At 34.4% G+C, this 504,767-nt stretch overlaps 9 protein-coding genes, 1 long non-coding RNA gene and 1 pseudogene across 42 annotated transcripts in view; 8 read left to right on the forward strand and 3 right to left on the reverse strand.

The window, feature by feature from the left end:
- The window catches only part of LOC100119226 (glycogen [starch] synthase), a 489,541-nt gene extending 483,830 nt beyond the window's left edge, over nucleotides 1-5,711 (forward strand). For all 8 annotated transcript variants that reach the window (XM_032601246.1, XM_031930050.2, XM_032601245.1 and 5 more), the window contains one exon: nucleotides 5,526-5,711. In XM_032601246.1, coding sequence (XP_032457137.1) covers nucleotides 5,526-5,558 — 33 coding nt within the window. In that variant the 3' untranslated portion in view covers nucleotides 5,559-5,711. The remainder of the gene's footprint in view (nucleotides 1-5,525) is intronic.
- Nucleotides 5,712-44,188: 38,477 nt separating this feature from the next.
- LOC100678131 (carcinine transporter) lies at nucleotides 44,189-484,658 on the reverse strand. 24 transcript variants are annotated; one of them, XM_032601256.1, is made up of 9 exons: nucleotides 484,535-484,625; nucleotides 484,400-484,447; nucleotides 484,071-484,246; nucleotides 413,472-413,717; nucleotides 342,131-342,515; nucleotides 340,158-340,484; nucleotides 337,346-337,439; nucleotides 336,658-337,005; nucleotides 332,910-333,321 (listed from the first exon to the last, which is right to left on the reverse strand). In XM_032601256.1, the coding sequence occupies exons 6-9, from the start codon at nucleotides 340,480-340,482 to the stop codon at nucleotides 332,928-332,930; spliced, it is 1,161 nt and encodes a 386-aa protein (XP_032457147.1). In that variant the 5' UTR covers nucleotides 340,483-340,484; nucleotides 342,131-342,515; nucleotides 413,472-413,717; nucleotides 484,071-484,246; nucleotides 484,400-484,447; nucleotides 484,535-484,625; the 3' UTR covers nucleotides 332,910-332,927. The 24 variants fall into 24 exon arrangements, with proteins under 24 accessions (XP_031786806.1, XP_032457160.1, XP_032457159.1 ...); XM_031930946.2 differs by lacking the exons at nucleotides 332,910-333,321; nucleotides 336,658-337,005; nucleotides 337,346-337,439; nucleotides 340,158-340,484; nucleotides 342,131-342,515 and adding exons at nucleotides 44,189-44,919; nucleotides 76,011-76,189; nucleotides 202,620-202,801; nucleotides 276,937-277,151 and having other exon boundaries at nucleotides 483,702-484,246; XM_032601261.1 differs by lacking the exon at nucleotides 484,400-484,447 and having other exon boundaries at nucleotides 342,131-342,194; nucleotides 484,100-484,246; nucleotides 484,535-484,639.
- LOC116417733 lies at nucleotides 92,163-95,693 on the forward strand. The gene is made up of 3 exons (XR_004228000.2): nucleotides 92,163-95,084; nucleotides 95,168-95,333; nucleotides 95,416-95,693. It is a non-coding gene; the product is annotated as an uncharacterized LOC116417733 (long non-coding RNA).
- LOC116415686 (putative uncharacterized protein DDB_G0282133) lies at nucleotides 125,570-129,468 on the reverse strand. 3 transcript variants are annotated; one of them, XM_032601251.1, is made up of 7 exons: nucleotides 128,917-129,468; nucleotides 128,579-128,709; nucleotides 128,236-128,495; nucleotides 127,670-128,147; nucleotides 127,204-127,331; nucleotides 126,727-126,943; nucleotides 125,570-126,652 (listed from the first exon to the last, which is right to left on the reverse strand). In XM_032601251.1, the coding sequence occupies exons 3-7, from the start codon at nucleotides 128,416-128,418 to the stop codon at nucleotides 126,447-126,449; spliced, it is 1,212 nt and encodes a 403-aa protein (XP_032457142.1). In that variant the 5' UTR covers nucleotides 128,419-128,495; nucleotides 128,579-128,709; nucleotides 128,917-129,468; the 3' UTR covers nucleotides 125,570-126,446. The 3 variants fall into 3 exon arrangements, with proteins under 3 accessions (XP_032457142.1, XP_031786542.1, XP_032457143.1); XM_031930682.2 differs by lacking the exon at nucleotides 128,917-129,468 and adding an exon at nucleotides 128,798-128,816; XM_032601252.1 differs by having other exon boundaries at nucleotides 126,474-126,652; nucleotides 126,746-126,943; nucleotides 128,917-129,466.
- LOC107981439 lies at nucleotides 129,636-141,023 on the forward strand. Its single transcript, XM_031931126.2, has 3 exons — nucleotides 129,636-129,887; nucleotides 130,073-130,204; nucleotides 138,639-141,023. Exons 1-3 carry the CDS (start codon nucleotides 129,795-129,797, stop codon nucleotides 139,341-139,343), a joined length of 930 nt encoding a protein of 309 aa, XP_031786986.2. The 5' UTR covers nucleotides 129,636-129,794; the 3' UTR covers nucleotides 139,344-141,023.
- Nucleotides 218,130-220,639, forward strand: LOC116417609. The gene is made up of 6 exons (XM_031931518.1): nucleotides 218,130-218,338; nucleotides 218,415-219,147; nucleotides 219,244-219,574; nucleotides 220,102-220,254; nucleotides 220,334-220,447; nucleotides 220,527-220,639. The coding sequence occupies exons 2-6, from the start codon at nucleotides 219,091-219,093 to the stop codon at nucleotides 220,595-220,597; spliced, it is 726 nt and encodes a 241-aa protein (XP_031787378.1). The 5' UTR covers nucleotides 218,130-218,338; nucleotides 218,415-219,090; the 3' UTR covers nucleotides 220,598-220,639.
- On the forward strand, nucleotides 226,283-227,023 carry LOC100116252 (annotated as a pseudogene).
- Nucleotides 245,047-246,540, forward strand: LOC116417621. Its single transcript, XM_031931630.1, has 2 exons — nucleotides 245,047-246,180; nucleotides 246,265-246,540. The coding sequence occupies exon 1, from the start codon at nucleotides 245,528-245,530 to the stop codon at nucleotides 246,167-246,169; it is 642 nt and encodes a 213-aa protein (XP_031787490.1). The 5' UTR covers nucleotides 245,047-245,527; the 3' UTR covers nucleotides 246,170-246,180; nucleotides 246,265-246,540.
- LOC100679749 (DNA ligase 1-like) lies at nucleotides 293,261-298,527 on the reverse strand. Its single transcript, XM_031931573.1, has 6 exons — nucleotides 298,300-298,527; nucleotides 297,779-298,165; nucleotides 297,414-297,666; nucleotides 295,393-295,457; nucleotides 293,381-293,472; nucleotides 293,261-293,291 (listed from the first exon to the last, which is right to left on the reverse strand). Exons 1-4 carry the CDS (start codon nucleotides 298,300-298,302, stop codon nucleotides 295,402-295,404), a joined length of 699 nt encoding a protein of 232 aa, XP_031787433.1. The 5' UTR covers nucleotides 298,303-298,527; the 3' UTR covers nucleotides 293,261-293,291; nucleotides 293,381-293,472; nucleotides 295,393-295,401.
- LOC100118160 (DNA polymerase subunit gamma-1, mitochondrial) lies at nucleotides 478,713-482,188 on the forward strand. Its single transcript, XM_008215016.4, has one exon. The coding sequence runs from the start codon at nucleotides 478,785-478,787 to the stop codon at nucleotides 482,154-482,156; it is 3,372 nt and encodes a 1,123-aa protein (XP_008213238.4). The 5' UTR covers nucleotides 478,713-478,784; the 3' UTR covers nucleotides 482,157-482,188.
- A 4,970-nt stretch (nucleotides 484,659-489,628) lies between the features above and the next one.
- On the forward strand, nucleotides 489,629-492,071 carry LOC116417208. Its single transcript, XM_031929201.1, has 2 exons — nucleotides 489,629-490,422; nucleotides 490,764-492,071. The coding sequence occupies exons 1-2, from the start codon at nucleotides 489,906-489,908 to the stop codon at nucleotides 491,897-491,899; spliced, it is 1,653 nt and encodes a 550-aa protein (XP_031785061.1). The 5' UTR covers nucleotides 489,629-489,905; the 3' UTR covers nucleotides 491,900-492,071.
- Nucleotides 492,072-504,767: the final 12,696 nt, after the last annotated feature.

Below are 504,767 nucleotides of genomic sequence, written 5' to 3' on the forward strand. Positions count from 1 at the left end.
TGAATGATCTATTGAGAGATATGCAAAATGATACTATTATGTCTTATGCTGATGACACTGAGTGATAATACGTGGTCATCTGCTCAGGACAAGATGAATGAATATCTTAATAAAGTAGCGAAATGGTTAACCTTAAATAAACTATCTTTAAATATTAGTAAAACTGTGTATATAACGTATGGCAGCTACTGTGATAGTGTCCCCGACACATTACATATTAGCATAGGTGACAACATAATAAAAAGAGTAGAAAGCCATAAATATCTAGGATTAATTTTTGACTTTAACATGAAATAGGAGAAATATGCGAATTACATTGTCAAAAAAACAAGATATCTAATTTTCATTTTTGCGAAAATTAAAAATACTATGGATAGCAAATATTTAATGATGATTTATTACGCTTTCTTTCAAAGTTTGGTCAATTATGGCATAATAGCCTGGGGAGGAGCGTATAATAATTGTATAAATTAATCCAAGGTATACAAAAGAAATTACTAAAGATTATAAATAAGAATAATTTCGTAACGCAAAAGATCCCCCTCACGATAAGACAACTTTTCAAATTGGAGGCTGTTTCTTTTCATTATATTAATTTGAGAGAGAAGTATTTGTCAAGCAAGAGCAATACTAGAAATAAGATTATACCACTCCCAAAAATTGAAAAAACTATAAGTACATTAACGTATAGTAAAGTCACAATTAAGGAAAAACTAAAAGGGTTTATAAGGGAAAATTACGCGTTGTAAAATTCTAAGAAAATTCTTTATCTAATGTTACTTAATATTTTTGCGTGGAGATATATCGAAGTTATTCAAAACCAAAAATCTATTGAATTTCTACTTAGTTTATAGTTTTAGTTTTTAAGTTCTGTTTTATGTACCACCCCTATGTATAGGTAACTTTGTTTACCTCTATAGGATATGCCTTATAGGCATATGTATGCGGTTGTAATAAATAAATAAATAAATAAATAAATATATATATATATATATATATATATATATATAGTTTCGCTTTTAGCGATGTTTTTAATTGCTCCTGTCTAAAACCAAAGTTTTAAACCCACCTACTCCACGCGCAGCGAGTTCAGTAATAAAATACGTGGCACATCGAAGGAAGGCGAACCTCGTCACGCTGTAAATCTCAAATCAAATTGAGATTTACAGCTTGTCGAGGTTCGCCTTCCGCCGATGTGCCCCGTATTTTATTATGAAACTTGCTGCGCGTGGGGTAAGTAAGTTTGGAAGCTTTGGTTTTAGATTTTTTCTCGCTCTTGCTCGCCTTCCTTCGATATGCCAAGGTGTAGCTTAAATAAATGATTAAATTTCAGGTGGTCGGTGTTAATAGGTTTATGCATTTTAGTTTTTTTTCTAATCTGATACCAGATTTGTCATCAGACACTCTGAAAATCCCTAACAGTAGACTCCTTTTTATCAAATATTTAATATTACATTAATTTGCATAAATAACACTGTTTAAACAAATAATTTCACGAATCTGATATCAGTTTCGAAATCAGTGACCTCGAAAACCCCTAGTAGAACACTAATTTTTGTGAAAAAATTAATTTTGCAATAATTTGCATAAACCAAATTGTTGAAACAAATAATTTTGCAAATCTGGTATCAAATTCGTGTTCAGCGACCCAAAAAACTCCATATACCTTGATGTTTTTGACTTGACCGTTTAAAAAATGTGAATTTTGCAACAATTTATTAAAAAAAAATTGTTTAAACAATAGATTTTACAATTTCGATAGCAGATTCGTGTTGAGCGACCCCAAAAATCTTAAGTTTGATCTGTTTTGCCTTTCAGTTTTCCGTAATTTTAGAAGTCGTAATCCTTAACGTCTAGCGTAAAAGGGGCGAAATTGAAATTTCTTACTATAAAGTTCATTTGACAAAAGAAAAAAAATGATTCTCTTATTGTAACATGTCTTCTATTTATTTATGATGAATTATGTACAATAGTTATAAGCGAGTGCTTTGAAAAGTTCACACAAGTACAAAATCACTTTTTTGAACTTTTGAAATACTTGCAAAAATTTTAAAGTACAAAAAGAGTACTCTGTACTTTGACAAAGATTAAAATCAATAATTTGATCTATTGAAAAGTACAAAATCTCTCTTTTAGAAATTTTAAGGTACAAATTTTACAATCTCAACTTTTCTTACGTACAAATTGCGATATTCGGACTTTTTTACGTCGATTTTGTACTTTAGGGTTTAGCGTGTAGGTGCGTCATTTCAAAAACGTTTCTCGACAGAGTCTCTAGTCGCTGTTCTGCGTCATCTGTTGACACTTTTGCTCAGTATCTCTAGTTTGAAGTCTACCTTTATCTTTCTCAGAATGTCAGCCTAGGACTTGCCTGCAGAAGTCTTTACAATGAAGGTATCTGGCCTTCGTCTAGTAACCTTTTTTATCGGCTATTCAGCTTTGTCGTTTTCTTCTTTTCTCTAAGTCATTTCTGACTTACTTGAGGATAGTCCTCACGTAATTATTTACTGTGCACCTTGATGGGACACTTACTTCAAGATGTTGTTTAAACGTTAGTCTTGCACCGATGGTGAGGCCCAGGTACTTTGTGGTCGGTTTAAATACAATCACATGTCCACCCACCGTTAGTGTTACTCTCTTCTCCTTACGCCGAGACCGTCTTGGCCTTAGTTGTCTCTGGCCACTAGTGTCTTTTTGGTTCTTGGCCCCAGTTGCCCTTTTACCGCCCTTTTTATTCTTATCTTTTGCTTATTTCTAGAGGAAGCATTGTAATAGTAAAATTTTCAGTTTTGCTAAGACTTCGTAGGTACGTATTCGGAGGTGTTTGGAGTTCAAATCATATTCGTGTGTTTATGTATGTATGTATGTATATCGTCATAATTCTGGACGTACGCGACCGATCGGAATCAAATTCGACAAGCATATATTTTTTCTGATCCTGAATTAGGAAACTTTTTTTTTATTTTGATGGTCATTTGAAAGCCATTTTTTTATTTTTGAAAAAATATATTTGCTTTTTTTCAATGATATCATTCATACAATATATTCAACAATGGTGTATCTAAAAGAATAGTAAATTGCCTTTTTTCCGCAAGATTTTCAAGATTGACCGTTCCGTTGAATTGTTAAGATAAAATAGGTGATTTTTTAAAAGCATTTAATATCTCCAAAACTAAATTGTCAAACGTTGTGAGAAAATTTTTATTTTTTGATTGCGGAAGGAAATAGTATATTGTGAACCAAGGGCGTAAAGTGGGCTCTTTTAGGCCGAGTGTGGAGTTTGTAGTACGAACTAAGGCGAGTTAGCCCGAGCCGAAGGCGAGGGCGTTTACGAGCCGTAAACGAGTACTGCAACCACATGAGGCCAAAAAGCCCTCTTAGCCCTTGGTGCACACCATATTTTTTGTAACGTATGTACTGCTTTCCACGTTTACACACACACACACACACACACACACACGCAGAGGAAGCAGACGGCTGGACGATGCAGAATGAAAAAGACGTCAGGACGATGCAGAATGAAGAAGAGGAGTTTGATCCTGAACCCCTTATCACCTTGGTGGAAGCCCCCATTTTCCTTACTGTAAAATCCTTACTATAGGTGCTACCATCCTTATCCGGATGGTAGCACCTATATAAGCAACCATTTTATTAGTTTAAGTACTTAAATGCACACCCTGTTGAAAAGAATGACGTGATTGAAAAACGTTTGTAACGAGGTGATTTGAGGAAGAGGATTTTCGTACCTCAACCCCAAAGTCACACGTTAATATACTTTAATTTACTAAGTTCGCGTCCAAATTTGTTAGATAAAGGGTGCCAGGGCGCGATTTTCTTGGCACTCGTGCTCGGCTTTAATTTTGACTCTTTCTCCCCAAGGAGATTCAGTCACGAAATAAGTCGGAAAAGAATAATTAACACCCACAAAAAGTGCACCTATAATCTCTCAGTTTACTTGTCTTAAGAGTCAGAGATAGATTCTACGAAATTCTGGCAGTTATCCGACGGAAAGAATACATTCCCGTTTCCTCACTCGCACAACGCACCTCGGTTGACAACTAACTTTACGGCAAAGGCACGAATCACACTTGCGACGAAAACGGCTTTGAGTCGCAAAACGACTATAAGGCTGTTATCACTTGTTGTATTTGTACCTTGCTACCTCAAATAATAAATGAAAATTTCAGCTCCTTGTCCTCTTGTACGGCCAAAGTCTCGTGGCCTACAAACATCGCAAAAACTTTTTAAAAAATTTCTTTTCACACGCAAGCTGCTGACAGAACTAGATCTCCTGGCTAAGTGAGCGAGTTTGCTCAACTGCTAGCGACGCGAAAATTTGCATAGAATAGCCCGCATGCACTGTTACATAGCTTGTTTTCAGAGTATATTTTACTGATGATCCGGCAAATACTTTTCATCAAGAATTACACATAAGTGGGTTGGCATTCCACTCTTTCCAAATGCATTCGTTATTATGTTAGCTTCTATCGTTTTCGGTACTCACACACACTTAACTTATTACACATATGCGGACGCGAGCTGTTTGTTACGTTGCGAGCTACCACAGTTCCTGCACCGCTTTCCCCTCTTGATCGTGATACCGCGTTGTACAGGACGGTGTGCGTCTGCTGACTATTCCCTACTGAAAAAATGTAGATGACAATCAGTTGATTATTATATGGTAATCGGCTTATAATCAGCTGATAATCGTACCTAAACGTTAGCTAAATATTAGGTAATATCAGTGTAATATTTTTATTTAAGCTAAAAGGTATTAACATGCATTTACATGAGATAAAATGTTAATGATATTAAATATATATTTTAAAAAATTTATATTTTTCAAACTAAATATTTAAACGTTTTGAAAAAAATTATGATAATAGAAAACAAAAAAATCTACTTACTGTAAAAAATTTAAACTTTTTTATCAACTTGTTTTCGAGCTAAAAATAAAAAACTAAAAACATGGGTTCTTTATGTCGTACGATTACGGGAGTAAAAAGGTTTTAATTAAGTTGAAATTTTGAGAAAATATCGATCTTCTGATCAACACCGCTGAGTTATTTTTGCCGCTTATGAAACCGTTTAGTTTAAAAGATATTAGGATTTAAATTCTTTGTCTCTCACCCTGTATACCCTGTATAACTGAAAATTACTATTTTTGTTAAACCTTATATTTAAAATCTTGAGGTCTAAATTTTTTCATGAAAGTTATATAATTTGATTTTGTAACGGGTGCTCTTTCAGTAAAATAATTACGATTGAAAGTATTTTAAAAATCTTTAATATACTGTATATTTGAACAATATTTTATCTATTTGAACTATAAATTTTGTTGGAGGAAGCTACGTGCCAAAGAATTGGCAGCAGTTGTTTTAAACGGGGTAGCCTTTTCTGTTCTCTTTTTCTTGACCATGTTTCTAGCCTTAACCTTTACGTTTTCATCAGTAGTATATGTATACAAATGAATTCAGATTTATCTTAGGTTATATATAACAGATTAAAATATACACTTCCTTTAGTTGCAGGAACTCCAACAATCCGACGAAAAATAGAATGGAAACATACATTGCAGATAATGATAACTTATTGTATACAATACGTCATGTACCTTTTGAAGAATTAGAAGAACACTATGATATTTAAATTGCTACCTTCATGTTATCATCCTAAGACGTTAATAAAAATATTTTACGGGCTCTACCTTATATCCTTTTCTCAATGTCTAGAATAAAAGTATGAACGTAAAACATTCATTTTTAAAACAATCGCATTGTATTTTTGTTGTGCCTTCACTTGACGCGTTGCTGAAGCTGAAAAAGATATTCTTGTTGCCATCTCTTCCAGAAATGTTGCATCATTTGCTGTAAATGCTGATATCTATCGAGTCGATTAGTTTTTATATCAGACGAATCAGCCTGCGGTAATGCCTTCAATGAGTCTCCAATCAAAAAATGTGCAGGTGTTAAAGGAGTAAGGTCATGTGAATCATTAGATAAAGGAGGTGCACGTGGCGGTATGAAATGCCAATTGATTTTATCATGCGAGGCAAGATTTTGCTTCAGATTTTGGTCTCACGAAATTGATCATTGTTGAGCATATTGTAGAGTTCTCTAAGCTCAGTGTTTGATCCTACAAAATTCGTGCAATTATCTGAGAAAATATTCGCACATAATCCGCGACGCGAGGTAAATCTTTTTATGCGATTTAAAAAAGCATTGGTGGATAAGTCCGTTGCTAATTCTATATGAACCGCTTTGGTCACAATGCAGACAAATATGCAAATGTAAGCTTTAATTGATACTCACGAACGAGTTTTTTCCTTAATTAAGATAGGTCCTGCGTAATCGACTCCGCAATTAAGAAAAGGTCGCGCAGGAGTGATTCTAGAGACTGGCAAATCGCCCGTTATGCATGTTGAAATGGTCCGCAAAGGATTAGTACGCGACCGCGTGAGATTCATGACATGAGGTTAGTAATAAGGAGATAAACACACTCGAAGAATGATAATTGATTATGATCCACCCCGCAACTGTCAGTTGAGTGGACAAAAGTTTTTTTTCCCTATCCTCTAAAGTGAAAGGCCTACTAGAGGAGAGCAGCTCGCGTGTTGAAGGAGTTAAATAGGGGATATCCACTACGCATGCTCCACATACTTAGGTAAACCACGCGGCTTCATACTGATATGTGAGGTACTACCATCTCACGATGAGCCTGGAACCAGATAGCTCCACCTAAGAGCAGGGAACTACCCTCCTGATCCGGTGGAATATCTGATAGGGGGGAAGAAGTTGATGACAATATTCAATAAATGGGTTGAGCTATAGTCATATTTTATTTATAAATGATAATCGTTTATTCTCTTAATTCATATTTATATGAAATACTAGATCTCTGAAGCTATAGGAGGAGGGAGTGGACTGCACACATACTCTTCGAGAGCCTGGGGCTCATAGACTACTGGGTATAAAGGAGATCGGAACAAGCGGCGAGAACTACCCTTCGCCAAGTGCTCCATTTAAAAGCCAGATCATTAATACTCGCTGCTGGCTCCAGGGTTCCTTATATACCCGTGTCGCTTCCTCTCTCCTGTGTTATATGCTTGCACGCCATCCACCAGCGCTTAGGTAGACTATTTACATTATGGCTACTAGCGCCACTTGGTCGGTAACTTGCCTTAGCCAGGCAAGTTCTCTGTTGCTGCTCTCTTATCTCTCAGGTAGGGCCTGCCATCTCAATGTGATATTGATAGGTTTTACACTATGCGCACGCGAGCTGTTTGTTACTTTGCGAGCTACCACAGTTCCTGCGCCACTTTCCCCTCTTGATCGTGATACCGCGTTGTACAGGACGGTGTGCGTCTGCTGACTCTTCCCTACTGAAAAAATGTAGATGACAATCAGTTTATTATTATATGGTAATCAGCTTATAATCAGCTGATAATCGTGCCTAAACGTTAGCTAAATATTAGGTAATATCAGTGTAATATTTTTATTTAAGCTAAAAGGTATTAACATGCATTTACATGAGATATGATAATAGAAAACAAAAAAATCTACTTACTGTAAAAAATTTAAACTTTTTTAACAACTTGTTTTCGAGCGAAAAATCAAAAACTAAAAACATGGGTTCTTTATGTCGTACGATTACGGGAGTAAAAAGGTTTTAATTAAGTTGACATTTTGAGAAAATATCGATCTTCTGATCAACACCGCTGAGTTCTTTTTGCCGCTTATGAAACCGTTTAGTTTAAAAGATATTAGGATTTAAATTCTAGGTAGAGCCTGCCGTCTCAATGTGATATTGATAGGTTTTACACTAAAAAACGTTACACATTTACGTAAAATAGTCCGAGAGCCCGCGACATAAAAATTCTGCCAATTTCATTACAAATATCCTTTTGTTATTTGACTGTTTTTAACTAAATAATAAAAATAATCCAAGGCTGGCAGAGTACAAACGGTGCATAGCTCCGCTAGAAAGTCGGAAACATGTCTGAAATAAAAATGTCTTTGGCTGAAATCATTATTACTGAAATTTTTAGTATGTATTGTTGGCATACCAAATTGCATAAAAAAGTTGGTCTGGCAGATTGTAAACTGTTCTACATGAGTCTGGCAGTCGGGAAACCTTGTGGGAAAAACAAAGTAATTTGGCTAAAATCATTATTTCTGAAACTTTTTGTACAAACAATATGTAATATATAGCGTTAAAAAAATTTGGTCTGGCAAACTTTGAATGGTAATAAATCGGTCTGGCAGCCGTAAAAGAACGAACACGTATACACGCCGCGCGACACACCTATATTATAGAGAGGCCGCGTATTTTTTAATCTTTACAATTCGTAAATTAGTTTTCATTTAATTTTGGATGTATTAGATTTACTTATTAATATTATTTTAATCTATAACAAAATATGGCATCGTAAGATATGTCTTTCTGATAGCGATCTGAAGTACGTTGACGCGCAGCAACAGCTTGTAGCACAGAACGAATTATTTTCAGTATATTTTAAATTTCTATTGCTAATATTATATATATATATATATATATATATATATATTATTTTGTGATACTATATGTATGGGTGGTTCTCTGTGAAATCGAAGATGAAAATTTTAATTTTTGCCCAAACTGTACAAATATGTTCTATATGTTGTACCTGACTCCCAAAAAATTTTTCAGCGCGATTCCTTCATTCGACTTCGGGTTCTAGCTAGTCAAAGTTGAGGTTTCAAGCAATTTTTGGAATTTTTGCCTATTTTCAATAATTTGTAGCTTATGAGAAATAATTTTTAACCAAAACTATCCGGATACTTATTTTTGTGATATTTTCTGAATTTTTAGTAAAAATACTTTTAAGGCCTTATATGTATGTTAAGGCTACCTTATTTGCATTTTAAACCTTAAAATATGAAAATATGAATGTTTGATCCGGACTTCGACAACCTCAATACAGTAAAAAGATACCTTTTTGTAGTAAAAAAGTAGCTGTAAAGTTTTAGAATGGGCCTGACCTTCAACTAGAAATTATGTAGAAAACAAACATGATATAATGGCTAATAAGTGGTTTTACATTCAAATTTGACACTTATAACCTAGTACATTTCATGACTACCGCTACCAACATGTGTTTGTATCGGTAGACATGAAATTGCATCAAAGTTCTTCGCGTTTACATAAAATAATTCATCCTCATCCATGAACTTGTACGTTTTAGAGAATAATGCCAATCGCATTTTATTGGTCAACTTTATCTGTTTTGATCCATACATTCGGCATACGAATTCCTCCAAAATTAACATCGTTGATTCGTCGCATTTTGGATAATTGCCTATGTCGGCGCACGCTTTGATATATTGTTTAGAACGTCGAAGTATACCAAAAGGACGGTTTTTTCCTTTCCAGAGCTAAGCGGCGCACGGCACGGCGCGCATGTGCTTGCTTTTTCAAACGGCTGCTAGACCGATTTATCACCACTCGAACTTTGCCAGACCAAATTTTTGTAATATTATATATTATATATTGTTTACAAAAAAAGTTTTAGTAAGGATGATTTCAGTCAAACGACTTTATTTTTCCGACAAGGTTTTCCGACTGCCAGATTCATTTAGAACCACTTACAATCTGCCAGACCAACTTTTTTATGCAATTTGGTATGTCGACAATACATACTAAAAATTTCAGTAGTGATGATTTTGTCTAAAAATCAAAATATTGTAACACTAAATTCATGCCAGACCAAGCATTCCTGAATTAGAGAGATGTGCCATCTTTGGAAAACAGTTTCCCATGTATAATGAAATGAGTCACGCATTGCTGTCACGGGCTCTCGGAATAAAAGATTTTTAACGGAATTTTTTCCATTTAAAATCCAAAATTGACTACCAGTAGAGCTAAGTACTGATTGACAATCCGCATGGAAAAGCCTTTTGTGCTCATATAATTAATTATTTAACTAGTTAGATTATGATTTGATGCAATAATAATCGGGTGCCGTTGATTAAAAGAAAGATTTGCATTTTTAAATCGACCGCCTACTTTTAGTAATCCGTCGTTGTCCAAGAAAGGTGACAATTGCAGTAGATTACTCTTGATTACTCCTTGCTCGCCTTTAAGTTACAGATTTCACTTGTAAAACTTTCTAACCGCGCAAATTTTGCTAATTTATGCGTTGCGCGTTGCAGCTCGTCACCAGACAGAGGCACTGCCATTAGGTCAAGCGCGAGTTTCTTGTTTGCACCCCATTTGTTTATAAAATTGTTTGTAAAACGTAGCACATAAGCAAAAGTTTGGATGAATCGCGTTAGAAAAGAAAAACGATTAAAATCTAATAGGTTTTTGATTTGTATCTCCCTTTTAGTCGTTGGTTAAGCTAATTTTTTTTCGTTTACTTGCGACAAGAACGTTTGAACTGTTGGTTTTTGCTCTGGTAGCGAATAAGCGAATATTTCTTTCATTGCCGGCCAGTTATTTCTATGATCTGATAGCCAGAAGGGTCCATGCCACCATAAAGTCGAATCGTGAAGTTCCGTTGCATTGACACCACAAGAGATCCGCGAAATTCATTCCGGTTCTACGTAATTCCAATTTTCGTTTCCTTATTCTTGGATTTCAGCCACGCGATTTGCGACAAAGGTTTTCCATTTTATTGACGGCGATTTGATTCACGATAACGTGACCATTTAGTCTGACCAAAAGTACCATTGCTCCATTTTTAAATTACAAGCCATCAAAACCTTGTTTGCTAGTTGTGATAGACTGCGCCGAGAAGTTCAATTCGCGGGATTGACGTTGCTTTAAGAGGAGCAACTCGCGATTTTGCGAATAAAAGTTGTGAGGTGTGTTAACCTTTTTTATTTAATGAGCAGACATATATGCATACACCGTATGCAGCCTCAGATGCGTCACAAAACCCGTGAAATTCAAGTCCTTTCAGGTTGCTTAAAGTTACGCGTTTGTCTATCGTAATTTGATTAATGTCTCTTAATTGAGCGTATGTTCCAGTCCATACGTCATGAACTTCTTGAGGCAACGGCTCGTCCCAGTCAAGCTTGAGCGTCCAGAGTTTTTGCATGATTATTTTTACTTGTATGACAGCTGGACCAACAAGTTCTAAAGGGTCAAAAATTTGTGCTATTATTGATAAAATTGTTCGTTTAGTGACTTAGCGCGTGTCCGTTAAGTTAAGGCGGTACTTAAGTTTGTCACTACTCGGGTCCCAAAGTAGGCCCAAGGTTTTTGGATCTTTATCTGCTTGGGTTGATATTATTGTAAGATTCTTACTAATTTACTCCTTCAAGATTCGCGACTCATTAAATGGTCCATTTGCGCTGCTCTATGGTAGCTAATTGCAAAATAGCAGAAAGTTCGCGTTTTGATTTGATTCCTTTTTCAAAATAGTCTACGCCCGTTAGCAAATTGTCAACATAAAAGTCAAGTTGCAAAACCTTGCTAACGGATATTTTTCGCAATTATCGAGGCCGAGTTAAGGGGACCTAATCACCTTAAAATAATTATTACAATAATGTCTTGTTTTTTGTAAAACTGAATGATTTTTTATGCCAAATTATAAAGTAATTATTTAATTTAATATTATAATGTAAAAAACTGTAGAAATAATTTTTTATATATGTCTCAATAGATATATTCTCTTAAAAACTGCTGCAGTGTAAAACATGCTATTTTTTGAGTACCGTAGGATTCAGACTAAACGGATCAATGAATTGTACCAAATCAAGGCTTGTTCTGTTCATTAGACATCTCTCTACGGAGTGAGTGTGGAATTTTGTAAAATACTGACAGCGTATAAAGTTATAGCTTTTTAAAGTTAAAAATTTCAATAAAATATAAAAAAATACAAAAATTTGGGCTTTAAGAAGCTATAACTTTATACGCTGTCAGTATTTTACAAAATCCCACACTCACTCCGTAGAGAGATGTCTAATGAACAGAACAAGCCTTGGTTTGGTACCATTCATTGATCCGTTTAGTCTGAATCCTGCGGTACTCAAAGAAAAATACAAGGTATTGAAACAAGCATTATTAGAATAATATTTAAAATAATACAAAAACGTGTTTTTATTATTTTTCTGAAATTTGCATCATAATTCTGTATTAAATATATTACAATATGTTGTTCTACTACTTTTTTACATTTATTTGGAGTTCTAGCACTATACTTTAACTTAAGTAGATCATAACCTGTAAAACAAAAGTACGTGTATTTACAAATTGCAATATGTTTTACATATCATTATAAATACTTATATAAAAATGTCTTATAATATACCTGTATTTAATAATGAAACTGCAGTTCTGTAAAACTTTTTATAGGTTATACTATATTACTGTGTATACTGTATACTGTTTATACTGTAACAAAAAAAAAATAATTTTTACATCTACAATACTAGAATATTTTGAATATAATTTAGATACATTCATACATACCAATTTGATTAGAAATAACATTTTAGTGTCCGCCACTGACATATGCACCATCATCAACAGTTGAAATGCGCAACAGTCTTCTCAATTTTCTTGCCTCTTTTGTATTACACTCTGCTTGTTTTTCAGGATCTTTGATACGTGCTTGATCTTTTGTTACTGCAGCGAATAATGCATTTTTGCCAGGCTTGATATTCAACTCGACATAAGATACAGTAATCCTTTCCAGCCACTTGAAAACATTATACAAGCTAAGAAGGCAGATATTTGTAGAGTTTCAAGTCCAACAAAGTCCGTTTTAGGAGCAATATTCCACAAAACATTATTAAAGGACTCATTAGCATTCTGAGTTTTTCCACCCAAACATTTTCTTAGAAGCTCTGGCTCCGACAATTTTTCAAATACAACCTTGATCTCGTTGAAAATTTCTTATGGTAGTGTTCGTGGATAAACATACGCATCTTGTTTACCTTCAGCTACTGCTTTTTGATATTTACATCAAGAGTCGGATCCAGAAGGACAGTGCATGTGCTGAGGATTTTGATCAGTTGAGGCTTTGTGATAAAAAATTGCCCAAATTGCTCTAGTCATGTCTTCTATTGAATCCGGGTGTGCTCTAATAGCATTGCCATAGTAAGTTTGTAGTGTATCTATAATTTTATCGGTCAGTTTTCCTTTTCCTCCAAGTATTTGTTTTTCTTCAAGTTTCTGAGTTGCGTTCCAAAGCGTTTTTGAACATGACCACAACACTCTTTCTTACTTATTGTCACATGAGTTCCATAAGGTTTAGAATTTATACTGTTTGAAAATATTAACGAATCTCCATCTCCTAAGTACGACACATATTTTACATTTTTTTATTGATCGACTAAAAATATCCACAATCGCTGAAGACTCCATTGACCCAAAAGAACCCCAATGGTTTTTTGTACATGATGGTAAATGTGCGCTGTACCAAATTTCCCATTCTTTAGTACCTTCTGATCCATGAACTTTTTGATACTGGTTGCATTGTAAACAGTATGAAGAAAGAACTTCTAAATCAATAATCTTTCCACTTTCTTGACCCAAGATTGTAAAAACTCCATTGTAGGATCTATGACCTCGACGTTGCCACGTACCATCACCTTGAACACCTATTTCTCGTTTAAAGCTACGATTTCATCTGGAGTATTCGTAACATCTGATTCATCATCTAACATATTTTCATCTAAATCTTCAATACTCAGTTGACTAATAGCTTCTGGATCAACACTTTCAGGTTCACATATCTCATTTTGTGAATTAGTACGTGTAAATCGAAGTTCTTCGTCTATAGCTTCAGACATAAACTTATCCACAACTCTTGATGTAACTTCGAAAAGCACATTACGTATTTTAGTAAAAGTTACATTTTGAATTGGACGAGGAAAGTCCATTACTCCACAAAAAGTTCTCAGACTTTCAAGGCCACCACCATCCAGTCTCATAGCTAGGACACTGCGTCTATTGATTTCAAAAATATTTGATTTTTTTCCAATTTTTTTACGGTTGTGAAAATTCTTCTCATGTAAACACTTATCACACGTAAAAGAATAATTGCCACCTAATCCATGACATTTTATTTCAGAAAATTTTATATTTCCACCACACTTACACATCAAACTGTTCTCTAAGAATGTAAACAAAAGTCTCATATAAAAGATTCTATAACCTTCGAAATCAACCTCAGGATAATCTAGAGACGACAGTTTACCGGCAGAAGAACTTCTTATTTTTTTATTAGCAGAACAAAATATAGGTCTTTTTTTTCTGCCGATATAATTTCTTGAATCAACTTTTCTGTGACGCTGTCTTAAAAAATCCATTATGCACATACTGTATCAAAATATAAATTTATTATGAAAACACTGTTTTTATAGTATATATTTATAGCACTATTTTTAAGTATATATTTCACTATAACTTTATAGGATATATTTATCGTATATATTTATAATTATATTTTTATAGTATACATTTTTATAATATAACATTATAGTATATATTTATTGCACATATAGATATAGATCTATGTATAAAAGTTACCGTGGCTGAGAGCACCCCCTGCTGCTCATGATGGTCTCTAGTCGTCATGGACAGTAGCGGATTTTTTTTCGACCTAATGCTCTGAAGTTAGCTCGTAAGCTTGAATTCGGAATAAGGCCGTTACCGGCCACAGTCGAAAAGGTACAGGGACCAGATATATAGCTTAGATAACAGCTCGCTGTTCCTCACTTATATAGATATACTAACCAATATTATCTTCTTGTATATGTTCCTGTATCTGTATTTGTTCCCTGTTCTTGTTTGCCTGTAACGGCCCCAACGAGCCTTATACATAGGTAAGTATAACTATAGATATGAGGAACAGCCAGCTGTTCCTTGTAACTGTATCTGATCCGTGTTGTGGATATAAGTTGATTTATTTTACTTTTATATTACACACACACATGCGCGCGCAAACATAAAAGAAAATAATAAATAATAAATATAGATATAAGTATGTATGTGTGCATTAGAGTGCAAAAAGTATTTGTTAATTTTTCTATACATTGTTTATATAGGTTGTTTAAACAATTTTTTTTTGCAAATCTGACGATAGATTCGTAATCAGAGCACTCGAAAACCTTATATTATATACATTTTACGGCCCATTCATATGTTTTCAAAAAAGTAGTTTAAGGTGGTTAGGTCCCCTTAAACCTAGCTACTCTATGCTTTTCGAGAGTATTCAATTATTTTAACAACACCTCGGCACATCAAGAGAAGGCAAGCGAAGCGAGGATAAAATCAGAAACCAAAGTGCATAAACCCATTTACCCCATGATCCCCGAAAGTGATTATTTATTTCAACAACACTTTGGGACATCGAAGGAAGGCGAGCGGAGCGAGAATAAAATCTGAAACCAAAACACTTAAACCCAGCTACTCCATGCTCCCCAAAGGCATTAATTTATTTAAACAACTCCTGGGCACATAAAAAGAAGACGAGCGGAGCGATGATAAAACCTGAAATCAAAGCGATCAAACCCAGCTACGCCATGCTCCCCAAAGGCATTAATTTATTTAAATAACACCTCGGCACCTCATAGGAAGACGAGCGTATCGAGGATAAATCCTGATACCAGAGCGTATAAACGAAGCTACACCATGATCCCCGAAAGTAATTAATTATTTCAACAACACCTAGGCACATCATAGGAAGAAGAGCGGAGCAAGGATAAAACCTAAAACTAAAGCGCTTAAACCCAGCTACCTTATTCTCCCTAAAGGAAATAATTCATTCCAACAACATATCGGCACAACGAAGAAAGGCGAGCGAAGCGAGGAAATAAGCCGAAACCTAAGCGATCAAACCCAGCTACCCCATGCTCCCCAAAGGCATTAATTTATTTAAACAACACGTCGGCACATCAAAGGAAGGCGAGCGGAGCAAGGATAAAACCTAAAATTAAAGCGCTTAAACCCAGCTACTCCATGCTCCCCAAAGGCATTAATTTATTCAAACAACACCTCGGCACATCATAGGAAGACGAGTGTAGCGAGGATAAATCCTGATAACAGAGCGCATAAACGAAGCTACACCATGATCCCCGAAAGTAATTAATTATTTCAACAACACCTAGGCACATCATAGGAAAAAGAGCGGAGCAAGGATAAAACCTAAAACTAAAGCGCTTAAACCCAGCTACCTTATTCTCCCTAAAGGAAATAATTCATTCCAACAACATATCGGCACAACGAAGATAGGCGAGCGAAGCGAGGAAATAAGCCGAAACCTAAGCGATCAAACCCAGCTACCCCATGCTCCCCAAAGTCATTAATTTATTTTAACAATACTTTGGCACATCGATCGAAGGCGAGCGGAGCGAGGATAAATCCTGATACCAGAGCATTTAAACCCAGCTACTCCATGCTCCCCAAAGGCATTAATTTATTTAAACAACTCCTGGGCACATGAAAAGAAGACGAGCGGAGCGAAGATAAAACCTGAAATCAAAGCGATCAAACCCAGCTACGCCATGCTCCCCAAAGGCATTCATTTATTTAAACAACACGTCGGCACATCAAAGGAAGGCGAGCGGAGCAAGGATAAAACCTAAAATTAAAGCGCTTAAACCCAGCTACTCCATGCTCCCCAAAGGCATTAATTTATTCAAACAACACGTCGGCACATCAAAGGAAGACGCGCGGAGCGAGGATAAAACCTGAAACCAAAGCGATCAAACCCAGCAATACCATGATCCCCAAAGGCATTAATTTATTTAAACAACACCTCGGCACCTCATAGGAAGACGAACGTATCGAGGATAAAACCTGAAACCAAAGCTCATAACCCCAGTTACCTCATGCTCCCCAAAGGCATTAATTTATTTCAACAACTCTTTGGCACATCATAGCAAGACGAGCGGAGCAAGGATAAAACCTAAAACTAAAGTGCTTAAACCCAGCTACTCCATGCTCCTCGACAGTATTCAACTATTTTAACAGCACCTTGGCACATTAAGGGAATGCGAGCAATGTAAGAATAAAATTTGTAACCTAAGCGATCAAACCCAGCTACCCCATGCTCCTTAAAGGTAATAATTTATTCAAACAACACGTCGGCACATCAAAGGAAGACGCACGGAGCGAGGATCAAACCTGAAACCAAAGCGATCAAACCCGGCTACTCCATGATCCCCGAAAATGATTATTTATTTAAACAACACCTCGGCACATCATAGGAAGACGAGTGTAGCGAGGATAAATCCTGATAACAAAGCGCTTAAACCCAGCTACTCCATGCTCCCCAAAGGCATTAATTTATTTAAACAACTCCTGGGCACATGAAAAGAAGACGAGCGTAGCGATGATAAAACCTGAAATCAAAGCTATCAAACCCAGCTACGCCATGCTCCCCAAAGGCATTAATTTATTTAAACAACACCTCGGCACATCAATGGAAGACGAGCGTAGCGAGGATAAATCCTGATACCAGAGCGCATAAACGAAGCTACACCATGATCCCCGAAAGTAATTAATTATTTCAACAACACCTAGGCACATCATAGGAAGACGAGCGGAGCAAGGATAAAACCTAAATTAAAGCGCTTAAACCCAGCTACCTTATTCTCCCTAAAGGAAATAATTCATTCCAACAACATATCGGCACAACGAAGAAAGGCGAGCGAAGCGAGGAAATAAGCCGAAACCTAAGCGATCAAACCCAGCTACCCCATGCTCCCCAAAGGCATTAATTTATTTTAACAATACTTTGGCACATCGAACGAAGGCGCGTGGAGCGAGGATAAAACCTGAAACCAAAGCGATCAAACCCAGCAATACCATGATCCCTGAAAGTAATTATTTAATTAAACAACACTTTGGCACATCGAAGGAAGGCGAGCAGAGCGAGGATAAAACCTGAAACCAAAGAGCTCAAACCCGGCTACTCCATGATCCCCGAAAATGATTATTTATTTAAACAACACCTCGGCACATCATAGGAAGACGAGTGTAGCGTGGATAAATCCTGATACCAGAGCGCTTAAACCCGGCTACTCCATGATCCCCGAAAATGATTATTTATTTAAACAACACCTCGGCACATCATAGGAAGACGAGTGTAGCGAGGATAAATCCTGATAACAGAGCGATCAAACCCAGCTACGCCATGCTCCCCAAAGGCATTCATTTATTTAAACAACACCTCGGCACCTCATAGGAAGTCGAGCGTATCGAGGATAAAACCTGAAACCAAAGCTCATAACCCCAGTTACCTCATGATCCCCGAAAGTGATTATTTACTTCAACAACATCTTGGCAGATTAACGGAAGGCGAACGCTGCAAGGATAAAATTTGAAACCTAAGCGATCAAACCCAGCTACCCCATGCACCCCAAAGTCATTAATTTATTTAAACAACACGTCGGCACATCAAAGGAAGGCGAGCGGAGCAAGGATAAAACCTAAACCCAAAACGCTTAAACCCAGCTACTTCATTTTCCCTATAGGCATTAACTTATTTAAACAACACCTTGGTACATCATAGCAAGACGAGCGGAGCAAGGATAATACCTAAAATTAAAGCACTTAAACCCAGCTACTCCATGCTCCCCAAAGGCATTAATTTATTCAAACAACACGTCGGCACATCAAAGGAAGACGCGCGGAGCGAGGATAAAACCTGAAACCAAAGCGATCAAACCCAGCAATACCATGATCCCTGAAAGTAGTTATTTAATTAAACAACACTTTGGCACATCGAAGGAAGGCGAGCAGAGCGGGGATAAAACCTGAAACCAAAGAGCTCAAACCCGGCTACTCCATGATCCCCGAAAATGATTATTTTTAAACAACACCTCGGCACATCACAGGAAGACGAGTGTAGCGAGGATAAATCCTGATAACAGAGCGCTTAAACCCAGCTACTCCATTCTCCCCAAAGGCATTAATTTAGTTAAACAACTCCTGGGCACCTCATAGGAAGACGAGCGTATCGAGGATAAAACCTGAAACCAAAGAGCTCAAACCCAGCTACTCTATGCTTCTCGACAGTATTCAATTATTTTAACAACACTTTTGCACATCAAAGGAAGGCGAGCGGAGCGAGGATAAAACTTGATACCAGAGACCTTAAACCCAGCTACCCCATGCTCCCCAATGGCATTAATTTAATTCAACAACACCTCGGCATATTAAAGAAAGGCGAGTGGAGCGAGGATAAAATCTGAAACCAAAGCGCTTAAACCCAGTTACCTCATGCTCCTTAAAGGTAATAATTTATTTAAACAACATTTTGGCACATCGAAGGAAGGCGAGCGCTGCAAGGATAAAATTTGAAACCTAAGCGATCAAACCCAGCTACCCCATGCTCCCCAAAGGCATTAATTTATTTCAACAACTCTTTGGCACATCATAGCAAGACGAGCGGAGCAAGGATAAAACCTAAAACTAAAGTGCTTAAACCCAGCTACTCCATGCTCCTCGACAGTATTCAACTATTTTAACAGCACCTTGGCACATTAAGGGAATGCGAGCAATGTAAGAATAAAATTTGTAACCTAAGCGATCAAACCCAGCTACCCCATGCTCCTTAAAGGTAATAATTTATTCAAACAACACGTCGGCACATCAAAGGAAGACGCACGGAGCGAGGATCAAACCTGAAACCAAAGCGATCAAACCCGGCTACTCCATGATCCCCGAAAATGATTATTTATTTAAACAACACCTCGGCACATCATAGGAAGACGAGTGTAGCGAGGATAAATCCTGATAACAAAGCGCTTAAACCCAGCTACTCCATGCTCCCCAAAGGCATTAATTTATTTAAACAACTCCTGGGCACATGAAAAGAAGACGAGCGTAGCGATGATAAAACCTGAAATCAAAGCGATCAAACCCAGCTACGCCATGCTCCTCGACAGTATTCAATTATTTTAACAACACCTTGGTACATTAAGGGAAGGCGAGCGCTGTAAGCATAAAATTTGAAACCTAAGCGATCAAACCCAGCTACCCCATGCTCCTTAAAGGTAATAATTTATTTAAACAACACCTTGGCAAATAGAAAGAAGGCGAGCGAATCGAAGATAAATCCTGATACCAGAGCGCTTAAACGCAGATCTCCATGGTCCCCAAAGGCATTAATTTATTTCAACAACACTTTGTCACATCGAAGGAAGGCGAGCGAATCGAGGATAAATCCTGATACCAGAGCGCTTAAACCCAGCTACTCCATGATCCCCGAAAGTAATTATTTATTTCAACAACACTTTGGCACATCGAAGGAAGGCGAGCGAATCGAGGATAAATCCTGATACCAGAGCGCTTAAACCAAGCTACTCCATGATCCCCGAAAGTAATTATTTATTTCAACAACACTTTGGCACATCGAAGGAAGGCGAGCGAAGCAAGGATAAAACCTAAAACTAAAGCGCTTAAACCCAGCTACTCCATGCTCCTCGACAGTATTTAACTATTTTAACAGCACCTTGGCACATTAAGGGAATGCGAGCAATGTAAGAATAAAATTTGTAACCTAAGCGATCAAAGCTACTCCATGATCCCCGAAAGTAATTATTTATTTCAACAACACTTTGGCACATCGAAGGAAGGCGAGCGAATCGAGGATAAATCCTGATACCAGAGCGCTTAAAACCAGCTACTCCATGATCCCCGAAAGTAATTATTTATTTCAACAACACCTCGGAACATCAAAGAAAGGCGAGCTGAGCGAGGATAAAACCTAAAACTAAAGCGCTTAAAACCAGCTACTCCATGCTCCTCAACAGTATTCATTTATTTTAACGGCACCTTGGCACATTAAGGGAATGCGAGCGATGTAAGAATAAAATTTGTAACCTAAGCGATCAAAGCTTCCCGATGCTCCCCAAAGGCATTAATTTATTTCAACAACACTTTGGCACATCGAAGGAAGGCGAGCGAATCGAGGATAAATCCTGATACCAGAGCGCTTAAACCCAGCTACTCCATGATCCCCGAAACTAATTATTTATTTCAACAACACCACGGTACATCAAAGGAAGGCGAGCGGAGCGAGGATAAAATCAGAAACCAAAGCGATCAATCCCAGCTACCCCATGCTCCCCATAGGCATTAATTTATTTAAACAACACCTCGGCACATCAATGGAAGGCGAGCGGAGGGAGGATAAAACCTAAAACCAAAGAGCTCAAACCCAGCTCCTCCATAATTCCCGAAAGTAATTATTTATTTCAACAACACCTCGTACAATCAAAGGGAAGCGAGCGGAGAGAGGATATAACCTGAAACCCAAGCCCTCAAACCCAGCTACTCCATGATCCCTGAGAGTAATTATTTAGTTTAATAACACTTTGGAACATCGAATGAAGGCGATCGAAGCGAGGATAAAACCCGAAACCAAAGCGCTTAAACCCAGTTACCTCATGCTCCTTAAAGGTAATAATTTATTTCAACAACACTTTGGCACATCGAAGGAAGGCGAGTGGAGCGAGGATAAAACATGATACCAGAGCCCTGAAACGTAGCTACTCCATGCTCCCCAAAGGCATTAATTTATTTCAACAATACTTTATCACATCGAAGGAAGGCGAGCGAATCGAGGATAAATCCTGATACCAGAGCGCTTAAACCCAGCTACCCCATGCTCCTTAAAGGTAATAATTTATTTAAACAACACCTCGGCATATTAAAGAAAGGCGAGCGGAGCGAGGATAAAATCTGAAACCAAAGCGCTTAAACCCAGTTACCTCATGCTCCTTAAAGGTAATAATTTATTTAAATAACATTTTGGCACATCGAAGGAAGGCGAGCGAATCGAGGATAAATCCTGATACCAGAGCGCTTAAACCCAGCTACTCCATGATCCCCGAAAGTAATTATTTATTTCAACAACACCTCGGAACATCAAAGAAAGGCGAGCTGAGCGAGGATAAAACCTAAAACTAAAGCGCTTAAAACCAGCTACTCCATGCTCCTCAACAGTATTCATTTATTTTAACGGCACCTTGGCACATTAAGGGAATGCGAGCGATGTAAGAATAAAATTTGTAACCTAAGCGATCAAAGCTTCCCGATGCTCCCCAAAGGCATTAATTTATTTCAACAACACTTTGGCACATCGAAGGAAGGCGAGCGAATCGAGGATAAATCCTGATACCAGAGCGCTTAAACCCAGCTACTCCATGATCCCCGAAACTAATTATTTATTTCAACAACACCACGGTACATCAAAGGAAGGCAAGCGGAGCGAGGATAAAATCAGAAACCAAAGCGATCAATCCCAGCTACCCCATGCTCCCCATAGGCATTAATTTATTTAAACAACACCTCGGCACATCAATGGAAGGCGAGCGGAGGGAGGATAAAACCTAAAACCAAAGAGCTCAAACCCAGCTCCTCCATAATTCCCGAAAGTAATTATTTATTTCAACAACACCTCGTACAATCAAAGGGAAGCGAGCGGAGAGAGGATATAACCTGAAACCCAAGCCCTCAAACCCAGCTACTCCATGATCCCTGAGAGTAATTATTTAGTTTAATAACACTTTGGAACATCGAATGAAGGCGATCGAAGCGAGGATAAAACCCGAAACCAAAGCGCTTAAACCCAGTTACCTCATGCTCCTTAAAGGTAATAATTTATTTCAACAACACTTTGGCACATCGAAGGAAGGCGAGTGGAGCGAGGATAAAACATGATACCAGAGCCCTGAAACGTAGCTACTCCATGCTCCCCAAAGGCATTAATTTATTTCAACAATACTTTATCACATCGAAGGAAGGCGAGCGAATCGAGGATAAATCCTGATACCAGAGCGCTTAAACCCAGCTACCCCATGCTCCTTAAAGGTAATAATTTATTTAAACAACACCTCGGCATATTAAAGAAAGGCGAGCGGAGCGAGGATAAAATCTGAAACCAAAGCGCTTAAACCCAGTTACCTCATGCTCCTTAAAGGTAATAATTTATTTAAATAACATTTTGGCACATCGAAGGAGGCGAGCGAATCGAGGATAAATCCTGATACCAGAGCGCTTAAACCCAGCTACTCCATGATCCCCGAAAGTAATTATTTATTTCAACAACACCTCGGAACATCAAAGAAAGGCGAGCTGAGCGAGGATAAAACCTAAAACTAAAGCGCTTAAAACCAGCTACTCCATGCTCCTCAACAGTATTCATTTATTTTAACGGCACCTTGGCACATTAAGGGAATGCGAGCGATGTAAGAATAAAATTTGTAACCTAAGCGATCAAAGCTTCCCGATGCTCCCCAAAGGCATTAATTTATTTCAACAACACTTTGGCACATCGAAGGAAGGCGAGCGAATCGAGGATAAATCCTGATACCAGAGCGCTTAAACCCAGCTACTCCATGATCCCCGAAACTAATTATTTATTTCAACAACACCACGGTACATCAAAGGAAGGCGAGCGGAGCGAGGATAAAATCAGAAACCAAAGCGATCAATCCCAGCTACCCCATGCTCCCCATAGGCATTAATTTATTTAAACAACACCTCGGCACATCAATGGAAGGCGAGCGGAGGGAGGATAAAACCTAAAACCAAAGAGCTCAAACCCAGGTACTCCATGCTCCTCGACAGTATTCAATTATTTTAACAACACCTTGGTACATTAAGGGAAGGCGAGCGCTGTAAGGATAAAATTTGAATCCTAAGCGATCAAATCCAGCTACCCCATGCTCCCCAATGGCATTATTTTATTTCAACAACACTTTGGCAAATAGAAAGAAGGCGAGCGAATCGAAGATAAATCCTGATACCAGAGCGCTTAAACGCAGATCTCCATGGTCCCCAAAGGCATTAATTTATTTCAACAACACTTTGTCACATCGAAGGAAGGCGAGCGAATCGAGGATAAATCCTGATACCAGAGCGCTTAAACCCAGCTACTCCATGATCCCCGAAAGTAATTATTTATTTCAACAACACTTTGGCACATCGAAGGAAGGCGAGCGAATCGAGGATAAATCCTGATCCCAGAGCGCTTAAACCCAGCTACTCCATGATCCCCGAAAGTAATTATTTATTTCAACAACACTTTGGCACATCGAAGGAAGGCGAGCGAAGCAAGGATAAAACCTAAAACTAAAGCGCTTAAACCCAGCTACTCCATGCTCCTCGACAGTATTTAACTATTTTAACAGCACCTTGGCACATTAAGGGAATGCGAGCAATGTAAGAATAAAATTTGTAACCTAAGCGATCAAAGCTACTCCATGATCCCCGAAAGTAATTATTTATTTCAACAACACTTTGGCACATCGAAGGAAGGCGAGCGAATCGAGGATAAATCCTGATACCAGAGCGCTTAAACCCAGCTACTCCATGATCCCCGAAAGTAATTATTTATTTCAACAACACCTCGGTACATCAAAGGAAGGCGAGCGGAGCGAGGATAAAATCAGAAACCAAAGCGATCAATCCCAGCTACCCCATGCTCCCCATAGCCATTAATGTATTTAAACAACACCTTGGCACATCAATGGAAGGCGAGCGGACGGAGGATAAAACCTAAAACCAAAGAGCTCAAACCCAGGTACTCCATGCTCCTCGACAGTATTCAATTATTTTAACAACACCTTGGTACATTAAGGGAAGGCGAGCGCTGTAAGCATAAAATTTGAAACCTAAGCGATCAAACCCAGCTACCCCATGCTCCTTAAAGGTAATAATTTATTTAAACAACACCACGGCATATTAAAGAAAGGCGAGCGGAGCGAGGATAAAATCTGAAACCAAAGCGCTTAAACCCAGTTACCTCATGCTCGTTAAAGGTAATAATTTATTTCAACAACACTTTGGCACATCGAAGGAAGGCGAGTGGAGCGAGGATAAAACCTGATACCAGAGCCCTGAAACGCAGCTACTCCATGCTCCCCAAAGGCATTAATTTATTTCAACAATACTTTATCACATCGAAGGAAGGCGAGCGAATCGAGGATAAATCCTGATACCAGAGCGCTTAAACCCAGCTACCCCATGCTCCTTAAAGGTAATAATTTATTTAAACAATACCTCGGCATATTAAAGAAAGGCGAGCGGAGCGAGGATAAAATCTGAAACCAACTCGCTTAAACCCAGTTACCTCATGCTCCTCGACAGTATTTAACTATTTTAACAGCACCTTGGCACATTAAGGGAATGCGAGCAATGTAAGAATAAAATTTGTAACCTAAGCGATCAAAGCTACTCCATGATCCCCGAAAGTAATATTTTATTTAAACAACATTTTGGCACATCGAAGGAAGGCGAGCGAATCGAGGATAAATCCTGATACCAGAGCGATTAAACCCAGCTACTCCATGATCCCCGAAAGTAATTATTTATTTCAACAACACCTCGGCACATCAAAGAAAGGCGAGCGGAGCGAGGATAAAACCTAAAACTAAAGCGCTTAAAACCAGCTACTCCATGCTCCTCGACAGTATTTAACTATTTTAACAGCACCTTGGCACATTAAGGGAATGCGAGCAATGTAAGAATAAAATTTGTAACCTAAGCGATCAAAGCTACTCCATGATCCCCGAAAATAATTATTTATTTCAACAACACTTTGGCACATCGAAGGAAGGCGAGCGAATCGAGGATAAATCCTGATACCAGAGCGCTTAAACCCAGCTACTCCATGATCCCCGAAAGTAATTATTTATTACAAAAACACCTCGTACAATCAAAGGAAGGCGAGCGCTGTAAGGATATAATTTAAATCCTAAGCGATCAAACCCAGCTACCCCATGCTCCCCAATGGCATTATTTTATTTCAACAACACTTTGGCAAATAGAAAGAAGGCGAGCGAATCGAAGATAAATCCTGATACCAGAGCGCTTAAACGCAGATCTCCATGCTCCCCAAAGGCATTAATTTATTTCAACAACACTTTGTCACATCGAAGGAAGGAGAGCGAATCGAGGATAAAACCTGACACTAGAGCCCTTAAACCCAGCTACTCCATGCTCCCAAAAGGCATTAATTTATTTCAACAACACTTTGGCAAATCGAAGGAAGGCGAGCGGAACGAGGATAAAACCTGAAACCAAAGCGCTCATACCCAGCTCCTCCATAATCCCCGAAAGTAATTATTTATTTCAACAACACCTCGTACAATCAAAGGAAAGCGAGCGGAGAGAGGATAAAACCTAAAACTAAAGCGCTTAAAACCAGCTACTCCATGCTCCTCAACAGTTTTCATTTATTTTAACGGCACCTTGGCACATTAAGGGAATGCGAGCGATGTAAGAATACAATTTGTAACCTAAGCGATCAAAGCTTCCCGATGCTCCCCAAAGGCATTAATTTATTTCAACAACACTTTGGCACATCGAAGGAAGGCGAGCGAATCGAGGATAAATCCTGATACCAGAGCGCTTAAACCCAGCTACTCCTTGATCCCCGAAAGTAATTATTTATTTCAACAACACCTCGGTACATCAAAGGAAGGCGAGCGGAGCGAGGATAAAATCAGAAACCAAAGCGATCAATCCCAGCTACCCCATGCTCCCCATAGGCATTAATTTATTTAAACAACACCTCGGCACATCAATGGAAGGCGAGCGGAGGGAGAATAAAACCTAAAACCAAAGAGCTCAAACCCAGGTACTCCATGCTCCTCGACAGTATTCAATTATTTTAACAACACCTTGGTACATTAAGGGAAGGCGAGCGCTGTAAGCATAAAATTTGAAACCTAAGCGATCAAACCCAGCTACCCCATGCTCCTTAAAGGTAATAATTTATTTAAACAACACCACGGCATATTAAAGAAAGGCGAGCGGAGCGAGGATAAAACCTGAAACCAAAGCGCTTAAACCCAGTTACCTCATGCTCCTGAAAGGTAATAATTTATTTAAACAACATTTTGGCACATCGAAGGAAGGCGAGCGAATCGAGGATAAATCCTGATACCAGAGCGCTTAAACCCAGCTACTCCATGATCCCCGAAAGTAATTATTTATTTCAACAACACCTCGGCACATCAAAGAAAGGCGAGCGGAGCGAGGATAAAACCTAAAACTAAAGCGCTTAAAACCAGCTACTCCATGCTCCTCAACAGTATTCATTTATTTTAACGGCACCTTGGCACATTAAGGGAATGCGAGCGATGTAAGAATAAAATTTGTAACCTAAGCGATCAAAGCTTCCCGATGCTCCCCAAAGGCATTAATTTATTTCAACAACACTTTGGCACATCGAAGGAAGGCGAGCGAATCGAGGATAAATCCGGATACCAGAGCGCTTAAACCCAGCTACTCCATGATCCCCGAAAGTAATTATTTATTTCAACAACACCTTGGCACATTAAGGGAATGCGAGCAATGTAAGAATAAAATTTGTAACCTAAGCGATCAAAGCTACTCCATGATCCCCGAAAGTAATTATTTATTTCAACAACACTTTGGCACATCGAAGGAAGGCGAGCGAATCGAGGATAAATCCTGATACCAGAGCGCTTAAACCCAGCTACTCCATGATCCCCGAAAGTAATTATTTATTTCAACAACACCTCGGCACATCAAAGAAAGGCGAGCGGAGCGAGGATAAAACCTGAAACCAAAGCGCTCATATCCAACTCCTCCATAATCCCCGAAAGTAATTATTCATTTCAACAACACCTCGTACAATCAAAGGAAAGCGAGCGGAGAGAGGATATAACCTGAAACCCAAGCCCTCAAACCCAGCTACTCCATGATCCCTGAGAGTAATTGTTTAGTTTAATAACACTTTGGAACATCGAAGGAAGGCGAGCGAATCGAGGATAATTCCTGATCCCAGAGCGCTTAAACCCAGCTACTCCATGATCCCCGAAAGTAATTATTTATAGCAACAACACCTCGGCACATCAAAGGAAGCCCAGCGGAGCGAGGATAAAACCTGAAACCAAAGCGCTCATACCCAGCTCCTCCATAATCCCCGAAAGTAATTATTTATTTCAACAACACCTCGTACAATCAAAGGGAAGCGAGCGGAGAGAGGATATAACCTGAAACCCAAGCCCTCAAACCCAGCTACTCCATGATCCCTGAGAGTAATTATTTAGTTTAATAACACTTTGGAACATCGAATGAAGGCGATCGAAGCGAGGATAAAACCCGAAACCAAAGCGCTTAAACCCAGTTACCTCATGCTCCTTAAAGGTAATAATTTATTTCAACAACACTTTGGCACATCGAAGGAAGGCGAGTGGAGCGAGGATAAAACCTGATACCAGAGCCCTGAAACGTAGCTACTCCATGCTCCCCAAAGGCATTAATTTATTTCAACAATACTTTATCACATCGAAGGAAGGCTAGCGAATCGAGGATAAATCCTGATACCAGAGCGCTTAAACCCAGCTACCCCATGCTCCTTAAAGGTAATAATTTATTTAAACAACACCTCGGCATATTAAAGAAAGGCGAGCGGAGCGAGGATAAAATCTGAAACCAAAGCGCTTAAACCCAGTTACCTCATGCTCCTTAAAGGTAATAATTTATTTAAACAACATTTTGGCACATCGAAGGAAGGCGAGCGAATCGAGGATAAATCCTGATACCAGAGCGCTTAAACCCAGCTACTCCATGATCCCCGAAAGTAATTATTTATTTCAACAACACCTCGGTACATCAAAGGAAGGCGAGCGGAGCGAGGATAAAATCTGAAACCAAAGCGCTTAAACCCAGTTACCTCATGCTCCTTAAAGGTAATAATTTATTTAAACAACATTTTGGCACATCGAAGGAAGGCGAGCGAATCGAGGATAAATCCTGATACCAGAGCGCTTAAACCCAGCTACTCCATGATCCCCGAAAGTAATTATTTATTACAAAAACACCTCGTACAATCAAAGGAAGGCGAGCGCTGTAAGGATAAAATTTAAATCCTAAGCGATCAAACCCAGCTACCCCATGCTCCCCAATGGCATTATTTTATTTCAACAACACTTTGGCAAATAGATAGAAGGCGAGCGAATCGAAGATAAATCCTGATACCAGAGCGCTTAAACGCAGATCTCCATGCTCCCCAAAGGCATTAATTTATTTCAACAACACTTTGGCAAATCGAAGGAAGGCGAGCGGACCGAGGATAAAATCTGGAACTAAAGCGATTAAACCCTGCTACCCCATGCTCCCCAAAGGCATTAATTTATTTCAACAACTCTTTGGCACATCATAGCAAAACGAGCGAAGTAAGGATAAAACCTTAAACTAAAGCGCTTAAACCCAGCTACTCCATGCTCCTCGACAGTATTCAACTATTTTAACAGCAACTTGGCACAATAAGGGAATGCGAGCAATGTAAGAATAAAATTTGTAACCTAAGCGATCACAGCTACCCGATGCTCCCCAAAGGCATTAATTTATTTCAACTACACTTTGGCACATCGAAGGAAGGCGAGCGAATCGAGGATAAATCCTGATCCCAGAGCGCTTAAACCCAGCTACTCCATGATCCCCGAAAGTAATTATTTATTTCAACAACACTTTGGCACATCGAAGGAAGGCGAGCGGAGCAAGGATTAAATCTGAAACCGAAGCTCTTAAAACCAGCTACTCCATGCTCCTCGACAGTATTTAACTACTTTAACAGCACCTTGGCACATTAAGGGAATGCGAGCAATGTAAGAATAAAATTTGTAACCTAAGCGATCAAACCCAGCTACCCCATGATCCCCGAAAGTAATTATTTATTTCAACAACACTTTGGCACATCGAAGGAAGGCGAGTGGAGCGAGGATAAAACCTGATACCAGAGCCCTGAAACGCAGCTACTCCATGCTCCCCAAAGGCATTAATTTATTTCAACAATACTTTATCACATCGAAGGAAGGCGAGCGAATCGAGGATAAATCCTGATACCAGAGCGCTTAAACCCAGCTACCCCATGCTCCTTAAAGGTAATAATTTATTTAAACAATACCTCGGCATATTAAAGAAAGGCGAGCGGAGCGAGGATAAAATCTGAAACCAAAGCGCTTAAACCCAGTTACCTCATGCTCCTCGACAGTATTTAACTATTTTAACAGCACCTTGGCACATTAAGGGAATGCGAGCAATGTAAGAATAAAATTTGTAACCTAAGCGATCAAAGCTACTCCATGATCCCCGAAAGTAATATTTTATTTAAACAACATTTTGGCACATCGAAGGAAGGCGAGCGAATCGAGGATAAATCCTGATACCAGAGCGATTAAACCCAGCTACTCCATGATCCCCGAAAGTAATAATTTATTTAAACAGCACCTCGGCACATCAAAGAAAGGCGATGGAAGCGAGGATAAAACCCGAAACCAAAGCGCTTAAACCCAGTTACCTCATGCTCCTTAAAGGTAATAATTTATTTCAACAACACTTTGGCACATCGAAGGAAGGCGAGCGGAGCAAGGATTAAATCTGAAACCGAAGCTCTTAAAACCAGCTACTCCATGCTCCTCGACAGTATTTAACTATTTTAACAGCACCTTGGCACATTAAGGGAATGCGAGCAATGTAAGAATAAAATTTGTAACCTAAGCGATCAAACCCAGCTACCCCATGATCCCCGAAAGTAATTATTTATTTCAACAACACTTTGGCACATCGAAGGAAGGCGAGCGAATCGAGGATAAATCCTGATACCAGAGCGCTTAAACCCAGCTACTCCATGATCCCCGAAAGTAATTATTTATTACAAAAACACCTCGTACAATCAAAGGAAGGCGAGCGCTGTAAGGATAAAATTTAAATCCTAAGCGATCAAACCCAGCTACCCCATGCTCCCCAATGGCATTATTTTATTTCAACAACACTTTGGCAAATAGATAGAAGGCGAGCGAATCGAAGATAAATCCTGATACCAGAGCGCTTAAACGCAGATCTCCATGCTCCCCAAAGGCATTAATTTATTTCAACAACACTTTGGCAAATCGAAGGAAGGCGAGCGGACCGAGGATAAAATCTGGAACTAAAGCGATCAAACCCTGCTACCCCATGCTCCCCAAAGGCATTAATTTATTTCAACAACTCTTTGGCACATCATAGCAAAACGAGCGAAGTAAGGATAAAACCTTAAACTAAAGCGCTTAAACCCAGCTACTCCATGCTCCTCGACAGTATTCAACTATTTTAACAGCAACTTGGCACAATAAGGGAATGCGAGCAATGTAAGAATAAAATTTGTAACCTAAGCGATCACAGCTACCCGATGCTCCCCAAAGGCATTAATTTATTTCAACTACACTTTGGCACATCGAAGGAAGGCGAGCGAATCGAGGATAAATCCTGATCCCAGAGCGCTTAAACCCAGCTACTCCATGATCCCCGAAAGTAATTATTTATTTCAACAACACTTTGGCACATCGAAGGAAGGCGAGCGGAGCAAGGATTAAATCTGAAACCGAAGCTCTTAAAACCAGCTACTCCATGCTCCTCGACAGTATTTAACTATTTTAACAGCACCTTGGCACATTAAGGGAATGCGAGCAATGTAAGAATAAAATTTGTAACCTAAGCGATCAAACCCAGCTACCCCATGATCCCCGAAAGTAATTATTTATTTCAACAACACTTTGGCACATCGAAGGAAGGCGAGCGAATCGAGGATAAATCCTGATACCAGAGCGCTTAAACCCAGCTACTCCATGATCCCCGAAAGTAATTATTTATTACAAAAACACCTCGTACAATCAAAGGAAGGCGAGCGCTGTAAGGATAAAATTTAAATCCTAAGCGATCAAACCGAGCTACCCCATGCTCCCCAATGGCATTATTTTATTTCAACAACACTTTGGCAAATAGATAGAAGGCGAGCGAATCGAAGATAAATCCTGATACCAGAGCGCTTAAACGCAGATCTCCATGCTCCCCAAAGGCATTAATTTATTTCAACAACACTTTGTCACATCGAAGGAAGGAGAGCGAATCGAGGATAAAACCTGACACTAGAGCCCTTAAACCCAGCTACTCCATGCTCCCAAAAGGCATTAATTTATTTCAACAACACTTTGGCAAATCGAAGGAAGGCGAGCGGACCGAGGATAAAATCTGGAACTAAAGCGATCAAACCCTGCTATCCCATGCTCCCCAAAGGCATTAATTTATTTCAACAACTCTTTGGCACATCATGGCAAAACGAGCGAAGTAAGGATAAAACCTTAAACTAAAGCGCTTAAACCCAGCTACTCCATGCTCCTCGACAGTATTCAACTATTTTAACAGCAACTTGGCACATTAAGGGAATGCGAGCAATGTAAGAATAAAATTTGTAACCTAAGCGATCAAAGCTACCCGATGCTCCCCAAAGGCATTAATTTATTTCAACAACACTTTGACACATCGAAGGAAGGCGAGCGAATCGAGGATAAATCCTGATCCCAGAGCGCTTAAACCCAGCTACTCCATGATCCCCGAAAGTAATTATTTATAGCAACAACACCTCGGCACATCAAAGGAAGCCGAGCGGAGCGAGGATAAAACCTGAAACCAAAGCGCTCATACCCAGCTCCTCCATAATCCCCGAAAGTAATTATTTATTTCAACAACACCTCGTACAATCAAAGGAAAGCGAGCGGAGAGAGGATATAACCTGAAACCCAAGCCCTCAAATCCAGCTACTCCATGATCCCCGAGAGTAATTATTTAGTTCAATAACACTTTGGAACATCGAATGAAGGCGATCGAAGCGAGGATAAAACCCGAAACCAAAGCGCTTAAACTCAGTTACCTCATGCTCCTTAAAGGTAATAATTTACTTAAACAACACCTCGGCACATTAAAGAAAGGCGAGCGGAGCGAGGATAAAATCTGAAACCAAAGCGTTTAAACCCAGCTACTTTATTTTCGCCAAAGGTAATAATTTATTTAAACAGCACCTCGGCACATTAAAGAAAGGCGATCGAAGCGAGGATAAAACCCGAAACCAAAGCGCTTAAACCCAGTTACCTCATGCTCCTTAAAGGTAATAATTTATTTCAACAACACTTTGGCACATCGAAGGAAGGCGAGCGGAGCAAGGATTAAATCTGAAACCGAAGCTCTTAAACCCAGCTACACCATGCTTCCCAAATGTAATAATTCTTTTAAACAGCACTTCGGCACATCGGAGGAAGGCGTGTGAAGCAATTAATGAACGAAAAACCAAAAAGCACAATACCAACTACCCTGTGCTCTTTTAGCTTAATAATTAATGTAACCAGCACCTCGGCACATTGACGGAATGCGAGCTAAGGGTGGATAAAATCAAAAACTCAAATTCACAAAACCAACTACCCTTTGCTCTCCAAGCTCCATAATTTATTTTTAAAAATTTTTTTCGTCACATTAGAAACAGGCGATCTCTTGCGAGAATTATATCAAAAACATAAATTCTTAAACTTTCGGAATATAATGGGACCAGTTAGTAGATAAGAACAACTGGATTAAACTAATTAGAATTTATTCTGAATTAAACACGTCTTTAGCTTCCCTTGATTTCGGCCAGACTGGTGTGTAAGCAGCCGAGCTCTGAAAGCTACGATATGCAGCTTCTCGAAGCTAGTCAAGAGTAGGGGGAGAGCGCTCACATATACTATAGTACATAGGCGTACTATATACTTATTGTATATTCCAACATAAACCTACGACTTTCTGTACTTGGCATAGCTGAGGGAGGCAAGTAAGGTTTACAGCAATATTACAGCTTTACAGTCAATTTACTCCTTCATTTTTTATTTTAAGAAAACAAATTATGTACAAGTTATGTAAACATACTGTTTAAAATTTTATGATTCAAGAGTACTCATTTAAAGCATCAAATCATATTTAATCCACGCGCCAAGAGAATTTTTTAGGAAATGCGCGGCTAATGTCGATTACTATAGCTTGTACATGTACAAATTATTGTACAACTTCAACGTATTGTATACATGCTTGCTTACAATAATTCTCGCAATTGCTCGACTTTCTCTGCTGTACCGAGTACGGAATCTCGCAGTGCATGAAGTAGGTGGGTTTAAGAGTTCATGATTTTTATATAAACTTGCCGTGCGTGTGGTAGGTGGATTTTAGTTTAAGATCAAATTATCCCTCTCCCCCGCCTACCTCCAATGTGCTTATTACGGAAACTCGCAGCGCTCGGGGTAGGTGGGTTTGAGAGTTTATGTTTTTGATAATTTTCGCACTTGCTCGTCTTCCTCCGAAGTGCCGAAAGGTTTTTAAGTACATTATTACTCACGGGGAGCGTGGTGTACTTGGGTTTAGGCACTTTGGTTTTTGGTTTATTACTTGCTTCGCTCGTCTTCCTCCGATGTGCCGAGGTATTGTTTGAAAGAATTATTACCTTTGGGAAGCATGTGGTAGCTGGGTTTAAGTGCTTTGGTTTCAGATTTTATCCTCGCTCCGCTCGCATTCCTTCGATGTGCCGAGGTGTTGTTAAAATAAATAATTATTGTCAGAGAGCACGGAGTAGTTCGGTTTGTGCATTTAAGTTTTTGAATTTATACTTGCTTCGCCTGCCTTTCTTCGATGTGCCGAGATGTAGTTTAAATAATTCTTTGAGCTTGGAGAGCGTAGGTTAAATGGGTTTATTCAATTCGGTTTTCGATTTATTTATTCCCTCCTCATGCTTGTCTCGCCTCCTCCGAAGTTGAGTCTAAAGCTTGCTGCATTCTGTTGCAAAATTGATGTAAGATTTATCATCGGTGACTCCGATATCCTTGTTAGTACACAAGATTTTGGTTTAACAAAAATAAAGGACTGAATTTTGTAATGTATATTTCGTATGAAGTTGTTATATATATTATTTTACAAATCTGATAACAGATTTGTAATCAGAGACCTTAAAATCCCCTGGTAGTACATAGCTTTTTCACGAATCTCGAGTTGTGCAGTAATTGGCATCAACGAATTTGTTTAAAAAAATTATTTAGCAAAGCTGATATTATGAGCTCAAAATTCAAATTATGCAGTAATTTGCATAAACAAAGTTGTTTAAACAAATTATTTTGTAAATCTGATATCAGATTTGTAATCGACGACGCTAAAAACCCCTTATAATTCATAGATTGATGCGTAATTAAAATATTTTTCAATTCCAGTACATAGTGTAAAAGGGACTTTATCGTTTTATTACATTAATATTGTTGTTTAAACATTTAGATTATTCTAATTATGTCTACATAATTTATACTTTTTATATAGATTATTATTTAACCATTTTCAACCGCCTGTAATGTTGAAATTGAAAATTTTCACGATTTCAATAATGCGATTCGGGTAAAAGTATCTAAATTGTTCAATGAATGTTTATAACTGTTATTAAAGTTAAAAAATCATTTTTTCTCAGTAACTTTTATTCTGTGAGTACCTAATTAGTTTCCCGATATTCAAAATTTAATTACAGCAATTTATTTTTTCGATTTTTAAACTATACTGTGACTTGTTTATTACATCTGTTTTATACGTATACTATACGTATAAATATATAGTATACGTATAGTATACTTACGAAAGGTGGATTAACAGCCCTGGTTAGAGTTCTTGTTATTTAGTTTGAGATTGACATTTTCTTATTTATCGGCGCAGCCACTGGTAATTCAAACATTTTCGAATTGATGCAGGGTCGCCCGATGACTGACTTCAGGGGACAAACCAGATCGCTGTTACCGCGATGTCCCCTGAATTTGGCATTTAAGCGTCCCTCTGGATAATCGTGACCCCAGCACTGATTGGCGCACAGTGGGAGAAAATGGACAAAATTCGAGCCACGCGTCATTTTTAATCGTAGAGCCATGATTTTTTTTTAAACTCTTTAAAAAAGCATCAAGTTTAAGCTACAGGTGGGGAAATTATTGTATCACGTTCCCCTAAACCCATGCGACCCCTAGAAGCCACCCCTACCAAACCACAATTAGTCTAACTCATCTATCCCAGGGAATAGCGAGTTAAATAGCTTTATTTGTTCTTAAAATCATTAAGCCACACACCATAAGCCAGCTAATAACCTAAATACCTACCCCTAACCCGCTTAATCCCTAGAAACTATCCCTACCAAACTACAAGCAGGCTAACTAGCCTAACCCTGGGAACAGCGAGTTAAATCGTTTTATTTTTTCTCAAAATAATTAAGTCACACACCGGAAGCCAACAAATCACCTAAATTATTTCCCCTAACCCCTAGAAACCACCCCTATCAAACCACAAGCAATAAAACATGGTTTAAAAAAAAATCTTTATTCATGTCGATTTTTCACATTGAAATCATTTAAGATTTAATGTTTAGAGCGAAGAAATCGTGTCCTCGAGACTTAAACTTCAGTGTCACAGTTTAAATTTTGAAAAAAAGGTAAAAGCACATAAAATGGCGGCTAACACGGGAAAATCGTGAAAAATTTCCAGAATTTTTTACTTGAGAATGATAGACTTTAGAAAAAAATGTACTGAAGAAAAAGTTCTTAGATTAAATAAAAAAATACGTGGAAATTCTATCAGAATTTTTTGAAGATTTCTCGAATTTATTATATTTGTTGTAATATAGTAAGTATTATAATCTTGATTATTAGTACCAAAATGGTACACGTCGCGCCATCTATTGGTCAACTGCGATTTTGTGCATTGAGACGAGCTCACGCGAGAGCTGACGAACTGCGCATGTCTCGCGCTATACTCTAAGCGCCTATTACGTACTATATCATATTCCGTGTGTAGAGCCAGACTATGCTGTACTGTACTATACACTCCCCTCTTGCCTGTAAGACTCCGATGTGAGCAGACGTGCCGCCGACTAGGCTCTCAAGCCTTTCACAATATACTTCAACAATAAATAAACCTCAAGTTGTTGTTTATTGATCCAACCTTTCTCAACATGGTAGCAGGAGCTATGGTTGGTATTTATATTTTATCCCGCATGTCTACTCATATGAGTGACATGAGAGATATTTAGTGTAAAACAAAGTGAGGTTAGAAGAAAAGCCACGTGGAAAGTAGTTAACGGTTATTGTTAAAAAAAGTAAATCGCACAGTGAAAAATTGAGCAGTGAAATTAAAGAAGAAAATATCTGGAGAAATTATATGCATGTGAAGCATTGATATTCGAATTTTCGTATAGAAACGTCTGTCGATAGAAGAAGATTTTCAAGTGAAAATTAACCGGTCAAAAAGGGTTAAAGAAGAAAAATATAAGCTCAGTGACGTAGATAAAGTCGTCAGCTACTCAACAATAAAAAGATTTTTAAAAACTAATCAAGATTTAAGTGCGATGCAAGAAGATTAAAGTCGGCGAGTGAAACACGTGGTGAAGTGCTATTTCAGAGCACGTGCAAATTAGAGGTTAAGCACATGTACTTGTGGCTTAAGCCTAAAGTAAAACAAGAAGACGGATTAGAAGCCAAAAATATTGAATTAAAAGAAAAATCAAGAAATCAAATTAGAAAAATATTTTTAAAAGCACTCAAGAAGATTATTAAATTGAAAAATCAAGTATACGAGAGCATTAGTGCAAAAGAAAAAGAAATGGCTAAGCAAGCGAAAATCGAAGACATTATGATACCAGTGTTTGATGGTACAAATTATTCCAGTTGGAAAATTAGATTAATGATCCTGTTAGAGTATAAAGAGTGCAACGAACCAGCAATAAATGAAATGCCTGATAAATATAAAGGCAAAGAAGATGATTGGAAAAAGATTGATTTAAAAGCTCGCACTATGATAATTAGTGCTATCTCAGGCAAACAATTAGAATACATCGGTGAATGTAAAACAGCTCTCGAGATGATAACAAAATTCGATAAAATGTATTTAACACAATCAACAGCCTTGCAAATTATATGCAGAGGAAAAATCGAAGAAATCAAATTAAATAATTATAATTCAGTGGAAGAATTTTTTGTAGAATTCGAAAAAGTAACTAATGAATTCAAATCAGCTGGTGGGAAATTAGAAGAAGTCGAAAAATTGAGATATCTACTTAGAGCTTTACCACCAAGCTATAGTTACATTGGGGATTTTATAGATGTTATCCCAGAAGACCAAAGAACAGTAGACTATGTAAAGTCGAAAATAAAAGAGAAAAATATGACTAATGCTGAGTCAGATAATAAAAGTAATGCCAGTACCTTTGCGGTACAAACCAAAGGCAAATGTTTTAACTGTGGAAAATTTGGCCACGTCATAAACGAGTGTACGAGACCACAGCAGCAGAGCAACCGAGGACGAGGTGCTCAATCCAGTCAAGGTCAACGAGGTCACCAACGAGGAAATCAACGAGGCTACAACAGAGGGTTCAACAGAGGCTTCAACCGAGGCAACTACCGAGGCAATCAGCGAGGCAGAGGTCAAGGTCAACCCAAAGCTAAATCTTCAGGCGAACAACAGGGCGACTACTCATCCGAAGCATGGCTGACCCAGGTCTGCAACCCAGAGGTAAACCAGGTAACTGCGTTAGAAAATAGTAGCGAAAGTTTAGGTCAAATTAATTGGTTACTAGATAGTGGCTGCACAGACCACATTGTAAATAATGATAAATATTTTGATAAATTCGTATATTTAAAAAATCCTATTGAAGTAAAATTACCTGATGGTAAAAGTTTGAAAGCTACTAAAATTGGAACTGTAAAATTACTTTTTAAAAATTATTACAATCAAAAACAAGTAGACGTAAAAAATGTTTATTATGTTCAAGGCATTAGACAAAACATACTGAGTTTCTCTAAAGTCACAGAAAATTATACAGTAGTAGCAAAAAATGATGATGCCAAAATTTACAATAAAAATAGAGAATTAATAGCAGTCGCAAACAAAAAGGATAATCTATATTTTATGAAAAGCTATGTAATTGAAAAGGAAAATAAGCAAATGTTTGTAAATTCATTAAAATTAACTGATAAAGAGAAATGGCATAGAGCACTAGGTCATGTTAACTTTCAATATTTGAACAAATTAGTGAAAAATAAATTAGTAAAAGGATTGCCAGAAAAAATAGAAAATGTCGAAATGAAATGTGCAAATTGTATAGAGAGTAAAATGGCAAATGTACCGTTCGAAAATAATAGATCAAAAACTACGGAAATTTTAGAATTAATTCACACAGATTTAAATGGTCCACATAACACAATCGGTTATGGGGGAGAAAAATATTTTGTAACTTTCATTGATGATTATAGTAAGTGTACTAGAATTTTCTGCATTAAAAATAAATCAGAGACTGCCAGTTGTTTAAAAGAATTTGTTAGTTTAGTAGAAAATAAATTTAGTAAGCGAGTTAAGAAATTACGTTGTGATAATGGCAAAGAATATTTAAATAAGGAAATTCATGATTTTATAAAATCAAAAGGAATTGAACTATTGCCATGCCCACCGTACGTCCATGAATTAAATGGAGTAGCGGAAAGATATAATAGATCCGCAATGGATATGGGCAGATGTTTAATGCGTGAAGCAAAAATTCATAGGCGATATTGGCCTGAAATTATGAAAACAGTAGCTTATTTAAAAAATCGCACAATTGCAAATACAGCTAAAAATAAAACGCCATACGAAATATTCTTTGGTAAAAAACCAAATGTTGATCATTTAAAAATTTATGGCAGTCGAGTCTTTGTACGAGTACCAGAAGCGTTGCGAAAAAGCAAATGGGACGATAAAGCCCAATTAGGTGTACTAGTAGGTTATGTAGAAAATGGCTATAAAGTTCTCGTCAATGGTAGAGTTATTCATGCTAGACATGTACAAGTAGTCGAAGAAAATACAGAAATTATTTGCTTAGAAAAACTTGATGATGAAAAAGATAGAGATTTGGAAAATAGCGAATCTGAAAATGTAGAAAACAAACTAAACTCTTTTACCCATACTTCGACTCTCGAGTCAAGTAGGGGTAATGAAATAAATTTCGAAAATCGTATAGATAATTATGAAAGTAGAGAAAATGAATTAAATTTTGATATTGCTGAAAATGATAATTCAAGTTTAAAAGTACAAAGAAAATCTAATAGAAAGAAAAGTCCTGTAAATAGATACGGAAATCCTGTAACTCATTTTATATATGTAAATCATATTGATGCAAATGTACCAAATACATTCGAGGAGGCGTTAAACTCAAATGAATATAAACAATGGAAAATTGCGATGGATTCCGAAATCAATAGTCTTATGAAAAATAAAACTTGGCAAATTGTTGAAAGGCCAAAAGACAAAAAAGTCATTGATGTGAAATGGGTCTACAAAAAGAAAAACAATAATGTGTATAAAGCGAGATTAGTTGTAAGAGGATTTCAACAAAAGGAATATTTAGATAATGTTTATTCGCCCGTAGGAAAAATGCAAACTTTGAAAATTTTATTGTCGTACAGTTGTAAAAACAATTTATTTATAGAACAAATGGATGTAGAGACAGCTTTCTTAAACGATGATGTAAAAACCGAGGTGTATATAAATGAACCAAAAGGTTACGAAACAGGTGACAATAAAGTTTGCAAACTGCAAAAGGCATTATACGGACTGCGAGAAAGTCCTAGAGCTTGGTACGATTATTTTAATAAATTTATCGAAAGCTTAAATTTTGTGAGAAGTAACTACGATTACTGTCTATACGTAAATAATACGAACAAAGATTCAATATATATTTTAGTTTTTGTTGATGATCTCCTAATTTGTTGCAAAGATAAAAATAAAATAGATAAAGTTAAAGCTAGTCTAATGCAAAGATTTGTGATGAAAGATTTAGGCAAAATAAGCCAATATATAGGTATTGATATAAATTATAGCGATGATAGACACAAAATGACTTTAAGTCAAACAAAATACATTGAATCTTTAGCCACTAAATATAATTTAGAAAAAGCCAAATTATATGATACTCCAATGGAGTCAAATTTAAAACTAGATCAAGCTAGTGAAATTGATGAAAATATAAAATATAGAAACTTGATAGGAGAATTATTATACATTAGTACAGGCACAAGGCCAGATATTGCGTATAGCGTAAATTATTTAAGTCGATACCAAAGTTGCTACGACCAAACACATTATAAATATGCATTGAGAATCCTAAAATATCTGTATAAAACTAAAGATTTAAAATTGACATATTGTGATAACTTGAAAAACGAAATATTAGATTGTATGGTAGATTCTGATTATGCAGGTGATAATGTAGATAGAAAATCTACAACAGGCTTTGTAATAAGACTTTATGGTAATGTAATTTTCTGGAAAACTCATAAACAAAGCACTGTAACCAAATGTTCAACTTTCGCAGAATATACTGCTATGTCAGAAGCAGTAACAGAAATATTGTTTGTAAAAAATTTATTAAGCGAAATGTTCAATGTAGAATTCGATAAACCAATTAATATGTATGAGGATAACTCAGGTGCAATTGCGATTGCAAAATATGGTAACTTCACAAAAAACTCGAAGCACATTGAAGTGCAATATCATTATATTAATGAGAATTATGAAAATGGCATAATTGATATTATAAAAATAGACTCTCAATTCAATTTAGCAGATATGTTAACGAAAAGTCTAGATAAAACAAAGTTTATAGAAAATAGAAAAGCGCTAAGATTAATTTGAAATGTAATAGAAAAATGTATCGAAAATGAAAAGTTAATGCTAAAGATCAAGATTATAAACTTAAGGAGGCGTGTTGTAATATAGTAAGTATTATAATCTTGATTATTAGTACCAAAATGGTACACGTCGCGCCATCTATTGGTCAACTGCGATTTTGTGCATTGAGACGAGCTCACGCGAGAGCTGACGAACTGCGCATGTCTCGCGCTATACTCTAAGCGCCTATTACCTACTATATCATATTCCGTGTGTAGAGCCAGACTATGCTGTACTGTACTATACACTCCCCTCTTGCCTGTAAGACTCCGATGTGAGCAGACGTGCCGCCGACTAGGCTCTCAAGCCTTTCACAATATACTTCAACAATAAATAAACCTCAAGTTGTTGTTTATTGATCCAACCTTTCTCAACAATATTATAGTATAATTTAATATAATTAAATCTATTGATCATACGAGTGTTTGATGGTTAAATATTTATTTTTGAATTTATTAGATTATAGTATAATACGTAAAAATGTTTATTTTATCATATTGAAAAAATATAAGTTTAAATTTGTGGTAAAGGGGCTTAAATCTGTTTCAACGCAGATGACTAATAACAGTTCATTCAACAATTACAGCTAACAAATAATGTGACTAATTTACTTGTAATAATGTCTTGAATTACGTGGTTATACGATTCTGCGTGTTTCCGGTCTGGCCTGTGGAGTGGGTTTTGATTATTTTTAGAAAAAATAAAGCGATTTAACTTTCTGTTCCCAGGGTTATGTTAGTTAGCCTGCTTGTGGTTTGGTAGGGGTGGTTTCTAGGGGTAGGGGGGTGAGTGGTTAGGTGGTTAGCTGGCTTCTGATGTGTGGCTTAATTATTTTAAGAAAAAATTAAGCGATTTAACTCGCTGTTCCCAGGGTTAGGCTAGTTAGCCTGCTTGTGGTTTGGTAGGGGTGGCTTCTAGGGGTCGCATGGGTTTAGGGGAAAGTGATACAATAATTTCCGCACCTGTAGCTTAAACTTGATGCTTTTTTAAAGAGTTTAAAAAAAAGCATGGCTCTACGATTAAAAATGACGCGTGGCTCGAATTTTGTCCATTTTCTCCCACTGTGTGCCGCCTCACTTTTCGCCAGCTCTCCGAGCAATCAACATCTCGCGTATAACGCCACGTTTCTCTTACCACGCTTTGTCACTTTTACTTAATAAAGCCACGTCTAGTTCGTTTCTTCTATCTGAGTGTACTCATTTCGTGTGTTACCCTGTTCCCTTGTTATATCACGTGTATGAAATATCCTTTATACCGACACACTGTTTAGTTCTCAAATTTTCGTTCAGAATTAAAAAACCGCTGCCAATTCATTGGCACGTAGCTTCCTCCATCTAAATTTATAAGTCCAATAAATAAAATATTGTTTTAATATATCTATATATCTGCTTGCTAATGTATGAGGCGATTTTTGATACACAATTTAATAAAAGTTTTACATAGTTCATTGTCCAAAAGTTTGCAGACCCCACTGTTTTCTTATTATAGAATACGAACACTGTCGTCATTTTTTTTTCACAGAAATTCACGCATGTTTACATGTGTTCCTAACCAACCTAACCATCAAAACAGCAGGTTATTCATTAGATAGGTCGCTCGCGCAATTTTCAAGAAAACGACTTTTAGATTTTAGCTATTTAGTTGAAAACCGCTTGATGGAATCGTTTAAAATTTTAACAGCAGATAGCTTTTTTTATAGTGAAACACCAAATAAAATTTTGAAGCATTTGACTACATTGTTTTAGAGATATAAGAAATCAAAAAATTTTCAAAAAAAAATTGAAACCTTGATATCTTACGAACCATAGGGGTTTGAAAGCTGTGCAATAAACTTAGCCAAAACACATAAAATATCTACTTTTTCCCGAAATCTCAAGAGCAATAAGGCCTTTTTGCGTCCGTAATCGAGGCACAAAAAAAACTCATTGTTTCAGTTTTCGATTTATTACTGAAAAAATAAGTAGTCAAATCACTTGAAATTTTAATGGGGTATAGTTTGACACGTGAGCCATTGACATAATTTTTTCCGCGAGGTTGTGACGTTTAGTTTCATAGATGAATTTAAAAATAAAATCGCCCTTTTCATTTTATCTGCCGAACAAAGCGGTCAATCCCGAGCACCAAACGAGGAAAAGTAGGGAATTTTATTCTTTTTCAAATGCATTATAGCTGATTTATTTGTAACAATGGGATGATTGAAAAAAACGCAAAATAGTGTTTTTTAAAAATTAAAAAATGGCCATAAAAAATATATTTAAGAAATTAAAAAATAAATGTTTTTCCCGAATTTAGAATCCAAAAATATATATGTATGTCAAATTTTATTGATATTGGCAAAGTAGTTCCAGAAATATTACGGTATACATACACACACACACACACACATCCATACTGACATTTTCCAAAAACACTTGATTTGAACTTCAACACACTAAAAAGTATTTTCTAGAAGTTTTGAAGAAACTCAAAATTTTACTATTACAAAGATTCCTCTAGGAGGAAGCAAAAATGTATGGATTTCTATGATTTTTTAATAAAGCTTCTAGTTTAAAGATTAGGACGTTGGTTTGAAGGTTAGAACGTACTTTTAAACACATAAATTATCATCACAATGTTGCAAAATCAACTATTCTAGGGATATTTTTTGATATTCATAAGATTGACTGTTTTCTCAGTTTATATTTTATCTATAAGCATTAAAGAATATAAATGTTTTATTTATTTATATACTTGTTTTATTTAACATGGAAACGATTTTCGCGTATTTTGTACCTATGAATCGGGCCTCAAATGATTCATTTTTCAACAAAGACCAATGAAAATCGGATATTTAGGCAAAGAAGTTTTTATTGATCGCAGTTAAAAAATTTTGATTTTATTGCATTTATTTAAATTCGAGTACAACGCACATATTTTAACTGTCTTAAATAAGACGTAATCTTTAATTATTTGTAATGCATTTAAACAAGCTTGTAGTTGTCGTGTCAAAAAATAATCACGTCAGAACCGTTTAATAGGTACACGAAAAGACGCAAAAATAAGTTCGCCCATTGTATAAAATATTTTGTGCACCAAATGCTTAATGGGCTTTTTGACTTAATGTTGTTGTAGTAATCCCGTCTTGCTTTGTACTGCAAATTCCACATTCAATCTCAAAAAGTCCACTTAATGCGTTTGGAACACAATATGCCATTACATTATTAGAACCAATATGTCATTTTTAAGGATCCATCTGAATCTCTTTGAGTATCCATTACGCTTGATTGTCTAACTAAACGCTGCAAATTTTTTTGTTTAACCTTGTCTCCAAAAAGAGCGTCTTGAACTTTATCTAATCCTATATCATCTGAGAATGAAAAGTCTTGATAAGATGTTGATTTGTTCGGCAAGCTGCAACAATTTAATTTAAACAATTATTTAATAATTACAAGACTTTAAGAAGTTTAATATTTAATTATTTGTTACCATTGCAAAAGATATTAGTATTTTTAGAATAAAAAATTTATGAGTGTGTCTTACAAGAGAATACCTAAGACTACAAAAGTCAACTTAATTATAATTTTGTAATGGTTCTGTTAAATTCAGATTCTTTGACGCAAGACAGCTAGGCCACGCCCTCGGCAGTGGAGTATAATGCACCCCTACTACAAATACTTTAATAATTTTGTTGAAAGTAAAGTTATAAAGTTGTCCATTTCAAATTTTTCAAATCTCCATTTTTTAATAGCTATTGTTTAAATTCTTTGTCACAATTACTAACTCTCATTTTATCTTTTAAAGTCATTATTTGGAATTTACTCTATTAATGGATATTTTTCACACAATTTTCAATAATATTTGTTCTATTCCTATGTTTGACAACAGGTAGTGTTTGTCAGAAATCACCTAATACGATCATTACTTCGTAACCAAATTCATTATTACATAAGTCTTTAAATAATTTGTCCACTGCCTGAAAAAATGTTTTGATGTCATTGATATTTCATCCTAAATTATGACTTCTTGGTGAATTGGGAGTAATGCTGCACATTGAATCTTCATTCTCATTTGATGGTAATTTAGAAATTACATGTGATGTGTTTTTATTTATTAATAAATTTGCTGCTATACCAATCCATGCTACAGGTGAAACACTTATTTTTTATTTATTTAAATGAGTGATAATTGTATTCAGTAAGTAGCTTTTTCCACTACCTCCACCTCCATCGATAAAGAAACACATCACTTGATTAGCTTTATTAATTACACTATTTATTACTGCATCGAAAATTTCACATTGTTTATTCGTTAAAAAGCTTATATTGTATAATGAATTATTTTCAATTTCATTTGTTGCATAAAATTCTTCATAATTGGTTTCCTCAATGAGGATGTTGACATCCTCACTGAATTTAGGTAAATTGAAATCAGTCAGTGCACACTTGTGATTTATTAAAATAGAATTGATATGTTTCATGTATTTACTGGGTGATGAAATACGCATATATGTGCAAATCTTCAGAAAACCGGACACTTCAGAGGGTCTGAGTGAACAAAACTGAAATTTCAGGGCATACTTACCAGACCAACTTTTTGGGTTCCTCAGGCCACCCAAAACTCGAAAAGCCTTGGGTTCCCGCGATTTCGAAATACCTATTTTTTTGCCCGGCAGTTTAAATACTCTTATGGGAATTTAACACGGGGAAAATCAATGAAAACTAGCCACGATTTAACTTTACCCACTCAGTGTCAGCAAGTGCAATCCAAAAATATGTATTACTAGGGTCAAAGTATTAGAAAAGAGCTTTAATTTAAGGGCTGGTGAGTTAAAAATGGTTGCTTAGGTCAAAAGTTGTCTAGGCTTGAAAATGGCAAAATATCGCAAATTTTTCCATTTTTTACAAAAATTAGCGAATTTTTCTATTTTTTACGAAAATGAGCGATTTTTTCTATTTTTAAAATCCTTATAACTTTTGATCCCACCAGTCAATTTTAACTGTCTCAGGCTCAAATTAAAGCTCTTTTCGCTTTCAAAATTCGGATTAAACATTTTACTGGTTATATCAGCTATATATATATATGGCAATGAAAAAGATGAAAAAACAGCCATATTCGATGGGCATATATATAGCTGATCTTAAAACAAAAATGTTTACCTAAATTTTAAAAACGAAAGCAGAAGAAAAGAGCTTTAATTTTAGCCCTAAATGGTCACAATTGACTGCTGGGATCAAAAGTTATAAGGATTTAAAAAAAAAGAAAAATCGCCGATTTTCGTAAAAAATCCAAATTTTCATGATTTTTTGCTATTTTCAAGCCTAGACAACTTTTTACCTAGGCAACCATTTTTAACCCACCAGCCCTCAAATTAAAGCTTTCTTTGGATACTTTGATCGTATAAATACACATTTTTAGATCGCGCCTTCAGACATTGAGTACCTACAGTTGAGCAATGGCTAATTTTCGTTAATTTTCACCATGTTAAACTCCTATAAGAAAATTTAAAGTACTCGGCAAAAAAATAGATATTTCGTAATCGCGAAAACCTAAGGTTTTTCGTGTTCTTGGTGATCTAAAGAACCTAAAAAAGTTGGTCTGGTAGGTGTGCTCTCGAATTTCAATTCTGTTCTCTCAGACCCCCTGAAGTGTCCAGTTTTCTGTGGATTTGCACATTTAACTAAACTGGTTACACAGAGCTTTAGGAAATTCAACCTTGATTGCTTATTTCAAGCATTTGTCCCATTCTTCATCGATGGTTATTAATTTTGTAGCTACAACTACTTCATGAAATGTTGCGAATGTAACATTTTCGAATATTTTTAATTCTTCATAAGAACGATTGAGCCCCTTTTACATGTAATAATAATAATCTAAAAATACCTGTAATAATAATAATCTAATAATAATTATCACCCGATAATCAGCTGATTATCATTAGCATTTTATCTCATATAAACGCATATTTGTAACTATCAGCTTAAATAAAAATATTAGGCTGATATCACCTGACAATCAGCTTACGTTTTGACACGATTATCAGCAGATTATCAGCTGATAATCAGCTGACGTTTTGACACGATTATCAGCAGATTATCAGCTGATAATCAGCTGACGTTTTGACACGATTATCAGCAGATTATCAGCTAATAATCAGCTGATTGTCATCTGCTTTTTTCAGTAGGGTAGGTGTACGAGGTGGCCGATGACGAGGTCTAGGTGGTGCGCTTCGTGGTTTTTGGTGTCTAGGTGTAGAAATTATTCAATGGTAGTGTATCAGAACGATCAGTGATTTCATTTCATAGTGATAAGAATGTTACAAAAAAGCGATGGTCGAAAGGTGCTGAAGATGTTTATATTTTATTTTTAGTCACCACCAGCCCTTTTTTCCCTGTGTTACCTTTTTTCGTCAGATATTCTGGTGTCTCACCATGTGGTTTTATTAGTTCCTTTACGTCTCTCGCCTGTCTAGACTCTCTCATTTCACATTCCCAATTCTGCCATTGTATGTCCTTCTCTATCCTTTCTAGCTCCAACCATACGTGCTCTTCTGCTTTCGGTCTTCTATAGTATTCAGATAGTGCACATCTTCTTTTGTTTAGCTCCTCTACTCTATGACTTCACTTTTTTCCTCTTCCACTTTTTTTCCTCTTCTTTTTCTAGTCTTTTCCAGCATTCCCTTCACAAAGTGTCTTCTTTTACCTTACTTAGCTTCACCTTGTATTTTATTGCTCTTCTTCTCGTCCTACAGCTTCCTTATCTCACACACCACTCTACACACTTCCACTTACAATTCAATCCAATATGGCACTCTGCATATTTTGTATTAAAATATTAATTTATTTCATCGTAGTTAAAATTTTCTTCTTCACATTCGTTTTCATTATTACCTTGACTCATTTTTATAAATGCACAATCATACCCATGTAAAAATATTTAAATAAATATTTGACACATTGAATAGTTGAACATACTACAACATTAATATGACAATTACATTTCAACAATAAATAAATAAATATGAAACTACAAATCGATTATCAGCTATATTGGTTTTATTGGAACAAATTTGTTTTCCATTGTTACTGTGTCGATAATGGGAATATCCAGTATTATTATAAGTAGTTTGCTAATTGAACTACTTAGGAAAGTTTTTGGTACATTTTTTTGTTTTGCTATCCATACATGGTGAATTTAAATTATTTTTACTACAAGGGCCATGTATCATTGATTGCTTAACGATATTATGTAACCTTGGATATTCCATTTTATCAGGTATTTCTGCACTTATAAGTTTATCAACATCATCTGCATTGTTCAGTTTATGATTTTTATGAATGAAAGCCAACAAGCGCATATGTGGTCAACCTCATTTTTAAAACTCAATTATATTTTATTGGATAATTCATTAACTTTTGCATTAAAAACTTTTACTACTGAATCAGGTTTATCAACAGCTGATTCATTTTTTCTCAAATTTTGTTTAGTTTCCTTCTATTTTGGGTCACATGTCATAGTAATGAAAAGATCTAGTTTGCCATACTTTCGAACTAATGATATTCGATACTAAAAATTTTTGTTGTAACGATCATGGACTTCCTCAAAATGTTAAAGGTAATATTACCATTTTTTTAATTTTTACGTTGTCATCGTTACTTTTATTTTCGTATAAATCTGTCCTTTATTGGTGTTGATTTTTATCTAAAAAAATAATCGTGAACCTTCAACCTTCACCAAGCATCAACAATGTATTGTTGAGTTAATTTTTCTAAATTTAATTAAGGATTAAAATTGTTTCTAATGCTGAATTCATGACAATAAAATTGTAGCATTGAAATATTGTTTTTGTTATTTTTATTTTTCATATTGGGCATCCATCCAAAACCTCCATTAGGATATATAAGTTAACATGGCATAGGAACTATATGTTTACTAATGTACGGTATATTAATAAGTGCACTATGTTTTAAATATATATATATATATATATATATATATATATATATATTTATTTAAAGGGTGAGTCATTTTAATCTTTAATCTCAATTATCTCGTTGGCAAAGCATGCCAGCGAAAAAAGTTTCGGGTAAAAGTTTTAGGATTCTTCCCTGGCTATCTGATGATGACCTTGACAATGTCATTGAGCATGACCTTCAAGGTCATTTGAAGGTCAAGTCGATTTTTCAAATAGAAACCCCTACTTTTGGCACCAGAAATGGAAAGAGCGGGAAATTTTACGTTCGAACATGTGATTTTGGAAACAAATCATCTTTTGTGCGGAAATTACCTTTGACATCAGCCGAACCCAGGATGCACCATCGAGGAGGTTGTCAAAAGGATTTAGCATCCCATTTTTTGTTTTTTGTTTTATTTTTTTTTTGTTTTTTCCCTTTTTGCTATTTTTTTGGTATTTTTATGGAATGTTAACTGGAGTTAACCATTGATTAATTGTTCAAAATTACCGCCGTTTTGTTGGATGCAAAGATCAAGTCGAGCTCTGAATTGTCTTATGGTTCTAAGTAGAACATCTCGAGGGATTGCTGTACAAGCTGTACGAATGCGTTCGATCATATTATCTCGCGTTGTTGGCCGTTGAGCATAAACAACATTCTTAAGATATCCCCATAAGTAAAAATCGGGAGGGGTTAAATCAGGTGAACGAGGGGGCCAGGCAACTGGGCCACCTCGCCCAATCCACCTGCCATTGTAGCGGGTGTTTAAATAATCACGAACAATGCGTGCATAATGTGGTGGTGTTCCATCTAATTGGATCCACATTCTTAGCCTTGTGGCTAGGTCTACATTTTCTAGTAATTCAGGTAAAATGTCTCGAAGTAATCTCAAAAAGTTTACCCCATTCACGTTCTCTTCAAAGAAATAAGGACCAATCAAATAGCCATTGATGATTCCACACCAGACCATAACACTCCAGCGGTGTTGATTGTCTATGGGCCTGAACCAATGAGGATTTTCATCTGACCAATAATGGCAATTATGTCTATTCAATTCTCCAGTGTTTCTGAATGTTGATTCATCTGAAAAAAGAACGTGCCTAAAAAAGTCTTGATCTTGTTGAATCATTCGTATTGCCCATCGACAAAAACGTACTCGCAAAATCATATCATTTGGAGTTAACTGTTGTGTTAATGTTATGTGATAAGGATGATATCTTCTCGCTCTCAATATTCGGGATGCTGTTGATTGAGGTATACCTATTTCTCTTTCTATTTGTCGAGTACTAATGTGAGGATCAAGATGAATAATCGCTAGAATGGTAATAACACGAGGATCGTTTTCGTCGTATTCATGATGATGGCGTTGACGAACAAAAGCTCCATTTCGAGCTCTCTGAGTTAAGGTTTGAATAGTAACATTACTTGGGTGTCTCCTATTGGGATAGCGTTCAGCATAAAATCTGGCAGCTGCTGCATAATTATTTCGACTTTCTCCCAAAATCATGATCATATCAACGATTTCGTTGGGACCATAATCAGCCATGATCAAAATCAAAATAATTTGTTACAGACCAGTAAACAGGGAAACAGATTTTTTTCAATAATAATTATCGATTTACAAGAAGTAAAAAACACGATTAAGCTTTTCTGCACTAATTTGCTATCTACATAACTGTTAAGAGTAGTTCACTCTCAAAAATTGACACTAATACAAAATAATGGAATGACTTAACTACATCAAGAATTTTGAAAATTGACACTAATACAAAATAATGGAATGACTTTGAAAATTTTTGAAAACTGAAAAAATTACGAAAATTTTAGAAAATATTGAAAATTTCTGGAAATATTGAAAATTTTTTCATTTTTGAACGCATGTCACTCTCTTTTCATTTATGGGGCTAAAAGTAGGGGTTTCCATTTCAAAAAATCAACTTGACCTTGAAATGCCCTTGAAGATCCTGTTTAACGACAGGGTCAAGATGACCATTCGTCAGCCGGGGAGAAAACTGAAAACTTTTGTGGGTAACATTTTCTCCTTGAATGCATTCGAGTTCAGCTAACCAGTTGTACTGTTATCGGCATGACCAATGACCTTGACCATTGAATTCAAGGTCAAGGCAAGGTCATATTCAATCGTAAAATTTCCCGCTCTTTCCATTTCTGGTGCCAAAAGTAAGGGTTTCTATTTAAAAAAATCAACGTGACCTTCAAATGACCTTGAAGGTCACGCTCAATGACATTGTCAAGGTCATCATCCGATAGCCAGGGAAAAATCCTAAAACTTTTATCCGAAACTTTTTTCGCTGGAATGCTTTGCCAACGAGATAATTGAGATTAAAGATTAAAATGACTCACCCTGTATATATGGGACGTTTCACGTCAACCGGACCATCAGTGCACCCAAAATTTGGGTTAACCTAACAAGACGTTTGAGGTCTCAAAATGATCGTCTGGTCAAGGGCTTTTGAAAAAGTTCTGGCCTTTTCAAAAATCCAATGTTGCGCATAAAATATGGAGCCTGAAACCCACGTTTTCATAGCACATTCAACAAAAACAATAGTAAAAATGTTCTAATTTGTGAAATATCCCACCAAAAAGCATGTACAACTCATGATAGGACATATTATTGACAATGCTGACGGAATTCCAAAATCAAAAATGGCGGAATCAAAATGGTGGACATTATACCTCCACCAAACCCATTTTACCGCAACAAATGATTTTTGATCAGTTTAAAGTATCGATATGGGGGTTTTCAGGGTCACTGAATCTTATTTTAACCTCGACATTTCAAAATTCGAAATGGTGGATCCAAAATGGTGGACATTATACCTCCACCAAACCCATTTTACCGCAACAAATGATTTTTGATCAGTTTAAAGTATCGATATGGGGGTTTTCAGGGTCACTGAATCTTATTTTAACCTCGACATTTCAAAATTCGAAATGGTGGATCCAAAATGGCGGACATTATACCACCACCAAACCAATTTTACCGCAACAAATGATTTTAGATCACTTTAAAGTATCGATATGAGGGTTTTTGGGGCCACTGCACCTTATTTTAACCTCGAAATTTTAAAATCCAAAATGGCCGATCCAAAATGGCGGACATTATACAACCACCAAAACTATTTTACCGCAATGAACGATTTTAAATCAGTTTAAAGTATCGGTATGGGAGTTTAAGGGGCCGCTGAATCTTATTTTAACCTCGAAATTTCAAAATTCAATATGGCCAATATAAACTGGCGGATATTTGTCATAACCCACTCGCAGGCTCTCTCGCGAAAAGCCCCTGCTAACGCGCAACCCGCCGAACACGCCACGCACGCTGCAGCGCTTATCACCGCGGCGCTAGTACCGCTGCGCGCCGCTAGGCGGCTGCGCATTACCCACAAGTGAAGTAGCGTCGCGGAGGGCACATAAGGAGGCCGGGTCCAGCGCTGTACCTCGCCCCTCTTCCAACAGCCTAATGCTGCAAGTACACGGCTCGTGTCCAATGACAACTTGTGCAAAGACTTCAGCAAATAAAACTGTTTTGTGGCTAAGGAATTTATTGCTTTCAAGTGATTTATTTCATCCCTCTTTTTTACCTACACCCTCAACCCCTTCCTACGTTTAGCAACTCATAGAAAGGAATATTTTTTTCAAGGAATGCTTTCTTCATCGGCGACTTTTTCTCCAACAGTCTTTTTCAGGATAGTTGGTGAGCAAGTCCATCAGCGGCTTTATTCATAGGCGACTTTTTCTCCAACAGTCCTTTTTAGAATAGTTAATAGGTACATTAATAGATACATTGGCGACTTCTTCTTTAACATCCTTTTTAAGGCAGTTGTTGAGTAAGTCTTACTTTATCGGCAACTCCTTGTTCAACTGTACTAGCCGTAATTTTGTTATTTCTAACATTTTTTTTGTTTTGGTTGTGCTTTCTCATATCCTACAACAATGTCTTCTCCTGCGAAAAAATATCGTATCGATAGATGCGTTAATCTATTTGATATTAATATAGGACACAGCAAATCTCTTAGGAAGCTCTCCAAAGAATTTCCAGATGTCTATCCTGATTATCCAACATCTTCACTGATTTGTGATACATGTAGAAAATCCTTTTACAAACTACATGATTTGTCATCTCTAAACGTCAGTATGAGTGTTGATTTTGAATCAGAGATTGACTCACCTTCGCTTTCAAACACGGATGCACCTATGCAAGATGATCTTACAGATATTTTAACTGGACTTAAAAACAAATTCCAATCCCTGCCGGAGAACGATCCATTACGTGTCAGTATTCTTACTATTTTGCCCGAACACTGGGCAATACGTAAAATTATGAACCAATTTGGTGTGTCTCACATAATAGCTCGTAAAGCAAAACAGTTAAGAGAATCAGATGAAGTTTTGGCTTCTCCTGTTGCAAAACGTGGAAAAACATTACCTGCAGAAACTACTCAGAAAGTTGAAGATTTTTACGAAAATGATCTTAACAGCAGAATTATGCCAAATAAAAAAGATACCGTCAGTATTTATTTATATGGTGAAAAAATAAAAGTGCAGAAAAGATTATTACTTACTGATATTAAGAACCTTCATAATCAATTTAAAGAACAGTTTCCTGAACATCCGATTGGGCTTACCAAGTTTGCGGAACTGAGACCAAAATGTTGTGTCTTTGCAGGATCCTCTGGTACACACAATGTATGTGTATGTACGATACACCAAAATTTCAAGGCGATGATTGACGCAGTAAGTATAGAAAAAATCTCAAACAATATTCTGAAGAATTATAAAGATTGTTTGAATTTCATTCTATGTGAGAATCCCAAACCAAATTGTTATTTGAATGAATGCAAATTTTGTCCCGACATTCAAAAGTTTTCTAATTACGTTGAGAACATTATGGATGAGCACATTTATAACCATTTACCTCGCAAACCCCCATATCGATACTTTAAATTGATCTAAAATCATTTGTTGCGGTAAAATTGGTTTGGTGGAGGTATAATGTCCACCATTTTGATTCCGCCATTTTTGATTTTGGAATTCCGTCAGCATTGTCAATAATATGTCCTATCATGAGTTGCACATGCTTTCTTGTGGGATATTTCACAAATTAGAACATTTTTACTATTGTTTTTGTTGAATGTGCTATGAAAACGTGGGTTTCAGGCTCCATATTTTATGCGCCACATTGGATTTTTGAAAAGGCCAGAACTTTTTCAAAAGCTCTTGACCAGACGATTATTTTGAGACCTCAAACGTCTTGTTAGGTTAACCCAAATTTTGAGTGCACTGATGGTCCGGTTGACCTGAAACGTCCCATATATATATATATATACATCTCGATCTTCTGGGTCTCGGTGGTTGACCATTTTCACCTACAAATACCACAGCTACTTCATCACATTTAGCTGCGTTATATCTACGTTTATCATGATTAGAATCGCGTGTTAAATACATTATAATTACTTTATTAGTAAACTCAACGTTGTTGTTTTTTAAACGATTTTGTTTTTCCATTTCGACTTTGTGAATCATTTTGTATGATTTAGCGTACATGTTTAATTGTCAAAAAAAATTATCTAATTCCTTGAATAGCATTAAAGAATATTACGCATTAGTTTGTAATCGTGATTGCGAGGCGATTTCATTATCAATGATGTATAGTTGCCCATATCTTCTGGCTTCGTTTTCGACTGGATGTAAGGTATAAATATTGTAGAAAATTTGAAATTGATTGAAATTTGCTTATTCGAATAACTTAACCCATTAAAGCCTATGCTAAGACTGGTTGAGATAGCGACAAACAAACTGTGCTATCCTTTGCATAAGTGAAAAATAAAATATACGTATTTTTTCTTATGTCATTTGCAATTGTTTATAACAAATTATTTAAACAAATTACAAAAAATTTATAATTTTCAAAATCTGAATACGGGAATCGATTCTGGAGGTAAAATCGAGACGAAAACCTATATAACACTTTTTTGTCAGAGTTCAATTTGTTAGTGTAATGTAAGAATAAACAATTGCATGTTGGGGAGAAAAAGTGACCATGTCAAGTCCCAAGCAAAATCTATCTGGAATAGCAAAAAACAAACTGTGCTATCCTTTGCATAGCTGAAAAATAAAATATACGTATCTTTTCTTATGTCATTTGCAATTGTTTATAACAAATTATTTAAACAAATTACAAAAAAATTCATAATTTTCAAAATCTGAATGCGGAAATCGATTCTGGGGGTAAAATTGAGACGAAAACCCATATAATACTTTTCTGTCAGAAGCCAATTAGTTATTGTAATGTAGGAAGAAACATTCGGCCACCTGAGAGTGTTTCAAAAAATCGTATAGAATGAAGCTAATTATTGTATTTATCCATCAATATTCACATGAATTATTGTAAATATGTTCGGTGGGATTGAATTATTGTTCATTGCCGTGTCCTACTTTATGACTTTTGCAAACAGGTATAGAACATTTCTCACAATACCATTCCGTTCTTGTCCGACATGTTGAAATTCCACATTTCCTAAGACTTCCATGTTTCATCATGTGTTCTTGGGATGAAGGTTCACTCTGTTTCTGTCGTTTGGGGGGACGTTTGGAAGATATTTTCGATGATTCCTGCCATCTCTGCATTTCAACTTTTGGTTCATTCCCATATTTCGAAGAGAGAATCGATACTGGCTTTGAGTCCATAACTGTAATATAATTCAATTTTGAATTCACTTCATGCATTGAAATAGTGTATCCTCTTTCAGCTTTTTTTGGCATTTCGACTTTCACTTTCCCACGATATTATTCTACATACCATGCAAGAGAATGAAAACACTTATTTGTCAATAGTTTATTTCTACTTAAAGATAACAAATTGAACTCTGACAAAAAAGTGTTATATAGGTTTTCGTCTTTATTTTACCTCCAGAATCGATTCCCGCATTCAGATTTTGAAAATTATGAATTTTTTTGTAATTTGTTTAAATAATTTGTTATAAACAATTGCAAATGACATAAGAAAAAATACGTATATTTTATTTTTCACTTATGCAAAGGATAGCACAGTTTGTTTGTCGCTATCTCAACCAGTCTTAGCATGGGCTTTAATGGGTTAAGGGCCTTTCCCGAAAAGAGCGTCAAATCTAGCTCCGAAATTCGCGAAGGCAAGTGTATTATTATATTGTCAAATATTATTTAAAAATTGTTTACTTCCGTCAGTATTTTCAGAAACTAATTCTTTTAAACGTTAAGGATAAGTGATATTTTCAGATAATACAACGTTTCCTCTATTTCAACCATGAGAAAATTTCTTAGCACATAATATTTCAAATTTAAAATGTTAAGCATTATAGAATTCACATATTTCACTCATACTACCCAAATCATTCTCCATAATTGCTGATTCATCGAAATTGAATATGGCATCAAATTTTATTATTGAAAATTCATTGAAATTTTTAATGGCGTAACCTTTTAATTTTTTATAGTCATTATTATAATCTCATTACTTTTCAATTTTCTTCAGAGCTATAAATATAATATATACCTTGTCAACCAAACGACGTTAGGAGTGAGATGACCCTGCAAGTATATATATATATATACATATATATATACGCGCGAGTCGAGTAACGTAAACACTCCCAAAACGAACTTTGGCAATACGTGGAACTGCGCACACCGAGATTAGTATGTAAGAGTAGTACAACAGAGGTGAAAGAACAAAGCGGCGACTGTTTACATTACGCACGACAAACCGACACATTAATTGCTCGAATTCCTTCGAGGGAACTTCGATACTATTTAGGATATCTGAGACTGTGCGAGGTTACCTTTCCGAAATGGCTAACGAAGCTTCAGTCAACGATTGGGCTATGGCATTGTCGAACGATGAAATTAAACGCGAAGCGGAGAGCCGTGGACTAAATACAGCAGTCAGCTTAGCCGAACTGCAGAGGAGATTGGCACACGAGGCGTACATTGAGAGGGGCATAATGCAACCCGACGAGGAACTCCCACCGTCAGGCGCTGCGCGCGAGCACGACGATCTGCCGCCCTCCTACCAGTTCTCAACGAACGTCCCATTGCTTACATCTAGCGTATCGGGCCCCATAGCGATGGCGCGAGAGCAACCGTATCACGCGTCCCGAACATCGAACCCTATAGAGAACAGTAGACCTCTATAGGTACAGTACCACGTGTACCGAGATGCAGCGTATTGTTCGGCGACACTACACAATTCTGCACAAATAATCAGCAAAATAATAGCCAAAGGGACTCAGGTAATCTAACATTAACTTCAGAGGGCCATATTTATAATTCGACAAATTTTCAAAACGTGCAGGATAGGCCAATAATAAACCACCCGCGAGCAAACAGCACAACGAGGTAAGCTGGAAATAATTTAATTTCATCCACGGCTATGTTTAACACACAAAACCAGGCTACCTTCAACCGACTTCTACATTAGCACAAAAAGTCAATCCTAATAATTTAATATCATTATAAACACAAAATTTATCGAGAAATAAGAGACACACAGGAAATGGTTATGTTAGCACGACAACACGTGAAATTCCGGCCAGAATTAATAATTTCATGCCACCAAAGGGGCAAAATGGCCTAAATAATGAAATAGCTAGACCGCCTCACCTACAATTACCAATTAACAATAAGAATAATGATAATCGACCAATATAGAGGCGTACAATAATAACGAACAGCCCATAAATACAGAGCGTCGGTTAATCGCACCTAGTCACATTAACGCTTTTGACTTTATTTGCAAATGGGACTTAAAATACTTTGGAAGACGCGACGAAGACAGTGAAGAATTTTTAAAACGACTAAGGGAAGGGCGCTTAATCATGCACATTTCTGATGATGATTTATTTAGAATATTGCTGTTTTTCCTTCAAGGGGTTGCCTAATAACAGTGGTACAGAATAAATTCGGATAACTGGGTCACGTTCAAGCAGTTCGAAAACGCATGCCGTGCATTTATATCAAAGCAATGTTTAATCGCATGATACCTCTGCTAGGACCACTCCGTGAAACAAATCTAGCTCTCCGAAATATGATACCGAGATTACGAACCCAAATCGATAAGTCCGAAATCTTCACGTTCCAAGAGCTGGAAGCTATTGCAGTACGCAAAGAGAAAGGCCTAATGATTGCAAGGACATACAAACCACCTCCAAGCTCCGAAGATTCTCTCCTACCAGACTTAGCTTAAAGAGAATAACGCCCGCAGCGTAATATTAGACAAAAATTATTTAACCTCAAGCTAGACGAAATACAAAATCGAGCACGCGTAGAACATACAAAACCGGACTTTACAGAGGATTCCTTGCCTGACGAGGACGAATTCAATAATTTAGGTTACGAACGCGACGAACGTTTTAACAATAACCAGAGACCACAGACAAACCAATCACCTAATAAAAACCTGCATAACAACAACAGACCAATGACACAGATACAGATCTGTTATAACTGCGGAAAATCCGGACATTTCTCGCAAGAATGCGAAGGCTTAAAACGCGCGTTTTGCTATAAATGCGGAAAAATCGGAACATGGTTTATAAATTGCCCGCAATGTAACCCAACGGAAATATTCTGCAACGATTGCGGATTAATAGGCTACCTCAGAGTAAATAGTCCAGAATGTACGGGAAACGCAGACTAAAGTCGCAAAATAAGGCCGATGCGGCTTGGAAAACAGAAAAGGCCTCACTGGTCTAATTAAACAAAAATTTAGATATCTACCTGACAAAAATAAATGCAGTCTGCGACGAAAAAAGTTGCACACAGAAAAATGACGAGGCGCACTCAAAAGCTATCTCTAAAAAATTAGGTTATCGAACTAATAAAGACAAAATTGAGCCGAAGACTATCTGTGATATCGTAAATAATCAACGATATAACGCGGAAATTCGAGATAATAACTTTAAATATTTCAAATTACACCTTCGCAATGGGATATCTTAACTACCGAAGGAAAAGAGCGACTTGCGTTTTCGGATTACCTACAAGTCATCGAGACAGTCGTAAACGAAGCACCTGAATTTCTAATAAAAAATGTAAGCTATAAATTAATTACAAACGATTTAATTCACAAGTATATCTACACGACGGATAAATTATACAGCTTACCTTTAAAATCCCCGAACCTACTTTACTCTACCGTCAGCATAGCGGACAATAAATTCAAAGCTATGATAGACAGCGGAGCGAGTAAAACGTTCATAGGACCGAAAATACATAAAATAGCAACGAAAAACGCACTATTAGCGAACAAGAACGTAACCGGGAGAGTCACGACGCCGCTAGGTTATACAGAAGAGATACGTGAAATTATACACACATCAATTAAATTCCAAGATAGAATACGAATAATCGAAATACGAGTTCTTGACTGCCTAGATCAAGACTGTATTTTAGGGATAGACGTGTTACACAGTTACGGCGTAATCGCCGATTTAACTAATTTCACGTACACCTTCGGTTCAAAACCGTTCGATAGATATACCTTCGAAAAACGTTTCGTAGAAACGGCGGAAATGTCGGAAACGGTGGAAGCGTGTTACGGTTTACGTAAACTTAGTCCCTCGGAAGAAAAAATTCTCGAAGAATTTCTAAATTTCAAAATACCTAAATCATCCGGAAAACTCGGGAAAACTTCGCTAATAGAAGTCATTATCAACATAACAGACGTCGAGAAAAATTATACGACAACAGAGTTGGAATGTCTGGGGGCTATCTGGGCGATCAAAAAATTTCGAGGTTATGTAGAGGGCACATACTTCAAAGTCATAACGGACCATAGCAGTCTGCAGTGGCTAAAGATACTTGGAAAACTCGTGGGTAGGCTAGCTCGCTGGTCGATGTATCTAACAGCATACGAAGTCGATATTGAACATAGAAAAGGGGTCATGCACCACGTACCCAACGCGTTATCGCACATGTACGAAAACCAACTCGATGAGGTTAACACTCTTAACGACGATAACGATGACTGGTATAAAGGAAGAATCGACGACGTAAGGAAAAATTCTAAGGAGTATCATAATTGGCATATTGCCGGGGATATCTTGTATCACGAAACCGAAGATACATACCTTGACACGATCAAACGCGATCAATCTATCTGAAAGCTCGTAGTAAAATTAAAAGACCGAGACAGTACTGTTCGAAGCACACGATGACACGCAGAGCGGCCACTTAGGCATTGACAAAACGCACGCACGCATAGCAAAAGATTATTTTTAGCTAAGCATGTATAAGGATATAGTAAATTACGTTAAGCGATGTGACATGTGCCAAAAAGTCAAACCCGAGCAATTCGCATCACCGGGAATGCTAGGCCAACGCATTATCGAACACCATTGGAGATTTGTAGCAGCCGACATTGTGGGCCCGCTGCCACGTAGCAAAAAGGGAAAACGCTATCTGTTAGTAATACAGGACTTATTCACCCGCTGGATAGAAATTCAACCGTTAAGAGAAGCCATTGGAAAATCAATTAAAGACGCTTTACACGATTTAATAATAACTCGCTGGGGAACACTACGAGTGCTCATAACGGACAACGGCACAAAATTCATTAATAAAACCTAACAGAATACACGAAGGACCTTAACATTAAACATTCTACCACACCACCTTATCACCCACAAGCTAACCCAGTAGAAAGAGTAAATCGCGTACTAAAAACGATGATCACGGCATTTATCGAACAAGATCGCCGAGAGTGGGATAACCACATATAAGATTTCCGTTTTGCATTTAATACCTCTAAACATACGAGATTTCAATATTGATTTATTGGATTGCGATCATTTGGGCCAAGAATTCCTGTGTAATTTTTTCGATAAAGGATATATTCCTGGATTTGTTGGAATTACAAGGCCACCTATGGGCATTGCTGAGGCACCCTGCATTGATAATATTTTCATAAAAACTGATAACATACATACAATTACTTATAAACTCAAACTATCAATAACAGACCATTACCCTATATTTATAGCTCTCAACAAAATGAAAATAGTACATAACAAACCAACAATAGTTTTAAATTATAAAAAAATTAAAAAATAGTGCTGAAACAAGAAACTGGAATGAAATTATCACAATGCAGGATCCTAATTTAGCAACAGATAAGTTGTTGTCTGAGATTAAACAATGTATCGAGTTATCCAAAATGAATCAAAAAAGGATTAGACAGGTGGGAAGGAAAAATTGGATCACTGATGCGATAATTAAATCGTGCGAAACCAAAGAATTTTTGTATAACTTATGGAAGTTGGATATAAATAATGAGCAACTTAAAACTGAATACAAGACCTATTGCAAAATTTTAGAGAAAGTTATCAAAGACGCCAAAATTAGATATGATAAAAAAATAGTCGAAAAAAATGCAAATAACCCCAAAAAACTATTGAAAATTATAAACAATAAACTGGGCAAAAAAAGTCTAATGAAACCATAAGTTGTATAAAGATAAACGATATTAAAGTTACAGAGAAAGTTGAGATAGCGAGTAACATGAATAAGTTTTTTTGTGAGATCGGCCAAAAATTGAGTAATGGTATCGTGCAACCCAATAATGCTGAAAACAGACTACTGGATAATAATGCTAACTCAATCTTTCTAAAACTGACAAATATAAATGAAGTAAAAAACATAATCAATACATTGAAAATAAAAAATGGTGGTGTGGACAAAATAAAAGCTAAGTCCTTGAAAGTGATTAGTAATTATATTGCGGTACCATTAACACATATTTTTAATTTGTGCATTGAAAAAGCTATATGGCCCGATGCACTAAAAAAAGCCGAAATCATTCCGATATATAAATCAGGGGAAAAACATAACATTATCAATTATAGGCCCATCTCATTTATATCCAATGTTGCTAAAATTTTTGAAAGAATAATCTTTAACAGGCTATATGATTTTATCCAAAAAAATAACATAATATCAAAACACCAATTTGGTTTTATGAAAAATATTGGCTCAAAAAATGCTTTAAACTATATCACACAAATTTTGTACAATAATGTAGATAAAACGATACCAACAATAGTCACTTTTCTCGACTTGGCTAAAGCTTTTGATACAGTTGACCACAAGTTATTATTAAATAAACTGTATTGTATTGGTATTAGAGGTCAGGCATTGGATCTCCTTAGAAGCTATTTGAATAACAGATATCAAACTGTTAAAATTGACGGTGTAGAAAGTGAATCCCTTAAAATCCATTATCAAAATCTCAAAACTCAATTCCAAATGTCTACAAGTATTACTCGAAAGAAAAGTTTAATTATACCTAAGAGCATAAAACGAGTCAGTGATAAAAACAGTTATAATAATGCTATTATAATTTACAATGCACTACCAAATGAGCTCAAGGAGTTAGATATAAGAAAAACCGCGGCAAAACGTAAAATTAAGTATTGGATCAAAACCAATACTTAGTTTTCCAGATAGTTTTAAATTGTTAAATTTGTTAAATTCTAAGAAAAGAAAATGTAATGAGTGTTTATTGTTGTTGAAATGATTTTGATAATGTAACTATCTTTAGTCTTAAGTACTAGTTTTAAGTCTTTTATTCTTCTGTAATATACGAAGCTTGTACACAGGTAACTTAGTTTACCTCTACAAGGCTTGCTGGTATGCGTATTCTTAAGGTATACTATGTAAGCTATCATCTTGGTTTAATAAATAAATAAATACGTCCGCGCAGGTCACTCCAGCCTTCCTAAATTTTGAACGCGAGACGTTACCGATACATTCCCTGCGCAAAAAAATAGAAAAGGCAGAAAGACTGTATAGATTAAGAGCGATTAGAGATTGGGTAGTGGAAAATTTAGAAAACGCGCACAGTCGCCAAACAAATTCCTGTGACAGAAGTCACCGAAATCTTACATTCAAAGTAGGCGATTCCGTCTTGATGCGTAACCGAGTTTTGTCAGACATGTCGAAAAACTGCGCAGCAAAATTAGCGAAACCATATAAGGGACAATACACGGTCACAAAAGTTCTTTCACCACTGTTGTATAAGGTAGTTTCGGCAAACAACCAGATCAAAAATACATTCAAAAATACACATCTGTGACCTAAAACCTTACAGGCAAAATACCTGCATCCCTGAATAGACACCTCAGGCTACCTATTATCATCATCATAGATAACATTTACTATCACAGCATAAGGTTATCTACAACGTTCAGTAATAAACTGTATGCGGACACTGGCTACCTTATTTGGATTTATTGATTATCTCGTTATGTAAGTACACGAAAATTTAAACACACGATAATTGTCATTTTGCGGTATAGGCGAAGCTGGTTATCTTCTGAGAAAGACTTCTGCTAGACGTCGATTCTGACGACGCAATTACGATAGACATCTCGGACATCGAGGTACTGTCGCTACCTCCACCGTCGCCGGCGCCAGCCGATGTAGGCGAGCCTGGGCCAGGCTCTCCGCCACGGAGAAGGGAGTCTCCCGTGGATGACTTTGATTTCATTCCTCGTGAGAACGCTGATAACGATGCAGTACCACAACATTAAGCTGAAAATACTGATGAGGTGAACTCGACGGCAACCACTCCCAGAGCCCGTATATTATAGGCCACGGAGAGAACGGGAATTGAGCTGCCGGAGAAACTATCACATTCATACTTGACACGCTCATTCAAACCTATATACAAAAACCATTTACACACTTATAATATAATGCGCACGCCGCGCTGCCGCTCGCTCTCTACTCCTACTCTCATTATAATTGCGCCGCTGCGCTCGCCGCTTCGTCTATATAGATATAGGCGCGTGTTGCGCGCTCTCCCTGCTTTCTTGCTGCTTGCTGCTGTTGTCGCTGGCTGGCTCGTGGCGCTGCTGTTGTACTGCTGCTTTGAGCTCAGCTGTCAGCTATGACGCAGCTTCGTATTTGGAGTGGGGGAGCATACGATGCTCTTGTATAATCTAAAATGTTGTTTTATATAATTTAGTATTTATTATTTATAATTTTTTCGCGGAGCTTGTATGGACTGTTACAATCAGACGCATCGCGAAAGTTAGCGATCAATAGTTTGTAACGCGCAATGAGTGGTTGCCTTATTATTATCAAAATAGTCGACTGACTAGGTTATCTAATAATTAGGAAGAGTGATTATAACGCACCAAAGTGTCCTTAGGTTTGCCAAAGCTATCTTTATTATAATTCATTATAGTTCCTCTTAGACATATCGTTCATTTAAAATAAGTTTATCTCTGTGTTACCATAGTACTTAAGTAATATCATTAAATAAATAATCTTTTATACTTTTCTATCAAATCAAGCGTTATCTGATTACTAAAATAAACGGCCTGTGTCCTCGTCACCTGCACCTACCCACTAGGTTAAGTTAGAATTAAGTTAGCTTTAAGAAAACCTCTTCCTTTTTCCACCCCTTGATGAGTTGTGTGTGAGTTGATGAGAGATGGTTGATCTGCCACGCGTGAGATAAGCCTTGAGACTCGCTTAAACCCGCGGGGTCGGCCAGAGAGTTTGACGAAGCGATTCACTGGCTCGTTCCTTTGTTGGAAGAGTTGTAACACGACAAAATTTCGCCGTGTAACAACGACGCTCGACACAGTCGAGGTAGAGCGTCTCAAGGTTACGTGTGTGAATGAGAGAGTGAACGTGTCTAAGTGCGTCGTTTATTTTTCGAGTGAACGACAAGAGAGGAGCAGTGGCTGCGACAGACGAAAAAGACAACGCACGTCGCCGACTCGTAAGTGAGAGAAACGAGAAAACGACGAGCAACGTTAGCGCAGCAGCAGCGACCTTTCACCTCGACAGGGCATTCAAGTCGGCCCCGCGCACCGTAAGACAGCCGATGTAGGTAGCAGAGCCCTTCGAGGGGTCTACCTACGTGAGCGTCTGATGCAGCAGGATCAGCGTGATCGCAGCTCGCCCGCACGAACGCCAGGAACAAAAACTACAGCGTCTCGCGTTCGTAGTGACAGATGCCACCTAAGTCAAGGGCCCTAACGACGGGGCTTTGGGAGTCACTACGTTTGGTTTCTCGAACGAAAAGGTTATCTCGCGTATGCGTTAGTTACCTCCGGATCGCTGTCTTTATCTCTTTATTTCTTTGTATTGTGTTCCGTCGAATAAAGGGGTTATCTCATTTATACAGGTTATCTTCTTGAGTAATAAGCGAAGTGTAGAATTAAGGGTTTTTATGATAGAAGTGTAGAGATATTTTGTGAAAACGAAGGTTAATACTTGACGCCGACACCTGGACGCACGAGGCGTAAGGTGGTCGGGCAATTCTAGGATAAGTCGTTCGACGTTTGCGGAATATGTGCGCGACTTAATTGTGTGTGTTAGTGAGAGACGAGACGTTCAAGCGAGTGTATAATCTGGTTGTTTCTTGAGCCTTGAGACGCGTGGTAGTCACGTGGGATATCTTTCGTGTACGGGTATTTGCTTGTCGGAGTTGCCTTTGTTCATGGGTTATCTTAGAAATTTGTACGAATCGATGATAATTTGTAAGAATATTTTAAGAATATACAGTTCCGTCTGATAAACCACGTGTTTCTATTATCCCGAACCGCCCTCTCCCTTACCGTTTTCGGGGCTGCAGCTAGTTGAGCCAATCACGTGCAAAAAACCCTTGCGCCAGAAAACAAAGAGTCGCCACTGGGTCATTTTCCAAGCCCCGAGCGAGGGATTGCACCATGAATGGAGTAGCACGAAAACCCCTGTTATACTGTATATTTGTAACAGGGTTAACTTGTTATTGAAATACGGTTGAGAAGCAGAATTCAACATTAAGTTTCCGATTTATAATGATTAGGATAGTTTGTGGAACGTATCTAAAATCACTAGTGATTGAAAAATCGCCATAAAAAACGAAAATGCGTAACTGAAAATCTTATTTTTAACAAATTGGTAAAACAAAAACAGAAAAAAATAAGCCTAGGTATAGATGGAAATTCATTAAATAGAAGCTGAGATCTAAGCGATGCAGTTTTCAGTTATCTAGAGTATACAGGGTGAAAAACGAAATTTTGAAGCTTAATATCTTTGAAACTAACTGGCATCATAAACAACCCGAAGAAAAAGATCACGGTGCTATATAATGCAAAGTAAATCCAAAATTTGAACTTGATTATTGCCTTTTTACTCTAGTTATCGCGTCACGTAAAAAAACGACTTTTTTCAGTTTTTGATGTTTTTCTCAGGATCTGCCCCATGTAATGACTTAAAATTAAAGTGGAATATAGTCATAATAACTTTCAATAATCATGTTTATTTTTTAAAGATTTAACATTTAGTTTTCGAGTTAAAACAATTTTAAAAAATTGCGCTCTTTAGTGTATAATAAAAGAACGACGAAGGATTATATCAATTTATCGCGGTAAAAAGATAGGTAATATTATTTTTCTTTAGGTTCATATGAAGCAATTAATTTACTTCTATTAACTTTTCTAATAACTTTATTCGAAAATACTGAAATATTAAAACTAAAAAATCACTATAAAAAAATCGCGTACACAAAATGTAAAAACAAACTTTTTTACCACTATGTTCTAGTAAAAACAAAGAAAATAAGACTTGGTCTAGAGTAGAAGCTTAAATATAGGCGTCTACATACACGCACATACATCCGTACGGACATTTTCTAAAAACATCATTTTTCGACTTAAAATGCATCAAAACACACTTCCCACATGTTTTTACACAAACTCCAAAAATTACTATTACAAGGTTTCCTTAGGAAAGAAGGAAAATTAGCATATACATAGACTCTACTGATTATCCTATGAAGCTTCCCTTACCAGCGGTACATCAAGTTTATCGAGAACATGATAATACTACAGATACACATAACCAAATCACAAACAACACAATGGAACAGCCTTTACAAGAACCACCTAAATCTATAAAACATAAACATGAAAGGAGTGAGGCAGCCAAGCAGCAATAACTTCAACAATCGAAGACAACAAGCTGCTCATGCAAAAATTACAAGGTTAAGAAGCAGTAAAACTTAAATTAATAAAATGGATATACTTTTGATTATCTAGATATAATGCAAAAGGATTCAATGCAGAAAGAAAAAACATATAGTGGTATTGGCGATCTAAACAAGGCGATTAGCAACAAAAATAATATAATTATGCACTTAAATGTAAGAAGCATGAATGCAAATTTTGACAAGGTAAAAATATTTTTTTAAAGTCTGATCGTTAAGCCATCTGTTGTTGTTCTTTCTGAAACATTTGAGCAGGCACATCATAATTTTTTTAAACTTATTGGACGTAACTATGAATACGAGTCTTACTACAACGATAGTAGGATTAATAGGAATGATGGAGTATATAGCATTCGTAAATAGAAACTTGATTCATAACACAGAAATTGTTCAACAAGGCAGGATGAGAATTGTAAATACAAAAATTAACTTTAATAAGAATAGCAATATTGAATTCTCATCGATGCACAGATCTCATAGCATACCTAAGACTGAGTTTATATTGGATTTAAATAAATATTTGGTAAAATAGAGAAACATTAAAAATAACTTACTGATAGGAGATTTTAATATTGACATATTGGATTGCGATCATGTGAGCCAAGAATTCCTGTGTAGTTTCTTTGATAAAGGATATATTCCTGGATTCGTTGAAATTATGAGGCCACCTGTGGGTATTGCAAAGGGATCTTACATTGCTAATATTTTCATAAAAACTGATAACTTAAGGGGGCACACCACCTTTGAAATTAAAATCAAAATTTTTCATTAAAAATGTATAAATACTTATATAAATAAACCAATTTTTTATTACTATTCTTAGACATAATTACCTTTATTTTGATGGTTTTAGACCTTTTATATACCTCTAATGTACTTTTAAACAATATCCTGGAGTTAGAGCTCATTTGGGCCATTTGTTCCTTTGGAATCTTACGGTAAGTGAATTATGGACTCCCTACTATATGTAGGTATTATAGAGGTATATAGAAGGTCTAAAACCATCAAAATAAAGGTAATTATGTCTAAGAATAGTAATAAAAATTTGGTTCATTTATATAAGTATTTATAAATTTTTAATGAAAAATTTTGATTTTAATTTCTAAGGTAGTGTACCCCCTTAAATACAATTACTTATAAACTCAAACTATCTATAACAAACTATTACTCTATATTAATTACTCTCAATAAACTAAAAAAAGTACATAGTCTTAGTCTTACTGAGCGGAGGTGAACTGCGGCGGCCCCTGCACGGGGACGTGCCAATCGAGAACTCAGGCGAAGCCCATTGTGCTGTGCCTCCTTTACCATTTACGTAATTACTTTATAAATCCTTGTTTATAGCTTCGGTAACTCGGCAAATTGATGCCAAGCTTTTTAACTCCCTCTGTACTAACACCCTCTGTCTTGTCCCTGCTAAAGCTAGGCATACACACATCAGGTGGGAGGTGGTCTCCGTCTCATACTCGCACCACCTGCAGTTTCCGTAGTCCCTTAGTCTCAGGTTCCACAGGTATTATTCTACTCTCCAATGTCCCGTCAGCCAGCCAACGGCCAGCCTCAGCCTATTCCTGCTTAGGCCCCTATTGGTTTGCAGCCACTCCTCAGGTGGGCTGCTGCCCATCAGAGCCCTAGCCTGCATTTTCCCATTGGCATTGGTCAATTTGTCGCTCAGTTGCGAGTTGAGCCAGTCTTTAATTGCTCTATCAATCTCGCAGATTGGGACAGCGACTGTGCACTTACTTGCACAAATGCCGTCCGCGCCCATACCCGCTAACCTGTCTGACTTTTCGTTACTCACCACACCGAAGTGTCCCGGTACTCACACCAGTCTCACCGCGTTGTGTTCTGCCAGTGATTCCAGCGCCTGTCTGCACGTTAGTACCTCTTTTGAGGAGATACTGATACTGTCTTGCGCCATGAGAGCTGCCCTGCTATCCGAGCAGAAGCTTACAGTTCTTTGTCCTGTGCCTCTCTCCAACAGCCGTTTAGCAGCTTCTGTAATGGCCCTGATTTCTGCCTGGAACCCCGTAGCATAGTGGTCGAGCAAACACACAATTCCTTGTGTGTCTCCCTTTTCCCAGGCACCTGCTCCTACACCGTTTTCATTTTTTAAGCTATCTGTAAACCACACTACACTGTTTTCGAGGAGTTCAAGTGAACTCGTTTTCCATTCTTCCTTTTCTGGGATTATGGTCGAGAACGGCTTAAAGAAATAAATTCATTCCGCTATGCTTTCACAACCTCTTTCTGCCATTAGCAGCATTACTTGTTCCAGAAGTGCCGCATCCTTGAAATCCGAACAGTTCGTTGATTTCGCTATTCTGCAGAACGTCCTGCACGCATTCGCTCTTATTACCTTGCCTAGTGGAGGGAGTTCCAACAGTGTCGTTCGCATGGATCCTGTGATACCTCCCATAATCGATCTTTGCACTCTGTCTAGTGCCCCTGTGTGAGTTTTCAACTCTTATTTGTGGTTCCATACCAGCGCCCCATGGGTGAGTCTTGGTTTTATGATTGCGTCATATAGCCATCTCATTTTATCTGGTTCTAGATCCCAGGTATTGACAAAAGCCCTCCTGCAGGCCCAGAAAGTGCCTATCGCATTCTCGAATTTATCATTGATATGTTTTCCCCAGTTGAGTCTGGCGTCAAGCGTGACTCCCAGGTATTTGACCTCATTTACCAATTTCAGGAGAACTCCATGGAGTTGGAGCCCTTCCATTGACTTGGTGTTATACCTGTTTGTACACAGCATGACACTGACTTTGTTATGGTTAACCCCCAGTGCATTAGGCTAGCTAGCATGTTCTTGTCGTCCCCCCTAATTAGGATGACGATGTCGTCTGCGTATGCCTGTGCGTTTATACTAGCCTTGTTTAGGGTGCAGAGTAAGCTGTCCACCACCAGGCACCATAGTGTCGGTGACAGCACCCCTCCTTGTGGACATCCCTTCCTCACCACTCCTTTGCAAGAGTACGCTCTCCAGGCAGCCGCTATTGTCCTGGTCCTTAGCATAACGCTGATCGATCAGGCGACAGTTGCTGTTATTGCGTGCTCCTCCATACCTGCTGAAAATGTCTCGCCGGTCGTAATTAAAAGCCCCCTAGATGTCTAAGAAAGCCACCAATACCAAACCCCTGTTTGGAAATGGGTAAATCCATAGAGCAGACGTCATTTTACATTTATAAATAAAAATATCATTAAGAAACAAGATCATATCTGCACAAATGATTACTTGCAGCATCTCTCTTATCTGGACCAAATCTGCTGATTACGTCTTGTGATATGCGTGAATACATAGAGCAGTCGTCATTTTACATTCACAAACAGATATCTTTAAAATCCAGATCATATCTGCACAGATGATTAATTGCAACAACTCTTTCACCCATCACAAATCTGCAGATTACGTCTTGTGATATGCATGAATCCATAAAGTATGCGTCATTTCAAATTCATCATTTTCTGAATGTACTACTCATGATACGGCCGCAGTTTATATTTTACAAGAAAAGATTTCTGAAATAAAGAAAAGATTCCCAAAAATGAATAAGATTATATACGTCACAGATGGTGTAAAGCAGCACTATAAAAATATATATCAAATGATAAACTTGGTTAATCATGAGTCAGATTTCCAAATAATGGCGGATTGGCATTTCCATGCTACTGCTCATTGAAAGGGTTCATGTGACGGAGTAGGAGCCGTGTTAAAAAGAGAAGCTACTCGTACCAGCTTGCAGGCCAAAGCTACGGAAGCGATTTTAAATTCAAAACAACTTTATGACTGGGCGAGACAAAAGTTCCAAACAATAACGTTCTTTCACTATTCTCGGCTGCACCGTCTGTTACAAAAATTTCAGAAGGACATGCGTTTTTAGTTTCTCTCGACAAAAAAATTACTATGTTTATATACTCTAATGCACCAAGTCCATTATCAATAGTACAATATTAATAATCCAATTTAAAATATGTTCAACTAAATAATACAAATATACAAAAATAAAAGTATTAATTAAAAAACTTAAAAAAAAGAAGAAAAAGAAAGTAATGCGGGCTTTGTAATAAAGACAGTCTCAACCCTGTAAAACGCAGAGAGCTTTCATAGGAATCAATTAAAAAATTGCACAATATAAACCATATTATTAGTAATCAGTTACATCATTTAAGTGCACTGAAGTAAAAGTAAAAAAATAAAATTTAGCTTCGTGATCAAATTCAGTGGACCAAAATTCATAAAAATAGCCTTCGACAATGATTTTCCTCTAGATGTAAATTTCTTAACCGCGTAAAAAAAAAACATTTTGGAAGGTTTTTTGAGGTTAGGGACGAGCGCTTGAGGTATCGATAAAATAGACGGCCGGTTCCGTGTTCAGCAGCATAAAATACATAAAAATACTCTCTGTCAATAATTTTTCTTCCGTCGATCACAGGATTAACCTCTCAATTGCGTGAAGAAGCAATTTTGGGGGGTGTTTTTTGAGGTTAGGGACGAACGCTTGAGGTATCGGTAAAAAATACGGATCGGTTCTTGTTCAGCAGCTCAAAATACATGAAAATAGTCGTTGCTTAGAATTTTTCTGAGCTCCTGTGATTTCTGACAGCTTGATAATTTCGTAAAGTAGTAATTTTTTAAGGTTAGGGAACGCGTAGCTCCGTCTGTAAACAAAATTTAAAAAAACGCCCCTCACATAAGTGTACATAAGTAAGTACATAAAAAATGCTAAATTTTCCATATTTTAAAAAATGTTTAGATCAAAAGGAAATTTGGACAGAGCTTTGTTACGTTTGACGTGGAACGTCCTATATATATATATATATATATATATATATATATATAAAGGCGTAAATGAACATAAGTGGAGCGAGAGTAAAGCTGAAAATGAATGCAAAGAAAATATAACTCATCAGAATAATAAATAAATTAGTGTAAATGAAAGCATGGAGCAAGAGGCAGCAAATTTCGACAATACAAAAGATTTAAAAAAAAATGATAAAGCGATAGAAAATACTTTTTATGATGATGTGAAAACAGCCCTGAATACAATAACTGAAGAATATGAAGTCAGTAATGATACTCAGGCGGAAATAAATGAACCCTAAAGAAAAATAAATAAGTCGCAGCGAATCTCTACGTTGAATTACGAATACCATACTCAAAGTAATTCCATTCCTTATTAATCCAACACAAAGAAAGATTGATGAGCATTTAGTCACGACGCATATTTGTGTACACTAGTGCGACACGAAATTCACTGTATCCGAAAATTCAATCCAAAATACAATTCAAAATTAACAAAAGAATGCATTATTCTCTAATTGATAATGGTCGTGTTCAACGTGAGCATTTATGCACGCAAACCGACGCCAAGATGGCCGACGCTCAAATCACTAAGAAGTGATAACCGACGCAACCCACTTGCAATAAACCACTGCGATAATACACTAATTCACGAGATCAATCGTCGCTATTTAATGCTTGCCCTGATGCCAAGAGATGTTGACTATCAGGCCACTCACTGGATAATCATTCCTACCGGTGCTGACTGCTCAGATTGATTTCGACTGAAAGGTCCTGATGCCAAACTCACCTCTGGATGCCTCTCACAGAAAAGTCAAGTCGCAGAGGATATGCACATAAGACGCGAAGCGATCAATTAGCGAATCAAGACGCGTTATAATTCACTGCCAACCTCAATAATTTTTACAGCAGTTGCACGAATTGTCGAGACACCTTACGCGTTTTCTCTTATTGAGATTGCGAAACTATGCGATTTTCGCGCGAGACGATGCGTACGTATCAAGAGCTACCGCTACATGTCTACACAACAAGTCGTCGCAATATGGCCGCTTCGTCTTCTTCTTCTTGCAGAAGCTTTTCCAGAAGCCCCGTGTCTTTCCTTCTGGACGTTCACTGGAACTTGATGTCGCTATTCACACGCACATGACGAAAATTGTGCAATAGGTTTCACATGAGCTGAATAGGTCGCATATAGAACAGAGTGGAACAGAGCTTCTGCTCACATATTTTTTTCGTCATATTCTGGCACGTAGTTTGCAACATCTTTTAGATTTAGTTATATTGGTCTGGCTGCTTTTGGTGATAATAAAGAAGTGATAATAAAGAAGCCATGTTTCTGAAGTTCTTTCTTCCTGGATTTTGATTGTCTTCGTTATTTCCCGATTGGCTTGTACCAACTTGATTTTTTTTATGGTTACGTTGATTATTTGTTATTAATTCTGTTATTAATGCTGCTAAAATTATGTTAAATCAAGCTTCGATTTTTTTTATTTTTGAACTTGTTTCCACAGTATTTGTTGCTTTGATTGTTATCTGCAATATGTCGTCTGTTAATAGTTTCCTTGTTAACTAGATTTTTAAAATCTCTTGAACTTATATTTCCGTCTAAACTTGCATTTGACTTGTTTTTATAACCTTGTTTTTAGTCATGCTTGTAGATTGTTAGAATTTGCTTGTGTATTTTCGTCAGCTTGAATATCGATTGTTATTTGATTTTATTTTTCGCTGCAGTCAGTGATTTTGGTACAATTTATGTATTTTTGTTTCTTACTGCTTTTCTTTGCGTAGCATAGGCAAGTGCTTCACTTCTTAAACGAATTTATGCTAGTGTCTGTTCTTGTTTTCAGAACAGATATATCTCACGGCAACCTGCCCAAGGTGCTACATTCATTTTTCTGGAAGAGGACTGAAAGATACGGTGATTGCTCTGCGCAACAGGCTTTGTACATTAATCCTGAAGTAAAATACATTTGTCTCTCTCTCTAATGCCCATCTAGCCCAGTTTTCTCCTAAAGAAAGTGATATGCTTCTACCTCCTTATACTATAAATATACCTCACATATGTATTCTGTAACCTCTGCAGTCCAGTCTGGTGCTTCTTCAACACGCCAAGATACACTACAAAGCAAGTTAGATATGACAAATCTAGGTTACATATGACAAAAGCGCTAGCCAGTTGCTTACGTAACGCTACGTTAACTAGTCTTTATCTCGATACCAGGAAAATTCAACATCTGCAGTTAATTTATATTATACTTAGATCCAACAATTATACTTTTTGTGTTGTCAGTATTAAGGTGCAAAGCATTGTGTGAAGCCCAACCCGACACAGCTCACACCGCAACCAGCCGGCATGCGGTCCACCCCGTCACGAAGATCATTTCTTGCCACCTGGGTGTACGTTTGCATGACTTTCGTCATAAAGTAGATGCGCAATACTTCCTGGAGATCGTTAATGTAAATACTAAACAGTAAGGGTACCAAGATCGAACCCTTTGGGACGCGAAAGTTGGTCGTTAGCCAACAGGTACCTTTCATTTTAGTGATTTCTCTTTGATAAGGTCATGATAGATGAGGTATGACTTACAGAACCACTAACCTGGAGAAGCCCATCCTGATTAACTTACGTAGTAATCTCGAGGGAGAGATTGTGTCACATGCCTTACTAAAATCAAACAGTTGCAAGATGGTGAGTAACTGTTTGTCACGTCATTACCACATTTCACACCCTCTGTCAGCTTTAGCAGTGCTGTCTGCGTCAAATGGTTGTGCTGAAAACTATTCTAGAATGGGTCATGAGATTCTTTGAGGTTAAGTACTCGGAGATCTGCTAATGAACGATTCTTTCAGGAACCTTGTAAGGAAAGCTCAAAAGAGCCATCGAACGGAAGCCCGAAACAGCAGATGAAATATGTTTCTTCTTAAGAAGCACCAGATGAGCGTTTTTTCAAGCAGTGGGAAAGACCCCACAGAACAGTAAGGCGTTAAATAAGGTTATCAAAAGATGCCTTTTGACAGAAAGAAATTTTACTGTAACGTTTAGAGGTATCCCATCCTCTTGTTTTGCTTGAGACGAAAAGTGTGCAACAGCTAAAACCTATCTGTAAAGGTGACCTAACGAAAAGCGAAACCATTTTTGCAGGTCCCAACCAGAATGTCGCTTAGATCAATATCGCGCTTGGCATCAGATATGGATAACCAAGCAAAGTTGGCGTTTAACTAACCATGGTAAAACCATGTAAGTCCTCTTTAGCCTTTAAAATAAAACAAAGATTCGGTAATTCATTCCAAACGTTTGGGTTGTTTTCTCGAGCATCGAAAAGTTTATTTTGACTTGTAATGCAAATGTAGTGCACAGTGCAATAGTTATCACAGTCTAAGAATCTTACTATATACATGTAATAATCTATAAGGTTTCAAAGGCCTGATAAATTAAAAAAAGCTAACTTATATGGAAGAAAATGAGAAAATTCTTCTCCCCCCCCCCCTCCTCAAAAGGAATACAAAAGCAGCATTAGAGAAATTTTCGCGTTAACACAGAAGATAAAGTTTTAATGCTTTTGCTTGGCGTGGTCATCCGCTAAGAGAGTCCTATACAGAAAAAGTCGCTTAGTTTCTGTCATAGTACATTAAAGATTTCTCTAACTCTTGGATGAACAACAAAATTGAGCAATATTCTACAAAATTTATGCATGCCAAAAAATACCTTGAAGGTGAAAACTGGCAACAATCTGCGCATGTCCAATTTTTTCCAAAAGACTCTCCCTCTTCAATTGTTTGTGGAAGCCGATGATGCAGCGTTTCAGGTAGACGTAAACCGGAAACTCCTCCTATTACGGAAATAATACCCATAATAACCAATGGTAATACTAAGTTGTCTTTACCCTAAAAATAAATAAAATCAATGTTCCGAATTAAGAAATATTTATGTCATGAAATATTTTTATTCACAATAGCATGTTTGAATCCCTATCAAGGTGCAGACAATTGCATGCTGAAAGAACCTTTCAAGTTAATGTGTATTTTACTGATTTATTTAACAAGGGACGCAGTAACACCCTAATAGCAAGTATAAGTTTTATACACTGTGCCATCAGGAGCCTTGTCTTTATTATACTTTAAAATTGAAACAAAAAGTAAGTAAACTAAAAATATTAAAAATATTTAAGGGTAGTAAATTTGTAATCTGAGCAGACTTTAAACGCTGCCGCTCATTTTATAATATATATTTTGGGGGAACTAGTCGAGTTGCCTGAAGGGTTGACTGGACTTCGCTAGTCGGAGGCCTTTTGATCTACAGCCCAACGAGACCTGATCGTTAGTTTGGATTAAAATCTTTATAAATTCACGTGAAATATTGAAATAAATAAGAAAACGACTCCAATCCGAGTTTAGCGGAAGCTAACTCAAAACGGAAAATAATACGTGCGTCGTCGTTAGGACGTAACACAACAGGGCGCACTATGGGCGATTTCAGGAAAAGTATTGTCAAAATCAAATTGCGCCTCTCAGGAAAGTGCTAGGGATCTATTTTTTTTTTTAAATGAAGGTTATACTTCTCAGATATAGGGAACAATATCAGAATATTGTTTTCTGATGATGTCCAGTCGGGGCACCTATGAAAAGTACGAAATATTAAGAAAACGATATTTTAGCTACTTGTTAATGCATTAATATGCCATAAAAATGCATTTTAAAATAATTGGGAATTTTTGAGACAATCATATACTGTTTTTTTAATTAATGAATGATTTTTTTTACCTACATAGCCTAAAAATTCATCTATTTCGACCTATTGTACTAAGAAACGTGAATCTGGGACTTAAAATTATCATAAATCACGGAACTCTAATTTGATTAGCTTCGAATATTATATTCTAATAATACGGCACTATATAAACAAGAAAACATGTTATTTTAAAGTATTCTAACCTACAGGAATTTTAAATCTGAGAAGTTTCATTCTGTAGCATAAAAGATTTCAAAGTTAACACACATAAAATTGTTGAGAAATAAAATATTATTATTCTCACCACATATAACGTACATAAATTGTTATATATATATATATATATATATACATATATAATTATGTACCATAGACTATTACATTACATGTTAACGCTATAGTATTTACACGTTATATAGTAACAATTAGCAACGAAATAATAACTATGTGATATAAGTACCACTTACCATTACTTTATATAGATAATATCAGATAATAGGAAATATTAGGATATAACAAAAAATACTAATAGTCAAAATTATATAAATTTTTCTGTCATTATTTGCAATTATTTGTTCTTTTTTTTATATTTTCTAAAAGAATTTTGGTTTTGTTTAATTTCTTAATTATTATTGATTATTATTAATTTATATTTAATTTTGATTCGGAAATGGATATAGTGATAAGTGATCTTATTTTTTATTATTTTAATTATTTGTCATAATTTTTTCAAATGTTATCGTAGTGTACAGAGTATATGGAGTTCATGCTCAATTTTCTAAAATAATTTTTCTCTTTGTAATATTTAATATTGTCATGTTTTGATCATTTAAATATTATAAATGTACATAAAAATATATTATATATATGCATTCATAATAATTTCATATTTATCGAAAATACAATTTGTATATATCTTTTTTCAATGCTCTTCTTGACTAATGATTTGTCAATGTTGGTATAGAGTGATTTTACATCAAGGCTGATTAAGCGGTGGTTCGGTGGGACTACAACATTTTTAATTTTTACTATGAAATAATAGCTGTCTTTCTACGTATGAGTCACGTTTTTTATGCTATTTTGTGATATTTTAAGATAGCTTTTCGATAAAAAATGCGTAGGTGAGCCGATTTTAGAGATAATAGGTCGTAAAGCGATATCTTTTTTGTGAATTTTAGGTAGTCCATAACATTTTGTCAAGAGAGAGAGAGAGAGAGAGAGAGAGAGACAGAGAGAGAGAGAGAGAGAGAGAGAGAGAGAGAGAGAGAGAGAGAGAGAGAGAGAGAGATGTCAGCGGACTGGATCTTGGCCTGCCGTCTGCTGCGCGAGTGCGACTGGTGTATGAGCCCTGCGTGGCTAAATTGAACTAGAACTATTGTGTGTAATTATTTTCCCCTCTCCCTATCGTTCTCCCAAACATGACGATCGCGCCAAATCGTACGTTAAAGAAAAATTCTAGCGCATGCGAGGCTCTAGGTGTTGCGCACCTGTGTTGGGAGGCCTAGCATCGCAGACAATGAATAAATAGTAACTGATTAGTACACCAAACCGACCTTCTCTGGCAGATTTTTAAATTACACATCACAACATCCTATGTCTTTAAAAATCGCCATGGTGTACAATCTTGTCGATAAAGCGATAAAATTATCGAACGAGAAATTTCATAATAAGAACATTCAAAACTTCAAAAAATGACTGCATGCACATCATTATTTACCCGCCTTTGTTAACAAATATATACGAAAAAGAATGTCAACGTTAATATCGAACACATTGTCAAGGTAACAGATCAGCAGTAATGAAAAACGCAATATCGTAAGCCTACCCTATATTTAAAGTTTTTACGAGCAGACCAGTCATGCATTCAAGACTCTCAACATCGAAACTGTACCAAAAATAAATATCCAAATGAAAAACATCATTATAATAGGCAAAAACAAGAAGGGTAAAGATCTAGAAAACAACGTTGTCTATAATTTCGAATGTAATGATTGCTCTGCTACGTATGTAGGCCTAACCAAAAGGAATGTGTGTATACGTATAAATGAACACAAAAAATCGAAATATACTGTAATCTCTGATCACGTCAACAATCTGAATCACACTTTCAATTTTGAAAACTACCACATTAAAGACAGAGAGATCAATTTATATAAAAGACTAGTTTCCGAAATGCTACACATACACCTACATCCTTACGTGTGCTCACGTGGACAAGACTCGGTGTCGTTCGGATGTTCCGGGTTATTTTGTGTGCTTACGACGACAATCCAGAGTTCCTGGTTTCGGCGTTCCTGACTAGGCGTCACGTGAGCTCACGAGACGATTTCGTCGGCGTGGGTCTATCTCTGGCTTTTCCTGCAGCATCGTGTGCTCACGGTACTGCCTGGAGTGAAGCTCGGGTACAACTGCGCGTTGACTTCGTGCGGTGCGTATGTATATAGGTGCCTTCGCTGCGCTCCGCGTGCGCCGCCTGGCGCGTTATGGCTGAGTCGCTTGTCGGCCGCCGGGACACGCACTCATGCGGACTTGCCTTATGGTTGGTGCGCGCGTGCGCTCATTTCGCGTCGTGCGGACTCCCCTTTCGCTTGTTGCGCGCACGCTCGCCTCGCGTGCAGAGTCTATTGCGGCCGCCTTCACGTAATTTTATGTGCAAGACTCGTGTCTCGTCACTTTTCAAAATTTGCAAAATTTTTACTATTATATTATTAGAAATTTTATACGAACGTGAAAAGATGTGGTACATATATCTTCAGCTTCCGGCGAATCCCATACCTCATTATGGCAAGACACCCACGTGCATACCAAGAACTCTCCTCAGATAGCAGAATGATAAGAAATCTAGAAGATTATTTAGAAAATAATTTTTATATATATAAAAAAAAACAAGAAAGAATAATCCCAACACACAACTACTTACAGGAATTTCAGGAGGAGCACGGCAAACTGTTGCGTAAGATGAAACCGTCGGAGGCTTAAGACATATTAAGCACCGTCCATTGCCGTAAATACTGGATCCCAGCATCCCGTGGCAAGGACAAAAAATCAAGGTCCTCCTCATGAACATCTTCCGAACCCTCAGAAGTATACCCGTCGTTCGAATTACTCGGAATCTTCTACAGAGATACATAATATAAAACTAAACGTTTTATAAATATTAAACTTACAACGAGCTCCATCGGTTTAGGCACCACGGGACCCCACAACTGAACAGTCATAATCTAAGTTTTCGAGCCAAGTAACTGGTTAAAACTTGAATGCAAACTACACTTTTAATCTCTGTATAACCATAAAATTTATGTTGACATAAACGTAAATAAGGACCGGTGTTCCATTTTATATAGATATGGCGGTGGGTTTATTGAGAAATGCTGTTATCGAATTTTTCTTTATAGGGACGTTTTATTTTTATACGTAGCAATGTTCGTTTCTAAACTTCGTGACTTCAGGGGGAAAATTCGGGGGGTAAATTTAAGGGAAAAATCAAGGGAGAAAATCAAGGGGGAAAATCAGGCGGGAAAGTTTTTGAACCGGCGTCGGCAAAACTTTTTTTATAATATAGAGAGATAATCGATAAAACATTCACATACTTCTGATTTTAATTTTATTGTATAAATTAACGCGCATTTGCTAAAATCATCAATAACTGTTAGAAAATACTGAGAGCCGTTAAAACCTGCAGTTTCATGTGGCCCATTCAAATCTGTATGCACTAATTCTAGAATATCGGTAGCTCTAGTTCTTTTATTTTCAAAAGGTAGATTATGCATTTTATTTTGTATACACGTACCGCATTTCAACATTACTGGCTATAACTTTTCTGGCATATCTTCAAATAACTTATTTTTGCACATATTTTCTGAATATTTAAAGTTGACATGACCTAACAGTCTAGGATATCTTTCTTTCTGTGTTTCATTTATTTTATTTCCTTCTGAAATGTAACATTCTTTTCTATCAATAAAACTACTTATTTTATATAATCCATGCTCCTTGTAAGCTACTGCAAATACATTGTTTTGCCTATTATATATATTCGATGTATTTTCAATAAAAATAATTTTGTTTTTATTAGTAATTTTTGCAAAACTTAACAAATTCTTATCTATTTCTTTAACGTAAAATACATTGAATATTTTCATTCTGTTCGACATTCCATATACGTTAAAATAATTAAAAATATTTCCGACCTTTGTACCTTTCAAAATTCTACCGTCACCGACTTTTACATTAATTGGTTTCTCTAACAAGGAAATGTACCCAACCCGAACTCACCGATTTTGATGATTTTCATATATGCTGTAGAACATAAAAAAATAAGAGACACGTATTTTTTTTTATCGGCTAATTTTCACTTTTAAGGGGTAAAAACCTCCCCTAAAGTTAACCCCCAAAAAGCGTTTTTTTTAAATATCTCGGCTTAAAATTAATATTTTTCAATGTAACAAATTGGAGGTTATTTCTTACGAAAAGAGCAAGTATTTCATGGTGATTTGAAGAGTAAGGGTAGCATCCCCTATTTTTTAGGGGTTGAAAACATATTTTTTGGCATAATTTTATAATAAAAATGTTTAAACCGACTAAAAAAAATTGGAAAATATGTTTAAACATCCTTAATAACAAAATTTAGTTGACGTCTTTCGGTGTTTTCATAAATATTATCCCTAAGGGGGTAAACCACCCCTAACACAAAATAACTGTAAATATGTAATTCAATACATAATATTTCGTAGAAAGTTTGTATATAGAGGTTTTCGAGGTCGCTGATTACAAATCTATCAGATTTTGAAAATTCAAAATGGCGGAACCAATATGGCGGACGGAAATATCGAAAAAAAATTTTATATAATAAAAAAGTTTTAAACGACTAAAAAATTTGGAAAAAATTTGTAAACATCTATAATAAACAAATTAAGTTTTTCGGTTTTTTCATAGATACTTCCCCTTAGGGGGGTAAACCACCCCTAACACAAAATAACTATAAGTATACTTCAATCCATAATATTTTGTAGAAGGTTTGTATATAGGGGTTTTCGAGATCGCTCTTTACAAATCTGATATCAGATTTTAAAAATACAAAATGGCGAAACCAATGTGGTGGACGAAAATGTCGAAAAAAAATTTTAACTTTCAAAAAAACTTGTTTATAAATGTGTGATCTTTGTAGCCTGTACATGTGAACTAAAGAGCCTTAAACCCTAAACCCCTAAAGAACAAATAGGCTAAATGGTTGTGCTTTTTAACCAAACCACCTCAAATTCCTAAATTTGTAAACAAGAAAATTCTGTGTGTGAAGCAGTTTTATAATTTCCGTAGAAATTGTTATCAGAATGTTATTGAAATTCCTTTATTGTAAATTCAACTTATAATGTATTTTTGTTTATAATATTAGAGTATAATAATAATCTACAATCTTTTATCTTTTGCCATAGTGCATTTTTTGTATTGAGCATAAAATATATTATTTTACGATGTTTTTACAATATTGGTAGTCCTCATAAAAGTGTTTAAAGCACAATGCTTTTTTGCACCAACCACATCGTACAATTGCAATGTTTGTGCACCCTTCTATTTCATAATGTGTTGCACAAGACTTTCTAAAACTGAAATCTATAGGATTATCAAATTTATCTGGTTTTTCATTGACGTAACCGCTTTTATACCAGGAATATTTAAACAAATCTATATATCTCGGTGAAGACAGTTGGTTGTGAACCAATGATTGAAGTTTAATTATATTATTTCTCACATGTAAATTCATATCATGATCCATTAACATTACATTATCAGAAAATGTTCGGACAAAGTTTTTCCAAATACGGAATCCATAGACATCAAGTGGTTGTATTTTTCCTGTGGTTCCAGTTGGAATTTTTTTTATGTTAATAATTTTATTTTGTGGCATTGTTTCTTCTATAACTTTGTCACAATGACCACTCCAAGAATCAAGTAATAGTATTGAGTGATGGCCTACATAGGGATAAAATATTTTTTCCAACCAGATTTTGAAGTGATCTGCAATTAAACGACTTACTAATTAACTGATCAACGATATTACAATGTAAAAATTGTTATTAGTTCCCTTACTTGTTGTTAATTTTCCAGATTTGGATGCTTCCACGTACACGTTTTCTGGTCTAAATATGTTTTGTTCTACAATAGGGCCAAACTTGCCACTTGGTTCCTTTAAAACAAGAAATAGCGGTGACAACAGTTGTCCAGTAGCTGATATTAGTGGCTGTATAGTATAACTATGCGTTGTTGCTGAAATTGACTGTACCAGACATTGCACTTGCTTTTCTCCTTCTACTGCTAATGTTCTTCCAGAATGCATTTCTAGCTGAAATCCGCTCTGATCTGTATTATACAAATTTTCGAGTCCAATCCTTGGTATACACGATTTAACGTCATCGATAAATGCTTCAGCTTTAGCCGTAAGTTCTGCACTACTTTCTAGTGTTTTTCTTGTTATGAACTTATTTATTTTCCTAGAAACTATTCGGTGTGCTTGCTTAAATTTGAGTAACCAATGTTTAGAAGCTTTGAATCTAATATCATCAAAACCAATTTCTTTTTTAGCTTGTAAGGCCCATCGAATTATATCTTCATCATGGATAATTGAACCACTGTCGAGAGCTGCTTGAAAATTATCCAGGGTATACTGACAAATTTGTGCTACTTTTTCTCTATACGTGCCACCTTTATTAGAAATAAGAACATACTGATTCGCACATATTGTCAACAACTTTTATGAGTGAAAGACATTTATCTGTGGAATTATCATTGAATGTACGATAACATTCATTAAACTAATAAATGCATATAAAATTCCCTTTCAATAACAACGTGTTCTTTAATTGCAAATGAAGTTCGAGTATTAATATTCTTTTATGTATTTTTACCAATAACAAAAATTATCATAGTAATATAATAATAATAATAATAAGAAGAAGAATAAGCATAATTGCAATAGCAGTAATAACAGTAATACTGATAATAGCAATGATAATGAAAAATAATAATAATAATTAGAATAATATTTATTATTAAATTTAGATTTTTTGATAAATTCATTAAATCGTAGCAAATAGTATTATTATGGAATTCCAGACTGTAAATATTTTACTATAGATACAATAATCATTACTTCGAGAATTCATCTAAAAAACTTTCGACTTACGAAATAATTGTAACAATAAAAAACTCCCAAGTTTGACAACATTAAATTTTATTACAAAACGCAAAAGAGTTTGATAAACTAATTTTATTAACCTATGTTTTTTCATTTGAAAAAAAGTGTGGACTTTTTGAATTTATAAAATTATATAATTATGCAATTTATGAAATTACTTTTGAAATTATGCTAATTTATAAAAGCAGAAAAATAAATAATCTTTGATTGAAACATAAAACGAGACGTTATTTGTTACATACAAAATGATAGAATAAAATATCGGTAATATGTCTATACTCGTGTCTACGGTAAAGCATAGGCCTTCGGCTTGTCTGGAGGTTAGGGGTTTGGAGTCGTTTGGTTAAAAAGCACAACCATTTAGCCTATTTGTTCTTTAGGGGTTTAGGGTTTAAGGCTCTTTAGTTCACATGTACAGGCTACAAAGATCACACATTTGTAAACAAGTTTTTCTGAAAGTTAAAATTTTTTTCGACATTTTCGTCCACCACATTGGTTTCGCCATTTTGTATTTTTAAAATCTGATATCAGATTTGTGAAGAGCGATCTCGAAAACCCCTATATACAAACCTTCTACAAAATATTATGGATTGAAGTATACTTATAGTATATATAGTTATTTTGTGTTAGGGGTGGTTTACCCCCCTAAGGGGAAGTATCTATGAAAAAACCGAAAAACTTAATTTGTTTATTATAGATGTTTACAAATTTTTTCCAAATTTTTTAGTCGTTTAAAACTTTTTTTTCGATATTTCCGTCCGCCATATTGGATCCGCCATTTTGAATTTTCAAAATCTGATAACAGATTTGTAATCAGCGACCCCGAAAACCTCTATATATAAACTTTCTACGAAATATTATGTATTGAATTACATATTTACAGTTATTTTGTGTTAGGTGTGGTTTACCCCCTTAGGGATAATATTTATGAAAACACCGAAAGACGTCAACTAAATTTTGTTATTAAGGATGTTTAAACATTTTTTCCAATTTTTTTTAGTCGGTTTAAACATTTTAATTTAAAATTATGCCAAAAAATATATGTTTTCAACCCCTAAAAAATAGGGGATGCTACCCTTACTCTTCAAATCACCATGAAATACTTGCTCTTTTTGTAAGAAATAACCTCCAATTTGTTTCATTGAAAAATATTAATTTTAAGCCGAGATATTTAAAAAAAACGCTTTTTGGGGGTTAACTTTAGGGGAGGTTTTTACCCCTTAAAAGTGAAAATTAGCCGATAAAAAAAATACGTGTCTCTTATTTTTTTATGTTCTACAACATATATGAAAATCATCAAAATCGGTGAGTTCGGGTTGGGTACCTTTCCTTGTAAGATTATAGATGTGCAAAAATAAGATTCATCATTTATTATGTGGTCTGAGCAGCCACTGTCTAATATCCAATCTATTTCATTCGTATCGCAAACATGCATTTTCGTATCGCTTTCATCGTTACGCTTTACCTCTGTTAAAACATGAATCTGGTGTAACTTGATCGCTAACGTTTTCGCTATACCGGACGTCGTGTTGTCATGCTGCGTTGCTGTGCTGTTGACATCTTCGGCCACTGACGTAGTAGCCTCGCTCTCCACTTCTGCCTCAGCGGCCTTGGAACTCCTGTGTCTGCTGTTGTTGCTGTAGATATCGTGCACCTTCTTGCCAATGCGTTCCACCTCTCCTGCCTCTTCCTCGGGTCCAGAGTTTTTGTATTCCTGCTTATAGTGTCCGAATTGTCCACATCTATAACAATTTTTATCTTTATTTTGTTCAGCTTGAAAAATGCTAGTTTTCTTCTTTCTGCTGTCATTACTTGTATTTCGGCTTTCCCACATGCTTATTTTATTTTTTTTAAATTCACAATTTCTGTTACTTTCTTGTAGGGCATCTACCAGATCTCCAGTATAACTTAGCGAGTCCGGTAATGTTCTCAGCAAATAGTTTAACTCTTCTCGTTTATCAACTTTTCCACCAGTATTTTTTAACTCATTAATCATTTTTTCAAATTCTGTGAAGAATGAACTGGAGTCTTCAAAATCTTTTAACTTCATTTTATCTAGTTTATTTCTTACACATATCTGTAGAGCCGATGATTCTTTTAAGTATAGATCGTCAAATTTTTTTACAATTTCTAATGCCGTATTTTTTTTACTTATGAACTCTAATTGATCATTTGAAATATTTCAATAAATATAATTCATTGCTTTCAGATTTTTCTCATCCCAATCTGTTTGTCGTTCGTCACCATTCTTTTCTCTTATTGCAGGTTCGTCGCAGTTTTTCCACTCTAAAAATATCTAAAAATATATAGTATTCTTTTCTTCAAAATGCTATAATTTTTCCCATCAAATACCTGAATTTTTACATCTTCGTTACTCTTCATTGTATCTGTTTCTGAGCTTGTTTCTTGATTTTCTGGACTTCTTTCTTCTATTTGTTGCTTCGTACTTTCGTTGATTTGAAAATGTTCTTTCATTGGGTCTCCCAAATCTGCTTCTGCTTCTTTATATTGGCGTTGATTTTCTAATGCGTTTTCTATTATAACCTTGGTTGCCTTTCTTAGTTCATCTACTTTTAATAATTCACAAATATTCTTCTTTTTATAACCCGTTAAAATTTTAATTAATTCTTCTTTTGGTGCTGACTTTGCTTTATGTTTTTCTTCAGTACTTTTACATATTTTTCTCAATTCATCAATGGGTACTAACCATAACACTGAATCTAATTTAAAGTTGCACAAATATTCAATCAATTCGTCTTTTGCAACTGTATGCACCCATGCTACACTTTTTCCTTCTAAATACCAATATATTTCCTCAACACTCATTAATAAGCTTTCCTATATGCTTACTTAAGTTTTTCTTCAAAAATGTATTTCTTCTATGCAGTCACGGGTCTCTTCTTTGTAACCACAGATCTTTTCTTTATAACCACGCTCTGCTACCATGTTAAAATATGTGTAAAATATTTTTTATTGATACAGATATAAGTACCGATACATGATTCCTTATGACTACTACATTCCAACTAACTCACTCGACTTACACTACCGATTTTGTATCCACTCTCTTCATTTGGCGCAGTTTTACAATTCTGCATTCTCTGCTGCTCAGTTCATCGCACGGCTTAGCTTTGCGATTCTTTCCAGTGTATTGCACTGCTTAGTCGACACACGCTTGACAAAATAAATTTAATATTTTAACATTTACCTCCAATAGATAACACAGCCCCACAATAAAAAAAAATTGTAAGTCCCAAAAACTTGACCACGGTACCTATATGTTTTTGGGATCGCTGAATCCGAATCCAGGGTCATTTTAACCCCATCAGATCTTAAGTCAAGGTCAAATAGGGGTCAAATTATCAAAATACATTAAGAAAAGACTAAACCATGGTATCTTGGGGTTTTTGGGGTCGCTGTATGCGAATCCGGGGTCAGTTTAACCCCATCAGAACTTTCTCAAGGTCAGTTGAAGGTCAAATTATCGAAATACAAGAATATATTCATATCCGTTCGTATCAAGTAGGAAATACAAGTGATACAAGTGAGATGAAGATTACTGTAACATGACTTTGGAAACCTTTTGGGAAATAAGACCTTAACACAAACCCAAGATAGTCAACCGCCTTAGGACTTACACTGAGAGAGACACCCGATAATGAAGACTGCCTAATGAATCTAAAATTACACTTTTTATATTCGCATGTTGATGAGTTTCCAGAAAACCTAGGTGATTACAGCGAAGAGCAGGGAGAGAGATTTCACCAAGATATCAAGGAAATGGAGCGCAGGTACCAAGGAAGATGGGACGTAAATATGTTAGCAGATTACTGTTGGTCATTAAAAAGAGATCTACCATCAACATCGGAGAAGCGGAAGCGTAATCCACTTCGTAGATCATTTGACAATAAAATAGTTCGTTACCATAAAAAAGAGTAATGGGCTTAATATTTTTACGGGTATTTTATTGAATTGCATATACTTCTAACAAATTTAAAGTAAATGAAGGAGCAGCATACTATGATATAGTTTATAGGATACGATTGTACTTGCATATATATTGTTATTTGCTTTATGGTTTACATTACCTTTTGCATTGTTTCAGTTTATAACTATTTTTTTCACTCTTTTTACGTCCATGACCTTGAACTAACCTTGAACGGACCATAAATATAACCTTATGGGACTATACTGACCCTGGATTCGGCTTCAGCGACCCCAAAAACCCCTAAATGTCATGGTTTGATTTTACTTTTTATGAATCTTTATGATTTGACCTTCAACTGACCTTAACCATGACCTGATAGGGTTATAATAAGCCCGAATTCGGATTCAGCGCGATATAATATAATAATAAAGAACAAATAATTAAATAACAACATAACACAGGTGCTACTATCCAGATGCACCTGTAAGACCACTTATTTTCATCAATTTTTAAATATTTAGGACTTTTAGATACTACTAAAAGTACCATCTCTGGATACCATCTCCGGATTTTGTATCAATGAAGACTATTTTTATACAAAAAACTTAATATTGTATAAACAAAATAAATTTTATTATAAAGTTGAAATATCACAGGTGACAACTAAATTAAGACGTAGTGTATTCTAACAAGAAACGATTTGATAATATTATTAAGAATACATCGTTGACATTTTATTATACATTTTATATATCACTACTTTTTGTAAATTTAATCCCAATTTATAATAATTATTTTGACTCATCCTTCCCAAGGTTTTTACCTTTAAAGAAAGGTCTTTTCAAAGATTTTACAAAGGCTATAGCCGGGTTACTATGGTGAAATGGCCCCCTTGGAAAATGTATATATGTTATATACCATTCGATGGGGGATAAAAAAAAACTCCCATAGCCAAATTTTGAGCTCTCTGCCTAGTGCGCATGCGCAGTAACGTCGATAAACGTGTTTTTTTGATTTTATTTTTTTCTGAAGTCCCTATAGGATAAAAATTTTTTTAAAAATTCACATTGGTGTATTTTTATGTCATGAATAACTGCAATTTTTTTGGGATTACATAACCTCAAATATCGGATCTAAAAAAATTATTAAAGTTTTCAATCGATATTTTGACCCCCTTGTTTTTGAGGTGCAACTTTTTAAGTAGACTTTTTTTGTGTACTTTTTCCCGTTCTTTACGATGGCACTAACGTTTTTTCCTTAAAAATGGTGGCACAACTCGATTTGAGCCAAAAACTGATTTTTTTGCCATTTTTTCACGTTTTTAGCTGGTTATGTTACAATTTAGTTACTAAAGTGACTCCTTTTGAGTAGTTTTGCATATCTTCCCATGAAAACATAATCAAATGAAATATTTTGTTCGCTCCAAGCCGTATTTTTTATATTATCTTACGTTTTCAATGATGGTCTTATCAGAATTTGAGGTAATAAAGGGTTTCTCTCTATATATAAAAAGAATATCGCCGCGACACACGCTTGACAAAATAAATTTAATATTTTAACATTTACCTCCAATAGATAACACAGCCCCACAATAAAAAAAAATTGTAAGTCCCAAAAACTTGACCACGGTACCTATATGTTTTTGGGATCGCTGAATCCGAATCCAGGGTCATTTTAACCCCATCAGATCTTAAGTCAAGGTCAAATAGGGGTCAAATTATCAAAATACATTAAGAAAAGACTAAACCATAGTATCTTGGGGTTTTTGGGGTCGCTGAATACGAATCCGGGGTCAGTTTAACCCCATCAGAACTTTCTCAAGGTCAGTTGAGGGTCAAATTATCCAAATACATGAAAAATACACTAAAACCATGGTATCTTGGGATTTTTTCGGGCGCTGAATTCGAATCCGGGCTTATTACAACCCTATCAGGTCATAGTCAAGGTCAGTTTAAGGTCAAATCATAAAGATTCATAAAAAGTAAAATCAAACCATGACATTTAGTGGTTTTTGGGGTCGCTGAAGCCGAAACCAGGGTCAGTATTGTCCCATAAGGTTATATTTATGGTCAGTTCAAGGTTAGTTCAAGGTCATGGACGTAAAGAGAGTGAAAAAAATAGTTATAAACTGAAACAATGCAAAAGGTAATGTAAACCATAAAGCAAAGAACCATAAAACTATATCATAGTTTGCTTCTCCTTCATTTGCTTTAAATTTGTTAGAAGTATATGCAATTCAATAAAATACCCGTAAAAATATTATGCCCATTACTCTTTTTTTATGGTAACGAACTATTTTATTCTCAAATGATCTACGAAGTGGATTACGCTTCCGCATCTCCGATGTTGATGGTAGATCTCTTTTTAACGATCAACAGTAATCTGCTAACATATTTACGTCCCATCTTCCTTGGTACCTGCGCTCCATTTCCTTCATATCTTGGTGAAATCTCTCTCCCTGCTCTTCGCTGTAATCACCTAGGTTTTCTGGAAACTCATCAACATGCGAATATAAAAAGTGTAATTTTAGATTCATTAGGCAGTCTTCATTATCGGGTGTCTCTCTCAGTGTAAGTCCCAAGACGATTGATGTTGACTATCTTGGGTTTCCAAAGTCATGTTACAGTAATCTTCATCTCACTTGTATCACTTGTATTTCCTACTTGATACGAACGGATATGAATATGTTCTTGGTCTTCAACTGACCTTGAGAAAGCTCTGATGGGGTTAAACTGACCCCGGATTCGCATACAGCGACCCCAAAAACCCCAAGATACCATGGTTTAGTCTTTTCTTAATGTATTTTGATAATTTGACCCCTATTTGACCTTGACTTAAGATCTGATGGGGTTAAAATGTCATTCATTATAAAGTTTTTATATAAGCATTAACATCTCAAATCGTGAATTTTGTATCAATAAATAAATTAATAAATAAATTCTTTTTCTACTATATAGTGGAAAATGTTTGTCACAAGATTTTTGAAAATATGTTCAATATCATAATATAGTGGGAAAATGTCTGACCATAGATAAAGTTTTTTAAAAATTTAATGATAAATTCACTAGAAAATTTGTATTAAGGAAATAATATTACAAACATATTTTCTTCATATACGTTCATTTATTTAAACGTATTCGAAATATGAACAAAATAACACTAAGTTTAAGTAAACGATACATCTTCTGGAATGACATAATAATTACCTTTCAGATCTGAAAGTAAATCAAGTTGATTATCAACATCTTGATGATTTGCTAATCTTGAATCGTTATCTCTGTCCGTAAACTGAACTTCAATATCTTCATTATCTTTATATTCAGAATCTTCATCATTAATTTTTTCTTTGCGATATTTTCGTTGAGGATCAAGAAACTTTAGATTGTGCGCTAGAAAGGTTACTTTAATGATCTCTCTGTGGCAGCCAAAGAGCAGGGAAAACTTAAAATTGGAACAGCTAGTTTGCTTAAAGACGTACATCCGCAAGCTCCTGACCATTTATCAATCAGATTAACTAATGTAGATATATTTTTTAATACTTTTAGACATCCAATATTCAATTCCAGCAGTATACTGAATCAACTCAATTAATAATCTATCTTAAGACATTTTTCCACATTTTTGGCATAATTCCGATATTATTTCATAACCTTTGGCATAATTTTCCTCGGACAATTTCTTTCTTTGTTTAGATGGAGCTGAAATATTTGCATCGAAATGCTAGTGTTATTCAAGGTATTTTGTCGTTAAATTAACTTAGTCAATAAGTTTTGAGTCTCTGTGAAAGTTTAAATCGAAAGAGTAGTATCCAAAAATTCTTTTTCAATATGACTTTGAAGTTCTTTGAACATATCTACTACTTCACTAATTAAAGTTTGATCGCCTTTAATATTTCTTAGCCTGATAACAACTAATTTTAACAGAGCAATTAATTTCTTGACTTTTTGCCAAAACGTGTCATCTAATACAAGTTCTTTTACATCTTTATGTAATGGGATGACCAGTTTTATTACGCACCTACGACACCAATCAAAATAAAGAGTCACAAATATTTTTACACATAAAATAGATACACATACACATATACACACACTCACGAGCACCACTATCGTAGCAGCCACAAGAAGCAGTACTTTCCCTACCACAGCATAATCCTACAAAAATAGAAAAGAAGCGGCAATAGCGGATGGGACGTCAATCATCCGAAAGAATAGCGGTCGTCGGAAAAACTGATACAAACCATCAACAAAATTGAAAACATGTCAATAGACGATCAAAAATGATGTGATACACATCAAAGAGCGGCAAGCTCGTAAAAATAACCACAGGGAATTACAGCGGCAGCAGCACAAAAATGATGAAGCAAGCTTTTCGGATAAGCACGCTTTTCTAAGATAAAAAACAAATCGGAAGTCTCACGCGACGGAGCACAGTCGACAAGGAGCAGCAGGAGGGCTAGTTACGAGCCGATTTCCTAAAACTAATATGGAAAAAGAAAAAGAAAGAAGTTCCAATATATAAAGACTGGGAGCAAAGGGATAAGCATCTCCAGTTTTCCGACAGAACGCAAGCTGTCAGTTACTCAGCTAGTCGCCAGATTCATCAGTAAAAAACCAAAGTGTAGTAGTGCGCCGTATACAGAGAAGAACTGAAGAGTCGGAAAATAATCACTCCAGCAAACTGTGACGAACCACCTCAAGATTCGTAATAAGCCACCCCGCCGTAAGAAAATGATACTACGAGGCGCTTTTACGACCGCACTTGCACTACGCTTGGAAGACAAGCGCTACGAGCCCACGGATTCATACCTCCTTCTGCTCTCTTTCCCTAACTCTCTCATCCTCATCCAATAAACATTTAAATTTAGCGTCTGACGCTGAAGAACAATCAGGGGGGGGGCGTGTCACGTGAGCCTATCATTACCTAGAATGGCCATTTGAAGCGAACACTAATATCAAGTCAAACCGATAAACAACTATACCACGGTAAGCAAGGCTGTTACCCGGAACGGAGGGTCATAGTGGGCGCCGATAAACCAACAACAGTCGGCAACGCAGAATGCGACACGAGAAACCAGCGGCTGACACGTGCAGCCAAGGACGAAAGGGCGCCGATCCTGAATAAACCTGGTCAAACAAGGGGAGACTCTCCGGTATTGCCGGACAATAAGGAAGCCATAAATCACTGACAACCAGACCCAAATAAGTGGAAATCGATGCAACAATGAGGAAATTTTCAATAAAGAAAACCATTCCAGATGGCCAGGCTTGTGGCAGCGTACTGAGGGGCACTGATTAATAAAGGGGAGCTAACCTCTGCTAAGACACGCACCCTCCCAAATTCCTGATTGGCTAGAATCTTACCTATGCTTATGCATTACCCTTGTCTCTATAAATATCAATGGAGAGCAAGGAGGAGCATCTTTCGGATTCCGGAGTTCTTATTGGTAGGGCGAAGCTCTGCCCAAATCGCGACTTTAACTATTTTTCTGTAATTGAACTTAGACTCAGAACGCTCGCCTAGTTTTCGGACTTAGTCGTATTTTCACCTCTCACACGAGTTGTACTTAGTTGAGATTCTTTCGCCTGTACAGTTCATACTTTAAGAAATTGAATAAATTATGATATTCAGTATCTAAAAACTGCGCACGAATTATTTCATTCAAATCTCCGCACCCTTGAGACGAGCAGCAGCGCCAGTACGTGAACGAGTCTAGTCAATCGGTAACTACAGGCCAGCACTCTCAAAGTAAATCATCAAACCTTATCGTGTAATTTCGGTTATTGTGTCAATTCATATTATAGTGACTTAACAAGTTCAACGTAATCAGAATTAGATCTGAGTCTCGCTATTCCGTGAGCTATCACTATAACACCATTAGTCGAGCTGCTGGTTAAATCGCACGCTTCTTTACCTTTTCCCTAGGCGATATCATGTAAACGAACTGCGCTAAATAAAATGTTTAATCGACTCGGATTAAATAATCATTTCTACCGTGCGAGTATTCGCTCTGTGCGGCCGCCCGGACATAAAAATGATGTTGTGATACCCATCAAAGAGCGGCAAGCTCGTAAAAATAACCACAGGGAATTATAGCGGCAGCAGCACAAAAATGATGAAGCAAACACCGGACAAGCACGCTTTCCTAAGATAAAAAACAAATCGGAAAAGTCACACGCGACGGAGCACAGACGACAAGGAGCAGCAGGAGGGCTAGTTACGATGCGTGTTATTTACTTTTAAGTCCTAGGTGCGCTTGGCCGATTAGCGGTTGTCCTATGCCGTTGGTCTCTTTGTGGTTTGGTATTTTCTTCTCCGGTTTTTCGCTATTGCGGTGGGCGTGCGCCCCCCTTACTTTTGTTTTTCGAATGCAAAGTTTTCCTCTAATTGGCCTTTCTTTGCAGGCGTGAGTCTTTTCCTCTGGGCCTTGCTCGGAAAATTTGTCGTCCGATTAGTTCCTCTTGTTTTTCTCTCCCCCACTGACCTGCCCGGGGTTACCTGCATCTCTTTATAAGGCCCCTGCCCGTTCGTTTCGTACTCAGTTTCTTGTCCTCAGCTTCCTTGAGACTCTTCCATAAGGTTTTCAAGATGTTTGCCGCGGTCGCGACGTGTGCTGGTGCTTTGGTGCATTCGGCGCTGGCAGTTGCGTCCTTCGTTCCGTGGCTCGTGTGTTCGGTCTGTATCGTCCCGCCTTGGTGCCTTTGAAGCCTCTAAACTGGGTAAGTTTCTTAAGTTGACTTTGTGAGTGAAATTTGAAACTTTTTGCTAATTCTCTTGTTTTGCCCCTTTAGGACATCTCGGAGCAACTGACTCCCTTATTTGTTTTTCCGTATCACACACAGACCCCATTAGCTCATTCTATGCCTTGTGCCGTTAACCGCAGCACACCCCTCCGACCATTATGCGGGAGTACTACGCTGATTACGATCGGGTAAGTTTCACTGGCGCAGTTTTTTTTGTTTTGTTTGACGGTCCTTAAGCTTGCATTGTTTTAACCTATTTATTATGTTTTAGTACGTCTTTAATTCTTAGTCTCTCGCTGATCAGAAGTTTTTTTTCCGATTCCTGAATCGAGTGCCACCACGAGTCTTGGGAAGATCAGGAGGCCTGGAAGGTCTATTCTATCTGCCGTTGCTGTTAATACCATCCGTCTTACATGACGTGTCTCCGTGGCCAGGAAGTACGTATTCTTTTTCACTTCTTTGCTGTCAGTGTTCTTTGTTGTTCGTTTCTGATTATTTTCTTCTTTCCTGTTTTTTCAGACCTGGATTCGCATCCCCGGCCGCAAGTGTTATCCCAAGATGAGCGACGACTGACTTGATTTTGTATAAGTTTTTAAGTGCGTTTTTCTTCTACCTGCAAGGCGTGTGTGTTTGCGTGTAATACTCGCTGCATTAATTATTATTTTGTATCTTGCGTGCTGTATTGTTTGCCTTGTGATCTGTTCATTAGTTTTTAAGTGTATGTGCGAAGAAAGTGTGCTGGAGTATCATCCTAGTATGATTAATTTTATTTTGCTTGTGTTTCTAGTATTCTATATGTCGCTATGTGTAAATTATAATTTTTGTTCTTGTGTTTTTTTTCTTTAATAAATTGCATACAGATAAAAAAGAATCCTTTGCTTGTCGTGTTTTACACTTATTTCTTCTTGCTTGTCCGTATCCTCTGCCCTTCACCTGAAGATGCAAAAATATTTTGTAATTCCGTTGTTTTTTTTTTTTGTTTACCTTAACTGGTTATTTAATTTTGATTTTAACTACATTATTTGAATTTTGAACGCCTTACTTCACTCTAGTTTTTATTCTTAAGTTGGGCCGAGACTGATTATTACTTTTACTATTTCCTTGGCTACCATTAAACTAGTTATGTTCACTATATTGTTAATAAACGATGTTATACCTTGATGATCGATTTGATTATTCGCGATGATTGAAGTATCACTTAAGGTTAATCTTTAAAAGTGAGATTTGATTGAACCTCGTATTTTACTAACAAATTATCGTTCAAACAAGTACACATCTTTCAATGAATAACAATGCATATGATGGCCCGAAAGCAGCATTGCTTAGAGTTTCTTCCGAGTTGTTTGTAAAAACTGTATATGTCAATTGTTCGTTTATTAATAAAATACGCTTTTTAGACCGATAAAAATACGTTCTGATAGAGTATCATCATACAAGGCTTATGAAAACGATCCGATATTTAAAGATCTTCAATACCCCAGTGCTGTCAAAACATATATCTAAATTTGAAAAACCAAGTGATATTTCAGTTAATGTTTACATTAAAAAAAAAAATGGAAGAGCATTCAAAGTTGTGCCAACGCACTTGACAGCTTGTGAAAAAGAAACTTATGTCAATCTTTTACTCATACAAAATTATTATGCAGATGTGAAAGAGGAAGTAAATGAGCAACTTATAATTGATCATTACGTTTGGATCAAAGATTTATCCTGTTTAGTATCTAGCCAACTTTCAAAACAAAAAGTTAAAATACACATTTGCAATCGATGCTCACACTATTTTTGCAGTGAATTACAATTACAGTCACACGAACGTGACTGCTTGGAACTAAATAAATGTTGAGTAAACTTGCCAAATTTCGAAAATTCAATCCTGCAATTCAGAAATTTTATGAACAAAGAAAAAGTACAATTTGTGGTTTATGTCGACTTTAAGTGTATTCTTAAAGATATAAAAGATGGAAATGCTTATCAGCACCATGAAGCTTTTGGCATAGGATATTATATGAAATGCAGTTATGATGATTCACTCTCATATTATCTTAGCTACAGAGGGCCTAATCCTGCAAAATGGTTTGTTGGCGAGCTTTTACAACTTGCTAAAAACATTAAATCAGTATTTTGGTGTCCGATACCTACTGAGTCATTGTCTTGGGAGCAAGAACAGTCTTTCCAACGAGCTACAGTTTGGCACATTTGTGAGAAACTTCTGGAGCATGATAGTGTACGTGATCACTGCCATCTCACTGGAAGGTGATTTTTTTTTCTTCACCTAATAAGTGCCATAGAATCCTAATGACAAGTATTATATACTGAAAATATGTTTCAAATAAGAAAGTAGTTGGCTTAATAAAAGATGATGCAACGGACGCATCATGACTGAATTTGTTGGTTTGCGCAGTAAAATGTACAGTATTCGAGTGGAAGGTCAAGACAAAGTGAAAAAAAAAGTAAAGGCGTGAAAACCGCTGTAGTACAAAATTCAATAACTTTTGACGATTATATAAAGTGTTTACAGAACATGTCTAGGCAGTCTCGTGAAGAATGCGTCATTCGTTCTCACACACATAATGTATTTAGTAAAAAAACAAGTAAAGTTATCTTCAAGTCCTTACGATGATAAAAGGTATTTACTACGATGTAAAACTGATACTTTACCTTGAAGACATTATAAAATCATGCAAATAAATAAAGAATAAATTGTATTCTGTTAAAATAAAAATACTAAAATTATTTTATTATAAATCTGATTTATTTATCCAACTATTGTGTATATTATCAAACCCTAACCATTTTACATTAAGCTGATTTGCACACTTTTTCAATTCTTCCTCTACAAGATAAACGTCTGGATATTTGGCTTTGAGGAGTTCTTGTTCATAAAAACCACCAGCGATGGGTTGATCATGATAGTCCTTAAACTTGTACGTTGGCTCCGGATACGTTAGCACGATTTGACAAAAAGTAAAAATCTCTGTTGACCAGTTAAGGACTTTAGTTTCATTCTCCTTGCTGACATCTTTAGGTTTCATACCGATAGTGCGATGCTTGCTGTTATTGTAGTCTGCCAGCAAATCAGGTACATATCAAGCTATTTGTAATTGCCTTGCAAACTAAATTGCTTCTACATCTTGTTCTCGAGCATGAAATTGAAGCGCTCACAGATGGAAGCTTTGAGGTTACTATATGTCGAGTAGATATGAATGCCATACCGCTTCCTAAAACCTTCAAACGATAAGTTATAAAATTCTTTGCCTCGATCGGTATGTAAGTTATTTGGTACACGACCCTGCTCAAGAATAGATTTTATGGCTGCTGTAACTTCGTTTCCCGTTTTCGGCTTTAAAGGTACGGCCCGAGCGTAATTTAAGAAGACATCGATGACCGTTAGAAGGTACTTGTAGCCTTTGTTCTCTTGGGCGTAAGGCTGCATCTCCACCAGATCAGCTTGTTGACGTATAGGCTGGTTGTAACTGTAATATTTTCTATGTGCGTTTGTAGCTTTGAGAATCTACATAATATTAATTCGATGTTTCTAATGTGTTTTTAAACTTTGCCTTCTAATAATGTATATCTTATACAATTATGTTAAGCTATTTTGGATCCCCTTTCTTGACTACATACTCCTTTACATTGTTCTAAAAAAAAACTTTTAAAAGTTACTTTTACATTTATAAAAACAAATCGAATTAAAGGTAGATTACTCGTTTTTGAGATTCTCCGGTCATCAAAATCGTGACTCAGCACTTTTTTTATCGACTTTTCTTTGACACTTGGAGATCGTTAACAGGAATGCGCAATTCTTTTTTCGGTAGATTCGATTTACACCTGGTGCTCATTCTCGTAGACGATGTCTCGCCGACCTAGAGGTCACCCTGAAACCTGGACATCATCTACAGGGAAGTACATATTTGATTTTCAGTAGATTTGATGCACAGGTGGTGCTCATTCCCGTAGACGATGTTTGGTCGACCTAGCGGTCACCCTGACACCTGGACATCGTCTAGAGGGAGGTACAATTTATTTTTCGGTAGATTCGATGCACATCTGGTGCTCATTTTGTAGACAATAATTTATCAACTTAAGGGTCATTCTACCTATTGGATATTGTATACGAAGAGTTTTGCCATGTTTTGATATATTATTGTAATGAAGCTTATTACTTAAGTATTTTATTTTCATTAATGTATATATTATTTATTATTGCAAAATATTATTCACTCTGCGTTTAACAGGGTTTAGACTGTCATCTTTACATTTTATAATGAGTAGTATTTTGTCAAATATAATAAGTATATTTTTTTTGTTTAAAGTACAAGAATAAAAGCTATATATGAAAATTATAACTTTGACATTTTCATAATTTATTGATTTAAAACATAAAAAATTGCCATCTTTGATTGGAGAAAGATTCTCCCATTTTCTTCTCAATAAATGTATAAAGCGGGCTTTTTATATTTATGTATGGGTGACTCTCTGTCAAGTCAAAGATAAAAATCTGTATTATGGCCCAAACTGCATATATTTGTTCTATTCGATACCCTTGACTTTAAAAAAAATTTTCAGCGCGATCCCTCTACTTGGCTTTGAGTTATAGCTACTCAAAGTTGGGGTTTCAAGAAATATTTGCATTTTTGCCTATTTTTAATGATTTTTAGCTAATAACACAGCCCCACAATAAAAAAATTGTAAGTCCCAAAAACTTGACCACGGTACTTATATGTTTTTGGGATCGCTGAATCCGAATCCAGGGTCATTTTAACCCCATCAGATCTTAAGTCAAGGTCAAATAGGGGTCAAATTATCAAAATACATTAAGAAAAGACTAAACCATGGTATCTTGGGGTTTTTGGGGTCGCTGTATGCGAATCCGGGGTCAGTTTAACCCCATCAGAACTTTCTCAAGGTCAGTTGAAGGTCAAATTATCGAAATACAAGAATATATTCATATCCGTTCGTATCAAGTAGGAAATACAAGTGATACAAGTGAGATGAAGATTACTGTAACATGACTTTGGAAACCTTTTGGGAAATAAGACCTTAACACAAACCCAAGATAGTCAACCGCCTTAGGACTTACACTGAGAGAGACACCCGATAATGAAGACTGCCTAATGAATCTAAAATTACACTTTTTATATTCGCATGTTGATGAGTTTCCAGAAAACCTAGGTGATTACAGCGAAGAGCAGGGAGAGAGATTTCACCAAGATATCAAGGAAATGGAGCGCAGGTACCAAGGAAGATGGGACGTAAATATGTTAGCAGATTACTGTTGGTCATTAAAAAGAGATCTACCATCAACATCGGAGAAGCGGAAGCGTAATCCACTTCGTAGATCATTTGACAATAAAATAGTTCGTTACCATAAAAAAGAGTAATGGGCTTAATATTTTTACGGGTATTTTATTGAATTGCATATACTTCTAACAAATTTAAAGTAAATGAAGGAGCAGCATACTATGATATAGTTTATAGGATACGATTGTACTTGCATATATATTGTTATTTGCTTTATGGTTTACATTACCTTTTGCATTGTTTCAGTTTATAACTATTTTTTTCACTCTTTTTACGTCCATGACCTTGAACTAACCTTGAACGGACCATAAATATAACCTTATGGGACTATACTGACCCTGGATTCGGCTTCAGCGACCCCAAAAACCCCTAAATGTCATGGTTTGATTTTACTTTTTATGAATCTTTATGATTTGACCTTCAACTGACCTTAACCATGACCTGATAGGGTTATAATAAGCCCGAATTCGGATTCAGCGCCCGAAAAAATCCCAAGATACCATGGTTTTAGTCTTTTCTTAATGTATTTTGATAATTTGACCCCTATTTGACCTTGACTTAAGATCTGATGGGGTTAAAATGACCCTGGATTCGGATTCAGCGATCCCAAAAACATATAAGTACCGTGGTCAAGTTTTTGGGACTTACAATTTTTTTTATTGTGGGGCTGTGTAATGGATGCATTTTTAACTAAAACTACCCTGATACTTTTTTTGTGGAATTTTCTGAATGTTTGAATAAAAATACTCTTAAAGTCATATGTATATGTTTAGGCTATCTTATTTGCAAAATCATAGAACTTGATTTTATTGTTACAAATATTCCTACCGAAGTAGAAGAATCGTAAATATATTATATCTTTTTCAAAAATTAATTGAATTATCTGCTGACTTTGAAAAATTATGATTAAGTGTATGATTTATGTTCTAATTTTTTGCGAAAAACGGGGACTAATGTCTAACAAATTAATAATTTTTGATAATTTTAATAAAGAACAAATAATTAAATAACAACATAACACAGGTGCTACTATCCAGATGCACCTGTAAGACCACTTATTTTCATCAATTTTTAAATATTTAGGACTTTTAGATACTACTAAAAGTACCATCTCTGGATACCATCTCCGGATTTTGTATCAATGAAGACTATTTTTATACAAAAGCTTAATATTGTATAAACAAAATAAATTTTATTATAAAGTTGAAATATCACAGGTGACAACTAAATTAAGACGTAGTGTATTCTAACAAGAAACGATTTGATAATATTATTAAGAATACATCGTTGACATTTTATTATACATTTTATATATCACTACTTTTTGTAAATTTAATCCCAATTTATAATAATTATTTTGACTCATCCTTCCCAAGGTTTTTACCTTTAAAGAAAGGTCTTTTCAAAGATTTTACAAAGGCTATAGCCGGGTTACTATGGTGAAATGGCCCCCTTGGAAAATGTATATATGTTATATACCATTCGATGGGGGATAAAAAAAAACTCCCATAGCCAAATTTTGAGCTCTCTGCCTAGTGCGCATGCGCAGTAACGTCGATAAACGTGTTTTTTTGATTTTATTTTTTTCTGAAGTCCCTATAGGATAAAAATTTTTTTAAAAATTCACATTGGTGTATTTTTATGTCATGAATAACTGCAATTTTTTTGGGATTACATAACCTCAAATATCGGATCTAAAAAAATTATTAAAGTTTTCAATCGATATTTTGACCCCCTTGTTTTTGAGGTGCAACTTTTTAAGTAGACTTTTTTTGTGTACTTTTTCCCGTTCTTTACGATGGCACTAACGTTTTTTCCTTAAAAATGGTGGCACAACTCGATTTGAGCCAAAAACTGATTTTTTTGCCATTTTTTCACGTTTTTAGCTGGTTATGTTACAATTTAGTTACTAAAGTGACTCCTTTTGAGTAGTTTTGCATATCTTCCCATGAAAACATAATCAAATGAAATATTTTGTTCGCTCCAAGCCGTATTTTTTATATTATCTTACGTTTTCAATGATGGTCTTATCAGAATTTGAGGTAATAAAGGGTTTCTCTCTATATATAAAAAGAATATCGCCGCTGTCAGTGTCTGCTTTTCTCTTTAACCTAAAAATGCCCTCATTTGAGTGATTTAACGCCGAAAAAGGCCATTTTTGGTACCATGTAACCCAAAACTAACCTAAAAATGTCATAATGCAAGGGTTTTCGCGCAAAAAAGCCTGTTTTTAGCTAAACATAGCCTTGAAATCGATCGTTTGAGGGTACTTTTGGCGTCTTGTGGTCTTAAAAAGGCCATATTTGGCTTATCTGCCTCTACTTAATTGATTATTCAAAATCTATTGACAGTAATAATTATCAGGTAAAAAGGAATTGAAGTTAAGTATGTTCAATTCGTACAAAGTATAATTTATTATCTTCATAGGCTATTTAAAATAAATTATGGAACGTATACAAGTAGCTTTTTAAAAATAACGAATGTTCACAATAGAAAAAATAATTCACTCATCATTGTCACTATCTTCATCAATACACACTTCAATTTGATCATTAAGAAACATTTTAGACAGAATTTCAGCTGGTCGTATGATTTTTGATAAATATCTTCCATGTGAAAGATAATAGATTATGGCAGCAATATGCGCACAACATCCTATAGTACGGTTACCGTTAGCACAATCACAACAGTGTCTTAAGATGCTAGAATAACCAATACCATTTGGTTTATACTCAACGAAACATTTGTATTGTTTTCTGTTAATATGCCTGGATTGAACTTCAAGTTTGAGAATATTGTTAGTCTCTTTTGAATATCCAATCTTCAAATTATTATCTGCGTCAAGCATTTCCGCTAAGTAAGATATTGTCTGTTTAAGCTGATATGTTCCTGTAAACAGAATTTTCAAATCTTTTATTGTTAATTCAGGAAAGTCTGGTAAATCATCCGAAGTTATTATTTTAAATGGTAGTTTCCGACGACTCCATCTTTTGTCTGCTACTAAAACTGCTAATGTATTTTCAACATTTTTTCTAGATTGCATAGCACTAAATATTTCATCTTGCATGTCTTCATCAGAATCTAGGCGTTTGCCAAACAAGTTATTTAAGTAGCAAGAAATTTTACAATAAGATCCAGTATTTTTCACCATTGTATTATCAAGTTTGTGATCTAATAACCTATATTTTTTCTTTTGAACTCCGTGCACTGCTTCAACAACCCATCGCAGTTTTGTCGTGAATCTTGTTTCATTTGATTCTTGCGTAGAAAGTTGAGATTTTGAACCTTTGAGTGCAGGCATCAAAACAATATAACCCATATTTTCTAATTTTTGTTTAATGTCCCTGAAACCTCTATCCAGTATAAAAATGTCCCCTTGGCGAAGAAGTTTCTGTAAAATATTCTGCTTCTCTTCCAATATTTCAATCAGTATTGTAGCATCATTTTTATTTGCAAGATATGGACCTAACTGGTCAACAACATAACCATTAGTAGTACATATAGTAAATGGTTTAGTCAGAGAAACTTTTTTTTGGCCTGAATAAGATTTTCTTTGGTACTCGTTATTAGAGCTTTTTTCATGCCTTATATAAGTACCATCAGCAATCAAAATAAGTTGTTTACCAGGATGTAATTTCTTTGCCATATTAGAAGTTTGATTTTCAATCAATTCATTTCTGTCTACATTTTCTAATCCAAAGTGTTTTGGTAGTAAATCTTTTTCGAAAGATAATAATACTGATTGCCAAAAACGAGATACTTGTTGTTCGCTTTCAATGTCAAATATTGTAGAGATGAGCGAGTTAGAATTCCCAGAGCGCATTTTGAATAAAAATACGACAATGGCTTGTGTCGCTGTCCTTACACAGGAATTCTTTAGAGAAGTGAGTTGATCTTTAAGATAATTAATATTTTCCCACGTTAATCCCGTAAAAACTTTCAATTTTTTTTTCAGGCATGGAAAATTCAGCTACTGTATCTAATAAAGTTTCGTCTGCTTTCATTGATAATTGACTCAAAAATTGTAGTAATTCATCAATATATACCGTACTTGTAGTGGAAAAAATATTAATTTTATTTAGTTCATCTTCGTAAAATCTTTTTTTAATTAAATGTGTGCAACAGCATCTATTGCCATGTGGAATAAAAACATTCATTTTACTATAAACTTGAATTCGGGCCTCTAAAGGAACTAATATATTATTAGTCTGTTTTTGGTACCCACAAACAAAGCAATATTTATGTGTCGCAATCGTCCTTTGAATAAGTAATTCCGTGGTTGCTCGTACTTTTTGTTCCTTTATTGTGTATACAGATGATTGTGTACTTTCCTGAGATGATGAAGTGACAGTTAGCTGAGAAAATGATTCAGAAACATTTGAATCTTGAGACGAAGCAGTTGCTGGAACATTAACCTTTTTAGGTTTAGAGCTTGATATGTATTTGGCTAATCGCTTTCTACATGAATCACAAATTACATCATGGATGTAAATATCTTTATTTGATAATTGTTTAGCATATTCGATTTCAACTTCAGATTCGATTTCCTTTTCTCGACCAATTGATTTTCTAATATAAATATTACACATGGCACATCTTCGATCATCGCGTTTCCTGATGTTATCTGACTCTTCATTACTATTAGATGCCATATTTATTTAACCATTAGACAAGAAGATCACTTCTGAAATAATAAAATATAAATATTTTACAATACATTTAAAAATGCTGTTAGTTAGTTTTTAAAAATCTAAAAAAATTGTTTGCCTTTTTTAAATTAAAAACTAGAATGAATAATAAATATTACAAAAATATTATAATCTAAGTTCTTGTATAATCCAGTTTTCTCAGTAGCTTTACATGAAAAGTAAAAAAATAATATTGCCTAGTAAAAGTGAAATAAGTTGTATTTCATTTATAAGTTTTTTAAGCAAATAATTTTTTTTTGTCATAAAAACTGTATTGAAGTGCTTGCACCTAGTGATTTTATAAAATCAACAAACCTATGAAATTATTATATTCAATTTGTTTTTTTGTAAAAATATGTTCTTGTATCTAGACATGAATAATAGTGTATTTTAAAATAAATAAATAATGTTGTTTTTAATGATGTTTCATATACGTATGTGTTTAAAGCATAGGTTAGCTTGTGTTTACTTTATTAATTTTACATTTTTTTAACTTAAAAGTCAATTGACAATTAATAAGTTCGCATCCTATTAGTTCTATTTTTCATTTTTATTATTTCTCATGTATTGTTTTTATGTAAAACCAAATATTTTTTCTCATCTCATAATAATTAACTATAGTAAAAATCACATCATATATAGTCATATGCAGATATTTATGTGCATTTTTTATTAATTTGACAGTATTTTATACATAAACAAATTAATTATTGTTCAAGACTTTCTATATTTTATCAATTTAATCATACTTGTATAATTAATATACCGCATTACATCAAAACATGCAACTCATCAATCGTCAAATCCGTTTCTAGCAAAAGTTTATTGTCATATTTTATTCAAATGTTTTTCCTTCTTAATTTTATTTAGTTAATAGTTTCAACAACTTTATGTTTAACTAATTTCTCATTTTACTTTATGTGATTAGCCTAAATTGGTTAAGTTAAATAGATAAAGACTCGTTCCCCTTACATGCATTGTACGTATATCTATATCTATAGGATTGAAAATTCATTTTTATTAATTACTTTTTTGTTAGCTTATTGATTTAAAATCTGATTGCTATTTTTGTTTTAGGATAAGATCGGATCTTTATGCGAGTACTAAAACAGTTTATAATTTAATGTTTAGCTAAAAACAGGCTTTTTTGCGCGAAAACCCTTGCATTATGACATTTTTAGGTTAGTTTTGGGTTACATGGTACCAAAAATGGCCTTTTTCGGCGTTAAATCACTCAAATGAGGGCATTTTTAGGTTAAAGAGAAAAGCAGACACTGACAGCGGCGATATTCTTTTTATATATAGAGAGAAACCCTTTATTACCTCAAATTCTGATAAGACCATCATTGAAAACGTAAGATAATATAAAAAATACGGCTTGGAGCGAACAAAATATTTCATTTGATTATGTTTTCATGGGAAGATATGCAAAACTACTCAAAAGGAGTCACTTTAGTAACTAAATTGTAACATAACCAGCTAAAAACGTGAAAAAATGGCAAAAAAATCAGTTTTTGGCTCAAATCGAGTTGTGCCACCATTTTTAAGGAAAAAACGTTAGTGCCATCGTAAAGAACGGGAAAAAGTACACAAAAAAAGTCTACTTAAAAAGTTGCACCTCAAAAACAAGGGGGTCAAAATATCGATTGAAAACTTTAATAATTTTTTTAGATCCGATATTTGAGGTTATGTAATCCCAAAAAAATTGCAGTTATTCATGACATAAAAATACACCAATGTGAATTTTTAAAAAAATTTTTATCCTATAGGGACTTCAGAAAAAAATAAAATCAAAAAAACACGTTTATCGACGTTACTGCGCATGCGCACTAGGCAGAGAGCTCAAAATTTGGCTATGGGAGTTTTTTTTTATCCCCCATCGAATGGTATATAACATATATACATTTTCCAAGGGGGCCATTTCACCATAGTAACCCGGCTATAGCCTTTCTTAAAAAACCTCATATTACAATTCATACTTTTTTAAACGAACTTTTGGCGCTCAAACTCACTATATATATTGAATATATTATATTCTACACTACGTCGAGCCTAAATTTCTTAAAAAACCTTATAATATATTTTATACTTTTTTCAACCAACTTTCGCGGTCAAACTCACGATATATATTGAATATATTATATTCTACACTCTACCTAGCATAAATTTCTTAAAAAACCTCATATTACACTTCATACTTTTCTAAACGAACTTTTCGCGTTCAAACTCACAATATATATTGAATATACTATATTCTACACAACGCCTAGCCTAAATTTCTTAAAAACCCTGATATTATAGTTCATCCTTTTTTAAACGAACTTTTTGCGCTCAAACTCACTATTATATTTAATATTCTATATTCTACACTACACCTATCCTAAATTTCTTAGAAAACCTCATATTACACTTCATACTTTTCTAAACGATCTTTTCGCATTCAAACTCACAATATATATTGAATATACTATATTCTACACTACGCCTAGCCTAAATTGCTTAAAAAACTTTATATTACACTTCATACTTTTTTAAACGAACTTTTTGCGCTCAAACTCATTATTATATTTTATATACTATATTCTACACTACGCCTAGCCTAAATTTCTTAAAAAACCTGATATTATAGTTCATACTTTTTTATACGAACTTTTTGCGCTCAAACTCACAATATATATTGAATATACTATATTCTACACTACGCCGAGCCTAAATTTCTTAAATACCTCATATTACAGTCTATACTTTTTGAAACGAACTTTTTGCGCTCAAACTCACAATATATATTGAATATACTATATTCTACACTACGCCTAGCCTAGATTTCTTAAAAAACCTGATATTATAGTTCATACTTTTTTAAACGAACTTTTTGCGCTTAAATTCACTATTATATTGAATATACTATATTCTACACTACAGCGAGCCTAAATTTCTTAAAAAATCTCATATTACAGTCCATAATTTTTTATACGAACTTTTTGCGCTCAAACTCACAATATATATTGAATATACTATATTCTACACTACGCCTAGCCTAAATTGCTTAAAAAACTTTATATTACACTTCATACTTTTTTAAACGAACTTTTTGCGCTCAAACTCATTATTATATTTTATATACTATATTCTACACTACGCCTAGCCTAAATTTCTTAAAAAACCTGATATTATAGTTCATACTTTTTTATACGAACTTTTTGCGCTCAAACTCACAATATATATTGAATATACTATATTCTACACTACGCCGAGCCTAAATTTCTTAAAAAACCTGATATTATAGTTCATACTTTTTTAAACGAACTTTTCGCGCTCAAACTCACTATTATATTTAATATACTATATACTACACTACACCTATCCTAAATTTCTTAGAAAACCTCATATTACACTTCATACTTTTCTAAACGAACTTTTGCGTTCAAACTCACTATATATATTGAATATATTATATTCTACACTACGTCGAGCCTAAATTTCTTAAAAAACCTTATAATATATTTTATACTTTTTTCAACCAACTTTCGCGGTCAAACTCACGATATATATTGAATATATTATATTCTACACTCTACCTAGCATAAATTTCTTAAAAAACCTCATATTACACTTCATACTTTTCTAAACGAACTTTTCGCGTTCAAACTCACAATATATATTGAATATACTATATTCTACACAACGCCTAGCCTAAATTTCTTAAAAACCCTGATATTATAGTTCATCCTTTTTTAAACGAACTTTTTGCGCTCAAACTCACTATTATATTTAATATTCTATATTCTACACTACACCTATCCTAAATTTCTTAGAAAACCTCATATTACACTTCATACTTTTCTAAACGATCTTTTCGCATTCAAACGCACAATATATATTGAATATACTATATTCTACACTACGCCTAGCCTAAATTGCTTAAAAAACTTTATATTACACTTCATACTTTTTTAAACGAACTTTTTGCGCTCAAACTCATTATTATATTTTATATACTATATTCTACACTACGCCTAGCCTAAATTTCTTAAAAAACCTGATATTATAGTTCATACTTTTTTATACGAACTTTTTGCGCTCAAACTCACAATATATATTGAATATACTATATTCTACACTACGCCGAGCCTAAATTTCTTAAATACCTCATATTACAGTCTATACTTTTTGAAACGAACTTTTTGCGCTCACACTCACAATATATATTGAATATACTATATTCTACACTACGCCTAGCCTAGATTTCTTAAAAAACCTGATATTATAGTTCATACTTTTTTAAACGAACTTTTTGCGCTTAAATTCACTATTATATTGAATATACTATATTCTACACTACAGCGAGCCTAAATTTCTTAAAAAATCTCATATTACAGTCCATAATTTTTTATACGAACTTTTTGCGCTCAAACTCACAATATATATTGAATATACTATATTCTACACTACGCCTAGCCTAAATTTCTTAAAAAACCTGATATTATAGTTCATACTTTTTTAAACGAACTTTTCGCGCTCAAACTCACTATTATATTTAATATACTATATACTACACTACACCTATCCTAAATTTCTTAGAAAACCTCATATTACACTTCATACTTTTCTAAACGAACTTTTGCGTTCAAACTCACTATATATATTGAATATATTATATTCTACACTACGTCTAGCCTAAATTTCTTAAAAAACCTTATATTATATTTCATACTTTTTTCAACCAACTTTCGCGGTCAAACTCACTATATATATTGAATATATTATATTCTACACTCTACCTAGCATAAATTTCTTAAAAAACCTCATATTACACTTCATACTTTTCTAAACGAACTTTTCGCGTTCAAACTCACAATATATATTGAATATACTATATTCTACACAACGCCTAGCCTAAATTTCTTAAAAACCCTGATATTATAGTTCATCCTTTTTTAAACGAACTTTTTGCGCTCAAACTCACTATTATATTTAATACTAGGAATGAAGGCGCGCTTCGCGCGCTCCTTATTCTATCTATGTCTAATAACCCTGGTAGAAAAAACAACATAAGTTTTGGGTACACTAATTTCTGCTAATATTTTTACCATATTACCTACCATATGTTACCATATTCTGTAATACTTTAAATATAAGTATATTAACAATGCCCAAAGTCGTTGTCGTTAAGGTCTGAGAAGTGAATTTGAAGAAAAGTTCAGTAGAAGAGTCAGTGAGTATAAGCCTATTATTACAACCCTATTCATTTGCATTGTAAAAAAGCTAGGCAATTGAAATTTTACACAGATACTTGATATGCTACCTATAAAAACATGTAATCCAGATGATTTTAATTTAACTGTTTTCATTCATATTTTCACATTGAGGCACATGTGAATTTTTTAATTTGGCGGGTCACATTTTGCTTATAGGCAATTACGCAGTAAATACTATCTCTAGCACATTGTATTTTTGGTTTTCAGTGTATTTTTACTTGAAGAAAGTGAGAAATATTTTGCCTTTCTTGTCAAGACATTAATAAGAATTTTAACTCTTAACAGTCGTGAGAGATTTTGAGATCGATGCCTATTTCTCTATTTTTGCATTTGCTCTCATTCGAAAACTAACGGGTCTAGAGAGCACATATTTTACATATAGATTTATTTTATGTCAATGAAACAATATACAAAGTTCAATTAACCTTAACTGAAATACTTTTTATTTCGATTCCGACACTGATGTGAATAACTTATACGACTAAATAATTATCATGTGTGTTGAAGTCGAAATCAAAAGTATTTCAGTTAAGGTCAATTCAACTTTAAATATTTTCACAACCAAAACAGAAATATATATGCAAAAAATGAGCTCTCTAGAAATTAGTTTTTAAATGAGAGCAAATTAAATGCAATGGAAAAATCTCAAAATCTCTCACAACTATTAAAAGTAAATATTCTCATTAATGCCTTAACAAAAAAGCCAAAATATTTATCATTTTCTCCAGGTAAAAATACACTGGAAACCGGAAATACAATGTGCTAGAGATAGTAGTTACTGCGTGACTGTCTATAAGCAAAATGTGAGCCGCTAAATTAAAAAATTCACATTGCCGTTGGTGTGAAAATATGAATGAAAACAGTTCAATTATCTAGATTACATATTTTAAAATTTAAAGGGCATTGTAGTGATAAACTCAAATTCACTGACTCGGATACTGAACTTTTCTTTAAATTCACTTCTTAAACCTCACCGTGGGCGACTTTGGGCACGGAGACACAATATATCTTTATACTTTTTATTCTTTTAATTGCACTTCTCACTTATATTAAAAAAAAAACTAAATAAAATACACACACACACACACACACACACATTATTACCTACTTCAAATAGGGTTAGGGTGACACTTTTCAATGCACATGTTTCAATACTACACTTTTGGTAATGATTAATTTATCAAGATTTCTTGTTGGTAATATTGCATATATTTTTTTCTGAATCCGCTATTCAGATTTCATACTATTTAACCTCATTTCATTTTATTTTAAACACCTGAAAAATTTCTACCAGGGTTATGACTGTTATGAGGGTTATGAATTTAAAGCGTGCGGGTTCTCATCTGTTACCTAGGCAACCGACCATAGCAACCAATCAGAATCACGTATTAAAGGCTTCACAACCAAGTCCATCATTTTTTAAAGAGAGGATACTATATTTTACACTACACCTATCCTAAATTTCTTAGATAACCTCATATTACAGTTCATACTTTTCTAAACGAACTTTTCGCATTCAAACTCACAATATATATTGAACATACTATATTCTACACTAAACCTAGCCTAAATTTCTTAAAAAACCTCATATTACAGTCTATACTTTTTTAAACGAACTTTTTGCGCTCAAACTCACAATATATATTGAATATACTATATGCTCCACTACGCCTAGCCTAAATTTCTTAAAAAACCTCATATTACAATTCATACTTTTTTAAACGAAATTTTGGCGCTCAAATTCACTATTATATTGAATATACTATATTCTACACTACACCTAGCCTAAATTTTTTAAAAAACCTTATATTACACATCATACTTATATTATATTCTACACTACGCCTAGCCTAAATTTCTTAAAAAACCTTATATTATATTTCATACTTTTTTTAACCAACTTTTTGCCCTCAAACTCTCTATATATATTGAATATACTATATTCTATACCATGCCTAGCTTAAATTGCTTAAAAAACTTTATATTACACTTCATAGTTTTCTAATCGAACTTTTTGCGCTCAAATACACTATTATATTGAATATACTATATGCTCCACTGCGCCTAGCCTAAATTTCTTAAAAAACCTCATATTACAATTCATCCTTTTTTAAACGAACTTTTTGCGCTCAAACTCACTATTATATTTAATATACTCTATTTTACACTACACCTATCCTAAATTTCTTAGAAAACCTCATATTACACTTCATACTTTTCTAAACGAACTTTTCGCATTCAAACTCACAATATATAATGAACATACTATATTCTACACTACACCTAGCCTAAATTTCTTAAAAAACCTCATATTACAGTCTATACTTTTTTAAACGAACTTTTGGCGCTCAAACTCACTATATATATTGAATATACTATATGCTCCACTACGCCTAGCCTAAATTTCTTAAAAAACCTCATATTACAATTCATACTTTTTTAAACGAACTTTTGGCGCTGAAACTCACTATATATATTGAATATATTATATTCTACACTACGTCTAGCCTAAATTTCTTAAAAAACCTTATATTATATTTCATACTTTTTTCAACCAACTTTCGCGGTCAAACTCACTATATATATATTGAATATATTATATTCTACACTCTACCTAGCATAAATTTCTTAAAAAACCTCATATTACACTTCATACTTTTCTAAACGAACTTTTCGCGTTCAAACTCACAATATATATTGAATATACTATATTCTACACAACGCCTAGCCTAAATTTCTTAAAAACCCTGATATTATAGTTCATCCTTTTTTAAACGATCTTTTTGCGCTCAAACTCACTATTATATTTAATAGTCTATATTCTACACTACACCTATCCTAAATTTCTTAGAAAACCTCATATTACACTTCATACTTTTCTAAACGATCTTTTCGCATTCAAACTCACAATATATATTGAATATACTATATTCTACGCTACGCCTAGCCTAAATTTCTTAAAAAACTTTATATTACACTTCATACTTTTTTAAACGAACTATTTGCGCTCAAACTCATTATTATATTTTATATACTATATTCTACACTACGCCTAGCCTAAATTTCTTAAAAATTCTCATATTACAGTCCATAATGTTTTATACGAACTTTTTGCGCTCAAACTCACAATAAATATTGAATATACTATATTCTACACTACGCCTAGCCTAAATTTCTTAAAAAACCTGATATTATAGTTCATACTTTTTTAAACGAACTTTTCGCGCTCAAACTCACTATTATATTTAATATACTATATACTACATTACACCTATCCTAAATTTCTTAGAATACCTCATATTACACTTCATACTTTTCTAAACGAACTTTTCGCGTTCAAACTCACAATATATATTGAATATACTATATTCTACACCACGCCTAGCCTAAATTGCTTAAAAAACTTTATATTTCACTTCATACTTTTTAAACGAACTTTTTGCGCTCAAATTCACTATTATATTGAATATACTATATTCTACACTACGCCTAGCCTAAATTTCTTAAAAAACCTTATATTATATTTCATACTTTTTTCAACCAACTTTCGCGGTCAAACTCACTATATATATTGAATATACTATATTCTACACTCTTCCTAGCATAAATTTCTTAAAAAACCTAATATTACACTTTATACTTTTCTAAACCAACTTTTCGCGTTCAAACTCACAATATATATTGAATATACTATATTCTACACTACACCTAGCCTAAATTTTTTAAAAAACCTTATATTATATTCTACACTACGCCTAGCCTAAATTTCTTAAAAAACCTTATATTATATTTCATACTTTTTTCAACCAACTTTCGCGGTCAAACTCACTATATATATATTGAATATATTATATTCTACACTACGCCTAGCCTAAATTTCTTTAAAAAACATGATATTATAGATCATACTTTTTTAAACGAACTTTTTGCGCTCAAACTCACTATTATATTTAATATACTATATACTACACTACACCTATCCTAAATTTCTTAGAAAACCTCATAATACACTTCATACTTTTCTAAACGAACTTTTCGCGTTCAAACTCACAATATATATTGAATATACGATATTCTACACCACGCCTAGCCTAAATTGCTTAAAAAACATGATATTACACTTCATACTTTTTTAAACGAACTTTTTGCGCTCAAACTCATTATTATATTTTATATACTATACTCTACACTACGCCTAGCCTAAATTTCTTAAAAAACCTGATATTATAGTTCATACTTTTTTAAACGAACTTTTTGCGCTCAAACTCATTATTATATTTTATATACTATACTCTACACTACGCCTAGCCTAAATTTCTTAAAAAACCTGATATTATAGTTCATACTTTTTTAAACGAACTTTTTGCGCTTAAATTCACTATTATATTGAATATACTATATTCTACACTACAGCGAGCCTAAATTTCTTAAAAAATCTCATATTACAGTCCATAATTTTTTATACGAACTTTTTGCGCTCAAACTCACAATATATATTGAATATACTATATTCTACACTACGCCTAGCCTCAATTTCTTAAAAAACCTGATATTATAGTTCATACTTTTTTATACGAACTTTTCGCGTTCAAACTCACTATATATATTGAATATACTATATGCTCCACTACGCCTAGCCTAAATTTCTTAAAAAACCTCATATTACAATTCATACTTTTTTAAACGAACTTTTGGCGCTGAAACTCACTATATATATTGAATATATTATATTCTACACTACGTCTAGCCTAAATTTCTTAAAAAACCTTATATTATATTTCATACTTTTTTCAACCAACTTTCGCGGTCAAACTCACTATATATATATTGAATATATTATATTCTACACTCTACCTAGCATAAATTTCTTAAAAAACCTCATATTACACTTCATACTTTTCTAAACGAACTTTTCGCGTTCAAACTCACAATATATATTGAATATACTATATTCTACACAACGCCTAGCCTAAATTTCTTAAAAACCCTGATATTATAGTTCATCCTTTTTTAAACGATCTTTTTGCGCTCAAACTCACTATTATATTTAATAGTCTATATTCTACACTACACCTATCCTAAATTTCTTAGAAAACCTCATATTACACTTCATACTTTTCTAAACGATCTTTTCGCATTCAAACTCACAATATATATTGAATATACTATATTCTACGCTACGCCTAGCCTAAATTTCTTAAAAAACTTTATATTACACTTCATACTTTTTTAAACGAACTATTTGCGCTCAAACTCATTATTATATTTTATATACTATATTCTACACTACGCCTAGCCTAAATTTCTTAAAAATTCTCATATTACAGTCCATAATGTTTTATACGAACTTTTTGCGCTCAAACTCACAATAAATATTGAATATACTATATTCTACACTACGCCTAGCCTAAATTTCTTAAAAAACCTGATATTATAGTTCATACTTTTTTAAACGAACTTTTCGCGCTCAAACTCACTATTATATTTAATATACTATATACTACATTACACCTATCCTAAATTTCTTAGAAAACCTCATATTACACTTCATACTTTTCTAAACGAACTTTTCGCGTTCAAACTCACAATATATATTGAATATACTATATTCTACACCACGCCTAGCCTAAATTGCTTAAAAAACTTTATATTTCACTTCATACTTTTTAAACGAACTTTTTGCGCTCAAATTCACTATTATATTGAATATACTATATTCTACACTACGCCTAGCCTAAATTTCTTAAAAAACCTTATATTATATTTCATACTTTTTTCAACCAACTTTCGCGGTCAAACTCACTATATATATTGAATATACTATATTCTACACTCTTCCTAGCATAAATTTCTTAAAAAACCTAATATTACACTTTATACTTTTCTAAACCAACTTTTCGCGTTCAAACTCACAATATATATTGAATATACTATATTCTACACTACACCTAGCCTAAATTTTTTAAAAAACCTTATATTATATTCTACACTACGCCTAGCCTAAATTTCTTAAAAAACCTTATATTATATTTCATACTTTTTTCAACCAACTTTCGCGGTCAAACTCACTATATATATATTGAATATATTATATTCTACACTACGCCTAGCCTAAATTTCTTTAAAAAACATGATATTATAGATCATACTTTTTTAAACGAACTTTTTGCGCTCAAACTCACTATTATATTTAATATACTATATACTACACTACACCTATCCTAAATTTCTTAGAAAACCTCATAATACACTTCATACTTTTCTAAACGAACTTTTCGCGTTCAAACTCACAATATATATTGAATATACGATATTCTACACCACGCCTAGCCTAAATTGCTTAAAAAACATGATATTACACTTCATACTTTTTTAAACGAACTTTTTGCGCTCAAACTCATTATTATATTTTATATACTATACTCTACACTACGCCTAGCCTAAATTTCTTAAAAAACCTGATATTATAGTTCATACTTTTTTAAACGAACTTTTTGCGCTTAAATTCACTATTATATTGAATATACTATATTCTACACTACAGCGAGCCTAAATTTCTTAAAAAATCTCATATTACAGTCCATAATTTTTTATACGAACTTTTTGCGCTCAAACTCACAATATATATTGAATATACTATATTCTACACTACGCCTAGCCTCAATTTCTTAAAAAACCTGATATTATAGTTCATACTTTTTTATACGAACTTTTCGCGTTCAAACTCACAATATATATTGAATATACTATATTCTACACTACGCTTAGGCTAAATTTCTTAAAAAACCTGATATTATAGTTCATACTTTTTTAAACGAACTTTTTGCGCTCAAACTCACTATTATATTTAATAGTCTATATTCTACACTACACCTATCCTAAATTTCTTAGAACACCTCATATTACACTTCATACTTTTCTAAACGAACTTTTCGCGTTCAAACTCACAATATATATTGAATATACTATATTCTACACCACGCCTAGCCTAAATTGCTTAAAAAACTTTATATTTCACTTCATACTTTTTTAAACGAACTTTATGCGCTCAAATTCACTATTATATTGAATATACTATATTCTACACTACAGCGAGCCTAAATTTCTTAAAAAATCTCATATTACAGTCCATAATTTTTTATACGAACTTTTTGCGCTCAAACTCACAATATATATTGAATATACTATATTCTACACTACGCCTAGCCTCAATTTCTTAAAAAACCTGATATTATAGTTCATACTTTTTTATACGAACTTTTCGCGTTCAAACTCACAATATATATTGAATATACTATATTCTACACTACGCTTAGGCTAAATTTCTTAAAAAACCTGATATTATAGTTCATACTTTTTTAAACGAACTTTTTGCGCTCAAACTCACTATTATATTTAATATACTATATACTACACTACTCCTATCCTAAATTTCTTAGAAAACCTCATATTACACTTCATACTTTTCTAAACGAACTTTTCGCGTTCAAACTCACAATATATATTGAATATACTATATTCTACACCACGCCTAGCCTAAATTGCTTAAAAAACTTTATATTTCACTTCATACTTTTTTAAACGAACTTTATGCGCTCAAATTCACTATTATATTGAATATACTATATTCTAGACTACGCCTAGCCTAAATTTCTTAAAAAACCTCATATTACACTTCATACTTTTGCAAACGAACTTTTTGCACTTACACTCACTATATATACTGAATATACTATATGCTCCACTACGCCTAGCCTAAATTTCATAAAAAACCTCATATTACACTTCATACTTTTCTAAACGAACTTTTCGCGTTCAAACTCACAATATATATTCAATATACTATATTCTACACCACGCCTAGCCTAAATTGCTTAAAAAACTTTATATTTCACTTCATACTTTTTTAAACGAACTTTTTGCGCTCAAATTCACTATTATATTGAATATACTATATTCTAGACTACGCCTAGCCTAAATTGCTTAAAAAACTTTATATTTCACTTCATACTTTTTTAAACGAACTTTTTGCGCTTAAATTCACTATTATATTTAATATACTATATTCTACACTACAGCGAGCCTAAATTTCTTAAAAAATCTCATATTACAGTCCATAATTTTTTATACGAACTTTTTGCGCTCAAACTCACAATATATATTGAATATACTATATTCTACACTACGCCTAGCCTAAATTTCTTAAAAAACCTGATACTTTTTTGATCGAACTTTTTGCACTTACACTCACTATATATACTGAATATACTATACGCTCCACTACTCCTAGCCTAAATTCCTTAAAAAACCTCATATTACAATTCATACTTTTTTTATCGAACTTTTTGCACTTACGCTCACTATATATACTGAATATACTATATGCTCCACTACGCCTAGCCTAGATTTCTTAAAAAACCTGATATACAATTCATACTTTTTTAAACCAACTTTTTGCACTTAGACTCACTATATATACTGAATATACTATAGGCTCCACTACTCCTAGCCTAAATTTCTTAAAAAACCTTATATTACACTTCAAACTTTTCTAAACGAACTTTTTGCAGTTACACTCACTATATATACTGAATATACTATATGCTCCACTACGCCTAGCCTAAATTTCTTAAAAAAACTCATATACAATTCATACTTTTTTAAACGAACTGTTTGCGCTCAAATTCACTATTATATTGAATATACTATATTCTAGACTACGCCTAGCCTAAATTTCTTAAAAAACCTCATATTACACTTCATACTTTTCTAAACGAACTTTTTGCACTTACACTCACTATTTATACTGAATATACTATATGCTCCACTACGCCTAGCCTAAATTTCTTAAAAAAACTCATATACAATTCATACTTTTTTAAACGAACTGTTTGCGCTCAAATTCACTATTATATTTTATATACTATATTCTACACTACGCCTAGCCTAAATTTCTTAAAAATTCTCATATTACAGTCCATAATGTTTTATACGAACTTTTTGCGCTCAAACTCACAATAAATATTGAATATACTATATTCTACACTACGCCTAGCCTAAATTTCTTAAAAAACCTGATATTATAGTTCATACTTTTTTAAACGAACTTTTCGCGCTCAAACTCACTATTATATTTAATATACTATATACTACATTACACCTATCCTAAATTTCTTAGAAAACCTCATATTACACTTCATACTTTTCTAAACGAACTTTTCGCGTTCAAACTCACAATATATATTGAATATACTATATTCTACACCACGCCTAGCCTAAATTGCTTAAAAAACTTTATATTTCACTTCATACTTTTTAAACGAACTTTTTGCGCTCAAATTCACTATTATATTGAATATACTATATTCTACACTACGCCTAGCCTAAATTTCTTAAAAAACCTTATATTATATTTCATACTTTTTTCAACCAACTTTCGCGGTCAAACTCACTATATATATTGAATATACTATATTCTACACTCTTCCTAGCATAAATTTCTTAAAAAACCTAATATTACACTTTATACTTTTCTAAACCAACTTTTCGCGTTCAAACTCACAATATATATTGAATATACTATATTCTACACTACACCTAGCCTAAATTTTTTAAAAAACCTTATATTATATTCTACACTACGCCTAGCCTAAATTTCTTAAAAAACCTTATATTATATTTCATACTTTTTTCAACCAACTTTCGCGGTCAAACTCACTATATATATATTGAATATATTATATTCTACACTACGCCTAGCCTAAATTTCTTTAAAAAACATGATATTATAGATCATACTTTTTTAAACGAACTTTTTGCGCTCAAACTCACTATTATATTTAATATACTATATACTACACTACACCTATCCTAAATTTCTTAGAAAACCTCATAATACACTTCATACTTTTCTAAACGAACTTTTCGCGTTCAAACTCACAATATATATTGAATATACGATATTCTACACCACGCCTAGCCTAAATTGCTTAAAAAACATGATATTACACTTCATACTTTTTTAAACGAACTTTTTGCGCTCAAACTCATTATTATATTTTATATACTATACTCTACACTACGCCTAGCCTAAATTTCTTAAAAAACCTGATATTATAGTTCATACTTTTTTAAACGAACTTTTTGCGCTTAAATTCACTATTATATTGAATATACTATATTCTACACTACAGCGAGCCTAAATTTCTTAAAAAATCTCATATTACAGTCCATAATTTTTTATACGAACTTTTTGCGCTCAAACTCACAATATATATTGAATATACTATATTCTACACTACGCCTAGCCTCAATTTCTTAAAAAACCTGATATTATAGTTCATACTTTTTTATACGAACTTTTCGCGTTCAAACTCACAATATATATTGAATATACTATATTCTACACTACGCTTAGGCTAAATTTCTTAAAAAACCTGATATTATAGTTCATACTTTTTTAAACGAACTTTTTGCGCTCAAACTCACTATTATATTTAATAGTCTATATTCTACACTACACCTATCCTAAATTTCTTAGAACACCTCATATTACACTTCATACTTTTCTAAACGAACTTTTCGCGTTCAAACTCACAATATATATTGAATATACTATATTCTACACCACGCCTAGCCTAAATTGCTTAAAAAACTTTATATTTCACTTCATACTTTTTTAAACGAACTTTATGCGCTCAAATTCACTATTATATTGAATATACTATATTCTACACTACAGCGAGCCTAAATTTCTTAAAAAATCTCATATTACAGTCCATAATTTTTTATACGAACTTTTTGCGCTCAAACTCACAATATATATTGAATATACTATATTCTACACTACGCCTAGCCTCAATTTCTTAAAAAACCTGATATTATAGTTCATACTTTTTTATACGAACTTTTCGCGTTCAAACTCACAATATATATTGAATATACTATATTCTACACTACGCTTAGGCTAAATTTCTTAAAAAACCTGATATTATAGTTCATACTTTTTTAAACGAACTTTTTGCGCTCAAACTCACTATTATATTTAATATACTATATACTACACTACTCCTATCCTAAATTTCTTAGAAAACCTCATATTACACTTCATACTTTTCTAAACGAACTTTTCGCGTTCAAACTCACAATATATATTGAATATACTATATTCTACACCACGCCTAGCCTAAATTGCTTAAAAAACTTTATATTTCACTTCATACTTTTTTAAACGAACTTTATGCGCTCAAATTCACTATTATATTGAATATACTATATTCTAGACTACGCCTAGCCTAAATTTCTTAAAAAACCTCATATTACACTTCATACTTTTGCAAACGAACTTTTTGCACTTACACTCACTATATATACTGAATATACTATATGCTCCACTACGCCTAGCCTAAATTTCATAAAAAACCTCATATTACACTTCATACTTTTCTAAACGAACTTTTCGCGTTCAAACTCACAATATATATTCAATATACTATATTCTACACCACGCCTAGCCTAAATTGCTTAAAAAACTTTATATTTCACTTCATACTTTTTTAAACGAACTTTTTGCGCTCAAATTCACTATTATATTGAATATACTATATTCTAGACTACGCCTAGCCTAAATTGCTTAAAAAACTTTATATTTCACTTCATACTTTTTTAAACGAACTTTTTGCGCTTAAATTCACTATTATATTTAATATACTATATTCTACACTACAGCGAGCCTAAATTTCTTAAAAAATCTCATATTACAGTCCATAATTTTTTATACGAACTTTTTGCGCTCAAACTCACAATATATATTGAATATACTATATTCTACACTACGCCTAGCCTAAATTTCTTAAAAAACCTGATACTTTTTTGATCGAACTTTTTGCACTTACACTCACTATATATACTGAATATACTATACGCTCCACTACTCCTAGCCTAAATTCCTTAAAAAACCTCATATTACAATTCATACTTTTTTTATCGAACTTTTTGCACTTACGCTCACTATATATACTGAATATACTATATGCTCCACTACGCCTAGCCTAGATTTCTTAAAAAACCTGATATACAATTCATACTTTTTTAAACCAACTTTTTGCACTTAGACTCACTATATATACTGAATATACTATAGGCTGCACTACTCCTAGCCTAAATTTCTTAAAAAACCTTATATTACACTTCAAACTTTTCTAAACGAACTTTTTGCAGTTACACTCACTATATATACTGAATATACTATATGCTCCACTACGCCTAGCCTAAATTTCTTAAAAAAACTCATATACAATTCATACTTTTTTAAACGAACTGTTTGCGCTCAAATTCACTATTATATTGAATATACTATATTCTAGACTACGCCTAGCCTAAATTTCTTAAAAAACCTCATATTACACTTCATACTTTTCTAAACGAACTTTTTGCACTTACACTCACTATTTATACTGAATATACTATACGCTCCACTACTCCTAGCCTAAATTCCTTAAAAAACCTCATATTACAATTCATACTTTTTTTATCGAACTTTTTGCACTTACGCTCACTATATATACTGAATATACTATATGCTCCACTACGCCTAGCCTAGATTTCTTAAAAAACCTGATATACAATTCATACTTTTTTAAACGAACTTTTTGCACTTAGACTCACTATATATACTGAATATACTATACGCTCCACTACTCCTAGCCTAAATTTCTTAAAAAACCTTATATTACACTTCAAACTTTTCTAAACGAACTTTTTGCAGTTACACTCACTATATATACTGAATATACTATATGCTCCTCTACGCCTAGCCTAAATTTCTTAAAAAAACTCATATACAATTCATACTTTTTTAAACGAACTGTTTGCGCTCAAATTCACTATTATATTGAATATACTATATTCTAGACTACGCCTAGCCTACCCTACTGAAAAGTCACGTGATAATCACGCGATAATCACGTGATAGTCACGTGATAATCGCATTATACTCGCGTGATATTTTCAACCAATTTATCACGTGATAATCGCGTGATATACTGAAAAATTTTTTATACGAACTTTTTGCGCTCAAACTCACAATATATATTGAATATACTATATTCTACACTACGCCTAGCCTCAATTTCTTAAAAAACCTGATATTATAGTTCATACTTTTTTATACGAACTTTTCGCGTTCAAACTCACAATATATATTGAATATACTATATTCTACACTACGCTTAGGCTAAATTTCTTAAAAAACCTGATATTATAGTTCATACTTTTTTAAACGAACTTTTTGCGCTCAAACTCACTATTATATTTAATATACTATATACTACACTACTCCTATCCTAAATTTCTTAGAAAACCTCATATTACACTTCATACTTTTCTAAACGAACTTTTCGCGTTCAAACTCACAATATATATTGAATATACTATATTCTACACCACGCCTAGCCTAAATTGCTTAAAAAACTTTATATTTCACTTCATACTTTTTTAAACGAACTTTATGCGCTCAAATTCACTATTATATTGAATATACTATATTCTAGACTACGCCTAGCCTAAATTTCTTAAAAAACCTCATATTACACTTCATACTTTTGCAAACGAACTTTTTGCACTTACACTCACTATATATACTGAATATACTATATGCTCCACTACGCCTAGCCTAAATTTCATAAAAAACCTCATATTACACTTCATACTTTTCTAAACGAACTTTTCGCGTTCAAACTCACAATATATATTCAATATACTATATTCTACACCACGCCTAGCCTAAATTGCTTAAAAAACTTTATATTTCACTTCATACTTTTTTAAACGAACTTTTTGCGCTCAAATTCACTATTATATTGAATATACTATATTCTAGACTACGCCTAGCCTAAATTGCTTAAAAAACTTTATATTTCACTTCATACTTTTTTAAACGAACTTTTTGCGCTTAAATTCACTATTATATTTAATATACTATATTCTACACTACAGCGAGCCTAAATTTCTTAAAAAATCTCATATTACAGTCCATAATTTTTTATACGAACTTTTTGCGCTCAAACTCACAATATATATTGAATATACTATATTCTACACTACGCCTAGCCTAAATTTCTTAAAAAACCTGATACTTTTTTGATCGAACTTTTTGCACTTACACTCACTATATATACTGAATATACTATACGCTCCACTACTCCTAGCCTAAATTCCTTAAAAAACCTCATATTACAATTCATACTTTTTTTATCGAACTTTTTGCACTTACGCTCACTATATATACTGAATATACTATATGCTCCACTACGCCTAGCCTAGATTTCTTAAAAAACCTGATATACAATTCATACTTTTTTAAACCAACTTTTTGCACTTAGACTCACTATATATACTGAATATACTATAGGCTGCACTACTCCTAGCCTAAATTTCTTAAAAAACCTTATATTACACTTCAAACTTTTCTAAACGAACTTTTTGCAGTTACACTCACTATATATACTGAATATACTATATGCTCCACTACGCCTAGCCTAAATTTCTTAAAAAAACTCATATACAATTCATACTTTTTTAAACGAACTGTTTGCGCTCAAATTCACTATTATATTGAATATACTATATTCTAGACTACGCCTAGCCTAAATTTCTTAAAAAACCTCATATTACACTTCATACTTTTCTAAACGAACTTTTTGCACTTACACTCACTATTTATACTGAATATACTATACGCTCCACTACTCCTAGCCTAAATTCCTTAAAAAACCTCATATTACAATTCATACTTTTTTTATCGAACTTTTTGCACTTACGCTCACTATATATACTGAATATACTATATGCTCCACTACGCCTAGCCTAGATTTCTTAAAAAACCTGATATACAATTCATACTTTTTTAAACGAACTTTTTGCACTTAGACTCACTATATATACTGAATATACTATACGCTCCACTACTCCTAGCCTAAATTTCTTAAAAAACCTTATATTACACTTCAAACTTTTCTAAACGAACTTTTTGCAGTTACACTCACTATATATACTGAATATACTATATGCTCCTCTACGCCTAGCCTAAATTTCTTAAAAAAACTCATATACAATTCATACTTTTTTAAACGAACTGTTTGCGCTCAAATTCACTATTATATTGAATATACTATATTCTAGACTACGCCTAGCCTACCCTACTGAAAAGTCACGTGATAATCACGCGATAATCACGTGATAGTCACGTGATAATCGCATTATACTCGCGTGATATTTTCAACCAATTTATCACGTGATAATCGCGTGATATACTGAAAAATTATTTCAAAAAAAATTGCATTTTAAATTATTATTAAAAAAATCATTTTTAATTAATAATTAGTAAAAATGTTATTACTTATTATAATTGAAATAGAAATACACAAGTTTGTATTAAAATATATCTTTATTGATATTTATACATCATTTAACGAAAATACTATTTTTCAACAGCAAGAATACAAAAAATATATTTTTTTTAGTCGTACCCTACATCTATACTTATTACTTTGATCAGACTTGTGGTTACGTTAAACGTAAATAAAATTAATATTACAGTTCAGTTTAATCTTTTTTATTAAATCTCATAGGGACAGCTATATTTTAAAGTATCAAAAATTGATTAAAATATGTATTAAAAAGTGATACAAAACTTAGAAACGTTGCAAACAGCAAATAACAATTTTTATAGATACCATATACAAGGTACATGTATTCTGAGGGTAAAATCAATAAATTGAATTGTTTTAGCTACCGCAGACTTACTAAAATGCTAAGTGTTAAAGGGAATAATTAATTTCATTTAAATAAGTTGTATAATCTAGCAAAAACAAAGGCTTGACAAATATAAAAATTATAAAAAGTTATAAAAAATGATAAACATTTAATAAAAATGATTAGTTAGTATGCGATAACAGAATCAAATAAAATGTATGGATTTTAAGCTTCGTAGACCATACCGAGTATATAGTGTACATAAAAATTGTTATTTTTTATCGACAGTGTGTTCCAAAGTTCCCTATACACCACTCTATAATACATTTTTTAAACAATTCAAGATAAATACAAAAATAAATTGTAACCATTTATTTTTTGGCTAATTAATGTGTATCTGTCCCCTTAATTCGCAGATTATTATTTTATAGAAAACAAAATTATATTAATAAGCATACCTTTTTTTCAATTATAATTTTGGCATTTTTAAATCATAAAAATTTTTAATCTTCACAAAAGAAAGTTGTAAATGTTAAAAAAAACATTTCTACTACGGACCTTGGTAATTGTACCTCAATTTTTTTCTTTTAATACGGTTGATTTTAGCTTCCCTGTCTTCGGCGATTGCTTTTTTTATTTCAGCTGCTCTTAAATTACGAATAGCATATCTTATATGGTCTATAGCTTGATTCAAGTGCACAGCACGTTCAGAGTTAGTGAAATTTTTGTTTTTTTTAAGATAGTCATAATACAAACCTAAAAAAAATTTTAAAAATGTAACATATTTATTATTGATTAATTATAATGCAAATTTATAGAAGAATATTCACTAATTAGAAGTCGTAGTACATTTTTTTCTACTAGTTTCACCGGAGATCTGCCTGGAATATTCTTTGCACCGTTAGTTAGATCAAATGCTCTATTAGCTAAGCGCAAGTGTCCACCCCAAAGTTGCTTAGCAATAGTTACGATGAAGTATGATGGCTTCTCTACATGCATAAATTCCCATACTGTCCTATCGATGCTTATATTTTCACCAAGGTATATCTATAATGAACATAAAATTAAACAACATGAATTTTAAAAAATATTAAAAGCAATGTAAAAATATAATTGTTATAATAATCCCTTATAAAAAACTCAGTATGTTTTTTCATCCAGGAATAGTATGTATTGTGCACTATAGAGGCCAGAAGGTTAGTTTTTAAAACAAAATATAATAAGCATTTATGAAGATTTACAAACGCACACCAAAATATTCCTTCTGACCATATAGTACATCATCTTTTAATAAAAAGTAATATAACCTCTCCATTTTCAGTAACTGTGTAACGTTTTTGCTTTTCTTGAAATGCATCACCTTCTCTTGCATTTTCATAGTAAAAAATGCAATCTAGAATAAATTCATTTGTTCTTTTGTATGTTCGTTGAATTCCTACAAATAAAGTATTCGTGTGATATATATTAAATTATAGAAGTAATAAAAGTATTGATTTAGATTTAGATTTATTTATGTACTATCCGTGCAAATAATAAAACAAAATATAGGTTATATGGCTGTTATCTATTATTTAACGTTAAAATAATATCAAATCATAAATATAAAATAACATACAAAAAATACGTATTTATTTTCAAAATAAATATTAGGAAATCAATAAAAATAAAAAATTATGAAAATATATCAATATTAAATATAAAAATTATATCGGGTTGGATCTCACATTTAATTTTTCTACTTAGTTATAATATTTATAAAATAACTTTTCTCACCTAATTCTTCATTGTTATCAGCATCGGTAACTTGATCATGTTCATTATCATCATTCTCGTTATTTCCATTAGCTGCTGTTTCATTAGCATTATTGTTATTAACGGCTTCATCATTTCTTTGAGAAGGCATTAATTCAGCGTCAATATTACTAGGTGCAATTCTATTATCATTGTCATCATTAAAAGATAATGAAAGATTATCATCAGCTATGCTATTCCTGTTTTCATTTCCATTATTGTCAGTATTCTCGTACTCAGATCGCAAAGTCAGAGGTTCTCTGTCATTCTGTGAAGGTAGTGGGCTTGGAGGTTGTTTTCTCTGAGATGTGCTACATAAAAACTCTTCAAAACTCAAAGAACGCCTGCAATTAAATTTTGTGCGTTGCACTGACAAAGGTGAACTTGATCGACTGCTCTGTGGTGTAGAAGCATCTGAATTTCTAGGTGACGCTGCTTGTTGTTTGGCATCATTGGTTTGCTATTTATTATAAATGATATGCAATAAGATATTTATTAAAAAAAAATTAATAAAAATTTCAAGTATATTACATCATATTCTATTTTACCTTGTCTGTATTATTAATGTTAGCTGGCTTTGGTGTATATTTGTTAGGAATGTTTATATGTTCTAGATCTACACGGACCTCTTTCAATGGTAATGTACTCAGACTAGTTAAATTTTTATCTTTTTGCGTATTTGCATTACTTTGCTGACAAGAATCAGAAAAAGTTGGCATCGTAAAAGCCATCTCAAATTTTTTTAATATTGCTTTACTTCTATCATTTATAGCTGATTTTTTTTTTTTGATTCGTTCTGCTTTGATTTCTTAAAGTAAAAGAGAAATTATGTTTGAGATAAATTTACGTGTAAAAGTTCAAAACATACAAAATACGAAGAAATACACATACTTCTTTCAAGTTTTCGACTTCATCAACTACTTTTCTTTCATCGTCTGATTCAATTGATGTAGAAGCATACTTTTTATTAGCTACAGGTTTTCTTTTGTTTTGTAACTCTCGTTCAATATTTTCTTTGCTCGCTACAACAAAAATGAGATAAAGAGATATTTACTAATAAGATATATTTATCAAAAATTAATAATTAAGTATAAATGTAAGACAGTTAACCTTGACTTAACCTGAACAAGGTTAACTTTTGCATATTTGTACTTGATTATTAATTTTTGCTCTGCGTTCCAAGTTAAATTGTATTTTATGTATGCATCTATATCATCTATATAACTTACCATCCAAACAAAGAATGAAGACAGAATATAAATCATATGGATGCTCGCACTCTTCATCATCATTGCACGCATCACCTTCATCGCCACAGTAATACCATTTTACGTAATACTTTTGCTTCGGATCATAATCAGTGGAACTCTTAGGCTTGAAACTTGCTTCATTTTTGTTATTGATACTTATAAGATCAATGTTCACGATTTGCCTTACATTGTCTTTTAGATACTTTACTAATGCATATTTTATTGCATTACTCATATTACTAATTCTTCTATTCAGTACGGATGTTAGCAGAGTATTCTCAAGTGCAATTGTTTTGCACTTATCAAAACATTTATATGTACATACATGTACATTTATGGATAATTTATGTTTATAATTTAAATATTTTAATTTAAGTTTACAGATCACACAATTATATTTAAGAAGATTTTTTCATATATTTAAAGTAAATATTACACGTTACTTTTTTTTGCACCTAAAAAATTGCAATAAACTTTTTAAAAATAATATATATGCATTGTGCACGTGTGTGTATACGTATATATATAATATATATATAAATTCCGTGCAGATCATAGACTCAGTATTTAACGTCTTAGAGGGCCCTCGCACGTAAAAAAGAATAGCAAGGAACGGCGACGATTAACATTATATATATATATATATATATATATATATATATATATATATATATATATATATATATATATACATACACACACATATATATGTGTATGAACATAGTGTACCTATAACTATAAACATAGTATACTTGTATACTTATTTAAAATGTTATAGAAAATACAAAGTTGTATTTTTTATAGAAATATTTTCTTTCTTACAAAAATTAAAACTAATATTTTATGAAATTCAAGTTATGTCACAAGAAAAAAAGAAATACTTATTTAGTAATGCACCTTTTACTAACCATGCAAGAAGAAAAATGAGATCAACAATAAAAAATACATTGGTATGTATTAAAAGTAATATTGTTTTATTTATTTTCAAATATTTAGATTAGCATTTTATTTATTCTACTTTGTTTGTTTTTGCTACTCCATAACCTAACTATTAAAAAAAAGCAAGAGAGTGATTTAAGAAAATTGTACACATATTAACTAAACTGCCCTAATGTAAATTTTATAAATTTTATAGTTTCCAAATACTGATATTCCTGATGCAACGAACAATGACTTATTGGAGAATACAGATCAACTATCTGATAATGAGGAGGATATGAACGTGGAAATGTCAGTCGATTATGGAGCCTCAAGACTATTACAAGTAGTAAGTTTATTTAAATATTTAAGATACATTTCATTTTACAGCAAAGTTGTTTCTTATAATTACAATAAATATAGCTATGTCATACACTACAATCATAAAGTATACAGCAGCGTACAAAATTAAAAACAATTGGAACAAACAAATTTTTATGATACGTGCATACGTGCATGAAAAAGGCCCTTTTTCATGGATTAAAATAAATAGGAAATCAAGTATTTCTAAGCGAAGGGAGAAAAAAATGCCAGCATATTTAAGGGGACAAATACACCTTAAATAGTCACAAAATGAAAAATTCAAATTTTTTTTTTTTATATTCTTCCAAAATTGTTTAAAAAATGAATTAAACTATTAAATATATTCAAGAATAATGTAAGAAACATAAAACCATGTTCATATGTGCCATATTATCAAGTATGACATTTCTTCGAAAGCCAAATGTCAGAATTTTCATTTTTCAGCTACCGCAGACTTACTTAAGATTTGGGCTTCGAAGGGCACTTTTATACTAATAGAACTGCTTGAAATACACATGTTCAGGTTATGAATGTGGGAATTTATAAAAGAATTTAATTTTAAAAAGTTGCCTATAATTCATGCATAATATTTGTCATTTTATTAATTTTTGAACAAAATATTTTAATTTTTCATTTTTTGACTATTAATGGTGTATCTGTCGCCTTAACAATTTCAAAAATTTCAAAATTATTATAATTATTAGTACTAAACATTTTTTAAATTTCTTAAATTTTTTTAATTTTTTAGTTTTAAATTTTCAAAATTCTTGAAACGATTATAATATTCAAAATTTTTTAAAAAATTTCCAAAATTTTAAAAATATTTAGTTATTACAATTTTTTAAAATTCATGATTTGCTTGAAAAAGGGCCTATTTATCTTATAAAAAAAAGTACGGTGCGCAACAAGAGGGAAGTGCCTTTTTAAACTCGGACGATGTTTTGAGCTCTCGTGTTCGTCTGAGGCTTATTCAAAATTCAAAATAAGAATTTTTGCCCGATTAATGGAAAAGCAAGCAAAATAGTATATTTTGTAACACACTCACAATTTTCGCGTTTTCTGTACCTATTAATGAAACTTAAGTGACTCATTTTTGACCGGCGAGGAAAAAAGTTATTTTAGCGGACAAAAAAAACTTTTTTTTAACACATGCACGATTTTCGCTAAAATTACCTAAAATTAGGGACTACCCTGTTAAAAATAGTCAATAGAGATCGATTAAATTATTAATTGAATTCTAAGCTATATCTGAATCCCTTTTTTTTACATAAGAACTCGATTAAATTAGATAGAATTGATAAGAATTAATAGGAATCGATAAAATTATATAGAAAAAAGGACTAGTAAAGTTAATAGAAATCAATGTCTGCTATTAACTATCTACTTCAATTGTTGTTTTCCGTATTAAAATTTATTGACTTCCGTTGATTCTAATTAATTTTAATCGAGTCCTCATACAAAAAATGGTATTTAGAATTAGCATAGAATCTATTGATAATTTAATTGATCTCAATCGATCCCTATAGACTATTTTTAGCAGGGTAAAGTAGTCGTTTTCCGACCGGCGGGCGAAAAAATGCAGCAGCGGGCTTAAAAGTATTTTTACGCCCACTAATTTCGAGTAGCGGGCGTAAAAGTACTAGTTTGCGGCTCGTAAACGCCCTCGCCTTGACTCGTACTGCAAACTCCACACTCGACCTAAAAAAGCCCACTCTACGCCGTTGGTACACAATATACTATTTTCCTACTTTTCGGGAAATAAGAACTTTTTGTTTAACTTTTGCGGGAAAACAATATTTGAGGTAATAAACATTTGTATAAGAAATTAGAACAATTCAATTTCATATCAATCACGTTTTATAAAGGCTATAGCCGGGTTACTATGGTGAAATGGCCCCCTTGGAAAATGTATATATGTTATATACCATTCGATGGGGGATAAAAAAAAACTCCCATAGCCAAATTTTTAGCTCTCTGCCTAGTGCGCATGCGCAGTAACGTCGATAAACGTGTTTTTTTGATTTTATTTTTTTCTGAAGTACCTATAGGATAAAAATTTTTTTAAAAATTCACATTGGTGTATTTTTATGTCATGAATAACTGCAATTTTTTTGGGATTACATAACCTCAAATATCGGATCTAAAAAAATTATTAAAGTTTTCAATCGATATTTTGACCCCCTTGTTTTTGAGGTGCACCTTTTTAAGTAGACTTTTTTTGTGTACTTTTTCCCGTTCTTTACGATGGCACTAACGTTTTTTCCTTAAAAATGGTGGCACAACTCGATTTGAGCCAAAAACTGATTTTTTTGCCATTTTTTCACGTTTTTAGCTGGTTATGTTACAATTTAGTTACTAAAGTGACTCCTTTTGAGTAGTTTTGCATATCTTCCCATGAAAACATAATCAAATGAAATATTTTGTTCGCTCCAAGCCGTATTTTTTATATTATCTTACGTTTTCAATGATGGTCTTATCAGAATTTGAGGTAATAAAGGGTTTCTCTCTATATATAAAAAGAATATCGCCGCTGTCAGTGTCTGCTTTTCTCTTTAACCTAAAAATGCCCTCATTTGAGTGATTTAACGCCGAAAAAGGCCATTTTTGGTACCATGTAACCCAAAACTAACCTAAAAATGTCATAATGCAAGGGTTTTCACGCAAAAAAGCCTGTTTTTAGCTAAACATAGCCTTGAAATCGATCGTTTGAGGGTACTTTTGGCGTCTTGTGGTCTTAAAAAGGCCATATTTGGCTTATCTGCCTCTACTTAATTGATTATTCAAAATCTATTGACAGTAATAATTATCAGGTAAAAAGGAATTGAAGTTAAGTATGTTCAATTCGTACAAAGTATAATTTATTATCTTCATAGGCTATTTAAAATAAATTATGGAACGTATACAAGTAGCTTTTTAAAAATAACGAATGTTCACAATAGAAAAAATGATTCACTCATCATTGTCACTATCTTCATCAATACACACTTCAATTTGATCATTAAGAAACATTTTAGACAGAATTTCAGCTGGTCGTATGATTTTTGATAAATATCTTCCATGTGAAAGATAATAGATTATGGCAGCAATATGCGCACAACATCCTATAGTACGGTTACCGTTAGCACAATCACAACAGTGTCTTAAGATGCTAGAATAACCAATACCATTTGGTTTATACTCAACGAAACATTTGTATTGTTTTCTGTTAATATGCCTGGATTGAACTTCAAGTTTGAGAATATTGTTAGTCTCTTTTGAATATCCAATCTTCAAATTATTATCTGCGTCAAGCATTTCCGCTAAGTAAGATATTGTCTGTTTAAGCTGATATGTTCCTGTAAACAGAATTTTCAAATCTTTTATTGTTAATTCAGGAAAGTCTGGTAAATCATCCGAAGTTATTATTTTAAATGGTAGTTTCCGACGACTCCATCTTTTGTCTGCTACTAAAACTGCTAATGTATTTTCAACATTTTTTCTAGATTGCATAGCACTAAATATTTCATCTTGCATGTCTTCATCAGAATCTAGGCGTTTGCCAAACAAGTTATTTAAGTAGCAAGAAATTTTACAATAAGATCCAGTATTTTTCACCATTTTATTATCAAGTTTGTGATCTAATAACCTATATTTTTTCTTTTGAACTCCGTGCACTGCTTCAACAACCCATCGCAGTTTTGTCGTGAATCTTGTTTCATTTGATTCTTGCGTAGAAAGTTGAGATTTTGAACCTTTGAGTGCAGGCATCAAAACAATATAACCCATATTTTCTAATTTTTGTTTAATGTCCCTGAAACCTCTATCCAGTATAAAAATGTCCCCTTGGCGAAGAAGTTTCTGTAAAATATTCTGCTTCTCTTCCAATATTTCAATCAGTATTGTAGCATCATTTTTATTTGCAAGATATGGACCTAACTGGTCAACAACATAACCATTAGTAGTACATATAGTAAATGGTTTAGTCAGAGGAACTTTTTTTGGCCTGAATAAGATTTTCTTTGGTACTCGTTATTAGAGCTTTTTTCATGCCTTATATAAGTACCATCAGCAATCAAAATAAGTTGTTTACCAGGATGTAATTTCTTTGCCATATTAGAAGTTTGATTTTCAATCAATTCATTTCTGTCTACATTTTCTAATCCTAAGTGTTTTGGTAGTAAATCTTTTTCGAAAGATAATAATACTGATTGACAAAAACGAGATACTTGTTGTTCGCTTTCAATGTCAAATATTGTAGAGATGAGCGAGTTAGAATTCCCAGAGCGCATTTTGAATAAAAATACGACAATGGCTTGTGTCGCTGTCCTTACACAGCGACACAAGCCATACAGGAATTCTTCAGAGAAGTGAGTTGATCTTTAAGATAATTAATATTTTCCCACGTTAATCCCGTATAAACTTTCAATTTTTTTTCAGGCATGGAAAATTCAGCTACTGTATCTAATAAAGTTTCGTCTGCTTTCATTGATAATTGACTCAAAAATTGTAGTAATTCATCAATATATACCGTACTTGTAGTGGAAAAAATATTAATTTTATTTAGTTCATCTTCATAAAATCTTTTTTTAATTAAATGTGTGCAACAGCATCTATTGCCATGTGGAATAAAAACATTCATTTTACTATAAACTTGAATTCGGGCCTCTAAAGGAACTAATATATTATTAGTCTGTTTTTGGTACCCACAAACAAAGCAATATTTATGTGCCGCAATCGTCCTTTGAATAAGTAATTCCGTGGTTGCTCGTACTTTTTGTTCCTTTATTGTGTATACAGATGATTGTGTACTTTCCTGAGATGATGAAGTGACAGTTAGCTGAGAAAATGATTCAGAAACATTTGAATCTTGAGACGAAGCAGTTGCTGGAACATTAACCTTTTTAGGTTTAGAGCTTGATATGTATTTGGCTAATCGCTTTCTACATGAATCACAAATTACATCATGGATGTAAATATCTTTATTTGATAATTGTTTAGCATATTCGATTTCAACTTCAGATTCGATTTCCTTTTCTCGACCAATTGATTTTCTAATATAAATATTACACATGGCACATCTTCGATCATCGCGTTTCCTGATGTTATCTGACTCTTCATTACTATTAGATGCCATATTTATTTAACCATTAGACAAGAAGATCACTTCTGAAATAATAAAATATAAATATTTTACAATACATTTAAAAATGCTGTTAGTTAGTTTTTAAAAATATAAAAAAATTGTTTGCCTTTTTTTAAATTAAAAACTAGAATGAATAATAAATATTACAAAAATATTATAATCTAAGTTCTTGTATAATCCAGTTTTCTCAGTAGCTTTACATGAAAAGTAAAAAAATAATATTGCCTAGTAAAAGTGAAATAAGTTGTATTTCATTTATAAGTTTTTTAAGCAAATAATTTTTTTTTGTCATAAAAACTGTATTGAAGTGCTTGCACCTAGTGATTTTATAAAATCAACAAACCTATGAAATTATTATATTCAATTTGTTTTTTTGTAAAAATATGTTCTTGTATCTAGACATGAATAATAGTGTATTTTAAAATAAATAAATAATGTTGTTTTTAATGATGTTTCATATACGTATGTGTTTAAAGCATAGGTTAGCTTGTGTTTACTTTATTCATTTTACATTTTTTTAACTTAAAAGTTAATTGACAATTAATAAGTTCGCATCCTATTAGTTCTATTTTTCATTTTTATTATTTCTCATGTATTGTTTTTATGTAAAACCAAATATTTTTTCTCATCTCATAATAATTAACTATAGTAAAAATCACATCATATATAGTCATATGCAGATATTTATGTGCATTTTTTATTAATTTGACAGTATTTTATACATAAACAAATTAATTATTGTTCAAGACTTTCTATATTTTATCAATTTAATCATACTTGTATAATTAATATACCGCATTACATCAAAACATGCAACTCATCAATCGTCAAATCCGTTTCTAGCAAAAGTTTATTGTCATATTTTATTCAAATGTTTTTCCTTCTTAATTTTATTTAGTTAATAGTTTCAACAACTTTATGTTTAACTAATTTCTCATTTTACTTTATGTGATTAGCCTAAATTGGTTAAGTTAAATAGATAAAGACTCGTTCCCCTTACATGCATTGTACGTATATCTATATCTATAGGATTGAAAATTCATTTTTATTAATTACTTTTTTGTTAGCTTATTGATTTAAAATCTGATTGCTATTTTTGTTTTAGGATAAGATCGGATCTTTATGCGAGTACTAAAACAGTTTATAATTTAATGTTGGTTTAAACTTTTGATTTTATGCAAGAATTTAATAACGTACACAACATGTTTTTCTTATTTAGCGTATAAAAAGGTCTAATAATTATCTGTTATTATTATTACATTATTATATTATTATATTATATTATTATATTATTATATCATTATATCATATTATTATATTATTATATCATATTATTATATTACTATATTATCTGTCATTATTTTTGATACAATTACTCTTAATACTACAGAATTTATAATAAAAATTTTATTTTTCTACCCATTAATAAGTCTTACTCTGCATATACCGGTAAAATACAAGTGTATTTATTATAAATACATGGGAGATTTTTTATTTATCAGTAGGTTGGTTACAGTATTTTTTTCAAAACTCAAAGTGTCGGCATAAAAATAACATTTTAGATATTAATAATAGGTTTTGATTTTAAAGAAGTTATTTAACAAAATATTAATTTATTGTGTAATATGTATTAGAAATACATATAACCCTAATATCAAAGCATATAATCTGTGATGTCTAAACTTTTGAAAAACTTTGTTAAATCTTCATTTTTTTAAAAGATATGTAAAATATATAGTACTCACTTTAAATATACAAGATTGTTAGTTTTGAAGTAAACAGCAGAAAGATTTAAAGTAGCCGCGTCAGCCTTCGGTTCCAACTAACTCCAATGTATTTGAAAATAAATACTTAACTACTTTATTATTTTTTCTAGTATTGCTATCAATTATCAGTCAAAAGCCGAAATAGTAAAAAGAAAAATCGAAACAATTTTTATTTGCTAGATTTTAATTTACTTTAAAAGTTATAAACTTATACTAACAGCGTTTTCACCATTCACTTGTATTAGTATATTATGGAGAAAGTACAATTGAGTCCGTCGTCCCGTACCGACCTCGGGACATACCGTCTGAAATAAGCTGTTTTTACGGGATTGGCTAATTCTGTACCGTCGATTGGGTTATCGAACAGAATTAGCCAATAATATAAAAGTGACTTATTTCAGACGGTATGTCCCGGGGTCGGTACGGGACGGGACGGGACGTATTGTACTTTCTCCCTTATATAGACAATTGTAAGAAAAAAAAAAATTAGTTTTGAAAAAAACAATGTTGGCCATTGGTTTGCGCATCGTTTAATTAATTAAGAAATCAAAATACTTTATTTGTTTATGCTCCTGATAATTCTTAATTTTATGATTGACCATTCACTACGCAGATCGTCTGCATTGCAGCCGCCGCGTCAACCGCGCGGCCAAGCATAACATTTTATTATAAATAAAAATAAACAATAAACAAAAAAGTGCGACAGAGACAATACTTTCGACCAATCACAGAACGTTTAAAAAGAACATAACATTAGCCATCAGTTTTATAATAAGGTGATATCACAATTCTGATAAGACCATCATTGAAAACGTAAGATAATATAAAAAATACGGCTTGGAGCGAACAAAATATTTCATTTGATTATGTTTTCATGGGAAGATATGCAAAACTACTCAAAAGGAGTCACTTTAGTAACTAAATTGTAACATAACCAGCTAAAAACGTGAAAAAATGGCAAAAAAATCAGTTTTTGGCTCAAATCGAGTTGTGCCACCATTTTTAAGGAAAAAACGTTAGTGCCATCGTAAAGAACGGGAAAAAGTACACAAAAAAAGTCTACTTAAAAAGTTGCACCTCAAAAACAAGTGGGTCAAAATATCGATTGAAAACTTTAATAATTTTTTTAGATCCGATATTTGAGGTTATGTAATCCCAAAAAAATTGCAGTTATTCATGACATAAAAATACACCAATGTGAATTTTTAAAAAAATTTTAATCCTATAGGGACTTCAGAAAAAAATAAAATCAAAAAAACACGTTTATCGACGTTACTGCGCATGCACACTAGGCAGAGAGCTAAAAATTTGGCTATGGGAGTTTTTTTTATCCCCCATCGAATGGTATATAACATATATACATTTTCCAAGGGGGCCATTTCACCATAGTAACCCGGCTATAGCCTTTGTATTTAAAAAAAAAAAAAAATTTAACTGTTTTTCATAACAAGTTTTAACCTAAAATTGATTTTTAAAGTAAAAACATCTTTTAATATGAAGAAATAATTGAATAAATAGAATTTTTTTTATAGGTCACTGATACTAATGATGAGTCTGATATATTGAGTTCTTCGAGCGATGAAGAACTGCTAAAGATTTTAGAAGGAAACGACAATGAAGATTCTAACGGTTTTAACAAGTTGTTTAACGATACAAACTTTTTTGAATCTCTTAATTTAACTGTTGATAGTTCTCCAGCAGAATTACTGTTGATGTCTTTGAAGTATTCTGTGTCAAATAAATTATCAGTTACAGGAATATTAAATTTATTAAAGTTTGTAAATAGATTATGTGGTAAGAATATTTTACCAGAATCAAAATATCAATTTGATCAATTATGTAAGAATGAAAATACTTTAACTCTTCACGCAGTATGTCTGACTTGCTCAATGTACATAGGTACGTTTGAAAAATCAAATAAATCTGTCAACTGTGAGAATTGTAATAGCTTAATAGATGTATCTAATCCTTCGAATGCGTGTTACTTTGCTATAGTAAATCCATCGAATGCTGTTCGTGATTACATAGAAAGTCACGAAAATTATTATGATTATATTGTGTCCGAAAGAATTCACGAACCAAATGTCATAAAAGATATTTATGATGGGGAATGTTATAAAAATTTTCTGAATAACTTAAATACAATTGATCGACATGCGTACGCAACAGCAGTCTTCAATACAGATGGTGCACCAGTTTTTGAATCTTCGAATGTATCTATTTGGCCTATTATATAATGCTAAATGAAATTCCAATTCATAAAAGGTTAAACAGTACTATTGTTACTGGTTTATGGTTTGGCACAAGCTAACCAGAAATGTCAGTTTTTCTCGATGCATTTGTTGAAAGCATGAATCATTTATCAACCATAGGAATATCGGATACGATTAAAAATCAACATCGTAAAATTAAATTGTTTACATTGCTTGCATGCGTTGACACAGTCGCTCGTGCACCAATGAATGGTACCACTCTATTTAATGGAAAGTATGGCTGTGATTGGTGTTTGCACCCAGGTCATTATTATGGTGGATCCATGAGGTATCCATTTAATATTCCATTTCCAAAAGAAAGAACTACAGAATCAGTTGTTGAACATGCAAGAGAGGCAGTGCGTACGCAAAAACGTGTTTTTGGAGTTGTAAACGCATCACCGCTTATAAATTAAAAAAATTTTAATATTATAGATGGATTTACTCCTGATTACATGCACTGCTTTTTAGCTGGAGTAGCGTCCCAATTCACAGAAAGAATACTTCAACATGTAACAGTTCCAGACATACAATATATGGATGCTTTATTAATTTCAATCAAAGCTCCTCATGCAATCGGAAGATTATCGAGGCCATTATCACAGTGTAGTAACTGGAAAGCCACAGAATGGGAGAATTGGCTTCTTTTCTATAGTATACCTGTTTTAAATACAGTACTAACAAACAGAAAAATAATGCAACATTGGGCGCTATTAGTTGAATCTCTATCGATTTGCTTGGGAACGAGAATCACATATTCTGAATTAAATAGAGCGAATGGAATGTTATATAAGTTTGTTTCGGAGGTTGAAGACATGTATTCTTTAACGGCGATGACATATAATGTTCATCAATTGCTTCATCTTGTCAAAAGCGTTCATAATTGGGGACCATTATGGGCACACTCTACTTTCCCATTTGAAGCAGCAAATCACAAACTATTAACAGCGATTCATTCTGCGAAAGGTGTTGTTTTACAAATCATAAGGTACACAAACATACAACGGACAGTACAAATCTTAGAAAACAGGTTATATCCATATTGCTCTAAACTTGTATTAGATTTTTGTCAACAAATCACTTCACCGTTAGCTCGAAAAACTTTAAAAATATCCTGTATCACATATTTTGGATGTGGAAATATTGTGCCACCAAATATAGCATTACTTTTTAATGTAGCAAAAACTACATTAATATTTTCAAAAATGGTCCTAAATGGTTGCTTATATGCTACATCAGAAAAAATTAATAAGCGTTCGTGTAATTACTATGCTCAACTGACTGATGAAACTTTCATAAAAATACTATATGTTTTAGTTGACACAGAAAGTAAAGTAGAATCAACAGTATGCGAAGTCATTAAAACGCGACCTAACAAATATGCAAATGTAGTGAAAGAAGTTACGAATATTTCAGAAAAAATTTGCGTACCTACTAGTTTAATTGTAAAACCTTGTATTTTTATTGATACGAAAGATGGGATGTATATAATTCCTGTACCAAATGTAATTTCGCACTAAGTTCAATATGTGATTACAAATGTATTTGTACTGTACAATGATTATTTATTTTTATAATTCATGTATATATTTTAAATAAATCTATATTTATCTTTTAATAATGTGCATCACATTAATTATTTAATAAAATCGTATTGTAATGCAAACTTGTTTATTTTAATTCCATTTATAACAAGTAATAACATTATAACAGATTAATAATTTAAAATGCAATTTTTTTTTAATAATTTTTCAGAATATCATGTGATTATCACGTGATAATCACGTGATAAATTGGTTGAACATATCACGCGATTATCACGTGACTATCACGTGATAATCACGTGACTTTTTTCAGTAGGGTCAATTTCTTAAAAAACCTGATATTATAGTTCATACTTTTTTATACGAACTTTTCGCGTTCAAACTCACAATATATATTGAATATACTATATTCTACACTACGCTTAGGCTAAATTTCTTAAAAACCCTGATATTATAGTTCATCCTTTTTTAAACGAACTTTTTGCGCTCAAACTCACTATTATATTTAATAGTCTATATTCTACACTACACCTATCCTAAATTTCTTAGAAAACCTCATATTACACTTCATACTTTTCTAAACGAACTTTTCGCATTCAAACTCACAATATATATTGAATATACTATATTCTACACTACGCCTAGCCTAAATTGCTTAAAAAACTTTATATTACAGTCTATACTTTTTGAAACGAACTTTTTGCGCTCAAACTCACAATATATATTGAATATACTATATTCTACACTACGCCTAGCCTAAATTTCTTAAAAAACTTTATATTACACTTCATACATTTTTAAACGAACTTTTTGCGCTCAAACTCATTATTATATTTTATATACTATATTCTACACTACGCCTAGCCTAAATTTCTTAAAAAACCTGATATTATAGTTCATACTTTTTTATACGAACTTTTTGCGCTTAAATTCACTATTATATTGAATATACTATATTCTACACTACGCTTAGGCTAAATTTCTTAAAAAACCTGATATTATAGTTCATACTTTTTTAAACGAACTTTTTGCGCTCAAACTCACTATTATATTTAATATACTATATACTACACTACACCTATCCTAAATTTCTTAGAAAACCTCATATTACACTTCATACTTTTCTAAACGAACTTTTCGCGTTCAAACTCACAATATACAGGGTGACCCAATTTAAACGGGCACCGCTCATAACTCGTCAGGGACAGCCACAATCGAAAAAATGGTAGAGACCAAAGTTGTAGGATATCGAAGGGGCAACCCGATGGTGACCTTGGATTTGATCTTGAACGCGTTTTTCAAGGTCATTTGAAGGTCAACTTTGAATTTTTAAATAGGAACCCCATTCTTTTATTGCGGGAATGGAAAGAGCGGTAAATTTTACGTTCAGAATGGTATGTTCGGTTGCGGCACTGAAGGTCATCGCAAGGTCATGCAGCCAGAATGAAACCCCGCCTACGTAATTCCTCTAGCAACGCCAAATTAAAAAAATTGGTAGAGATTAAAGTTGTAGGATATCGAGGGGACAGCCCGATGGTGACCTTGGATTTGACCTTGAACGCGTTTTTCAAGGTCATTTGAAGGTCAACTTTCGATTTTTAAATAGGAACCCCATTCTTTTATTGCGGGAATGGAAAGAGCGGTAAATTTTACGTTCAGAATGGTATGTTCGGTTGCGGCACTGAAGGTCATCTCAATGTCCTGCAGCCAGAATGAAACCCCGCCTACGTAATTCCTCTAGCAACGCCAAATTAAAAAAATAATATTTTTGGCGGAAGGCCGAGTGTGAGACTCTTTCGACAATTTTCGGAGGCTATTTTTATTTTTGCAAATCGAAAGTTCGGGCGGCAGGTACGGCGCGGGGCCGGGGCGCCTGCTTGAAAATCATTCGTGATTTAAGCGTCGTAGGGGAAGGTTCGACGGAGTCGCGGTGGCAAGACTGAGCGCGGGACTTATTTTAAAAGGCTTATTTCGGGAGCCATTTTTATTTTTCGCACATCAGGAGTTCGGGTAGGTAGGTGGCGACCACCTAGAGGAGTCATTCAATTGCATTTCTTATATTCCCATCTATATTACTTCCCTCTTAATCTAGGAGATGTCAGTGAAGAACAGGGAGAACGATTTCATCAAGATACAAGTGTAATGGAGAATCGATACCAAGGAAGATGGAATGTCAACATGATGGCAGATTTTTGCTGGACACTGAAGAGAGACATTAAAACAAATAACAAAAAGAGAAAAAGAAACCCATTGCATAGGTCATTTGAAGTAAAAAGAGTTCGTTAAAAGAGAAAAAAGGCGTAAAGAAAGACATCGAGAGTTACTAAGCTAGTGGAAAAAAAGCAAATTAGAAAAAAATATAAACGAAAGCAACTTTTCTCTGTACACAAGGAAGATATTATGTGATTAAATAAGATTTTTTACAATTTTTCGGTATCTTTTTCCATTTTTGGAAAGTTTTGATATGACATTATAATCGGTTTAAACTGTTTCTTCTCAGTTTGACCTTGAACCGACCTTGACCCTGACGTGATCGGGTAAAACTGACCCCGGGTTCGGATTCAGCGACCGAAAAAACATAAATGTATGGCATTTTTATTTCTTTTAATCATTTCTTCTCAGTTTGACCTTGAACTGACCTTGAACCTGACGAGATGGGGCCTAACTGACCTTATATTCGAATTCAGCGACCCGAAAAACATAAAGATAGATAGGTCTGATTTCTCGCGCAGACAACTTTTTTTATTTTGTGTGCCGGTGTAATTTTTTTTACCTTTCTTTTACAATATTGACACAATATTGCAAATAATCTTTGAGCAATATTCCTGAAATATTGTTATTGTTTTTTGGAAACGCAATCGAAAAATGGACATTACCCTCTACAGCAATATTGCTGGACAGTATCCAGAACACTCAATAAGCTGCCTGCAATATTTTTGAATTTGTCCTTCTACCTTCAGACAATATTGCCGAATGATTGGATGCTATATGGAACGTCACGATTATTATAACTGTCTAGATATGCGAGAATAGCGAGACTTATGGACGCTAGCGAGGGCTCATTTGCGTCTTGGCCGCTGGACAGAGAACATCTAAGAAGGGATTTCATCTCGGATACAAAGTAAAAGTAAAGTTTGAAAAAAAATAATTTGACCTTGAAATGACCTTGTAGGACTGGCTCAAATTCGAGGTCACAATTCTCCCCCCCCCCCCTATACAACAACTTTGGTCTCTACCACTTTTTTTTAATTTGGCGTTGCTAGAGGAATTACGTAGGCGGGGTTTCATTCTGGCTGCAGGACATTGAGATGACCTTCAGTGCCGCAACCGAACATACCATTCTGAACGTAAAATTTACCGCTCTTTCCATTCCCGCAATAAAAGAATGGGGTTCCTATTTAAAAATCCAAAGTTGACCTGCAAATGACCTTGAAAAACGCATTCAAGGTCAAATCCAAGGTCACCATCGGGTTGCCCCTTCGATATCCTACAACTTTGGTCTCTACCATTTTTTCGATTGTGGCTGTCCCTGACGAGTTATGAGCGGTGCCCGTTTAAATTGGGTCACCCTGTATATTGAATATACTATATTCTACACCACGCCTAGCCTAAATTGCTTAAAAAACTTTATATTTCACTTCATACTTTTTTAAACGAACTTTTTGCGCTCAAATTCACTATTATATTGAATATACTATATTCTAGACTACGCCTAGCCTAAATTTCTTAAAAAACCTCATATTACACTTCATACTTTTCCAAACGAACTTTTTGCGCTCATATTCACTATTATATTGAATATACTATATTCTACACTATACCTAGCCTAAATTGCTTAAAAAACTTTATATTACAATTCATACTTTTTTGAACGAACTTTTTGCGCTCAAACTCACTATATATATTGAATATACTATATTCTACACTACACCTAGCCTAAATTTTTTAAAAAACCTCATATTACAATTCATACTTTTTTTATCGAACTTTTTGCACTTACAAGGGAAGGTACCCAACCCGAACTCACCGATTTTGATGATTTTCATATATGTTGTAGAACATAAAAAAATAAGAGACACGTATTTTTTTTTATCGGCTAATTTTCACTTTTAAGGGGTAAAAACCTCCCCTAAAGTTAACCCCCAAAAAGCGTTTTTTTTAAAAATCTCGGCTTAAAATTAATATTTTTCAATGAAACAAATTGGAGGTTATTTCTTACAAAAAGAGCAAGTATTTCATGGTGATTTGAAGAGTAAGGGTAGCATCCCCTATTTTTTAGGGGTTGAAAACATATATTTATTGGCATAATTTTATAATAAAAATGTTTAAACCGACTAAAAAAAATTGGAAAAAATGTTTAAACATCCTTAATAACAAAATTTAGTTGACGTCTTTCGGTGTTTTCATAAATATTACCCCTAAGGGGGTAAACCACCCCTAACACAAAATAACTGTAAATATGTAATTCAATACATAATATTTCGTAGAAAGTTTGTATATAGAGGTTTTCGAGGTCGCTGATTACAAAACTGTTATCAGATTTTGAAAATTCAAAATGGCGGATCCAATATGGCGGACGGAAATATCGAAAAAAAATTTTATATAATAAAAAAGTTTTAAACGACTAAAAAATTTGGAAAAAATTTGTAAACATCTATAATAAACAAATTAAGTTTTTAGGTTTTTTCATAGATACTTCCCCTTAGGGGGGTAAACCACCCCTAACACAAAATAACTATAAGTATACATCAATCCATAATATTTTGTAGAAGGTTTGTATATAGGGGTTTTCGAGATCGCTCTTTACAAATCTGATATCAGATTTTAAAAATACAAAATGGCGAAACCAATGTGGTGGACGAAAATGTCGAAAAAAAATTTTAACTTTCAAAAAAACTTGTTTACAAATGTGTGATCTTTGTAGCCTGTACATGTGAACTAAACAGCCTTAAACCCTAAACCCCTAAAGAACAAATAGGCTAAATGGTTGTGCTTTTTAACCAAACGACTCCAAACCCCTAACCTCCAAACAAGCCGAAGGCCTATGCTTTACCGTAGACACGAGTATAGACATATTACCGATATTTTATTCTATCATTTTGTATGTAACAAATAACGTCTCGTTTTATGTTTCAATCAAAGATTATTTATTTTTCTGCTTTTATAAATTAGCATAATTTCAAAAGTAATTTCATAAATTATAAAGTATTTCATAAATTGCATAATTATATAATTTTATAAATTCAAAAAGTCCACACTTTTTTGCAAATGAAAAAACATAGGTTAATAAAATTAGTTTATCAAACTATTTTGCGTTTTGTAATAAAATTTAATGTTGTCAAACTTGGGAGTTTTTCATTGTTACAATTATTTCGTAAGCCGAAAGTTTTTTAGATGAATTCTCGAAGTAATGATTATTGTATCTATAGTAAAATATTTACAGTCTGGAATTCCATAATAATACTATTTGCTACGATTTAATGAATTTATCAAAAAATCTAAATTTAATAATAAATATTATTCTAATTATTATTATTATTTTTCATTATCATTGCTATTATCAGTATTACTGTTATTATTGCTATTGCAATTATGCTTATTCTTCTTCTTATTATTATTATTATTATATTACTATGATAATTTTTGTTATTGGTAAAAATACATAAAAGAATATTAATACTCGAACTTCATTTGCAATTAAAGAACACGTTGTTATTGAAAGGGAATTTTATATGCATTCATTAGTTTAATGAATGTTATTATACATTCAATGATAATTCCACAGATAAATGTCTTTCACTCATAAAAGTTGTTGACAATATGTGCGAATCAGTATGTTCTTTTTTTAGATTGTTTTCATCGAGTGTTTACCTCAGCTGCCTGTGTTATTTTTTAGGCAGTGAGTGAGTTTTGTGGGTATTCTAGTTCGATGCCGGAAAGTACGAATAGTACGTCTTTTTGTTTGTCAGTGGTATCATACAGTTGTAGAAAATTTTCTTTAGTGATTTTATATAGATTTACATTATTCAATTTCAAAGTGAATAAAAGTTGAATAAAACCAAAAATAGAGTTTTCCGAACATCACAAAGTGGAACGAGAATTCTTCTCCAATGCATAAATTAATGATTTGATTCAATTTACATTCACTCGTTTTATTCTGGTAGAAATGTAGCAGTCGTGCCTTACATGCAAAAACACAGCTTGTATAAATTTTACCGCTTGTTTTCATTTTAGATTGAAAAATGAAAATTAATCCGTTAAACGTTCTAAACTTATTATTAGCATACTTTCAAGCGTTAAACATACCAGATAGTGTCACGAATTATCACGAAACAGAGTTGGCCGAAAAAATAAAAGAAATTTTAATAGATGCAACACATGATTTCAACGATGTAGAAATGATTACTGATGACTCTTTGGATTTTCAAGAAGAGTATAAAGACCATAATGCGGAAATAATTGAAGATGAAGTGCAACATCATTTTCCTGATCCGGATATAGCACCAACAAATCAATGTACAGCAGATAATGAAGAACTAGATTTTGAATACAAAAAAAGAGCTGTAGAATTTTGGAGAAGTAGCAAAACGAAGCAAAATTTAAGTCTCAAAACAGTGCAAAACAGATTCAAAAAAGTATCATCTATTAGTCAGCTACGTCGTTGGGCTCATTCAATTAATAAAGGTGGCACGTATAGAGAAAAAGTAGCACAAATTTGTCAGTATACCCTGGATAATTTTCAAGCAGCTCTCGACAGTGGTTCAATTATCCATGATGAAGATATAATTCGATGGGCCTTACAAGCTAAAAAAGAAATTGGTTTTGATGATATTAGATTCAAAGCTTCTAAACATTGGTTACTCAAATTTAAGCAAGCACACCGAATAGTTTCTAGGAAAATAAATAAGTTCATAACAAGAAAAACAATAGAAAGTAGTGCAGAACTTACGGCTAAAGCTGAAGCATTTATCGATGACGTTAAATCGTGTATACCAAGGATTGGACTCGAAAATTTGTATAATACAGATCAGAGCGGATTTCAGCTAGAAATCCATTCTGGAAGAACATTAGCAGTAGAAGGAGAAAAGCAAGTGCAATGTCTGGTACAGTCAATTTCAGCAACAACGCATAGTTATACTATACAGCCACTAATATCAGCTACTGGACAACTGTTGTCACCGCTATTTCTTGTTTTAAAGGAACCAAGTGGCAAGTTTGGCCCTATTGTAGAACAAAACATATTTAGACCAGAAAACGTGTACGTGGAAGCATCCAAATCTGGAAAATTAACAACAAGTAAGGGAACTAATAACAATTTTTACATTGTAATATCGTTGATCAGTTAATTAGTAAGTCGTTTAATTGCAGATCACTTCAAAATCTGGTTGGAATAAATATTTTATCCCTATGTAGGCCATCACTCAATACTATTACTTGATTCTTGGAGTGGTCATTGTGACAAAGTTATAGATGAAACAATGCCACAAAATAAAATTATTAACATAAAAAAAATTTCAACTGGAACTACAGGAAAAATACAACCACTTGATGTCTATGGATTCCGTATTTGGAAAAACTTTGTCCGAACATTTTCTGATAATGTAATGTTAATGGATCATGATATGAATTTACATAAATTACATTTATGTGAGAAATAATATAATTAAACTTCAATCATTGGTTCACAACCAACTGTCTTCACCGAGATATATAGATTTGTTTAAATATTCCTGGTATAAAAGCGGTTACGTCAATGAAAAACCAGATAAATTTGATAATCCTATAGATTTCAGTTTTGGAAAGTCTTGTGCAACACATTGTGAAATAGAAGGGTGCACAAACATTGCAATTGTACGATGTGGTTGGTGCAAAAAAGCATTGTGCTTTAAACACTTTTATGAGGACTACCATTATTGTAAAAACATCGTAAAATAATATATTTTATGCTCAATACAAAAAATGCACTATGGCAAAAGATAAAAGATTGTAGATTATTATTATACTCTAATATTATAAACAAAAATACAATATAAGTTAAATTTACAATAAAGGAATTTCAATAACATTCTGATAACAATTTCTACGGAAATTATAAAACTGCTTCACACACAGAATTTTCTTGTTTACAAATTTAGGAATTTGAGGTGGTTTGGTTAAAAAGCACAACCCTTTAGCCTATTTGTTCTTTAGGGGTTTAGGGTTTAAGGCTCTTTAGTTCACATGTACAGGCTACAAAGATCACACATTTATAACAAGTTTTTATGAAAGTTAAAATTTTTTTTCGACATTTTCGTCCACCACATTGGTTCCGCCATTTTGAATTTTCAAATTCTGATATCAGATTTGCAAAGAGCGATCTCGAAAACCCTTATATACAAACCTTCTACAAAATATTATGGATTGAAGTATACTTATAGTTATTTTGTGTTAGGGGTGGTTTACCCCCTAAAGGGTAGTATCTATGAAAAAATCGAAAAACTTAATTTGTTTATTATAGATGTTTACAAATTTTTTCCAATTTTTTTAGTCGTTTAAAACTTTTTTATTATATAAAATTTTATTTCGATATTTCCGTCCGCCATATTGGTTCCGCCATTTTGAATTTTCAAAATCTGATAACAGATTTGTAATCAGCGATCTCGAAAACCTCTATATACAAACTTTCTACGAAATATTATGTATTGAGTTACATATTTACAGTTATTTTGTGTTAGGGGTGGTTTACCCCCTTAGGGATAATATTTATGAAAACACCGAAAGACGTCAACTAAATTTTGTTATTAAGGATGTTTAAACATTTTTTCCAATTTTTTTTAGTCGGTGTAAACATTTTTATTATAAAATTATGCCAAAAAATATATGTTTTCAACCCCTAAAAAATAGGGGATGCTACCCTTACTCTTCAAATCACCATGAAATACTTGCTCTTTTTGTAAGAAATAACCTCCAATTTGTTTCATTGAAAAATATTAATTTTAAGCCGAGATATTTAAAAAAAACGCTTTTTGGGGGTTAACTTTAGGGGAGGTTTTTACCCCTTAAAAGTGAAAATTTGCCGATAAAAAAAATACGTGTCTCTTATTTTTTTATGTTCTACAACATATATGAAAATCATCAAAATCGGTGAGATCCGGTTGGGTACCTTTCCTTGTTAGACTCACTATATATACTGAATATACTATAGGCTCCACTACTCCTAGCCTAAATTTCTTAAAAAACCTTATATTACACTTCACACTTTTCTAAACGAACTTTTTGCAGTTACACTCAATATATATACTGAATATACTATATGCTCCACTACGCCTAGCCTAAATTTCTTAAAAAAACTCATATACAATTCATACTTTTTTAAACGAACTGTTTGCGCTCAAATTCACTATTATATTGAATATACTATATTCTAGACTACGCCTAGCCGAAATTTCTTAAAAAACCTCATATTACACTTCATACTTTTCTAAACGAACTTTTTACACTTACACTCACTATATATACTGAATATACTATATTCTACACCACGCCTAGCCTAAATTTCTTAAAAAACCTCATATTACAATTCATACTTTTTTGAACGAACTTTTTGCACTTACACTCACTATATATACTGAATATACTATACGCTCCACTACTCCTAGCCTAAATTTCTTAAAAAACCTTATATTATATTTCATACATTTTTCAACCAACTTTCGCGGTCAAACTCACTATATATATATTGAATATATTATATTCTACACTCTACCTAGCATAAATTTCATAAAAAACCTCATATTACACTTCATACTTTTCTAAACGAACTTTTTGCGCTAATATTCACTATTATATTGAATATACTATATTCTACACTACACCTAGCGTAAATTTCTTAAAAAACCTTATATTACACTTCATACTTATATTATATTCTACACTACGCCTAGCCTAAATTGCTTAAAAAACTTTATATTACAATTCATACTTTTCTAAACGAACTTTTTGCAGTTACACTCACTATATATACTGAATATACTATATGCTCCACTACGCCTAGCCTAAATTTCTTAAAAAACCTTATATTACACTTCATACTTATATTATATTCTACACTACGCCTAGCCTAAATTGCTTAAAAAACTTTATATTACAATTCATACTTTTCTAAACGAACTTTTTGCACTTACACTCACTATATATACTGAATATACTATATGCTCCACTACGCCTAGCCTAAATTTCTTAAAAAAACTCATATACAATTCATACTTTTTTAAACGAACTTTTTGCGCTCAAATTCACTATTATATTGAATATACTATATTCTAGACTACGCCTAGCCTAAATTTCTTAAAAAACCTCATATTACACTTCATACTTATATTATATTCTACACTACGCCTAGCCTAAATTTCTTAAAAAACCTTATATTACACTTCATACTTATATTATATTCTACACTACGCCTAGCCTAAATTGCTTAAAAAACTTTATATTACAATACATACTTTTCTAAACGAACTTTTTGCACTTACACTCACTATATATACTGAATATACTATACGCTCCACTACTCCTAGCCTAAATTTCTTAAAAAACCTTATATTATATTTCATACATTTTTCAACCAACTTTCGCGGTCAAACTCACTATATATATATTGAATATATTATATTCTACACTCTACCTAGCATAAATTTCATAAAAAACCTCATATTACACTTCATACTTTTCTAAACGAACTTTTTGCGCTAATATTCACTATTATATTGAATATACTATATTCTACACTATACCTAGCCTAAATTGCTTAAAAAACTTTATATTACAATTCATACTTTTCTAACCGAACTTTTTGCGCTCAAATTCACTATTATATTGAATATACTACACCTAGCCTAAATTTCTTAAAAAACCTTATATTACACTTCATACTTATATTATATTCTACACTACGCCTAGCCTAAATTGCTTAAAAAACTTTATATTACAATATATACTTTTTTGAACGAACTTTTTGCGCTCAAACTCACTATATATATATTAAATATACTATATTCTACACTACACCTAGCCTAAATTTTTTAAAAAACCTTATATTACACTTCATACTTATATTATATTCTACACTACGCCTAGCCTAAATTGCTTAAAAAACTTTATATTACAATTCATACTTTTCTAAACGAACTTTTTGCAGTTACACTCACTATATATACTGAATATACTATATGCTCCACTACGCCTAGCCTAAATTTCTTAAAAAACCTTATATTACACTTCATACTTATATTATATTCTACACTACGCCTAGCCTAAATTTCTTAAAAAACCTTATATTATATTTCATACTTTTTTTAACCAACTTTTGGCGCTCAAACTCATTATTATATTTTATATACTATATTCTACACTACGCCTAGCCTAAATTTCTTAAAAAACCTTATATTACACTTCATACTTATATTATATTCTACACTACGCCTAGCCTAAATTGCTTAAAAAACTTTATATTACAATACATACTTTTCTAAACGAACTTTTTGCACTTACACTCACTATATATACTGAATATACTATACGCTCCACTACTCCTAGCCTAAATTTCTTAAAAAACCTTATATTATATTTCATACATTTTTCAACCAACTTTCGCGGTCAAACTCACTATATATATATATATTGAATATATTATATTCTACACTACGCCTAGCCTAAATTGCTTAAAAAACTTTATATTACAATTCATACTTTTCTAAACGAACTTTTTGCAGTTACACTCACTATATATACTGAATATACTATATGCTCCACTACGCCTAGCCTAAATTTCTTAAAAAACCTTATATTACACTTCATACTTATATTATATTCTACACTACGCCTAGCCTAAATTGCTTAAAAAACTTTATATTACAATACATACTTTTCTAAACGAACTTTTTGCACTTACACTCACTATATATACTGAATATACTATACGCTCCACTACTCCTAGCCTAAATTTCTTAAAAAACCTTATATTATATTTCATACATTTTTCAACCAACTTTCGCGGTCAAACTCACTATATATATATTGAATATATTATATTCTACACTCTACCTAGCATAAATTTCATAAAAAACCTCATATTACACTTCATACTTTTCTAAACGAACTTTTTGCGCTAATATTCACTATTATATTGAATATACTATATTCTACACTACACCTAGCGTAAATTTCTTAAAAAACCTTATATTACACTTCATACTTATATTATATTCTACACTACGCCTAGCCTAAATTGCTTAAAAAACTTTATATTACAATTCATACTTTTCTAAACGAACTTTTTGCAGTTACACTCACTATATATACTGAATATACTATATGCTCCACTACGCCTAGCCTAAATTTCTTAAAAAACCTTATATTACACTTCATACTTATATTATATTCTACACTACGCCTAGCCTAAATTGCTTAAAAAACTTTATATTACAATTCATACTTTTCTAAACGAACTTTTTGCACTTACACTCACTATATATACTGAATATACTATATGCTCCACTACGCCTAGCCTAAATTTCTTAAAAAAACTCATATACAATTCATACTTTTTTAAACGAACTTTTTGCGCTCAAATTCACTATTATATTGAATATACTATATTCTAGACTACGCCTAGCCTAAATTTCTTAAAAAACCTCATATTACACTTCATACTTATATTATATTCTACACTACGCCTAGCCTAAATTTCTTAAAAAACCTTATATTACACTTCATACTTATATTATATTCTACACTACGCCTAGCCTAAATTGCTTAAAAAACTTTATATTACAATACATACTTTTCTAAACGAACTTTTTGCACTTACACTCACTATATATACTGAATATACTATACGCTCCACTACTCCTAGCCTAAATTTCTTAAAAAACCTTATATTATATTTCATACATTTTTCAACCAACTTTCGCGGTCAAACTCACTATATATATATTGAATATATTATATTCTACACTCTACCTAGCATAAATTTCATAAAAAACCTCATATTACACTTCATACTTTTCTAAACGAACTTTTTGCGCTAATATTCACTATTATATTGAATATACTATATTCTACACTATACCTAGCCTAAATTGCTTAAAAAACTTTATATTACAATTCATACTTTTCTAACCGAACTTTTTGCGCTCAAATTCACTATTATATTGAATATACTACACCTAGCCTAAATTTCTTAAAAAACCTTATATTACACTTCATACTTATATTATATTCTACACTACGCCTAGCCTAAATTGCTTAAAAAACTTTATATTACAATATATACTTTTTTGAACGAACTTTTTGCGCTCAAACTCACTATATATATATTAAATATACTATATTCTACACTACACCTAGCCTAAATTTTTTAAAAAACCTTATATTACACTTCATACTTATATTATATTCTACACTACGCCTAGCCTAAATTGCTTAAAAAACTTTATATTACAATTCATACTTTTCTAAACGAACTTTTTGCAGTTACACTCACTATATATACTGAATATACTATATGCTCCACTACGCCTAGCCTAAATTTCTTAAAAAACCTTATATTACACTTCATACTTATATTATATTCTACACTACGCCTAGCCTAAATTTCTTAAAAAACCTTATATTATATTTCATACTTTTTTTAACCAACTTTTGGCGCTCAAACTCATTATTATATTTTATATACTATATTCTACACTACGCCTAGCCTAAATTTCTTAAAAAACCTTATATTACACTTCATACTTATATTATATTCTACACTACGCCTAGCCTAAATTGCTTAAAAAACTTTATATTACAATACATACTTTTCTAAACGAACTTTTTGCACTTACACTCACTATATATACTGAATATACTATACGCTCCACTACTCCTAGCCTAAATTTCTTAAAAAACCTTATATTATATTTCATACATTTCTCAACCAACTTTCGCGGTCAAACTCACTATATATATATATTGAATATATTATATTCTACACTACGCCTAGCCTAAATTGCTTAAAAAACTTTATATTACAATTCATACTTTTCTAAACGAACTTTTTGCAGTTACACTCACTATATATACTGAATATACTATATGCTCCACTACGCCTAGCCTAAATTTCTTAAAAAACCTTATATTACACTTCATACTTATATTATATTCTACACTACGCCTAGCCTAAATTGCTTAAAAAACTTTATATTACAATACATACTTTTCTAAACGAACTTTTTGCACTTACACTTACTATATATACTGAATATACTATACGCTCCACTACTCCTAGCCTAAATTTCTTAAAAAACCTTATATTATATTTCATACATTTTTCAACCAACTTTCGCGGTCAAACTCACTATATATATATATATTGAATATATTATATTCTACACTACGCCTAGCCTAAATTGCTTAAAAAACTTTATATTACAATTCATACTTTTCTAAACGAACTTTTTGCAGTTACACTCACTATATATACTGAATATACTATATGCTCCACTACGCCTAGCCTAAATTTCTTAAAAAACCTTATATTACACTTCATACTTATATTATATTCTACACTACGCCTAGCCTAAATTGCTTAAAAAACTTTATATTACAATACATACTTTTCTAAACGAACTTTTTGCACTTACACTTACTATATATACTGAATATACTATACGCTCCACTACTCCTAGCCTAAATTTCTTAAAAAACCTTATATTATATTTCATACATTTTTCAACCAACTTTCGCGGTCAAACTCACTATATATATATTGAATATATTATATTCTACACTCTACCTAGCATAAATTTCATAAAAAACCTCATATTACACTTCATACTTTTCTAAACGAACTTTTTGCGCTAATATTCACTATTATATTGAATATACTATATTCTACACTACACCTAGCCTAAATTTCTTAAAAAACCTTATTACACTTCATTATTACACTTCATACTTATATTATATTCTACACTACGCCTAGCCTAAATTGCTTAAAAAACTTTATATTACAATTCATACTTTTCTAAACGAACTTTTTGCAGTTACACTCACTATATATACTGAATATACTATATGCTCCACTACGCCTAGCCTAAATTTCTTAAAAAACCTTATATTACACTTCATACTTATATTATATTCTACACTACGCCTAGCCTAAATTGCTTAAAAAACTTTATATTACAATTCATACTTTTCTAAACGAACTTTTTGCGCTCAAACTCACTATATATATATATTGAATATACTATATTCTACACTACACCTAGCCTAAATTTTTTAAAAAACCTTATATTACACTTCATACTTATATTATATTCTACACTACACCTAGCCTAAATTGCTTAAAAAACTTTATATTACAATTCATACTTTTCTAAACGAACTTTTTGCACTTACACTCACTATATATACTGAATATACTATATGCTCCACTACGCCTAGCCTAAATTTCTTAAAAAAACTCATATACAATTCATACTTTTTTAAACGAACTTTTTGCGCTCAAATTCACTATTATATTGAATATACTATATTCTAGACTACGCCTAGCCTAAATTTCTTAAAAAACCTCATATTACACTTCATACTTATATTATATTCTACACTACGCCTAGCCTAAATTTCTTAAAAAACCTTATATTACACTTCATACTTATATTATATTCTACACTACGCCTAGCCTAAATTGCTTAAAAAACTTTATATTACAATACATACTTTTCTAAACGAACTTTTTGCACTTACACTCACTAATATACTGAATATACTATACGCTCCACTACTCCTAGCCTAAATTTCTTAAAAAACCTTATATTATATTTCATACATTTTTCAACCAACTTTCGCGGTCAAACTCACTATATATATATTGAACATATTATATTCTACACTCTACCTAGCATAAATTTCATAAAAAACCTCATATTACACTTCATACTTTTCTAAACGAACTTTTTGCGCTAATATTCACTATTATATTGAATATACTATATTCTACACTATACCTAGCCTAAATTGCTTAAAAAACTTTATATTACAATTCATACTTTTCTAACCGAACTTTTTGCGCTCAAATTCACTATTATATTGAATATACTACACCTAGCCTAAATTTCTTAAAAAACCTTATATTACACTTCATACTTATATTATATTCTACACTACGCCTAGCCTAAATTGCTTAAAAAACTTTATATTACAATTCATACTTTTCTAAACGAACTTTTTGCAGTTACACTCACTCTATATACTGAATATACTATATGCTCCACTACGCCTAGCCTAAATTTCTTAAAAAACCTTATATTACACTTCATACTTATATTATATTCTACACTACGCCTAGCCTAAATTGCTTAAAAAACTTTATATTACAATACATACTTTTCTAAACGAACTTTTTGCACTTACACTTACTATATATACTGAATATACTATACGCTCCACTACTCCTAGCCTAAATTTCTTAAAAAACCTTATATTATATTTCATACATTTTTCAACCAACTTTCGCGGTCAAACTCACTATATATATATTGAATATATTATATTCTACACTCTACCTAGCATAAATTTCATAAAAAACCTCATATTACACTTCATACTTTTCTAAACGAACTTTTTGCGCTAATATTCACTATTATATTGAATATACTATATTCTACACTACACCTAGCCTAAATTTCTTAAAAAACCTTATATTACACTTCATACTTATATTATATTCTACACTACGCCTAGCCTAAATTTCTTAAAAAACCTTATATTATATTTCATACTTTTTTTAACCAACTTTTGGCGCTCAAACTCATTATTATATTTTATATACTATATTCTACACTACGCCTAGCCTAAATTTCTTAAAAAACCTTATATTACACTTCATACTTATATTATATTCTACACTACGCCTAGCCTAAATTGCTTAAAAAACTTTATATTACAATACATACTTTTCTAAACGAACTTTTTGCACTTACACTCACTATATATACTGAATATACTATACGCTCCACTACTCCTAGCCTAAATTTCTTAAAAAACCTTATATTATATTTCATACATTTCTCAACCAACTTTCGCGGTCAAACTCACTATATATATATATTGAATATATTATATTCTACACTACGCCTAGCCTAAATTGCTTAAAAAACTTTATATTACAATTCATACTTTTCTAAACGAACTTTTTGCAGTTACACTCACTATATATACTGAATATACTATATGCTCCACTACGCCTAGCCTAAATTTCTTAAAAAACCTTATATTACACTTCATACTTATATTATATTCTACACTACGCCTAGCCTAGATTTCTTAAAAAACCTGATATACAATTCATACTTTTTTGAACGAACTTTTTGCACTTAGACTCACTATATATACTGAATATACTATACGCTCCACTACTCCTAGCCTAAATTTCTTAAAAAACTTTATATTACAATTCATACTTTTCTAAACGAACTTTTTGCAGTTACACTCACTATATATACTGAATATACTATATGCTCCACTACGCCTAGCCTAAATTTCTTAAAAAACCTTATATTACACTTCATACTTATATTATATTCTACACTACGCCTAGCCTAGATTTCTTAAAAAACCTGATATACAATTCATACTTTTTTGAACGAACTTTTTGCACTTAGACTTACTATATATACTGAATATACTATATGCTCCACTACGCCTAGCCTAAATTTCTTAAAAAAACTCATATACAATTCATACTTTTTTAAACGAACTTTTTGCGCTCAAATTCACTATTATATTGAATATACTATATTCTAGACTACGCCTAGCCTAAATTTCTTAAAAAACCTCATATTACACTTCATACTTATATTATATTCTACACTACGCCTAGCCTAAATTTCTTAAAAAACCTTATATTACACTTCATACTTATATTATATTCTACACTACGCCTAGCCTAAATTGCTTAAAAAACTTTATATTACAATTCATACTTTTCTAAACGAACTTTTTGCAGTTACACTCACTCTATATACTGAATATACTATATGCTCCACTACGCCTAGCCTAAATTTCTTAAAAAACCTTATATTACACTTCATACTTATATTATATTCTACACTACGCCTAGCCTAAATTGCTTAAAAAACTTTATATTACAATACATACTTTTCTAAACGAACTTTTTGCACTTACACTTACTATATATACTGAATATACTATACGCTCCACTACTCCTAGCCTAAATTTCTTAAAAAACCTTATATTATATTTCATACATTTTTCAACCAACTTTCGCGGTCAAACTCACTATATATATATTGAATATATTATATTCTACACTCTACCTAGCATAAATTTCATAAAAAACCTCATATTACACTTCATACTTTTCTAAACGAACTTTTTGCGCTAATATTCACTATTATATTGAATATACTATATTCTACACTACACCTAGCCTAAATTTCTTAAAAAACCTTATATTACACTTCATACTTATATTATATTCTACACTACGCCTAGCCTAAATTTCTTAAAAAACCTTATATTATATTTCATACTTTTTTTAACCAACTTTTGGCGCTCAAACTCATTATTATATTTTATATACTATATTCTACACTACGCCTAGCCTAAATTTCTTAAAAAACCTTATATTACACTTCATACTTATATTATATTCTACACTACGCCTAGCCTAAATTGCTTAAAAAACTTTATATTACAATACATACTTTTCTAAACGAACTTTTTGCACTTACACTCACTATATATACTGAATATACTATACGCTCCACTACTCCTAGCCTAAATTTCTTAAAAAACCTTATATTATATTTCATACATTTCTCAACCAACTTTCGCGGTCAAACTCACTATATATATATATTGAATATATTATATTCTACACTACGCCTAGCCTAAATTGCTTAAAAAACTTTATATTACAATTCATACTTTTCTAAACGAACTTTTTGCAGTTACACTCACTATATATACTGAATATACTATATGCTCCACTACGCCTAGCCTAAATTTCTTAAAAAACCTTATATTACACTTCATACTTATATTATATTCTACACTACGCCTAGCCTAGATTTCTTAAAAAACCTGATATACAATTCATACTTTTTTGAACGAACTTTTTGCACTTAGACTCACTATATATACTGAATATACTATACGCTCCACTACTCCTAGCCTAAATTTCTTAAAAAACTTTATATTACAATTCATACTTTTCTAAACGAACTTTTTGCAGTTACACTCACTATATATACTGAATATACTATATGCTCCACTACGCCTAGCCTAAATTTCTTAAAAAACCTTATATTACACTTCATACTTATATTATATTCTACACTACGCCTAGCCTAGATTTCTTAAAAAACCTGATATACAATTCATACTTTTTTGAACGAACTTTTTGCACTTAGACTTACTATATATACTGAATATACTATATGCTCCACTACGCCTAGCCTAAATTTCTTAAAAAAACTCATATACAATTCATACTTTTTTAAACGAACTTTTTGCGCTCAAATTCACTATTATATTGAATATACTATATTCTAGACTACGCCTAGCCTAAATTTCTTAAAAAACCTCATATTACACTTCATACTTATATTATATTCTACACTACGCCTAGCCTAAATTTCTTAAAAAACCTTATATTACACTTCATACTTATATTATATTCTACACTACGCCTAGCCTAAATTGCTTAAAAAACTTTATATTACAATACATACTTTTCTAAACGAACTTTTTGCACTTACACTCACTAATATACTGAATATACTATACGCTCCACTACTCCTAGCCTAAATTTCTTAAAAAACCTTATATTATATTTCATACATTTTTCAACCAACTTTCGCGGTCAAACTCACTATATATATATTGAATATATTATATTCTACACTCTACCTAGCATAAATTTCATAAAAAACCTCATATTACACTTCATACTTTTCTAAACGAACTTTTTGCGCTAATATTCACTATTATATTGAATATACTATATTCTACACTATACCTAGCCTAAATTGCTTAAAAAACTTTATATTACAATTCATACTTTTCTAACCGAACTTTTTGCGCTCAAATTCACTATTATATTGAATATACTACACCTAGCCTAAATTTCTTAAAAAACCTTATATTACACTTCATACTTATATTATATTCTACACTACGCCTAGCCTAAATTGCTTAAAAAACTTTATATTACAATTCATACTTTTCTAAACGAACTTTTTGCAGTTACACTCACTATATATACTGAATATACTATATGCTCCACTACGCCTAGCCTAAATTTCTTAAAAAACCTTATATTACACTTCATACTTATATTATATTCTACACTACGCCTAGCCTAAATTGCTTAAAAAACTTTATATTACAATACATACTTTTCTAAACGAACTTTTTGCACTTACACTTACTATATATACTGAATATACTATACGCTCCACTACTCCTAGCCTAAATTTCTTAAAAAACCTTATATTATATTTCATACATTTTTCAACCAACTTTCGCGGTCAAACTCACTATATATATATTGAATATATTATATTCTACACTCTACCTAGCATAAATTTCATAAAAAACCTCATATTACACTTCATACTTTTCTAAACGAACTTTTTGCGCTAATATTCACTATTATATTGAATATACTATATTCTACACTACACCTAGCCTAAATTTCTTAAAAAACCTTATATTACACTTCATACTTATATTATATTCTACACTACGCCTAGCCTAAATTTCTTAAAAAACCTTATATTATATTTCATACTTTTTTTAACCAACTTTTGGCGCTCAAACTCATTATTATATTTTATATACTATATTCTACACTACGCCTAGCCTAAATTTCTTAAAAAACCTTATATTACACTTCATACTTATATTATATTCTACACTACGCCTAGCCTAAATTGCTTAAAAAACTTTATATTACAATACATACTTTTCTAAACGAACTTTTTGCACTTACACTCACTATATATACTGAATATACTATACGCTCCACTACTCCTAGCCTAAATTTCTTAAAAAACCTTATATTATATTTCATACATTTTTCAACCAACTTTCGCGGTCAAACTCACTATATATATATATATTGAATATATTATATTCTACACTACGCCTAGCCTAAATTGCTTGAAAAACTTTATATTACAATTCATACTTTTCTAAACGAACTTTTTGCAGTTACACTCACTATATATACTGAATATACTATACGCTCCACTACGCCTAGCCTAAATTTCTTAAAAAACCTTATATTACACTTCATACTTATATTATATTCTACACTACGCCTAGCCTAGATTTCTTAAAAAACCTGATATACAATTCATACTTTTTTGAACGAACTTTTTGCACTTAGACTCACTATATATACTGAATATACTATACGCTCCACTACTCCTAGCCTAAATTTCTTAAAAAACATTATATTACACTTCATACTTTTCTAAACGAACTTTTTGCAGTTACACTCACTATATATACTGAATATACTATATGCTCCACTACGCCTAGCCTAAATTTCTTAAAAAACCTTATATTACACTTCATACTTATATTATATTCTACACTACGCCTAGCCTAAATTGCTTAAAAAACTTTATATTACAATACATACTTTTCTAAACGAACTTTTTGCACTTACACTCACTATATATACTGAATATACTATACGCTCCACTACTCCTAGCCTAAATTTCTTAAAAAACCTTATATTATATTTCATACATTTTTCAACCAACTTTCGCGGTCAAACTCACTATATATATATTGAATATATTATATTCTACACTCTACCTAGCATAAATTTCATAAAAAACCTCATATTACACTTCATACTTATATTATATTCTACACTACGCCTAGCCTAAATTTCTTAAAAAACCTTATATTATATTTCATACTTTTTTTAACCAACTTTTGGCGCTCAAACTCATTATTATATTTTATATACTATATTCTACACTACGCCTAGCCTAAATTTCTTAAAAAACCTTATATTACACTTCATACTTATATTATATTCTACACTACGCCTAGCCTAAATTGCTTAAAAAACTTTATATTACAATACATACTTTTCTAAACGAACTTTTTGCACTTACACTCACTATATATACTGAATATACTATACGCTCCACTACTCCTAGCCTAAATTTCTTAAAAAACCTTATATTATATTTCATACATTTTTCAACCAACTTTCGCGGTCAAACTCACTATATATATATATTGAATATATTATATTCTACACTACGCCTAGCCTAAATTGCTTAAAAAACTTTATATTACAATTCATACTTTTCTAAACGAACTTTTTGCAGTTACACTCACTATATATACTGAATATACTATATGCTCCACTACGCCTAGCCTAAATTTCTTAAAAAACCTTATATTACACTTCATACTTATATTATATTCTACACTACGCCTAGCCTAGATTTCTTAAAAAACCTGATATACAATTCATACTTTTTTGAACGAACTTTTTGCACTTAGACTCACTATATATACTGAATATACTATACGCTCCACTACTCCTAGCCTAAATTTCTTAAAAAACTTTATATTACAATTCATACTTTTCTAAACGAACTTTTTGCAGTTACACTCACTATATATACTGAATATACTATATGCTCCACTACGCCTAGCCTAAATTTCTTAAAAAACCTTATATTACACTTCATACTTATATTATATTCTACACTACGCCTAGCCTAGATTTCTTAAAAAACCTGATATACAATTCATACTTTTTTGAACGAACTTTTTGCACTTAGACTCACTATATATACTGAATATACTATATGCTCCACTACGCCTAGCCTAAATTTCTTAAAAAAACTCATATACAATTCATACTTTTTTAAACGAACTTTTTGCGCTCAAATTCACTATTATATTGAATATACTATATTCTAGACTACGCCTAGCCTAAATTTCTTAAAAAACCTCATATTACACTTCATACTTATATTATATTCTACACTACGCCTAGCCTAAATTTCTTAAAAAACCTTATATTACACTTCATACTTATATTATATTCTACACTACGCCTAGCCTAAATTGCTTAAAAAACTTTATATTACAATACATACTTTTCTAAACGAACTTTTTGCACTTACACTCACTAATATACTGAATATACTATACGCTCCACTACTCCTAGCCTAAATTTCTTAAAAAACCTTATATTATATTTCATACATTTTTCAACCAACTTTCGCGGTCAAACTCACTATATATATATTGAATATATTATATTCTACTCTCTACCTAGCATAAATTTCATAAAAAACCTCATATTACACTTCATACTTTTCTAAACGAACTTTTTGCGCTAATATTCACTATTATATTGAATATACTATATTCTACACTATACCTAGCCTAAATTGCTTAAAAAACTTTATATTACAATTCATACTTTTCTAACCGAACTTTTTGCGCTCAAATTCACTATTATATTGAATATACTACACCTAGCCTAAATTTCTTAAAAAACCTTATATTACACTTCATACTTATATTATATTCTACACTACGCCTAGCCTAAATTGCTTAAAAAACTTTATATTACAATTCATACTTTTCTAAACGAACTTTTTGCAGTTACACTCACTATATATACTGAATATACTATATGCTCCACTACGCCTAGCCTAAATTTCTTAAAAAACCTTATATTACACTTCATACTTATATTATATTCTACACTACGCCTAGCCTAAATTGCTTAAAAAACTTTATATTACAATACATACTTTTCTAAACGAACTTTTTGCACTTACACTTACTATATATACTGAATATACTATACGCTCCACTACTCCTAGCCTAAATTTCTTAAAAAACCTTATATTATATTTCATACATTTTTCAACCAACTTTCGCGGTCAAACTCACTATATATATATTGAATATATTATATTCTACACTCTACCTAGCATAAATTTCATAAAAAACCTCATATTACACTTCATACTTTTCTAAACGAACTTTTTGCGCTAATATTCACTATTATATTGAATATACTATATTCTACACTACACCTAGCCTAAATTTCTTAAAAAACCTTATATTACACTTCATACTTATATTATATTCTACACTACGCCTAGCCTAAATTTCTTAAAAAACCTTATATTATATTTCATACTTTTTTTAACCAACTTTTGGCGCTCAAACTCATTATTATATTTTATATACTATATTCTACACTACGCCTAGCCTAAATTTCTTAAAAAACCTTATATTACACTTCATACTTATATTATATTCTACACTACGCCTAGCCTAAATTGCTTAAAAAACTTTATATTACAATACATACTTTTCTAAACGAACTTTTTGCACTTAGACTCACTATATATACTGAATATACTATACGCTCCACTACTCCTAGCCTAAATTTCTTAAAAAACCTTATATTATATTTCATACATTTTTCAACCAACTTTCGCGGTCAAACTCACTATATATATATATTGAATATATTATATTCTACACTACGCCTAGCCTAAATTGCTTAAAAAACTTTATATTACAATTCATACTTTTCTAAACGAACTTTTTGCAGTTACACTCACTATATATACTGAATATACTATATGCTCCACTACGCCTAGCCTAAATTTCTTAAAAAACCTTATATTACACTTCATACTTATATTATATTCTACACTACGCCTAGCCTAGATTTCTTAAAAAACCTGATATACAATTCATACTTTTTTGAACGAACTTTTTGCACTTAGACTCACTATATATACTGAATATACTATACGCTCCACTACTCCTAGCCTAAATTTCTTAAAAAACATTATATTCCACTTCATACTTTTCTAAACGAACTTTTTGCAGTTACACTCACTATATATACTGAATATACTATATGCTCCACTACGCCTAGCCTAAATTTCTTAAAAAACCTTATATTACACTTCATACTTATATTATATTCTACACTACGCCTAGCCTAAATTGCTTAAAAAACTTTATATTACAATACATACTTTTCTAAACGAACTTTTTGCACTTACACTCACTATATATACTGAATATACTATACGCTCCACTACTCCTAGCCTAAATTTCTTAAAAAACCTTATATTATATTTCATACATTTTTCAACCAACTTTCGCGGTCAAACTCACTATATATATATTGAATATATTATATTCTACACTCTACCTAGCATAAATTTCATAAAAAACCTCATATTACACTTCATACTTTTCTAAACGAACTTTTTGCGCTAATATTCACTATTATATTGAATATACTATATTCTACACTATACCTAGCCTAAATTGCTTAAAAAACTTTATATTACAATTCATACTTTTCTAACCGAACTTTTTGCGCTCAAATTAACTATTATATTGAATATACTACACCTAGCCTAAATTTCTTAAAAAACCTTATATTACACTTCATACTTATATTATATTCTACACTACGCCTAGCCTAAATTGCTTAAAAAACTTTATATTACAATTCATACTTTTCTAAACGAACTTTTTGCGCTCAAACTCACTATATATATATTGAATATACTATATTCTACACTACACCTAGCCTAAATTTTTTAAAAAACCTTATATTACACTTCATACTTATATTATATTCTACACTACACCTAGCCTAAATTGCTTAAAAAACTTTATATTACAATTCATACTTTTCTAAACGAACTTTTTGCACTTACACTCACTATATATACTGAATATACTATATGCTCCACTACGCCTAGCCTAAATTTCTTAAAAAAACTCATATACAATTCATACTTTTTTAAACGAACTTTTTGCGCTCAAATTCACTATTATATTGAATATACTATATTCTAGACTACGCCTAGCCTAAATTTCTTAAAAAACCTCATATTACACTTCATACTTATATTATATTCTACACTACGCCTAGCCTAAATTTCTTAAATAACCTTATATTACACTTCATACTTATATTATACTCTACACTACGCCTATCCTAAATTGCTTAAAAAACTTTATATTACAATACATACTTTTCTAAACGAACTTTTTGCACTTACACTCACTAATATACTGAATATACTATACGCTCCACTACTCCTAGCCTAAATTTCTTAAAAAACCTTATATTATATTTCATACATTTTTCAACCAACTTTCGCGGTCAAACTCACTATATATATATTGAATATATTATATTCTACACTCTACCTAGCATAAATTTCATAAAAAACCTCATATTACACTTCATACTTTTCTAAACGAACTTTTTGCGCTAATATTCACTATTATATTGAATATACTATATTCTACACTATACCTAGCCTAAATTGCTTAAAAAACTTTATATTACAATTCATACTTTTCTAACCGAACTTTTTGCGCTCAAATTCACTATTATATTGAATATACTACACCTAGCCTAAATTTCTTAAAAAACCTTATATTACACTTCATACTTATATTATATTCTACACTACGCCTAGCCTAAATTGCTTAAAAAACTTTATATTACAATTCATACTTTTCTAAACGAACTTTTTGCAGTTACACTCACTATATATACTGAATATACTATATGCTCCACTACGCCTAGCCTAAATTTCTTAAAAAACCTTATATTACACTTCATACTTATATTATATTCTACACTACGCCTAGCCTAAATTGCTTAAAAAACTTTATATTACAATACATACTTTTCTAAACGAACTTTTTGCACTTACACTTACTATATATACTGAATATACTATACGCTCCACTACTCCTAGCCTAAATTTCTTAAAAAACCTTATATTATATTTCATACATTTTTCAACCAACTTTCGCGGTCAAACTCACTATATATATATTGAATATATTATATTCTACACTCTACCTAGCATAAATTTCATAAAAAACCTCATATTACACTTCATACTTTTCTAAACGAACTTTTTGCGCTAATATTCACTATTATATTGAATATACTATATTCTACACTACACCTAGCCTAAATTTCTTAAAAAACCTTATATTACACTTCATACTTATATTATATTCTACACTACGCCTAGCCTAAATTTCTTAAAAAACCTTATATTATATTTCATACTTTTTTTAACCAACTTTTGGCGCTCAAACTCATTATTATATTTTATATACTATATTCTACACTACGCCTAGCCTAAATTTCTTAAAAAACCTTATATTACACTTCATACTTATATTATATTCTACACTACGCCTAGCCTAAATTGCTTAAAAAACTTTATATTACAATACATACTTTTCTAAACGAACTTTTTGCACTTACACTCACTATATATACTGAATATACTATACGCTCCACTACTCCTAGCCTAAATTTCTTAAAAAACCTTATATTATATTTCATACATTTTTCAACCAACTTTCGCGGTCAAACTCACTATATATATATATTGAATATATTATATTCTACACTACGCCTAGCCTAAATTGCTTAAAAAACTTTATATTACAATTCATACTTTTCTAAACGAACTTTTTGCAGTTACACTCATTATATATACTGAATATACTATACGCTCCACTACTCCTAGCCTAAATTTCTTAAAAAACCTTATATTATATTTCATACATTTTTCAACCAACTTTCGCGGTCAAACTCACTATATATATATATTGAATATACTATATTCTACACTATACCTAGCCTAAATTGCTTAAAAAACTTTATATTACAATTCATACTTTTCTAACCGAACTTTTTGCGCTCAAATTCACTATTATATTGAATATACTACACCTAGCCTAAATTTCTTAAAAAACCTTATATTACACTTCATACTTATATTATATTCTACACTACGCCTAGCCTAAATTGCTTAAAAAACTTTATATTACAATTCATACTTTTCTAAACGAACTTTTTGCGCTCAAACTCACTATATATATATTGAATATACTATATTCTACACTACACCCAACCTAAATTTTTTAAAAAACCTTATATTACACTTCATACTTATATTATATTCTACACTACACCTAGCCTAAATTGCTTAAAAAACTTTATATTACAATTCATACTTTTCTAAACGAACTTTTTGCACTTACACTCACTATATATACTGAATATACTATATGCTCCACTACGCCTAGCCTAAATTTCTTAAAAAAACTCATATACAATTCATACTTTTTTAAACGAACTTTTTGCGCTCAAATTCACTATTATATTGAATATACTATATTCTAGACTACGCCTAGCCTAAATTTCTTAAAAAACCTCATATTACACTTCATACTTATATTATATTCTACACTACGCCTAGCCTAAATTTCTTAAATAACCTTATATTACACTTCATACTTATATTATACTCTACACTACGCCTAGCCTAAATTGCTTAAAAAACTTTATATTACAATACATACTTTTCTAAACGAACTTTTTGCACTTACACTCACTAATATACTGAATATACTATACGCTCCACTACTCCTAGCCTAAATTTCTTAAAAAACCTTATATTATATTTCATACATTTTTCAACCAACTTTCGCGGTCAAACTCACTATATATATATTGAATATATTATATTCTACACTCTACCTAGCATAAATTTCATAAAAAACCTCATATTACACTTCATACTTTTCTAAACGAACTTTTTGCGCTAATATTCACTATTATATTGAATATACTATATTCTACACTATACCTAGCCTAAATTGCTTAAAAAACTTTATATTACAATTCATACTTTTCTAACCGAACTTTTTGCGCTCAAATTCACTATTATATTGAATATACTACACCTAGCCTAAATTTCTTAAAAAACCTTATATTACACTTCATACTTATATTATATTCTACACTACGCCTAGCCTAAATTGCTTAAAAAACTTTATATTACAATTCATACTTTTCTAAACGAACTTTTTGCAGTTACACTCACTATATATACTGAATATACTATATGCTCCACTACGCCTAGCCTAAATTGCTTAAAAAACTTTATATTACAATACATACTTTTCTAAACGAACTTTTTGCACTTACACTTACTATATATACTGAATATACTATACGCTCCACTACTCCTAGCCTAAATTTCTTAAAAAACCTTATATTATATTTCATACATTTTTCAACCAACTTTCGCGGTCAAACTCACTATATATATATTGAATATATTATATTCTACACTCTACCTAGCATAAATTTCATAAAAAACCTCATATTACACTTCATACTTTTCTAAACGAACTTTTTGCGCTAATATTCACTATTATATTGAATATACTATATTCTACACTACACCTAGCCTAAATTTCTTAAAAAACCTTATATTACACTTCATACTTATATTATATTCTACACTACGCCTAGCCTAAATTTCTTAAAAAACCTTATATTATATTTCATACTTTTTTTAACCAACTTTTGGCGCTCAAACTCATTATTATATTTTATATACTATATTCTACACTACGCCTAGCCTAAATTTCTTAAAAAACCTTATATTACACTTCATACTTATATTATATTCTACACTACGCCTAGCCTAAATTGCTTAAAAAACTTTATATTACAATACATACTTTTCTAAACGAACTTTTAGCACTTACACTCACTATATATACTGAATATACTATACGCTCCACTACTCCTAGCCTAAATTTCTTAAAAAACCTTATATTATATTTCATACATTTTTCAACCAACTTTCGCGGTCAAACTCACTATATATATATATTGAATATATTATATTCTACACTACGCCTAGCCTAAATTGCTTAAAAAACTTTATATTACAATTCATACTTTTCTAAACGAACTTTTTGCAGTTACACTCACTATATATACTGAATATACTATATGCTCCACTACGCCTAGCCTAAATTTCTTAAAAAACCTTATATTACACTTCATACTTATATTATATTCTACACTACGCCTAGCCTAGATTCTTAAAAAACCTGATATACAATTCATACTTTTTTGAACGAACTTTTTGCACTTAGACTCACTATATATACTGAATATACTATACGCTCCACTACTCTAGCCTAAATTTCTTAAAAAACATTATATTACACTTCATACTTTTCTAAACGAACTTTTTGCAGTTACACTCACTATATATACTGAATATACTATATGCTCCACTACGCCTAGCCTAAATTTCTTAAAAAACCTTATATTACACTTCATACTTATATTATATTCTACACTACGCCTAGCCTAAATTGCTTAAAAAACTTTATATTACAATACATACTTTTCTAAACGAACTTTTTGCACTTACACTCACTATATATACTGAATATACTATACGCTCCACTACTCCTAGCCTAAATTTCTTAAAAAACCTTATATTATATTTCATACATTTTTCAACCAACTTTCGCGGTCAAACTCACTATATATATATTGAATATATTATATTCTACACTCTACCTAGCATAAATTTCATAAAAAACCTCATATTACACTTCATACTTTTCTAAACGAACTTTTTGCGCTAATATTCACTATTATATTGAATATACTATATTCTACACTATACCTAGCCTAAATTGCTTAAAAAACTTTATATTACAATTCATACTTTTCTAACCGAACTTCTTGCGCTCAAATTCACTATTATATTGAATATACTACACCTAGCCTAAATTTCTTAAAAAACCTTATATTACACTTCATACTTATATTATATTCTACACTACGCCTAGCCTAAATTGCTTAAAAAACTTTATATTACAATTCATACTTTTTTGAACGAACTTTTTGCGCTCAAACTCACTATATATATATTGAATATACTATATTCTACACTACACCTAGCCTAAATTTTTTAAAAAACCTTATATTACACTTCATACTTATATTATATTCTACACTACGCCTAGCCTAAATTGCTTAAAAAACTTTATATTACAATTCATACTTTTCTAAACGAACTTTTTGCACTTACACTCACTATATATACTGAATATACTATATGCTCCACTACGCCTAGCCTCAATTTCTTAAAAAAACTCATATACAATTCATACTTTTTTAAACGAACTTTTTGCGCTCAAATTCACTATTATATTGAATATACTATATTCTAGACTACGCCTAGCCTAAATTTCTTAAAAAACCTCATATTACACTTCATACTTATATTATATTCTACACTACGCCTAGCCTAAATTTCTTAAAAAACCTTATATTATATTTCATACTTTTTTTAACCAACTTTTGGCGCTCAAACTCATTATTATATTTTATATACTATATTCTACACTACGCCTAGCCTAAATTTCTTAAAAAACCTTATATTACACTTCATACTTATATTATATTCTACACTACGCCTAGCCTAAATTGCTTAAAAAACTTTATATTACAATACATACTTTTCTAAACGAACTTTTTGCACTTACACTCACTATATATACTGAATATACTATACGCTCCACTACTCCTAGCCTAAATTTCTTAAAAAACCTTATATTATATTTCATACATTTTTCAACCAACTTTCGCGGTCAAACTCACTATATATATATATTGAATATATTATATTCTACACTACGCCTAGCCTAAATTGCTTAAAAAACTTTATATTACAATTCATACTTTTCTAAACGAACTTTTTGCAGTTACACTCACTATATATACTGAATATACTATATGCTCCACTACGCCTAGCCTAAATTTCTTAAAAAACCTTATATTACACTTCATACTTATATTATACTCTACACTACGCCTAGCCTAATTGCTTAAAAAACTTTATATTACAATACATACTTTTCTAAACGAACTTTTTGCACTTACACTCACTATATATACTGAATATACTATACGCTCCACTACTCCTAGCCTAAATTTCTTAAAAACCTTATATTATATTTCATACATTTTCAACCAACTTTCCGGTCAAACTCACTATATATATATTGAATATATTATATTCTACACTCTACCTAGCATAAATTCATAAAAACCTCATATTACACTTCATACTTTCTAAACGAACTTTTTGCCTAATATTCACTATTATATTGAATATACTATATTCTACACTACACCTAGCCTAAATTTCTTAAAAAACCTTATATTACACTTCATACTTATATTATATTCTACACTACGCCTAGCCTAAATTGCTTAAAAAACTTTATATTACAATTCATACTTTTCTAAACGAACTTTTTGCAGTTACACTCACTATATATACTGAATATACTATATGCTCCACTACGCCTAGCCTAAATTTCTTAAAAAACCTTATATTACACTTCATACTTATATTATATTCTACACTACGCCTAGCCTAAATTGCTTAAAAAACTTTATATTACAATACACACTTTTCTAAACGAACTTTTTGCACTTACACTCACTATATATACTGAATATACTATACGCTCCACTACTCCTAGCCTAAATTTCTTAAAAAACCTTATATTATATTTCATACATTTTTCAACCAACTTTCGCGGTCAAACTCACTATATATATATTGAATATATTATATTCTACACTCTACCTAGCATAAATTTCATAAAAAACCTCATATTACAATTCATACTTTTCTAACCGAACTTTTTGCGCTCAAATTCACTATTATATTGAATATACTACACCTAGCCTAAATTTCTTAAAAAACCTTATATTACACTTCATACTTATATTATATTCTACACTACGCCTAGCCTAAATTGCTTAAAAAACTTTATATTACAATATATACTTTTTGAACGAACTTTTTGCGCTCAAACTCACTATATATATATTGAATATACTATATTCTACACTACGCCTAGCCTAAATTTCTTAAAAAACCTGATATTATAGTTCATACTTTTTGATCGAACTTTTTGCACTTACACTCACTATATATACTGAATATACTATACGCTCCACTACTCCTAGCCTAAATTTCTTAAAAACCTTATATTATATTTCATACATTTTTCAACCAACTTTCGCGGTCAAACTCACTATATATATATTGAATATATTATATTCTACACTCTACCTAGCATAAATTTCATAAAAAACCTCATATTACACTTCATACTTTTCTAAACGAACTTTTTGCGCTAATATTCACTATTATATTGAATATACTATATTCTACACTATACCTAGCCTAAATTGCTTAAAAAACTTTATATTACAATTCATACTTTTCTAACCGAACTTTTTGCGCTCAAATTCACTATTATATTGAATATACTACACCTAGCCTAAATTTCTTAAAAAACCTTATATTACACTTCATACTTATATTATATTCTACACTACGCCTAGCCTAAATTGCTTAAAAAACTTTATATTACAATATATACTTTTTTGAACGAACTTTTTGCGCTCAAACTCACTATATATATATTAAATATACTATATTCTACACTACACCTAGCCTAAATTTTTTAAAAAACCTTATATTACACTTCATACTTATATTATATTCTACACTACGCCTAGCCTAAATTGCTTAAAAAACTTTATATTACAGTTCATACTTTTCTAAACGAACTTTTTGCAGTTACACTCACTATATATACTGAATATACTATATGCTCCACTACGCCTAGCCTAAATTTCTTAAAAAACCTTATATTACACTTCATACTTATATTATATTCTACACTACGCCTAGCCTAAATTGCTTAAAAAACTTTATATTACAATTCATACTTTTCTAAACGAACTTTTTGCAGTTACACTCACTATATATACTGAATATACTATATGCTCCACTACGCCTAGCCTAAATTTCTTAAAAAACCTTATATTACACTTCATACTTATATTATATTCTACACTACGCCTAGCCTAAATTGCTTAAAAAACTTTATATTACAATACATACTTTTCTAAACGAACTTTTTGCACTTACACTCACTATATATATTGAATATACTATATTCTACACTACGCCTAGCCTAAATTTCTTAAAAAACCTGATATTATAGTTCATACTTTTTTGATCGAACTTTTTGCACTTACACTCACTATATATACTGAATATAATATACGCTCCACTACTCCTAGCCTAAATTTCTTAAAAAACCTTATATTATATTTCATACATTTTTCAACCAACTTTCGCGGTCAAACTCACTATATATATATTGAATATATTATATTCTACACTCTACCTAGCATAAATTTCATAAAAAACCTCATATTACACTTCATACTTATATTATATTCTACACTACGCCTAGCCTAAATTGCTTCAAAAACTTTATATTACAATATATACTTTTTTGAACGAACTTTTTGCGCTCAAACTCACTATATATATATTAAATATACTATATTCTACACTACACCTAGCCTAAATTTTTTAAAAAACCTTATATTACACTTCATACTTATATTATATTCTACACTACGCCTAGCCTAAATTGCTTAAAAAACTTTATATTACAATTCATACTTTTCTAAACGAACTTTTTGCAGTTACACTCACTATATATACTGAATATACTATATGCTCACTACGCCTAGCCTAAATTTCTTAAAAAACCTTATATTACACTTCATACTTATATTATATTCTACACTACGCCTAGCCTAAATTGCTTAAAAAACTTTATATTACAATACATACTTTTCTAAACGAACTTTTTGCACTTACACTCACTATATATACTGAATATACTATACGCTCCACTACTCCTAGCCTAAATTTCTTAAAAAACCTTATATTATATTTCATACATTTTTCAACCAACTTTCGCGGTCAAACTCACTATATATATATTGAATATATTATATTCTACACTCTACCTAGCATAAATTTCATAAAAAACCTCATATTACACTTCATACTTTTCTAAACGAACTTTTTGCGCTAATATTCACTATTATATTGAATATACTATATTCTACACTACACCTAGCCTAAATTTCTTAAAAAACCTTATATTACACTTCATACTTATATTATATTCTACACTACGCCTAGCCTAAATTGCTTAAAAAACTTTATATTACAATTCATACTTTTCTAAACGAACTTTTTGCATTTACACTCACTATATATACTGAATATACTATATGCTCCACTACGCCTAGCCTAAATTTCTTAAAAAACCTTATATTACACTTCATACTTATATTATATTCTACACTACGCCTAGCCTAAATTGCTTAAAAAACTTTATATTACAATACACACTTTTCTAAACGAACTTTTTGCACTTACACTCACTATATATACTGTATATACTATACGCTCCACTACTCCTAGCCTAAATTTCTTAAAAAACCTTATATTACACTTCATACTTATATTATATTCTACACTACGCCTAGCCTAAATTGCTTAAAAAACTTTATATTACAATATATACTTTTTTGAACGAACTTTTTGCGCTCAAACTCACTATATATATATTGAATATACTATATTCTACACTACGCCTAGCCTAAATTTCTTAAAAAACCTGATATTATAGTTCATACTTTTTTGATCGAACTTTTTGCACTTACACTCACTATATATACTGAATATACTATACGCTCCACTACTCCTAGCCTAAATTTCTTAAAAAACCTTATATTATATTTTATACATTTTTCAACCAACTTTCGCGGTCAAACTCACTATATATATATTGAATATATTATATTCTACACTCTACCTAGCATAAATTTCATAAAAAACCTCATATTACACTTCATACTTTTCTAAACGAACTTTTTGCGCTAATATTCACTATTATATTGAATATACTATATTCTACACTATACCTAGCCTAAATTGCTTAAAAAACTTTATATTACAATTCATACTTTTCTAACCGAACTTTTTGCGCTCAAATTCACTATTATATTGAATATACTACACCTAGCCTAAATTTCTTAAAAAACCTTATATTACACTTCATACTTATATTATATTCTACACTACGCCTAGCCTAAATTGCTTAAAAAACTTTATATTACAATTCATACTTTTTTGAACGAACTTTTTGCGCTCAAACTCACTATATATATATTGAATATACTATATTCTACACTACACCTAGCCTAAATTTTTTAAAAAACCTTATATTACACTTCATACTTATATTATATTCTACACTACGCCTAGCCTAAATTGCTTAAAAAACTTTATATTACAATTCATACTTTTCTAAACGAACTTTTTGCACTTACACTCACTATATATACTGAATATACTATATGCTCCACTACGCCTAGCCTAAATTTCTTAAAAAAACTCATATACACTTCATACTTTTTTAAACGAACTTTTTGCGCTCAAATTCACTATTATATATTGAATATACTATATTCTACACTACAGCGAGCCTAAATTTCTTAAAAAATCTCATATTACAGTCCATAATTTTTTATACGAACTTTTTGCGCTCAAACTCACTATATATATATTGAATATACTATATTCTACACTACACCTAGCCTAAATTTTTTAAAAAACCTTATATTACACTTCATACTTATATTATATTCTACACTACGCCTAGCCTAAATTGCTTAAAAAACTTTATATTACAATTCATACTTTTCTAAACGAACTTTTTGCACTTACACTCACTATATATACTGAATATACTATATGCTCCACTACGCCTAGCCTAAATTTCTTAAAAAAACTCATATACAATTCATACTTTTTTAAACGAACTTTTTGCGCTCAAATTCACTATTATATTGAATATACTATATTCTAGACTACGCCTAGCCTAAATTTCTTAAAAAACCTCATATTACACTTCATACTTATATTATATTCTACACTACGCCTAGCCTAAATTTCTTAAAAAACCTTATATTATATTTCATACTTTTTTTAACCAACTTTTGGCGCTCAAACTCATTATTATATTTTATATACTATATTCTACACTACGCCTAGCCTAAATTTCTTAAAAAACCTTATATTACACTTCATACTTATATTATATTCTACACTACGCCTAGCCTAAATTGCTTAAAAAACTTTATATTACAATACATACTTTTCTAAACGAACTTTTTGCACTTACACTCACTATATATACTGAATATACTATACGCTCCACTACTCCTAGCCTAAATTTCTTAAAAAACCTTATATTATATTTCATACATTTTTCAACCAACTTTCGCGGTCAAACTCACTATATATATATTGAATATATTATATTCTACACTCTACCTAGCATAAATTTCATAAAAAACCTCATATTACACTTCATACTTTTCTAAACGAACTTTTTGCAGTTACACTCACTATATATACTGAATATACTATATGCTCCACTACGCCTAGCCTAAATTTCTTAAAAAACCTTATATTACACTTCATACTTATATTATATTCTACACTACGCCTAGCCTAAATTGCTTAAAAAACTTTATATTACAATACACACTTTTCTAAACGAACTTTTTGCACTTACACTCACTATATATACTGAATATACTATACGCTCCACTACTCCTAGCCTAAATTTCTTAAAAAACCTTATATTATATTTCATACATTTTTCAACCAACTTTCGCGGTCAAATTCACTATATATATATTGAATATATTATATTCTACACTCTACCTAGCATAAATTTCATAAAAAACCTCATATTACACTTCATACTTTTCTAAACGAACTTTTTGCGCTAATATTCACTATTATATTGAATATACTACACCTAGCCTAAATTTCTTAAAAAACCTTATATTACACTTCATACTTATATTATATTCTACACTACGCCTAGCCTAAATTGCTTAAAAAACCTTATATTATATTTCATACTTTTTTTAACCAACTTTTGGCGCTCAAACTCATTATTATATTTTATATACTATATTCTACACTACGCCTAGCCTAAATTTCTTAAAAAACCTTATATTACACTTCATACTTATATTATATTCTACACTACGCCTAGCCTAAATTGCTTAAAAAACCTCATATTACACTTCATACTTTTCTAAACGAACTTTTTGCGCTAATATTCACTATTATATTGAATATACTACACCTAGCCTAAATTTTTTAAAAAACCTTATATTACACTTCATACTTATATTATATTCTACACTACGCCTAGCCTAAATTGCTTAAAAAACTTTATATTACAATTCATACTTTTCTAAACGAACTTTTTGCAGTTACACTCACTATATATACTGAATATACTATATGCTCCACTACGCCTAGCCTAAATTTCTTAAAAAACCTTATATTACACTTCATACTTATATTATATTCTACACTACGCCTAGCCTAAATTGCTTAAAAAACTTTATATTACAATACATACTTTTCTAAACGAACTTTTTGCACTTACACTCACTATATATACTGAATATACTATACGCTCCACTACTCCTAGCCTAAATTTCTTAAAAAACCTTATATTATATTTCATACATTTTTCAACCAACTTTCGCGGTCAAACTCACTATATATATATTGAATATATTATATTCTACACTCTACCTAGCATAAATTTCATAAAAAACCTCATATTACACTTCATACTTTTCTAAACGAACTTTTTGCGCTAATATTCACTATTATATTGAATATACTATATTCTACACTACACCTAGCCTAAATTTCTTAAAAAACCTTATATTACACTTCATACTTATATTATATTCTACACTACGCCTAGCCTAAATTGCTTAAAAAACTTTATATTACAATTCATACTTTTCTAAACGAACTTTTTGCATTTACACTCACTATATATACTGAATATACTATATGCTCCACTACGCCTAGCCTAAATTTCTTAAAAAACCTTATATTACACTTCATACTTATATTATATTCTACACTACGCCTAGCCTAAATTGCTTAAAAAACTTTATATTACAATACACACTTTTCTAAACGAACTTTTTGCACTTACACTCACTATATATACTGTATATACTATACGCTCCACTACTCCTAGCCTAAATTTCTTAAAAAACCTTATATTACACTTCATACTTATATTATATTCTACACTACGCCTAGCCTAAATTGCTTAAAAAACTTTATATTACAATATATACTTTTTTGAACGAACTTTTTGCGCTCAAACTCACTATATATATATTGAATATACTATATTCTACACTACGCCTAGCCTAAATTTCTTAAAAAACCTGATATTATAGTTCATACTTTTTTGATCGAACTTTTTGCACTTACACTCACTATATATACTGAATATACTATACGCTCCACTACTCCTAGCCTAAATTTCTTAAAAAACCTTATATTATATTTTATACATTTTTCAACCAACTTTCGCGGTCAAACTCACTATATATATATTGAATATATTATATTCTACACTCTACCTAGCATAAATTTCATAAAAAACCTCATATTACACTTCATACTTTTCTAAACGAACTTTTTGCGCTAATATTCACTATTATATTGAATATACTATATTCTACACTATACCTAGCCTAAATTGCTTAAAAAACTTTATATTACAATTCATACTTTTCTAACCGAACTTTTTGCGCTCAAATTCACTATTATATTGAATATACTACACCTAGCCTAAATTTCTTAAAAAACCTTATATTACACTTCATACTTATATTATATTCTACACTACGCCTAGCCTAAATTGCTTAAAAAACTTTATATTACAATTCATACTTTTTTGAACGAACTTTTTGCGCTCAAACTCACTATATATATATTGAATATACTATATTCTACACTACACCTAGCCTAAATTTTTTAAAAAACCTTATATTACACTTCATACTTATATTATATTCTACACTACGCCTAGCCTAAATTGCTTAAAAAACTTTATATTACAATTCATACTTTTCTAAACGAACTTTTTGCACTTACACTCACTATATATACTGAATATACTATATGCTCCACTACGCCTAGCCTAAATTTCTTAAAAAAACTCATATACACTTCATACTTTTTTAAACGAACTTTTTGCGCTCAAATTCACTATTATATATTGAATATACTATATTCTACACTACAGCGAGCCTAAATTTCTTAAAAAATCTCATATTACAGTCCATAATTTTTTATACGAACTTTTTGCGCTCAAACTCACTATATATATATTGAATATACTATATTCTACACTACACCTAGCCTAAATTTTTTAAAAAACCTTATATTACACTTCATACTTATATTATATTCTACACTACGCCTAGCCTAAATTGCTTAAAAAACTTTATATTACAATTCATACTTTTCTAAACGAACTTTTTGCACTTACACTCACTATATATACTGAATATACTATATGCTCCACTACGCCTAGCCTAAATTTCTTAAAAAAACTCATATACAATTCATACTTTTTTAAACGAACTTTTTGCGCTCAAATTCACTATTATATTGAATATACTATATTCTAGACTACGCCTAGCCTAAATTTCTTTAAAAAAAACCTCATATTACAACTTCATATACTTATATTATTATTTCTACACTACGCCTAGCCTAAATTTCTTAAAAAACCTTATATTATATATTTCATACTTTTTTTAAACCAACCTTTTGGCGCTCAAACTCATTATTATATTTTAATATACTATATTCTACACTACGCCTAGCCTAAATTTCTTAAAAAACCTTATATTACACTTCATACTTATATTATATTCTACACTACGCCTAGCCTAAATTGCTTAAAAAACTTTATATTACAATACATACTTTTCTAAACGAACTTTTTGCACTTACACTCACTATATATACTGAATATACTATACGCTCCACTACTCCTAGCCTAAATTTCTTAAAAAACCTTATATTATATTTCATACATTTTTCAACCAACTTTCGCGGTCAAATCACTATATATATATTGAATATATTATATTCTACACTCTACCTAGCATAAATTTCATAAAAAACCTCATATTACACTTCATACTTTTCTAAACGAACTTTTTGCGCTAATATTCACTATTATATTGAATATACTACACCTAGCCTAAATTTCTTAAAAAACCTTATATTACACTTCATACTTATATTATATTCTACACTACGCCTAGCCTAAATTGCTTAAAAAACTTTATATTACAATATATACTTTTTTGAACGAACTTTTTGCGCTCAAACTCACTATATATATATTAAAATACTATATTCTACACTACACCTAGCCTAAATTTTTAAAAAACCTTATATTACACTTCATACTTATATTATATTCTACACTACGCCTAGCCTAAATTGCTTAAAAAACTTTATATTACAATTCATACTTTTCTAAACGAACTTTTTGCAGTTACACTCACTATATATACTGAATATACTATATGCTCCACTATGCCTAGCCTAAATTTCTTAAAAAACCTTATATTACACTTCATACTTATATTATATTCTACACTACGCCTAGCCTAAATTTCTTAAAAAACCTTATATTATATTTCATACTTTTTTTAACCAACTTTTGGCGCTCAAACTCATTATTATATTTTATATACTATCTTCTACACTACGCCTAGCCTAAATTTCTTAAAAAACCTTATATTACACTTCATACTTATATTATATTCTACACTACGCCTAGCCTAAATTGCTTAAAGAACTTTATATTACAATTCATACTTTTCTAAACGAACTTTTTGCACTTAACTCACTATATATACTGAATATACTATATGCTCCACTACGCCTAGCCTAAATTTCATAAAAAACCTCATATTACACTTCATACTTTTCTAAACGAACTTTTTGCAGTTACACTCACTATATATACTGAATATACTATATGCTCCACTACGCCTAGCCTAAATTTCTTAAAAAACCTTATATTACACTTCATACTTATATTATATTCTACACTACGCCTAGCCTAAATTGCTTAAAAAACTTTATATTACAATACACACTTTTCTAAACGAACTTTTTGCACTTACACTCACTATATATACTGAATATACTATACGCTCCACTACTCCTAGCCTAAATTTCTTAAAAAACCTTATATTATATTTCATACATTTTTCAACCAACTTTCGCGGTCAAACTCACTATATATATATTGAATATATTATATTCTACACTCTACCTAGCATAAATTTCATAAAAAACCTCATATTACAATTCATACTTTTCTAACCGAACTTTTTGCGCTCAAATTCACTATTATATTGAATATACTACACCTAGCCTAAATTTCTTAAAAAACCTTATATTACACTTCATACTTATATTATATTCTACACTACGCCTAGCCTAAATTGCTTAAAAAACTTTATATTACAATATATACTTTTTTGAACGAACTTTTTGCGCTCAAACTCACTATATATATATTGAATATACTATATTCTACACTACGCCTAGCCTAAATTTCTTAAAAAACCTGATATTATAGTTCATACTTTTTTGATCGAACTTTTTGCACTTACACTCACTATATATACTGAATATACTATACGCTCCACTACTCCTAGCCTAAATTTCTTAAAAAACCTTATATTATATTTCATACATTTTTCAACCAACTTTCGCGGTCAAACTCACTATATATATATTGAATATATTATATTCTACACTCTACCTAGCATAAATTTCATAAAAAACCTCATATTACAATTCATACTTTTCTAAACGAACTTTTTGCGCTAATATTCACTATTATATTGAATATACTATATTCTACACTACACCTAGCCTAAATTGCTTAAAAAACTTTATATTACAATTCATACTTTTCTAACCGAACTTTTTGCGCTCAAATTCACTATTATATTGAATATACTACACCTAGCCTAAATTTCTTAAAAAACCTTATATTACACTTCATACTTATATTATATTCTACACTACGCCTAGCCTAAATTGCTTAAAAAACTTTATATTACAATATATACTTTTTTGAACGAACTTTTTGCGCTCAAACTCACTATATATATATTAAATATACTATATTCTACACTACACCTAGCCTAAATTTTTTAAAAAACCTTATATTACACTTCATACTTATATTATATTCTACACTACGCCTAGCCTAAATTGCTTAAAAAACTTTATATTACAATTCATACTTTTCTAAACGAACTTTTTGCAGTTACACTCACTATATATACTGAATATACTATATGCTCCACTACGCCTAGCCTAAATTTCTTAAAAAACCTTATATTACACTTCATACTTATATTATATTCTACACTACGCCTAGCCTAAATTGCTTAAAAAACTTTATATTACAATACATACTTTTCTAAACGAACTTTTTGCACTTACACTCACTATATATACTGAATATACTATACGCTCCACTACTCCTAGCCTAAATTTCTTAAAAAACCTTATATTATATTTCATACATTTTTCAACCAACTTTCGCGGTCAAACTCACTATATATATATTGAATATATTATATTCTACACTCTACCTAGCATAAATTTCATAAAAAACCTCATATTACACTTCATACTTTTCTAAACGAACTTTTTGCGCTAATATTCACTATATATATATTAAATATACTATATTCTACACTACACCTAGCCTAAATTTTTTAAAAAACCTTATATTACACTTCATACTTATATTATATTCTACACTACGCCTAGCCTAAATTGCTTAAAAAACTTTATATTACAATTCATACTTTTCTAAACGAACTTTTTGCAGTTACACTCACTATATATACTGAATATACTATATGCTCCACTACGCCTAGCCTAAATTTCTTAAAAAACCTTATATTACACTTCATACTTATATTATATTCTACACTACGCCTAGCCTAAATTGCTTAAAAAACTTTATATTACAATACATACTTTTCTAAACGAACTTTTTGCACTTACACTCACTATATATATTGAATATACTATATTCTACACTACGCCTAGCCTAAATTTCTTAAAAAACCTGATATTATAGTTCATACTTTTTTGATCGAACTTTTTGCACTTACACTCACTATATATACTGAATATAATATACGCTCCACTACTCCTAGCCTAAATTTCTTAAAAAACCTTATATTATACTTCATACATTTTTCAACCAACTTTCGCGGTCAAACTCACTATATATATATTGAATATATTATATTCTACACTCTACCTAGCATAAATTTCATAAAAAACCTCATATTACACTTCATACTTATATTATATTCTACACTACGCCTAGCCTAAATTGCTTCAAAAACTTTATATTACAATATATACTTTTTTGAACGAACTTTTTGCGCTCAAACTCACTATATATATATTAAATATACTATATTCTACACTACACCTAGCCTAAATTTTTTAAAAAACCTTATATTACACTTCATACTTATATTATATTCTACACTACGCCTAGCCTAAATTGCTTAAAAAACTTTATATTACAATTCATACTTTTCTAAACGAACTTTTTGCAGTTACACTCACTATATATACTGAATATACTATATGCTCCACTACGCCTAGCCTAAATTTCTTAAAAAACCTTATATTACACTTCATACTTATATTATATTCTACACTACGCCTAGCCTAAATTGCTTAAAAAACTTTATATTACAATACATACTTTTCTAAACGAACTTTTTGCACTTACACTCACTATATATACTGAATATACTATACGCTCCACTACTCCTAGCCTAAATTTCTTAAAAAACCTTATATTATATTTCATACATTTTTCAACCAACTTTCGCGGTCAAACTCACTATATATATATTGAATATATTATATTCTACACTCTACCTAGCATAAATTTCATAAAAAACCTCATATTACACTTCATACTTTTCTAAACGAACTTTTTGCGCTAATATTCACTATTATATTGAATATACTATATTCTACACTACACCTAGCCTAAATTTCTTAAAAAACCTTATATTACACTTCATACTTATATTATATTCTACACTACGCCTAGCCTAAATTGCTTAAAAAACTTTATATTACAATTCATACTTTTCTAAACGAACTTTTTGCAGTTACACTCACTATATATACTGAATATACTATATGCTCCACTACGCCTAGCCTAAATTTCTTAAAAAACCTTATATTACACTTCATACTTATATTATATTCTACACTACGCCTAGCCTAAATTGCTTAAAAAACTTTATATTACAATACACACTTTTCTAAACGAACTTTTTGCACTTACACTCACTATATATACTGTATATACTATACGCTCCACTACTCCTAGCCTAAATTTCTTAAAAAACCTTATATTATATTTCATACATTTTTCAACCAACTTTCGCGGTCAAACTCACTATATATATATTGAATATATTATATTCTACACTCTACCTAGCATAAATTTCATAAAAAACCTCATATTACAATTCATACTTTTCTAACCGAACTTTTTGCGCTCAAATTCACTATTATATTGAATATACTACACCTAGCCTAAATTTCTTAAAAAACCTTATATTACACTTCATACTTATATTATATTCTACACTACGCCTAGCCTAAATTGCTTAAAAAACTTTATATTACAATATATACTTTTTTGAACGAACTTTTTGCGCTCAAACTCACTATATATATATTGAATATACTATATTCTACACTACGCCTAGCCTAAATTTCTTAAAAAACCTGATATTATAGTTCATACTTTTTTGATCGAACTTTTTGCACTTACACTCACTATATATACTGAATATACTATACGCTCCACTACTCCTAGCCTAAATTTCTTAAAAAACCTTATATTATATTTCATACATTATTCAACCAACTTTCGCGGTCAAACTCACTATATATATATTGAATATATTATATTCTACACTCTACCTAGCATAAATTTCATAAAAAACCTCATATTACACTTCATACTTTTCTAAACAAACTTTTTGCGCTAATATTCACTATTATATTGAATATACTATATTCTACACTATACCTAGCCTAAATTGCTTAAAAAACTTTATATTACAATTCATACTTTTCTAACCGAACTTTTTGCGCTCAAATTCACTATTATATTGAATATACTACACCTAGCCTAAATTTCTTAAAAAACCTTATATTACACTTCATACTTATATTATATTCTACACTACGCCTAGCCTAAATTGCTTAAAAACTTTATATTACAATATATACTTTTTTGAACGAACTTTTTGCGCTCAAACTCACTATATATATATTAAATATACTATATTCTACACTACACCTAGCCTAAATTTTTTAAAAAACCTTATATTACACTTCATACTTATATTATATTCTACACTACGCCTAGCCTAAATTGCTTAAAAAACTTTATATTACAATTCATACTTTTCTAAACGAACTTTTTGCAGTTACACTCACTATATATACTGAATATACTATATGCTCCACTACGCCTAGCCTAAATTTCTTAAAAAACCTTATATTACACTTCATACTTATATTATATTCTACACTACGCCTAGCCTAAATTGCTTAAAAAACTTTATATTACAATACATACTTTTCTAAACGAACTTTTTGCACTTACACTCACTATATATATTGAATATACTATATTCTACACTACGCCTAGCCTAAATTTCTTAAAAAACCTGATATTATAGTTCATACTTTTTTGATCGAACTTTTTGCACTTACACTCACTATATATACTGAATATAATATACGCTCCACTACTCCTAGCCTAAATTTCTTAAAAAACCTTATATTATATTTCATACATTTTTCAACCAACTTTCGCGGTCAAACTCACTATATATATATTGAATATATTATATTCTACACTCTACCTAGCATAAATTTCATAAAAAACCTCATATTACACTTCATACTTTTCTAAACGAACTTTTTGCGCTAATATTCACTATTATATTGAATATACTATATTCTACACTATACCTAGCCTAAATTGCTTAAAAAACTTTATATTACAATTCATACTTTTCTAACCGAACTTTTTGCGCTCAAATTCACTATTATATTGAATATACTACACCTAGCCTAAATTTCTTAAAAAACCTTATATTACACTTCATACTTATATTATATTCTACACTACGCCTAGCCTAAATTGCTTAAAAAACTTTATATTACAATTCATACTTTTTTGAACGAACTTTTTGCGCTCAAACTCACTATATATATATTGAATATACTATATTCTACACTACACCTAGCCTAAATTTTTTAAAAAACCTTATATTACACTTCATACTTATATTATATTCTACACTACGCCTAGCCTAAATTGCTTAAAAAACTTTATATTACAATTCATACTTTTCTAAACGAACTTTTTGCACTTACACTCACTATATATACTGAATATACTATATGCTCCACTACGCCTAGCCTAAATTTCTTAAAAAAACTCATATACACTTCATACTTTTTTAAACGAACTTTTTGCGCTCAAATTCACTATTATATATTGAATATACTATATTCTACACTACAGCGAGCCTAAATTTCTTAAAAAATCTCATATTACAGTCCACAATTTTTTATACGAACTTTTTGCGCTCAAACTCACTATATATATATTGAATATACTATATTCTACACTACACCTAGCCTAAATTTTTTAAAAAACCTTATATTACACTTCATACTTATATTATATTCTACACTACGCCTAGCCTAAATTGCTTAAAAAACTTTATATTACAATTCATACTTTTCTAAACGAACTTTTTGCACTTACACTCACTATATATACTGAATATACTATATGCTCCACTACGCCTAGCCTAAATTTCTTAAAAAAACTCATATACAATTCATACTTTTTTAAACGAACTTTTTGCGCTCAAATTCACTATTATATTGAATATACTATATTCTAGACTACGCCTAGCCTAAATTTCTTAAAAAACCTCATATTACACTTCATACTTATATTATATTCTACACTACGCCTAGCCTAAATTTCTTAAAAAACCTTATATTATATTTCATACTTTTTTTAACCAACTTTTGGCGCTCAAACTCATTATTATATTTTATATACTATATTCTACACTACGCCTAGCCTAAATTTCTTAAAAAACCTTATATTACACTTCATACTTATATTATATTCTACACTACGCCTAGCCTAAATTGCTTAAAAAACTTTATATTACAATACATACTTTTCTAAACGAACTTTTTGCACTTACACTCACTATATATACTGAATATACTATACGCTCCACTACTCCTAGCCTAAATTTCTTAAAAAACCTTATATTATATTTCATACATTTTTCAACCAACTTTCGCGGTCAAACTCACTATATATATATTGAATATATTATATTCTACACTCTACCTAGCATAAATTTCATAAAAAACCTCATATTACACTTCATACTTTTCTAAACGAACTTTTTGCAGTTACACTCACTATATATACTGAATATACTATATGCTCCACTACGCCTAGCCTAAATTTCTTAAAAAACCTTATATTACACTTCATACTTATATTATATTCTACACTACGCCTAGCCTAAATTGCTTAAAAAACTTTATATTACAATACACACTTTTCTAAACGAACTTTTTGCACTTACACTCACTATATATACTGAATATACTATACGCTCCACTACTCCTAGCCTAAATTTCTTAAAAAACCTTATATTATATTTCATACATTTTTCAACCAACTTTCGCGGTCAAACTCACTATATATATATTGAATATATTATATTCTACACTCTACCTAGCATAAATTTCATAAAAAACCTCATATTACACTTCATACTTTTCTAAACGAACTTTTTGCGCTAATATTCACTATTATATTGAATATACTACACCTAGCCTAAATTTCTTAAAAAACCTTATATTACACTTCATACTTATATTATATTCTACACTACGCCTAGCCTAAATTGCTTAAAAAACTTTATATTACAATATATACTTTTTTGAACGAACTTTTTGCGCTCAAACTCACTATATATATATTAAATATACTATATTCTACACTACACCTAGCCTAAATTTTTTAAAAAACCTTATATTACACTTCATACTTATATTATATTCTACACTACGCCTAGCCTAAATTGCTTAAAAAACTTTATATTACAATTCATACTTTTCTAAACGAACTTTTTGCAGTTACACTCACTATATATACTGAATATACTATATGCTCCACTATGCCTAGCCTAAATTTCTTAAAAAACCTTATATTACACTTCATACTTATATTATATTCTACACTACGCCTAGCCTAAATTTCTTAAAAAACCTTATATTATATTTCATACTTTTTTTAACCAACTTTTGGCGCTCAAACTCATTATTATATTTTATATACTATCTTCTACACTACGCCTAGCCTAAATTTCTTAAAAAACCTTATATTACACTTCATACTTATATTATATTCTACACTACGCCTAGCCTAAATTGCTTAAAGAACTTTATATTACAATTCATACTTTTCTAAACGAACTTTTTGCACTTACACTCACTATATATACTGAATATACTATATGCTCCACTACGCCTAGCCTAAATTTCATAAAAAACCTCATATTACACTTCATACTTTTCTAAACGAACTTTTTGCAGTTACACTCACTATATATACTGAATATACTATATGCTCCACTACGCCTAGCCTAATTTTCTTAAAAAACCTTATATTACACTTCATACTTATATTATATTCTACACTACGCCTAGCCTAAATTGCTTAAAAAACTTTATATTACAATACACACTTTTCTAAACGAACTTTTTGCACTTACACTCACTATATATACTTAATATACTATACGCTCCACTACTCCTAGCCTAAATTTCTTAAAAAACCTTATATTATATTTCATACATTTTTCAACCAACTTTCGCGGTCAAACTCACTATATATATATTGAATATATTATATTCTACACTCTACCTAGCATAAATTTCATAAAAAACCTCATATTACACTTCATACTTTTCTAAAAGAACTTTTTGCGCTAATATTCACTATTATATTGAATATACTATATTCTACACTATACCTAGCCTAAATTGCTTAAAAAACTTTATATTACAATTCATACTTTTCTAAACGAACTTTTTGCAGTTACACTCACTATATATACTGAATATACTATATGCTCCACTACGCCTAGCCTAAATTTCTTAAAAAACCTTATATTACACTTCATACTTATATTATATTCTACACTACGCCTAGCCTAAATTTCTTAAAAAACCTTATATTATATTTCATACTTTTTTTAACCAACTTTTTGCGCTCAAATTCACTATTATATTGAGTATACTATATTCTACACTACACCTAGCCTAAATTTTTTAAAAAACCTGATATTATAGTTCATACTTTTTTATACGAACTTTTTGCGCTCAAACTCATTATTATATTTTATATACTATATTCTACACTACGCCTAGCCTAAATTTCTTAGAAAACCTCATATTACACTTCATACTTTTTTAAACGAACTTTTTGCGCTCAAATTCACTATTATATTGAATATACTATATTCTACACTACACCTAGCTTAAATTTCTTAAAAAACCTCATATTACAGTCTATACTTTTTGAAACGAACATTTTGCGCTCAAACTCACAATATATATTGAATATACTATATTCTACACTACTCCTAGCCTAAATTTCTTAAAAAGCCTGATATTATAGTTCATACTTTTTTAAAAGAACTTTCGCGGTCAAACTCACTATATATATATTGAATATATTATATTCTACACTCTACCTAGCATAAATTTCATAAAAAACCTCATATTACACTTCATACTTTTCTAAAAGAACTTTTTGCGCTAATATTCACTATTATATTGAATATACTATATTCTACACTATACCTAGCCTAAATTGCTTAAAAAACTTTATATTACAATTCATACTTTTCTAAACGAACTTTTTGCAGTTACACTCACTATATATACTGAATATACTATATGCTCCACTACGCCTAGCCTAAATTTCTTAAAAAACCTTATATTACACTTCATACTTATATTATATTCTACACTACGCCTAGCCTAAATTTCTTAAAAAACCTTATATTATATTTCATACTTTTTTTAACCAACTTTTTGCGCTCAAATTCACTATTATATTGAGTATACTATATTCTACACTACACCTAGCCTAAATTTTTTAAAAAACCTTATATTACACTTCATACTTATATTATATTCTACACTACGCCTAGCCTAAATTTCTTAAAAAACCTTATTTTATATTTCATACTTTTTTTAACCAACTTTTGGCGCTCAAACTCATTATTATATTTTATATACTATATTCTACACTACGCCTAGCCTAAATTTCTTAAAAAACCTGATATTATAGTTCATACTTTTTTAAACGAACATTTTACGCTCAAACTCATTATTATATTTTATATACTATATTCTACACTGCGCCTAGCCTAAATTTCTTAAGAAACCTCATATTACAATTCATACTTTTTTAAACGAACTTTTTGCGCTCAAACTCATTATTATATTTTATATACTATATTCTACACTACGCCTAGCCTAAATTTCTTAAAAAACCTGATATTATAGTTCATACTTTTTTATACGAACTTTTTGCGCTCAAACTCATTATTATATTTTATATACTATATCCTACACTACACATATCCTAAATTTCTTAGAAAACCTCATATTACACTTCATACTTTTCTAAACGAACTTTTCGCGTTCAAACTCACAATATATATTGAATATACTATATTCTGCACAACGCCTAGCCTAAATTTCTTAAAAACCCTGATATTATAGTTCATCATTTTTTAAACGAAGTTTTTGCGCTCAAACTCACTATTATATTTATTATACTATATTCTACACTACACCTATCCTAAATTTCTTAGAAAACCTCATATTACACTTCATACTTTTTTAAACGAACTTTTTGCGCTCAAACTCATTATTATATTTTATATACTATATTCTACACTACGCCTAGCCTAAATTTCTTAAAAAACCTTATATTATATTTCATACTTTTTTCAACCAACTTTCGCGGTCAAACTCACTATATATATTTAATATATTATATTCTACACTCTACCTAGCATAAATTTCTTAAAAAACCTGATATTATAGTTCATATTTTTCTAACCGAACTTTTTGCGCTCAAACTCACAATATATATTGAATATACTATATTCTACACTACGCCTAGCCTAAATTTCTTAGAAAACCTCATATTACACTTCATACTTTTTTAAACGAACTTTTTGCGCTCAAATTCACTATTATATTGAATATACTATATTCTACACTACACCTAGCTTAAATTTCTTAAAAAACCTCATATTACAGTCTATACTTTTTGAAACGAACATTTTGCGCTCAAACTCACAATATATATTGAATATACTATATTCTACACTACGCCTAGCCTAGATTTCTTAAAAAACCTGATATTATAGTTAATACTTTTTTAAAAGAACTTTTTGCGCTTAAATTCACTATTATCTTGAATATACTATATTCTACACTACAGCGAGCCTAAATTTCTTAGAAAACCTCATATTACACTTCATACTTTTTTAAACGAACTTTTTGCGCTCAAATTCACTATTATATTGAATATACTATATTCTACACTACACCTAGCTTAAATTTCTTAAAAAACCTCATATTACAGTCTATACTTTTTGAAACGAACTTTTTGCGCTCAAACTCACAATATATATTGAATATACTATATTCTACACTACGCCTAGCCTAGATTTATTAAAAAACCTGATATGATAGTTCATACTTTTTTAAACGAACTTTTTGCGCTCAAACTCACTATTATATTTAATATACTATATACTACACTACACCTATCCTAAATTTCTTAGAAAACCCTGATATTATAGTTCATCCTTTTTTAAACGAACTTTTTGCGATCAAACTCACTATTATATTTATTATACTATATTCTACACTACACCTATCCTAAATTTCTTAGAAAACCTCATATTACACTTCATACTTTTCTAAACGAACTTTTCGCATTCAAACTCACAATATATATTGAATATACTATATTCTACACTACACCTAGCTTAAATTTCTTAAAAAACCTCATATTACAGTCTATACTTTTTGAAACGAACTTTTTGCGTTCAAACTCACTATTATATTTAATATACTATATACTACACTACACCTATCCTAAATTTCTTTGAAAACCTCATATTACACTTCATACTTTTCTAAACGAACTTTTCGCGTTCAAACTCACAATATATATTGAATATACTATATTCTACACCACGCCTAGCCTAAATTGCTTAAAATTTTATATTTCACTTCATACTTTTTTAAACGAACTTTTTGCGCTCAAATTCACTATTATATTGAATATACTATATTCTAGACTACGCCTAGCCTAAATTGCTTAAAAAACTTTATATTTCACTTCATACTTTTTTAAACGAACTTTTTGCGCTTAAATTCACTATTATATTTAATATACTATATTCTACACTACAGCGAGCCTAAATTTCTTAAAAAATCTCATATTACAGTCCACAATTTTTTATACGAACTTTTTGCGCTCAAACTCACAATATATATTGAATATACTATATTCTACACTACGCCTAGCCTAAATTTCTTAAAAAACCTGATATTATAGTTCATCCTTTTTTAAACGAACTTTTTGCGCTCAAACTCACTATTATATTTAATAGTCTATATTCTACACTACACCTATCCTAAATTTCTTAGAAAACCTCATATTACACTTCATACTTTTCTAAACGAACTTTTCGCATTCAAACTCACAATATATATTGAATATACTATATTCTACACTACGCCTAGCCTAAATTGCTTAAAAAACTTTATACTACACTTCATACTTTTTTAAAGGAACTTTTCGCGTTCAAACTCACAATATATATTGAATATACTATATTCTACACAACGCCTAGCCTAAATTTCTTAAAAACCCTGATATTATAGTTCATCCTTTTTTAAAAGAACTTTTTGCGCTCAAACTCTCTATTATATTTAATAGTCTATATTCTACACTACACCTATCCTAAATTTCTTAGAAAACCTCATATTACACTTCATACTTTTCTAAACGAACTTTTCGCATTCAAACTCACAATATATATTGAATATACTATATTCTACACTACGCCTAGCCTAGATTTCTTAAAAAACCTGATATTATAGTTCATCCTTTTTTAAACGAACTTTTTGCGCTCAAACTCACAATATATATTGAATATACTATATTCTACACTACGCCTAGCCTAAATTTCTTAAAAAACCTGACATTATAGTTCATACTTTTTTAAACGAACTTTTCGCGCTCAAACTCACTATTATATTTAATATTATATATACTACATCACACCTATCCTAAATTTCTTAGAAAAGCTCATATTACACTTCATACTTATATTATATTCTACACTACGCCTAGCCTAAATTTCTTAAAAAACCTGATATTATAGTTCATACTTTTTTGATCGAACTTTTTGCACTTACACTCACTATATATACTGAATATACTATACGCTCCACTACGCCTAGCCTAGATTTCTTAAAAAACCTGATATACAATTCATACTTTTTTGAACGAACTTTTTGCACTTAGACTCACTATATATACTGAATATACTATACGCTCCACTACTCCTAGCCTAAATTTCTTAAAAAACCTTATATTACACTTCATACTTTTCTAAACGAACTTTTTGCAGTTACACTCACTATTATATTGAATATACTATATTCTACACTACACTTAGCCTAAATTTCTTAAAAAACCTTATATTACACTTCATACTTATATTATATTCTACACTCCGCCTAGCCTAAATTTCTTAAAAAACCTCATATTACAATTCATACTTTTTTAAACGAACTTTTGGCGCTCAAACTCACTATATATATTGAATATACTATACGCTCCACTACTCCTAGCCTAAATTTCTTAAAAAACCTTATATTATATTTCATACATTTTTCAACCAACTTTCGCGGTCAAACTCACTATATATATATTGAATATATTATATTCTACACTCTACCTAGCATAAATTTCATAAAAAACCTCATATTACACTTCATACTTTTCTAAAAGAACTTTTTGCGCTAATATTCACTATTATATTGAATATACTATATTCTACACTATACCTAGCCTAAATTGCTTAAAAAACTTTATATTACAATTCATACTTTTCTAAACGAACTTTTTGCGCTCAAACTCACTATTATATTTAATAGTCTATATTCTACACTACACCTATCCTAAATTTCTTAGAAAACCTCATATTACACTTCATACTTTTCTAAACGAACTTTTTGCAGTTACACTCACTATATATACTGAATATACTATATGCTCCACTACGCCTAGCCTAAATTTCTTAAAAAAACTCATATACAATTGATACTTTTTTAAACGAACTTTTCGCGCTCAAACTCACTATTATATTTAATATTATATATACTACATTACACCTATCCTAAATTTCTTAGAAAACCTCATATTACACTTCATACTTATATTATATTCTACACTACGCCTAGCCTAAATGTCTTAAAAAAACTCATATACAATTGATACTTTTTTAAATGAACTTTTTGCGCTCAAATTCACTATTATATTGAATATACTATATTCTAGACTACGCCTAGCCTAAATTTCTTAAAAAACCTGATATTATAGTTCATATTTTTCTAACCGAACTTTTTGCGCTCAAACTCACAATATATCTTGAATATACTATATTCTACACTACAGCGAACCTAAATTTCTTAAAAAATCTCATATTACAGTCCATAATTTTTTATACGAACTTTTTGCGCTCAAACTCACAATATATATTGAATATACTATATTCTAGACTACGCCTAGCCTAAATTTCTTAAAAAACCTGATATTATAGTTCATATTTTTCTAACCGAACTTTTTGCGCTCAAACTCACAATATATATTGAATATACTATATTCTACACTACGCCTAGCCTAAATTTCTTAGAAAACCTCATATTACACTTCATACTTTTCTAAACGAACTTTTCGCGTTCAAACTCACTATTATATTTAATATACTATATACTACACTACACCTATCCTAAATTTCTTAGAAAACCTCATATTACACTTCATACTTATATTATATTCTACACTACGCCTAGCCTAAATTTCTTAAAAAACCTTATATTACACTTCATACTTATATTATATTCTACACTCCGCCTAGCCTAAATTGCTTAAAAAATTTATATCACAATTCATACTTTTTTTATCGAACTTTCTGCGCTTACACTCACTATATATACTGAATATACTATACGCTCCACTACGCCTAGCCTAAATTTCTTAAAAAACATTATATTACACTTCATACTTTTCTAAACGAACTTTTTGCTCTCAAATTCACTATATATATATATTGAATGTTTTATATTATACACTACTTCTAGCCTAAATTTCTTATAAAACCTTATATTACAATTCATACTTTTTTGAACGAACTTTTTGCACTTACACTCACTATACAGGGTGGGCCATTTTAATCAAACCAGTCTAATCACTCCTAAATTAAGCCATGAACAGAAAAATTGTTCAGATGAAAGTTGTCCAGGATCAAGGGGGACATCTTTTTGTGCAATTAGTTTTGACCTTGAACTCAAATTTCAAGGTCATTTGAAGGTTAAATTTTTTTTTAAAATAGGAACCCCTATTTTTGATAGCAGATTGGGAAAGAACAGGAAATTTTACGCCCGAAACGTCCGAATGTCAACATCCTCTAAAAGCTCTGGTAGTCGATCTCTGAGCAATGCCAAATAGCTATTCTGGTTAACATTTTGACCGAAAAAATATGGCCCAATCAGGTAACCATTAATGATCCCACACCATACCATTAAACTCCATCGGTTTTGATGGTCAATAGCCCTCTACCAGTGGGAATTTACAGGTGACCAGTAGTGACTATTGTGCCTATTTTTTGACCATCACAGCGAAATATAGCCTCGTCAGAAAACATAACCAATCTGAAAAAATCTGGATCATTTTGTAAAACTCCTAAAGCCCACTGGCAAAAGTTAATACGCATTAAAAAATGACGTGGTCTCAGCTCATGAACTAATCTTATGTGGTAATCGTGATAGTGGAGATTATTGAGAATTCTCAATGCTGTTCTTCGTGGTATACCGATTTCTCTTTCAATTTGTCGACTACTAATTTGTGGATTGAGATGAACAGCTGCTAAGGCGGCTATAACATTAGGATCATTTTCGTTGTATTCGTGGTGTCTGCGTTGACGACGAAGATGTCCATCACGAGCTCTTCGAAGTAATCTCAGTAATGTGTCGTGAGTAGGACGCCTGCTTAGAGGAAAGCGTTCAGCGTAGAGTTGCACCACTGCTCTGGCATTGTTTTGGGTTTCGCCTAAGATCATTATCATATCAACAATTTCATTGGATTGATAATCGCCCATGTTGAAAATTTTGTTTATAATAAGAAAAACTATTTTATTTACATTCACTCTTTATTGAAATTGAAACTAAACCAAAATAAGAAAGTGACAACAAAAAAAGGAGGAATTTTCAAACTGTATAATTTTTAAATCAAATTTGTAACTTCTTATTTTCTTACGTTAAGACATTGTGATTTAAAATGAAGACAGCGTGAGAACAATCGTTATAATTCATATTAGATTAAAGAAATTCAACTTAAAAAAAAAACATCTAAACTGGAAGAGATGCACTTTGGCAAATACAATTATTAAAATTTTTTTTTAATATTACAAAAGAAAAATGCTGTTTAATATTTTATCTTAAATAATGTATTTTTTAACATCCTACCTTTATTGTTGAACCGTTTTTTACGCTTTTGAAACGTTAAACTTTTACTTGACTATGCTTTGACCGTGAATGAATTGACAACATTGATTTTTAACGTTCCATTTCCCACTCCCATTAAGAACTCAGATATTTAAAATTATCATGTTTACTTCAAAATTTACTTTTGACCACTAAAAATTGGTTAACGAATGTTAAACAAGCATCCTAGTGAGAGGCAAGGGGACTCACAGTAAACAAGCACCCCAGTGAGAGGCAAGGGGACTCACGTTAAAAAAGCACCCCAAAGGATCATAATCCTAATACGTCCACGTCGTTGTTCCTGGGTAGCGCTGAAATTAGGAAATTATTTTATTTTCAAGGTAAATATTTTCATGGTCATTGTCACATTGGGTTTGTATATTCATTATAAAAGTACATTAACTACGATTATTCTATCAGAAAATGCGATTAAATAGCAATTACAGTATTTCTTAACATTTGACCTTGAAATGACCTTGTGAAGGTCATGAAAAAAATTTTTAAATACCGTTTCGGACATAAAATTTCCTGTTCTTTCCGGATCTGCTATCAAAAGTAGGGGTTCCTATTTTTAAAAAAATTTGACCTTCAAATGACCTTGAAATGTGAATTCAAGGTCAAAACTAATTGCACAAAAAGATGTCCTCCTTGTTCCTGGATAACTTTCATCTGAACAATTTTTCTGTTCATGGCTTAATTTAGGAGTTATTAGACTGATTTAATTAAAATGGCCCACCCTGTATATCTAAAAAAACTATACCATACATTGTGAATTACGATTAATAAACGAACGCATTTACCGATAATCTATTGTACTCATTTCATCGCCCCGATATTTTCGCAGCAATCGTGAACTTAACACCTCACGAAGAACAAAACCATCGACTCTCACATGTAACATTTGTACGATAATATTCATATATTACAATACCAGTCCACGCATGCGTACAAGTATTTTATAGGATAATATTTGTAGATTTTATATTTTTATTTTGCTTTGTATGTCATATTAGCTTTGGTCTTTTATATAGTTTTTCATTTGAACTTTTTGTGCTACAAACTTGTTGTGACTGTCGACGGTTTTAATGGAGGGGCGCTGTTCGCTTCGGCTATCGTTGAGACGGGTCTTAAATTGTTACCCTTAAGTCTATGTTGTTACACAGTTTATAGGACTTCAAAAAATTCAAATAAGATAAGAATTATACTAATAGATATAAATATGTCAGTTATTGAGAAAAGATATGAATGGCTTTACAGCATACAGGAATATTTAAATAACCCGAAATTATTAAGGCCCAAAAATTTTAATGCCCAAAATTATATCCATGGTTTACATGTCATAGTAATAAAAAGCTCTGGTTTACCATACTTTCGAATTATTGTCATTGAATCTAAAAAGTTCTGTTACAAATATTACCGTTACTTCATCGCATTTAGCTGCGTTATATCTACGTTTATCACGATTAGGATTGTTGAAAACATTAAAATTTCTTTACTATTAAACTCAACGTTGTTGTTTTTCAAACGATTTTGTTCTTCCATGACGACTTTGTGCATCATTTTGTATGATTTAGCGTACATGTTTACTTGTCGAAAAAAATCATCTTATTCCTTTTATAGCATTAAAGAACATGACATATTAGTTTGTAATCGTAATTGCGAGGCAATTTCATTACCAATGATGTATAGTTGCCCATATCTTCTGGCTTCGTTTTCGCCTGAATGTAAGGTATAAATATTGTGGAAAATTTGACTACTTATTTGAATAAGTGGAGGGCCTTTTCCGAAAAGAGCGGCAAATCTAGCTCTAAAACTTGCGAAGGCAAGTGTATTATTATATTATCTAATATTATTTAAAATCAGCTGCCAATTTATTGGCACGTAGCTTCCTCTAACTAAATTTATAGGTTCTATAAATAAAATATTGTTTTAATATACAGTATATCTGCCTGCTAATGTATGAGGCGGTTTTTGATAATTATATATATATATATATATATATATATATATAAGTTATGGATGGTTCATTGTCCAAAAATTTGACCCCTCTGTTTTTTATTATAGAATACGAACAATACCGTCAGTTTTTTTTACAGAAATTTACGCGTTTTTATACGTGTTCCTAACCAACCTAACCATCACAACAACAGACTATTCATTAGATAGGTCGCTCGCGCAATTTTCGAGAAAACGATTTTTACATTTTAGCTCTTTATTTGAAAAACGCTTGACGAAATCGTTTAAAATTTTAGCAGCAGGAAGCTTTTTTCATGGTAAATTACCAAATAAAATTTTTAAGTATTTGACCACATTGTTTTAGAGATATAAGGAATCAAAAAATTTTCAAAAAAAAAAAATTAAAACCTTGATATCTTACGAACCATAGGGGTTTGAAAGCTGTGCAATGGACTTAGCTAAAACACATAAAATATCTACTTTTTCCTAAAATCTCAAGTGCAATTAGTCCTTTTCACGTCCGTATTCAAGGCACAAACAAACTGATTTTTTTCAGTTTTCGATTTATTACTTAAAAAATAAGTAGTAAAATCACTTAAAATTCTGATGGAATACATTTTGATACGTGATCCATCTACATAATTTTTTTCGCGAAGTTGTGATGTTTAGTTTCAGAGATATGAATTTTTTTTAAAAATCATCTTTTTCATGTTATCTGTTGAACAAAGCGGTCGATACCGAGGACCAAAAGTAGGTAATTTTTATTCTCTCTCAAATGCATTATAGCTGAATAGTTTGTAACAATGGAATGATTAAAAAAACACAAAATAGTGTTTTTCAAAAATCAAAAAATGGCGACAAAAAAAAATAGTTGAGAAAATGAAAAATAACTGTTTTTCCCGAATTTAGAATCCAAAAATATATATGCATGTCAAATTTTATTGATATTGACTGAGTAATTCCAGAAATATTACGGTATACATCCACACACATCCGCACACATACACACACATCCATACGGACATTTTCTAAAAACACTTGATTTGAACCTCTAACACACCAAAAAGTATTTTCTAAAAGTTTTGACGAAACTCAAAATTTTACTATTACAAAGCTTCCTCTAGGAGGAAGCAAAAGTGTTTACTTTTGTCAGTATTTCCAGAAACTAATTCTTTTATTCACGTATCCTTAACGTTTATATTGTCAGATAATACAACGTTTCCTCTATTGCAATAATTAGAAAACTTAATATTTCAAATTTAAAATGTTTAGCATTACAGAATTCACATATTTCACACATGCTACCTAAATCATTCTCCATAATTTCTGATTCATCGAAATCGAAATTGAACATGGCATCCATTTTTGTTATTGAAAATTCATTGAAATTTTTAATAGCGTAACCTTTTAATTATTTGTAGTTATTTTTAGTCTTATTACTTTTAAATTTTCTTCTATAAATATGTATACCTAATCAACTGAGCGACATTAGGAGTGAGTTAACCCTGCTAGTATAAAATATTCGCGGTAAAAAGATAGGCAATTTTATTCTTGAAGAGGTAAATATGAAGAAATTTACTTTTATCAATGTACTAGTAAAAACAAAGAAAATGAGATTTGGTGGGTTAAAATCCAATTAGTAGAAGCTAAGATTCAGGTGTATACGAACGAACACACACACACACACATCCGTACGGAAATTTTCCAAAACCTCTATTTTCACTAAAAATGCATCAAAACACGCTTCCTACATGTTTAAACACAAACTTAAAAAATTACTATTACAATGCTTCCTACATAGGAAGCAAAAAACATTCACTAGGTTTGAGCGAAATTCTTGAACCGCAGAGCGTGTTCTCTTTTCATAAGTAAAGGCAAATACATCAGAACTAGACATGTAGACTTACCAAGTATGTAACGAATGGTATAATAATTAATCCTAATCCGCTGATATACGCTGAAAAACCGATTGCAATGCCTCTTAATTGTGTTGGATATAATTCTCCAGCAAAAGGATATATGATTAAGAATGATGCTGAGATGGCTGATTTCGATAATAAAAATAAAATTAACGTCGACAGTACGGCATCTAAAAAATACAAGTAAATAAGAAAATAATAACAAAGTTTATAATGAAAATGATGATGATAATATTTATAAAAATAAAAATAATAATAATAGTACTAATAATAATAATAATAATAATAATAATAATAATAATAATGATAATAATAATAAGTGTTATAACCCACCCGCAGGTTCTCTCGCACAAGCCCCTGGATACCCGCAACCCGCCTTACAGCGCTGCATGCACCACAGCGCGCCGACCGCACCACTAGTATCGCGCGCGGCCACTAGGCGGCTGCTGTACTCCTCAAAGCGAAGTGGCGTTTCTGAGAGCATATAAGTGGTCCGGATCTAGGCCGAAGCATCTCTTCCCCCGCATCGGACCACGTCTAAGTGGCAGCACGGAGCCTAGGCTACTTGCACAGTATACTCTAACGCAATAAATCCGATTTTTGTTTTAAAGAAAATACCTCGTGCCCATGACTACGGCGGCGGTCGATCTTACGACCTCCGACTACAGTGCTCCGCGCCTCTTAGTCATTTTTGAGTGGACCGATCCCTATTTGGGATTGGCCCCATAATAACTCAAAACAAAAGGACTTCTCGGAGTCTTCCCCCTCTCTCCCCTCTTACGAACTGGGTGGTGTAGCCTACACCGGGTCAGGCGGCCCTCTCTCGTCCAGACTCGATCCAAGAGTCGACCTAGAGAGGTAGGAGCAGTGTCCGCTCTCTAGGCAACGAAGAAGCCAAGGACAAGGAGCTTCAGCAGGCCTCTTTGCCTGCCTGCCTGCCGTTTCGCCGCCTGCTCATCCTGTCCGAGATCGGGCCCTTCCCCACCACGCTCTCCAAAGGGCGAACTCTGCAGACACCAACGGATGCGTGGCGCCACGAACCAGCGCACGCGCCTCCCTTCGCTCGGCCTTTTCAGGCCACCTCAACAAGCCCGCTTACATCATAATAACAATAATTATAATCTAACCCCGTATACTCAGTAAGGTATGCGAAGCGGGAAACTTCTCCGATAAACAGCACAGCCTCAGAAAGGAGCAGTCAACCATAGGGGTGATTTGAGAGGTAACAGGCGTGGTAAGGAAGAGGCTAGACACACAACTAGAGACATCGTAGTTCTGGTACCGCAAGACATGAAAAACGCGTTAGACTCGAAAAGATGGGCTGACATACTTGATACTTTAAAATCATTCGGTATACCGAGGTATATTATGCATCTTATAGAATATTACCTGAGGGATCGGGTTATCGAGTACGACACGAAACAAGAGCGCAGAAAAAGATCTATAAGTGCAGGAATAGCACAGGGTTCGACTTTAGGGCTGGACTTTTGAAGTATCCTGTACAACGGACTTCTGAAACTCAAAACGCCAGCAGGCGTATTGGTTGTTGGATACAGACCATGTCCGCCGCGCAAGCAAAATTAAACGCGATTATGAGTAGAGTACTATAGTGGATGTCAGAACACAGGCTAACATTAGCGATTATAAGACCCAAATTGTTCTCTTGATAGAAAAACGGATACCTAGCATAATACCAATAAAGGTATCCAGTGAGATTATAACGACGGAACCATCGACAAAGTATCTAGGGATAACCCTAGACATGAAACTAAACTACGGTAAACATCTAGATCACGTCTGTAAAAAAGCCACGATTAGGATACTGCAACTTAGCGAACTCATGACGAATATCTGCGGGCCGAGATCAACCGCCAGGTAGTTACTTATGATGACCATGAATTCTATCCTGTTATACAGAGCAGGACTGGGTTGACGCTACAAGTATAAATAAGCATAAGAAAAAGATACTGGCGGTACAATGTAGGGAGCTCTTAGAATATCGTGCTCTACCAGAGAGTTGCGGCCGAAGTATCGCGGTAATCGATGGTAATCGCGGGGGTGATCCCCGTTGATTTCCTTGCTACTGAATGCGAGTGGATCTACGAGGCTCGCAAGAAATCAGACGGAATTTCCAAAAGCAAGGTGAACTCCTGAAAGCGAGGACCTTTATTAAAGAAGTAGGACCGTTAGTAGACAGGAGTTATGGGGAGGTTAATTTCTACCTTACCCAGTTCCTCTTTGGTCACGGATATTTTAGGAGCTACCTTTTCGCGATGAACAGAGTAAAATCACAGGCGTGTAAGTATTGCGGTTTTCAGCGGGATCACGCAAGACACATGTCTTATGTGTGACTTCACTGACAAGGAACCCTCCCCCTCCCCCTCTCCAACCTAACTTCGTTGATCCTCTTTTAAAAAAGTGATGGGCATTGTTGTGAAGCATTTAATTGATGAGTGGTGACCTAGTACAAAAACTTAGAAGCGCAAATCAGAAATGCGAATTTTACTACATAATCTACAAACACTTCAGACGTTAGTTCTCAGCAGGCAGCAAAATTTGAATTTTTTCTGTAAAGATATATAATTGGTGACATGATAAGGAGTGTCCAAAGCGCACTTAGATTTCCTAGTTTTTATAAGTTTTTAATATATTGTAGTACTCAAAAAAATAAGGGACACGTATTTTTAGTGCGACATCTGCTTCAAAGGGGTAAAAACCACATTTAAATTTTACCCCCGAAAATCGTTTTTTTTTTATCATATCTTGACTTCTAATTAATATTTTGTAATAAGAAAGAAAAGATATGATATTTATTTATGACCCAAGTGGTTGTAACACTTATTTTATATTTTAAAAAAACTATATTTGTTTTTTTTTCTTTATAAAAATCAGGGTATGAGTTCGAAAAAATAAAGAAAACGTTTCCGTATACTCAATTGAATATTTTATTTGACGTCTTTTAGGATTTTTTTGGCGGGTAGGGAGAAATGTAATGAAAGCTTGCTTTGCCATCGGACACTTTTACTTACAAGATAATTTGACGAAATAATTTATGCTTCATACATTTTTGCTAAAGTTAAAATTTGTGAAAAACTATAAGCTGATTATAAAATGAATGAAAAGTCAAATAAAATGAAAATTAATTTATATTCGGTTAAAATTTCCTAATGCACATTGCCGAAATACGAATGTGCAGAAATTAAAGTTGCCGAAAAGTCTATCACAACTATGGATAAAGATGCCGAAAGCTAAAAATGCCGTAAGCTAAAATTTTGATTCCCAAGTAAATGTTCAGCGGTTTTCCATGCGTATGAGTTCGTTCTGTTCGAGCATGATGATCTTCTTACTTGGGACTCTCGTAGACAAAATCCGGGCGGTGTTCGAACGAGGAAAAGAAATTACAGACTCTCTTTGACGATGCGTTCGGCGGAGACAAAAGTAAAATGTAGGTAACCCATTACATGACTTTTGTCGATCATGTACATATTATTGTTATTACATTAAGGCCATCTGAGGTTGCTAGATACTTGGATATCGTCTACGAAAGTCATGGCAGATATTTGCATCATCTTCGAGCATAACTTTATTATAACATATAGCATAACAGTATTATAACTATTTATCGGCCTTTTGGGTCTAAATACCAGATCAGCACTTTTAGAGACAAAAGAATAACTGTCATTCCCACTGATTTAGCAACCTCTGGCACTTTGGAAAAGGTATTTATTCACTAGTTTATCACTCTTCGTTAAGAAGTTATTGGAAAAATTGAATAGTGTGTCAGAAACATCGTATCGTAATCAATTTTTCAAATTCGAATTTTTACAATAACTTTTGAACTAAGAATGATAAACTAGTGATTAAATACCTTTTCATAACACGTGCATCGAAAACGCGCTTTTCGCCTACGAAAAAGTGGAGCGAAAGTCGAGTTTTTCAAGCCCTGGGCCAAAGGCCTTTTTAGTGTTTTTGTGTGTATATGTACATATAAACACATCCAAACACACATATATACATATATCTTGAGGCAAAAGTGTTTTTTCCCTAGGGGCGAAAGTACTTTCGTCCACGGGGAAAGCGTAGACAGTACTTTCGCCTCCAAAATTTTCAAAATTTCCAAAATTTTTGAACTGGAAATTTTCAAAATTCTGCTTTTTTAGGCAGACTAAAAAGGGCGCTATCGATGCCCTGAATATAAACAGCACGGTACACAACAGGGGCAAATTGGCTTTTTCTCCACACACTGAGAGAAAAGTAACATTGCAGCTAACATATATGTTAACTGTTAACATAGGCATGTTCGATTTGAGACAATAATACGTATGTTAATAGTTAACATATGGCTACCCTTTACGATTTTTCATAGACTTTATGAAGTAATCAGATAAAAATTATTAGAAAACACACTTTTATTAATGCTGTGTAACTTTACAGTGATATAATGTCAAAATTCAAAATTTTGTTTTTCATCAGCCTTTTGGATCTAAATATCAGATCTGATAGTTCTAGAGATAAATAAGATAATTATTTTATCTCTAGAAATATCAGATCTGGTATTTAGACCCAAAAGGCCGATGAAAGACAAAATTTTGAATTTTGACATTATATCATTTCAAAGGCACTTTGCATACTTCCTTAAGTATATTCAGTTGCTTTCGTTCTATTATTAAGGATTTATTGATTATTCATGATAAATAAACCCTAAAGAATATTTTATGTATGAAAGAGGATGACAGATTTTGAATTTAGGCGGTACGAGAGAAACACCATCTGCACGCAACACTACGCATGGTAACCATAAAATTTATATATTAACTATTGACATACAGATACTTATTTCCCGCAATATTTTGTATGTATACTATAGAAATCTATAGTATACATACAAACTGTTTTGGTTCGTATAGAATATTTGTAAGATGTACACGAATATATTAGCAATCATTGCTCATAACGTGTGTACTTGTTTACGGCAATGATGCCCGAAAGTACCACATTCCCTCCCGAGCGCCTGGAGAGAAATGTGCGTTTTCGGTGCTGGTGTAAAGCAAAATAGTATACGCACCACGGGAGGAAAATTGAACAGCCTATATCTCGGGTTTGCCACCCTCGCCTTCGGCTTGGGTGACAATTTACACGAGATACGGACTGTCCAAGTTTTTTCCTCCCTAAACACGTAATATACTATTTCAGACTCGGATGATGAGTGAGCACTTGTGTCCGTCTCGTATGCCTGCGGCGCATTCGACTCCCACTCGTGCTCAATCATCATCCTTGCTTGAAAAAGCTAACTTTCGCCCCTAGTTGTGTAATGTACTATTTTGCAACACAAGCACGATTTCCGCGTTTTTCGTACCTATTATGCGGGCGTAAAGGTCCAGCTTTTTTACCAGCAGGCAAAAAAAAATTTTAGTTTATCATTGTTTTTTTGCCCGGTGGGCGTTTTTCATTTTTATTTTGATGCCGTATTTGCGGGCAAAAAAAATGAAAAACGCTCGCCGCGCAAACAAAAATTAAAAACGCCCGCCGGGCAAAAAAAAAAGATAAACGTCCGCTAAAATATTTAAAGAAAATGGTCAATAGTTCACATCAAATATACGTACATATGTGTGTGTAATTATGTACGTATGTGTGAGTGCGTGTGTGTAAACGCGGAAATTAGTACATGCATTACAAAAAATATGGTGTGCACCAAGGGCTAATCGGGCTTTTTGGCCTCATGTGGTTGCAGTACTCGTCTGCGGCTCATAAATGCCCTCGCCTTCTTGGTACACAATATACTATTTTGGAAATGCCAAAGGTTGTTGAATCAGTTGGAATTAAACTTATACTTTTATCTTTAAAAGTGCCTGATCTGGTATTTAGACCCAAAAGACCGATGAAGAGCAAAATTTTTAATTCAAATATTATATCATTCCAAAGTCACTCTGTATGCTTCGTTAGGTATGCTCAGTTGCTTTTTTCTTTCATCAATGATTTTATAATTATATAATCATATTTAGTGCTCTAACAAGTGTCACATTAAATATCACAATCGACGATAGGCAAAATTCAAGTGCGCACCAGCTTTTTTTCATCAAATCATAATATTAATACAACTACTCTCTCCATATAAAACAGTGAAAATTTTCACTATTTATGCAGTGAAGGCATTTTTCACTGATGAAATAGTGAAAAAATCACTATTTTGACACTAAAATTCGGTTTAACTTTTAGAACAGTGAAAATATGACTATTCCCGGCTGAAAATAATCATATGATAATCATATGAGTGCTCATATGATAATTATATGACACTTCCGACCAAATCCTCATATGAGAATCATATGAGTGTCGTATGATATATCTTAAATTCTCATAAAAATAAATAATTATTCTACCCCTATTCGATACTTATTAATTATATCTTTCTTTATACTGTTGATTTGTAAGTTGCATCGAGAATTTATTTTTTCATAGATATTACATTGAAAAAAATCCGGACTTGTGGAGATTTGAACCCTGAACCTCAAGATTATGAAGCAAGCGTTTTACCATCGAGCCATCGTGATCTTTGATATTGTCGATTACTTTAGTAGAATGAAATAGTCATTATAACTTACGCACCCTTGTATGTTTTATTTATTATTACTCAATTACTATTAGTGTGTTTTAATAAAATAAACTCATTATAATTGATTAATAATAAATAAAGCATACAAGGACGTGTTAGATAATATAATGACTATTTAATTACTATTTGATATGAACACTCATATGATTATTTTCAGCTGGGTTCTAATCAGTGAAACGCTAACATAAATACTATTTTGTCAAGTGAAAATTTCACTTTTGAATAAGTGAATCTGATTCACTTATTCAACAGTGAACAAATGCACTGATACGCTGTAGAGCGGCAGCACGAAGCGCTAGGTAGCTGTTACGTTTGGTATTTGAGTTGCTGTTACTCGTTCATCGAGGAGCAGTCCCTCGATAAAGGAGAGCTGCTACTTAAGGTATATTGTGTAGTAGGCCCTCGATAATTTGGGTAATAGATGCTCTGCGGACGGCGATCTGCGCGGAAGAAGTCAGTGAACCTAACCTCCCTTACGCGCGTTTGAATCGCGTCATCGACCCCTCAAATCTGTCGTACAGTCGACTAGTAGTAAAAAAAAAATATGTTGCATACAATAGGCATTAAACAAATTTTAAGTTTGTGTCAAACTATACACTGCGCAGAATTTCAAAAAATAGTTGATGTTAAAGATGAAATCGCAAAAACAGATCATCTTTGTAATAATGTTAAATTTGATAAGCGAGTTGTAATTCATGGTAAGACTTACGAACTTGGAACATTTGTAGTAACTCGTATTTCTACAAGCCTTAAGTTATTTGGTGAAATTGTTAAAATTATAAAAGTTAATAATGATAAGGATGATATTTATTTCACAATAGAAATGTATCAAGAAATATATTTTCATGGTCATTTTCATTCGTACGTTGTAGAGCGTAATAGCGACGAAGATGTTTCTATTAATCGAAAAGCATTACCTAATGTTGAACCCGTTTTGTCAATAATAAAGAATATTGCACCTCTTTCATCAAACAAAGAGATGATTGAGCATTTGATATGTTTACGATGTAGTTTGTAAAAAGAATTTTAAAATAAAGAAACAATAATTATAATGGTTTTAATCTTTAAAAATCTCTTTTTTCCCTATGTAATTTCATAAATTTTATACTTTTTTATAATTAATAATATAATAATTACTAAGATTTGCATTAAACATTTAAAGTCTTCTAATTTTAAAAACGGCTGATGCGCGACGTTTCGTAATAATTCCCTCACGAGCCGAGGTTCTGTTCCCCGACAATTGAGAGGGACTGTTCCTCGATATGTTTTGAGTGTCTGCTCCTCGATGGCAACTGTGGTGCTGCCGCACGACTTTGGGGGCGCTGCTGCACGAATCTTTTTTCAGTGTGAGAGGAGCGATCCTAAAACTGAAACTCTTAAACCCACATACCCTATTCATCATCTGCAGCAAAGTTTTAATAGGATAAATGTTTGTTAATACGTTTGAACATTGGGGGGAAAGCGAGGGCACGAATATAATATTTATTAAGGGAGTTCTCTCGAAATTGATCCTTGGCCAGGAGAAAGTAAGATTACGATTCGCAAATAGATGATGTTCAGAGGGTCCCCGATGTCGGGATTCAGGGCCCGCATATAAAAATGCATTTTTCGTCGACATCTCGTAAAGGGAGGCTTTTCGAGAGAAAAGGACGAAATTTTCGCCCCACATATGGGGCTCAAACATCGAATTTCCATTCGAGTAGTCAATTAATTTTTTTTTTCAATTTTGAGGTTAGGAATCCGTTTTTAGTTTTTGAAACGATGCGTCCTTCCTACAACTCCATAAAGCTAGAGAATGACGTCTACAAGTGAGCCTTTTACAAAAATTTACGGAGCGCACTTCCTAGAGTCCGTCATCGCTGACCCCGAACACCTAGACACGAAAAACTATGTAGCGTACTAGATAGCTGCATACTTGAGGCATTTATTTACACTGAGAGAAATGTAGAGTTAGAATAGCCATACATTTTTCTGTGGTATTAGCCTTGGACGACCACAGCTGATTTAGCGGTGGACTCAGGCAGATTCTACCGGAGTTTGCAGTAGTCCAAGCTTAGCTCCTCCCCGCGCTGAACACGTGAAGTTTTACTAATATGTTTATGTTTTTTAGCATATCATATTACAATGAGTGACAAATTCGTAAGGGACCTGTTGGTTTCGTGGAATTTGGAAAAGTTTTGCGAAAGATTTGAGAATAAGTATTGCAATATGTACAACCTAACCTCTTAACCTCAAAATTTGTATACTTATGCTGAAGCACAAAATTTAAATAATTATAAATCAATGCATTGTTCAGCTATGAATATGATTTACAAGCCCTAAAGAACAATGTGACATACCTGTAAAGTCTCTTGGCTTATCTGAAAGCCGTAGACCTGCATTGCCCTTAAAACCCGATGTTGCCGTAAGATCGTCGGAGCTAAGCAAACCTTCTGCTTTGGAATTATGAAAATTTACAAATACGATAAACTTCTCTGAGGACTTGTAAACTAATTTTCATGCCAAAACAATGAATCACTTCTTAAATATTCAATTTTTATATTTATGCTTACTCCCAGGTAAAAACAGCGATAGTGCTAAGGCAGATTCAACCTTAAAACATTTGCTTGAGCGCTCCGGTAAAAACTGCCAGAGTTTCCGGTTAATCCAACTCTACATTTCTCTCAGTGTATTCGTGAAGCAATCGTTCGAAAATATAACCTCTAATTGAAGAGCTCTTGGTGCTTATAGGGTAGGTGGATTTGAGGTTTTGTTTTCAGATAAAAAATAATCACCTCCGCTTGCTTTCCTTCTATATGCTGCGCATAAAAACCAAAGCTCGAGATATACTATACTATTATTTATAGATTGCCGTTGTTTATTATTCATTTTAGTTTGTACACGTTGAAGTACTTAATATATCAGATATGAAATTTTGAACGTAATAGTTCAGTTTAGGTATGATACGCTGGTACGCTGATGACCCAGGATCGATTCCCGCCGCCGACAAAAAATTAAATTCATTTCTTTGTTTATAAGTAATATAATTTTCATACTAAATTAATACAAATTTATAATAATACGTCTAAAATAAATAAACAAAGAAAGAAATTAATTTTTTTGTTCCTCAGTGTACATTTCTAATCGATTTAAAATCCGACATTTTCACTGATTTAAGCAGTGACCATTTCACTAATTCATTCAGTGAATAGTCACTATCACGGAGAAAAATAAAACGTTGCGCTTACTAAAAATTTAAGTAAATGCAACCTAAATTGTTCAGTAACTGCTATTAAGTAAATCTAACTGAAGTCGCTCGCATAGTAATAACTGAATTTGTAAATAAACATTTGTAAATAAAAACTGCATGATAGATATTATTACTATGCTCGACATAGTCTTATAGTCATAGTTGGTTTGTAAAACCAACAAAATAAGGTCATATAATAATATAAGAAGATCATGCTCGACTGTGCCGCGAACGCAACTCGGGCAGAAGTTTTGAGCACAGGGAAGGGTGATCGGCGCAGATCCGAAGCTCTTTGTGCCTCGTCTCAGATGAGACACACTATATTGCATATTTATATGTCTCTTTTTTTCTCCCAGTCTCTCGTATCTCACAATACACCATACTAGTATACATTTTTAGGTTAGGTGCGCCGCTCCTTTTCGCTGACGCACGCAATCAAGTAGATTTTACTGAAGTCTGTGCAGTAGCATCTACTAAACAGGCGTTAATAAACTGACTTCAGTAACCGCAACGGTTCATTTTTCTCCGTGTATTTGGCAGTTGCATACTTTTCACTGTATAAATTAGCGCATATGCGCTATCAATCAATGAAATTTTACTATTTTACACGGAGAGAGTACTTAGATATGTATTTATAGTATGTTAGACCAGGTTATTTTGGAGTTGTATACAAAATTTCAGTGCTCTATATACTGCAGTTTTCAAGAAAAGAGGTTATAATTATTTGATATCTTTTTGATATTGGTATAGATTTTATAGATTTGAATTTTGATGATCTTTCATGTTGTCTTTCTATATTCATATGGATTCATAATAGTTAGAGCAGGACATTTTCTTTTAAGTTTTTATAAACTAATTCCAAAACTTAGCTCCTTCTTTATTACAAATGAATATCTTTACTCTCAAGCGCGACAAGTTATTTTAACGTTCGCGTGCATAGGTCACCCGAACCCAACAGTTCAGTAGATTTTACTGAAGTCTGTAAGTTAACTTGAGTACAACAGTAAACGCAACTTTTCATTTTCTTTGTGCAGACAGCAAGCAGGATCGATATTCCAATGCACACATTAAAATTAGCAATCATTTGTGAATCTGTATACCTTAAGGCTAATTCTAAATACAATTTTTTTTTAATCCTTTAATTTGTTTATTTGTTTATTTATAAATCAACGGGCAAGATATAAATATATAAACACCCTTACAAAAATAAAGAATTCATGTACATAAAATATTGAATAGAACGAACAATATAAAACAGCAAGATAATATAAACCAAGTTACCTAACTAAATGCCGATACAAATGATTTGAGATTCACTTTAAATTCCGACAATTGCTCAGTGACAGTGATACGTTGAGGGAGAGAATTCCAGGCACGCTTTAGTCTGGGTAAGGTCGAATAGAACCCAAAGTTCGAATGCTCCAGATGCTCGTGTATAGGTCTATGGCTACGCAGATTATAGGATAATTGTCTAACTGAGAAAAGGTCGGAAATCGTCGGAGAAATCATAAATTTACGCAAAAGTTTAAACGTAAGCAGACCATCATGGTACCGATGCACTGACTGTATCGAAGGAATACCCAACGATGTCCCAATGAGTGAATAATCGTGATCAATAGGCGCCATGGGCCGGCCGGACCTGTAGGCCAAGTAACGAATGAATTTATGTTGAACGGAATCTACATGGTTAATAGCAATTTGAGTGTATGGAGACCAAATTTGACAACAATAGATGAAAGTAGGCATGACCAAAGTATTATAAAGATAAAGAATAGCGGATATGTTGGAAAAGTCACGAGTAGTTCTCTTCACAAATCCGATCAGCCCACGACACCTAGAGACCACGTAATCAACATGAGGTCCAAAGGTTAAGCGCGAGTCAAATAAAATCCCCAAGTCCCTAACCACCTCCGTGCGGGCAATAACCGATCCGTCAAGCTCGTACTGGAACTGTAGTTGCGTCTTGCCCCTATAAAATGACACAACCTGGCTCTTGGACGCGTTTATAACCAGGCCATTTTCGCACGCCCAACCGCCCAAAGCATTAAGATCAGCCCTCAGTCTCTCCACATCATCTTCCGAATGAATACGCATAAAAATCTTTATATCGTCAGCGTACAATAGGGCATTCGCGAAGCGAAATTGCTTCACAAGATCATCAATATAGATGCAAAACAGTAAAGGACCCAGGTGAGAGCCCTGAGGTACGCCAGACGACACCAAGATAGCTGGAGACACACTATTATTTATTTATCTATTATTTAATTAAAGCATTTATTAATCTCTCTGGTAGATGTTTTAAGCAATTTGACTGACATTGTCCTGGTCTAAAATACATTTTTCAAAATACATTTTATTTTAACTTATTCATCAGCTTTTGGCATTTCCAAAAGAGCACACATCAATTAATTTTTTATTTAAAGTTCAAAAGCTATCACATAGTATATTCTGCAAAAATAAGGAAAAATTAGCTTTTTTTAGCAAGCGTGGTGATTTAAGTACAAGTGATCAGTCAAGTGTGCCGTAGGCACCCAAAATTCTTCTTTACAAAAAAGTATTGTACACAACAAATGATTGAGCTTTTCAATTAAGATGTATATAAATGAATTCATAACTTCCATATCCATTGACAACTGTTGAAAAATATTCTTACCTCATTCACTTTAACATTTAATAATTGCACCATAATCTATATTTCTGTGGTTAAGAACAGTTTTTAAAATTACACACAAAGAACAAACATTGTGTATAAATGATATACCTAATAGTAAATTATGTGTAAAGAACGAAAAGAACTTCATTCCTTTCGAGCGTCAAAGTCATCACACGATTTACAATCGCCATATATATGTAAACTTAGGATAATAAAGTTTGCAAGTGTGTCTTTTATTGTCTCATTTTTTTTATAAATTTATACAAGATTGTTAACAATATTATTAATGGCATTTGTTTGAAAGAAGAAAGTGAAAAAATCAATGTAACGTTTTATTAAGATTATGCTTATGATCTTATAGTTTCACAACAGCAATAAAAGCTGCAGCATAAGAAGACAAATTCAATAAATGGTAAGTAAAATAATCAAACCGTGAAACAATAATAATTGTATACTGTAAGTATAACTACAAATATATTTAGCAATGTTAATTAAATCAAGTTATAACTATTTAGCCATTCTAACTTAGAAAATACTTTTTTAATCTTTTTACTTAATACAAAGTTAGTAGTGATAAGCTTATGACAGTAAGTACTTTAATAATTCATAAACGCATCATGTTTCTTAATTGAAGCATATTTGCTGCAAAATCTAAAAATACATGAAAGAGTTTCTTTACGTGATTTGAGCATTGTCGTTGTAAATCAAAATTACTATTTGTTTTAAACAAAACTCATAATATTAATCCCAGTTTGACGCTGTATATACAACGTGCCACGCCAACTTAAGACTATGTACATAGTACAAGCGTTAGGTCATATGAAGCTATAGGAGGCAACAACGCTATGGTTGTACAGAAGGCCGCAGCCGACACGCGTTTAGCGTGTCGTGGTTCTTTCTCGCTCTCCCACCACCTGCTATCTCTAGTCTCTTCTGTCAGCGCGCGCTCTTTTACACAGATCGAGCCATAGTCGCGTGCACGCAGTTTCCGCAAAGACGACAATATCTGCGACATGTTTTTTCCTAAAGTGCAAAATCCAATAGTCGTCGTACGTTAATTCATCTCTCTCGTCTTAAGATTCGGTAGTCTATCACGCTACCCTGTTGAAAATAATGACGTCATTGACTGACGTCATTAAATGACGTTAAATTACGTCATTAGATGACGTCATTTGAAGCTACAAATTAGAACCTTTTATGATATATAGGCAACCATTTTATCAATTTTGTAGTATTTAAGAGTATAAGTATTTAGAAGTACAACCTGTTGAAAATAATGACGTAATAAAAGGTTCCAATTTGTAGCTTCAAATGACGTCATCTAATGACGTAATTTAACGTCATATAATGACGTCATTATTTTCAACAGGGTAGGCGCAATGCAGTTGGGGCCTATATCTGGATTACAGTCAAATGGGTTAAATTTGCTTTATTTCGCTCTGCATACAAGGTAATGTCATAGTTTCGTACTTTCTACATCGTCGCCTTTTTTTTTAATTCGCAAGTAAGACTGGTTTTCCCGAGAGTGCATATCACGTTTCCACGGCATAAATACGTTTGATTTTCATTCGCAATAATAAATTTCGTACATTGCCATGCGAATTAAAGTTTCTTTATGCATTTTCGACAGTGTTATTATTGTTACGGGAGTCCGGTTGAATAAGCCAAAAAATCTAACCTCAAAATAATTGAGCTTTATTTTTTGCGTGTCATATACGCAGAAGCACATTTCAAACCGGAAGATACGTGCATATTTTTTACAAACGTCAGACCGTGTAAATGTATAAAGTACATTGCATTGCTATGGTTGTACACAAGGCTGCAGCCGGCTAGTGTCAAGCTTGTCGTGGTTCTTTCTCGCTTCCCCCTCACCTGCTATCTTGAGTCTTGTCTGTCAGTGCGCGCTCTTCTACGCAACAATCGTACGGCATTGTGTACAGTTGCCAAATGTATAGTTACGCGACGTGTTTTTTTTTAGTGGTGTGCATAAGCTATTCTTCCTTGCTCGTTTATTTGTTGCTAAACAGAGTTTATTGCGCCAATTGCAATGCAGTTAAGGGGTCCAGCCTCGGTTAAATCCTACAAAAACACAAAAAACTATTCGCCCGAAACAATTTTTTTCTTTTCACGTAAATTAAAAAACAAAAACTGAAAATATTTACACTATACACTATTTCTACCGAGAAATATCATATATATATATATATACTATACAAAATCACTGACCAAAATTCATGATATTTTACTATGTAAATAAATGTTTTTAGTCCCTTGCCACGGCTTTGTGAAAGATCCGGACCGTCTTCTTTACTCTACCTAGGCTTAAAATGTACCTTAAACATGCCCCCTCGGACCTAATGAAAGACATTTCTGAAAAAATATTTTTCAGAAATGTTTTTCATAGTAAGATCATAGTAAGTAAGTTGTTTTATAGTAAGTAACTAAATCAACATGCGATAACGTTTCATTATTGTATGGTCTTTATTAATAGCAAAGCCGCATTTATAGACCGACATGGAGCAACAGCAGAAGACCCTACGGAAAAAGAGTGAATTATCTAGAGCTGATCATTTCTCTGAGTAGGCACACAGATATAGGATCAATCGTAGTACTGCACAGATTAAGTACTTTGATTTTTTCTATATTACCACGGAACTATATACATATATGTGTAATTATAATTTAATCATACACTTATTTTATACTTATTTTCATAAAAAAAAGACATTCAACCGCTGATATCGTACATTCAATGTACCTAAATTTGAAATTTTATTTGTATGGTTTTTGTAAGAATACACTTAAATGACTTTTATTCTCTTATGCAAATTCATATCTTGAAAATTATTTGATTATGTTTAGAATATTTTCTTTGAACATATCAAAATATTTCATTGCAAAATTTTTCTTCTAATGTCCAATGATTATGATTCTATTTATAAGTATTATTTTCATAATTGATGTATCATTTTTCATAATTTATTCTTTCATTTTTAGATACATGAAATGTTCGACTAAATTTTGTCATCGAACTGCCAAAATGATTGTACTTCCAGATGGTTCATACGAGTGGAAGTCAATTATAATCATGACACTTATTGTTACACACGCAAAAAGGAATTAGAATGTGCTAAATTTCGCGATGCGATCCAGGATTCGCTTTCTCGTCACTACGACAAGCTAAAAGACGTTTATAACACTTATGCTACTCTGTATGTATGATAATTATGTTATCAAATTGCAATATTTCACTATTCATATAGATGCATTCATAAGATTTTTTTTCAGTTATCCGAAAGCGGCTGAGTAAATACCTTATGCTACGTTGTTACCGAGCATGAAATTATGGCGAATAGCCACATATTCAAAAAATCCAAAAACTATGCCAGAATTTGGAGATCAAATTCAGGCAATGGAGAACAAAAAGATTTTTGAAGGTGTCAAAGCCAATCTGAAGTCTCGTGAAATCAGAGATGAAGATGGATACGTACATATGATGTTTTAGGATAAAAAATTAATCGATGAATATTTTCAAGATGTGGAATAACTGCTCGGTAATGCGACATATTATACTTCACCCAAGATGGAAGAAGAAAACAACCTTCAATTATTTTCTATAATGGGTATAAAATATGGCCACATAAGTAGTTTTTAATATATCGATTTTTTTTATATAAATAAATCTGAAGGAGTCAGATATATTCACACTTTTGTTGTTTTTCTACAAATGATAACACTAAGTTTTCTGTGGGAGAAAGAAATCATGATAATAATTATGATTTTAAATGAGTGGTGCGTTGATTTGCTTCTTTTGTATTCTATCAGGCTATGACGTTTATGTATTGTATAATGACGAGAAAAACACAGAAAGCATATGAGGCTGTACTGAGTCATTTCAAAACGATAATACAAAACGAGAAAATAAAAATTGTTATGACAGACTGAAAGAGCTCTGAGAAATGAAATGGAAAAAGCTTTTCTCAATGCACGTTGTGTAGGATGCAACGTCCACTTTGACAGGGTAATGTAAAAGTCCATAAATGCATGTTAAATACCTTATTCAAAAATTTTTACATTAAAGTTTTAAATTTAGCTAACTCGTATATTTATATTTTAGGCAATTTATAGCCAGATCAAAGCATCGAAGTTGGTTGATTATTTGAAAAGTAACCCGGAAGCTAAAAATTTTATTAAAAAATTCACGGTACTTGCGTTTTTGCCAGCTGAACAAATAAGAGAGGCAACACTGTGCAATAGAACGGACAAAAGAATTCTTCAAAACTTAAAGGATTTTTTAAAGTACGTCCAGAACTTTTGGTTGAATTGCGTAAAGCTTGAAAATTTTAGTATTTTTGTCTTATTGGTTCGCACTAATAATGCAATAGAAGCTTCACATAGTCAACTGAGGCATAAAATTGGGAAGCATCCACAAGTATGGGATTTTGTTTGTAAGTATCAACATATTAACATTATATCTAATTAAAATAAGCTTTGCAAATAGTACATTTAAAAACTTTGGGTAAAAAAGTTTTATAATTTGCATGTGAATGGCTACAGTATCTACAAAATTATATTTAACAAGTAACTTTTCGAGCAGATGCATATTCATATTATTTTACGTTTGAAAATATAGGAAAACTAAGGTTACTAATCGATACGGTATGGTTTGATATAAATCGCCTACAGAACCGTAAAAGAGTATCTCGACAGCCATTATTATGAACACATATATAAGCTTTTTATAAGTTAACAATGAGTTTTATTCGGAATCAACTATTTTTAATTATGAAAATAGTAATAGACATATTAATATTATATTTGAGTCAATTTATATGATTTTTCACTAGCCTGTGTTAAGTAAATACAAAAATTACGTATCTTACTATTAGTGATAACTGTCGAAAAATGCCATGACAACTTATTGCCATATTTTAATCTTTTTGAAACGTAAAATAATTTTTTTCTCTCATTTCAGTGTGGAAGAAATATTTAATGAATGAAATAACGGCACAAGAAGTGTTAGATATGATGGCGTCGTTAAAAGGGCACTTATGCGAAAGAATCAAACGAATTAAAGAAGTGAATGTAGATGATTTTCATTCTAGTCAAATGGAATTTAACGCTTTAAGTATATTAATACTTTTAGTTTTAAATTTATTATTATACTTATACGTTGATAAATTATTGTATTCTTATTTTGTTTAAAGATCCAGATTTCGATGAACGTGTACTACATATGCTGACGCAAGCAGGAGCACTAGCTTTACCAAGGGATAATTTAGAGAATCCAAACCATGCAGTGATTGATGTATTAATCGATGGTAAAATAACAAAAATATTTTAGAAATACGGTTGTATGTAGATTGTATTACCGCTATTGAATAATTTTGCATTTTTTAGCCCCTGCTGATGCCGATGAAGAAGCATTATCAGTGCGTCAAATTAAACAGAATTGTAGCTTACGTAGATAAATGATGATTGTAATAATATAAATTATAAAATTCACAGATGTAGCTGATGTTCTAAACATGAATGATTTCGAAAACCAATTTAACGAGTAGATAAGCTATAGGCTTACCAGATCACACGGATTCTAGATCACCCCCTCTCCTCCAAAAGTGATTTAGAATCCGACCTGTGTATTTTAGATGGAGGGTTTTCTGAATCACCCCTTCTGTCCAATCATATGCGAGCCCCCTCCTTGAGATGCCCCCCCCCCCCTCTCAAAGAGATTTAGAATCCGAGGTGTGTATAAGCCCTATCCCTGAGTTGCCCCTTCTTCAATTTTTCCAAAATGTTTTAAGCCTCTCCCCTGGATGCCCCCTCTCAAATTGATTTAGAATCCGTAGTGTGTATAAGCCCCATATAAGTTGTCCCTACTCCTGTAGGCCCTTTTCTTGATCATCCCTCTCTCCATTTGATTGAGAAATCGTAAGCGTTCAACTCCCACCTCTTTTTTTTCATCTGATCAGAAAAATCTATTGGTCAGTTTTTCTTTTTTTCTGGTGTGAGAAGAGAGGGAAAGGAGGAGCTATCCTGCTATATTATTCTAAGATAGAATGCGTGGTGGAAATTCATATGTATGCAACCCACTACTTTTTTTCAAGAAAGGTGTAGTCACGTTTCTCATGAAAGTGAAAAGATTGGAATTTATATGGGAAAAAAAAATAAAATTTCGAATCCTCGCAGTAAGGTGCATCATTTGCGTGAGAGAAGTGTATAGGTCAATAGAAGCTAATGCTGGTTAATATATCCTTTCAAGATAATCAATAAGTTTAGAGGCACGCCTCATAGGTAACTACGAAGATGAGAATTTTCTCTCTTTTCATAGGAAACCAAAAATCTCACACATTTTTACAATCGAAACTATAGATTTCCGCAGACTAAAGTGTGCAGGTGAATGTGTATAGATTACAAAAGAAGTAGCCTCCCCATTGACTGCACGCAGAAGATCCTTGCACCGGTATACATAGATCGATGAAAATAGGAGGACCACTGACTGCGCGCACCGGCCCCTTGGCAGGTATGGACCTTTTTTTCTATTTGTCACCAATGAATACTTTTTTGTCAATTTTAGGAAAACATACGAAAACGTAAGCGCATACTGGCAAAATCGAAGGGTGACCAAAACTCACTTGTTGACAGTGGTCAAATGTGTGGAGGCGTATTCTTTTTTAGAATTTGGGAGGAACAAATTTTACTGACTCGCCTAGGATTGGCTAAAAGCACTGCAAGGGATGTGTTTTTGAGAATTCAGGAGGAAAGTTTTCCTCCAATCATATGATTTTCACAAAAAGTTAAGGAAAGGGAGAGCCGTGCTTTTCTAAATAAATACCACGGGTGTTGCTGCAGAGCGTCAGTTGAAGAATCTTCTCCGATTTTTCTTAACCCAGTGAAAATTAGTAACAGACAGGATGGCTCTTCCAAGGCAAAGTGGTCTGCGTAATATGCGGGAGCGCATAAGGACGCTGATATCTGACGCACCAACTCTAATGATGATGTTGGACCACGCAGCATAGGCCCTAGACGCCATAGACTCATGTAAGTTGATTTTTTTTTTAATTAAATATTGAGATATTGTATATAATTGTTATATGATTCTTTTATTTTTTTATGCAGTCTTATTTTGCGTACAGATTTTTAAAATATTATTGAGACGGTAATATGGAATATCACCAGAACTCCACGCTATTCCATGATATGTCTTCTCTAGCCATCCAGTCATGCATTTTTCTTCCTCAGTTAATTCTTCCCAGGCCATCGGAGGTTTGAATAGATAAGCAGTCGGTAAAGCAAATTTTTTCAAATTGAGAAAACTAATTTCTTTAAAAATAAAAGTGTCCTCAGCTATTCTTTGAAATCCTTGTATGTCGCAAATGTAAACTTTTTCTTCTTGACATTGCAAAACAGTATTTTTAAACATTAAATCGTATTCACGTGTTCTAGACATCTTACAGCTTTGTAGCTAGTCCAAGTAAGAAGTGATCTCGGAAAAGTTCCCACTGCCTTATTTATAATACGAAACTCCGCCTTGTACTCGTGGCTAGACTGAAATAGAGATTTTCGGTCGGATGAAAATCGATCGTTTTCATCTAGGATTGGATGATTCCATAAAAGCACAGTTCTCATTGGTTGGGCTGAAATGATGATGTTTGGTTGGATACCAATCATCCCTTCTCCTAGAAAATCTTCCCCCTCTTCATATCAATCAACTTTCCATTTCACCATTGGTCAGACATTGAAATTTTCCACCTATCTTACGCTGATTTTTCCTTTATAAGAGGGAATTTTTTCTTAGTCGAGCACACTTTATAAATCGTAGTCATCGAAATTCAGTCTTAACTTCAGTGACAGTGATATTTTAGACAAAAAGTAAAATGATAATATACATGAAATGCAAAATGAGGATATTAATTATTGGCTAGAAGTGTGCAATTCTACAATCAAAGAATTGAATGAAAAGATCATCAAACTTGTATGACACATCTGTCATGCATTCAAGTTGATTTCGAACATCATCTTCATCAGGGAGGTGGTCTACAATCCGAGGAAACTGATGCTAGAGTTGAGTGGCGAGATGTACAGTCGGCTTTTGAAAACCGAATACGGACTGGTGTAGTAGTGAACTTAAAACATGTGGACGTTTTAAGTTTTTTGGATGATGCACAACTGCTATTCAAAGATAAGGCAAAAGCATGTCTAAAAGAGTATAATGCTTTAACAGTTAATTCTGATTTCATCGCAGAATTTTCAATGCAAAAAAATGGAGAAGAAACAACAGATATAAAATATTTTACGACTGAAAGTACTGCTGCATACTTATCAACAGACTTACAAGAATGGTTCAAAAATAGAATAAAAGAGTATATTCTCACACAATTAGAAGAATTTCAGGAAAAGGACTCTGGCTGGACTCTCAAGAGTATCATAAGTTTGTGCATAAATATGAAAAAATATTCTCCAATCAAGGGCACTTCTTATATTCCTCTTCCAAAGTTTATAGAGAAGAAAAAAACATGTCTAAATGTTCGCAATAATGACAATCAGTGTTTTAAGTATGCTATACTTTCAGCATTATATCCTAGTGAAACAAATGCCAATAGAGTTAATCAATATCGATTGCACGAGAATGTGTTGAACTTTGATGATATAGAATTTCCAGTAAAACTAAAAAGTATACCGAAATTTGAAAAACTCAACAATATTTCAGTAAACGTATACATGCTTAGAAAGTATGGAGCAAAGTTTGAAGTATCGCCTTGTCACATTTCGTCTGAAAAGAAGGAAAAACATGTAAATCTACTTCTTATTCAAGATTTTTACATAGACGAGCGTGAAGAAAATAATTGTGCTGATGACGGAATCATGACTAAATACCACTATGTTTTGATCAAAAGCATCTCCCGTCTTCTGAGTTCTCAACTGTCTAAAACTCATATAAAATCTTATCACTGTGATAGATGTTTACAAATATTTTATAGTGAAAAAAGATTGGAAATTCATGAAAATGATTGTAAACATTGGAATAATTGCCGAATCAATCTACCTGACTCTAAGAATAACATTCTCAAATTCGAAGATTACAATAAGAATGAAAAAGTTCCTTTTGTTATCTATGCTGATTTTGAATGTTTATTAAAACCTACTGAGAATGAGAATGCTTTTCAACTTCATGAAGCATACAGCATAGGATACTATATGAAATGTAGCTTTGATGACAGATTATCTGGCTACAAATCATATAGAAAAAATATTGGAGATGGAGGGTCGCCTGCAGAATGGTTTGTTCAAGAAATGAAATTGATAGGAGAGAAGATTAATCTTCTGTACACGAATCCAAAACCTATGAAACTTACAGATTTAGAAGAATTATCTTTCCGAAGGAGTACAGTCTGTCATATATGTCGAAAAGCAATTCGTACCGAAGAACTCGCAGTCCGAGATCATTGTCATCTTACAGGACGGTATGTTATCAGGTTGTTTATATATTTTAATCAAGAAAATTAATTTCTTTTGGCGATTCTAAGAAAGTCTTCTTTTCTCTTCAGTTTCAGAGGTGCAGCTGATAATTCATGTAATTTGAATTATAAGGATTCAAGATTTATTCCGGTGGTTTTTCATAACCTCAATTATGACACACACTTTATTTTAAAAGAGATAGCCACTTCTACATTAATGAAAGGTCGAGTCACTCTACTACCACATAATAAAGAGAAATATATTTCTTTCACAAAATACGTAGATGGGAGCGACATTAACTTTGGATTCATACATTCTTGGCGTTTTCTCCCATCATCTTTAGAGAAACTTGCATCATACCTAGAAAATGTACCGATAGCAACGAAGGAGTTTCAATTAGATGGATTCACAGATGAGAAGATTGGTCTTCTTCGACGGAAAGGCGTATTTCCATATGATTTCGTGGATGGATTAGATAAGCTAGAATCGACAAAACTGCCAGAAAAGAACGAGTTTTACAATAAACTAACTGACTCTCATATTGCTGAAGAAGATTACAAGCATGCTATTCAAGTCTGGGATAAGTTTAATACAAGAACGCTAGGAGAGTACTCTGATCTATATTTGAAAACTGACGTTCTACTATTAGCTGATGTATTTGAAAGTTTTCGAGAAACATCTCTCAAAGCATATGATTTGTGTCCTGCTCACTTTTACACGACCCCTGGGCTGACATTTTCAGCAGCTCTTAAAATGACTAAGGTAGAATTGGAGCTTCTTACGGATATTGACATGCTAATGTGTATTGAAGCAGGCATTCGGGGAGAAATAAGCCAGTGTTCTAATCGGTATGCTAAAGCCAACAATCCGTACATGGGTTCTTCATACGATGAGAAAGAGAAAGCAAAGACAGTCTTATATTATGATATTAATAACCTTTATGGCTGGGCAATGGTGCAGCATTTACCGGTTGAAAAATTTAAATGGATTAAATATGAGACAAATCCATATTTTTTCAATGCAGCACCAGATTTTGATCAAGGGGCGCGACAGCGCCACGATGGCAAGTATAAGTACTAACAGTACGTACGTTGCTTTCGGGCGCTGTATGGCGGACCTTATATACTTTGATTTTACTGTTCTGCAACTCTCGTCGATTTATTATCATAGTTTTCAATCTTATATATGTATCTTGGACGTGCTTATATGAAAGTTTTTAATTGTATCTTTCACATAAAAGAATATTCATATTCGAAAAGTATTTCTATTATAAATTATAAATAAATGAAATTAGCGAGTTTATGTTTCGCTTCGCCCGATGTAGTCTTCCTTCACCCGATGTTGGTTTCAGTCTTCCGGGCACGTGACTTCCGCTTATTATATATAGATATATAGTCTGCAGGATATATTTTTTGATGATAGTCTGCAGGAGACTGATCGTCTGCTCTTCCGTATCTTAACCCTAAATTATTTTTTACATTATACTACAAACAATCACATTACGGACAATAGTAATATTATTATTTAATTATCAGATAAGTATTTAATGTTCTTCAAATATAATCGGTGTATTTTTAGTATATAGACAAATTTACTTTGTGTTTTTTTCTTTTTTCTTTTTCAGATTAGAAAGGAAATTGATCATCAGTGGTCTAAATAAATAAAAATAGAATTGACTGCTATATCAAAACTGCAAAATGCCAGTCCTTTGTAATAGAGTAGGATGTGACAAAAATGCTGTTTTAAAAGTAAGTACACATTTTTTAAAATAAAAAAGCACATTGATTTTTTATTCTAAACTCTAATTTTTTTGTTTATTCATAGAGGCCAAAAACCAATGATCCTATGTGCAAAGAGTGCTTTTATGATTGTTTTGAAACAGAAATACATGTGACAATAGTGAAAGGGGAATTATTTAAAAGAGGAGATAAGGTTGCCATTGGAGCATCAGGCGGAAAAGATTCTACTGTACTCGCTTATATTTTGAAACTTCTTAATGAGCGTTATGACTATGGATTGGAATTGTTTTTATTGTCCATTGAGGAAGGAATTAGCGGATACAGAGATGACAGTCTTGAGACAGTCAAACAGAATCGAGATGATTATCAGTTGCCATTGAAAATATTATTTTATAAAGATTTGTATGGTTGGACTATGGATGAAATTGTTAAACAGATTGGTAAAAAGAATAATTGCACCTTTTGTGGTATATTTCGAAGGCAAGCTTTAGACAGAGGTGCTGCATTGTTAAATGCAGATATGAATGAAAATGATTTCGTTATTGTTGGAAGGAGAGGGCACGATTCCCAGATGCAAGCCTCTAAAGTATGCATATGAAAAGGAAATTGTTATGTATGCTCACTAGATAAATTAGTGGTCTAAATAAATAAAAATATAGAATAGTGATAAATCAGTGGTGAATGATTGTGTGCTAGTTGGTCGAGATGGTTCCCTGAATCGTGTGTTGGATATCAGTTAGAAAAGCTGGTATCTTTTATGACAATAAAAATAGAATAGTGATAAATCAGTGGTCTAAATAAATAAAAATATAGAATAGTGATAAATCAGTGGTGAATGATTGTGTGCTAGTTGGTCGAGATGGTTCCCTGAATCGTGTGTTGGATATCAGTTAGAAAAGCTGGTATCTTTTATGACAATAAAAATAGAATAGTGATAAATCAGTGGTCTAAATAAATAAAAATATAGAATAGTGATAAATCAGTGATGAATGATTGTGTGTTAGTTGCTCGAGATGGTTCCCTGAATCGTGTGTTGGATATCAGTTAGAAAAGCTGGTATCTTTTACGACAAACTATAGAAATATAAATATAGTGGTAAACACAAAAACTTAAATATTGCTGAATTATTGTGTGCTAGTTGCTCGAGATGGTTCCATGAATCGTGTGTTGGATATCAGTGAGGCTGGTATCTTTCATGACAAACTATGTATTTACGTGTAAAAAAAGAAGAAAGTTTAAGTGTAAGAAAGTTTAAGTGTAAGAAAAATAATAGAGTACAAATAAGATAATAAATATCGGGATATTATTCTATTTATAGAATGTTATTGGGAAAATATGACAACCATGCCCAGTAATGTAACGCTATCGTGGCATTCAAGATCCACAAAGCTCTAATGAAAGATTTTGGAACTCGGCTTATAATGGATGAAAATTCTGCGGAAGGACAACTGTATGGACTTGTAAGGTCAGATTTAGTATCTATTAAGCCTAATTATGAAGCAATGATTAAAGGAGATACTGAACAGATTACTGAAATGGAAGTTTAACAAGTTGGTATGTAAGAGATTTTGGTAATTCCAGCATTGTTCAATTGATTGAATTGCTCATTTATTTATCAATGCGTCTACTATAATGGAAATTTTTATCTTGAAACGGATCAAGTTTGGATATATTATGTAGGGAATATTAGTGATTTCTAGTCTGTAGTGTGTGATAACAAGAGGATAGTGTGTGATATATATGTGTAATACTTTAGTGATTTCTAGTCGATATGATTTGATGCATTTGGAAGAAAATAAAAGACGTATTGAACAAGATGAAGACAGACTTTGAATTGATCTTAATCATACAGAGCTCTTAGTACGTATTTTCTTTTTTTTTTAGTATTTTACTTATTAAATTTGTTTTATAACAAAAATACTTTGGAGAAAATGTCTTGTTTGTTTTAATATATTAAAGTACCAAGTATATAATTTTGAATTACGTATATCAATACTTGATTTTCTTAAAAGCTATATGATAAACAAAGAATTTATCTGTGATATTAAAAATGAAACAAACAACTTATTTACAAAATAATCTTTTATTATTTTATCATATAAAAACTTTATTTTTATTTTTCATTTACTAATATTTACTTTTTTAATCTTCAGCTTCCTGCCTTGCTCTCCACTCTCTTTCCTTTTCTAAATTTTCCCTTGTTCGGGCAGTGCTAGAGTGCACCATGTTAATAAAAAAGTCTGCAGCATTCTTCAAATCCCTTTCATAGGGATTCAAGTGACGCTTGAAGCGTCTTCGATTTTGGCCTGCTCGAACACCTCTTCTGCCATGATTTGGAACTGCAATCATTCAAATTTACCCAATCAGACATAATTCATAAAAATGATGGTATTATTAGTTAAATATAGTGATAAATAATATTTACCATTTTCTGGTGGCGGATTTCTCTGAGCTTGTCCACCAGCATTGACTCCAGCTCCCTGAGCTCGTCCACCAGCATTAACACCAACTCCCTGAGCTCGTCCACCAGCATTGATACCAGCTTGTCCTCCTCTAGCGGCTTCATTGACTTGGTCCTGATTGCGTTGCTGGTTTACTTAAAAAAAATCAGAAGTTCATATTAAAACTATATATATTCATATAAAATGTTATATTAATATTTAAAAGTTGAACTTACAATCAGGAAATAAAGGGTGGACACCTGCCCTTTCATCTTGCTGATAATCTTCCAAAATTCCCTCCATTTGTTCAACTTGGAACTGTAGATCATCACGCTCTGTAAAAATCATATTTATTATTATTAAAAACATGATAATGTTAAAATGTATATTATACGTTTCGATATATTTTATTTAAAATGTGCTTTGACTTATTCTTTTTAGAAATAGATACATAAATTATTTACCATTTGTAATTGCCAAATTAGCCATAGCCAAGTTGTTGCTTCCTTCGTTATTTTCGCCCATATCTTCGTGCACTTTGACAATAAATAATAACTTATGAAAGTTTTCGATTCAAATGCCGGTGACACAAAGAACACAGAAACGCGCAATCGCTCGTCGGTACCGGTCGGTATAGAGGTTTAACTATTGTGTTGGGTTAGGTCAGTGCTGCTGGTGGATGAATTTGGAACTTGTACTTTATATACCTACATACATTAGGTTAGTCAAAGCTCAAAGCTCTGAACTGACAGCCGCTTCGCCTATCGCTAAGTACGGATATCAATTACATATCAATCAACAAATAAATAGTAATAAAGTAGGGTTCTACTCAAGATCTACTTCCTCAGCCGTCCATAAACAAATTGGGAGAAAGGATTCCTATACACCCTTGCAGTTGTATAGCTCTCGTACCAAGGTAAATAATTACATAATTATTTTTGTTTTATTGTTATTTATGGGCAAAATTTTTATAGAATAGATTAAGTAAAATGAGTTTAAAATGTAATGTGATCGCTGATCGATGAATTAAATTTCTCTAATTTTGTTTTTAGAAACATGTATATGTTTATCACATAAAAAATTATGTAAATATGGGTTTTTTAAATGATATCCCGAGAAGAATGCATAAAATCAACGCGAATCTTTTCCGATTTCTGAATTACCTAATAAACGTGATAATTAGGTAATTCGCCATAATTATTTAGTAATCAATCATTTTTCGCTTATTAATATTCGGAATCCAGCCGTTCCGTGTTCCTCCTGTCGAATCTATTTTAGTAGTATCAACGTCGTCTCCTACAGTTTTATCGGAATTTGTAATATAAACAGTCGAAACTCATTACACGGGGGTTTTTGGGGTCGTAGAACACGAATATCGCGACAGCAACGGTCTTCGAGCTACCTGGGTCCCAGGGTGGACAGTATCAACGTCGTCTCCTGGAATTATCTTCTTGAATATTACATCATTTTGACCTGAATTGATATATATTATTCTTATTGATACTACTACAGATATTTTTTTAATTTGAATTTAGTAATCAATCATTTTCCGCTTATTAATATTCGGAATCCAGCCGTTCCGTGTTCCTCCTGTCGAATCTATTCTAGTAGTATCGACGTCGTCTCCTACAGTTTTATCGGAATTTGTAATATAAATAGTCGAAACTCATTACACGGGGGTTTTTGGGGTCGTAGAACACGAATATCGCGACAGCAACGGTCTCCGAGGTACCTGGGTCCCAGGGTGGACAGTATCAACGTCGTCTCCTGGAATTATCTTCTTGAATATTACATCATTTTGACCTGAATTGAAATATATTATTCTTATTGATACTACTACAGATATTTTTTTAATTTGAATTTAGTAATCAATCATTTTCCGCTTATTAATATTCGGAATCCAGCCGTTCCGTGTTCCTCCTGTCGAATCTATTCTAGTAGTATCAACGTCGTCTCCTACAGTTTTATCGGAATTTGTAATATAAATAGTCGAAACTCATTACACGGGGGTTTTTGGGGTCGTAGAACACGAATATCGCGACAGCAACGGTCTCCGAGGTACCTGGGTCCCAGGGTGGACAGTATCAACGTCGTCTCCTGGAATTATCTTCTTGAATATTACATCATTTTGACCTGAATTGATATATATTATTCTTATTGATACTACTACAGATATTTTTTTAATTTGAATTTAGTAATCAATCATTTTCCGCTTATTAATATTCGGAATCCAGCCGTTCCGTGTTCCTCCTGTCGAATCTATTCTAGTAGTATCAACGTCGTCTCCTACAGTTTTATCGGAATTTGTAATATAAATAGTCGAAACTCATTACACGGGGGTTTTTGGGGTCGTAGAACACGAATATCGCGACAGCAACGGTCTCCGAGGTACCTGGGTCCCAGGGTGGACAGTATCAACGTCGTCTCCTGGAATTATCTTCTTGAATATTACATCATTTTGACCTGAATTGAAATATATTATTCTTATTGATACTACTACAGATATTTTTTTAATTTGAATTTAGTAATCAATCATTTTCCGCTTATTAATATTCGGAATCCAGCCGTTCCGTGTTCCTCCTGTCGAATCTATTCTAGTAGTATCAACGTCGTCTCCTACAGTTTTATCGGAATTTGTAATATAAATAGTCGAAACCCATTACACGGGGGTTTTTGGGGTCGTAGAACACGAATATCGCGACAGCAACGGTCTCCGAGGTACCTGGGTCCCAGGGTGGACAGTATCAACGTCGTCTCCTGGAATTATCTTCTTGAATATTACATCATTTTGACCTGAATTGAAATATATTATTCTTATTGATACTACTACAGATATTTTTTTAATTTGAATTTAGTAATCAATCATTTTCCGCTTATTAATATTCGGAATCCAGCCGTTCCGTGTTCCTCCTGTCGAATCTATTCTAGTAGTATCAACGTCGTCTCCTACAGTTTTATCGGAATTTGTAATATAAATAGTCGAAACCCATTACACGGGGGTTTTTGGGGTCGTAGAACACGAATATCGCGACAGCAACGGTCTCCGAGGTACCTGGGTCCCAGGGTGGACAGTATCAACGTCGTCTCCTGGAATTATCTTCTTGAATATTACATCATTTTGACCTGAATTGAAATATATTATTCTTATTGATACTACTACAGATATTTTTTTAATTTGAATTTAGTAATCAATCATTTTCCGCTTATTAATATTCGGAATCCAGCCGTTCCGTGTTCCTCCTGTCGAATCTATTCTAGTAGTATCAACGTCGTCTCCTACAGTTTTATCGGAATTTGTAATATAAATAGTCGAAACTCATTACACGGGGGTTTTTGGGGTCGTAGAACACGAATATCGCGACAGCAACGGTCTCCGAGGTACCTGGGTCCCAGGGTGGACAGTATCAACGTCGTCTCCTGGAATTATCTTCTTCAATATTACATCATTTTTACCTGAATTGAAATATTTTATTCTTATTTTGATATTACTACAGATATTTTTTTAATTTGACCTCTGAAGTGTATTATCTATGATTCAGGGTATAGTAACTAGGAAACCAGGTGAATCGTTGACGAGGTCCAGGTATTGCGCTCTATAGCTTTTGGTGTCCAGACGTAACTACTACTCGAGGACGGCGTCTAGGTGTTTAAGGTGACTGATGACTAGGTCCAGGAGGTGCGCTTCGTAGTCTTTAGCGTCTAGGTATGAATACAGCTGAGGTGGGCAGTATATAGGTACATAGGGTGACCGATGACGAGGTCAAGATGGTGCGCTTCGTAGTTTTTGTTGTCTAGGTATAAATATTGTTCAAAGACGGTGCCTAGGTGTTTATGATGGTCAATGACGAGGTTTGAGAAGTGCGCTCCGTAGTTTTGCATGTAACTGATGTTTGAACATCGCGTCGTGGTGTTAAGGGTTACTTATTATGTTGTCAGGTACTTACAGTTACGTCGTTCCTTATTTTTTGGTATATATATATATATATGTAAATATTAATTAGTTATGTACGGTAGCTGTTGACGTAGACTAGGTATTGTGTTTTATAATCTGTAGTTACTCAATACTTGTACTGATTGAGTTATCTTTCACATGGAAGATTGATGATCAATTAAAAAATTAAAATTCAAAATAAACCACAACGTGAGCAGCGATCAAAAAGCATGGTCACGCGGAAATCAATTTGAAACATGGAACGAGGAACACGGAACGGCTGGATACTCTTATCCTTGCTGTGGTATTTCCGTGTTAGTTAACCGCTTGTAACAAATGTTTGTTTATTCCTTTTTAAATAATTAAAACATTGTGTATATATATATATATATATATATATATATATATATATATATATATATATATAGTATATTACGATACTAGTGCGATAATAAGTCGTACTTTACGGCACGGCGTGTGTAAGCGCCCGAGAGAGCGCAATTATTAATTAATATATTCTTTATTTTTTCAGGTTTTGGATCGCCATTAGGTCGATACCATACTTTGGTAACTACGTGCGCCCTCCAAGTTGGCTGCTTCGTGCGCCCCTAATTTGGCTGCTCCGTGCGCCCCCAAGTTGGCTGCTTCGTGCGCCCCCAAGTTGGCTGCTTCGTGCGCCCCTAAGTTGGCTGCTTCGTGCGCCCCCAAGTTGGCTGCATCGTGCGCCTCTAAATATATATTATATTATTTATACACAGGTCCATATTTTAAAGTTTTGTATGATCTAAAATTTTAATAAATTTTTATCTAATATCCAAGATTTGTTGTCTATTTTTATTTATTTTAATTGTCTACGATGGAAAAACAAAAAAATAAGTTTGTTATTAACAATAATGAAATGTCAAAAATTATTCATGGATCTCGTTTAACAGACATACATGTTGATAAATTTCATAGCATGATATCTGATCATACTATTTTTGAACCACGTACTACGTTGTATCTTAGAAATATAATGCTCGATCCCAATTCAGATCGCATTAAACCTATACCACGTAACGTCCCTCATGTACAATTATTACATAGCTGCAATGATTTATGTAACAAATGTATAAATGGTCATTGGATTTGTTGTTACTATGACACCAAATCTATTTTTATATACGATTCTATAAATAAAAAGTATTTGCATGTGTGCAATGAAAAGTTTTTAAGAAAATTATTTCCATATTTTGATGAAATTCCTATTTATTTTCCTACAGTACAGAATCAAACAAATTCTGATGATTGCGGTGTTTATGCAATCGCATTTGCAACGTCGTTGATTTTCCAAAAGAATCCCGCTAATATAACTTATGATTCTCAAAAATTACGGAAACATCTTTATGAAATGTTAGAGAACAGTCATCTTACTCATTTTCCTATAATTCGTGACAATAATAAGCATATAAGTTCACAATCTTTTTTGAAAAGACAAGGGATTAAAATTTCTTTATTAAAATCTTCTAATAACACGACATATGATCAAGTGCAGAGCACTGTATCACAAAATGATATGTTTAATAACAAATATTGTACAGTAAAGACACAAGTTGTTTCGAATATATCTAATAATTGTTTTCATGTTGTTGGATTACCTAATCACGATAACGTATCTTGTTATGCCAACTCATCTTTACAAAGCTTATTGCACTGTAAACCTATAAGGCAGAAATTTAATAAAACTTTAGATTTAGCAGGAATTGATGTTTTTTTCAAAAAATATATCCAAAAAGAGATTTTTGATGTACGTGCTCTAAGAGTAATTACTCATAAGCAGTACAAGGATACAGTGCAACAGGATGTTGCTGAATTCATAATGCATCTATGTGATAAATCAATTACTTTACATGACTTACTGAACCATAAATTAAATATTATTTTAAGATGTTCTGATTGTAATGAAACTAGATCTTCAAACCCTACTCTGAACTATATCTTACCGTTGGCATTTCCGCAGAATGAGGAAATTTTCAGTTTACAGGACATTGTTGATTATAATATAGGAAGTTGGAAAGTTACAGACATTATTTGTAACAATGGATGTCAAAATAAAAAACTTGAAAAGATGGAATTAAATACAGATAATAAGCTTCTAATTTTGCAATTGAACATATTTAAAATTAACGAGTATGGTGAGCCTTCAAAATATACTAATTTGAGAATTAAAAATGTACCAGAAGAAACAGTTTTGATAAATAATAATTATTTTAAAGTTATAAGTGGCATATTCCATCATGGCGACAGCCTTCAATCTGGTCATTACACTAATATGCTACGTGACAAAAATAAGTGGTTAAGAGTAAGTGATTCAGAACTTAAGCAAAGCTTATGGCCTTTGTATGCAAAAGATGCATATTTATTGTTTTTAGAAAAAATTAACGCACCGTCAATTAATGTCGTGCAAATTATTGAATCTAAAAAACAATATGAACAAAACATCAACAACTTACACAATTCCAATAGTTTTACTACTAAGAATTCACAAATTAAAGAAAGAAATCAGTTACGTACAAATAACGACAAAATCTGTAATACACATGAAATCGTACACCATGATTACTTTACTTTACAAAAGGTTGCAGTAACAGAGAAAATTAACTCAAGTTTAAGAAATTCGTTACCTGTCAATCAACCAAACAGTAATTGCTCACCTGACTCAAATAAGTGTAATGAAAATAAATGTCAATCATCTACTGTTTCTTTGTTTGTAAATTCACAAAATATTAAAAGTAACAATTATGAATCGCCACTTTTACAGCAACTCATTTCAAAAGATAACAAGCTTTCCAGGAAACGCAAAGTTTGTGAGAAAAATAAATCCTACTATGAATCAAATAAAAAAAAAATAATACAGAAATCTACATCTTACAAATTAAAAAAAAAACAAAGTAACAACATAATTATATTACCACAACAACAACTTTCAAATGCCAGCACCTCTGACGCCGGTAACAACCATGCTTCAAAACTTACTCGTCAGTCGAGAAAACGTAAGTCTGATGGTAAGCGTTATCAAGAAAACAGAGAACCAATATTGAAAAAGCAAAGATTACGGTATCACTTGCATAAAGAGAAACGATTAGTTAGTGTCAAAAACTATTACGAATCAAATAAGGAAAAAATTTTAGTTCAAAGAAAAAACAAGACACATGAAATGAGCTTAAAACGAAGCGTTGTTAAGTCTAAAAGTAGGTTAGCTAAGAAAATTGCAAAGAAATACAAATCTATCACAATGAAACAATCGACAAAAAATTTATTACAAACAAAAGAAAAATATATAGAAAATGTTATGCAAAAATTAGATTGTCCATCTGAATTAGATCGTAGGATAGAAGCTGACAAATTAGTCACATCTGCTTTTTATGTTCGAGATAATAATGTTTCGAAAGTAAAAAGAGAATTGCAAAATTGTAAGGACAAAATTGAAGTTTCTTTAACTAGATTAGGCGGTGAATCTATAGATGACGATAATTGTTCTTATGCGCTTACTGCTTTATGTGGTTTACCTAAACATACTTCTTCTTCGGAAGGATATTTTGGCGAATCAACATACAATTTCACAAATGGACAAATCGATAAACTACAAACACATATTATTTTGAACGAACAAGGACAAACAATAAATATTCTACCAACGATAGAATCGAATACTAAAAGTAAGACTTGGCAATGTAATGATTATTGTAAAAAAGTTGATCCAGATGTATTAAATGAACTTAACAATTTCTTTCAAGATTTAATTGATGTTACATATGTAAATGCTTACAACTTTTTGAAAAAAATTGATAATTGTTCAGCACAATCTCATACTTCAGTGAAACAAGGTCATCCGATTATTTGTTATAGCAAACCTTTGTTATGCACATCGAAATTTTTAAAATTAAACATTTTATCTGTCCATTATCCAAAACTCCGCACCATCAAACGATGTTTATATAAAATAATTGATATTTATAAACAAATTGAAAAAATCGAAAGTGCTTTAAATAATATTGATATCGAGGTATTGAATAACGTTGCATTAAATGCTGAACAAGAAGCAATATTTGTTAATAGCACTAACGATGAAATTTGCTTAAATGAAACTCAAATAAAAAATAAATATAGCCAGGGTATAAAAGAGTACACTAAAATAGATATGGATCCACCTAAAATTCCTTGCGTTTCTTGCGAAAGACTTTGTTGTGAGCGCAGTATGGAATTTGTTGATAAATACTTTGAGCAAACGAATTTGGTGGAACAATTACTCGATATACATATTCCTGAAGAACAAAATTACTGGAAAAGATTAAAAGAATTATACGATTCTTCAAATTTTAATACTGGATTTGTTTGTAAATGCTGCAGTGGTAAGTTGAAAAAATATATATTACCATCTACATGTGTTTTAAATGAACTTTACGTTAAAGAAGTCCCTAATGAAATAAAAACTTTAAATACGTATGAAAGAATGTTGATACAACGAGCCAAAGCTTTCCAAACAATTGTTAAAATGAGTACAGTGATGAAGAAAAATGTACCCAATTATTGCAAAATTGATAAAGTTACAGGTAGAACTTTTCATTTACCATTACCTTTAGAGGAAACCTTAAAAAAAATTTGTCCTGATACCGAACCTCTAAATATTAATCATGAAATGTTTATTTTAATACGAGGTAACCCGACAAAAGGTAAAATTATTTGGGAAGATTATGTTGATGTTAAGAAAATATGGCATGCTTTGCATTGGTTAAAACGTTGGAATCCTTTATATTTTAATATACAGATACCATCTTGCCCTGAACAAGTTAGAGACATTCTTGGAAATTTAAATTTACAGTATGAAGATTTGGCTAAAGATAATGATGATACAGAAAATAATGAATACGAACACGATTCTGAAAATATATCTAATCAAAATGTTGACAAAATTGCTACGGAAACAAACCCACATGAAAAGCCACAAATAGCTCCATTACTAACACAGAAATACCAGTCAGACCCATATTATGAACAGTATTCTATTTATCCATTACATACAAAAAAAAATTAATGAAACTGACTCAAAATTATATCAGATGCTTCAAATATATGCTACTGCTTTGGATGTTCGTGCTGAAGATTTAGATTTAAAATGCTTTCCAGACTTGTATCCTTACGGAATGTATGGCCAGCATCAAAAAAGATCTGTAAGATTGAGGGATTTTGATTATATAAGATCTAGATTGACATCTAAACACTCACAGTTTAGATTGAATATTCAGTACTTATTTTATTTGTTATTTAATAATAATATAAGACAAATCAGCGCTGGAATCTTCCATAAATTAAATGTTGTTAATCCACACTATAAATATACAGTAAAAGACCTTACAGAACAATTAGAACAAGATCAATTAGAATCCAATTTAGAAAGTATTTTTTCTCGTTTGCGAGGTACTGAAGCATATTGGAAACAGGTTAGAAATGATCTAGAATGCATGATGAATGAATACGGACCAGCTACGTTTTTCATTACTTTAAGCCCTGGTGAGTGGATGTGGTCTGCATTAGCTGAATACATACGCGAAGCTAATTGTTGGGAAAACGATAAAAGATCTATTAGCGAACTTATAGCTGTTGATCCTGTGTCAGCTTCAAGGTATATTCGGAACAAATTCCAAGCGATGCTAGCTTATATACTTTCTTCGGCTCATCCAATAGGAAAAGTAGCTCATTATTATTATGCTTGTGAATACCAGGGTAGAGGATTGCCACATTATCATTGTTTATTTTGGATTCATGATGCACCTGTTTACGGTAAAGCACCTAATAAAGAAATCCAAAAATTTATTTTAGAAAACATTACATGTCGAATTCCTAATAAACAGATTTCACCGGAACTTCATAGACGTGTTATGGCTTATCAACGTCATACACATAATAACTATTGTATGCGTAAAAAAAAACTAAAACAGGTTTCAAGAGCGCTTGTCGTTTTGGATTTCCCCGTCCAATAACATCTAAATTAGTTTTGAGAGAAGTTTCTGTAGCTATTGCGAACAAAAGAAAATTAAGAAATAAGAGCAGATTCTATGATCTACCACGAGGACCGGATGAACAATGTATTAATGATTATATACCTGCTTTGTTAGTACTTTGGGAGGGTAATAATGACGCGCAATTTATTTGCGAGTCTTCTTACCTGTTAACAAAATACGTATCCTCTTATGGAACTAAAGGAGAAAAAAGTACTGTAGATTTTTCCGATATTCAATCAAATAAATCTTTATGCAGTCGGCTTTGGTCTTTTTCTATGCGAGCCCTAAATCACAGGGAGTGCGGAGCAATCGAAGCAGCTGATGCATTGTTAGGGCATCCTCTTCATGCTACAGATACTGATACTGTAATTAGATGGTTAGACGTTAGAATGATACGAAATAGAAAACTTAAACCATTTAAAGAAATAAAAAAACTACCACCGGACTCAACAGATATATTTTACGATTCATTAATTGACAGCCATTATCCAAACCGACCTCAAGAATTACAATCATTGTGTTTGTACGACTTTGCAAAGTGGTTTGATATAATAAAAAAGAAACCAGTATATAAGGCTGAATATTACGAGATGCCAGGAGGTCTCTTTTGCAAAAAGCGGAAAAAGCCTTATCTTATCAATCACTGGAAATATAATCCAATCAATCAACCAGAAAATTATTATTATTCACTACTACTACTATTTCAACCTTGGAGGGATACCGATGAATTAAAAAATGGGGAAGATTCTTTTGCAATGTCATTTCGAACAAGACAATACGAATTAATGGATGCAATGAAGTATCATGATAAATGTGGAACGATACGAGAAGCTATGGAAAAGATGAACGAAATTATTCAAAATCAATTGCTGGAAACGCAAGAAAATAAATCTAATTCAGGTAATTTGCCAGAAGGATGTGTTCCGATTGAGATAGAAAATGCGATGAGAGATTTTAAAGATATGGCCGAAAAAGTCGTAATGAACGAAGCAGATATTGAAAATTCTATTTCAAGGTTCAATGTAGATCAAGCAAATATTTTCAAAAAAATTACTTCTGTTTTACAGTCTAATAACAAAATTTTGAGAATTTTCATAAGTGGACCGGGTGGTACTGGAAAAAGTTTCTTAATCGAAACTATTGTTGCATGGAATATAAGTATACGTCAGAAAGAGACAGCTGTTACAGCACCTACTGGGATCGCAGCTTACAATGTTTCCGGTTTAACTATTCATAGGCTTTTGCATTTACCAGTGGAGCATGGGTGTACAGCGAAATATAAAGAACTATCGTCTGCAGCTTTGAAACAAGTACGGCAAAGTTTAGAAAATGTTGACTTGATTATTATTGATGAAATATCCATGGTATCTAATATTACATTAATGTATATTCACTTACGTCTTACTGAAATATTTAATACTTCTGAAAGCGATGATGGTTGGTTTGGAAAAATACATATTATTGTATTTGGTGATTTACTCCAACTTCCACCTGTTCGAGAAAATTTCGCTTTCGTTGAAGTAACGAAAAAAGAAATTGAAAAATATATTGGCGCTATAAATTCATTTAATTTGTGGACTTTATTCGAGTACGATGAGCTGACAATTAACATGAGACAAAAAAATGATAATCAATATAATGAAATACTTAGTAGACTAAGGTTAGGATTTCTTACTGATACTGATATCAATGTTCTACAACAGCAAAAAATAAAATTTTCAAGTACAAATAGTATTGAAATAATGCAAGAATTGTGTACGGTGTATGAGAAATTACCTACTGATACTGTATGTTTATTACCAACGAGGAATATGTGCGATATTCTAAATGATGCTATGCTAAGTAGAATTGATTCTGAACATATAAATCTTATAGCTAATGATTCTTTCAAATGTCCGAAAAATTTGCAGAAAAAAGTTTTGAAAATGTTAGATGAGGACAAAGATAATGCTTGTGGAATTGAGCGTGTAATCAAAATAAAAATAAATTCGAAAGTTATGATTAGGAGAAATATTGATTTCTCGATTGGATTAGTGAATGGCACTATAGGTTCTATAATTTCTGTCGCTAAAGATAAGGGAGATGAAATCACCAGTGTCCGTATAAAATTAAAAGATGGTACAGAACATTCGATTCCTAAACTAGAATACAAATTTGTCATCATGGATAAAGTTTATATAATACGTCAACAATTTCCTATCTGTAACAGTTACGGAATAACTATTCACAAAAGTCAAGGCTTAAGTTTAGAAAATGCTATTGTTGAAGCTGGTAATTCTATATTTTGTTCTGGGCAAACTTATGTCGCTCTATCACGAGTAACGAAATTGCAAGGCTTGCATCTTATCAATTTTGATCCAACAAATGTTAAAGCTGATTCATCCGCGATCCTGCAATATAACAGATTAAGACAAAAATATCGCCCTGACCTTCAAGCGTTAGTTATTCAAAAAGATTGCATGTTTAGTAGACCCAATGCAGTTCTAGATAGACGGTGGACAATATCAAAACACATTTTGGACATACAGGCTAATAATAGTAAATTAAATATCATATCTGACAATAATTGGGTTATTCATGGTTTTCCAAATGAGGATAATGTATCTTGTTATGCTAACGCTTGTATACAGAGTTTGTTTCATTGTCCATCTGTTAGAAGGATTCTATTGGAGGCCAAAGGTTTTGACCTTCTAAAACATTCTTTTAATCAATATATAGCAAAAACTCCTGTTAATATCAAAGCATTAAGAGAATATGCAAATGAACAATATTCTGCTTGTGAGCAGCAAGATGTTGCTGAATTTCTTTTACATCTTTGTAATGCTTCCATGTTTTTGCAGAGTGTTATCAAACACGAAATTAATGTTGTGACAAGGTGTTCGAATTGCGATGAAAGGAATTCCATAACAACTTCAAATTACATTTTGTCACTTTGTCTACCTGACCCTATGCATATACATACATTACAAGAAGTTTTTGATTATAATATAGATAATTGGAAAAATGTCGAAGGGGAGTGCAGTAATCATTGCGCATGCAAACGATTACAAAAAACTACCATTCACGTAAAAAATACAATTATAATTTTACAGCTACTATTGTTTTCCGTTGATCATCAGACGACTACAAAAATAACTAATTTCAGAATGAAAGATATACCAAAAACCGTACTCAGAATAAATAAAAAAAACTATAAAGTAATTAATTGCATTTTTCATCACGGTAAATCTATCGAAACAGGACATTACACTAATGTGGTACGTCAGAATAACCATTGGTTTGAAATAAATGATACGTATATTAAACAAAGACCATGGCCTCGTGGCGCAAAAGATACCTACTTATTATTTTTAGAAGAAATCACTGGCCATTAAAAAATTAAAGTTATAAAATCATTCTTAAAAAAACTTTCACAATATAAAATGTTGGCATCAGGTATAATTTTTCTGTTTCACCGTTGTATCATGGTTAAGTCATCTTAAACTAAATTTTTAATTAACGAATTATTGATTATATAAATATCTAATTTTATTTCTTTTAACAAATATTTTGTTAAAGTAATGGTTCAGTTTTACAAAAATATGAAGAATATGTTTCAAAAGGCTTTAAAGCATTGTATTTTAGAAATATTTGAATGAAAATAATTAGATTTTTATTATTTTTGCCTTTATTAAACAATAGATATTGTAATAGTTATAAATTGCAAGAAAAATAATTTATAGGTAATATCTACAGAATTTGTGCATATTCATTTGCTATTTATATGTTTATAATACTTTTCAAAAGTTGTGAAATCTTCCTAAAAAAACCTTTAACAAGGTAAACATGTTGGCAAGTATAATTGTCTCTATATACCCCCACAGTAAATTTTCTATCAAATCCGAGTCTATATTTTATATGTTGATTTATTTTTATTCCAATAATTATACAATTTGACAATGGAATCTAATATATGCTTGTGATATTTTACAATTTAGTGTATCAAAATTAGTGAAATCTTATTTATACTTATACATTGTCAAGTATACTATAACTAATTTCTACTTAAACATTTTATCAAGTTACTATAATTAATTATGATGATAATTTCCAATTCCAGTTAAAGAAAGTTGTGAAATCTGTTGATACATTGTCAAATATTGTTTTTGCTTGTGCTTAGAAAAATAAAAGTTAACTTAAACTGATAATTATATCTTCAAGGTAATTTCGATTTCATGGATAGTTATTTTTATAAACTAGTGACATTTTGCGCGCTCCGCACGAGCAAACTACTTTTATTTGTATGCCTTTTAAACACGTCTTAAGTTTTGAGGTTAGAATTCCCGAAGCAATTTCGAAAAATTGTTTCAATTAATATAAAAAAAACATTTATTAAATAATGTATTAATTGTTTCATTATTTATTCAATTTACTTTTATATCATAAATAACTTTGTGAAAATAAAATAGATTTAAATTCGTTAATACTTTCTAAATTTTGTAATTTCGTGACCTATCAAAAGCAACCAATCAAATCTCGTTTTAGTCGGCTTTACTTTTCTCGTAAGGTATACTTGACGGACCCGTCGTCTTGTAGTTGATCGGTGAAATAATCGATGTATCATCAATTTTTACATAGCATACAATAATATTAATAATATTTTTTTTAACAAATTGAAATTATAACTAATTTTTATTGTCAAGTTATTAAAAATTGAGTGTAATCTCAATGACTTAACTATTTTTTTAGGTCGTGAAAACTTACATCTGTTATTTACAATTGTTATCTACAATTGTTATATAAAATTATAAAAGTATGAAAATTACATTTAGCAAATTATCGACGTATTTAATCACTCAAAGTAAACCCTGTTCTCATTATAATATTGTTAAAAATTAGAATGATTACATACTTATAATTATGCCACGAACAGACTGCTGTTTGTAAAAAATGCTCGTCTTTAACATATAAACATATAATGTATATCTATAAAAGGGAGATAGCGATATATCGAATTAGACCTCTAAACAGAGCCAATTCAGAGCGTTATCAAAGAATCAAAGAATTTCATTGGTGGGTAACTGGAAATAGGGAGAAACTTCAAAGAGTTCGACAACAACAAAATCAACGCGCGCGGCACGCGCGAAGCCAATTTCTAGTTACATATAAACATAGAAACATACATCGTGAACTACAAGACGACGGGTCCGTCAAGTATACCTTACGAGAAAAGTAAAGCCGACTAAAACGAGATTTGATTGGTTGCTTTTGATAGGTCACGAAATTACAAAATTTAGAAAGTATTAACGAATTTAAATCTATTTTATTTTCACAAAGTTATTTATGATATAAAAGTAAATTGAATAAATAATGAAACAATTAATACATTATTTAATAAATGTTTTTTTTATATTAATTGAAACAATTTTTCGAAATTGCTTCGGGAATTCTAACCTCAAAACTTAAGACGTGTTTAAAAGGCATACAAATAAAAGTAGTTTGCTCGTGCGGAGCGCGCAAAATGTCACTAGTTTATAAAAATAACTATCCATGAAATCGAAATTACCTTGAAGATATAATTATCAGTTTAAGTTAACTTTTATTTTTCTAAGCACAAGCAAAAACAATATTTGACAATGTATCAACAGATTTCACAACTTTCTTTAACTGGAATTGGAAATTATCATCATAATTAATTATAGTAACTTGATAAAATGTTTAAGTAGAAATTAGTTATAGTATACTTGACAATGTATAAGTATAAATAAGATTTCACTAATTTTGATACACTAAATTGTAAAATATCACAAGCATATATTAGATTCCATTGTCAAATTGTATAATTATTGGAATAAAAATAAATCAACATATAAAATATAGACTCGGATTTGATAGAAAATTTACTGTGGGGGTATATAGAGACAATTATACTTGCCAACATGTTTACCTTGTTAAAGGTTTTTTTAGGAAGATACGGGTTACTTTGCTGTAGTGGATTTGGAATATCCTGAAGAGATACATGATGAACATCAAGATTTCCCTTTTTGTGCAGAACACCGTGCACCACCAGACTCAAAGCAGAAGAAACTTCTCACTACTCTGGATGACAAAACAAGGTATGTCATTCATTATCGAGCACTTAAACAGGCGTTAGATAATGGACTCCGATTGAAAAAGGTGCACAGGATTCTGAGTTTTGAGCAGAAGGCCTGGCTCAAACCATATGTTGAACTTAATACAGAGAAGAGAAAGCAGGCCAAAAATGAGTTCGAAAAACTCTTCTATAAATTATTAATCAACGCTGTCTATGGTAAGTGCATCGAACGAGAGCGGTCTCGTGTAGACGTACGTTTAGTAAATAAATTCACGGGAAGATATGGAGCAGAAGCACGCATAGCTCTTCCGAATTTTCATAGTTGCGCTATCTTTGATGAAAATTTGGTAGCCATTCAGCTGAAAAGGACAAGTATCACAATCAAGAAACCAATCTATGTCGGTCTTTGTATCCTTGATTTGTCTAAGACATTAGTTTACGATTTCCACTACTCATACATGAAACAGCGAGTAGTAGAAAAATGTAAACTTCTCTATACGGATACTGATAGCTTAATATACGAAGTTGAAGATATTGATATGTACAAAATTATGAAAGAAGACATCCACAGGTTTGATACTTCTGATTATGATGAAAATAATCAGTTTGGAATTCCACGAGTTAATAAAAAAGTTCTTGGATTGATGAAAGACGAATGCCGTGGCAAGATTACTGAATTCATAGGTTTACGAAGTAAAATGTATAGTATTTTAGTTGATGGAAGCGAGGAGGATTGAGGATTATCGAAGATGCCTAGAGGATCTTGTTATTATAAAACGCGAGCAGTGCAACATTCGTTCAAAATTGCACATAGTGCATACTGAAAAACAGAATAAAATAGCCTTAAGTCCTCACGATAATAAAAGATACTTATTACACCATAGTATAGACACTTTGCCTTGGGGTCATTATAGAATTATTGAGGAACAGATGGTGCAAGCAGCATTTCAAGTAGAGGGGGAAGCAGAACAAGATAAAAGAGAGGTGGAGATGGAAGCAGAGAAGGGGTATGAAATATCCAATGAAAGTGGAGGTGTGAAAATTGAGAGGGGGAATGAAGAAACCAATGAAAATAGTGAAGCACGAGTGGGGATGACACTTTATGGCAATGAAGGTGAACAAATCAGGATCGAATATGATGTGATGGGGGAGTTAATGCATGACTGGGATCCATCATTGGATGCTATACATTCTGAACGAGAACGGAGAAGGGATATATTACAAGACGCTATGGAAGGGGCAGAAATTGTGGTGGGGAATGGGCTATATCAACAGACGCAGCACGACGGAGAGCACATTCGAGCAATCGAAGCAAACGAGAACAACCAACCTTGTGAAAAGAGACCAAGACTCACCTAACCCTATAATAAGTAAGTTCTATTTCTTAGTTCTCCCTCAATTCTTAGCAATGAGATATTTTTCACTAACATACATTCTTACTTTCACTTTTTCAGAATGGATCTATCTGCACTCAATAAGATTGCTGAGCAAGAGTTCTTGCCAAGGAAAAAGGCGACAGACTTGGAAAAAAATCAACAGTACATGGTGACAGCACTGAAACAAGTCAAGACAAGATTCGGTATGAAGATTGTTGCCGAAGTTGATAGCAGCTTTCAAGTCTTCTTGCCAGAGAAGATTTCATCGGCAATTATAAAAGATGAAGCGTTCTTTAACTCACTCTGCGGCACTGCAAACAATCTCTGTTTATTTTTAAAATATCAGGGTGAAAGTTCTTTCAAGTTCGAAAGTAGCACTCAATAAATAGTATACAAAATTGTTTTTTTACCAAAGAATATATTTTTTTCAGTAACTTGTACATAATAATACACAAATAAATTTATTTAAATATACATAATACTTTTTATTTACTACAACCTAATTCCTTATCCATATACATAGATTTTACAGTTATATTAAAGAAGTTGATTTTTATTTATCCAACTATTATGCTCGTCACTAAATCCTAACCATTTAACAAATACGCGTTTACCACTTTTCTTCAAAACTTTTTCTACAAGATAAATTTCAGGAAACAATGTTTTGTGAATTTCCGTTTCATAAAAGCCACCGGAGACTGGTTTATCATACAAACTTTGAGGTGGTAAGTTATCGGATTTGTTTTTATAACTCACGTTATTGTGAAAATTTCAGTAGACCAGTTTGGTGTATAACCTTTTTCAAAAACATTCTTGATCTTACTTATTCGTACTTTATCTCCTACTTTGAATTTCGGTTTTTTCGGTGGTAACTTTTCATTAGGAAATCGTCTCTTGACCTCTCTCTCATTTGCCTGGTTAACATTTTTAGGCTCGATTCCTGTTGTCCGATGTTTTCTCGAATTGTATCCTTTGAGCAAGTTAGGCAGAATATTCAACCATTTGTAGCTTCCTTGTTTGGTGAATTCTATCCACATTGCATTTTTTAATGTTCTATTGAATCTTTCACATATGCTTGCATGAAGATTACTATGTGAAGAGTATAGGTTTATCTTGTGCTTTTTCATGAGATTTTGGTAATTTGAATTGTAAAATTCTTTTCCTTGGTCAGTTTGTAGATTCTTCGGTAATCGTCCTTGTTTCAATATCGACTTCATAGCTGCAGTGACATCATTACCACTCTTTGACTTGACTGGGACGGCCCATGCATACTTTGAAAATATATCTATAACAGTGAGTAAGTAATGAAAACCTTTGTTCTCTTTGGAGTAAGGTATCATTTCAACAAGATCAGCTTGCCAAGTCTCATCTATGCCACGTATGTCATATTTTCTTCTCTTGTAGCGGCGACGTGCTGGCTTATGCAGCTCTTCAGCTACTCTTTGACGTTCCATCTTTATCGTCTATAGCGAATGAAAATCCACTGGAAATTCTTCTATACGATCTTTTAATTGTCTATTCAATTCTTCAATGATATAATCAACACCATAGTAATTACGCTGAGTTGTTTTGTAAAGATATTTCAGTTTTGCAGCCACTTCCACTTGATGTTTTTCAACTTGCTGCTTATATTCTTCTAGAACTTCACTTATTCCAGCAAGTTTAGAAGCTATATAATTTATTTCAGTTTGTAGGATAACTTTCAGTGAATTCAAGGTGATTGCATCGTTTGGATCACGTGGGGCTCCTAGATTGCAAAGCCGCTTATTTTCTAAATCAAAATCACCGTCTGATGTAAAATTGAAACCAATGCCTGGAGGACCGCGACCTACTTGCGAGCCTTCAAGTTTTCTTCCAAACACATCGAGACTCATGGTGCTACTGATCCAAATGAGAAGGTTGAGTGTCAATATATATGTCCAGCTTCACGAAATTCTTCAATAATGGATTGGATTTCATTGATGTGATTGTTATTTCCAGCAGATCGTTCGGCAATCAATAATCGGAGTCGCTCGATAAGCTCGTTCGGATCATCCCAGTAGACGAGATCAATGGAAGAATTTTTCTTAGCTATTTGAGCTGCATCTTCCTGGATATCAATACTGCGGTCCCGGAACCAAATTGAAAAAGCGAATGAAAAGAGGAGATCCTGGAATTAATCCGCTTGATCAGGCATGTAAAGAACATGACATAGCATACTCTGATAAAAACGGAGATCGTAAAGCGGCTGACAAGAAGCTTGCTGATAAAGCTTCACATCGTGTCAGAGCCAAAGATGCTAGTCTTGCTGAAAAAGCATTTGCTTTGGCTGTTAATAGTGCTATGAAATTAAAAGGAAAAACTGGAATGGGACTGAAATTTAATAAGTTAGTGACTGCGGCTAAAAAATCAATGACCGCAAGTAAATCTTCTCGCAAGGTTATTCAATCAGCCTTGAAGGGTGCACGTCAAACTGTTAAGAATGTAGACGGTAAGAAAAAAGTTATCATTCCACGAGTTCTACCGCTTCCATAAAAAATTGGTGGAATTCTTCCATTTCTCATTCCACTGTTCGCAGGACTGAGTGCGACCGGTGCTCTAGCAGGAGGTGCTGCTGGAATAGCTACAGCTGTTAATGATGCTAAAGCCGCGCAAAAAAATCATGAAGAAAGTAAGAGACATAATAAGACCATGGAAGCTATTGCTTTGGGCAAAGGACTCCATCTTAAGCACTATAAAACAGGGATGGGATTATTTATGTCACCTCACATCGGTCGTGGTAATCAAGTGAATAGAAAAAAAAACTTCGATTTAACTTTGCCAAATCGTCCACTGACTGATTACGATCTAAATAAATATGCTCGTATGATGAAAATCTCATATTTCCGAGGTGTTTTCATGAGAAATAATCTGCCTCCCAATGGTCCATGGTATAATGAATCTGCAGTGGTTAATTTGGATGACTATCAAAATAGAGGTACTCACTGGGTTTGTTATCGCAAGCAAGGTTCTAAAGTGCTTTATTTTGATAGTTTTGGTGATCTCAATCCTCCCAAGGATCTCATGATGTATTTTAACGTGAAAGAAGTGAAATACAATTAAAAAAGATATCAAAATTTTGACTCATTCATATGTGGCCATCTTTGTCTCTACTTCATAGCTGGGAGACTATAAAAGAGGTGCTCGCAGACGAATGGATTCATTATCATCCGATCAGTCATGGAAGATAGCTTCACTCTGAGTCTCTCAGGAAACTCATCTGTCTTAGAAGCACAATATTTTCCTTCGATTGAACTACCACAGCATAAGAATTTTGTCTTGGGATTAGTTGAACTTTTAACATTCAACTCTATTCTCAATGTCTACTTTTCAAATAATAAACTTCATTTAAGCAAAAAAGATATTATTACAATCCCTACTGGCAGTTATGAGATTGATGCTATCAATCAATTTTTACAAGAAACTTTGAAATCCAAAGGAATTGAATTTTCTTTGAAAGCTAACAACAATACTCTCAGAAGTGAAATTCTCTGCAGTCGTCTGATAGATCTCAGACCTCACGATTCAATAGGCCGTCTCCTTGGCTTTGCTCCTCGCATTCTCAAAGAGAACATTCAACACAGCTCTGATTTACCTGTGAAAATATTGAGAATCAATGCACTCAGAGTTGAGTGCAATATTACTGCAGGTGCTTATATCAATAATAAAAAAGTTCATACAATCCACGAGTTCTTTCCCAGAGTGCCTCCAGGATACAAAATCTTAGAAGTTCCGTCTCATGTTATATATCTACCACTCAGTGTCAAGTGCATAGATCATCTACAAATTCGAATTGTAGATCAGGATGGAAATTTAGTGAATTTTCGAGGAGAGGAAATTACTATTAGACTTCACATCAAATCAGTATAATGGGCATCGTTTACAATTCTGGAACATATATAAGTCAGCCACCATGTCAACGAGTCATCAGTCGACCGAAGAAACTCAAACCGTTAACACGGAAGAGCATTCAGTTTCTGAAAAGCTTAGGACTAAACGTTCGTGGAAAAAATTCACGTGTATAATTCTTTGCTGCTTCCAGAAAAATGGACGAAATTCTAAGCATTCAATCAGGTGTCGTATTCGATGAGTCTATTGCTCATTACACGATGCAACAAAAATTTTTGTCATGGACGCATTAAAACAGAAATGGCTTCAACGATTCAAATTCCCGTCTACAACATCCAACAGTATGGCTATCCATCAAAACCATCTTTCAAGTGTGTCACAGTATGCACAAACCGTAATCCAATCTACAAGACTACCTGCGCACTTCACACAGTCAAACTTATAAAATTATTCTATCAGCCCTGCAAATATTTATAATGAAAACAAAAATTAAATAAATAAAACAGAAAAAAAGAAAAAGTAGAAAACGCTATAGGCATACTAGATCACGTGAGATGGAGAGGGGGAATCTTACTTTCGGATTCTAGATCACTTTTGGAGGAGAGGAGGTGATCTAGAATCCGTGTGATCTGGTAAGCCTATAGCTTATCTACTTTAACGGCAATACGCAAGATAATCATAACGAAGATATACCCCATTTCTACAGTAAGTTGATTTATTTGATTAATAAGTGTATTATTTATATCTTTTTTTATTTCCAGGTGATTCCACGTATGAAAATTCGGAAAGAAGGCCGATTGAGAAAATCCAAACACAAATAGAGACAATGTCAACACCGATTCAAGCACCCATATCAGCACCCACTCAAAAAGCATCATCACCTATTCAGACATTAATAGCACCAATTCAAACAGCATCATCACCTATCCAGGCATCCTCATGCACACCATTGGAAAGAACCTCAACGCCGATCATGTTTTTAAATGATAGTGATGACGGAGATGACGGAAAGGAGAATTCTTATCTGCGTGAATTGTCTTGGTCGACTATGCCACCAGAATTCAGCGTGGAAGATGTACGGAAGTTAAGGAAGAAAAATAATGATATATATAAACATCTGCTAGGAATAAGCGCATCTTCCATCAATACGAATAATGATGATGAAAGTCAGAAAACTGGTATATAAAATGTTCCATACAGAAATATTGTATACTATATAAGCTCTTTTTATTATATACGAAATAATAATTTTGCATACCTATTACAACGTTAACTCGACATAAATAACAGTTGTAATAATATGATATAAATTATAAAATTTACAGATGCAAATGATGTTCTAAACGTAGAGCCCTCATCCACACAGCGTGATAATAAAAGTCAGGCCTCTTCAGCTCAAAAGCGGCTAAGGAAAAAAACACGCAAAAATAAACAAAAAATCAGAAAGAGAAAGGAAAAAGAGGAGAAAACAATGAAAAAGAATAAATAAAGGTAATAACACATTTTTTATAAGTGGGTGAAGTAGAACAAATCATCGCGTTATAATTTACCCATAAAGAGAATACCTTTTTTTTTAAATATAAAGGAATGTACTATAAAACTTAATTGAGAATTATTGAGCGTATAACTATTTATAAATATTGCGTAATCGAAAATCAAATCAAAAATGCAGTTCAATTCTTTGTTCTTAGAGAGACATTCATTTTATGAGATATATAATAAACGACTTAATATTATAAGTACTTAAAGATAGAAACATGCTTGCTTGAAGCGTTCTAGAAATGTAAGATAATGTAATAATGCAGGAACTGTTAAATGATTAGTTTATACTTCAAAGCATGTTTAGGATGAGATTTTAGAATGTTCCATACTTCAAGCGTTAAACATTAGAAGATGGAAAGGACATACTATAAAGTGGATTTTTTTTCGTATAGTCGTAGTTTTATCATGTTTTTAAACCAAATGAGTCATAACTTGTGATAATTGTAATAACACAGATTTAAAAAGGTTACAATGACTCGCCATGTATTCGTTTTAAAGTGGAAGACACATTTCAACAAGTAAAGTCCTTGGCCTCCATGTATGTAGCACAATATAATAATGCTGAAATTTATAGAAGATTAGTTTATATCTTGAAGCATGTTTAGGATGAGAATACTTTTTTTTAACGCAAGAATCATAACTTAATTCTTAACTTACAAATATTGTTTTGTAAAGATTTGGTAACTTTGAATCAAATGCACTGATACTGCATTATTAAAGTTGAAAACATAGATATTTGCTAATAACCTTGGCTAGATAAGTAAAAATGAATTATCTACTGTATGATTAATAATTGGAAATTTATAGCGTTGTATATAATTTTTTAATTTATAACAATTTGTTCTATTCAAAACATTTTTTTCAAATGCCAAAAAAAACTAATGTTATGTATTAATAGTGTTCAGAATAAATATAAAAATGATTATAAAGGAAGTTCTTATTAAATAATACCTTTTGGCATTCGAAAAAAATAGTGTTATTACTGGTATTCATATTTGTTTTGTTTTAATTATTTTTTAATTTATAAACTACAGACTTATTTCATTATTTAAAAATATTAGAAATGCTTTAATTGTCTGGTTTTATCGATAAACTTGCTTGGACATGAAGTCATGTGATCCCAATTTAGATACTTTTATTTCAAGTACTTTTTATACAATCATAAATATTGAATTTTTTCTTGTCTTTGACTATAAAAAGTTTTTTAAAATAAAGTATATAAAAACTAAAAAATCGGTATATTTAATGGTAATTTTATATTTTGGCCAGAAATTAAAGAAGATTTTACACGACTTCCACCAGATTTATAGTTTCCGGTTGTTCGCGATTATATAAAGCACGCTTGCGCACAGTTATTTCAATTTTTTACGGTAACATACAATAAAAACACAATAAACATAGACGCAACTTGAGGTCTTCTTCACAATATCTAAGCCATTAATATAGGTTACCAAAAAATATACGTAAGATTTTTAGTTTTCTAATAATCGTTATAAATATATTCTTGTCGTTGCTAAAGTATGTAATTTCAATGAACAGATTACTCAGGTTCGACTACGTTTCTGCTTGATACCTATTTCAAATTTTTGCTTGAGCAATGTTCCCATGTTACATCTTTTATGTTATATATTTAGTCTTATATATTACTTTAGCGTTACGTATTACGTTAGCGTATATAACTAGCGTTATATACGCTAACTGCAACTTCTACGTTCAATAAAAAGAGTAAGCGCCTGTATTACTCGTTTACACTGAGTGACCGATGCAAATTCTTTTATCGAACGGGATTGAACGTGATGCGATGCCTTGACTGTTGACTAGCGGCCGACGTCGAGTTGACATCGGTGGTTTATTACATTTCCTGCACTTTTCTACAACTACAGCTCTATCTACATGCTATTCTGATTACATAACACAACCATTTTATGAAAACCTTCAACTAGAAGCTTTCTTTTACTATTTTTGAGTGCTACAACTTTTTTATTAATAATTAAATTATGCAATTAAAGCAGAGTTTGTGAATTACTTGTTAAAAATTTATTTAGCACCATTATATTAGATAAGATGATAGAAGGATGAAGTATAAAAAAAGCAATTGACAAAGTAAAATCATTAAATCGAGTCATTTTGTAATATTTTTTTTAATTTAAATTATATGAATACTAATTTACACCTCTCTTTAGATTCAACGATGGACACTTCTTTAACTGTATCTTGATCACTGTTAATGTTTGTAATAATTTTGTAAGTATACTGTACGCCATAAGGATATACATATGTATAAAGAAGACAAGACGTTATCAATTAGTAATAAGTTTTTTTACCGTTCTCATAAGTTTTATTAATAAATAGTACATATCTTCGCAAAAGTTTACATATTTTTATTATTTGTATAAGAGCAGATGATTTTGTATTTTTATTTATTATTATTGCAATAATATTTCTAAAAATAAAAAACAGTAATACAAGGCTTTACAATATGATATTTTCTTCTGATCAATTTTCTATCTTCAAAAGATTATCGTGATTATTATTGAAATGAATTAATTCAAAGTGTTACGAAAAAATTCCATTGGCTGCTAAATTATCGGCTGACATTTTTTGGTCAACGAAGAGATGTTTATTGTTACGCATTTTTAAAGTTATATTTTCATAATAGTAGATCGTGTACCAAGAGCGTCAGGTAGGCTTTTTTAGGGTGTTTACGAGCCGCAGACGAGTACTTCAATATCTACAAGAGGTCAAAAAGCCTGCTTAGCCCTTGGTGCACACCATAGTTTTTGTAACAGATGTATTGATTTCCGCGTTTTTTGTATCTATAAGCGGAAATAAGGGGATTTTTTTTTGACCCGCTACCTCAAGTTCTTAGTTTTATATATGATACATATACTTATATTTATGTATGTGTCAGTAAATGTTTTAATCATCTTTTCTCCACACCTGCACCAAAAGTACAATTTTCCTCCCAAGCGCCAGGAGAGAAATTTGCATTCTTGGTTCTGGTGTGAAGAAAAATAGTAAAACTTTTTTGGCCCGCTCTTTTCAGGCAGGTCAAAAAAGGCCACTTTAGGGCCGCTTGTTAGCTCTAACAAACGCAAAAATCGTGTGTTACAAAATAGTATATTACGATACACGTGGCATAAATAGTCCATAACGGCACCGTGTATTAGCACCCGAGCTTAGCGAGGGATCTAAACGCCGTGCCGTATCGGACTATTTATGCCGCAAGTATTATACGTTATTTTATAGCACTGACTAGCATAATACCGCTGTCACGCCTATCCGTGGCCTAAACAGTCCATTTTGCACCGTGCAGTTAGCACCCGAGCGTAGCGAGGGCGATCAGCACGGTGCAAAAAAGGACTGCTAATGCCACGAATAGGTGTGACCGCAGATTTATGCTTGTCTGTGCTACTCGCTACGCTCGGGCGCTTATACACGCCGTGTCGTTAAGTTCATTTTGCCTTTACTTTGCTCATGCGGCAACTTACTCACAGGGAGAACATAGCCCATTTACTTCCAATACACAATATACTACTTTTTATTATTCGGCATTTTTATCTTTCGGCAAATTTTCATTCGGCATTCTTGTCTTTCAGAAAATTTATATTCATAATTTATACTTTTCGATTCTATTTAACTGTGTGCGCTTATTTAGTACTGTTACCTATCAATGTTTTTCGCATTTCGGCAAATTTAACCATCTGTGAAAAAAATTTACTATAGTTATTGATTGGAAAATTAATTTTTAATGGATATACTCTTCGTTAAAGATTCATTAACTAAAATTGTTTTTGTATATTGTATCATTATTAAGAAATATTTTCTACATTGTTACCTATTCGGCAAATTGGTCATTCTGCAAACTAATTTTCAACAATACTTAATTTCAATAAATATAACTTTCGTTACATTTCTTTCCACCCTTTTTAGGCAACCATCTCTAACTACCGTAAAATACCCCTTGAAGTAATAAACCGCATGTAAATGATAAAAAATTAATTTCCTCTAAAAATACTTAGATTTAATGAGTAATAAAATATAGCATTTTTTCAATATTGTATTAGAGTTAGAGAAATTATATTGGATTTGGAAGATAATTTAATTGCAGCTGCTCATTATTATTATTATTGTTTTTTTTGTTTATCCGGAGAGTTAGAGAAATGCTTAATGCACCATGACAGGACCCGTGCGAGGCTCCCTATGTGTGAGACTCTCCTGGCGCGGGACAACGCCTGGCATACTCACTAAAACTCCACCGCTCATAGGGCCGCGAAAACCTCCCCGGTAACCGCTTTCGCATTCCTTCGGGGGGTCGCCTGTTTAACTAGTCATTTAAACAACCGTCATTCTGCTTGCTGTAAAGCATCGTTTCGACTACCGTCTTGAGCGTGAATCGAGCATGCTATTTTAAGGGCCCCCCTTCGCTGTACCACCATAATCTTTTTCCGATACTTATTCATAGTCATAGCGTCGGCCCACACCTCTGCTCCATATAACAGGATAGAGTTAGTGGTCGCCACCAGTAACCGCCTAACTGTTAGCCTAGGCCCACGGACGTTAGCCATGAGTCGGCTAAGTTGCGCTATCCTAGTCGTGGTTTTTTTTACAGACGCGATCTAGGTGTTCCCTGTAGTTCAGTTTCGTGTCTAAAGTTATTCCTAGATACTTCGCTGATGGTTTTGTCGTTATAGTCTCGCCGCCTACCTTCATAGGTATGATGGTCGGTATCTGCTTTCCTGTCAATAGGACAATTTCGGTCATATCAAGCGCAAATGTCAATCCGTGGTTCGCCATCCACCATAGCACTCTGCTCATGATCACATTTAACTTCGCTTGCGTGATGTTCACATTTCGTGCTGTTATAACCGCGGCCACATCGTCTGCGTATCCAACAAGCATCACGTCCCCCGACATTTCGAGTTTCAGAAGCCCGTCGTACAAAATACCCCAGAAGTCTGGCTTCAAGATCGAACCCTGCGCTACTTCTGGAGTTATAGGTCTTTTTCTGCGCCCTTCTTTCGTGTCATACTTGATAACCCGGCCCCTCAGATGATCTTTCGTAAGACGCATAATGTATCGCGGCATACCGAATGATTCTAAGGCAGCAAGTATGTTGGTCCATCTTGCCGAGTTGAACGCGTTTTTTACGTCTAACGTTACCAGAATCACAATGTCTCCAGTCGCGTGTCTAACTTCTTCTTTAACGTTACCTCTCTAACGGATCCTATGGTGGATCGCCCTTTTCTAAAGCCATACCGCTTATCAGAAAGGTCTCCCGCTTCACGTACGGCACTTAGTATTCGCAGTTTAATTAGTGCTTTCCCCGTTTTTCCCATTGTGTCTAAAAGACTTAGTGGCCTATAGGAAGTGTCCGTATCCGCTCCTTTTTTCGGTTTTTCAGTCAGTACAAGTCTCGCTTTTTTCCACCGCGAGCTAAAAACTCCCTACACCAGGCACTGGTTGTACATCTCCAAGAGCAGCTCAGGCCGTTGCGACGCGACGATCCTTAGCATCACCGCAGGGATGTCATCCAGTCCCGGTGCCCTGCCACTCTTAAGGGACAAAGTTGCGGCGATGAGTTCGGCTTCTGTAGAAAGAGGTATCTCGTCTGCCAGTATTTCCGCCGCTTCTGTCTGGAGTCTGATGGGATGCGTGGAAAACAGCCCATCGATAACTTTTTTCATCGTTTCAGCGTCCATAGGTTCCGTGCGTTTCATTTCGCCCATCTTTCCTATAACGATCGCGTATCCATCGCCGAATGGGTCTTTCTCGACGTGTCGATGATCTTTATCCAGCAGCGGCGCTCACTCTCTTTTATCGCATCCCTGAGAATTTTTCGCGATTCGTCCTGTCTTTTGAAAAAGTCCTTGGCTTCAGGCCTTTTCTGCTTTCAGGCGTTTTGAGCCCTTCTTCTAGCTTGAAAATTTTCTTTTCTAAGCTCCGCAATGATTATTATTATTATTATTATTATTATTATTATTATATTTATTACTATATTTATTAATAATATAGTAATAAATATAATGCATTTACGAGTTCCAAATGCCACTTAAAGAAAAAAAACATTCTTCTATACCTGATATCCCTGACCTCTATTATTATAATAACATAAAATCAATTTTCTATTTATGATCTGTCGTCATATTTACGACGCAGATCAGTAAATGTGTACTACTCTTCACTGACATCTAAATTCATTCACGTGCATAAGACTAAAAAGAATGGTGACCGTTTCAAGGTAGCAAAGTCGCACGATAGACAGGCTCAAGGCGAAGACGCACGATGACCTTCGTGAACAAACGTCTATGCGGTAGACTAACTAGAACCGATCTGTCGCGCGCGTGGAAAGTCTTGCGCGCGGAGCTATCCCTCTTTTCCCCAACTCACCATAGAAGCGTGCTCTCTTCTGCTGCTCTCTCGCTGCTCACCTGTAATATTGCTATTGTACATAAGTATGATATAATAATTGTATGTTGGGTAGGTTATGACGAGTTAACAACATTCCTCGTTATATTCCCCCCTTCCAGACGCTAAGTACCCGAAAGGTGTATCAGCTATCCAAAATATCTCTCACCAGCATGCAATTCTTTTTATGAGCAATAATGAAAAAAAGAGAAAAAGTAAAATAAAATTCTTGGCAAAATTTATGTGAATTTAAAAATTAAAAAATATATAAAGTAATGAAAACTGAAAGAAAAATTTTCTTTAACCGATTTTATGAGCACAAGTAAAAAGCAAAAAAGGAAAATATACCTCCTAGAATTAAAATTGGTTAGGAAAGCAATAATAAGAAAACAACTCTCCAGATATTTTTACAAAAGGTATACTATTTTATTTATTTTTTATTCATTAAAACTAGTAATTATACAGAGTATTAGTATAACTAGTACCCGAAAACCTGCAGAGATAAACATTGTTCCCTGATCGCTGGACGGAGGTGTACACAGATAATAAAAACCGCTGCCAATTCTTTGGCACATAGCTTCCTTTAACATTATGTATCGCTTTAATATCTGAATTGTTTTAACTTCATATATAATTCTATAAAGTTGTTGTACTTTTTCTTTTGATAGATAAAATTATTTCGAATCATTTATATGTATATACATACAGGAAGTTTTCAATTATGCAAAGTATACAGGGTGAGAAAAAAAAGGTTTCTTAACACGTGCATGAAAAAGACCCGTTTCCATTCGACTCGTGCTCAAACCTAACCTTCGTTAGAAATAGCTTGTCCCCCCCCCCCCTAGTTGCATAATATACTATTGAAGCTAAATATCTTTAAATCTAACTAGTATAATAAACAACCAAAAGAAAGGGATTAAATTGATATATAATGCTAACTTAACTTCCGGCCATAGGTGCGAACGCGTCAGCTCTCGAGTGTGAGACTGACTAAATCGAGCGACGACCGATAGCGTGCGAGAGAGTGAGAGTGTGTGTGATCGCGAGAAGAAGACGCCCCTGCCAACTTCTGCTTTCATAGAGAAGGACGACCTGGCCTGTCGATCAGCGACTGAACGAGAGGACGTCGGCATCTGCGAGCGAGCCAACGACACCACCGACGCAGAGTGTGTGTGAGTGGATGGTGCACGCCTACCGAGAACGGCGACAGCAAATAAGTAGGGCTGAGCCCTTTTTCTGTATCGCGTCAGCAGTAGCAGCGGCTACAGCTTTGCGACTTAGTGCAGCGGCACCGAGTAGCGGCCTTCTCGTTCGCGCCCGTATGCTTCGCGAGATACTCTCCACGCCGAGTCGACATTCAGGTGATTCGGCGCACATTTGTATAGAAACAATATTGGCCGCACAATACATTATTTTGTTTTAATCGGGACTAGCTTCATTTTCCCGAGTTGTTCTCTCTCGTTCCCCACGTCCATCGCGAATACCGCCGCATCCGTAGGCGTTGCAACAAGCGGTTGCAACGCAAATCTGAGAAGCCGGCTCCGCACAGGAGAGTGCGGAGAGATAGCACACGTGCGAACACGACGTTCGCGAAGCAGCTCTCGCAGCGAGCTGCTTTACAACGCGGGTTAATGATAGGCGTTGAGAGAGTTTTTCGCCGCACCAAGGGATTGTGATCTAGTCGAATACCATCGGGTTTTCCCCCGAAGTCGACCCCCGTTACAAGATATAATGCACTTTAATGTGATGAAGTAACTGAGGTATTTGTAGCTGCAAATTGTCAACCACCAGAAGAAAGAGATGTATGTATATTAGGGTGTATTAAATTTTTGTACGCACTTTGGCGACTCGTAATAGTGCGGAAATTTTAGTAGTTATATCAAATAGAACGTCTGTAAAATTTGGGCGTATAAAGTCAATTGCTTTCGCTCTGTCTAAAGTCGAAAAGTCCAAAATTACTACATTTTTGCTTAAAAATTTTTTTTTTATAAATTCTTCAAACAAATTGTTACAAACGGAGAGGAGACGGAGTCGAAAGCGAAAAAAGTAGACGACGGGACTCGAACTCGCGGACCGGAGAGCTAGAGGCCTGTGCTCTAACCACTGACCTAACGTCTACGATGCATCCGAAGTGCATGCATCGCAGTACGACTCAGCTGCTCGACTCTTATCGCTGACTTGTCTCGCTCCTCGCGTTGCAGACGTGTGCGTCTATGATAAAATTTAAGAAAAAAAGTTTCGGAAATTTAAGTTGAATATATTGAACGTACATTAGTAAACATGTAAATCCTATGTCACATCCACTTATGTATCCTAATGGAGGTTTTGGATGTGTAAAGACCGTACTTGGTATAAGGACGGGCTGCGTGAGTTTACAAATAATTATATAAATTGAGAGAAACTTCGGCTCGAGAGCCCCATGTTACTAGAGTTACACGCGGACTGTAAGAACTAAGAATGTTCCACGATACTCGTCTGCGCGGACGCGGATTTGTACGCGGACGGTATTCTGTCCGTGACTACGTTTGGCGGACGTAGTAGTGTCCGCTGTTACTTGCAGTCGTTAAATGCAAGTTAAATGGGGTACTTATGTTTCCTGCGGACTCAGCATTATGTCTGCTATTCTCACCTCATGTGTGGACGCTGATGGTTTGTCTACAAGTATCGAACTCGAATTATTATTTATGATTTAATACACAAGGGTTTCAATTGTATTAATTGTTATGTTTTTATTGGCCCACAGCACTTCACATTCGTTCAGAGTACATAGTTGGACTGAATTTAGATGTTGTATTATTAGATTCGCAAGTTCTACGTTTTGCTGTTGTTTCTTAAAATGTTTAGTCTTATTTATTAGCTGTATTTATAATTTATCTTAACAACTTACAATTATTACAAACCTGCGCACTTGAGATGGTTCTAAACATCCGTTAGTGGCAGATGCTGATTGTTACAATCTCCACGCGTTTACGGGGCAATATATATAGTTAAGATAATCAACTGCTCTTGCTAACGCTAAAGATTCCACTCAATGGTCCTTAGCTTGTACTTATTTCTGTGGCACGGATCTGAGTTCAATGGGCTCTCTGGTGTATGTTATACCAAGGGATGGATTTAGCACGCTCCAAACACTAACACTAGCAAACACCGCCACTTCACCTGAGAATCAGTCGTATCGGCCAGGGAATAAATCACTGCGCAAAAAGGCCCTGCGTGGATCGGTTCCAGGGTTTTTAAAGCCTCGGTGAAAGCAGTTATGAATTTTAGGTGAATAAGATCGCGGTTGTCCAATCAGCATTCGCCACACTAAGGATTGACGCGTATGCTTTGTAGTTGTAATTCGCGCGCGAGGAGTGCTAACACGGAGATCAGAGCACTCGCTTTGATTTTCGGCGCTCAGCTTGTTTTGCAATCTTGTTGCTTCGTCTCGATCGGTTGTGTATACATTGTCCGTGTGAGTGCGTGGTTGCAGTCACGCAGGCATCATTTGTAGTCGTATATAAATACATGCATATATATTTTCATGTACTCGTACATACATACTCATTCATAAGATATACAAGCATATATACATATATATTTATGTGATTTGAACGTGGCACATTACAGATGAATGCCTACTATAAAAAGTAAAAATAACAAAAACAATTTTCAATGCTAAAATTTTACTGTCATGAATTCAGCATTAGAAACGATTTTAATCCTGACTTAAATTAAGGAAAATTAACTTAACAATACATTGTTGATGCTTGAGTAAAAGCTGAAGGTTTACGATTATTTATTTTTTAAATACACATCAACACCAATTAAGGACAGATTTATAGAAATGTGTCATGGATAACTTAAAAAATAAAAGTAACGATGACAAATTGGAAAAATGGTTATATTACCTTTAACACTTTCAGAAAGACCAAAATCGTTACAACAAAACTTTTTAGATTCAATGACAATTTAAAAGTATGGTAAACCAGATCTTTTTATTACTATGACGTGTAATCCAAAATGGAAGGAAATTGAACAAAATTTGAGAAAAAATTAATTAGAAAAATGACAGACCTGATTTAGTAGCAAAAATTTATAATGCAAAATTAATGAATTGTTAAATACAATTCTTGAAAAAAACATTTTTGGAAAATGTATTGCATATACTTATGCAATTAAGTTTCAGAAAAGAGGTTGGCCACATCTGCACTTGTTGGCTTTTATTTATAAAAATCGTAAACTGAACAATGCAGATGATGTTGATAAACTTATAAGTGCAGAAATACCTGGTGAAATCAAATATCCAAGGTTAGATAATATCGTTAAGCGATCAATGATACATGGCTCTTGTGGTAAAAATAACTTAAATTCACCATGCATGGATAGCACAACAAAAAAATGTACCAAAAACTTTCCGATATAGTTTAATTAGAAGATGCTAAGATGCTAAGAAAATGCGAAGACGCAAGCTAGACAGTAGTTGTATGTTGATATACCATATTTTTACGTTTTCAATGAAAAAACAATGAAATGGACGCCAAGAAAAAGAGTTTGGAAGCCAATTATAAGTAGAATGTACTTTGCAAATCCAAAGGATCGTAAAAGATTTTTTTCAAGATTATTATTATTACATGTAAAAGGGGCTCAATCATATGAAGAATTAAAAACATTCAAAAATATTACATAAGCAACATTTCATGAAGTAGTTGTATCTAGAAAATTAATAACCACCGATAAAGAATGAGATAAATGCTTAGAAGAAGCAATCAAGGTTGAATTTCCTAAACCTGTGTGTAACCTGTTTGGTTATATGTGCGTATTTCATAACCCAGTAAATGTTAACTAAAGAAATACGTGAAAATATTTTACTGATACATATGAATTCTATTTTAACAAGTCATGGGTATACACTGACCGACTTTAATTTACCTAAATTCAGTGAGGATATTGAGAAAACCAGTAAGGAAGAATATTATGCAACAAATAAAGTTGAAAATGATTCATTATATAATATAAGCTCTTTAACGAATAAACAACGTTAAATTTTTGATGCAGTAATAAATAGTGTAATTAATAAAGCTAATCAAGTAAAGTGTTTCTTAATTGATGTACCTGGAGGTAGTAGAAAAAGCTACTTACTAAAGTCAATTATCACTCGTTTAAATTAAGAAAAAATAAGTGTTTTACTTGTAGCTCGGACCGTTCTAGCAGCAAATTTATTAATAAATGAAAGAACTTCAGATATAATTTTTAATTCACCATTAAATATAAATGAAGATTGAGCGTGCAACATTACTCCCAATTCAATATATAGAAAAAATCTAGAAAATGTAGAAGTCATAATTATGATGACATTGAATTTGGTGGCAAAGTAATAATTTTATTAGGTGACTTCTGATAAACTCGACCTGTTGTCTAATATGGAAAGTGTGGAAAATTGTGTGAAAAATAGTCATTTATGGAATAACTCCCGAATAATGACTTTAAAAGATGAAATAAAAGTTAGTAATTGTGACAAAGAGTTTTAAACAATAGCTATTAAAAATTGGAAATGAAAGATATTCCAACAAATTTGAAATGGACAGTGATATAACTTTACTTCTAACAGAATTATTATCAACTAGTGATACATTTATGGTGTGACATGTTTGCTTCTTGCTCGCGCATAATTTATTCGGATGAACCCTGCCAAACTTCGAGCTGGCGCAAAAGGGGCTAACGTATCGCAAAAGTCGTCAATTTGACGACGAGGATCGACCTCCGCTAACTTAGCGTCTCTGCTTTAGCGGACCGCGGAGAGTGGCGGGATCCTTCTCTGCTTGGCTGACTGAAATAGAAGTTGAAAGCAGGGATTGCATGCAGAATAAAGATTCTCATTCAATTAAATTCAATTCAATCTTTCGGGCTGGTTTCGTCCGGTTTAAGAAGACACAACACCTTTAAACTTCGAAAAAATCGATTTTTTTTATTGCTTATTTTGACAGGAAATTTTCCGTGGAATATGCTCCTGAAACCCGTTAATCAAAAAAATAAAAAAATTTTCGCAAAGTTATAAGCAAAATACTATAACAAAATTTTTATCGTTTTTTTCGTAAAAATGCGTATTTTTCATTTTTTGTCTAATACGACTAATAATTTTAATTTTAAGTTTTATAAATTCAATCTAAATAAAATTTTTATTGTAAATGTTGAAAATACTATATTTTCACCGTAGTATATACGTATATTATGCTCGACATACACATTTTAGTAAATAAATTTGAGCGTATTGATAACATTTTTTTGCGTTTTTTTCGAGATAAATTTCTAGTTCCGCTTCTTATATAAGTCTCCGATTGAAACATAGGGTGTTAAGTGACGAAGTTTCTGCATAAATATTCAGAAATATTAAATCAAATGAAACAAAGACAGTAGGAAAAATCCAGAAACTTCGACGCTTAACGAGCGCAAGAACTAATCCTAAACCAAAACAAACTTTTCCTCCTTCGGCTGAAGCGCGCGTGCATAGCCAACACTGCAGTTTGGCCGTTGACTGTAGTACAGGCCCATAAGGCCTAATGAGTAAAAGAGAGAGAGAGAGAGAGAGCGAGAGAGAGAGAGAGAGAGAGAGAGAGAGAGAGAGAGAGAGAGAGAAAGAGAGCGCGACTAAGCTAAAGTGCGGAGGGAGGAGAAGTAAAGACCCTGTGTGGGAGAAAGCTGTAACGCTTTCTTCAAACTTGCCTCCCCCGACTTTCTCATTCCAGTGTGTACTCTCTTTGAGTCAAGACGTTGTTTTTCTTTGAGTTTACTAAAGTGTGTTACATTTTGAGTCTTTTCTATTCAAGTTCCAATAAAGTAAAAATCGATATCTAAGTTTTGAGTTCTGAATTATTTTCACTAAGACAAGATTCCATTAAGCAAATAAAAAGGAATTTTTAGAGACCGGTTGGTAATCACAATTGTCAATCGCTCGGACGAGAGCATTTACCTAGAGGTCATCTACATTTTGTTTCGAAGTCAAATACCAGAATTTTGGAGTTTTCTGAGGAGTCATTAAGTAAGTCAGTTATTTTAAACGCATTAAAATGAAACATTACAAAAGTTAAGCAACGGCAGCTACGAAAAATCGGTAGCTTCTCCTGTACAGGAGGATAGTCTGTCGAGTCCCAATTTGCGAAATATTTGTTTAAGCCTTGTACTTAACATAGGGACATTAATTTAAATTTAAATATCGCGCGCCCGCGCGCCACCTGTGGGCAGGTTAGAATCAATGTGTCGGAGAAGGACAGAGTGACAGTTCTGTTGTTCTGCTAGCAGACAGCAAATATTTCAAAACACAGCTGATATAGTCCTAAGATGTGTTTTACACTGAGTTAACATAGCTGATGTTTTAATACATAAAAAAGCTGATATTTTTCAAAAGTGTATTTAAATTAATCTTAGTAGTGTTTGTAGTGTTTTTGGGGTTATAGCTTATAGCTTATAGCCCTCAAAAGTAAAAAAAGTGAAGTATTATTTTAAAAGCAGAGCAGTGAAGTTATTTAAAACAGTGTGATTTTAAAAATATGTGTGATAATCGAGATGCCAAGAGAAGGTTTGCGCGTACTTATCCAGACAAGAAGTACTCTTGAGGAAGAGGCAAGAAGAGGACAAGAAGATTTCTAAGAGTAACGAGTGAGGATGAACCTGCTAACAAGTCAAGACCTTCAAGATCAGCAAGAAATATGTAAACTCCAACAGCGGAAGGAAGATCTGAGGTCAGGAATAGATTGAATGATATCAACATTCTATTTCCTGCGCACGAGGAACTTTTGATTTGTAATCAATGCCATGAAAAAGTTCAACTTGGCAAATCAGAAGCTAAAGGATTAGGATTCAAGATTAAAGTAGTACATTTAGTATGGTCAGCTGGCAGCTATTAACTCATGCAGAAAAGTTGGCGTCAAGAACCATGCTTTTGGGAGAACAACAGAATAGCAGTGGTTACATTTCGTGCTCTTGGACTTGGACACGCTGGTTTGTCAACATTTTGTGGGTTGATGGACTGTTTAAAACTCATGGCTCAGTCTGTATATGTTTCAATCAACGAACAATTCAGTAAAATTCGTGAAGAAGTGGCCAAGAACACCATGAAGACTGCAGTGATAGAAGAAAAAGCCGCTACAGAGACTGGACCACCCGGATCAAACATTTGGAGGTTAGACTGGTAATTTTCTATCAGTTTCAACTTAAAGGTTCAGCACAATAACCAGAAGAAAAGATAAGTATAAAGTGTTATCATTATTAAGGATAAAATAACCTTTTTATTACATATTTATAAAAATTCATGAAATGCCTTTTTTTGGTTGCAGGTAAGAAAAACCGTACAGAACCCAAAGGTATAAGTGAATATACCTCATAATTGCTAAGAGTCAAGGTCTATGTGTGTGAAACATAGTAAACTTGGTCCTAAAGGATTTGGTAAGCACTAATTTAAGTTACACTTTCAATAATTTTCATAAACTTTAAAGTTGGTTTTCTCTAAATGTTGTTTTTACTGATTTCAGCTCACTGTCCGTAGGATTCCAAGTGGACGAATGGTTCTTTTGGGCTCAAACTCAAGGAGGATACTTTGTACACCTGCAGTTCTGGTATGAATGCAGGGATTTTGATTTGAGTGTTTAGAAAATGTTCTATACACAAAAAGGAGCCAGAATAAACCAAAACAAAAAAATTCTATTTTTTCATCGTTAAATCATTTCTAAACTTAAAATTAAAATCCCTGCATCCATACAAAAACTACAGGTGCAAAAAGTATCCTTCTTGAGTTTGAGCCCAAAAGAACCATTTGTTCACTTGGAATCCTATGGACAGTAAAAAAGTTCACAAATTCTTGCAACGAGTGCCACAATGGGCCAGCAGGGATAATGAAGGTTTTATCATGATAAAATTAAAGGTATTTATGCTCAATATTACTATAAAAAATTTTAAATGATTTACTTTAATTTTTTGATTTTTACTTATAATTCTTTTTTTTTCAGGGTTTAAAGGTGTTATGTCTTCTTAACCTTTTATTGATTGAAGTTAACAAATAGAATTTCTTCCGGCCGTCACTCGGACCGGGTATTGTATGCTCGCGTGTATGTTGTGTACACGAGACGCTTGCCGAGGTTATGTGCTTCTAGTTGCACTGATTCTATGCGTGGCGCTAGCTAATCTAACTACAGCGTACAGGGTAAAGCACTGGCTCTCGTGTCGCACTATACCTTCTCTCTGTGTCTCTCGCTCGCTTACCTATCGCTTACCCTATGTTATGCTTCGCGGGCGACTCCTGCATGTGTGTGTGCTACGAGGCGTTAGGCTAAGTGTGCTTTGGGAGGCTTTACTCACTCAACTCTTTCCTTGTCGGAACTCACTTGAGTTCTATCACTAATTATTAGATTACTGATTAGAGGGTGAGCAATAAGGCATCAAAAGTCGGTGCTGTACTATCACGACTAATGCCAAATGTAGGTGGACCAACGCAGAGTTGAAAGTTACTCCTAGCCAGTACATCATTTATGCTATACGGTGCCCCAATATGGGCAAACGCCATGTTGGTGAAATCCTACGCACGAAAGTTGCCAACAGTTTATAGGAGAAGTGCATTGCGGGTCGCTATTGCCTACCGAACAGTATCAGAAGATGCAGTGTGTGTTATTTCAGGCATGCTGCCAATTGACCTGATAGCAACAGAAAGAAAGAATATGTACGAAGAAAGTCGACGTGGTGATAATACTCAAAAGAAAGTTTGGAAATCCGCGATAAAATAAATCCTTACTGAGTGGCAAAGACGATGAGACTCCAGTGAAAAGGGGCGATGGACGCACCGCCTCATACCAAGAACTGTTGACTGGACCAAAAGACTACAGGGGGAAGTGAATTACTACCTTACGCTGTTTTTGAGCGCACATGGGTGCTTTCGAGCCTACCTACACCGCTTTAAGATAGAGGACAAGCCAAATTTCCCAATATGCCTCTCGTCTATGTAGGAGTGACTCTTCACTTATATTCGGTATATACACATGTACAACTTGCGACTAATATGTCATAGCTGACTGTGATTGACTCGAGGAATTTTCTCTTAATATTATAAGATTCAGAATTTATATTTTGGTATACAATTATTTTTATAAATATTATGACTGTATTTATTGTATTTTTTGTTATGCGATTTTTTATTATTTTTGTTTGTTATTTATATAATTTTTTTTTGTCAATAAAGATCTGAGGAGGTTGGATATCACACCAACAAAACATCATCATGGAATAGAATTTGTTATGAAATTATTTATTCAAGGGTTAACTCTCCCACGTTTGTTCGTAATTATTAATTTTTATAAATACGGACAGTAATAAGTATAATTTTGTTTTATATACATTTATTTATTCATTTACTTATTTATTTATAAATAGATAGATAATATGTTTATTAATTATACTCTTTGTATATACAATATGAACGCTTTTAGTGTTAGGTTACAATACATCTTATTTGATTTTTAGCATATGGTTTTTTTAATTTTATTTTTATTTTTGTTTCACTGTTTCTGTTGTTTAGTCTTCCTTCCTTTTTTCTTCTCTGAGCTCTCTCATTGACCTTGTCTATGATATTCTCCCTTATCACCTTCTTTATTCTTTCTTACTTTTCTATCCACTCCTTTTCTTTGCCTCTTTTATCCTGTTCTCTCTGACAGCCAAAGCTTCCTTTTTTACCCTTCTCTTACCTCTGCTCAACTATAGTTCCATCCTCATCTCTCCTTCTGCATTTATTTTTTCCCTTTTCTCTCATATCTCTTCCGTCTCTTTATTTATTGAAAAGATTATTTGTTTACGACTGAACTATAATAGCCACTTTATTACCTGAAAAGCGGGACTAAAGTAGCATTTTATTTCCTCATTTTTTTCCCTCAAAGAAGTTTATTCCCGCAAAATGCATTTTTTTGAAAATTTTGAAAATTTTGAAAATTTTGAAAACTAAGCGACACAAAGATGGGGCTCAGGAAAGGAAGAGGGACGACGGATGCGATATACGTGGTGAATAAGACGGTTGAGCAAGAACTAAGGAAAAAAAGGAGAAAGATACACGCGAGCTTTGCAGACGTGAGAGCAGCATTCGACAAGATAAAAAGGAAAGAAATCTAGAGAATGATGAGGAATCTAGGAGTGAACGGAAAAATCAGAGAAAGGGTAAAGGGGATTTACGACAAGACATAATGCAAAGTAAGGGTAGAAGAAAGGATGCTTGGAAGCTTTGAGACGCAGAAAGGAGTAAGACAGGGATTCCCGCTAAGCCCACTACTAATCAACGTAGCAATGGCGGACCTAGAAGGGGTGATGAGTAAAGTCCAGGGCGGCTTAAAACAGATGATGAGAAGGTTCCAGAAGGTCATAGAAAAAAAGGGTTTGGAGCTGAACACAGAGAAGATGAAGATGATGATATTTAAAAATGGAGAAAGAAGGAAGAGAGAAGAAAAATTTGAGTGGAACGGGGAGGAGCTAGAAGTGATGAAGAAGTTCAAGTACCTGGGCTACACAATGAAAGAAAACGGAAAGGAAGAGGAACAGGTAAAGAAAATGAAAGAAAATGCAACAGCACTGACAAGCACGGTATGGGTTATTAGGGAAGGTAATATGTAAGGAGAACTGGAACATCAGAATGAAGCTATTCGAGGCTCTAGTGCAAGGCGTGATGGACTATGGAACGGAGATCTGGGATTAGAAAAGCTAGGAGGAGCTTGAAAATGTGCAGAGATGATATAAGAAATGAATATCAATGTTAGAGAGGACAACACCGGCGCATATACTTCACAGGGAGATGAAGAAGTTCAAGTTGGTAACGAGAGCAAGAAAAGGGCCATAAAATACAACAGAAAACTAGGAAGAGGGAAGGATATGAAAAAGAGCGAGCTTGAAAAATGCGGGATATCAATGACAGAGTATATCTGAAGAGTAGAGAAAGGCGAATGGGTAGAGGAAGAGAGAGGAAAGAGAGAAGCAGTAGAAAAAAAGATGACAGATTTGGAAGGTGATGTGGTGATACTGAAGAGGAAGCTGAAAGAAGAAAGAAAAGAAAGAGAGAGAATGCAGAGGATAATCAGTGAGATAAAGGACAGCGTAAAAAAAGTGGAGGAAAAGGCAAGAAGGCAAGTCTAGAGGAAGGGAAAAGATGAGGTCAAGCAAAAGCTAAAACGTAAGGTTAGGCTTATCAGCGCAAGCAAAAGGAAAAGGGACAACGAAAGAAGGAGCAAAGTACGGGAGAGAGGAATAATCATGCACAGAGGAGCCAAATGAGACGAGAGTACGGAGCTACATAGGTGGCTTAAAAAGTTTTTAAAAAAAACCTGGTGGAAACTGAAGGAGACACAGAACGACGACACGGAGAAATAGTACATCATGCAACAAGGGAGTAAAGTCGTTGATTACTCCAGCGGGTGAGAGTTTACTGCCTGAGCGAAGCAAGCTATCGGCCCAGCTATCAGCATTTTAATAAAAATATACGTTTGTTATTATTTTCTATTTATTCTATTATACTTATTTCATATTATTATATGATAAAACAAAATAACAATCATTTTGATAATTTATACAAGATAAATAAATTTTTCTACTTTTTAACATTTTTTCAAAATTTTTCAAAATTTATCAAGTTTTCACAATCGTTTATATCACCTGCGTGTTTCAGTAAACTGATTTTTCCTAAAAAATCGCCATATTTTATGATTTTTCACCAATTTCCCGAGCCGAAAAATGTTGTAAGACCGCAAATATAATTTCCTTTATATTATAGATGTGAAAGTATGTAAAAAAGCTATAGCGATGATAAAGTAGATTTTGTCTGGCTCTCAAATCCAAAAATATCGAAAATTTACGTATTTTTACAAAAATACCCAACTAGACATTATGCCCACAAAAAGGAGACGATAAAACACTTCTGGGATATTTTTTCCATATTGTACATAACTAAAGCTGAAAACTCCTAAAATTTAATTGAGATCGGTCACTCTTACGCTGCGCAATTTTATTTTACCACTAAAATAGCTATCTGAACACACTGTGCGCCGTATCGACTAAAAGTGGAATTGTTTTCATCGCACGACGGCGCGAATTCTTTATCGAAAGAACGGCATTCGCGACCATTTTCAAAAATACACCAATTTATCTTGCCGAGAAATTTAATGTAGCAAGCTCTCTATAACTGCGCCATACCGGCCAACACCAGTCCGAGAATCTCTATTTCAAAAGAGAAGCGGAATTAGAAGCATACAGGTACTTACTCGCTCGGGGGGTGCGTTCCTTGCACTCAAGTATGGATCTGGCAGGTACAGGAGCAGGAGAGAATATCTGGAGGCGGTCCTCCAGATGTACAGCTCCAGCGGATGTCGTTCCAGGGACGGGTCGTCTTTAACAACTGAGTTGATCGTCCTTGCATGTGATGCATAGTCGATCTCGCATATATGTTGTAACTAGGGTTTTCGTGCTATCCCAGTTATGGTGCAATCCCTCGCCCGGGGCTTGGAAAATGACCCGGTGGTGCCAGGCGCTCCTCGTAAACGCCAGAGTCTCGCGACTCTTTGTTTCCCGGCGCGAGGGTTTTTTTTTGCACGTGGTTTGCTCGGCTAGCTGCAGCCCCGAAAACGGTAAGGAGAGTTAGTTCAGGAGAGGCGGTTCGGGATAATAGAGACACGTGGTTTATCGGACGGAACTGTATATTCTTAGTAAATTCTTACAATTTATAATCGACTCGTACAACTTGCCGAGATAACCCGTGAACAAAGGCAACTCCGACAAGCATATACCCATACACGAAAGATATCCCGCGTGACTCGCGCGCGTCTCAAGGCTCAAGAAGCAACCAGATCACACACACTTGCTCGCACTTTTCGTCTCTCACTCACTCACACAATTACGTCGCACGCAAATTCCGCAAACGCCGAACGATGTATCCTAGAATTGCCCGATCACCTTACGCCTCGTGCGTTTAAGTGTCGGCGCCAAGTATTAACCGTTTTCACAAAATAACTCTACACTTCTATCATAAAAATCCTTAATTCTACACTTCGCTTATTACTCGAGAATATATACGAGATAACCCTTTATTCGACGGAACACAATACAAACAGATAAAGCGATAAAGACAGCGATCCGGAGATAACTAACGCGTACGCGAGATAACCATTTCGTTCGCGAAACCGAACGTGGAACTGCCGTTCACCCGCGAGACGGATAGGATCGGAGAAAACAGAAAACGATTCACTGACCTTAAATCCTTCTAGCTAGAACACCGGGTGAGGTTGGAGTTAAGGCACGTCCGTTCGGGAGAAGTCGGGGCAGGCGAGTGCCGCCTCGAGCGCTCGCGGCTTGCGGCCGCCACTCTGCTCTCTCTAGCCGCCGCACAGTGGGAGAAAATGGACAAAATTCGAGCCACGCGTCATTTTTAATCGTAGAGCCATGATTTTTTTTAAACTCTTTCAAAAAGCATCAAGTTTAAGCTACAGGTACGGAAATTATTGTATCACCTTCCCCTAAACCCATGCGACCCCTAGAAGCCACCCCTACCAAACCACAAGCAGGCTAACTAGCCTAACCCTAGGAACAGCGAGTTAAATCGCTTAATTTTTTCTCAAAATAATTAAGCCACACGCCAGAAGCCAACAAATCACCTAAATACCTATCCCTAACCCGCTTAACCCCTAGAAACCACCCCTACCAAACCACAAGCAGGCTAACTAACATAACCCTGGGAACAGAAAGTTAAATCGCTTTATTTTTTCTTAAAATAATAAAAACCCACTCCACAGGCCAGACCGGAAACACGCAGAATCGTATAACCACGTAATTCAAGACATTATTACAAGTAAATTAGTCACAGTATTTGTTAGCTGTAATTGTTGAATGAACTGCTATTAGTCATCTGCGTTGAAACAGATTTAAGCCCCTTTACCACGTCAAGGTTGCAGTCTTCAAAGAGGTTTTTTTGTTTTTTTTTTGTTTTTAATTTTTTTTTTAGTTTTTATATCTGTAATGTTTTATAATTTTTACATAGCAAAGTTGAGACATTTATTGAGGATTAGAATTACTGAATTATCAATTCATCAGAAATGTTTGAGCTTGTGAAGTTAATTCTTTAGTTATTTTTTCTTCAACATCTCGCAAGCTGCTTATGACTGGATCTGATAAAACTAAGCAATAATTAATTATATCTTCATTCGTCTTTCTTCTTTCATACATTCTGCTATGTCGAACTCGAGCATGGCGAAATATTTTCTTGTTGGATTCCTGGGCTTCTTCTGAAAAATACCCAATATGTCCATCAAATGTCCTCATAATGTCACATCCATGTATTAGCACTTTATGCACAGAAGGTGGCATCTTATACCACGGGTAAATTTCTGTGTATTTTTTAGTAGTTTCCAAGCAATATTTTTTAAATTAACTTTTTTTGTGCAAGATATAATTTGTAGAATTACATACATTCTAATTAATAACTCTTCGTCTACACCGATAATTTGAGATACTGCTTTAGATTTGGCAAAAAAAGAACGTGCCACATTTCCTGTGTTAGTTGTTCCTACATCTACCGTTAAACCAAGTTTGCTCTTTAAAGACTGCTGAACTAACGATTTTCTCTCTTTTTTCAAATCTTTATCTGAACCTCTTACTAATCCTTTCTTAAAATGTAGATTGTAAGAAATATGTAAAATATATTCCATGGATCGAATCCAGGTGTGTAAGATAGGAAATCTCCATTGGTAAAACTCTGTATTGCCCTGAAGTTTTAAGACAAAATTCATATCATTAATATCTTTAGGACTAACTCCACAAATGTTGCAGCGAGAAGAAGCCTTTTGTTTAGTTAAAACATTGCATACTTTGCCATCTATCATGGTACATTTTATGTCAAATGCTACGTCAAATGCCATCTCCATACATTCAAAGTTATAATTTTTTATTTTCTTTAGCAATTTTTTAATTTCTTTAGCAAACCTATATTACGAACATTAGAATATTTTTCAGAAGTACGTGAAGTATTACTAGTAAATAATGTTAAAGCTTAATTATTCATGATTGATATTGAAGTATTCATATTTGATGTTGAAGTATTTATATTTGACGTTGAAGCTTCGTCAAGTAACTGAATCACAAAAGAATTTTCAAAAAATTATTTGTGTTTCGATTTAAAAACATCTTTCTTTCGAGAAACATCTTGCCATTTTAGTTTATATTTTGGAAAAAATGATTTGGTTAGTTGGTTTCTTAGATGTTGTGTATGTCTTTCAGAAAGTGCATACTTTATTTTTACATCATTTATAACTATGTCGAGAATACACTTTTGCTCATTAGGATGATTCCATATTAATTCACATAAATATGAGTATTCTATATTGAGTAACATTATTTTAGCTCTTAAATAATTCTACGTTGTAGTTATTTAATAAATTTTATACCCCTTCAGAAAATTATTATTGACAAAGTAAATACCATTTCGTTTTCACCTAAGTATTTATTTTATTAAGAAAATCAATATGATGTCTGTATCCATTATTTCATTTCTAAATAAATCTTAAAAATCACTACTGCTGATATGAAATATCAGAAAAAAGTTAAGTTCTATGCTAATTCTGAATACCATTTTTTGTACAAGGACTCGATTAAAATCGATTAGAATCAACTGGAGTCAATAGATTTTAATACGCAAAACAACAATTGAAGTAGATAGTTAATACCAAACGTTGGTTTCTATTAACTTTACTAGCCTTTTTTGTATAGAATTTTATCTATTCCTATTGATTCCTATCGATTCTATCTATTTTAATCGATTTCTTATGCAATAAATGGGATTCAGATATAGCTTAGAATTCAATTAATAATTTAATTGATCTCTATAGACTATTTTTAACAGGGAATATTCTTAGATTTGACGGAAAAAAACTTAATTTAAATTTAAACTTATTTTTTTTTTCAATATGATAAAATAAACATTTGTACGTATTATACTATAATCTAATAAATTCAAAAAGTAAACATTTAGCCATCGAAAAATCGTATGGTCAATAGATTTAATTATATTTATATGTATTATACTATAGTCTAATAAATTCAAAAAGTAAACATTTAGCCATCGAAAAATCGTATGATCAATATTTGTATGTATTATACTATAATCTAATAAATTCAAAAATAAACATTTAACCATCAAACACTCGTATGACAAAAGATTTAATTATATTAAATTGTACTATAATATAGAAATCTTCAAAAAATTCTGATGGAATTTCAACGTATTTTTTTATTTAATCTCAGAACTTTTTCTTCAGTAAATTTTTTTCTAAAGTCTATCATTCTTAAGTAAAAAATTCTGGAAATTTTTCACAATTTTCCCGTGTTCGCCGCCATTTTATGTGCTTTTACCTTTTTTTTCAAAATTTAAACTGTGACACTGAAGTTTAAGTCTCGAGGACACGATATCTTCGCTCTAAACATTAAATCTAAAATGATTTCAATGTGAAAAATCGACATGAATAATAGTTAGCCTGCTTGTGGTTTGGTAGGGGTGGTTTCTAGGGGTTAGGGGTAAGTATTTAGGTGATTTGTTGGCTTCTGGTGTGTGGCTTAATTATTTTGAGAAAAAATAAAGCGATTTAACTCGCTGTTCCCAGGGTTAGGCTAGTTATAGCCTGCTTGTGGTTTGGTAGGGGTGGTTTCTAGGGGTTAAGCGGGTTAGGGGTAGGTATTTAGGTTATTAGCTGGCTTATGGTATGTGGCTTAATTATTTTAAGAAAAAATAAAGCGATTTAACTCGCTGTTCCCAGGATTAGGCTAGTTAGCCTGCTTGTGGTTTGGTAGGGGTGGCTTCTAGGGGTCGCATGGGTTTAGGGGAAGGTGATACAATAATTTCCGCACCTGTAGCTTAAACTTGATGCTTTTTTAATGAGTTTAAAAAAAAATCATGGCTCTACAATTAAAAATGACGCGTGGCTCGAATTTGGTCCATTTTCTCCCACTGTGCGCCGTACCGCGAGCACGCTGATTGGTCAACGCGTCGCGGCTCGAAGGCCCGCTCGCTCGCAACACTATCGGTTCACGCGCCGTTGCTGAGTGGCGCGGATATCCCCTTGGACACGATGTCGAAGTAGATAGCCGCGAAATTCGAATTCTCGTAACACACAGACAGCCTTTCACCTGCAGACAACCAAGATAACTCTTGACTGCGGAACTCGTAGTGACTCCCAATGCCCCGTCGTCAGAGCCCTTGACTCGGGCGGCATCTGTCACTACGGACGCAAGACGCTGTAGTTTTTGTTACTGACGTTCGTGCGAGCTAGCTGCCATTACGCTGGTCCTGCTGCATGAGACGCTCACGTCGGTAGACCCCACGAAGGGCTCCGCCACCTGCATTGGCTATCTTACGGTGCGCGGGGCCGACTTGAACGCCTTGTCGAGGTGAAAGGTCGCTGCTGCTGCGCCAACGTTGCTCGTCGTCTCCTCGCATCTCTCACTTACGAGTCGTCGACGTGCGTTGTCCTTTTCGTCCGTCGCAGCCACTGCTCCTCTCTCGTCGTTCACTCGAAAAAGAAACGACGCACTTAGACACGTTCACTCTCTCATTCACACAGGTAGCCGACCGCGACGAACGTCGTTGTTACACGGCGAAATTTTGCCGTGTTACAATGTATCGTTCATAGTAATTTAAAAACATTGTGGAAGTTGCTTGAATTATATTAAATTAGAAAATATTGAATCTTGATATTTTTCATTAATTTATTATGCGACAATAATCATGGGATGAATTGGTTAAAAACATCACGCAATTATTATGAATTTTGCAACGTTGTCTTGTACAGAAAACAACATTCTTATACTTATCTATCTCACACGAATATTACAGAGAAAAGAGTTTATATATCGTTTAAGAAGTATAATAATACATATTTTCTGATACAATAATCTTACCCGATGGTAGTAATACAGTAGCAATACAAGAAGCTCCAGCAATAACCATACAGAAGCACAGTGGCCATCTGCGACCCAAACGATCCATTACAAACCAACATGCTAAGTAACTAGGTATTTCAGCAAGTGATGAGAAAAAAAAGCTTAAATGTTCCTCGTTGCCCAAGGCTGGACCGTAATAAGACAATCCGACGTAAACCATATTGTTAGCAAACCTAATGATAAAATTCCAAATAAGATTCATTATTTTTCTGTTAATATATTCGAATAACATGTAGTATTTCTATTCTTCTTTGAAAAAACTTTGTAATAATAAACTTTTTAGTTTGAAATCTTAAAGGTTTAATTCTTATGCTTTTAAAAAATATCCGTATTAATGAACGTGTATGTATTTAGTAGGTTTTTATCTAAATAGATATATTATAAATGCAACTTTTCTACAGCCACCATGAAAGAAAGCAACACAAATGAGCCAAGACATAAAATAAAGAAAGTAGTTGTTGTCAAAAAAAGACGGCACACTATATTTTTGACTACTACTTCTATTTTCTTTTCAAGCACAATTGCAATGTGGAAGGAGCTTTATATTTTATAAAGTAAAGCGATTGCTTTTTTATAAAGGTAGTTCTATGATAGTAATTCTTAGAATTTCTGTGAAATCATGTAGGAAGTGTGTTGTAATGTATTTTTTAGTCCAAAAATAGTATTTTTGGAAAATGTCCGTACAGTTGTGTGTTCGTTAGTATACATCTGTAGTTCAGCTTCTACTTATTGGATTTTAATTTACCAAGTCCCATTTTTATTGTTTTTATTATATCATGATGGAAAAACAGTCCGTTTTTACAATTTGTAACCGCGTTTTATTTTTATAGCGATTTTTAGCTCTTTCTAATCGAACAAATTGTCAACAAACTTAATGAAAAAGTTGATAAAAGTAAATTGCTCAACGTGTACCTGAAAGAGAATGAAATTAGTTATCTTTTTATCGCAGAGAATACAATTAAGGTTATTTTTTTCGACACGTCCCCCACCTAGACTTCTGCCATTTTTTTACTGCTTAATAATGATATAAGAAATGGCAGAATTAAACCTTGTGACGTCACTTTACATAAATATTTTGCAACTTACGGTACTGCTACCGCCATTTTGTTCCCCACATACGCTTCTGCCAATTTTTTTCGAGTTTCTCTTGTCTCAAGGAATGTTTGTGTAAATTTTTAAATTCATACCAGATGACGACCAGGGTTCGTAAAATTTATCTGTCTGATTGCATGCCTACGCATATACCCCACTAGGACTTCTGCCGAGCGGGCTATCGACTCTTCGATATTTATCGAATCGATATCAAAAGATAACAGGCTTAAACCTTATCACGACCGTTTTTAGATGGCCGGCTCTTGGACTACAAGTGTTTCAGTTTCGCACGAGCGTCTCGCTAAGGCAGTCGTATTTATCAGACGTGAATTCTTTCTTATACCAATTCAATAAATAAGAGTTATTTTGTTTGATATAAATTGCTGATTTGTTCAGATTCGCCAGTTCTACGTTTACGGTTGTTTCTTAAAATATTTAGTCTAATTTTTTAGCTGTATTCATAATTAATCTTAGCAACTTACAATTATTAATAACCTGCGCACTTGAGATGGTTTTAAACACCCGTTTGTGGCAGATGCTAATTGTTACAATCTACACGCGTTCACGTGGCAATATATAGTTAAGATGATCAACTGCTCTTGCTAACGCCGGAGATTCCACTCGACGGTCCTTAGCTTGTACTTATCTCTGTAGCACGGATCTGAGTTCAAAGGGCTTTCCGGTGTATGCTATGCCAAGGGGCGGATTTAGCATGCTCCCAAGGTATTGGATGGATTTAGCACGCTCCAAACACTAACACTAGCAAACACCGCAGCTTCGCCTTAGAATCAGTCGCTACCGCAAGGGATATATCACTACGCAAAAAGGCTCTGCGTGGATCAGCTCCGGGGTTTTTAAAGCCTCGGTGCCGATGTAAGCAGTTATGAAATTTAGATGAAGAAGATCGCGGTAGTCTAATCAGCATTCGCCATACCAAGGATCTACGCGTACGCCTTGCAGTCGTCGTTCATGCGCAAGGAGTGCTGACACAGAGGACAGAGCACCCGCTCCGATTTTCGGAAGTGGACTGGATCATTTAGGAACAATATAGGTATATCAGCGCACCCTATGATCGTTAAGTATAGATACTGAAAATATAAGTATACCTGTACCGTGTAGATCTATGTGCATTCTGTTACGTTTCTGGGTTTCGCTCTGGCTCGGCTGAGTGTTTGTTGCTAGTGTTATAGGACGAAATAATTTTTATAAGTGATTTTAATGACTAAATGTGGAAAACTGTCATCTTAAACTTTAAACTTTAAACCGATGTATCAATCACAAATTTAGTGAGGTTTTGATCTTTCTACTTTCGATGTTAACAACCATTAGACGCTTTAATATAACTTTAAGGGTACAGATACACCTTAAATAGTCAAAAAACCGCTGCTAATTTATTGGCACCTAGCTTCCTCCAACTAAACTCGTAGTCCCAATCAATAAAACATTGTTTGAATATACAGTATGTTAATGCTTTTATTATTCTTTTGTAATAAATAATCCACACCCGCAAAAACGCTAAAATCCAAGTCGAGACGCACAAGGGCAATCGTATGCTCTGCTGTCGCATATATTATAACAGCGAAAAATAAGCTCAGTGCTCCCCATAGCTATAGATATATTAACCAAAGTTAAATTCGTCCTTAATTCTTGTTCTTCCTCTGAATCATCCGTTTCTATATACATACATGTAGCTCTTTATTCCCGACTCACCGAGGATAAAGTCCTAACTTTATACTGGGGTGTGTTAAAAAGTGTTATTTTTCATAATATTGGATCTGATCTATTTTTTATAATAATGAACTAACTGAACTCAAAAAAATTAAAAATTTTACCAATAGATATTATTAATTTTAATTATTTTGCTAAAGGAGCAATTTTCTTAACAAAATACTATGGTATATATCAGAACAAAGGGTATAAAAGAAGTTTATCGTACATGAGCAGGTGGGTAGGAAAAAATTCACAAAATTTGCAAGGAAGGGAAACAACGTGCAACGACACCCGTCTAAGAAGCAAAAGTTTTAAGAAAAATGGCTTTTACATTTTAGCTCTTTACTTAAGAACCACACGACGAAATCGTTTTAAATTTTAGCAGCAGACAGCTTTTTTTATGGTGAGTCACCAAATAAAATGTTGAAGCATTTGACTACATTGTTTTAGAGATGTAAGGAATCAAAAAATTTTCAAAAAAAAAAAATTGAAACCTTGATATTTTAAGAACCATAGGGGTTTGAAAGCTGTGCAATGAATTTAGCCAATACACATAATATATCTACATTTTCCTAAAATCGGCAGTGCAATAAGGACTTTTTACGTCCGTAATCGAAACACAAAAAAAACTCATTTTTTTCAGTTTTCGATTTATTACTTAAACAATAAGTTGTCAAATCTCTTGAAATAATAATGGAATATAGTTTGACACGTGACCCATCGACATGATTTTTTTCGTGAGGTTATGATATTTAGTTTCAGAGATATAAATTTTTTAAAATAAATCACCTTTTTCATTTTATCTGCCGAACAAAGCGGTTGATCCCGAAGACTAAACGAGGAAAAGTAGGTAATTTTATTCTCTTTTAAATACATTATAGCTGAATTGTTTGCAACAATGGGAAGATTGATAAAAACGCAAAATAGTGTTTTTCAAAAATCAAAAAAAAGGCCTTAAAAAAAGTAGTTGAAAAAATAAAAAATAACTATTTTTCCCGAATTCAGAATCCAAAAATAGATATGCATGTCAAATTATATTGACATTGACAAAGTAGTTCCAGAAATATTACAGTATACATGCACACACACACACACACTGGCGCGGGAATGCCGAAACCCCGCATCTGGCGCGTCCCCTGGGTGGCGGATAGGGGAAAGCTCATCGGCGCGTTAAGTCTCCTCAACCGGACGAAGGGTAGAGCAGAAATAAAATATGCTCCACGGACCAAACAGGCTAGAGGAAAAAACCCAGAAGATAAATCAAACATGGATAGTGAGTTAATAACATTACTACCCCAAGCGGGTCAAGCCACAGTGCCCAGTCCCGCCGTCGATTTCGATCGGGTGAAAGCCCCGGTGGTCGACGCTGGCGCCATGGATTTTGGGGGGGGGAGGGTAAACTCACCTAGAAGCCGCAGAGGTTTATCACCTGACCACTGCTGCATGTATAGACGCAGGTAATATGAAAATGGAGGTTGATGCAGACAAAGATAAGCGAGCTGCATGCATAACGCAAAGGAATGCGCACTTGGATCGCCTTCGCTGCAGAATCAATAAACTGATGGAGTATGTCAGAGGCAGACACAATGTGCACAAGCAAATTTAAGAACTTGCCCGAACCATCGACGCGGCCCGCAAAGAGTGTCATCGAACCAGAAGACGGGAACAGCGGGGTAGAAAGAAATACTACAAAACTGGTCGTAGTAAAAAAATAGTAGACGCCTTCAATAAATAAATGAAGAAAGCTTAACGGATACTCAATAGAAAAATCCGAGAGAATAAACGACGGTGCCTGAAATAGTTACAGGACGAGGTTGAGCTGGATGGCATACCCAATATTGCATTGAAACAAGTTATACAGGCACGCCCCGATATCTTTGTGGACTTGTACAACTCATGTCTTGAAGAAGGGACGTTTCCTAAGAACTGGAAGAAGCAACGCCTAGTGCTACTACCAAAAGGAGATAAGCCACCTAGAGAAGCTTCCTCATACAGACCACTCTGCATGCTGGACACCCTGGGCAAGATCTTAGAGCGCATAATCGGCGTTAGAATGGACCAAGTCATTGAAAAACCAGGCTGACTTGCGGAATATCAATACGGCTTCAGGAAAAAACGCTCCACTCTTAATGCCATAAGCTTAGTAGTTGACACTGCTAGAACTGCAACAGAAGGAAAAAGATGGAAAGTAGGATCCAAGAAGTACTGTGCTATTATTACACGGGATGTTGAACTCAGCCAGCTGGGGCAAGATACAGGAGGCAGACGGCTGGACGATGCAGAAGGAAAAAGACGGCAGGACGATGCAGAATGAAGAAGACGAGTTTGATCCTGAACCCCTAATCACCTTGGTAGATGGATAATGTACGGAAATGTCAAACTTCAAAGGAGAAGCCAAAAAAAATGCTAGTTAACGGACCACACGGAAGTACTGTTCAACGATAGTACCTGTGGGGATCCGGTGTCGGAGGGCCACTTGTGCAGAGCTTGCTCTGCCTACGCTACATAAAAAAAACACACACATCTATACGGACATTTTCTAAAATCATTTGATTTGAACTTCTTATACACCAAAAAGTATTTTCTAGAAGTTTTGACGAAACTCAAAATTTTACTATTACAAAGCTTCCTCTAGGAGAAAGCAAAATGAAAAATTTAATTTTTGTTTATATTTGTACCAAATTGTTAAAAAAAATGAATCAAACTATTAAATATATTTACGTATAATGTAAGAAACATAAAAACATGTTTATATGTGCCATATTATCAGGTATGACATTTCTTCGAAGGCCAAAATTCAGAATTTCCATTTTTCAGCTACTGCAGGCTTACATAAGATTTGGGCTTGGAGGGGAAATTTTATACTAATAGATATGCTTTAAACACACTCATCTGAAAACTATATGAAGTGAACACAGAAGTGTACTTCGTGTAATTGCTACTGCGACTAAATATTTTTAAGTATAGGAATACAGGAGCAAGGTAATTTACGAAAAACACTGTTTTTTCAAAACTAATTGTTTATCGTAAATAATTACGATAAACAATTGATTTTATTATTTAATTAACACTATAAAGTTGTTAAAGAGCAGAGCTCAAGTTGCTTGGCGTACAAAGAGCGAGTTTAAGCGTTTATAATCGAATGCTTTATGAGCTCTGTTTGCTAGAACAGTTACGTTGATACTGTTCTTTGAATACACCGCGCCTATATACAGAGCCCGCGTGGTCTTTTCGGACGATTACCAGCCGGGCGGTCTGACGATTGAGACTACTGTAGTGTTTCTGTAGTTTGCCGTTTAGTGCTGACGTGCAAGTGTTGCTGTCAGCTTCGGTCCTTTGGGTGGATGACGACGGCCCTGTGTCTTGTTTTCCCTTTGGTCGATGTGCTGTTTGGTTTTGCCCAAAGGGATATTTAGGATATCCTTATACGCCCATTCGCTGAGGAAAAACGTGGATCCGGTGAACCGTAGTTTGCGTTCCGTGGCGATTATCCACGGTATTTCTTTGGCAAGTTTGAAGGGACTGCGACAAGACGCGTACGGGAGTGTCCTAACCTCACAAACACAGTACACATGACAGGTAAGGAATTGGATGGGAATGGGTTGCGTAGAAAAGCGTAAGTGTTTTATAATTAATGCTTATTATTATTTATAGAATTTCCTAATATTACAATTAATTCTTATATTACTAAGTATGGAATGCGCCTCTTGCACGGTTAAGTTAATTAATATATTCTTTCTAGAAGTGAAAAATTAAAAACAAATTATTTATTATTACCCTTATTATTATCACTTTCTCTTATCTTGATATTTCTGTAGCTAGTCTGTAGGCATTTTTTATTATAAAATTATTTTTTAGGAAGTCATATAGCTTCTTTAAACCAAAATGTAGGATTGTTTCATGGCTTGCATTGACCACCATGTATGCTAGTGTATTTGGTATGGGGTTAAGGTATTTGACATCTTTTAGTATTTTTGTTACGCCATTGCTGTCAATTATTTTTTCTTGAGGTTTAGCTCGATTGATTTTTTTACTTGTCCAGTTGTCTGTTATTTGTTAGAGTTTTAGTTATTTTTTAAAATGTTTCTTGATAACGTGTCTGCTCTTATATTGTCTTTGCCTTTAATGTGTTACCATTTGATTTCGTAATGTTGAATGTGTAGAATCCATCGAGCAATTCTTTTATTTGCTAGTTTGCATGTTTGGATAATTATTAAGGATTCATGATCTGTTCGTACTACTATGTGTCTTCCTACTAACCACACATGCAATTTTTTTAATGCACACGACATTGCTCTAATTCTGTTATTGTATATTTTTGTTTTGCGGGTTTCGGGGCTCAACTTATGTATCCGATCGTTTGTTCTTTTCCTACTTCTATTACTTGGAATAGGCATCCTCTTAATCCAAGTCATGATGCGTCCGCCTCGATTCCTAGTCTTGTGTTTTTTCGCATTAGGTATAGTTCAGGTGCTTTATAGAATCTTGGTTTACATCCTGACAATGCTTCAAGTTGTTCTTCTTTCCGTTAGAATTTTTCTTTTTTTCTTAGTAGTTTTTCCAATAGTTTATTCTAAGAGCTTAGGTATGAACTTCCTGTCCCAATTTGCAAGACCAAGGAAACCTTGTACTTGTTTCTTGCCTTTTTGTGTGGGATATTCTATTATAGCTCTTTTTGTTCCATTAATCGGAATGTATATATATATATATATATATATATATATATATATATATATATATATATATATATATATATATATATATATATCGGATATATATATATATATATATATATATATATATATATATATATATATATATATATATATATATATATATATATATATATATCGGACGTTTCACGTCAACCGGACCATCAGTGCACCCAAAATTATTAGGGGTTAACCTAACAAGACGTTTGAGGTCTAAAATGATCGTCTGGTCAAGGGCTTTTGAAAAAGTTCTGGCCTTTTCAAAAATCCAATGTGGCGCATAAAATATGGAGCCTGAAACCCACGTTTTCATAGCACATTCAACAAAAACAATAGTAAAAATGTTCTAATTTGTGAAATATCCCACCAAAAAGCATGTACAACTCATGATAGGATATATTATTGACAATGCTGACGGAATTCCAAAATCAAAAATGGCGGAATCAAAATGGTGGACATTATACCTCCACCAAACCCATTTTACCGCAACAAATGATTTTTGACCAGTTTAAAGTATCGATATGGGGGTTTTCAGGGTCACTGAATCTTATTTTAACTTCGACATTTCAAAATTCGAAATGGTGGATCCAAAGTGGCGGACATTATACCACCACCAAACCAATTTTACCGCAACAAATGATTTTAGATCACTTTAAAGTATCGATATGAGGGTTTTCGGGGCCACTGCACCTTATTTTAACCTCGAAATTTCAAAATTTAAAATGGTGGATCCAAAATGGCGGACATTATACCACCACCAAACCAGTTTTACCGCAACAAATGAATTTAGATCAGTTTATAGTATCGATATGGGGGTTTTCGGGGTCATTGAATCTTAGCTTGACCTCGAAATTTCAAAATTTAAAATGGTGGATCCAAAATGGCGGACATTATACCGCCACTAAACCAATTTTACCGCAACAAATAATTTTAGATCAATTTAAAGTATCGATATGGGGGTTTGTGAGGTAAATGGTTATAAATGTATTATCGGAATCAGTATTTGTGCACATGAATCTTATATTTTTCCGGTCTATTAGATTTAGAATTATCTATCTGCGGTTTTTGCACTTACATTTTTCTATAGTTCTGTGTATATGCATATGCCTGCGTGGATGAAAAAAATATATAATTTAGCCAAATGAATCAATCTTTAATGACATTTTGTGCACTCTTATCAATTCTGGCTCCTCGTTCGTGGAGTTTTTACTGGTGATAAATGGTTTTCGCCGATATCATTACTCTGTTCCTAGGTTCATTGGTATTTGAGTAATGCATGACTTTCAACGTTTCATTATTTTCTGGGATAAATCCATGCCCCATTTGTATATTTGTGACAGGTGGACAGTTTTTAAATCTCTTTGTTAGGAATTGACGAGTTTGTTCGTGATCTTTTTTGGTGTATAAGAAAAATTTTATATTGAATGATCGCCCATTAGCCCATGAATAAAGAGCTTTAACATCTAGAATTGCTTTATATTTTGCATCTTGTAAGCTCGCTCTTGTAGCTTCTCTCTTTACTATCGCTCCAACTCCATCGCAACTACCTTTTCCGTGAGCTGTAGCAAAACAGTGCCATTCAGCATCAACGCCAAAATCTCTCTTATGACTCATTAAACTACTCATTTGATAACGATTTGTAAAATGCTGTTTAGCACCATCAGTAGCATATATTACCTTTTTTACTGTGGGACAAACCTTGCGAATTTCAGGTATAAGCTTTTGCTGCATTATGTATACTGCAGTGGCATCACGAGTAGTACAGTCGGACATAGATACTGTACTGAAATGCTTTAGCTTGCCTTCAGATTTATAATAAACAACAGCAGAAAAAATCGTACTTTGATCATTATTAAAATGAAATGCCTGTGCAGCATCTTGGGCTGTAAAAGCATAGTTCTCAGCAAAATCCAATTGAGCAAGAACCTCTTCATCAGAAAGATTATTTTTTTTCCCAGAAATAAACTTTGATTGTTCCTTAGCGATGAAGTGATGAGGTATCAACTTTTCTAGGCTAGAACATAAAGTTTCAATAAATTCTTGCGATGTTAGGCATTGTTTTATCAAAGTGTATCTATCGGTTAATTGCCACGTGCTGAAGATGACTTGATCAATATTGTGCTCATCCATAATGTTCTCAACGTAATTAGAAAACTTTTGAATGTCCGGACAAAATTTGCATTCATTCAAATAACAACTTTGGGATCCTCACATAGAACGAAATTCAAACAATCTTTATAATTCTTCAGAATATTGTTTGAGATTTTTTCTATATTTACTGCGTCAATCATCGCCTTGAAATTTTGCTGTATCGTACATACACATACATTGTGTGTACCAGAGGATCCTGCAAAGACACAACATTTTGGTCTCAGTTCCGCAAACTTGGTAAGCCCAATCGGATGTTCAGGAAACTGTTCTTTAAATTGATTATGAAGGTTCTTAATATCAGTAAGTAATAATCTTTTCTGCACTTTTATTTTTTCACGATATAAATAAATACTGACGGTATCTTTTTTATTTGGCATAATTCTGCTGTTAAGATCATTTTCGTAAAAATCTTCAACTTTCTGAGTAGTTTCTGCAGGTAATGTTTTTCCACGTTTTGCAACAGGAGAAGCCAAAACTCCATCTGATTCTCTTAACTGTTTTGCTTTACGAGCCATTCTGTGAGACACCAAATTGGTTCATAATTTTACGTATTGCCCAGTGTTCGGGCAAAATAGTAAGAATACTGACACGTAATGGATCGTTCTCCGGCAGGGATTGGAATTTGTTTTTAAGTCCAGTTAAAATATCTGTAAGATCATCTTGCATAGGTGCATCCGTGTTTGAAACCGAAGGTGAGTCAGTCTCTGCTTCAAAATCAACACTCATACTGACGTTTGGAGATGACAAATCATGTAGTTAGTAAAAGGATTTTCTACATGTATTACAAATCAGTGAAGATGTTGGATAATCAGGATAGACATCTTGAAATTCTTTGGAGATCTTCCTAAGAGATTTGCTGTGTCCTGTATTAATATCAAATGGATTAACGCATCTATCGATACGATATTTTTTCGCAGGAGAAGACATTGTTGTAGGATATGAGAAAGCACAACCAAAACAAAATAAATGTTAGAAATAACAAAATAACGGCTAGTACAGTTGAACAAGGAGTTGCCGATAAAGTAAGACTTACTCAACAACTGCCTTAAAAAGGATGTTGAAGAAGAAGTCGCCAATGTATCTATTAATGTACCTATTAACTATCCTAAAAAAGGACTGTTGGAGAAAAAGTCGCCGATGAAGAAAGCATTCCTTGAAGAAAATATTCCTTTCTATGGGTTGCTAAACGTGGGAAGGGGTTGGGGGTGTAGGTAAAAAAGAGGGATGAAATAAATTACTTGAAAGAAATAAATTCCTTTGCCACAAAACAGTTTTATTTGCTGAAGTCTTTGCACAAGTTGTCATTGGACATGAGCCGTGTACTTGCAGCATTAGGCTGTTGGAAGAGGGGCGAGGTACAGTGTTTAATTTTCCGGTGAAGATTAAACACTGAAAGAATTACGAAATAATTCAGAAATATTTTAAAGAAATTTTTTTGGAAGTTTTCTGGAATGTTCCGGAATTATTTTACTGCAAATGTTCCATTAAATATTAAACACTGAAATAATTCAGAAATAAATCAAAAATATTTTAAAGAAATATGTTACGGAAGCTTGCTTAAATTTTCCTGAATTATTTCAAATACAAATCCCAGGAGACTGCGTGCCACAAAATAATTTAGAAACATTATGAGAAATTTGCAAGGCGGGGCATTTTATGAAATGATATTATTGCAGTAATATTTCTGAAATATTTCGTGAAAAATTTCAGAAATATTTCTGAATTCTTTAAAAAAATATTTCAATATAGGAATTCGAGGGACATAACATTATTTCAGAAATATTTCGTCGAAAGATTCCTGGAAGATTTCAAATATTTAGTTCCAATATTTCCGAAATATTTCGGAAATATTGGAACGAAATAGATAAAAATCATATGTATTGTACTTAATAGATTTATGATGTTAAGATAAAAATTATACATGTTTAACTTGAGGAAAATTAAACTGTATATATCGTTGTATCAGTATAAAAGAAAATTATTTGCAATAAATTAACCATTCACATAATTTACTTTTTTGTCTCAAGCCAAAAGACGATGTTTGGGACGTTTCCCTACTGCAAAATCTCACATGAGATCTTAGGCGAGATCTCACATGAGATCTCATGTGAGATTTTGCAGTAGGGTTATACAGTAGAATAATAATATTTTGTAACCTCCAAGAGGTGAGCCATGGCTTGTACATAATTTTGCACAAAACTATAAAACAAAAAATTAAAAAGATTTTGGAAATCCTTAAGATTTTGTACAGACTATATAAAAATAATTGCATAGATCTTGAAACCCCTTAAAAATTAATTTAAATTTAGTAGTTTATAGTGTTTATACATACCCTGCTAAAAATATGCGATTGAAATCGATAGACAAAAATTGAATCGATTTTGAGTCTATATCTTAATCCTACGTTTTACATTTGAAAGTTATTATTTACAGGTTGCTGCGTGCGTAATATTAATGGCATTGAAATCGATTAAAAACGATAAAATATTATCAATTAAATTGGATTAAAATACATAAGTATTAGAATTCACTTAATCGAATTGTATATATATTCTATTAATTAATTTGTATTTTTTTTAATCGATCTTTATAAACTCACCATAGAAAATCCATTTGAATAGCTAAAATAAGGATTAAGATATAGATTCAAATTCGATTCAATGCTTATTTGAATCAAATTGAATCGCAATATATATCTCCATCGGAAAAACACGATAGGAGTTGATAAGAATTCCTAATTAATCGTCTCTAATGTGGATTTTAATTGCATTAATTACCATTAGCAACGAATAAAGTGACGACCCCGCTAAAAATCGTCGATTAAAAAGAATTAGAGTCGATTGAAAATCAATCGATTTTAAAATTATTTCTTGTCACCATTTCTCATAATTAAATTCGATTGTTTTCGAATTGAAATCGATAAAAAACGATCAAACAAATTTGGTAAAATTTGAACCTCTAATCGCCCTTAATCAATTCCAATCGATTTTAACATGAAAACAATCGCGATGAATTGTGAAAATTTGTAACAAGATCTAGCTTGAAATCGATTCAATTTCAATCGATTTGAATTGTTTTCAATCGATGATTTTTAACAGGGAAAATAGTTATAATTTGATTGGGTTCAATACAGATAATGATAAATAAAATCGACAGACTTTGAACCCTGTTGGAAAAGGTTGACAGAAGTCGATTAGATTATTTATCACTTATCTACTTGAATAGTGAATCTCAATTCCACTTATTGCATTAGAACTTGATAAAACGTGATAAAAGACGATAAAAATCGATATAAATCAATAAAACTTAATATGAAACAATTTAATTGAAATTGATAGAATTTCAAGTAGATTATGGTCTATCGATTTCAATTGCAATTTTCCATATTGAGTTGTATCGACTTATATCGATTTTTATCGTATTTTATCACGATTTATCAAGTTCTAATGCGAAAAATGGAATTAAGATTCACTATTCAAGTCAATTGAAATCTTATCGACTTTAATGGTGTATTCTAATCGATTTCTATTCAATTGTAATTCTTTCATACCCCCTAGTAAAAAATTGTTAGTAATAATCAATAAAATTTCTATGAAAAGCTATTAGAATTACTATTAAAAGCGATTAAATTAACTTTCTTAATGTTTTATCGATTTATATTTGAATTTTTCATATAAAATTGTACTGACCTATATCGATTTTATTTATTATATTTATCAAGTTCAATACTATTATTGGTATTACAAGTTTTTTTAAAGTAGATAAGAAATCTTATCGATTTCTATCGACTTCTACTGACATTTTTAAATGTCTATGAATTTGAATCGATTTATTGAAATTTGTCCTGTTAAAAATGGTTGATAGAGATCAATTAAATTTTCAATTGAATTTGAAGCTGTATCTTAACACCACTTTCTGCATTAGACCTTTATTAAATTCAATAGAATCGATATGAATCAATAGAATTCTATACGAAATATGACTATTCAAGTCAATAAAGGCCAATTGTTCATATTAACCATCGATTTTAATTGTTGTTTTCCGTATTGAAATTTATCGACTCCTACAATCCCATTGATTTTAACTGAGATCTCATAAAAAATGGGATAAAGATTTAGCTTTAAATTCGATTGAATATTTAATCGATCCTTATTAAGTATTTTTAGCAGGTCCTTTCCTATCGTGAATAAGTAAAGTTCTTTTACGTTTTGTTTAAATGCTACTATTTTTTAATATCTAAAACTAAAGTGCGTTGTAATCTGCGCTATAATTATGAATAATACTTACGTATTTTGGAAAGAATATGAATTAAAAAAAGTTTTACGTATAAAAATGGAAAGACATTTATTAAAGTAGTACAAGTACTTTATAAACACCATTAATGACAGATCTAGCAAATAGTTAAGCGCGCACAGCGCGCTGGCTTGTCCTAGTTTTGTTAAATAATGTTTATCTTAATAAATAATACATATACATACATGTCATAAAGTATATATGCTTCTAAATTAAAAAATTTTCGACTACTTCTATAAAATAATGATTAGCGACGTAACGAAATTAAAAGGATGGATACAGCGCGCCTGAATTGCCATTAAGTTCCAAATATTTTGTAAAATATTGAATGTAAATATAATAATAAATTAAATTTAATTTTTTTTTTTACGATTAACGATCCATGTATCCTTTTAATATCAACAATCTAAAAGCTGAACAGAAATATTTAAAGTTCTTCTAACGGATTCTCAGTATCTGCCAAAGAATCGTCTGATACATAGTCTGCAGATAACGAAGACACGTCGGACAATGCAGCTGTCGAATCAATAAAGAAGATTTCATTTTCGTTTAAGCTACTAGCTTTATGGTCGTTACCTTTCGTCTCTTTTTTTTTTCTGCGACTTGTTCTGATTTTTCGAATACCTTACTTTTTTCTTCTACTTCTTCACTTTCTTCAGTAACTTTCTTTGTCTTCTCTTGTACTTCTTTCTTTTTTTCTACCTCGGGTTTCTCTTTCTTCTTCAGAAGCTTCTTTCTCTTGGCTGGTTTGTTTCCCGGCTCACTATGCACATCAGCAGCAATTGTTATTTGTTTTGAAGTCGCAACTTCTTCGTCACTTGTTGATGAATCATCTATAAGAAAAAAAATGTAAACAAAGGTAGCTCAAGTGTCTACTATAAAAATATACATTTATAGGCTATAACTTTACCTTCATTCTTTGCAGCATCTTCTGATTCTTCCAATACTTTACTTTCTTCAGCTACTACTTGTTCAGTTTCGTCAGTAGCTTTCTTTTTCTTCTTTTGTATTTCTTTCTTTTTTCCCAATTCGGGTTTCTCTTTCTTCTTTAAAAGCTTCTTTCTCTCTGCTTTCTTCCCTGGCTCACCATGCACATTAGCAGAAATTTTAATTTTTTTCGAAGTTTCAACGTCTTCTTCACTTGATGATAAATCATCTATACGAAAAAAAAATGTAAGTAAAGATGGCTCAAGCGTCTACTATAAAAATATATATTTATAGGCTCTAACAGCACCTGCATATAGACGAAAGAAATAATTAGATTCTATGTTTTTACTCAAAACATAGAAAAAGTTAATTATTATTACTTTTGTGCCCACAGTACTGTTATAGAGCCTATACAAATATGTAAAATCTTTGTATTGAAAATACATTACTTTTTCTTTTTATCTTTTTTTGCTGAGGTGGTCTCTTAAGATATGAAATCATTTTTGACACATAAGTGTTAAAGTTAGTCATCTCGTCCATAATGTTGACGTCAGGGTTCACATTATTGTGATGATTTTTTAACCAATGGACGTAGAGGTCTGCAAATGAAAACGTCATATTTCGATGTTTATTGAAAAATGAGTATTATATTTAGTGAATTTCACCAATACGCTTTGCTCGGTTTTTGGTTGTATATTATTACCAATTTTTGAAGATTAAAAAAACAAATAACTATTTATAGAGTCAGAATCGGATCGTTTACAATGACCAATCTAAGAATGAATATTTGCTTAAAATAGTCAATGGGGAACTATTCAATTATTTATTAAATTCTAAACTACATATTGATTCCGTTTTTTGTTTAGGTCTCCATCAAAATCAATAGAATCGATAAGAGATGATAAAATTCAATACGAAAAAGAACAATTGAATTCATTGACCTTTACTAACTTTAATGATCATTTTTTGTATAGAATTTTATTAACTCATTTGATTCTATTAATTTTAATCGAGTTTTAATACAAAAAGTAGAATTTAGCTATAGCTTTCAATTAGATTGAAAATTTAATCGATTTCTATAAACTATTATTAACAGGGATATGATTACTTCTTTTGTAGAACAATATTAATGTAATTTTAATATAATAATATATTATATTTACCAAAACACGTATTTAATTTAGTCTCATCTAACTTTTCTGGTTTATTATTTGATTTCTCATCATTTTCAGTTTCATCAACATCTGAATCGTTTAGCTTGTTTATTTTTCTGTTGCTCACTCGACCAGTGCGTGTACATTTGGATAGTGTTTTTGTCCCAATCATTGCTTTTAAGATTAAGCTAATACATTTTCCCGGGCCATTATGTGGCGCCATTATTTCATCATAAACGCTTTCCATTATCCATGTATCTCGACCTATGTGATACTAAAAATAAAAGGGATTTTCATTTTTTCAATGTAAATTAGGTCCAATTTTTTGATAATTGTATTTTTAATATCAAATAAGGTTTTTACCGCTTTGTCAGAATCGCGATATCGTCCAATAGAGACAAAATTCTTTTTGGGATCGATGTCGATTCCAGAATTTCCAACTTGCGATTGAATAACTGTAAAAGTATTAAAAATTAACTCCGTATTTCATAGAGAAGCCTACAACTATCGAAAATATAATGTGATTTGAAGGAATAATGACAAATATTGGAAACAAAGCACGGTCACTCTTTACGTTGCTTGTTAAGGAAACAGGCTAAGGAATTACATGGCTTTATTATGGTTCAGTGGAGAATAATACAACTATGTGAAAAACGGGCAGTAAAACAACCACGAGGGCAAACAAGTTCTTTCACCCGTGATGCTCACTGTTTTTGGTTATTTCATGGATTTTAGGGTATTTTTCCATATTAATGTGGACTAACAGAAAGCATTTTGCGAGAAGGCATATCATTTAATACTATAAAAGGTGGAATCAACCCAAAACCCGTACAATATAAAATATTAACTTTCAATTTTACGTTAATGAAGCGTATTTTTTTTTCAATTTTATGCGATTTTAAAAAAGTGAGAGTTTTTCTCTTCTGTTGAGTTTTCCTGCTAGTCGTTAGAGATCATAACCAATGAAAATAATTAAAACAATTAAAACATCGCAAATGCCGATTAAAATCGATCAATTAATCCATTTCAATAGATAATTGTGCTTAGTTTTATTCGCTTTTAATTTTTTTCAATCGCTAACAATAATTTTTAAAGGTTTCGATCTTCAACTGTTATCAGGGTTTTATAATCCAACGGTCAGAAAACGGCTATTTTTTGCAATGCCTGTTGTTACAAAAAAATTGGATACCGTCTATAGAAAGGAAAATGGCGAGCCTATAACATGTGTTTGCCACTCTCGCTTTTAGCTCCAGTGTAAATTTAACACGTACTATCCACCTGCCAATTTTTTCCCTCCCTTCGTGCTATTAGACCCGATTCTTGGTTTAAGAAATACAGAAATTATATAGAATAAATAATCTGTACAGCAAATATACTTTTTGCAACACCTTGGGTAAAAGTGCCACATTCTCTCCCGGCGGCGAAAATCGAATGTGGTACTTTTACCCAAGGTGTTGCAAAAAATAGCATATTGCCCTCGGGAGGTAAAATGGTGAGCCCATAGCAAGTGTTTGCCACCGTCGCCTTCGGCTCGGGTGACAATTCACACTTGCTATGGACTCACCAGTTCTTTACCTCCCTCGTGGCATAATATACTATTAGTCTATAAATCAGAAAAACACATGCATGTGAATTAAAAATGATTAATTTTTTTATGGGATGCATGCAATCCAATATCAAATATGCAATCACTCGAAATAAAAATCAATTAAGCCCAGCTGTTCATTATACAATTTCTTACATCGAGTATGAATATGAAAAGTATGTATGCATACATATTTATAAAACATATATGTGTATATGTAGTATATAAAATGATGTTTAATAATTATTCCCCAGAACGTTTTTTAAGTAAAAATAAGTCAAGCATATGGTTTGTTCTTCGGCTATTTACAAAAGTTTTAGAAATTCGAAAAAGGAAATTAAAAAATGTGTTAGATTCAATGATCATTAAGATAATCAACATAAATCAACAGAAAGATAGTCATAAAAAGTACTCTTTTTGAAACTGCTGCAATCAATTACCTAATACCCTGTTGAATGCTGTCTTGAAAAGTAGTTACATTTAAGTTCATTTTACACGATAACGATATAATGATTGCACAAAAATTAGTTAAACCATGTTTAATTTTATGTCCATTGCATGCATTGGAACTATTCGAAAGATTAGAGTCAATTATTATCGATTACAAAAATGATCATTGAAAACAATTATTCAAAATAGTTCATAGAAACCGATTAAAATCGATAGAATCGATAGGAGTCGATAAAATTACACAAGAAAAGTGACACTTATTGTAGCATGACAACTAAATTAAAACAGCACCCTAATCTGCAAGGAAAAATTATGAAAAAATAGAATTTTGATAACAAACTTGTTCACGTTATTGTCGTTGATACTGCAATGTCCTCCAGGAATTTTGCAATTTGAAACGGCATCCTAAAATTATATTGCGCATGCATAATTTGCAATTATTGGAAACTTAATTTTGGGTTAAAATTATTATCATCGGACAATAGTACATTTCGATACTAGTACCAGGATATGAATGTAGCCTTGTGTGACCATTAGCGCACCGAGTGGAGCGCGTGCAAAAAGGTCATACAAGGCTAAAATGTAATTCTTGCACATGTACTTATCGAACCGTATTTTGTGACACGACGTGTGCAAAGCTCGATTTAGCAAAGACTTTTGCGACGTAGCGTGCGCGAAACCGTGTTTCACACACGGAGTATAAAACAATGAATTATAGAGCAAACAAATACCTATTTATAGCACAGTGTGACCTAAGCCCGCAATCAAGTCACGCCTATCCATGACCTACGTATAGTCCTTTTTTGTACCGTATTTATCGCACTCGTTACGCTCGTGCGCTAACTACACGATACAAGATAGAACTGCTTTTATCACGGATACGCGTAACAGCGGGCTTAGGTATAGGCTGTGCCATAAAATTCTACACGATACTCGTGATCTAAGCAACACTTCTGCACAGCGCAATTGTTAACGCCATGCAGAAAATTGCTACTAAGGTCACATGTATCGTAATGTACTATATCGTTAAAAACATAATAACTGCATCATTGTTATTCACCAAAAACGCGGTATTTATCATCTCAAAAATAAAGAAATATTAAGTATCAGCTCTCATGTTATCATATTGCATTTAAAACAAACAATCCCTGCTAAAAATAGTCAATAGGTATCGATTAAATTATCAAAAATTCTATGCGAAATCTGAATCCCACTTTTTGTATTAGAAATCAATTAAAATCGATAGGAGTCAATAAAATTCTGCAAACAAATGACTATTGGAGTTAATAGAAATCAATCAGTTGGTATTAGTTAGCTATTGATTTTTATTGTGATTTTTCATAATGAATTTTATAGACTCCTATTGATCTTATTGATTTTAATCATGTTTTAATACGAAAAGTGGAATTCAGATATAGCTTAGAATTCAATTAATAATTCAATCGATTCCTATAGACTATTTTTAACAGGGATAATTAAAATTTAATAATGTGATGTTTTATAACGATTTTTTTTAAATTGTGATTTTGTTTTAAAATCAACAGTTTCTTATACGGTTTAAAGGGAGGTCGAAGCCATACTAATTGGTTTAACTGTTACCTACCCTAAAAATTGTTTTGATCATAAAATAATAATAGATACACTTGCTTATAGCGTCAAAATGCAGTGGTCGCTATTTTAATAAGCTATATTAGCTAAGTCTTATTTTTGTATAATTATGCAGAATTTTAACAAATAACGAAATGTACAAAGCGAAGTAATACTTTGTTAAAAGTATTCAATATAGAGATCGATTAAAATCGTTAAATTCTGAATCCCATTTTTTTGCATTAGAATTCGATTAAAATGTATAGAATCGATAGGAATCGATAGGAATTGATAAGATTCTATACAAAAAACGACAGTAAAGTTAATAAAAAGTAAGTGTTGGTGTTAACCATCGACTTCAATTGTTGTTTTTCGTATTAAAATCTATAGACTATTATCGATTCTAATCCATTTTAATAGAGCCCTTATCCGAAAAATGATTCAGAATTAACATAGAATTAGTTGAGAATTTAATTGATCCCTGTATTGACTAGTTTTAACAAGGCGACGATGGTGATGTCAGTAAAATGACCGTCACTTTCGTATACATTATTGGACATAATACAAATTTTCTCTAATTAAATTAACAAATATTCTAAGCAATATAAACTACGATTTCAAGTTGAGGTTACAATTGGCTCTGACATCCCTTTAAAACATTTTTTTATTGAATTTTTAATCATAGATTTGTTTGTATCATAATAATACTAGTAACAAATTTGTAAAAATATTTTCAAATTCAGTTAAAATATAATATAACTATTTATAACATACCATGAAATTCTTTCATCTTCTCTACTACTTGCTTCTGCAAATCTGTGTTTAAACTTACGTACTTCGTTACTTCCTTCTTTAGTGATCTATTTTTTTCAAGTAACTGAGCATTATTTTTTAATAAATCTTGGTTTTCTATTCGCAATTTTTTTATTTTCTGCTCCAACCACAAAATCTGCTTGCTTTTCTTTTCCAGTTCTTTACTCTGACTTTCTAATTCCTTGCGTGAAGGTATTTTAATGTCACTAATAATCTGGAATATAGGTAATTTAATTAAAAATAGTGTTGCATCTACTGCTTATTATTACTGCATTCTTGTGCGTGTGAGTGTATAAGCATAACATTGTAGATGGGATTATACTAACCTTTACTTTAGATGTTTTTGGCTTTTTCTTTAATCGTGCTTCATTTTCCTTCTGACTTTCAGGTACTTTCTCATTCGCATCATGGTCTAATTTACTGCAAGATGTTTGTTTTTTGTCAACTTTTTTTTCATCCTGTACACTACGAGCTACTACGTCTTTTACTTCTGTGTCAGCTGATTTGTTTTCCTCGACTTCTGTTTCATCCTCTTCAAAATTAGCTGCTTCGACCACTTTTGATTCAGAAAATTTATCTTTTTCATCTTCTGTTAAACTCGCTTGAGAATTTTCTTTTGATACTTTTTCTGTAGTCTTTAAGACATTATCAGGATTAGAGTTATCGTCCAGTTTAGTGACAACCAAACTCAAGTACTTCTCCAATTTCTTCTGCTACAATAATTAAAATAATTATTGATTATGTTTGTAATGGTACGCAGCTACCGTTAAAAATAACTTTGAAATATTTAAGACATCAACTACTTTCCAATAAAACTTTTTAAAATGAAATTTTTTATAAAATATACCATTTTCGTCTCATTTTCCGATTCTGTACGCAATTGTTCATCAGGGATTATTGAAGCTCTTTTTTTGCGATCTTTGCTTCTAGAGCATCCTTTTTACCTATTGAAAATCATATTAAATTGTTCCAATTATTTTTAAAAACATATTCACCCTCGTACTCACAGAGAAAAGTCAAAAGTTTACGATAGAAAATCGTTAATGCATATTAATGTTTTTTTTCAATGAATAAAATTACAAATATATACACATATGCGTGTGTGCGCGTGTGTGTGTGTGTATGCATATATATATATATATATATATATATATATATATATATATTATAACACTCGGTTAATACTTTTCTGCCGTGTTATAACCAGGGCCAGAAGGACCCTGTTTATTGTAAATTAACGTCGGGCGTGCAGAAGGCACGGCTCGGCCGACTCAGATCATGCACGTGTTTTTACACGAGCCCGCGGAGGCGGCGTAGGTCGGGTCGTAGGAAATAACACACGAGAAGTTTAGATAAGGAAATGTATATTCAATTGTAACTATACACGGAGGTGCAAACGCCGCACACTTCGACGAACGATAAAGAGAGACGAGAAATATTACCCCGAAGACGTGAGAGAGTGAGAGTGCAGGTTACACTTACTTACAACTCAGTAGTGGCAGTAGTACTTTACGCAACGGACGCAGTCCAGTCTCGGACGTGGAGATGCAACAGTTCGGGCGGGCATCGCAGCGACTCGTTGGTAACGCACGGACGAATATCGTTCGCTCTCGGGATGCTCGCAGGACTCACAACAAACCCGCGTATAGTAGTAGCGCGAGCTACTCGTATGGATAGCGCAGCGAGACTAACTGTAGTCGCGGCTCTCCCGGCCGTCGGCATATCGTTGTCATATCTCGCCAACGCTGTGCGGCCAGGCGGCAACCGCGCTACCTATGCTCTCACTCTCTCTGTCTCTATCTTGCCTCGTCTCTCGTTCTCGCTCGTTTCGGCGCTCGTTGGCAGCTTGCTGAGACAATAATCTTATTACAATTAGTACAGGTATAGGCCTGCAGTCTGCCGTCGGCATATACAAAAAAGGTATAGATATAGGCATACATATTACAAGTATTACAACGTCGGTAAAAGTATATAGAGATCACGACCCGACGAGTATATACACCTATATTTTATATATTTGCTTTGGCCGATATAATAAATTTGATATTTATTATGATATAAATTACACATGCATTATGTGCCACATATTTATACATAAAAAAATTATGGTTCTGCATGTATATCAGTGAGTGCTGCAATATTATTAATTGCAAAATAAAGATGTGACATGCAAATTTTATATACTATCTGTGCATTTAATTGTGCATGTATATTATAGTAATATGGTAATAACAACAATATACATCATCTCGTCTTCTATATATTTACAATAAAATGTAAGTTTTTATTAATAATTCAATTTATAAAAGAAATAGTTTATAGGAGTAAAATAAAATTTTCAATCTATTTATTAAGTGCTGTATTATTTATTGAATATTTATATACGTGTACTACATAGAATTTTATTATTAATTGCATTCTATAAACTATTTCTAATCTCTATTTTATGTAGCAACAATAATAACAATATTACTTATACTTTGCTATATTTTACAAAATTGTATACGTACATTCAGATAAAGCCTTCTAAAAATTTGTATTAACAATGAGTGAAGATGAACACATCAGTATGGTAATAACGAATGATAGTAGTATGAATTCAGGGTCTGACGATAAACAAAGACAAGTCAAAAGATATAAGCATTACCTTGATGCAGATTTTAAGGGACATGAAGTATCTATGCAAACTCGTCGAAAATTATTTAGACAAAGGTCATCAAGTATCACTAGTTCATCGTCGGAGACTATAGATCAGAGTAAGTTTATTGATGTGTACATAAATATTATTGAAATTTTTATATCATTGTTACAAAGCATCTCAAAGCATCTCTCAAAGTTCAAGATCATAAACTATTTCAAGGATTGCACAATTAGAACCCGCGGTCAAGCTTGGATTATAAATCCTAGGAAAAAATAACAAAACTATGTTGATACTTTTTTTATGCTTTAATTTTTATCCAATATATAACCAGTTCCCAGTATAGTCATTTATAGTGCATAAATTATTGGTTTCTTACTTTTTAATATTCATTTGTGTATCACTATGCTCACAAGCTGAAAATTTTTAGTGGCAAGAATCCAAATTATACCTTGTCAACTATAATAAATTCCCTGCTAAAAATACTTAGTCAATAGAGATTGATTAAGGATCTTTACGGCTTTTCTTACCTGCAAAAAAGGCATTTCATCAATTGATTTTATTTAAAATTAATTTTCATAAAAATTTAATAAAAAGGTTATTTTATTCTTGATAATGATAACACTTTATACTTATCTTTTCTTTTGGTTACTGTGTTTAATCTTCAAGTTGAAACTGTAGAAAATTACCAGTCTAACCTCCAAATGTCATCAAGCAGGTTAGTGTTACCAGGGTAAGCTAAAATTGTTTAGCCGAGGAACACAAGACTCTGCGACTGCATTTTTTTTCTTCACTGCAACTTTTGTTGATCCTTTGGCTACTGCGAGTCGAAGGCTAAGAGAACGAAATGCTAATACTGTTCTTCTACTATTTTCTTATATATGATTTTCAGCGCCAACTGTCTTGCACAATATATCACAGCATTTAACTGAAAATGTTCAATATATCAGTACGCCAATTGTAAAACCTAATCTTCTAACTCTTGACTTGACAAGTTACACTTTTTTCTGGGAATAACTCAAAAGTTGCTCGAGCTCAGGAAACAGAATATTGTAATTCTATTTCAGACCTCAGTGGTGCCTTACGCTGCTGGAGTTAAGATTTTTCTTGAGTAGTTTGACGGTCTGACTTATTCTTACTGGATTCATCTTTTTATCCTCTTCTTGTTTCTTCCCAAAGAGTACTTTTTGTCAATGAGAGATATAAGTCGTTTAGGACTTATAAAAAGCTAAATTCATAAAAGAAAGTCGATTCAATTCTATATGAAAAACAATAATTGAAATAAATAGATGAAAAACAGCAATTAAAATCCATTGATTTCTCTATAGATTTTAATCGATTCCCATTGACCCAATCTAATTTAATCGAGTTTTATTGCAAAAATCGTGATTAAGACTTACCATTCAATTTGATAAGAGACGACATTTGACTCTGTTTTTGAGGTTAAGTGCACATTTTTTTATTCAACTAAGTAATTATCATGCATAGAGATACCCATTGATCGTTTTCAAAACCAATTTTAATTTGTCAAATATTAGTTGTTTCATAAAAAAATGTGCAACAGAAACTGTTTGTTAATACAATAAATATTTGCAAATTAAAACCAGGAAAATGTGATTCGCCATATAAGACTCCATGTTAAATTGGAAAAAATACTTTTATTAATATTTTGTCAATAGGGTATAAATGACTCAAAATTTTGCATAAGCTTTTTATTTATAATACATATCTACGTGTGTGATTTTTCATTCATGAATCTGTTCGTTAATTCTAAATCAGATCAACCTCCTTAAATTATTAACGAATTCTATGCTAATTCTGAATCCCATTTTTTGTAAGGACTCAATTAAAATCCATTAGAATCAACAGAAGTCAATAAATTTTAATACGGAATACAACATTTGAAATGATAGTTAATACCAAACATTGGTTTGTATTAACTTTAATAGTTCTTTTTTGTATAAAATTTTATAGATTTCTATCGATTCCTATCGATTTTAATCGAGTTTGTATGCAAAAAACGGGATTTAGAATTTTAGCAATAATTTAATCGATATCTATTCTAACAATAATTCATATAATAATAAATATATTTGTTTGTTCAATTACAGACGTAGAAGATAGTACAGCTGTAGAAGTTGCAAAAAATATTCATGATTCACCTGTTGAGAACAGATTGAACAGATTGAATTCCTCTACTCATAGTGATGAATTAGATACGAATAATATTGATAGAGATTACACTAATCAGATATATGAAGATATGAATGAAAGTAGTTATTCGATCGGTGATAATTTAAACGATAATAATGAAAATAATATAAAAGATGCTATAAACGATAATGCAAGTAAAAACGAGACAGAAAATCAAAACCTGATTGAAAGCGAAAGCTGTGTAAGCGGAAATGAGACTAAAAGTGAAAATGAAAATGAGAGTGAAAATGAGAATGAAGGTGTAATGAATGATGATGATGGTAATGAAAGTTATACTGATTATTATAGTGATTCTAGTAATTTTATTGGTGCAGATAGGTATGAAGATGATGATAGTTTTCTCGATCGATTAATGTTTCCATCCGCAAATCTGAAATTGCGTGATATAATTATGATGACTTTTGCACACTCTTTACGATTCCATTTGTCTGATGAAGCGCATTTAGAACTTATTAAAATGTTCAAGCTGTGTGCTGGTAAAGACTTTAAAGATCTTAATCTTTCCAAACACGTGATGTCAAAATGTTTCTCCTCACAACAAGAATATGTCAAGTATCATTATTATTGTAAAGAATGTTCCGAGTCAATAGTATACTCCGTAATTGCAACAGAAACAGTTTTAACTCGAAGTGTTGTATGCAAAAAGTGCGAACAAAGAAATATTATAAAAGCTCTTTTTCCAAATTATTTTATATCTGTAAGTCTGAGGCACCAAATGGAAGAATTATTAACAAATGAATTGATTTTTAATGATATTTAAAAAAATGTTCGTTCTCGATGCAACACAGCAGATGGTACAATTAAAGACGTGCACAGCAGTTTAATTTATAAAAATATTATGCATTCAAACAATAATAATGACGAATCAAATTATATCCTGACTCTTAATTTTAACACAGATGGCGCTCCGCTTACGAAAAGTGGGAAGCGTGCTTTCTGGCCGTTAAAAGTAATTTTAAATGATCTTTCACCAAAATTAAGATTCCGTTTTGTCTTGCTAGGGGGAATTTTAGTAGTACAAAAAGAACCATCCAATAAATTGCTAGATTTGTATGTTTCCGAAGTAATGGTTCAACAAATGCGCAAGTTAAACAACAAATGTGTAACTGTTGAATAAGATGGTATTAAAATTGTTTTTAAATTTTGTATTCTAAGTTGCCTCGTAGATTTTGTGTGTCGTCCTATAGTTCAGAATAGAATTCAATTCAATGGATATTCGGGCTGTAGCTGGTGCTACCAACTTGGATTTTATATTGCACTCGTATCTGGAATACGATACATCGTAGAGCAAAATGCTGATAACAGAACAAACGAAAAACATAAAGAAGATGTAAAAGTGAGTATCGAAAGTAAGAAAATCACAAACGGTGTAAAAGGTCCTTGTTGCTTGATGAAAGTAGATCAGTTTGATATGGTTTGATCATTTTCGTACGAATACATGCATGGCATGCTTCTTGGCGTTACTCAGCAACTATGGAATACATGGAAATCGAGTGCATCAGAATATAAGCTGTCTAAACAACAAATTGAATTTATTGAAAAGAGATTTTTAAATATCACACCATCTTATCATATTCACAGACTGCCAAGAAGTGGTATTATTAAAGGAACTGCAAAACCGAAGGCATCGGAATTAAAATCGTGGCTTTTACTGTATAGCCTACCATGCTTAAATGGAATTCTCAGCGAAGATGTACTAGAGCACTATGCTCTCCTAGTGAAAAGCGCATACACTCTTTTAAAGTATGAAATTTCTGAGGAGGAATTACTTCTATGCGAAGCGGATCTTACGCGATTTGTTTACTTGTGCGAATATTTTTACGGCCAAGAATCCATGACGTTTAATGTTCATACATTACTGCACGTTGTAGAGTCTGTTAGAAAAACTGGTCCATTATGTGTAAATTCCGCCTTTCCGTTTGAAAGTAATATTTTTAATTTAAAAACCCACGTTAAAGGTCCCATAGGCATGGATAGACAAATGTGTCGAAAACATTTGCAATTGTTTACTTTTCAGACTGGAAAATTGAATAATGTTGTAACGTCAGAAGAAACAAAACAATATTGCATTAATTTATTTTCTAATAAGCGATTGAGCACATTCTACGAAAAAAATTCTGAAGAACTAACTTATTTTGGAAGGAGTTACTTAAGGAAAATAAACGGATTGGGTGACTGTTTATCGTACAAAAAGTGTATATTTAAAGGAGTTTTTTATCACAGTATAAAGTATACTTGCTGCAAAAAAAACGGACGATACTGTTATCCAATTCATTTCAGGCGAGTTTGCACGTATAATTGATATTTTGGATGTTGATCACAAGTGCTTCTTGAAAATTTCACTATTCAATATAGCCTCTGATGATCCTTTTACAGGCTTTTCCCATATTAAACTCATTATCTCTGAAGATACTAAAACTCTTACCACGCCAATAAATAATGTACAGCGTAAAATAATTCTAGTAAATGTTAGAAATAGTCGATATTTATGTACTCTCCCAAATAACATCGAAATGCAATAAAATCTCTACATTTATAAATAATATTATTACTTGCTTTATTCCTTTACCAAAAATGTATTACTTTGATTATTAGAATAGATTAACACATATTGTTGCATAACAAATGAAAAATAAATTATTAGCATTAATTTAATAACGTATACCGTTCAGCCCTGCTGAAAAAAGTGAATAGAAATCGATTGAAGTCGATTAGAATTCACCATTTAAGTCGATAAGATTTCAATTGACTTGAATAATGTATCTTAATTCCATTTGTTGCATTAGAACTTGATAAAACGTGATAAAATATGATAAAACTCGATATAAGTCGATAAAAGTAAATATGAAAAATTGCAATTGAAATCGATAGACCATGATCTACTTGAAATTCTATCAATTTCAATAGTAATTTGTCATGTTAAGTTTTATCGATTTATATCGATTTTTATCGTATTTTATCACGTTTTATCAAGTTCTAATGCAAAAAGTGGAAATAAGATTCACTATTGAAGTCGATAAGTGATCTCATCGACTTCTATCGTCCTTTTCCAACAGGGAACTTACACAATAAAAAACAATTATCAATGTGATTTTGTATGGTACAAAAGATATTGTTAGCAGAAAAACTACGACTCACCTACTGAAAAAAAGCAGATGACAATCAATTGATTATTAGCTGATAATCGGCTGATAATCACGCCAAAACGTCAGTTGATTATCAGGTGATATCAGCTTAATATTTTTATTTAAGCTAATAGTTACACATATGCATTTATATGAGATAAAAAAGATGTTTTAAATAAGAAAAATGTATAAAATTCATATAATGAGGGCCTAATACGGTGTTATCATCCAGATGATAACCCAAAACACTAGCTGTAAGCTGCAAAATTTTTATTTATTAATATTTAAAAAAATTTTTGTTTAAATCGAATTATTAATGAATAAAAATTTTGCAGCTCACAGCCAGTGTTTTGGTGTTATCATCTGGATGATAACTCCGTATTATGCCTACATTATATGAAATTTATAAATTTTATTAATTTTAAACTACTTTGAAAAATTCTACTGAAATTTAAAAAATGTTTGATCATTATCACCTGATCAACTGATTATCATTAACATTTTATTTCATATACACGCACATTTGTCACTGTCAGCTTTAATAAAAATATTCAGCTGATATCACATGATAATCGGTTGAGGTTTTGTCATGATTATCAGCAGATTATCAGCTGATTATCAGCTAATAATCAGTTGATTGTCATGTGCTTTGTTTCAGTAGGGCAAAGTAGAGGTCACAATTGGTCACGTTAGCTCCGACCCCTTAAAAAAATAAAAAACTGACTTATACTAATTGCCAATAATAGTTGTATTTGTTTATATGTATCAGTCAGTATAATCAGTACTATACCTGGGCAGCCAACTATATAACAGGGACTATATATACACTAGGTGGTAATTGATTATTGTGGAATGTTTTTTAAAATCCTCTAATCAGGTTTGCGGATTCAATACTCCTAACAAATAAAAATGCGTGATTTCAAAAACGTTCTACAAGAATCAACTACCACCAAGTGTACATGCAAGAAGGTAGGACCCGAACAAAAATAATGTTGACCGTCTTACTTTTAGGGAAGAGCTCTTCCGAAAACATAAGTCTCATCTCTCCAAATTCGTTATGTATCCGTTTCGTATAAAGCTAAAAAGTGCCACCTGTTAAGCATGTCATTATACGCTTGTAGATAATATTAATGGGCTCCACTACATATTAATGAAAGAAATGATTTAAAGAATATGCGAATTTATTATTGTAAGAGTCATATTTCAAACCTACGTAAGCGTGTGGTGTGTAATACTCAGATGTTCTGATAAATAATAATGGATAAATGTTAATAGAGTAGTTAGTTTTTAAAAAATATGCAACTCATTTTTCCAAAGATCGTTTTCCACACCTACTTAAAAGATTAGTTCGTGTCTCTTTAGAATACTAAATCTATGAGAAATCCTGCTTTCATCATGTAAAAATGATGTTATATATTTAGCGAAGAGATTATTTCAATTCAGACGCCTACTTTCTCTTTTTCTGTTACTAATTCTTTTTGCACAGTTCTAAAAATCGCCACCTGCCTAGCGAGTCACGTGTAATATTTTATAGCACAGTGTAGCTTGAATCCGAGTTTAAGTCACGCTTACCCGTGACCTAAGTAGTCCGTTATTGCACCATGTATAGCGACTCGCTACCCTCGTGCGCTAACCTCACAGTACAACAATGGACTGCTTAGATCACGGACAGGCGTGACTTGTCGGATTTAAGCAGCTGTGCTATAAAATTGTATACGATACTTGTGAACTAAACATAGTGCACGGCGTATATTAGCACGCGAGCGCAGCGAGGGTGATGAAACGCCGTGCAATAGTCAGCTACTTAGGTCACACGTATCGTAATATACTATAAATACTTTGATATATATTAATGGAGAAATTGGTTCTTCTAGAATCTGCAAACCCATTTTTCCAAGGGTCGTTTCCCACACCTTTGTAAAAGATTAGTTCATGTCTTTTTAGAATACTAAATCTATGAGAACCCCTGCTTGCATCATGTAAAAATGATGTCATACATTTAGCAACGAGATTATTTGCAATCCAAGGCCTAGTTTCTTTTTTGTTATTACTAATACTTTTCGTTCAGTACTGGAAAGCTCTACCTGCTGAGCGTGTCATATGTAACATTCAACGGGTCTGTATATATTAATGGAAAAATTGGTTCTTCAAGATTCTGCAAACTCATTTTTCCAATGGTCATTTTTAACACCTACGTAGAAGTTTAGTTTATGTCACTTTAGACTACTAAATCTATGAAAATACCTACTTGCATCATGTTAAAACGATGTCATACATTTAGCAAAGGAAATATTTAAAATTTAAAGCTTAAAATCTCTTTTGTTGTTATTAATTCATTTCGTACAGAGCTGTAAGCATAGAGCACGGCGTATTATTACCCCCGCTGCGCTCGGGTACTAATACACGCCGTGCAATAATCGGCTACTTAGGTCACAGATTTCGTAATATACTATAAATACTTTGATATATATTAATGGAGAAATTGGTTCTTTTAGAATCTGCAAACCCATTTTTCCAATAGTCATTTTCCACACCTTTGTAAAAGATTAGTGCATGTCTTTTTAGAATACTAAATCTATGAGAAACCCTGTTTGCATCATGTAAAATGATGTCATACATTTAGCAACGAGATTATTTGCAATCTAATGCCAAAAATCTCTTTTGTTGTTATTTTTTTTTGTACAGTTCTGAAAAGCTCTACCTTTCTAGCGAGTCATGTATAATATTTTATAGCACAGTATGGCTTAAATCCGCGTTAATCGAAATTTCGAAATGCCAGGATATTTATAAAAGATAATTAATAGAATGATCCTATCTTGAGTATATATATATATATATATATATATATATATATATATATATATATATAGTTTAGGTATGAATATAATAAAAGTTATTTATTAATCCACACCATGTTACATTTATTATTTTTGTAGAGGATAAGCAGAAATTAAAAGTGATTGCAGAAAATCTGAATCAAGGTAGTCCAAGTGTTAAAGTAAGCAATATTTCGCTAAACAGCACTGTTTTATCAATGAGTTATCTTCAAGATTCACTTGAAGATTCAAATACGTTCGTGGCGAGTTATAACGTCTCATCGAGTGTGAAACTTCTTTACCGCACTATTAAAGTAATATTCTATTCTAGCGAGTACGGCTAATCACCAGTGCTCAATCATTATCTGAATCTTAAAACGTTACTTCCATCTTGTTCCACTTCGTATTTTCTTTTATCAAATACTTTTATGATTTATTATATGAACAGGCGTTTTTGTATTTAGAAAAATTATATAAATTTTTTATTTTCTTCTAGATCTTTCGATGCTTTTTTGAATAATGAAAATTTAGTTTTGCATTCATTATTGTTGTATATGAAATAAGATCTTAATCACTCATTACGCATACACATTTATTTAATATTGTCTTGTTTTTTATTTCACCGAGTCTCTATGCATGTCCAGATAATCGAAACCCTTAAAACAATTTTGGGCTTTTATCTTTTATTTTTTTTTCGAGATTAGATATTTTGTTTGATTTTATATATTATGCTTGATTTATTTTTTTTTAATATCAACTTTTCATTATTTTTGGATCTTGATTCTCCTCAAACTACAGCACCAGTTCATACGAATGTCGATTGCTCTAAAGAAAAGAACCTTTCTTCTACTCCCTTATCTAAATTTGACTTATCAGTCAAGTATTCATTGTAGTCAATTATTTAACATATTTTCTTTCAATTATGTATTCAAGAATTACAATTCAATGTATGCTTGTGTTTAGCCATTTTGCTTAGTTTAAATTTCAGAAAAATATCTAGTTTGTTTTTATTGTATTTGATTCTAATAAGTTGTAAATGTTTTACAGAAAACAGACTCATTGAAAGAAAAAAGCTATTACATCATATGTAAATTTAACTGCGCTTATGTAAAGATTTTGTCAGTATCTTGTCGTGCAATTTTGTTGTATTGTGATCAATCTATACTTAAGAATATCCTGAAACAAACTAAATATAAGTAACTATATTTTCGAAAAATAAAATTAAGTTTCTTTTTTGCAGATTTTAATCTAAAAGAATCAACTGTAATGTTAAGTGATCTTTCGACCAACAAGAAAGAATCAAAAACGATATTGAAGGCAACTCCTGACAAACATAACAATTCCATTCAATCATTTGAAGAAGCAGTGGTACCAGTTGAACGATTATCAATAGAAATTGTTGATAGGAATAAATCTTCAGTTTTAGTACCACCTCAAAGTTATGATTATACAGATAATGAAGTCAAAAATCAGGATTGTGATCAAGGGGCGCGACAGCGCCGCGCTGGCAAGAAAAAGTACGAAGTACGATTTGTCGACGGCGCAACCCTATATTCTTTGAAATTGGGTTTTCATAACCTTAAAAAAAATCTCGAGAGTATTTAAATCATTACTATTGCGCGTATGCGCAATCTGCTGGTATCTACTTGAATATATTAACCTAATCTTTCATGATTTGAAAGATTCATCCAAAAATATTAAGTTACTAACGTAATATTGCAAGTTGAAAATTTGCTCGGTATATTTCTTTTCGTTCAGAGTTTCCATCCTCTCCCTATTTTTTTCGTCTCCTCCGGTCACGTGACTTCCGGTGAGTATTATATTAGGTATTATACACCAGTGGTTAAAGATTATATGCATATAATAATGTTATACGATTATATGCGCGATGCGATCAATATCTAAAGCAATAGTAGCTTATTGTCTATCGAATAGATCAAGATTTCATAAAGTGCAATAGCAAAGAGGATATGCTTTGTAAAAGATGTGGAATCTCCCAAAAAAACTTTTTTCAAAAGTGAAAACCTTGGCAAGAAAAAGACTAATAAACGTAGTGAAATCTCTAAATATTAAAATGTCAAGTAAATGTTTTTTGCTATACGCATTGAGATATAAAATTACAGTTAAAATTAGTTTTCCCAAAAAATGATATCTTAATGCGTATAGCAAAAAACATTTACTTGACATTTTAATATTTAGAGATTTCACTACGTTTATTAGTCTTTTTCTTGCCAAGGTTTTCACTTTTGTAAAAAGTTTTTTTTGGGAGATACTAGTTATAATAATAATAATAAGACTAACGTTACCAAACATAATTGTGATAATTATGATACTACTACTCCTAATGGAACTACTATTAATAAAGATATTATTAAGGATATAAGTGATAAGAATACTGTTACTGGTGATGACAAACAAGAAAATGTGCAAGCAAAGCATACTGAAGGAAAATTCATTTTTATATTAATGTTTCCTTAAGTTTATTGAATAATGTTTAGAAAATATTTGATCTCCATCAATCATTGTTCGAATAAAAAAGGTACCCTAATTTTATAAGACTCTATATAGCAATATTTTCTGAATATTTCTCACAGTTTGCATCGCAAAATTCATCAGACTTAGTAATATTGCACCTGAGCAACATAATATTGCCGAAAAGGTTAGTCCGAGTTTACTTCAGATCTTATTGAATCTAAGCTTCTTAAGGGGATGTCGTCGCTAAAAACACTGTTTTTCCATTTGTGACGTTGCACTTTTTAACGGCTTTCCTAATGCCGTGCAAACAGTCAGATTACTTCTATTTTACTATGATTTACCTACTCCAGACTCTTACATCTATAGAGGGGGATAAACATTAGGTTAAAGGACAAGAATTGTCCCTGGATTACAGCGCCAACATAAAAATCTAATTTTACATAAAACTATTTAGATAAAGCTTGCAATGAAAAACCGAGTTTGTAGAGCCATAGTGTTTAGTTTAATGAATCGTTTTACCGAAGGAAATTTTGATCGGACTTTTTGTTTTACTAAAAGCTTGGAATTACAAAATACCCCGTGGCGGATTTGCGAAGCTTTAGTGACGACATTCCCTTAAAACATTGTCTGAATATTGCGAATTCGCGGTGAATTTTTAAGACAATATTCAGATAATATTTGATTTTATATGAGAAGTAGTAAGAAAATAAAAATATAACTTTTGAACATTATTAAATAATGCTTAGAGATAGGAAAATATATTGTGAAAATTGGTTTTTTTATTTATTTATTCATTACAGATAAAACGGTAACCACGGAATGTAGAAACATAACACAAAAACCAAAACAAGAAACTTTTGAGATTAATATGGATTTTGCTGGGGAAATGATTAAAAATGCTAAGAATGTTGTAGTTTCTAAAAAAAACTAAGCAACCTAAAAGATACGTGTGTTTCTTCTGGAAAAAAAAACAGTTACCACTTTAACCGTACATTATAAAAGTATGCATTCCGAAGAACCACTGCTTCGAATCTTAGAGAACACAAAAGGAACAAAAAGACAGAAAGGGCAACCTATATCTGAAGAACAGAAATTTAGGAATGACATTTTTGATTATTTTAGTAAACAAGCAGCTGCTGAACATAATTTAAAAGCTGAAATGGATGAAGCATTTCACTCGGTAAGAAGGCCACGAACTGATAAGACTGTATTTTGCTATTTGTAGCAATTGTAAAGGGTTTTACATAGCTAATTCAATTCGCAAACATTATAAACATTGTTGCGGAGAAACGGACATTTTGAATAGACCTGCATTTTTAAGTAGAAAGCTGATGGGGAAAAGTAGTGTTAATATTACAGATTACCTTCAAAAGGTATTAGTACCTCTTCGTGTAGATCATATTAGAGATATTATTGTCTCTGACGATTTGATAATAGAATACGGAAATGCTTATGCATACAAGCATCGTCATTCACCACATTTGAATGAAATGATTAGGAGTCGATTACGTCTTTTAGCCCGATTGTTATATGAATTGAGACTTTTCTCTTCCGACATTAAAAAATATTCAGATTTATTTGTTCCAGCACATTATGATTATTTAATAAGTGCTATAAATGTGATTGGATAGTATAACTGTGATCCTCATTTGCCGGATTTGTACGCCATACCTGCTCCCGCAGCTGCAGCAGGCGCGTATGCCAAAGAAATTGCAGATTTTTGGATTGTTACCTGCATAAGATTACAAGACCATGATGCTAAAGCTAAAACTCTTGATTTTAAACATCTTTTTAATGTTTCATTTGCTAAAATTGTAAGCATGACTCGCAGTCGCAGTCGCAGTTTCGCAAATAAAAAAAAAGAAAAATAAGAAAATTCAGCTTCCCGAGGACAAAGACGTAGAGAAATTGTATCTCTACACAAAAGAAAACTTGAAAAAAGTTATGAATCAATTGCAGAATGGAAAATTTAGTCAAAGTGCTTATGAGGATTTAGGAGAGTTTTTGTTAATGCGCATTCAGCAGTTTAATGCTCGACGAGCTGGGGAGATTGAACGATTAAGCATGGCAGACTGGCAACGTTTAGAGAGTTTAGATAAAACCAACAGCCGTTACAAAAAATCTGAATCCAGAAGCAATTTTTAGAAGGATTCCACAGAATGTTAATTCGTGGAAAGCTCTACAGAACTGTACCTGTTCTTATTACACAATTAGAAAAAGAAGGTTTGGATCTGTATACAAATTTGAGACAGATTAAGTCTAGAATACATCCAAGCAATCCTTATATTTTTGGTATAGAAGGAACTGACACAAATATTCACAGACACTTAAGAGCATGCGACGTACTAAGGAAGCATAGTGTTAAATGTGGAGCTCAATATCCTGAGAGGTTGAGGGGAACACTATTCCGGAAAAATATTTGTACTTTGTGTTTAAGTTTGAACTTGACAGACAATCAGAGGACCGATTTATATCACTGTTTGGGACACAGTGCAACTATAAACAAAAACGTTTATGCGCAACATGAATTTCAGAGACAGGTTTTATCAGTTGGCTCAATTTTGCTTCGAGCAACTCACGCATTTGACAAAAATGATCCTAACAAAGAGGAGGAATGCGAATCGGAAGATGAAAAGGAGAACGATTGTAAAGAGTATGAAAAATATGTTACTAACATATTAGATGAAATTACTCTAAATGATAAAACATCTACAAGCAGAGTTGATACACGCGCTGATTTATTCGACAAGAAAACGGAAGATTTGGATGAAGGTAACTTAATTATTTAAATGTATTCTTGCATGATCACTAATTAATTTTATTATTAGCAAGTACAAAATATTAATATCGTATCAAATTTTTTATTTAATTTTCATTCCTGTCAATTTGAAAAATGTTAATTTCTTGCTAGTCAAGGCTACATATGATATAACATAAACGTGATTACATTTAAGGGGATGTCAGAGCAACACTGATTGGTCGAAATGTTCTGGTTTTCCTAATCTTAAAAATATTTTAGATCATAAATAATAAGTACATACACTTATTTATCGCACTTAAACGCGGTTTTCCGAGGTGCGTATTATAAATCGGTCCAGTTAAAAGTCCTTAAATATGTACAACAATGTGTAATTTAAGCAAACAATGAGAACTACGGCGCGAGTGAAGGCGACGATGAAAGTGAGAATCGGTAAGATGACCGTCACTTTCTCGTACGATATTTCATGATATAAAGTTTTTTAATAATCAAATCGCTAAAAACTTTGTGTTCCGAGGTCACTGATTTTCGTTGATTTGAAGTATATTGGAATCAAATAATGAAAATTACGGCGCGAGGTGAGGTCACAATCAGTAAAGTTCGCTCTGACAGCTCCCGAAGAAAAAACCGCTGCCAACTTCATTAATAGTATGCCTTCTCCAAGAGATGTAATGATTAAAAGAATCGTTTTTCTTTAATAAAATGATTCAAAGCTTCGTAATTAAAATATTAAAAACTTAAAACATACTCTTAATAGCATTGTTCATGACCACCATACTCATAAATTTTAGAATGCGTCAATTAAAGTATAAATCGTAACGGGGTTGTTGGGGTTAATCTCTGATTGGAGCAATTAAAAAAACTACGGATAGTTGATTTTATATACTTACATTTTGTGATTTTTCGTTATAACATAGTTTTAGATATTTTTCAAATTTACATTCGCACGCGTTACATTTTTACTTACTCTATCTCGATATAAAATATAGAATATTATCTCGCTTAACAGTTATGTGTACATTTTTTAAATTGTTTATTACTTAAAAACGTATTCTGCCTCTACCCTCCTAAATGTTAGTCTCCTGTACTTTTGGTATTTTCGATGTTTTTGGTGCTAGACTTCGCCAGTTGTTTAAACTTTCTTAAATATTTACAAAAACTTTCATTTGGGTTTCTCCTTAGAATAGTTGCTAAGTCCTGGATTGAATCTTTGCCTCTGTCAAACCCTATCCTCCCCGAATCCTCTATTTCTTTTACTAGTTGTTTGCCAATAGTCGCTCTTGCTACCTCACATTTATATATATGCTCTAGGTTTTCATTCCCCCATACTACCTGGTACCGTTTTGTCTTCCTTCATACTACCTGGTACCGTTTTGTCTTCCTTCATACTACCTGGTACCGTTTTGTCTTCCCTCCCACTTCCGTTTTCCACAACTTGAAATTCTCACAGTATTTTGATTTATCGACTTTGCTCCATCTCATTTGGGTTTCTTGATCGCTTTTTATTTCTATCATTCTACTAATGTTGCCGGCCAGTTTATCCATATTATTTTCTTCCATAAACAGTTCTAACGTTTTCCCATCTCTTACATCTTTGAATGTATTTTCTACTCCTTTCCCCCATTTACTAGGATTCTTATTTTTTATACCCCTCAATTCTTCCTTGAAACAAACTTTTGGCCGCCTATTTTCTTCCATTGTATGCAATTTAAGTAAGTATTTTGCTGCCCTTTTCTTGGTCTCAATCTCCATGCTACTTCTACCTGCATCCAATTGCCAGATGTACTGAGGAGTGGTCCTACTTATACTTATTGCTATTTTTGTGAATCTGCCCTGTACCTTATCTATTTTTGCTCTGTTTCCCCAGCCCCATATTTCTGCGACGTATAAGAATCCTGATCTAACTATTGTATCTTATAGTGGGTACAACCTCCTGCCTAGCATCTCAATTCTTGCTCTTTTCGAAATGCCCCTAGAAGTTTTTTAAAACGTTTGACCCAATCATCTTTTCCTATACTTTCCCCCCTTAATTCTTGGTCATCTTGACTGTTCTCTGGAGTATCCTCCTCATTTTCTTCTTCTCCAACCACTAAGTTTACACTTCCAAGCCCCTCTCCTGTCTGCTCATTGTTATTTACTTTCTGAGTCAGTGATGCCTTCAAACCTTTTTGTTTTTCCGCCATTCTTTCTAAATAATCCTCTTTAATCCAGTTTTGCATACCTGCCAGTGCCTTTCTAAGTGTCGCGTTTTATTCTTGACATTTCTCTAGTTTTCTTTCGGTTTTATACAAAACATCTTCGACCCAACACATTTCCGTGGTTAATCTCTCTTCCCACTTTTCTTCTACCCTTTTTAGCCATTCTTGTTTCGCTTTTGAATCTTCCTTTTTAACCTCTACTAGTAAGTTTTTGACAAGTGCGTTATTACCCTCCTGGCCTCCCTTGTATTTAGTCCGCACTCTATCATTCGTCGTCACGTGCTGATTTTGCTCGCTAACTTGCTCGCTGGTAGTTATATCTGCCACTGTATTTACACTGGCCCTTCGCTTTGGTAGGTGCTGCCATCTGCGTCCCGCTTGTGTTCACGTCGCTGTTGCTCGTGTCGCTTTCGTTCCAGGAGAGCCCACTCTCGGGACCGTCAGCACTCGCGGCATCCTCAAAGACGTTCTCGTCAGACGTCTCTAACACTACCTGTTTCTCCGAATCTTCCCGATCAGTCAATTCTTTGCTGCCTCTTTCATCCCCACTTTTTCTGTTGCTACGTCTGTTACTTTCGGCACGTTCAACTTTGTGCGCCAGCCTATCTTTCTTGGTAAAAGCCGAAGCCTCATCGTTGCTCGTTCCTTCCCGCAAGAACCTATCTATTGTGTTCTGATCCTGCACGAGGTCTTTTGGGGGTCTGACTCTTCTTCCTGTTTCGTTTGTCTGCTGTTCCGTATTTTCTCTGTCTATTTCTTTGTTCTCTCTGACCGCTTCCCATCGGTCTGAGAGTTCTCTCGGATCCCCCTTCACTTCGCGACTAGAAGGTGGCGTCATAACCTCCAAAGTATCTGTTTGACTTTTTTCTTCCCACACTGGATTTCCTCACTTTTTAAGCTGCCGTAAACAATACCACTAGTACTTAACAGTCCAAGGATACTTTTTAACACTTTACCACCTTTTTTTCTTTTACTAAACCTTTCAAATGAATCCCAGAATTACAGCCCTAGAGCGCGATGCGTACCCTTTCGCCATTCGACCCGAAGTCCTACGGATAGTTTACAGTTTCTACATAACTAAAAATAATTAGCGAAAAAAATTATTCTCTAATTTTTATTGTTTAAAAGAAATTTAAAAAACACGTTATTTTCGTTAATTAATTCAAAAATCTGATCAGATCTTTGTTAGGATAAACTTGATAAACCTGTGAAGTTTCAACTAAAAAAACGAGTGCGTAAGAGACTGATCGTGGTAACCATTTTTAGTCAAATATTAAATTTTTATTGTTTTACGAAGAACTTAATAAATCACCACTTCACTTCAATCGAACGGCTTCAAAATAAAATCAATTCTTCGTTAGGTTATACTCGATGAACCAGTAAAGTTTCAGCAAAAAGTACAAATGCGTTCGGGAGTTATAATAAATAATTTTTTTTTTCTAAACGCGCATTATTTAAGTAAATCGGTTTCAAAATTCAATCAGTTCTTTGTTATGTTATACTTGATGAACCTGTAAAGTTTCAGCTAAAAATATGTGCGTTTGAGAGTGATCGCGTACCCATTTCTGTTCAAATATTAAATTTTTATACTTTACGAAAAGCTTAAAAAATTACCACTTCACTTCAATCAAACGGCTTCAAAATTAAATTAATTCTTCGTTAGGTTATACTCGATGAATCAGTAAAGTTTCAGCAAAAAGTACAAATGCGTTAGAAAGTCTTCGGGGTAACCATTTTTGCGCACACACGTACATATATACAGACATACATTTTTCAAAAACCACTTTTCCTGACTAAAGAACCTTGAAAACGTCGAAATCTATTAAAATCATCGATATAGAAATTTTCGCTACCACAAAGCTTTCTCTTGGAGAAAGCAAAATGAGAAACATAAGCTAACGCGGTAAAGATAATATAAAGACAATTTTTATAAAAATAAAAACAATTATAAATGAAACGAATACACCAAGTCGTCTAATGTGAGTGTATTCGATAAGATACGGGTCGCGGAAAGAACAAGGTTTGCGCAAATCAGCTGGAATCGCTATTTTTGAGAACTGTTACAATGAATGCTAAATAAGGACTTATTTGCAAGAACCTCGATTCATCAACACATCACATTATCGCGTATCCGCTTTCATAAACACCATTATGACAGTGTTAATTAAGCTGAGAAAATCTATTTTTGGCTGTTGTAAACGTTATTTCGTCTCATGTTTTTTCATTTTTATTCGTCTAATTGAGTGTGTCTCCTGTTACAATGCCGCTACCCTAAGCGGATCTTGGGCGTTGTCGTCCAGATCGGACGGGTGGGTGCCTATCACCACTACACAGCGCATCCTTAGGTTGCGGATAGAGGAACAGCCCCTGAGAAAGAGGTTAGCTGCGAATAAATTGAATAAGCAGCCGCGGACAGCCGATAGGAACAGGCGTGGGTGTGATGAGCCCACACTGTCGAACGCATTCATCTAGAAACACTGCGCAAGCACCACAATAACACAAACACTTCACATTATCTCTTATCTCTCAATCTATCTCTTTCATCACACATTACAAAAATGGGTAAAAATCCTGCTGCCGAGGAGGATGCGGGAGCGATGACAACTGCCCCGAAAGGGGATGTGTAGAATGATTCGTCACCTGGTCTTACGCGGTAACGATGCCAGCGAAGGCGCGCTGCCTTGCAGGGGGGCGTTAGGATGCGAGAATGAAACCGTAGTGTGTCTGACGACGAATTGACACTGTACTCGTCAAAGTCGGAAAGCTCTCATACTTAGTTCTAGAGAGGTATGGGGGTTATCACCTCTAGAACGGTGGACTCACCTGCGATCGGAACAGGATCCGAAACGCGCGGGTTTAACATAACATCATGGCTCAAAAAAATCAAATCCGAACCAAAAAGGGACTTAAGGGTCGGAACTTGGAATGTTCGCAGTCTATACAGAGCAGGTGCGTTTAAAGAACTCGTAAAGGAAGCTGATAGGTACAATCTAGATTTGGTAGCAATACAGGAATCGCGGTGGCCAGATGGCGGAGTACTAGCATCGGGTAACTTCACGTACCTGTATGGGGCCGGGAGCGGGGGATCTCTAGGCACCGGATTTCTCGTAAGCAAAAGCATCATACATTCGGTTAAAAGTTTTAAATCCATCAATGATAGGCTCTCGTACATCATTATCGAAGGTGAATGGTATAGATATGTATTTATTAATGTACACTGTCCTACGGAGGACAAAGAAGAAGAAGCTAAGGATCTCTATTACGAAACTTTAGAGCAGGTAATCGACCAGTTCGCGTCTTACGACACAAGAATAGTATTAGGCGATTTCAATGCTAAAATAGGTAGGGAGGAAATGTTTAGGCCTACTATAGGTAAGGAAAGCCTGCACGAAGCCAGCAATGATAACGGTATTAGGGTCATAAATTTCGCAGCGGCAAAAGATCTTATAATCAAAACTACGTGTTTTAAGCACAAGAACATACACAAGGCAACGTGGACATCGCCGGACGGGGCCACACAGAACCAAATTGATCATTTCCTCATTGAAAAAAGACGTCATACTAATGTTCTTGACGTAAGGGCTTACAGAGGGGCAGATAGCGACTCGGACCACTTCCTAGTAGTAGCCAAATTAAGAGCTAGACTGGTAGCGAATCAAAATAGTAAGCGAGCAAACAAGGTAGAAAGCTTCGATATTGAGAAACTACGAGATAGAACAGAGCGAATTAGGTACCAGATAGAAATTAATAACAGGTTTCAGGCACTTAAAGAAGCAAACACATCGCCGGAGGGGAATGACGAACCGAATAGCTTATGGGGAGACATAAAAAAAACGGTAAAAGAGGCCGCGAACAAAGTACTGGGTAAAAAGAAAAAGCCAAAGAGCAAACCATGGTTTGACGAAGAGTGCGAACTCTGGTTTGAAAGGCGCAAAAAGGCTAAATTAGATAGCTTACAAAATAGAAGCGATAGGACCGTAGAAGAGTATTCTAACGTAAGGAAACAGACGAGCGCGATCTACAGAAATAAGAAGCGGGAGTATCAAAAGATCTTATTAGGAGAATAGAAAATAACAGTAAGGAAAATAACCCCCGCGAAATGTACAGAGGGATTAACGCCATCAGAAAGGGTTTTAGGAGTAGAGCGCAATTGATGAAGGACGAAAACGGGGACCTCGTAACAAATGACAACGAATTACTGTCGCTGTGGAAAAATTATTTCGATAAATTATTAAACGTGCACGAAAATTGCGAAGAATTAGGGGACGAAATTCACACTGCTGAACCCCACGTGGAGGAACCGAGCTACCAATAAGTAGAGGTCGCGATTAAAAAACTAAAAAACAACAAAGCCGCGAGAAATGACTCTATACCAGCTGAGTTACTCAAATATGGGGGCGTCGAGCTCACTTTCAAAATCTATAAACTAGTATGTGCCATCTGGAAAAATGAAACAATACCCGAAAATTGGAAGGAATCTATCATTATACCGATTTTTAAAAAGGGGGATAAGACAGACTGCAATAACTATAGGGGTATTTCACTTTTAGCAACGTGCTACAAAGTTCTGTCAAACGTAATACAAGCTAGACTCACTCCATTCGCGGAAGATATAGTAGGAGATTATCAGTGCGGATTTCGGCGCAACAGATCGACGAGCGATCAAATGTTTACCATAAGACAGTTGTTAGAGAAAAAATGGGAATTTTGCGAAACCATACACCAACTATTTATAGATTTTAAAAAAGCGTACGACTCTATTAAGCGAAGCAAAATGTATCAAATTCTAGTACTTCTCGGTGTACCGAAAAAACTCGTGAGATTAATTCAAATATGTCTGAACGGAAGCACGGGAAAGGTCCGAGTAGGCGGTAATGTATCAGAACCCTTCATGATACGCGATGGTTTAAAACAAGGGGATGGGCTCTCTACGGTGCTGTTCAACTTAACGTTAGAGTATGCCGTTAGAAAAATGCAGGTTAGCCAGATGGGCGCAACGCTTAATGGAACAACGCAGATACTAGGCTACGCAGATGATTTGGATATACTGGGGGATTGTAGGGAAACGGTAGCAAGAAACGCGGAAATCCTCATAAAAGCGGTGGAGTATACAGGGTTAGAAGTGAGTGAATCAAAAACAAATTACATGATTGTGGATAAGCTAGGCATCTGCAGAGGGGAGGAAGATCTCAGAGTTGGGAATTTTACTTTTGAAAAGGTTAGCGAATTCAGGTATCTGGGTACGACTATAAATGATAGAAACGAGATTAATGTCGAAATAAATAAGAGACTCCATTCGGGCAATGCTTGCTTCAACGCCGTGAGTAATTTACTTAAGTCGAGGCTGTTGTCTAAAAACGTTAAAATAAGAATATACAGGACAATAATACTGTCGGTGGTTATGTACGGGTGCGAAACGTGGGCTCTCACTAAGCAGGCGGACAACCGTTTTAGGGTATATGAAAATAAAGTCTTGCGAAAAATATACGGGCCGAAGAAAGATGAAGAAACCGGGGAATGGAGGAGACTACACAATGATGAGTTACACAATCTGTACGCGTCACCAAATATTAACAGAATAATAAAATCGCGCAGATTGGGATGGGCAGGGCACGTAGCGAGAATGGGAGACAACCGTACGGCAGCGCGTGTCATGAAGGGCAGGCCGATGGTAACGCGACCTCTAGGTAGACCTAGACGTAGATGGGAGGACAACGTAAAAGCGGATCTAGTAGAAATAGGACGGGTGGGTGTCGATCGGAGAGGTGCATCTTGGGTGGGGTTGACACAAGATAGGGCAGCGTGGAAGGCTTGCGTAGATGAGGCGATGAACTTTCAAGTTCCAAATGCCATGAAAAAAAAAAAAAAAAAAAATTGAGTGTGTCTCTCCCTCTCCTTTTTTTACATTCTTTGTGCTTAATTATAATTCACTAAATAATGGATAATACCACATAGTATACATAAATAATCAATAATAGCAAAGCATATCCTTAAAATATCTGTATAATTACATTTTTTGTATCGCAATTTTTCATTTTTCAAACTATGTACCAAATGATAAGTATATCTCATCAGACGAAGAAAGTTACACACCTGAAAGAAAAAAGCGTCGTCCACGATGTTACGACGCTCAAGGTGAAAACGGCAAAGGCAAGCATGGAGCGCTGAAGAAAAAAAAGCACTGTCAGTTTTTCACGAAAGAACATTAAAAGGCATCAAAATTGTTGGTGACGAAATCAATGAAGTGATACAAAATAATCCAACCATGGTTAAAAATAAACTAAAAGTAACTGACGTAAGAAGCCAGCTGCAGGCATGGAAAAAAAAAAGAAAACCAGACAGTATCAACTGAAGCCAAATACTCTAAAGAAAATGTTAAATCCGATCCAAATCTTAGTATTTATCATAGATTATAAACTGTACAATCCAGTACAAAACGTATATCCCGCTTAATTTTTCCATAAATTTAAAATCGAATTACACTGTTTTATGACATATTGGAAATCAATCGTCTAATCCCCAAAAGCCAAACATATAACTGATTTCTCTCTTAGCATTATAAATTCTTCCCGTACAGAGCTGAAAAACGCGACCTGCTAAGTGTGTCATGTGTAAGACTCAAATATCCCTAATAACTATTAATAGAAAAATTGGTTCTTAAAAAAATAGCAAATATGTTTTTTTTAAACACAGTTTCCAAACTTATAATAATACTAACTCGATAGTCACGCTTGCATCACGTAAAAATAAGATAATACATTTAGTAAAAAGATGATTAAAAATAAAAAACCTAAATTCGCCTGTGTTGTTATAATTCTTCTCGTACAACGCTGGAAATCGCCACGTGTTGAGCATGTCATGATACGTTTGTGGATAATACTGATGGACTCTACTAAATAATAATAAAAGAATTGAGTTAGAAAAAATGTGTAAATTTCCTTTTGTGAGGGTTATTTTTTAAGCATACGTAAAAATAAGTTTATATTCCTATAGAATACTAAATTTATGAATAATCTTGCTTATAACCTAAATAAACCTGTGATTTACATTTAGGAAAGAGCTTATCCAAAAACATATGTCCGATTTTCTCTTAGCATTATCAATTGTTCTCGTACAGAGCTGTAAAGCGCCACCTGCCAAGCGTGTCTTGTGTAAAATTCATATGCTCCGATATACATTAATAAAAAAATAGGATTTGAATAAATTTGCAAACACATTTTCCCGATGGTCCTTTTTCACACCTACGTAGAAAGTTAGTTTATACCTCTTTAAAATACTAAATCTATGAGAAATCCTTCTTAAGGGGACACAACACCTTTAAACCCTGAAAAAAAACACTAAGAAAAATTCATCAATTTTAAGTTAATCGTTTGAAATTTTTTATAGATATATTTAGCATAAATACCTTTAATTTCATCATGCTCAAACCATCATTACCCCTGCTGGCCCATTGTGGCACTCGGTGCAAGAATTTGTGAACTTTTTCACTGTCCGTAGGATTCCAAGTGAACGAATGGTTTTTTGTACACTTGAACTTTTGGTATGAATGCAGGGATTTTAATTTGAATGTTTAGAAATAATTTGGCGATGAAACAACTATTTTTTTTCTTTTTTTCGCATATTTTGGCACCTTTTTGTGTATAACACCTTTTCTAAACAGCCAGATCAAAATCCCTGCATTCATACCAGAAATAAAGGTGTACAAAGTATCATCCTGGAGTTTCAGCCCAAAAGAACCATGCGTTCACTTTGAATCCTACGGACAGTGAGCTGAAATCAGTAAAAACAACTTTTAGAGAAATCAACTTTAAAGTTTATGAAGATTATTGAAAGTGTAACTTAAATAAGTGCTTACCAAATCCTTTGAGACCAAGTTTTCTATGTCCCACAGCATAGACCTTGACTCCCTCTTTGCACTCATATTATCAGAAGTCATTTCCAACACCTATATCGAAGGTTATTTCATTTATCTTAAGAATACTAAATATATGAGAATACCTACTTGTATCATGTAAAAATAATGTCATGAAATAAGCAAAGAAATTATTTAAAATATAAAGTCTCTTTAGACTACTAAATCTATGAGTATATCTGCTTGCATCATGTTGAAACGATATCATACAATTAGCAAAGAAATTGTTTAAAATTAAAAGCTTAAAATTTCTTTTGTTGTTATTAATTCATTTCGTACAGATCTAAAATTTGCTACCTGCTAGAGACGTATGGTGCGTGATATTCTGATGTTCTGATAAATATTAATATAGGATTTGGTTTTTAAAGGATTTGCTAATCATTTTTCCGATGGCCATTTTTAACACCTACATAAAAGTTTAGTTTATGTCTTTTTGGACTACTAAATCTATGAAAATACCTACTTGCATCATGTTAAAACGATGTCATACATTTAGCAAAGGAAATATTTAAAGTTTAAAGCTTAAAACCTCTTTTGTTGTTATTAATTCGATTCGTACAGAGCTAAAATTCGCTACCTGCTAGACGTATGGTGCGTGATATTCTGATTTTCTGATAAATATTAATGGAGAAGTTGGTTTTTAAAGAATTTACAAATCATTTTTCCGATGGTCATTTTTCACACCTATGTAGAAGGTTAAATTATGTCTCTTTAGACTACTAAATCTATGAAAATACCTACGTGCATCATGTTAAAATGATGTCATACATTTAGCAACGAAATTGTTTAAAATGTAAAGCCAAGTTTCTTTTTGTTATTATTAATTTTTCTCGTTCAATGCTGGAAAGCTCTACCTGCCGAGCGTGTCATGTGTAACATTCAACGGATCTGTATATGTTAATGGAAAAATTGGTTCTTCAAGATTCTGCAAACTCATTTTTCCGATGGTCATTTTTAACACCTACGTAGAAGTTTAGTTTATATCACTTTAGACTACTAAATCTATGAAAATCCCTACTTGCATCATTTTAAAACGATGTCATACATTTAGCAAAGGAAATATTTAAAATTAAAAGCTTAAAATCTCTTTTGTTGTTATTAATTCGGTTCGTACAGAGCTAAACTTCGCTACCTGCTAGACGTATGGTGCGTGTTACTCTGATTTTCTGATAAATATTAATGGAGAAGTTGGTTTTTAAAGAATTTACAAATCATTTTTCTTATGGTCATTTTTCACACCTATGTAGAGGGATAAATTATGTCTCTTTAGACTACTAAATCTATGAAAATACCTACGTGCATCATGTTAAAATGATGTCATACATTTAGCAAAGGAAATATTTAAAATTTAAAGCTTAAAATCTCTTTTGTTGTTATTAATTCATTTCGTACAGAGCTAAAATTCGCTACCTGCTAGACGTATGGTGCGTGATATTCTGATTTTCTGATAAATATTAATGGAGAAGTTGGTTTTTAAAGAATTTACAAATCATTTTTCCGATGGTCATTTTTCACACCTATGTAGAAGGTTAAATTATGTCTCTTTAGACTACTAAATCTATGAAAATACCTACGTGCATCATGTTAAAATGATGTCATACATTTAGCAACGAAATTGTTTAAAATGTAAAGCCAAGTTTCTTTTTGTTATTATTAATTTTTCTCGTTCAATGCTGGAAAGCTCTACCTGCCGAGCGTGTCATGTGTAACATTCAACGGATCTGTATATGTTAATGGAAAAATTGGTTCTTCAAGATTCTGCAAACTCATTTTTCCGATGGTCATTTTTAACACCTACGTAGAAGTTTAGTTTATATCACTTTAGACTACTAAATCTATGAAAATCCCTACTTGCATCATTTTAAAACGATGTCATACATTTAGCAAAGGAAATATTTAAAATTAAAAGCTTAAAATCTCTTTTGTTGTTATTAATTCGGTTCGTACAGAGCTAAACTTCGCTACCTGCTAGACGTATGGTGCGTGTTACTCTGATTTTCTGATAAATATTAATGAAGAAGTTGGTTTTTAAAGAATTTACAAATCATTTTTCTAATGGTCATTTTTCACACCTATGTAGAGGGATAAATTATGTCTCTTTAGACTACTAAATCTATGAAAATACCTACGTGCATCATGTTAAAATGATGTCATACATTTAGCAAAGGAAATATTTAAAATTTAAAGCTTAAAATCTCTTTTGTTGTTATTAATTCATTTCGTACAGAGCTAAAATTCGCTACCTGCTAGACGTATGGTGTGTGTTACTCTGATGTTCTGATAAATATTAATGGAGAAGTTGGTTTTTAAAGAATTTACAAATCATTTTTCTAATGGTCATTTTTCACACCTATGTAGAGAGTTAAATTATGCCTCTTTAGACTACTAAATCTATGAAAATACCTACTTGCATCATGTTAGAAGGATGTCATACATTTAGTAAAGGAAATATTTAAAATTTAAAGCTTAAAATCTCTTTTGTTGTTATTAATTCATTTCGTACAGAGCTAAAATTCGCTACCTGCTAGACGTATTGTGTGTGATACTCTGATGTTCTGATAAATATTAATGGAGAAGTTGGTTTTTAAAGGATTTGCAAATCATTTTTCCGATGGTCATTTTTAACACCTACGTAGAAGTTTAGTTTATATCACTTTAGACTACTAAATCTATGAAAATCCCTACTTGCATCATTTTAAAACGATGTCATACATTTAGCAAAGCAAATATTTAAAATTAAAAGCTTAAAATCTCTTTTGTTGTTATTAATTCGTTTCGTACAGAGCTAAACTTCGCTACCTGCTAGACGTATGGTGCGTGTTACTCTGATTTTCTGATAAATATTAATGGAGAAGTTGGTTTTTAAAGAATTTACAAATCATTTTTCTTATGGTCATTTTTGACACCTATGTAGAGGGATAAATTATGTCTCTTTAGACTACTAAATCTATGAAAATACCTACGTGCATCATGTTAAAATGATGTCATACATTTAGCAAAGGAAATATTTAAAATTTAAAGCTTAAAATCTCTTTTGTTGTTATTAATTCATTTCGTACAGAGCTAAAATTCGCTACCTGCTAGACGTATGGTGTGTGTTACTCTGATGTTCTGATAAATATTAATGGAGAAGTTGGTTTTTAAAGAATTTACAAATCATTTTTCTAATGGTCATTTTTCACACCTATGTAGAGGGTTAAATTATGCCTCTTTAGACTACTAAATCTATGAAAATACCTACTTGCATCATGTTAGAAGGATGTCATACATTTAGTAAAGGAAATATTTAAAATTTAAAGCTTAAAATCTCTTTTGTTGTTATTAATTCGTTTCGTACAGAGCTAAAATTCGCTACCTGCTAGACGTATGGTATGTGTTACTCTGATGTTCTGATAAATATTAATGGAGAAGTTGGTTTTTAAAGGATTTGCAAATCATTTTTCCGATGGTCATTTTTCACACCTATGTAGAAGTTTAAATTATGTCTCTTTAGACTACTAAATCTATGAAAATACCTACGTGCATCATGTTAAAATGATGTCATACCTTTAGCAAAGGAAATATTTAAAATTTAAAGCTTAAAATCTCTTTTGTTGTTATTAATTCATTTCGTACAGATCTAAAATTCGCTACCTGCTAGACGTATGGTGTGTGTTACTCTGATGTTCTGATAAATATTAATGGAGAAGTTGGTTTTTAAAGAATTTCCAAATCATTTTTCTAATGGTCATTTTTCACACCTATGTAGAGGGTTAAATTATGTCTCTTTAGACTACTAAATCTAAGAATATACCTACGTGCATCATGTTAAAATGATGTCATACATTTAGCAAAGGAAATATTTAAAATTTAAAGCTTAAAATCTCTTTTGTTGTTATTAATTCATTTCGTACAGAGCTAAAATTCGCTACCTGCTACACGTATGGTGTGTGTTACTCTGATGTTCTGATAAATATTAATATAGGATTTGGTTTTTAAAGGATTTGCTAATCATTTTTCCGATGGCCATTTTTAACACCTACGTAAAAGTTTTGTTTATGTCTCTTTGGACTACTAAATCCATGAAAATACCTACGTGCATAATGTTCAAACGATGTGATACAATTAGCAAAGAGATTACTTAAAATCTCTTTTGTTGTTATTAATTCATTTCGTACAGGGCTAAAATTCGCTACCTGCTAGACGTATTGTGTGTGATACTCTGATGTTCTGATAAATATTATTGGAGTTGATATTTAAAGGATTTGCAAATCATTTTTCCGATGGTCATTTTTCACACCTATGTAGAGGGTTAAATTATGTCTCTTTAGACTACTAAATCTATGAAAATACCTACGTGCATCATGTTAAAATGATGTCATACATTTAGCAAAGGAAATATTTAAAATTTAAAGCTTAAAATCTCTTTTGTTGTTATTAATTCATTTCGTACAGAGCTAAAATTCGCTACCTGCTAGACGTATTGTGTGTGATACTCTGATGTTCTGATAAATATTATTGGAGTTGATATTTAAAGGATTTGCAAATCTTTTTTCCGATGGCCATTTTTAACACCTACGTAAAAGTTTTGTTTATGTCTCTTTGGACTACTAAATCCATGAAAATACCTACGTGCATCATGTTAAAACGATGTGATACAATTATTAAAGAGATTACTTAAAATCTCTTTTGTTGTTATTAATTCGTTTCGTACAGAGCTAAAATTCGCTACCTGCTAGACGTATTGTGTGTGATACTCTGATGTTCTGATAAATATTATTGGAGTTGATATTTAAAGGATTTGCAAATCATTTTTCCGATGGTCATTTTTCACACCTATGTAGAAGGTTAAATTATGTCTCTTTAGACTACTAAATCTATGAAAATACCTACTTGCACCATTTTAAAACGATGTCATACATTTAGTAAAGGAAATATTTAAAATTTAAAGCTTAAAATCTCTTTTGTTGTTATTAATTTATTTCGTACAGAGCTAAAATTTGCTACCTGCTAGACGTATGGCGTGTGATATTCTGATGTTCTGATAAATATTAATATAGGATTTGGTTTTTAAAGGATTTGCTAATCATTTTTCCGATGGCCATTTTTAACACCTACGTAAAAGTTTTGTTTATGTCTCTTTGGACTACTAAATCCATGAAAATACCTACGTGCATAATGTTCAAACGATGTGATACAATTAGCAAAGAGATTACTTAAAATCTCTTTTGTTGTTATTAATTCATTTCGTACAGGGCTAAAATTCGCTACCTGCTAGACGTATTGTGTGTGATACTCTGATGTTCTGATAAATATTATTGGAGTTGATATTTAAAGGATTTGCAAATCATTTTTCCGATGGTCATTTTTCACACCTATGTAGAAGGTTAAATTATGTCTCTTTAGACTACTAAATCTATGAAAATACCTACTTGCATCATTTAAAAACGATGTCATACATTTAGCAAAGGAAATATTTAAAATTAAAAGCTTAAAATCTCTTTTGTTGTTATTAATTCGTTTCGTACAGAGCTAAAATTCGCTACCTGCTAGACGTATGGTGTGTGTTACTCTGATTTTCTGATAAATATTAATGGATAAGTTGGTTTTTAAAGAATTTACCAATCATTTTTCTAATGGTCATTTTTCACACCTATGTAGAGGGTTAAATTATGTCTCTTTAGACTACTAAATCTATGAAAATACCTACGTGCATCATGTTAAAATGATGTCATACATTTAGCAAAGGAAATATTTAAAATTTAAAGCTTAAAATCTCTTTTGTTGTTATTAATTCATTTCGTACAGAGCTAAAATTCGCTACCTGCTAGACGTATTGTGTGTGATACTCTGATGTTCTGATAAATATTATTGGAGTTGATATTTAAAGTATTTGCAAATCATTTTTCCGATGGCCATTTTTAACACCTACGTAAAAGTTTTGTTTATGTCTCTTTGGACTACTAAATCCATGAAAATACCTACGTGCATCATGTTAAAACGATGTGATACAATTATTAAAGAGATTACTTAAAATCTCTTTTGTTGTTATTAATTCGTTTCGTACAGAGCTAAAATTCGCTACCTGCTAGACGTATGGTATGTGTTACTCTGATGTTCTGATAAATATTAATGGAGAAGTTGGTTTTTAAAGAATTTACGAAACATTTTTCTAATGGTCATTTTTCACACCTATGTAGAGGGTTAAATTATGTCTCTTTAGACTACTAAATCTATGAAAATACCTACGTGCATCATGTTAAAATGATGTCATACATTTAGCAAAGGAAATATTTAAAATTTAAAGCTTAAAATCTCTTTTGTTGTTATTAATTCATTTCGTACAGAGCTAAAATTCGCTACCTGCTAGACGTATTGTGTGTGATACTCTGATGTTCTGATAAATATTATTGGAGTTGATATTTAAAGTATTTGCAAATCATTTTTCCGATGGCCATTTTTAACACCTACGTAAAAGTTTTGTTTATGTCTCTTTGGACTACTAAATCCATGAAAATACCTACGTGCATCATGTTAAAACGATGTGATACAATTATTAAAGAGATTACTTAAAATCTCTTTTGTTGTTATTAATTCGTTTCGTACAGAGCTAAAATTCGCTACCTGCTAGACGTATGGTATGTGTTACTCTGATGTTCTGATAAATATTAATGGAGAAGTTGGTTTTTAAAGAATTTGCTAATCATTTTTCTAATGGTCATTTTTGACACCTATGTAGAAGATTAAATTATGTCTCTTTAGACTACTAAATCTATGAAAATACCTACGTGCATCATGTTAATATAATGTCATACATTTAGCAAAGAAATTGTTTAAAATCTAAAGCCTAGTTTCTTTTTGTTGTTATTAATTTTTCTCGTTCAGTGCTGGAAGGCTCCAACTGCTGAGTGTGCCATGTGTAACATTCAACGGATCTGGATATATTAATGGAAAAATTGGTTCTTCAAGATTCTGCAAACTCATTTTTCCGATGGTCATTTTTCACACCTACGTAGAAGTTTAGTTTATGTCACTTTAGACTACTAAATCTATGAAAATACCTACTTGCATCATGTTAAAACGATGTCATACATTTAGCAAAAGAAATATTTAAAATTTAAAGCTTAAAATCTCTTCTGTTGTTATTAATTCATTTCGTACAGAGCTAAAATTCGCTACCCGCTAGACGTATGGTGTGTGACATTCTGATGTTCTGATAAATATATATAAATAAATAATAAATATTAATATAGGATTTGGTTTTTAAAGGATTTGCTAATCATTTTTCTAATGGTCATTTTTGACACCTATGTAGAAGATTAAATTATGTCTCTTTAGACTACTAAATCTATGAAAATACCTACGTGCATCATGTTAATATAATGTCATACATTTAGCAAAGAAATTGTTTAAAATCTAAAGCCTAGTTTCTTTTTGTTGTTATTAATTTTTCTCGTTCAGTGCTGGAAGGCTCTAACTGCTGAGTGTGTCATGTGTAACATTCAACGGATCTGGATATATTAATGGAAAAATTGGTTCTTCAAGATTCTGCAAACTCATTTTTCCGATGGTCATTTTTCACACCTACGTAGAAGTTTAGTTTATGTCACTTTAGACTACTAAATCTATGAAGATACCTACTTGCATCATGTTAAAACGATGACACACATTTAGCAAAGGAAATATTTAAAATTTAAAGCTTAAAATCTCTCATGTTGTTATTAATTCATTTCGTACAGAGCTAAAATTCGCTACCTGCTAGACGTATGGTATGTGATACTCTGATGTTCTGATAAATATTAATGGAGAAGTTGGTTTTTAAAGGATTTACAAATCATTTTTCACACCTATGTAGAAGGTTAAATGACGTCTCTTCAGACTACTAAATCTATGAAAATACATACGTGCATCATGTTAAAATGATGTCATACATTTAACATAGAAATTGTTTAAAATCTAAAACCTAGTTTCTTTTTGTTGTTATTAATTTTCCTCGTTCAGTGCTGGGAAGCTCTACCTGCTGAGCGTGTCATATGTAACATTCATCGGATCTGTATATATTAATGGAAAAATTGGTTCTTCAAGATTCTGCAAACTCATTTTTCCAATGGTCATTTTTAACACCTACGTAGAAGTTTAGTTTATGTCACTTTAGACTACTAAATCTATGAAAATACCTACTTGCATCATGTTAAAACGATGTCATACATTTAGCAAAGGAAATATTTAAAATTTAAAGCTTAAAATCTCTTCTGTTGTTATTAATTCATTTCGTACAGAGCTAAATTTCGCTACCCGCTAGACGTATGGTGTGTGATATTCTGATGTTCTGATAAATATATATAAATAAATAATAAATATTAATATAGGATTTGGTTTTTAAAGGATTTGCTAATCATTTTTCCGGTGGCCATTTTTAACACCTACGTAAAAGTTTAGTTTATGTCTCTTTGGACTACTAAATGTATGAAAATACCTACGTGCATCATGTTAAAACGATGTGATACAATTAGCAAAGAGATTACTTAAAATTAAAAGCCAAAAATCTCTTTTGTTGTTATTAATTCATTTCGTACAGAGCTAAAATTCGCTACCTGCTAGACGTATGGTGTGTGATACTCTGATGTTCTGATAATTATTAATATTGGAGTAGGTTTTTAAAGGATTTGCAAATCATATTTCTAATGGTCATTTTTAACACCTACGTAGAAGTTTAGTTTATGTCTCTTTAGACTACTAAATCTTTGAAAATACCTACTTGCATCATGTTAAAACGATGTCATAGATTTAGCAATGAGATTATTTAAAATCAAACGCCTAATTTCTTTTTTGTTGTTATTAATTCTTCTCGTTCAGTGCTGGAAAGCTCTACCTGCTGAGCGTGTCATGTGTCGATGGTAATTTTTAACACCTACGTAGAAGTTTAGTTTATGTCTCTTTAGACTACTAAATCTATGAAAATACGTACGTGCATCATGTTAAAACGATGTGATACAATTAGCGAAGAGATTACTTAAAATTAAAAGCCTAAAATCTGTTTTGTTGTTATTAATTTATTTCGTACAAAGCTAAAAATCGCTACCTGCTAGGCGTATTGTGTGTGATACTCTGATGTTCTGATAAATATTAATGGAGTTGGTATTTAAAGGATTTGCAAATCATCGACACAATCTCCTTAACTATCATATATGCTTGCTCAAGGGATCGTGGGTGTTTTTAGCGGGAAAAGTACCCTGGATACCGGCTGTTTTAAGGCGGTTTTTTCTCCAGAATTTACCTACAGTGTAAATATAGATTTTCCCTTGTCTCTTCGCGGTGATAAATGAATAAAAAAATACACGATTCTGTTTGTCTTTTAATTTATTTTGTAAGAATACTTTCATTTTTTTCACACGTAATGCATTCGCACTCATCATCACTGAAACAATTTTCTCCATAAGAGCAAGTGATTTCGTCTCCACAATCAACTTCACTAATTATTTCAAAACAGACTGTCTTTTTGGATTTCAGACAATTAAATCTAGTGTTTGAGTTACAGTCGTTATTTACAAAGGATGCTGGACCTAACCAGATTTGCATTTTGTTATTACTAGAGTTTTTAATGATTGAAAAATCAAGACGATTTTCTGTTAAATATTGCAGTTCTTGATCATTTAAATTAATCTTATTCCCATTTAATTCATGAATTACTGCATTTCTGTGCCACTTTTTTGTAGCACATATTTTGACACCAACGTTTTTCTCGTATGAGTACCTAAAATAATTAAACTTTTTTAATTTTGAAAAATCATTTTGATAAATATTTTAAAATTATGTTATAAATAATAAAATATGAATTTTTATTAATAAATTAAAAATATAATATTCATATATACAACAGTAAGATGAAAATTAAGATTTAGTCCACTTTTTTATGATAATTATTTCAAATATTGTAAGTAATGCGATTAATGTATTTATTACACTTAATCCGGTAATCATGAGTGCCTTAAATATCTTATTTTGACTCACACCAAAATCTCATTTACAATTATTGAACAAAATTTTAAAGGAAAAATATATTGTGTATTAAGGGCAGAAAGTAACCGATTACAGGCGAGTGTAAAAGTTTCTACCCGGGCAAAGCTAGGGTGGCAATCACATTCGTCAGATCATTTTCTTGCCGCCCGTGGTGCACACGTTAATTTTTGTCCAATACTTGCACTGGAAGTTTGTTTTAGAGGGCATGGAATGAAGGGCGAAAAGTAGCTTTATTTTCCGCTTTATCGCGGAAATGAGAGCCCTAGGTCAGAAAGTAAGTACTTTTCCGCCCTAGGGCTTACATTTCGCTTAAGGAGCGGTTACACCAAATTTTCGAACTTTTTTATTTCATTGTAATATTTTCTCAAATTTCGCACCCATATTTGGTATAAAAAAAGAGGAAGATACCTAAATTTTTAGCTATTTTTATAAATTTTGTAATGAAATAATACAAAAAAACTGTTAAATAATGGGATTACTTGCAAAAGTCTCTTGCGCACTAGGTTTCGACTAAAGCCAAAAAATTAATGGTGAATGTTTTTATTTATCTAACATGAACCAAGTTCAATACACCTACTTTTAAAAAAAGCTTTGGAGCATTTTTGACATAGTAAAAACTGATTTTTGATCCAAAATTTTGAAGTAATCCCATTATTTAACAGTTTTTTTGCATTATTTCATTAAAAAATTTATAAAAATTGCTAAAAATTTAGGTATCTTCCTCTTTTTTTTATATCAAATACGGGTGCAAAATTTGCGAAAATATTACAATGAAATATAAAAGTTGAAAAAGTTAAAATATTTGGTAGAACCCTACCTTAAGAGCTCAATTCTCCACCCAAGAGCAGTAAAGAGCCATTTTTCGCTTGGAATACACGCACAAAAAAACGTGCTTTCCGTAAGAGTAGAACAAAAAGTTTTATAAGGGAAAAAAGAGCCCTAGGACGGAAAATTATTACTTTTTTTGCACTTTTTGACTGTGGGCTGACTTTTTGCCTAAGAGCAATAAGTGGCACTTTACGACGGATTTCGGTGCAGGCAGGACTAAAACTTCAATTTCTATTGTTCACCCAATTTACATGCTTATTAAAACATGTTTTCGGTGAAGACTGTACAAAAAGAAAATTTTGGATTAAATAGTTAATTTCTTGGAGAGGTTGGAGTACCTGATTGAGAAGAGGATCACTAGGAATTACTACAAGGTTTAGGCTAGGAAGCGAGATAAGAGGCAATAAATATTGGAGGATAGAAGAAGAGAGGAAATGCAGGATGTGTGGAAAAGAAGAGGAAACGCTGAAACACGTGGTGGAAGAATGCGAGGAAACGAAAATATCACGGACGAAATGGCAAGAAGTTTGCGAAGGAAGAAAAACACAAATAGGAATAATAGGAATCCTTAGCAAAATAATCTGGAAAAGGAAAAACAAAGAGAATATGCAAGAGGAGGGATGAACATGGGACAAGAAACAGAAAGAAATTCAAAAAAAGGCGCGCAAAAGCCAACAGGGACTTCGGGAAGAAAAAGCCTAGGAGAGGAACGAAAAAGAAACCAGGAATAGCCGGTTAGGAAGAACAGAGGAGAAGAAGAGGAGGAGGAACAGAGAAACAATTGAGAAAAGGAACGAGAAAGCAACACACGTGGAAATTTGGAGGTTACTAATACAACAGTAAAGCAAGTAGAATCAGAAAAAAGAGGGAAAGATTAAAGAAGAGATAAAAATCAGATAAGGAGAGATGTCAGGCGCCGAGAGAAGAATGGAGAGGGAGCTGAGAGATATGAAGGAGGAGATAAAGGAGTGAAGGATTAAACTGCAGGTGGAGAGAAGTAAAAGAGAAGCAGCGGAAAGGAAGCTGACGGATCTGGAAGGAGTTGTGGAAATTCTAAAAGAATAACTATAAGAGCAGAGGAGAGAAAGGGAGAAGATAAGCAGAATAATAGGTGAATTAAGGAAATGCCAAAAAGGTGGAGATAAAGAAAAGGAGAGAAAGAGAAATAAAGAGGAAGGAGGAGAAAAAGTGAAAAGTGAGGTTAAGTTGGTGAGTTCAAGCAAGAGGAAAAGGATGGAGGAAGGAAAGTTCAAGGTGTGGGAGAGCGGGATCATCGTTCACAGGGGAGATAGATTGAACGAGGAGGAGGATGTGAACGAGTGGCTGGAAAACTTTTTGAGCGGGACGGAATGGGAGATTGACGACACCTACAACAAGGAGACGAAGAAAATAATCTTCGCAAAAATAAGAGATGGAGGAGATTTGAAGGGAGAGAGAAAGGGTAAACGAAGAAGGAGAAATAAGGATGGAACAATGGATGAGCTGGGATGAGAGAAAAGCTAAGAGAGAGGCCATGGCAGTGAGGGAGAGAAAGATAGAAGATGCAGTGAGAAGAGGGGAAGTGTGGAGTTCGATTGGAGAGAGGACCAAGGAAGAATCAGAAAGGTAGAAGCAAAGGAGAGCAGAGACGAGAAGGAGGAGAGAGAAGCCAGAAGAAAGAAGGAAGAGTAGTGAAATAAAAGAATGAAAGTTTATAAATAAATAAAAAACACCGTAAATTGCAATCTAGGTTTAAGTGAAAGTGTAAAGAGTGTTAAAGCTTACATAGTTTACTTTTTATATGAAAAATTGTTAATACCACTGTATAAGCAATAAAGATAATTATTATCATTAGTTAATTTCTTTCTTATGGTATATAATCTGCTTTTTCCCAAAACGCATAAAACGGGCCTTTTTCATGTCTAAAATTAGCATAGAAAATCGTTCGTTTCAATTGTGTTAGAAAAAGCTAGAGCTTATGCGGAGAAAATAGTCTTTTTTCCCCGGTTAAGCGGAAAGAAAGACTTTTCCGTTAATATTAGTTTTTCAGATTTCCACAAACTTAATAATTTTCAAAGAGTTTTCAACTGCGTTGTGCACGGCTTGAAACGCATGATTTCCCCATGCATGAAAAAGGTCCCTCTCATGCCCGTGTTGGAAAAAATATTGTGTGTAAAACGAAAATAAAAGTTATGTTATTTTCTCTCCTTGTTGCAAAATGTATCATATTTTATGCCAAATGAATTTACAGTGTTTAACGTACCTATAGCAACATTGGAAGCAGATTCCACTTTCGGGATTCACTATTTTTAAATAACTCTTTATATGCTTAGTAATTTTTTCGGGCTGAATTTTTAAGTCAAGTAAATAAGTTGTAAGCAAATCTATTAATTTTATGGCTGTCTGATCTACATCATGCTCATCAAGAATATTCTTCATGTTTTCTTCAACTTTATTTTTGAAGTCTGCATTGTTTCTTAATGAATCCAATATTTTTATTGTAACTTTATGTGTAGTTATACATAGGATATATACATCGAGAACAACATATGTAGCCAAAGCATCCAGAATACAGAGTTCCAGTACTCTATTCGTAAGGCAAGTTTGTGGTCTATAAGTGAAGTACATAAAATTCTGTATATAAATATTATTCTTAAAAAATAGTCATGAATTAAAATCATGCAGGCTAATTGGATACGAATAGAATAAACAACAAAAATACTCGTAATCAAAAATCTATAAAGCTAAATTTCAATTAGTTAAATAAACAAAGAAAGCTTGAATAAAAAGTTTAGAATAATGAACATTTTGAGAGTTAAGCTAACATTATTAAATACTGTTAGTATGAAAAAAAATTAATTTAGAAAATAAATTCATCCGATCCAGAGATTTGCTTATTTGATATCAAATACATTATTTTGACGTTTATCCCGTATCTTTGTATAACTTACAATGTCCTAGAATTTTGCGATGAAAGTGGAGCAGATGGATTTGATTGCGTTGACATTTCATAAGCATTTATTCGGTTTTCAACACGATGCAGGGCTGCAAAAAAACAAAATTTTTACAATTTACAAATGTAAATTCTTATAATATTTACAAGAAAGCCCCGTTAAAAATGCCACGTGGTAATGATTTAATACTTAATAATACATGGTTTACTACGTGGTTTTTATGATAAAAAGAAAAGATTTAAAAATTTATTTAATAACACTTATTATATTTTTTGCGATCATTAATGGAAGTACCATGTGGATAATAAGACAAAAAAAGTTTAATACTATTTTATGCAGCGAGGAAATAAAGTGGGCTCCGCGCTTCCTACGCCTAAGTTGTTTGATAAAACTTCTAGCCAAATTCTCCTTGTTTGCCGTGTTTGCATTAGTGTCGTATTATTTTGTGTTCAGAATATTTTGTAACGAGTGGCGAGATATTCATATTCTTGCGCGCTCGTTCATCGCGAGAAGTTAGGTTCGAGGAGAGGGAGGTCGAGAGGGAACTCGAGAACGAAGCCCGGAGAAATCGTAAGACTTTCGCTACCAGCGCGCGAGAAAGGAGCTCATCTCCGAGAAGCCCACTAGTGGGACGGGTTCGACCTGTGTCTATGAGGAATCTGCAAGAGGAGCGCCGACAGGGACCTGGAGGGACACCGCCATCGTTCGAGGGAAAACACTTCCTGACGCCTGGGATCACATTGCCACAGTTAGAGGTGCGAGTCGAGACCGACATCAGCGTAAGTCCTGCGTGTGTTTTCCGCGGAAAAGCCCGAGCGAATCGTCGATGGCCGTTGCTTGTGGCCACCGAGCTTCGGTCCGGTTCGGCCGGTTGTTGCATCTTTCTCGCACCCGTATCATACGCCGTCGCTTTGGGGCGACGCCGTTTTATTCCCCCTGACTCTAGCTACCCAGTTCGAGGCTCGCGGGATACCCTGTAGCCAGTGCAAGTCCGAACGCGAAGAAAGCGAGGTGAGCTTCACTCACCTCGCGTTTAACAACAAGATCTTCTAATCTAAAGAGTGAAGGTTGCACTCCCGGTAACGTGCCAGTTATCGCGTCCGATATATTATAAAACCCCGTTACAATTTTTAAAAATCTTGAATAGTTTAAGAAGTTTAATAATTATAAGAATATTTCTTACATACAACGTCATTCATTTTTATTTTAATGATACGGAATATGAGGATATTTGCCCTGCAAGCTGGATCCAGATGGCGCCAGTAAGCGTCTCGGCTATCATGGCCGCCGCACCTATAACATATGCCAAATACATAGTTGTGCTAGTCTGCCGTGAGCTCAGGACCATGCCTAACGCTAGAGATTGTCGAGAGGGATCGTTATTTAAACTGTCTGCAACGCGAGCAGCGAGACGAGTCAGCCGAGCCGTACTACGATGCATAGCATACGCTTGCATCGTAGACGTAGCTGAGTTGTTAGAGTTTCCGCTTGTTAATCTGGGGGTTTGCGGTTCAAGCCCGCGTCCATTCTTTTTCGCTTTCCGACTCGTTCTCCCCTTCGTCTGTTACAAAACCAATATGATTTTTCGCATAATTATTGCGAATTTCGCAAAACCAAAGGCATTTTTAGAATTTGCAATCAAATTGTGTCCGGTGGTATCGCCGGATGTGCCGACGGAGAGCTTAGTGCTCGTCCATGACAATTGCAAACGTTTTGTGCTACTATTAGTCAGATAAACTCCCAGATATTCGCTATAAGAATAAGTAAGGTAGCCTATTTATATTATTGTAAAAGTGTATATCGACATTAGAGTAGCCAAAATGTTTGCAATATAATTGCGGAACTAAAAATGACTTTGGTTTTGTAAAATTCACAGTCATTATGCGAAAATCATGTTGGTTTAAGGTCATTGTACAGTTCCTGCTAAAAATAGTCCATATAAGTACATTGAAATCGATAAGACATCTTATTGAATTGAATGGTAAGTCTTAATCGCCATTTTCGCATTAAAACTAGATTAAATTCGATAGGGTCAATTGAAGTCGATTCAATTCTATATGAAAAACAATAATTGAAATAAATAGATGGAAAACAGCAATTAAAATCCATTGATTACTCTATAGATTTTAATCGATTCTCATTGACCCAATCTAATTTAATCGAGTTTTATTGCAAAAATCGTGATTAAGACTTACCATTCAATTTGATAAGAGGTCTTATCGATTTCTATGGACTATTTTTAGCAGGAGCTCCTACTTTACCATTGGTAGTGTCATTGCAGTTTTTTAAACCACTCGTTAAATACTGCATGGAATGCACTTAAACTTTCAGGATCGTCTAATCACGTGATAATGAACAGTGGATGACTGACATTTGGCAAAGTTCATATTACATGGTGCAAAATTCAAATAGTTCGAATCAGATATTTTTCGTATCGAGTGTACATGAGTTCGCGGCAGACTAGCGTAGCTATATGTGTTATTATGTTCTAGAGCGGCGGCCATGACAGCCGAGACGCGTACTGGCGCCATCTGGCTCAAACTTGCAGGGCAAACATCTTAATACTATAGAAACTACGTGATTTGAAGTTAGTGCCAAAACAGGTTCGCTTTTGCGCGCTATTTTTACATGTATATGAATTTCTAACCTCAAAAATTAAAAATTGAGAAAATATGATAAGAACGCGCGAAGCCCGTCTAATGTCGCTAGTAATGTGAATATTGCATGTTTGTTACTCTATTTAATAGATGATAAAAAATGATTTTAAGAATAAATTCATAAAAAAATAAATAAATAACTAGCTAGTTACCTTCATAAAAGACTACCTCTTTCTCAGAAAATGAAGACAGATTTTTCAATTCATCTTGTATGTTTATCTTATTACTTTTTAATGTATTTAAATATTCAAGTATTTTTTCTTTGATTAGATATCTGAAAGGTATTAGTAAATCTAAGTACATGAAATACACTTGTTTTATGTCTTCAACGTATATTATTTTTAATATATTTGCCTTAACATTAAAAGGCACTTTTTTAGTACTATTCATGAAGCGGTTGAGATCAGAATTACTACCATTTGCTACTATACTTAAAACAATTAATTTTCTAAGCATAACCACTTGTTGATTATCCATATCTGAAATGGTATATGTTTATTAATATACATATTTAGAATTACTGAAATGTTTCAGTCTTTTCAACAAATACTCATTACAGCTATACTAGTATATACAAGTATTCATTTAATTTTAAATGACAAATTTCAACTTTATTCGATACAAGTGCGAAAGTGTTGATTCTAGCATGAGTGGGAGGTTTGTTGCCTGAGCGAAGCGAGTTACCGCAATCAAACCTTAATAACACCCCTAGTGGAAATAATTGGGTGTGCCAAAGTGTGACAGAGTGTGCGATACTGTGCCAAAGTGTGCGATAATGTACCGAAGTGTGCGATACTGTGCCATACTGTGTCGTACTGTACCAAAGTTTTCAAATTCGGAAATTTGCTGCACTTTGGCATACCTTGGCACACTTTGCCACACTTTGGCACACTTCGACACATATGGGTTTTTCAGAAACAAACATCTTTTTTGTGACACAGTATGGTACGGTATGGCACAGTATGTCACGGTATGGCACAGTATGGCACAGCATGGCACAGCATGGCACAGCATGGCACAGAGTGGTACAGTATGGCACCGCATGGCACAGTATGGCACAGTATGGCACACTTTATCATACTTTGGCATACTATGGTACACTTTGGCATACAATGGCACACCTTGGCAGACTTCGGCACAGTGAGATATATCCCGCCGCCTGCACTCCAAAACATTGCCACTGCACGATGCCGTCATGGCAATCAATTAATTGTCATCTGCTTTTTTCAGTAGGAAAATTATTTATTGTTATGTACTACTGGGACTTCAAGCTGATCCAAGCGTGTCGTCGATATGAAGGCATCATGCAGTGGCAATGTTTTGGAGTGCAGGCGGCGGGATATATCTCACTGTGCCGAAGTCTGCCAAGGTGTGCCATAGTATGCCAAGTGTGATAAAGTGTGCCATGCTGTGCCACTCTGTGCACACATGATTCTCATATGATATAGTTTTCATAAAAACGAATAATAATACTACTTACTTCTACTGCGCTCTGACGCTTATTATTTCTTTTTTAGTACTACTGTACTATCATATGATTCTCATATGAGTGCTCATACGATTCTCGTATGATTATCATATGATCCTCATATGAGTTCTCATATGATTCGCATATGATTATTTTCAGCCGGGAAGTGTGCCAAAGTATGCTAAAGTATGCCAAAGTGCAGCAAATTTCCAAATTTGAACACTTTGGAACATTATGGCACACTATGGCACACTTTGGTACACTTTGGCACAGTTTGACACACTTTGGCACAAAATCCATTTCCACTAGGGACGAAACATTTAAATTAAAACTTCGAAATGGTCTTAAACGTTTATAAAACGTACAAAATGTCCGAAAATTTTTACATTTTATTTTAGTAAAAAAAAACGGTCAATCACTTTTGGGTAGTACTACCTTAATAAGACTACTGTTTATTATTTGATGCGGCAATATAAATGTTAATAAGATTTACAGTAAAGTTTAAAAGTTCCTTGGGTTTCCCCATTCAACTAAAAACATTTCGCAGTGGCAAATTTTCATTATTTTATGAACATATGCCATAATATAATACAATAATAAAATAATAAAAATTTGAACTTAGAGGATACATATGAATTTCAATATAAGTATACTCACTTCAATTCTTTCACATTTGTCCATATAAATATTTTCTGTATTATTGTTACATCGTCGTAATCTTCTGAAATAGAATGATTATTGTTTTTATTCATTTCATTAATCGATTGTCTTAAACTTTCACAGATTTCTTATCTATTGCATAATAACGCATTATTAAGTTTCTTTTTCATCCACTCTTCAAATTTTTCATTTTCAATGCCATAAATATGTCTTAAAATTATTTTCTTTTCTGACATGTTGAGAGCATATTTTGTATCTGCCTTAAATTTAGTAACTGCTTCTCGTATAAAGACATCACTCATAGCAGTAGTAAGCTGTCTCTTATAATTTAACCATTCGTGCAATTTAGGTGCACATATATCTGTGATACAATTCTTCAGATCTAAATAATAAAGTATAAGTTCTGAAAAAATTCCAAAACATATAAAGGTGATTTTGCCATAACTTTTATAAAATTAGCCCAAAAATGTTCTCTTAAGAAATTTCTTACTTTTAATAATAAATAGATTAAAAAAAAATTCTCGGCCTATTATTAATTCATATGAACAATTGTTTTTTGCTCTCCATGTTAATAAAATAAATAAAGAAAACAAAATGTATAGCTGATGACTGTGATTGACTCGAGGAATTTTTCCTCGTAATATTGTAATTTAATATGTGACATTTGTAAAAAGAAACCACACCAACGAAACGTCGTCAGTGAAATATCTATTTGTTGGAGTTTTTATTTTTATTTTATACAAGGGTTGACTCTCTCACTTTTGTTTTCCTTATTTATTTTATTAATTAATATGGTTAAGGTTATTAATTGTTTTTAATTGGTTTTTATTGAGTTGTATACATAATAGCGTAATATCTACTTAATACCATTTGAATATCGCGCGCCTTTTCTCGACTGTATATACATGTAAAGCAGAAGTGTCACTGCGCAAACTCCGCGATAGCGTCGACTAGGCCCGTTAGACGCTATCGTCTCTCTCGCCAACTGGACTCCGTAGAGTACACACGATTCCGCTCCGCTTTGGCCTATCCCTCTAGTAGAGACGCCGCACACGCTAAGCTCCCCTTTTTATGAATAAATGGTGACTGTTCTGATGGTAAACCGACTTGTTTTATTTGCTCCCTGACCTATTATTCAAAAGGTTATGGGCCCAGAGCACTCTTAGTCGTCGGTGAGTGTTTTTCGTTTTTATACCGCGCAACGATTTTTCTCCTGATATACCACGTGATTCGTGAAGTGCGCAGAGAATTTCTTGAGAAAAGAAACACGTTTTCTTGGAGCAAGCATGACGACGGATTTTTCGGGAAACCATTTGAACAAGTTTGATGGAACAAATTTCCAAGCATGGAAATTCCAAGTACGAACCATTCTGGTAGCCAACGATATCTACGACGTAGTGACTGGAAAGAAGGAAAAACCCGCAAGTCTAACGAGCGAAGACGGAAAGAAATGGACAAAGGAAAACGCAAAAAGTATGTATATATTATCATCATCAATGCTACCGGCACAGTTGGAAAACTACCTCACGTGCGAAACAGCGAAGGAGATGTGGGATAAGATGGCTTTGATTTTCGAGCAAAAGTCGGCAACGAACAAAGCGACATTGCTCCAGAAGTTTTATACGTGCCAAATGACGACGAGTGAGAAGGTCGTCCGGTATATTACAAAGGTGTCGAACATGGCACACGCTCTGCGAGACTTGAACGAGCCAATCTCAGACGAGGGTGTTATTGCGAAAATTTTGGGAAGTCTGCCCGAAAAGTACAATGCGTTTGTCACCGCGTGGGATAGCGTCGATCCGGCGAAACAAACCATTGTCACGCTTCAAGAACGTTTAATCAAGGAGGAACAAAAGCTTTCGGAGCAAGAAGATAAAGCTAGCGCATTTTTAGCCTCAAATAATTTTCGCAATAATAAGACCGAAGAAAGGACCGCAGCCCCGTCAAGGTCGAGTGAAGGAACAAAGCCATCAACAAAGTTTACATGCCACGCATGCGGTAAGCCGGGACACATCGCGAGACGGTGTACAAGGAAGAAATTCGGGCGAAGCAAGCCGTTCAACAACAATAACAAAGACAGAGAGGCGAGAGGGAATCAACGATCAGCGGCGTTTATATCCACGACAACAAGCATACGAGAGAAAATTAATCCCGAAGCGCGCCAGAGCGAAATCGTTGTTATGCCTCACCTCAGTACAGACGATGTTTGGATCACCGACAGCGGTGCGTCCAGACACCTCACCTATCGTCGAGACTGGCTTCGTAATTTTACACCATGCCACGGCGAAAGTGTGATGCTCGGAGATAACGAGACTTGCAATATCGAAGGCAAGGGGACCGTTGCGATTGAGTCTCTCGTAAATAATACATGGAAACGAGTCGACATCGAGAATGTATACTTCGTACCACGCCTAAGAAAAAATCTATTCTCGGTCGGAGTATGTACGTCGCGCGGTTACAAGGTCATTTTTAAGAGCGATTTGGTCAAGATAACACGGGGAGAAGAAACCTTTGCAGTCGGAAAGAAGCAGTCAAATGAAATTTTTCGCATGTTGTTCCGGGTGGCTCCGAGCAGCGAGGCGAATGTAACTGATTTGCAGACTTGGCATGAACGAGCGGGACATGTGAACAAGAGAACGCTTCTCCACATGGTCAAGAATAAGCTGGTCGAAGGAGCCGATGTAGAAGGCGATCCATCTTTGGCGTGCGAGACGTGTCATCTTGGAAAGGCCCATCGACTGCCGTTCGTTAAGAAGTGCGAGCCGCATCCACGGAAACCAGGCGAGTATTTCCATAGCGACATTTGTGGCCCCATGTCGACTGAATCGCTCGGAGGATCAAGGTATTTCTTATTATTTAAGGATGATGCGTCGGGATATAGACATATATATTGCGTGAAGCATAAGTCGGACACATACGAGAAGTTTAAAGAATTCGAAAGACTGGTTTTTAATAAATTTAATTGTTTCATGAAAGTACTGCGTACCGACAACGGCGGCGAATTTTAATATGCAAAATTATATGCGAACGAAGGGGATCAAGCACGAGACGACGGCACCGTACACTCCGGAGCAAAATGGGCGATCGGAACGAGACAACAGAACCATTGTTGAGAGCGCTCGCACGATGCTGCTGCAGAAGGATCTGCCGAAATTCCTCTGGGCCGAGGCAATGCACACCGCCGTCTATCTAATGAACATGACGCCCACGAGTAGGAACCCAAACAAGTCACCTTACGAAATATGGACAGGCAAGAAACCGAGTATCAAGCATTTGAGAGTGTTTGGTTCGGCGGCTGTCGAACACATACCCAAACTGCACAGAACAAAGCTCGACGCTACAGGAAGAAGAGTAATCTTCGTTGGGTACCAAGGCGATTCGACAAATTACCGTGTGTATGATCCGTCAACGAGAAAGATTTCTACATCGAGAAATGTGACTTTCCTAGAAAAGGAGAATGTGAGTTTACTCAATCGAACTGATGCCACTTTTCCTATTTGTTTTGATTCGCAGGATGAGACGGAAGCATCTGAAGAGCGTGAGAGTGATGACTCGCGCGATGAGTGGCAGGACGCAACGAATAGCACCGAAGAGCCCGTAGAGCAGCAGCAGCAAAAAGAGCCTGATGTGTCGAAGCCCACTGAGAACGATGAGAGGACTCCCGTGAACAACGCTGTTGAAGAGAACGGTGAGAAAAATCCCGTGAACAATACCAGCGCAGGCCGAATACTTCCAGACCGTAGTACCCTGAAGAAGCCCTCCTGGCTACGAGTATTGTCGGCAGAGATCCCGGAGCCGGCCACTTTTCAAGAAGCCATTACAGGTCCAGATGCTCGATGGTGGCAGGAAGCCATAGACGAAGAACTGCAAGCGCATCGCATCAACGGTACCTGGGAAATCGTCGATAGACCTGAAGGATGTGCCGTGATAGACTCGAAGTGGGTATTCAAAAGGCAAGAAGCGAAAGCTGGCAAACCATCGAAGTACAAGGCCAGGCTATGCGCACGTGGTTTTAGTCAGCAGTACGGAGTCGACTACGACGAGACGTTTGCACCTGTAGTAAGATACGAGGCCATCAGGACCATGCTAGCACTGGCAGTACAGGAGGATCTTCATATAGTCCAATTCGACGTCAAAACCGCATTCTTGCATGGAATTTTGAAAGAAGACGTATATATGGCGGTGCCGGAAGACGTATATGTAAGTGACGCGAAAAATAAGGTATGTAAACTCGTAAAAGCTTTGTACGGTCTCAAACAAAGTTCGCGCTGTTGGAACGATACGATTAAATGTGTTTTGTCGGAAATAAATTTGTTAATTTCAAATGCTGAGCGATCGATATTTTGTGGAATGATTGAGAATGACAGGGCGTATGTTTTATTATTCGTAGATGATGGACTGATTATGGCGAGAGAAAGTAAAACCGTAAATTACATTACTGCCGTGTTAAAAGAAAAATTCAATGTAACAACGTGCGAACCGGATGTATTTGTTGGAGTGAAAATCGAGCGTGATAGAGAGAATGGCAAAATGTTCCTACATCAAGCGGACTATGCTAGGAAAATTCTAGCACGGTTTAATATGGAGGACGCCAACCCCATTTCAACCCCTTTAGAAAAAGGATTAGATCTGTCCTTGATGAAGGAACACTGAGCGAGTGATATAAATTTTCCATACAGGGAGATTGTCGGTTCGTTGATGTATTCGTCGGTAGTGAGTCGTCCGGACATCACATACGCGGTTAATGTTTTAAGTCGGTATCTCGACAAATACACTATCGTTCATTGTAAAGCGTCGAAGCGAGTATTGAGATATGTAAAGGCTACGATAGATTTTGGCATCACGTACGCGAGAGTTAAAGAAAATTTTGATTTAGAGGGTTTTTGCGATTCTGATTTTGCTGGTGAGACTCAGACTAGAAGATCTACGTCTGGTTATATTTTTAAAATTTGCAAAGGGCCCATCTCGTGGTGTGCACAGAGACAATCCATGGTAGCCTCAAGTAGCACGGAAGCAGAGTATTTGGCTGCGAATTTAGCATGTAAAGAAGCCATGTGGTTGCGTCAATTAATGGCCGATATTGGATATCCCTGTGCGAATCCGACGGTTCTGCAGATAGACAATCAGAGCGCAATGCAGCTCATCAAAAATCCCGTGTATCATAAAAGGACAAAGCACATAGATATCCAATTCCATTATGTAAGAGAGAGGTACGAGAATGTCGACATAAATGTAAAATATGTTTCAACTTTAGTACAATTGGCGGATATTTTAACCAAAGCCTTGCCTCGAAGTCGGCATGAAGAGTTATGTGGTCTAATTGGTCTGCATCATATGTAATTTAAACTTTGTGAAATGAGTGTATGGAAATATGCGAACGTATAGTATATAATGTGTAGTAACGTGCATAATAATAAATGTAGTAACGTGGAATGTAATTCCGTTCGTGTTAAAAATGTAAAAGGGCGAATGAGATATTACTCATTAAGGGGGAGTATTGAGTTTTATACATAATAGCGTAATATCTACTTAATACCATTTGAATATCGCGCGCCTTTTCTCGACTGTATATACATGTAAAGCAGAAGTGTCACTGCGCAAACTCCGCGATAGCGTCGACTAGGCCCGTTAGACGCTATCGTCTCTCTCGCCAACTGGACTCCGTAGAGTACACACGATTCCGCTCCGCTTTGGCCTATCCCTCTAGTAGAGATGCCGCACACGCTAAGCTCCCTTTTTTTATGAATAAATGGTGACTGTTCTGATGGTAAACCGACTTGTTTTATTTGCTCCCTGACCTATTATTCAAAAGTTTTAACTATATGTTAAGAAATCTAGAAATACATAAAGCTGCTTGAGGAAGTACAGTAGTAAAAGATTGTTGGTTCAGAAAATGATACAATTTGGCATATAAATAGATTATACTATGAAAAAGACATGAGTCAAAGTTTGGTGAAGCTTTGGAGCCTGAGAATTTTGCAGAATATTAGTTGAACAACTAACGAATAATAAACAAATAAAAGTTCAAAAATGTACACTCAACCTCAAATAAATGAAACTTTTTATTCATAATTATGATAAACAGAATTGCTCAACGTAAATGTTAAATCATTATATATATTGTACCTTATGAGTTATGCAATCTCTATTATTAAGTATACCACACGAATAATTAAGAAATAAAGTGGACCTTGTTTTGACTAGCTATCTACCGGTAGTACTACCTTGAGCAATTTTTTTTCGAATCTGTAAATATCTGAAAAGAAGGCACACATTTTGTGCAAGTTACGGCGAAATCACCCACAAAAAAGTAACTTTCAATGAGAATCAATACATAATATACTATCTAGGAAATCAGAAGAAAATAAAAGTTTGGATATTCATTTCCGTATTAAAGATATTCATATACTTTTTGTATATTTTTAGTATTTATAGTATTTTTCAAAAGTATATAATTGAAATTACGATTAGAATATTTTACATAATTTGATTACATTTGAAAACTGTTGGAGTCATGCAAAATACATCACAATTGTATGCACAAAAAATAAGTACGTCAGATTCCAATATGTCCTATTTGATATATAAAATTAATTTATACTTACCACGAGAATCTTTATTGATAGTTTCTAAATACATTTTCATATATATATATATATATATATATATATATATATATATATATATATATATATATATGAAAAATGGGGCCTTCGGAAAACGTACCAAAATAATGTTGGAAAATTTGTTAAAATATATATATATATATATATATATATATATATATATATATATATATATATATATATATATATATATATATATCTACATCTACTATTATATAAAAGTAAACTTAATGTACCTGTGTGTTCTAAAGCTATTCACCTCTTTTCTCAATAACCGACATATTTTATTTGTTTATTATTAATTTAATATTTTTTGTAAATATCTTATTTGAATCATCATTATTTTTACTTTTATCTTGGAAATTTGAATTTTTTTAAAGTAAAATTGTTAATTTTTTTTAACGTTACCCTGGATAATGCTACATATAATTGATACAATGACTGAAAACTGGATTAGGTAAATAGACACCAACTTTGTTAAATGTTTGGCCTTGTGATTTGTTGATTGTCATGTCATATCCTAATCGTACCGGAATTTGTCGTCTTGTCATTTCAGAAGGAATTTATTCGTTTGAAGAAGTCAAATCAATCAGTGGTATTAAAACAACTTTACCGAATTTAAATGTCTCAGCAAAATAATTACAGCACCTACTTTTATACGTAACCCAATAAACAATAAGTTTTCTTAAAGTGCTCTTTTAGATGACTTTCTGTATAGGTAAGGAGAGAACTTAACGAAATTCTAAAAGGTAACCTTTAAGACACTTAAAGGTTGAGGAGTGTCTAACTGAAAGGTATCTTTATGCAGTCGCAGAGATCTCTTCCAGAAATTATAAATGTAATCTTGAAGCCATCGCAAAGATCACTTTAAGAGCTTTGCGACTACATAAAGATAATCTTTCGGCTGGACATTTCGCAACCTATGAGCCATCTTAAACGATTCCTTTCAGAATTTCTTGTAAGCATCTTTTTACCTATAGGGAACGTTATCTTCAAGGGCGCTTTTAGAAAACTTGTTATTTTCTAGGTTATTTATTTAATTTACATGCACTTTACAATTTTACGCATTCGCAATGCCGAATCTTAAACGCATAGCCTATACTTATCATGCACACGTATTTTATAATAAATTATAACTTGTACGGTCTTATATACTAACTACCATAGATTTTTACCGCTTGCGAGTGAAAAAAACTGGACACCACCTGGCGGTAGGTCTACAATAGTCACTTTTTTCACCCGGAGATATTTTTCTGCACACTTTTTATACGCTTTCAAAAGAGATTTTGTATACAAATGTTAGGTATATTAGCATACAGCTTTTCGTGAGACTTACAGTCATCTTGTTTAGGCGCTCTTTAAGGGGTCTAGCCTAACTCATTAAATCCTACAAAAAAACCAACAAAATATTCGTCCAAAAAAATTTTGTTTACGTAAATTAAAAAGAAAAAATATCTACTGTAAATATTTACACTATACACTATTTCTACTAAGAAATATGATATATATATATATATATATATATATATATATATATATATATATATATATATATATATATATATATACCATACAAAATCACTGACCAAAATTCATGACATTTTACTTATAAATAAGTGTTTTTAATCATTTGCCACGGCTTTGTAAAAGATCTGGACCGTCTTTTTTACTCTACCTAGGCCTAAAATGTACCTTAAACATGCTCCCTCAGACCCAATGAAAGACATTTTTAAAAAATATTAATTAAATATCATTATCCATATGTTGTATACGTAGCTAATAAAGGCTATAGCCGGGTTACTATGGTGAAATGGCCCCCTTGGAAAATGTATATATGTTATATACCATTCGATGGGGGATAAAAAAAAACTCCCATAGCCAAATTTTTAGCTCTCTGCCTAGTGCGCATGCGCAGTAACGTCGATAAACGTGTTTTTTTGATTTTATTTTTTTCTGAAGTCCCTATAGGATAAAAATTTTTTTAAAAATTCACATTGGTGTATTTTTATGTCATGAATAACTGCAATTTTTTTGGGATTACATAACCTCAAATATCGGATCTAAAAAAATTATTAAAGTTTTCAATCGATATTTTGACCCCCTTGTTTTTGAGGTTCAACTTTTTAAGTAGACTTTTTTTGTGTACTTTTTCCCGTTCTTTACGATGGCACTAACGTTTTTTCCTTAAAAATGGTGGCACAACTCGATTTGAGCCAAAAACTGATTTTTTTGCCATTTTTTCACGTTTTTAGCTGGTTATGTTACAATTTAGTTACTAAAGTGACTCCTTTTGAGTAGTTTTGCATATCTTCCCATGAAAACATAATCAAATGAAATATTTTGTTCGCTCCAAGCCGTATTTTTTATATTATCTTACGTTTTCAATGATGGTCTTATCAGAATTGTGATATCACCTTATTATAAAACTGATGGCTAATGTTATGTTCTTTTAAACGTTCTGTGATTGGTCGAAAGTATTGTCTCTGTCGCACTTTTTTGTTTATTGTTTATTTTTATTTATAATAAAAGGTTATGCTTGGCCGCGCGGTTGACGCGGCGGCTGCAATGCAGACGATCTGCGTAGTGAATGGTCAATCATAAAATTAAGAATTATCAGGAGCATAAACAAATAAAGTATTTTGATTTCTTAATTAATTAAACGATGCGCAAACCAATGGCCAACATTGTTTTTTTCAAAACTAATTTTTTTTTTTCTTACAATTGTCTATATAAGGGAGAAAGTACAATACGTCCCGTCCCGTCCCGTACCGACCCCGGGACATACCGTCTGAAATAAGTCACTTTTATATTATTGGCTAATTCTGTTCGATAACCCAATCGACGGTACAGAATTAGCCAATCCCGTAAAAACAGCTTATTTCAGACGGTATGTCCCGAGGTCGGTACGGGACGACGGACTCAATTGTACTTTCTCCATAATATACTAATACAAGTGAATGGTGAAAACGCTGTTAGTATAAGTTTATAACTTTTAAAGTAAATTAAAATCTAGCAAATAAAAATTGTTTCGATTTTTCTTTTTACTATTTCGGCTTTTGACTGATAATTGATAGCAATACTAGAAAAAATAATAAAGTAGTTAAGTATTTATTTTCAAATACATTGGAGTTAGTTGGAACCGAAGGCTGACGCGGCTACTTTAAATCTTTCTGCTGTTTACTTCAAAACTAACAATCTTGTATATTTAAAGTGAGTACTATATATTTTACATATCTTTTAAAAAAATGAAGATTTAACAAAGTTTTTCAAAAGTTTTGACATCACAGATTATATGCTTTGATATTAGGGTTATATGTATTTCTAATACATATTACACAATAAATTAATATTTTGTTAAATAACTTCTTTAAAATCAAAACCTATTATTAATATCTAAAATGTTATTTTTATGCCGACACTTTGAGTTTTGAAAAAAATACTGTAACCAACCTACTGATAAATAAAAAATCTCCCATGTATTTATAATAAATACACTTGTATTTTACCGGTATATGCAGAGTAAGACTTATTAATGGGTAGAAAAATAAAATTTTTATTATAAATTCTGTAGTATTAAGAGTAATTGTATCAAAAATAATGACAGATAATATAGTAATATAATAATATGATATAATAATATAATAATACGATATAATAATATAATAATATAATATAATAATGTAATAATAATAACAGATAATTATTAGACCTTTTTATACGCTAAATAAGAAAAACATGTTGTGTACGTTATTAAAGTCTTGCATAAAATCAAAAGTTTAAACCAACATTAAATTGTAAACTGTTTTAGTACTCGCATAAAGATCCGATCTTATCCTAAAACAAAAATAGCAATCAGATTTTAAATCAATAAGCTAACAAAAAAGTAATTAATAAAAATGAATTTTCAATCCTATAGATATAGATATACGTACAATGCATGTAAGGGGAACGAGTCTTTATCTATTTAACTTAACCAATTTAGGCTAATCACATAAAGTAAAATGAGAAATTAGTTAAACATAAAGTTGTTGAAACTATTAACTAAATAAAATTAAGAAAGAAAAACATTTGAATAAAATATGACAATAAACTTTTGCTAGAAACGGATTTGACGATTGATGAGTTGCATGTTTTGATGTAATGCGGTATATTAATTATACAAGTATGATTAAATTGATAAAATATAGAAAGTCTTGAACAATAATTAATTTGTTTATGTATAAAATACTGTCAAATTAATAAAAAATGCACATAAATATCTGCATATGACTATATATGATGTGATTTTTACTATAGTTAATTATTATGAGATGAGAAAAAATATTTGGTTTTACATAAAAACAATACATGAGAAATAATAAAAATGAAAAATAGAACTAATAGGATGCGAACTTATTAATTGTCAATTAACTTTTAAGTTAAAAAAATGTAAAATGAATAAAGTAAACACAAGCTAAACACATACGTATATGAAACATCATTAAAAACAACATTATTTATTTATTTTAAAATACACTATTATTCATGTCTAGATACAAGAACATATTTTTACAAAAAAACAAATTGAATATAATAATTTCATAGGTTTGTTGATTTTATAAAATCACTAGGTGCAAGCACTTCAATACAGTTTTTATGACAAAAAAAAAATATTTGCTTAAAAAACTTATAAATGAAATACAACTTATTTCACTTTTACTAGGCAATATTATTTTTTTACTTTTCATGTAAAGCTACTGAGAAAACTGGATTATACAAGAACTTAGATTATAATATTTTTGTAATATTTATTATTCATTCTAGTTTTTAATTTAAAAAAAGGCAAACAATTTTTTTAGATTTTTAAAAACTAACTATCAGCATTTTTAAATGTATTGTAAAATATTTATATTTTATTATTTCAGAAGTGATCTTCTTGTCTAATGGTTAAATAAATATGGCATCTAATAGTAATGAAGAGTCAGATAACATCAGGAAACGCGATGATCGAAGATGTGCCATGTGTAATATTTATATTAGAAAATCAATTGGTCGAGAAAAGGAAATCGAATCTGAAGTTGAAATCGAATATGCTAAACAATTATCAAATAAAGATATTTACATCCATGATGTAATTTGTGATTCATGTAGAAAGCGATTAGCCAAATACATATCAAGCTCTAAACCTAAAAAGGTTAATGTTCCAGCAACTGCTTCGTCTCAAGATTCAAATGTTTCTGAATCATTTTCTCAGCTAACTGTCACTTCATCATCTCAGGAAAGTACACAATCATCTGTATACACAATAAAGGAACAAAAAGTACGAGCAACCACGGAATTACTTATTCAAAGGACGATTGCGACACATAAATATTGCTTTGTTTGTGGGTACCAAAAACAGACTAATAATATATTAGTTCCTTTAGAGGCCCGAATTCAAGTTTATAGTAAAATGAATGTTTTTATTCCACATAGCAATAGATGCTGTTGCACACATTTAATTAAAAAAAGATTTTATGAAGATGAACTAAATAAAATTAATATTTTTTCCACTATAAGTACGGTATATATTGATGAATTACTACAATTTTTGAGTCAATTATCAATGAAAGCAGACGAAACTTTATTAGATACAGTAGCTGAATTTTCCATGCCTGAAAAAAAATTGAAAGTTTTTACGGGATTAACGTGGGAAAATATTAATTATCTTAAAGATCAACTCACTTCTCTGAAGAATTCCTGTGTAAGGACAGCGACACAAGCCATTGTCGTATTTTTATTCAAAATGCGCTCTGGGAATTCTAACTCGCTCATCTCTACAATATTTGACATTGAAAGCGAACAACAAGTATCTCGTTTTTGTCAATCAGTATTATTATCTTTCGAAAAAGATTTACTATATATATATATATATATATACCAAGTGCCGTCGAGATCTCGCTGCAGTATCCGCCTTATCAACAAAAGGGGAGCAAGCGACGGCACATAAGAAGAATCCGCAAAGCCGATCTTAGCCATCTAAGTCCATCTGAACCACCGAAGCCCACCTGGGCCAACGAACCAGATAGCAGCCTTCGTCGCGGGCCAGCTGCCCTCCAGCCGAGCAGCTTAGCAGCCACCACGCACAGACAGTCGCCGGCGCGGACCAGCCGTCGGCGCGTGCGATTCGTCTCGTTCAGCAGCAGCCAACATGCGCGTCGCAGCTATAAGCATCATTCTCGTCAGCATGTAAGTTTTTCTTGCCAATATTTCCTGAATTTTCGCGCAGCTTGGCTTTTCGGGAGTGCGATATAGTTTCAACTGTGCTCGATTGGCCAATTATTTTTTCTCTCCTCTCGCGTAAAAAGGAAAATATCTCTTTTTAAAATCAGTGCGCGTTTCGGGCAAAATGGCTCCAGCAGGCATAATTGACGCCGCTAAATCAGTGCTCAATCGCGGTGCGCGAAAGAAAGAAAGAGAGTGAGACGCGGAGAGCGGCCCGGAGCACGTTAGGAAGCAGGAAAAGTATGCCAGCGAAGGGTTTAGAGTCTACGGGAAAATGAGTCCTCGCTCCGGAAAATCGTTCAGAAAAACCCTCAGCCAGATGGCAATAGACACTGACGGTTCCGAGACCGACCGGCGCGTGAAGCGAATCACGAGTGCTTGGCCGGAGGCTCAGGAAGCTTTGCTAAAAGGCAAAGCGACAGCTGCACACCCACTGGAATTTCCAGAGCCCACGGAAGGGCAAGGACAATTTTCACGTCGTGCTCACTCAGACAGGTCGATCGACGCAAATTTTACCGCTCAGTTCACCGGGGTACAGACTAGTCAGTTCAACTTGCGAAAAATAGAAAGTAAACTCGAGGAGTTAAGGTTAAGTGCGGGGCCCGACGACGAGCATATTCCGGGTGACCCGTCCGCCGTACGGCTGTCAGTGAAGGAGCGTTTTGCCATAGACGAGAGATGCCGCGCGGGGGTGTACAATTTGCACGGAATAAAAAATATAGTTTGGGAAAATATCGGCGCTCGGGGTAATAAAGATAGAGCCCTCGCAGGCAAAAGCCAAAGTTTTATGGCAAAACACCAGAGAGCAGCAAGTGCACGTCAGAGAGTGCCGAACCCGTTATAAGGAGTTCAACAGGCGGCTACCAACGCGTCCGAACGCATACGCAGCCCGCCAGCTATCGCGACCGAGTATTTACGCAGTCTGCCGACGCTCGCGGGGAAAAGGTGACCTGGCGCGCTTAGTCCACGAGTCGTTAACAGCCCGCGTGATTGCTTATTTAGCGAACATGTGCCGGCCGCACACCGTTTCAGGGAACCCGGGAAATCGAGTCGCCGCGCGAACCGCAGCTTCGGTAAGGAGAGCGACTCCGAATATAGACTCAGGGCCATTGAAAATCAAGGTCGATTAATCGCCGAGCAGGTTAGGGCCTTGGAAGATGAGAGCGGACTCCGTAGTTCGTCGGACAGTGACCGAAGTAGCGGCAGCCGTCGGAAAATTAGAAAATCGGCAGAGCTGAATTTCGAAAGGGATAGGCCGGAAAAGCGTGTTGTACATGTTGAACAGTACCACGAGAGCGATTCTGAGCGTAAGCGCGGAATTATGCAGGACCGGGTGCGAAGGATAGTTGAGCAAGTAATGGCCTCAGCAGACGAATTCGGGCTTGGACGTTCGTCGGACAGTGACCGTACTGGCCTTGGCCGCGGCAAGACGCGCAAATCGAAGGGAACGTCTGACAATGTAACTAGTCGGCGCGGCAAGGAGGGCGCGCCGCGCAAACGATCCCCGGGACGCGCAGTCTAAGAATCAGCTAGTTTTAGGGATTCCAACTCTGACTCGCGCGGGTCTAGACGTAGCGGCAGCGGGCGTAAGCACTCGCACCGAGAGGCATCTCGTCGCAAGAAATCGGCCGCGAAGCACCCCTGGTCAGACTCCGACTCCGAATCGGAGTCCAGTTCAGAGAGCGGCTGGGACTCTGAGTACTCTAGTGAGTCGGAAAGCGAGCTGAGCTCCGAATCCAGCGATAGTGCGGATTCGGCACCATCCGTATCGTTCTGGAAAAAGAAAGCGCGCCGTCACAAGCATAATCGCTGGGATCAACGCGACGGCAACCGCGACGAATCAATTGATCACAAAACTCCCCGTCGCTGGCGTAAAGATAAAGACAGGCGCCGTTCCTCGGACAATGAGTCCGAGCAAGAGCGATCCGATAAGCGTGGACGCAAGGCGAAACATTCACGCCGCAAACGTCCGGCAGAAAGAGACGGGAGCGAGTTCGACTGCTACAGCCGGGAGTATAAGATGCCGTTTCACCAGGCTGCGGCATTCATCCCATTTTTCGATGGAGACCCCGACAATTTATTTCAATTTTGTAACGCGGTTCGCGAAGTTATGAGGTCCTATGGACCAAAGCAAAAGAAGTATATGCTTCTCCATATCGCTAATAGGCTTAAGGGCAAAGCGACGGAAGGGTACCGTACTAGAACCGCGAAATACAAGTCGGTTGAGAAGCTCTTGAACGATCTCACGCTGCACTTTGCAAACATAGGAATCGCGGACCAAATTAATACCCAGCTTAGACTAGTCAGGCAGGGGTCGAACGAGTCGGTAGCCGAGTACGGCATACGGGTAGAAAAGCTCTACAATCGATTAATGACGATAATTGATTCTGCCCCAGAGTTGTCACGAGCTGATAGAAAAGCAAGAAGACACCGCGCGAAAGAGGACGTGTTAGAGCAGTTCCTATTCGGGTTGCGAGCGCCGCTAAACCATCAGGTACGCAGTAGAAACCCTAAAAATTTAACCGCGGCAATGACCTCGGCTATCGAGTTTGAGGGGAAGCAGAGCGCTAGATACGCGGGCAGCACGGGTCTTTCTGCCTCGAAACCGGCCGTTCAAGTACGTCGAGTGGTAGCCGATGAGACCGAGCCACTCAGTGAGTCTGTATCGGGCCCAGACGCAGGAAAATCGGGCGAAACGCCAGAAAACGCGGAGCAGAGCGTGGAGCACTGCCCTTATTGCGATATACCAGGGCATGGCCTGGCGAAATGCCGTATTTTGATTAAACACGCAGCTAGGAAAATAATCGTGCACCCCAGTCGTGATAATAACGGGAAGTCCGGGAGAGCGTCCAATAATAAGGACAATAACCAGGGCAACGCGCAGAATGGCAAAAGCGAGAACTCCGGTAATAACTCAAAAAATGAGTACAATAACAACAAGGGTTACCGAGGAAGAAATAGTAACCGTAAATACTACAAGAATAATAATAGCAATCGGAGCGATAGCAATCGCGACAGCGATAATCGCAATGAGAAACGCGGCAATAATTCTAACGTTAGCGGGAATTTAAACTAGATACACGCTCGCCGCGCCCCCCAAGCGCCGAGCGTGAAAAATCAGGCATAGAAGCGGCAATCTCAGATAAAAACTCAGCAACAATTAGATTCCTCACAGCGGGTAGGCAACCTCCTATCGTATCGGTCAACTGTCCCCAATTACGTGACAGGTCGGGCAAATTCTACGCTGACTCCGGCGCGGATATTTCGATCGTAAAGATCGGCCACTTCGCCCCCGGTTATCCCATAGATAAGCAGAAAATTATTAGGCTGCAGGGAGTAACCCCCGGAACGTCTTACACTCTCGGACAAGCTGTTATTCAGCTACAGGGCTTGCAATGTGACGTCCAGGTTGTGCCGAATGATTTCCCTATAGAAAATACAGGTATCATCGGCTGGGACGTCATCAACGCGCATAATGGGTGCGTCGACGCGGCCAGCAAAACTCTGAAGCTAGGTGACAGAGTTATGCCTTTTGAGTCCGAGGAGCGTATCGCGATTCCCCCCAGGGTAAAAATGGTAATCAGCGCACGCGTCAGCAATGACGACTTAGAAGCTGGATGGGTACCGATGACCGATTTACACCCGAATTTATTATTCGGAAATTTTCTTGCCGAAAGTAGGAACGGTCGGATTTACGCTGAATGTATAAACATCAGCGAAGAAGAGGTAGTTATTCCTAATCCGACGGTCGAGCTGGTTGAATGCGAGACCGTCATAGAGAATCCGCTGTATCAAGCCGCTGGGGACGGCTCTGCTGTGAAGATTGCCGACTTCACAGCCTCGCTCCGCCGCATGTTCGAGGCGGACAAAAAACAGGAAAAATACCGAGAAGTGCATACACTAAACGATCGACTGCCTGCCGACGAAAAGGCCAGACGCGAGCGGGTTGATAAAATTTTAGAGCTTGCGGATTTATCTGGTTGCAACGCGGAAGAGATCGGTTATATTCGGGAGATCGTTGATGAGTACGCGGGCGTTTTCGGCCTCGACGGCGAACCATTACCCGCTACGAATCTCTTGAAGCACAAAATTGTGCTGAAGTCAAATAAACCGGTAAAGAATGGTAGGTTTAGATTTCCACCGGCTATTAAGGAGCATATGATCCGAGAGCTCAAGAAACTTCGCGAGCAAAATATAGTCGTCAAATCGAACTCAAATTACTCGTCCTCCTTATGGATCGTGCCGAAAAAACCGGACGCGAACGGGAATAAGAGATATCGTCTAGTAACCGATTTTCGAGGTCTCAACGAGGAGACGGAAGGCAGCTGCCACCCGCTCCCGTTCACTAGTGATATTTTAGAACATTTAGCAGCCGCTAAGTACATAACAGTTATGGATCTCAAGCAGGGATACCATCAGATCGAGATGGACCCAGACTCTGCACATCTGACGGCCTTTTATGCGCCCGATGGTATACACGGGAACCAGCTCCTGCAATTCAATCGGATGGCCATGGGTCTTAAATAGGCCACTATCACTTTTACCAGGGCTACATCCTTGGCGATGGCCGGATTGCAGGGAGAAGAGGTCGAAATTTATTTAGACGATCTGATGGTATTTAGCGAGACATTAGATCAGCATAAAGTGCGTTTGCACCGCGTTTTAAAAAGGCTGCTGGACGCCAACATGACGGTCGAACCCAAAAAGTGTCAATTCCTAAAGAAGGAGGCACAGGTCCTGGGTCACATCGTCGGCGGGGGCTACATTAAAACTGATCCGGCCAAAGTTCGCGCTATGGCAGAGTACCGAGATCCTACCGATACGAGAAAGGTTAAACAAGCCCTAGGATTATTTAGTTATTATCGCAGATTTATAAAAAACTTTTCGAAAATCGCGTACCCATTGTTTAGACTACTGCAAATGGGCGTAGATTTCGTTTGGGGAGTGACGGAGCAGGTCGCGTTTGACGAGCTTAAGCGACTAATGACGAGCGAGCCGGTTCTACGAGCACCCGATCTTTCTCAGCCATTTATTGTAACCACCGATAGTAGCGATTACGCACTTGGCGCGATTTTGAGTCAGGGGAAAATAGGGTCAGACCAGCCGTGCGCGTATGCGGTGCCTTAAGGGCAGCGAGTTGAAGTACCCCACTTATGACAAGGAGTTGCTAGCAGTAGTTTTCGCGAAGGAGCAGTTTCGCTGCTACCTTTACGGTAGAAGATTCACGATCGTGACGGATCACGAGGCGCTGAAACACTTCCACACAACTAAAAAGCCGGACCTCCGCTTCAACCGCCTGAAGGCGGCTTTAATCGGTTATCAATTTGATATTATATACAGACCGGGGATTAAGAACGCCAACGCTGACGCGCTATCTAGAAATCCGATAATCGCTGACGGCGAGGCGAATCCCGAATTACCGAGAAAAGAAATGCTCGAATTGGCCGACTTGCAAGTGGAAGAAAATCCGGACGAAGAGGCTGGTGCACCGCCTGGAAGAATATTTTGTACGCGCGCAATAAAGCAACGAAAAATTGACGGGGACAGAAAAGTGCGCCGGGAGTCTGATTCGAGTTGCTCTGGCAGCCGCGTCGCGAGGAAAAAGAAGCGCGAAGATAACGCGTTGATTTATAAGGAGGGAGAGTTCCTTGCGATAAGGAACGAGCACAACGGCTTCTACTTAGGTCGCGCATTACACGACGTCTTCCACGGGGACGTAAAAGTAAAAATCCAATGGTTCACCGAGGTGCGCGGCTGCAAATTCATTTATGCCCCCGACTACCGCGACACGGTGAGATACGAATGTGTGTTGACCAATACCCTCGTAAGGAGGCTCAGCAAGGACAGGTACTCGCTGAGTAAAAACGAACGCACGCGTATCGGGGAAATTTTAAAAGCCTCGACCGAATTTATCGCAGCCGCACCCGTAGTGGAAACTGCCGGGCGAATCGAGTTTGATAGTCCAAGGTCAGATTCCGATGAGTCAATGCGCTCCGTTAAATCAATAATTTCGGAGTCATCAGACATAACGTCGGAATTACCCCAACAGGTAAAGTCTTATCTACGTTATGTAGAGCCCTCGGGCCGCGAGAGGCGTAGTAACAAGCAAAATCAAGTGCCAGCGCCTCAGAAACCAGTCGAGCCCAGCAGCTCGAGCAACGACGAGGAGGGCGTTCGTATCCCCCTCTCGGGCGTTGTAGCACAGGAGGTAGAACCGTTGCAAACGTACAGCTTTCCCCGACTGGACGGATCCCAGGCGCCGAACATCGGAAAAGGGCTTCAGCCCAGCAAGAGACCGGATAACGCCAACCTCTCGTTAGTTGCCGCGAATTCGTCCCCCCCTGCAAGTCCGGTATTCGAGAAAACAGGACAAATAAATAGGAACCATGAATCGCCAAAGAAGGGTCTATTGCCCGACTCACGAGAGCCGGAAACATTAGTACCTTGGCCATGGTCAGGAGAGAAATTTCAGAAGAAACTTAGAGTCAACGTAAGGGGCGGCGCACGCAGCAGAAAGCGCGGCGTACAAATCGATGTTTGGGAATTAAATTCATCGGTTCCACCCGAAAAAGGTAAATCAAGGTTCGGCGTAGACGGACTACCGCGCAGTATATAAGTGGCAAAGACTCGCGAGCGATAAGGGAGACTGCTCGTGCACCGAGCCGCAACTCAAGCAGCGATGACGAGTCGCGGTGTCTGCAGAAAGGGACCGCATCCAACGGAAAAAACAGCTCCGGGAGACGGTTGGGTAACCCGAGTCTAGAAAAAACGGTTGATCCGCAGAAGACGACCCCAGGCTGTCAGCTTTCGCCGACGCCAAGTGCTGTTGCAGCGCTCGGATCGCAAGTATCTTCGCCACCCGATATCGTGGGTCCGTCTGAGGACTTTGCCGGTGTCCCTCGTAATTATGATAGTAAACCCGAGCCTACAGACGGGAATTCGTCGGCTAGCTCCGGCAACGTCTGCATGCACACGTACTTACGCAAAAGCCATTGCGCAGAGCCGCTCGTGAGCCTACGACGGTCTGACGATATTCCTAGTTCACCGCCGGGTAATTGCTTATTTTATTCCTTGATAAAATTGCACAAATTAAACGTATCGGCCACGTGGCTGAGGCGCCACTTGTTAGCCTCGTCAGAGCTGCAGAATTGCGGTGAACCGTTCGAAACTAAAAAGATTTTAAAGTCCGACACAGAATACGGCTCGGTCGACTGCGCCTTTCTCTTTGCTCACGAATTCTGCGTGAACATCTGCATCCATTACGATGTGCCGGGCAATCCACGGGTATTTTGTCACATTTTGGTAGCTGACGCGTGTGAAACCATTCACCTAAATCTAACCGGTCTGCACTTTACGCCGTACATGGTTATAGATGCGCCTTCGGCACCAGCGCGATCGCTGAGCGGCCGGAACCCACCGCCGTCCAGCGATGACGAATATCCAGAGCCGAAATCACCTGTGCTCGGCAGGAAGCGGACATCGAAAAGAATCGCGCCGTACAGCCGGTATCTGGTCAGGGCAACGTATTTCCGAGCGCAGCCAGCGCATCAGAGCATCTAGCAGAGCAAAGAAGTCAAGACCGGGAATTAACATCTCCGATGTCGTTCAACGATATCGAGCCACCGCCGAGCACTCGGGACGGACCGTGGGGTAACGACGGCTTAGCAGACGCGTGCGAGGAACAGATGAGCGGCGCGATGCCCGCGGCTAGAAAGCTGGACAAAGCCACGTCGCAGCGAGGCTCTAAGCAGCTAACACTTAGTGCTGATGCACCCGTCGGGTACGCAAGCGGCGACAACGATTCGGGCTCCGACGCCCACGGAATCCCCCCTGCCGCGGTATCAGCTGCGCTCAAGGACGACAAAATGAAACGTTACGTCGTGGCCAGCGCGAGGCCTCCACGTGAGAAACCTCCGTGGTCGGTTCCTGAGGGTCAGGCACCGCCGCCATTTGTGCACTTGCAGGCTCTCACCGAGCACCCGTTCCGGTTCAATGAGAACTTAGTTTATTTAATCTCGGCGGATAAGTTTATATCTTCCGAGGTGCAAGAGGCTCTAATCGAGCGCGGGTACCTAAATGCAAGTGACTTAACCGAAAAAGAATTTAAATCTGGCGAAATAAATGTCACTAATTGTAAAAACATTAAACTCTTTGGAGTTTACATAAAATCCTTCTTTGAGAACCGGCCGCTTCGTGCAGATTTGCGCAAGTGCCTGCGCATGCTCCGAAACGTGTTAACTAAGGAAAACGTACAGAGCTTCGCGGTAATCAAGGACCTGGCTATGTTAACTCCGACGGAATGGTCGAAGTTCGTCGATCTATTCGATTGCGCGTTCGCAAACAAGCCAGTAGTCGCGGTCCTATTAGACAACAATTTACCCGTGCCCCTAGTATCACAGCGATTCAAATTAATAAGAGAATATCATGAGGCCGCGTTGGTTGGGCACCGAGGCATGGCAAAGACATATAGTAAGATAGCTACTGATTTTTACTGGCGCAATATGCGCCACGACGTTAAACAATTCGTGGCGAGATGCGCAACATGCCAGTGTAATAAATTAGTTCGTGTAAAAACGCGGCTCCCGTTGCAAATTAGCAATACCCCGTCGATGCCGTTTGCACAAATAGCGCTGGATTTTTACGGGCCCCTAGAAAGAACGAAAAGAGTTAATTTGTATATCCTGTCTATCCAGGATATGTTAACCAAATATGTCATCCTGACGCCGACAAGGCACGCCAACGCGGACGAGGTCGCGCGCGTCCTCACGGAGAGAATAATATGCGTATTCGGCACCCCTGCCGCTATCGTGACCGATCAGGGCAGGCATTTTCAAAATAAAGTGCTCGAAAAGCTCGCGAGAATTTTCGGGATTGAAAAGTTCTGTACGACGGCGTATCATCCCCAGGCGAACGGCTCGATCGAAAGGATGCACCACACGTTGACGGAGTACCTTCGAAAATATGTAAAAAATATCGCGAAATGGGACCACTGGACTGCGATCGCTCAGCACGCTTATAACTGTACCGAACACGAAAGTACTCGCTACACACTGCATGAGCTGCTATTTGGAACAAAGCCTAGAACGCCGTCTAGCTTCCCGCGTGCTAGTAATGATCTCTTTTATAACGATTACATCTCCGAAATGACGGCTAATTTGACAGCTCTAAGCATTTTCGGGAGAGAGAGCTAGTCTTCTTATTAAAGGAGCCTAAAAAAGCCAACTTTGCTAAGGAATATCGCGGCCCTTTCGAAATAATTAAGGTCGACCGGGAAAATAACAACGCGACAATCCAGAACGAAGAACTCACTAAGGTTGTTCACATCGACAAGTTGCATAGGCCAAGGGCTCTAGCGAGAGAGGCCACCGACGCGAATACAAACCCGGAGGACTAGGACGTTTTTTTTACTGTATTTTTTTGCGCGGCCCCGGACGGGGCGCGCAACAAAAAAAAACGTCCCAGCCTTCAACGCACAACGGAAAGCCATGCTGCCCCGGCCATATCGCCTTAGCCTAACCTTGAAATATTTTTCAGGACGTGCGCATTCGGCCTACAGAAGGGCATCAGGATAGGGCCGCTAGGTGGACCAAATCGCGTAATAAATAATTTAAGAGAAAATTTAGGGCTAATAACCGAAAAAATTGCACCCTTGGCGACCTCCAGCGTCGACTGGAGAATTATCCAGAAAATTGACTTTCGCCCCTATTTTAGGGCGGGCGAGGAGTTAGTCGAGCAGGTGGCAAGCGTTGCCAAAGCTTGCGGAGCGTTGTGTGACGTCGAAGAGTTAGTCGAGGAAGCGAGCGTGGCCGCGCGCCAGGCCGAGCGGGTTCTTGACCTTATCCTCACGCACGGAGATAAAGGAGAGCCGCGCCGGAGGCGACGTTCCCTCGTGCCATTCGTCGGCAAGATTCACAGATTTCTGTGGGGTACGTTAGACGAGGCCGATTTAGTGGAAATTTAGGCGGCAGTCAAGGTGATTGCCGATGACACTCGCCAAACAGCGGCCCTTCTGGCTAATCAGACAGAGATCGACGAGCGCGAGCTGTCAGATCTCAGCAGCCGGATGCTGAAACTAAAGGTCGCATCTGATATCTTAGTCAACGCAACGACCGAAAACCGGAATGCTATCGTCACGCATAACGCGGTGTAGAACGCTAAAGCGTCTATAGCGCAATTCAGACTGGATACGGAGGTAGTGACTGACGCAATTTTATTCGCGATCAAAGGTTTAATCCATCCGCGGATTATGCCGCTGAGCACGATTAGTCGCGCGGCCGAAACGGCAAAACAATTCGGTAGTAAATGCGAAATTTCCGATCCCAGCTGGAGGATTTTCGGCAATTCCGATAATGGAGGTGTCAAAAATTTCGATATTATTCGTCGAAGGTCACCTTGTCTACCAGGTGGCAATTCCCCTCCTCGACATAGAGAGATTTAACTTGTTCAGGGCTTCGCCAGTACCGACCGCGCAGCGCATATTAAATATCACTAATATAGCGACTTATATTTGGCCCGAGCACCGCTACTTCGCAATCAGCAAGTCGAACTGGACATTTATACCCGTGCCTGCAGAAAGAGTCCCGAAATTGCGGAGACTAGGCGACGTACGCATCGCGGTTAACCCGGAGCTGGTACGCGAGATCGAAGAAAACGCAGCGTGTGAGATCAAAGTTGCGTCGGGACGGCCGATCGAAAATGCGGGCAACTGCGACATAAGGTTTAAGCAGATGCGAGACACGTTTTGGCTTAGATTGCATAGAGCCAACACGTGGATCTACTCAGCGAGTGGGCCGCAAAACCTATTTATCCAATACCAGCGCGCAGAGCAGGTGACGTCGCGAATCACAGGCTCGGGCGTTCTGGAGTTGCGAGAAGGGTGCGCAGCCCTAACGGCAAACGCGCGGCTCACGGCCTCTCGATCACTGGTCTCCCACCTAAACGACACGATATTCGAGCTAATTCAGCTTAACGCGTCCAGAATCGTGGCGCAACTGAACGGTTCTCTTACTACGGTTGCTGATATTCAGCAGGCAATCGCGGATGTAGCGGCGAGCCGAGCCAAATACTTACACGGCACGGATTTAGGTAATTTAGAGGCAGGAGCGGGCCTGCACGAAATTGCAAACAAAACGCGCGAAATCGCTCAAAGAAAGGCGACGGCGTTCGAGCTTAGAGATCTGAGCGGGTATGCTTCGATTTTCGGATACTCGTCCTGGTCCATGATCGCGACGCTCGCGTTTGTAATTTGTTTAATTTGGTATTTTATTCGGTACCGAGCCGGGCAACCGATGCGCGACCTGGTCAATCAGCAGCGTGAGATGATGCAGATAGAGATGACACAGGCCTGGCGGCGCAGAAGAATGCAGCAAACAACTTAGTTGCAGACGTATTGCAGCTAAGCCAACCGCAGCGAGCCATCGGCGGTCCGTATCGGGCAAGCACTCGCGGTAGCTCCCACCTCACGGCAGTAATAGCAAAACCGTCACGCAAAAAAAAAGGAAAAAAGCCAAGCTGCCGAGCAAGAAAAACCAAGGTCGCGCATGGCCACCGCCGCACGCCAGGCGGAATTTAGTATTAGATATCCAGCTATATATTCGACGAACCTTTTTGCATTTTTGTAATACTTTTATAATAGTACTAATGCGTCATCGTCGAGTTAAGATAATTGTAATTACTTTCAAGGGCAAGCCATCAATGGTAATATAATAAAGTAAAGTTATTTTTCTTATAATGTAGAGAGCTTCGCAAGCGTTTTTTTGTAGAGCAGCAGCGGCCGCCCACATACACAACATCCGCGCTACATACACACAGTCACCCTACACGACAAGGATGGTAGAAATCCTATGCGCTACCTCTCACGAGGTCGTGAGGCCATACCCTCACTGGCATCCCAGGACACACACACACACATTTGTACTACAGACGAATCAAACAGCACGCTTGCGCATGCATATACACTCAGGTGCGGGGCGCACTCGCGCGCGTCCCAGCACCTAAGCTCACGGTACTCTGTGGCACGGCTACCCTGAAAGGCCCTGTTTTTTTGAGGCGCCGAGGGCGGACGCCCGCGCGGCCTCGGACGTGTCACGGACGAGCTCTAGGATCTCGCGTGGCATCTCCGGTGACCGCCGCTGGCGATGCTTAGAGCACATCGTCAGCAGGGAACGCCGCTGCCGAGAGTTCGCACTCTGCAGAGGTGCAGCGTATGCACCTCTGCACGCGCGATCGCTCGCCGTCGAGCGGTCGCATCGACGGCGGAGCGGGCAGATCACCGGCGACTACGACCCACTTAGTCTTCCTCTTCTCGCCAACCCTCTGCTCTCAGGGAGAGCCCACCATCCATCCATTCGTCACAAAGCCATGGCAAGTGACACTTATTTATGTAGTAAAATATGTCATGAATTTTAGTCAGTGATTTTGTATAATATGTGTATGATATTTTACGGTAGAAATAGTATTTATTGTATACATTTTTAGCAGATATTTTTTGTTTTTTAATTTACGTGAAAAAAAAAATTTTTTTTGGACAAATATTTTGTTGTTTTTTTGCAGGATTTAACCCATGCTGGACTTCTTAAGGTATCATTTATTAGAATTACTTTGACGTCGCTAAGACTGGAAACATGGTGGAAAAAAAGACGTCAACTAGACAACTTTTAGAAAACTTGAATGTATTTCAAATTTTGTCATACAATAGAATTTGAATGTATTTCAAATTTTGTCATGCAATAGAATTTGAATGTATTTCAAATTTTGTCATACCCAACATATCTAAAAGATCTCTAATATCATTACTTCAAAGCAATCTTTAAACGCTCATTTTTTCTGAAATTTTTTTCTACATAAGAAGTCGTAAACGAAATGTCAAAAAGTATTCTAAAAGTAATCTTTAATGAATACTATTTTGGTGCAGCAATACGTATCTTCAAAAAAACACGTCAAGTTAAGAACTTTAAGAAATTCTCGAAGTAATCTTTAAAAAGGTAATTTATAAAATATCTAAAAAGCTCGTTGATACTTTTACATTATCTAAAAGCGATCAATTTGAAAACTTTTGGAAAATCTTAAAGTAGTCTTCCGAAAGATGGGTAATAAGATATTGCAAAATTTCATTGAGCTAACTAAAAGGCATCTTTTTGATGTCTTTTAGAAATTCTAACAGAGCTCTCAAGAAAAATAAGTTTTTAGATGTCCAAAAGTCCGCCAGTGTTTATTGGGTAACTTATGAGGCGGTAGGCCATTTGGCGTAAGTGAATTTAAAAATTATTAAATAAATATATAATATATATATATATATATATATATATATATATATATATATATATATATATATATATATATTTATTTATTTATTTATTTTATATATATATATATATATATATATATATATATATATATTATATATGTATATATACTCAAAGAGAAAAATTGTTTTGTAAATTAAATTTTATTTTAACAATTAATAATAAGAATGCAACAAAAATAAATAGATATTGAAACTCCTCTGTATATTATTATTACTATTATTTTAACAATAGAATGCAGAAAATTTACTTTGGCAACGCATCTCAGTACTCATATATATATATATTAGTATATTTACATATTATTAAATTCATAAAGTATGCATTATTTATTAAATTTAAAGCATACAATGAACTATAATTAATTTTTAAAAACAGATATATTTTTGAAGTAATTGTTTTACACGCAATTGAAATAATTTTTTTTAATAATTCTATAACGTTAATATGTTTTAATAATTGATAACAACTGAAATTTACTTGACAACATATCGGTAAATATACTCTCTAAATGTACGAGAGTGAAAAATCACTCTAATAGAATCAAATATCATTCTTTTGGGAACAAAAAACAGAGCTAGTCGAAATAGAGTGAAAAGTAATTTTCTTCAAGAGTGATTCATGTCACTCAAATCTATGAGTGACATGGTATTTCTACTAATACTACAAACCTAACCTAAAAATAATTAAAAATGTAGTTTTATCATCACGCTGCGAGTAACTTTTAGAAAAGATAAATTTTCAAAAATTTAATTTTTTTTACTATTATATTTTAGATTCATTATTTATTAACTCGTTATTTAACTTATGTTCGTATTATTATTAATTCATAATTCATGTATTTATATTATTATTACCTAATGTATAATTTAGTATGTATAGAGAATTAAGGAAATTAAAATTTTTTGACGGTGACGGGATTTGAACCTGGACCTCCAGCTTGACAGTCGAGTACACTAACCACTCATCCAAACAGGACTCATGTGTACCCAGACTTTCGGATCGAATATATCAACTACTTTACATATTCACTAAAGTTAATAATATATGAACAATAATTAATAAATAAAATCAGCAATACTTGCATAATGTGACTAAACATCTGATTATTAGATAAGTCAATTTATACTTTCTAAATTTGCATTATCCTCCGTACGACATCACTACAACATCGAGTGATTCAGAGCAGGAAAATTTTTTCACTCGATTACTTTGAGTCGTTTTTATGACTCTACAGCTAGAGTGATAGAATATCACTCTATAAGAGTGACTCGGATCATGTTATGACTCAAAATTGAGTGTGATCTTATTGATCACTTTTTTTTAGAGTGAAATCACACTTGGAAATTTAGAGAGTACATATTCGCATCTCACACATTTTTCGATGACAAAACTATAAGGCAATTACGTGTCGCAGTCATGCCTAAAAATAAATAAAAACGTTGCCCTAGCCGAGGATCGAACCCCGGTCCTTAAATTCCCAATCCATTATCTTACTGACTGAGCGATTTGTGCTGTTGTAAGTATTGAGATTCTATACTGTTTTTACCTAAAAATATGTTTGATTTATGACTCTGTACAGTTTACACGTATACTTAAAGATAAAAATTGAAAAGATTTAAAATATTTTCGAAGTTAAGATTGATATTTATAATCTAAATTTGATATTAACATTATATTATTTAGCATGGAAAAATTATTCTAATTTATGAAGATGAAAACGCAAAATAAACTTATGTTTAATTGTTGAATTAGATTTTTTTATTTTATTAATGAAATTATTTTCCTTATTTTATCAATTGGCAGCAGATAGTCTATACATGTAAACGATAAATTACTAAGATTCATACATGATCTTCAAGTCATCATTAGGACAAATAAAAATAGCTCAGGCAGTAAGATAATGGATTGTGAAGTTGAGAACCGAGGTTCAATCCTCGGTTAGGACAACGTTTTTATTTTTTGCGGTCAATTTTTTAGATAATAAACAAATCTATTTTTCATAATTGTTTAGTAAAAACAAAATAATTTTATTTTAATTAAAACAAATTCTAATTTATGAGTAATTTCGGACGTGATTTTTAATGTGATTTCTCACGTGAGATATCACGCCAAATAGTCACGTGATAAATCATGTAAAAAATCAAGTGACTGATCACGTGATTTTTCTCGCCAGGGGACGGTTTATAAGAACGAGAGCAACCGATCATAAACACCGCATTGTTCGCTTGTGTCTACCTGCGCGTTCATTACCTTTGCCGAACGCGGTCGGTGTAAACTGCCGTGTTAAACTAAAGGTCCTATCATTTCGGACAAATAATGACTATTTCTATATTACGTGTGTATTCGCTCTGTGCGGCTTACCTGGATGTAACACTGCACTAATTAATTGGTTTAAGTGATATGCTGCATACATATTTTTACCCCTTTATTTAAACAAATATCACATCGACTGTGACGAATTGACGTAAAAAACTATAAAATTTTAATACATAACAGAATCACGTCAATTTTCTCACCAGTGATAAATAACTATATGCATGGATAACTTTTTTGATAACATAAAAATTTCATGTTGTTTACTAGATAATAATGAGACATCATATTTTGCTTCCTCCTAGAGGAAGCATTGTGATAGTAAAATTTTTGACTCTCTCAAAAAAAGGTTAAAAATCCATTTTGAGGTTTGTACAGTTCGAATCACGTGTTTTCATCGAAGGGCTTATTTTACTTAAAGTTGAAGTTATATAACGATCAATTATAGCAACAACTCTCAAGATACTTACTACGTAACTTGACATGCCCATTTATTTTGTTTATTGGTGAACAACTAAAATTTCAGTTTTTTATCTATTAGAACGTAAGATTTAATTTATAAATATTTTAATTTTGCACATACATTATATGGTACCTTTAAAGAATTTTCAAGTATGCAATATTTGATATAAATTTTTTAAAAATTAATTGTATCTACATATTTTTTATTTAATTTATTAAATAAATACAATTTTCATAACTTATATGTAATTTATATTTTGTTTAGACACAAATAAAATATGTTACCCCATATTACATACTTTTTTTAAACTATATTTGCAAAATAATGTCATGTTATCTACATTGATTATATCATTGTATCGGAATAAGTATTTCATAAAGTTTATGTACAAATAAGTTACTTATCGACAACACCATAAGTAAAATGGACGGACATATCAAGTTACGTAGTAATTATCTTGAGAGTTGTTCCTAATTGATCATTAAGTAACTAAAACTTTAAGTTAAACAAGACCTTCGATAAACACATCAATTTTTTTATTTATCTTCATTATGATTACATATAATAAACTTGACTTTGTTTAATCGATCTTAATTCTATTTTATCTGTAATTTAGTTGCTAAAAGTCACAATCAATTTTAATAAATATAAGAATTGTTGTAATCAATGAATTGTCACCAAACTTGCCTAACCTTTTGAAAACTTTTACTTTTTCAAAAGTTAACTTTTTTTAGAGATGTATAATGACATCGAACTACTTATTTTTCTATTAAAAAAGCAAATTTTTAATAAAGAAAATAAATGTTATCCCGTGGTACAATTAAATGATTTAAAAGATGAAATATTATTAGATAAACACATTTAATAAACAAAAATTAGCTTTATACAGAAAATTGCGATATCAATTACAAATGAGTGTAGAAAAAAAAACTGCTATAAACAAAAAAAGACGTGAAAAACGATCAGAAGCAGGTAAGACCGTGAATAATAAAAGAGTAAATTTAATAAGGATATCGGATCATAAAAAGAAAAGTACAGTAGAAAAAGCTGATATTAATAAAAAACGAAGAGAAAAAAAGGGACTTAAGAAAAAATTACATTCGCATGATACAAACAATGTTTTTGTAGATGTACATCAATTACTGATAATTATAAAGGAAAAATGGACGCAATCTGTCAATTTTGTAATGCAAAGCATTTTGAGTTTGAACGAAATGTTAAAGATAATCCGTATCCATATGTATTATTAAAATTTAACTGTCACATTAACGTTGAAGTGCGCTCAACTGTACAGGGCGTTCAATATGTATTTAAATATTGTTTTAAAGACAATGATTGCGAATTTTTATAAACGAGTAACATTTACGTGTCTTTTAGTTTTGATAACGACTGTGAAAACGAAAAGAAGATTATAATTATGATGAAATTAAGCAATATATTAATACCAGGTATGTCAGTCCTCCTAAAGCAAACGTCATATATGTATAGATTAGCAGTACATTTTATCAATGAACAATAAGTTTACTTTGAAGAAGGCTGTGAATAAATGTTATTTCATAAAAATTAAAATACAACCTTAACGTTAACTGCATGGTTTCTACTTAATCGGAATGATGAAAATGCAAGAAATTATTTATACACGGTGTCACGTCAACCTACTATGACCTAGACTGGCCGGTCAACGCACACGCGAATAACACGTTCAACCCACGAAGTACCTTACCACGGTAATTGAGAATATTCCACAGCAGACATAACAGAGGCCAACGAACCAACAACGGTCGGCAACACAGAGCACGACAAAAAAACCAAGCCACTGACACGCGCGGCGGCAGATGAAAGGGCAACGATCCTGAATAAACTAGGTCAAACAAGTGGAGATACCCCAGAGCTACCGGACAATAAGGAGGCCATAAATCTCAGACAAACGACCCAAATAAGTGGAAATCGATACGACAATGAGGGAAATTACAATAAAGAAAACCATTACAGCTGGCCAGACTAGGGGCCGCGCACTTAGGGACACTGATTAATAAAAGGGGCGCCCACCCCTACTGAGACATACACCCTCCCTAAATCCTGATTGGCCAGAACCTTCCCTATGCTTATGCATTACCCTCATCCGTATAAATACCAATGGAGAGCAAGGAGGAGTATTCTTTCGTAACCCGGAATTCTTACTGGTAGCGCGAAGCTCTGCCCGACTCGCGACTTAAAATATTTTTCTGTAATCGGACTTACAGTCAGAGCGTTCGCCAAGTTTTTGGACATAGTCATATTTCTACCTCAGACACGAGTTGTACTCACAAGGAAAGGTACCCAACCCGAACTCACCGATTTTGATGATTTTCATATATGTTGTAGAACATAAAAAAATAAGAGGCACGTATTTTTTTTTATCGGCTAATTTTCACTTTTAAGGGGTAAAAACCTCCCCTAAAGTTAACCCCCAAAAAGCGTTTTTTTTAAATATCTCGGCTTAAAATTAATATTTTTCAATGAAACAAATTGGAGGTTATTTCTTACAAAAAGAGCAAGTATTTCATGGTGATTTGAAGAGTAAGAGTAGCATCCCCTATTTTTTAGGGGTTGAAAACATATATTTTTTGGCATAATTTTATAATAAAAATGTTTAAACCGACTAAAAAAAATTGGAAAAAATGTTTAAACATCCTTAATAACAAAATTTAGTTGACATCTTTCGGTGTTTTCATAAATATTACCCCTAAGGGGGTAAACAACCCCTAACACAAAATAACTGTAAATATGTAATTCAATACATAATATTTCGTAGAAAATTTGTATATAGAGGTTTTCGAGGTCGCAGATTACAAATCTGTTATCAGATTTTGAAAATTCGAAATGGCGGAACCAATGTGGTGGACGAAAATGTCGAAAAAAAATTTTAACTTTCATAAAAACTTGTTTACAAATGTGTGATCTTTGTAGCCTGTACATGTGAACTAAAGAGCCTTAAACCCTAAACCCCTAAAGAACAAATAGGCTAAATGGTTGTGCTTTTTAACCAAACCACCTCAAATTCCTAAATTTGTAAACAAGAAAATTCTGTGTGTGAAGCAGTTTTATAATTTCCGTAGAAATTGTTATCAGAATGTTATTGAAATTCCTTTATTGTAAATTCAACTTATAATGTATTTTTGTTTATAATATTAGAGTATAATAATAATCTACAATCTTTTATCTTTTGCCATAGTGCATTTTTTGTATTGAGCATAAAATATATTATTTTACGATGTTTTTACAATAATGGTAGTCCTCATAAAAGTGTTTAAAGCACAATGCTTTTTTGCACCAACCACATCGTACAATTGCAATGTTTGTGCACCCTTCTATTTCACAATGTGTTGCACAAGACTTTCCAAAACTGAAATCTATAGGATTATCAAATTTATCTGGTTTTTCATTGACGTAACCGCTTTTATACCAGGAATATTTAAACAAATCTATATATCTCGGTGAAGACAGTTGGTTGTGAACCAATGATTGAAGTTTAATTATATTATTTCTCACGTGAAAATTCATATCATGATCCATTAACATTACATTATCAGAAAATGTTCGGACAAAGTTTTTCCAAATACGGAATCCATAGACATCAAGTGGTTGTATTTTTCCTGTGGTTCCAGTTGGAATTTTTTTATGTTAATAATTTTATTTTGTGGCATTGTTTGTTCTATAACTTTGTCACAATGACCACTCCAAGAATCAAGTAATAGTATTGAGTGATGGCCTACATAGGGATAAAATATTTTTTCCAACCAGATTTTGAAGTGATCTGCAATTAAACGACTTACTAATTAACTGATCAACGATATTACAATGTAAAAATTGTTATTAGTTCCCTTACTTGTTGTTAATTTTCCAGATTTGGATGCTTCCACGTACACGTTTTCTGGTCTAAATATGTTTTGTTCTACAATAGGGCCAAACTTGCCACTTGGTTCCTTTAAAACAAGAAATAGCGGTGACAACAGTTGTCCAGTAACTGATATTAGTGGCTGTATAGTATAACTATGCGTTGTTGCTGAAATTGACTGTACCAGACATTGCACTTGCTTTTCTCCTTCTACTGCTAATGTTCTTCCAGAATGCATTTCTAGCTGAAATCCGCTCTGATCTGTATTATACAAATTTTCGAGTCCAATCCTTGGTATACACGATTTAACGTCATCGATAAATGCTTCAGCTTTAGCCGTAAGTTCTGCACTACTTTCTAGTGTTTTTCTTGTTATGAACTTATTTATTTTACTAGAAACTATTCGGTGTGCTTGCTTAAATTTGAGTAACCAATGTTTAGAAGCTTTGAATCTAATATCATCAAAACCAATTTCTATTTTAGCTTGTAAGGCCCATCGAATTATATCTTCATCATGGATAATTGAACCACTGTCGAGAGCTGCTTGAAAATTATCCAGGGTATACTGACAAATTTGTGCTACTTTTTCTCTATACGTGCCACCTTTATTAATTGAATGAGCCCAACGACGTAGCTGACTAATAGATGATACTTTTTTGAATCTGTTTTGCACTGTTTTGAGACTTAAATTTTGCTTCGTTTTGCTACTTCTCCAAAATTCTACAGCTCTTTTTTTGTATTCAAAATCTAGTTCTTCATTATCTGCTGTACATTGATTTGTTGGTGCTATATCCGGATCAGGAAAATGATGTTGCACTTCATCTTCAATTATTTCCACATTATGGTCTTTATACTCTTCTTGAAAATCCAAAGAGTCATCAGTAATCATTTCTACATCGTTGAAATCATGTGTTGCATCTATTAAAATTTCTTTTATTTTTTCGGCCAACTCTGTTTCGTGATAATTCGTGACACTATCTGGTATGTTTAACGCCTGAAAGTATGCTAATAATAAGTTTAGAACGTTTAACGGATTAATTTTCATTTTTCAATCTAAAATGAAAACAAGCGGTAAAATTTATACAAGCTGTGTTTTTGCATGTAAGGCACGACTGCTACATTTCTACCAGAATAAAACGAGTGAATGTAAATTGAATCAAATCATTAATTTATGCATTGGAGAAGAATTCTCGTTCCACTTTGTGATGTTCGGAAAACTCTACTTTTGGTTTTATTCAACTTTTATTCACTTTGAAATTGAATAATGTAAATCTATATAAAATCACTAAAGAAAATTTTCTACAACTGTATGATACCACTGACAAACAAAAAGACGTACTATTCGTACTTTCCGGCATCGAACTAGAATACCCACAAAACTCACTCACTGCCTAAAAAATAACACAGGCAGCTGAGGTAAACACTCGATGAAAACAATCTAAAAAAAGAACATACTGATTCACACATATTGTCAACAACTTTTATGAGTGAAAGACATTTATCTGTGGAATTATCATTGAATGTACGATAACATTCATTAAACTAATGAATGCATATAAAATTCCCTTTCAATAACAACGTGTTCTTTAATTGCAAATGAAGTTCGAGTATTAATATTCTTTTATGTATTTTTACCAATAACAAAAATTATCATAGTAATATAATAATAATAAGAAGAAGAAGAAGAATAAGCATAATTGCAATAGCAATAATAACAGTAATACTGATAATAGCAATGATAATGAAAAATAATAATAATAATTAGAATAATATTTATTATTAAATTTAGATTTTTTGATAAATTCATTAAATCGTAGCAAATAGTATTATTATGGAATTCCAGACTGTAAATATTTTACTATAGATACAATAATCATTACTTCGAGAATTCATCTAAAAAACGTTTGGCTTACGAAATAATTGTAACAATGAAAAACTCCCAAGTTTGACAACATTAAATTTTATTACAAAACGCAAAAAGTTTGATAAACTAATTTTATTAACCTATGTTTTTTCATTTGCAAAAAAGTGTGGACTTTTTGAATTTATAAAATTATATAATTATGCAATTTATGAAATACTTTATAATTTATGAAATTACTTTTGAAATTATGCTAATTTATAAAAGCAGAAAAATAAATAATCTTTGATTGAAACATAAAACGAGACGTTATTTGTTACATACAAAATGATAGAATAAAATATCGGTAATATGTCTATACTCGTGTCTACGGTAAAGCATAGGCCTTCGGCTTGTCTGGAGGTTAGGGGTTTGGAGTCGTTTGGTTAAAATGCACAACCATTTAGCCTATTTGTTCTTTAGGGTTTAAGGCTCTTTAGTTCACATGTACAGGCTACAAAGATCACACATTTGTAAACAAGTTTTTTTGAAAGTTAAAATTTTTTTTCGATATTTCCGTCCACCATATTGGATCCGCCATTTTGAATTTTCAAAATCTGATAACAGATTTGTAATCAGCGACCTCGAAAACCTCTATATACAAACCTTCTACAAAATATTATAGATTGAAGTATACTTATAGTTATTTTGTGTTAGGGGTGGTTTACCCCCCTAAGGGGAAGTATCTATGAAAAAACCGAAAAACTTAATTTGTTTATTATAGATGTTTACAAATTTTTTCCAAATTTTTTAGTCGTTTAAAACTTTTTTATTATATAAAATTTTTTTTCGATATTTCCGTCCGCTATATTGGATCCGCCATTTTGAATTTTCAAAATCTGATAACAGATTTGTAATCAGCGACCTCGAAAACCTCTATATACAAACTTTCTACGAAATATTATGTATTGAATTACATATTTACAGTTATTTTGTGTTAGGGGTGGTTTACCCCCTTAGGGGTAATATTTATGAAAACACCGAAAGACGTCAACTAAATTTTGTTATTAAGGATGTTTAAACATTTTTTCCAATTTTTTTTAGTCGGTTTAAACATTTTTATTATAAAATTATGCCAAAAAATATATGTTTTCAACCCCTAAAAAATAGGGGATGCTACCTTTACTCTTCAAATCACCATGAAATACTTGCTCTTTTTGTAAGAAATAACCTCCAATTTGTTTCATTGAAAAATATTAATTTTAAGCCGAGATATTTAAAAAAAACGCTTTTTGGGGGTTAACTTTAGGGGAGGTTTTTACCCCTTAAAAGTGAAAATTAGCCGATAAAAAAAAATACGTGTCTCTTATTTTTTTATGTTCTACAATATATATGAAAATCATCAAAATCGGTGAGTTCGGGTTGGGTACCTTTCCTTGTCAGTCGAGGACTTGTATCTTGTACCATTTATAATCTGACGAGTTGAATAAACCATTTCTCTCAATTACTTAATCCTTGCGTACGAATTATTACATTTCAAACTCCGTGCCCTTTGAGACGAGCTACAGCGCCAGAACGAGAGCGAGCCATCCTATCGGTAACTACAAGTCAACTTCGTCAAGGTAAGTCGTTTCTCCAATCAATCTTCTCAAATTCACGTCAGTGTCGCATGCAACGTTATTGTGTCAGTACATAGTGTTTAAACCTAGCTAGTCCAATACATTTAGAAGTCACTCTGAGTTTCGTTACACCGTGAGCTATCACTATCGCACAGTCAGCCGAGCTACAGATCAAGACGCACGCTTCTTTACCTTTTCCCTAGGCGGTATCGCGTGAGCCGACTGCGATAAATAAAAGGTTTCATCGACTCGGAATTTGTAATTATTCGTGCGAGTATTCGCTCTGTGCGGCCACCCGGACGTAACAACGGATATACTATACGTGTATAAATTTAATGAAATTAAAAATGTATGTACAGCAAGAAAAGGATTATACAAACCAATTTTTACCAGATTGTATCTTGTTAATTCAAAAAACCGTGAATTGCACATTAAAGTTCAATCTAAATATTAACATTTATAAAAGATATATCAAAACATGATAAATATAATTAAATGTAATAATCAAAAGTTATTATAAAATTAAAAAGTAGATCAATTTATATATTTTTTAATATATGTAAATACAAAGAAAATATATTAAAATTTTTGACTATTTGTAAAACTAATTTGATGAATTTCATTTTATTTTCAATTTTATATAAAAGTATTATACTCGAAATTCGTTTTTTTTTATAAAAATAATCGTTGAAAAAATGTCATTGCTATCCGCAACCATGGGGTCGGTTTTTTTAAAACGACGAATAAATTATCAGTTATTTTATAAGCTAAACTTATTAGTTTATTAACTATATTATTTTTTGATTAATTTTTAGCAGTTATTTTTTCTTTGATTGTGCTTCTAAGAGTTAATTGATGATTGCTGTTCTTAACTAAGTCATTCTGTATATAATACCTTAAGTTCTTCAATATTAATTTTATCAAAATTAGATTTAAATTCTGCAAATTTTATTGCGTAAGTAACGTTTCTTATGAATGAAATTTTAGCAATTATATCAAAATAAATTTTATTTTTAAAATCTTTTAATATTGGAAAATATGATAAAGTAAATGTATCATACATTCTAATAAAATGTTCTCGAATTTTACTAATATCAAATGGTATATTACATGGGCAAATATTAAATACAAAGCCCACATAGCATAGAAGGTTAGTGGAAGCTTCCTGGAAGCTTCGACGAAAGCTTGGACACCTTTCAAAAAGCTTTCGTGTAACATTCCTGGAAGACGGAAATGTCCGCGACACTTTAACCTCAGAAATATTTCAGTCGATATTACTAGTACTTCCTAGTGTACTAGTTACTAGTACTACTACTACCATCTTTTTAAAATATTTTATTAAATATTGCAGTAATATGAATTAAAGCTTACTGAAAGCTTGAAAAAGTTTTGAAAGGCCGTTCAACATACTGAGAAAGATTGCAGAAAGCTTTCACAAATATTGTGAAATATTTTGAATGAGTTATGTGAAATCTTTTAAAAAGCTTTCATTTAACCTTCCTGGAAGATAAAAATGACCGCGACACTTTGACGTAAAAAACATTTCAGGCAAGATGACTTAAAGATTCCAGGGATACTTTTTAAAAGATTTTATCAAAGATTCAGTGAATGTCTATTGAAGCTTACTGAAAGCTTTTGATATTTTTTGAGAAGCCGTTTAACTTACTAAGAAAGATTACAATAAGCGTTCAAAAAACTTCTTGAAAGATTTCATGAAAGTTTCAGCAAAATTTATTGCAAGCTTCAAAAAGGCTTTCACTATGTTCTGAGAGGTCTGAAGTACTGTAAGCTTTTAAAAATACTTCTTGTTTTTTAAATAACTCTCAAGATATATTGATTAAGCTTTCATTGTCCGCTACACTTAGATTTCTTAAATATGACAGTTAAGATTTCCAGACTGTAAATGCTATAGCAAAAACACCGCAATCATAAGAAATAGTTTGATACTGTTCTTGTTTAAAAGATATGCGTTAATTATCTTTACTAGGAAACAGCCTATTAATAGAATTTTTATGATCATCAAGACATTTTTTGTTAATATTATCAAAAATTAAGAAATAAGATTTTAACAAAACTTTAGTTTTATCACTATTGCAGAATAAATTTTAAACGAGCGACGTTAGGAACAAGTTTTTTAATATGTAATTAGATTAAATTTATATTAAATACTCAATACTTTATTTCCCATTTTACTCTCATCAATTATTTTTGCACGAATAGAATATTGTAACATTGCATCAACTTTTAATTTTGTCCCGTTTACAAAATCCATCGTTTTGGAAGGCTATTGGTGTTAGTGGATTTATAGAATCAAATGGTAAATCAGTTCTTAAAATTTTGTCGTTATCATTAAGCGTTGAATCTATACTAATATATTCTTCAACTCCACCTTCCATTTTTGATAGAATTTCATTATTAATACTTTGTACATCTATATGTTTTAGAGGTAAAATTATTCTTTTATTAATATTTTGTTTATTAAAGCTACTACCATAAGTTTTATCAATAATATTGTTAGCGCATTGTAACTGGGGTTTTCGTGCTACCCCAGTTATGGTGCAGTCCCTCGCCCGGGGCTTGGAAAATGACCCGGTGGCACCAGGCGCTCCTCGCGAACACCAGAGTCTCTTTGTTTCCCGACGCAAGGGTTTTTTTTGCACGTGGTTTGCTCGGCTAGCTGCAGCCTCAAAAACGACAAGGAGAGAGGGCGGTTCGGGATAATAGAGACACGTGGTTTATCAGACGGAACTGTATATTCTTAGTAAATTCTTACAATTTATAATTGACTCGTACAACTTGCTGAGATAACTCGTGAACAAAGGCAACTCCGACAAACAAATACCCGTACACGTAAGATATCCCGCGTGACTCGCGCGCGTCTCAAGGCTCGAGAAGCAACCAGATCACACACACTTGCTCGAACTTTTCGTCTCTCACTCACTCACACAATTATATCGCACGCGAATTCCGCAAACGCTGAACGACTTATCCTAGAATTGTCCGACCACCTTATGCCTCGTGCGTCCAAGTATCGGCGCCAAGTATTAACCTACGTTTTTACGAAATAACTCTACACTTCTATCATAAAAATCCTTAATTCTACACTTCGCTTATTACTCGAGACAACACGATACTTCGACGGAACACAATACAAAGAGATAAAGAGATAAAGACTGCGATCCGGAGGTGAATAACGCGTACGCGAGATAACCTTTTCGTTCGCGAAACCGAACGTGGAACTGCCGTTCACCCACGAGACAGATACGACCGGAGAAAACGGAAAACGATTCACTGACCTTAAATCTTTCTAGCTAGAACACCGGGTGAGGTTGAAGTTGAGGTACGTCCGTTCGGGAGCGCTCGCGGCTCGTGGCCGCCACTCTGCTCTCCCTAGCCGCCGTACCGCGCGTGCGCTGATTGGTCAAAGCGTCGCGGCCCGATGGCTTACTCGCTCGCAACACTATCGGTTCACGCGCCGTTGCCGAGTCAGCACAGACAGCCTTTCACCCGCAGACAACCAAGATAACTATTGACCGCGGAACCCGTAGTGACTCCCAATGCCCCGTCGTCAGGGCCCTTGACTAGGGCGGCATCTGACACTACGAACGCTAGACGCTGTAGTTTTTGTTCCTGGCGTTCGTGCGGGCGAGCTGCCATCACGCTGGTCCTGCTGCATCAGACGCTCATGTAGGTACGTAGACTCCAAGAAGGGCTCCGCCACCTGCATCGGCTGTCTTACGGTGCGCGAGGCCGACTTGAACGCCCTGTCGAGGTGAAAGGTCGCTGCTGCTGTGCCAACGTTGCTCGTCGTCTCCTCGCATCTCTCACTCATGAGTCGGCGACGTGCATTGTTCTTTCTGTCCGTCGCAGCCACTGCTCCTCTCTCGTCATTCACTCGAAAAATAAATGACGCACTTAGACACATTCACTCTCTCATTCACACAGGTAGCCTTGAGACACTCTATCCCGACCGCGTCGAGCGTCGTTGTGACACGGCGAAATTTTGCCGTGTTACAGCATAAAATATCTTTTAGTATTTCAACCACTTCGTTGATACTTTCAAAATTAGTTGGAAATTATAATTTACTAAAAATCAAATGCACAATATAATTTTCTTATAAAATACAATCTAAATGAAATATTCGTTTAGTAATAGATAAATAAAAATTACGTACAATCTTTTGAGTATACTAAATAGTATAACTAATATAATATAATGAAATTAAAATCATCAAATTTTATTAAAACATTTACAATCCGTGCTACAACGCACCCCTATGACACGTATGTAATTTCTATTATTAATAAAGAAAACTAATGTCAAATATGATACTTTTCTAAAATTGATAATTAAAAAATATTTATCAAATTAATTTTACAAATAGTTAAAAATTTTAATACATTTTCTTTGCATGAAGTATATTAAAAAAGATATAAATTGATCTACTTATTAATTTTATAATAACTTTTGATTATTACATTTAATTATTCTAGAGGACTACCCTCTTACTCGCTTCGCTCGCTAAAATCCGTTTAGGATTCTTCAGTCCAAATGTTCAGACCATGAAGTTGGCCGCACAGTGAATTGAGCCGCACATATTGCTTTCCCACATACTTATACAGGCTAGTGGGATTACTGAAGTGATCACACATATACCGACCAGCGGGACTAACGATGTGATTTCATTATTATTTTTTTTTATTTAATATCAAGTGGCGTGGTAGCGGTAGCCAGGGTGGCCGGTGACGGCGTCTAAGTGGAGTGCACCGTGGGTTTTTTGTGTCTAGGTGTAAAAATCATTCAAGGAAGGTGTCTAGAGGTCCAGGGTGGCCGATGACAACGTCTAGGTGGTGCGCTCCATTGTGTTTGGTGTCAAGGTGTAAAAATCATTCAAGAGCGGTGTCTAGGTGTACAAGGTAGCCGGTGACTAGGTCAGGTTGCGCGCTCCGTGATTTTTTGTGTCTAGCTGTAAAAATCAGTAAAGGAAGGTGTGCAAGCGTACAGGGTGGCCGATGTCTAGGTAGTGTGCTTCGTAGCTTTTAGCGTCTTAGTGTAATAATAATATTTGTGGACAGCGGAAATTTAAAACTATCCAACATTTTTTTAACATGCATCATCAATTATAGCCACCATACTAATATCTTGCGACAGAACAATCAGTTTTTTTATGTTAATGATGAAAATATTACAAAAAAAAACATGGTTAAAAGGTGCTTAAGCCGCTTACATTTTATTTTTAGGACAAATATAAAATACGCAAAATAATTTAATTTAAAGGACTGAAATCTCTAAAATAAATTGACTTTTAAAAAGTAAAAGATTAGGCGAGTTTGATATATTCTGCAACGAAATTACAAATAAATTAGATCTGAGATCAATAAAACAAAGTCAAGTTAATTATATATTTAAGTATAATTAAGCAAAAAATTGTTCTGTTCAATTAAGGGCTTACTTATCTTAGAGTTAAGTTATATCTTGATCCATTAGAAACAACTCTCGAGATACTTTCTACGTAACTTGCCATGCCAGTTTCATTTTGTTTTCTGGTAAATAACTGGTTCTTTTTATGTATTAGAAGGTGATACAGACACCATAAGTACAATAAAAAGGGCACGACAAGTTACGTAGTAGGTATCTTGAGAGTTGTTTCTAACAGATCAACATATAACTTGTAACGGGGTTTGATTTCTGGGGAAAACTCGGTGATATTCGACTGGATCACAATCCCTCAATGCGGCATAGAACTCTCTAAATAGTAAAATCATTATTTGCGGCCAGTATTGTCTCCTTACAAATGTGCGCCGAGTCACCTTAATGTCGACTCGGCGTGGAGAGTATTTCGCAAAGTTTACGCGCGCGAACAAGAAGGCCATTACTTGGTGCCGCTGCACCAAGTCGCAAAGCTGTAGCCGCTGCTACTGCTGACGCGATACAGATGAAAGGGCTCAGTCCTACTTACTTGCTGTCGCCGTTCTCGGTAGGCGCGCACCACACACTCACACACACTCTGCGCCGGTGGTGTTGCTGGCTCACTCGCAGGAGCCGACGTCCTCTCGTTCGGTCGCTAGTCGACAGGCCAGATCGTCCTTCCTTCTCGTAGCAGGAGTTGGCTTGGACGTCTTCTTCTCGCAATCACACACACACACTCGCACGCTAACGGTCGTCGCTCGATGCAGTCAGTCTCACACACGAGAGCTGACGCGTTCGCACCTATGGCCGGAAGCTATCTGTCCGTCTGACAAACCGCAACTAATACGCTAGGCCCTGAATCTTGCCTCGCGCTTGCGCAACGTCGCGTTTCAACGATGCACAAATCTGCCGAATTTCACACCTTGTTATAACCCTCTCCTAGAATCAAATAATCGTCCTGAGTTCGATTCTACACTCTAGGAAAAACGCGACGTATATTGTTCGGACGGTTGAACCTTTTCTACGACGCGCCTGTTCCTGCTGTGGTTTACTCAGAGGCTTGCAGGTCGCGTCACTACCTCCAGGACCGTATCCTAGATCGACTTGCCCCCTTGGTCGCAAGGTTCCTTTTGGCACCTAGTTACAAATCATAATCTTCTTTTTTGTTTTCACAGTCTTTATCGAAACTAGAAGACACATTGATGTTACTCATTTTTAAAAATGCTCAATTATGGCCTTTAAACAATGTATAAATAAATATTCAACGCACTGTACAGTTGAGCACACTTCAACGTTAATGTGACAGTTAAATTTTAATAATAAATATGGATTATATGGTACAACAGATCTATTATCTACGTATATTAACTTATTTTTATTTTTAAACATTTTTTTTATCGTCATTTTTTTTGGTAAACCGGATGACACGTCAGCCTACGCACAATCACACCATGGTAACAAAGGCTATTACCTAGGACGGCCTAATTTACTCAAAATAACAACGTGCACTACGTGCAATCATGTGTGCGTGTGTTGTGCGTCGAGACGATCATTGAGACCAGCTGGCGCACTATGCGTGATAATCAGGCGGCCCTACACTAAGCTATACCTGCTCGTGCTTTTCTGCACGTGGTGCACCATGCACCAATTTAACTGATATATAAGCCAAACAATCGATACCCTTCCCACTAGAATGCAGTGTATAGTAAAATACGCTCTCGGTAGCACAAAGTATAACACTATACTTGGCATCGAGATACTATCAAATTATCATTAAACAGACCCTAAATACGAATAGTAATTGACACATTAAATAATTAATGAAATAGATAAGAACAAGGAACGACTACGTAAGGCGAAGTAAGAATAAAAACAAAATTAAATTCGAATGTTGACAAGTAAAATCAGTTAAGAAATTAATTATAATAGTAGACTCACGTAAGACAATAATGATAAATTGGAGCAAACACATAATAATGTAAAGACACACCGATATACACGCACATCTTACGACTCTATGGCAAGAACCATGCGAAGCACACCGATATGCACGCACATATTGCGGTTCTACAGCAGAGGAATAAGTTTAAGCGAGGCACACCAATATGCACGCACACATTACGACTCTACGGCAAGAGACCAAGCGAAGCACACCGATATGCACGCACACATTACGACTCTACGGCAGGAGACTAAGCAGAACATGTCGATACTAAAACCAAGCCGCTACAAAATATAACGAATACAGTACAGCACAAATACAGAGAAAAACAAGACGCCTACTGTACATCATGGACCGCGCATACCCGAAAGCGATGCACGTGCAATGAAGGGGAAACCCACGGAGCGCGCAGCGCTATCGGCAAGTGACACATAATTCGCGCGCTCTGGAAGCTCGAGGAGCCGCCAAAGAGGACACCGCGCATAGAGAAGCTTCTATAAGTCTGCAGATAAGAGAAAGTAAATCAGAGGCGAGTTGACAGGAGAGGAGCACAAGGGGACTCGATGTACTAGAGGAGAGGATTTTTACTCTGGTTTTCTGATTGGCCCTCCCTGCAACGTTACATGCGTTAAACGTTCCAAATAAGGCAAGAAGCTGCATCTAGGCCTTCTAATTGGCCAAACACCCTCCCCGCTGAGGAGACGAAAATCAGAGATCGCCTCTGCTACGAGAGCATAAAAGAGCCCAGCAACAGGTCCTTACGTTCTCAGTCTGCTTCAAAAATCATCGCCACGCGAAAGCTCTGCCCGATTAGGTCCGGTATATTTTAACGGTGTGTGGACTTAGAATATTTATGATCGCACCAGGACTTAGAAATTTTTCGATCGTACAAAAACTTACAATCACGGTACAATCATAACGATAGGAGTGACGTCTTATTTAGCCAACTGTCAAGAGAGAAATAATTTAAATTATATTAATCTCAGTGCGAGATTCCAATTAAAAATATACAAGGGCGATAGTAGTTTCAAGAGACTTTCCGGCGGCTACTGGAGGCTGTTTTTTCTTAGATCTCGAAGGTAGTCAGGTGCCGAGGGCGCTAAGACTCTGCGTTCACAGCTTTGTCGTCCTTCGTGCTCATAAAGCATACCAACCCGTAGAGTTACTGTCCGGTGACAACTTTCAATTGTTTAAGATATAACAATAGCCAGGTTTGTTGTGGATGAAAACTTTATACAGAGCTAGCCCAAGGAAATATTCACGCCTCTGGAATAGGCATAGCCAATTTAATTTGTTATAGAAAGGTTCAAGGGCTGAATCCCTATTAGTCAAGGAAATATTAATTCTATCAACAACTATATGAGGTATCGAATCAAGATTCAACTTCATAAGATGCTGGACGGTCCCAATAAGCATAGCTTTGGTTTTAGCTACATTTAAGAGCAAGCCATTATTGCGTGCCCACGTTACTAGAATTAGCATTGATTTTTGCAACTGTATCGATAAAATTGCTAGGATGGCATTGAAAGTAGAATTGTAAATTATCGGCTAAGAGCATGCAAGACGATTTACAATGATTTAGCGCCGATAAAATACCATTGGTGAAAATGAGGAACACTATAGGTCCAGGCATAGAGCCCTGAGGTACAACTGAGGTGTTAGGAAAGAAACTAGATGTTGTACCATATATAATAACCACTTGGGAGTGTCCAGTAAGGTAGAAATGAAACCAGATAATGGACTCCTTAGAGAATTTTAAGTCTTTTATTTTTGCGAGAAGATAGGCATGATTTATGGAATCAAATGCCCGCTTAAACTCGAATAAAAGTAAAAATATGACCAGGTCTCGTTCAGCGTCGCGACGAATGTCATCAGTAACTTTTAATAGCGCAGTTTCGGTACTATAACAACTCCTGAAACCAGATTGTATAGAAGAAATAAGCGAATTTGATTCAAGGAAGTCGATGACTTGCCTAGTAATTATGGAATCAAATACTTTGGCAAAATGTGGCAGGTTGACGATTGGTCTAGTCTCCATGGTAGAAATCGGAGTATCTACTTTGCTAGGGGGCACAATCAGAGTGTGCATGTGGTAATCGAGAGGTTAAAGAAGCTTGTCAGAAACGGCACAATTGACGCCCAAGAATCCCTCAAATAATCAAGAGAAAGCCCATCACAACTACGACTATTTACTTTAGGGAGACAGGACAATATTGTCTGATGAACCTCAATACGACTGATTGGGCAAAAGCTGAATAAAGATTGACTTGCATCAGGCATGTCCGCAAGAATATCGTTTAACGTGGTATCATCGCATGCAGGATGCGAACAAGTCACTGACGAATAATACTTGATCAAATAGGCTTTCGAGAATAAGTGTAGTAGTGATTTAAGGTTACGTCTGACAATTCCAAATTTTCGTAGCAAGGCCCAAGTTTTGGAGCTATCGTTACAATTTTGGAAAATGTATGAATCCCTGGCCATATCTATCTCACGTTTAAGACGACTGTCAAATGATTTATACTTCTGATAGATCGGATCAAGTTTATTGAATTTTGTACGTTTATAGAGGCGATCACATTCTTATCCTTGAGTGCATTAGTAAACCAAGGTAATGGGCGAGAATGCAGCTACCGTGAAGTGAAAGGCGCAATGTTATTTAATAATTCAGTCACTGAATTTTGAAAATGCAATAGTGCACTATTGACATCAGCCATGACGGGTAAATGTTATTAAAGCTGTAATGAGAGAGATTCAAAAATAGTGCTGGAGAGAATTTTCTGAAATCGGGCAATGTAGATACATTTACTTTCATGATCGGCGCATAAAATGCGTAATCAATAATAAGATAATCATGGCTATTTATGAACTGTGATTCAGACTTTCTATATAATCTCAGTTTGGATTCAGAATCAATAAGAATTACATCTATCTACGTATCTGAGTTCTCCAGATGATATGTTGCACCAAACGGAACTATATAAAAGGCATGCTCATAGACAAGTCGTTTCAAATGAAGACCATATAATTTATCATCTTGCGATAGAGATTGCCAATTTGTGGGTAAATTCTCCATGGTTGTAGAAACTGTAAACTGTAGAGTCATAGATGGTGAAACTAAACTAATCGTATGAGATACCAAAGGAACAAGTTGTTCAGTTTGTAATATAGATTTTAGTCCAGCCTCACTAGTAAAAGATAGATCAGCAAGATCACGACCAAAGTCGAAGCGGGAATTTCTATGCGTGGTTGATTCCGTAATAGTCCGAGTTGAATTAGAATTGAGAGAGGATTGCTCATAAGTCTTTAGACAACACGGTTTGCAAGACTCGGCACTAACAAATCTAATAAGGCAACCATCATGAAAGACATTTCGACACGTCAGACAAGACACGGACTTGGATACCGCGTTATTTCCACACTTCCTACACTTAGGCATCTAAAACTAGCTACAAATATTCGCAAAATTCATTGAAACTAAATTATGATAAAATTAAAATTTCACAACAAGTGTAAAAAGTGCAAAAATTTGCAAAGAATGGCCAAAAGACGTAAAATATGAAGTCAAGTAGACAAAGTCAATGTGCGATCAGCCGTCGGTACGGCAGTGTCCTTTTACACCCGTATACGCAGTGATATAGGTATGCCTCCTGCCAGGCACAAAACATTTTGTGAAAGTGGAATTTCAAGCGTAATAATAGCTTAAACAAAATAAATTAGCACTAACACAGCCTGCGAGCACTATATAAAAGGTTATGACACTCGAAAAAATCAAAGAAAAAATAATCCGACTCCACATGGTCGAGCAACCTAACCTGAACCTAACCACCTCGCCGAACGCGCAAACTCCATGGTCGAGCGCGAGTGCAGATGATGCGAACAAACTTAATTTTAATCTTAAATGGTGAGGTTATGGTCTGGCAAGCTAGTGATCGTCTCGGGCTCGATCTTCCATAAGCGAACGCGGCAGCTTGTCGAGAAGAGGCGTGGAGCCAGTGTAGCGGATCCCAAGAAGAGGAGGGGGCGCCGAAGACATCGAGTGAAAGCCTATTTTTTTTTCTTTTAGAAAAATTGTTATTTGAGATTTATGATGTTTAAAGATTATCAAAAAACATGCAAATAAAGTGTTAAAAGCTTTTAATACAGCTGACGAAAATTTTGTGAAATGAGATTACTTAGTAGCAATTTTATTAAAAAAAATCGTGAATATGACTAATTTTTGTATTTTCAATAATAATTGATAATATTGTAGAAAAAATACTTAGTATTTAATATTTGTATAGTCATTTTTTTATGAAGGTTTTATATAAAAATAACTACAGCTTTTCTTCTCAAGGGATGTTGGAAGAATCTATCAAGGGGCGCGATAGCGTCGCTTTGGCAAGAAAAAGTACGAAGTACGATTTATCGACGGCGCGACCCTATATACTTTGAAATTAGGTGTTCCTAACCTTAAAAAAAATCTCGATTGCATTTAAATCATTATTATTGCGCGTATGCGCAATCTGTTGGTATCAACTTAAATATATTATCCTAATTTTTCATGTATAAAAGGTTCATTCAAGAATATTAAGTTATTAACTTAATATTGCAAGTTGAAAATTTGCTCGGTATATTTCATTTCGTTCAGAGTTTCCATCCTCTCCCGATATTTTTCATCTCCTCAGGTCACGTGACTTCCGGTGGGTATATTTGGTATTATACACCAGTGGTTACAGTAGTTAATCTACTTTACCGACATTCGTCTGCTACTCGGCGACACGCGATTATAATATGTATGTAATGCTATACGTATATATGCATATATTGCTATAGGGGCGCATGGGATTATATGCGCGATGCGATCAATGTCTGAACCAATAGTAGCTTGTTGTCTATCGAATAGATCAAGATTTAATGAAGTGCAATAGCAAGAAGAATATGCTTTATAAAAGATGTGAAATCTCTCAAAAAAAAAACTTTTTTCAAAAGTGAAAATCTTGGCAAGAAAAAGGCTAATAAACGTAGTGAAATCTCTAAATATAAAAATGTCAAGTAAATGTTTTTTTGCTATACGCATTAAGATATAAAATTAAAGTTAAAATTATGTTTTCCCAAAAAAATGATATTTTAATGCGTATAGCAAAAAAACATTTACTTGACATTTTTATATTTAGAGATTTCACTACGTTTATTAGCCTTTTTCTTGTCAAGATTTTCACTTTTGAAAAAAGTTTTTTTTGAGAGATCATAGATTTACATTAAAATAATATAATAAAAACATCTCATACTCTTCTCGTTTTTTATTTTCGCAATGTGTCGTTACTTCGCTACTTATTTCTATAAATGTATAATAAAAATTAATACATCTTGTGAAAATTCAATAATCTGATTGATTATGTGCAATATGAAAAGTTGCCTTTTTATTCCAACATTAAATGAGTTTATAACGAAGACACAGTTTACGTATTATAATATTTCGAACTTTCAGTATGTAAAACTTGAATGCATTTTATTTTTTGTATAAATTAAGACGTTTTTCCTATCACCTCTGATAGTATTCATTAAAAAACATTTTTTTACAGTAATTGCAATTACAATTTGGTTTTTTTAATTATACAAGTTTGTTCGCAGACTCGCATTCTACCATAGAGTCTGTGCGTTCGGCGTGATGCAAAACTTGTCGCTAAAGAGCGACTTCTAAGAGCCTAACCTAACTTCGGCAAAGGCCGCATTACACTACGATATTTTTAAATCGTTAAAATCAGATATTTTTCGTATCGGGTGTACAATAAAAAGGGCATGGCAAGTTGTCAGTATCTTAAGAGTTGTCCCTAATGGATCATTATATGACTTAACTTTAAGTTGAGTAAGCCCTTGATTAAACAAAACAATTTTTTATATATATATAATAATTGAATATAATGAACTAGACTTCGTTTCATTGATCTTAGTTATTTTCTATCTGTAATTTCGTTGTAGAATATATCAAACTCGTCCCTTCTTTTACTTTTTTAAAAGCCAATTTTTATTAGTTAATAAATGAGGGGTTTGGTGCAATAAATAATATCACCCATAATTTCAGTGGACCCTTCGGGTTAGTGTTGTACCTTTATTTAATACTCATTGTTGGAGATTATGCTTATATCGTCGGATACGCACAACATGTGCTCGGGCTCACTACATAGCCATCTTACGCTCTAGGCGGTCGAGCTGCTTCTCTTCTCTATATTCATGCTCTCACTACCGCATGCCTGCTCACATACTCTATATAGTGTGTACGGATAGTAGCATATAAATTACACATATCTTAATAGTTCTTGCATTTTACTAATATCAAATTGTACATTACATGGGAAATATTATAGTACATTACGATAAGTGTGACCTAAGTGGCACTTTATTTAAAATGCCAACTTAGGTTACAAGTATCGTATACTATTTTATAGCATCTGCCTGCCCTAAGTCCGTTATGTCACAACTGTGACATAAGCAGTCCTGTACTGCACCTTGAGGTTAGCGTCAGTGCGTAGCGAGGACGATAAAGCACGGTGCAATAAAGGACTACTTAGGTCACGGATAGACGTGACATGTATGCAGACTTAGGTGCTATAAAAAATATGAAGAGCGAGTGCGCGCGCGGGGAGCCAGAAAATTGCTTGCTCTAAAGTGTCGACATCTGGGGCTAGGAAGAGGTACTACGTCGTAGTACGATGTATAATTACGTAAGTACGATGTAAAATATAAATGATGTATAATGCAGAAAGATCAGTGATAGCACACATATAGGGCTATAAAGAAACTTTTATAAAAAGCTGAGAAAATTAAAAAAAAAAAAATTTCGTGTTTTTTTAGTAAAAAAATAGGTTGTTTAAGAGCTACAAATCATTGAAAATAGGCAAAATTTGCTTGATACATCAACTTTAATCAGCTATAGCTTAAAGGGAAGTGAAGAAATCGCGCTAAAATTTTGTTTAGAACTTAGGGGCATCCTATAGAACATATGTATAGAGTCTGGGCCAAAAAAATTTTCATCTTCGATTTCACAGAGAACCACACATATATATATATATATTTATATATATATATATATATATATATATATAATCTATTGTTCAATACGTTAACAGCTAAAATTGATTTCATTCCGGAACCGCAATTAAAAGGGACTAGACATATTGCCAACGCCTTACTTGCGAACAAAAAAATGCTCTGACCAAAGTCTACTAGGAGAAGGATCGATGCACAGATCTCTGCACATTATTTTTGTAAGGGCTATGCCACAAATTTTTAAGCAATTAACAACAAATTTCGGCAAATTATATAAAATTGCGACGAGCTTGATTTCAATTATTTAATATTCATCCGTCATGAACCATTCATTTAGTTCGACGCTTTCTGGTGCTTTATATCTATACTCAGATGAGTTGAACTTTTAACTTTTAATTTCATGCCTAACATTGATCAAGGAAATAACAAATTTTTTGTTGCTAATAGCAAATTGGTTACGAAAACGAATATATAGAGACTTACTCTTACAAAACCTCATTAATAAAAATACTTGAGTTAGTTTTAAACCTATATACTCTTTGTAGTGTCAAAAAGTACAGTCATGAAATTTATTTTTGATCGCGTGACTTGATTGGTGCGTTAATTGGCTTTACTTAACGAGTTCTGCAACAAAACTTCACTCATTATTCCTTTTTTTTTGTTTATCCGGAGAGTTAGAGAAATGCTTGATGCACCGTGACAGGAGCTATATGAGGCTCCCTATGTGTAGGACTCGTCTAACGTTGGGCAACGCCAGGCATATTTTCGCATTCCATCGGGAGGTCACCTGTCTTAAGCTATTCTAGCCCTTAACTAGTCTCGTAAACAACCGTCATTGTTTTTCGCGCAAAGAACCATCTACACGTACGCCGTTATCTCGTCCCAATTCTGCTTGCTATCAAGCATCGTTTCAACTACAGACTGCGTGACAGCCCCTATCGTCAGCTCTAGTACTCTACGCTTCTCGGCCCAGCGAGTACAATCAAAAACGTATGTCTCATGTCATCCCGTTTGTCGCCGCAGTACTTACATCCCTTGTTCATCGCGAACAGGTAGTTCCTAAAGAATCCGTGACCGAAGAGAAACTGGGTGATGTAAGACTTGACATTCCCCCACTTCTGGTACACTTACGGGCCTACATCTTTAATAAGTATCCTAGTCCACCTAGCCTTTGAATAAGCGATCCACCTACTTTGCCAATTGCGCATGGTTATTTCTCTTTCTTCCACGGCGATCGAGATGCTGTTCGACGCTAAGCAAGCCTTGTAGATCCGCTTACGTTCAGTGGCAAGAAGATCCACGGGAGTTACTTCCGCGATTACTATCAATGCTTCGGACGATGCCGTTTGGTAGGAGCAGGCTATTCTAAGTGCTCTCCTGCGTTGTGTCACCATTATCTTAAAACAGTCACCACTCTTCCTGGTCCTGGATATTTAATTATTATGGAAAAGTAGTTCGCATTTACTTGATTTGTGATGTAATTATGACGCTAGATTAATTCATTTGTGTTAATTATAATTTTTATAATAATATATAGAGGTCCGGGATACCAGGTAGTGGAGGGTAATCGTAATAATGAGATCTTTTTAGATTATGTTTATATAAGAAAATAAATATATTCCATCGATTCTTTTTTAGTGCGAATATTGCACGATTATTTATGCATAAGAACCCTGCGCGAACCCTACTGTTATAGGTCTTTTTCTGCGCCCTTGTTTCTTGTCATACTCGATAACCTGGTCCTTTATGTGATTTTTCGCAAGGCGCATAATGTATTGCGACATACCGGGTGATTCTAAGGCATCTAGTATGTCGGTCCATCTTGCTAATTTAAACACGTTTTTCACGTCTAGCGTTACCAGCACTACGATGTCTCTAGTCTCGTGACTAGCCTCTTTTGCCTTCTTTATCACGTCTGTTACCTCTCTAATTGCCCCTATGGTTAACCGTTTCTTTCTAAAGCCATATTGTTTATCGGAAAGATCTCCCGCTTCGCGTACGGCACCTAATATTCACGGTTTTATCAGTGCTTCTTCCGTCTTTCCCATTGTGTCTAAGAGACTCAAAGGTCTATAAGAAATATCAGCGTGCGTCTGCCTCTTTCTTCGGCTTTTCGATAAGCACGAGTCTTGCTCTTTTCTACTGCAAGCTAAATACTCCCTGCGCCAGGCACTAATTGTACATCTCCAAGAGCAGCTCCGCAGGAATGTCATTCAGTCCCGGAGCGCTACCGCTTTTGAGGGACAAAGTGTCCGTGATAACATTGCCTTCTGTGAGAAAGGATGTCTCTTCTGCAGGGACCTCCATCGCTTCTCTCTGGGGTCGAATGGAGTGTGAGGGGAACAGCACATCAATTACTTTTTTCATCGCCTTTGCCTTCATGGGTTCCGTTTGTTTCATTTCATCCAACTTTTGTGTTGCAATTGCGTATCCATCGCCAAATGGGTCCATCTCCACGTTATCGATGGTCTTTGCCCAGCAACGTCGTTAACCCTCTTTTATTCTGTCCCTGAGAATTTTTCGCAATTTATTGCGTCTCTTGAACAAGTCCTGGGCTTTCAGCCTATGTTGTTTCCAGGATTTTTGGGCCCTCCTCCTGGCGTGAAGGTTTTCTTTTTTTAACTTAGCTATTTTGTCTGTCTACCAGTAAACCGGTCTTCTCAGGTGGCTGGTGGACAACCTAGGCATAGTCGCATCACAGGACTCGGTTATTAGTTCAGTAATTCTTGCTACTAATGTCTCTGCTTTTTTTTCGTCCGATTAATTCTTGTGGAATCCCGTTGGATGGGGGGGGGGGGGTTCACACTTTGAATTAACTCCGCTAGTGTTTCTCGGTAAATGCGTCGAGTGTTCCACCTTGGCGTCCAACTATGGTTTCTCCTTGTACTGTTTTCACGATCTTTGTTAATGTTGAATAGAATATACTGGTGCTTGCTAGCTGTATATTCTTCCGTAACGTGCCAGTCCCTTATTTTACGGATCATTATTACGCTCGCAAAGGTTACGTACAGTATGGATCCCCTGAAGCTTGGTTTGCAATAGGTCGTAACCGTCGTTTGCCACCATCATGCTCAGCCTGGCTGTTATCTCGAGAATGGCCTTGCCTCGTCGCTTCGTCGCCGGCATGCCCTATTCCGTGGCCCTTGCGTTGAAGTCGCTCCCGATCACGATTTCTTCAGGCATCTCTCTAATAGCATCCTTCAAGACCTCTAGCCTCCCAAATAGCGGCAGTTTTTTCTTCTTTAGATACCTAAACAGATGGGTCTAGATTCTTATATTGTTCGCTGATCAATAGGACATCCACTTTCTGCTTCGTTGCATGTTAGATTAGCAGACCGTGTGCAAGCCTACTTCTGTGCAGGTTTCTTTGCAGTATTCTCGCCATTATCTTTTGATCTTGCCTGCGTTTAGAGCCATTCGGAAGACTGCGCACGCTCCAGTGCCAGAAGTATGCATCGTCCTGTCCTCAAGCGTCTTGGCGTCTTTGTATAGATAAAATCTTATCTGTTGGGTTGGCACATTACATGCCACCACTCTGTGTCCATTCGCGCCACACTTCCAGAAGCTATTGCTTCTATCAGGGTCTTTGCATTTTACTCACGTGTTTGTATCCAAAACAGCGGTAGCATCGCATGAAACTTGATCGAACCCGCACTCAACAGTTTACCCCCCCCCCCCCCCCCCACCGATGCGAATCTTCCCTTTTTTGAGCAGAGCGGCGGTCTTAGTCTGATTTATTTCGACCACAACCACTAGGGGTGTGCGAGTACTCGAAAAGTCGGTTTACTCGATCGAAACACTCGACTCGACGAGCTCGAGTCGAGTACCGGGTCGAGTCAAGTTACTCAAATATTTCAAACTACTCGAATTTTCCGAGCTACTCGAATTTTTCGGGTTACTCGAATCTTATGAGTTACTCGAGTTTCTCGCACTACTCGAGATTATTTTTTAACCATATATTTACCATACCACTCGAAATTTTATAAAAGTGAGAGCTCATAAAGCTTATACAAGCGATTGCTTTTCGTTCGTATATAAACTAAGCAATAAGCTTATAGGTTAAGCTGGTCGTGGCCAATCCCTATAGAAGTCGAAAAAAACGCACTGCTCTTACTGTTCTCATAACTGCAGTTGTGAATCCCAGTTGAAAAAGCGCGCTACATTTATGCTCGTCCGCGGGACGGCCTATTTTCAGGGTTACACTGTAAACAATTTTGTCGTAATATTACTAACTCAATAGTAAACCAATCCGTCCTACGCCCAGCAAAGTAAATTTACAACAGTACAAGTAAATTCACAACGGTATATAATAATTTAACTATTTTGCGCGCTGTAATTTTACAACGGCGGTAGTATTTTCACACTGAACGCGAGAATCTGACCCCTGTATGGTGTGCACCAAGGACTAAGCGGGCTTTTCGGCCTCGTGTGGTTGCAGTACTCGTCTGCGACTCGGGCTAACTCGCCTTGACTTGTACTGCAAACTCCGCACTCGGCCTAAAAAAGCCCACTTTACGCCCTTGTTACACAATATTTTACAGTGTAGGTTACTATAGGGAGACTTGTTTGACATTTTCGTTCACGCTTTAGAATACGCTGTTTTTAGGGCCGGCAATATAACCGGCCAGCCGTGTTCAATGGATTATATACAATGTAACGCAACAATTTTATGTGTGTTTATATCGTCGCTCCCTACGAAGAGTAGCACTGTTCAAATTTCCCGTCATAAGTAGCACAACTCATTTCACGCACGCTAGACTAGCACAACTCAAAATTTTTTGCGAAGACTAGCACAACTCAAACTTTCTCACAACTTAAACAACGAATTTTCATAAAAATTTACCGATTTTTTCGAAACTGTCCCTAACGAACATTTTTAAATATTCACAATTTACAACTTTTTACCGAATTTAAAATTGTTTTCACAATTACAATAATTTTTTACTAACATATTTTAAAATTATTCAATTTTTTTAGAAACCTATTAAAATTTCCGAAACATTTTAAACTTTGAGGTTTTGCTGTCTTTGTTCAAGGTTTTCATGAACTTAACCAACAAAATAACCCAATAAAAACATAAAATACTCACATTTTAAGTAAAATAAAGTCGCGAGTTGTGCTACTCTTGACATCATCTCTGAATTGTGCTACTCTTCACGGCAAATCGTGAGTTGTGCTAGTTTTTGTTTGAAAATTTGAACTGTGCTAGTCTTTGTACGGAGCGACGCTATTATGTATGCACCATGCATACGTGATTTAACAAACACAGGCTCACAGACAAGAGCATGCTCGTGCGATATACATACATTAACTGGGTTCAAAACGGACCTGGCGCCCAAAAAATACTGGCTGATTCCGCATGTGAAAAGGATAAAAAAAGGTATCTATAATTTTGTTGTGAACCTAATAGTTTTTAATTAAAACTAACTTAATATTGAAAAAATCAAATTTATTTATATTTTTAATTAAAAACTATTAGGTTTACAGAAAAAAACATGGATACCTTTTTTATTCTTTTCACATGTAGGATCAGCCAGTATTTTTTATTATTCGCTTATGTCTTTTAACAACAAAGTTTAAATTTTGACCAAATTGCCGAGTGATAGAAAATTTTCGTAAGCTACACAAAATTCACATTTATTGAATCATATGCGTCATAATACATTAAAAAGTTATAATTTTACTAAATTTAATAATATAATATCAAAATATTCAATTATTCAAGGCCCGATAATTTCGAGTAACTCGAAAATTTCGATCTACTCGAGATTTTCGAGTAACTCGGAAAACTCGAGTAGATCGAAAATTTCGAGAGCTCGATAAGTTCGGGTACTCAATTTTCTCTGACTCGAAAAAAAAAACTCGACTCGACCCGACTCGAGTTTTTCGGGTACTGGCATACCCTTAATAGCCACCCTCTGCTTTGTTTTATTTAGCTCGAACAGATCTACTTTGGCATCTTTTTTTGCAGCCTGTCACGGCTGCGATAGCGCTGTTGACATCTTCTTTCGTCGTGAGCCATAGTGTTGTTTTAGAGATCTTGCCTTTAACTGTGCCTGAGTGTCCGATCGCGTCCTAGATGGCGTTTTGGAGTGACTTTATTTTGTTGTCGCTCATACTAACACCCACCAGAACACCACCGCCCGTTGTTTTATGGACAAACTTGACCACCGTATTTAGCTCTTCTGGCTTAACTTGTGCCTTTATCGGTTTTAGAATTTCAGCGTAGGAGTTGCCGTTTTCCGGTCTTATAAGAATAGCATTCATCCTTCGGCGCGGAGCCTTATCTTCTTTTCTTTCGGTTGTGTCTGCGCCGGTTTATCCTTTTGTTTTCTTTTCGCATTTTTGCCACCAGCAACTTCCCGTTGTTGTTGATCTTAGGAAGTCTGTGTATCCCCCTTATTGTTATTTGTGAAGGAAGCGTCGTTTCGTTCATTCTTTTTTTTGGCGGGGGCGCCACCCCCTCCGTCAGACGCCGCTCATTCCCTCTTCTTCAACTTGTGAGGCTTTGATCGGTCTTCTCTGTGTTGTTGAGATGACAGCTTCTTTGCACCATCCTCTATCTTGTCAAGAAGCGTGAGAACTTCGATCATGGTTGATCCTATTACTGGTAGTCCTTTTTTAATCGTGTTATTCACGGTCTTCTGCTTATCCAGAGTTTTGGACATTTCTCTGGTCGTTTGTCTTATTTCCATCAGCAGATCTCGCAGGTTTGCGTGTTCTTGTAGCCATGCCTCTATCGCTATCTGGACCTCTTTGCCTTCTGATGCGCTTTTCTCATATTCTGCATCACTCATGGTGCTGCATATGCTGGTGTAACTGCTTGATTTGTGAATTGTATATCCACTGCCTTGCAATGCTAGCACCTTTAGGGTGTCTACATTCAGGTCTCTCTGGGCTTCTCCTACCAGTTTGTTCATGGTCTCCATAATATATCTAAATTATTTTCGTCTCGGCATGTGCCCGACCACCCGGATCCCCCCATCCATGGAGGCTGCTGACGTGGCCCCAACACATGACTAAAGTCGGTGCTAAACCGGGTACATCATACGAGGATATAGTGCACGCTATTGCACTAACCCACGTCTACTCTCTCGAGCCTCCTATCCTGAACAAAAGTGATTGGCTCTCTGGAGAGTTTCTAGTGGGTGTCATGAGACATTGCGCGCTCACTCGAGTCAATCAACTGATACTAGCTAGGTAACCGACCTCCCGTCTTCGGCCGCCATCAGCGGTAGCCAAAGATGGTTCAGGTCACTTCGGCACGCAGCTGTAGGTCATGACAATAGACCATTAGATCGCCTTCCCAACTAGGATCTCCCTTTGGCAGCTCACGGGTCGCATCGCACAACAAACACGGTGACCTGATTTGGTCAACGGAGCATATTTTATTTCTGCTCTTCCCGCCGAGGTATATGCTTCGGCGAGCACTACCCCATCCGCCACTCGGGGGACGCGCCACTTACGGGGTTACAGGCTTCCCCGTGCAGCTGATTTGCCGGTTGCTATTCTCAAGGTTAATGCTATAATAGTCTAATGCAACATAACTACTGGTGCTTATATCAACGTATAATTAATGTATATGGTACATGAATTTTTCTCTGCAGTGCCGCCTGGATATAAAATCATCGAAGTCCCGTCGCAAGTCATTTAATGTCTTATCACCGTCAAGAGCATAGATCACTTGCAAATACGCATAGTTGATCAAAAAGGACACATAGTTCATTTTTAAGACGTAATGATCACAAATCTGAAACCTATCTAATGGGGATAGTTTATATGGATTTGACAGCCATTTTTGGACTGCGCTCTTAACTTAATTAAAAAAAAAAATATTAAAAAGATCAATAAATTATCATGAAATATAAAGAAATGTTTGATAATATGTATTGTAAATTAAACACAGATCAAAAAACCGCTGCCAAATCCTTGGCACTTAGCATCCTCCTATTTCGCTTTTTGTCATTGTTTTAAATGTAATAGTATATTGTGCAGACGCCATACAAGTTGCACATATTATTTTTGTATAAGTGCAAGGTATCATTCAGTTTGGCGCACGCATTTTTATTTAGTTAAAACTTATAGTAAAATTAATTTATAACTTTATTGTATGAAATCTACAATATGTTAGATAAACGTATTACCACTTATGAATGATTTATTTCCATTTATTATTAGTACGTACAATAAAAAGATAATGTAACAAAATTTGCTATAAGCAAAGATTACTAGAATGCCTGTTATAACTACTATAAAAGGACTGCATCAAGCACGGGCAGGTGGGTGGACAAAAACACAAGGTAATTTATTATCTTATCACAAGTAGGTAATTTTATTATCTTTTAAATGCATTATAGCTGAATTGTTTAGCAATGGGATGATAAAAAAGATGCAAAAAATAGATTTGCATTGTTGAACCACTACATTTTTTTTTAAAGAGTTTGACTGTTTAGTTTTAGAGATATGAAGGATCGAAATAATTGAAAAAAATTGAATTATCGATATCTTAAAAACCATAGGGTTTTGAAAGCTGCGCAAAAACCTTAGCCAAAACACTCAAAAAATCTACCTTTTCCCAAAGTTGTAGCTGAATACAACCCTTTTTATGCTCGTAAACGTTAGACATGAAAAACTCTTTTTTTCAGCTTTCGAATTGTTACTAAAAAACTACATGGTCAAATGAATTGACATTTTTGTGGTATATAGTTTAACTCATAACCTTTCATCAAATTTTATTGCGGAGTTTTCATATTTCATTTAGGAGATATACCTAATTTCGAAAAAATCAACTCTTGCTTTTTCTGCTAAATAATGTGGTCGATCCAAAATGCCAAACAAGGAAAAGTAGATAATTTTATTATCTTTTAAATGCATTATAGGTAAATTGCTTGTAGCAATGAGATGATAAAGACTACACAAAAAACATATTTGCAAAATTCTAAAAATGGTTATAAAGCAATAAGTTAACACGTCAATAAAAACCAAATCAGGTTAATTTTCCCGAATACAGAATCAAACTAGCGCGCCACGCGCGGCCTCGCGCTTTGCGTTTTGCGCATAAGGCACGAATGCTGACGCTCGCGCTTCGCGTTCGTAATGCCTGTTGGTGCTTATACAGTATTATCCTGTTTTTTTTTCAATATTGTTGTCAAAGTTTTGATAGGTATTCATCTGGCGGTCATAAAAACTACTGGAAAATTAGTTATTTTTGTTTGTAGATATTCTTAAAATATATCTTATTTTAATTTTATTCTATTGTAATTTCAGATAAATAATACAACACTTTTGTATCGCAGTTTTCAAGAGGAAGTAAACAAAAGGATGATATTTCATTTGTAGGATTTCAATTAGAATATTAGAAAATTTATTGTTTAGGTATTTAGCATAGTTTAGGGATGTAGTAAGCTACTTAGAGCTTTTCTTCAATCTAAGCAATTTTCTTTATTGAGTTTAGGTTTTTCTAGTTCAGTATATACACTTTAATTTTGAAAGTGAATTGTACTGATTCAGCTTAAAAGATTTAATTAATATATCGTACGTCGTTATATGATGCCAAGTTACGCGGATTGTATTCGGCGATTACGTATTTCCTAAATTATGCATTTTTTATAATTTAATTAAAAAAGTGGTTTAATTTTGTATATATTTATGAGACAAAGGCCAAAATATAACTTTCAGCTTTTAATAATATAGAAAAATTGCTGAAAATAATTGGGTTGGATGGGGCATGTTGCACCGAAGTTATTATTGAATTTATGTATCAATAAATCGATTTTAGGGTTGTGTATGTCAAAAAGTATTTTAAAAAATGTTTGCCACGGTAAAAAGTTGTATTTTGAAAATGTCTACAACTTTTATATTTAACATTTTCATGTAAAACGTAAATTCGTAATGTTTTATAGCAAATAATTGTTTTTTTAGCTGTAAAAAATCGTTTTTGGGCTGTAAACTCAAGTTATAAGCATTTTCATGATTTGATGTTAATGGGAAAAAGTTGTATTTTTCAAAGATCTACAATATTTCTCTTTAACGTTTTCTTTTTTTTTGTAGAATGCATAGAATTCGAGTTAGAGCCAAAAAACCGTTTTTAGCGATTTTTGGATGTGACCGCATTCTGGGTATACATGCAGGATCGAGCCCAAAATAAATTTGGCACCTTACTATTACGATATGGGAGTTCAGACATAAATTCTTAGTCCGATTAATAATAGTCTCTTAGAGGTAATCGTGTAACACTAACATTTTTATTCAAAAAGCACGTAAAAATTAAACAAATTGGGCCTGCATTTTAAAAAAAAGTAGACGATCGGGGTAAAAAAAATTAGTTTTTAGGTTTGTGCAAGAGGAGACTCCTCCCAAAATTTCAGCTCGATCGGTCGAAAACTGCGTGAGATATCGCATCTCACACATTTTTCGATGACAAAATTATTACTTCCGTGTCGCGGTCGTACCTAAAAATATAAGATCTAAAAGTAGTGAATTCTCTTCATTTTTGTTCAAATTATTATAAAACCACTAGGTACTGGTCGCGAGGTAAGTTTGCAAACAAATTTTTAGCTTGATTGACTTCAGTCTCCTGAAGAGAATTGTATGTGACACCTACATTTTTATTCAAAAATACACGTAAAAATCGAAAAATTATGCCAGCATTTGAAAACGACGTAGAGGATCGGAATATAAATAAAATTATTTTTTAGTTCTTGCGAGAGGAGATGTTTTCCAAAATTTCAGCATGATCGGTCAAAAATTGTGTGAGATATCGCATATGACACATTTTTTGATGGCAAAACTATAAGGCACTTCCGTATCGCGGTCATGCCTGAAAAAAGTTAGATAAGATGTTTTAGGCCCTACCATCTAATAGGTTGTGGCAAATAATGCTTTAAACCGATATTACACGATTACGCTTCTGTTTATTAGGTGGCACGGTAGCGCCACGGAGGCGAGTTTGGGAAGCAGACGAAGACACGGCGCCCGCGCTACTATTTACATCTATGTTGATGCTCGTATTTTTCATTACAAAAAAATAAACGCATTTCTAGCGAGCAATTCTCAAGATACTTACTACTTAACTTGCTATACCCGTTTCATTTTGCTTACTCGTAAACAACTAAGATTGTCTTTTTATATCTATGAGAGCGTAATATTTAATTTATTAACATTTTAACTTTGCACATACATTATATTGGTTGTAACACGGCGAAATTTCGCCGTGTAACAACGACGTTCGACGCGGTTGGGGTAGAGTGTCTCAATGCTACCTGTGTGAATGAAGGCTACCTGTGTGAATCGTGTCCGCGGGGCTATCTGCGTGCACGCGCAACTGCGCGACTCGGCAACGGCGCGTAAACCGATAGTGTTGCAAGCAAGCGGGCCGTCGGGCAGCGACGCGTTGACCAATCAGCGCTTCGGCACTCGCCTGCCCCGACTGCTCCCGAACGGACGTGCCTCAACTTCAACCTCACCCGGTGTTCCAGCTAGAAAGATTTACTGTCAGTGAATCGTTTTCCGTTTTCTCCGGTCGTATCCGTCTCGCGGTTATATGTCCTATCGGTTTCGCGAACGAAAAGGTTATCTCGCGTATGCGTTAGTTACCTTCGGATCGCTGTCTTTATCTCTTTATATTGTGTTCCGTAGAAGTATTGTGTTGTCTCGAGTAATAAGCAAAGTGTAGAATTAAGGATATTTACGATAGAAGTGTAGAGTTATTTTGTGAATACGTAGGTTAATACTTAGCGCCGACACTTGGATGCACGAGGCGTAAGGTGGTCGGGAAATTCTACGATAAGTCGTTCGGCGTTTGCGGAACTCGCGTGCGACGTAATCGTGTGAGTGAGTGAGAGACGAAAGGTGCGAGCAAGTGTATGTGATCTGGTTGCTTCTGGAGCCTTGAGACGCGCGCGAGTCACGCGGGATATCTTTCGTGTATGGGTATTTGCTTGTCGGAGTTGCCTTTGTTCACGGATTATCTCGGCAAGTTGTACGAGTCGATTATAAATTGTAAGAATTTACTAAGAATATACAGTTTTGTCCGATAAACCACGTGTCTCTATTATCTCGAACCGCCCTTTCTCCTTACCGTTTTTCGGGGCTGCAGCTAGCCGAGCAAACCACGTGCAAAAAACCTTCGCGCCGGGAAATCGCGAGACTCTGGCATTCATGAGGAGCGCCTGGTGCCACCAGGTCATCAACGGAAATATTCTGCATCGATTGCGGATTAATAGGCTACCTCAGAGTAAATTAACCAGAATGTACGGGAAACCCAGACTGAAGTCGCAAAATAAGGCCGATGCGGCTTGGAAAACAGAAAAGGCCTCACTGGTCGAATTAAACTAACATTTGGATATCCACCCGACAAAAATAAACGCAGCCTGCGACGAAAAAAGTTGCACACAAAAAATGACGTGGCTGACTTAAAGCTATCTTCGAAAAATCAGGTTATCTAACTAATAAAGACAAAATCGAGCCAAAGGCTATCTGTGATATCTCAAATAAACATCGGATATCTTAAATAATCAACGAGAAAACGCGGAAATTCAAGATAATAACTTTGAATATTTAAAATTTACACAGTCGCAATGGGATATCTTAACGATCGAAGAAAAAGAACAACTTGCGTCTTCGAATTACCTACAAGACATCGAGACAGTCATCAGCGAAGCACCTGAATTTCTAATAAAAAATTCAAGCTATGAATTAATAAGAGATGATTTAAATATATAAAATAACAACGAAAAACGCTCTATTAGTGAACAAGGACGTAACCGGGAGAGTCATGACGCCACTAGGTTATACAGTAGAGATACGTAAAATTATACACACACCAATTAAATTCCAAGATAGAATACGAATAATCGCAACACGAGTTCTTGACTGCCTAGATCAAGACTGTATTTTAGGGATAAACGCGTTACACAGTTTCGTTGTAATCACCGATTTCACTAATTTCACTTACACCTTCGGTTCAAAACCGTTCAATAGATATATATTTGAAAAACGTTTGCAGAAACGTCGAAAATGGCGGAAGCATATTACGGCTTACGTGAACTTAGTCCCTCGGAAGAAAAAATTCTCGAAGAATTTCTAAATAACGAAATACCTAAATTATCCGGAAAACTCGGAAAAACTTCGCCAATAGAAGCCGTTATCGACGTGAATAATCACCCTGCAATTAAACAAAGACCTTATCCAATATCACCGAACGTTGAAACAATTTTATTTAACGAAGTTGACAAAATGCTTGACGAGGACATCATCGAACGTTCGAACAGTGATTGGTCATCACCGGTACACATGGCGCGCAAATCTAACGGCACGCGCAGATTCTGTCTCGATTTGCAAAAAATTAATGCGATTATTAAAAAGGATGCCTATCCATTACCGCTAATGGGATCAATATTAGATAAACTCTGAGTTGCGAGCTACATTTCTACAATAGATCTCAGCTAGGCTTTCCATTAGAAAAGAAAAGCAGAAAAATTACAACTTTCGCAGTACCGGGAAAAGGACTATTCCACTTTAAACGTTTTTCATATGGGTTATCTAATTCACCAGGCATCTTTCAACGCCTAGTAGATTCCTTAATCGGACCCAAATTACAACCTCACGTTTATTCATATCTGCGACGCTGTGCCTCCCAACACAGGTTCGCAACACCTAGAGCCTCGCATGCACTAGGATTTTTCTAAACGTAGGCTCTCGCCGGTCGCCGCACGGCCAGTGTGATCTCTCTCTCTCCCTCGCGCGCGCGCGCGCGGGCTATGCCTCCCGCTTGTGGTAAGCCCGACCTGCTGCAGCCGCGCAGCTATAGGGTTTTCTCTCGCGCTGTCTCTATCTCACACACACGCGTCTCCTCGCACTGCTCTCTCTCTCTCTCTCTCTCTCTCTCTCGCGTGCGCTGGCCAGACGCCTCGCGCAGAAGACGTCTTGGTGTGCGCCCGCACTGCACATCAACACCCTGGTCTCTCGAGTTCTCTCTCTCTAGTGTGCCCGCACGACACTCGCCTCACTCTCGGATCTCTCTCTCTCTCTCTCTCTCTCTCTCTCTCTCTCTCTCTCTTTATCTCTCTCTCTCTCTCTATCTCTTTCTCTCTCTCTATCTCTTTCTCTCTCTCTCTCTCTCTCTCTCTCTCTCTCTCTAATACTTTCTTACTCGCTCTCTCCCTGGTGGACGTCCGTCGGTGCTCCCGCCGGCGCCTCCCTGACTCTCGTGGACCTGGTGACGGCTAGCTTCCTCGGCTCTCCCACGCCAAGGCTGCTGGTTGCTCTGGTCCTCCGGACAATGATGGCGGACTGGCTAGCTTCCTTCCTCTCGTGCGGATGGTTGCTGGCTCGTCCGGGCGTCGGCACTTGCTCGTGCCAACGCGCTGCACCTGTGACTCTCTCACACTCTCGCACACTCGCACAACCTCGGGAGACTCTCCCAATTCTCCTCGTAACAGAGGAGGCCACGTATCTCTCTCGCACGTCGACATACTTCGTCGACAGTCGTGAGAGAACTCCCCGATTTCCCGCTCATTCTCGCGCTCACTCTCCACTCGCGCTTGTCGGGCCCGCGCATCTTCCTCGCGCCTGATTGGCTGGCAGTCCGCGCGGATAGCGAGTCGCACATCGGCGCCCACTGATTGGCTCGCGACATGCGGAGGACCAATCAGCGCGCGCGCCGTCGAGGCTCACTCTCGCACCAACGATGCTCACTCTCGCGCTAACGTGGACGGTTAGCCGGCCCGTTCCTCGAACTCGAGGTCAGGCTGGCACCGACAACAACAATCCAACTCGCTTGTTTCTTCCGCGCACTCAGAGCTTGGCCGCATCGAACGAGATTCCTCGTATCGACGCGGCTGCGACGTTTGCAACGTCACATATCTTGACGATTTAATCATCGTCACAGAAACGTTCGACGAACACCTAAAATGGCTAGAGATTGTCTTCGACAAACTTCAACACGCTAACTTAAAAATTAATAAAGAAAAAAGCAAATTTTACCTATCCGAAGTAAAATATCTTGGCTATTTAGTAAACAAAAACGGACTTCAAGTCGACAGCGAAAAAGTCGCGCCTATACGCGAGTACCCCGTACCTAAAACGTTAAAACAAATACGGATATTTATCGGAATGACATCATGGTACCGCAGATTTATTGAAAATTCCGCGTCATTAATACAGCCAATCTCCAGTCTACTAAAAAAGAATAAAAAGTTGGAATGAGGACCAGAACAGCAAACGGCATTCGAAACCATAAAAGAACGTTTAATGACCGCTCCTATATTAATGCGGCCCGATTTTTCAAAACATTTTACCATACAAGTCGACGCAAGCACCGTAGGGCTAGGTAGCGTCTTAACACAAATCATAAACGACAAAGAACGAATTATCGCGCATACGCAAGCCGAACCATAACAAACACCGAGAAAAATTAAACGACCACAGAGTTGGAATGCCTGGGGGTTATCTGGGCAATCAAAACATTTCGAGGTTATATAGAGGGCACACACTTAAAAGTCATTACGGACCATAGCAGTCTGCAGTGGCTAAAGTCACTTAAAAAACCCGTGGGTAGGCTAGCTCGCTGGTCGATGTATCTAACGGCATACGACGTCGATATTGAACATAGAAAAGGGGCCATGTACCACGTACCCGACGCGTTATCGTGCATGTACGAAAACCAACTCGATGGAGTTAACACTCTTAACGACGATTATGATGACTGGTATAAAGAAAGAATCGACGAAGTACGGAAAAATCCTAAGAAATATCGCAATTGGCATATTTCCAGGGATATAGTGTATCACAAAACCGAAGATACGTTCCTTGATACGATCAAACGCGGTCAATCTATCTGAAAGCTCGTTTTAAAATCAAAGGATCGAGACCGAGTACTGTTCGAAGCACACGATGACACGCAGAACGGCCACTTAGGCATTGACAAAACACACGCACGCATAGCAAAAGATTATTTTTATTGGCCAAGCATGTATAAGGATATAGTAAATTACGTTAAGCGATGCGACGTGTGTCAAAAAGTCAAACCCGAGCAATTCGCACCACCGGGAATGCTAGGCCAACGCATTATCGAACACCCTTGGAGCGTTGTAGCAGCCGACATTGTGGGCCCGCTGCCACGTAGCAAAAAGGAAGAACGCTATCTGTTAGTAATACAGGATTTATTCACCCGCTGGATAGAAATCCAACCGTTAAGAGAAGCCACCAGAATATCAATTTAAGACGCTTTACACGATTTAATAATAACTCGCTGGGGAACACTACGAGTGCTCATAACGGACAATGGCACAGAATTCATTAATAAAACTCTGATAGAATACACAAAGTAACTTAATATCAAACATTCTACCACACCACCCTATCACCCACAAGCTAACCCAGTAGAAAGAGTAAATCGCGTACGAAAAACCATGATCACAGCATTTATCGAACAAGATCACCGAGAGTGGGACAACCACATTTTAGACTTCCGTTTTGCATTTATTACCTCCAAACATACGTCTACGCAGGTCACTCCAGCCTTTCTAAATTTTGGACGCAAGCCGTTACCGATACACTCCCTGCGCAAAAAAATAGAAAACTCAGATATCAACTGTAGAGGAAAAACTCTATAGATTAAGAGCGATTAGAGACTGGGTCGTACAAAATTCGGAAAACGCGCACAATCGCCAAGCAAATTACTATGACAAAAATCACCGCAACCTTACTTACAAAGCATACTCCGGGGATCTTCCCTATGCATTGAAAAACCAGAAGTACTACCTCGTACACCGAGAAGAAACACGATGATCTACGAGCTCAACCCAGCGGTGGACCAAGACACGCAAACCATCGCGGTTTCACAATTTCCTCGGAAACGTAAACCATGCTCAGAGAACCTGCCCAGCCTCTGCGAACCTCCATCGCAACGCAGACTCCGCAGCTGAATTTCACTCGACCGTCGCTAGTTTCCACCGCAACGCAGACCCCGCAGCTGAACTTCGCTCGGCCGTCGCTAGTTTCCACTGCAATGCAGACTTGACCCGAAAATGCTGGATACCTGCAGACCTCCACCTCGGTGCAGATCCAAGCCGAGGTACACATCGAAGCCGTAGCTCCTGAACACCCGCCGGAGTTATACACAGAGATCCAGACACCTCCAACTACACCCAACGAGATAGCATCGGAGAGACCGTTCCAGCCAAAGAACGAACAAGCCACCGAGAATGACATCGAGAACGCTGGGGCTAACGCCATCTTTGACACTCCGATGGAAGTCGAGCCGACAACACCACCTGCGCAAGCAATATCCGCACGGGAGATCACACACTCACAGGGCGAATACGCATTAACGGCCGCGACGTCAACGTCCTGCCTTCGCTACCTGGATATTTTAATTGCAGTAGACGCCACCATTACCGCAACTGCCTACATCCAGCCACCGTCTTCTGTTATCGATGTGGCCGCAGGAACGTCACCGTACGCGATTGTCCACGCTGCGCACCGAGATGGCGAGAGGAAGGGCCTTACATCCGTCACCTTAGGACTCACGTTCCCCGTGACCAACCGCTTCCTCCCAGAGAAGGTCTCGACGAGTTGCAACAGTTGTCTCAACGACCAAGACATACCTTCACGCGCATGGAGCAATACTGAGGAAGAACCGTGGTTATCTAATGTAGAAAGTTATCTTATTTTCGCTACCTTTTATATTCTTGTTTACCTTTTCTAGATTATTAATTTTGTTCAAAAGTATTATTTAGTTTGAAGTTCCTCCGTCTGATTAACCGTTGGTCAGACGCATTGCGAAAGTTAGCGTTCAATAGTTTATAACGCGCATAAAGTGGTTGCCTTATTATCATCAAAACGTCGACTGACTAGTTTATCTAATAATTAAGAAGAGTGATTATAACGCACCAAAGTGTCCTTAGGTTTGCCAAAGCTATCTTTATTATAATTCATTATAGTTCCTCTTAGATATATCGTTTATTTAAAATAAAGTTATCTCTGTGTTACCATAGTACTTGAGTAATACCATTCAATAAATATTCTTTTCTACTTTTCTATCAAATCATGCGTCATCTTATTACTAAAATAAACGGCCTGTGTCCTCATCACCAGAACCTACTCCGTTCTATGGGGCTTCCACCCGCCCCACTAGGTTAAGTTAGAATTACGTTAGTCTTAAGAATTAGCTTTAAGAAAACCACTTCTTTTCCCACCCCTTGATGAGTTGTGTGTGAGTTAAAGAGAGACGGTTGATCTACCACGCGTGAGATTAGCCTTGAGACTCGCTTTCACCCGCGGGTTCAGCCGGGGAGTTTGACGGAGCGATTCGCTAGCTCGCTCCATTCCTCGCGAAGGGGAGAGTTATAACACGGCAAAATTTCGCCGTGTAACTACGACGTTCGACGCGGTCGGGGTAGAGTGTCTCAAGGCTACCTGTGTGACAAAAAGGACAATGCGCGTCGCCGACTCGTGAGTGAGAGATGCGAGGAGACGACGAGCAACTTTGGCACAGCAGCAGCGACCTTCCACTTCGACAGGGCTTTCAAGTCGGCCCAGCGCACCGTAAGACAGCCGATGCAGATAGCGGAGCCATTCGTGGGGTCTACCTACGTAAGCGTCTGATGCAACAGGACCAGCGTGATGGCAGCTCGCCTGGACGAACGCCAGGAAAAACAACTACAGCGTCTCGCATTCGTAGTGACAGATGCCGCTCGAGTCAAGGGCCCTGACGACGGGACATTGGAAGTTACTACGGGTTCCGCAGTCAAGAGTTAAAGATAACCAAGAGGTTGTCTGCGGGTGAAAGGCTGTCTGTGTGCCACGAGAATTCTAATTTCGCAGCTATCTGCTTCGACACCGCGTCCGCGGGACTATCTGCGCGCACGTGGGACTATCTGCGCGCACGCGCGACTGCGCGACTCGGCAACGGTGCGTGAACCGATAGTGTGGCGAGCGAGCGAACCATCGGGCCGCGACGCGTTGACCAATCAGCGCGCGCGCGGTACGGCGGCTAGGGAGAGCAGAGTGGCGGCTGCGAGCGGCGAGCGCTCGAGCCGGAACTCGCCTACCCCGACTGCTCCTGAACGGACGTGCCTCAACTTCAACCTCACCCGGTGTTCCAGCTAGAAGGATTTAAGGTCAGTGAATCGTTTTCTGCTTTCTCCAGTCGTATCCGTCTCGCGGGTGAACGGCAGTTTCACGTTCGGTTTCACGAACGAAAAGGTTATCTCGCGTACGTGTTAGTTACCTCCGGATCGCTGTCTGTATCTTTTTAGCTCTTTGTATTGTGTTCCGTCGAAGTGTTGTGTTGTCTCGAGTAATAAGTGAATTGTACAATTAAAGATTTTTACTATAGAAGTGTAGAGTTATTTTGTGAAAACGTAGGTTAATACTTGGCGCCGATACTTGGACGCACGAGGCGTAAGGTGGTCGGGCAATTCTAGGATAAGTCGTTCAGCGCTTGCGGAATTCGTGAGAGTGAGTGAGAGACGAAAAGTGCGCGCAAATGCCCGCAGTTGCGGGCAAAATAAATGAAAAACTTCCGCGAAAATATTTGTAAGAAAATGGTTAATAGTTCACATCAAATATACGTATGTGTGTGTGTGTGTATGACTATGTACGTATGTGCATATGCGTGTGTGTAAACGCAGAAATCAGTACATGCGGTACAAAAAATATGGTATGTACCAAGGACTAAGCGGGCTTTTTGACCTCGCGTGGTTGCAGTATTCGTTTACAGCTCGTAAACGCCCTCGCTTTCGGCTCGGGCTAACTCGCTTTGACTCGTGCTGCAAACTCCACTCTTGGTCTAAAAAAGTCCACTATAGGCCCTTGGCGCACAATATACTATTGAAAATAGTATATTATATGATGTAACATTTTTTTTCTTATGTCTAAACAAATTATAGTAATTACACATAAGTTATAAAAATTATATTCACTTAAAAATAAAAAATACGTAGAAACAATTAATTTTTGAAAAATTTATATCAACTTTTGCTTACTTAAATAGTATATTGTGTACCAAGGGCGTAAAGTGGGCTTTTTTAGATCAAGTGTGGAGTTTGCAGTACGAGTCAAGGCTAGGGTGTTTTCGAGCCGCAGACGAGTACTGCAACCACACGAAGCCAAAAAGCTCACTTAGCCCTTGGTGCACACCATATTTTTTGTACCGCATGTACTGATTTCTGCGTTTACACACACACACACACATGAGATTTTTCAATAGTGTGGTGCACGTGTCATAAGTCAACGAAGACGCATTTGAATTTGTGTCGAAGACTAGTTCATTTCAGTTTTGCCGTGAAGACTATATAGTATATATATATATATATATATATATATATATATATATATATATATATATATATATATATATATATATATATATATATATATACTATATAGTATATATATATATATATATATATATATATTGAATTCTTGCGTCAAAGACTGTACATTTGCAGTCACACCAGAAACGTTAAATATGTATTGGTTTCCGTCATAAATTTGAAATGCGCAAGTCTACTTTAGAAGCGGATGTAGAGTGGAAATGGGTATTATATAAAAAGTATACATAGTATTGCTGAAATAATTTATAACTTTTTATCTAAAGAAGAAAAAAAAGAAATGAATCAATAGATACTAGTTGACTAACAAAAATTATTTCTCATGCTTACCAGTTTAGTGTTATTAAACAAGTTTTCAAACGCATATTTGGTGTTTTAAAGAGATCCAAAACATTAGGGCCACTCTTGTCATCCTCACAAATCATTGATTTCTGACGTTCTATTTGACTGTGCATTTTCATGCAAAACTCAGAAGGAATTTCTGTTCCGTTCACTCGAGCTAAATTATGTAAAATATCGTTAGCCTCTAGTAACCGGCCTTTCGTTAGTAACCATCTCGGCGATTCAGGAAGAAACCTATAAATTAATATAATTGCCATAAATAGTTAATTTTAGGGGAAGAATACACTCTAAATTGTCAAAATACAAAACATTTAATTTTGTTTATGTAGGTGGTGGTAAATCATCATGGGGGCTCATATAGAACCCATGTAGTTCTCATGTAACACCCACTGGGAACCATGTAGTAGAACAGAGGAATCATATCGGACCTATGTGTGATTTTGCGTCAGGATCCTATTGTGAACCAGATGGTTTTCACATAGTTCCTACATGGGTTCCATATAGATTCCAGCTGATTATCTAGCTTAAAATAATCATAAAAAATATCGCCGAGACAAATTGAGCTTGAACCCGGGATCTTTCGGTTAAGAGACTTGCGACTTAAGGAGGGTCCGGAGAGGTAAAAGTTGGGTGGGGGTCGCAGCGAAATCTTCGGTTTTGATTATTGTGCGTGTGCTGTGGACACAAATGGTCAATGTACTAACCTTGGCTAAAAACATTTATCCACGCGTGCGAGCGCACGGAAAAAAATATACTTTGTGTTCGACTCGTAATTACTCGAGCTAGTCTTTAACTAAATGACTTGAAAAATATTGTATAATAACCGTGAATACACGTATTTTCATATTATGCGATCACAATTAGCTTAAGCCGTTGTTTGAACGAATGGAAAATAGAAAATCAGAAGTAAACTTTTAATATGTTAGATTTTTCCGTTCAATCAACAAAAGTCTGTTACAAATTTTCGAAATTGTTAAATAATTGTACATTGCATTAAACGACATATAGTGATAATGGTATCTGGAAAGTTTTAAGCACTTACATACAATACATCAAAAGTTATAAACATTTGAAGTTGAGAATCGAGTGCACGCGAGCACGAGGTTAGGTCGCTTCACTCGCATGCAGAAGGCGCTCAGTATAGCCATTGTAGCACTTTTTTCGGCTATATTTACGTTTTGGTCTTTTTCTCATTTAAATAGCCGGTAAACTCAATTTTTAAGGATACTAATCGATTCAGCATGCCATTCTCTTGCCAAAAGTATGTTTTTTTTTCACTGACCCATTATTTTAGGCATATAAAAAAAACGATCTGAATCTTAAATTTTGCTGTCATCCCATAAGAGGGGAGCGTTTCCAATGTTAATGTTCTTGTTAATATCTCGGTAACGGATCGATCAATCGATCTGAAATTTTTTACAGGTCGTGTGTGATATAAAGGAAAAGATATATACAATTTTTTTCCGTGCACTCGCACGTGTGGATAAATGTTTTTAGCCAAGGTCAGTATATTGACCATTTGCGTCCACAGCACACGCACAATAGTCAAAACCAAAGATTTCTTCAAGTCAAGTTTATTATAGTCTATTTTAGAATATAATAAACTTGACTTTGTTTCATTGATCTCAGTTCTTTTCTATCTGTAATTTTGTTGCGGAATATATCAAACTCACCTAACCTTTTACTTTTTTAGAAGTTAATTTTTTTAGAGATTTTAATCCTTTTTAGTGTTTTTTTTTTAAGTATTTCATATTTGACGTCGTAAAAATTAAATATAAGCATCTTTAGCACCTTTCGACCACAGCTTTTTTGTAACAATTTTATCACTAAGATGAAATCACTGATTGTTCTAATATACATCACCCTCGAATTATTTCTACACCTAGACACCAAAAACCACGATGCGAACTACCAAGACCTCGTCATTGGCCACCCTGTACACCTAGACGCCGCCCTTAAATGATGTTTACACCTAGACACCAAAAACCACGGAGTGAACTACCCAGACCTTGCCATCGGCCACCCTGTACACTATAACACCACCCTTGAATGATTTTTACACCAAGATACAAAAAACCACAAAGCGCTCCACCTAAACCTCGTCATCGGCCACCCTGTACACCTGGACACCTTCCTCGAATGATTTTTACACCTAGACACAAAAAACTACGAAGCGCACCACCTAGACCTTGTCATCGGCCACCCTGTACACCTAGGCCGTACTTGAATGATTTTCATACCAATTGACACCGAAAATAACCTGAACCTTGTCATCAGCTACCCTGGCAAGCTAGTTACTGTTACTGCTCCAGAAGGCAGAGTATGCACCGGTAACCTCTTAATTCTAAATATCGTAATACGTTATTATATTTTCTTGAGAAAGTAATTCCTATCTGTACAGTATCTATGTCTGTATATACTATCTGTATATCCGGCCAACTTCACGGTCCTAACACTTCTTGCGGCTCAAGAAGAAAAACGTGATTTTAGCATTTGTGGATTATACACTCACATATTATAAAACCGCTGTCAATTCATTGGAACGTAGCTTCCTCCAACATAATTTATAGGTCCAATAAATAAAATATTGTTTCAATATACAGTATATCTGCCTGCTAATGTATAAGGCGGTTTTTGAAGCATTTGACTAAATTGTTTCAGAGATATGAAAAATCAAAAAAATTTCAAAAAAAAAATTAAAACCTTGATATTTTACGAACCATAGAGGTCGGAAAGCTGTGCAATGAACTTAGCCAAAACACATAAAATATCTACTTTTTCTCAAAATCTCAATCGCAGTAAGGCCTTTTTACGTCCGCAATCAAGGCACAAAAAACTCATTTCTTTCAGTTTTCGATTTATTACTGAAAAAATAAGTAGCTAAATCATTTGAAATTTCCATGGGATATAGTTTGACACGTGACCCATCGACATGATTTTTTTCGCGAAGTTATGATGTTTAGTTTCGGAGATATGAATTTAAAAAAAAAATCACTTTTTTCATTTTATCTGCTGAACAAAGCAGTCGATCTCAAGGACAAAATGAGGAAAAGTAGGTAGTTTTATTGTCTTTTAAATGCATTTAGCTGAAATGTTTGTAACAATGGAATGATTGAAAAAATAGTGTTTTTCAAAATTTTGTTTGCAAAATAGTATTTTTCAAAAATCAAAAAAAAGCCATAAAAAAATAGTTGAGAAAATAAAAAAAACTGTTTTTCCCAAATTCAGAATCCAAAAATATACATGCATGTCAAATTTTATTAATATTGACGGAGTAGTTCCAGAGATATTACGGTATACATATACACACACACCCACGCTGGTAAGCCTGACACCCGTCTGTGGCGCGTCTCCTGGGTGGCAGATGGGGGAGAGCTCGCTGGGGTATATACCTCGGAGGGTAGAACAGAAATAAAATATGCTTTGTGGACCAAATCAGGCCGCCGCGTTTGCCGTGCGGTGCAACCCGTAAGATGCCAAAACGAGATCCTGGGTGGGGAGGTAATCTGAGGTTGCGAGCCAAAGTGACCTAAACCACCTTTGGCTCTCGCTGACGGCAAGATGAGAGGCCGGTCACTTAGCCAGTACCGGTCAATTAGCTGAGGCGAGTGCGTGATATTGCTTGATGTCTGCCAGAAACTCTTCGGAGAGCCAAGCACTTTGTTTGGAGTGGGAGGTTCGAGAGAGTAGAGATGTGCTAGGGCAGTATCGCGTGCTTTACTCTGGTATAATGTTCCCAGCCCGGCACCGCTTACAGTCATGTGTTGGAGCCATGTCAGCTGCCTCTATAGACGAAGGGATCGACGGTGGTCGGACACATACCGGAATAAAGACTATTATCAAGTATGGACAATTTAACCGAGCAAGGAAAGAAAGCAGGAGAAGGAGCTTTCGAGATCTGGAATACTATCCGGGATGCTGAGCGAGAACGAGAAAGCATATCGAAGAAGATCCGAGACAGGCTGGACTCTATAGATACTGTTGTGTCAAACGCATCCAACATTCATAAGTCTCTTAAAAGCGATCTATCGGCGATTATGATCTAGGTTTAGCGGCTTGACAGAGGATAAGTGGCGCTGGAAAAGAGCAAGGAGAGCCTTAGATTGATGCTAAAAAAAGCGGAAATGTCGACGAACCAGCAGCATATTCAGAAGGAGGACAAGGCATCACAGACGATAGAAGCATCAAACGAGGTGACGACAGGAGCGCTAAATAAGCGTAAGGCAATGTCACCAAGCCAGGTAGGAGAGCGACAAGAAAACTACGCTAAAAGAACGAGGAAAAATAAGGAAGTAGCTTTTGTAAAAGTCGCATCAAAAATCCAATCACAGATGTCTCCGGTAGAAAAGGCAGACCGACCCTGTCAGGTTATTACCAGAAAGGAGAAAAAGAAAGAAAAGAAGAGGAAAAAGAAGATACACGAAAGCACTGGTGCGAAAAACAAAAATGGCACTAGAAAACCACGATGCTTGGTAACAGCGTAAATAAGATACGCAAAACGGTAACAGAAGATCTTCTTTTGGAGCTACAACGCACCAAAGAAGTGAAAACGCATGAAGTGGTTTTTCAAATAAAAGACCTGGATATTCTAGAAGCCCTGAGTAGAGAGTTTCTAGAAGAGAAGGAAGTAGTAGAGACGTCCGTAAAGACTTTTCGAAAAACTTATGGAGATACGCAGACTGCCGTCGTATAGCTGCCTGCTAACATTGCACAAAAAGCGATCGCACGGGAAAGCTTAGAGTACGTTGGGTTTATTGCAGAATCAGGGAGATGAGTCAAGAGACACGGTCACCTAGATGCTATAAAAGCCTGGATTTTGGCCATATTGCAAAAAAATGTACAGAGACGTACGACAGAAGTAAATGCTGTTTTAAGTGCGGAACAGGAGGACATGCAGCGAAAAGTTGCACGAACGCGCTGAATTGCATTCTTTGCCGGAAAAAGGATGTAGAATCAAAGAGTATCCATGCAGCTGGTAGCTTTACATGCCCAGCCTACCGAGCTGCATTAAAAGTACTGAAGAACCAACAAAAATGAAGATAGTGCAAATAAATCTAAACCACTGTGAGACAGCACAGGATCTACTCAATCAGTATGTCCGCGAGAAAGAGGTTGACGTAGCTATTGTGTGCAAACAATATAAGGATCTAGACGAACCATCGTGGAAAATAGACACTACGGGTAAAGCAGCAATCTGGGCATGTGGAAACGTTGCTTTCTGTGAAAAAATGAAGATCCGTAAAGAAGGATTTACACGGACTAAGGTAGCAGGTGTCACTGTTTACAGCTGCTACACTTTACCTAACGCTCTAATCCAGAAGTTTGAACAACTGCTAGATCGGCTCATACAAGACGCAGTGGGGAGGAAACCAATACTGATTGCAGGCGACTTTAATACCTGGGACAGAGGACGAGTACTCCTGGAAGCATTTAATCACCAGGTCATAATAATGAAGGACGATAAAAGGAGTCTTAAGAAGAAAATCCGCAAAAAAAAACGGCGGTGCCTTAAGGAATTGCAGGATGAAGTCAAACAAGACCCTTGGGATCGACCATACAAAATAGTAATGAAAAAGATTAAAGGAAGCTACGTGCCCCCTCCAAAATGCCTAGAGCTATTACACCAAGTAGTGACTACGCTCTTTTCCAGGCAACTGGAAGAGCCAAGTGTCATCGAAAGAGGTTTAAATGAAGAGGCTATCCCACCGATCACGACTGAGGAATTGTTAGCCGCCTGCAGAAGGGTAGATAACAACAAGGCCCCAGGGCCGGATGGCATTCCAAATATTGCGTTGAAGCATGCCATTCATGCTCATCCAGAGTTCTTCGTAGACTTGTACAATACATGTCTAGAAGAGGGAACATTTCCCACAAACTAAAAAAAACAGCGACTAGTGCTTCTGCCAAAAGGAACGAAACCACCCGAGGAGTCCTCATGATACAGACCACTCTGCATGCTGGATACTCCAGGGAAGATTCTGGAACGCATTATCTGCGTCAGAATTGATCTATTCTATTCTATTTTATTCTATTTTATTCTATTCTATTCAATTTTATAGAAGGAACAGGTGGATTAGCATAACACCAATATGGCTTCAGAAAGGAGCGTTCAACCCTGGACACAGTTAGTCTAATGATTGACACTGCACAAACAGCAATAGAGAAAAGATGGAAGGAAGGAAAAAAGAAGTATTGCGCCATAGTAACATTTGATGTCAAAAATGTATTAAGTTCGGCCAGATGGAGTGAAATACACGAGGCACTCCGAAAGCAGGATGTGCCCTTATTTATAAGAAGGATGATGTCCGACTACTTGAAGGACGAAATTCTATTATACGACACTAAGGATGGTACCAAGACATATAAAGTTACAGGAGGCGTCCCCCAAGGGTCGGTACTTGGCCCACCGACTTGGAATATCATGTATGACGGGATACTGAAGCTACAATTACCTGAAGAAGCAACAGTCGTAGGATTCGCTGACGACATAGCAGTGGTGGTAGTAGCAGGAGGCGTCCCCCAAGGGTCGGTACTTGGCCCACCGACTTGGAATATCATGTATGACGGGATACTAAAGCTACAATTACCTGAAGAAGCAACAGTCGTAGGATTCGCTGACGACATAGCAGTGGTGGTAGTAGCAAAACATAAAGAAGAGTTGACAGACATAGCTGAAGAGTCAACCTGTATAATACATGAATGGCTAACAGAGACGGGACTGGAACTAGCCAGTCACAAAACGGAAGTTATCCTCATTTCCAGTAGAAAGAAGATGGAGGAAATCATACTGACGGTGGATGGACATGAAATCGTTTCTCAACCAACCATCAAATACTTGGGCATCACTATCGATGCAAGACTAAGTCTTAAACAGCATCTGGAAATAGTCAGTGATAAAGCAACAAAAGTTGGGGCTGCTCTATAATGATTGATGCCAAATGTTGGAGGGCCATCTCGGAAACGGAGGTTACTCTGAGCCAGTGTAACCACATTGATTGTGCTATATACGGAGCCCCAATAATGTTGGCTACCGTTTATAGGCGAAATGCACTAAGAGTGGCGTCCGCTTACCGTACGGTATCGGAGGATGCTGCCTGCATTATAGCAGGTATGCCACCCATTGACCTCTTAGCGTTGAAAAAAAGGACGTATTCGAAGCTAGGAGACGATCGATTGACAAAAGCCAGAGATCTGGGATGCCGCAAGAAAAAAGACGATGGCTGAATGGCAAACAAGATGGGACGCTAGTGGCAAAGGACGATGGACTCATCCCCTTATACCAAGGATAGAAGACTGGATTAACTGGAGACGTTAACTACTACCTCACGTAGTTTTTGACCGGGCGCGGATGTTTCCGAGCGTACTTGCATCAGTTCAAACTAGACGACCATCCAAACTGCCCAATATGTTCGGATGCAACAGAGGATGTTGAGCACGTCTTTTGCGAGTGCTCACGATATCACCAGGAGCGAGAGGAACTTAAGAGTTATCTTCAGATCAGAGTAACTCCTGAGTCGATTATAACGGCCATGTTGACCTCAGAGGATGGATGGTGCGCAGTCAGCAACTATGCAGCAGGCATTCTCAAGAAAGTCGGGAAAGAAGAAGACAGAAGAAGACGAAGAGGTACTGAGTACGTACGTGTGTATGTGCGACGCAGAAAATGAAAGATGACTACAGTTATGACGATCACATCAACCAGAAGCGGGCGAAAGCCTCTCCCCCCCCCCCCCGCGAAGCATTGCTTGATGGTGGTACTGCAGGGTTCAGGGGCATAAAAGATGGAGCTAGGCACCATTACCGAGCGTCTATGAAGGCATAGAGGGCGTTCCTTTTTACAGCTAGATGTTTTTTAACCTGGCCGTAGAAGGGATGGGTTTAGTCGGTGGGAATCAGACAGACGGCTGACATTGTGAATGGGGCTGTTTCGACGCCCCCATAAACAAGGTCATGCTATGGTCTTTTTAAGATTTTCCCTAATACCTCTTTCTCCGAGAGAGAAAAAAAAACACGCACACCAGCGATGGGCATCGAGAGTTTCGTCGTGGGTGCTCATCAGCAAGTTCAGAGCGCCAAAGTGATTGCAGTGCTCGACAGCTTACTTCACGACGTAGAAATTTGTCCAAATCAAACTCGTGCCCCGCGTTCCGCTTCTTTATACGTTTTCGCGCGTTACGGCAACTGCTATAAATTCTTACGATGCTAATTTTTCTGTTCTAAATACGATTAATTAATTTATGCATCTTATAAATTATTTGATATATACATATACACTCCTCTCGGTCCGTAGCGCGTATGAGATTTTAAATTTTAGAGAAGAGCAGTAATCATTTACTGATCTACGTCCGAATTTTGACAACAGATCATAAATAAGAAAGTAATTATATATAGTAGTGTATTATTATCATATAAGAAAGATCCGGGATACCAGGTAGTGGAAAGTCATTTCAATAATAATAGTATGTTATTTCTTTTCAATAACAAAATATATTCAATCAATATTCTTTTTAGATAGAATATTGCGTAAATTGCTAATATTCTTTAAAACAGAAATTGTTGTTTGTTCGCTTTGATTATACAATATATTTGTAAGACAATACGCTTAACATTTGCGTTATTGGCTTTGGATCATGATTTTTCTAAGTATATAAACGATTCCAATAATTATAAGTTCTAGACTGATACGCGTTAGTTGCGTTATCAGTTTTGACTCGTCAAATTTATAAGTATTTGAGACATAGAAATTTTATAAGTCATTTACCTGCTCAAAGCGTAATTTGCTCAAGAGCAGAGACTAGACGGTTTAGTTGCGCTGGCGCTTAAGTTGCGCTTCGGCTAGTGAGCTAATACGGATTGTGAGGGTCCTTTTATATGCCACAGAAAGAGCGGAAATCGAGCCGCCGGAAAAACTATCACATTCATACTTGCACACATTTATTCACACCTCTATACAAAAATCATTTACACATTTATAAAATAATGCGCCGCTGCGCTCTCCGCTCGGTCTGTATAGATATAGGCACTCGTTGCGCGCTTTCCCCGCTTTCCTGCTGTTTGCCGCTGTTGCCGCTGGCTGGCTCGTGGCGCTGCTGTTGTAATGCTGCTTTGAGCTCAGCTGTCAGCTGTGGCGCGTAGCTTCGAATTGGGAGTGGGGGAGCATAAGATGCTCTTGTATAATCTAAAATGTTGTTTCATATAATTTAGTATTTAATATTTATAAATTTTTTTGCGGAGCTTGTACGGAGTCTTACAATATATATATATATATATATATATATATATATATATATATATATATATATAACACGTGTGTATAACTTGGATGTGTTTTGTAGAATTATATATATTTTTTGCAGTTTATGCCAAATTCAGACTAAAGGTTTTTATGGTCGCTAAACTAAAATCTAATATCAGAATTGTAAAATAATTGTTTAAACAATTTTGTGTAAATAAATTATTGCGGAATTGAATTTTTTTCAGCTTTGATCCCGGAACTGCTTCCAGATTATGTAGTTGCTATGCAGGAACCAGATTTCAAAATTGCAAGAATAAGTATTTAAAAAATGCGCAAGCACATCGGAGGAAGGCGAGCGGAAGAGATTCTAAAATCTAAAATCAAACTTTCTAAACCTACCTACCTCAGGTGCCTCGATGTTTAATATGAGAATATCTATTCAAAAAATACCCCAGCTTATCAAAGCAAGGAGAATAATGTAGAAATTTTTTTTCAAATACGTCGGTACATTGGAGGAAGGCGAGCGCAGGCGAGGATTAAGTTACTCTAAACCCTAATCCCTTTAACGCCAAGCGCCGCAAATTCATTTCAGAGAATAGTTTTTTTAAATCCGTCGGCACATCGGAGGTAGGCGATCAAAAGCTAGGATCAACTTCAAAACTAAAATTCTTTAACTTACCTACCTCATGCAGAAACAGTTTTAATGAGAAAATAATATTTCAAAATACGTTGGCATATCCAGGGTGAGGATCGAGAGTGGGGATTAAATTCGAAATTAAAACAATCATGCATGCTTGTCTTTCAAGAGCTATTCAGCAAAAGATTATCAGCTTCTATAAAAAAACCTGCTTAAGCCTACGTTAATTTCGGTAAGATAAATACGGCGAGACCTTGGAAGCTTTAATACGAAACCGAAAGCGCTAAACCCTCTTACTCTACGCACTGCAAGTTCTATCATTCGCAGGGCCGGTAAAAAATGTGAGATATCCTACGTACCTCAGGCATCTTAAAAACGCATGAAAGAAACGTAAATAATAGCAAGTTGTACAGTTATAGGGGTCCAATAATTATTAAACTACGAAAACATAGGGTAGTTTGGTTAACGCATTATCGTTTTAAAGTTTATTAAAGATCCGATCGCTTTTTTTCTGTGCCGAGGTGTAGCTTAAATAATGTATCGATATCCGGAGTAGTAGGGTTATTGGGTTTACGCATTCGGGTTTTAGATTCATTCCTAGGTCCGATCGCCTTCCTTTGAGGTGCTAATGAGTTCTTTTAATGAATTATTAAACTATGAAAGCGTGGGGTAGTTTGGTTAACGCATTTTCGTTTTAATGTTTATTATAGATACGATAGCTTTTTTTTCCGTGCCGAGGTGTAGCTTAAATAATGTATCGATATCGGGAAGAGTGTTGTTATTGGGTTTACCCATTCTGGTTTTAGATTTATTCCTAGCTTCGATCGCCTTCCTTTGATGTGCTAATGAGTACTTTTAATGATTTATTAAACTACGATTGCGTGGTGTAGTTTGGTTAACGCATTTTCGTTTTAAAGTTTATTATAGATCCGATCGCTTATTTTTCTGTGCCGAGGTGTAGCTTAAATAAAGTATCGATATTACGAGTAGTAGGGTTATTGGGTTTACGCATTCTGGTTTTAGATTTATTCCTAGCTTCGATCGCCTTACTTCCATGTGCCGATGAGTTTTTTGAATGAATTATTAAACTATGAAAGCGTGGGGTAGTTTGGTTAACGCATTTTCGTTTTAAAGTTTATTATAGATACGATCGATTTTTTTTCTGTGCCGAGGTGTAGCTTAAATAAAGTATCGATATCGGGAGTAGTAGGGTTATTGGGTTTACGCATTCTAGTTTTAGATTCATTCCTAGCTTCGATCGCCTTCCTTTGATGTGCTAATGAGTTCTTGTAATGAATTATTAAACTATGAAAGCGTGGGGTAGTTTGGTTAAGGCATTTTCGTTTTAAAGTTTATTATTGATCCTATCGCCTTTCTTCAATGTGCCGAGGTGTAGCTTAAATAGTGTATCGATATCCGGAGTAGTAGGGTTATAGTGTTTACGCATTCAGGTTTTAGATTTATTGCTTTCCTGGATAGCCTTAGTTCAATGTGCCGATGATTTTTTTAAATGAATTATTAAACTACGAAAGCGTGGGGTAGTTTTGTTAACGCATTTTCGTTTTAAAGTTTATTATAGATCTGATAGCTTTTTTTTCCGTGCCGAGGTGTAGCTTAAATAATGTATCGATATCGGGAAGAGTGTTGTTATTGGGTTTACGCATTCTGGTTTTAGATTTATTCCTAGCTTCGATCGCCTTACTTCCATGTGCCGATGAGTTTTTTGAATGAATTATTAAACTATGAAAGCGTGGGGTAGTTTGGTTAACGCATTTTCGTTTTAAAGTTTATTATAGATACGATCGATTTTTTTTCTGTGCCGAGGTGTAGCTTAAATAAAGTATCGATATCGGGAGTAGTAGGGTTATTGGGTTTACGCATTCTAGTTTTAGATTCATTCCTAGCTTCGATCGCCTTCCTTTGATGTGCTAATGAGTTCTTTTAATGAATTAAACTACGAAAGCGTGCGGTAGTTTCGTTAACGCATTTTCGTTTTAAAGTTTATTATTGATCCTATCGCCTTTCTTCAATGTGCCGAGGTGTAGCTTAAATAGTGTATCGATATTCGGAGTAGTAGGGTTATAGTGTTTACGCATTCAGGTTTTAGATTTATTGCTTTCCTGGATAGCATTAGTTCAATGTGCCGATGAGTGTTTTAAATGAATTATTAAACTACGGAAGCGTGGGTTAGTTTTGTTAACGCATTTTCGTTTTAAAGATTATTATAGATCCGATCGCTTATTTTTCTGTGCCGAGGTGCAGCTTAAATAAAGTATCGATATCGGGAGTAGTAGGGTTATTGGGTTTACGCATTCTGGTTTTAGATTCATTCCTAGCTTCGATCGCCTTCCTTTGATGTGCTAATGAGTCCTTTTAATGATATATTAAACTATGAAAGCGTGGGGTAGTTTGGTTAACGCATTTTCGTTTTAAAGTTTATTATAGATCCTATCGCCTTTCTTCAATGTGCCGAGGTGTAGCTTAAATAATGTATCGATATCGGGAATAGTAGGGTTATTGGGTTTACGCATTCTGGTTTTAGATTCATTCCTAGCTTCGATCGCCTTACTTCCATGTGCCGATGAGTTTTTTGAATGAATTATTAAACTATAAAAGCGTGGGGTAGTTTTGTTAACGCATTTTCGTTTTAAAGTTTATTATAGATCCGATCGCTTTTTTTCTGTGCCGAGGTGTAGCTTAAATAAAGTATCGATATTACGAGTAGTAGGGTTATTGGGTTTACGCATTCTGGTTTTAGATTTATTCCTAGCTTCGATCGCCTTACTTCCATGTGCCGATGATTTTTTTGAATGAATTATTAAACTATAAAAGCGTGGGGTAGTTTGGTTAACGCATTTTCGTTTTAAAGTTTATTATAGATCCGATCGCTTTTTTTTCTGTGCCGAGGTGTAGCTTAAATAAAGTATCGATATCGGGAGTAGTAGGGTTATTGGGTTTACGCATTCTGGTTTTAGATTCATTCCTAGCTTCGATCGCCTTCCTTTGATGTGCTAATGAGTTCTTTTAATGATATATTAAACTACGAAAGCGTGGGATAGTTTGGTTAACGCATTTTCGTTTTAAAGTTTATTATTAATCCTATCGCCTTTCTTCAATGTGCCGAGGTGTAGCTTAAATAAAGTATCGATTTTGGGAAGAGTGTTGTTATTGGATTTACGCATTCTGGTTTTAGATTCATTCCTAGCTTCGATCGCCTTCCTTTAATGTGCTAATGAGTTTTTTGAATGATTTATTATACTATGAAAGCGTGGGGTAGTTTGGTTAACGCATTTTCGTTTTAAAGTTTATTATAGATCCGATCGCTTTTTTTTCTGTGCCGAGGTGTAGCTTAAATAAAGTATCGATATTACGAGTAGTAGGGTTATTGGGTTTACGCATTCTGGTTTTAGATTCATTCCTAGCTTCGATCGCCTTCCTTTGATGTGCTAATGAGTTTACTTAATGAATTATTAAACTATGAAAGCTTGGGGTAGTTTGGTTAACGCATTTTCGTTTTAAAGTTTATTATTGATCCTATCGCCTTTCTTCAATGTGCCGAGGTGTAGCTTAAATAAAGTATCGATTACGGGAAGAGTGTTGTTATTGGATTTACGCATTCTGGTTTTAAATTTATTCCTAGCTTCGATCGCCTTACTTCAATGTGCCGATGAGTTTTTTGAATGATTTATTAAACTACGAAAGCGTCGGGTAGTTTGGTTAACGCATTTTCGTTTTAAAGTTTATTATAGATCCGATCGCTTTTTTTTCTGTGCCGAGGTGTAGCTTAAATAATGTATCGATATCGGCAGTAGTAGGGTTATTGGGATTGCGCATTCTGGTTTTAGATTTCTTCCTTTCCTGGATAGCCTTACTTCAATGTGCCGATGAGTTTTTTTAATGAATTATTAAACTACGAAAGCGTCGGGTAGTTTGGTTAACGCATTTTCGTTTTAAAGTTTATTATAGATCCGATCGCTTTTTTTCTGTGCCGAGGTGTAGCTTAAATAAAGTATCGATATTACGAGTAGTAGGGTTATTGGGTTTACGCATTCTGGTTTTAGATTCATTCCTAGCTTCGATCGCCTTCCTTTAATGTAATAATGAGTTTTTTGAATGAATTATTAAACTATGAAAGCGTGGGGTAGTTTGGTTAACGCATTTTCGTTTTAAAGTTTATTATTGATCCTATCGCCTTTCTTCAATGTGCCGAGGTGTAGCTTAAATAAAGTATCGATTTTGGGAAGAGTGTTGTTATTGGATTTACGCATTCTGGTTTTAGATTCATTCCTAGCTTCGATCGCCTTCCTTTAATGTGCTAATGAGTTTTTTGAATGATTTATTATACTATGAAAGCGTGGGGTAGTTTGGTTAACGCATTTTCGTTTTAAAGTTTATTATAGATCCGATCGCTTTTTTTTCTGTGCCGAGGTGTAGCTTAAATAAAGTATCGATATTACGAGTAGTAGGGTTATTGGGTTTACGCATTCTGGTTTTAGATTCATTCCTAGCTTCGATCGCCTTCCTTTGATGTGCTAATGAGTTTACTTAATGAATTATTAAACTATGAAAGCTTGGGGTAGTTTGGTTAACGCATTTTCGTTTTAAAGTTTATTATTGATCCTATCGCCTTTCTTCAATGTGCCGAGGTGTAGCTTAAATAAAGTATCGATTACGGGAAGAGTGTTGTTATTGGATTTACGCATTCTGGTTTTAAATTTATTCCTAGCTTCGATCGCCTTACTTCAATGTGCCGATGAGTTTTTTGAATGATTTATTATACTATGAAAGCGTGGGGTTGTTTGGTTAACGCATTTTCGTTTTAAAGTTTATTATAGATCCGATCGTTTTTTTTCTGTGCCGAGGTGTAGCTTAAATAATGTATCGATATCGGCAGTAGTAGGGTTATTGGGATTGCGCATTCTGGTTTTAGATTTCTTCCTTTCCTGGATAGCCTTACTTCAATGTTCCGATGAGTTTTTTGAATGAATTATTAATCTATGGAAGCGTGGGGTAGTTTGGTTAACGCATTTTTGTTTTAAAGTTTATCATAGATCAGATCTCTTTTTTTTATGTGCCGAGGTGTAGCTTAAATAAAGTATCGATTTTGGGAAGAGTGTTGTTATTGGGTTTACGCACTTTGGTTATAGATTAATTCCTTGCTTCGATCGCCTTCAATTGATCTGTCTGATTATCCACGTGTTTTGATTCTCCTAAACCACTTTATTACTTAGAAAACATGTTTAAAATTTGTACATGAAAATTCTTTGTATATCAATAAAAAATCCGAACACCAATAGAGAAGTATAGTGTCACGGGCACCGCGGCTTCGTCTGCTTCTTAAACTCACCTTCGTGGTGCTACCGCGCCACTTGATTTCGTGTATTTTATAATATAAATAGTGTACTATTTGATACTTTTTTCCAAAATGATACTTCATTAACTTTATTATCAAATAATTCAATTTTTAATAATTAATATCATTAACTAAAATAAGAAATGTGTGCGTCTCGGGATGCCCGGTAGAAGTGATTACTTAACTTGATTTAAGTAGAAAGTATTTAAAATTGAACTTATTTATTATTCAAATGAATATAATTTTTGGAAAGGATTATACAAATAAAGAAGTATTTTTTTCAAAGTAGCATGTTGATACTAACGGGATTTCATGATTTCTTTTTGCAATAATGGTTTTATTATTATTTAAGTAAACAGTTATTCGGTGTATTGGCACCGCTTGGGGATGGATATTATATTTAGTTATGTGATCAGCAGCTTTTAGTCTTATGTTTTGTCCAGTTTTTTGTGAATCTTGAAAGTGGAACCATACACGTGTAATTTCATTTTGATTGTTAGTTTAATGTAAACTAATTTTCCAACTGCACCGTTCGCAAGCCCACCTACTACGTTAATATTGGTTGTGATTATATAAAATTTATTCCGTACAAACATGATCTCGTGTGGAAATCCTTCTGTATCGATAACCGAAATTGGCGTGTGTCCGAATCAGCTGTGCCGTTCGGTAAGCTACCCTCCTCGAAGTACCGATAGAGCTCACTCAATTATTTTCACAATTATGCATTTAACAATTCGTATGACACTGGATAACAAAAACACAGTGTCACTGTCTGTAGAAGGCGATATACCAACGGAGTACAGAGAGAATGAGAAAGACAGTAACGGAAAGCGTAAGCAAAGTAATGCGGTATAGTAGGCATAAGAGACTAAATCTATAGATATTGCTTGGAGAGGGAGGGGGTCCGAAAACAGTATAGTTATATGTATACTTATCTCTGCGCCCGGAGAGAGTGTATAAGGTCCTAAGAGAGTAAATCTATATTTAGCTTGGCGTACGGAGAAGGGGGCCTGCCGGGTCGAGAGCTAAGAGCCCTATACCCCGCTTAAAAATATTATATGAGATCTCATATGAGATTTCATATGACCGAAATTCGTCATATGAGATCTATATGAGATCTACATGATATATAGATATCACTGTAATGCATTCCATTTAACGCATTCCAGAAGTTACAAACATTGTAGGTTCACCGTCCCATAAGAAGTTATCACTTCAATAAAAAAACAATTTACATATAGCTATGATATCTTGATTTTAAAATTTCTGTGAAGCACACTATGAGAAAAGTGAGGTTGCAGCAAAGTTGTAGGTTAACTGTTAACATAAGCATGTTGGATTTTGCCAATGATACTTATGTTAATAGTTAACGTAGCTATATTATGTGAAGTAGCTGTATATTAATAGTTAACATATGGCTCCTGTACGAGTGTTAATAGACCTTGTAAAGAAATAATCAGATAAAAATTATTAGAAAACGCTCGTGTATACATTTTATTAATGATGAGTGACTTTGGAATGATATACTATCAAATATCAAAATTTTGTCTTTCATCGGCCTTTTGGGTCTGAATAGCAGATCTGGTAGTTTTAGAAATACAATATAGTGTGTGATTCCAACTGATTCAGCCGCTTCTGGCATTTCCAAAAAAGTATTTAATCACGGGTGAGGGTAAAAAGTTTGAAAAATAAATAGTTGAAAGGCAAAAATTACGAATTGAATTATAACGAAAGATAAAATTCTAAGTCCCAGAATATTGGAAAGCTACAATTTTGAAAACCTAAATTTGGAAATTCCTAAAAATATCGCTTCTGCAATATTTTAACTACAAATATCACCTTTTGCAATATTTCAATTCAACAGTTTTGTTTTATACATTTTTTCATTTCGAAATCTCAGTTTATAAATTTTGAATTTTTAATATTTACCCTTTCTCATTTTTATTTTTCAAACTTTTTACCCTCACCCCGCACTAGCATATAATCTTTGCCATCCCGGAATAGCAGATCGATTCAAAATGATCAGCTGTTTCATTGGTATGCGTGAATTTCCTGATACCCGTTATAAAGTTGATCAATTGTTTAATTCAAATGCAGGAATAGATTTTCATGCTGTATGCCCTCATTGCAAAAAGTATACAAAACAGTTTCATCATGATGATCGCGAAGTTACATGCACTTCCTGTGATGAAAGAGTTTCATTAAAAAGTCCAACATACGTAGATTACTTTGCTATTTTTAATATTGATAACGAATTCGCTATGTTGATGAAAGAAAACTCTGAACACTTCAATTCTGTGCTTGAAAAAAGAAATACAATCTATTCAGATGTTGAAGATTTTACCGATGGAATTGCATACAAAAAGTTTATACAGTCAATACCATTGAATGAAAGAAATAACATTATAACTGCAACCTTTAATACTCTGACTTGTGGTATATGGTTTGAAAAAGACAAACCTGATATGGATATTTTTTTGAAGTCTTACGTTTCTTATATGAACAAACTGGGAAGTGTAAGTGTTAAGTACAACATTAATGGAGAAGAACGACGAATTAAAGTTTGTGCATTATGTTGTTGTGTTGAGTCTGAAGGAACGTTAAAATTGTCAAACGCGAGATATTTAGGATGGCATAATAGATCAAAAAGCACGTGGATCCAACAACTACAGTTATCTGTTGATAGTTTATCATTTTTTAAAATGATTAGAGAAGGATGCCTCTACACGTCTAGCAGAAGACCAAGGCTTAGGTCGAATAATTCAATCGCAACAACTGACGACGATTGCTTCATTCGGATACAGCAATTTATTGTTGTCGAAATCACTACGAAAGAATATGTAATATTTAATATTATAAATGCTGAGAATTTCTTAATAGATTGTTTATCTGTAAAAAGAGTTGTAAATATTTCTCGCGATGATATAGCTATTAAAACTGATAAAATTAAAAAAATATGTATTTCTGTGAATGCCAATAATTGTACATATTTATCTGTTGGGCCTAATTTATATTATTATTAAAATATGGTAAATATGTAAAAAATATATGTACATATTCATTATAAAATATTCATCATCATTTTGTCTACTTTTTACCTTGTAATGCTATATGTATATGTGTCATTTCCCTCATAAATCATATTGTTATATGTATATTTTTACTATACATAATTTTAGTATATGATTTTATTACATGAATATTTGGGACTAAAAAATCAAATAATAAAAATACGTAATATAATTATGTAACAATATCATATACTAAATTCACCTAATTATTTTCAACCGGGGATACTTACTACGTAACTTGTCATGGACTTTTTATTGTATTTTATGGTGTCTGTATCACGTTCTATATATAAAAAGAAAGTTTTAGTTGTTTACCAGAAAACAAAATGAAACTGGCATGGCAAGTTACGTAGTAGGTATCTTGAGACATGTTTTTAATGGATCAACATATAACTTAACTCTTAGTAAAGTAAGCCCTTCATTGAACAAAACAATTTTTTTGCTTTATTATGATTAAATATAATTAACTTGACTTTGTTTGACTGATCTCAGTTCTTTTTTATCTGTAATTTCGTTGCGGAATATATCAAACTCGCCTAACCTTTTACTTTTTAAAAGACAATTTTTTTAGATAGAGTATACAGGGTAAGAAAACAAAATTTTGATGCCTAATATCTTTAACATTTTTAATTGATTATTGCTAGTTTACTCCAGTTATCAGTTCACGTAGAAAAACGACTTTTTCAGTTTTTGATGTTTTTCTCAGGATCTGTCCCATGAAATAACTTAAAATTTAAGTGGAATATAGTCGTAACAACTCTCAATAATCATGTTTTTTTTTCAAAGATTCAACGTTTAATTTTCAAGTTAAAACAATATTACAAAATTGCGCTTTATGGTGTATAATAAATGAACGACGAACGATAATATCAATTTTCCGCGGTAAAAAGATAGGTAATTTTATTCTCTTTTAGGTACATATCAAGTAATTTACTTTTATTAACTTTTCCAATAACTTTATTAAAAAAAAAACTTAAATATCAAAACTAAAAAATCACTATAAAAAAACGCGTACACAAAATGTGAAAACGGACTTTTTTCTCACTATGTTCTAATAAAAAACGTGTTGTAAAGTTGACCTTCAGGGGACTTATTGCATCTGAAGTCGTACTATACAGTTGCTACAGAAAAAAAAAAGAAATTTACATATTTATATTTAATATAATTTATTGTTCTCTACGTTAACAGTTAAAATTCCAATTTTATTTAAAATCGCAAGAGTAAGAAACTGGATGTATTACCAGCTTCTTGGCGTCCGGATTTTCTCACTCGCAAGCGCAAAAAATCTATGATGGTTAGTATATAAGGCCGTTCAAGTTACTACACTAACCAATTAACCATAAGATATACATGCGATTACAACCCATTGAAACCGATTTATGAACCATAGCATACTAGACAGCAACATTTACACAATTACAAATGATTTAGACCCTTTAAAAGAAATAACAATCATATTTAATACGTTTTTATGATTAGGGATTTCCGAATATAATCTAATTAACACTATTATAACCAATTCTAACCGATTAAAACATCGTCAAAAATTTTGCCCATTCGATGCAAATCGGTTATAATTGTGTTAATCGGTTTATATTCGGAAATCTCAGATCACAAAAACGTATTCAAACCAATTAGTTTTTTTTTGGGTCTAATAGGTTATTTTTAGCAGGAAGACAAATACACGGCAATTTGGGTAAATATTTATAGACATGTTTTTACAAAAAACTTTTTTAAGCAATTCTTTCAATACGAAATTTAATTTTTTTTTTAAATGAAGTGTATATGCATGTTTCAACGAAATCTATCTTTAATTTTAGACACCCGACGGAACTGTCAGTTTGAAACACCGGTACGCTTTATTAGCTCTTGAAAATCCTGCGGCTTTTAATTAAAAAATAAATTACCATCTGAGAGAGGAGCACGCCCTACTGAAAAAAATCAGATGACAATCAACTGATAATCATCTGATAATCAGCTGATAATCATGCCAAAACGTCAGCTGATTATCAGGTGATTTCGGCTCAGTATTTTTAATAAAGCTGATAGTTATAAATATGCGTTTATGTGAGATAAAATGTTGATGATAATCAGGTGATAATCAGGTGTGACGGCCAAGTGCACGTCAAATGTCTAACGGCTAATCATGTACTAAATGTAATAAGATTATTGTTTCAGCAAGCTGCCAACGAGCGCCGAAACGAGCGAGAACGAGAAACGAGGCAAGATAGAGGCAGAGAGAGTGAGAGCATAGGTAGCGCGGTTGCCGCCTGGCCGCACAGCGTTGGCGAGATATGACAACGATGTGCCGACGGCCGGGAGAACCGCGACTAGAGACAGTCTCGCTGCGCTATCCACACGAGTAGCTCGCGCTACTGTATACGCGGATTTGTTGTGAGTCCTGCGAGCATTCGAGAGCGAACGATATTCGTCCGTGCGTTACCGACGAGTTGCTGCGACGCCCGTCCGAACTGTACATCTCCACGTCCGTTGCGTCAAGTACTACTGCCACTACCGAGTTGTAAGTACCTGCACTCTCACTCTCTCACGTCGACAGGGTAATATCTCTCGTCTCTCTTTATCGTTCGTCGAAGTGTGCGGCGTTTGCACCTCCGTGTATAGTTACAATTGAATATACATTTCCTTATATAAACTTCGTGTGTGTTATTTCCTACGACCCGACCTACGCCGCCTCCGCAGGCTCGTGTAAAAACACGTGCATGATCTGAGTCGGCCGAGCCGTGCCTTCTGCACGCCCGACGTTAATTTACAATAAACAGGGCCCTTCTGGCCCTGGTTATAACACGGCAGGACAGTATTAACCGAGTGTTATACAGGTAATAATCATTCAAAATTTGTAACCTTTAATATATTTATTATTATTATTATTTTTTTTTTTTTACATGGCATTTGGAACTCGAAAGTTCATCGCCTCATCTACGCAAGCCTTCCACGCTGCCCTATCTTGTGTCAACCCCACCCAAGATGCACCTCTCCAATCGACACCCACCCGTCCTATTTCTACTAGATCCGCTTTTACGTTGTCCTCCCATCTACGTCTAGGTCTACCTAGAGGTCGCGTTACCATCGGCCTGCCCTTCATGACACGCGCTGCCGTACGGTCGTCTCCCATTCTCGCTACGTGCCCTGCCCATCCCAATCTGCGCGATTTTATTATTCTGTTAATATTTGGTGACGCGTACAGATTGTGTAACTCATCATTGTGTAGTCTCCTCCATTCCCCGGTTTCCTCATCTTTCTTCGACCCGTATATTTTTCGCAAGACTTTATTTTCAAATACCCTAAAATGGTTGTCCGCTTGCTTAGTGAGAGCCCACGTTTCGCACCCGTACAGAACCACCGGCAGTATTATTGTCCTGTATATTCTTATTTTAACGTTTTTAGACAACAGCCTCGACTTAAGTAAATTACTCACGGCGTAGAAGCAAGCATTACCCGAATGGAATCTCTTATTTATTTCGACATTAATCTCGTTTCTATCATTTATGGTCGTACCCAGATACCTGAATTCGCTAACCTTTTCAAAAGTAAAATTCCCAACTCTGAGATCTTCCTCCCCTCTGCAGATGCCTAGCTTATCCACAATCATGTACTTTGTTTTTGATTCACTCACTTCTAACCCTGTATACTCCACCGCTTTTATGAGGATTTCCGCGTTTCTTGCTACCGTTTCCCTACAATCCCCCAGTATATCCAAATCATCTGCGTAGCCTAGTATCTGCGTTGTTCCATTAAGCGTTGCGCCCAGCTGGCTAACCTGCATTTTTCTAACGGCATACTCTAACGTTAAGTTGAACAGCACCGTAGAGAGCCCATCCCCTTGTTTTAAACCATCGCGTATCATGAAGGGTTCTGATACATTACCGCCTACTCGGACCTTTCCCGTGCTTCCGTTCAGACATATTTGAATTAATCTCACGAGTTTTTTCGGTACACCGAGAAGTACTAGAATTTGATACATTTTGCTTCGTTTAATAGAGTCGTACGCTTTTTTAAAATCTATAAATAGTTGGTGTATGGTTTCGCAAAATTCCCACTTTTTCTCTAACAACTGTCTTATGGTAAACATTTGATCGCTCGTCGATCTGTTGCGCCGAAATCCGCACTGATAATCTCCTACTATATCTTCCGCGAATGGAGTGAGTCTAGCTTGTATTACGTTTGACAGAAATTTGTAGCACGTTGCTAAAAGTGAAATACCCCCATCAATTGCGCTCTACTCCTAAAACCCTTTCTGATGGCGTTAATCCCTCTGTACATTTCGCGGGGGTTATTTTCCTTACTGTTAGTTTCTATTCTCCTAATAAGATTCTTTTGATACTCCCGCTTCTTATTTCTGTAGATCGCGCTCGTCTGTTTCCTTGCGTTAGAATACTCTTCTACGGTCCTATCGCTTCTATTTTGTAAGCTATATAATTTAGCCTTTTTGCGCCTTTCAAACCAGAGTTCGCACTCTTCGTCAAACCATGGTTTGCTCTTTGGCTTTTTCTTTTTACCCAGTACTTTGTTCGCGGCCTCTTTTACCGTTTTTTCGATGTCCCCCCATAATCTATTCGGTTCGTCATTCCCCTCCGGCGATGTGTTTGCTTCTTCAAGTGCCTGAAACCTGTTATTAATTTCTATCTGGTACCTAATTCGCTCTGTTCTATCTCGTAGTTTCTCAATATCGAAGCTTTCTACCTTGTTTGCTCGCTTACTATTTGGATTCGCTACTAGTCTAGCTCTTAATTTGGCTACTACTAGGAAGTGGTCCGAGTCGCTATCTGCCCCTCTGTAAGCCCTTACGTCAAGAACATTAGTATGACGTCTTTTTTTAATGAGGAAATGATCAATTTGGTTCTGTGTGGCCCCGTCCGGCGATGTCCACGTTGCCTTGTGTATGTTCTTGTGCTTAAAACACGTAGTTTTGATTATAAGATCTTTTGCCGCCGCGAAATTTATGACCCTAATACCGTTATCATTGCTGGCTTCGTGCAGGCTTTCCTTACCTATAGTAGGCCTAAACATTTCCTCCCTACCTATTTTAGCATTGAAATCGCCTAATACTATTCTTGTGTCGTAAGACGCGAACTGGTCGATTACCTGCTCTAAAGTTTCGTAATAGAGATCCTTAGCTTCTTCTTCTTTGTCCTCCGTAGGACAGTGTACATTAATAAATACATATCTATACCATTCACCTTCGATAATGATGTACGAGAGCCTATCATTGACGGATTTGAAACTTTTAACCGAATGTACGATGCTTTTGCTTACGAGAAATCCGGTGCCTAGAGATCCCCCACTCCCGGCCCCATACAGGTACGTGAAGTTACCCGATGATAGTACTCCGCCATCTGGCCACCGCGATTCCTGTATTGCTACCAAATCTAGATTGTACCTATCAGCTTCCTTTACGAGTTCTTTAAACGCACCTGCTCTGTATAGACTGCGAACGTTCCAAGTTCCGACCCTTAAGTCCCTTTTGGTTCGGATTTGATTTTTTTGAGCCATGATGTTATGTTAAACCCGCGCGCTTCGGATCCTGTTCCGATCGCAGGTGAGTCCACCGTTCTAGAGGTGATAACCCCCATACCTCTCTAGAACTAAGTATGAGAGCTTTCCGACTTTGACGAGGACAGTGTCAATTCGTCGTCAGACACACTACGGTTTCATTCTCGCATCCTAACGCCCCCCTGCAAGGCAGCGCGCCTTCGCTGGCATCGTTACCGCGTAAGACCAGGTGACGAATCATTCTACACATCCCCTTTCGGGGCAGTTGTCATCGCTCCCGCATCCTCCTCTGCAGCAGGATTTTTGCCCATTTTTGTAATGTGTGATGAAAGAGATAGATTGAGAGATAAGAGATAATGTGAAGTGTTTTTGTTGTTGTGGTGCTTGCGTAGTGTTTCTAGATGAATGCGTTCGACAGTGTGGGCTCATCACACCCACGCCTGTTCCTATCGGCTGTCCGCGGCTGCTTATTCAATTTATTCGCAGCTAACCTCTTTCTCAGGGGCTGTTCCTCTATCCGCAACCTAAGGACGCGCTGTGTAGTGGTGATAGGCACCCACCCGTCCGATCTGGACGACAACGCCCAAGACCCGCTTAGGGTAGCGGCATTGTAACAGAATATATTTATTATAAGTTGTTTAAAATAAGTAAAATTTATAAATTTCACATAATGAGGGCCAGTACTGGTGTTACTATCAGGATGATAACACGAAAACTCTAGCTGTGAGCTCCAAAATTTTTATTTTTTAACAATTAAAAAAAATTTGTTTAAATTAAATTATTGAAAAACAAAAATATTGGAGCTCACAGCCAGAGTTTTCGTGTTATCATCCTGATAGTAACACCAATACTGGCCCTCATTATTTGAAATTTATAAATTTTACTTATTTTAAACAACTTATAATAAATGTATTAAAGGTTACAAATTTTGAATGATTATCGGGCCCACATCTTTTATAAGGGTCCTAGTCCATCTAGCCTTTGGACAATTGGTCCATCTAGTCTGCCAATTGCGCATTGTTATTTCTCTTTCTTCCGCGGCAATCGAGGTGCTATTCGACGCTAAACGAGCCTCGTAGATCCGCTTGCATTCAATCGCAAGAAGATCTACGGGGATTCCCCCGCGATTACCATCGATGCCTCGGCCGCGACCGTCCGGTAGGAGCATGCTATTCTAAGGGCCCCCCTTCGCTGTATCGCCATAATCTTTTTCCGATACTTATTCATAGTCATAGCGTCGGCCCACACCTCTGCTCCATATAACAGGATAGAGTTAGTGGTCGCCATGAGTAGCTGCCTAACTGTTGGCCTAGGCCCACGGATGTTAGCCATGAGTCGACTAAGTTGCGCTATTCTAGTGGTGGCTTTTTTACAGACGTGATCTAGGTGCTCCCCGTAGTTCAACTTCGTGTCTAGAGTTATTCCTAGATACTTGGCTGATGGTTTCGTCGTTATAGTCTCGCTGCCTACCATCATGGGTATGGTGGTCGGTATCCGCTTTCCTGTCAATAGGACAATTTCGGACTTATCAAGTGCTAAAGTCAATTCGTGGTTCGCCATCCACCATAGCACTCTGCTCATGATCGCGTTTAACTTCGCTTGCGCGATGCCCACATTCCGTGCTGTTCATTTACCTCTTAGATTACAACTTATTAGTTTATTTTCTTCATTACGATTGGTTTATTTTATTAAAACATAATAAACTAATTAGTTTATTTTCTTGATTACAATTAGTTTATTTTATTAAAACATATTAAATTAAATCGAGTAATAATAATATATAGAACATACAAGCACGTGTAAGTTATAATGATGATTTGAATCTAAAGATATCAAACACCACGATGGCTCAGTGGTAGAACGCTTGCTTCATAATCTGAAGATCCCAGGTTCAAATCTCCGCGAGTCCGAGTTTTTTTCACGGTAATATTTGTTCAAAAATAAATTCTAAAAGCAGCTAACAAAGCAGTAGTACTAAAAAAGAAATCTAATAAGCATCAGAGCCCGGTAGAAATAAGTAAGTAAGATAAACAATTTTTATGAAAACTTGCGGTATATCATATATATGAAAATCATAGAATAATATGAGAATCATATGAGAATTCGGTCGAAAGTATCATCCCCGCTAAGAATATGCGATTGAATTCGATTGAAATTGATTAAAAGGCTATAGCCGGGTTACTATGGTGAAATGGCCCCCTTGGAAAATGTATATATGTTATATACCATTCGATGGGGGATAAAAAAAAACTCCCATAGCCAAATTTTTAGCTCTCTGCCTAGTGCGCATGCGCAGTAACGTCGATAAACGTGTTTTTTTGATTTTATTTTTTTCTGAAGTCCCTATAGGATAAAAATTTTTTTAAAAATTCACATTGGTGTATTTTTATGTCATGAATAACTGCAATTTTTTTGGGATTACATAACCTCAAATATCGGATCTAAAAAAATTATTAAAGTTTTCAATCGATATTTTGACCCCCTTGTTTTTGAGGTGCAACTTTTTAAGTAGACTTTTTTTGTGTACTTTTTCCCGTTCTTTACGATGGCACTAACGTTTTTTCCTTAAAAATGGTGGCACAACTCGATTTGAGCCAAAAACTGATTTTTTTGCCATTTTTTCACGTTTTTAGCTGGTTATGTTACAATTTAGTTACTAAAGTGACTCCTTTTGAGTAGTTTTGCATATCTTCCCATGAAAACATAATCAAATGAAATATTTTGTTCGCTCCAAGCCGTATTTTTTATATTATCTTACGTTTTCAATGATGGTCTTATCAGAATTTGAGGTAATAAAGGGTTTCTCTCTATATATAAAAAGAATATCGCCGCTGTCAGTGTCTGCTTTTCTCTTTAACCTAAAAATGCCCTCATTTGAGTGATTTAACGCCGAAAAAGGCCATTTTTGGTACCATGTAACCCAAAACTAACCTAAAAATGTCATAATGCAAGGGTTTTCACGCAAAAAAGCCTGTTTTTAGCTAAACATAGCCTTGAAATCGATCGTTTGAGGGTACTTTTGGCGTCTTGTGGTCTTAAAAAGGCCATATTTGGCTTATCTGCCTCTACTTAATTGATTATTCAAAATCTATTGACAGTAATAATTATCAGGTAAAAAGGAATTTAAGTTAAGTATGTTCAATTCGTACAAAGTATAATTTATTATCTTCATAGGCTATTTAAAATAAATTATGGAACGTATACAAGTAGCTTTTTAAAAATAACGAATGTTCACAATAGAAAAAATGATTCACTCATCATTGTCACTATCTTCATCAATACACACTTCAATTTGATCATTAAGAAACATTTTAGACAGAATTTCAGCTGGTCGTATGATTTTTGATAAATATCTTCCATGTGAAAGATAATAGATTATGGCAGCAATATGCGCACAACATCCTATAGTACGGTTACCGTTAGCACAATCACAACAGTGTCTTAAGATGCTAGAATAACCAATACCATTTGATTTATACTCAACGAAACATTTGTATTGTTTTCTGTTAATATGCCTGGATTGAACTTCAAGTTTGAGAATATTGTTAGTCTCTTTTGAATATCCAATCTTCAAATTATTATCTGCGTCAAGCATTTCCGCTAAGTAAGATATTGTCTGTTTAAGCTGATATGTTCCTGTAAACAGAATTTTCAAATCTTTTATTGTTAATTCAGGAAAGTCTGGTAAATCATCCGAAGTTATTATTTTAAATGGTAGTTTCCGACGACTCCATCTTTTGTCTGCTACTAAAACTGCTAATGTATTTTCAACATTTTTTCTAGATTGCATAGCACTAAATATTTCATCTTGCATGTCTTCATCAGAATCTAGGCGTTTGCCAAACAAGTTATTTAAGTAGCAAGAAATTTTACAATACGATCCAGTATTTTTCACCATTGTATTATCAAGTTTGTGATCTAATAACCTATATTTTTTCTTTTGAACTCCGTGCACTGCTTCAACAACCCATCGCAGTTTTGTCGTGAATCTTGTTTCATTTGATTCTTGCGTAGAAAGTTGAGATTTTGAACCTTTGAGTGCAGGCATCAAAACAATATAACCCATATTTTCTAATTTTTGTTTAATGTCCCTGAAACCTCTATCCAGTATAAAAATGTCCCCTTGGCGAAGAAGTTTCTGTAAAATATTCTGCTTCTCTTCCAATATTTCAATCAGTATTGTAGCATCATTTTTATTTGCAAGATATGGACCTAACTGGTCAACAACATAACCATTAGTAGTACATATAGTAAATGGTTTAGTCAGAGGAACTTTTTTTTGGCCTGAATAAGATTTTCTTTGGTACTCGTTATTAGAGCTTTTTTCATGCCTTATATAAGTACCATCAGCAATCAAAATAAGTTGTTTACCAGGATGTAATTTCTTTGCCATATTAGAAGTTTGATTTTCAATCAATTCATTTCTGTCTACATTTTCTAATCCAAAGTGTTTTGGTAGTAAATCTTTTTCGAAAGATAATAATACTGATTGACAAAAACGAGATACTTGTTGTTCGCTTTCAATGTCAAATATTAATTTTATTTAGTTCATCTTCATAAAATCTTTTTTTAATTAAATGTGTGCAACAGCATCTATTGCCATGTGGAATAAAAACATTCATTTTACTATAAACTTGAATTCGGGCCTCTAAAGGAACTAATATATTATTAGTCTGTTTTTGGTACCCACAAACAAAGCAATATTTATGTGTCGCAATCGTCCTTTGAATAAGTAATTCCGTGGTTGCTCGTACTTTTTGTTCCTTTATTGTGTATACAGATGATTGTGTACTTTCCTGAGATGATGAAGTGACAGTTAGCTAAGAAAATGATTCAGAAACATTTGAATCTTGAGACGAAGCAGTTGCTGGAACATTAACCTTTTTAGGTTTAGAGCTTGATATGTATTTGGCTAATCGCTTTCTACATGAATCACAAATTACATCATGGATGTAAATATCTTTATTTGATAATTGTTTAGCATATTCGATTTCAACTTCAGATTCGATTTCCTTTTCTCGACCAATTGATTTTCTAATATAAATATTACACATGGCACATCTTCGATCATCGCGTTTCCTGATGTTATCTGACTCTTCATTACTATTAGATGCCATATTTATTTAACCATTAGACAAGAAGATCACTTCTGAAATAATAAAATATAAATATTTTACAATACATTTAAAAATGCTGTTAGTTAGTTTTTAAAAATCTAAAAAAATTGTTCGCCTTTTTTAAATTAAAAACTAGAATGAATAATAAATATTACAAAAATATTATAATCTAAGTTCTTGTATAATCCAGTTTTCTCAGTAGCTTTACATGAAAAGTAAAAAAATAATATTGCCTAGTAAAAGTGAAATAAGTTGTATTTCATTTATAAGTTTTTTAAGCAAATAATTTTTTTTTGTCATAAAAACTGTATTGAAGTGCTTGCACCTAGTGATTTTATAAAATCAACAAACCTATGAAATTATTATATTCAATTTGTTTTTTTGTAAAAATATGTTCTTGTATCTAGACATGAATAATAGTGTATTTTAAAATAAATAAATAATGTTGTTTTTAATGATGTTTCATATACGTATGTGTTTAAAGCATAGGTTAGCTTGTGTTTACTTTATTCATTTTACATTTTTTTAACTTAAAAGTTAATTGACAATTAATAAGTTCGCATCCTATTAGTTCTATTTTTCATTTTTATTATTTCTCATGTATTGTTTTTATGTAAAACCAAATATTTTTTCTCATCTCATAATAATTAACTATAGTAAAAATCACATCATATATAGTCATATGCAGATATTTATGTGCATTTTTTATTAATTTGACAGTATTTTATACATAAACAAATTAATTATTGTTCAAGACTTTCTATATTTTATCAATTTAATCATACTTGTATAATTAATATACCGCATTACATCAAAACCTGCAACTCATCAATCGTCAAATCCGTTTCTAGCAAAAGTTTATTGTCATATATTATTCAAATGTTTTTCCTTCTTAATTTTATTTAGTTAATAGTTTCAACAACTTTATGTTTAACTAATTTCTCATTTTACTTTATGTGATTAGCCTAAATTGGTTAAGTTAAATAGATAAAGACTCGTTCCCCTTACATGCATTGTACGTATATCTATATCTATAGGATTGAAAATTCATTTTTATTAATTACTTTTTTGTTAGCTTATTGATTTAAAATCTGATTGCTATTTTTGTTTTAGGATAAGATCGGATCTTTATGCGAGTACTAAAACAGTTTATAATTTAATGTTGGTTTAAACTTTTGATTTTATGCAAGAATTTAATAACGTACACAACATGTTTTTCTTATTTAGCGTATAAAAAGGTCTAATAATTATCTGTTATTATTATTACATTATTATATTATTATATTATATTATTATATTATTATATCATATTATTATATTATTATATCATATTATTATATTACTATATTATCTGTCATTATTTTTGATACAATTACTCTTAATACTACAGAATTAATAATAAAAATTTTATTTTTCTACCCATTAATAAGTCTTACTCTGCATATACCGGTAAAATACAAGTGTATTTATTATAAATACATGGGAGATTTTTTATTTATCAGTAGGTTGGTTACAGTATTTTTTTCAAAACTCAAAGTGTCGGCATAAAAATAACATTTTAGATATTAATAATAGGTTTTGATTTTAAAGAAGTTATTTAACAAAATATTAATTTATTGTGTAATATGTATTAGAAATACATATAACCCTAATATCAAAGCATATAATCTGTGATGTCAAAACTTTTGAAAAACTTTGTTAAATCTTCATTTTTTTAAAAGATATGTAAAATATATATTACTCACTTTAAATATACAAGATTGTTAGTTTTGAAGTAAACAGCAGAAAGATTTAAAGTAGCCGCGTCAGCCTTCGGTTCCAACTAACTCCAATGTATTTGAAAATAAATACTTAACTACTTTATTATTTTTTCTAGTATTGCTATCAATTATCAGTCAAAAGCCGAAATAGTAAAAAGAAAAATCGAAACAATTTTTATTTGCTAGATTTTAATTTACTTTAAAAGTTATAAACTTATACTAACAGCGTTTTCACCATTCACTTGTATTAGTATATTATGGAGAAAGTACAATTGAGTCCGTCGTCCCGTACCGACCTCGGGACATACCGTCTGAAATAAGCTGTTTTTACGGGATTGGCTAATTCTGTACCGTCGATTGGGTTATCGAACAGAATTAGCCAATAATATAAAAGTGACTTATTTCAGACGGTATGTCCCGGGGTCGGTACGGGACGGGACGGGACGTATTGTACTTTCTCCCTTATATAGACAATTGTAAGAAAAAAAAAAATTAGTTTTGAAAAAAACAATGTTGGCCATTGGTTTGCGCATCGTTTAATTAATTAAGAAATCAAAATACTTTATTTGTTTATGCTCCTGATAATTCTTAATTTTATGATTGACCATTCACTACGCAGATCGTCTGCATTGCAGCCGCCGCGTCAACCGCGCGGCCAAGCATAACCTTTTATTATAAATACAAATAAACAATAAACAAAAAAGTGCGACAGAGACAATACTTTCGACCAATCACAGAACGGTTAAAAAGAACATAACATTAGCCATCAGTTTTATAATAAGGTGATATCACAATTCTGATAAGACCATCATTGAAAACGTAAGATAATATAAAAAATACGGCTTGGAGCGAACAAAATATTTCATTTGATTATGTTTTCATGGGAAGATATGCAAAACTACTCAAAAGGTTACTAAATTGTAACATAACCAGCTAAAAACGTGAAAAAATGGCAAAAAAATCAGTTTTTGGCTCAAATCGAGTTGTGCCACCATTTTTAAGGAAAAAACGTTAGTGCCATCGTAAAGAACGGGAAAAAGTACACAAAAAAAGTCTACTTAAAAAGTTGCACCTCAAAAACAAGGGGGTCAAAATATCGATTGAAAACTTTAATAATTTTTTTAGATCCGATATTTGAGGTTATGTAATCCCAAAAAAATTGCAGTTATTCATGACATAAAAATACACCAATGTGAATTTTTAAAAAAATTTTTATCCTATAGGGACTTCAGAAAAAAATAAAATCAAAAAAACACGTTTATCTACGTTACTGCGCATGCGCACTAGGCAGAGAGCTAAAAATTTGGCTATGGGAGTTTTTTTTATCCCCCATCGAATGGTATATAACATATATACATTTTCCAAGGGGGCCATTTCACCATAGTAACCCGGCTATAGCTTTTAATCGAATTTAATCGTTTTAAATCCATTCAATCACCCGTCCAAATTTCGTCGATTAAATTCCTATCGATTTAAATCGTATTTAATTACAATCGGTTTCAATACGAAAAATAAGTATTGAATTTAATTTATTTTAATCGACTTTAAAAACCAAAACATTTACTATTCTTGTTATATCATTTAAATGTTATTTTGTCAATCTATGCATTCAAAATCACTATTCATTACTAAATAGTTTATCGATCCCAATACTAGTTTTATGAAAAGCTCTGAATGTAGTTTAATAGACTTTAATAACCAAAACGAATACTATTCTTGCAATATCATTTAATTGTTATTTTATCAGTATAAAATATAAAAAACTGTTTGAATGGTACTTTATTAGTAAAATATTAAATCTATCCCAATCTATATTTCAAGGATTACCTTTTAATGTTACTTTAATCGATTAAAATGATCACAACAATAATCATACTTTTAATATTTATTTTTAATTTTGTCAACAAACTTGAATCTTTTTGAATGGTAATTTATAAGTATAATATTGAATCGACCCTAATCTTTGTTTTTTAAGGTTTGGTTTTAATAGTACTTTGATTGATTCGAATAATAAAAATAATAATCATTTTTCTAATATGATTTGTTCATGATTTTATCAATAAATTTGAATTGATTTATAAGGAAATAATTCGTTTATATAATATTTAATCGATCTCGATACTTTTTTACGATTAGATTCAATTATACTTCAATCGATTTAAATAATCAAAAAAAGAATCCCTGCTAAAAATACTAGATTGATTTAATCGACGTTTTAAATTATCGATGTGAATTGGTACCCTAGTGAAAAAAAATGTAATACATTGTAATAAATTGTAATAAAACGTAAAAAAATGTAAGAAAATGTAAGAAACTGTACCTTTTTGTTGGATTTCAGACCTTTTTTCTCATACGCTTTTGTACAATTTCTTATATTTTCAGATTTGATAAATTTTGTTTACATTTTATTACATATGTTATTTTACCGCCTAATATAGTCAATATATTTTTTTAATTATTAATTTTATAATAAAATGTAACAATGCATACGAAATTGTAAGAAAAAGTAAAAGGATGTAAGCAGAAGTAAGGAAATATAAAAGTCGCCATTATCTTATATAATATTACGCTTACAGACAATTTTTTACATTTTGTTATACTTTTTTACGTATTGTTACATTTGTTATTTCAAAGAAGAGACCCCCATGAAATCCTGGATCAATATGGATTTGTAATAAAATGTAATAAAACGTAACAAAATGTAATAAAATGTAGCAAACTGTAATAAAACGTAAAAAAGGTTCGATTTGTTACATTTTCTTATATTTTATTACACTTTATTACATTTTTTATTTCCACTAGGGTCTCAATCGCAATCTAAATATCAAAATGAAATTATTTTTATTGACTTTTATGCGACGATTATTTTAATGCAGTTCAATTGGGATTCTTATGATAAATATGAATCAACTTATTAGTTGATATTAAATTAGTTTAATTTTACAAATAATTTTGATAACAGTTTAAGTGACCTTAATGATCAAAGTTTTGTAATATCCCTTATGAAAAAAAACCTTTATATTTCGATTAGAATCGATTAAATTCATTGCGAAACTAGTCGATTTTAATCGACCCTATGTTTCTTGATATAACCGCTTGGTATCGCTTCAAATGTTCATACTCGCAAGTGACAAGATTCTTCTCCGTTACTATATAAGAAAGGTCCAATGCTGTACAAAACAGAATAGATTAATTAACTACAAACGATTTGAATTGAAAAAAATGCATGTCAATTCAAATCGATTAACACCACGATATACACACCAGTAAAAACGATTGCATAGTTGAATACAGTACGATTGAATAATATCAAATGTTATTCTAGATATAAAAAATCATTAAAATCGTTTTTTCTAGTGAACACAGATACATTGGTTCCGATTTAAATAAGCATTGAATTGATTAAGTGAATATCCTAATACTTATGTATTCTAATCCGGTTTAATCGATATTATTTTATCGTTTTAAATCGATTTTAATGACATTAATATATTACACACGCAGCAGCCTGAATATAATCGCTTTCAAATGTAAAACGCAGGATTAAGATATAGACTCGGAATCGATTCATTTTTTGTCCATCGATTTCAATCGCATATTTTTAGCAAGGATATGATTCTCATATGATTATAATGTGATCCTCATATGAGTGCTCATATGATTCTCATATAATTATTTTCAGCCGAGCCCACTATTGCGGATCGAACGATCATCCGGACTCTTCATCGTTTATACAAATGTATAAGCTTGTTTCTTCTTATTCTTTGATAAAACCACCAAAAGGTTTCAACGTTTGTGGAGGTGAAATCATTAACGTTTTGCTCAAAATCAAAGATATTAAGAACCCGGATGATCGTCGTTCACAATGGGATGCTCAAATAGATACGATTCTCGACAAGAGAATGTACACTGACAATGAGACACTTGCAGATGCTGTGAAAATCATTGGAGAGCATGACTATTTATAATGCTCTACTTCTGATTATGTTTAAGGCTACGTGTCAGGGTTCGTAGCACGAAAGTCTACGAGGTTTGCAAAGTTTACAGACATTCACAGAAAGCCATTTATTTGCGATGACTGCATTACGCAGAAGTAAAGAAGATAGTGATTCAGAAGCATATAAATTAATACAAATGCGATCTAAGGGTTTTCTAATCGAGCCTTTCATAAAATTTTTCTCTTCAATAAGTGCATTGGAGCAAGCTACTTTAAAAACTTATAAATAAATCTAGAATCCACGCAGATACAATATTTGAAATTACTAAAGCTGTAGAAGAACTAGCGCCGATTCCCTTAGTTGGATGCCAAGCCCACAAACTACTTTTTACTCACACAGAGTAATCACGTTCTTTTTAACAACAAGGATGTGCTTCATTACAAAACAGGAAAATTAAAATGACTATAGAGAAGGAGAAAACCAGAGAAAAGAGAAAATTAAGTAAATTAGCATACGCTCTGGATCACGCAAAAGATATGTAATTGCAAAATTCAACTGCAGTGAAGAATTACAAAAAAAGAAATTCAAAGACTGACAATTCTAAGTCAAAAAAATGTATGTGATTTTAATTTTAAGATTTTAATTAAAATTTTCTTCGCATATATAAATATTTCTGCATATGTATATAAATTAACCTATTTCTTGTTAAAAATAAATATATTGTTTAATTTACGTGTGTATATTATTTGTGATATAAAATGATAAAAATAAAACTATGTAAAAAAATGTCGCGGTGGTGGGGTCACGATTATTCAAAGGGTCGCTCAAATGTCAACTTCAGGGGGCATCGCGGTAAGAACCATCCGCTGCGTCTCCTGAAGTCAGTCATCGGGCGACCCTGCATCAATTCGAAAATGTTCGAATTGTCGATAGCTGCACCGATAAATAAAAATATGTCAAACTAAAACTAAAAAACAAGAACCCTAAGCACCAAATCTAGTTTCCCAAGATTTGAATATCATACGTAAATAGTAATATCCCATAAACTTAAATCTACCTACCCCATGCACAGCGAGATGCTAATGAAAAAATAATACTAAACTTAAATCTCCTAAAACCACACCAGGCACAGCAAGTTGCTAACATAAAAAGAAAATATTCCTATAAATAAATCCTAATAAAAAAATAAATCCTAAGTACATAAGCCCACGCAAAAATCAAATTAAATTTTTAAATATGTCTGCACGTTGAAGGAAGGCGAGCGAGCGCAAGAGTGAGATTAAAAACTAAAATCCTTAAAACCACCTACCCTATTCAGTAAGAGTTTGAGTCGTAAAATATTATTTCAAATACGTCGGCATATTAAAAAGAGGCGAGCGAGCGTAAAAGTAGCATCAAAAACCAAAATTCATAAACCTACCAACCTTCAAATTTTATGTTGTAATTTTGAAATTTTTAAACGTTTAATCAACAATATAAATGCAATAAAACGATAAAGCCCCTTTTACACTATGTACCGGAGTTGTAAAATATTTTAATTACGCTTCAAACTATGTACTATAAGGGGTTATTGGGGTCGCTGATTACAAATCTGATATCAGATTTACAAAATAATTTACTTAAACAACTTTCTTTATGCAAATTACTGCATAATTTGAGTTTTGAGAGAAACCTATGTACTATAAGGGGTTTTTGGGGTCGCTGATTACGAATCTGATATCAGATTTGCAAAATGATTTGTTCAAACAACTTTGTTGATGCGAATTACCATATAACTTGAGTTTTGTGAAAAAGCTATATACTATCAGGGGATTTTAGGGTCTCTGATTACAAATCTGTTATCACATTTGTAAAATAATGCATGTAACAACTTCATACGAAATACATTACAAAATTCAGTCCTTTATTTTTGTTGAACCAAAATCTTGCGTACTAACAAAGATTTCAGAGTAACTGATGATGAATCTTATATCTATTTTGCAACAAAATGCAGCAAGCTTTAGTCTCAACTTCATATGCTCTGATAAGCCATTTACTCTACGCACCGTAAATTTCATTGCATCGAAACAATGAAGGAATGTGAGGCAAGCGGAAGGAAGCAATAAATAAATCTAAAACCGAAATGAATAAACCCATTTAACCTACGCTCTCCGAACTCACAAGGAAAGGTACCCAACCCGAACTCACCGATTTTGATGATTTTCATATATGTTGTAGAACATAAAAAAATAAGAGACACGTATTTTTTTTATTGGCTAATTTTCACTTTTAAGGGGTAAAAACCTCCCCTAAAGTTAACTCCCAAAAAGCTTTTATTTTAAATATCTCGGCTTAAAATTAATATTTTTCAATGAAACAAATTGGAGGTTATTTCTTACAAAAAGAGCAAGTATTTCATGGTGATTTGAAGAGTAAGGGTAGCATCCCCTATTTTTTAGGGGTTGAAAACATATATTTTTTGGCATAATTTTATAATAAAAATGTTTAAACCGACTAAAAAAAATTGGAAAAAATGTTTAAATATCCTTAATAACAAAATTTAGTTGACGTCTTTCGGTGTTTTCATAAATATTACCCCTAAGGGGGTAAACCACCCCTAACACAAAATAACTGTAAATATGTAATTCAATACATAATATTTCGTAGAAAGTTTGTATATAGAGGTTTTCGAGGTCGCTGATTACAAATCTGTTATCAGATTTTGAAAATTCAAAATGGCGGAACCAATAGGACGGAAATATCGAAAAAACATTTGATATAATAAAAAAGTTTTAAACGACTAAAAAAATTGGAAAAAATTTGTAAACATCTATAATAAACAAATTAAGTTTTTCGATTTTTTCATAGATACTACCCTTTAGGGGGTAAACCACCCCTAACACAAAATAACTATAAGTATACTTCAATCCATAATATTTTGTAGAAGGTTTGTATATAAGGGTTTTCGAGATCGCTCTTTGCAAATCTGATATCAGATTTTGAAAATTCAAAATGGCGGAACCAATGTGGTGGACGAAAATGTCGAAAACAAATTTTAACTTTCATAAAAACTTGTTATTAATGTGTTATCTTTGTAGCCTGTACATGTGAACTAAAGAGCCTTAAACCCTAAACCCCTAAAGAACAAATAGGCTAAATGGTTGTGCTTTTTAATCAAACCACCTCAAATTCCTCAATTTGTAAACAAGAAAATTCTGTGTGTGAAGCAGTTTTATAATTTCCGTAGAAATTGTTATCAGAATGTTATTGAAATTCCTTTCTTGTAAATTCAACTTATAATGTATTTTTGTTTATAATATTAGAGTATAATAATAATCTACAATCTTTTATCTTTTGCCATAGTGCATTTTTTGTATTGAGCATAAAATATATTATTTTACGATGTTTTTACAATAATGGTAGTCCTCATAAAAGTGTTTAAAGCACAATGCTTTTTTGCACCAACCACATCGTACAATTGCAATGTTTGTGCACCCTTCTATTTCACAATGTGTTGCACAAGACTTTCCAAAACTGAAATCTATAGGATTATCAAATTTATCTGGTTTTTCATTGACGTAACCGCTTTTATACCAGGAATATTTAAACAAATCTATATATCTCGGTGAAGACAGTTGGCTGTGAACCAATGATTGAAGTTTAATTATATTATTTCTCACATGTAAATTCATATCATGATCCATTAACATTACATTATCAGAAAATGTCCGGACAAAGTTTTTCCAAATACGGAATCCATAGACATCAAGTGGTTGTATTTTTCCTGTGGTTCCAGTTGGAATTTTTTTATGTTAATAATTTTATTTTGTGGCATTGTTTCTTCTATAACTTTGTCACAATGACCACTCCAAGAATCAAGTAATAGTATTGAGTGATGGCCTACATAGGGATAAAATATTTTTTCCAACCAGATTTTGAAGTGATCTGCAATTAAACGACTTACTAATTAACTGATCAACGATATTACAATGTAAAAATTGTTATTAGTTCCCTTACTTGTTGTTAATTTTCCAGATTTGGATGTTTCCACGTACACGTTTTCTGGTCTAAATATGTTTTGTTCTACAATAGGGCCAAACTTGCCACTTGGTTCCTTTAAAACAAGAAATAGCGGTGACAACAGTTGTCCAGTAGCTGATATTAGTGGCTGTATAGTATAACTATGCGTTGTTGCTGAAATTGACTGTACCAGACATTGCACTTGCTTTTCTCCTTCTACTGCTAATGTTCTTCCAGAATGCATTTCTAGCTGAAATCCGCTCTGATCTGTATTATACAAATTTTCGAGTCCAATCCTTGGTATACATGATTTAACGTCATCGATAAATGCTTCAGCTTTAGCCGTAAGTTCTGCACTACTTTCTAGTGTTTTTCTTGTTATGAACTTATTTATTTTCCTAGAAACTATTCGGTGTGCTTGCTTAAATTTGAGTAACCAATGTTTAGAAGCTTTGAATCTAATATCATCAAAACCAATTTCTTTTTTAGCTTGTAAGGCCCATCGAATTATATCTTCATCATGGATAATTGAACCACTGTCGAGAGCTGCTTGAAAATTATCCAGGGTATACTGACAAATTTGTGCTACTTTTTCTCTATACGTGCCACCTTTATTAATTGAATGAGCCCAACGACGTAGCTGACTAATAGATGATACTTTTTTGAATCTGTTTTGCACTGTTTTGAGACTTAAATTTTGCTTCGTTTTGCTACTTCTCCAAAATTCTACAGCTCTTTTTTTGTATTCAAAATCTAGTTCTTCATTATCTGCTGTACATTGATTTGTTGGTGCTATATCCGGATCAGGAAAATGATGTTGCACTTCATCTTCAATTATTTCCACATTATGGTCTTTATACTCTTCTTGAAAATCCAAAGAGTCATCAGTAATCATTTCTACATCGTTGAAATCATGTGTTGCATCTACTAAAATTTCTTTTATTTTTTCGGCCAACTCTGTTTCGTGATAATTCGTGACACTATCTGGTATGTTTAACGCTTGAAAGTATGCTAATAATAAGTTTAGAACGTTTAACGGATTAATTTTCATTTTTCAATCTAAAATGAAAACAAGCGGTAAAATTTATACAAGCTGTGTTTTTGCATGTAAGGCACGACTGCTACATTTCTACCAGAATAAAACGAGTGAATGTAAATTGAATCAAATCATTAATTTATGCATTGGAGAAGAATTCTCGTTCCACTTTGTGATGTTCGGAAAACTCTATTTTTAGTTTTATTCAACTTTTATTCACTTTGAAATTGAATAATGTAAATCTATATAAAATCACTAAAGAAAATTTTCTACAACTGTATGATACCACTGACAAACAAAAAGACGTACTATTCGTACTTTCCGGCATCGAACTAGAATACCTACAAAACTCACTCACTGCCTAAAAAATAACACAGGCAGCTGAGGTAAACACTCGATGAAAACAATCTAAAAAAAGAACATACTGATTCGCACATATTGTCAACAACTTTTATGAGTGAAAGACATTTATCTGTGGAATTATCATTGAATGTACGATAACATTCATTAAACTAATGAATGCATATAAAATTCCCTTTCAATAACAACGTGTTCTTTAATTGCAAATGAAGTTCGAGTATTAATATTCTTTTATGTATTTTTACCAATAACAAAAATTATCATAGTAATATAATAATAATAATAATAATAATAATAATAATAAGAATAAGCATAATTGCAATAGCAATAATAACAGTAATACTGATAATAGCAATGATAATGAAAAATAATAATAATAATTAGAATAATATTTATTATTAAATTTAGATTTTTTGATAAATTCATTAAATCGTATCAAATAGTATTATTATGGAATTCCAGACTGTAAATATTTTACTATAGATACAATAATCATTACTTCGAGAATTCATCTAAAAAACGTTTGGCTTACGAAATAATTGTAACAATGAAAAACTCCCAAGTTTGACAACATTAAATTTTATTACAAAACGCAAAAGTGTTTGATAAACTAATTTTATTAACCTATGTTTTTTCATTTGCAAAAAAGTGTGGACTTTTTGAATTTATAAAATTATATAATTATGCAATTTATGAAATACTTTATAATTTATGAAATTACTTTTGAAATTATGCTAATTTATAAAAGCAGAAAAATAAATAATCTTTGATTGAAACATAAAACGAGACGTTATTTGTTACATACAAAATGATAGAATAAAATATCGGTAATATGTCTATACTCGTGTCTACGGTAAAGCATAGGCCTTCGGCTTGTCTGGAGGTTAGGGGTTTGGAGTCGTTTGGTTAAAATGCACAACCATTTAGCCTATTTGTTCTTTAGGGGTTTAGGGTTTAAGGCTCTTTAGTTCACATGTACAGGCTACAAAGATCACACATTTGTAAACAAGTTTTTTTGAAAGTTAAAATTTTTTTCGATATTTCCGTCCACCACATTGGTTCCGCCATTTTGAATTTTCAAAATCTGATATCAGATTTGCAAAGAGCGATCTCGAAAACCCTTATATACAAACCTTCTACAAAATATTATGGATTGAAGTATACTTATAGTTATTTTGTGTTAGGGGTGGTTTACCCCCCTAAGGGGAAGTATCTATGAAAAAACCGAAAAACTTAATTTGTTTATTATAGATGTTTACAAATTTTTTCCAATTTTTTTAGTCGTTTAAAACTTTTTTATTATATCAAATTTTTTTTCGATATTTCCGTCCTATTGGTTCCGCCATTTTGAATTTTCAAAATCTGATAACAGATTTGTAATCAGCTACCTCGAAAACCTCTATATACAAACTTTCTACGAAATATTATGTATTGAATTACATATTTACAGTTATTTTGTGTTAGGGGTGGTTTACCCCCTTAGGGGTAATATTTATGAAAACACCGAAAGACGTCAACTAAATTTTGTTATTAAGGATATTTAAACATTTTTTCCAATTTTTTTTAGTCGGTTTAAACATTTTTATTATAAAATTATGCCAAAAAATATATGTTTTCAACCCCTAAAAAATAGGGGATGCTACCCTTACTCTTCAAATCACCATGAAATACTTGCTCTTTTTGTAAGAAATAACCTCCAATTTGTTTCATTGAAAAATATTAATTTTAAGCCGAGATATTTAAAAAAACGCTTTTTGGGAGTTAACTTTAGGGGAGGTTTTTACCCCTTAATAGTGAAAATTAGCCAATAAAAAAAAATACGTGTCTCTTATTTTTTTATGTTCTACAACATATATGAAAATCATCAAAATCGGTGAGTTCGGGTTGGGTACCTTTCCTTGTCAGTAAATTATTTAAACTACATCTTGTCTCATCGAAGAAAGGCGAACGAAGCGAGTATAAAATCAAAGCGCTTAAACCCAGCTACCTCCTGCTCCCCGAACTCAATTATTTATTTAATCAACACCTCGGCACATCGAAGGAAGGCGAGCAATTGCGAAAATTATATCAAAACATAAACCTATCTATCCCATGCACAGCGAGTTTACGTACTCGACACAACGGAGTAAGGCGGGCGACAGGGATGATTTAATTTTAAATTAAAATCCCCGTACCCCTCTCACGGCGAGTTTCAGTACTCGGCATAGCGGAGAAAGGCGTACAAGTGCGAAGATTACCCCTAGCATTGCGAGTTAACCCCTGTTGAAAAGACCTCATAAAATCCGATAAAAATATAGCTCTTTTCATACGACTTCCGATAAAACTTTTATAGTAATATATCGGGATACATATTTTTATCAGTCATTATAGTGAATACCTTATAAACATGGATGTCAAGTTAATAAATCTAAATTGTATCGGTCCCTGTCGGTAAAAAATATACTTATAGGATTGTTATAAGAATTTATCTCCTGTTACGTTATTTCGTGAGTATAGAAACATATATTAACAAGGCGATAAAAAATGTATACGTATATATAAGAGTTTTACAAGTGGAAGTTTTATAAAGTAATCCATATAAACACTAATCAGGTTTTATAGTAAAAATGTTACTAAAATGAGAGCTTAAATCTATCCTTATTTCCTTATAAAAAATGTTATAGCATTTTATCACAATATTACCATAAATAATATCACAATAATTACATTCTTTGTTTTATGTAATTAATAGGGGTTTATAAAGAATTCCCGGTGCAGAAACCTCATAATATGTTATAAAATAACAAGCTATAGTATTTTATAATGAAAAGTACAAAATATAAAAATAATCGAGTCCAGAATGAGAGAAAGCCCTACTACTTGTCACTCTATTGGCAGGAAGCTCACCCATGAGTTGTTGAGCCGAGTGAGGCTTAACCCGCTGACAAAGCACGCATGCGCGAATCGTCGATTTTACAATCCGATTTCTACCCAGAATCCAAACCTGAGGCATTAGAATGCTCGACGTCAAGGTGGGACTGCCATAAAGGCACTGACGGTGAGCGTGTCGGACAAACAACAAACTAAGAGCAGAATTTTGCGGCAAGATCGGAGGATTTTTTCGATCGTAAGAGAGACCGGAGTGAGCCAATCGACCTCCTACACGCAAGAGTCCATCTTCTTCGCCCAAAAATGGGTTTAATATGCGGAGTCGATTGCCCTTCGGCAGTCTCTTTCCCGATCTCAACAACTTAATTTCCTCAGTAAACGCCCCTGCTTGAGCCAGACGAATGACTGCCGCCCGAGCTGCAGAAAGCTCAGCAGTGGTCAGGAAAGGAGACGAAGCGCTCTCTGACTGCGTTCCTCTGACCCGAATTCGATCGAGAGCACGTCTGCAAACCGCTACAATCCGAACGAGCCTAGTCAAAGACGAAAATCGAGTCAGAATCTCGGATTCCTCGGATCTTGGACGAGCGTGATTAACTCGAACCGGGTCAGCAGGCCGAGGCCACTCAGTTGGAGACAGTGATAGCCACGCCGGGCCCTGCCACCAAAGAGCACAGTTAGCCAACTCTCCCGGCTGAACTCCTCGCGTCGCCAAGTCAGCCGGATTCTCCTTTGTCGGAACGTGAGCCCACGTTGCCGACGGCAACTCAGTTTGGATCAACGAAACTCGATTAGCTACGAAAGTCTTCCAGTGACACGGATGCTTACGAAGCCACGTAAGCACGATCTGACTATCGGACCAAGCGAATATTGGTAACCCTCGTAGAAACTCCAGCTTTGTCACGTGCAGGATGAGCTTGACCAGAAGAGCTGCAGCTACCTTTGACTTAGCCGCTAATAACGAAACCCGAAAACGTCCATTACCCTCGTCGATTCGCAGATACACCACAGCAGCATACGCTCGAGAAGAAGCATCCGAAAACCCATGGATCTGGTAAGAGCAATTCACCGTACCACCTAACCAACGCTCGATGGACAAAGATGGCAATGCGGATAACCCTTGCAATAATCATACCAGCGCTCACGAATCTCAGCTGGTAAGGGTGAATCCCAATCGCACTTCAGAATCCACATATCCTGCATCAAAATCTTCGCCATGACCGTGACTGGAGCGAGCCAACCTAACGGGTCGAATAAACGAACGATGTTCGAGAGGACAGACCTTTTCGTATAAGCTGCAGCCACGTTCTCGAGGTTAACAGAGTTGAACTTGAAATTATCCTGCGATGGAACCCAGTGAACGCCTAAAGCCTTGACCGACTCATCTTCACCGATCTGCTTCTCCGATATCTGCTGTGCTGAATCTGGAAGCAGTTCCTGATCGTTCGCAGCCCACTTGTCCAACTCGATTCCAGCAGAAGCTAACAATTCGGTAAGCTCGACTCTCTTCCGTCTCCGATTCTAGACAACGAGCCCCGAGAGGAAACCGATGACCTTTATCCTTAACTAACTGAGACAGAGTGCGATCGCTAAATAAGGAGCACAAGCCGTCCCATAGGTGACCGTAGTCAGACGAAAATCAACTGGTTCCGATGCTGCATCGGATGACCAGACGATCCTCTGATAGTCCTGATGCTCTGGTTCCACCTGAATCTGCCGAAACATCTTGATTATATCGGCAGTAAATACGAAGCGGTACCTACGCCAATTTAAAAGAATCAAAGAGAGGTCACTCTGCAATGGAGGTCCTGTCAACAAAAAGGCATTGAGCGAGTGCCCGTCCTTCGTACGCCGAGAAGCATCGAACACAACTCTCAACTTCCGTATCAACAGAAGAATTTGCACGACTGGGCAGTGAGGCAGATACCAGGCGTCAGCCTTGTGGACTTCAGACGGTGGAACGCGCGTCATGTGTCCTAATTTCTCGTACACCTCCATAAATTCGCGATACGAATTGGCAATCCTCGAATCACGTGAAAACCGACGATGCAAATTCGAGAGAGAACCAAGAGCCATACGTCGAGTTTCTGCTCCCACTGACGGAAGATCAGGCTTCAACGGCAGCTTCACCACGTACCGCCCCTGTGCGTCCCTACGATGAGTGTCCTGGAAGATTCTCTCGCATCTCTCACCCTCCGGCTTCATCGTAAAACATGGCGACAAAAACTCCTCGAGAGTCCAAAACCGCTGCAGCAAATTCTCCAAGTCATCCTGAGGAGCGCAGTGAAACGCCTGAACTGGAGCTTGGGTAGCAGCACCTGCCACCCGCCGTGTCATCCCTGAGTCCATCGGCCCGGAAACGATCCAACCGAGGACGGTGTTTTGAGCGACAAGCTGCGAAGTTGAGGATTTTTTAACCCCAGAGCGAAGCAACTGACCATAAAGATCAGCACCCAAAATGATGTCGATCTTCTTTGAGATCGCAAACTCCGGATCAGCTAAAGTGACGCCTAAAAACTGCTCTCTCGCCAACTTCTCACTGACTTCATAAGAAGGAAGAAGTGACGTAACATTAGGGAGAACTAGCATCTCAGTTTCAACCTGGAAACCTGGATCTATCGCTGAACGAAGAGTGAGTGGAACGATCGACCGAGCAGTGCCAGCTGCACTAGCTCCCAGGCCAGACAGTGGCACGTGTGTGCGTCGCTTAGGCAGTCCAAGTAACTGCACAATGCCTTCGGACACAAACGACGCTTCTGAGCCTTGATGATCTAAAAGCGCCCGTACATACGTGTCCTTGTTCTTAGGACCTACCACTAACACACGCTCAGTAGCAAGAAGAATCTTCCTCGAAGACACCAAGGAATTAGCAGCATGCAAAACCACCGCTGAGCCGCTACCGGTGTTCCCTTGGTCCTTCTTCGGCGCAGTAAACGATGATCCTTGACTGCTCCTACTCGGATCATAAAGAGAGGAATGATGCTTTTGTTTACATTCCGAACAACGTCCCGAAGAGGAACAAGAATTCGCTCGATGATGTCCCAGCCAGTTGAAACAGAGCCGGAGCCGCTTAACCTCCTTCTGGCGATCCTGGAGCTTCTTCTCCTTGTACTGAGAGCATCGCATCAGCGCGTGTGGGCCAGCACAGAGAGGATACTGCGAAGAGTTCGCGTGGAACACCTTACGAGGATGAATCGATTTAAGCGGAGCAGCCGATCGTTTCTCGCCACGTCGATCAGGAGCCAGCACGCCAAGAGTTTGAGCTCGAGTTTCAAGGAATTCGATAAACTCGTGGAATGTCGCCGGAGTGTACGACGACTCAGTGACCTCCTGCCGTACACCTGCTCCTGATTCTATCTTCTTTCGCTCCTTCTCGCTAAGCAAGAACTCCCATCGAGTACGAGACTCCGGATCTAAGCGCTCAGACAAGAGAAAAACGAACCATACATCCCACTGGTCTATCGGCATCTTCAAATTCTCCAGAGCCCGGACGATACGCGTAGCCTCATCAATGAAAAAGCGTAACTCATCACCTGATTCCTTCTTAAGATGAGGAAGAGCCATAAAGGCCGTCAAGTACCTGGTGATGATGAGCCTCGGATTATGGTAACGAGCTCCAACGCCTTCCATGTGCTTGCATAGTTAGCGTTAGTAGTTGGAATTTCCTTCACTAAATCAGCCGCGCTACCGGTCAAGCACATTTTCAAGTACTGTAACCGAGTAGCATCAGTAAATCATGCACCATGTTCCTAAAATTATCCCTAAAACTCGCCCAATCTTCGTAGTTGCCTGAAAACGAAGGAAGGTTAATTTTGGGAAGTTTCGTGAACCCAGCATCTGACGCAGTAGAATTCAGCAATCCGCCAGGAAGTGTTGACTGATCAGCGACCTCAAACTGCGATAGCAACGTCAAGAATTCATCGAGAGCCTCCTCATAAGCCCCCTGGAGATCCCCAAAGTTATCTTCGGTGACGTACGCATCCGCCTCAGCGTCATCTCTGGCGACGATCTCCGAGTGAGTCCTCCGAGCCTCATCCCAGACCTCCTTCAAAGCGTCGACTCGAGCTTGGAGAATGTTTTTGTTGAGCGACGCAGGGGGCTTAGCGAGCAAACGACTACGCAAGCCACTGATTTCCATCAAGCGTCTTGCCTGCGAAGCTACCAACTTTCTCAGCGGTGGAGCCATGGTAGACTGGCCTTGAAATACTCAAACGAGAGAACAAAATCAAATTTCGAACAAGAAAAGAAAACACCGAAATATAATCGACAAACGAACTCGAGAGGAATTATCAATGCAACAATGAGAGTGAAATTCGCAATAATAATTGAGAATGCGCTGTGTGAGTGTGCTACTCACGAATCGATTCCCAGAATCGCTGTGTTTACGCCGCAAGTCTACGGAGCGAAGCTGAAACGCGAAAATAACGCACGAGGCCGTAGCCCGCTCGCCGACAATGGCCGCTTCCGCGAACTGCCAACCGACGCCGGCAATGACTAGCTCGCTTACAAGTTCGCTTTGAAATTATTGATTTTAAACACCCAAACAATCACTCACTCCTCACCCGGGGCACCATGAACAAAAGCTAGTGAATTCAAATTATATATGTATATATTAAATTAAAATGGTGGAATAAGTGAGGGAAGTTTGGGTGAATAAATCAACGCAAAACACAATGAATTTCGCGGGAGAAAAAAGACGACTTGCCGCGGCGTAAAAACTCTCACGGAGTAGAGAGAAAAGCCGGGACAAGCTTATAGCTTTATTTTAGAAATAAGGAAATTATACAAAGAAAAGTGACTCTAGGATAGACTAAACGAATAGAGAGAAACGCAATTAAAATGTACGCTTATACAAAAAAGAGAGACTCTACTATAGACCACAACCGAGAAAGAAACGCAAGTAGCTTAATTCTATCGCCGCGAGGTACCTTTCGCACGCTGGTGAGCTCTCCGACCTTAGACGCAAAACGAGACGTGGACAGCGCGACGTAAAGCCCTGGCCGCACGTTGGTGGGATGCACCTTCCTCGGTCGCAGGACGCCTCGACGTCTCGAGGGAACCAATTCTGGACCACGGGCAGGCCTTTCCAGCCCTGCCGCGTAGGTAGCAATCGCCGGGTGGAGATCGACACGGCGAGGAAGCTCACACGTGGCCGAAATCCCAACACTCGAAGAATTCACACAAACCGCACACCGCACGCAAAATGCACACACAGTACGCAACGCACGGTGATACAATAAAGAGTGTCGATCGTCCAGAAAAATACGATGATGACGACTCATTCGCTTACTGCATTCTTCAACTTAGAAGGTAAAAACTATTATTTTATATACTGGCTTATTATTTGATTAATTTAAACTATATTTGCTCATTAATCTTATGATTTTATTGCAGAATCAACACAAGTTTAATAGTACTGGTTTGATAACTGAAACTCGTACCAATAGCAACCTAATGGTGAATTACCGTAGTAGCAGTACTTCTTCGAGTATTCATGGATCTGCTGACTGACTAGGCATTTCATTAACCCATGTGGTAAGAAATTTTTTGTTTATATTTTTGTTTGTAAAATATATTAAATTTCCTTATTCAAAATAAATGTTTAATTTATTTGTTTTTTATTGTTGCAGTGATGTTGTTTAGTGTTCATTATCCAAGTTAGTCATTCCATTAGCCCAGAGAGAAATATGCATTTTTATGTGAAGTTTGACGATGAAACTTAGTGGATGACAGCCAGATACCACGAGTAGAAATTGGTTCCATCGACAAATTCAAGAAGTATAAAGTTATTATTGAAGAAGAAACTCGCGATGCTCTCATTGTATTTTTTGAAGGTAATTTTAATTAATAATTTTTGTATTTGTATACCTAATATATCAAAATATTTTATTACATGTTAAATTATTTTTCAGATGATTTAGAGAAATTGGAAAGAAAGATTTCAAGTAGTAGAATTAGTATCCCCCCTAAAACTTTGTGCAAACAGCCTCTGATCTTTCAGAAGTCAGTGATAGTCCACAATCAAAGAAGGATAATTTAAAATCCATCAGTAAAACTGTTGATATTCTCGGTGCAAAATTAAAGGACATATCTAATAAGGTAAGATGTTGGTTCATTTCATTAATTGTGTATATATATATATATATATATCATGAATCTTTTGGTATCGAATACTTTGTGCATGTTTCATTTCCCTCATTATTTTATTTAGCTTGGAAATGGCTAAAAATGTTTTATCATTCTCACCATTTGGTTAGTGAATCATCGTGGGATGGTTTCAATTTTTGTTTTTTTGGTTACGTATGAAGCAAAGAGCTTTATACACACTTTCTTTAAGAATTATTATATTTTGTTAATATATTTCAATTAAAAAAATTTATTTTTTATGATATTTCGTAAATTATATTGTACGTAAAGGTATGTTTATTGAAAAAAACCACTTGGTGTCATGCCTCACCAAAATAAAAAAAAATTGAAACTCATTCCCACGAAGATTTTTCTGTATCAGCTGTCAAATTTGTTCTTTTTGAACGAATTAATACTGAAATCAAATAGTTTTTAAGGCTATACAGTAAGAGCGTTTCTTTTCTGCTCAATGGCGAGTTTAATGTCAAGCTCGATGCGCCGCGAGCGAGCGAGATAGCTTTTCGCAGGAAACACGCGCCACTATCCGCGCACGGCAGAGCGACTACGCGAGAGACTCCTTTCTCTCTCTCTCTCTCTCTCTCTCTCTCTCTCTCTCTCTCTCTCTCTCTCTCTCTCTCTCTCTCTCTCTCGTCCCATCTTCCGTATGTGTATAGCCTCTTTTGCCAGCCAGCCGCGCGATTAGGGGATGACGACGGACGAACAAAGGGATATGCGTATGTGTATGCGACGACGACCTCAAGTGCTGCTGCTGCTGATCCACGGATGTTAACAGCCGGACTTTCTTGCGGGAACGGCTTCGATTATTTATTCCCGCTGCTTTTTTTTCCTCGCTTTCGACGTTTCGATCGGGGGCGCGGGGGGGACCGAAACAGAGTAAGAGAGAGAGGAGCTTTTTCTACCACGCGACGCGTAAAGAGTTATTGGAAATCTTTACGGGCGCGCGCGCGGCATGAGGATACGTATTTTTATCAGTCGTTATATTGAATACCTTATAAACATAGATATCAAGTTAGTAAATATAAATTGTATCGGTCCCTCGCGGTAAAAATCGTATTTTTATTCGAACATCTATATAAGCATTTGTAGGGTTATAATCGTAAGATTCTGTATACTGACTAACTTACGAGGTAGTTACAAAGCGAAAAATTCAATAAAATCAGACGCTCCATGTCCATTCAAAAATCTTCGCATAAAACGAGGCGAGAAAAAAAATTGGTAAGCCTTTATTTTCCGACGCATCGTGCGTGCATACACATCCCAAAACAATCAGGCGGCTGGTTGTCTCTGTGTTTCTGTCTCCCGTGCGCAGCAGTGCGTCTCCTCTTCCGCAGCCTTTGCGGGAGCAAGTGTATACACCTACGCGAAGACTTCCTGCCGGGCGCCGCAGCACCATCTGCGACAACTCGACACTGTGGCAATGCGCTACAGATATTTACGAAGCAATTTCACGATCCATACCTGCGCTTTCGTTTTTGCGAGGGCGTCGGGCATTAACATTTTTGCTAAACATGCTAAAAATTAAAGCAATCTTGTCCATTTCCCGTCGTGTCCTCGTCGCAGTCTACTTTGCTTCTCTCTCTCTCTCTCTCTCTCTCTCTCTCTGCTCAGCTCTTCCTCCATATAGACCGACCCTGCATGCGCACGTGTGCATTTTCCTCTGCTTGGTTTCGTCCTTGTATTTCTTGCACAAAGATTATAAAGTAAGCACCTTCATAAGACGTAAGAGTTCTTAAAGAATATTTATGCGATCGAGTCCCTAGCTCTTTTGATCGACTTCAAAACTTCTATAACTCTGATCTATGATTTTCCGGAGTCTTTGATTATACACTCGTGTATTATATAGCCGCTTTTCTCGGAAGAGCGCCGCGTATACGAGATTCGAAAAAAGGAAGAGCAAGCCCCTCGCTTTTTGATTCCCCGTAGTGAGAGAGTGAGCAGCTCTGGAATCTCATTCAAAATACAGCCAAAGAGCTGCATTTACGCTCATCATCTATCTTATTGTTCACTAATGAATCCGTAGATGACGGAAGCGCGGCGCAAGTTGCTCGGGAACAGGTTGCGTTAATTTTGAGCCTCCTCCTTTTTCATCTTGCTCCCTCCAGCCGAGCCTGCCAATCATTTTTTCTATCAGTTGTCGCTCCTTTTTTCCTCCTTTTCTTTTCTCTCGCTACACACACGCGCTCGTCTCCACGTATTTCTCTCGCGCGCTGCTTTCGCGTTTTCTCTATAATGCGCGATTTACTCGCGCTCACGCGTTTTCTCACAAAACAAACCGGCTGCTCGGCTGCATTTAGATTGAATTTAGATGAGTCAAGCCTTAATACCAGTCATCTCGCTTAATCTAACTTCTGTTCGCTTGGAATTACAGCGTTCTATCTTCAAATCGTTATGTATGCTCACCGCTTTCGTAAGTTTCGGCCGATGCAAACCAGAACGATTTGTATCTTGATCGCGCACGAAATGGATAAAAATCAGCTGCTCATAACGCCCTCAAAAGTCCCCTGCAACAATGCATCCTTATCTTGGTTGAAAAAAGGCACGTACGGTAGCAGGATTTCAGCACAACTCGCGTTTGTCGTGAACAGCCCAGTTTCACGTCCACGCGGGTCCACGAGGCACCTTCTGACCTTTCCACTGTACATACATTATACGGGTGTTGCACATACTCCCCCTAATAGGCTACTGTAGCGCAGAATCGCGCGTCAACGCTCCGCATGATTATTCAAATGGAGTCAGAGGTGAATTTCACACGCGCGCGGACGCGCTGTACTATAGGTATCATTTTCGAGAGGTAGCAACACACAACACAGCTGCTTGGAATTTTTAAATTCAGGCATAACTGTATAAGAAGGATTGCATTTTTTTTAAGTATTTATCAATTATCGAATTTATCAAAATTTGCACGAAATATCGACACCAAAATCAATTAAGCGCTTTACTCCCAGGAAAAAGAGAGGTGCGATGTTCCACAGTCGAACTCTTCGTGCGGCTTTACATCCACCGAATTCGCATTCTCCATTTTTTTTATGTGCTCTGAGTGTGTCAGTACATCTCCTGTTGGAAAAAGTTAATAGAAGCCAATAAGATATTTTATCGTCTTGAATTGTGAATTTTAATCATACTTTTTGAATTAGGGTTTGATAAAATACGATATAAGTCCATGTAGGTGGATACAGGCCTATATTGGCCGATGAAAACTCCATGTAAAAAATTACAATTCAAACCGATAAAAATAAAGATGATCTTGAATATATTGATTTCAATTGTAATTTTTTGCAGTTTTTATTGTCATATATCGACTTCTATCGGCCTATATCAATTTATATTGCATTTTATTGACCCATAATAAAAAAATTGCATTAAGATTCAGTATGCAAGCTGATAAAAATCTTACCGACTTGAATGGTGAATCTTATCGATTTTTATCCGTTTCAATCGGCTTTTTCCAGCAGGGTTCATAAGCTTTCGGGTGTTTGCGCTGCAGCATTTTTCTGCGCTCACCCTGGTAGAAATTTAACGAGTAAAAATGGCTACGAGGTTAAGACTTAGCTATTTGCTTTTAGCTGAAACTTAACTAAATGTAAACGAAAATTTAGCTAAGAATCAGTTAAACGGCATGTTAAGTATGGTGGGTTAGATTTTGAGGTTATAAGAGCACGTGGCTCGCGCGGCTAGCTCAAGTCCCAACAGTTGCAGAAGCAGACTCGTATATAATAATTAATAGATTACGATACAAATGGCGTGAATAGCACTTTTAAGCACGGCGAGCGTGTGACGTATATTCGCCAAAAAATAACTAACATTACGATACAGTTGTCTTTGACAGTATATGTTAATTTGATAAGCCAGATTTTCAATTTTGATACTTTTGTGTCTCTTTACTATGTTTTATTAACCTGCAAAGAAAAAACACATAATTGCAGTTACCTCATGTGGCGAAAGTGAATTCCCAACCTCAAAAATTCTCTTAACTAAAACTTAACTAATTTTAGCTAAGTAGCCATGTATAAGGACCTATTCAATAAACGATTTATTAGCTAAATCGTAAGCGGTTTTTTTTACTTATTCGCTTAAATAAGCGAAATTTTAGCTGAATAACCGTTTACATTTCTACCAGGGCAGCCGCGGCTGCTATGATCGTACATATTTTGGCTGCTCGAATTCATGTTGAACAAACGAAAAAGTATAGGTGCAGAGAGATAACGCCCACTCGAAGCCCGACCATATCTGTTCTTTGCACAGCATTGATTATCCACTTAGCGGAATTTAGCATACAGAGTTCTCTCGCGCGTTCGGCCATATAATAACAAGGTCCTTCAAATTAGCCTCTCTCTCTGTCTGTCTCTCTCTCTCCCTCTCTCTCTCTCTCTCTCTCTGTCTCTCTCTGCCTCTCTCTCTCTCTCTCTCTCTCTGTCTCTCTCTCTCTCTCTTTCTCTCTCTCTCTCTCTTCTTTTATTAAATTTTTATTAAAAAAGAAGAGAGACAGACTACAGCTGTCCTCCTTTGTGAGCCTGCTGTGGGAGTATATACGCGAGTGTAATAATCTACCGACGGGCAAAAGAGAAACTCGCAGAATTGCAATGCCTTGCGGAATCGCGAGCTCCCGCAAACCAGGATCTCGTTGGCATATTATGAGCATATACGCGTGTGACGGTATATATAAAGACGCCGTGTGCGTGTGGCACGATTCGCTCTAAACTGAGCCCGATTGTATTTCACTAATCGCGTTAACGCAACGGGTACAAGAATCGTTACGTTTTGACGATGTGTAGTCTGCCATTTCTTCTGGTTTGGAAATGTTTGTATTATAAACTTTTGCGCTTTCAGCTCGGAAGTATAAAAATAATTTCGGTGATATTCCACGTAATGAGGTTGAACGAGAGCAAGAAAAAAACGGGTTCGAAAAAAAAGGTGGTATAACGATGTTTTAAAAAATAAGTTCTTATGCTGTACATAAATCTATTCATCTCTGCGCAAAGCGGAGCGGGGATGTTTCCACCTCGAGACGCGCAATCATTTATCGCTCAAAGTTGCAAATTTTCTGATTTAGTATCCCTGGTAAAAATAACTTATTAAATCCGATTCGAAAGATAATAGGGTTTAATTGGATTTCTTAATCGGAAATTATCGAATTAAAACCTATTTAATCGATTAAAATCTATTTAATCTGATTATAAGTTTTAGTCGGTCTTAATCGGATTTAAACAGTTGTGTTTTTAAATAAAATGTTATATTTGTTGAAAAATATATACAACTGATTGAATCCGATTAAAACCGACTAAAAGTTATAATCAGATTAAATAGATTTTAATCGATTAAATTGGTTTTAATTGAATAATTTCCGATTAAGAAATCCAATTACAATCTATTACCTTTTGAATCGGATTTAATAAGTTATTTTTACCAGGGATATACAATAAAAGGAAGTTTTAACGGTCCGGTCGTATAAACCGATTCTTTTCCTCAAAGTGTTAAGGGGATGTCGGAGCTAAAAACACTGTTTTTCTGTTCTATATAACTTTACAATTAAAGCTTGCAATAAAAAACGAAAAAAGTGCGGCATAGTGTTGAGTTTAATTCTACCAAAACAAAATACCAATCGACCTTTTAGTTTATTTTTTAATTCGTAAAATACGAGAGGGTGTTGACGCGTACTCCTGCGATCACAGTGGCAAACTTAAAATCTTATTCTGCTACTAACTTTTTATAATTTCGATTTTTATCAATATAATGAAAAGAGCGCCATAGTGTTAAGTTTCATTATTCATTCTACCATTCTAACCAAAGTAAATGTCGATTAGACTTTTATTTTTATTTTTTTAATTTGTAAAATACTATATACCTAGCGCGAAGCTATTGCTCCAACATTCCCTTAAAGTCTTGCCAAAACAAAGTCATGAAGCTAAAACTACCCGCTGAACAGTGCCCGCTAAGCAGTGCCGTAAATTGGTGCCGCCCTACTTTACTTAACCGCTAAATGTTACTTTCGCCCCGCCAAATCATACTTTTGCCCCGCTAATTTTACTTTCGCCCCGCAAAAGTAGTTTTCGGGAAAAATATGCAACTTTCGCCCCGCTTATCCGGGGCAAAAGGTGAGCTTTCCGGTCAGAAGTAGAATAAAATAATGTACGATACACGTGCCATAAGTCGTTCTTCATGGCTCGGCGTTAAGCGCACTCGCTATATATGCTCGGGAGCTTATACACGCCGTGACGTAAAGTACGATTTATGCCACTTGTATCGTAATCAACTATTAAACCTCAATATTTTCAAAACTATAAGGTTTCGATAGTTGCGCAACAAACTCATCCATGATAGACAAAAAATATATCTTTTTCCTATACTTCAAGTGAATTAAAGCCATTTTACTCCCGTAATCGTGGAACATACAAAACACGTTTTTTCAGTCTTTGATTTTTTACTGCGAAAATCAATAGTCATCGTCTGAAATTTCTGTAGCATATAGCTCTTAACATGGCACGTCAACATGTTTTATTTTCGTGAGGTTATAATATTTAGTTTTTGAGATACGATTTTTTTTGAAAAGTCACATTTTTCATTATTGCTCTCGATCGGAACAGTCGATCCCAACCACCAAGCAGGAAAAAGTATGTAATTTTTCGAAACGTCGGAATTGAAACTCTTACAGAGCTAATTCAGAGCGTTATCAAAAAATTTCATTAGTGGGTACAGTGAGAATACGGAACAACTTCAGAGAGTTCAGCAACAAAAAAATCAACACGCTTGGCACTAAGCAATTTCTAGTCTCACAAAATTTTACATATAAAGCCATAGTATTAATCTACTCACGAATTAATTATTATTAGATTAAAAATTCACTTGGAGCTCCCATAGAACATATTAAATAATGAAATTTTTTTAAAATCATTCCTAGTAGAAAATTAACAATTTTGGTCGGTTAACGTGTCAATGAAACGGAAGCATTTTTTTCTAAAACCAATATCTGAATTTCTTATAAATAATCAACTCTATGGTAATTAGTTAAAGCATCTACATTATAATATGTTTACGGGGACATTTTTTATTTAAACCCGATAGTAAAAAAATAACCATGGCGTAACGTTTTTAATTACGAATTTGACCAAAGGTTAACCAATCGATGCTGAGTGTTTCTACCAGGGATTATTTATTTAATTAACTCTATTATTTTCGTTAAGTTACGATATAGTTACGGTTAATGAGGTTTACAAGCTTAGATTTTGAATTTCCCTTGCTTTCACTATAACCTTCCTCAGATTTACGAGCGTGCTTTTAAATTAACAAATAGTTTGACGAAATATTGGTAGTAGCTGCGTGGATTACATAGATTTAGTAGCTTTCGTTTTAAATTTTTTAGTTTTTGCTCGCCTTTCATAAATATTACAAATTAAATTATGACTTAACAAAAGCTGATAATAGAGGCGTTGGTTATTTAAATGTAGACGCTTAGGTTATATATTTGTCTTGCTTTCGGTCGTCTTCCATACATTTTGAAGTCATCGGTTTGAATAAATAATTACAACAAAATATTGATTTTAGCTGCGTACCAGCTTTTTTTTTATTAAAAACTTATTCAACAAAATATTCATAGTAGCTGCATGGTTCTAGGTCTTCTATTTACTGATTTATTATCATTATTCCCTATTTTTATGTTGTATTAACAAAAATTAATTATCCTAGTAGAATAACCCGGCCAAAATCGTCTGACAATTTTCATTAGCCATCGGTTGACGCTGTTGGTTAAAAAATCTAACAAGCATAACGTTCAGGCAAGTTTGCGTCATCAGCAAACATCGGCGCATGAGCACTAGCTTCAGCCGCATTTACATATAACCATAGTTTCAAAACAAAACAAAAAAGAAAGAAGAAATAGAGGGAGACCTAATTCTAAGAAAGAAATAAAAGACCTTAAGAGAAAAATTCTAGAATTAGAGAATAAGTTAAGTACAGAGAAAGGTGTTAATGCTTCTTTAAAAAAAGAATGTGAGGAATTCAGGAAAAAAATATAGATTTACAGGACAAGGTCATCAATAGGATGGATCAATTCGGTAAGATTTACCAATTAGAGAAATATTTTTTTCGTCCAAAAATTCTAGTTTTACTTTCCTCCCTAAAAAAATTGTAATTTTGAGTAAAATTTTAGTAAAGAGATCTCATCTTTGCACATTTAAAGGGTGGGGGGTTGGAGCATTGTCAAAAGGTCTTAACTTACCTAACCTCAAAAATTGTTTACATCATAAATAATAAAAACCGCTGCCATTTCTTTGGCACGTAGCTTCCTTCAACATTATGTATTGCTTTAATATCAAAATTGATTTTAATTCATATATATTTCTATAAAGTTTTCATACTTTTTCGTTTGATGGATAAAATTATTTCTAATTAATTACATAAACATAATCAATTATAATTCTCTCTCTCTCTCTCTCTCTCTTTCTATCGTATAGGTATAATTGTTAAACTAATCTCCAAGATATATTATATCTGCCATTATATGTTTTATTTTCTCACACACCCTAGCAAAAAAAAAATTTTTTATTCACGGCTTAACTATAATGGCCACTTTATTCCCTGAAAAGCGGGACTAAAGTAGCTTTTTATTCCCTCGTATATGTTACTCCCGCAAATACGGGAGTAAAATTTAAAATTTTTTGAAAAATCACTCAGTATGTTAAATCTCATTTTATATTGATACAAAAAAAAAATTTAATGTTACATTTTTTTTAAATTATAATCATAATTTTGATCTACGTATCATGTCATGTAAACAAAATTTTAGAAACTTTTGAAAATTTTTGAAAATTTCATTTACATTGACTTCAGTCCCACTTTTCCAAGGAATAAAGTAGCTACACAGTTAAGTCGTGAATAAAGTTCTATATGCAACACGTGACTAAAGTCGATTATTCCCTCGGGTAGTTACCCACCCGCGGGAATAATCATCGACTTTAGTCCCTTGTTGCATAATGTACTATTTTAGCCCGCAGCTCGAGTAGGGGGCGTTTTTCGATTTTTATTACCCGCTAAATTTTTTTTTTCCCGCCGGTCTGAAAAACCTACTTTAGTCCCGCCTAAGAGGTCGATAAAACGTGAAAATCGTGATTGTGTGACAAAAAATCCATTAAATAGAAGCTGAGATCAAAATGATGCAGTTTTCAGTTATACAGAGTATACAGGGTGAGAAAAAAAATTAAACCTTAATATCTTTGAAACCGATTGGTTTCATAAACAGCCCAAAGATAGGAATCAAGACACTATATAATGCTAATTACCAAATCCAAAATTTCAACTTAATTATTGCCTTTTTACTCCAGTTATCGCGTCCCATAGAAAAACGACTTTTTTCAGTTTTTGATGTTTTTCTCCGGATCTGCCCGATAAAATGACCTCAAATTAAAGTGGTATATAGTTCTAATTACCTTCAATAATCATATATTATTTTAGAAAGGTTCGACATTTAGTTTTCGAGTAATAACGGTTTCAAAAAAATTCACTATGGTGTATAATAAAAGAACGACAAAAGATAATATAAATTCTCCGCGGTGAAAAAATAGGTAATTTTATTCTCTTTCATGTACATATTAAGCAATTTACTTTTATTGACTTTTTCAATAACTATTAGAAAAAACTGGATTCTGAAAACTAAAAAATCGCTATAAAAACACGCCTACAAAATGTAAAACGGACTGTTTTCCCATTATGGTATAGTTAAAACGAAGAAAATGAGAGTTGGTGGATTAAAATCCACTGAGTAGAAGCTGAGATACAGATGTCGACAAACGAACACACACACGCACACGCGCATACATCCGTACGGACATGTTCTAAAAACACTATTTTTCGACTAAAAATACATCAAAACACAGTTCCTATATGTTTTTACAAAAAATCAAAAAATTACTATTACAAGGCTTCCTTAGGAAGGAAGCAATATATACACTTGCTTATAGCACCAAAATACAGTATTCCGCGATTGCCATTATAATAACTTATATTAGCTACGTCTTATATTTGCGTAATTACGCCTAATTTTGGAAGCAATGTAGGTGAAGGCGACGATTGAAACTGAGAAGCAGTAACATACCCGTGACTTTCGTATACAATATTTAATAAAATAAACATTTTTAGTTATTAAATCAACAAAAACTTTGTTTTTCGCGGTAACCAACACAAACAATGTAAACTACGGCTCGACGTGGGGTCACAATTTGGTAATGCTGGCTATGACATCTCCTTTAAAAGACACGTTTGAATTGAGTCCCCTTAAAAGTGTTGAGGTTACTTTTGCAACAATTCATCTTCTGATTTGGATATTTATTCCCCTATTATTGTTATGTTTTGTATATTATGCTCATATCACGAAATATTTACCGGGCGCATTATTTTTAGTTTTCATTACACTTCTGGCTTTCGATTTTTTTAAATGTACATTGAAATTGGCATGGCAAAAATAGCCGGAGAAATTCTTTTCTTATTTTTAATTATCGTTTACAGCTTCTAGAAAAATAAATCCGTTCGAAATAATGTCTACCCATCAATCGATTGATGGGTACCTCTATGCTTAATAATTAATTGTCCTAATAAAAAGTATGTGCACTTAACCTCAAAAATGGAGTCAAATGTCGTCTGTATTAAATTTTTTTGTCACATAAAGAGTTCGATTTCTTTATCTATAATGATTATTTATTATAAATTAGCTTTTCATAAGTCCTAAATAAATTATGTCTCTTGTATCAAAAGGAAATTAGAATTGTAACGGTCACTTATGGGTCTGGGGAAGTTTTAAATTTCGCGCTGCGACACGAGCGACATTTGGTAGACGAGAATTGGTGAACGTCGATTTGTATGTGTGTGTGTGCGTGTGTGGGAGAAAATGCGAAGCGCCGGATCGCCGAGCAAGGCAGAGCGCTGCGAGAGGTCCAAGCGATAGGTTGGACTCTCCAGAATTTTAATATAGTCGGCTCGAGAGAAACTACAGAAACCCGAGAAGGGGTAAGCCGAGTTAATACAGTAATAATGATTAAAAGCGGGTATATTTCAAATTAGTTCCGTTTAGTTTTTGTAACGTATCAAAAGCTCACCGCTCTGAGGAGGCGACCAGGGAGTCGTAGCCCTGGAAAGGACATCATCCACTTGGCCGACGACGTGGCTTCGATCTCGTCGTACCCGCAGGTCCTAACGCCAGCCAACACACCAACGTCACTACACCGAGCGCAGAGCATCATCGAACGACGCATTGTAAGCGATAAAACTATAATTGCGATTTATATATCGAGCAGGCTCTTAAAATAGCAGCGAAAACAATTTTGTTTATTGGAGCAAAGAGATACCAAGTTCATTTATAACGATAGCGCGCTGCGCAGACCAATGTATGTATGTGAGTGTATGTCGGATTTGGCGAACGTTTATGTGCGCGTATAGTTTTAGGATTAGTTTGACGAACGACGCTATCCCAGTTGTGCCTCGCAAAATTTTGTACTCACAATAATATTATAATACATTATTTACTTGAAATATATATACCAATTTCCCCCATACATCCATTTTTTACAGAATTTATAAAAATTATCCTCTTTTTGACTAGCAACGTACCAGATGAACCTCCTTAATTTTCCTTAGTTCTCTGAGGTTCAAAGGAAGGCGGGCGTGAGGGATGATAACATGTAAATCTAAAATCCACCTACCCCTCGCACTGCGAGTTTCAGAACTCGGCATAGCGGAGGAAGGCGAGCGAGGGTTACAGCAATACTACACCCTGTTGGAAAAGGTCGATAGAAGTCGATTAGATCACTTATCGACTTGAATAGTGAATCTTAATTTCACTTTTTGCATTAGAACTTGATAAAAAGTGATAAAATACGATAAAAATCAATATAAATCGATAAAACTTAATATGAAAAATTACAATTGAAATCGATAGAACATGATCTTCTTGAAATTCTAGTCAATTGAAATCTTATCGACTTTAATGGTGAATTCTAATCGATTTCAATCGATTTCTATTCACTTTTTCCAGCAGGGCAGCTTCGCAGTCATTTTACTCTCGCATTTCTTATTGTAGAAAAACAAATTATCTATAAGTTACATAAACATACTCTTCAAAATTCTATGATTTGAGAATACTCATTTGAAGCATGTATTCATTTTCAATCCATGCGCCAAGAGAATTTTATAGGAACTACGCGGTTTATGTCGATTACAATAGCTTGTATACATGTACAAATTATTGGACAACTACAACATATTGTATACATGCTTGTGTACAATAATTCTCGCAATTGCTCACTTTCCTCCGTTGTGCCGAGTACGGAAACTCGCAGTGCATGGGGTAGGTGGGTTTGAGAGTTTATGTTTTTGATAAAATTCTTGTAATTGCTCGCCTTCCTCCGCTGTGCCAAGTACGGAAACTGACAATGCGAGGGTAGGTGGGTTTAAGAGTTTATGTTTTTTATGCAAACTTGTCGTGCGTGGGGTAGTTGGATTTAAACGTTTTGGTTTTAAATTTTATCCTCCCTTCGCTCGCCTTCCTCCAATGTGCCGAGGAGTTTTTATAAAAACTACATACACTCTTTTAAAGTATGAAATTTCTGAGGAGGAATTACTTCAATGCGAAGCGGATCTTACGCGATTTGTTTACTTGTACGAATATTTTTACGGCCAAGAATCCATCATGACGTTTAATGTTCATACATTACTGCACGTTGTAGAGTCTGTTAGAAAAACTGGTCCATTATGTGTAAATTCCGCCTTTCCGTTTGAAAGTAATATTTTTAATTTAAAAACCCACGTTAAAGGTCCCAAAGGCATGGATAGACAAATGTGTCGAAAACATTTGCAATTGTTTACTTTTAAGACTGGAAAATTGAATAATGTTGTAACGTCAAAAGAAACAAAACAATGTTGCATTAATTTATTTTCTAATAAACGATTGAGCACATTCTACGAAAAAAATTCTGAAGAACTAACTTATTTTGGAAGGAGTTACTTAAGGAAAATAAACGGATTGGGTGACTGTTTATCGTACAAAAAGTGTATATTGAAAGGCGTTGTTTATCACACTATAAAGTATACTTGCTGCAAAAAAAACGGACGATACTGTTATCCAATTAATTTCAGGCGAGTTTGCACGTATAATTGATATTTTAGATGTTGATCACAAGTGCTTCTTGAAAATTTCACTATTCAATATAGCCTCTGATGATCCTTTTACAGGCGTTTCCCATATTAAACTCATTATCTCTGAAGATACTAAAACTCTTACCACGCAATAAATAGTGTACAGCGTAAAATAATTCTAGTAAATGTTAGAAATAATCGATATTTATGTACTCTCCCAAATAACATCGAAATGCAATAAAATCTCTACATGTATAAATAATATTATTACTTGTTTTATTCCTTTACCAAAAATGTATTACTTTGATTATTAGAATAGATTAACACACATTGTTGCATAACCAATGAAAAATAAATTATTAGCATTAATTTAATAACGTATACCGTTGAGCCCTGCTGAAAAAAGTGAATAGAAATCGATTGAAGTCGATTAGAATTCACCATTTAAGTCGATAAGATTTCAATTGACTTAAATAGTGAATCTTAATTTCACTTTTTGCATTATAGAACTTGATAAAACCTAATAAAATACGATAAAAATCGATATAAGTTGATAAAACTTAATATGAAAAATTTTAATTGAAATTGATAGAATTTCAAGGAGATCATGGTCTATCGATTTCAATTGTAAATTTTCATATTAAGTTTTATCAACTTATATCGATTTTTATCGGATTTTATTAGGTTTTATCAAGTTCTAATGCAAAAAGGGGAATAAAGATTCACTATTCAAGTCGATAAATAATCTAATCTAATTTAATGATATTCAAGTCGATAAATGATCTAATTAAATCTAAAAGAAAAAACAATTTTTTTTTTATTAAATATTATAAACGGATCGCCTTATGATTAAATTCAAATTTATTGACAAAATAAGTTACAAATATTGTAAGATTGATCTATTGTATTATCTGCTATAGCGATTATAATATATATGAAAGCTATTATAAGCTAAAAAATATTACAATCCTTTAAAAATTAATATTTTACTTATAATTTACCATTTAAAAAGAGTCCAGACTAATGATGTGATTAAAAATAAATGGAACTAAGAGAATGATTATTGTTTCGTTTATTTGAATCGATTAAAGGACAATCAAAGGCTACTCCTAAAAATAAAGATTGGAATCGATTAAAGGACAATCAAAGGCTACTCCTAAAAATAAAGATTGGAATCGATTAAATATTATACAAGGTGATTGCCGTTGAAACAGGTTCAAATATTAAAGAAAAAAACAATTAAATGACATTACAAGAATATTAATTATTTTGATTATTATAATCGATTAAAGTATATATCAAGCTTTTGGAAAAATAGTATTGGGATATATAGACTATTTATTAAAGAATAGTGGTTTTCAAATCGATTAAAACAGATTGACAAAATAACATTTAAATGATATAACAAGAATAGTATTTGTTTTGGTCATTAAAGTCGATTAAAGTATATTCAGAGCTATTCATAAAACTAGTATTGGGATCGATAAACTATTTAGTAATGAATAGTGATATTCAAATTGATTAAAATTACTGAAAAAAATTACAATTCAACTGCACTAAAATAATTACTACATAAACATCGATAAAAATATATTAAATTTAGTACTGATTTTTCGTATTAAAACCGATTTAAATCGATTGGAATTTAATCGACGAAATTTGGCTAGTCGATTGAATGGATTCAACCCGATTAAATTCGATTCAATTTTGATCGATTTCAATCGATTTCTATCGCATATTTTTACCAGATAAATAAATTATTGAGCTCGGGGAGCGTGGTGTAGCTGGGTTTAAGCGCTTTGGTTTTAGATTTTATTCTCGCTTCGCTCGCCTTCCTCCGATGTGCCAAGGTGTTTTTATAAATAAATTATTAAGCTCGAGGAGCATGCATGGTGTAGTTGGGTTTAAGCGCTTTGGTTTCGATGCATTGAAATTTACGGTGCGTAGAGTAAATGGCTTATCAGAGCATATGAAGTTGAGACTAAAGCTTGCTGCATTTTATTGAAAAATTGATATAAGATTTATAATCGGTTACTCCGAAATTCTTGTTAGTACGCAAGATTTTTTTTTAACAAAAATAAAGGAATGAATTTTGCTATGTATTTCGTATGAAGTTGTTATTTGTATTATTTTACAAATCTGATAACAGATTTGTAATCAGAGACCCTAAAATCCCCTTGTAGTATATAGCTTTATCACAATACCCGAATTATGCAGTAATTTGCATAATTCGGGTATTGTGATGATTGCATATCAGATTCGTAATCAGCGACCCTAAAAACCCCTTATAGTAAATAGGTTGATGCGTAATTAAAATATTTTACAATTCCAGTACATAGTGTAAAAGGGGCTTTATTGTTCTATTGCATTTATATTGTTGTTTAAACGTTTTGATTATTCTAATAATGTCTTAATAATTCATACTTTTCATATAGTTTATTACTCAACAGTTTTCAACCGCCTGTAATGCCAAAATTAAAATATTTACGATTTCAAAAATGCGATTCGGGTAAAAGTACGTAAAAAGTTCAATGAATGTTTATAACTGTTATTTAAGTTAAAAAATTATTTTTTTACAGTAAGTTTTATTATTTTAGTACCTAATTAATTGCCCGATATTCAAAATTTATTTACAGAATTTTTTTTTTTTATCGATTTTAAAACTATTCAAATTTACCGCTTTCTGTTCTGCCACTTTTGTCATCGCTGTTTTTAGTTTTAGTTTGACATTTTCTTATTCATCGGTGCAGCCACCGGTAATTCGAACATTTTCGAATTGATGCAGGGTCGCCCGATGGCTGACTTCAGGGGACAAAGCAGATCGCTTTTACCGCGTTGCCCCCTGAAGTTGGCATTTGAGCGACTGAAATGTCGGCACAGCAGTTTGAATATATAGTAATTTCCTCCGGTAACAGGGGGCTCTGTTACTCGCTTGTTATAGCGATTCCGCGCAGCGGTAGTCTAGCGGTTTCTGACCGAAAAAGTAAGCCACTTTTGAAACACGGAGTTTGGTCTACTCCTCTCCTACTCCGTGATGTTCTCTTCTGTAATTTAACCTTTTATATCCTCTGTTTATAATAAATACTGAAAAATGAAAACAATAAATGAATAAAAATTGATTTGATTATATTAATGTATAAAAATTAGTATATAAAGATGCAAAATTTACTCAATTATAAGCGATTTATAACATTTAAAGTATTTCTTTCTAAAAATACCTTACTTTTAAGCTTCTGTAAAAGTTACTACTATTCAAAGTTAAATTATTCAATATCTAACTATTATTATTTCAGTACTATTAAATTAGATGTATTAAAAAATGTTGACTTTGTAAATGACTTGAATAATGCAATTGTCTCCAAAAGATATTTCTGTCAATCCACTAACTTACTAAATGAAATAACTAAACAAAATTTTCAGACAGATGAGTCTAGATTCAATGAAATTAATTTACAAATGTTATCTAAAAATTTGTATAGTCAAATTTTTGGTAATGAATGTAATTTTAATCTTAATTCATTAAATGAAAGTAATGTTCATGCTATTAAAAAAGAATTAAAAGACTTTGGAATTATTATTAAGAATACATCTGAAATACCCAATGTCAATCTTTTAATTCCAAAATTAAAAGGACAAAATATTGAAGAACATTTCAAACAAATATCTGATGAGCAAGTGCAACCGTACATGAAAATAATCGAACATTTTTTTAATGAATTACCTCCAATGCCAAAACATTTTATTTTTGAAGAAGGATGGACACGATATTCAAATAATGGACATGAATCAGTTAGTTACCCAATAGAAGAAGGATTAATTTTTGATGTAGAAGTTTGTGTAAAAAATGGACCACTTCCAACTTTAGCAACTGCAGTTAGTAAATCTTCGTGGTACAGTTGGGTTTCCAAGCAACTTATAGATTGCTCGTCAAATTTTATGTTTAATTACTTAACTCCTGAATCTCTTATTCCGATAGAAAGTTCAGTCGATAATAAGGAACAAATAGATGTTGATAAATTTCAGCAAATGCCAAAAATTATAATTGGTCATAATGTTTCATTTGACCGTGTTAGAGTTAAAGAACAATATTGGTTAAATCCAAGTGCTACAAAGTTTTTAGATACAATGGCTTTACATATATGTATAAGTGGTTTAAGCAGTTATCAACGTGCTATTTTAAAATCTACGAATTCAAAAGATGAGCATGAACATTTGAAATCAATTTCTTCTTTAAATAGTCTATCTGATATACATAAGTTTTATTATGGTTTCAATTTAAATAAGCAAGGTAGGGATATTTTTATGAATGGAGAAATACAAGATATTAAAAAACAATTTAATGAGTCAATGTTATATTGTGCCTCAGATGTTGTAGCAACTCATAAGATTTTTAAAAAAATGTTTCCTATTTTTATTAAAAGATTTCCTCATCCTGCTACATTAGCAGGCATGTTAGAGCTTAGTACTACATATTTACCAGTTAATTATAATTGGAAAAGATATTTGGAAGAAGCTGAAACAACATATAAAGATTTGAATTTTGAAAATAAAGTTTGTTTAGCAAAAAGAGCTGATGAAGTGTGCAGATTATCAATAAGTAGCCAATACAAAAATGATCCATGGATGTGGGATGAAGATTGGTCTATAAAAAATATGAATTTAAAGAAAGGTTATGATAAAATTTGGAAAATAACTACAATTATTCCTGTTACTGTGATCGTCAAAACAATATTAAATAAGCAATTTAGATATTTACATAAAACAGAAAATTTTTTACCGAAAAAATTGCCACATATGCCTGGCTATCCTAATTGGTACCGTAAACTTTGCAAAAAAAATAAAATAAATGTATTTCCAAGAACTCAACAACTTAGTACTTCAATGTTAATAACACCAAAACTTTTAAATCTCACTTGGGAACAATACCCTCTGTATCATATTAAAAATCATGGTTGGGGATTTTTAGTTAAAGATTTGAATAAATGTGATATTAAACCATCTGATTGTGAATTGTTATCTCAAACTACTGCTAAAAAATTACAGTCTTCAAATCAATGTCTAACAAAATTAAAATCTTTTGATAAAAATTTCAAACCAAGTCTACCAGATAACAAAATTGAAAATTTTTTTTTTAAATTACCACATAAAAATGGAATTTTATTTAATGTTGGAAGTCCATTATCTAAAGATTTCCTCAATAATTTTTCAAAAAATATTTTAGACAGTATAACTACAAGCACTTCACGTATAATAGAAATTTCTAAAATGTCTTCCTATTGGAAAAATAACCGGGATCGAATCTTATCTCAACTTGTTATTTGGTTGGACTCAAAACAAAATGTTAATTCAAAAAATAGCACTAATTATATAAATTTTGGAGCAATAATTCCTCAAGTTATAGTTTCAGGAACTCTTACTCGAAGAGCTGTTGAACCTACTTGGATGACTGCTTCTAATGCTCATTGTGAAAGAATCGGATCTGAATTACGTGGTATAATAAACGCCCCATCAGGTTATAGTATTATTGGAGCTGATGTTGATAGTCAAGAACTTTGGATTGCGTCAATCATTGGAGATGCTTTCAAAAAAGACATTAAAATTCATGGTTCAACTCCTTTTAGCTGGATGACATTAATAGGTAATAAATCTGACGGTACCGATATGCATAGTGTTACTGCTAAAGCTATAGGTATAAACAGAGATCAAGCAAAGGTACTTAATTATGCTCGCATTTATGGCGCTGGACAGAAATTTGCTGAAAGATTGTTAAAACAGTTTAACCCTTCTATAACTGATAAAGAAGCAGCTTTAAAATCGAAACATATATATTTAATGACTAAAGGTAAAAAATATTATCGTTTAAAAAAACAATACGTATCTGAAAATCTCAGCAATAAATTATATACATCATATGAAGCATTTAAAATTTCTCAAATACACAAAAAATTAAGAGATGAAGTTTTTGAAAAAGGGAAATGGATTGGTGGGTCTGAATCAGTAATGTTTAACAGTTTGGAAGAGATAGCAGAACAAAATGAGCCAAGTACACCATTTTTAAATTGTAGATTAAGTAGAGCTTTAGAATATGAAAAAAATGAAAAGTTCCTTCCAACAAAAATAAATTGGGTTGTACAAAGTGGAGCTGTAGATTTTTTACATCTTATTTTAGTAACTATGAGATGGCTGATGAAAGACAAAGCAAGACTTTGTTTATCATTTCATGATGAGGTTCGTTATTTAGTACCATCAGAGTATAAATATAATGCAGCCTTAGCGATGCATGTTACAAATTTACTAGTACGTTGTTTTTTTGTATCAAGATTAAAAATGAAAGATCTTCCAATGTCTGTTGCTTTCTTCACTTCAGTAGAAGTAGATTCAGTGCTACGTAAAGAAACAAGTCAAGATTGTAAAACACCTTCTAACCCACATGGATTGAAAAAAGGTTATGGAATTCAGCCTGGAGAGAATTTAGATATTTGGACTGCCGTTAAGAAAAGCAAGGGTTATGTTGGAATGTTTAAGTAAATCACACAAAGAATAAAATTATTACCAAAAAACCAGACTATATTTCTTTACATATTAATAGTACATTTTTGTACAGTTTCAAAAACTATTTGCTACATTTAATATTTCAAAAAATTATAAAGAAACATAAAAAGTAAATAGTAAAACATAAATAATTGTAATAAAATGTGAAAAAATTTAAAAAATTGTAACATTCTGCTACATTTTTTCTTTCTTACTTTTTATAACATTTTTTACATATAATATTATTTTATCATAATTTTTTTAAATCCTCTATTTTGGCATTCAGTTTAGTTCAGTCTTTTACATTTTTTTATATACTGTTGTATATGGTCGATTATATTTTGAAATATAATTCACCTTGCTCATTCAATATTTTTGATTATGTTTATGATTGTTGTACAAATATTTTTTATATGAAAATGTAATCATGTTATACTTGTAATGTATTGAAAACCAATTATCTCTCAATATCCCCAATTGAGTTTATGAATTTTTTAAATAATTTCTTACATATTGATACATCTATCAGCTTAAGAAAGACACAATATAATGCCCTTATATATAATAATGGATACATAACTTAGATATACCGCAGAACTTACAAAAAAAATTACTAAAAATAGTTAATAAAAACAACTTTGTATTTCAAGACAATCCCCTCAATATTGAACAATTTTTTTGTTTTAAAGTATTGAGACTGCACTAAGACCTTAAAATGCAATTTATTACATTGGACAATGTAACCAGGAACAAAAGTATTATTATACCTAGAAACAGGAAAAGAATTAGTAATAAGAACAGTTTTAAAAAAAGCCATCGTAGTTTTCAATGTGCTACCAAATGGTTTGAAAGCCATAAATATAGAAAAACATCCCTAGTGGAAATAAAAAATGTAATAAAGTGTAATAAAATATAAGAAAATGTAACAAATCGTACAATTTTGTACGTTTTTGTTGGATTTCGAACCTTCCCTGCTGGAAAAAGTGAATAGAAATCGATTAGCATTCACCATTTAAGTCGATAAGATTTTAATTAACTTGAATAGTGAATCTTAAGGGGTCAAGCCTGGGTTAAATCCTGCAAAAAAACAAAAAAATATTCTTCTTACCAAAAAATTTTTGATTTGATGTAATTTGAAAAAAAAAATTCTATTGAAAATACATAAAATATACACCATTTTTATCGAAAAAAAACATGTATATACCTTCTAAAATCATTGACCAAAATTCATGACATTTCACTATATAAATAAGTGTTTTTAGTCACTTGCCACGGCTTTTTGAAAGATCCGAACCGTCTTCTTTACTCTATCCGGGCTTAAAATGTACCTTAAACATGCCACCTCGGACCGATCGAGAGACATTGCTAAAAAATATAAATCAAATACTGCTAGCAACAAATTTTGTTGCTAGCAATGTTTAATTGATATTTTTTAGATAACAAAATTTGTTGCTAACTATATTTAATTCGCTGTCTAGCTAAGCGACGAATCTAGCGAGGCGAACCAATAAAAGTAGATGGTAAAATTATAGTTTTTCCTACTTGTCCATTTATGTCCAAAATTGGATTCTGTCTTTTTCAATTTTTACATAGGAGTCAACCACCCATTGCTGAAATAATCTGCGACCCAAAAGGAGAGGATTAAATGTTAATGGTCTAATAGCAATCTTATATTTAGTGTAAGCCATTCGCGTTACACGTCGATTATTATCATTGTTATTAATGCGAATTCGCTCCATATTTCGGTGCCAGCCTAATGTTCCATAAGGATAAGAAATAGGATATATCCACGGTTCAACATTTGGATCCATTGAACTGACACATTGCAATTCTTTGTTATGTGTGTTTCTGATTGTTACATATGATTCAGGAATTTTTCCATCAGCAGTAGTCGAAAAAAATTGCAGCTACCTCGTTTGTTCTTTGAATATTATATCTACCTCTATCAGTTCCAGGTTTCAAAGAAAATAATAATTGCAATTCCGGTTCTCTTTCACTGGAATTTATTAATAAACGTTGATCTTCTATTTCTTGCTTCATCATTGCATAAGACTTAGCAAATACGTTATTTTCTCTGATAATTTTATCTAAAATAGAAATTGTCGTTTTATCAATGTGAGAGTCTTCACTCATTCTGAAATTTATGGCTTCATTTTGATCAATGAAAAAAAGTTGTCCAAATGCAGGATTTTCATTTTGAGATGGATATAAAGCTGTATTAATTTGGTAGTATACTTGACCTTGAATTTTAAAACAGTATGGTCCGACACGACGTGATTGAAAACTAACTAAATTAGCATTAAAGGAAGCGAATGACAATGAGTTGTTATAATAACGAATGTTTTCAAAAAAGTTATTTGATTTTTCAGGCGTACCTTCTAACAATTTTGAAAGCTCATCTGGAAAAGCAGGTGTAGTACTACCGTTACCGCTAAAGTAACTGTTCCATGACTACAGCAATCATTGAAAGCAGAGATTAGAGGAGAGATTGCCGATGAGCATGGGCGAAAGCGTGCCGCGCGATATGCAGTCGTAAGCTACTGCCGCCTCGCGGATTTTCGCCCGAACTATACGCATCTAGCTCGAGCGGAGGAGAGTAGTAGGGGCTCTGAGATTATCGAAAATGGCATATGTTTATCGATAGGGTGGGGTGGCTTGTTAGTTTGATTTATTTTTGTTTAAGCTTAAGCTTAACTTCTTTGTTTAGGTTTAATCATAACTACTTAAAATAATTAAAATTTTGTTTACATTCGTTCATTCTGTTATTTTAACATTCTTATTAGCATAATAATGTGCATGAATAATCAATACTCAGCCTGGTTTATCACCTCATTCTTTTCAACTCATAATAATATTGAAGAGGTCGAAATAAGGATTTACACACGAAAGTGTAATTTGATAAATTTCATCGTTCGATAAAACCCACAAAAATGTTAAAAAATTATTTTAATCTTTTCCGAACATCGGGCAATTTTTAAAGATTAATATAGGTGCACTTCAATTTTTCATAAATTTCAAAATGTACCTTTTTAACTTTCCACTTTCAGATTTTCAACTTTGGCTTTTAGAGTATTTCATAATAAGAATAAAAATCATCAAACAATATCTATATTGAGGCTACATGTACTTTATTACACTTAATGTAAAATAATATTATGAATAAAAAAAATCCCTGCACAAGATTTGAACCCTAGCTTTGCGCATTATCGGCTCCCGAATAGCTCTTCCCCTCATCTCTTTTTGAACAGCGCGCGAGCTCGGTGGTCCAATCAGCGCGCGAGACTGCAGCTGGTGAGTGCGCAGACGCGAGAGTGGGAGATTTTTGCTAGATGCATATAGTTCGAGTACGCACCGTATGGTGGTGTCATGATCGAATTCAGCACGCCTTTTTAACACGGCATCGGCAATCTCTCTACTAATCTCTGTTGAAAGATAATTCTTTACGTGCTACTTTTTCTGCATTAAAATGTTTTGCATTGCAATGAGTGCATAAAACATTCATCGGACCTAAATAATCTTGTTCGTCTACAGTATTTCCACGTTCATCGTTAATTAAATTACGTGCCGCTTGTCGTCTAAGCCGTTGATTTTCAGCTCTTCGCTGTCGCACTTGTAATTGGTGAATTTCTTCTTCTTCTGCAGTGCGCTGAGGTTTTCTGCGTGGCATTGTAATAAGAACGAAAAACAAAAGAAGAGCTCGAATTGTATGTGAAGAAGATGTAAATACAAATAAAGCTTATTTAAGACTAAAAAGTATGATAAATAAAAGAGAATAAAATATAATTGTTATATTTCATAAGACGGAATAGCTTTTTCGTAAAAAAAAGTTTTATGACAGTAAACAATATTACACATACATAAATTAAATAATATTGGTTATTATTAGTAGTAAGTAAGCCGGTATGGGGAGACATAATAAATGACGTCATCACTGCGCATCCTTATCGTATCAATGTCAACAAGTAATAAAGATAAGGTATCATGTTTATACAAATAAGTAATTAAAATTATCTTTATTACATGTAATATAGATAATTTTAATTAATTATTTATGTAAACAAACAATACCTTAACTAAATTATTTGTTTACATTGATAAGATAAGGATACAATAGTAATGATGTCATTTGTTTCCACACACCAAGTTAGTAAATAAAAAAATCATTTCTTACAATGTATAATGGTTTTTATTATAAAAAATATTATTATTCGAATTATCATAAACAATATAATTCCAATCACACATGTGTACACATACGTCCACTTACGCGAGCACACACACACACACACACACACACACAATCGTATCGTCTGCTAATGCATGAGGGACACTAGCTTCTTACACTGCGCTCTCTCTCTCTCTCTCTTACTCACACGCACACACTCTTTCTTACGCACACGCTCTCTTTTTCTCCCTATCTCTTTCTCTCTCACGCACAAGCTTTCCTTCTCTCTCTCTCTCTCTCTCTCTCTCTCTCTCTCTCTCTCACGCACACACTCTCTCTCCAGCTCTCCTTTCTCCCTCTCTTCTTCTATCTCTCACGCACAAGCTTTCCTTCTCTCTCTCTCTCTCTTACTTACACGCACACACTCTTTCTTACGCACACGCTCTCTTTTACTCCCTATCTCTTTCTCTCTCACGCACAAGCTTTCCTTCTCTCTCTCTCTCTCTCTCACGCACACACTCTCTCCAGCTCTCCTTTCTCCCTCTCTTCTTCTATCTCTCACGCACAAGCTTTCCTTCTCTCTCTCTCTCTCTCTCTCTCTCTCTCTCACGCACAAGCTTTACTTTTCTCTCTCTCTCTCTCTCTTTCTCTCTCTCTTTCGCACACACTCTTCCTCTCTCTCTCTCTCTCTCTCTCTCTTGCGCACACGCTCTCTCTTACGCACACACTCTCACACATCACTCCTTACTCTTAATTACTAATCTAGGCACACACACATACACGGGTAAATATAATTAATGATAAAACTTACGCGTTCACTATACACTCACGCACATAAACACAAAATTTCACGATACGACGTCGATTGTCTCTTCTTCAGCACTCGCCTCTATCTTCACGATGACAAGCTTTCCCCTGTCAGCTATGTTGTCGGCAGATGCAGGCGAGTCGAATTGACAAAATTATTCGCCTATATCAATCTCCGTATCGACTTCATCACCCTCCGCTTCCTCCTGCTGCAACTCCGCTTCCTCCTGCTGCATCTCCGCTTCCTCCTGCTGCTCCTCCCTTTTCACAAGATCTAGTATAGCAGCATCTTCATCGGCATGCACCACCTGTGTAAAGATACACATAATTAATCTATTGTGACAAACATAAGATATTCACCTTATTAACTAACTAACCTCCTGCTGCTGCATCACCTCCTCAGCAACCACCTCCGTCTGCTCCCTCTTATCTGTTCCTACGCTGCAACACCACAGTTCTCTTCTGCTGCACGTCGTACAGCATCGCGCCCTGCACTCCGTGCAGTACGTCCAGAGTGTGCGTATGGTCATACGCTTCATCACCCGCGCACACACTTCATATACAACCCCAAGCTTAGGGATGTAGTAATTGACGGGGCCGATGGAAGGTGAACTTTTCATGATGTGCAGCGTGCGTTTGATTTCTTCACGCTCCTCATACAGCTCAGCATACGTGTCGCCGTGCTGCTGTATGAGCCGCGACGTACGCTCCATCCGTGATTTTAGGAGAGAGCTTTGCTCCTCCAACTGTCGTAAAACAACACTTTTCACAGACATCCTAGTGGAACTACGATCAACTTGGAACTGACGACTGTAGTCGAAGCAGTCATCTGTAGGGCCTAGGAGGAGAAGGAGGGACGAAGGAGAAAAATTTAGACTTGTGCTGATTATTGTTCGATACCGCACATGTGCTCGTACACCCGATACCCGAACGAGCTGGCTGACGCATTGTGCAGCGAAATGCTTGACGGATACGGGATACTTTTTACAAGCGCGAGAGAGCATAACCTTTGACTCTCAAGTGCTCTTCGCAAGAAGTTGATATGTTTTAGTATCCACTTGTCGCCATGAGTCTTAGCAGGCGATACCTATACAGCGGAGATGAATTAGTGTGACAAAACAACTATACATGTTTGATACTGCTTGCTGCTCGACGAACACGGGATACTTTTTTTACGATTGTGTGTGTGTGTGTGTGTGAGAGAGAGAGGGAGAGAGAGCATGATCTTTGACTCTCGACTGCTCTAAGCGTGAACTTGATATTTTTAGTATCTACTCGGTGGCAAGAGTCTTTACAGTCGATACCTATGCGCGGAAAAAATGGATCTGCTTGTATGAGAATCGCTATGGTCATCGCTTGCACAGGAAGTCGAATGCTATTAAATGTGATAGAGCATTGCTTTCAGCCGCCTTGTATCGTGCGAGAATCGTCGACGGTATCATTATTTCAGATTGTTATGCATCTTGGACCCGTGAGAGCGTAGGTAATATAATACCTATTAATCAGTCGATCCTCTTACCGTGTAAGTGACATTCGGCGAAATTTTGATACTCGCGAATGATAAAGCTGAGGCAAAACTTATCACAGGATGTTATTTTTTGTGCTTTATACTGTTGCGCGAGTCCACACATCCCCCCACTAGCAAGACGTTTTTTATACTATATAAACCCTACGTTTACCTCAGGAGCTCAGTAGTCATGAGAGTAGTTGCATTAAATCAAGAGCTCGCAAGCATGTATAACGTAGCCGAGGAGTCTTTACGCAGTGTAGTGCTTCGCATCGCGGGCAATCTTCAAGCAAATAGTGTTGTTAGACGCAGGTGTTTTAAAAAATGCAACTTAGCTATGCGATGCGCAGCAGAATTTTGTATGCAACAGAATTTTGCGCATTTACCTGTGTTGACGCGGTTAATGACAGCATTCTAGGAGAATAATGGTGAGTACATTTTTATTGATTGCAATTTCTCTGCACTATATCGCGTTGTCATTAATAAAAATCAAACAGCACTTGTACTTGGCAACGAGGTAAACGGTGCCACAGCTGATAGCGTCGTCTGCTACTGCTGCTACAAGCTCTGTTTCATTCACTCGCGCGCGCGCGCATACACACATTCGTAACGCAGTGTCGTCTGCTCTTGCCGTAGAACGCGTCGACTGCTACGTATGACGCCTAGTGTTTTCAAGTCGTCTGCTTCAGCGCTAGGGATATTAGCTTCTTACATCTGTCATATTACATAGCATGCGATGCGTATCTCTTTATCATTACAGTAATATAACGTATAATTATAAAATCAAAGAATATACATCCGCTATATTCTATGACAGTGAGAATACTTTTTTAAACAACTGTTTTTCTCACTATACTTCTTGCTTTTTTTATTTAAAAAATGTGTAATCAAATATCGGTTAATATTTTGTTTTAATTCATTCGACATCAAAGAGATTTTAATATTCATGTGTTGTATGCATCACTACCTTTGAATACATATAACGTTTATTATAAAAAGTAAGCTCTGTATTTTTAACATAAAATTGTTTTACATTTCAGCGTTAGAAAATTTGTTAGCCGACATAACCTCTGATGAAGATGATGATAATATTACAGAATACACATCAAGTGAATATGTTGAACCTACGTCATCGGATGAAGGTGAGGAGGAGGAGGAGGAGGAGGAGGAGGTGGAGGAGGAAGAAAGAGAGGCAAGTGAGACGGAAGAGGAGGATGCAGCGCAAGCGCTGAATGCTGTAGCCGATGTACAGTTTGTACCGGCTGAAATGGTGGGGGTGAGCGCTGCCGATGCACACGGAGAGGAGTTGCGGGCGGAGGAGAGTAAAGCCGTAAGGAGAGAAGCAGCAGCAGCGGTGGCTGCGGCGCCTGCAGCGGTGCGTCTTCAGGTGAATGAGGCGATGGAGGAGGAGGAGGAGGAAGATGAAGCAGTAGAGAGAGCGCAGAATGAGCACGATGCTAGAGCGGAAGAGGCTGAAGATGTACCTGCCAATAGGGATTCTCAGCGCATAGTTAATGTTGACCACCTTCTTGCCACATGTATAGAGCCAACAGCTGCTTCTAATAATATTCTACAGCGCTTGATGGAACGAGCAGCTGATGAAAGCGAGAATATTATTGAGTATGCGGAGCATCCATGTGTTAAAAGACGGCAACAAATCCTCGACTTTTTGGCCCGACTAGTAGAACCCGAAGAAATACGGTACACAAGAAGAAGCGCTGGAGGATTGGTCACCGAGCATTTTTTTAACCAGAGAAATCCAAGAGATCGTCAAATTAATGAACGTGAGTATTATGCTGTATTAAATATACATTTTTCTTGAAATAAATTCTTATTTTTAAATATTATTTAAGTTATTCGACGTGGTCTCGAAGGATTTGCAAAGTACCCCAGGGCTTTGAAACAAGATATCATGCTCATCATGTATGTTCGAAGAGCACAAGAAATACGTTGGTTTTTCAATGCTTGTAAAGATAAAAATTCCATACTGTTAGACACTGAAAATTTACATGAAGTGTTTAATCGTCTGGGACAGAGTTTTTCAGGACCACCAGAAGAATAATTTAAAAATAAGAAAGTGTAAAATAGGGTATTCAAATATTTTGTATTCAATACATTTTTTCAGAACATAATCACTCTGACGATTCATCTTGTTCTTCTTCTACAACCATTTTTCCCTTATCTACATCATTTTCGAACACCAATACTTCTGTAGAATCGCAGGATTACGAGGCTGATGAAAGTAATTTTTCTATTCAAGTTGGTAGAGGACAAAGAAGAAGAATTGAAAATTCAAGCAGCAATAATGATGATTTGTCTGACTACGAACAAGAGGATAATCAGCCCAGTGAGGAGAATGAGGAGAGAAGCGAAACAGACGATAATATGAATTATCAAGGAGTCGATGAGGAAAGAGAGGATGAGGATATCCAGCCTCCTGGTAATCGTTTTGATATTTTCCAACAAAATTCGCATTATATATCTAAGTATAAAATAGAAGGTAGACGTATTGTGCTAAAAACAAGATCTCCACCGAAGGATGGATCTATAAATCCGATAGTTTGGTTGGAGTTAGTTATTCGCGATATTTATTCTTATATAATTTCATTATGTAATGAAAACGACATGACTGGCGTCTCCTTTAGAAGTTTAAATTTTGCACGAGGCCCGGGTGGGTTATCTTTACGATTAGTAAATAATTTTTTTTACAATGATTTATGGAATTTAATAAGCGGATTAGCTCAGAGTAATGAGGATTTTCAAATAGATGAGAGCTTTATTCTAACATTAACACTTGTTAATATACCTAATGGTGGCCGAGGTGGAAGTAGAAAGAGGATGAGTGTTGATAGCTTATCTCAGAGATCGGTTGTATCTATAAGAAATAACGATAATTTATGCTTGCCAAGAGCTTTAATTGTCGGGGAGGCTTTTATAATGTATAAAAAATTCTTTTCAAACGAAGCCATTGATACTTGGAATATTGTCAGAGATAGCAGACGTGGTATGCAAAAAGAGCGCGCAAATCTCCTTACTATTAATGCAAACGTCGTAATTCCTGCAAACGGGTGCGGTATACAAGAAATAGAGACGTATCAGCGGTATTATGTTGCAAAAAATATCGCTATTGTAATATACGATAGTTTATCTTTTGGAAGTGGAGAACCGCCCTTTTACGTACGACGCGCGAAGGCGTCATTTCGATACAATATTAAATTTAACCGGTGCTGCACGCAATCGTTTTTTCTGCGAACATTGTAATAAAAGCTATAGATACGTAGATGAGCATAGATGCACAGCCAAATGTGACAGGTGTTTTTGTGCGCCAACGTGTAATTCTAATATAGATATTATAAAGTGTGTAGAATGTAACCGAGAATTTTACGGACAAATATATTTCGACCGTCACAAAATAGATGGGTCATACAAAAAAAAATAATAAAAAAATATGCGATGTAGTAAAAGTTTGTAATATGTGTTGCAAACGAATTAATATCTACAAGCCAAGCACGAGTGTGGAATCAATTGGTGCAACTTATGTCGCGAAAAACATGATGTAAATCAGCTCTGTTATATTCAACCCATTGGACGTAATGTTAACGCACAGATTAATCGTAAATCCCCAAAGAAAAACTTATTTATTTTTTATGACTTTGAGACGCGTCAAGATTCTGCTTACCGTGAACATACAGAGATAAAAATACACATTCCAAATCTATGTGTTGTACAACAGGTTTGCGATGATTGCATGGATGATGAAAATATAAATATACTATGCCATACGTGTAGTGTAAGAGAGCATATATTTCGCGATGATCCAGTTAAACAATTAATAGGTTTGACAGTACTCGAGAAAACTACCTTCGGTCAAATAATTTGTATTGCTCATAACTCTCGTGGGTTTGATGCGCAATTTATTTTGAGAGAAATCGTTGAAAATACCTCAATAGTACCAAACGTAATATTGAATGGACAAAATATAATTATGCTTCAATGCGGGCGAACAAAATTTATTGATAGCTTAAACTATTTTCACATGAAATTAAGTGCTTTACCACAAACCTTTTCTCTACCGCCAGCTAGCAAAAAAGGATATTTTCCTCATCTATTCAATACTTTAGATAATCAAAATTATGTTGGGGCTTTACCCGAAGCATCGTTCTATGCGCCTAATGCCATGTCGACGTCTGAGAGGGAAAAGTTTATTGTATGGTATGAGGAGAACCGAAATACTTATGAGTTTGATTTTCAACGTGAAATACTCGATTATTGCCGTATGGATGTAGAAATTTTAATACTTGCATGCATGGCTTTTCGCAAAATTTTCATTAAGTGCGGGAATACTTGTCCGTTTACAGAGGCAACGACCATAGCTTCTGCATGCTTCATTGTGTATAGAAAAAATTTCTTACGCGAATAAACTATCGGTATCATTCCAGCAGGTGGATATCGACGCGCTGATAATCATTCGCAAAAGTCAATACAGTGGCTGTTACAGTGTGAACGTGAGATTGGTCGGGAAATCATACACGCGGGTAGAGCACGTGAATTTATGCTTCCAGAAGGGTTTCGTGTAGATGGCTATTTACCTCCGGAAAATGACAATGCAAATAAAGGTATTGTCTTTGAATATCAAGGCTGTTACACACACGGTTGCCCTATTTGCTTTAATAAACGACGAGATAAAATAATGTCATACGGCAGAACTATGGATGAGTCGTACGAGAATACTTTTCGGAAAACTCAAAAAATAAAAGCCCTGGGTTACGAAGTTCGAGAGATATGGGAATGTACTTTTGATCGGATAAAAGCAGAGAATCGCGAAATCTACGAATATGTAACACAGCATCCTCTTATGAGTCGTATAACGTTGAATCCGCGCGATGCTTTTTTTGGAGGTAGAACGGAGAATATAGTTACTGAGTACACGATCGGAAATAACGAAAAAATTCAATATACAGATATATGCTCTCTTTATCCGTACGTGTGTAAAAGAGGTCGATTTCCCGTAGGACATCCGCGAATTTTAATTGGTGAAGACTGCAACGAATTAACGCAGGGGAATAACAATAATCTCAACAATATTGAAGGATTAGTTAAATGTAGTATCTTACCACCGCGCGACCTGCACATTCCAATCTTACCAATTAAAATGCACGGACGTCTTCTTTTTGCTCTTTGCCGCTCATGCTGCGAAGAAATGCAGCAATGTGACTGCAATCACGAAGACCCAAAAATGCGTGAATTCACGGGCACCTGGGTTGCTGATGAGTTGCGTAAAGCTGTTGAACTCGGTTACAGTATTACGAAAATTTATATTATTTGGCAATATGAGATGACACAATATAATCAAATTGATGGTAGCGGAGGTCTTTTTGCTGAATACGTAAATACTTTCTTAAAAATCAAGCAAGAGTCTAGCGGATGGCCCTCATGGTGTACTGATGAAGCAACTAAATTACAATACATTGAACAGTATAGACTCGATGAGGGTATAACTTTGGATAAAAATAATATCGAAAAAAATTCAGGATTACGAGCTGTTGCTAAGCTCTGCTTAAATTCGTTTTGGGGTAAGTTTGGACAACGGAGTAATTTGAAACAAACTGAAGTTGTAAAATCACGTGAATCTCTTTTAAAACTTCTTACTTGTCCGGAAAGAGATGTTAATGATATACTAGCAATTAATGATGAGATACTGTACGTGAATTGGCAATACAAGGATGAGGCTGTCACTCCTGCCCCGCATACGAATGTCGTGATTGCGGCTTACACCACTGCTCAAGCACGTTTAGAACTATATAATTACTTGAGAAGGTTGGGTGATCGTGTTCTTTATTATGACACAGATTCTTGTATATTTGTTTCGCATGACGATGCTTCGGATGAGTATAAACCTTTTATTGGCTCTAAACTAGGTGATATGACAGATGAACTTTGTGGTTATGGTGAGAATACGTATATAAGTAATTTTGTTTCGGGAGGACCAAAGTTTTACGCTTACACAGCTGTAACACCCAATAAAGATGATAAAATTGAATGTTGTAAAGTAAAAGGTATCTCATTAAACTTCTCAAACGGTGTAAAAATTAATTTTGATAGCATTAAGAATTTGATTAACGATACCTTTGCAAACGAAGATCACGAATCTGAAAAAATGAATGATGAATGTAGTAAAATACGCTTAAAATTCAAAGCTATCAGAAGAACTAAAATGCATGAAGTTGTAACGCGTGAAGAATCGAAAACATGTTGTGTTGTATTGAAAAAACGACGATACCTTACGTCACGTAAGTCTCTACCTTTTGGATATAAGAATAATTAACTTTTTGGATGTATTTATTGTAAATAAAAATAAACACAAATTTTTATATAATTTCCTTATTTTTCCATTTAAAAGATCCCTAACACATTTTTATATCCTCAGTATAGCTTCTGTCATCGAAGAGAACGCTTCTTATGGAAATTTAGCTCATTTTAACGCATAATTCAGCTTACTCGCGGTGTTATTTAGCTTGTTGGAATACAACACGAATATCAGCTTAAACAGCGGTAATAACAGCTTGTGATTCAGCACACGTAAAATTAGCTTATTTTTACGTGTGCCGAGCCGCGCCGCCGCCGCCGCCGCCGCCGACCGTCCGCGTGCCGTAAGCTTATTTTAAGGAAAATCTCTCGTGTGAGTGAGTGAGTGAGTGTGTGTGTGCGTGTGTGTGCGTGTGTGTGTGAGTACTCGGCGAAATGGATATGCGATTCAAACATCCGTTTACGTGTATCGTTAGCGGACCCACGGGATGTGGTAAAACAGTTTTTGTCAAAAGGTTTCTTCGACATCTTCCACTCATATGCAGTGTAACTTTTGATCGGATATTACTCTATTATGCCGAGTGGCAGTCTACGTATGAGACAGACTTTGTTCCAGGAGGCATAAGTAGGGAGAGTAGAAAAAAATTTTCACGAGGGATTGCCTCAACCTTCAGATTATTCTCAAGACAATGAAAAGAAAAAATTATTAATTATCGATGATTTAATGAGAGAATCTTCGAATAACATTATTCTCGATTTATTTACATAAGGGAAGTCATCATAAGAATTTAAGTGTGATTTTTATTACACAAAATCTTTTTCACAAAGGAGCTGGTCAACGCGATATCTCATTAAATGCAAATTAACTCGTTATTTTTAAAAATCCACGTGATCGTTCACAAATACAATATCTAGCGTGTCAAGTCTATCCCGAAGACCCAAAATTTTTACAAGAAGCTTATCTCGATAATACGTCAACTTCTCATGGCTATCTTTTGTTGGATTTGAAACAGTCGACCGAGGATGAATTTCGTTTCCGTACCTCTGTTTTTCCCGATGATAAATTGAGTTACGCATATGTACCGAAGAAGAATAAGAAATTCCGATAAAAGTAGAGGATTCTATGATTAAAGCTTCAGTCTGATTGAAACAATGGCAGGGAGAGGAGCGTCTGCGAGAACCGATAGTCGTAGACAGCGTAGAAGACAGCGTGAAGGTGGTGGTGGTGCTGCTGCTGTTACTGAAGAAGAAGAAGAAGATACAAGGTGTGGATGCCTACCAAAGCATTTTACAAAAAAGTGTGTTGCAGTATTGAATGCTCTTTGTCATGCAGATAGTCAACAGCGCTTAGCACTGTTACGTGTAGCTGATAAAAAACTCATTAAAAGCATATGCGAGTGCGTGTTAAATGTATTGCGTGGAGTCGTTAAAACAAAAAACTCACACAAGTCAAAATTAAAAAAACATAAAAGTGTCTTGAGAAAATTATTAAATAAATCCAGTAGTAATAACAGTGAAAAAGAGTGGAAAAAAAGAAACGCGTCCTTATTCAAAACGGTGGTGCTTTTTTACCAATGTTACTTGCACCAATTATAGGTGCACTTGTGTCAAAAATATTTGGAGTCTCTGGAAATTAAAATATGGAGCACGCTCGTAAAATGGTCATTGTACCAGAGGAAACATACGAGAGAGTAACGAAGCAACAGCATCAACAACAACAACAACAACATATATTAGAAGAGTCGAGTAATGCTTTAGAGCCAACGATACAGACAAGATGCAAATATACTTGATGTAGAGCATGAAAATGAAGATATATCGAGTCCATTGTCCGATGAAGCAATACTTGCAAGCATTTCCAAGGGTTATGTGTGAAAAGCACGTTTATTGCTTCAACATTGGAAATCAGCATCGCATCGTATTAAATGGGATAATTCAGGTACAGTTAGCATTGATGATAAAGCTATACCACACTCAAATATTATAGATTTACTAGAAGACGTGGTACGGAGTAGACCTGTTGAAGAACCTGTAGGAAGATTTCAATTAGCTAATTTTATAGCAACAACTGACACTCCACCCAAATTAATAAGTAATCCAGAGGTAATAAAAATTAGTGAAAGTTTGAAACGTGCATTAAACAAAATTCCTTCAACCAAGAGAAATAATTCCGAGAGCGTTCAGACTTTGGAACAAGGTACTAGACTCGCGGCCGCACAACGCTATAGTGCACGTTTGAATAAGAAAAAATCCATACCGCAAAAAGCAGACAACAAGTGGCTGGCTTATAAAATTTAACATGTCTTATGAAAATCAATACTTTGACACTAGACACGAGACTGAATACGCTGGTGCACGTAATCTGTTACGAATCAATGGTAAAAATAAGAAGAAGAAAAGCGAGATTAATGAGTGGTTAAGTAATCAAGATGCATACACACTACACAAACCTATTAGACGAAAATTTCCTAGATTGATGTACAATGTCACTAATGTGGATGATTGTTGGGAAATGGATTTGTGTGACATGCAATTTCTCAAAACGTATAACGATAATTTTGCGTATTTACTTGTAGTCATAGATGTTCTCAGTAAATATGCTTGGGTCGAGGCTTTACGTGACAAAAGTACAAAAAGTGTTGTAGCTGCTTTCGACAAAATCTTAAAAAGAGCCGATGGGCGACGCCCAATTCTTATACAAACTGATCGAGACAAAGAGTTTGTCGGATCAGATTTTCAAAATTATATAAAACAACACAAGATTAATTTTCGAGTAGCATGTAATCCCGATGTTAAAGCAGCCGTCGTCGAGCGTCTAAATCGCACGCTCAAAGAACGTATGTTCCGATAGTTTACTCACAAAAATACTCATAGGTATATCGATGTTATTGAAAATATCGTTTACGCGTATAATCACACTATGCATAGTGGTACTAAAATGGTTCCGGCAGTTGTAAATATTCGTAATGCAGTTGTGGCAAGAAAAAATTTAGAAAAAAGAGCTCTTAGTCAGAGAAAAAAGTCTAGAGCACATATATACAGCGTGGGTGATCATGTTCGCATCAGTCGGTTGAAAGGCACCTTCGATAAAGGTTACGAAAAGAATTACAGTGAAGAGATCTTTAAGATTACCCGTGTCTCACGTCGTCAAAATCTCTTCACCTATGAATTGACTGATTTAGAAGGTGAAATAATCGACGGATTTTTTTATCCCGAAGAACTAGCTCGAGTTGGCGATGATCGTTTGTCACAAAATAAGGAATTCAAAGTGGAACGTGTGATCAAGAGTAGGGGACGTGGTGTTAAAAAAGAAGTTTTTGTAAAGTGGCTTGGCTATCCTGATAAATGTAATTCGTGGATTAAAGCAAGCGAAATCGTTACACTTTAAACATGGATGAGGACGAATTTTATTTGATATTACCGAGTAACAGTAGTATGAAATATTTTTCTGAAAATACAATATCTTGCTTCACCACGCACTTATCGCACGAAGTACGTCTGCATGGTAAGTGGAGTGTTGCTCTCATGGAAATCAGCATACCATGCACGATGATGCATATTCAGAAACACGAATGTAATATAAAGTTTGTTAACGCACGTAGAATAGCAGTTGCAAGAAAGAGAGACATATCTGAATATTTACCGGATTGGACAAACGACTAACAACGATGCCATATTTCCACCAGGTGTTTACGAGAATCTCAACAATCTCACAGAAGCTATAAACAATATACCTGAATCTCACTTACGTATTGAACAGGCAAAGAAAAAAAGTGGTTATTACAATTTACATAAAAAGTGTGAATGTAAGGAAACTCATTTTTTCAGCTTGAGCGAAAAGGTCAAACGAATATTTGGCTTTGAGAATGAAAAATATAGAAATCAGGAATTTATACCCATGATTCCATCTGTAGAGTCGAAAAAAAATGCAACATTGGTAGGAAACAGACCTGGTTGTTTGGCAAGAGCGATAGCTGATCAATTTTTCGTTTACTCAGATATTTGTATTCCGTACATAGTTGGTGACGTTCAAGCATCCCTTTTGCGCATAGTAACACTCGATAATTCAAAATATAAATTTGGTGCGAGAGTGGTCAAACAATTTGCACCGGGAATTTATCTACCTTTGTTAAATAACACATTTCAGAATATAATAATAGATATAAGAGATGAAAATGAGAATCATATACCATTCGAGTACGGGACGTTGACAGTAACACTACATTTCAAGCGCATTCTCTGAGAAAAAAAATGGCTTACTACGCAGAATACTATGCCGATTAAATCGGTGGTGGTGATGGTGGAGGAGAAGTACGTCGAGTGTTTGCAGGTTCAACTTATCAGCGAGGTCATGGTGGAATCGGCAGCTTTTTGAGTGGATAATTTCTAAGAGTTTTACCTTACATTACGAGTGGTGCTAAAGCCGCTGGAAAAGAAGCTATCAGAGCAGGAATGCATGTACTAGATGATGTGGGAAATCACGGAAGCAATTTTAAACAAGCTGTAAATATGCGCATGCGTGAGTCCGGTAAAAATCTTAAGCATAAAGCCGCTGATAAAATTGCCGCTATGATGAAGGGATCAGGATATAAGATACGCGCTAAAAAGCGGAAGCGTCAATCGTCCAAGAACAGTTCAGCTGTACGTATCAGCAGTAAAAGTGGCCGTGTAAAGAAGAAGAAGAAGAAGAGCCGTGTCAGTGTTCGCAAATCTACGAAAAAGAAAGCGGATAAGAATAAGCCAAGGGAGAAGAGAATCCAACGCAGTGTGAGCGATATTTTTGGATGTGATGCGATTATTTAATATGGATTTTCTACACTCAAACTCATGCAAATGCATGAAATCAGAATTAGATTTATTTACATTACCACCTACACAGACTTCGGTGGAAAGCTCTCAATTTATACATTATAAACCAGTTTCTTCGCTAACAGACGATGGACCGTTGGAATTCGTCGTTCCAGCAGGTAGTGATTATCTCGATCTTGCACACACAATGCTAAGCATTCGTATGCAGATAGAGCCAAATGTTGAAATAATAGAAGCAGCTAAAGCTACAGAGTATCCGAAGGTAGCAGCAATAAATAACACGTTACATTCGCTATTTAACCAAATAGGCGTTTTCTTTAATCAAAAATTGGTTTCACCACCAAACAATGCTTATCCTTACCGAGCTTACATCGAAACACTGTTAAATTATTCAAAGAGTAGTATGGAATCACATCTCACGAGTGGACTCTGGTATGCGGATACCCCTGGAAAATGGGCAGCGCCTCCCAATACCAAGCGTACTGATGTAAATGCAAATATTGGTCAGTGTAACCGTCAGTATTTTACCCAGAATGGTAAAACTGTCGATTTACTCGGTTATTTGCATTGCGATGTTTTTAATCAAAATAAATTTCTGTTAAATGGTGTTGAACTGCGATTACGATTGGTTAGGAGTAAGGATGCTTTTTGTTTGATGGATTTTACAGATGATGATAAATTTACTATACGCATTAAGGAAGCTTCACTGATTGTGCGTCGAGTTAAAATAAGTCCAGGTGTTATACTAGCTCATGCTAATGCACTTACAAAAGCCACTGCTAAATACCCAATCAATCGTGTGGAGGTGAAGGCATTTACAATGCATAGAGGTATTCTTGGCGATACTGGACAACGTTATTCTCGGTCAAATACCCAAAAGAATAATCATTGGATTTGTGGATAACAAGGCATTCAATGGAAATAGAAAGTTTAATCCATTTAATTTCCAACATTTTAATATAAACTATATTTCTCTTTATGTGGATGGTGTCCAGATTCCCAGCAAACCATTGCAGCCTCGATTTACGGGTGAAAGTCAATTATTTATCGACTCGTTTCATACACTATATTCTGGGACTGGAATTCATTTTCTAAACGAAGCATTAATTATCTCACGATCGGACTACGATGAAGGGTATACATTATTTGCTTTTGATCTAACGCCTGATTTATCAGCAAATTTAGTTTCTCATTGGAATTTAATCAAGAACGGCAGTGTTCGTGTAGAGGTAAAATTTGAAAGAGCACTTGAATCTACAATCAATTGTATAATTTACGCCGAATACGACAATGTCTTGGAAATAGATTCGAGTAGGCAAATAATAACGGATTTTAATGCATAATACCGTTAAAGCGATGGAAAAGTAAGAGGAGAAGGTGGAGAAGGAGAAGAGGGATGGGGAAAGAAGCAACAGCAGCGCCTCTATGCTATAGATGAGCAAAAAAGCTAAACGTCATACTCTCAGTGACGTTTGAGAAGTGAGCGAGTTTGGATCGACTGTGTGAATTTTTTATAGTATCATGGATTACGTTATCAATATTCAGGGTTTGAGAGACCGTAACAACAAGTTTACACCTAAAGAAGTTGGTGTACTTGGTTTAGAGCACAGAATCGTCCAACATTGGATAGTTAAGGAACCCCATAGATTTGAAGAACTTGCAACTGGACTTAAAAGAACTAACGACTACATCTCTAATCATTTTCATGGAATTCGTTGGCATGAAGGTGACATCACCATTGAACAACTACAGTATCATTTACAACAAATAGCCAAAGTGGCTATACGTATTTTACACGCGGCCATGACAATTGGAGATTCCTGAAGACTGTAATGTGTCGAGAAGTTGTGAACGTTAAAGAAATGTATGCCCCGAATTTTGACGAATTGAAAATAAATTATTCAGGTAACTTCATGTGTTTAAATCATGGCATTCAAGGTATAAACTCCAGTCGCGATTGTGCTCTCAATCATGCATATGTTGCTACGAAAGTGGTTACACTCTATAGCTGAAGGTATAACGCAAGATTCTGCACAGAAATTGAGTGATGCATTGTACTGCAAACTAAACTCGCGGGTACGTACAGCTACTTCTTCGTCTATTTACGCGACACACGAAGAGGACGTAGTCGATCATTGCTGAAATAATAATATTAATAATAGAATGAATACACAAGAATTACTAAAAGCTCTTGACCCGTTAACCGTCAAGACAGTTGGCGTGTATGCTGCGGATAGAATTCCAAACGTTTGGAATACCCCGCGGCCATCATAGCTAATACAGATGATCACACGAAGAAAGGAACACATTGGATTGCTATTTACATAGACTCAAACGGTTATGGAACATACTTTGACAGTTACGGACTACCACCAATGTCCCAATATCATCTTAAACGACTCAAAAGAAATTGCAAGCGGTATCAGTGGAATAAAAAAAAGTTGCAAAGTTTTGATTCACAGGTGTGTGGCCAGTATTGTGTTATGTTCCTTTACCATATGGTTAGGCTACCTAACTTACGCGCGTTTTGTCATAAGTTCTCGCGAGATTCACGAAAAATGATGCCGTAGTTGTATCGTTCTATAAAAAGCTGTTACGAAATAATAATCATCGTGTACGCTCGAAAGATGTTAGGAGGTTTGGAAGTGAAGCCTCGCGCGGCTCAGGATTTTGTAATCAAACATGTACTTCGAGAATGTATGTAAAGTAATAATAATAATTGTCAGATATCATGTAGTAAAAAATATGGATAAAGTGTAATCTTTCATAATATAAAAATGTTTTCATTTATAGAGCCTTACTCATTCCTTTAATTCCATACTGTAGTACTATGATATATTTTTTCCTGTTGCATCACACCTCGCTGTATAGTTCTAAGTATATATACATAGGCATTTATTAACGGTTATAATACATCCGGTGATATTTACTGTTTAGTTTTATATTTCATTTCAATCTTTATCTGTAAGAGAAAGAGAAGCTGATAAAACTGACGGTTGTAGTAGTAGTAGAGTAAACATCCTGTTCTTAAAAACTCGGAGAAATGTAACCGTAGCCTTTGACGGTTAACGAATATGATATTTCCTTTGTGAAGTTCTGAGAATACACGCGCAGAAAATCTCTCCCCACTGCATTCGATCATTTTACTTTGAGGTAGTGGGGGTAAAATATATAAAAGAGCTTGAAGAGTGAGGAGCTCCATCAGTTCTTTCGTGAAAGTTTGAGAGATCGTTTGCTAAGTGTAACTCTGTATATTGTGGCTCTTGTTTTTCGTACCATGGCCCAATCAGTGTCAGTGCTCCATCTCGTGTGCAGAACGTTCTGCTAAATATGCTGCTCTCCACGTCCTACGCCATTAATAAGTCAAACTCGAAACGCGTTACTCTTGGCTTAGAAAGTTACCAGGGAAGCTATCGACCAGTGGTGAAACTCTCAACGTCTACAACATGTTTTAAATCCGTCAAATTTGATGCATCTGGCTGGAAGGTCTTCAAGAATTACTTTGATCTTATAAATTGCTATTTCCAAGATGCGTACAGATTCCAAAGTGAATACGCTCGACCAACGAAGGTGTACATGGAAAATCATGATCTGATGTTTACTTCTTCATACAATACCAAATCCATTTTGAAGAAAGACCTGTCGGAACATCCATCTTTCCAAATCTTTTGATTGACGAAGAAAACGATGATGTACTGCATACAGTTAGTGCTTCCCATTTCAATGACTACACTGGTGGTGGTGTGGTGCTGCTGCTGCTACTGTTACTGATGGTGAGAATCTACGTCATCAACCACCACGAGCAAAGAAACAAAAAACAGCTTATCATCAACCATCGATATGCATGCAGCAAGTCACTTTTGACGGGTTAAAAATTGTCTCACAGTGTATTGACGAACGTATGAGTAAACTTGAAGAGTGTGTTAATAAAGTGAATGAAATTGTTTCTCATATTAAGAAGTTTATAATTGACTGTATTAAAAACGATGGTATTGAGAAAGACCCTAATTCTATACTAAAGACGTATGAGATGTTTCAACAATATTATACTTTATACACTGAAAATATTAAAATTATAATTCACGACAAGTTTAAAGATACTATTGAGGAAATAATTTTAAATATAATCTTATGTGAAATAGCTGCTTTTTCAATTGTTTGATATATATATATATATATATAAGACATTTATACTGCCATAATTAAAGTATAAATATACATGCTATTTTTTGTCATTACGCTTTGTACATATGTCTTCCTATCTTGTAATAAACCAGAAAATATTAAATATTCACTTTTTGTGACATCATCTAAACCTCCCACCCTTACTGCCACTCCTTACGACTCTGTATAAATATCAACTGTGCATAAGTATGTTCTCATTGCTTCGCGTACACTTGACGGGTCATAATCGTAATATAGACAAACACAATATGGAGAAGAAGAAGAAAGAAGGTTCAGGTCGAGAGGAAGTGAAATATAAACCGGCTTCTGGATTCCAAAAGTATCTACCTCTTATTCTTCCAATACTGTACCATTCCCGAAAAAAGAAGGGTACAGGAGTTATTGTCTGAAAAGGAAGCAAGTAAAGATTCCAAATATCAAGGACACAACAACACTGATTGGGGATAGCAACATAAAGTCTTATTCTAAGACTTTTATTTATCAATTAAAATCGGTCCTTTTTAGGACCACAATATTTCTATAAACGTACTACAAACTCATCATACATAAAAATCTCATTATCTTATGACGTCATAAGAGGTGTACATGACGTCAGTAACAATCCATATTTATCTTAATTGTTTACAAGATAAATGCTTAAGACGTTGGCGATACCTTATCTTTATTACCTGTTTTCATAATAAAAAAAAGTATCATCATGGATTATTATTGCGGTAAAGATAGCTTCTTTGTTTATGTAAACATGATATCTTAATTACACACGTATAAACAAGATATCCTTATCTTAATTAACTGTTTATAAACATGATACCTTATCTTATCTTTTTAC

This window comes from Nasonia vitripennis, assembly GCF_009193385.2.
Source record: "Nasonia vitripennis strain AsymCx chromosome 1 unlocalized genomic scaffold, Nvit_psr_1.1 chr1_random0003, whole genome shotgun sequence".
Taxonomy (NCBI): Eukaryota; Metazoa; Arthropoda; class Insecta; order Hymenoptera; family Pteromalidae; genus Nasonia; species Nasonia vitripennis.

Excerpts from the sequence above, each read along its gene's own strand:
- LOC116415686 (XM_032601251.1), bottom strand. The coding sequence starts at position 128,418 with ATGGCTTTTACGATGCCAACTTTTTCTGATTCTTGTCAGCAAAGTAAT. Across the intron at positions 126,944-127,203 it reads CAGTTACTGAAAATGGAGAG|ATATACCTTGGTGAAAATAT; the intron begins GTTATATTACTT and ends TGTTCATTATAG. Across the intron at positions 126,653-126,726 it reads TGTACTACGACTTCTAATTA|GTTTGTATTATGACTATCTT; the intron begins GTGAATATTCTT and ends AATTTTTTTTAG.
- LOC116417621 (XM_031931630.1), top strand. The coding sequence starts at position 245,528 with ATGGAAGCGAGGAGGATTGAGGATTATCGAAGATGCCTAGAGGATCTT.
- LOC100118160 (XM_008215016.4), top strand. The coding sequence starts at position 478,785 with ATGCAAAATTTACTCAATTATAAGCGATTTATAACATTTAAAGTATTT.
- LOC116417609 (XM_031931518.1), top strand. The coding sequence starts at position 219,091 with ATGGAAAAAGCTTTTCTCAATGCACGTTGTGTAGGATGCAACGTCCAC. Across the intron at positions 220,255-220,333 it reads AATGGAATTTAACGCTTTAA|ATCCAGATTTCGATGAACGT; the intron begins GTATATTAATAC and ends TTTTGTTTAAAG. Across the intron at positions 220,448-220,526 it reads GATTGATGTATTAATCGATG|CCCCTGCTGATGCCGATGAA; the intron begins GTAAAATAACAA and ends TGCATTTTTTAG.
- LOC100679749 (XM_031931573.1), bottom strand. Across the intron at positions 297,667-297,778 it reads CAAAAACATCTAAAGTAAAG|ATTATTAGTGACATTAAAAT; the intron begins GTTAGTATAATC and ends CCTATATTCCAG. Across the intron at positions 295,458-297,413 it reads GAAGATGAAAGAATTTCATG|GATGCCGTTTCAAATTGCAA; the intron begins GTATGTTATAAA and ends ATATAATTTTAG.
- LOC100678131 (XM_032601262.1), bottom strand. The coding sequence starts at position 340,482 with ATGGATAATCAACAAGTGGTTATGCTTAGAAAATTAATTGTTTTAAGT. Across the intron at positions 337,440-340,157 it reads AGAGGTAGTCTTTTATGAAG|CCCTGCATCGTGTTGAAAAC; the intron begins GTAACTAGCTAG and ends GTTTTTTTGCAG. Across the intron at positions 333,322-336,657 it reads TGCTTCCAATGTTGCTATAG|GTACTCATACGAGAAAAACG; the intron begins GTACGTTAAACA and ends TAATTATTTTAG.
- LOC107981439 (XM_031931126.2), top strand. The coding sequence starts at position 129,795 with ATGTCACAAGAAAAAAAGAAATACTTATTTAGTAATGCACCTTTTACT. Across the intron at positions 129,888-130,072 it reads CAACAATAAAAAATACATTG|TTTCCAAATACTGATATTCC; the intron begins GTATGTATTAAA and ends TAAATTTTATAG. Across the intron at positions 130,205-138,638 it reads CCTCAAGACTATTACAAGTA|GTCACTGATACTAATGATGA; the intron begins GTAAGTTTATTT and ends TTTTTTTTATAG.
- LOC116417208 (XM_031929201.1), top strand. The coding sequence starts at position 489,906 with ATGGTGGGGGTGAGCGCTGCCGATGCACACGGAGAGGAGTTGCGGGCG. Across the intron at positions 490,423-490,763 it reads AGATCGTCAAATTAATGAAC|AACATAATCACTCTGACGAT; the intron begins GTGAGTATTATG and ends ACATTTTTTCAG.